The sequence below is a fragment of the Toxorhynchites rutilus genome, chromosome 2, assembly GCF_029784135.1.
Source record: "Toxorhynchites rutilus septentrionalis strain SRP chromosome 2, ASM2978413v1, whole genome shotgun sequence".
NCBI lineage: Eukaryota > Metazoa > Arthropoda > Insecta > Diptera > Culicidae > Toxorhynchites > Toxorhynchites rutilus.
The window spans coordinates 202,617,986-203,105,572 of record NC_073745.1 but is presented as its reverse complement, the minus strand read 5'-3'; the positions used below and the strand labels follow the sequence as shown (position 1 = coordinate 203,105,572).

General features: G+C 37.7%; 7 protein-coding genes and 2 long non-coding RNA genes across 20 annotated transcripts in view; 4 read left to right on the top strand and 5 right to left on the bottom strand.

Moving 5' to 3' along the window:
- Positions 1 to 5,913: 5,913 nt before the first annotated feature.
- LOC129771424 (FH1/FH2 domain-containing protein 1) lies at positions 5,914 to 274,056 on the bottom strand. Of its 7 annotated transcripts, XR_008742368.1 has the most exons (16): positions 273,216 to 274,056; positions 249,281 to 249,355; positions 244,195 to 248,633; positions 244,060 to 244,111; positions 114,274 to 114,383; positions 95,992 to 96,050; positions 62,263 to 62,671; positions 55,149 to 55,837; positions 54,437 to 55,027; positions 45,063 to 45,646; positions 44,715 to 44,862; positions 31,523 to 32,339; positions 31,215 to 31,457; positions 30,854 to 31,152; positions 30,584 to 30,732; positions 5,914 to 6,563 (listed from the first exon to the last, which is right to left on the bottom strand). XR_008742368.1 is itself a non-coding variant. In XM_055775043.1 (15 exons), exons 1-15 carry the CDS (start codon positions 273,240 to 273,242, stop codon positions 6,490 to 6,492), a joined length of 8,613 nt encoding a protein of 2,870 aa, XP_055631018.1. In that variant the 5' UTR covers positions 273,243 to 274,055; the 3' UTR covers positions 5,914 to 6,489. The 7 variants fall into 7 exon arrangements, 5 of the variants coding, with proteins under 5 accessions (XP_055631018.1, XP_055631021.1, XP_055631020.1 ...); XM_055775043.1 differs by lacking the exon at positions 30,584 to 30,732 and having other exon boundaries at positions 31,523 to 32,337; positions 44,716 to 44,862; positions 273,216 to 274,055; XR_008742369.1 differs by lacking the exons at positions 244,060 to 244,111; positions 244,195 to 248,633; positions 249,281 to 249,355; positions 273,216 to 274,056 and adding exons at positions 132,933 to 133,223; positions 201,337 to 202,020 and having other exon boundaries at positions 31,523 to 32,337; positions 44,716 to 44,862.
- A 75,535-nt stretch (positions 274,057 to 349,591) lies between these two features.
- Positions 349,592 to 396,338, top strand: LOC129767191 (paramyosin, long form). Of its 2 annotated transcripts, XM_055767834.1 has the most exons (10): positions 349,592 to 349,965; positions 350,941 to 350,997; positions 374,395 to 374,481; positions 374,549 to 374,715; positions 375,347 to 376,346; positions 376,408 to 376,520; positions 394,430 to 394,949; positions 395,013 to 395,108; positions 395,174 to 395,455; positions 395,515 to 396,338. In XM_055767834.1, exons 1-10 carry the CDS (start codon positions 349,846 to 349,848, stop codon positions 395,719 to 395,721), a joined length of 2,649 nt encoding a protein of 882 aa, XP_055623809.1. In that variant the 5' UTR covers positions 349,592 to 349,845; the 3' UTR covers positions 395,722 to 396,338. The 2 variants fall into 2 exon arrangements, with proteins under 2 accessions (XP_055623809.1, XP_055623810.1); XM_055767835.1 differs by lacking the exons at positions 349,592 to 349,965; positions 350,941 to 350,997; positions 374,395 to 374,481; ... (1 more) ...; positions 375,347 to 376,346; positions 376,408 to 376,520 and adding exons at positions 377,701 to 377,794; positions 385,829 to 386,833.
- On the bottom strand, positions 368,017 to 369,069 carry LOC129767192 (uncharacterized). Of its 2 annotated transcripts, none has more exons than XR_008741488.1 (3): positions 368,821 to 369,069; positions 368,675 to 368,768; positions 368,017 to 368,618 (listed from the first exon to the last, which is right to left on the bottom strand). It is a non-coding gene; the product is annotated as an uncharacterized LOC129767192 (long non-coding RNA). The 2 variants fall into 2 exon arrangements; XR_008741489.1 differs by having other exon boundaries at positions 368,675 to 368,764; positions 368,821 to 368,940.
- A 2,883-nt stretch (positions 396,339 to 399,221) lies between the features above and the next one.
- Positions 399,222 to 407,744, top strand: LOC129770793 (uncharacterized). 3 transcript variants are annotated; one of them, XM_055773878.1, is made up of 3 exons: positions 399,222 to 401,589; positions 403,154 to 403,249; positions 403,315 to 404,240. In XM_055773878.1, the coding sequence occupies exon 1, from the start codon at positions 400,007 to 400,009 to the stop codon at positions 401,072 to 401,074; it is 1,068 nt and encodes a 355-aa protein (XP_055629853.1). In that variant the 5' UTR covers positions 399,222 to 400,006; the 3' UTR covers positions 401,075 to 401,589; positions 403,154 to 403,249; positions 403,315 to 404,240. The 3 variants fall into 3 exon arrangements, 2 of the variants coding, with proteins under 2 accessions (XP_055629853.1, XP_055629855.1); XR_008742195.1 differs by lacking the exon at positions 399,222 to 401,589 and adding an exon at positions 402,922 to 403,040; XM_055773880.1 differs by lacking the exons at positions 403,154 to 403,249; positions 403,315 to 404,240 and adding an exon at positions 407,621 to 407,744.
- On the top strand, positions 406,430 to 408,191 carry LOC129770792 (queuine tRNA-ribosyltransferase accessory subunit 2). The gene is made up of 3 exons (XM_055773877.1): positions 406,430 to 406,932; positions 406,985 to 407,940; positions 407,996 to 408,191. The coding sequence occupies exons 1-3, from the start codon at positions 406,816 to 406,818 to the stop codon at positions 408,180 to 408,182; spliced, it is 1,260 nt and encodes a 419-aa protein (XP_055629852.1). The 5' UTR covers positions 406,430 to 406,815; the 3' UTR covers positions 408,183 to 408,191.
- A 5,097-nt stretch (positions 408,192 to 413,288) lies between these two features.
- Positions 413,289 to 414,686, bottom strand: LOC129768220 (ubiquitin carboxyl-terminal hydrolase isozyme L5). The gene is made up of 2 exons (XM_055769712.1): positions 414,375 to 414,686; positions 413,289 to 414,317 (listed from the first exon to the last, which is right to left on the bottom strand). The coding sequence occupies exons 1-2, from the start codon at positions 414,448 to 414,450 to the stop codon at positions 413,419 to 413,421; spliced, it is 975 nt and encodes a 324-aa protein (XP_055625687.1). The 5' UTR covers positions 414,451 to 414,686; the 3' UTR covers positions 413,289 to 413,418.
- A 10,659-nt stretch (positions 414,687 to 425,345) lies between these two features.
- LOC129767463 (protein Jumonji) lies at positions 425,346 to 463,538 on the top strand. The gene is made up of 4 exons (XM_055768392.1): positions 425,346 to 425,864; positions 451,047 to 456,831; positions 461,386 to 461,544; positions 461,612 to 463,538. Exons 1-4 carry the CDS (start codon positions 425,638 to 425,640, stop codon positions 462,068 to 462,070), a joined length of 6,630 nt encoding a protein of 2,209 aa, XP_055624367.1. The 5' UTR covers positions 425,346 to 425,637; the 3' UTR covers positions 462,071 to 463,538.
- Positions 463,539 to 468,034: 4,496 nt separating this feature from the next.
- Positions 468,035 to 468,787, bottom strand: LOC129771047 (uncharacterized). Its single transcript, XR_008742265.1, has 2 exons — positions 468,589 to 468,787; positions 468,035 to 468,530 (listed from the first exon to the last, which is right to left on the bottom strand). It is a non-coding gene; the product is annotated as an uncharacterized LOC129771047 (long non-coding RNA).
- A 15,104-nt stretch (positions 468,788 to 483,891) lies between these two features.
- Positions 483,892 to 487,587, bottom strand: part of LOC129769193 (serine-rich adhesin for platelets-like) — a 43,810-nt gene continuing 40,114 nt past the window's right edge. For both annotated transcript variants that reach the window (XM_055771289.1, XM_055771290.1), the window contains exon 4: positions 483,892 to 486,814. In XM_055771289.1, coding sequence (XP_055627264.1) covers positions 484,766 to 486,814 — 2,049 coding nt within the window. In that variant the 3' untranslated portion in view covers positions 483,892 to 484,765. The remainder of the gene's footprint in view (positions 486,815 to 487,587) is intronic.

Here is a 487,587-nt window from a genome sequence, read left to right as displayed (position 1 = left end):
CTCATTATTCCTCACAATGATTGATGGAATATGCGTCAATTCCTTAACAAATACAACTTCTGTGCAACGCTGCTATGCTTGTGAAGTTACAATATCAGACTTTAACATTGCTGAATGCGTAGCTTTGAATGCATGATTCATATTTCATATCGGCTTGAATTTAAGCGGTGGCGAAAATCTGGGTACGGAACACATGACATGCCACAAATCAGGTGAAAACAAATCGGTATTTCAGTCCAGCAATACCAATCAAAGAAATTTTCACATTTAGGCTTCAAAACTAGAAAAGGTCTCATCATTGACACACCAAAGCCTGAAGGTTTTGTCAACAGCAATAATGGCAATACCGCTCGTAGATTTTTTGCGAACCCGAAACAAGTTTCTCAAATAACTGGCGTGGATTTAGAGTTGATAAAACTGCTTGGAAATATTATTATAGAAATTTTATGCTCTGAACAGAATCAAGGAAAAAAAAAACCATTACTGTATCGACACAGCAAAATATTACTTTGATCTGTACTCTTGATGCTATATGACTACTACTATGCACATAATTTTACTTCATGGCTGCATTTTACTATTCAAACCGCAATATTACCTATAGATGAAATGACCGAAGAGGCTCGAGAGAAGAGTAATAAAATAATTAAATATAAATAGAAGATGTTGATGATTGTTCTAATTTGTAATCTAAAGAAATTTTTTTATGTGTAGCCAAATTTGCTTGACCTCCTAATCATCCATAAACTACGTGACATTTTTTCATTAAGGAGGACGCCCAGGGTTACTTGTGATCGAAGATCATACAATTATATAAAGAAGTATGTGAAAAATATCCCGGTGGGAAGGTGCCGTAAAACAAAAAAAAAATTATAGGATGTTGTGTTCAAGACACGACCGCATTGTTGACGTAGAACTACGCTGTAGTTTAATTCAAGTCGCTTGTTTATAACTGCGGACATTATTTTTTAATGCTACGAAAATTTTGAAATAACCATTCTACCAGTTAGGTCGCCCTGAAATGTTGTTTTTATTGTAGAATTATTTGACGATAATTGTTTGATTATTCATTCTTGTGCTCGCAGAACAATACATGCTCGAGATCATCCAGCAGCTGTCATCCTTAGTGGAGAAAGTTTTGCTACTGGCAAGGGAAACCAAATCACATACGAAATTTCAGAACGACATTTACTTTCTTGGTGACTAAATAATCGAAATAAACTCATTTCTGTGAACCTCAACAACCTCGAAAAAAGTAGCACCGCTTCATTATGATCAAGATTAGCGCAAATGCAATCCTAGTTGAAAGCAGTTCTGCCACTGGCACGCGAGCCAAAATAAATTAATAACTTAATTTAATCTATTGAATAACTTGGTATTCCCAAATAATTTTTTGGTGCACAATCTTAACACCTGCTTCACCATAGCGTCAGTTCAATACATTGATGACAGGAAACAAACAATGTTAACTGCTTGAAAAAAGGCTGAATATTTGCCTCAGCAGAGATTCATTACCAATATTCTAGCGTAAATATTTCCCTCCCGCTACCTCCCCTTCTTGTTTATATTTCTATTTATCGTCAATCATAGCATAAACAAAATAGGCGATTGTTGCATAGTTACAGGGCCAATGCACATCATTTTTGGAGAGATTCTTCCTACCATGATGCGAAACCAAATCACTGACAAAATTCCAGAACATTTATTTTCTTGGTGAGCTGACGATAGCCTAGCTTGATGTGTAACTGAGAAGTTTAATGCAATGGTGTCAGTTTGATGCAATGATTGCAATGCCAGAGACATCAGCGAGTGAGTAATTTGGCCGCGTCTACAGCTCAATCCGAACGAAGACATGTGATGACGCAAAACAAGGAGGAAGCAACGATTTTGTTCAGTCGATTTCCTCACGAAGAATGAAAGTTTGCCTCAGCGAGATCCACTGTTTATACTCTAGGCAAATATTCCCCTTCGATATTCTTCATTTACTTTGTTCACGGATTTACATCTTACGATTTCCCCTTCGTTGCTCGTCGATAAGTTGCTCGTTATTGACAGCTCAGTTCGGGAAAGCACACAAATGGACAGAACAAATGTATGAGGAAATGGGAATGCTTCCAATTTTCATCAATTTAAACCATATAAAGACTATAGAATTGTAATGTATAGCATATCAAGCAAATATTAGGGAATTTCCGATTCGTTTGGTATGTGAATCGCACCCTTAATGAAAGACGTAGTTCTACGTTGGGCTCCCTTGGCCGAGTGGTTAGTGTCACAACTAACATGCCGGGTGTTCGGGTTCGATTCCCGTTCTGGTCGGGGGAATTTTTCGTCAAAGAAATTTCCTCCGACTTGCACTGTGATCACGCGTATTCTAGAGCTTGCCACTCAGAATGCATTCAAGGCGTGTTACTTGGCATAGAAATCTCAACTAAGTACTAATAAAAATGACGCAAGTAATACTACGTTGAGACGGCGAAGTTCCTCTAGGAACGTTAGTGCCATTGAAGAAGAAGAAGAAGTTCTACGTCAATAAAATCAATCATGTGCCTTATGCGCGCATCAAATAAAAAACTGATGCCAGATTCGTCTTCAGCATCCCGAAATTATGCGAAGACCTTCTTTTCGCTTTTACCGACACTTCCTTTGCTTGGCAAGCATTTGTATAGTGGTGCGGGGTTGTACAAGAAAATGCTAAAATATAGAAATGCTATAGAATCCAGACAGAATGCGAATATTCGTACTTATATACAGGGGGGCGCATAAGTCACCCAACCGATTTGCACAAAAAAAATCATATAAAAAAATGTCTCACGATACAAAATCTTTATGCTCGAATAAAAAACGATACCAGGTCGACAACTGAACCGCTTAGGAACCAACACGCTCGATAATTGCAGCGCGATCGTTATTTTTTTTTCCTTCAGAGAGCGTTGCGTGACTTATGCGCCACCCTGTACTACAAGTTTGAAGAAAATTTCAGGAAAAATCGTCCGCCAACCTTTTTATACATACATTACTTAATACTGACACCGGTTTGATTGCGATAGGCCGCTGCTTCCGACAGGGCCGACTCGGATTGCGTCACCTTGGTGGTTTGGGGCTTATCCTAGTTAGATGGGGACTTCGCCCCCATTACATTTACCTCAGAATGAATTTCATTACGAAAAAATAAATTCATAAAAAAATTGCGCTGACATAAGTAACGTTTTGTCTCATATTCCGAACACTTAAGCTTTGATGGCCATTAAACAGTGTCTCTTTACTCAAAATGATACTTTTTCGCGAAATTAATTTGATTTTTGGATACAATAGAGCCCTCTTTTTCATTTGACTATAATAAAATTGATTTACAAATACATATTCATGGTGGAAAACTGAAAATATGTTTAATCACTTTTGTCTCAAATTCCAAACAACAAAAATGCAATTTAAAAAAAATCATAACTTTTAAACCACTAAGCCGATTCATCTGATCTATTCATCAAATTAAAGTCAATTAGTCAGTCTTTTTTAGAAAAATGCTATGCTCGCAAAAAAATGGTTTCTGCTTTTGTTTCTTATAGTTTACATGGTTTCGGGACCAATGGCGCTATATCGGTATCGATACCTGTAAATGATTTTAAAATGAAGACTGTAACCCAAAGAATGACAGGGTTAAGAATTTTAATTATTTATAACATTAAAATTCGGTAAATTCACATTTAAAAATGAAGTGTTAGCAATTTGAATCACGCATAGAAACTTGATTCATATTCCGAACACTCATTTTAATGAAGATTTCTGCATAACATATCATTTTATTTCATTCATTTTTTGTAGATTCTTACCATTTCTAGCACTTAACATGAGAACAAAAAATAAAATAGTTGAAAAAACTAAAAATGTAAATTTACTGAACTCTAATGTTATAAATAATTGAACAATCAAAACCCTGATATACATGTATCAATACAGCCTTTAATTTATAATATTAAGTATTTGCAAAAAAGTGACAGTCTAAACCAATGATAGAACGTTTGTCTTAGCATATTCTGTAAAATACAAGCATCGTTAATTTTTCAGTTTTAACACTACTTCAATATTAATTTTAATGAAAATTTCTGCATAAAATATCATTTTTTTTCAACCAGTTATTGCAGGTTCTTAAATTCTCTAGCACTTAACATGAAAACAGCAAACAGATTAGTTGAAACAACTACAAAAACTGAAAAATGAACGATGCTTGTTTTTTACGAAATTTGCTAACGCAAACATTTTGTTATTGGCTTTGAACGTCACTTTTTTGCAAATGTCTAATATTATAAATTAAAGGCTGTATCGATACCTGTAAATGATGTCAAAATGAAGCCTATACCTCAAAGAATGTCTGTGTTTTCATTATCCAATTATTTACAACATAAAAGTTTAGTAAATTTACATTTAAAAATGAAGTGTTCGGAATTTGAGACTGTTCGGAATATGAGACAAAACGTTACCATTTTTTTCTCATCAATTCTTTCTATATTTTCAAATCATTCATGCTTTATACTTTTCATGTTAAAATTACCTGCTTCGAGTAAATGTTGCATTGGGTATTTGTTACATTCGGGTAAGGGTGTTTCGGGTAAACGTGTTTTGGATGAATGGTGTTTGGGTAAATGTTACACAACCCCCAAGAATAGACAATATTTTGAAGAAAGCCTAAATTATGAATGGATCAATATGATGACAGTAAACTCAAAACAATGAAAAATGCAATCTTGAGAATTCGATGTTCGTTCCAAAATGCTGATTGTTTAAATCGGACAAACCATGATCATAATTCTTCTTTGAAGAAAATCGTTTAAAAACAAACAAAATGAATAATTTGAACGCTTTATTCTATAATTAGCTACTGGTGACTTGGGGCTTTTTAACAAACCCAAACTTGCCTTAATTACATGTGATTTGAAGAAAAATCGATATACATTTACTAGTTGCGTGAACGCACCCGAAATCATTTACCCTACCGAAAATAACAAACAAACTAAAACAAACTTCACTCTACATTGAGTGACAGATGAATCATTTATTCTTGAGCCGGTTGAATAACTCTATTTCATCTCGTCATTTTTGTGATGACGTGCGAATCGACACACAAAATGTTTTCTATTATTAAAAAAAATTAATTCACAACGTGCATGAGTTCGACCCGTCCACCGACAAAAAAAATGTAATCGTTATGAATAGTTGTGAAACTTGTATCTGCAATTACGTATGTCAAGTTCAAACATATGTTTTGTCAACAGTTTAGCTTGCTTACGCAAGAGTTAAATCTGTTTTCAAATCATATAATTCCGTTCAGCAAAAACCGCTCCAATACACAAAATTGTGTCAATGCTTTTTGTTGATTCCTCGAACCATAACCTGCAGTAAGCGCAACGAGATAGAAAGTTATGATACCTTCAGTTACCTCAGTTTTGAATACACGTGGCTGCAATGCAACTCCACAACCGATTGTAATCACTGATCGTGGCGTTTGAACTGGATTCATACCACTGCTTTACAAACGAGCGAGAAGCTTCTATTGTTTACTTTCCGATTTTCAGCCTTATTTGAACATCATCAGAACGGAATACGCTCCAACCGTTCATCCCCAGCACTGGAAAAGATTCGACCCATTTCTTTCCATACTCGGCACCGAAACGAATCATTGAGAATGAGAAGACATTCTTTCACTGAATCCATGGGCTGTGAATAATAGAGGAATGACATTTCACGCCTCGCTGAGGGCGTTTAAACTGATGTCAGCTCGCGCGATGTTCGCTCGACATCATCGAACAGTAGTGCCGTGACGGCCATTAAATGCCTCGGTTCGACTGCTTCTATTCACATAGAAAGATTTGATCGTATGTTTGTCATCAAAAAATGAAGAAAAATCAGTCCACAATATTATTTCATTCAAAATGCCTTGTTTATTAATGATTTTCTTTGATATAAATCAATAATTTATATTGTAAATCAAGTTTCAATTATTAGCTTACAATTGAAATGTGTTGAATTACTGTTTATGTTTTTACGTTTGTTTTTTTTGGAAAATCTTGTTTTCAATGCTTTCGACGTTGATAAAATCATTTCTATCGACGATGAATAACCATAAAATCCTAGCTAAATGTTTTTTAAAGTAAGTCTAACTTTCGCATTTTTTCGAGTATCGCTAGCAGCTGTTTGGATTTATTTTCTCCCTCTTCTTAAATCGTTCATTTCAGCGACCTTCATAGCCGCAAGTTCAATCAGTAAAGACTAGTCCTTTCGCTAAAATCGTTTATTCTGTGTCAATTTAAAATCTTTCCAAAACTTTTTCACTCTGCTTCCGACTTATTATAATCCTTTTTTATTTTTTGTTAGATTCTATCACATTTCATAAGTGTTGTAACCTCTTCCAAAACATGTTTCCTTCGGCTTCCGATTCGCATCCGATGCAGAATATGTTCCACTCGCGGGTTGAAATTTCGTCTCCAGAGCGTTTTAATATCCTTTTATCAATGAGGCCACATGTTGCTTTTCCTCCTCCGATAATCCGTTCTTCAGCGTTCGTCTTACTGTTATTGAGAGATGAGCGGGAAAGACAAGAAAACGATAAGATGAAATGGTTGAGTGAGAATTGAATTTTCTTTCAGCACTTTTTTTTCTTCTTCGTTTTTGCATTCATGGCAGAAAAACACATGCACAAGCTCACTTAGGAGAAAAAGGATAATCCCCAAAGTGTACAAATGGTAGAAGAGTACGACACATGCTGATAGATAGATGGGTTTGGAGGGAAATGGGATAACTTGAAAACAACGCTGTCTGGAATGGCTGCTCTGTGCGGAAAAGTTGGAAATTGCAGAGTCATTCTCGCTTCACAGCCCCTCTCTTTCTATGTCTCACTGTCTTTGCTATGCACGAATGGCGCTGTCTTCCAACCGTTGGACACAAATCCCTTCCGGTGCCTCGGGGGGTCGGGGAGCGCCAGTCCGGAGGAAGGAACCTGCCCCGTAATTTAGTTCTACATGAAAGGCACATTCACACGGAAGTATTCAATTCAATTTCATGCCTGTTATGAGGAGTGACGGATTCTTGTTAGTTCGGTAATGAAGGATGAACACAGATGATTGGTAAAGGATTTTTTTTTTGTAATCGGAATGACTGGCGAAAGCGAGCGTTAATCGACGATATTGAATAATAAAGGGGAATATCATGCTGAATGCTATAAATGTGAATTAAAGCATGGAAAATATATGTTTACATGCAATCAATTTTACATTGATTAATATAGTTGTATAATCTCACAGATATTCCGATACTACGACTACAAGCAGATAGATATTTTTGTTGTTCTAAGATTTTTTTCACAATGCTATACAGTATTTACTGTAAAACTGCAGAAGTACACAGCCATTTCATGCCAAACCATTCTCAGATTTTCGTGAAAAGTGGTAGTTTTGTTCTTTATCGCAAAACATTAAACCGGTTTTTTTATTTTTTCAGTAGGATGACCATTTCCATTTTAGGGTTGTCCGAAAAATCAACTTTTTGCTCTTTTTTCCAAAAATAACTTTTTCAAAAATTCATAACATTTGAACTACTAGACCGATTCGGATGATCGACATATCAAATTAAAGTGAATGGTCTTTTTTGAAAAAACACTATACCTGCAGAAAATCCAAATTCTGCTCTCGTTATTATTGATTGTATATGTTTTTTATTGTTTTCATAGTCTCGGGACCGAAGGCGCAATATTTTTTTTTATGGAAAGCTGAGGATTTTTCACATAACATATGTCGAGACCAGAGAGACATTTTTTTTCGTTTTTGAGTTATGATTTTTCAAAATCAGCCGATGGTTCTAAAAGTCATTTTTTTCCTCTTCTTTCCAACACAAAAATTCATAACTTTTGATCTACTGGACCGATTCGGATGATCGACACATATAATTAAAGTCAACTAAATAGTCTTTTTAAAAAAATATTAGACTTGCGAAAAAAAATGTATATTGATTTCGTAATTATTGATTGTATTAGTTTTTTATAGTTTACATGGTTTCGGGGCTGGGGATGCTGTATTTTTTCATATTTTTTCTTGAGAGCTAGAATGCGACTAGAATGCAATTATTTGCAAATGTGTCATTTTTGCAAAAATAACTAGCATATTGGCATAAATTTTATATATCGATCATCTAAATCGGTCCAGTAGTTCGAAATTAATATTAAAAAAAAAGCATTTTTAAAAAGAAAGTGAAAAATGATTTTTGGAACCATCGGTTTACTTTGGAAAATCATAACTCAAAAACGAAAAAACGCCTCTCTGGTTTCGACATATGTTAAGCGAAATATATGTTAAATTTTTTTTGAGATAACAGTAAATATCGACGAGTAATGCAATTCTAAGACATAATCAACAATTAAAAAACAAAATCATCAACCAATCAACAATTTTTTTGGAAAACCCCGATTTTCGGTGATCTTTTGTTTATCAAAAAAAAAAAAAAAAAAAACTCAAATTTTAACGTATGTGACACTAATAAATGAAGTTAATATTTTGAATATGGTATATTATCGTGCAAATCAACATTTCACAGCAAGTTTCGAATGAATAATCGAGATAACTTTTTTTTATTGGTACTCAAAACCATACGTTTCGTCTCATCTCATCCCAGAGTGTCGATTTTTTGATTTACATTTTTTTTCCCCGATTTCCTTCACCAAGAACGTCCCCCCCCCTTGGGGGATTTTTCGATTTTCAGAAAACTCAAAACTTTGACCGCTTTACGCCACTCTCCCTTAAGTCCCATTGAGCTGATATTTTGCATAGGGTGTTTTTTCGAGGTGTGAGCATTTTGTATAGGGTAACTTTTTGAAATTTTAGGGTCGATTTTTTCCCATACATTCATTGGCACCCTAATATGCACCTATTCCATGCCAAACCGATAGAGTGATTTTCGTGAAAAGTGGTAGTTTTGTTTTTTATTGCAAAATATTAGACTCGTATTTTATTATTTTTTTTTCATTTGGAAGATTGGATTCCAAAAAAAAGCAGGATGTATGAATGCAGTTTTTTGCATTTTTAATATTTTTTTAAATAATTAAACGTTTCACAAAAATAAGTTTTTCGATATATTTGCTGAAAAAAAGGTAACGAAAAGTTGATCATTTTTGGTCGGTAAAATCAACCCCACAAAAATGATCAACTTTTCGTTATCTTTTTTTCAGCAAATATATCGAAAAACTTATTTTTGTGAAACGTTTAATTATTTAAAAAAATATTAAAAATGCAAAAAACTGCATTCATACATCCTGCTTTTTTTTGGAATCCAATCTTCTGCAAATTGTTCCAAACGGTTGTATGGTCTATACTCAGTTCCTGGCCAATCGAACGATTGCTCACAAGCCGGTCTACTTGGATGATTTCAACGATTTCATCGATTTCCACGACGATTGGCCTACCAGTACGGGTTGTATCTTCGACAGCCACTACACCAGAACGAAATCGATCAAACCAACGCTGTGCTGTGCGAATCGTTACAGTATCGGGTTCATAAACTACACGAATTTTTTCGGCCGCCTTCGTTGCAGTTTTACCTCGCAGGTAGTAAAAACGTAAAATATGACGAATTTCTTGCTTGGTGGACTCCATCTTTGACGCGCTATAACTAGAGACTGAGAAGGACAATCACAACACTGTCAAAACGACACTTGTAGCACAGATTGTCGTCTTTAAATAGCCGTATAGTATGACCCGATGCGATAAGTACAACACAAGATATGTTTAAGTGTTGCCATATATTGACAATATACGACATTTCTTTTTCCCCAACCCAATACAAAAATAATTTCGACCAGTCCCATGACCCATGTCCAAATTCAATACGACCACAAAAGGTCAAAAATATTTTTGAATTTAGGTGATTTGGTAGCTAAAAGCTTCAATAACAAAAAAGGTAATCGGGGAAGAAGAACATATCGTAAAGTATAACATAGCAATATTTGCCGGGGCTTTACAATTAATTTTTCAAAAAAATGCACTACAGAAACTTTTTTGTTATTTTTGGTGTAGAACTACGTCAAACTTTTCATGGGGGCCCATTTCAATGTTTCGTATGTAAAAAGTGTATTGATTTCGATCGTTAATATCTTTTCAATTAATGGATGGATTTTGATTCAAATAACAAGTTAGGAGAAAATACCCTCAGCATTTTGCTTAAGACATACATAATCGATATAGTAAGGCAATCAAACAATGTAACGAATAAAATAGGTAAGTTTTTTCCGATTTCATTCGCCGTTCACATACTCCCACAATCCAAAAAGTTACATTTTAGAATTTAATTCGGGCGTTAGCTTGCTAAGGTTTCTTCTTCGACAGTTGCATTGAGTGAGAGATATAAATTGTTGTGCTGATCAGAACTCGGCAATGTCATATTCATCTTAGGATAGTTAGGAAATTTGGAAAATCGAAATTTAATGTTCGATGCCACATGACCTAAAAATGCATGAAACGTCATCTCTAAAAATCGATCTGGTGTCATCTCGAAAAAAATTGTTTGGCCAAAAATTGACTTTTTATGACTTAGCCTGAGAAGCAATGAAGGTATGAAAACAAAATAATTATCGTATTTGAAGAACCGACCATATACATTTTGTTTATAGGTCCAAAAAATGTCCTGTGCAAAGTTTCAGTTCAATCGAACATGATTCAGAGGTGCCTCAAAGCACTCAAAGTTTTGTTTTTTATGGCTACTTAGACTAAGTCCTAAAAAGTCGATTTTCGGCCAAAAGTTTTTTTTCGAGATAACACCAGATTTCGACGTTTTATGCATTTTTGAGACATTTGGCATCGAAAACAAAATTTAGATTTTCCAAATTTCCTTTACTCCCCCCTTGGAAGATTTTCAAGGATCGAAAAATCAAAACTTTAAGCGGTTTGAGGCACCCCTAAATCATGTCCGATCGAACTGAAACTTTGCACAGGTCATTTTTAGGGCCAATAAACAAATTGTACATGGTCGGTTTTTGAAATTTGACATGACCATTTACGCTGCCACCCTAAACTATATAGAGCGTTCGAAAAAAAAACTTAACCTCAACTCTCAGCTTTAAGAACGGCTATTTCAGACAGCAGGTCGTCGTTAAGTTTTTTTTTTTAAATTGGACTTTTTAAAGGCTAGTTGCTTAAAAAACCTCTATGATTCAACTCTCTTTCTCTCTCTCTCTCTCTCTCTCAATTTTAAGTTTTACACTGGGCAGCGATCAGCCAACACCTTGTGTTGAAGCTGACAGTCAATTTGGAATTAACACTAAACCTACCACGAGGGATCAAATGACCCATTTTAAACTTTTTGTCAAAATTTTCTTGAAAATTACATTTTCACAACCTCATTTGCCTTCAATACTTTTCTTAAAACATACATCTAATGTATTTTTCAGTGCTTACTCCTCGCTTGTTTTTTTTTTTTACTGATGAAAATATGTAATCTGCCCTAACTACCACAACGGGTCATTTGACCCTTGAAAACATTTATATTATATCAGAAAGATTTGTATGTGTGGTTGTGATACAAAATCATTGCATCACACATTTTTGCTTTTGATCCAGTATAGTCCAGCATAGTCGCATAAAATATTGAACGAAGCCTAAAAATTTGTTAACTTTGAAAAATCATAACTTAAAAACGAAAAAGAACACATTTCTGATTTTTCAATATGTTATGTAAAAAATCCTCATTTTTCAAGGAAATTTAAAAAAAAATATAGCGTGCTTGATCCCGAAACCATGTAAACTATATAAAACAGATACAATCAACAATCACGAAAACAAAATTCATTTTTTTTCGCAAATGTAATATTTTTCCTGAGAAATCTAGCTCATTGGTTTTAATTTGATATATCGATAATCTAAATGGGTCTAGTAGTTCAAAAGTGATGAATTTTCGAAAATTGGAAAAGGAGAGAAAAATGATATTTCGAACTATCGGTTAACTGTGAAAAACCATAAATTAAAAAAAGAAAAATAACACATATCTGATTTCGAGATATTTTATGTTAAAAATCCTCAGCTTTCTAGAAAAAAATATAAATCAATATAGCGCCCATGGTCCCGAGACCATGAAAACAATAAAAAACAATTACAATCAATAATAACGGAAACAAAATTTAAATTTTTTGCAACTGAAGTATTTTTACTAAAAAGAAGAGGTGATTGGCTTTAATTTGATATATACTATAACTAGAATACTAGAATTGGTCGAGTAGTTCAAAAGCTATGAATTTTTGAAAAAAGCCATTTTAGGAAAGAAGGGATAAAAGTGATTTTTCGGATCACCCGAAAACGGAAATGGTCACCCTAACGAAAAAATAAAAAAATACCGGTCCTATTGCTTGTGATAAAGAGCAAATCTACCACTTTTCACGAAAATCTGAGAACCACTATATCGGTTTGGCATGGAATGGCTGAGTTACAGTGCTATTTTACGTGTAAAAATTGTAATTTCATTATTTTGCTAATAATTGTTATCCCAAAATGTCGAAATATACAGGAGAAAAATGGTATACCACGTTTCTGAACAAAATTATATAAATCGAGTCATTGTTCACTAACTGTTCACAAAGGGTCACTTGACCCGCAGTGGTAGTAATAGGTTTACATGAAATATCGGTAGGTTTAGTGTTATAAATCATGTTGTTTATTTTTTTTCCTGGAGAAAGCTTGTGTCAATGTCAATGAGTGTTTTAGAACACATTGGTGACCCTTTCCGACCAACCACTCAGTTTCCGGGTATAAGGCAATATTCTAGTCTAGAAATTTGAAAAAAAAAATCCAAATTTTTTTCCTTCATATTTCTGTGGTTTTGGCATTCAAGAATATACTCTAGAACTGACTTATCGAAAATCCTGATATTTACCGAGTTAGAGCCATTCTATGATGCGGTATCTATTCCAATAATATCGAATTTATATGGATACAATCTGCAGGCCTCTCTCCATCGCATGAACCACTAAAAACTGATAGTTTTTAAATTTCACTATTTTTAAAAAATCCGGAAACGTAAGAAAAAACTGTTTAACCCTTTCATTACGGCAGTGTGCTCCGCCGAAGTGCTACCCCTTTACGGAGCACTGCGCCGAAAAGTATGCACATCGCGCTGGTTTGATCCAAGAGCAGTATGAATTTCATGTCGTCTAAAGACGACGCTCGTACACACAGCTCGTCGCATGGATGTCGTCTATAGACGACGCTCGTAACAAAAGGGTTAAACCGCATTTTGTTTTTTAAGCGGCTGCCATTTTGCCAAAAAACGATATTTTTAACTTGTCCGAGGTTCATGCGATAGCGGCATCTTTACTGATTCAGAATCTGTTCGATTTTTCTGGTTCAGATAACCAGAAGAGATCGTGTACGCCATGGCACAACTTTTTTTTAACCCTTTCACTTCATGAACTATTCTAGTTATGAATTTTTTTTCTCCGTTGAATTTTAGTTTTATTGTTAAAAGATAGATGAACAAATAATGAAATAATGGAAAGTAAACATATTCCTTGTTTTATTTTTACGGAACTCGAAAAAACGTCCGAAATTCGTGTCTCTACACTAGAATACCCCCTAAACGTCACTACGGTTCAAGTCGGATGAAGAATGTATTCTACTGCGGTGGCACCTGTGTTCCTCGATTGGAAACTGAAATAAAATTTTGAAATTTGTTCTGCATCGGTCGACGTCGCCGCCGTCACCACCACATAACAGATTCGGTTCGAATTTTCTTTTGTCGATCTGCGGAAGATGTTGCATAGTACTTCGTGTGCTTGAAAGTCCCGTTATTTTCCAACAGATGGCGCCGCTAAAAATGAACAAGATTCATTTCAAGAGATTCATCTATCACTAGCGTATATGTGAAGTTTTAAATCATTTCGTTTATTTGTTCACGAACTACAGTTGTTTAAGTGTCACTACCTGAGCGTTCGTATAGAAGATGGAAAAAGAGGAATATCGTATTTTGATCGAACATTTTTTTGTGATATGAAAAACTCCAGAACAATCAATGTAGTAGTTGACGAAATATTATTCCACTTCTGCTCCTTCAAGAACAACAGTTTATCGGTGGTTTAGTGAATTTAAAATGGGCCGTTCAAACACCGCAGATGCACCTCGCTCTGGAAGGCCCAAAGAGGATACGAATCCAGATATTGTAAAACAAGTTTGAACAATCGTAGAATGAAGCTACGCGAGTTAGCTGAGGCCGTAAGCATTTCAAAAGAACGAGTGGGATACATTTTGCACGAGATTTTGGACATGAAGAAAGCTTTTCGCGCGAAGGGTGCCGCGTTTGCTGACCGTCGACCAAAAACTGCAGCGCGTTGATGATGTAACAGCCGGATTGGTGTTGTTGAAACGTAATCGAGTACACTTCTTTCGACGTTTTGTGACAATGGATGGAATGTGGATCCATTACCACACTCCTGAGTTCAATTGGCAGTCTGCAGAGTGGCACTGAGGCATATTTCGAAGACTTAGACGTTTTGTACTACAGAAAGAGAATCGAAATGTTGGAAACCCACTATACCAAGTATATTGTCCTCGAAGGCAACTATGTTTGAGCAATAAACACAGCTTTGCCCAAACAACGATTGTTTTCATTAAAGATCCCGGGACCCATATAAGATGTGATTAAAATATTTTATAACTGGTAGCTTGGAAATAATATAGATATTTATATCTTTGTGTTAATTTAGCAAGAACTTACAGTGCTTCAAGAATCACAAAAAAGCGATTTGACACTTTGCTACGCTAGTTTCATCGTCACCATCATCAGCAGCTTCATAATCCAACTCAACATGGTTTAGAACTGTCAATTCAGGTTCCATTCGAATAGCTAAATTACAATTCTGAACGGTTGTCTCATCTCTTCTTGAATGGCGTTAACGTTCCCTGTGGAACTTTTGTCGTCTCAACGTATGCATTAACTAGCGTCATTTATTAATACTTAGTTGAGATTTTCTAAGCCAAATAACACGCCGTGAATGTATTCCGAGGGGCAAGCTCTAGAATACGCGTGATCACAGTGCAAGTGGATGGAAATTTCTTTGACGAAAAAATCCCCCGGCCAGAACGGGAATCGAACCCGAACACCCGGCATGATAATGTGAGACGCTAACCACTCGGCCACGGGTGCACCATCTCTATCTTTACCATTTAGTAGAAAATCGATGTTGCAATGAAAAATCATAGAAAGTATGGAAGAACCATATTGTAACAATTCGACTATACAGAGATAACAATGAAAGCAGAAAGGTATGGCTCGTAACGAGATATCAATCATCGATTTAAATCGGTCATTCGATTTTAAGAAAATATTTTCGTCGACGATCATTAATAAAAATCGGTTATCTATAATCACCTACTTAATGATTCCCTGTGGGTATCATTCAAATTATTGCGAAAAACTAGAAATTAAGTACACATTAGTTGGTATAGTTTGATGATATTTCGGAGCTCTTTCAAGGGCTGACTGATATTGCAGTCACAGAGTCTAGTAATCGATCATGATTTGTTGGAGATCACGTGACTGCATGGTGGACTGGTACAATACCCACCACGCTGCATCCATCCATAACAAACAGTTGGGTATTGGCATAAAATTTTGAACTTACTATGATAATGATCTGGATGGTTACCTTGGTGAGGACGACGATGCTGTGATACACTATACAATCAAATATTTGGTAAACATTTAATGTACAAAATACTGTATGACGGGCTTGGGACAGAAAGCTATGCTGTCACCCCGAATCTCGCAGATCCTTGCCCTTCGAAGCAAAAAACATTATAGTTGATTATTGATTATTAAAGGCCGGAATTATATAATAAAAATATATTTTTTTTTATTTAGCCCAGTAGTCCACAAATATAATGTTATTTCCTGAAATGTACTACTATATCGACGAAAGTTATACTTAATCAATGTTAGCGAAACTATTCTACATATCGATCCGTATCATCCCATCACAATATTTTTCATTAATCCCCATGGTCGCAAAAATCACCTACTGAGAGATAGAATTTCTACTTGCTGGAAATACCTTCCTCATTACAACATCGGAAATTTAGTGCATACAATTTATGAGTATTACTGAGTACAAATGTGTACCATCATATATATTCTTTCTCAATTTGAGAAATATGGGATATTGAGAATTTCATCATTTGAATACAGTGGTAGACATTCGTTTAGCCGCACCATATTTTTCCTCAATATTTTTAAAAATAAGTCACTTCTTTGTACAGTTTTGCTCATAAAAGACGGTTATTGTTTATTTTCTTCGAATTCATTCTAAAAAAAATATATTCACATTTTGTTTTCTAAGTAATTCAAATATGTGGAATCAAGGTGGACATTCGTTTAGTGGGGACAAGCAGCCCACCCATCGTGGTGTTTACAAAGTATTGATTTCCTTGAAGATAATCTGGGAATCGAACAGAATCCCTAGTTGAGAAAATGTGCGTGGTCAGAGATTGTAGTGAAAAAAGAAGAAAATCGAAAAAATATGAATCAGCATAATGCGGTACAAGAAGTGACGTTCGAAAATGAACATATCGTAGTGAAAAAAAATCTGGGAAATTATTAGTACAGTTGAGCCAAGTAAAACCATCCCCCTGTAGTAGTGATCTCCAAAGAAGAAAATTCCGGTAATGAATCGCTTGTTTCGGATCGATCGAACAATAAGGATATGCTGTCGAGCATATACAGCAAAGTGGAAAACATGTTGAAGAAAAATGATTCCCGCACGGAGTCGGTTGGAGAAGTTCATTTGGTTGAGCCATCGTTGTCTGCTGAGAAGTTTGATTCACGATCGATGTTTTTGCTGGACTGTGGCTCCGAGAGGTTCATTTACGTGGAATCGAATGTGGCATCAGACATCTTGAGGGATGTTATAGAAGTGAACTCCGTTTCTGGAATTCCTTTTTGCATTTATGAACAATATCAACGAAGGTAAGCACATATTTTATAATGAAAGATTGATTAAGTGAGAGAGCGGAAAAAAATGTTAGAACTAACCATATGTGGAAACACGATAAACAAAACTTTGCAAATCGTTGGGTGAAATTGAGGGGAAAAAACATGGATACATAAAAAGAAATTTTATTATAAATGTTAGACTACTGTAAACCAAAAAAAAAAACATTTTTTTTTTTTGACGACTGCAAAACTTAATTTCATTGTAACAATTTAGGACAACAGCGAGAAATTGAATAGGACCAATTAATTTTTTTCCACTCAAAACAACCAAATTTTAAAAAGTAGAACAAAAAAAAGCTTTTTCCAAATGAATTCACATCAACTGTTGGAAGGAGAATCAATTTTTAAATCAACTAGAATATTTTGAGAATAAGTACGATAAAATGTATGTGAAGGGAAACTATGTACCTAAAAGAAAGTTGTACAATCTAATTCTTGCGTTGAAACAGTATATCTTGATAAACCCCTAAGTAATCAATAATATTATGCATATTTGGATTAGTTTGTATCGTTATCATTTTGTAAGGATAAATGCTTCTATAAACTGTTGATTTTAGTCAACGTTTTTACTTCTGCTTAATTGAGTTATTCGACCCACCAGAGAAAAGTCTCGATAAACATAAATTAAAATTATTAATTAATAATATTCCATCAGTTCTGTAAGCACTGATTATTCTGTTTGGGAAAACACAATCATGTCTCCCATACTTTAGTTGTATGAACAGGGTAATATGGGGAAAGTACTTATCGAATTAAAAAAATGCGTGATTCTTTCTTTCACACACGCTTTGAAGTGGGATTTTTTTTAGAAAAATGAAGATATTGAATCGTATATGTCTACAGCCAATTAATAACGAGAATGAGTCCATCAATCGCTAAAATAGCTTTTGAATGTACCGAAGGGCTGGAAGGCCAGGAATGAATTCCTGTAAGGGCATGTATGAATCGATATTTACATAAAAGTTCACGAGAAACTAGAAATGTGGGATATACCGATGATAGCAATTAATTAAATAAAACAAAATGAAGATGATATTGACGAATGATAAAGAAAAATAAAACGAAGTAGCGCTACGTAAGCGAAGAAGAATCAAGGGAGATGAATTTACCTCCAACAATAAAGATATAAATAAAGAAAACTAAATATTGAAGAAGATGAAAGATTAAAGATTAAAAGAATATGAAGATGATGATGATGAAGATGATGAGAGGGAGATATATTCAGCAAGAATGATGAAAATAAACATATTGCACCAAGAAAAATTTTAATGAAGCTGTGAAAGCTCATCAATAATGATCGATAAGACTTTTGGGGAAGCTTTAAGGAGATATGACCATTTTTTGTTCCCATTTAGAATTGGGGGATTACAGAGTTGAAGGAATTTAATTTTTAATTACAACCGGAAATAAAGAACAGTAAGTGAAACCACATTTTTTACGATATTTTGTACAAAAAAAAATTAACCTAAATTTTCGTTTTCTTTTTGTGACAAGTCGAGCTTATACAGAAGAAGATAAATGACAAATGAAAAATAACAAGAATTTATAAATGTGGGATTCTAACAACACTTAAATTCAATAGTTGCATACTAGTTCATAGCAACTAGAAATGTGTAATCCAAAATAAAAGAAAAAAATGAAGTATCAAAATGTTTGATGATAAAACATTAAAAAACAAATGAAACTTTTTTTTTTGCAAGGGAACAAAAAAATTATAATGAAAAGAAAATTAAGGATAGTATTGAAATACAAAGAGATTAACAAAAAAAAAGCACGAGTAACGAACTGAATATGCAAAGAAATAGTAAAGCCAAAAAAAATAAATAAATAATGAAACAATGTTTTTCTGCATTAAGATGGAAGACTCAAAGGAAAAAGAGAAAAGAAAGGAAGGAAAAATGGGTATAGAAATCATATAATAAGAGATTTTAAGAAAACAAATAAAAGACGTATATAAAGATGAATACAAAGTATTAAAATGTTTGAAGAGAAAACGATAAAAGACAAAGGGAATAAAAAGAGGAATCTATAGACAGAATCAGAAGAAAATCAAATAAAGGGAAAAATGAAAAAGGAGACCGTCATACCTACAGCTATTTTATAACAATTAATGCGTTCATCAATTTGGCATTATTATGCAGAACAATTTTGAATGAACCGAAGAGTTTAAGGGAATATTAAGTGGGGAAATTATGGCAGAGAAAAAAAGGGAGATAACTTTTGAGTCTACAGCTAATGATATAACAATAAATGTGTTCTCCAATCGTTAGCAATTAACTTTTGAGTTAACCGAAGAGCTGGCACTGGACTCATTCTAAAGTGGGAAATACAACAAACGAGTAAACAAAGTAAAAACAAAAAGAAGAAGAATAAAGAAGAAAAAGTAAAAGATAATAAAGAAAAATTGAAGAATAATCGATTATATAAAAAAAAAGATTGTAAGAGAAAAGCAAGGCAATATATAAAAAAAAAAAAGATATGAAGGGTTATGATACTAAATGAAGAAAAAAAATGAATAAAAGAAGAATCTAGTTGTTGGGGAGTACAAAAATAAATGTAAAGAGAAAAAAAGAGAAAAACGAAGGTAAATTTGATAAAGAATAATATATAATAGGAATGAGAGTAATGGAATACAAAATAAATAAATAAATACATGAACATGGAAAAAATATCAAAGAATAATTAAAATCGAAGAATAGAGCAGAAAAGAGGAGACGAAAATAAGGGGACTGAAGATGTAATGTTATGCAGAATTGCGGAAAAAAAATAGTAATTTATTTCTTTTTTCTTTTCTTTTCCGAGTTTTTTTTGTTTCGCGAGTTTTTCTCTCCACAGAGTATATTTACAGGTATTTGAATGCGGAACGACAGAATGGACAAGGAGTCATGACCCGGAATGAACGCGCTAGAGTGATACAGATGCAAGAATGGAAGGAGAGGAAGACCGTACAACCGCAACCTCAACCTGGTCAATAAAAGGGGAGGTACACACACCTGCACAGGCACTATCCACAGATTTTTTTTTGGCACAGGCACACACACCTGTAAGATTTTATGATTTTTTTTTTAGTTTATGATTTTATTCATCATTATTTTATGATTAATGATTTTAATTTGCTTTATTTCAATGGTTTTATAATAACTTTAACTTTAATAATAACTGGTTTTATCATTAAAAAAAAAATTAAACTCAGATTAAATATACAAGGGTCATGTGTGGAAGAGAACATTCTATTCAATTATATCATTTTAGAGAAAAAAAGAATATAAGAGGAATACCCAAACTAGGGAAGAAGAGCAAACTAAATAGCAGAACAGAAGTTCGATTTAGAAAAAAAAATTGTTCAAAACCGAACGAAAATTTTCTAATTAAGAAACGATTTCTAAGAAAAAAAAAATGTTTAAAAAAAAATTATGTTAAAAAAAAAGTGTGTAAATGAAAATAGAATAAAAAAAGTGTAAAATGATCTCCCTGGAACGATGGAGATGGATTGTCGACGAGGAGCGATACATGGCTAGGCGAGTCAAGGTCAAAACTCAGCATAGCGCTGAAAAGGAGAGAAGTGATTCGGCATCCCAGCCGGATAGTCACAGGAAGGAAGAGGACGACGAGTCATGCGGAAGGTCAATGATCGAAGGTGTCGGGTACTGTAGGATGATGGAGAAAAAAACAACAATAAGCATTCGAGAGTATTGGAAACGTGGAGTGATCAATCTGGCTCTAACAAATCTGGAATAAAAGCTGTGAAGAACGTGATACAACTAAATTCCATAAATGAGGTAATGCAAAGGTTGACGCAATAAGACTACAACTACCTCCATAACGATTATTTATCGCCGAAAAATCTGAAGTTGAAGATAAACAGAAATCACATGATACTAAAATGAGCATCGAAGTTGAACTAGAAGAGATGACATAACATTATATTGAAAGCTAAGATTGCTGCCGATATACCTAAACTTCAGTATGATTGAAGAAAAAGCTGGAGAAGGAAAGGATGCAATGCCCAATGGGGCAAAAATGGTGACATGGAATAAAATGAACGCAAACACTAAAACCGAAAAATAAAATCAAATAAAACTTTATGAGTCGGAAGGACCGCAAATACACGTATCTGGTGGAGAAAGAAGGATGAGACTGCGCAACGCGGAAGAAGACAAGCAGCAACCCACACCTAGTATCAGAGACCAACCAATTGATGAGTCACAACGGAAGACGGGAGCAGCTGAGGAACAAGAGGAACGACTGTATGAATTGATATAAAGAACCATAAATTCCTATATTCCTGTTTTAACAAATGTTTTAATTAAAAGAAAAAAAAAGTGATGTAAACAATAACCCAATAATTTTGTTTGTTTGTTATGAATAAACAAATATAGGATATAGGAGTATTAACCCGCACGACCCAGTTTTAGGGAAAACTCTGCAAGTTTCCCCTAAAACTCATTGAGTAGGGGGAGATGTAACGCCCTTATTTAATTTCTAAGTCCCGCTTATGTCGAACCGGTCTCACTTTAGTTTTGTTTATTCGCCAAATTTCCAGGGGGCAAGTTCAAAATAGCGGTTTTGATTGTACAACAGGGGTTCGCGCAGAGTCAGCACCACGGAAACGTGTGCGTACAATTCTAGCGCGACCCGAAAAATTAAGTTAGTAAATAAGAAATTGTGATTGTAAACAAAAGAGGTTAATAAAAAGTACTGAGCCAGTCTGGCGCGGTGAGCAGTGCGCAGAAACCAGTGCTACATGTCCACCTCCATTAAGGATCACTTTGAAAACTCGATTTGGAATCGAGTCAGACAGCTTTTAAAGTGTTGCCATATTGATTATAGCCCAACATTCCTGAATTACTGCCTTGAGACTGGAAATGTTGTCAAATTGTCATCCGTTTGCATAGACCATCTCGGCCAAGATTCTTCATAGGTTCTCTATGGAATTGCATCGACTGCCAGCAGGTCATTCAAGAAGCGGAATGTCGTTCTCGGCAAACCATGCCTTCGGATCTATGCATAATCCTGCTGAAAAAACGACATCCTCGGTAGCGTTATTCTCAATATGGCCAATCAAAACCAGTAATTGAAGATACTTTTCGGAGTTCATTTGGGTGAAAATGAAACAAATGAGAAGCTAGCTGTGATAGGAAACGGCTCCCCACACTGTCAAACTTCCGCCCCCAAAGTTTTGCTTCGATCTCACGACATGCCGTTGACTTAAATTGTACCAATAGCAACTGTAACAGTCCGGACCATCCAAATTGAACTTGTTTCGCTGGAAAATACAACATTTCTCCATTCTAGTTTCCATTCCATGTATTGCCGGGCGTAAATGAAATGGTTCTGCTTATGGGTGGCGGTCAGTTTCGGCTTCCCTTGAAGTTTTTTCCACATGATGTTTGGTGACTCATTCAAGATGCGCGCAATATGCCTCTTCGTTACTGGAACAACCGATTCTGCCTTAAAGTATGAGCAGGACATCGTTTCCTGGTTGCTTCGTGTCTTATTCGACCTTTAAGACGCAAAGTAACATTGGTGTTCCCATTTGTTGGTCGTTATATCCCATACTTTTGGCACTATTTTAAGAAATTCCGTATCACTTTCTCAGAAAGACCAATTTTTGTTACGATCGAGCGATTAGAAAACTTTTGTTCACTGAATATCTTTATTATTTTCCGCCCTCTTCCGTCAATAGAATACCTTCCGCCATTCCTTTAAATTCTACGTAAATCACTAATCTGACCAACCTCTTACGCACATTTAATATTTATCTTGTAAATTGAACATTCCCAGTATTTTTTTTTTTTCAAAAAACACAGATAAAGGCTTGGTGATTATGCGAAAACTCGATTTTTATGCCCTGCGGCTGAACGTATGTCTCGGGGAAAATCGATGTTGCAATGAAAAATCATAGAAAGTATGGAAGAACCATATTGTAACAATTCGACTATACAGAGATAACAATGAAAGCAGAAAGGTATGGCTCGTAACGAGATATCAATCATCGATTTAAATCGGTCATTCGATTTTAAGAAAATATTTTCGTCGACGATCATTAATAAAAATCGGTTATCTATAATCACCTACTTAATGATTCCCTGTGGGTATCATTCAAATTATTGCGAAAAACTAGAAATTAAGTACACATTAGTTGGTATAGTTTGATGATATTTCGGAGCTCTTTCAAGGGCTGACTGATATTTCAGTCACAGAGTCTAGTAATCGATCATGATTTGTTGGAGATCACGTGACTGCATGGTGGACTGGTACAATACCCACCACGCTGCATCCATCCATAACAAACAGTTGGGTATTGGCATAAAATTTTGAACTTACTATGATAATGATCTGGATGGTTACCTTGGCGAGGACGACGATGCTGTGATACACTATACAATCAAATATTTGGCAAACATTTAATGTATAAAATACTGTATGACGGGTTTGTGACAAAAAGCTATGCTGTCACCCCGAATCTCGCAGATCCTTGCCCTTCGAAGCAAAAAACATTTTAGTTGATTATTGATTATTAAAGGCCGGAATTATATAATAAAAATATAATTTGTTATTTAGCCCAGTAGTCCACAAATATAATGTTATTTCTTGAAATATACTACTATATCGACGAAAGTTATACTTAATCAATGTTAGTGAAACTATTCTTCATATCGATCCGTATCATCCCATCACAATATTTTTCATTAATCCCCATGGTCGCAAAAATCACCTACTGAGAGATAGAATTTCTACTTGCTGGAAATACCTTCCTCATTACAACATCGGAAATTTGGTGCATACAATTTATGAGTATTACTGAGTACAAATGTGTACCATCATATATATTCTTTCTCAATTTGAGAAATATGGGATATTGAGAATTTCATCATTTGAATACAGTGGTAGACATTCGTTTAGCCGCACCATATTTTTCCTCAATATTTTTAAAAATAAGTCACTTCTTTGTACAGTTTTGCTCATAAAAGACGGTTATTGTTTATTTTCTTCGAATTCATTCTAAAAAAAATATATTCACATTTTGTTTTCTAAGTAATTCAAATATGTGGAATCAGGGTGGACATTCGTTTAGCCGCATCCTAAAATTTCAATAAAAAAAATTGTACGACAAATTTCGAGTCCAATCGGTAGCTAATATTTAGTATGTCCACCTCCATTAAGGATCACTTTGAAAACTCGATTTGGAATCGAGTCAGACAGCTTTTAAAGTGTTGCCATATTGATTATAGCCCAACATTCCTGAATTACTGCCTTGAGACTGGAAATGTTGTCAAATTGTCATCCGTTTGCATAGACCATCTCGGTCAAGATTCTTCATAGGTTCTCTATGGGATTGCATCGACTGCCAGCAGGTCATTCAAGAAGCGGAATGTCGTTCTCGGCAAACCATGCCTTCGGATCTATGCATAATCCTGCTGAAAAAACGACATCCTCGGTAGCGTTATTCTCAATATGGCCAATCAAAACCAGTAATTGAAGATACTTTTCGGAGTTCATTTGGGTGAAAATGAAACAAATGAGAAGCTAGCTGTGATAGGAAACGGCTCCCCACACTGTCAAACTTCCGCCCCCAAAGTTTTGCTTCGATCTCACGACATGCCGTTGACTTAAATTGTACCAATAGCAACTGTAACAGTCCGGACCATCCAAATTGAACTTGTTTCGCTGGAAAATACAACATTTCTCCATTCTAGTTTCCATTCCATGTATTGCCGGGCGTAAATGAAATGGTTCTGCTTATGGGTGGCGGTCAGTTTCGGCTTCCCTTGAAGTTTTTTCCACATGATGTTTGGTGACTCATTCAAGATGCGCGCAATATGCCTCTTCGTTACTGGAACAACCGATTCTGCCTTAAAGTATGAGCAGGACATCGTTTCCTGGTTGCTTCGTGTCTTATTCGACCTTTAAGACGCAAAGTAACATTGGTGTTCCCATTTGTTGGTCGTTATATCCCATATTTTTGGCACTATTTTAAGAAATTCCGTATCACTTTCTCAGAAAGACCAATTTTTGTTACGATCGAGCGATTAGGAAACTTTTGTTCACTGAATATCTTTATTATTTTCCGCCCTCTTCCGTCAATAGAATACCTTTCGCCATTCTTTTAAATTCTACGTAAATCACTAATCTGACCAACCTCTTACGCACATTTAATATTTATCTTGTAAATTGAACATTCCCAGTATTTTTTTTTCAAAAAACACAGATAAGGGCTTGGTGATTATGCGAAAACTCGATTTTTATGGCCTGCGGCTGAACGTATGTCTCGGGAAAAAGCGACGTTTGAATGTTTATATCCACCGATGCCGCCTTGTGTGTGTGTGATTGTGACACAAGTCCTTTCAATAAAAGTGACTTAAATGTACTATCACTACAGGAAATAAGTATCCCGATAAAAAGAACATTCCTAGTTGTTTTGTAAGTGTTTCAAGTTTTTTTTTCAAGTGCGGCTAAACGAATGTCTATCACTGTATAACAGTTTGAAATACAAAACTAAACAAGTTTTTTCGCAAGAGTGCACTTTGTAAAAGGGGTAGTTATGATCAGTCTTTAATTTTCCCAATCTGAGATGGATTTGATACACTGTGTATTATCTCATGAAAACTCCAATCTATGATGGACTAAAACCATTTCGAGGATTTTTTTTTATGTTTAGAAAAAAAAATTCGAATTCGGGCAATCAGAGCTTAATCGATTCAGCTTAATCTGAGTTATACTGCAGCGATGATTTAAAAAAAAACACTTATCTGTCATTTGGCAAAGTAGGGCAAAGCCTGATTAGAACACTTTGATTGCTTTTCACCGCGAATTATTCGCTCGCGGGTAAACGTTGCTTCACTGTAGCTCAACACAGAGAATCACTGCAAGCTTAATTTATATTCAGTATCCCTCCACCTTTTGTCGTGACCATTTTATGAGGTGTTCATGCTAACCTCAATAGCAATATTAGTTGTAAGAGTAGATATTTCATCATCAAAGTTTCCATTTAAATATTTTTTTATAAAATATTGTTATTTTTATTGTAATACTATGATGAGTTATGTGAATTGATTGTGCAGATTTCTTCCAAGAAATATACACCCCGATTCTGTATTCCGCCGGATTGGCATTTCGTTCGAGTTATAATTTCGCTTTCCCTATTTCGAACGTTTTGTCCATTTAATTTCTGAAGAGAAGCAGATCGAACGAAATGCAAAAACAATTCGAACGGAATACAGGAAGAAATTTTATCAAGTCGATCGAAATATTTCGAATCGATCGAAATGCAGAATAGAGGTGATAGTCATGAATAGAACAAAAGTGATAAAAAGAGAAACTGCAAGTATGCATCAACCAAATAAAGGTTTACATTTTAGAGAGTAATAAATACAGTTTACATAAAAATAATGAACTATGATTAAATTTTCCGTATAGAATGAATATTCGCTAATAAAGTATTAAGTTTTCTGCAAGGAATATTGGACAGATTTTTTTTATCTGTTATGGATTTTCTACCACAATCATGAAATTTTTGTAATATATTGAAATAATTTTAATACTAGTCGAATAAATACTACGAGTTCGAATAAGCAAAGAACATCAATCAATTATTTTCATTCAAGATTAAAAAACGTTAAACTGTCTCCAGGGATGAGAGGGTACACTTACTTCACCACACATCAAATTAAACGAAGCAAAAGAGACGGAATTGGATTTAACCTTACACGCGATGCTCATGACACCTTTCGGGGCAGTTTCAACGAAGTGGCAAATGGAAATGATAGTCAGTTCCAAAAAAATCCATCACTAATCGATTGTTATGCGAAAACATTTCGAATCGATCGCAATCACACTCCTTACGTTTGGTGGGCATCAAACTCTAAGTAGTACCCCCAACTGGCAAGGTTTGCTAGAGTTTATGTTTCAGCTCCTTGTAGTAGTGCATACAGTGAACTACTGTTCTGTAATCTATCGGTTGAAAAAAATTATAATAAAAGTAAATTTAAAATAAAAGTAATGGTGAACTAATGTTATGAGTTAATAATAACTTAATTTTGACAAACATATTATTTATCTGATGTTAATGAGACATTATTGATTTTTTCTAATATCCGATATCCGCCGGATAGTAGGTCACTATCCAGTATCTGGCAGGATAGCAAATATTGGCCGGACCCGGATATCTGTTTCATCTCTAGTTCATACATCTAGGTAATTGAGGAATATAATTATCATCTTGGGTGTATTTTTATGAAAAATAAATGCTTTGTATGCTCATAGATGACAATGATAATGATTATGAAACGTTATAGAAAATAAAGTATCACTTATCAATTATTTAGAACCGGTAATTATTTTTATCTAAAAAAAATAATTTTCAATCCAATTAATAGATATTCTATGATCTATGATTTCCCTTTAATTAACCCTCGTTTACTCGAGCATACGGTTTTACAGACCGAGAATCAATAATTTTGTTTTGAGGAGACTGAATTAAGTTGAAGGAAATACATTTTCAGGGGTTTTTCAATTTAATTATATCGTTTTGACTTTAAATAAATACCAATAACGCCAATAATACACAATAGCAAAATTACAGAGCTACGCACAGTTTATGACACCGTGCGCGGGTATACGAGTTATGATTTAGCGCGAGAGTACAGGAGGGTTAAAACTTTGTTTTTTTTTGTTTAGTACTACATTACAATGGATTTTTTTAATTTTTCAAAATGATTTTTTGATACAGTCAACGTTGGTAGATCGCAGCCTAATATTTGAACAATTAGTTGCCCGTTATGCTCAAAAGTTTGGCCACCCCTGATATAGACTATTTACGCTATCGGCACTGACATTGACACACACACACACTATGAGTGGAGTGAAATTGAAAATTGTCGCAATAGAGGATGTTATGTTTTAGTAAATAGAAGCGATAATGTGTCGTTATAGGGAAGATCGCAATAAAGAAAAGCACGGTGCCCCCCAGGACCGTTTGTATATAAAAAAGTGACCATCAAACCCAAGTATAGGGCTCGATTTTACACCTCTGGGCAAATTTAAAAAAAAATCCCTAGTCGAATTTTCGAGAAATCTTGATTTGAAGTTTTTAGGTCAAAAAAAACCAAAATAATCATAATTATATGTACTTAATATCGCCAAGGTACCTCCAAAAAGGTCCAACAAGTTGTGCGAGAAGGTACAAGTCAACCGGAAGGTACATGTTGCCGTTGTTACAATTGTAATTATTTACAACTGACTTAACTTACTAAACAGGCTTAAGTATGTTGTTTATACGGTTTACTTTGTAATAATTAATACAGAGGAAGCAACGATCGGCTAAATATTTATAGTTCACTTTGTTTGATTGCCGACCAACAAAAAAAAAATCAGCGGCATAGTAGGCTTTGAAATTTTAAAATATCCCTAATCATTAAGCTCCAGCAACGTTGACAGACATTGAGCACGTGGTTACGATATAGTTGTATTTTTTCTTGTGATAATCTCGTGTGTGCAGTTTTTCGTTCAAAATGGATCGTCATGAAAAAACAGAAAATTGGTGTGCGTACTTTGTCTTTCAAGGACAACGCCACTTCGACTGATAAGTGAAAGTACAAAAATTGTTGTCGGACAATTTCTGCAAGGTTTCGAAGCTGCTTTCCTGAAAAAAAAAATGCTTTCCTGAAGGATTTTGGGTATTGGCCCAATTCCATGTACATAGGCCCTTCACCCTAGTATTTTATTTAGTTATGCAATCTGTTCATTACATAGGTATGGTAAAAAGTATTCGAGCGTCGGGAGTAAAAATCGAACCAGGTGTAAGGAACAAGCTAGTGGAGATGAACCGACAGCTTAAAGATTTATTCGAAGTATTTCAGCTGTCCAGCGTCACGGAAAAGGTTGCATCTTCGTCAGATCATGTTGTTGCGTATTTCACGTGTGTACCCGAGCTCATAAACCGTATTAAGCTGTCCAGGGCAACTGCTGGAGATGATTGTCTCGTTAAAATTGGAATTGACAGGGGTCGGAGCTTCTTCAAAATCACGTTATCTTTGATTTTCCCGCCAACAGAGCTCCTAGCTGAGATTAGATTCAAGGATGGTGACGTAAAGAAGCTATTTATAATTGCTCTTTCGCCAAATCTTGCAGAAAAATACAATAATATTTCCCCTCCCGGACGGATCTACTCAAACTGCACGAGGTCGAAAGTTTGGTCGCCGGGAACCTCAAAATAATCAACATTATTATCGGCATTATGGCACACTCCTGGAGGAACCTGTGTCCATATTGCGAGGCCCTCAAAAGTGAGCTTGGCACAACAAATGATATCTCGATCAATGTCCCTCTAGTTTCCATGTCAATGTCCCTCTAGTTTCCGGTAACGATGGAGACAAAATCCTGAACCTTTGCCCGCCTCCGCCACTACACATCACGCTTGGACTCGTTAAAACGATTTTCAAGTCCGTCGAAAAGAAGGCGCTAGACTGGGTAGACTTGTGAGTGAACCAAGCACAGGTGAGGCATTAACAGATGACGTACGGGTTTACTGGAAGAGCCTGCCACGTGCTTGTAGACGCTGCCAACTATTTGGCAGACAATTCTGAGCTTTCAGATTACGTCATGGCAAGTTATGCTACTAAACAAATGTTAAAAAAAATCTTATTATTGTTACGATTTTCAGGTTCTGAATAATTCTAAACCATGTACACAAAATGCTATTCGTTTAATCTGGAACATGATTTTGAAGAGTCAATCGTTGAATTCACAAAAAGCTGAGAAAATCTGCAACTGCCGTCTACGTCTAAGTACCACATCGCTAAGTACCACGTTGGTGAGTTCTGCAATGAAACAGGTAGAGGACTCGGATTGCACAATGAGCAGGCTTCCGAGTCTACGAGTCATTCCAAAGAAAGCAACACTTAAGTTAAACTAAAACCATTAAACCATATGAACAACATACTTAAGCCTGTTTACTGAGTTAAGTCAGTTGTAAATAATTATAAATGTAGCAACGGCAACATGTACCTTCCGGTTGAAAACATCTCGGACAACTTGTTGGACCTTTTTGGATGTATCTTGGCGAAATTAAGTACTTCGAATTATGATTATTTTGGTTTTTTTGACATAAAAACTTCAAATCAAGATTTCTCGAAAATTCGACTAGGGATTTTTTGAAAAATTTGCCCAGAGGTGTAGAATTACCTAAGGAATCGAGCCCTATACTTGGTTTTGATGGTCAGTTTTTTTAAAAATAACGGTCCAGGGGGGCACCGTGAAAAGAATTTCTATGCGATTTTGAAGAGACCTTCAAACATGTCGTTATAGAGAGATTTGTCGCTATAAAGATTGTCGTTATAGAGAGCTTTGACTGCAATACAATTTCTTAATACGATTCTTCTGCATCCAACATATAAACGCGGATACTGCTTCACTTCACTTCTTTTTTTTTTAAGAGTCTTTAAACTTTGTAGTGCATTCGCCTCCATACGAAAACTGCCGAAAACTTTGTTAGTTATTCACACACATTATGGTTATAGAAAACACACTACAACGCATGTGAATGCATCACAACCAACACCGTGAAATTCACCATTATCCTAAGTTCTACTGCTCGGGGTGTCAGATGGGTACTATTCGAAGCCACAGCGCGACTATCTACAACGCATTTCCGACTCTGCTAGACTGGCGAATGTCCACTGCGCTCCACTTCAAACCCTTCACGCGTTCTTGACCTCTTAACTACATTTGTACAGAAAAGGGGAAAAACATACAGAAACATTACTCTCGCGAATGATATCCACCACCACCCATTGAACACATGTTGCCTTACTCCAAGTCCACCCAGATATGGTATACTCACACGACTTCCGATCTGCCTGGCGGGTACGTTTCCGTTCTCGTTGAGTGGGTCTAGGTGTAGCCGCTTTCGTCGCCGTCTTCACCAGAGATTCTAGTATTTCGTCATCGCCATCGGTGAAGCTCTCGTCCCGATTGTGACTGCCACCGGTGAAACTACTGTTCAGTGTACTGTTCCCACTTGTGTTCATCATTGTCACCGGGGAAGCTGTTGCGTCCCCTCGTCTCCGTCGCCAGGTAAGGGTTCCACTCATTTCAACTTCCGCCCCACCAGGACCCTTAGTGGGCGTTCCCAAGAGTGTTCTGTCGAAGAAAAACAAAATTTGCAATCGCATGTTTTCCAAGCCAAGTAACAAAGCACAAACTTCAACTCCGCATCTGCTCGATCCTCCTGATTACCCTTGAATTTGCCCACATCGACAATCAGCTTGCCCCTAGTCTTATTTCTCTCTCGGTGATTAGCTTTCTTCTCGATCTGCTGCTGAACACGCTCCCGCGTTGTCCGGTACTCGAGTGCGAACTCCGAAACTATCCGGCAGAACTCGTTTGGTCGCGATTCTGCGATCCGATGCTGAGGAACTCCTAACCACAATAAAAACTTTCGGTATCTATCGAAATAAAACAAAATGATTGAGCAAAATATTCAGTTCGTAATACAATGTTTATTAATCACCTGTTAAGCACCCTCCGGTGTACAATTTCCAGAATGATTATCCGTTCGGCACAATCCGCTAGGAAATCTATCAGCTTCTGCTTCAAATGAGGTGCCGTATCATGTTTGCTGATTAACTTCAACCGGTCCCAGGAAGCCTTACATTCCGTCTCCAAATAGGTTATATTGTGAGCCAGTTCACCGAAATCTGCTTTGGAAGCTCTCGTGATAGGACCAATTTCGGAGTACAGATCGGTTGTGTTAGCCTGAGTTTCCATGACCATGTGGCACAAGTGATGCAGCAGGGAGTGCTTGTGAACGGTGTCTTTCACTTCAGGTACTTTCGCAAGGTAATCGATCTGGAAACCTTTCACCGGGGCACCGTTCAGAAAAATGCCGATTTTAAGGAGGGTAGATAGAATACACTTGAACGTGACATTGCTCTTGAGTAGCTCGATACCCTGTTTGAGATCCATCAGTGGTTCTGCGATTTCCTTCTCGATGTTTTCGAAATCTAACTTGAAAGCCCACAGCTTCAATCGAGCACCAAGCTCGGAAATCGAGGACAACGTGAGAAGAAACTGCTCCGCGGTGCCAAGCGGAAGCTCTGGGTTCAGCATCTGAGCTTCCTGGATCTTGCCACGCTCCTCGTCGGTTGGCAACATGTTGAGCAGCTTCTCGATGCCTTCCCGGGTGACCACAGTTGAGTCCATTTTGGAGATCGCAGCCTTGATGGCCCTCGGTGGTGGCAGCTTTGTCATCGCAATGTTAATCGCGTTCGAACGCTTGTGATCCAGCACGATGATTTCCTTGTTTTTGTTCAGCTCTTGCTGCTTCTGTAATTAGGTGGGTTCAAAGAGAGAGAGAGTTTCAAGTTTTAGTTTTAACTGGAAGCTAAATTACGAGAGAAGCTTCTAAAGCAGATGACTTCCACTTCGAGAAAAGTCATTTTTTCGCTTCGTATGGAACGGCTTCTAGGGTTTTACTACGAGCTGAATAGGATAATACTAAGCATCTCGTTCGTTTTCGGGTTTGTTGCGAGAAATGACAAAGAATATGCGCAAGAATGAACAGGAAACAAAACAATAATAGTTTGCCAGAGAAGATTACACAGCGAACTTATCGTGCAAAACAAAATCAAAAGAAATAAAAAGTATAGTAACAAAATAAATGTTACTATGTACGATTCACTACAAAACAAGAAAGAAACACAAAACGTCACTCGTGCATATAAGCGAGATAAATCTTTAGGGGAAGTGGGGGCATAGTGGTCACCCTAAAAAATAAGCCCATTTCCAGCGTCCACATACCTCTTCAATTCACGTTTCTCGAAGAATATTATAGTTCAACTCATTGTTGTTCAAGATAGCAAACGGTTTTACTATAAAAATCCAAAATAGTACACTTTTCATCTTTAGAAAAAAAGGTGAAAATTCGAAGCGTTTTTTTCCGTCCAAATTTGTTCAAATCATATTTGATATAGTAGGTACATGTATGAAATAAGCTTGGCCTATTCACCTAGAAACTCAATTTAAATTTTCTCATGCATACAAAAACGTAGTAAGAAATACATAACGTTTCGTATAATGAGGCTTGGTTTAGTTGGAGTGGCATATTTATCCAGGGTCAAGGTCATAAAAGGATCCTCTTCAAAAGCAGAATGTGATGCGGTATATCAGCTTTAGTACATCTTTAACTTTCAAATGAATTGATTAACATACCACTTTGTTCAACTGATAGAAATATTGACACTCGACACATTTTGCACCTCAAACCTAACGCTACCGTTTCAAAAAAATTAATAGTATCGAGCAAAACTACAGTGTGTTTGTGACCTCAGCACTGAAAAAGACTGCTGTCTGATAACTGGAGCGAGATGACTTGAATTATGATGATGATAATGTTTTGAACTATAGAGGTTTAAAACTAATCAGTTCATTTGCCTCTAGGCTTGAAAAAAGCCAAGTTGGAAAACTAAACTTAACACTCGGCCTTGCGATAGGTCATTCCGAAAGCCTTACTGTCGTCTGGTCGCTAGTTAGATGACTGATGAATTGTTGATACTGTAATTTGAAATCGCGAGTGGCTCTCGCCACTCAATGAATAAAATACGGCGGAGCTAAGATTGCAACATTTTTGCTATCCACATTGCCCGTAGAACAAATGCTGCATTTGCATTTCGAGCGACCGATTTATGCTCGTCTGATTAGCAGTAATATTTCAATATTGTACCTCGCTGATAAAAATTCGACCACGAGAACACGATAGGAAAATGTGTATTCTTGTAATGTTCCTTAATTTTAATCATTTATGGATTGGGGAACCGTAATTTTAACGTACCAAAATATTCTAGACAATTTCCGATTCTATTGGAACGCAAACCATCAAAATCCGCTCGAAGCTTAACCGTTTGCGTGCGGAGTAAAAAATGCCAAAATGCGAATGAGTTTGGGTATATTTATAAAAGCTTCAGCTTTTCAAGTACCATTTTTTAAATACATCGAAAAATGGATGAGCAATGAGCGACAGAATCTAGACATTCTAAATCTTTACCCCCAATATGTTCCCGAAAGACAAAATCCTATGTTAAAAGGTGTCCCCCGCAGTAACAAGACGAGCGTTATCACGCTCCTCCGCACTCAAACGGCTAAATAATTATTAACGTTAAAATGTAATATTACTGAAAAACGTAGTCTTATATAAAAAAAATAGGTAGTTCATATTTTCATATCCCAATTTTCATTTTTATTCACTAACGTCAACAAGATTACCCCTAATGATCGGATTAAGTATATTTAATAAATATTTAATTTACCAATACTACTTAAATAAACAACTAACGAATAAGAAAAATATTTAATGTGTAATAATGTGTAATGTGTCAAACACCATTATTCTCATCTCATGTGTCCTAGATGATTTTTTAAGTTTTCGTGATTGTCACACATACAAAATGGTAACGGGCCAGGCGGGCCAACCAGAAGATCCCGGAGCACCGCAGGTTGAGTATAGCTGCTCTAGAAGGTTAATGATAACGATGAATATGCTTCTGAAAAATCTTCCCGAAGAAAAATTGGTTCACAAGACGATTTAAACATCCATCCACTTTTTGCAGAAAGCACGGTTGAATTTCCCATTTTCGCATCTGAAAAATGTTCCAGTGACAACGTTTCCTTATGTGTGCTAGTCGAAATGGACCATCGCCAGTTCGATAAGAAAAGGGTCGAGAAAGTTTTACGACTGAGATTGAAATGGGAGAACCATATAAAGGCGGTATAATCCAGCCACGTGTCACGATGATATGTGTGGATATATGAGCACGTCAAAATAACCTATAAACTGGTTGAGTGGCGAGAAAGTTTGAGAAGCTGGAAGGCATAACATAAAATTTCGGAAAGCTTATCAAGAACGAATTTAGGGCATCAACACATTACAAACATTCATGTCATAATATTCTGAAGCAGTATCGATGAGAGGTCCGGCAGTGCATATTTACTAGTAAAGTAAAAATATTTTTCATATTTCAACGGCTGCAGAATGTATGTTGTACACACTCGACAAAAAAATCAGAGGAACGGAAAGCGAAGTCGAAAATTTTAAGTGACTTTGACATGCTGTAACTTCGTGAAAAATCAACGCATATCGATGAGATATACATCACTTTGAAGCTACAACTTTCAGATATTATAATGTTTTACGTGCATTTTTTTATCTTGTTGTGTGTAGGTGTAGTGTGCATCAATATCGGGAGGAAATGAAAATTCTTTTTTTTTTCAAGAATATTCTAGACTAACACAATTTTTTGCCAACCAATTCAACAGCCAATCCAATTATCTTCATCAACCAGCTTTTATTTGGTTTCAAGAACGTTTCTGTAGGACAGTGGTGGCAAGGTATAGACATGGTGCGGGCCGCATTACAAGTTTCATTATAGCCGCGGGCCGCAATGATTTTTCTCTCACTACTTTTCATAATGAAATTTAAAATTTACGTTTTCAACTAGTCTCACTGTTTATTTTAAACTAGAAAGCATTCAATTTTTCTACCTGTAAGATTCATAACTCGAGAACACAGTTAGATAAAAACCCAGAACTTTTATTTTGAAGGTATAAAAGTATCCAGAATTAATATTTTTGGCAAAATTATCCGACCATCTCGTCTTCAAGCAGAGTCGAAAACGCTAAGGCCAATCGTCAATCGCTGCAGCTTTTCTTTAGAATTCTTCAACGAATGTTAACTCCAATGAGAACATCCACAATTACGCTCCTTCAACCTGGCCCATAGATAATGTTCCGGCAAATGCATAATCATTTGCGGAAAAGAAGTCTAGTAATTTTATTGCTAGTCTCGTTACGGAACACGAAGCGTTCATTGCGAAACGAAGCGAAACTTGGTGAGAGTGAAGGAGTTTAAAAAAACTTGTTTTATAAAAGTGTCTTTTCTTTAAACATGGAATAAACATTTCACATTTCTATTCAAACATCAAAGGCATTTCATTTTGATTCTCAGAATAAAAGTCATAAAAAAACTTGAAAGCCCAGAAAACATATTTTCCAGGGCATTCTTTTTGAACCGTCATGCAATTATTTAATTGAATAAATTAATTGAAAATTATAATTAAAAATTCAACAACTGAAATACATCCAGAACTCCGCTGACAGTAATCCATCATGGCATTTTGTCGAAATCTTGGTAGTAGTCCCAGTTCTTGTTTTGTAATGACCAAACTTATAAAACTCCTAAGTTTACGACCACTGATTTGACAACCTTAAAAAAGGTCCAAGTGTGCTCCCGTGGCCGAGTGGTTAGCGTCATAACTAACATGCCGGGTGTTCGGGTTCGATTCCCGTTCTGGTCGGGGGAATTTTTCGTCAAAGAAATTTCCTCCGACTTGCACTGTGATCACGAGAGAGCTTGACACTCAGAATGCATTCAAGGCGTGTTATTTGGCATAGAAATCTCAACTAAGTACTAATAAAAATGATGCAAGTAATACTACGTTGAGACGGCGAAGTTCCTCTAGGAACGTTAGTGCCATTGAAGAAGAAGAAGAAGAAAAAAGGTCCAATGTTTATGAAATTTGTCAAGTGGGTTTTGGTGACATTAAAATCAATGTCTACTAAAAACAAATTTACATTTTTTTTTACGATCCAAAAGATCAGAAAAATCAAAAAGAAATATCGATTTTCGCGACTTTTTTGGAGTAGAAGAAATAGATCCGAAAAATCGGAAATCGCAGAGTAAAAGATCGATCTTTTAAATACCGATCCAAGATCGCCCAATCCTATTCACTATCACTAATTTTACATATACGAAAGCTTTCCAAATGTTGACATTATGTTAATTGAATTTGTCAGGTGGTGAGAAAATCGACGTTCACTGAAAAAAACAAACTCTAAGATCGAAAAAATCGAAAGAAAAAGATCGATCTCCACGATTTTTTCGGGTACAATGAATCGATTTAAAAAATCGGAGATCGAAATGGGAGAGATCGATCTTCTGAAAATCGAACCAAGATCGCCCAATCTTAATATACATAATCGGAACTGAATGGGGTAGAGAAAATTGGGGAATTATTACATGTGCTTTGAAGTACCAAAATCTGCGAGAAAAATCAGCATTAATCGACTTTCCTAGTTGTCGACATTTGAGAAATTCTCAATGTCAGAAAATGGGTAAAATGAAAATTTTCCATTTGTTGTTTGAACTTGAGTTTGTCTTCGAGTGAAAAAAAAGAAAAAAAGGAAAGATGCTTCGAAATTTTGGAAGAATTGGAAGAATTTTTAAGAAGAATTTTCAACTGTATTCTTAATTTCGCTCACATGATTTTTTTTCAAAATCAGGTTACGTTGGAGCCGCGGGCCGCAGGTTGGCCACCACTGATGTAGGACATTCCCACACAGAAATATTTCAGTTTTAATGAAAAATTACCTCTTCGACTTTGATGATGAATAATTCAATAAACAACCATCGCATCGCAAATCGAAAGGCAGTTTTGAAAACAGTAAATTCTGCACAAGGATAATTTGTTACTTTGACGAAGAAAAAATAATTTTAATTTTTTGCATCGATTTCAAAAAAGTGTCAAAAACAGGATTTTAATAATGCTTTACAAAATCCAAGTAATTTTGCAAATATCGCAGTAAGTTCTAATGTTTACAGGCAAATTTTTAGCCTAGTGTATTCCATAAACATCTGTGAATGTTTAATATTGATACGTTCAGCCGTTTTTTCCAGCAGATTTTTCAAAGTTTGGAGTAATTTAGAGAAGCATTTAATCGCAAATCGTATCAGAAGTATCAGAAAAACGAACGATAGAACTTTCGTTTTCTCGAGTTTGTGGGGTTAATTGGATTTGCTGTAGAGTTGGTTGGCAAAAAATTCTGTGAGTTCTGAACATTCTTGAAAAAAAAGGAAAAATCGATTTTTCATTTCTTCCCGATACTGATACGATATTGATACGTAAAATATACTAATACCTGAAAGTTGTAGCTTCAAAATGATGTACATCCCAACGATATGCGTTGATTTTTCACGATGTTACAGTATTTTAAAAATAACTTAAAAATTCTGACTTCGCACTCTGTATCTCTAATTTTTTTTTGGTCGAGTATAGATGGGATGCACATCATTTTAAAGCTCCAATATCGAGGTATCAGAAAATTTTCGGTGAATATTTTCACCTTAGTATATACGTGTAGTTGACAACTATATCGGGAAGAAATAAAAAAAAAATCTTTTTTTTCAAAGATTTTGTGGACTAACACATTCTATTGGTAATCAATCCAAATTGGTAATCAAATCCAATTAACCTATATCCAAAAGTATTTATCTAGTTCTTGGAACATATTCGGAGGACCTTTGCATACAGAGATATTTAAAAAATTATGTAAAATTACCCCTTCGTCTTTGATGATGAATAATGCTCTTTGCAATGCTCTCATCTGCAAAGAAAATCATCTATTGCAGTAATTTGCAATGCTAGTCGGGAGTTTTTTAGCCTAGTTTAACCCCAAAAAACCTGTGAACGTTTCATATTAATACGCTCAGTCGTTTTTTTCTTATCCGATCGATCAAAGTTTGGAGTACATTAGAAGAGCACTCCATCGCAAAATGTATCAGAAATACAGAGATGCGTACTCTTAGAATGAACGATTCATAACTTTCGTTTTCCATGCTGTGTCAACCATATTTACAATCTAACTAATGTTAAATTCGTTTTATTTTATTACTTTATTGAGTTAACAACATGAAAATCAAACGAAAAGTTGATATCGAAATTGAATCAAAGTTGACGTCACCCAAAAAAAAAATCCGCTTTCAAGTAAACTACGGATTCGCAAATAATCCGTGACTCTCAAGAGTATTTCCAAAAGCTCAAAAAAATTGATGCGTTTAAATAACCACGGATCTCAAACATCCCCCGATGGCATATAAGACATATAAGGCATTCACATAAATCCGACTCTCAATAAACTATGGCTCTAATAAAGAATGGACCTAAAATAAGCAATAAGTCTCAAATAAGCCAATGCTCTTAAATTAATCGCGACTTTTCAATAAACCATGACTCATAAAAACGACCGTTCTTGAAGAAGGCACGTCTCACAAAAAAACTCCAGTTTCAAATAAACAAATAAGGCACGGCTCTCATGTAAGTCGCTGCTTTTAAATAAGCCACTTCTCATGAATTATTAGCGACTCTCAAATGAACTTTGGTTCTCAAATAAGCCTCTGCTCACAAATAAATAATTATTTACAAATAGGCCACGTCTCTCGAATAAGGCATGGGTCTCAAATAACCACAGTTCTCTGATAAACCACGGCTCTCAAATTAACCGCGACTCTTAAGATAAGATGATGATGACCCACCATACCCCTACAAAGGTTTGAACTGGCCGATTTATCTAATAGATAATATTTATATTTAACCAAATTAAGATATCAGTATTATAAAACAAAACAGCGAACTGACTCTGTTGCAGGCATGAATTTCTATTAATCGAACCAGGCAAAAACTTTAAAAGAAAAACAATGGTCCTATCCTTATCGACATTATCATAATGATAATCCCAACTTCAGACCCAAAGTTTTTTTAAGGCATGTCAAGAAAATTTCCAACCCGGGAAGATCCTTGACAGATTGGGAATCGAACCCAATATCTAAAAGTGTCTACTTAGAACATGATAGAGATCTGCCACATTCACAAATACTCGATATAACCATCTTATGATAAGATAGTTTACGACAATTCTGAATGAGCTATCCCCATTCCAGTTTCCACTTCAGACCCACATAAAAATTTCATTATATATCAGTGTTCTGCCAGTGTTCCATTAACATAGTCCAGGCCGACCAAACGCGCGCGAGGCTCAAACTCTCGTAGACAACACTTTTTTTTTTTTTTACAATATACATAAACAAAACAAAAAAAATCATCATCATCAGTACGAACATGGTAGTTTAACCTGTAAATAAATTTTATTAATTTTTATCAATTGAAAACATAAATGAATGATTTAGGAAAAAAAAATTATAAAACCTGTTTACAAAACAGATTTTACGTGTGAAATACACATTTTCTTGAACTCTGCCATTGTTGCCGCACGTTTAATTTCTCTGGGCATCGAATTGAAGAAATTTATACCTTTATATAACAACGAGTTCTGCGACCTACTAAACATAAAGTTGGGTGTTCTTGCATCATTCGCGTTTCTTGTATTGTATCTATGAACATCACTTCCTCTTTCAATTCGATCACACAAATATCGAGGCAGCATATCGTTCAAAATTTTGAAGATGAACACCATTGTCATGTAATAAATTCTCTGCTTCACAGATAGCCACTGTAGCGCGTCCAACATCAAACTGGAGGAAGTGTATCTACTACATCTTAAAATCAAACGCATTACTTTATTTTGTAAACGCTGCAATCTCGTTAATTGTGTATTATTTGCAAGGATAAACCATGGCTCAGCTATTTCTCTCAAATATTCCGTAGCTGCTGCCTCTGATAAATGAAACATCGAACCAACGTCATGCCATGGCATCACATTTTACAGGGAATCATCGCAAGCTGGGCCTTCAACATCCGGCTCACTGCAGCAACATCGCGCACTGGAACATCAATCGCAAAATTGCCGCCACTAAGGACCACATTTACACTTATCTGGAGAATATGGAAGCAATGTAACGGCAGCTGCAGCTCACTAAGCATTCGGCTCTTGAATTTTAAGCTTTGAAACAATAACATTAGAAAAAGTTTATTACGTGATTGCACTTTGAGATTTCAATGAGGAACAGTGTGTGTACATTTTTGTCGCTTCAAGCCGCCAGTGTATAGCTCTTTGCGCACACCATGTTAGTTGGAGTGATGGTGTATGTGAAATTGGTTTCCATTGGAATATATTGATGCCCAACAAGATTTATGTACCCAGTTGAGCTCCCACTTCTTGTGTACACATCCGCTCTTGCGAATGAGCGGATGAAAAAACACAGATGAAATGTTTTTTGTCAGCACCGTTTCTGCGCCCAGTTTTGCGCTGAATTTACGCTGAATTCTGCGCCGTACTTGCGCCGTATTTCTACACTGCCCGCTTGAATCTGGATTGCTCTCTCTCTCTCTGTTTGTTGTATGTGTGTGTATAGAACGAGGCGCGCATCACACAAGTGAGAAGAGATGTTTAGTATCTGAGTTCTGCGCCAGGTACATTTTGCACTGTTGTGTTTATGACTGTTGTGCACTTCGCACAAAGAGAGAATATGAGTTTGCTTTGAACGCTTGCTGATGAAAATTGAACTCAAGCACAGCGCTGAGTATGTTTTCTGAAGACTGATATTTGATGTCATGTGGTCGGGTAGCACATTACCCGACCACATTAAACCTTCCACTGTGTTTAGGGTTTATACCTCTTTGTTTGTTGGAAAGACAAAGCTTGACGGGGTCGTTTGTTGGATTCTCTGTGTAACCGACGCGGAATACTTTCTATAGGGATTCAGCTGAACACCCTACATCTAGAATGGTGCATCTCTGTCGACTAAAGAGACACAAAGTAGAATGGTCATTAGCTAGCAGAACCTTTGGACCAAGTTGTTCGTAGCTGCAAAGAGTATGAAACGATTGGAAACTAAAATTTTGAAATTTTTTCAAGGCTCCTTTGCTCAACAACAAACGAGTTCAGGAAGAAATGAGAGTGTTTATGTGTTAGCTCTCTCTCTCCTCTTTCTGCTACACTGCGTTTCACAACTATAGAACCACTCAATTTTTCTGAGTGTCCAGAGATATGTAAGAAGTCGGTTGAATTGAAGTATATAGTGTAGAGTATGACAACTATCATCATTTAAAAGACTGGCCTTTTGAACATTATTGTTGTGTTCAGGCGCGAAACATTCAATAAACTAAAATTCCAGTGTTTCATAACTATAGAACCAGATGGAAAAACTTTCTCTCCTTTACAAAATTAATGTCAATTTCACATGAAATACAATGAGTTTCTAATTCGTAGGTCATCTTTAGTTCTCAATCAGTTCAAATAACCCATTCGGGGTGGTTTTGACCAAGTTGCGGCATGTTGTATTGTGTATCTCGTTCTACGCAGAGGATACTGCTCGTTTAAACTCTTCAAATCATCAGCTTGAGCAGATGTTCCATTTTTTGTTGCCACCCGTTACTTCAAAGGTATAGATATCACAATCCAGAAACTTGGAATCTTCTACACTAAATGTGCGTCAATTGTTGACTCGAAAAAGCGTCTATGTCCAAAATAATATATCGTATTCACGTGATTTGGGACCATGGGACGATTTTTCCCCAAAAGGCATATTTTTAAGAAAATTAATAAAATCGTCCAAGAAAAAAAATTAATATTAAAAAAATATAATTTAAAAAGTTACTTGATTCCACTAAGTTTAATGAATGAATGTTGTTCAACAACAGAGTCGTTCTAAGAGGTATACTTTTTGAATAAGAGCCAGTTTAAGGCGAACAGTGCCCAAAACAAGGAAAGGAAACTTTGTCACAGATGAGATTCGACCATATGCGTAGAAATCAAATATGGTCCTCTATTACCTTCTAAAATATTCAACGTCAACTACCCAACATAGTCAACTTATACCTCCGACCAACGGTTCTTGAAATATTATGGGAATATAAAGTAAACGAGGGGGGGTCTCCGTAGCCACATTGGTTGCGCGTTCGTTTAGTAAGCGATCGATCGTGAGTTCAAAACTCAGGGCCCTCATTGACCATCTTTGTGTTGTTACAGAATAGCTACGTCCACACAACAATCATCAGCGATGGAGATCGATCTACGGTCGAAATAAGATCGATTCATCCATACAACTGCTCTGCTCTGCAAGACACATCGGGCTGCTGTTCTATAAATAACTCAACAATGATCAATGATGAACTGTCTCCGCTGTCCGGTGGTCCAACTGGAAAATGGAAGAACAAAAAGAATACTCTTACGCCTAAATGGCAACTGTGTGAATGTACCATATGTAATGGTATAGAAGAAATACTGGCGAATGGCAACTGTGTAATGTGCTAATTATAGATATGATAACCATGTGACATGTACACGATTAAAATTCGGCTCTGTTACAGCTAAAATGCTAATGAGCCTTAAATAAATAAATGGGATAAAAAAAAGTAAACGAGGTCAGTAATTAACACTAAAGCTTGCCTCATATTCATGAGAATTTTTGGTACCTTCAAACAATTATGGAATGTTTCCAAACTTTGGATTTTTTTCAGAAGGATGAACATTGAATTTAGTACTGGATAAAGTTTTTTTTTTGTAGATTATTGTCGAAAAAAGAACATTTTATTGTATATAAGCTAACACCTAATTGTTAATAGATAGTAGTTGATAATTAAACAGTAAAATATCCCGGGAACTCAAACTTGACGAATGTCTACAGTAATATCACAAAAACCTAGATGAGAGAGGAATAAGTTCAGCAAGTATAGGAGTACGAGTGCAGAGCCGAAGAAGCTATGAATTTCGAACAGTTCAGTTTTCCAGTCTTTGTTGTATCAGTGTCGAGTTTGGGAGTGCTTTCAATAGACCCGCAAATTCAAACGTATTCCACCATATTTTCAACTGAATTAATCCGGAAAATAGGCATATCCGATAGTTTATATAAACCATATTTAACACGTTGAGTACCACGGTTTTATAGCGACTCTATGGAAATTTTTATACGTATTAGGGCCATTGGTTCTTATCGTAGTGGAAGGTATTTTTGTTCGAAAGAGAATACTTATAAGCTTATATGCTAATATTAGTTAGCTTTATTATCATAGGTTATACTGTCAGTCACCGAGCGAAAAAGAAATGAGCGAAAATGAGCGGTGCCACTGACCGGTGGCTGGCGTGGCAGTCAACATGTTATTATTCCTAATAATTTTGGATGCATATTTAGAAGAAAAAAAAAACAATCTACATTAAACCTTCTTAGAAGCTGTTAATGTTAACACAAACGAATCACTCTGGGCAAGGCGTTAGCACTAATGTACGGTCATATCTATATATATATATATTTACATCATTCAAATATCATAAGAACATAAATATTGAATAATTTCTAGGGCTATTTCAAACTTTTAACTAGACTACTTTTGGCATCTATCAAGCATTTAATTAGGAAGTTACTAAAAGAACATAGATAAAACATAAAAAACATGTGGAAAACACGTTACTACACACTCAGAACAAAAAAGGAACTTATCACACCACACGCACTACGTAATTATTCCGTACAAACACTCACCTCCTAGTGGATTGGTTATGAATGAAAGGATGAATATTTGAATAGAGCCAAATTGAGGATGATTGTATTGGTTTTCGGTCCGAAACGAATGGAGAGCAGATTTGAATTTTGATTTCATGGATGGATATGTTGAGAGGAGAGATATACAGAAAAAGAAAGAAACATTTACAATTGTGTGAGCAGTGTCGGTTAAATGATTAATAGAGTAAAACTACGCCTTCAACACCATCTCCCATTAATTATTGAATTCGCGCATCGGATGCTGTCTAGAATTAGTTCTTTTTTCTCTTATCAAAAACAATCCAATTAGTGGATCATAATGAAAAATGGTGCAATCGGTATTGGTGTTAAGACAGCCTGTGAAATAGAACAGATGAACAATGTTGCCCGTCCCGTCCCCAACTTATGTTATATCACCGCCCGGAGACGTAACAGATTACCTTCGTCATCAGATCTTTGGCTCTAGATTCGAACAAATGTTCCAGCTTCTGGGTGTCCACGGTAGCCTCTGGCAGCTCATCCCAAATGGTGCGCTGTAACGTCGTCGGTATCATATCCTCGCGAACTTCCTTCCAGAAAAGTTTCACCTGTGCAATTTAGAGAACAAAGTAAGGGCGGAATTAGATACGGAGGGTAGGGAGAAAATTGAATTGCTTTCAGATTTCGATTTCCCCGTCGGAGTTGGTCTGCATTGGTGCTGAAAAACTAGTACTTTATATCTATTCTGTAGAAAAATCGACCGGAACTTTTTTTATTGCTCTACCTTTTGAAGCAACCAGATACTCACAGTCTTTTTATTCTTCTTGATTGTGTTCACCCCGCTCATATCACCGTTGGTCATTGCCGCCGCGTTTGGTTGGCCACCGCTAGCATAGGGAGATGGCATCTGATTGGTAGGGGGTGGTAGCATCATCATGTTGGGCGGCGGGGGCATCACATTTACCGGTGGCATCATTCCACACGGTGGCGGAGGAGGTGGTACCGCTCCGCCGAATCCTCGAGGTGCCAGCACATCCTTATCGTCGTCCGACGTGAGATCGGTGAAATCCAAATCGCACAGATTCAGCTTCCGTGTCATGTTTTTCACAATTTCCTCCCAGTGTAGCTCGTTTTCGGATTTTTTCTGCTCACTGGCCAGCTTCTTGATGTCGTTGTCGACGCTGGGTGACCGCGAGATATCTTTGTTGCTTTTGCTCTTGGCCAGCCCCTCCTTGGCTTTCGATATGAGACCGGACATGTCACCGATCCGGTTCTGGGGCTTGTCCTCCTGGGGGCTCAGTGGCATACTGTTTAGCTTCTGGGTTAGATCTTTGACCGTGTGGTCCTTCTTTAGCTGGAGAATCAACCGTTTCTCCTCGCTGTCGGATTCCACTGGTGGGAAAACAGAAATGGTGAACTATTAGAAGAATCTTTTATTCACTCAATTGCAATTACGATGGTGGTCTATACTAGTTGAAAAATTTTTATCAGGGCTGTAAAAATATTCAGAATATTTTTTCTCGGCTTACTAGCTCAAAATTGTTATCCTTGGAAATTGCTTCTTAACATATTTTGTTTTTATTCTTTATTTGAGAGGCGTTCAGCCTCCTGGCCTGGTTCGCCTCTGGCTTCTTAACATAGAGTATAGATAAAAGTATACCTATACAACCATTACAAGGCAAACCGATATAGTGGTTCTCAGATTTTAGTGAAAATTAGAAGTTTGTTCCTTATCGCAAAATATTAGAACCGTATTTTTTCTTTTTTCCATTAGGATTCCCGTTTCCATTTAAGTTTACTTACAGAGAGGCGTTTTTTTTTCGTTTTTGAGTTATGATTTTTTGCAATTAACATATTTTGAAAAAAATTACCAAAAAAATTATCAAAATATTTAATCTAATCAAAATGGATATCGAAACAGAGTTCTATATAGCCCGGGAGAGATGTGTTACCTGAATTCAGTCAGTCATCGAAATTGATTCAAGTCTCTTATATAACAGATTAGTCGAGAAATAGAAATTAGAATGACTATTGATCATGAAACCATGTTACAGTCGCTATAAATCAATGTGAGCGCATGATAGTCTAGTCGCATAGGAATATTGAACGAAGACTGAAAATTTGTAAACTTTGAAAATCATGATTCAAAAAATTACAATTTATTACTTGACGAATCGTTTTCGCTCCGAAGCGCAAGCTTTCACTCATAGACCCTTGTCCGTGCTACTAAATAGTTTTGTACTTAAGAATGCATTCTTAAGAAGGGACCCCGGTCTGGAAAATCGAAAAAAATGAACTTTTGTTTTTTTTTTTTTGAATTTTTGGGAAGCTTAAGCCCTCAGAAATGTTGCCCTAAAAGGATTTTGATTTCGTTGGAAAGTTACAGCTTAAACTATGAAGTCACCTCAAGGGATATAGTATTACTGTATGAATTTCAAAACGCGTTTTTCTCGAAACTATGTTATTTCAACTGGTGGTGTCGATATCTCAGGATCTACTCGACCGGTTTGCCTGCATTTTTTTTATTAGCATGTAAAAATGAATTATCTAAGGCGTTACATAGCCGTTTTTTGATATCTCATTTTTTTAGATTTTTTTTAAATCGCTATTGCAATTTTTCGAATTTTCAAAAACCCCTATGTAACGCTTTAGGTATTGTCCTAAAGTTTTTTCGACTTTCCAGACAGGGATCCCCCCCTTAAATTTTTGGAATGTTTGTTCTCGCTGGCAATAATTATTTGAACTTCGTTAACAATCGGACACCACTGGTCTAAATTTTTGCAATGTATTTTTTTTAATTTGTTCTATAAAATCTAACGAAAAAAAAATTCCCCATATTTCATTCTCTGATCAACATTTTTAGGTCTTTAGGTTTATGAGATGATGAAAAAAGGGCCTTATTTTTTTAAAGTCGTCTCGACTATTTTCCAAGGATTTCAAGTATTCAGAGTTGCTTAAATGACTAATGTTTTACATTCACGAAGTACCACTGCTATCTGTGATTGCGCTGTTAACGGCTACTCGAGTTGTATTTTTTCGATGTAATTAACTCTCACCTTTGTCGAACAATATTATGTGGTTTTATATACGACGTGGTACACAATTTACGTAACGGTAAAATCCAGTCTTCAGAATGCAACTCGGTGCTGATGCGCAACAAGATTTTTTTACCCAGTTGAGCTCCCAATCCTTGTGCACACATGCGCTCTGGCGAATGAGCACGCTCCGAAACACAGATGAAATGTTTGGTAGTCAGCGCCGTTCTTAAGGGGGCTTTACACGCAACGATAACTCGTAACAATTCATTGAACGATTTATCGCTCCAACAAATCGAAAGAGTAGAGCACTGTTTACACGCTACGCTAAATTGTAACGATTTCTTGTCAAATGTCACCCTACATCGACCCCTTAGCCTTACTTACGTCTTGTTGTGTTACTGCATCCACATCACTCATTGTGTTTCTACTAGGTCTTGCAAAGTCCTGGTCGTTCAAGAAATGAAGAAGGTCGAAATACCACAAACTAGGTTTGTATATATCATCCGCACCAGCCCCAGATTTCTCCGAACTCTTAACTTTCGAGAGTTCTTTCTTGTAAACCGTACGCAACGCGTTAATTTTTTTACGACAGTGTTCCTATCTGCCGACGGATCAAACTCCTTGAACTTTTTAACTAGCTCAATATAAGCTAAGTCTTTTTTGTTCCTGTCGGAGTATTCTTTGCTCTCAACGAGCCACAAACAGGTAAAACTTCTATAAAGTTCTATAAATTCAATTAAGAACTCACGAGGTGTTTGTTTACTTGCATTTTCTGCCATGATTACCTACAACACTCACGAAACAACCCTACAATACAAACACCTCAGCGCAAAAACAGAATGGACACTGAGTGAAATCGTAGCGATGAATTGGTGCAACTGTTTACACGTTCCACATGTCGTTACGATTCCCAGAAATTGATGCCGGCCGGCATCAACCATCCACTCCAACTCCAATCCCAATAAATCGCTACAATCTCCCGTTTACACACAACGATAAATTGTAACAATCTGATCGTTACGATAAATTGCTACAACGTATCGTTGCGTGTAAAGCCCCCTTTACGCAGAGATTTGCGCCCAGTTTCAAGCTGAGTTTTACGCTGAAATTTGCACCGTGCTTGCGCCGTATTTCTACACTGCGCGCTTGAAACTGGATTGCTCTGTTGAGATATTTTTCTCCACACAAGCGTATACGGTCAAAATGAGGGCGCGCTGTTGTTTTTATGCTTTGCTTAGAACGAACGAAGACAAAGCGGGCGCTAGAATTTGATGTGTATGTGTGTGTGTGTGTGTGTGTGTGTATAGAATGAGACGTGCTTATGAATTTTGGAATTTTGTGCTCTTCGCACCATGATAGAATATGAGTTTTCTTTGAGCGCGCGCTGATGAAAATTAAACTCTAGCGCAGCGCTGCGTTTGTTTTCTGAAGACTGCATTCATCTAAATAGGTCTGATAGTTCAAAAATTATGATTTTTTAGAAAAATTTAAAAATTTAGAAAAAAAGAAAAAAAAAAGACTTTTCGGACCACCCTCAAATGGAAATAAGCACCCTAATGAAAGAAAATACGGGACTCAAATTTTTCGATAAGAAAAAAAATTATAGGATGTTTTGTCCAAGATACGACCGCATTGTTGACGCAAAACTACGTTGTTATTTTATATAAGTCGCTTGTTTAAAACTTCGTTTATTGTTCCGTCGCTTGTTTATATCTTCGGACGCTATTTCGGTGGCCTTTTTTGCAATTGACATAGACTCGGCTACAGTCGATTGTATACTTGTTGCACCAGCACCATTATTCTACATTTCAAAATTACATCAATATATCTTTAACACCGTATGGAAACAACAACCAAGCGCCAAACAAGCGTTCATCATATCATGTATACAGAGCCATACATTGGTGGCTTGAAGCTACTAAGAATACAAACACTTCTCATCAGTTTGCAGTATTTTCCAAAGAAACGCTTCTGTTAATATTATTGGCCACGGAAAAAGTTGCATTGCTCTCTCATGCTCAAGATAAACGCAGCTGTCATCCTTAGTGAACAAAGTTTTGCTACTGACAAGCGAAAAACAAAGTTTTGCTACTGATACAAAATTGCAGAACAACATTTACTCTCTTGGTGACTAAATAAACGAAATAAACTCTTTCGGTTAATATCAACAAGCTCGGAAAGAGTAGTATTGCTTCATTATGATCAAGATTAGCGCAAATGCAATGCTAGTTGAAGGCAGTTTCGCGACTGACACGCGAACCCAAATAACTTATAACATTCCAGTACGACATTCAAGATGCTTGGTATTCTCCAAATAATTTTATGGTGCACAACCTTAACGCCTGATTCGCCATAGCGTCAGTTCAATACATTGATGCAATGTCAAAGGCACTATCGAGGCCTTCATGATGACGGAAAACAGACAATGTTAACTGCTTGGAAAAAGACTGAATATTTGCCTCAGCAGAGATTCATTACTAATAACCCTAGCGCAATTTTTTTTTCTCCTACTATCTCCCCATCTTGTTTATATTCATCATCACGGCTGCATATATCCAAATATCGATGGCTTGATGCAACTTAATATACACACACTTATCTTCGTGTTTGCGCTCTTCTCAACAGAAGCCCTTCCCGTTAATATTGCCGGTCTAGATTAGCTTAGCTCTCATCCTTTGTGAAGAGAGTTTTGCTGCTGTCATGAGAAACCAAAATTCCAGAACATTTATTTTCTTGGTGAGTCGACAATAACCTCGCTTGATGATTCCCACACAATTGTGTAGCTCAAACCCTCGATGCAATGGCGTCAGTATGATGCAATGATTGCAATACCAGAGACATCAGTGCAGAACGTCACTGAAAGTTTGCCAGGTCAGGTCATGTTTTGAATCATAGAGACTTTAAACTTTTTAGTTCATTCGTCTCTAGCCTTGAAAAGGCCCAAATCTTTACCCTACACCTGCACTACACCTCATTGCCTCATTGAGAAAGGCACTCGATCCCTCGCCAGCTAGCCCAGCAACGATGTTGTCCAGTCGGTGTCTTCACGAAGATTGATTTGAATGAAAGAATGAAAGTTTGCCTCAGCGTGATCCACTGTTTATACTCTAGGCAAATATTCCCCTTCATTCTTCTTCTTTTCCTTTGTTCACGGAGACTTTAAATCTTACGGTTTCACCCTCGTTGCTCGTCGATAAGTTGCTCGTTATTGACGGCACGGGTATAAATCAAAAATCAACAGAACAAATGTATGGGAAAATGGAAACGCTTATAGTTTTTATGAATTTTAACCATTTACACACCAGGAGATCGTAATGTATGGTATATCAAACAAATCTTAGGGAATTTCCGTTTCGTTAACTTTATTTCATAAAAACGAGACCTGTTTTCTGATTTGGCACCCTTAATGCAATACGTAGTTCCACGTCATAAAGCCAATTCCCACGAAAATCGAAGAACCACTACCACTGCTCTTGTTACGAGCTAAATGGAAAGCACAGCGAAAACAATACGGGGCTCAACGTGTTAAAAAAGTGGCATTCCACCAATGAACACGAAACCATTTCAATTTTGCTGACACTTTGCCAACTTGTTTGGCACTAGGTAGGATGACATTTGACGGCATTAGTATTTTAAACACGATCACGACTAATTTTTGAATAGGGCTTATACAAAATTGGCATCATTTCAGGAAATAAACTATAACGCCAAAATGAGTTATTAGATCGAAATGGTGTGTTAGACAAAGTTATACATTATAATTTTGCGATTCCGGAAAAAGTACCCATTGAAGAAAACTTTTTGTTACAAAAAAAAAAGAAAAATTGAGAATAGAATATCTCATAAACTGCAGTTTAAAAAAAATATAAATTCTTCACATTATAAATCCCATATTGTTCCAACAACTGGTTTTTCATTTTATCCTGGGCAAATGAAAAATGATGTTTTTATGGCTTTTTAAAACTTGCATGTTCTAGCTCAAACATTATAATACAGGTCGGACTCGATTATATATAGTCGACCATTTTTTTTCCACAATTATTTTCAAATCCTATACACAATCGAATCTCAAGAAAACATTTTTTTCATTAATGTATGAATATCAAACATTAATAAAAAATAACTTTTTTGTGATTCGATTATGTATTGGATTCGAAAATTAACGTTGAAAGTGAAATTGCGATTATATATAATCTAGTCCTGTACCAACAAAATTCTTGTCAAAGAATGAAATGTAGGAATTTGTTTCCATAAAAAATACCTAACTTGTTGACGTAGGACTACGTCTAATCTTTCAATATAGGGGCCCATTTCAATATTTCGGTGTGAAAAAGTGTTCAGTTTTTGAACGCTAATACCTCCTAAATTAATGAATGGATTTTGGTTCTAAATACACACATTGATTGGAAATATCCTCAGCAATTGTTTATATGCTACACATTACGGTGTTTCAGCTCATATACAGTTCAAATTGATGAAAAATTGAAAGAAAGAATTCCCTACTTTCCTATACATTTTGTTTGCGCTCCCGCAGCAAACAGCTATTCATTACAATCAATCACGGGTACGGGCGAACCGTATGGACAAGGCGAAGGAGGGAGGCGAAAAGAGATTATAAATAAATATAGGCGGTCGCTACAACGTTAACTATATGACTATATAAAGTGAGCGATGATGGAGCTTGGCCACATTCTATCATCGGACGCCAAGCAGGAAAGACTCTATCTTGAAATTGATAAGAGATACCGCTGCATTTGCCGGGGATGTATGCGGTGCGGTACCGTAAGGTTGATGTCACATTAGGCGGATTCACCACCGCGGATTCCGTGAGTAAAACCGCAGCAGAGGATCTACAGTGTATTGTGAATGAGCCATGTCACACACAGCGGGGCGGTTTTGGAAGCAATTTCAAATCGAGAAAAAACCCGCCGCGATATCCGCGGCGACGAATACGCCTAATGTGACATCAGCCTAAGAGTGAGAGACAGGAGTTTCAATGGGATGTGCAGCAGGAGAGCCTATCGAAATGTGTTGAAAGCGGTGTAAGCGTCGCGCCGGGTGAATGAGTGGCTAATCGCGCTCGATTTGATAGAATGCTGGAGTTTTAAAACGGTCTTAATTAGCTGTGGCATATTTGTATGTTTGTATGTAACATGTTTGTCTATGGCGCTGTACCACATTAATTGAAATTTGACCCCTTTCCTGTTGACCGGTTGATCTGAAATTTGGAACACACCTTTATCTCTGCAGTCATTATAAAACTGCATATTTCATTATATTGAAAATCCAAGATGGCGACCGCTACAAAATGGCGGATTATATATTTTCTCTAAGCCCCATCAATATGGGTATCAAATGGAAGGGATTGACTAATAGAACACAGTCATTTATGAATAATGCAAAACCAAAATGGCCGCCACCACAAAATGGCGGATTACATATTTTCTCTAAACCCCATCAATATGGGTATCAAATGAAGGACTTGACTAGTAGAACACAGTTATTCATGAGGAGTGCAAATCCTAATTATATCACGATACCAGACGGTAAACTCCTATTCCTATCCTATTATATGCTTGCCATCAAGTATGTGTTCATTGCCGGCTGAACAATAACCCTTGCAACATTTGCACGACAAATTATGATTTTTTCGTATTTGAATCTAAACGTTTGAGTGTTTGCTGAGTGATGAGGTTTTATGTTATCCTTTGTTTTTTTTTCGGTTATCTTGCACATGAAAAGTTGATCATTCTGGGATCTGTGCTCCGTGATATTCGAATAATGGATACCTCCTACGTCTCTCCGGTTATGTCCCCGACATTACCCACCCGTTTTTTTTTTCAAATTACACCAAAAAAGTATTTTAAAATTTGAAATTTGTTTTTCTCAAATATATATTGCTTTCAAATTTTTAAAACAATTTTATGAGTAGTCCTCACAATTTCCAATAAGTCAGTCACATCAGAAGATGGACACTTTTAAAAGGAAAAAGGTTTTCTAACAATAACGTTTTTATGTTTTCTTTGAAAAAAAAATTCAACCAATCCTAACTTTGTTTGAAGTCTAGATAACGATATAGTCGGATTCGTAAACATTCTTTCTTTCATAGTTTCTGGAATAAATGGCATTTTTGTATGGAGACTCTTAATAAAATAATGTTTTGCTCGTTCAATTTTTGTGTATAAATTCTCGCGTTTGATATGATCTTGACATGTTCGCAGAATATGTCAATCGCGATTACACATAAATACATACACATAAATGACTTAAATATTAATCGTAATTTTCCAAAGAAAGTATGAATAAGTTGTTTTTAGGAAAACTTTTTCCCTGTAGCAGTGCCCTTCTTCCAAATTCTTCTTCCGAGAACGAGAATATAATTTTCGTTTTCCAGTCTAAAACTATGATATGAGTTCCGGAAATTTGCTTCACATGATTATAACGGGTTTTAAGTTTTCTTTCTATAGCTTTATAACTTGTCGTACCTATATTTTTTGCATTTACCTGAGATACCTTTACCTGATACATGTTTTTAATTGTCCTTAATATCTAACGATAACTATTCTTATTCCTATTTTCTACTCATTAAGCTACCTGCGAAAAAACATGTTAACTTTGAAAAATCATAACTCAAAAACTAAAAAAACGCCTCTCTGAATTTTGGATGTTTTGTGGAAAAAACTCAGCTTTCTAGAAAAAATATAAAAAATATATAGCGCTTTTGGTTCTAAGACCATGAAAACTATAAAAAACAAATTTTATGCAGCTCCATTTTTCCAAAAAGATCAGCTAATTTGCTTTAATTTGATATGTCGATCATCTAAACAGGCTCAGTAGTTCAAAAGTTATGATTTTTTTTTAAAAGTAATTTTTTGAAAAAAGTAGAAAAATTTGGTTTTTCGGAACACCCTAAAATGGAAATGGTCACCCTAACAAAAAAATAAAAAAAACGTGTCTAATGGTCTGCGACAAAAAACAAAATTTCCACTTTCCACGAAAATCTGAGAACCACTACATCGGTTTGGCATGGAATGACTGTATATAGGATATAGCAATAAGATATATGTTTCACGAGAATCGCACAAAAACAAATCTACAAATAACAACAACAACAACAAAAAAATGAATTGAAAACACGACATACCTTGCGACCCATCATGCTTCCCATTCTGTTCGGCGCCATTCCCGTCCAATGATACGTTACCGTTCACATAGCCATTGCTTTTCCGATGATCGTCTTTTCCATTCTGTTGTGGTTTACTCAAGTGGTACCCATTGCCCCCTACATACCCATTGATATCCCCGTAGAATCCATTCATCTTGATATTGGGACTCTCATTCTCGTCCAACTCTTCCAAGCCGTTGATGATCCCTCTTCCGTTCGACATATTCCCGTTGACATCAATTTTACTGCCATGGTGGTGCCCATTACTTACGCAATTCTGCCTATTCAGAAGTAAGTTTTTGCTGTTCCTATACTCGACTGGGTCGTGGCCGACTCCATTTGACAATGGAGTCGATGATCTCTTCGGGGAGTCAAGCTCAGCACCACTGATTTGATTGGTGCCACTATGCTTATTGTAAATCACAGACTTAGTTAGATTAGAAACCCTCGTCGGGGGGTCATGCTCATTGATCGTGGCATGCGGGGTGCTGCAAAGCCGGCGTTCGTGTCCGTTCGCAAGTCGCACACACTCCGCCTTTTGTGACTGATGGCTTCGGGTTAGATTGTATCCTAACAAAATGGAAAGTGTCACACAAAAAGCGTAGTGGACGCAACAAAGAAGCTGTTAGTAACAGTAAACAAAACAAAAAAGACACAAAGCAGGATGTGATATGCAGCGATATGATCTTACCGTGACCGTTCGTATCTTCTTGAGGTTTGAACTGGGACAGTTCCTGCTGCTCTCTCATGAAACTCTTCTGGCGCTCGGCTCGCTCGCGTCTCCTCCGTAATCCTGGCGTCACACCGGTCGTATCCCTGGATGAATCTCGATAGCCACCTCCTGCTAGATTGTGATCCGCCGAATGGGCAGAACTGGAACTATCTTCGTCTTTGGTCTGCTGCAACTGCATTCTCAGCGAACCTTGTAGCAATACAGGTGCCACCGGTGGAGGCAGCGGCGGTGGTGGCGGCGGAGGGATACTGGGAGGTATCATAACAGGTGCTGGCGGTGGTGGCACGGGCGGTGGCTGAGGCGCAGTTCCGGTACTGTGCCTGCGTGACTTCCGGCGGTCATGGGTATCGTTCGATCGATACCTCAAAGTTTTCCGAACGGTGTTATCCGGAATTCGAATACCATCGGTTTCTCCATCCTCAAATCGAAGTACAGTTTCGTACAGTTGAAGCTGATCCAGTAGGTCCAGATCGGTGCCCGGTCGAGACATGTATCGCTGGATGATACCCTCCATACCCTGCTGCTCCAGGAAATCACTCTCGTCGTAGAAACAGTCCTGGTCACTCAAACCGGAGAGCGTTTTGTTGATTAGGGACGTCGCGTATATGAGCAGCTCCGTGTCTGCATTCTCGTAGTCTTTCAGTAGTCTGAATGAAGGAATAATTATTGAATTAGTCCTATGTTATACTGTTCAAGAGATTGCTATCATATTACAATTGAAAATTAACGAGGAAGTTTGAAAAAAGAAGGATTGTATTCAGAATGAGTAGAACATTCTCATTTTAAATCAAAGCATCGAAATCATCTACTCTAAACTGAGATTCACATAGAAATCCGAGACAGGATACCCGGACTAGATCCGAACAAGTACTAGAGACTAGAGAAGTATATTGAGACCCCTCAATTTCAATATCTTATTGCTACAGGAGGTGTTATGGAAAGGTTCAATGGAGCGATGGAGGTGGTTAGACAATCTACCGAAGCTGCGGCTCTATAGGACAGATCGTTATGGGAGAGATGCAGAAACGGGAATCAACGAAAGAATGTGCAAATTGTGGATGCGAGGCCACTACTTCAACATTAGCACCATTAACGTCCACAGCCCCCATCCAGGTAGCATCGATGATGATAAAGAAAAACTCTACGCACAACTAGAGCGTAAATGACCCATTCCAGCGTGACGTGACAACGTTTTGAATCACTAAAACAGTTTTTTTGTTGTTTTCATGTATAAATAACACGATTTACAACAAGTAAACGATGTCAAAGTAAAATTGAGAAAATTTCCTACAAGTATCATCAGTTGGAGAATATTTTATAGATGAATTCGCCATTGCCAGTCCAATACTTTTGTTCCGTGACAAGACCTGACTTTTTGCGGTTTTCGACTGTTGAACATTGCTGTTGTATTTACAGCTCCGTTCCAAAACATACAAATGAGCTTTGTTCTAAAGTTGAACGTAGATTCCTGTATATTCAGTTTTTCGAAAAACTCGCAAGAACCTTGCAAACATCGGCATGCATTTTGTAACGTGACAACACACACTATGTGAAAAAACAGTGTCCATAAAGTGTTGTCATGTCATGAAATCAATAAAGTGTATTAAATATGAATTTCACCATATTGTAGCATGCTATATACTCATTTTTGTGTTAGTTATTATCCTGGATACTTTTCACTTTCCTCTAAGATCTCCCCATCTCCTTCCAAAGGTAAATCCTATAGGAGAAGGTGATACTAATCCGACCGGTGGTCATGAACTAGAGTGCCAATGGATGTATGGGAAAAAAGTGACCCTCGAATTTCCAAAGCGAACTTGATTAAAAATGTTGATTCCCACGAAACACTACCCAATGCAAAATATCAGCTCAATCGGACTTCATTTACTAGTGTCGCACAGCGGTCAAAGTTTGAGTTTTTTAAAACCGAAAAATCACCCGAGGGGTGAGTGTAGGAAATCGGGGTTTTTTCGAAAAAAATTTTTTGATGCCAAATGTCTTCAAATTGCATGAAACGTCGAGATCTAGTGTCATCATGAAAAATTTTTTTTTTGTAAAAATCGACAGCTATAACGAAAAAAAAATTTCGCCAAAAATCGGCTTTTCAGACAAAAGCAACCAAGTGCCGAAAAGTCAATTTCTGACAAAAAAACAATTTTCGAGATAACAGTAAATCTCGGCGTTTCATGAAATTCTAAGACATTTAACATCAAAAAACTTTTTTTGAAAACCTTGATTTCCTTTACTCCCCCCAGGGTAATTTTTCAATTTGCAGAAAATAAAATTTTGAGATCTGCGACAATAGTAAATGAAGCCCGTATGAGCCAATATTTTGCAGAGGGTAATTTATCGTGAGAGTCAACATTTCGTAGGGTGTCCCGTATGAAAAATCGATATGACGATTTTCATCGGCATCCAAAACCATACGTTTTGCCTCGTATTCCTCGTATTCCTCGTATTGCCTCGTAAGTCCCAGAGTGTCGATTTTTGACAAAAAAAAAAAAAAAATTTCGAGATGACACTAGATCTCGACGTGAAATTTGAAGACATTTGGCATCAACAATTTTTTTTCGAAAACCCCGATTTCCTTTACTCCCCCCTTGGGTGATTTTTCGTTTTTCAAAAAACTCAAACTTTGACCGCTGTGCGACACTAGTAAATGAAGTCCGATTGAGCTGATATTTTGCATAGGGTAGTTTTTCGTGGGAATCAACATTTTTAATTAAGTTCGCTTTGAAAATACACTTTTTTACCATACAATCAATTGGTACTCTAGTGCTCATTCGCCAGAGCGCATGTGTGCAAAAAGGGGTGGGAGCTCAACTGGGTACAAAAATCTTGTTGCGCATCAGCACCGAGTTGCATTCTGAAGACTGCTATCAACGATTCACAGAAGACGAAGAGCAAAGCTGAAACGATGACGTGATCTAAAAAGATTGATGCTTTGGACTGGCCGGCATGTTCTCCGGACCTAAACCCTGTTGAGAACCTCTGGAGAACGATGGATCGATGGATTTATTCTGATAATCGTCAATTTCCAACGGTTGAAATGGGCTGAAACTGCTATTCTTCAGCCGCGAAACGATATTGAACTGGCAACACTGTAAAACTTGACACAAAGTATATCAAGGCGTATCTTTCAAGTAATCAACCATTCTGGCAGACTATTAAATGATTTTTGAATAATTTTTTCATCGTTAACTCAGAAAAAAACTGGTCGTATCCTTTTGAGAAGTCTTTATATGAAAAAAAAAACAATCAGCCCTACAGTAAAATAAATTAATTCTTACTATAAAACGCATATTTTAGAAAGACATTTTGTATATAATTGAAGACATTTTTCATGAATCTTATATTATATGGGTGACTTTCCATTATGAAAAGCACTGTAATTGTGTGTTATAAACAGTGCCTTGGCTACGCCGAACCTTCAGTATCGTTCAACCTTCAAAGAAGTATACTTTTTTGTATATATTCGTGATATAAGAAAACCCCGAACGCAAAACAACGCAAGCTATCGGTCTTTTTCCGGGACACCAAATAGTATATTGAAGAGTTAGTTCTGTTAGCATTCAATTCCTTAACAGTATCGCAAGTGACCAACATGCGAATTGAATGAAATAATTTTGTTTTATTTTACATCAACAACTCATTTGCAATTGACATCAACATGGCATCAACAACTTCAATCCATTGAATTTCTACTACCACTCATCTGTATCAAATCGTGAATCACTCCTCTACGAATAACATTAAACAAGGGTTTTCCCCAATCCATAATACTGTCGGACCAGGGATTATGGGCTCACTATTGAGAATTTATATAGTAGGTACGATGAATGGGATTGAATATTTTGACGTCTAACCGGAATATATGGGGGTAAAATGAAAACCTAAGCATAGAACATGCAGAAAAAAATGAAAGATTTCGAATGCTTATAACTGGAACATTTCTCAACAGATCGGAATCATCATCAATTGGTGGGAAATATTTCTACGCATCTATCACAATGAATAAAATGTTATTTTTCATGAGATAAACAATTGAACAACTGTGAAATGTTCAGCGTTATCTAAACGCTCTAACTACCACGTTTTGATTAACCCGATTAATGATTTCCCCAACACAAACTTCAAAATCAGTGTACCTGGGGGAATACGCTTTGCAAATACATGCAAGTTGGTGGAGCTTTTGTTCCCACCAAAATGTGTACTCTAATACAGCCATCATAACCAAGGTGCTTTACAGTAGGGTAGGGCGGATCTAGTTGGTCATATGGGTAAGTTGGTCAGTGACTATATCTTGGAATCTGAGCGTCCAAAAAATTAGCGATCTATGGATGAAAAATAGCGAATTGCTGATACAAAAAATAGGCAAATCGGAAAAACTTTTTATGAAGTAGGTTTAAAAATACGGACATGGTTCCGATTTCGCCAAAAATCATTCACGGTTTGCGCATTATAAAATGTGTTCTAAAACTGGTTAATAACCATAAAAAAACGGTTCAAACGTAAAACAAAGTTTTATTGTACGTATTAGCTTTAAGTGTTAATGGAAATCGCTTTTAAAATTATTTTTGTTGAATTTTCATGAGTATCCTTTCTCATATATAGAGGGGCTAGTTGGTCACACAAATTGATCGTTTGAGAGCAACGCATATAAAATTTTCAGGTATGCTGTGTTTCATTACGCAAGCTATAAACAACTATACAAGGTATATTTTTTACTGCTAAATCCAGTGTATTTGAAACGAGAAAACCACCACACAAACCACTTGCAATATAATTGTCATATTGTAGCAACCCTAGTCAGCAAAGTCACATTGAAGCTGACTAGCTCAAAACTTCCATGAAAATATGCATACCAACACATTCGCAATACATCTCTCATGCCATAGTCGCACATGGCACACTCAGCATAAATCAAGCGAAAAGAGTTCACTGGGAGAAAGCTTCCCTGTGAGAGTGTCACGTCGGTGAGAAAGAGCGACTGAATCCCAAAAAGCGAGAGAAAGCTTTCGGCCGGGGGATCACGAGCAGGAAGAAAAAAAAAGGGCAGTCAATTTTGGAGTGCAGTGAGCGAAGGTGGAAATTTGCCGTTCGATTTTTGGAGTGCGATATTTTGGCGAGATTGAAGAATCTTGAGTTTGTGGTGAAGAAGTTTTTCGAAATCAATCGTTTGTGGCCGGTCGGGAAGTGACGCAAAAGTGCCAGAAAAGCGTATCGATTTGTGTGGCATTTGGACTGTAGTGAATTAAAAAGGAAGTGCCGACGGATAATAGTCGTTAAATTTGAAAAGAAAATCAAGAAGTGAGAGATAGCGGAGATAGCGGAGTGAAACATAGAAGAAGGCTTGATCCATGCAACGTGACATCGAAGGTAAGTGCGACATAACAGAGAGATCGTGAATTGTAAGCTGTGTGTTGGTGCGAGAACTTTCGGATGTTGTTTTGCTCCGAAAGCTCTCGTTTGAGTTCTTGGCATGCATTTGATTGGCCAGTGCTGGCAGTTAGTTTGATAACTTTCCCTCTTGAGCAGGGAAAGATAAAAGTGATAACAATATTTATATTTTTTGTTGTAAAATTTTCATTAAATATAATAAACGCTATCATTGAATATCAGAACTCACAATAATGCATTGAGTAATGTAGCATACCTCGAGGTTATTTCTATATACTCTGGGGCGAACGGTACAAATGTCATCAAAACAAATGCAAGCAAGAATGCAAGCGGTTGTGCGCCGCAGGGATGCCAGGTGATTTTTTTTCAAAAGTCTTGACATGGTACGAGAAAATGTCTTCATCATAATATCGGAGGATAGTTCTTCACACAAAAACGGAACTGTGATAACTCTTTTTGTTTATTTCAGCTTCGAAATTTTGGTTGTAACTCAAACCATATCCATGAAACTAATTGTAGAAAAGGCATGTAACCGGAAGACCTTCGATTTGTGAAGTGGTCGTTTGAAAGATCTAGGTTAATCTATTGTATAGTAGGGCCAAAATAATAGAAATTCAATGTCAAAATCATTCGAATTTTCGAGCGCAAATGATCTGATGTCTTCTAGAGAGAATATGTATTCTGACCGCTTCGATCGCTGAGAAGTAGGGCTTTACTTTTTTGACGATATTTTCGGCCAATAGTTAGAATTTCATGAAAATAATATCTTTTCAAAATCCACGTACGCTATCATACTGAAATTTCTTCACATATTTCATAATGTCTTCAAAATGTCTTCACAAAATCGAATGCCTTCAAAATAAAGACATGTCTTCAAACCTGGCATCTCTGGTTCGCCACAAAGTGGAAGAGAGACGAAATCGCAAGAAAAGATTGTCTGACTAATTTTCAACGATAATCTGAAATTTCCATTAATTTGTTCTATTACTTGCTACATGATATTAATTAACTGGTTTTGTTTTGATTCAATGATTTTTATAAATGAAGGGAACTTCTAATGGAAAAACGCCTATTATTTGCTCAAAAATAACATGCGTATTATTGACCAATTTACCCCGTGTGTGGGTTTAGTTGGTCAATTTATTCTGAAATACAAAGACGTTAAATAAAAGCAAAATGTCAAATAATTGATTCTCTGGTTATTTTTCATTGAAAGGGTAAAAGGTAAGCTTCATTGTGGTACATAACATTCTAACACAAAACTTCGTACTACAAAGTTATAACCAAATTTATTCAAAAATGACCAACTAGCCCCGCCCTACCCTACGTGGCATTTGTTGAAATTCTTTACTTACACAGCAAATATGTTGATTTCAATCAAATTCGAAAATTGTTCCATTCAATCAATAACTTAAACAATACAAACAAATGATTACTAAGCCAATGGTAGCCTCACGTCAACCTTGCGGTTATATCATAGATATAACCCACCTATTTTTTTCAGATTTGTTTGTCGTTTTATAGTGATGTATCACTGCTTGTACGATAATCATATCGACTCTTATTGAGGTTTGAATGTTAAATAAACTTGAGAAACGTAAGAATAGCTGTGAAATGAACACAAACTCAAACGGCTTCAAAATGTGATTTCATTTATATTATTTTCGCTTACCTCATTATGTTATTCCAGGGCACCACTCCCCGAGCCGTATCGACGAATCTTATCGCGTTGACCAGCAGATAGCAATTGCCTTCGCAGTACTCCACAAACACAAGCAGCAGCTTGAGGGCAGTCTTAACCACCAGTCGATACTTCGATGCAATCAGTGAGTATAACCATTGGATGGTAGGAGAGTGCTTCATGACACCGTTCATTCCATCCACATAGAGCATGACCTGCCCCAGTGCACGCAGAATGTAGTTCTGATAGTTCTGATCGGCTTCGTTGCCAATCTGCACCAAGCAATTGAGACCCCCGAGTGCCACAAAGCCATGCACCAGGTCTTTGTCCTCCTGGAATATTTGCTTCAACGAGAATAGTGCCCTCCGCAGTTCTCGCCCTTCCGAGCAGAGAAGTTTTTCTGTAACGAGAAAATAAAATGTTTTCCTTTCAGTTAAAGATAAATCTATCCTCGTCGTTTGATACAATTCAACCATTAAAATCCTCGCTAAGCCACAATCCAAAATGTACGGAGAAACAATCAACAAAGTTATCCCAAAACAGCGAAACAAAGAGATTAAAACTTCCACCCAACCTGCAGGGAAGGGGCAACATTCCAGCGAATAAAATTTACCCAATTCATTGTGAGATCCACTTTAACACGTGGAAAATTCCTTCTTGTTTTCACAACGAAAGAGATAAACAATGCCGAAGAAAATCGGGTCCCTCCCCCATCAAGGATGAAGCCCTACAATTTTCCGTCGCGCAATTGCCCCGAGTCTTTCGTTTCATTGCAGGGAGGGAATTCCTTTGCTCCGAAAAAGGTCTTTGTTTCAATATTCAATACCCGATTCATCTCCTGAATTTTCCCAGCCAACTTTTGTGCAGGTTTGGTGAGTCGCACGGAAAAAGACATACCTCCGGGGGTCGGCGGGTGGCCAAATGGCTTCGGTTTCGTTTTCTGTCTGCAGCGAGTGCAACATGTGATTCCAGACGATTTGAAGCGTGTTTCGCTGGAAGCGATTCTTTCTCCCTCTCAATAACGACTTGTCAGCGCCATTAGAGGCGCCTGGCTTTTCTCTTTGTCTGACATTTGGTGTGATGGAATCGGGGATAAGTTGGAAAAAGTTTTCACAATGATTGATGAGGCTTTCCAGCCTGCGGTTCTTTGCGAACGCGCGCTATGAGCTCGAATGAACGAATAGAAACATTGGCTGAATCGAAGTTTTACGGAGGCCATTGTCCGTAACCTTCACACCTCCTTTAATGAATCGAATCATTGAATGAACCATCGTGAGCGTGCGTCTATTAGACTGATGAACGGAAATTAAAGTTCCGTTTGCTTAAAATTTAACGAACCGTTACCCTTATGGATTGTTTCAGCTCGTTCGCCATAAGGGACCAGAAGCATTCCAAGTGCAAGGCTATCATATTTCATAAACGTAAAAGCAAAAAGTTTGCTCAACTTACAAAAGTGTAATTCTATCCGAACCTTCAAACGACAGGAACCGGTGACACAATTCGTTACCGATCGAAGATGGGCGCATCGCGCTAAACATATGCTATATTAGCGACCGAGGTATTATAAAACGCTTCGACCACGGTACAACCTTGACCGTTATATGGGCGCTTCCCATTGAATGATTAGCTATGCTTTTAGCTGCCTTTTAGTTTCATCGCTTCTGTTTTGCTTCCTTTGAGCAAACTCGTTGATCGGTCATTAGTTTTGCGTAAACTTGGTGTTCTATTTTTGCCTTGACGGGTCCTATAATTATCACTCGCTTCCACCGTTGACCCATTATGATGGAACAAGCTGCCAAGGGGCAATGTTCCGGAATAGCTGATTGACACTAATTTTACCACCATGAGCAGGAGAAATGAGGATATACAACATAATCTTAATTATTAGGAATCTACACGACCGTAAATATTATTAGAAACAAATCAGTCGTCGGAATGCAAAAGTTTTGTCGAGATTAGGGTGATGCGATTGATACTAATCACTAACATATACGAATGCAATCTATCGCTTGAGAAAAGAGGATTAGCTTGCTATTGTAGAATATGGTAACAACCTTCGGGCCAGATTCCACGTTATGAAAATATTTGAGCTCATCCCCCTCGATATTCATTAAGTTTCCGGGAATTGTAGACTTCAACTTATTTTTACTTCAATTTTCATTACTGTCTTTGGATTTTCATAATACAAACTTTTAACATTATAGGTGATCTGCTTCACTGCATCTTTATTGATTGATTTCTTACCTAATAGTGCTGATGATTTTTGCCTCATTTCAATTTCAACGTTTCAGTACATTTTGTTTATTTTAATTATTGGGTGTGCAACTTAATTTTTTCCATTTCTACAAGATGGTTCAAGGTGCTATGAGAAGTCAACGGCGACAGCTATTTTTGCTGAATCGGGAGGTGTCGACATCTGTCAACCAAATATTGTTTACAAGTCCATGAGTTTTGCACAACAAGTTCAATTTTTATTGCGTCGAAAATGTCGAGTTTCGTTTCCATTAAGCCCCGTTTGCGAAATGTATGATTTTGGAAGAAAAGTTCAGCTGAAGCGTGTCAATTGTTTGTGGAAGCTTATGCTGACTCGTCACCATCGGATAGATTTGTTTTTTCCAAAAATATATATTTTTATTAAGGCTCATATTAGAGATGAAACGGATATCCGGTAACTATCCGGTATCCGGCCTATCCGACCAATATTTGTTATCCGGCCGGATACCGGATAGTGAATTACTATCCGGCCGGATACCGGATATTAGGAAAAAATCAATAATTTCTCATTAACACTAGATAAATCATGTTATTTTCAAAATTAAATATATATTAACTCATAACGTTGATTCATTAACACTATCGTAACTAGCGTAATCGCCCGTATACGCTTTGCTTCGTACACTAGGCCAGCTTAGAGTCGAATGAACTGCAAAGTTTAAAGCCTCTTAAAAACAAAGAAGAAGAAGAACTAGGCCAGCTTCAGAGAACAGTCTTTCTTCGTAAACTCTACTGTAAGGAGATGAAAGATAACCTCTAACAAACCATACCAATTGGGGTACTGCTTAGAGTTTAATGACTACCAAACGTGATTGCGATCCATTCGAAATGTTTCCGCATAACAGTCGATTTCTTTAGCAATGGGAATTTTTAATTCCTTTTCGCGACGATGACTATTTTCATTTGGCACTTCGATGAAACTGTCTCAAAAGGTTTCGTGAGCTTCGTGTATCAGGTTTAGTTCAGTTTCGTCTCTTTTTCTTCGTTTAATTTTATTTGTGTCGAAATAAGTGTACCATCTTTCAGATTATCAGCCCTGAAGACAGTTCCAAGGTTTTTTTAATCTTGAATAAAAATAATTGATTGTTGTTTATTTGCTTATTTGAATGTGTAGTTCTTACTCTAACTGACTAGTATTAAAATTATTTCAATATATCCTCAAACATCTCATCATTGTAGTAGAAAATCCATGACAGAAAAAAATATGTTCAATATTCCTTGTAGAAAACTTGATACTTTATTAATGGATGTTCATTTTATACGGAACATGTAATAATTGTTCTTTATTTTTATGTGAAGAGGTGTTTATTTCTCTCTAAAATGTAATCTTTTATCAGCTCCATACAAACATGCAGTTTCTCCCAGTTTCACCTTCGCACATGAAGAGTCGAATATCCGGCCGCCGGATATCCGGCTATACGGCCTCGAAGCTTGCCGGATATCTGGTATCAGGTATCCGGCCAAACTATATCTGTTTCATCACTAGCTCATATGGCGTCAGCCTAACGGGGCCGGGAGTTCAATATTTCGACAATGTTTGCCTTACAATTATGTTAGTAATATGTAACCGATTACTCGCGGTTGGGTCGAGGTTAGTATTACAAGTGTTTTCGTAATTGTGATGTTGCTGTCTCCAATGCTCTGTACGTGTGCCCGACACGGGATACTTCCTATTGGGATGCAGCTGACCATTAATCAGCAACGCCCCCCTAGTATATACCCCAAATCTAGCGTGGTGCGTCTTCTTGACTCGAGGAATCCAGGATAGAATGGTCACTAACCTGCACAAGCATCAGCTCGTGTAGAGTTGTCATGAGCGGTACAACCTTTGGCTCTTGTTGAATGATCAGTGGACTGCATAACCTTTGGCCCGTGTATCTGTAAAGAGTGTGTGTATTTATTGCCGCGACTAAGTAAAAGTTTATAGATCGGATAGGAGGGATATAAAACAGGGACACAACGAAGGAAGCATAATTAAACGTTGACATCGGCGTTTCTGAGGAACAGGTATAGATGAAGCAGAAGATCAGGATCACGGCTACTTAAGATATCCCGGACGGGGATATCCGATTGTCTGCCTTTTGCTCTCAGTGCTCTAGAGAGCTGAGAGCGAGCAGCATGGAACCGGATACACGACCAGACAATATGTTTGATGTCGTGGAAGCCATCGTCAGAATCACAAAGATTGTTTGCTGCGAGCCCAATGCGATAGAGATGCGCGTTTAGGTTGTAGTGATTGGACATAAGCCGAGATATCACGCGAATGAAATCACGACCTACATTCAATCCCTTAAACAAAGCACTCGTCGAGACCTTAGGGATAATCGTGTGTAACCAGGGACCGAACTCATCTTCACTCCACATGCGCTGCCAACTAACGAGTGTGTCCTTACGAGGAATGTGGAAAAATTCATTATAAGCAATTTGCCTTTCAAAAAGTGTGCCTTCTGAAGCGCCCACCTTAGCTAGCGAGTCCGCTTTCTCATTCCCCGGAATCGAGCAATGAGAGGGAACTCATGCTAAGGTAATCTTGAATAATTTTTCGATAGATTTTGTAGGAAATGGTTTGGATCTGCCGTTCGGGTCTGCCGAAAAAAATAGAGACATTACACGATAAAGATTCGTGTCAAACGCAAACAGAGCTTGCAGAATTATTGGAAGTAGCTTTTCCTAAACGACTGAAAGCCGCAGGATACAACCAATATCAACGAAACTGTGTTCCATGCGGATTGCGAATTGAAAGCGAGAGATGTCGAACGGTGATTTTGCATGTCCAAAATGTTGCTTGAACGGCACAAAAGGGATTCACATGACAATCCAAAACGCAAAAGATCATATGTAAAACCCGGCCAACCACCAAAAGCGACTTACCACGGTGCCAAAGTAAAGTTCTGTATTTGGTGGGATCGAAATGATGTGATCCACTATAAGCTGCTAAAACCTTGTCAAATGATCAATGGATACTTCTACAGGCAACAATCAATCCGTTTGAAGCGAGCTATTACCGAAAAACATTCAGATTATGTGACCTGCCACGAGTCGTTAATGTTCCTTTATGACAACGCTTGGCCTCATGTTGCTTAAATATTGGTTCTTCCGCTTTGTAGCCCAGATCTTGCCTCTATCGACTTCCATTTGTTTCGATCGATGCAGAAAGCTTTGAGTGGAATACGCTTTATTTCAGAGCCGGGTATCAAAAATTGGCTGGATTCATTCGTTCAAAAGACGAACGCTTCTTCCACGATGGAATCCGTAAATTGGCAGAAAGATGGGAAGAAACAGTGGCTAACGATGGCTAATACTTTGAATAATGTATTAACTAATTTTATTATTCAAATCAATGTGTTTTTCATACAAAAATCGGAACGCATTGGATTGCACAACATATACTATAATATAATCCTACCTACTTGAACTAATTTAACCTAAAACCTTAATCTAGATGTACAAATTTCGTACGATTCGATGGTCCGAAGTTCGACAGCAACCCCTGGGTTTTTCTACCAACAGCTATTGTTTTTCATCCTTGCTAGACCACTCCGCCGCAGTACCACTGACTCTGACTTTGACATCATCAGTCATCATCACAATTCGGGAAGATATTGAGTATGAGAAAAATATAGTCTGGGTCTTCACCGCATTGATACAAATTTTTCCTTTTTCCAAAATATTCCGAAAGTACGTCTAAGCCTCTCTCTCAAGTTTAGCGGTGAGAACCCTAACAATTCTACCCTTATAAATGATCGCGTTGTCGTCTGCGAACAGCGAAAAGACGCCATTATCCGGAAGGCGAGGAAAATCTGATGTGAAGATGTATTCGTGCCATTCACATAGACATAGAACATCTTACTGTAATCCTATTGATTATCTTCACTAGGGAAATAGAAAAAATATATCGATGAATATTGTATACTAGCCCATCATGCCAGAACTTTTCGCTTTTCAACATCTAACAATACCGTAGTAAGTGTGTTTGTTACTGACTCTTATTAACTAGTTCTGGATAGAACTAATTATTTGCTATTTGCTGAAAAAGGTAGAAAAAACACACTGCGACGTCATCACAGAAAATTAAACACTCTACTGCTGTTCTAGCAGTAGATCTTGCTGAGATTGCTGGTATATCTGATGTTGCTACTGCTTTGCCACCACCGTTACTTCTGCTTCTACTAATTGAGTGGGTACTGCTACAAGGTTCAATAAAGACTCATTCACTTCGTGGCGGAGCTACTTTTGTATATTTATGGGAGGATGATGATAACTAAGGGGTGGGGCTTGCGATACAGTTTTCGTTTTTTTTCCAGGTACGGTGATACAAAAATACAAAAGCGTTTCCCCACCAGACGAGTTCCACATTAGATTTGAAGCTTGGAACAGAATCGCATCACGATTTGAGGCTGACTACTCGCTGAAGGCAGCAAAGCATTGTAATAGAACATAGAAAGTCTTGAATTTTAGACGGTTTAAACTTTTGCAGCCCATTCGCCTCTAACGTTGAAAAAGACCATTTTAGAAAACTATAACTTTACCTCTCTATAAGTGCTTCCGTGGTCGAGTGGTTAGCGTCACACATTGTCACTGTGGTCACGCGTATTCTAGAGCTTGCCACTTCAGAATACATTCAAGGCGTGTTATTCGGCATAGAAATCTCAACTAAGTACTACTAATGAAAATGACGCAAGTAATACCTACGGTGAGAAAGGTCCTCCGGGAACGTTAGTGCCACCCAAGAAGAAGAAGAAGAAGAACTTTACCTCTCTGCCCTGGCTGTCGCCATCGTTGCTAGCTGAATGAATGCCGAATCGTAATTGTAATAGATTATGCGATTTTCCTGTTTTTGCACTTTGCACAAGTGAGGCCGTGCGGAGCCTAAATAGCAATATTTCTTAGTTCTCTCTGTTGGCCTTACGAGCAACCGGTTTACATACGACTTTGGTCGTTATTGACGGTAAGGGTATTTAACTTTATTTCATAAAAACGTAACGTTTTCTGATTTTACAACCTTACTGAGAGACTGATTCTGATACTATAAGTAAGAAACACAAGAAATGAAAGTCATAAGGCTGGTTTTATAAACGAAGATAGTTGTTGTACACCATCATTTCGACTGATCTGCTTTGCATCTCAGTAATCCCCCGAAAAAGGGTGGTTCTATAGTTATGAATTGGAGTGTAGTAGAAATAAAGATAGAAGTATTTTACCTAAACGCAGAAACGGCAAGGAGTCTATAGTTTTTTTTCTACATACTGTAGATCTTCAAACATATGCCCCAGACCGATTACTGGATGTCAAGTCCAGATCAGTAAATTGTGACAATATGGATTACAAGTTATGGTAACAATCGGGTAACAATCAACCTGCAATCCCGACAGCAGTAATGTAAATAATGTAATGTAATGCAAAACATTCGTTCACCTAATGATGGGTGAGTTCAGCGATTCAAGGCTCATGATGAATGCAAACGTTTTCTGAATCATTGGTACAAAGAAATGTTCATCAATATTCACTGTCATAACGTGCTACTTGACGATACTCTCCATTCATTCAGTGCAAAACATTTTGATTACATTTCTTCACACACACATTTAACTAGCTACACATTCTACATTCCACAAAAAGTTTTTTGCTAATTTTTTATCCCTAAAAGATGAAAAAATCTCAATTTGAGGCATAGCAAAATTGAGTGTACACCTTCAATTTCTCCAAACAAACTAACCTTGCAAGTAAGATCTTTGCGGATTAGCATACTTTTTTTCGTCAGTGTATGATGTCAACACAAAACCCGTGCCTGGGCAGTGTTGGTTTTTGTGTATTATTGACGTTAGAATTTTTTTATAAAAATGACAAGTTAGAGAAAAGAAATATATATTGTTACACGTATAATGATAATAAGTATGTCTTGTCGAGGAAATACATTGCAGGAAATATCATCTGCTATCAGAAGAACCCACTCTACAGTAAAGAAAATCATAAACAAGTGAAAATACGAAGGAATCATGGAAATTTTCGCGGGTAGAGGAAACAAACTGATCCAGTTTTCTGATGATGAACGGATGAATTGAGTGAACATTGCGAAAGAATCATAAAACAAACATTGCAAAATTGACTACCGAAGTAACCAACACCATTGAAAGTCCTTTCAGCGGAGACACTGTCCGGAGAGTAGCATAAAGAAACAGTCTGAGAGTACGTGTAGCCCGTAAAAAATCCTTCATCTCAAAGGTGAATATGAAAAAAAAGACTACAGTTTACCAATGCATTTGTAAACAGACCTATAGAGTTCTGAAACAAGGTCCTTTATACGGATGAGACGAAAAACAAATCTCTTTGAACCTTTGAAGACAGAAGGTGTGCTCCAGGTTCAGCATTTGGTTCCTACAGTAAAACACGGTAGTCAGCTGCAGTATGGTACAATGGCGGCTTCTGGAACTGAAACCATGAAGTTCGACTCAGCGATGGACAAGATGGCTTAATTGATCTTCCTGAAGCGTAACCTGCAGTCTCCCGTTCAGAAATTGGGTATCCCTCGTGATTACTACATTCAACTGGATAATGACCCGAAGCGAACTGATCGCACCGTGCGGAAGAACTTGCTCTAAAATATCCCAATCAACTCAATCAATTGATTGCGATCATGAGCTCATAATTCAGGGCTCTCAACTGACCATCTTTGTTTGTTATTCTAGTTACTACGTCCACGCAACAATCATCTTGGGACGTTAATCCCTGTTCCTTACCGCTCACATTACGGTCTGTTGCATCGATAATTGGTGCTATTAATAACACAATAATGGAAGCCTCATACCAACAGTCCCGCGGTGTTTGGTTCAACTGTAAAAATTCGAACAATATGAATATTCGCTGAAAAAAAGGCGACATGTGTAACGATGAGATAGGAATACTCTTACGCCAAAAAAATGGCTCCTATGTTGTAATATACAACACAATTATCGTTAGACAAAAATGTACACGAATAAATTCGGCTTTGTTACAGCTGAATCGCTAAATGAGCCTAATAAAATAAACAGATGGGATAAAAAAACCTCCGCTATCACCGAACTTGAGCACTATTGAGGACTTATGGTGGGAAATCAAGAACCGTTTGTAGAATAATAGTGTACCTGTGTACAGAGTGGAACTCAAAACGACGATTAAGGAAAGCATTCCGTCTACAGTGACCAAAAGTCTCACCTCCGTGCTTGCAGGCAGTGCTAGATTGCAAAGAGGGCCATACCAAATACTAGGGGATTAATTTTTGTTATCTGTTAACATTTCTGAACTGATTTCAATTTTCTTTTTAAGAAAAACTTAAACCTTACACTCAATTTTGCCACGTCTGAATTGAAGATTTTTTGTTTGTTTTTGAAACATGAAGTATAAATGTGACCATTTCATTCTTTTTTTCTTATCGCTACATGAGAGTGAAAAGGATCAATTTTACGATGAACATAAGTCGCTTGCAATTATTTACTTTTTAACCCCAAAAAACTATGAAATAACAAACTAACACAGGATGTAAACGCAATTTTACGATTGACTCTAGCTCAAAGTCACTAATAATCCAACACAACAACAACAAAAAGCACTTGTGATGCACTCATTCTGGTAGATTTTCAGGATCATGGTTTCAGGAATTTGAAATAATGATATTCAGTTCCCACTTTCTTCATTCCATCGATGATTGTTAGCCAATCAGTGGGGATACAAAAGCAATACAAAATGTGAATATCTTTCCTCGATATTCTAGCATATATAAATTTCGCAAAACAGATTTTTCACAAACTGACAAAGCACTGTGAACAAACTGAATAACGTATCTTAATCGAACTCTGCGTTATTACGAAGGTCAGTTTTGCCAACTTAGCGACAACAAGAATCCTGATAATCCCATTGAAATGGGCTTCATGTTAGACAGAATGTTTGTGATTGAACATTTACATGCATACTGATGTGCTTTGTTCGATTTTTTTCTATTTTAACATTTTATTGAAACATTTCTCAGGTTTTACATATAAGAAGTATCAATGAGCAATGAATATTTTCACCGCTGTCTGGGTAACGTTCGTTCCCCATTTTATCGCGCAGACCCACTTCACAGTATTTATTGAACTCATGGTAAATGAGATTCTTTGTTTGCTTTTTTCTGTTCCTACTTCTGTGCTTAACATCGTGAGCCCTATCTATTTCTTTTCGCGAAAGCATCTATATTCCACTCTCCGCCTGAATGTCTGTCTGTTTGTCTGTCTGGCTGACTGTTTGTGAGTTAAACATAACTCGGGCTTCTTGAGATGATGCTTTTGATGCTCTCTGAAGTGGGCTATACTATGTTGTGTGTTACGATTGGCTGTACCCATGAACCTAGGAACTCAGCATGCAAGGTATTGCCAAGTGGTTGTGCTGATTTGAAAAAAGCTCTCCATTAATTACAGTTCACGCTGTTATCCCTAACGAGTAGCTCGCAGATTTCAACAGCATTTCGTGACTTGTACTATAAGTGACAATCGCTGTCGTGGGTTGACGAGGCTCACCGTGGCTGCTGGGTAGATTCACCACCTCGGGGCTCGCGCTTCCTTCTATCTGTGTGTTTCTTTTATTAATTGCTGCATTTTGCGGCGTTTTCTACGCGACGGTCATCGCTGTTTTTGTTTCCTTTTTGTCCATCCGGGCCATTTTTCTACTTCCATTGCCAGTTCGTGCGCCGATTTCATGTCACAAGTTTCATAAAAATGTGGTTTATTACGGCCGCGGTGCGGTGCCCTGAAAGCCAGCCGGAGACACTTTCTTTATTCCAATCTTCATGACTCCCACCAGGACGTGAGATGGGGGGTCACCATGGGTGTTCCATCGGTGATTATCGGTTCGAGCATGACGTATCGTTAATTTGAGTAACAATATTTTCATCCACACAAAACATAATTGCAACCAGACGACGATTGCGATGACACCGAAGCAAACGATATTCAAATTAAGAGAAATGTGTGCATACACACTCTGGGAACGAAAGCTGTTCAAATATGCTGAAGAACTTCCCAAGGACCTTCAAGTGTACCTTGACATCCCATCTCTAAACAGCGAGTACATAGTAGTCTACCAGTCCATTTGTGAATCTTTGCGACAGTGGATATTATTTTTGCGGCGGGAGAGCAATGTTATATCCTATGCTGACAAATGAGGTTATGTATAATTCATAGCAATAAACAGCGTTAAAAGGATCGCAATAATTTTGGCACAAACTGAACTAGGCGTCCTTGTGATGTTTAGTTTCTTGGAAGTTGGTCTGCGGAGATAAACGGAAAAGATTGATCGAGACAACGGCTCTGGTGCTAGGCGGACAGAACCGATATAATATGTAACAATGATATATTGCTGTTTTTTGTTCTAAATATAATCAAACATAACAATTGATTGGTGTGATGGTGTGGCACCAAAATAGGTTCATCGACCCATGTTGATGCTGCTACAAATGAATTGTGTATTCCGTTTGAATCTTGGAGAACTGGTAGCGATATTAATCATTTAGTACTCTCCGGATAGAAAAAAAGTGCGCTCACGATTCATGATTCATTATCTCACTTATCACTTATGACGAATTTCATGCCAACTCGACTGGCCGTTGGCAGCACCATCTCAGATAGCAGTGAAACGTTGTGGATGTAAAGACATGGGTCATTTGAGCAACTTTTAATACTTGAAATATTCGAAAATGAATTAAACTACTTTTTGAAAAAAGCCAAAAAATGTTTCTTATTTTTTTACAAAAATTTATAACCTAAAAACTATGATACCTACAAAATTCGTCAAAGGATAAATGTAGGAAATTGTTTAAATTCTCACAAAAGAAATACCAAACATTTTTTGGAAAAAAAAATCATTCAAAAAAATACATTTTGAAAATTAAAATTCATTTTTCTCGAAAACATGTGTTTTTGAAATTCTGACGAAAATACATATAAATAGCCCTTAGAATTTTCAACCAGTCACCCATACATTGGAAGATGGGTACATTTACATGGAGAAAGTTTTTCTAACAACAACTTTTTCACGTTTATTTTTTGAAAAATTTACAACTAATCCTAGTTTTGTTTAAAGTCAAGATATCGATATAGTGTATTCGACAAAGTTTTAGATCTTATTAAAATATGAACTTTTGTCGAAGACTTAAACTTTCTATCTGTTATAGTTTTTGGAATATAAGGCATTTTTGTATGAAGACTCCTGAAAAAAATAATGTTTTGCTCGTAACATTTTTGTGTGTATATTCTCACATTTGACATGTTCTTGACATGTTTCTAAATAAAAAATTAGCAGAGCATGTAAATTGCGATAATTGATAAATAAAAATGTTACGAATTAAACAATAATAAAGTCTGCTTCATTTAATATTGGAACAAATTCTTTTGCTCATTGTGGCGCTCCTAGTGGACGGATTTGGAAACTTTTTTCACCCACGTGTCGGGAAATTCATTACCTTTCACCATGTATTTATGTCATAACATCAAACGATAGCATTTTGTAAACAACCGCCATGGAAGTCGAACGGAGAGATAAAATTGTGCACAGTTTTCTTGAAAATCCATTGTTGTCGGCATCTAAGCTAGCTAAACAGCTTAAAATGCCCAGAAATACCGTATGGCGTGTTATCAAGCAGTACAAGGAAACATTGATGACGGCTCGGAAGCCGCATTCGAAGCGTCGGAGTGGAACTGTCGACCGGAAACTGCGTGGGAAAGTCATCAAGGCCGTCAAGAGGAATCCCAGTCTTTCAGACCGCGATTTGGCCAATAAGTTCCAGGCCGCTCACAGTACGGTGCGACGAATTCGTCTCCGGGAAGGAATAAGGTCATTCCGAGCCAGCAAACAGCCAAATCGGACGCTGAAGCAGAACAATGTGGCCAGAATCCGTGCTCGAAATCTGTACGACCAAGTGCTGACGGATGTATTCTGATGGACGATGAGACCTACGTGAAGGCGGACTTTGGGCAAATCCCAGGTCAAAAATTTTATTTGGCGACGGCTCGGGGGGATGTACCTGCAAAATTTAAGTTCGTGTTTGCGGATAAATTCACCCGCAAGTACATGATTTGGCAGGGGATATGCAGTTGTGGACAGAAAACCAAAGTCTTTCTCACTGACAAGACAATGACATCAGAAGTCTACAAAAAAGAGTGCCTACAGAAACGGATTCTGCCGTTTATTCGTGCCCACGACCGTCCAGTAATCGCTCGCAAGCTGCCATTACAGCAAAACGGTTATGGAATGGTACGCAACGAACGGGGTCAGCGTAATACCGAAGGACCTCAACCCCCCAAACTGCCCCCAGATCCGGCCGATAGAGAAATACTGGGCAATCACGAAGCGGAGGCTTAAGGCAAAGGGAAAACTTGTTAGGAACATGACTCAAATGAAGAACTGGTGGAATCAAATCGCCAAAACGGTGGACGAAAAGGGTGTGCGCCGCCTAATGTGCCGTATTACGGGAAAAGTACGAGAATTTCTTCGAAACAGCAATGAATAATAAATTCATTGTAACGAAAATGCTACATTTGTATGAAAAACAAATTATGAATTCGTTAATAAATGACTGAACTACACGCAATTGTTTGTGTTCCAATATTAAATGAAGCAGACTTTAGTATTTTTTCAAAGAAAAGCATGAAAAAGTTGTTGTTAGAAAAACTTTTCCCATGTAAATGTACCCATCTTCCAATGTATGGGTAACTTGTTGGAAATTCTAAGGGCTATTGATATATATATATCTATCTTCAGAATTTTAAAAACACATGTTTCCGGGAAAAATGAATTTTAATTTTCAAAATATTTTTCTTTTCAATGAATTTTTTTTTAAATATTTGTTTGATATTTTTTTAATGAAAACCTTAATAATTTGCTACATTTCATTCTCATCTTCCCATCTTCCGATGTATGGACGACTTGTTGTAAATTTTAAGGGCTATTCATAGATATTTTTTTGGAAATTTAAAAACGTTTTTGAGAAAACATATTTTTAACTTTCAAAATAATTTATTTTCAGCGTAATTTTTTTTCCCATAACATTTTGGGATTTTTTTTTGTGAAAATTTCGTACATTTCATCCTTTGACCAGAATTTTGCAGGTAACATAGTTTTTAAATTATAAATTTTTGTACAAATTTAAGAACAAAATTTTGACTTTTTTGAAAAACTAGTTTAATTCGTGTTCGAATATCAAGTATGCAAAGAGGCTTGAATGACTCCTAAGACGAGTTGAAACGGAATTCGTCTTATGAAAAATGGATAATTTTGCACCAACTCGTCTATGGAGCCGACCCTCACTGAATTTATTTAAAATTTGTAAATGTGAAGATACTAGCTGATAAAGAAGTATCTTTGAATATTCAATTTCTCCAAAATTAGTCTATTAGCCTCATGGAAAATTGTTTGAAATTTGTTTGAAGATTTCAAAAAATTATGAAAAAAATTATAATGCTTCCTTAATGGTATATTTGTCAAAATATTGAGAAATAAGTATCATAATATATGTGGTCAGTCTCACCCCGCCGGGCGGTATTACCTTGTTTTTCGCTATGTGAATTTTCTATTTCCTACAGTTTGACTATAAACGGCTTACCCTTCATATAATTTGAGGGAAATCAAATCTAGTCTGCTTTAGAAAATCAGCTGAATCCATCTCATTATAAAGTCAATTGTATTAGACCTCGTTACTGTTTTTAACCCCAACGAAGCATCGAAAACAGCGCTATCAACAGCACCCTAATGGTACAGCGATTACCAATGAACAAAGCTAATCATTCTGCACCTTCAATACCCATTTCCGTCGTCGCCTAATCAAATTTGTAGTTTCACTTTCTGCCGCCTCATCCCTCGAACGATTGCTGCCGAATTAAGTACTCCCCCCCAAACGGTCGACCAAAAGATTGTTGTTTCCCTTCGTGGAAGTTTCATTACCAATCGTTAAGCTGTCTGGTGAGTGGAATCTGAAATGGGGCGCATCATTACGAAGTTTCCCCTGGCCTTCCCACCACCCCCTGGCGGGGTCAAGGTAAGAGGCATATCTCTCTTTTTATCACACGAGATACGAATCGTGGCCTGAAAGCAAAACGCAAATATATTAAACTACATTGAACAAAGATTGAAATAATTTTGCCCGATCAGCATGATAATAGAATTTATTGGCAGATTTCAAGCTGCTGTGGCCCCATTGCTCGGGAAACATGATGCCCAGCAACCTCGAAGAGGAAGGAGAGCCCCATTCATGGTGATCGAACCGAATAGTGATGCTTTGTGGAGCTGAAAATAAGATAGAGAGAAAGAGCTCCGCGAGATGGATAAAATCTGTAATCAATTGAACTCTGGCATCAGGTTTAACGAATTTGTTAAATATCCAGTATAGAGGTGAAGAAAACGGGCGGTCCATTCAGACCTACTGATAAAACGTGAAATGTTCAAATTACTTATCGAATGGAAATTAATGATATGCAAAACATATATTATTAGATGTTACTACCACCCAAACTAGCGTCGTCAGAAAGCATTTCATTTTCGGCAGAAAACATGTCTTATTTTTCATGCCTTGTAGCATCAAATCAGAGGTATGACTAAAACGTCAAACCCCTCATATTTCCAGTGTACCCAATATTGCTGCGGTTCACTGACATTTTGGTTCTGTCAATTACTGTTGTCTACAACTCAGTCCGGTTATATGGTCGAATAGTGGCTAACTTTAAACTCCATGTTAAATGTGAACACCTCCATGTGAAACCGAAATATGAAAAGTGCTCATGCAGTTAGAAATAAAGCATACTATCTCCGTGATTTCAACGATTTCAATCCTCGCAAATGATATGTTGGTAAACAAATGACGCCATATTGATTTTGATTTTGGGTAGCCAATTGATGTCTAACCCCTGCGTCAAATAGGCCAACAATGCCATCTATCCCTCAACGCTTTAAGATGTTTGTTTGTAAAATTGAGCACATCGTGAAAATTGTCCAATTTCAAACGCTTATTGCTCAGTAATTTCATGATGGATTGATGAAATTTTTGCGTCAATCGATTTCGGCACTGTGAAGCATTCATATATTTCCTGTAAAGGTTCCTCAATGTCGTCAGTATAAACCTACAGTGAAATCACCCGACACAGGGAGTAAATATTGAGTATGACTTACCGACTCGATAGCTGTCTGTGTGCGAGGAAATGCGATAATATCAACATCACTGTTATACTGTCAACTGCGAGGGATAGGACTTTCCTGCACCTCACAGGCACTTCATAACCATTTTTTATATTGAAGAAAATAATATATGTCATGAAACTAACTATCGAACAATTGAAAAATCTCAGCCCATATCCTAACGGAAATACCCACTTCTGATTGGACAAAAGTGAAGACACATGAGGCGGGTCCCTAACATCAAAACCAAACTGCCTGGGGAAATCAGCATTGCAAATACATGAAAGTAGGGGGCACTTTTGTTCCTACCGAAATGTATTCCCTAACATAGACATCAAAACCCAGCTGCCTTGGGGAAATCGACATTGCAAATACATGAAAGTAGGGGGAACTTACATAATATTACATCTCATTACAAATTGAAGTTGGAAAGTGTTTTCTAATTTTACTCCTAGAAAACACTTTCCAGCCTAAAGGAGATCTATATCCATCTCGGTCTGGGAGGTGGCCAAGTAATGCGTGCTTATTTGAAACGTGTCTCTTGTGAGCGAAACATGAACGGCTCGTATTAATCTTATATTGCCGTACCATATATTAGGCTGTCAAAAAATCCTGTGGTATTTCCGCGAGGTGTCGTTGTAAGCGCGTAGTTCTAGTTGTATTCATTGTATCGAGTCATACTATAGCTTGTTGGAAAGGTATTTTTGCGCGCTATAATATAGTCCTTGACAGTGTTTTGTCTGGTTAAGTCGTTCGTGAGTTATAGTGTCGCAAATATGGAGCAAAATAAAGAGAAAATCCGACATATTTTACAGTACTACTATGACAAAGGCAAAAATGCATCTCAAGCTGCCAATAAAATTTGTGCAGTTTATGGACCCGATACAGTTTCCATTTCCACCGCACAACGATGGTTTCAACGTTTTCGTTCTGGTGTAGAGGTCGTCGAAGATGCGCCACGCTCCGGAAGGCCTGTCGTCGAAAATAGCGACAAAATCGCTGAATTAGCCGAGAAAGACCGACATAGTAGCAGCCGTAGCATCGGCCAATAGCTGGGGATAAGTCATCAAACCGTTATTAACCATTTGAAGAAGCTTGGATTCACAAAGAAGCTCGATGTATGGGTGCCACACACGTTGACGCAAAAAAAAACATCTTTGACCGTATCGACGCATGTGAATCGCTGCTGAATCGCAACAAAATCGACCCGTTTCTGAAGCGGATGGTGACTGGCGATGAAAAGTGGGTCACTTACGACAACGTGAAGCACAAACGGTCGTGGTCGAAGCCCGCTGAAGCGGCTCAGACGGTGGCCAAGCCCTCATTAACGGCCAGGAAGGTTCTGCTGTGTGTTTGGTGGGATTGTCAAGGAATAATCTATTATGAGCTGCTTTCCTACGGCCAAACGCTCAATTCGGACCTGTACTGCCAACAACTGGACCACTTGAAGGTAGCACTCATGAAGAAGAGGCCATCTTTGATAAACAGAGGCCGCATTGTCATCCATCAGGACAACGCCAGACCACACACTTCTTTGGTGACCCGCCAGAAACTCCGGGAGCTCGGATTGGAGGTTTTTTTGCATCCGCCGTATAGTCCGGACCTTGCACCAAGTGACTACCACCTGTTTTTGTCCATGGCGAACGAGCTAGGTAGTCAGAAGTTAGCCACAAAAGAGGCCTGTGAAAATTGGCTATCCGAGTCATCACTAGCTAACCCGGCAAACTTCGTCCCGCCCATTTACTTGATTAATTCTCGAGTAATGCAGAAATTTGTGTTTCATTTGTATGGCAGCCACCCCTAAGAGAGGGGGGAGGGGTATCTAACCACCATAGAAACATTCATTGCACCCTAAAGTTTCCATATGCCTAATTTGGTTTAATTTGCTTGATTAATTCTCGGGTAATGCAAAAATTTGTGTTTCATTTGTACGGTAGCCCCCTCTAAAAGAGGGGGAAGGAGTATCTTAACACCATAGAAACATTTATTGCATCCTAAAACCTCCACATGCCAAATTTGGTTTCATTTGCTTGATTAATTCTCGAGTAATGCAGAAATTTGTGTTTCATTTGTATGGCAGCCCCCCCTTTGAGTGGGGGAAGGACTGTCTAACCATCATAGAAACATTTATTGCACCCTAAAACTTTCACATGCCAACTTTGGTTTCGTTTGCTTGGTTAATTTCCGAGTAATGCAGAAATTTGTGTTTCATTTGTATGGCAGCCCCTCCTTAGAGAGGGGGGAGGGGTCTCAAAATATCACGAAAATATTCTTTTGCATCCGCCGTATAGTCCGGACCTTGCACCAAGTGACTACCACCTGTTTTTGTCCATGGCGAACGAGCTAGGTAGTCAGAAGTTAGCCACAAAAGAGGCCTGTGAAAATTGGCTATCCGAGTTTTTTGCCAATAAGGAAGCGAGCTTCTATAGCAGGGGTATTATGAAGTTGGCATCTCGTTGGTAATCCAGGACCCCAACGGTAGTGATCACTTGCCAATCAAAATTTCCATCACCATTGGGTCGAATTCTTCTGAATCTATAAACATGGCATATGACCTCACAAGACACATTGACTGGAAAAAATATGCGGACGCGATTGCTCTAGCCATCAATTCCAGAGATGGTTTACCTCCATTGGAGGAGTATAACTTCCTTTCTCGTTTGATCTATGACAGCGCGGTTCGCGCTCAAACGAAACCCATCCCAGGCTCCACTATTCGTCGAAGGCCTCCCAATCCATGGTGGGATAGCCAATGTTCCAAGCTTTATCAGGATAAATCGAACGCATTCAAAGCTTTTCGGAAACGTGGAACCATTGAAAATTTTCAATCGTATTTGGACCTTGAAAATCAATTTAAAAACTTGATCAAAGGGAAAAAACGTGCTTATTGGCGAAATTTCGTGGGAGGTTTGTCACGAGAAACGTCAATGAAAAAATTATGGAAAGTGGCTCGAAACATGAGAAATCGCTCTTCATCCAATGAAAGCGAGGAATATTCACATCGATGGATTTTTAATTTTGCACGGAAGGTTTGTCCTGATTCCGCTCCTGTGCAAAAAATTGTTCGAGATATACCACAAGATAGGTGCGATCTTGACTCCGAGTTTTCGATGGTAGAATTCTCTCTTGCTCTCCTTTCTTGTAACAATTCTGCTCCGGGATCGGATAGAATTAAGTTCAACTTGCTGAAAAACCTCCCTGATGTGGCGAAACATCGCTTGTTGAATTTATTCAATCGGTTTCTGGAGTATAATATTGTTCCAGATGATTGGAGACATGTGCGAATTATAGCTATTAAAAAACCCGGAAAACCCGCGTCCGACTTCAATTCGTACCGCCCAATAGCAATGCTGTCTTGTATACGGAAACCAAAACCTTCCCCGGCCCCAAAAACCCCTACATACAAATTTTCATGTCGATCGGTTCAGTAGTTTCCGAGTCTATGAGAATCAGACAGACAGACAGACATCACTCCATTTTTATTTATATAGATTAGCGTAGGAAAACCTGTTGATATAATTAAATCATATTAACGAAGTACACATTATTGTTCCGAATTCATGAGATAAGTGACAAATGACAAATCGATTGCTTGTGTACGCAAAATATAAATTTATTATTTGTCCATGTGTGATCTTTCTTCTTTTTTTTGCCTCTTCCAAAAATCCAAACGAAATACAGACATATGTTAATCACGCAAACGGTACTCTCACTCGTATACTCCTACACCTTTCGAATTTGCTTTTTTTAATCGGATTGTTCATTGAAATTCACGGTTGCGGTTGTTAATTTGGTTTTATCGCCGAATCGACATTGTTCTTTCACCGGGAACCGATGGAGTAGTAAAATTGAAACACAACTGCAACTGTCTGTCAATTGTAACAGGAAAAGCTGCCGGTTCGATGAACTTTCGCGAGAGACACTTAGTTTGCATGCCGACTCGAGTGATTTCAGATAATTGAATGAAGGGAAATGCAGCTGGGATTGATCTATTATTTTTACTCTGAATGGTAACAGGCTTCAAACCGTTAACATTTGCAAAATTTTATGCAGTGTTATGTGTAGAGTTCATTTTTGCATCAAACGTTCGTATCGTATCTCTTTTGATATATTAGGTTGGGGAAAAAGAAATCCATTATTTTCTCGGTAGATGGCTGTAGGGATCACGTAATACAGAAAAAATAATCTTGCTGTCTTACTGGAAGTCAACACAGAGAAAATTCGATACATTTTACAGTTTTTATTTAAAACGTTAAATGGAATGCATTTTCGCGTTTAATGAATAAAAACTGTAAAATGATCCGAATTTTCACTTTGTTGACTTGTCACTATAAATATAAATGGTGTTCATGGTGCCGAAATTGTAACAGCTAGGCGAACCTAGCTAGAATATTTACCTACCCTCGAGCTTCATATTCCAAAGGGAGACTGGGCCAAAGGGAGACAATTGCAGTTCCAGAGAGAACGACTGGAACAATTCTTCGGACCTTCCTTAGCCTCTACAGTTCCTTGAGCTTCACGGCCAATGGTCGGTACTTAAACTTACATAAAAAATTGAACTGCGGTGGCGTTAATACCTAAGTACTAATTTTTTTTTCTTCTTCAACCTGAACTGTTCCTTCGCGTTTATTTTTCTGTTTTAATATTTGAATTAGATTTACCAAACGTTAATATCTTTATTCAATAATTACAGAAAATTATTCCATGTTTGATGAATGAGCTTCTCTGTTGGGTGGCGAGGGGCGTGATTTTGATTTAATAGCAGGATTATAAACCAAAACTGATTTTTTTATATTTCTTTCTCTTATTCGGTATTGTTCACCATTCGGGTAAAATTTTCTTACCGTTTTTCGGAAACGGTCTACAACACGAGAAAATTTTGTTGCAGTCCATTGTGGTATACTGTTATTTACTCTATAAGAAAGATTGTTCGACTGATGAACGATGTTTGAATCAGAGTATCTTTATATACATATACAGAGGTACACTTCGTTGTTTCCAAAATTCATAAAAATTCGATGTTCCACAAGGTTTGTCAAAAATAGTTTGTCGTCATAGAGAACTTAGATGACGCTATAAGGAGAGAAACGCTCAAGCTCACGCAGAATAATCAAACTATATTAGAAACAAAAGCAATTGATGTCTAACCATCTTGAAACAAAAAAACATTAAACAATGAATATAATGTTCAGCTCAATCGTCCGATACAAATTTTTGTCTAGATAGAAAAAAAATAGTAAATTGTTTATTGAATTGATTTTTTTGTTAATAACCAGCATAGATAATCTAGAAAACATCTGCTTGCTGGGTGGGCTTATAGTTTCATTATTGAATGCTGCATCAGGCCCTGATTTAATAAATGATTGATTTTATTTATCTCATCACCAGACAAACTATACTAATTGAACAATTGAACAGTATTCTTACCCTTTTCACGGCTCTAGCACATATTTTTGAATGAATTCGCATTGTGCACATTGAGCATTAAATTCATTAGACAATGTTGTCTTTTTAGTACCCTTTTCGAACCTTTGAATTATTTCCAATTTATTTTTAGCGTTGAAAATTTTCGTTTCAACCCATTTTACGAAGTGAAACAAATGATACTTCAAGTTGTTGCCTGCATTTGATATCAAAAGCTTTATCCATATAACAATTGCGCAAACAATACAGCCACTGTTCAATATATTTCAAATTTAATTTCATTCTAGGACGGGATTCTTGTACAACAATTCTTCGATTAATTTGTTTCAATAAGCTTTGTCCGAAAATTTGAATCAGTTGGGCATGAACAGATGCTCAATGTTGATTAAATCATTATAATACACAACATAGACTATTTACGTTCGTAGGCACTGACATTGACACACACACACTATGAGTGGAGTGAAATTGAAAATTGTCGCAATAGAGAATGTTATGTTTTAGTAAATAGGAGCGATAATGTGTCGTTATAGAGAAATGTCGAAATAAAGAAAATAATTTGTATGCGATTTTGAAGGGACCTTTGGACATGTCGTGATAGAGAAATTTGTCGTTATAAAAATTGCCGTTATAGAGAGCTTTGACTGGATATGAAAAAAAATTTAAAAAAATAAAAAATATATATTTTAGATATTGAGGATTAAAGTTTTTTTTTTGTAAATAAAAAAAGAGTACTAATTTTTTTCTCAGTGTATATCTTTTTCACGTTTTAACGTCGATGCTCTATAACTCTTTCTAAGACACAACAAAATTGGAAAATGATTCTTATAAAAGTGCCCTATTGATCCGTTGGGACCGACGTGAGTCAAACGAAAAATCAGTTCTCGGTCCTATAGCTCGGTCGGGGTTCAACGTGTTAAATAAGCTGGAAGAAGTAGTGGATGTTGGACAGGAAGAGGCAGAGATATTTGAAAAAGTATCGTAAATGAAGTGCCGGGCGGCCATACGGCCGGAACCTCAACCATGGCCGATGAAAAGATCAGCCCTCTCCGTTTTAGCCATAAAATGATCGGAGGAAATCTTCCGTTTGAAGTTCTCCCAGGATTTTTCTATCCTTCGCAGCTGGGAGAAATATATATATATATTTTTTTACTGTATTATAGTGACTTTAAGCCATTGGCTGGTTCGTCACTTGGACCAACGGATTTATTCCGTTGGAAGAATGTTGGGAGTGAGAATCGAACTCGTGACCTTTAGCGTGAGAGATACAGATGTTAACCACTACGCCAGATCGCCTCCGCAGAAATTATTTTGGTTTTCATTAAAAATTATCAAAGATTTTTTTGGAAAAAAAAATCATTGAAAAAAAATATTTTGAAAATTAAAATTCATTTTTCTCGATAACATATGCTTTTAACATTCTGAAAAAAATATATTTAAATACCCCTTAAAATTTCCAACAAGTTTTCCATACATAGAACGATGGGCACAATTACATGTAAAAAGTTTTTCGAACAACAACTTTTTCATGTTTCATTTCATTTCATTTCATTTCATTTCATTTCATTTCATTTCATTTCATTTCATGTATTCATATTTCATAACTTAAGACTTCCATCTTTTAACGTTACATTGATTAAATTGAAGAAGAACAAGCAGCACGTGAAACAAAATTAGAAGATAATCAAACTACTTGAACAAAAATAGTACATAGCTACAAATTGCTTCAATTAAAATGCTCTATACATCCTCTCTTAAATGCTGCGAACGAAACTACATTAGATAGACTAGTGGGTAAAGAATTCCAGTGAGCTACACCTCGCACGAAAAATGAGTTCCCATACTTAGACGTATGATGTCTTAGCAAAATATATTTTATTTTTACGATTACTTTGTGTGGCTTGTAGTTTACTATACAGATAATTAGATTTGTTTCGTCTTCGAGATTCTATGTAAGAATAAACAACAACGAAGGGGGTCTCCGTAGCCACATTGGTTGCGCGTTCGCTTAGTAAGCGATCGATCGTGAGTTCATAACTCAGGACCCTCATTGACCATCTTTGTGTTGTTACAGAATAACTACGTCCACGCAACAATCATCAGCGATGGAGATCGATCCACGGTCGAAATAAGATCGATTCATCCATACAACTGCTCTGCTCTGCCAGACACATCGGGCTACTGTTCTATAAATAACTCAACAATGATCAATATTAACTGTCTCCGCTGTCCGGTGGTCCAACTGGATAATGGAAGAACAGAAAGAATAACTCTTACGCCTAAATGGCTACTGTGTGAATGTACCATATGTAATGGTATAGAAGGAATACTGGCGAATAGCAACTGTGTAATGTGCTAATTATAGATATGATAACCATGTGACATGTACACGATTAAAATTCGGCTCTGTTACAGCTAAAATGCTAATGGGCCTTAAATAAATAAATGGGATAAAAAAAAAACAACAACGAAGCTTGCTAAAGTTTACTAAAGCGTATTCTATGAGGAAATGTTGCAGGTGTGAAACATGGGACATTCTATTAAGGTTAAATAAATATCGCATACAGGAATTTAGAGCAACCTTGTGCTTATTGAAAGTGACTACAGATACATCATCAAGTATGAAATCACATGCTAGAAAGTGGGGAAGAATGAGACCTTTAAAAAGTTTCAATTTAGTATCAGTTCTTAAAAATGATGATGTCATATAGAGGAATCGTAAGCAATTTTTCGTAAATTTTTCCACATTGTGATGACACATACTTATCCCATCCAAGGTTCGATTGAATGCGAACACCAAGGTTGGTAGCATCATCGACAAATTCTACTGCACTGTTGTTTAAGAATAATGATGGTTTTAAAGTACTATGAAATGATCTGTTGGAAATGAAAATTGCATTCGTTTTAGTTATGTTCAAGGAAATCATATTATTAGCCGACCAATTTAAGATTCTACTCAGGTCTTCATTAACTTTTTGAGATATTTCAGTAATTGAGTTACTGGAACAATTAAAATAAAGTTGATCGTCATCCGCAAAAATATAAATATTACAATTCTTTATTATCTCAGGTAAGTCATTAATGTACAAGGAAAATAAAATTGGACCCAGAATAGAGCCTTGAGGAACCCCTGATAATACAGGACGAAATTGGGATAAGATCCCATCGCAGAATACAGTCTGTGATCATCCCTTCAAATAAGATTTAATCAAGTTTGAAGCATGAACGAAAACCCAAAATTTGATATGAGCTTCTGACATAAAATTCCATGAGACACTGAATCAAACGCTTTCGAAAAATCTAACAAAATCAGAATAACAGGACGACCCCTGTCGAGTACTAGTCCTATATCATCAACAATCTTAAGCATAGTTGTAAATTTTTTTCCAAAACATTTTTGGTATTTTTTGTGAAAATTTGAATTATTTCCTACATTTCATCCTTTGACTAGAATTATGTAGGTATCATAGTTTTTAAGTCATAATTTTTTTTGTAAAAAATTTAGAAAAAAATTTGGCTTTTTTCAAAAAGTAGTCTAATACTTTTTCGAATATTTCAAGTATGCAAAGTTGCTTAAATGACCCATGTGTGTGGCGTGGAATGAACGAAAAAGTACGGTTTTCACCTTAGATGGAGCACTGCATAGGGGTTCAAAAAATAGTCAAAATTTCATATTTTGTACCATATAAAATATTTTCTATAGAGCTGGCGATTTGTTTTGGGGCACTTACCCAGCCCCATCCCTTTCAAATGCTGGAAAACAACCGATTTTAATTTGTGCACGACGATCTCAGTTGCACACAGATAATTGGTAGTTAATTACATCTTATTATTTTCAACAAAACTAATTAGTTATATCTAGTTATTATTAATTGAATTTTGTTCCTTATTCGATAGATGATTTTTATCTTTTAATTCATCCGGATAATTTTCCACTGCTGAGTAAAACAATTTCCATTAGCGGGCATAGCTGAAGCCGGAGATTTTGATCATAAAACTTATATCATCGTAATTAATCGACAAGTGTCAACTAATTTTTTTTTCCTGTATGTGTGAAACCTCAGGTAATTTTGAATCAGATTTCAATGATCTGGCGATCGATATCGATTTTTTTCTCACCTCAGAACACAATTACAAAATGTAATTAAAACCTCCATCCCTACCCCCGACGCTGGTAGCTTTGTTATATCCATAATTGTAAGTAGAGTCCAAAACAAGACCGCCTTCTTCCGTACCTACTCCGCGACCAACCTGAAACCCCTAAACCTCGTATCTCGTATTCTGACTCTGCTTCGGAGCGTGGTTTTCCGCTTCACTTATTGCCGGTGCTTTTCCCCCCACTCGAATAAGCTGAACCGAACCTGAATTGCTTACCATTATTATGCTAATGAGGCACAATTATCGCCATTAGCAAATACAAGCATTATGATCTATGCCTTATGTGCACGAATAGAATTCTGTTCGGTTTGCGTAATCGCTTTTCTTGAATTTCGTTCTATGTTATTGTCAAAAATTCATTGGTAAAAGCATGAGTTGTCCTGGAAAATCTCGATGATTTATTGATTTCGTCATATTTACTGCAACCTATGCTGAATTTTCAAGTGTTCTAAAATAGATTATGTTGGTGATGGTTTCTTTGAACATTTACAATTTCGGTTTTTGTTCATCCTTTGTTTAAGAAAGAGGTTCGGATATCTTTGAGACATAGATTTATCGTACATGTTATTATTTTGATAATTCTGTTCAAGAATTTCAGAGTGCTTCTATTTTACTAAATACATTTAGTTAGAAAACATGGATAGTTAGAAGTCAAGTTTCAACAGAATCAGCTTCGTTTAATATCAAGAATGTCCCAATGATTTTATTATTTTGATAACTCTGTTCAAGAATTTCAGAGTGCTTCTATTTTACTAAATACAAAAAAGTCAAGTTTCAACAGAATCAGCTTCGTTAAATATCAAGAATGTTTCAATGATTCATCGTCTCCAAGTTCCTTCTGCAAGAACAAACCTGTTGCATACTAAGCTTCCCCAGAACATTCATTTTAATATTCATCGAAATGTCATATCGTTTCTTTTTGCATTGACTTGCTACAATTACAGGACCCAGAAGAATGCGTCCTCTTCAAAATAGCTGCATGTGCATTTTCTTCCGCTACCTATCGCTTCATGAGGACATTCCTTACTTTGGCACATTGCCGCAATTAGAGGAGGATGCACAAATTGGCCCAACTCAGGTCTCTTACTCACACACACAGGTGTGTGCCCACAAGAAGCATGACGCCGTTAGTTGTGGAATAGAGAGATTCTGTAAGGAAAGACAGCAATTTGCAAACTCATTCCATTCTGGAGGCAATAAATCTCCGGACTCGTTCCTTGGCGGATGCACTTCTAGTAGTTTCGAGTTTGTTTGAATGAGACTATTGTTAGCATGAAGAGATGTTTTCGTTCAATAGATTAAATTGATAGCGAAGGGATGAAGATCAGTGGAAACAAATTCTCGATTAGAAAGATAAAGTTTTTTTTAGAATGTGTTTAGTACTATTGTAAATTACACTCAACGATTTCAATAAAGATTAAGGATCTCAATTAAATAAAGTTTCAGTAAAATGAACAGCACACGAAGAATTTATGAAGGAACATAACACAAGAACCATAATGATAATTGTGGTTGGCGATATTAATTTTGCTCCGTCTGTCACACCTTGTTTTGAGCATATTTAATGTATAAATCATACAGAGTGCTGTTGACTCATTCCCATGTCACACAACGTGCCTATTCTGGTTATTGTCATATTTCTTCGCAACAATAATTTATCATTCGTTGACGGAAGAGCGGTATGTGCTGCGTCATCATCCGGTCGGTTATCTCACGCAGAAGAACATCTGCGATGAAAGATGAAGATAAAATAGCGAAATATGATACAGCAGAACGGTTTAATGAAATTGATACACTTAGTAAAGGACCAAAACAAAAAACTGAACAAAAAAGTAACTTCTCCAGATGCATACCATGTCTAGCTGGTCTAGGATAGTGTCCCCTTCAAACGCAATGGATCGAATCTCCTTCCACCTTCTGCTGTGATCATTTTGTAAAGTGTTTATGTTAACCTCAATAGAATATATTAGTTGAAAATTGTCTGAGAAACTCGCACAGTCTGTGACATACTGTAACATACATTTGCGCGCGAGTATAATAGGGTTAAAACTATCGTCGATTGGGGTGAAAACGGAGAAAGCTACTGTTAGTAATATCTTGACCAACATTGCGAATATTTGTTAAAGCTGTAAGCCGTTTAATAGGAGACATATTTCCACAACTTCCAATGCATAATACTTAACTGTAGTACAAATAGTTATAATTTAAAAGTTCATCAAAGTTAGATGTGTAAATAGCCATCAAATAATACCTCAGAAAAATCTCATGCCCAGCATTCTACACAACTACTAAAATTGTAAATATTGGATAGAATTATTCTTAAAAGTCTTGCCAGATGAGTAATTACTAATTTTGAACATCAAAATAATTTTCCCATTCGAATTTCAATATTTCCGAAATAATCTCTTATTTATTTATTATACTACGTCTTCAGCTATAATGCTGCACATACTGAAAACTCCTTTTTTACCCTGAGTGGGGGTGAGAATGGATCAAGCACAAAATGGAATTCCACGCCAATTCGATATAGTGATTGTCAGATTTTCATGAAAATTGGTAGTTTTATTCCTCATCGTAAAATATTTGACCTATATTTTTTATTTTTTTTCATCAGGGTGGCCATTTCTATTTTATGGTGGTTCAAAAAATCAACTTTTCGCCCTTTTTCCAAAAAATGACCTTTTTTCAATAATTCATTACTTTTGAACTACTGGACCGATTGAGATGAGCGATATATCAAATTACAGCCTAATTGAGCTAATTCGCCAAATGAGCTATTTTTTTTTTTGGAAAACATTACACTTGAAAAAAACCAGATTCTGTTTTCGTAATTATTGATTGTAATTGTTTTTCATATGTTTTTCATATTACATGGTTTCGGAACTAAGGTTTATATTTTTTCTTGAAAGCTGAGGTTACTTAACATATCCGAATATCAGAGAGTTTTTTTTTTCGTTTTCGAGTGATTTTGCAAAGTTAACATATTTTCAGTTCTCGTTCAATATTCCTGTGGGGCTAGACAACATCTATGTGACTAGAATCCAATTTTTATGCACATGTGGTATTTCATGTGGCTTCAAATTGGTATATCGATCAGCTGAATCGGCCCGGTAGTTTAGAAGTTGACGAATTTCATGGCAACTCGTCTTAGGAGTTGGCAGCACCATCTCAGATAGTAGTAAAACATTGTGGGTGTGCAGACATGGGTCATTTAAGCAACTTTGCGTACTTGAAATATTCGAAAAATAATAAGACTTTTTTTTGGAAAAAAAGCCAATTTTTTCTTGATTTTTACAAAAAATTATAACATGATACTATGATACCCATAAATTTCATGTCAAAGCATGAAATGTAGGAAATTGTTTAAATTTTCACAAAAATTACCAAAAAAATGTTTGAAAAAAAATGTCGCTGGCAAAAAAAGTTATTCAAAAATTAAAATTTATTTTTCTCAAAAACGTATTTTTTTAAATTCCCAAAAATATATATATATATGAATAGCCTTTACAATTTCCAATAAGTCGTTCATACATCGGAAGATGAGCACTTTTACAAGGAAAAAGTTTTCGAACAAAAACTTTTTCATGTTTTCTTTGAGAAAAATACAACTTATTCCAATTTTGTTTTAAGTCAAGATAGCGATATAGTTTTCTCGACAAAGTTTTAGATCTTGTTAAAATATAAACTTTTGTCGAAGACATCAACTTTCTATCTCTTATAGTTTTTGAAATATATGTCATTTTTGTATGAAGACTCCTGAAAAGAATAATGTTTTGCTCTTAACATTTTTGTGTGTAAATTCTCACGTTTGACATGTTCTTGGCATGTTTCTAAATAGAGAAAAGTAAGCAGAGCATTTAAAATGCGATAATTTATACAAAAAAATGTTACGAATTGAACAATAATAGCATTTTTTCGAAGAAAAACATGAAAAAGTTGTTGTTCGAAAAAACTTTTTCCATGTAAATGTGCCCATCGTCCGATATATTGAAAACTTGTTGGAAATTTGAAGGGCTATTTATATCTATTCTTTTCAGAATTTTTAAAGCATATGTTTTCGAGAAAAATGAATTTTAATTTTCAAAATATTTTTTTTCAGTGAATTTTTTTCCAAAAAATTCTTTAATAATTTTCAATGAAAACCAAAATTATTTCCTACATTCCATTCTTTGACCAAAATTTTGTAGGCCTGATACTTTTTTGTAGGTTTTTTTTTAAATGAGTGTGTATTGAGTGTGATTGAGAGCGTGAGTGTGATCATTGTCAACATATCCTCATATCCCCTCCTTTTCATGAAGAAAATATGTCACCGTTCTAAACTCGAGTCGATTGAGAGTAATCGGTTTCCTATATTATTAACATTAGAATTAAGGAAAAATGTATATATACTAGTAACAGTACAGTAAGGAGTTCGACCCCTTTAAACCTATGTAACTGAGCCTGTAAAAATAAACGATTTAAACAAAAAAAAATCCTTTGACATGAATATCATAGTTTTGAAGTTATAAAATTTTGTAAAAATTTAGGAAAAAAAAAATTGGCTTTTTCCAAAAAGTAGTCTAATTGTTTTGCGAATATTTCAAGTATGCAAAGTTGCTTAAATGACCCATGTCTTAACACTCACAACGTTTCACTACTATCTGAGATGGTGCTGGCAACCGCCGTCGAGTTGGCATGAAATTCTTCTGTTGTGAATTTCAAAATAAAGTCATTTTTGGAAAAGAAGGAAAAAAAATATTTTTCGGACCATCGGGTAATTTTGAAAAATCATAGCTCTATAACACAAAATAACGCATCTCCGAAATATGGATATGGTATCTGAAAAAATCTTGGATATCAAGAAAAAATAAAAAAAAATATAGCGTTCATGGTCCCGAGACAATATAAACTGTAAAAAAAAATCAATAATTACAAGACCAAAATCTAACAAAAATTCGAAAAGAGACTAGCTAGTTGTCTTTAATTTGATATGTCGATCATCTGAACCGGTGCAGTAGTTCAAAAGTTATGAGTAATTTTTGGAAGAAAAAAGACAAAAAAAAAGGAATTTTTGTTAAAAATGAGAAAAAATTATCTTTCGGACCACCCTAAAATGGAAATGGTCACCTATTTAATTTAATATGTAGATCATCAGAATCGGTACAGTAGTTCAAAAGAAATGAATTTAAAAAAAAAGTCATTTTCGAAAAAAAAAAGATATTTTGGGCAACCTTCAAATGAAATCACCCTAATATGATGATGATGATGATGGTCCCGCCTCCTTCCCCTACAGAGGTTTGAGCAAGACGAGTTATCTAAAAGATATTATTTTGTTTTTTCAGCATTGAAATCAGCTTAGCAAAAAAAACGAACTGATTTTATTTACAGATATAAGTTCAAATAATTACAATGTCAAAATACAAGCCAATACTCAGTCTTGTCCGCTACAGAACCCATACGGTCCCGACAAGGCCCTTGCAGCCAAATGGTCCACCAAGGCACAAGTCCAACCGCCAGCCTTGTTTTGGATTGACTTTAAATATCCCCATCCAGAGTAATCGAGGAATTTTTCTTTACGAACAATTTCTAGACCGGCTCTTACAAAACTTTTGAATTATTATCCTTTATATCTGTACAACGCGCGCGACGCTCAAACTTTTGTAGACTTTTGTTTTCAACTACTACAATATAAAATCAACAAAATAAAAATAAAAATAGTCCATCATCACCAAGATCATGACAGACATAATAGAGACGAACACAAATTAAAAAACAAAATATATAACATAAAAGAATTTTTTTTCAAAATTGCCTAAATAATATAATCCGTTTAAAACAAAACTTCGTCAGGTCATACATTGAGAATAATAAAAACAAAACAAAAATCAAAAAACTGTTCACTTTAAGATATCCGTTCGTATAAAACTTCGTCAATCAACATCGTTATCAAAATAAAAAAAAAATTTTGGCTGTTAGAAAAATACAGCTTTCACGTGTGAAATACAATTTCTCTTAAATTCTGCTAGTGTTGTTGCACGTTTAATATGTCTTGGCATCGAGTTGAAAACATTTACTCCTTTAAAATATAGAGAATTTTGTGAAGCACATGTTAAGAAATGTGGTGTTCTTATTTCATTCGCGTTTCTAGTATTATATCTATGAAAGTCATTTCGAAAACTGACAAAAAATACGGACATGTTTTGCGATAAAGGACAAAACTACTACTTTTCACGAAAATCTGAGAACCGCCATATCGGTTTCACATGGAATTGTTGTATATAAACATTTCCATCGCACTTCTAGCTGGATTGACACTATTTTCGCAACTCAAATAATCATTCAAGACACTTACAAGATTATGCTTCAAAACGTAACGTATGTATAACTCATCATCACAAGAGAACTGATCAGATTTGAGTCGTCTATATATGTTGTATCTGTCTCCACTCAAATTAGAATGATAGAATGGTAGAATGTTTTTTTGAACTTCCACACTTCTGATTAAACTTCTGATAAGTATTTACTAAACAATGTTTTTATGTTTATGATTAAAAAATATTTGGTATAATTCTTTTTCGCGTGATATCTGTCGCATGTTTCAGCGAAATAGTTATTTTGTCGCCTTTCGCCTTTTATCTATCTGTATGAACATACAAAACAATGCTCTTTACATCTATACAGTGCCGCAATACATGGAGTTTTCCATTGATCCTTTCCCCGAGCACGGATGACAATTTTTGTTTATACTGAGTACCGTTATCTATTATTCATAGTAGCACCGTTTTGGTTCGTGAATAAGTTCACAAGACATAGAAAGTCGATTAAAAAAAGTGTGAACTGATACATTGTTGCATACATTTTAATATTACTATACTTCTTTGCTGTGGTGGCTGAGAGCAGACAAATGACCGCAAAGAGTTAATACAGATTTTGATACATATTTTCTGAGAAAAAAACACAGATAAAAAGATTTTTTGAGACCAAAAACACAGATTTTATTATGTCAACTCTGGTGTGGAGTCGTCAGCACCTGGATAGACCAGAAAACCTCCCAAGAGAGAAAAATAATGCTGAGAAGTGAATCTTAATTCAATCCCATCAACACTTCCATCGTTGTTGCTAGAATGCTACCATTCTGCCTCCTTCGCCTCCCAGAGGAAATTCCAAAGTGAGATGCAAAGCATCATCAAAGCAGCGGGTTAACGATTCCCACACCGTAGGGGCCAACGAGAGGGTTTTTTTAAAGACCAGTAGCTAATAGCAACTTTACCTTTCAAAACTAATTAATTTGGGGAAGGATTTTATGTTTACGCCCCCCGCTTCTAGAGCTCGGTTTTGATGTCAGCGCTATGCAGAGCGGTTATTGTGAGCATACACACACCCAATGCTTGATAGAACATTGAAGCTCTTCGGAAGATTCGAGACGGCGAAGCTCCAGTGGGTGGTCAACGATAAATAATCACCGTAATCGAATCTTCAACGCTGGAATGTATTACGGGAGAAGATAAACACAATACAATCATTAACGTTTGAAAACGGCTCCCATTCGTTGTTATATGAATTCGCTTTTGCATGTTTGTGTTTCATTCACTTAAATAGTTAATTGGCTTAGCTTGAAAAAAAAACCAGAACCAGGAATAAGAATAGGTGTAAATTTTGTATGATAATTCAAATAAATATAATAAATTTAATATAATAATTTAAAATACTTACCGATAATGGAGTGCACTCTGACGCTGAGCTGTGTTCGTACGACGAGAGAGTTTTTGCGACTGAAATTATAAAAAAACAAAGAATTATGTTAATCGTATCATAAAGTATATTTTATTATTGGTAACCATTTTTGCAGTATTGGCCGGTGTTCAAATGAAAATGAGAATTTCTTCAGTGATATAGTAAAACAAATATGTCAAGCAATTCAGTATTTTTTACTAAAAACGGCACTGACATCTATCTTCCAGATGCAATTCCGGATCCTCGTGGTCAGCTGTTTGGTGTCCTTGGCCCGCCAATTATTCTTATGCACCAGGGCACTGAAGGAGCCGAAAAAATCCTCGATCGGACGGCACAGGACCAAGTTGATCGGGTTCCGTTCCTTGGGTACGTACCGTATCAGTTTTTCCTCGAGGTACGCCAACATCTTCTTGGCGTAATGGGAAGATGTCTGTCCGGCCAGAAGACGTACTTCCCATCAGATTGATGCTCCTCTAAAAATGGAACAAGAATCTTCTCCAGGCACTCCTCCTGTTACACCTTCTGGTTGATGGCAAGTCCGCTCGGCTTGTCAAACTAGAGCTTTGAAATCCCTTTGTCGGGGATTGCAACATACAGCATAACTTTCTTCTCAAACTTATGCTTGTATTTGTATTTCACCCCGGGGGGTGTGGATGCCTTGTCGCTGGTATAGTACCGGTCATTGCCGGGAATGTGGAACATTGACAGCGGAAAATAACTCTCGTCGTCCAGCACGAACGACGTCCCGCGATAATTCTTCGTTATTCACCGGCACTGAGATTTCACGGTCGCTATCTACTCGTCCGTGTACTCTGGGGACCTAATCTTCTCCCAGCAAATGAAGCCCTCCTGCTTGAGGGTTCTGTGGATGTAGGTATGGGAAAATTTCAGCCGACGTCACGCAAACTCGTACCGTCCTTGTTGTCGAACAGCTTTTTCAGAGATTCCTTTTTCTTTTTCGTCGTGAACTTCGCCGGACGGCGACTACCGGTTTTCCGCTCGACGTTCCGGGATGCCAGGATTCGGCAAACAGAACTCTACGGCACATTTTCGTCCCTTGAGTGTAAACTCAAGGTACTCTAAACTCTTTACTGGCCGTACGACCTTTTGGTACGAATTTCTGATGGACTTCGCCGCGGTAATAAGAGGCGCTGAGTAAAACACTGACACTTGATCGAACTTGACGTGTTTTTCCCAATTTTTCCTTTTCCTTTCCTTTTTGAAAAACACTTTTTGATGTAGGATTACGTTTTTGGGAGCATATTGGGAGTACAAAATGAAAATGTAAATATTGGTCGCGTCTCGAAAAGTGTCCAATTTTTAGTGCATATTTCGCAGTCATTGATTGATGGATTTACGAAATTATACATAGTATATTCATAAATACTAGGGAAGGGGTAAACGTATTCTAAACGCAAATAATAATAGACGTATCTAATCCTTCTCATCATGTATTTGACAGTTGTTACTGTTAGTTCATTATTGCGCAATCAATATGTAGTATCAATTGTTTACAATCATGTGGGGTCACGTCGAAAATCGTATTGTGATAGTTGGGCTCGAAAAATGTGGTAATGGTGATATCTATCGTACTTTGCAGCCACTTGGAATCACCAGCAATTTCGTGTATTAGAGTTTTAGAGGTTATGGTTTGTTCTACTCGTCCCCCGTATATTGAGTCACTCAAGTACGCCCTCACCCGTGCAGTGAACAATTTTCCTATGGAAGTAGTGCGTGCTGCAATCGATAAATGGTCAGATCGTCACCGCCCAATGAGATATATATAGAGGTGAAGCAGTAGGCGAAGTATATCTGTATTGGCAAGCCAAATATCGTGTCGTAATTATTTGAGGGGCTTAGAATGAAAGGGGTGTAAGTGATTTGATAGATTTCTCTACATCGACTCTCTCTTTGGGTCATAACTTAGCTGCAAATACATTCCCAGCTGTATTTACCAACGTGGAAAATAGGTCAGAACCTCATTTATCGGTTTCTATAGCAAACTTAAATTGGAAAGTTTTTGCTGTTGAGTTATTAACTAAATAAAAAGTTGATGAAGAGAAAACGATCAAGTCACTTACACCTCTTGCATTCTGAGCCTCTCAATTGTATCATGGCTGATTACGATTATTTATGTGATAAAAAGGTCTAGAGATCAATCGTATACTTAGTTCTTGAAATCAGGAACATTTTCGGTAAAATTTTGATTAATTGGCGATTATTCTCTCACAACATATACAGCGACACTGAGAGCCTTCGAAACATACACTTCATAACGTTAAAATAATGAAACTTCGTTTGTTTCTATGAACGTGGGGGAGTGAAAATGGCACATGAAAATATCACTTTTATCCGTCTTTTTCGACGTGATTTCACAAATATTCACTGCACATTATCACATTAGCGTGAACTCTGAAAAAATGTTCGTTTTTAATTGATAAATTACTTCCTGAAAATAGCATTTTCACATGGATCAAAGATAAACATAACGACTGACGTCACTATTTGAGAAATAGTTATGGCAACGCATGCTATATCGCTCGAAAAACCACCATCTTCGTTACCTTTATTTCCAGGACATTAGTGTCCACATATGCTGGAAGGCAAATGTAGGTCATTTCGAATGAATTGTTTTGGTATTTTGTAGCTGTTGAGTAGCTGAATAAAACGTTGAAAAAAATTTATATAAAGATTATTTGACAGCCAATATTCCGTGTATCAGAATTTATGACTATACTAGGTAGAACGATTGGATACCCTAACAATCTTTTCGAAAAATAACAACAAAAAAATCAGTGGCTAGTTTAATAAAATTACGTCGAAAGGAAAAAAATGAGGCTCTCAGAAGGAAATGGATGTAAGTAACATGTTCGATTTTCTCTTCATCGACACTCTCTTTTGAGAATAACCTAGCTGCACACACATTCTTAGCTGTATTAGACTATTTTGACGATAGGTCAGAACCTCATCTATCGGTTTCTACAGTGAACTCAAATTGGAACGTTTTTGAAGCAGAGTTATTAACGAAAGAAAAAATTGATAAAGAGAAAATCGGTCAAGTCATTTACACCCTTTTTCTTTTGAGCCCCTGAATTTTTTCCAAGTTAAGTACTGCGTAGCCGCAACGGTTGCGCGTGTACTTATTAGGCGAACGACCATACGTTCAATCCCAGGATTCTCCATTGGTTAATCTTCTAATGAGGCCTTATAAAGGCTAGAGGTGAATGAAAGTTGTAGTTTAAAGCCTCTATAATATGAAAAAGTTGAAGTTGAAGCGGCGGAGACTATCAAACTATAAAACAAACAGGTGGACGACTGCGACAACAGCGTATGTTTTCCAAAGATCTTGCACCCAATATGGTAACACAATCCTACGCGAACTATGCGATCTTACTCATTTTCTAACGCTTCAATTTTCGACCAAATAAACAATACATTCTATTGCAATATAATAGACTTTCAAATGGTTTCGTTTGTTAGAGATTATCATTCTCTGGAGTACATAAAAACTTCAATAGTATGGACTCAATCCAATTTGTTTATATATTAAGGCTCACTAGCATTTCAGCTGTAACAGAGCCGGTTTTTAATCGTAAACATGTTAGATGTTTATTGTTTTTATAAAAAGTAAAATAAACAGCAGTGGCCATTTAAGAGTAGGAGTATTCTTTCTATTCTTCCAATGTTCAGCAAACCGGACAGCGGAGACAGTTGATATGATCATTGTTGGGTTATTAATAGCACAACAGCCCGATGTTTCTTGCAGAGCAGAGAGATGAACTCAATGATAGAACAGAATAGAAATTGTGATATTCACAGTTCGTAAATTTAATATAAATATTCAGAACGAAACAAATAAATTCGAAAGAAAAGATCATGTTCTAAAAAGGAGGATCTTTTTTTTTATATTTTAAATGGTGACCGGAATAAATCGCCACAGTAAACAACTGCAACAGAAACAACCGCTTAGAAAAAGTGTAGTAGGCTAGAAATATTTGGCGCGGGAAAAACATCATGTGCCTCACATTTCTATTATAAATTTATTCTCTTGTTCTCGTTTTTCGAAATTTATTCTGAGGACAATGTAATGGGGACGAAGTCCCCATTTGGCGAGGATAAGGAATCGAGGCGGCCCATGCCGCCAAGATGACGCAATCCGAGTCCACCGCCGACCCGCCGTCGGAAGCGGCGGTGTCTCGCACGCAAACCTGGGATCCACTGATTGCCCGGTTAGTTTGAAACATAGGATACGATCCTTTAGCAATGTCCGACCGAGCTCTAGCGAGCGTCGGACGGTATACGTCTGCCCGGGGCGTTACGTTTGCCTGGGGCGATACGTTTGCCCGGTTAATTCTTGTTTTGAAATACAATACCGCGCCACAATATTTATAGCCTACTACACATTTTATAAGCGGTGGTTTCTGTTGCAGTCGTTTTCTGTGGCGATTTATTCCGGGAACCATTTTAAATATGGCTTATTTCAAGAAGAAATATAACAGTTCAACGTCAATGTGAAAGTTAATTGGTTACAAAATGTACAGTGAAGTGAAAATCTTGATTTTTTAGGATTTTCATTGAAGACTCACCAGGAATTGTTTAAAATGATATTGTAGCAAAATTAAGAAAGTTAAAAGTTGTGTGTCAAAGTAAAAATTGTAGAGCGTTTAGAGATCTTCAATTTACTTGATAGAAACAATCATTTTTATTATGATATTTTGGAATAAAATTAATAACAACACCTTCAAAATTAGCTATTAAGTATACTATGAAAACATGAAAAAAAAATTTAATTAATATTGTGGTCCAAAATGTTTTCTGGGATGTCTACTTTACTGTAGATTTTATCACAGGTTTGTCCGATGCTCCGTTCCAAAATTATAAACCAATTAGAGGACCTAAGTCTTTGCGTAAGGAGCGCGGATCCAAAATTTTAAATGCGAAACTAAGTTTTACATACTGGTGGGAGTTCTACCTCCGGAACGGTACATCCGATTTTGATGAAATAGTTTTTCCCAAAATCTCCACTAAATTTGCTGTCATCGTACGTAGGATTTTTTTGATATTTCGAAAAATAGAATTTTGGTCAATGTTTATGTCTTGATTTTTGAGGCAAAAACGCAATTTTTTTACAAGAAATGTCGCCATTTCGTCAAAAATCAATATTTTGACAATATCCTACGTACGATGACAGGAAATATATCCAAGATTACGTAAAAAAAATAATTGGTTGAAGTCGGTCCACTAGAAAAACTTGTAGAACTCCCACCACTTTACAAGGTTTTGGCTGCAAGGATTCAACAAACCGGTTGACACTATTCATTTTTCGTTTGTTAAGTAATATATACCTAATAAAACTGTGATATCAGACTTATCATAGTAAATTAATTTCTCGTTAAAAAAATCGCGAAAATTATGATGTTCATAGTGTACTACTCCCTTAAGTTCTCCACATCCAAAATGTAATTTAAATCTCCTAATTTAGATGTTTCACACTATATTCTGTACTAAATTTTCTCATCTTTCAAATGGAAACAACATAATTGTCCTACGTAGCGTACTTGTTGAAGTAGAGCCAGTTAGAGGCAAACAGAGTCCGAAACAGAGAAAAACCTCAATAACTCAGTCATTGTTGAAATTCGAACACATGCATTTCAGACTTTGTTTCATCGAATATGATTGTCTTTCACCTTCGGGAAGAGCTCGGATTTTTTATGTGAGAAAGGTATTTTCTAGCGTAAAGGGAATGAATTCCTCTTTTATGTGTATATAAAACAATATAAAAAATATAATAAATATAAAAATTATTTTTTTTTTACTCGATTCCATACAGGTTTCGGTTATATACAATGCAAAGGATATGGAGACTATATATAATCGAGTCCACCCTGTACTAATTTCGAAATTGCTTCGAAGGGTCTATAGTGTGTTGTAAATGGTAGATGTCACATTGCATTTCAAAAGTTTGGAAGAGCAGAAAGAATACCCTTACGCCTAATTGACTATTACTGTGTAAATTACCATAATGTACTGGAACAGAAAAAAAACTCTTATGGCTAATTGGCTACTTCTACTGTTTAATTTACAATTTATAGAATCATAAACATGTTAGATGTTTATTGTTTTTATAAAAAGTAAAATAAACAGCAGTGGCCATTTAGGAGTAGGAGTATTCTTTCTATTCTTCCAATGTTCAGCAAACCGGACAGCGGAGACAGTTGATATGATCATTGTTGGGTTATTAATAGCACAACAGCCCGATGTTTCTTGCAGAGCAGAGAGATGAACTCAATGATAGAACAGAATAGAAATTGTGATATTCACAGTTCGTAAATTTATTATAAATATTCAGAACGAAACAAATAAATTCGAAAGAAAAGATCATGTTCTAAAAAGAAGGATCTTTTTTTTTATATTTTAAATATGGCTTATTTCAAGAAGAAATATAATAGTTCAACGTCAATGTGAAAGTTAATTGGTTACAAAATGTACAGTGAAGTGAAAATCTTGATTTTTTAGGATTTTCATTGAAGACTCACCAGGAATTGTTTAAAATGATATTGTAGCAAAATTAAGAAAGTTAAAAGTTGTGTGTCAAAGTAAAAATTGTAGAGCGTTTAGAGATCTTCAATTTACTTGATAGAAACAATCATTTTTATTATGATATTTTGGAATAAAATTAATAACAACACCTTCAAAATTAGCTATTAAGTATACTATGAAAACATGAAAAAAAAATTTAATTAATATTGTGGTCCAAAATGTTTTCTGGGATGTCTACTTTACTGTAGATTTTATCACATGTTTGTCCGATGCTCCGTTCCAAAATTATAAACCAATTAGAGTACCTAAGTCTTTGCGTAAGGAGCGCGGATCCAAAATTTTAAATGCGAAACTAAGTTTTACATACTGGTGGGAGTTCTACCTCCGGAACGGTACATCCGATTTTGATGAAATAGTTTTTCCCAAAATCTCCACTAAATTTGCTGTCATCGTACGTAGGATTTTTTTGATATTTCGAAAAATAGAATTTTGGTCAATGTTTATGTCTTGATTTTTGAGGCAAAAACGCAATTTTTTTACAAGAAATGTCGCCATTTCGTCAAAAATCAATATTTTGACAATATCCTACGTACGATGACAGGAAATATATCCAAGATTACGTAAAAAAAATAATTGGTTGAAGTCGGTCCACTAGAAAAACTTGTAGAACTCCCACCACTTTACAAGGTTTTGGCTGCAAGGATTCAACAAACCGGTTGACACTATTCATTTTTCGTTTGTTAAGTAATATATACCTAATAAAACTGTGATATCAGACTTATCATAGTAAATTAATTTCTCGTTAAAAAAATCGCGAAAATTATGATGTCCATAGTGTACTACTCCCTTAAGTTCTCCACATCCAAAATGTAATTTAAATCTCCTAATTTAGATGTTTCACACTATATTCTGTACTAAATTTTCTCATCTTTCAAATGGAAACAACATAATTGTCCTACGTAGCGTACTTGTTGAAGTAGAGCCAGTTAGAGGCAAACAGAGTCCGAAACAGAGAAAAACCTCAATAACTCAGTCATTGTTGAAATTCGAACACATGCATTTCAGACTTTGTTTCATCGAATATGATTGTCTTTCACCTTCGGGAAGAGCTCGGATTTTTTATGTGAGAAAGGTATTTTCTAGCTTAAAGGGAATGAATTCCTCTTTTATGTTTGTATAACAATATAAAAAATATAATAAATATAAAAATTATATTTTTTTACTCGATTCCATACAGGATTCGGTTATATACAATGAAAAGGATGTGGAGACTGTATATAATCGAGTCCATCCTGTACTTATTTCTAAATTGCTTCGAAGAGTCTATAGTGTGTTGTAAATGGTAGATGTCACATTGCATTTCAAAAGTTTGGAAGAGCAGAAAGAATACCCTTACGCCTAAATGACTACTACTGTTTAAATTATCATAATGTGTTGGAACAGAAAAAAATCTCTTATGGCTAATTGGCTACTTCTACTGTTTAATTTACAATTTATAGAATCATAAACATGTACATGTACACGTTAAAAACCCGGCTCTGTTATAGCTAAAACGCTAATGAGCCTAAATAAATGGGATAACAAAAAATTGATTGATGAGCCAATGATTGCGTTTCACATATGCATTGATAGCGCTCCGAAAGTTGTATATAACATTGTAACAGGTGACGAGATATAACTCTGTGTATATGAGATGGAAACTAAGCAGTATTTAACGGCTACTCTTCGCCTCCGTCGTATAATCAAGCCAACGTAAGTTGTCAAATATTTTGTCGGAAAACCGATTAGTCGGGTTGATGGTCAGTCGGCCACCCATCGTTCAGCTCTGATTCAGTACAGAACAACTACTTCTAGTCTCCGAACGTCTGAGATAAATTACGTGGACAATAGCAAATTCCGACATACACAACCATGTTTCGAACTCCTGCCATTAGTTTGAACGCATATAAAAGAAAATAATTTGAAAATACGAATGATAGTTTAACATTTTCATTGTTTGTTTTGTTATTTTTAGGCTCAAAATATAGATTGCGATCCTCATACAGAGCCTCTAAATAATTAAACAAAAAATTCTTCTTAGAGGTTGTTCTTTAGGATGAGTTCAACGATTTAATATTTGAGCCTCAATTCGATGACCCGTAGGACCTGGGATTGCATATGTAGTACGATTCTAAGCACACCAGAAACACGTCGTTTGTACGTCTAATAAGCTGTAACATCCTAAACTATAAACGTAACATCACAAAGCGGATTGATTGAAAACAGCATGATACAATCTTATCTACAACCGTAGTCTAATAACCCCCGACAACTGTGACTTATTTCCCCGATACCTTTCGCCCAGCCGTCGTTGAGGCTGTAAAATGATACATTACCTCGACTTCTCGCCGCTCCGAAACGCTGACCGACCATCATCATCCGAAACCGGAATGCAATCAAAAGCCACTCAAAGCACGTAAAACGATGGTAGTTAGCATTTTTAAGAGCTTCCTGCTTCTGACCATCCGTTTGACTCAGAAAAACAGAGCAGCAGCACACCATCGTAAAGGGAACAAGGAAAAAAACTTGTTCATAATAATTAACAGCGGGGACCAACCGATGGGAAGCGTGACGCTGAGAAATGGTTCCCGCGGAGAAAAATGCGAGAAAAAAAATGCTGCAAAAATTATCCTAGATTCTGGGAAGAGTGACGTTTCCTCATCACTGCATCAGGGCACCGCCGCCACATCTTTTGGGACGCAGAGAAAGTTTTCACACTTTCCCGAGAGTGACGATTTATTTCAAATTGCTTCGAGGAAGAAAAATGAAGCATTTTTATCTGGAAACGACCAATGATCATTAGTTGCTGGGCCATTCTCCCAAGGCAGACAGGAATTTGAAGTTCTCCGAATGCTACAAAACGATTTGCAAACTCGTTGGCTCGAAAAACCAAAACCGTTCCGGATAACAACCGTTTATCGAAAGTGTTGACCAACCAAATTAGCTTTCGTTTTCATTACCGGTACCCAAAAAAGGTAACCGGTGGGCAATGAGCGCTTCTTGGAACGGAAACATCGGTGTGCATTGAAATTAACGTAATATTTTATCATTCGAGCGCCACCAACTACTCGCAAGCCACCGTCCGGAACTCCCACCCGCAGCGCAGGGGCGGTTCGATTAAATCGTTCCATGGCGAGCGTTTTTGTTTTCATTAGATTGTTACCGGAACGAAGCGTGAGAGAATAGAAAGTGAAATCATATTTGTACACCAGTCAGCGAACAATTAAATTACGACAGCTGTCGAAACACCTAAGACATATAAATAGCGGGCGGACACGGGTCTAATTTATTGGCTGTCCTCGACAGCTCGCCTTGGATGCCACATACTTTACCGAGCGGGCTTGCAACGGCTTCATCGTCACATCACGTGCTGAAATCGGAAGGTAACTTTCGAACAACACTAAGTGTATTTACCGAGAGTGAGATTTCATCCTGTTAAATGAGAGACAAAGGTGTGGAATATTAGGGTATATGGACAGGGGTTTAGCTGTAGTTGCCTCTACAGAGTGATAATGTTGAAGGTTACTTCTTCGAACTGACCATTTATGGGTCGGCGGAATCATTGGATCGAATTTTTCAAAGATGTTGCTGTCAATGGAATGTACTATCGATCAATGAATATGACGGTATAAACTCTTGAACTATCACAAATCCACGGTTTATGAAGACCTGGAAATTGACCATCGACTAGAAACTCAGAAGAGACAGAACAGTAAAGACAAGTGATCTTTAAACTACTACATGGGCTGAAAAGTTGCGGGATTTTTCATCAGATGGCACTACTTAAAATTAAAAAGATTCATTTCGAGAGGTTCATCTGTCACTAGTGTATGTGTGACATAACATTTCTTTTTTTTGTTCACAAACTAAAGTTGTTCAAGTGTCACTACCTGAGCATTCGTATAGAAAATGGAGAAAGAAGAATATCGTATTTTGATCAAACGTTTTTTTATATGAAAAACTCCTGAACAATCATTGTAGTAGTTGACGAAATATTATTCCACTTCAAGAACAACAGTTTATCGATGGTTCAGTGAATTTAAAATGGGCCGTACAAGCACCGCAGATACACCTCGGTCTGGAAGGCCATAAGAGGCTACGAATCCAGAAATCGTAAAACAAGTGCATCGACTCATTTTGAACGATCGTAAAGTGGAACGAGTTAGCTGAGGCCGGAGGCATTTGAAAAGAACGAGTGGGATACATTTTGGACATGGAAAAGCTATTCGCCCGATTGGTGCCGCGTTTGCTAACCGTCGACCAAAAACAGCGGCGCGTTGATGATTCAACAGCCGGTTTGGCGTTGTTGAAGTGTAATCGAGAGGACTTCGTTCGGCGTTTTGTAACAATGGATGAAACGTGGATCCATTACCATATTTCTGAGTCCCATAGACAGTCTGCAGACTGCAAAGGATATGGAGACTATATATAATCGAGTCCACCCTGTACTAATTTCGAAATTGCTTCGAAGGGTCTATAGTGTGTTGTAAATGGTAGATGTCACATTGCATTTCAAAAGTTTGGAAGAGCAGAAAGAATACCCTTACGCCTAATTGACTATTACTGTGTAAATTACCATAATGTACTGGAACAGAAAAAAAACTCTTATGGCTAATTGGCTACTTCTACTGTTTAATTTACAATTTATAGAATCATAAACATGTACATGTACACGATTAAAAACCCGGCTCTGTTATAGCTAAAACGCTAATGAGCCTAAATAAATGGGATAACAAAAACGGCGTTTTGTAACAATGGATGAAACGTGGATCCATTACCATATTTCTGAGTCCCATAGACAGTCTGCAGAGGGACAATGAGGCATATTTCGAAGACATGGACGTTTCGTTCTACAGAAAGGGAATCAAAATGTTAGAAACTCGCTATACCAAGTGTATTGACCTCGAAGGAAACTATGTTGAGAAATACCGTTCTGAATCATATTTCGGACAACATCATAAAGGGTGTGTCATATCAAATTGCATCACGGAAAAAACGCTGTAGAAATTCGCCCAGTAGACCGATCCTTTTGAAAATTTTAGACAGTAAAATAAAAACTATTAAACAACTTTTGGTATTTTCTTTTTATTCATACTTCGAGCCCAAGCCCGTATGCTCGCACCTTCCTCTTTACCCCGTCCATAAGGTTCTGTACAACGTCAGGTTGTAGTTTTTTTTTAACAGAAATCCATTTTCTCTTGAAGTCCGCCTCCGATTTGACAACTTTTGGGTTCTTCCGGAGGGCCTGCTTCATAATCGCCCAATATTTCTCTATTGGGCGAAGCTCCGGCGCGTTGGGCGGGTTCATTTCCTTTGGCACAAAGGTGACCCCGTTGGTTTCGTACCACTCCAACACGTCCTTTGAATAGTGGCACGAAGCGAGATCCGGCCAGAAGAAGGTCGGGCCCTCGTACTGCTTCAATAGTGGTAGTAAGCGCTTCTGTAGGCACTCCTTAAGGTAAACCTGCCCGTTTACCGTGCCGGTCATCACGAAGGAGGCGCTCCGCTTTCCGCAAGAGCAGATCGCTTGCCACACCATGTACTTTTTGGCAAACTTGGATTGTTTCTGCTTGCGAATCTCCTCCGGAACGCTGAATTTGTCCTCTGCGGAGAAGAACAACAGGCCCGGCAGCTGACGAAAGTCCGCTTTGACGTAGGTTTCGTCGTCCATCACCAAGCAATGCGGCTTCGTCAGCATTTCGGTGTACAGCTTCCGGGCTCGCGTCTTCCCCACCATGTTTTGCCTTTCGTCGCGGTTAGGAGCCTTCTGAACCTTGTATGTACGCAGCCCCTCCCGCTGCTTGGTCCGCTGGACGAATGAACTTGACAATACAGCTTATTGACGACATCCCGGACCGAACTTCTCGGATCATGTCTAAACTGCTTAACTACGCGCTTGTGATCTTTTTCACTGACGGAGCATCCATTTTTGCCGTTCTTCACCTTCCGGTCGATGGTTAGGTTCTCGAAGTATCGTTTTAGTACTCTGCTGACCGTGGATTGGACGATTCCCAGCATCTTACCGATGTCCCGATGTGACAACTCCGGATTCTCGAAATGAGTGCGCAGGATTAATTCACGACGCTCTTTTTCGTTCGACGACATTTTTCCAAATTTACGAAAAATTGACAGTGAAGCATGGCCAACGTGATCTATACACTCTTATCTGATTATAAGCGAGAGCTGAAGATATAATTCCTAAAAATTAAATTTCTACAGCGTTGTTTCCGTGATGCAATTTGATGTGACACACCCTTTATTTCGGACACTTTGTTCTAATATCTTGAAATGCTTGATGCACTGATGATATAACCATAAAATTAATATCACAATTGCTTCTTTAAAGTAGTCCCTTGGCTTCACTATCACTTCATTTGAGAATTACATTTGAATTATTACATAGTAGGAAAAAATCCATCCAAAAAGCAAGAACCAATCATTATCGTTTGCGTTTGACGTTTCCTTAGTGTGATAACGTAGAATTTACCCCTTCATCAATATTTAAATTTCTCTCGTGCTTCATCAGTTTTCATCATCGTTATCAGGTTACTGTGATTGCTTGGTAAGTGTTTCGCTGTTGACTATAAAATATAATCAAGTGTAATATAATTTTCGTTCAAAAAATTACAAAATAAAGTGTCCGAAATTTGAATTCAATCTATCCGAAATTTGGTTCTTTTATAAATGGTGTCCGAAGTTTGATTCTTATTCGCTTGATTTGGAAAGCATTTTATTCGATGATTTTTTTATGTTTTCAATCAAATAGGTACCAAAGTAAACAGCTTAAAAGCATATTGAACTAATTTATTAAAAATATCAACCTAATAATACCTGTGCATAAAGTTGAGATCTGTTTTCCGGATCATATGCCTTAAGCGTCCGAAATATGATTCAGAACGTTTTCGTGCAAGTTTCGACATGTTCGCTTGTGTATTGTATTGAAAGAGTAGGAATGAATCGTCAATCAACCAGCTTCATCTATTTCTACAAAACCACGTAAACCATCGGCCCTTTTCAGGGTCACCCAAACTTTCTACTTATTATTTATAAAGTTTCGTTGCGTTCAAAATTAATATCCAAAGAGAATAATAAGCAAATTAAAAAAATGATTTCGAAGTCCTACGTCAACAATCCGATCGTATTGACGTATATATATTACATTTATTAACTAATTAACTATTACTACAGAACATTTAAACATTCAAATACGACTTGGCACAACTGGATTGATGGACGATTGGCGGTACAATGATTTCAAAAAAAAGTTGATGGGACTGTGATTGTGTGTAGTAAGTGCATTTAAATTGAGTTTTTCATTGTTCAAAATCTGTATTTTTTTCTCTTTTGATACTTCAAATGGTTGCCCTGGAAAAACTGTTTCCTGTACGTACTTGTATCCTCTTAACAGGTTAGATGACATAACGTGGTGGAATTCGGTACCGTATTCTATCCAGAAATGTACACAAAAAATACCATTAAAGCCATTACTACCCTTTTCTTCTGTTTATGCAATCATGCAGAAGAAGACAAAGAGTCATCATGTATCATTTTTAAACACAAGTCTAAATAGTTAAGACCTACATAAATATAAGCCTGAGTCAAATCAAAATATATTATAGATAAAAATAGCATTATCTCCTTCGTTGCCACGTTGTCCGGAACATTGTTTGTAATAACTTTATAGCCCTGTAAGAACGTGACTACTCAAGCTATCATTATCTGATTTACGTGGGTATACCCTTTCGATCTTCTAAATCAGCAGCTATTTGAATTCATTTATTGCATTTTCACATAACCAAATAACATATTATGACATCCTGGACCACAATTACACAAATTGTTAGTAGTGAGACCTACACGATAAAAACATGAATTGAGCACAAGTTGATTGGACAACATACAATATAATATGAAATTACTACCTACTATCGGTAAATGGAGAATCATTCATTTTACACAACAACTCACATTAGGGCATCCGCACCAATGCGTTGTTACAGACATTTTGACAATCCTCACCATAACGCAGCAACCCCACTGGTTGTTGCGGTTCAGGTGTGGGAAATAGTAATCTGCCTCTCGGTGAATAGTGAGTGAACAAATTTAACAACGCGATAGCAACCGAGCCATGTGTTGCTATTTTCAACAAATGTCAAACATCTGTTGTGGGTTTCATTCGTCTTGTGTTCGTTTTTTGTGATTTTGATCTGAAGTATTATTTCGGAAGTGTATATATTACATTTATCTACCAAAAAATCAACGCGACGAAAAGAGAATCAACTGACACTTGTCATTTCTTCTAGTAATAGCAATCCTATTTAGCAACCTGCGGTGCGAAAAAGAAGTGATACTATAGTAACCGCGATAGCAACGACGGGTGCGCTAATCGACGAGTTAATAAATTGGCAACGGCTAAAACTCGAGACTAGAAGCCTTGAATAGTAACGCATTGGTGCGGATGCCCTTATGAGCTAACGCCCGAATTTAGGTAAAAGGATTGCTCGTTGCGTCGGAGAGGAAGCGAATGGATAGTGCAATCGAAAGAAAACATACCCAATTAAATCGTCAAATTGTTTACTTTTTTTACTATATCCACTGTTCATATTTCTAGCAAAAAATTAATTCTGGATAAATTTCCTGTCTAATGATATATAACACAACATATGTCACAATAACCATTTTGAGTAATATGCGTTTGAAAACTTTTAATAAATCGTTACATTTTCCGTAGAGTGACCCCCCTATATAGAAATCAAAGACATAGTCCTGTGTCAAAAGATAAACTGATAAAGATACAATACCCTATTCTTACGAACATTCAAATTGAACTCCAGAAATATATATGAGTTGAAATCGCAGTATACATGCTAGCATTAGTAAGCGTGCGCCGAGAAATACCCAATAGAAATCCCCACAGAGTGGATACCGTTCATAGCTCTTGAATCCCGCAACATTTGGACATAACTACCTTTTTTTCTCAAATCCGAAGAGGAGTCTAGATGAGAAGATTGTTGTGAGTAAATTCTCGCAATTAACATGTTTTTGACATGTTTCAAAATGAAAAAAAATCATAACACGTCAACACGTTAATATACGCACAAAAATTGTAACGTTTGGTGGAAAAAAAAATTGAGGATAAAAAAATAAAAAGACATGAATAAAATAAAAAATATGCTATAACAACAATATATCGCTTTGCTGTGCTGAGAGCACAAGGCAGACAATCGGATATCCCCATCCGGGATATCTTAGGTAGCCGTGATCCTGATCTTCTGCTTCATCTATACCTGTTCCTCAGAAACGCCGATGTCAACGTTTAATGATGTTTCCTTCGTTGTGTCCCCATTTCATATCCCTCCTATCCAAACGATAAACTTTTACTTAGTCGCGGCAATAAATACACACACTCTTTACAGATACACGGGCCAAAGGTTGTGCAGTCCACTGATCATTCAACAAGAGCCAAAGGTTGTACCGCTCATGACAACTCTACACGAGCTGATGATTGCGCCGGTTAGTGACCATTCTATCCTGGATTCCTCGAGTCGAGAAAGACGCACCACGCTAGATATGGGGTACAGACTAGGGGGGCGTTGCTGATTAATGGTCAGCTGCATCCCAATAGGAAGTATCCCGTGTCGGGCACACGTACAGAGCATCGAAGACTGCAACATACCAATTATGAGAACACTTGTAATACTAACCTTGAGCCAACCGCGAGTAATCGGTTACATATTACTAACATAGTTGTAAGCAAACATTGTCGAAATATTGAACTCCCGGCCCCGTTAGGCTGACGCCATATGAGCCTTAATAAAAATATATATTTTGGATAAAAAATATCGCTGTAGACAGCAAGCATTCAACTGACCATGTTAATGCTGAGAGTTAATTTGACAGTTTGCTCGAATTGGCTTTTGATTGCTTCGCGAAAAGTTCGCTTCTTTCATGCAATACAATCACTTATTGATCGGTCCTTGCCAATGCTACCAAATATTTGCACTAAAAACATTTATTATTAAATTTCAATGATGTTTGTTCTTGGTGGCAATAATTGTGTAGTCCTACGCTGTAGATGCGGTCGTGTCATGAACACAATCTTTCTTACTTTACGAATTCAATACTTCTCGTTTCTGTAAAACAATCTAAAAAGGTGTACTCAAGACACGATTATATTTTTGACGAATGACTAAGAAAGTATTTCATTCAATTTTCTTGTTTATTGCTTCGAATACTATTTTATCACATTTCATATATCATATATATCATACTGAATCTCTAATAGGAATTTTTGGTAACCCTGAAAACGTCTCGCCCTAGCTAAACAACCCTCAAGCTAGCCATATAGATTTTTTAATCCCATTTGTTTATTTATTTGAGCTCATTGGCATTTTAGCTGTAACAGATCCGGATTTAATCGCGAATTGCTACATGTTAATCGTATCTAAATTATAAATTACACAGTATCCATTTTGTAAGAGTGCTCTTTCTGTTCCATTACATATGGTACATTGCACAGTAGCCAATTAGGTGTAAGAGTACTCCTTCTATTCTTTCATTGTTCAGTTAGACCGGACAGCGGAGACAGTTGATATGATCCTTTTTTGGTTATTAATAGCACCACAGCCAAATGTTTCTTGCAGAGTGGAGCAGTTTCTAACATAGCTTGTATGGATGAACAGAGGGCAGGACTCCGACCGTGAATCGATCACTGATGATGGTCAATTGAGGGTCCTGAATTTTGAACTCACGATCGATCGCGTAGTAAGCAAAGGCGCAAACATGTGGCTACGAAGACACCCGAAGCGAGCCATATGTCGCAAGTTGTGTAATTGCTCGCACTGCACTAGATATGCATTCAGGTGCGAACAAATTCACTCGCAAGCAGAGCAATAACTAGAGAAAATACTGCATTCTTGTTTTATACTAAAAGAACGGTTCTCGCGACGTAACAAATTTCATGCAATGTTTTTTCTTAATTTCTCATCTCCATTTTGGTTGGTCCGACACGTTATGTATCAAAGTTTGTTAAATTCAAACAGTATGCAGATTGAATATTTTGCAGAATGACAATATTTTGTTTTCTGATATAAAAGCTTCAATATATGATAGCTGATATGATACAATTCGATCGTGATAAAGTAATGCTTTTGTTCGGAAAAAATATTTTTCTGGAGCTGTACGAAACTAACCCGTAATACAAATCGCAAAAAGGGAAGCGTGATTCAAAACCGACGAAGTGTATCTTCCTCCTTGGTCGACTCAAGTATCGGAACAATTCCTAAAAAGAACTTCAGCAAAGTACGGGTGAAATTTTTTTTTCAATGGTTCAAGGAATTTTCAAATGAAAGGTACTTCATATTTCATTGAAAACATGCCAGACATTTGCATGTAATTTTTGGGAATAAAACAGGTCTAATCAAATCAAATTAAATCCACTTTTTTTACTTTCAGCATAAATTATAATAACGTTTTTGACACATGATTTTAGCATACGAATCCCGAAACAGGGCTGATTTCTTCATGTCGAATCGATTTTGAGAACATAAGATATTAGTAAAATTACATTCATTTTTCATCAATAGATGGGAATCATATCTATTAATGATAAATGAATGTAATTGCAATGAAGCAAAAGTAAATTTCCTTTGCGATCTCGAGAACACCAAACCCAATACTCACTTTGCATTGAGCCCTTCAATCTCCTCGGACTGCTCCGCCAGCGAAGACTCCAAATCCAGATAGGCCCCATAGTCACCGTCTTTGAACACTTGTAGCGAGGCGTCGTCCAGCTGAAAGGAAGAGAACAGAAAAGAACAAAGAACCATAAAAATACTAAACACATGTAGATTTAGCACAGATTTATCAAAACCGACTGTTTATGCAAATATTCAGCTAAACTCATCGCCCGAAGGGAAGAAAAAGTGGAAGCAACAGAAATTATACAATCGCTGGAAACATAAACAAACCTCGTTCAAGTTGAACGACCGTAACAAAACATACTCCCACCGAAGGTCTGCAAACTAATCTCCAATTAAATGCATTGAATTCTGTTTTTCATTTTCTACTTTTCGTTGCTGCTTCGCTTCGTTCACTTCCTATAAAATTGGTTTTCTTCTCTATGCAATAAAAGTATTCGTACATCTTGACCCACAGGAGTGTGATCTGCAGTTCTTCAGTTTCTCTGGTGTTGTACGGTGTATCGAAAAGTATCGCAGCCAAACAAGACACGGTGGAAGTGAAGAACCACGACAGTTCTGAAACGAACTAACCACACTGGTGGGATATTATCTCGATCTGTTTAATGTGCAATTCCTACATTACACCATCCAAGTGCCGGACACTAATTGTGAAAGAAGGTTACAAGACGGCCCGAGGGAAAAACATACAAAAAAAACAGACAATCACAACCCAAACGGCTACCAATAACGACACCTTTTTCTCGTAATGAGGCACTAGACCAGACAGAAATGAAGACAATCATGTAGGGCTGGTATACAGAACTCTACAGATCTCGAAGATCAATTTAAACACACGACTGCTGGAAAGCGTTTAATTGTCTCACGATTCAAGGCTCATCAAGGTTCGAGAATATCATGGGAAAGAATCATTTTACGAGACCTTGGAATGCAAGGTTCTTCTGATGAGCTCCATGTTGCAGATAGATAGTGAATTTAAACTTCTGCAAGAGTTTATTCGAATTATTCGAACATTTATAGCCAATACGGTCGTTAACCGCTTCGAAACAGACATGCCCGTTCCGAACAACTGTACACATTTTTATTTTATTTTGATTGCCCCCTGCTGACGAACATTTTACCGTCGATCCAATTTCCAAGTGACCTACTAACGATTTTGTTTCACTCATCAAAACTTCGATCATGAACGGGAATTGCACATTTTTTTCGACTCATTAATCTGTAAATATTCATTCCAACAAGTCGACCAAGACGATTGGGGGGTATTTATTTGCATATACCCTCTGCGGTTTCCATCTCACGCAATCCTTTCGATGCAACCCGTTCGGATCGTTCCTTTCTTTGGCAGTCTTTCCTGTATCTCCTTTCGAAAAACCCGAAAGCCAAAACCACAAAGCACGTCACCCGCAGGCTGGAATCTGGCGGTGCTGTTCATCCCTTGCAAATCCGATGGATAAATCTATTCCGACCCAACGCTTGCTCAGAAAAACGAACCCGAAATCCGCAGTTTGCTCCGCTACCGAACCAATAAATCATCTTCGACAACCGACAGCTCCCACCACCCTTCGCCCACGTTCACTCACACTCACCCACTCTCTCTCCCCAGACCGAACACCAGGATAAAGTGGAGCATCAACAAATATGCAAACGCGGTCAGACTCGGTCCAGGTCGGGTCAATTTGGTTATAAGGGTGAAAACAGCAGCAAAAAAATAAAAACAGAAGTACCCTAAGTTTGGCACCAGACGATCACAAGTGGGTGGCCAAAGTAGGCGGAAATTGAAATTTATTATTTAATTTTATGGACGATGAGCACTTTCATATCCCTCCTGCCGGGCGGCGATCGACAGGGATGATTCGACTTTGGCTCTGGTTTTAAGCGGAGCCAAGTTCGGTTTGGAAAATTATGAAAAATGTAATTCAACGTTAAAAATGTTGACCTTATGAGTTTTGGAAACATAACGAATCAATCCTTCGATTGGAAGCAGACAAAAATGACTTTTTTCAAAAAATCATAATTTTGAACTACTGGACCAATTCAGATTTTTTTCTGTTTTTGAGTTATGATTTTTCAAAGACAACATGTTTTCAGTTTTCGTTACATTTCTAATCATACATTATCGTGTTATACCCTAAAATGGAAATAGTCACCCTAATGAAAAAATAAAAAAATACGAGTCAAATGTTTTTCGATACAGAACAAAACTAACACTTTTGACGAAAATCTGAGTACCACTCTATCGGTTTGGCATGGAATGGCTGAATTGGGATGTACCCAATCAAACTATGTTCCTTTGAAGGAATCCCTTAAATGTAGAAATCTAGCATCTACAGCTCGCTATATATTTAAACGCGATTTGAATGCAATGTACATAGGTAATTAGCACGACAGTATGTCAAAAGATCACCGGTTGTGTAGCAGGAATAATAGTTTGAAAGTTTGTATTAAGATGAAAAAGATTTTTTTTATTATCGCTACGTTTTGTATTAACCCACATGTCTTCAAATATTCTTCGATGTAGCTCCTAAACATATATTTTTACCATAATGATGTATTTGGAAAAGTTATTGGAAATTATAAGAAAATACATTAAATTTCATGAGCATGATGTTATAACACGACAAACATATTAAAAGGGCCTATCTACTATTTAAAAAATAATAAATTAGAAATATATTTTTTAAATATCTCGAGTCATTCTGCATTTGAGCTTTTTTGTTTTCAATCACATCAGAATTCATAATTTGTGATTAAAAATGATTGTTAACATACAAAAATTCGAAGTTTCGAAATTCGTAAAAATTCGATGTTCCTTAAAGTTCGTCAAAAATATTTTTACCATCCTGGACTCATTTTAAAATTTTCTACATGACTTCTATTTTATATGAAAAAATACTTGTTTTACATATTGCAAATTCAAGTTTTTTTGCAAATAAAAAAAGAGTACTGATTTTTCTCAGTGCGTATCTCTTTCACGTTTAGACACCAATACTCTATAACTCTTTCTAGAACACAACAGAATGCCTACAACATAATGAGGGATATTAAGAAAAGTTGGCTAAACCTACGTAAACCTGAATCATTTCTAATCTTACTTGTTTCTTGTATTCCTAAGAAATATTATTTTGTTATGTGAACTGAAAAATAAATACAATATTTGTGTTGGTGAGCGAAATTACCAATCGAGACACCCCTCAACTTCATGTATCGTCATCATCGCGTGGTAGCAATGCAACAACGATTGCTACCAACAAAATCAGTATATATACTGGTATCATTCTATTGTTCAACACACACTTTTGGAATACTGAAATCAGTTAGAGAAATCAGGACAGAGAAAGCTTTTTTTTTGTATTATTTAAATTTATTAATAAAGCTATGAATTTGTTATGAAGTGATTTCTACTAAAACCGCGCTTTTACTCGTGTACTGAAAATATCCACAATCTAACGGACACGCAAGGACTGCGTCGGAGTTCAACCCACATTTCGGCAGGGTATCCAACCGAATCGGCAGGACTGCATCGGCGATTAACCCTAATCCTTTGGCGGGGCATCATCCAATCGGAATCCAGTCGGCAACCCAATCCAGCTATCGAACAATTTGAAAGAATACTGTGTTTTAAGTGCCCCAAAATTAACGATATGGTCCTTAGAAGTTTCTCTCCAGGAATTGTGTGTATTTATAATGAGTCCCTGCATAATCATCCGCAACTGATCTCGGGGCTGAATTCATTTATTATTCTCGAACCTTCAAGTAGGGACGCTGCGTGATTTTCATTGGTATCTGATATGTATTGTCGTAGTCGTAGTATCACAAATCATTTTACTAATAATGTTTAGTTGTGAAAATGCCTAAAAAGGACAGGTACAGGTAGTTGCACGCGGAAATGTGCTCAAGTATAAAACAAAGTAATAAGACACAGAATAAAAATGGACTGAGTACGGAAGCAATGAAAGGAATATTAGCCACTAAGAATTATGTAGAACTGAATAAAGAAGATACATGTTCCGTTATGTTTCCGCAGCAAATAACATCCAAAAGCAACAAATCAATGTATAAGAAGTAACAGAAGCAAGAACATGTAAGCATCTTTTTTCAATAAAATGTATGTGTCATTAAAAAGTGGTTAATTTATTGAAGAAAATATATTAAGTTGTTCGTAAAGTGCAATCACTGATGAAGACCAAATCGAGTCGATGATCAAGAATAATGCTCGGTACACGACAAATGAATTAGCAGATATCTAAATACACCGTTGATGAGCATCTGGTAATGCATGGTTACGTAAATCTTTACGATGGATTGCATTTCCATCTGCGACTAGGGATCTTTAACCGGTTTTACCGGTAATACCGGGTCATTTCACATTATGGAATTATTGGTAATTTTACAATCGATAACCGGTAATTTCGGTAATTTTTATTGTTACACCATAAATTATATTCGCCTTTACTTGAAATATTACTCTAGAATCTAAATAAGATCGAAAAATCCAACTGGCGGTGTTACGCCGATTCTACGACCTCCGACCTACTGTTCAAAAATAGCTGTTCGATCTCGATACTCGGAAGAACTGCACCCTTTATGAAACTGACGTGCGATTACAATTTTTGCTAGAACAGCTATCTGCATTCTGCTCGTGGTCGTGGCACAACTAATGATGACTCCGGCGTCTTCTATCAAACTTCACGGACTGCGTTGAACAAGCAGGCATTTTAAATCGTTCGTGATTTGATTAAATTTGACGATTATGGTATTGGTTCAGTAGCTGGATAACAGGAGGGAAAAAAACCCACTGGAAGATGCAGAATCTGTTGATGCTCAAGGAAAAACTTGACGATTGCAGCAACCAAAAGTATCAACGTCCAGCCCAAGTTCAACATCTATAAACGGATTGATGAAATTCCTCAGACATGTTTTCGTACAGAGAGCATCAGAGGCAAATACTTGGCAATAGTATTCAATGCTCTTCGTACTGTACTCCCAACATCATTGTACTCTGAACGTCCGTTTCCCTCTTCTGGAAACTTCGGTAGAAGGAGAGCAGGGTAAACCCGACACCTCCTGATTTTTCCAATTAGAAGACATTTTTTGCAAATTTTCCGATGTCCCCTGTACACACTTGTCATTTTTTACGTTTCGTTTCATCCTAGAGCCGCGGAAGTTGCTTTACTGTCAAAACAAACAACAAATCAGGACCGGTCAGCAAACATGAGTTAGTCCGTGTAAAATTTCGCTAGTGGAATTTAAGTGTTTTAGTCGGAAAATTTAAGGAAAATTCGATACTTCTGTGAGCCTAATTCATCTTAGATCATTGTTCAGTGTATTTTATGAGATGGTAGGTGGTTTTGTTGATTATTGATGATAGAAAACGTTGTTTGAAATTTCTAGCTCATTCGGGGTAGCACCGTGTAACGGGAGGAAGGATATCGAGGACAAGGAGGCGATACAACCTTCACTTAAGCGCCAGGCAAGTTATTACACTTGCCGTGAAGGAGCGAGATTTGTCTCTTCAGTTTCCCGTGCCCGACCGTGAGACCTCAGGGAGAGATCCTGCCTACGATCTTCAACCCACACTTGAATTGTCTTGGCGCTCACCAAGGAATAGAATTCAATCAATTGGTATTCAACAACATCCAGGATGGAAAGGTTTCCTTTGAAGGTTTGCCTTCCCAGAGCCTATGCTACCTCGAACCCGAAAACCGAACAATTGAAGGGCCTCAAAACAGCCGAAATTCAATAAACATAAATTATAACGTGAAATACAGTATATATACAATTGTTTTCTATTAAATTCAAATTATCCCTAATCACTAATTTTGCTTTAACTCTAGTACTTGCAAGTTTTTTTTTCTGTGGCTCCCTCGGTGGTCGAGAACAAGTGCACTTGCTGCTACGCTGAGTGGTGTCTTCGCTAGATGGTAACGCACGTAATGGTGTATGCGCTTTCTCCGGATTGTTGTGTGACTTTTTCCGGGCTTATCGTGCGCGACACACGGCCTTCCCGGATGCCAAAGGTCGAACCGGCCAAAGTATAGGGATTTCAACACTCCCAGATTGGCACCTTCGCTTGAAGGAATTTCATCTTCAAGCGAAAACTCAATTAGGCCTAATTGTAAATTCATACTTTTTGTATAGTTACCTTAACTAATACACCACTCAAAATAAAATCTTTCTCTATAATTTTCTCGACTTTCACTGTGATTCTTTTGATTTATCTAGATCTAAATTCAAATTCAAATTTCAATAATTAATCCCTTTATACTTGCACAATTTCTATCACCTTATAACCACTTTCTTTGTGTATGAACTCCTATTGTTTCCTACTAACTCAAAACGTAGATCCGTTCTCTAAGCCGTTTGAACTGAAAGAGACCTTTCAATCCTTTTCAAACCCCATATTGACCCATGGCGATCGACCCGAGAATCCCTTTCGTCAGCGATCACACAGCAACCGCATGTGGATTTAAATCGCTGACAAAACCCTTCTGGCGTCTTTCGGTAAAACAGGATAGAGACCGCGATCTAGTACCTCGTAAAAGTTGTATCGAAGTTATAGCGTTAGTCTACAGCTAATATTTTTTTTAACCGTATGGTAAATGTGTAACATCGTTACAACCGACACCTTCAGTCAGGGTAAAACCGACACCTGGTTTGTTTTCCACTGACAGCAAAAATACGTCTCTGCTTTTTATAGATGTCTTGTGTTTATATTTGGAAGACAAAAAGACAGAACTGGATTGATAAAACAGTCAAAAACAACGTTGAACAGGGCTTGTCAACTGGAAGAGCTTCAACGCTCATCGGCACAACCCCCGTAGTTGCTCACCAACTCAACTCAAAACTTTCGTGTTTACTCCGGACCAGGAGTAGGAATTTGTCCATCACCTGCTTATTGTAACAAGTTTACATTCGTTTCTCTAAAGGTTTTAACCCGAGAGGATGTCGATTTCTCCCGCACTCTCATTTATTTCACCTAAAAACATCAGTTTTTGTATTCTATCAAAACTCGAGTTCTACCCAAAAAATGATCAACAGATACTGTAGAATAGTTCATGAATATTCGAAGAGAGGTTTTGTAACGATTTGAAGTCGAAGGAACATGGGAGGTCTTGGAAATATGTGGGAATCCTTAGGGTGTCGGTTTTACCCTGATTTCCCCTAATGAGATCCGATTTAGATTAGAATACGACAAAATTAACATTATTTGTGTCCCTTAGTATTAATTTAAACAACAAACTGAGTTGCAAAATCCTGCAAAATATTTTCTTATAAACTAATCATTATCAATAAAAGCCGTTTCATCAAGAAAATCAAAAAAAGTATCAAAGTATTGTTTTACCGGTAATTTACCGGTTTTACCGGTAATGAAATGTTCAGTACCGTATAACCGGTTATTGAAATTTTGGGACCGGTAATGCAATCCCTATCTGCGACTAGTTTCATAGACGCAACGAAAATGCCGTTTTAAAGCAAATCGTGACGAGGGATGAAAATGGATCATTTACAACAATTTTGGGTGACAATGTAGGGGAAAAGGGGGGAATTTGGACCACCTAAGCATATCGTCTAATATTTCCAAACCAATACGGTCTAAATCAAAAATGTCATATTGTATACTATGTTACACTTGTTTTCTCTCAATCAATAATGTTTAATCATTATATAAAGCTTCAAACTACCAAATATATCATAAAATAAAAGATATGATTTTTGGAAATTTGATGCGGGGTAATTTGGACCGTCTGTGGGGTGATTTGGTCTTATGTGTGTTTTATCGAAAAAAACATACTTATGTTTATGTAAAGTATTATGGGATAATGTTACAATCAGTAACAATATTTTGGGATCGATACCAGGTGTCTTGGCCAGATTCCAGGCCAGAAAAATTGGATTGACACCATCTCGAATTCTGCATGAATCTTTTCACTGCTGTTCGAGAATTTTCAAACACTTTCGTTGTTGGTCAAAGAAAATCCGTTCTTGATGCCCTGCGTTACTCTTTCAATCTCCTTCTTCTTCCAACGTTGTCTGCCCATCCTCTTTTTATATTTCAGCGGCATCTGGAATCAATTAGACCAAAGGAAAACCCCAAATCTGTAGGACCAATTCACACCACAAAAACGTGTCCATGTCACCCCACATAACAAGCAAAAAATTAAAATGCAACTGATTTCATTCATTGTTATCAAACTTACAGTTTCGCTGCATCAAATTGTTCCTCTTCTTAGGCGAACAGAACTTTACTGCACAATACACGAAAAGTTTGTTTAATCAGCGGGAAAAACCTTAAAACCACGATCGGAAAATTCACATTTTTTGACAATCAAAGTGCTTGCTGTATTCATGTTACCATTTCCTTCCACCTGTCGAATTTTACCAAAGTTTTTTTACGTTAGTTACATACGGTTCATTAATGAAAGAAGATGACATTATAAAAAAATCCAAGTTGAGCCGTACTTTTTGAGATGATGGGGTGGTCCAAATCACCCCGTATGTCCATCTCACCCCGTGTTACCCTACTAGAAACGATTCATTTGTTATTGACCGGCAAATAAAATAATTGTTGTATCGGTTATGCTTGAAATATCACATGAGACAATCGAGCTTGAAGCTGTTTTCAAAAGCTGCACCCAAAGTTAATTTTAGCACATGTTATGACCAGTGCTTGGAAATATCTGTATCACATCAATCTTTTCAGCTGAATTTCCGGCCACATTCGATCATTATACCATTGCATTTGGGATACCGAAAATGAACCAACGCCAAACCTCACAATCACAGCAAGCCACTCACAGTTGATTCATCCAGTTTTGTTCATTCTGTTTTTCGTTCTGTTCTGCGTTCACGGAATGTGAGCAAAAGAAAATATCCCTAGTTTAGTCATTTATTGACATTAATATACCAGTTCATTCATTATCAGCATCGTTCTCGGACACTGACGAAACGGAGAAATTCGTTGAGAAAGATAAGAAAGTACAGAATGCTCATAAGAAATTAAATTGTTCAAACATGCAAGGTTTCCGTCTCAGTTAAATTGCTTTCATTTTACATAGTGAATATGCAATTCCAATTCCACTTGTCAGAAATGCTTCAAAAGAAGAATTCCGATGTAAAAAATACCGTCTTGACTCAAATTTCAAACATTTAATTTTTTTATTAAATTCTGAACAAACGAACATAAAATGGTGGTGTCCAAGACACGACCGCAATGGGAATATTTCGATCTTCCTTTTGCAAACGGATCAAACTATACTATAGGATTAGCGGATGAAATTGCCAACATCCAGCTTTGGCTGACGAAGTTTGCATTCGCTGCTCGTATCGATTCTGCAGAATGCCCCGTCGCCGTCTGAGCCTAGCAACCCTTAGCTGTGAGTGTGCATGCAGATCTTACTCTTTTGTTGGCATTTCCGCTTGCGCCAATGATTTGCGTTGCCTTTTCGGAGTAACTTAAAAAACAACTGAATAAGCAAGGCACTGACTCAATGAGAAAATCACAAACATATTGAAAATGAACAGCATTCCTGACAATTCAATGGCAATGAATAAATGTGAATGAATTCTCATGACTCGAGCTTTAAAGAAAGCTCAGAGAGCACATAATGAATATGAATGAACACAGTTGTAAATTTGCTTGCCGTCGAATGAATGACAGCAGTATCGACAAGCAAAAAAAAAACGCGTTACACTGATAAACATATATTTTCAATGTTACTTAACAAGCTCAATATTTCCAAGCCCTGGTTATGACACCCCGATTTATTACATTAAATGAACTGAAAAATAATAGAAAATGTTCTACTCCCCAATACATGTATAGCATTTGTATAATATATATGCTAGCGCCAATATGAGCGAGCGAAACGGGTGTCACATTAAAAGAGAGCATATGAAAGCTTTTCGTATAGTTTGCCAAATATACGACCCAGACAGAGAAAGATATATTCCCGTTCATGTTCTTCTTTATCCTCTTAGAAAACACTTTCACTTCATTTGATGAGGTGTAATATTATCACGTTTCTATATAACAGCACTGGCCGCTATATGGATAGCGTGGTCGTGTGATATATCTTTGCATTCCAGCCGGCCTTGGTTCGATCCCCATTGACGTCGTATGTACTTTTTTTGGCATAATCCCAAATGAAATGAGAAAAGAAAACAGAAAGAGATGTCTGCTCGCATACATACAAACCATTTTTAAGCTTTTAAAACAGCTCATTATTTGCGCATTTGACCCTCCAGCACACGAAATGGCATCATTTTTGCCAAAGATGAAACGCTTTCAGCCAACGCTAGTTTGGGTATAGGAACAAACAATGAGCTGTTTTGTATTTTTCCGGAAGATTATGCATTAAAGCATCGTTTTATGAAGAAAAGTAAAAATTGTCAAAAAATACCAAGTATGCGTACAACGACAGTAAAGTAAGAAAAAAAACCGAGAGGTTGTATCCGAGACACGACAGCTTAGGACGTAGGACTACGCATTCTTTTTTTCTTTAATTAGTTGGTTTAGCATTTCGGATATTATTTGCGAATACGTCGAAAGTTCATAAATAACTCTTTAATAAAATGTTCCGGGGAGGCTGAAAAGGTTTAATTTCGAGAAGCAACGATTCTTTCTTGCCTTTGCGAGAAGAATACAGTAATTGGTCATATGTCAATGCATGCATTGCACTGAGTATTTAACGAGAGGCACCTCCCGTGCATCGTCATTCAACAAACATCAAACACGCGTCTAAAAGATGCACACAGTTGCAGCAATAAAAATGAAACATCGCGAGAATCACCTTTATGAAAAATCGTTTCTCGACTCTCGGTCAAAACCGTTAACAAATCTAGGTGCTTGTAGCATCGGAACAGCGCCGATGCCCACGAGAGCAAATACGAATGGCAACTAAAAGAATCGAAGGTGTGCTATTCACATGTACAGCTAGCGTTCACCGTTCGAGGTGAAACGTAAAACACAAAAAGAGCAGAATAAGCGAGCTTCGTTGTTTCGGACGCAGAAATATTCTAAGAATTTTCCTCAGAGGAAATGCAATACTTATACGCTAACGACCGCTTACTTACTTCGCAAATACTCTCTTTTCGCTATCCCCCTTCGTTGTTTCTATTCTTCTTCGTCTTCTTTTCCTTTATTCACGGAGATTTTAAATCCAATGATTCATTCGTCTTCGACTGTTTCTATTCCAGCGGCTGCATAAGTTGCTCGTTATTGACAGCTCTGTTCGGGAAAGCACACAAATGGACAGAACAAATGTGTGGGGAAATGGGAATGCTTCCAATTTTCATCAATTTAAACCGTATATAGACTATGGGATTGTAATGTATAGCATATCAAACAAATCTTAGAAAGTTTCCGATTCGATTGGTACGCAAATCGTTAAAATCCGTTCGCAGCAAAGTAAGTTATTAACGTAAACTTTATTTCATAAAAATGTGACCTGTTTCTGATTTGGCCCCCTAAATGTAAGACGTAGTCCTACGTCAAAAAAAACCAGAACAAACGAAACAAAAATGCGACATTATGGACGACAGCAAAATGCAGCTTCTACTGTAGTGGTTTTCCACGAGCGCCTCAAAATAGGTACATTTTGGCACGGCATCAAGTGAAGCATAACAATGGAAGAATGGGACACAGTTCATTTTTGTGTTGCCACACATTTTTCTGGTTTCGGCTGCTGAAATTGGAAATAAATCCCCGAAGTTGCATAGTTTACCGCCGCCGCCGTCGTTCGCAAGTGCACTCGAAATGCACCGCCTCGTTCGCTCTTCTTTTGTTGCTGCGCGAGCTTTCCACCGAGCCTTTGGGGAATGGTGTTGTGGTTTCCCGAGCTGTTGAAATCTTCCCAGGGTAGACAGGAAGTGAAACGATAGCGAAAATGAACATAACATACTTGGATACAAATCCAACAATCGTAAAAAGCTGCCGCTGCATTTTGGGTTCGATCGAACACGGTGTCGGAAAGCCACAATATTTGCTAGAAGTGATTTTCGTTGTTCATTACAATTCTGCTTCATTATTTTAGATTGTGCAGAGTTGGGTACAAAAAAATGACCGAAACCACACAACGCAGGCAGTTTATCAATTTTTGCGTATCCCACTCTAGTGGGGCACACGATTGTAGGTTTTGTAATTAATGGCCTCCGGCGAAAACGCAAATCGCGCCGTTGTATTGTATTAATTTTGATGTGTTTTGCGTTTCCTTTTTTTTGCATATTTACATTCGGAGAGCGCGGAAAAATATAGCTGCAATTTATATTTATGGATGACGCATCGAACAATTTACCAAACGAAGTTATTGCCTAATTGATTATCGAACAAAGGAGGAGCTCGATCGGCCAATTTTTGATTCCTGCTGATTGGTTCGAGTGACGAAAGAGCGCAAGTGTTGCATAATGCGTTCGGTTTGGAATGACACTCAGTGCTTCCCAATCACAAACTTTATAGTGATAATGGAATGCCACTATTTTTTTGTTCTGACTTTTCTACAATTTGATGAATTTTGTTGATTTAAGTCATGGTGAAACATAACTTAATTATAATCTGGCAACCGACTTTACCGGTGACCATTAGTGAAATTATATTGCATCAACAACTATGGACAACATTACTTATCACTACTGACTCAGTGATCCATGTGCTCCCGTGGCCGAGTGGTTAGCGTCCCACATTATAATGCCGGGAGTTGGGGTTCAATACCCGCTCTGGTCGGGTGATTTTTCGCCAAAGAAATTTCTTCCGACTTGCACTGTGGTCACGCGTATTCTAGACACTCCAGAACACATTCAAGGCGTATTATTCGGTATAGAAATCTCCACTAAGTACTACTAATAAAATTGACGCAAGTAACACCTAGGTTGAGAAGGTAAAAGTTCCACTGGGAACGTTGGTGCCATTCAAGAAGACTCAGTGATCCACGAGGATCTCCCAAAATCAATCAACCGAAACATCTCACTCATTCGCGACCTCCCAACAAATCGTGCCTTCTTCCAGCTTGAAACCGGCGTCAATAAATTGTTTTTTAACCCCACTTTTTTACATCTGTCTTCCGTTGCTCCATTATTAAGCCGAATACTACAAATATATAGAGGATACAAGACGGAAAAAAAACACAGAACAGAAACCACCGATGAATGATGCTAAAACTAAACATTCACTGCTTTATTTGAGAAATGGCAATACGATTGGATTTATGGTCTAGCGCGAGAGTGCACATTTTTGTTATTCGCAGATGGTTACCTATTTTCGGAGTCAAAATAAAGGCGCACAAATTTTACAAACATAGCTATGGGCTTCATTTCGGAAAATAATTACTAAATCGTGTTGACGATCAGTGCTCACACAACCCAACAAAGACAAACATCTCATAAGCAAAAAAATTGAATATTTTATTCCACGAATGGCGAGTAGGGACACTGAGGGGAATATGGGCAGGTTAAGAACCTTGATTTCTCTGCAGAAACATACGTTTTCCAAAACTTAAATGCAGTTTCTGTACGTTTTTTTACGAACTAAGTCTCCAAATGTTGCACAAAAAAACTAGAAAACTGGATACAATACAGACCGGATCATTTTCATGGTGCAGGTAAAACGGACATATGGTGGGAGTGAGGCGAACAGGGAATGTAAATCTTATACCAAAGAACATGAATTTATTTGGATTTATGGATTTATATTAGGTTATATTATATTAGGTTGGGAATTACTTTCTCGTTGGTTGGCTTCAGTGATCAATATCTCGCGTAATATCGATAATACAATTTTAAGTTTAGGCTCGTTGTAAAGGTGGCATTTCGCACACATTTCAATTTTCTTTAAATTTGCAATATTTGTGTATTGCACCGATTATGATCTCTACTGTCAACAAAAGGACCGTTTGAAGCTAGTGATTGACCGGAAACGTTCAGAATTGGCCAACAGAAGAGGTGTTGTGTTCCATCAGAACAACGCAAGGCCGCACAATTCCGAGACCTTGATTGGGATGTTTTAATGCATCCTCCATATAGTTCGGACCTGGCACCAAACTACCTGAAATCACAATTTTCATTGTCATGTGACCAATTTTAATTACGACTTATTTATCAAAAGAGCATATTGAAAATCATTGATCCTTCGTTCAATAAATCGTAATTAAAAATTAAGATGTCTGATCAAAATATGATGTTTGACAAAATTGTTGGAAAATCATAGTTCATTGGTTTTAGCATTTAGAAAAATGCACTGTTAAAAAATAATCACCAAAATGAAATATGGTGAGCAATGCGGTTCAACATGAAAAACTATGTATGAGGGGCTCAGAATGCAAGGGGTGTAAGTGACTTGATCGTTTTCTCTTCATCAACCTTTTATTTAGTTAATAACTCAACTGCAAAAACTGGTAAATACAGCTGGGAATGTATTTGCAGCTAAGTTATGACCCAAAGAGAGAGTCGTTGTAGAGAAATCAATCAAATCACTTACACCCCTTTCATTCTAAGCCCCTCATATATAACGTTGTATCCTAGACAAACCGTTCTCAAGATATAACCAATTTCTTAAAATGAAAATAATGTTAGTAAAATGTCGGAACCTCAGTCGTAATTTCCAGCAGCAGTTTGCATTTTCGAATATTTCACGAGCATGATTTTAATTATATTAAATTGCTTAAACAGACAAACCTTTAAAAACACCATTAAAAACAATCAAAAAATCGTGCAAAACTTCACCAGTAGCTTTAAAAAATCGTGTTCGGTACACATTTGGAAAAAACCTTTTTTTGTGCGATAGATAGGGACCGCATAAAAAAAGTTTCCCTCAAGAAAATAACTCAAACTCACGCCGTTCACCGTTCAATTTCCTTTTGTTTCCCTGCTTTGCGATGGGACAGTTTGCCTTCTCGGTTGCGCGTGGCTGTTTTGTGCTTTTAGTTGCATGTCGAAACGTGTTGCTGTTAGAAATCATGACATGCAAAAACTTAGAAAAACTTAGAGCATTTGATCGGAGGAGGGGAATGATTTCAGAAGTAGACAATTGAGACGCAAATATGCTTTTTTCGCACTGAAATGCATATAAACCATCGAAAAAAACAAAATGGACAATAACTTCGTCAAATATGCTTCTTTTCATATACCGCACAAAAAACCGCACAAAAAAATCGCACAAAACAAATTCGCACAAAAAAAAACCGCACAAAAACAGGTTTTACTGTATCTTATTTCGAAAATTATCTTAGTTTAAGGTTCATTTTGAAATTTATGTTAATTTAAGGTGGAATTCTAGTCTGTAAATTTGAAAAAAATCCCTTTTTTTATATTTTTGAAGTTTAGACAATCAAGAATTTTCACTTGGAACGATTTTTCGAAATTCCAATTATTTTCTGAATTATAGCCATTTTAGAGATGCAGTATTCAATGTGGTTAGGCCTTGACTAAAAACTTCCAACATTTTTTTTCGAAACTACTTTTTTCAAGAGATCCAAAGTTCTGCTAGACCGATTTATTTCAATATATGATTTTAAAACATCCAGATCTCTCTATCGCATGAACCTTTTTTTTATTTTACTATTTTAAAAACTTGATACTGTTTATCATAATTTTATAGTTGATGTTTACTATTTATAAAAAACGTGCCATTTTTTTCAAAAGGCCACAATTTTGTAATTATTTTTGCGTGTCTGAGGTTCAGACCATATCGGCATCTTTACTAATTAAGAACCTATAGTTTTTGTTTTTTTTTCAAGAATAGGAAATATTCTCTATTATAATAGAATTATAATAGAATAGAGAGCATAGAGAATAGAGAATAGTGAATAGTGAATAGAGAAGAGAATAGAAAATAGAGATAAAAAAAAGAAAAGAGATAGAGAATAGAAAATGGAATATTGAGAATTGAGATTTTTTTCAATAACTTCCGATTTTTTTGAATTCCAGAAATTATTCGAACTTTCATACTTTTTTTTTTGATTTGTGAATTTTTGTGAATCTTTTTCGGAAATTTTGTGGAGTTTTTTTGGAAAATTTGTTTTTTTTTTAAATTTTGTTGAATTTGCACAATTTGTGGAATTTTACATAATTTGTGGAATTTGTAGAATTCTGTGGAATTTTCAGACTTTTTTGAGTTTTTGTAATTTATTTTTTTTTAAATTTCTATAATTCATTTTGAGTTTTTTAAACATTGTGAAATTCGTGGATTTCGAAAAATTGTTTCGGCATTTTTGAAGAATTTAGTGAAATAGTGTGGAATTTCAAGGAATTCATGAATTTTATGGAGTTTGTGATATAGCGAAGTTTTGAAGAATTCACGGTATTCATAGAACTTATGAAATTTATAGAACTTAAGAAATTTGCAGAATTATTTTAATTATTTTGTTTTATGTTTTTGGAATTAAATTTTCTAGAATTTAGTAATTTGGTAAATTTTGATATTTCAGATTTTTATTGAATTTACCGAATTTATTTTGAATTCGTTAACATCTTAAAATTTGGTGAAATTTTATGTTTAGATTTTTCGGAGTTTGGGGAAATTTTCGGAATTTTTTTTTTTGAAAATTTTGTGGAAGTGGCGAAATTTGAGGTATTTTGTGGAAATTAATGGAATTCTTAGAATTATGGAAATTTCGCAATTTTGGCAATTTTTGTAATTTTGTAACTTTAAATATTATTTAATATTATAAATTGTCCCAGTTTTGAAATTTTAGATTTAATTTATAATTAAAAAAATATTTTTTAGTTTTTTTGAATTTGTGATTTTGTTTTCAATTTGTGATTTTTTGTGATTTTTTGTGAAATTTTGGTAATTTTTGTAATTTTTATAATTTTAGTAATTTTTGTAATTTTTGTAATTTTTGTAATTTTTGTAATGTTTGTACTTTTTGTACTTTTTGTAATTTTTGTAATTTTTGTAATTTTTGTAATTTTTGTAATTTTTGTAATTTTTGTAATTTTTGTAATTTTTGTAATTTTTGTAATTTTTGTAATTTTTGTAATTTTTGTAATTTTTGTAATTTTTGTTATTTTTGTAATTTTTGTAATTTTTGTAATTTTTGTAATTTTTGTAATTTTTGTAATTTTTGTAATTTTTGTAATTTTTGTAATTTTTGTAATTTTTGTAATTTTTGTAATTTTTGTAATTTTTGTAATTTTTGTAATTTTTGTAATTTTTGTAATTTTTGTAATTTTTGTAATTTTTGTAATTTTTGTAATTTTTGTAATTTTTGTAATTTTTGTAATTTTTGTAATTTTTGTAATTTTTGTAATTTTTGTAATTTTTGTAATTTTTGTAATTTTTGTAATTTTTGTAATTTTTGTAATTTTTGTAATTTTTGTAATTTTTGTAATTTTTGTAATTTTTGTAATTTTTGTAATTTTTGTAATTTTTGTAATTTTTGTAATTTTTGTAATTTTTGTAATTTTTGTAATTTTTGTAATTTTTGTAATTTTTGTAATTTTTGTAATTTTTGTAATTTTTGTAATTTTTGTAATTTTTGTAATTTTTGTAATTTTTGTAATTTTTGTAATTTTTGTAATTTTTGTAATTTTTGTAATTTTTGTAATTTTTGTAATTTTTGTAATTTTTGTAATTTTTGTAATTTTTGTAATTTTTGTAATTTTTGTAATTTTTGTAATTTTTGTAATTTTTGTAATTTTTGTAATTTTTGTAATTTTTGTAATTTTTATAATTTTTGTAATTTTTGTAATTTTTGTAATTTTTGTAATTTTTGTAATTTTTGTAATTTTTGTAATGTTTGTAATTTGTTGAAGATGAGTTTTTTCTTTGCATTTTACAGGTGACTCGAGCTAACTCAAGTCATTTACCGCGCAGAATTGAGTGATATAACGCTTTAAAAATATTTCCTTAAAATGTCATTGAACAGAATATACATATCAGATATGATATTCTAAAATAAAAATAATGGTTTTCAAAGTAACGAAAAAACGAACATTACCCAATTAAAAACAATATTGAAATTGGTTGTACTATTCTGAAGCCATAAGTCGTTCATTCAATTAACTCTCACTAATTCGCAATCAAGGCACCAAAAAAACGAACTGGATGTTCTCAATCTATCGTAAACACTCACGTTCTTCCGTTGGGGAACAAGCTGCTGCCCACCTCTTCGTCTGTGCGACTTTACGACCGATTCGTGAAATGATTTTTTTTTTCGGGTGTTTGCATTGTGGCGTGTGATTGGCAATAAAAAAAGGGATCGAATCACAGAAATCATGAGACGAGAAATAATGCTACGGTTGCAGTTTTATTTTCGGTTACAATGTGCAGACGGCACTCACCGGCCAGCGACTGGAAAGTGTGATTGCATAAAATTGATGACCAATGTGATCATTTGCTCCACCATCCTATACTGTGTACTTCTGAAATCGCTGCTGGAGCGTTGGGTAGGCGGCGGTGAACACCACCAGATCAAGTTTGGTCAGTTTTTCCCGGTGCCGTTCCTACGCGAGCGAATGAAGGTGGCTAAGAAAAGCAACTTTCGCTTTTGCGTACATCTTTTTTCTAGAAATGCCGGACACAGAGATGGTTAAGACGATGAGTACATATTACCGATTATAGCAGTGGAAAAAAAGTTTATGCAGATCTTACGGGATGAAGATCGAAAGTGTTTAGGTAGTGATGCAAGCAAGATGAAGGCGGCTTACCCTTTGTGGTGCTCCCAAGTGTCGCAACAGTGCTCCTAGCTGCGTTGCCAATGGCGCTGAACTCGCAAATGAGAATGCTGGAGCTCGGGATGGAATCGGATACATGGCGAAACTGTTGAAGGGGTCACTGTCCACCAGATACTGAACGCGTAATACGATGAGGTCATCCGGATCCATGCTTTCTGTGTATGCTCACTGATATAACTCAAAGGCGCACTTCACAGTTTCGTTATATTTAAACACTGACGATTGCAATACAAATTTTCATTACATTTTCACAGTTGAGCTTTTCTGCGGGAGGAAATTGCGCTGAATGGAAATTATCTGTCCAAACAATCATTATTGATTGTTCCATTGGTTTTTCGACGGAGGAAAAAATATCTTAATCCAGGAAACTGGAATGACGCACTGGAAGCACAGCAATTTCTCGCATATCTACACTTGTAAGAGCCGGTCGATAATTGAAGGTCAATAAATCATAACTCGTTCAAAAACTGGTTCGATTCGAATAAATCATTTTCTTGGAAATTGCACACCATCCGATAACAGATTGTCTTCCTGCCACTAATTAATGCTGATTGCATTATTTATGCTCAAAACAAACATCAGAGCAGTTTCACCTCGACTGTTAAACTATCAAACGATGGTTTCACCACGATTCAGACCATGCTATCAACAAACGGTGTAATCAATCGCAGCCGTAGCCGCGCACATTGGAGCCGCTTTTCACAGCCGTGGGATGAATTGTAAACGCAAACCGATCGGCAACAAATCATAGCGATGTAATTGTTCATGTTTGAAAACCTGTCTCTTCCGCAGCATCGTGCGAAATCATAATTTTTCATCACAAGCAAACGGAACTCGCGGTATCGGTTTCGAATCAGTATTAGAGGGAAAACCGACGGTTTGGTTGATTTTTTACAGACATTGAATTCGAATTCGTTTACCATTGAAATCGATTACATTCAGACTTTGAGTTGAAAAAAAACTAAGAAATCATGGTATAAAATGCCAAAATGCTACCATTTTTATAACCGGCAGCAGAGTCATCTGCCGTACCAAAAGAGATAATAAAATGCTTCCAAATGCTCAGATCACACCGATAAATTGACGGCGGTCGTTAAACTAGCCTCTATCAACAGGTTGTCAACGTTTTATAAATTCGAGTGTAGTGCAACTGCTGGCGGATTTTCGAAGTGGTGGCAGACTTATAAATAAATCCCTCTGGAGAGGGGTCGTTCAAAAGCTGGCCGTTGGCGTTGCTTCGTAGCCAATTTTTTATGCCCTCTGAATTTTCTTATTGAAATCTAGCCATCACTTCATAGTTGTTTCTAATGTGTTCCAACTCTTATTGATGAATATGTAATATCAATCAAATTTACAAACTTGAAACTCGTCTAAACTGAACGAAATTTCAGAAAAAACCATGGAACCAAATAACAAAACATCATGTCCCTATAATTTCTGTTGCGATCGGGGATCAATCGTACATTTGTTTTCCGAACATGTATCCCGGGCCAACATTTTCCAACCGAAATTGAATCGCCACCCACTTTTTATGACAGGAGAGGGAGTCGGACCCGTCTGTGTTGTCAGGAGCATGTGCGTGCGGCGCGTGATCGATTTGTGTTCAATTTTCTATTATGGGCGTCTAATCAAATGAGTGGTCAATTTGTTCGCAATTGTTCAAAAAATAAAACATCAACACGATTCAATCGTGTTTTATTAGCCACTCTTTAGACGTGGCATGATAGAGGAAATGTTGCCAAGTTTTCTTCTTCCTTCGATAGGAGAGGTTGTCAATTGTGAAAGCTCCTACTACTCTGGATTTAACAGTGGCATCCTAGAATATTATGTTTAAAAGAATGCTTTTGACATAGGACTATGTCTTTGATTTCTATATAGGGGGCTAACTCTACGAAAAATATAACGATTCATTAAGAGTTTTCAAACGCATATTACTCAAAATCGTTATTGCGACATATGTTGTGTTATATATCATTAGACAGGGAATTTATCCAGCAATATTTTGCTTGAAACACAAGCTGAAAATATAGTATGAAAGTTAAACATTATGACGATTCAAATGGGTATGTTTTTTTCAATTGCACTAAACACTCGCTGTCCTCCCCGACGCAACGAGCAGTCTTTTTGCCTACATACGGACGTTAGCTCACAATGTCAGTCGAGGTGTATCACGAGTTATTCACCATTTGTCGGACAAACAGGCATTTGTAAGTTGCCAGAATCAATGAAGGGATAATCTTGGAAGATGGTTTTACTCTATTATCCCCAAAGTTCAATCAGCCGAAAAACTGCAAATTTTGACGTGACCCTCTTCGATTGTATTGAAACTTGGTACAAATGGTGGATGCTACCTAAAACCACAATTTTTATTATCATATGACTAATTTTAATTACGACTGATTTTTTATAAGGGCATATGCAGAAACATTGAACTTTTTTTTTAAATAAATCATTACTCAAAATCCAGATGTCCGATTAAAAAATGATGTTTGACAAAGTTGTTAGAAAATATCCAATGATCCATTCAGGAAAAATAAAATTTTAAATCTGCTTTTAAAAAATCTTTTTCAAAAATTAAAATAATAATACACACCACCCCCCCCCCCCCTTCCCCCTTCGATATGTTTTGTATATTTTTATTGGAAATCCATTCCAATTTAGCAAAATTTACTGCGATGCCTTGGTGAACTTGCCAAAATAGAGATATGAGTTTTTGTTTTTTTTTAATTTCAATACTTTGTGAAATCGTAACCATTTAAGAAAAGCAACATAAAAAAATGAAATCTACATGCGATTCTACATGAAAAACTATTTATAACGTTTTATCCTAGGATTACCCGTTATCGATATATAACTATCACACGACACGTATCAACCGCGTAAAAATTTAATGTGCTAATTGATGTGACTTTTCACGAACAACTAAGTTTGTATTGTATCACTGATCAGTAGCTGAGAAATACGAGGGCGGTCCGAGAGAGGCTACTGACGGCTAATTTCAGCCGAATCGGAATCGTAGTTTTGTTTTGACCTTGTTTGGAAGGGGGGGTGTCCGCGGATTTTAGAAAAATAGAAAAATTGTAATGGGTTGTATCTAGGACACAACCGCAGTTTTCGACGTAGAACTACGGAATTATATTATTCAATCCACTTGTTTATCACTTCGGAAATTATTTTATTTTTTTTTTTTATTAATTCGTTTATTTTTACAGGCTCAGTTACTTAAGTTTGAAGGAGCCGAATTCTTAAATATAATTTTAAAACTATATATATAAACAATTTTCTTAGATCTATGGTTAGTAAGGTGGAAAACCGATTACTCGCGGTGTACTCGAGTTTAGGAGGGTGACATATTTTTAGGAGAAGGATGGGATATAAGGAAATTGTAACAATGTTGATGAACACTCATTTCTTAAATCTATTCGTATATCTATAGTGTATTTACATTTCAACTTATTCTACTATTTATAGCAAGGGGACGAATTACCCGCAAAGGAAGGAAAGGAGGGTATAAGGATGTAGGGACAATCACACACAAAGATCTATAGCTTTAAGGAAAACATATATATGGGACATGTAATCAAGGTCTAACCGAGCCAACACATCTCTCACCGGCACATTGGGCTGCCTTCCTCTAGCCCGAAGGGAGTTTTCTAAATTCGATCTGGCAACAAGATACACCTCACACGCCCAAACAACGTGTTCGATGTCGTGGTAACCTCGGCCACAAATGCAGAGATTGCTACCGGCCAGATTGAAACGAAAGAGTAACGCGTCTAACGAACAGTGATTGGACATGAGTCGGGAGAAGGTGCGAATAAAGTCCCGACTCAAGTCTAGACTTTTGAACCACGGTTTGAGGCTAACCTTAGGGATAATCGAGTGAAACCACCGGCCCAATTCATCTTCATTCCACTTGCGTTGCCAGTTAGCGATGGTATTTTTACGGACTAAAGAATAAAATTCATTGAAGGCGATTTGACGCTGATAAATATCGCCTTCAATTGCACCTACCTTTGCTAATGAGTCAGCCCTCTCATTACCCGGAATGGAGCAATGTGAAGGGACCCAGATAAAGGTAATGACATAACAGCGTCTGGATAAAGCACTCAAAATTTCTCGTATTCTCTCAAGGAAGTACGGCGAGTGCTTTTCCGGCCTCACTGAACGGATAGCTTCGACAGAGCTAAGACTATCCGTTACAATGTAATAGTGTTCAACAGGTCGTGAGGCGACGCTGTCCAGCGCCCAATGAATTGCTGCCAATTCAGCAATATACACTGAGCAAGGATTCTGAAGACTGTGTGAGGTGCTAAAAAATTCGTTGAACACTCCAAATCCTGTGGACTCGTTTATAGTGGACCCATCAGTAAAGTACATATTATCACAATTGATACCCCCATACTTTTCATCGAAGATCGTTGGAGCGATCCTCGATCGTTGGTAATCTGAATATTCATGGATATCTTGCTTCATGGACAGATCAAAATGCACAGAGGAATTGATGTAGTCAAGGAAACAAACACGGTTGGGAATATACGAAGAAGGATCAACCTGCATGGAGATGAATTCATGATATGAACTCATGAATCCGGAGTGAAAATTTAGCTCGATCAGCTGCTCAAAATTTCCGATCACCAATGGGTACCTTACACCGATCACCAATGGGTACCTTAACCTTACACCGGATGAAGAACCGAAGAGATAATAAATTGAAGCGATCTTTTAGTGGGAGTAGGCCTGCCAAAACCTCGAGACTCATGGTATGCGTTGAGGGCATACATCCCAACGCGATACGGAGACAAAGATACTGAATTCGCTCGAGTTTAATGAGGTGTGTTTTGGCAGCTGATTGAAAACAGAAACTGCCATACTCCATCACTGAGAGAATAGTTGTTCGATACAACATTATAAGATCTTCGGGATGGGCTCCCCACCAGGTGCCGGTAATTGTACGGAGAAAGTTTATTCTTTGCTGGCATTTTTTACTCAGATACCTAATATGGGCCCCCCAAGTACATTTGGAGTCGAACCAGACCCCAAGATACTTGAATGACATAGCATGAGTGATCGGTTTACCCAAAAGTTGAAGCTTTGGTTTTGCTGGTCTATGCTTCCTAGAAAAAACCACCATCTCTGTTTTCTCCGTGGAGAATTCGATCCCTAGCCCAATGGCCCAGGTTGAAAAATTGTTCAAAGTATCTTGTAAGGGTCCTTGCAGGTCGGATTCGTTTGATCCTACGACAGACACCACTCCATCATCTGCAAGTTGTCTTAGGCTGCAATTTTGTGTAAGGCAATTGTCGATGTCGCTTACATAGAAGTTGTGAAATTATTTTAGAATGCATCGAAATTTTTGTAATATCATTTTAGCTATTTAAATTTTTACTTCAGTAGACTCGAAAGGGTCAAGTGGGGTTGAAATCTATCAGTACTTCTCGTTTATGTGGCTCAGCTCGCATCAGACTTTCTCCTTCCCACTCAAATATCTATCACAAACTATGAACCCTTTTGCTCCCATATTCCGCTTGAGATGTGATCAAACCCCACAACATGCAACAGTAAGGTTACCCTGCTGGAATTTGAAATATACGTTTATCTAAATAAATGTGTATATCTATATGTATATCTATATTCCAAAATTCTGGGTACTCTTCCATATTCGCACTAGCACAAAAAAGCTCGTATGCTGCTCTTTCTTGTCGCAGAACACCTCGATACAGAGGGGTTCCTCTCCTTGTATCGAGCTGTGTGTGTATGTGTGTGAAATCAGCATTGGGCATTAATGATATCCGCTCGTTGTGTTATGCTAGCTCACTCGCATCTGTGTTTTCATTATATTCTATTTTTGGTTTCCGCCTCTAGCCCTGATAAGGGCCCTTGTGGAAAGAAACTCTATTCCATACTTCTCCTTCACCCGACAAGAAAACAATCCTCTTCCGCTCGATACTCTGCGGCAACCATGTTGCTTCGAAGACCACCAAACGAGAAGTGGTGTGGCTTCAGGCAGGCAGGTAATGAATTATAGAGACTTTAAACTTTTTTCAGTTCGTTCGTATCTAGCCTTGAAAAAGGCCTTTGTCAAACTTTACTGTACTCCTGCACTACACCTTGAGAAAGGCACTCGATCCCTCGTCGTCCAGCTCGTCCAGCAACGATGTTGTCCAGTCGGTGTCCACACAAAGAATGGTGTGGCTTCAAATCGCGGATGGCTTATTTAAACCAAATATGTTGAAAACGGTCAGAAACGAACGTATCAGTTGCTCGTTTTTGACAGCTCTGTTCGGGAATGCACACAAATCGGCAGAACAAATGTATGTATGAGAAAATGAGAATGCTTCCAATTTTCATTAGTTTAAACTGTTAATGAATTTTCGATTCCATTGGTGTGCAAAGTATCAGAATTTGTACGCTGTGAAAATAGTTATTAACCTTGACTTTATTTCACAAAAACGTGACCTGTTTTCTGATTTGGCATCCTTCCTGAAAGAAGTAACTCTACGTCAAAAAAAATTAAAATTCTGCAGTCGTCACGGCCAAGTTGGTCGCATTGCACTACGAACTGCTGCCACATCCACCGAATTCTCCAGATTTGGCCTCGTACGACTTTTTTTTTTGATTCCAAACTTGAAAAAGTCACTCGCCGGGCAGAAATTTGAGTCGAATGAGGAGGTCATCTCCGCCACGGAGGACTACTTTGCAGACCTCGAGAAAACGTTTTTGGATTAAAGTGGATTAAATAAGTTGGAGCATCGCTGGGTCAAGTGTATCAAGCTAAAAGGAGACTATGTTGAGAAATAAACCGCCACTTTAACATTTTTTTTTGGTAGTACTGCCCTCGTATTTTACAGTGCAAGTGACACAGTCTGAACTTTACAACTTTGGTGCTGATTTTGACGAAAAAATCATACAATTGTGCAAAAGTTCCTTATTTTTAATTCGACAATCGTTCACCATTTTGATGGTATTGTTTAAATTTAAATTTGAAAGAAACTACTTAGAAACTACTAGCTAATCTATTACACTCTGTCCAACTTCTATAAGACCAGGTGATAATTTGCTGCTTTGTGTCATTGTGAACAAACAATGCTTCAATTTATATTCTAGTGTGTAGGTATTGGTGACTACCATACACTGCATGATTTTCATATGTGTTTGTTCAAGCGCTGAGCGTAAACGAATGTTTTCGTATTTTCAACTGTAAAGTTTCGATAAGACCAGTTACATTTTCCGTTGTTTTGGTTGTTTTGATCAACTAAATTTGAAAAATGTCGAAGGGAGAAGTCCTCACGGAGAGAGAAGAGAGACAAATCGTACTATGGTAAAGTTTTGGACTGATTTAGAACCGCGATTAAGAACAAAAGGCCAGGTTCATTGACGAAAGGAGTGTTTCTCATCCACGATAATGCACGGCTCCATTCTGCTTGCGTTACTCAAGAGCAATTGAAAAAAATTAAATGGACTGTGTTCGAGCATCCTCCTTACTCCCCAGACCTCGCCCCTAGCGACTATCACTTATTCCCGGTGATGAAACTGGCGTTCGGCGGTCAACGATTCGATAACACTAAAGAAATTTGTGACTCAGTTACATCGTTCTTCAAAAAGTTGGACGCTATGCACTTCGCGCTCGGAATAGTGTCACGCTATGCAAAATGCCTCGAACGTTACGGCGATTATGTAGAAAAATAGAAAATTAAACGTAGATTATGAAAATCACCTTGTTTTTTGTCCTAACTTTATTTTTCCGTGATTTCTGAGGCACTGAAACTTATTTTTTGAACGACCCTTAGAATTTCAATCGAGTGTTTTTAAAGAAGACACACCTTGTACAATTAGATACTAAACTCTAATAAAACAATCCGAGTTTAAATTCTATCTTTAGTTAACAGATTCCAAGTTAAGATCAATTATATAGATTTTGGTTTTCAGATACGGATCCTCGATCCTAGATCCAAAGTTCCTGTTTGACGATGCCAGAATCGAATTCACAGATTTCATATTAAAAAGGCAGGTTCTGATTTCAGAAACGAACCCTTTTTTGTAGATTCCAGATACAGACTTAGTGCTCCCGTGGCCGAGTGGTTAGCGTCACACCTTCGATTCGATTCCCGTTTTGATCGGGGGAATTTCTCGTCGAAGAAATGTCCTTCGTCTTGCATTGTGGTCACGCGTATTCTAGAGCCTGCCACTTAAAATGCATTCAAGGCGTGTTATTTGGCATAGAAATCTCAACTAAGCACTAATAAAAATGACGCAAGTAATACTAAGTTGAGGCGGCGATGTTCCCCTAGGAACGTTAGGGCCATTCAAGAAGAAGAAGATACAGACTTCTGATTGCAGACACAGAATCCTAAAATAGAGCTACGTATTTAGAGTTCGAATTTTAGAAAACAAAGACCGCCTGCGAATGACGGATCTCTATAGTAGCATGTCCAAAAAGGAACCTTAACCTATAGAGAACCAGAGCAGAGGGCCCAAAGCCCCTAATCAGGATGGTTGTAATAGCTGTTATTTATGGTTATTATCCAAATAAAGAAATGGATAAACATCCAATCACATCACTCACAATTCTGATTCTTCTTACCCATCCCTACTAACAATAACTAATAATTTTCCCTTCCTTGATAATCGCAAGGGAACCACGTTATAGAGGCGACCCTTCTGGCTGCGAATGTCATACCAACATTCCTTCCCTTCCACTGGCGACTGTATGGACATGGCCGGTGCCGTTATTGACTATTTGAAGCTCGAATCATCGAAACTTGCACAACGAGAATGATTTGTTACTCCCAAGCGCTTTTCAGTGTGTTCTTTATGCAGATTCGCTGGTTCGGATCAATCACGGAGAGCAACTACGAAGTGTACAGTTTACCCAAGCTCAAGCTCAAGCTCAGGATTCGGATTTTAGAAAACAATACATCAGCACAAGTACATTTGTCGTTAAAATAGGATAAGAGAATCTCTTCCAAGGGAAATAAATTCCGACCAGTACGACACCGTTTCTGGAACTTTTTTTTAAATGCATTTTCCATTAGAAGACATCAACTGTGATTTTTCCATAATTGTTTTACCAGAATTATATTTACCCGAAAAACAATCAATCGTATTTGCAACATTTATGAGGATGTGGTGTTTATTTGAAAAATACCTAATTATTAGAAGATAACTCTTGGTTTATTTCTGATAAGCCTTATTACAATCTATACATATAAAAATGGATTTCTGTCTGTCTGTCTGTCTCTCTGATTCTTGTGTTGGCTGCCATACAAATGAAACACAAATTTCTGCATTACTCGAGAATTATTCAAGCAAATGAGACCAAATGAGGCATGGACATGTTGAGGTTTTAGAGTGCAACAAATGTTTTACGGTGGTTAGACTCTCCCCCCCTCCCCTCTCTAAGGGGGGCTGCCATACAAATAAAACACAAATTTCTGCATTATTCGAGAATTAATCAAGCAAATGAAACCAGATGTGGCATCTGAAGGTTTAAGGGTGCAATAAGTACTTCTATGGTGGTTAGACTCTCCACCACCCTCTCTAAGGGGGGGGCTACCATACGAATGAAACACAAATTTCTGCATTATTCGAGAATTATTCAAGCAAATGAAACCAAATTTGACATATTGAGGATTTAGGGAGCAATAAATGTTTCTATGGTGGTTAGACTCTCAACCGCCTCCCCCCCCTCTCTAAGGGGGGCTGCCATACAAATGAAACACAAATTTCTGCATTGCTCGAAAATTAATCAAGCAAATGAAACTAAATTTGGCATGTGGAGGTTTGAGGGAGCAATAAATACTTTTACGTTGGTTAGATACTTCTCCCCCCCCTTTCTTATGGGGTGCTGCCATACAAATGAAGCACAAATTTCTGCATTACTAGAGCTAGCAAAATTGATCTTTGTTCGAAACTGGAAATGGATTTTAATGTGATGAAACGCACTCCTATATCTTCTTCTATATATACAAAAAAGGATCGCCGGATGTGTTGATAAGAGCAGAACTCGAGGAAGGAATTGTCCGATTGAGGGCTGTCCAACAATATCATATTTTCTGTATAAAACATTTATTCCATGTAACAGAGAACATTGTTATTTGCAAGTGGTTGAAAAATCTTGAACAGGAATTGTGTCTCAAAACAATCCGATATTATAATGATGAATTTTGTTAGAAATACTAGGAATTTTATAGTAAAAGTTAAATTCAACGGGGTCGATTTGAAGTTCTGCGATTGGACCTATGAACTTGCTCATAGTAAGAAAACGTGAATGTTTGAAGGTATTGATAACAAAACACAAATTTTGGGCGGGACGAAGTTTGCCAGGTCAGCTAGTGTGTAAATAAAAGAAAAATAGCGGCGTTAGGGTGGCAGCGAAAATGGTAAAATTTCAAAAACCGACCATGTACATTTTGTTTATTGGCCCAAATAAATGTTCTGTTTAAAATTTCAGCTCAATCGGACATGATTTAGGGGTGCCTCAAAGCGCTCAAAGTTTTGATTTTTTGATCCTCGAAAATCTTCCGTAAAGGAAATTTGGAAAATCGAAAAAAAAATTTCGATTCCAAATGACTTAAAAATGCATAAAACGTCGAGATCTGGTGTTATCTCGAAAAAACATTTTTGACTGGAAATTGACTTTTTGAGACTTAGCCTGAGTGGCCAAAAAGTCAAAACTTTGAGTCTTTTGGACCAATAAACAAAATGTACATAGTCGGTTTTTGAAATTCGATGATGAATTTTTTTCCATACATCCATTGCCACTGTTGGGAATATTTTCGTGTTCATGCCTTTCTTAAAGCTCTATCTGTTTTTCTCATTCAATACGGTAACAATTAGAATCTATAAGTTCATTTGTCCAATATTTTTTTACAAGAAACAGACCAGAAAGTGATTTCAACAAAACTCGTCAAAATATTAGAAACTCAACAAAACAAAACAAAACTTTGTGACACAGCATATTATTTTAGTAGCATTCCCTCGGCAAACGTTAAATTTACGCTGATAATAGACTACTCAATTATTACCCATCGAGTGCAATGAGATATATTCAAGGATGGAGCACATGGTGGAACTAGTGTTAGCGACTTAACGCAATCCATAGATTAGCGCGTAAATTATAAAAAAAAGTTTTAACGGTTTTGAACAAAAACTTTCTGAAACTTTCAGCTTAAGACATTGTGCACAAAAATATTTGTCGTAAATTTGTATTGGAAACTGCTTGTGTATAACAGAATCAAATCAATGAAATAACGTTCAAAACAAAGTGAGCGACATTGGAAAATGTATTGCTCACAATAACACGAAATCATGAGCACAACATTGAACAAATTATCCGGCAACACGGTCTTAATGCTTCATTCCTTCACCATTGTGGTCTTTGCGGTCAGTCATGTTGCGCATTCGGTCGGTAACAATTCAATCACGTGCCCAACGGAAACATCAAACGGCGGAAAGGTCGGATGTCCGTCAGCAGTTTTCAACACCTATGGCGTCAATTGCCGACAGAAATGTAACAGCCCTACAGGTACCCCCAATAACAATTATCTAGGAATAAAACAGGGCTAGAAAGAAGAGGAAAAAGAAGTTCTGGGTCAATTCATTCGACTGCATTCAGTCGGAGAAAACGTACCGCCGGCGCGGCAATTCGTTTGAAAACTATTTCAACCCAAAGAAATATAGAAATAGAAGCTGACTCATTGCACATGCACTCGAGGTTGAAACAAAATATAATTGAACTCGAAATCTATATTCACTTCGAGAGCTAAAAAGAATGAAACTACTCGGAAGTAGTAATGGGCAACTCGTGCTGTGTTCGGGCTAATACGAAAGGATGCCGCCAGCGGGTTTAACCCTCTACCGCCCAAGTTTTTTATTTATCTAAAAAAAACCTACTCCACTTTTATCTCGAATTTCCGACTTTCAACATAAAATACTTCTAGCAGAAAGCTTCCAGCATAAAAACAATGTGTATGTGTGATAGATGAAAATATTCTAAAGACGTTCTAGTGGAGGTGAACATTGAAAACAATGTCTGAATAAATTGAAAAGAGAATCCGTGAAGCGGGCTTGGGCTGTAGAGGGTTAAGCTTGTTCACTCGTTCTCACACCCACAACAACAACCTCATAAGAAGTAGAAACATCGATCGCAATCGATTGAACATTCTTGACATTCAATCACCTTTGGGCGCCGTTTCTCCGATTTAACCTCATGGCTGAGACGCGAATCAAGGTTCACATCGAATCTTCTCGTTCGTTGCAGTTTTCCTATCCGCTTATGTGCCCTGTGCGCTGGGAGGTCTCAATGTTGGGTATGTCTATTGGAATTCCTTTCTCAGCATCAGTCATTTATCTGCATTAAGCAGCAGAATGAAACAATTACATTCGTGTCATTGAACAAACTGATTTTGGGGTTACAATTCCTGGACAGATTTTTCTTCAACTATTCCATCCTTCCTCCACGGATCTATTTCTCGTTGCCTTCAGCAGGTGGATGCTGTAATCGCATTCCACGCTTGCCCCTTTCTTCTCGCACCCATTCCCGTGTGCTTCTTCTTCCCCTGAAGGTCGCTCAACCTTTTCCCTGCTCTTTTATTGGCCGTTCGGCATGAGAACTATGGGAAAAGAGGAAATTCCGAAACAGCGCGGAGAATCTTTGATCGGGAAGATAAGGCGAGACGAACGCACCAACCAGAAGACGGTCGGACGAAACGGACAACGGGAAAGGACAGAGTAAACAAAACTCCGGCGGAATCCCGTGTGTATGAGAACAAACCTACGACTGGCGGAATTCAGTTATTTCAAGCCGTAAATTAAATTTAACCATTAGTTCCGTTCAACGTTCAACGGAGGCTGATGAGATCTGGACTGCGAGCGTAATGCGATTTGGGAGTTCTTGGTTTATCGCCCCGGCATCGATCCGTCTGGCCGCCGCAGCGAATGTTTCGTTTTGTTTTATAGTTCAAGAAGTTTTTCATGGCCATTAAAGGGCACCAAAAAGTGCTCACGGAGAAATTTATTCTGGCCTAATGAGTTTCCAAGGGTTTTTTTTTCTTAATTAGGGCGGATAATATAGGAAAGCGGAACAGGAAGTAAAAATTGTTTTTGAATGAGTGGGGATGATTCTGAGCACATTAAAAGTGTGTAGATAGAATGTATTCCTCTAACGGCGTGCCATACTTCCGGTCATGAAGGCGAAAAAAATAGGTAACCGAACGAGTTGCTTCGAAATAATCTTCATAGCCTGAAATACATTGATTTGCTCGTTCAACAAGTGTACCAAATAACGAACGGCTGTTCGTTATTCAGAATGACCTCCGATGCTCGTTGGATGTCTTTAGTAGATGCAAAATAGTTTCTCTTCATAGTTGAATGAAATTATAAAATGCAGGGATCCAGATCAAGCGAGTTCGTGGAGAATGGAATCAAAAGAATTGTATTTAGTAAAATAATCGTTTTATTTTTATACGAATTCAGTTGAGCGAAACAATCTTCGAGAGATTTTTGAAACTTATGATATATTTGTATTAATCAAAAGTAGTTAACATTGTCGCTTTTATCAAAAAACTACTTTTGCTTAAAATTATTTACTTATTCTAATTTAAAATTTTCGTTATTATCTTTAATCATCAAAAAGTATACAATCCAATCATTATTTGAAATCCGATTCAAGCCTAATTTATAAAAAAAACTGGCCATTTTCCAATCAACTTGTTTCATATTTTTGAAACCTAATTAATCTGATTTACTTATTAATGCTTTTTCTGTCAATTCGTTTTGAACTTGCTGAAAATTCTGTCTGGCCGTAGTTTTTCGAAAAACTTAGGGACACAACTTTGTTGACCACATATTCGGCGACCTTCTTCTTTCGTATAAATTTCTACATGCTTCTTAATATAGCCATCTATAATCAACGAAAATGTCCCAATAACATTGTTTGTCATAATATTCCTGTTTGTGTAGCTAACATCCCTGAACCAACCCCCAAACTAGCATTGGCAGAAAAAATGCTTTTTGTTGTACCTAGGTGCTGCGCCGTGCGCTGTTTTCAAAATTGTTAAATGTTTGTATGTACATCCAAAATTAAATTTAAGCACATCTTCTGACATCCTCATTTATGTTAATGTTATGTACAGGCAGTTAATGTTATGTGCGGTCCCTTTTGGCGTGATTCCTCGTTTGTGCGACTCTTTTTGTGCGATTTTATTATGACATCGGGTCTTGAATCACGCAAACTAATTGCACAAATAACAAAATCGCACCTAAACAGTCACACAAATGAGAAATCGCAGAAAAAACAACCACACAAAAAGAGGTTTGCCTGTACTAGATCTACCGACAGTTATTGTATACATATTTCTACTAAACCGGTCATTTTGACCAGACCAATGGGAATAAAGTAAATTTAGAAAAAGTCATAACATTTTTAGAAAATGTTCAATAAAATTTCAAGATAAAATCGAATGAACAATCGATACATATTGACCGGTTGTGGTTCTAGTGATAAAGTGTTAAATGAGCTAAAAAATAACAAAAAATGATACCATCCCATACTGGTAAAGTATTTACTCAAGCGAGAGGCAAGTTTGTGGATAATATATATGCCCTAGCAATATAAGAGCAATATGAGAGATAAAAACAAGAGACACAGTGCAAATAAACACGCATTAACCCTTTGCGCATACTCATACATACTCACATAGACGGAATCCTTCGCGAAAAAGTTTCAGGTTCACGTTGTTTATGCTTTCATTTTTACTCTTAGAAAATACTTTCTATGTAAACTTTGAAAATCCAATTTCATTTTATAATGTGGTGTAATATTATCACGTATTTGTGTAACAGAATCAGTGGTTATGTGGATAACGTGGTCGTGTAAATCAGCCTTATATTCCAGCCGGCATTGGTTCGATCCCTGTTTGGCATCGTTTGGTTCTTTTTTCGTATAATTTCAAGATGGCATTCAATCTAAGATAATGAGAGACCTGCTCCATACATACAAACATTTTAACACTCTTGGAAAACGTGCGTTTATTTGCATTTCACACTTCAGCACACGAAAATTATTAGTTTTCTGTCAAAAATGATACATTCTCTGCCAACGCTAATTTGGGTGTAAAGAGCAGACTTCTCGTTCTCTTAAACTGAATATAATCTTGGAATTGCACCCAAAAAAAACCCAGCAAGTATTAAACCTAGACCGGCTGGGTTGTGTATATTGAAGACATTTTAATTCTCATCATTAGGGCGATGTCCAAGACACGACCGCATCGTCAACGTAGGCTCAACGATGCGGTCGTGTCTTGGACATCACCCTTCTATTTTTAGTTACCACAATTGAGTGTCCGTAATGTGGAAGAGCTGGGATTTCAAAAAGATGATGGAATATATATGTTATTGAAAGAATCGTTCGGTGAATGAGCTATTGCGCGTATTATACCCGTAAATTGACCTTGATCATGCGGATTAACACCTTTGGACCATTCTAGTGAGGGGCTATGTAAAATCTCCACATTCGTGGCATTAACAATATTTGACCTCGAATGCTGCAAAAAATTATAAAAAATTGAGCTTCACTATTGAACTTTCCCTGACTCAGCATGCCGAAAATCATATTCAAAATCAAAACTATTTTTATTTTCTAATGCTTCTGAGCATAAATATACATAAAATAGTTTAGCTCGGAAACCTTTTGTTGTATAGAAAAAAGTGTCTAAAACGATGTCCTACAAAAAATGTACAATGAGATTAAAAAAAAACTTTAAATTGACACTAAATTTTGAATAATTTAAAAACTAATCTTTTTCTCCTCATATTTGATGTGTGAAACCCTCAAGTCATAGTAGGCATATTAATCTCATTTTGGACTGGTGAAGTTTCTGGAAGAAAATCTTAGAAATTAACTTGAAGTGCATCAAAATTCAAATTATATCTGCTAAAATAATTGTATACCGATAATGTAATATGATTATAGAGTTCATTCTAAATCATAAACCTCATAGTATTAAAATTGAAGTATTGGGGATATTTCGAATTTATTATCTATGATTTTTTCCCCACCTTTTTTCCTTTTTTTGATGGTTGAGCGTTGTTCATTTCATGACACCAATATAGTGGTCCAACCTAACATCAGTGAGAGAAAATTTATCCTCATTAGAGGGTGGCAAAGATGCTGGTTTTAATTTTCGCCAAATTATTGTTATTAATAGTGTATGTAGGCATCTGTTGTCAATTTCACACAAATACCAGTGTGATTCACCGCGATAGTGCGAAAAAGTGCTTCAGACTACATCTTAGAGGTATGTGACACATAATCTCGTTTGTCCCTAGCGCGCAGCATGCTGTTAGCCGATAGATAAGTAAACCGCATGAAGGTATTTTGAGAATTTGAATCACAAAAACAATGTTATATTATATAACTGCCGCATACAAATTGCAGAGGATGGGGGATCTCTTGATATAGGATTCTTGGACACTGAAACAAATTACTTTCCTTCAATTACCCAAACGTGATCTGGGAAATCCGTCAAGGGGCGCTTCCACTCAACTTCCTCCCGTCTTTCTCTCCTGTTGTCACTGCCCCACTCAACTCTCGTCCTTTCCATCCTTCCAAACCAAAAAAAATGCGAATTGTCGATAACCAAATTGTTGCCGACGAGCACGTCACGTTGGAATGCCGCGTTTATATTCTCTCTCAGGTAGTAAAAATTAAGGGTGTGATTATTGAAACAGGAAATGTATGCCGTCGGGCTCATTTGGAGTCACCTTTTATGGTTTCACCCTGCCTGTTAACATGATGGTACGAAATCGAGGCTACCTGTGAGACTTTTTGCCCATAAGCTTATGACATGCCTTAAATGCAAGTCAGTGGGCTACACGACGATTTTTTACGCTAACAAAATTCGCTGTTCCACTTGCGGAGAGAAACATTTGGACGAACCTTGCAAAGCCACGGAACACAAGTGTCCGTATTGCGGGTCAACTCCATACGAGCTCTCTACATATTTAAAAATAACAGGGGTAAATTAAAGTGCTATTTAAAGATCTATTTTGTGAACAAAGATGGTTCACTAGTAAATATAGATGCGGTTGGAGGGAATATTTATAAGCGTCAAATCGCCTTCAATGAATTTATATTTGGTCCATCAGAATGCCATCGACAACTCTCAGCGCAAAAGAAATGAAAATATACTGGGTGTTATTTGCATATTATTTAAGCGATCATGGCGGTCTAGTTCACATACTTGTGTATCATGAAGTGTTAACCGAAGCAGAGTTCACTCGTTCTCTTTCGTGTCATGATTCGTGGCTTGTAACAACAAACGGATGTCACTGGATCATATTTGAACAGACCTTAATTTGCCACCGTCATGCGAAACCAAATCACATACGAAATTCCAGAACTATTATTTTCTTGGTGAAGATAACCTAGCTCTTGATGATTCTCCACACAATTGTGTTCACAACCCTAATGCAATGACGTCAGTTTGTTGCAATGTTGAATCAAACCGAACCCAACCCGGAACAAGTGGGTGCGGATCGAAGAAAGTCGAACCAAAACAAAACGAAGTAAATTAGCGTTGACGACATTGTGCTTCGTGTGTTCGTGACGGCTTCGTGCATCTGATGGGGATTCGGTTTCGTGCACTCGATGGGGCGTCTTTATTACATAACGAACCGATTATGCCGCCTGGTACAGGCCGATCGACATTATTCGACATAATGTGGACGCGCCTTTAGAATACAGAACGAAACTAAAAGCTAGCCTTCCTTCCTTCCTTTTTGAATTAAAGAGACTTTAAACTTCTTCAGTTTATTCGTCTCTACACCCAAAATTCATTTTGACGTAGGACTACGTCTTTCATTTCTGTACCGGGGTGTAAGTTAAATGTTTCGAAAGTGAAAGAGTGACGCTGGACTGCAAGGTTTTGAACGCTAATACTTATCGTCTGATTAAGTTTGTTAATTGTTGTGAAAAATGATCAAATATTAAAAAAAAGTTTATCTTGTCACAAAATCTGTATAAAATCTGCATGGATATCTAATAATCTGTAATCTATGTAGATTCTTGGTCAAAAAACATGTTGAAAACCTGTATCATTACAGAAAAATCTGTATATGTGGCAACACTTCTTGGTGTTCTCGTGATGCAATCCAACAGCATCAGTTTATGTTCTGCTTTCGCATGGAACGTCATGAAAAATTGCTACATCACGGTAAAAACGAAAAGAATTTTATGCAAAGTTATATAGACTTTATTTCGTTTTCGCCGGGAAATGACGCCCTCAGTTTCTATTCTGCGCACGGAGTGATCATGATAAATCTCGTGTTATTCTGACGAAAACAAAAATGAATCACGTATCAAACATCTTCAGTTGCTTTTACAAGACCACTCAAATTCCATCGGTTCGTTTCCGGACCACCAACAAGTTCGAAAGAGTTGAATTTTATGTTAATAATAATTCCTTACTTATACTGCGAAAACTCCTGTTCGACACGTCGCAGAGCACAGTGGTTAGAATCCTGAAGGCGGAGTGCGTGAAACATTACAAACGAGCATCCAGACCGAAGGTCACGGAGAAGCAGCTGCAGAAATGCAGGAAAAGGCCCGAAAGCGGGACCGTAAGTACTTTAGCTTGGGTGTCACTATCGTTATGGACGACGAGAAATCCTTTACATTCTCGAACAATTCCACCGCTGGAAACTTGGCGAGTTGGTACTCGCCTATACTCGCGCATTGGTCTCTCAGACCAACAAATCAATAATTCGTTCATTTCTCAGAGAATATCAACACTACGACTTTGCGATTCTCTCTAGCTTCGTTATTCGTGGTTCATCATCGTTTAGCGTATCGCATGTGTTAGTACAAATGGGACGCGTGTCACTTTTTTAACACTCGGTCTGACACACCGACGCGAGTATAGGAGTAAATTTTTTGGGCAAGTGCCTTTTTTTATATTCTAGAATATTGTTGAATGAAATGTATAAATTAATGTTAGTGGCGTAGAATATTTATTAAATATAATGCATAAGATCATTACCGGACTTTTCTTATTTGATTTCAGTTCCTTCTGTAACTGGATTGAACGGATCCATATATTAACTATTCGTCATTAGATTCATACGTTCAAAAGCAAAATATAAATGTTTGATATTTGTATAGTTATTCGCTAAATATAATGGTCATGCACATACATGCTTGCGAAAGAATTTCACTTGTGGAAGAATTGTAAACAGTAAACTATAAACTAATAGGTAGCTTATGATAATTTTTAACAGTCACAGTTTCGGGTATATTTTCTATAATGGACAATATCGACAAGAAAACAAGAAAAAGAAATCCTTTTCTTTTTTCCTGCTCCTAGAAATTCTTTTATATCATCTTTTTATGCCTCATCTAAGACAAGGCATTAATTCTTAGTTTACCAAGAAAACCGAGACAAAGAATATTAGAAATATGCAAATTTTATATTTTAGAACCTTTATCATCTGGTAATTATCTAGAAGGTCGTTATACATTCTTCTCTTCGGTGAAAGACCCGAAAAACACGCAACAACTGCATGAAATATAAAAAATATGTTATGCAGTTATGCTATGTTCTGATTCTTACTCCAAATTTTATAGCTCTTTATACTTCCATGAATTATATTCAGTTGCTTACTTTTGCTTACTAGTTGCTTACTAGTGAAAAATTCGATTTTCGTTATTTGTGTTCGAGTATCAAAAATTACTCTGTTTTGAGGAGGCTGAACTAGAGGACTATTAAAACATAATAAAGACGAAGAAAACATATGTTTTGGAGTTTTTTCATTCAATCATACCCTCTTCTTCAAGTAAATGCCAATAAAGCCTGGAAAATACACAATGGCAACATTACAGAGAAGTTCAATTTTCGGTCTGTGACACCGTGCGCGAGTATACGTGTTATGATTTTGCACGCGAGTACAGAAGGGTTAAGGCACATGTGGTTTTGCATCTAGCCAATATCGTATATTTGGCATGTTGACAAATCCATTCAGCCAGAAACAAGCCTCACCGCTGAAAATGATTTTATGATGAAAATCATCATTTTCTTCAAGATTCGCCAGAGCCCAATCGAGGAAACTTCGACGCTTCATATAGTCAAGTGGCTTCATTTCTTTTCGCAAAATACGCCACAATCAGGATTGGTAGATGTCCATTTCTTGAGAACGCCGTACAATTGACTGATTTGGGTCATTTCGGATGGAAGTCGCTAATGGATGAACCTCATTAATGTAGGGTGTAGTTTTCGATTTCGAAAGGCAAATAACAGTTCGGCAGAAATTTTTAGAAGGTAACACAATAAAACAATTTTTTTTGCAAAATTCAATTCTATTATTCAACATAGCGATCTTGCAACTTTTCGAAACAATTTTTATAGTACTCTTTCGGTTTTTCCAAAATAGGCCTCAGTTTCGGTAATCACTTCATCATCGGTCTTAAATTTCTTGCCAGCGAGCATTCTCCTCAGGTCTGCAAACAGAAAATAGTCGCTGGGGGCCAGATCTGGAAAATACGGTGGGTGCGGAAGCAATTCGAAGCCCAATTCATGCAATTTTGCCATCGTTTTCATTGATTTGTGATTTTTCCATTTTTTTCACAATAACAAAAGTTGCTTCACTATCAATGCTGTAACTTACGAACCAATCGACCGATTGCTGTCAAATTTTGACACGTATCCACTGAAAGATGGTGCTTTGTGATAGTCAAGTAGATTTTTGTAGGAGGCGCTATCTAGACTTCAACCTTATGAACTTTTCAGCCGAACTGTTAACACCGTCTCCCCCAACGAAATTAGCTATCGCAACAGTCAGAAACAAAGAATGAATAATCATACACATTAGTCTTCATTAGTCTCATCGAATGTCATCCGAAATGATTCGGTTGAACTTCTCATTTGTGGAACGATTCATTACAAAAAATGTCTCTAATGACATTAATCACAAAATCGATAACCTAACAGACTGTTTGTGGTTTTCCACTCTGTAGCAGTCACAATAGTTCATGTACGAAGGTGATGGGGAGCCCCACCAGGCTTCACTCATTGCGAAACAAAATAGAATATTCAACAGAAACCTCCTGTTGGTATGTTCTCTGGGGCATAGCAATAGAATGCGGTCTACAACATATCATTTGAATGAAGAACGTGTCGTACGAGAACGATTTCAGCAAATGGTGGGAAGGAAGCCATAGGAGTAGATCCGAACACTCGTACTTAGCCGGAATTAGCCACAATTTACCGGCGTTCGGTGAGAAGAAATCGATTCTTTGCACACGCTGAACTTTTGTGGTTCGATCAGAGAGAAAATAGGTGACGTGTGTGTGATTACACGTGCTTCTGAAATGCAGACTTTGTAAGGTTTTTATGCGAATAATTTTCTAGATTTGATTGAGGAGGCTATTCTGAATTTTTTTAGGAAGTTATTTCGAAAAAGGATACTCAACAAAATATTGTCGATTATTTGAATCGGAAGAAGTCATTAAACTAACATCTCGAACCAGTTACAGTCTGAAATCTACTCACTGCTCAGCGGTGTAAAATTCGTATAAGTTTCACTCTTTATTTGATGAAAAACAATATTTCTAACCGAGCTTAGATATCACGATGAGCGTCGAAACCACATCAAGCGGTTCTCGTCATCCTCACAGAGAATGTGTGGTTAACATATCGTAGTGTAGCGGTTGCAATTCGCATTCGCGTCAAATCCAGTCGACACCAGTCACAATCACAATCTGTCACAAAGGGAAGAGGTAATTCGTTTTTCTCCCGACAAAACTCCTTAACCCTTTATAAGGCCGTGGCAACTATATTGCCACACAGATTTTTATTTCTTTTCTGCATTTGGAATATTGTTTCAATATTTTGCTTAACTAAAGAGGTGTATGGAAATTATCCATTTTTTTAGGACTGCTAAAACGTACTGTATTAATTTGGAAATCATTTTTATGTAGAAAAAACGCGATTTTAGAGCAACAGCAGAAAACTATAACTGCAAAGTGGACGTAGGACTGCCGATGCTTAACAATCGATAAGCAACAAGATTATAGCTCTTAGACAATTCAAAGTTCAGATAAAATGATTATCATGCCACTTCGTTTAGCCGGAAAACAATTATTAATGCTCAAAGGAGGAGTCGACTCCTCCTCGGAAATACCTGGTGCAAATAATACCTCCGACAATTGAATTCATCGGTCGATAGCGACATTCGTGAGCATTCGATAATATAACTGCTGCCCATCACCAAAAAAAAAAATGCGGCTCCGATCAGTCTGCCGGGTGAAAAGAAATGGGATTGAGAGAGAAGTGCATAGTGTTTGGCGAGCTAGCGAAACAATTCTCGTGTCACTTCGCAATCACAACTAAATGGATTTATTCCGCTTCATCTTCTTCTTCTTCTTCTTGAATTATGAAGACTTCAAACGTTTGCAGTTCATTCGTCTCTAGCCTTGAGAGGGACCCTTGGGGACAACTGAATTCAAACTTCATCTTCACCTGCCTTGACAAAGACACTTCATTGTCGTTCGACGCTCCTCAGCAAACCGTGTCCGTTTCAGCAAATATCAGACGACGTTCTTGAAATGAATTTTCGAGCGGGCACCAGCTTATATTCCGATTTTTATAAAATTCAATTACCTGTTTTCGAAACAATTTCAAGCTATTGAAACAAGTTCTCGGATCAAAAATTAGTAAGCATATAGCCCTCAGGCATTTCATCTTTCAAATAAAGTGATTACAATACCACTTCGTTTAACTGGAAAATAATTATTAACGCTGAAAAGAGGAATCGATTTCTCATCGAAAATATCCACCACAAATAATAACCCCTCCCCGCCAATTAGAACCATCGATCAATTGTGGCATTCGTCAACAGATGATAATCATCTGGTTTCATCAAACATTTTGGTTTTTTGACGTGGGACTACGTCTAACCGGAATATATGGAGGGTAAAATGAAAACCTAAACACAGAACATGCAAGAAAAAATGAAAGATTTCGAATGCTTATAGCTCGAACATTTCGTACTGGATAGGAGAGATGTTTGCATCACTTGATAGGGAATATTTCTACGCATCTATCGCAACTAACAAAATGTTGTTTTTCATTAGATAAACAATTGAATAACTGTAAAATATTAGGCGTTATCTAAACGCCCTAACTGCATCGTTTTGATTGGCCCGATTTACGGTTTCCCTAACACAGCCATCAAAACCAAGCAGCCTTGGGGAAATCGGCATTGCAAATACATGAAAGTAGGGGGACATTTGTTCTCATCGCAAAATGTTCCCTAACACAGACTTTAAAACCAAGCAGCGAAATCGGCATTGCAAACACACGAAAGAGCCTAGAGGCGAGTGAACTGAAAAGTTTAAACCCTCTTAAAGCCAAAAAGAAGAAAAAGAACACACGAAAGTAGGGGGAGCTTTTGTTCTCACCGAAATGTGTTCCCTAATAGAGATTTCTAAACCAAGGTGCCTGGAGAAATCGGTATTTCAAATTCATGCAAGTCGGGGGTATTTTTGTTCCGACTGGAATGTGTTTCCCTAACACAGACTTCAAATCCATGAAACGTGGGGAAATCGGCATTGCGAATTCATACAAATCGGGGGTATTCTTGTTCCGATTGAAATGTGTTTCCCTAACACAGACTTCAAAACCGAGTTTTCTGGGGAAATCGGCTCTGCAAATAAATGCAAACTGCGAGTACTTTTGTCCTCGCTTGCCTTTGTGCAGAGTGGAATATGTCTGTCCTAACATGATCTTCTAAACTTAGGAACCTGGGAAAATCGTGCAGACACTAGAAGCGAATGAACTTCCCAGTTTCAAGCAAATTCGAGATTCGAGAAGTATGTACACTTTTGGGATGTAAACTTCAGAGGGAAATGTAAAATAAAATAATCGTTTGATAATTTTTTTTTGTCTTTATTGGAAAGATTTTCAGCCTTAGACTGGTTCATCAAACGTTTGATAATTCTTCCGTACATATATTTTGTTCTAGTCATCATACCAAACGTAAAAGGTCCGTCATTAAATTTACTTGTAACGAAGAAACAAGTCATTTCACAATAAATGAAATGACTTTACACGGCATTTGTTCATTTTTTTTACTCACAGAGCAAATATATTGAACTCAATTGAATTTGGAAACTGTTTCATTCAATCAAGAATTTAATCAATACAAACGAATGATTGCTAAGCTAAGGTAGTTCCACGTGAACCTTGCGGTTATATCATAGATATAACCCACTATTTTTTTTTTATATGGTGGAATATTTTCTACATCATATCAAACATCTCATTTTCTCCGCTACCAAATTCATAGTCAATGTCACCATTTGTAAAAAATCTGTATCGAATTGTCATCCACACTTCGTTTTCGGTAAACGCTTCGTTCGGTCCGGTTGCACAAAAGAAATGAAATTGGGAGAGAAAAGCATAGTGTTTAAGCGAGCGAATGAGATTATCTTCCCGTCGCTCTCCAATCATAACTAAATTGATTTCTGAGCGAACATCAGCTAATATACAGACTTGCATGATTAGCCAATGATTTGTTTTAAAAGCTATTGGAACAAGTTTTTGGATCAATAATTAATAAGCATATAACGAGTAGACATTTTATCTGAATGAAGTGGCTATCATATAATTTAGTTCAGTCGGCTGAGAGGAATTAACACAAAAAATTATCGTTGTTCCAGTATAACGCTCTCGTTTCCAAAACTTTGAACTTTCACCCAAGTATAGAACTGAAAGACGTAATTCTGCGTCAAAATTCTGTATAAATTCGATGAAAAGTCAATAAATTTGTTTTGTGTTTTGTTGTAGGTTGTAAACTATATATGATACCAGTAGGATACCGATAACCATACATTTAATACCGAATAGGGTGGCTCTATGCAGAAAAAAAGATCTGGATATTTTTTTTTCAAAAATTTGACTTCATACCATACATATAACCTTAAATTTTGACCCCAATTCCCTATTTTTAATTGCGATTTTATTATTTTTGAGTCAAAAATATTCTAATAATTTAACCGTTGTTCGTTTTTTTAACAGAACGAATTAATTTAAGTTGTTCAATGACTGATGGCGTAACGCCCGCTTCATTGAACATCCATCTACAAATACACAAGTAACATCAATTCATCTAAAGCAGGGAGCATCTCCGACGAGCTGGAAGCCTTTTTGAATGAGCACAATGAGTTATCGAAATTCTTCAAATCACATTTGCTCGGATTACAAAATGACAATCACGCTATTGTCATCAACCCTGATAAAACATCAGCTGGAGAGCACGTGTGTAGATCCAAAGCACAAGCGCTGCTGGAATCATGATAGCACGGTGACACGAGAAATTTAATGCGAAGAAAAAACAATAATCTGGAATTCATCGTTGACACACACCGTTCATACGACCTTCGCTATGTTCTTCTTCAATGGCGCTAACGTTCCCAAGGTTTACCTTCTCAACGTAGTACTACTTGCGTCATTTTTATTAGTAAATAGTTGAGATTTCTATGACGAACAATACGCCTTGAATGTATTCTGGAGTGGCAAGCTCAAGAATACGCGTGACTACAGTGCAAATCAGAAGGATTTCTTTAACGAAAAATCTCTTGCATAAACATTAGACCAACGAGACCCCGTCACAGATACTTAATTCATTATGAACATCATTTCTCATTTTGATTTAATATTTATGAACATGCGACGAAACAAACAGAGGGCGCGCTCGAAGGATTTTTATGTTTATCATATGGTGATTTGACATGGTCAAGAAACGCCAATTCAAGATATCGTAAGCTGTGCCAACAATTTATGGTCGACATATACGCGAAGGTAGAGATTGAACGACTGCAATTCTTACTACACAATCAACAAAAGCGGTGCGAGGAATAATACATTCACTTGCGAGACACTATCATGAGCAACGCCGACACAGCTTTAGTTATAGCCAGGACAAAGCGCAATGCATTGTCATGACATTGCGCGTGTGTTCAAACACAAAATGAAGTTCGATCGTATTCGTCCCCACATATTGTTGGTTGTATTCTGTTGAATGGAAAAAGCGCAATTTTGCATTCTGTTCAAGCTCAAGTCCAATCGAGTTGAGCAAATGTGACAACCTTGCCACGCAATTCGACGTAAACAACATTGGTCTCCATGTTCCATTTCTATGAAGCAAAAATAGTAATGGTTTTTCGGGTGGAATAAACACGCAAAATTTAGCATTCAAACACATTCAAAACAAATTTAGCATCCAAACGAAATCGAATAATAATTTTCATTCAAACTTCAACAATTTAGAATTATTTCCGGAATTATGCCGATCAGATAGAGAGTAAATTGAACCACAAATACGGATGACTTATTTTGACCATTGTTTCGCGACAAGGCGAACGAATTTAAGAGTGTAAAAGTCGATTTCGATCGAATTGTAAAATCCGATCACTCATATGCATATATGAATATTGAGTTCTACAAATCGGTGAAGAGTAATAAAAACATCCATGAATAAAGGAAGCAATATGGCTGTGTTTCAAACTTAGATTACCGATGTGAATACTCCTCGATTGAATGACAACGATAAAATAACGCGATTCCAAACAGGCCGATTAATCAGCTCCATTGAAGTTAGCTGGCGTATCGCTGTTTTCCAATTTATGAACGAGACCAAGCTGTTATAAACTAAGCCATGTTGAAAATCACATGCACGTATTTTCTAACAAGGAGACAGCAATAAATATTGATTTTTTATATTTCATTTTTTCTACTTTACGACAAACTTATATTACTTTTTTCAGTTGACGTTTAACTTCTAATAGATCAAACATGTTAGTTACGTTAATGAAATACACCAAGATACATCATATAACCTTTCGTTCAAATCATTTAATTCGTTTTTTATCGGTCACATTCGATTTATTTTAAAGATCGTTAAAATATTCAAACACACTTACAATACATTAGTGTGTTTTATTCAACACCCAAAATATTCACTAGAAATAATTTATTTGGCAGAACAACGTTTGCCTGGTCAGCTTGTATATATATATATATATATATATATATATATATATATATATATATAAATAGCCCTTAAAATTTCCAACAAGTGATTCATACTACTCTTTTCCATTTCGTTTTCCGATTTTTTGGATCGATTCATTGCACCCTAAAAAATCGTAAAGATCGATCTTTTTCCTTCGATTTTTTCGCTCTTAGAGTTTTTTTGTTCAATGTGCATCGATTTTAATCTCACCACCTGACAAATTTTAAAAACATGATTTAAACATTTCGAGGTTTTCGAGGATGTCAAATTAGTGACAGTCCTATTGGGCGAACTTGGATCGATATTTTGACGATCGATCTTTTCCTCCCCGATTTCCAATTTTTCGGATCGAAAAAAATCGCGAAAATCGATCTTCTCTATGCCATGTTTCCTATCTTTCTGATCGCAGGAAAAAAAAATTGTAAATTTGTTTTTCAGTTTTTGATTCTCACCAACAACCACAATTTCATAAACATCTTTCAAGGTTGTCAAATCACTGGTCGTAAATTTAGGAGAAGCAGTTTTGAAAGTTTGGTCATTAGAATACAAGTGTTCACAAGTTATATTTACACCATTAAATTCACTATGCTGACAGTGAAAATTGTGACGAGATAGAATGGTTGACATCAGATCTAGCTGAAGCGCTTCTTTCTAGAACTGAGACTACTTTCGACTAAATGCTAAATGGATTATTGTCAGCGGAGATGAATATCAGTTGTTGAATTTCTAAAAATAATTTTCAATTAATTTATTTAATTAAATGATTTCATGATGGTTCGGAATGAATGCATGGAAAATACATTTTTCCTGGGCTTTTTTTTGTGACCTTCATTCTGAGAATCATATTGAAATGCCTTTGGTGTTTGAATAGAAATGTGAAATGTTCATTTCACGTTTAAAGAAAATATAATACGTTTCACGTTTAAAGAAAATATAAAGTAAATGAATTGGAAAAAATGCATTCGATTTTTCAAAAAATCGATTCAACATAGATCGATTTTTTGGTACCGATTTAATCAGTGAATCGATCCCTGCGCCGTTTAGAAAATCGATCCATCAAGATCGATCTTTTTCTATAGATCGCCCAATCCTAATTCATACATCGAAAGATGGGCACTTTTACAGGGAAAAAGTTTTTCTAACAACTCCTTTTTTATAATTTCTTTGAAAAAAAAACAACTAATCCTATTTTGTTTAAAGTCAAGATAGCGATATAGTGTATTCGACAAAGTTTTAGATCTTATTAAAATATGAACTTTTGTCGAAGACGTCAACTTTCTATCTGTTATAGTTTTTGGAATATAAGTCATTTTTGTATGAAGACTCTTGAAAAAAATAATGTTTTGCTCGTAACATTTACGTGTGTTGTATAAGTTAGCAGAACATGTAAATTGCGATTATTTATACATAAAATTGTTATGATTTAAACACTAATAATATTTTTTTCAAAGAAAAAAATTAAAAAGTTGTTGTTCGAAAATCTTTTTCCATGTAAATGTGCCCATCGTCCGATGTATGGAAAACTTGTTGGAAATTTTTAAGGGCTATTTATATATATTTTTACAGAATTTTAAAACCTAATGTTTTCGAGAAAATGTATTTCAATTTTCAAAATATTTTTTTTTCAATGAAATTTTTTCCAAAAAATTCTTTGATAATTTTTAATCAAAACCTAAGTAATTTCCTACATTTCATTCTCTGACCAACTTTTTGTAGATCTTATAGTTTTTAAATTAAGATTTTTCGAAAAAAGGTAGAAAAAACTTTTAATTTTGAGTTTCAGACCTACAAAATTTTAGTCAAACAAAGGAATGTAGGAAATTATTTTGGTTTTCATTAAAAATTATCAAAGAGTTTTTTGGAAAAAAAATTCTTAAAAAAATATTTTGAAAATTGAAATTCATTTTTCTCGAAAACAAATGCTTTTTAAATTCTGAAAAAATAGGTATAAATAGTCCTTAAAATTTCCAACAAGTTTTCCATACATCGGACGATGGGCAAATTTACATGGAAAAAGTTTTTCGAACAACAACTTTTTCATGTTTTTCTTTGAACAATTACAATTTACAATTACAATTACAAATTACAATTAGGAGACCTCATTCAGTTGTACAAAACAACGATATTGTCAGTGTTAGAATATGGCAGTTTTTGCTTCCGATCAGCTGCCAGGATTCATATTCTCAAGCTGGAGAGGATACAATATCGTTGCTTGCGTATAGCCATGGGGTGTTTGCATTCGACACATACGATGAGTCTCGAAGTTTTGGCAGGAGTACCCCCGCTTACTCTTCGGTTCACAGAATTATCCTACAGATTTCTCATCCGTTGCAAGATCATGAATCCATTGGTAATTGATAACTTCGAAAATCTACTCCAACTGACTCCTCAGTCAAGTTTTATGTCTTTGTACCATGAGTTCCTTACCCATGAAGTGCACCCTTCTCCGGGCATCTCCAACCAATTTTGCTTCCCATACTTTTGCAATTCCTCTGTCACTTTTGATCTGTCCATGCGACAAAAAATCCATGGAATCCCAGATCACCTACGCTCCGATTCTATTCCGTCGATATTTTCGGCTGAATATGGGAAAGTTAGATCTGATAAAATGTTCTTTACTGACGGTTCATTCATAAACGGGTCCACTGGCTTTGGCATCTTCAATGAAAATTCCAGTGCCTCTTTCAAACTCAAAGATCCTTGTTCCGTGTATGTCGCTGAACTGGGTGCGATATATTACACATTAGGGATCATTGAAACATTGCCCATCGACCACTATTTTATTTTTTCAGACAGTGTCAGCTCAATAGAGGCAATCCGCTCAATGAAAGTTGATAAACGCTCATCTTATTTCCTAACAAAACTAAGACAACTATTGAGTGTTTTGGTTGAAAAATTATTCAAGATTACCTTAGCATGGGTTCCCTCTCATTGCTCGATTCCGGGGAATGAGAAGGCGGACTCGCTAGCTAAGGTGGGCGCTTTAGAAGGCACACTTTTTGAAAGGCAAATTGCTTATAATGAATTTTTCCACATTCCTCGTCAGTATACGCTCGTAAGTTGGCAGCGCATGTGGAGTGGTGATGAGTTCGGTCGTTGGTTACACACGATTATCCCTAAGGTCTCGACGAGTGCATGGTTCAAGGGATTGAATGTAGGTCGTGATTTCATTCGCGTGATATCTCGGCTTATGTCCAATCACTACAACCTAAACGCGCATCTCTATCGCATTGGGCTCGCAGCAAACAATCTTTGTGATTGTGGCGATGGCTACCACGACATCGAGCATGTTGTCTGGTCGTGTATCCGGTTCCATACTGCTCGCTCTCAGCTCTCTAGAGCACTGAGAGCACAAGGTAGACAATCGGATATCCCCGTCCGGGATATCTTAGGTAGCCGTGATCCTGATATTCTGCTTCATCTATACCTGTTCCTCAGAAACGCCGATGTCAACGTTTAATGATGTTTCCTTCGTCGTGTCCCCGTTTCATATCCCTCCTATCCGATCGATAAACTTTTACTTAGTTGCGGCAATACATACACACACTCTTTACAGATGCACGGGCCGAAGGTTGTGCAGTCCACTGATTATTCAACAAGAGCCAAAGGTTGTACCGCTCATGACAACTCTACACGAGCTGATGATTGCGCCGGCTAGTGACCATTCTATCCTGGATTCCTCGAGTCGAGAAAGACGCACCACGCTAGATATGGGGTACAGACTAGGGGGGCGTTGCTGATTAATGGTCAGCTGCATCCCAATAGGAAGTATCCCGTGTCGGGCACACGTACAGAGCATCGAAGACTGCGACATACCAATTATGAGAACACTTGTAATACTAACCTCGAGTCAACCGCGAGTAATCGGTTACATATTACTAACATAGTCTAAGCAAACATTGTCAAAATATTGAACTCCCGGCCCCGTTAGGCTGACGCCATATGAGCCTTAATAAAATATATATTTTGGATAAAAAAAAATTACAATTAACTTTTACAATTTTTCTGTTAACTTTTCTTTAACTTTTCACTATATAGAAACATGTCAAGAACATGTCAAACGTGAGAATTTACACACAAAAATGTTTTACAATGCAAAAAATTAAGAAAAAAAATTTGGCTTTTTCCAAAAAGTAGTCTAATTCTTTTTCGAATATTTCAAGTATGCAAAGTTGCTTAAATGACCCATGTTTTTACACCCACAACGTTTCACTGCTATCTGAAATGGTGCTGCCAACTCCTAAGACGAGTTGGCATGAAATTCGTCCAAGATAAATATATGTTCTTCCTTATTTAAGTATTATGTTCTCTGGACTTTGAGTCGATTCCTTCCTTTCTTTCCACGACCTTATAAAGGGTTAAACTGTTCCTCGCAACTGGCAGGCTTCAGCCAACAGGACATAATGCACTAGAAAAAGTGGGTTTGCGAAAATAGAATAGCTAAACCACTTCGCGCCATTTGGAGAGCGAGGATGGAATCACTCATCGTATGGACGCATAACACGAGTGGTTTACTCGATAGTGCTGCTCACATAATGCTCACGTTGATGCTGCCAGCTTTAGCGCTGCCGCTGGGGATGGTATCGGGAGGATAATACTTTTTTCCGAAGCTGTTGAACGTTTGGACTGTGGTGAAGTGGGAAAACAACCATGCGCCGGAAATGGATTGAGCACATTTAAGAGTGGGCAAACCCACTAGGATTCAACCGCAGAGACGTGCTCGTAGGATGAAACGAACGTCGACGACAAAGTTGTACGACTCGTGGAGCGTAAATGTGAATTCACGTCACATATGCATATGATGTGATGATTGTTTGTGTTATTTAAACATCATGAAATAATTTAAAGGAAAGAAATACAAAAATGCATGTATGAGGCATAAGGAAAAAAATACACATTTTATTATTATTTATAACATCATTTACCCTTTATTATTTATAGTATCCTATACTGAAGAGAAGAATGTAAAATTTCAGTGGTAATGTTCATATACATAACCAACCATCGCCCCATGAAAATGAAACGACGAATAAAATATTTCCCCATTTCATCATCGGTTCGGAATCATCCGTTCCGTCGCAAATCCTGAGAAACAATTTCCATTTTCTCAGGAAAGCCAACACATCACACATCTGCGAGACCCCATATGCAGTAGAATGGAGCAGAGGTAACAAAGAGAAAAAACACACCAAAATGGGGAACGATACAAAGCCCATCAAAACGGGCGAGAGAAAGAACAACAACAACAGCAGGGCTGAGCTGGAGGCTCATAAAACTTGTGTACTTGAAGCATAAAACATATAAGCAATTCAAAGACTCACTTTTATAATCCATCACCTCTCATTTCAATGACCGGGGCGAGAGTGGCTCATCGTGGATAGGACCGGTGTTCTTTTTTTCTCTCTGTCTCGGTCGTGGGAATTCGTTTGCATAATTTTAACGTTTATTCTTGATTCTTCTATCCGTTGACACAATCGTGGCGGGGTTTAATGCTTGGAATACGTTTGCCTGGGTTTTTGTATCGTCGATCGTTTTAATAAATTTTACGTCGAGAGAATAGAGCTACTCCGCCATTGAAGTCGATTTAACGGGTAGCAAAAGGAACGTTTCGAATTGTAATAATTTAATTATGTAACGAAAAGAACACGGTAAACAGGTCCCGGATTATCAGAGCAACTGAGCGTAACTTCTATGGAACAGAAAGCTTCCCACCACAACGTTTGGATCTGCTAGACATTGTATTTCTGCTTGATTCGCGGTGGAACGTTCTCTATATTGAAGTTCAAATAGTGTAGTTCCCTCCACAGTTCGACAACTTAAGCGACCGGTATTCCAACAAACCAGAACAATGGTGTGAAACGTCGACGTCGCTTGTAGCTGACCGGCGAAGAGAAAATTAATACCTGCAAATTCCTGAACTGGAACAGCTTCATCGTCGAAACTGCACCGGAAGTTCTTCAAGTCACGGTCAAGGCTGGAGGGCTATGTTTTTATACCGCCTGGGTATTTTATCATTCATCGACGAAATGGTTTTTAATACTAAGGGGGTCTCTTAATAGCCAGCAATCACCGCTGAGGCGTTGATGGATCTCAATGTTTCAATTAAACAAAAGCACCAAAATCGGATGTGGGATACTAATGGTATCGGACAGATGGTTTTTCACTTGTTTTGAATTATACTTCAAATTATGCTAAACAAATTCAAATTGAATGACAGTATTCACTTCTTTTATCCAGATGAAGATCATAAAAAAAACGAATTTTCTCTCGGTAAACATAATATAATTGAGGGGCTTAGAATGAAAGGGGTGTAAGTGATTTGATCGATTTCTCTACATCGACTCTCTCTTTTGGTCATAACTTAGCTGCAAATACAACCCCAGCGGTATTTGACAATGTGGAAGATAGGTCAGAACCTCATCTATCGGATTCTATAGCAAACTTAAATTGGAACGTTTTTGCAGTTGAGTTATTAACTAAATAAAAAGTTGATGAAGAGAAAGCGATCAAGTCACTTGCACCCCTTGCTTTCTGAGCCCCTCAATTATGATTTGCACTTGTTTATTAAACGTTTTTATCCAGTTTGACCCGTTTGTATGTTTGTGACTTTGTAGCTTTGTCTGTAGCGCTGTACCACATTAATAGAAATTTAACTCCGTTCCTGTTGAACGTTTGATCTGAAATCTGGAACACATCTTTATCTCTGGCGTCATTATAAAACTGCGTATTCCATGATCTTGAAAATCAAAGATGGCGGCCGCTACAAAATGGCGGATTATGTACATATTTCCTCAAAATCCCATCAATTTGGGTTTTCCCAAAACCCATATCGAATGAAAGGTAGTAGAACACAATTATTTATGGAAAATGTAAATCAAAGATGGCGACCGCTACAAAATGGTATATTACAAATTTTCTCAGAACCCCATCAATATGTATATCAAATGAAAGGGCTTGACTAGTAGACCACAGTTATTTATTAAAAATGTAAACCCATACAAATATATTTTTTTAGAACCTCATCAATATGTGTATCAAAAGAAAGTTCTCGACTAGTAGAACATAGTAGATAATGAAAAATCCAATTCCAAGATGGCCGCAGTCCCCAAATAACTAATTACTTTCTAATTGGTTTCATTCAGCTTGACCTGTTTCTATGAATGTTTGAATGGTTGTCCCACATTAATAGAAAATCCACCCCGTTCCTGTTGACTGATTGATCTGAAATTTGGAACGCACATCTAATTCTACTGTCATTATAAAACTGCGTATTCCATGATCTTGAGAATTCAATTTGGCCGTCGTTAAAAAATGGTTGAATGATTTCATTTGGATAACACGAAACATAATAAACAACATAAATTCAAATCCCCTCAATATCGGTATCAAATGAAATGATTTGACTAATAGAATACAGTACATCATGAAAATATTCCGAAGAAAATTAGGCAAGAAAAAAACGTTGGATTTACATTATCCACAGGCAGTTGTTTCATGATATACCCCAAGATTTTATTTTAGTCTCCTCATTGCCCTAGATTAATGAAGGAACGGATGTGATAACCACTAACTGCTACTTGTCTAATTATTTTCAAGCTTTTAGTACATTAAACCGTTAAACTTAAAAAGTTTTTTTACTTGTTTTATTTTCCAGTTTTTAGTAAATTATCTGTATCATTAGTATACTTCTCTACATTAAAACCATTTAAATATGTTTTTTTTCAATCTTATTTCTTACCTAACTGTCTTCGGAATATTTTGATGATATACTGTATTCTATTAGTCAAATCATTTCATTTGATACCAATATTGAGGGGATTGTAAAAAATACATAGTCGACCATTTTGTGGCGGCGACCTTTTCGAATTTATGTTGTTCATAGTGTAGTGTACTCTCCAATTCAAGCCATTCAGCAATTTTTTTGCGGCGGCCAAATTGAATTTTTCAAGATCATGGAATACGCAGATTTATAATGACAGTAGAATTAAATGTATGTTCCAAATTTCAGATCAATCATTCAACAGGAACGGGGTCATTTTTCTATTAATGTGGGACAACCCTACAAACATTCAAACATACATAGAAACAGGTAAAGCTGAACGAAACCATTTAGAAAAGTAATAGTTGTTTGGGGACTGCGGCTATCTTGGAATTGGATTTTTCATTATCTACTATGTTCTGCTAGTCGAGAACTTTCTTTTGATACCCATATTGATGGGGTTCTGAAAAAATATGTAATCCGCCATTTTGTAGTGGCCGCCACTTGGATTTGCATTTTTCACACATAACTATGTTCTACTAGTCAAGCCCTTTCATTTGATACCCATATTGATGGAGTTCTGAGAAAATATGTAATCCACTATTTTGTAGTGGCCCCCATGTTGGATTTGCATTTTTCATAAATAACTGCAATCTACTAGTCAAGCCCTTTCATTTGATACCCATATTAGTTATTCAATATAGAATTATTATACAAATTATTCCAAATTTCAAAAAATCAAAAATAAAATACTCCGGATAATCGAGTCTAAAATTCCGGATAATCGAGTCCGACCTGCATTTGTAATGCCGATTTCCCCCAAGCAGCTTGGTTTAGATGTCTCTGTTAGGGACCCGCACATGTTTCATCAATTTCGACCAATCAGATGTTAGTATTTCCGTTAGGATAGGGGTTGAGATTTTTCAATTGTTCGATAGTTAGTTTCATGACATATATTATTTTCTTCAATACAGAAAATTGTTATGGAGTGCCGAAATCGATTGACGCAAAAATTTAATTAATCCATCATGAAATGACTGAGCAATAAGCTATTGAAATTGGACAATTTTCACGATGTTCTCGATTTTCGATTTTCAATTTGTACCCTAATATGTTCCCGAAAGACGTAATCCTACGTCAAAACTACCGGAATGGGAGAATAGACACGACAAGATAATTTTGAAGCATAACAATGCCAGACCACAAGTTATAGCACTGTGAAGAATTTTGAAACGATATGAGAGGTTCTACCTCACCCGCCTTATTCTCGAAACGTTACACCCTCAGATTCCTTTTTGTTCCGGTTCACGACATCGACTTGATTTTTCGATCTAATGCCAAGCTAATGCCTTGATAACAGAAGCACTTCAAAACAACCAGAGTGCCTTTTTATCAAAACAATCTGTAAAGTCATACGCGTACACCTAATACAATGTGTTTCGGAAACTTAATTAATTAACCCTTTCACTTACTATACAACATCGAGTCCTACTCGTGATGAAACGACTGTGCCAAAAACAACAACATCGAGTCTCATTCGTGGTGCTTTTGCATATCACATAGGGTAGTGAAACTACTCGATATATGACCCATCGATGCCCATTGTCCCCTCTTTTGGAAATTGAATCGTGGGCCAAGAGGTTATTATAATGGTAGGATTGTCTTCCAACTGTTCCTGAATTTATCAAAGCTAATGACGTGCGAAACTACTCAAAAACCGTTTAACCTGGTCTAGTTTCAAGCGATTTTCGAATCCACGTAACAACTGAATCGTTCGAATGTGTGCTAACGATATAAATTACCGCTAAATACATCATTTTACACACGACACACAATAATCGCATAGAAGAGTCATCAGATAGCAATAGAAAGAAGAAGAAGTAAAAAGAAAAACAGTTTTCCAGCACAACTTTTTCACTGTAACCTAATAACCACAGACGACTACCCGGTAATCGGTTGATGGATCATTTGCCGGCGCTGGCTGACTTATTGAGTAATTTAATTACGGACACACACAAACGATCGCGATCGCGTGAAGTCGCGCGGTGCTCTTCTTCATTATAGTCTTTCATTCTTCCTTCTGCTCTATGGAGCAGGAAAAAAAACACATAGACTCCATTAAAGCAATTTTCATTGTAATACCTTGCACAATGATTTAAACTTTGAACCGCCTCATCTCAATGATCGCACATGATCGCGTTTCAGCTTCGGGTCTGACTGAGAGAGATGGGAAACAAAACGCTCATGTAAATATTTACGCACCTAGTCCCGGCGCGCGGGATGCCGCAGCAGCCCCGATTGAGATGAGCGCACGAAAAACTTGGAGATTACGCAAATAGTAAATATGAAAATGATCCGCATGCTGAGCCTCCCCTCATAATGAGAGCTTTTTGCGCTGAATTAGAGTGAAAGTACGTAAGATGTAGAATTGGGAAACGACGGGTTTGCCTCCGTCATTCCGTCAATGGGCTAAAAGATAAGCGTCGGTTGGTATGCGCGTTAGTTGTTAACTAGGCGAGATAATAGTTAACTTGCATTTTTTACCAAACAACCACTTTCGGGGTCATACGTGTGGGTTTCCGAATTGAAAACAATGGCTCGGAACGGTAACGAGTAACAGTTTCGCAACCGGTTGTTTTTTTTTCAGATCCACCGCTTATCACACATATTTTGCCGCGGTAATTACATTTGGAAAAGTGTAATCGAATCGTTATATTTTCACCATATGCAGTTGAGAGAAGCACATCGTTTCAAAGATCATCTAACCGAATGTTGTTTTGGTTTTGGATGGTTTGGATAATTGATCAACATCTTTTTCGTGAATCTCGCTTATACCATTACCTATTTTGTGTGCAAACTGACCCATATGTATCATACGCGTTGTTGTCTGCCTCGTGGGGTGTAATTTCCACTTGAAATTCGGAATGGATAGATAAAAAGTACATGATAATTGATATTGAGTCGTTATGGCGGTCGTATACTCCACCTCCTAATTGTTCTTGTTTTTGTTTCATAACGATGCAGTTGGGTGTCTACATGCACAGAATACTATTCGATCGGTCATAGCGAACTGAATAATAATAGTAGCGATAATTTGATGCGAACGGAGTGTGTACCCAAGAGAAGGATGGTTGGAATCCGCTTATTATGGAGAAACTGACTTTTCGAGAAGAAAACCGTGAATCGTCGTCTGGCGGAGGTAAACACAGTGAGAATGAATAGCAGCTGTGTTCGAGCAGCGCGGATTGTCGGGCTATGCATAAAAACGCGCACGAAGCAACATGAAACTATTCACGTAGAATGGGGAATTCCGCCGGCGCCAGCCATACCCTCCAATGTTGGACACTCGACTCGGTATGAACGGCAACGTGTGGCCGATGGCTCCAATGTCACGCGTCCAGCGTTCATGTAGGTGTTATATGAGGCCGACTGTCGGTATTTTGACATTAGTCAAAGGGTTTTCTTTCAATCGTCTCCACACTTGGTGACATTGTATGCATTGTTAAAGGATTTGTTCGAACCTATCTTTGAGATGTTCTTTAAGCTTCTAAACTTATCGTATTTGATTCAATGTCAATAACTTGGCACGAATATTTTGGTTCAGGGTGTTCTACGCTCGTTGAAATATGATTTTAAAATAACAAAATCGTATTTTGCAGCGATTTAGTCATCGTAATGAAGAACGATGACTAAATCGCTCGTCATGTAGAATAAGTAGGGGAAATCAGGGTAAACCCGATACCCTAATAACCATTCTCAAGGCCGAATGTTTAGTTGAGTTTTTCAAATTGGTCTTTTTGAAGGCTAGATGCGAATGAATTGATGAATTTAAAGCCTCTATAATTCAAAACATTATCATTCAAATCCGGCTAACAAACAGCAGTCTTCCTCAATGCTGAAGTCACACACAATGGTTTTGCACGATTCTATGGAAGAATGAATGATAGATATCGCACTGTATGGTGCAATTTTGTTCGTCTGGGGCACCGCGTCGATTTGCATGCCGTCTGGTGAAGAATACCTCTGTATTTTGCATCACATCATATTTGATTTTGGGATGCAAAGTTTTGAGCGTTAACATCTCTTTGTAAGTTATACAAAGTGGAATGTCAATTACTTCATTCGAAAAATAAAAGGTGTATGAGTAAAGCTGTTCACTAATTGAACCAAAAACTCAACAAAAACGTATCAATATCTCAAAACTGCTTCGAAAGCAAACTATTGAAATCACAAAAATCTATAAATATTTATGTTTGCCTGAAGACAGCTTCTGTGAATTCGGGGATAAATTAGGATTTAATTGTGTAATGATGTTGTTTTGAATTGTAAAGGGTTTAAGCCTTCTCAGTTTATTCGCCTCAAGGCTAAAATGACCAATTTGAAATACCAAACTAAACAACCCGGCCATGAGAAATACTATGTGGAAAGCCTTGCTGCTTGAACGACTGATAGATCGTGAATAACTGATTTGTGATTTTTTCAGTTGATCATTCAACTTTCGTGATTTCAGGTTGAAAGTGACGTAAGGAAATCTTCGATGAAAAACTGAAGTTGATATTTTGTTTCGAAGGTATAGCTTTCGCCATCCGCAACCACCACATAATAGGTTCGGTTCGGATTTTCTGTTACCGTTCTGCTGAGATGTTTCGTTCTGCGTTGGAGATGTAATTTTGCTAGGAGATACTGAAAAACTACTAGATATTCTAGAAGTTCAGTATTCCAGTTTCAGTGCTACAGACAGTGAGCAATCAAGAGTACATGTTGATGCTTAGAATTAATTTGACAATTTACTCAAATTGTTTAGCGAAGCCTTCGCGCTCCTCACTCAGTGGAAGCATTCATTTATCGACCCTTGTTATTGCTATCGAGTATTTGATTCAAAGAGTTTTATTTTTAAACTAGCTGACCCGACGAACTTCGTCCCGCCCAAAATAGATTTTTTGATTTGAATACTTTCAAACATCCACGTTTTCTTACTAAGTGAACGTTAGTGAGTCCAATCACTGAACTCTTCATTGATTGATTACCCTTTGACCCATTACCAGTGTCTTAGAATATCAACAATTATTCACGAGTAACGAATATGATTTTATTTCAGTGTAAATGACTTTTTCTCAGCTTGAAACACACTTCCCTCATTATATTGATGACAATAACAAACGAGTTCATTTTGTTCATATCGCTGATGCATGAACAAATTTGCTATAATGAATGAATGCGGCATTGAGTGGGGTTCATAACTTCGCTGTTATTTATACTTCAAATATCAAAAGCTGAAATTGATATTCATCACATTCGGAATGATATTCGTTCTGGCAGTGGATTTTCCAAACACGGCATCCGGCAGCTGCAAAGCAGCACGGACTCATAAAACATTTGGATAGAGACAAGCAAAAAACCGCGAACGATCCCTAAACGCTGTATTTATTGTATTGCAAGTAGCAATACAATAGGAGTTCGAACTGAATGAAAACCATCCGCACGCAGCAGCCTCAGGTTACAAGTAAACAATAGCTGATATTCATTCAGCTAAAATGAGATTCAATTCTGACGTCTCGAATTATCAATATGAAAATTACACTGGGTGGAAAAATAACCTTCAAAACATATTGAAGGACAAAAGTTCATTTGCTCATATTCACTGGTTGTCTGGATCTGTCATTTTGATTTTCGCTTGGAGTATATAGGTTTTCGATGCAACCTAGCTCGAAAATCTATGCATTTGAGCTTAGCGAAGACGATTTTTCTCAACACTGGTCTTTACAATTTCCTTTTACTATAAATTGTCTAATATTTCTACAAAAATTCCTTATAATATAAAATTAATTTCAAACACAATTCTTCAAGCATTTGGAAATAACTTGTTTCTCCTTTGCATTGAATACATGTTTGATACAGAGAATATTACAAAATAAAGACTGCTCAAATCGAGATATATGACCAAATGTTTTATAAAAATGTGTTTTTCCATGTTTTTTGCTGAAATTAAAACAAGCCGAAAGGTAGGACATGTAGAACATGCACACTCTGTCCAACTTCTGTAAGACCAAATGATGATGTTGCTGCTTGGTGTCATTGTAAACAAACAATGCTTCAATTTATATTCTAGTGTGTAGGTATTGGTGAAAACAATACACTGCAAGATTTTCATATATGTGTGTGCAAGCGCTGAGCGTAAACGAAAGTTTTTTGTATTTTTTAAGTGTCAACTTTCTATAAGACCAGTTACATCTTCCGTTGTTTAAGTTGTTTGATCAATAAATATGGAAAATGCCGAAGGGAAAAGTGCTCACGGGGAGAGAAAATAGACAAATCAATGCATTTCACCAAGAAAATGTTGACATCAGAGAAATTGCTCGTCGGATTGGACGACTCAATTATCTGGCAAATCCTCAAGGATACGGTAAGAAGGAGAGAGCTCCACGCAAATCAAAGCTCTCTGACCGGGATAAGCGGGAAATAGCTAGAACAGCTTCAAATACCTCAAAGTCGCTTATGAAAATAAAACAATATTTTAATTTAAATGTTACTCGGGTGACAATTCGTCAAGTTTTGGTAAAAAAAATCTCACATAAAAAGGGCTTGAAAGGTTAAAGTTTCTCATCTCACACCATCTCACATCGGAAGACGTATGAGTTTTGCCAAAACTCACAGGAACCGACAATGGGAAAAGGTATGTTGTGACAAAGAATGTTTCCAAAAGAATACATTTTGCTATATACTAAACGAAAAGTTCTTCAATGTGTACGTTATTTTCAGTGACGAAAACAAGTTCAATTTGGACGATCTTAATGGTTCCAACGGGTAATTGGCGTGATTTACGGAAGAAGGAACAGTATTTATCAACCAGGAATTTTGGTGGAGGATCGTGCATGGTTTGGGCGGGATTCTGTGCAACAGGGAAGCTCAAGATAGCTTTCAGAGTTTAATTTTATATATTGATTGTCTGAATCAATCTAGTAATTCAAAATGTATGAATTTTAAAAAAAGAAATTTTTGGGGAAAAGGGAGAACTTTGATTTGTATGACCACCCTAAAATGTAAATGGGTACCCTAAAAAAATAAAAAAAAACTATGGATGGGTTATACCTATGATATAACCGCAAGGTTGACGTAGGACTAACGTTGGCTTAGTAATCAATTACATCTCTTCAATTAGCAGTAATCCCACCTCGGATGATCCTCATTGGGTACGGTATCGCCGCTGTTTAGAGCTATCTTTTGTGTGTATTGATTAAATTATTGATTAAAGTAGCGAATGAATGAAACTATTTACGAATTCAATTGCAAACAAATCCCAATGTAAGTCAATTCATGCATTATGGTAGTAGTTATCGCAGCAAATAGTTATCAACATTCTGCCTTTTGCGGTATGTATAGAAGTTCAGTGAGCTGGCGACATGAAGAGATATCTTCCAATGTAGTCTAAAATAACCGAGCCAAAGCGTTGCATTTGTACCCGCTTTTGTAGACCGTGGTAGCAAAACGAATTCCGGAGTGTAAAAATGCATTGGGGTATGTAAGTATTGCCGACTTGAATGTATCTGCAACGCCAATTTTCCCAACTTCTTGGTTTCGGAATTTATATTCCAGTTTGCAAAAATGCAAGCGAGTACAAAAGTACCCGAAGTTTACAGCTATTTTGCAATGTCAATTTCCCCAGGCTCCATGTTTTTGAAATCTGTGTTAGGGAAACATTCCAATTTGCAAAAACGCAAACGAGTACAAAAGTTCCTGCTGCTTGTATCTAATTTGCTATGCCGATTTCCACAGGCTCCATGGTTTTGAAGTTTGTGTTCGGGAAACATTCCGATTTCCAGAAACGCAAGCGAGTACAAAAGTATCCGCAGCTTGTATTTATTTTGCAATGCCGATTTCCTCAGGCTCCATGGTTTTGAAGCCTGTGTTAGGGAAACATCAATCCATTCCAGGGATCGTACCTCAATCGTTGCACAATCATAACTGAGTGGATTTCCGAGCGGTACTTGTTTATATACCGATTGGTGTGATTAGCCTGTTTTGAAAGCAATTTTAGGGCTATTGAAAAACGTTTTTGGATCAAAATGTAACAAGCATATAACGCGTAGACATTCTATCTTTCGAATGAAGTGTTTATCATAACATTTCGTTAAGTTGTTTAGGAGCTATTAACACTCGAAATCTCGTTCTCCAGCGTAACGCTTTCGTTTTCGAAACTTTGAGCTTACACCCCAGTATAGAAATGAAAGACGTAGTCCTACGTCAAAAATACCGGTCTATTGTTTTTCAAAGAACAAAACTACTACTTTTCACGAAAACCTGAGAACCACTATATTGGTTTGGCATGAAATTACTGATTATTATGACGAATTTTGGTAGAAGTATCAGCAACCTTATAGTAAAAGGAAATAGTAATGGTTCGATTAGAAAATCAATTGATTGGACCCCTGAACATTCGCTTTGAAAGTATTGATAACAAAAAATCCATTTTGGACGGGACGAAGTTTGCCGGGTCAACTAGTTAACAACACACTGCGTTTCACAACTATAGAACCACTCATTTTTTCTGGGTTTCCAGAGATACGTAAGAAGTCAGTTGAATTGGAGCAGAATAATTGGATAGAATACAATAACTATCTTCATTTGTAAGACTGACCATTTCTACTTTATTGTTGTGTTCAGGCGCGAAACATTTAAAATACTAAAATTCTAGTGTTTCATAACTATAGAACCAGATGGAAAAACTCTCACTCCTTCACATAATTAACGCCAATTTAACATAAATTACGATAAGTTTCTTATTCGTGGATCATCTTTGATTCTTAATCAGTTCAAATAACCGATTCGGGGTGGTTTCGACCAAGCTGCGCCTTGTTGCAGTGTATATCTCGTTCTACGCAGAAGATACTGCTCGTTTAAGCTCTTCAAATCACTCATACTGCTTGTAGGCTGCATCTACTATTTCTACGACCACTGCTCATAAGTTCCTGACATGGTTTTGATTTGGTAAACAAGCTGACCAGCCCTGAATCTGAAGCCCTTATTCATTAAACCATGCCAAGACTTTCCGGATTTTATAAATTGATACCAAATTACCCGATTTTCACATTGTTTTTGATGCAATAATAGCAGTAAATGATTTTGAAGTACTTCGTTGCACTTATGACTGTTCATTCGTTTTGATGGTAAGCTATCTGAACCAGGCCTATTGTAAATAACTCTTCCCAAACCATCAAACTGCCGTCTGCAAAGTTACGAGTTGAAAAGTTACATGACACGTTCCGTAAATCCTTCCAGTATGAAGAAATTCTATTCAAGTTGAATTTCTTTTATCAGAAAAATTCTCCTGAAATAGAGAAACCCGTGGGATCAGCTTCCACATTAGTTAGCTTTGAAAGTGGCATTTTTAAGGTTTGAAGTGAATTTTCCCAAAAAGGCCTGGTTTAGATAGTTTACCATCAACACGAATGAACAGTTAGAAGTGCAACGAAGTACTTCAGAATCATTTACTGTTATTTCAAAAACAAAGTGATAATTGGGTTATTTTGCATCAATTCATAAAATCCGGAAGGTTATGGCATGGTTTAATGAATAGGGGCTTCAGATTCTGGACTGGTCAGCATGTTTACCAAATCAAAACTATGTCAGGAACTTATGAGGAGTGATCGGAGGAATAGTAGATGCAGCTTACAAGCAGTATGAGTGATGTGAAATGCTTAAACAGGCAGTATTCTCTGCGTAGAACGAGATACACACTACAACATGGCCCAGCTTGATCGGAGCCATCCCGAATGGTTTATTCGAACTGATTGAGAACTAAAGATGACCTACGAATTAGAAACATATTGTAATTCATATGAAATAGACATTAATTTAGTAAAGGAGTGAGAGTTTTTCCATCTGGTTCTATAGTTATGAAACACTGGAATTAATTTTTTTTTAATGTTTCGCGCCTGAACACAACAGTAAAGTTGATATGGTCAGTTTTGAAAATGAAGATAGTTATTGGTTTCTACACTATATATTTCAATTCAACCGACTTCTTACATATCTCTGGAAACTCAGAAAAAATAAGTGGTTCTATAGTTGTGAAACGCAGTGTACACCATGGGCCAATACGATTGAATGAATTCAAATGATTTACATTTCTGGTGAAAATATTCTAATAACAGAATGATTATTGTTCATTTCTGTTCATTGGAAAAGTTCACCCGAATTTTGTCAAAATAGTCGATAATGGTTTAATCTACAAATAACATAACGTTTCCGTTTGCTTTTCTAAGAAGGTTGTGATGGCTCCACATCCAGCTTGTGTTTTAACATTTATTGTATGTTAACCCTCTACAGCTCAACCCCGCCTTTAGACGGGCTTCACGGATTTTCTTTTCAAATTATTCAGACATTATTTTCAATGTTCACCCCCACTAGAACGTCTTTAGAATATTTTGACCTATCACACATACACATTAGTTTTATGCTGACAGCTTACTTCTAGGAGTATTTGATGTTGAAAGTCGGAAATTCGAGATAAAAGTGGAATGGGTTTTTTAGACGATTATTCGACGAAAATGTGGGTCTTAGAGGGTTAACATGATTAATCTTGTATGAGATGTCATAGAATTGAAAACAGAACTCATCCAAATCTCCCTTTCAGAATAGCTTATAAATGATGAACAACGAAGGATATCCACCTCAGTGTGTGCAATTAGGGCGAGCTTCGAAAGGGAAGATACACAATGGCTTATTTGCTGACACAATACTTGGATTACTTGGCTAGCTGATAATTTCGCGTCACTCGCCGACTCGCGAAACACAAACAGGTTACCCACGTTGCCTTGGAACACAAATTGTTGGAGTCGGAGTCGTTGCCCATGATGAATGACTCTGTGTGTGTGTGTGTGTGTGTGTGTGTGAATGTGCGACATATCTGCGAAATATAATTCTGAATTATTATGTAAATAGACCGTTCGTTTCACCGTTCTCGTTTCACCGGTTGAAGGTGCGCTTCAAGAATCGTCATATGCCAATACTGATATTTTCAGCTTCATGCAATTGCACGAAGGATTGTTTCATACCAATTGGAAAGTACAATCGAATAGAAAAACATGGAAATTACTTTTTTGTATTGAAAAATCAATTTAATTTGCCTTCACCTCATTTAAATTAATTTTATCCACACAATTTGATGCTTTAATAAGCAACGATAATTTTGTGTTGTTCTTGTAACACTATTTAAATTGTCTCAATGACGTCTTCCTCCTCCAAGTTCAGCAGTAATTATTATTTCCTTGATTGAATCGTTCAAAAACTGTGATCGGGCAATGAATTATAACATGCATTGCACCAATCATAATTTTCTCCCCAAGTTGACGCATAACTGCTGATCACATTGTGTAATTGAGACGTAATTATAATGTAATTACTAGCACAGATTGCGCACATGAAATGCAAACACTGATCATCCGATATAAACAGACATCCACACACTGGCCATTATAATCACAGGCAGATCCGCTATTATAATCGGATGTAATTGAACGGCTTTGTAAAAATAGTATCTCGTCGGTGCGCTTTTCCACAGCTAGCGTTGACGCAACTGCTTCAATACGATCTCATTCGACGAGACGACGTTTTTGGAATGCTGGGTCCACCCACATCATATGCCTATCCCTTGCTGTTGATCCTCATTTACGCAGCAGATCGAACGACACGTGTTGTTAACAGGATTTTTTTTGCACATTAGTGAGAATAGCAATTCTATTTGTGAGTCAAAAGATCGTTTACTGATATTTAATGTACGCTAAAAGCAAAATTTGTTCCTGCATGGAATAATTTCATTCCACCGAACCGCGACAAGTTTCATGAGAAAATGTATAATGTTATCTGAATTAAAAATAGTTATAACATGGGAATTCAGATATATTTGGGACATATCAACCGTATGATTTGAAAAAGACCCGTTTAAGGAACTGCAATATTTTAGCTTATTCTTCACTTGTAATAAAAATGGGCAAAAACGCGTTTGTGTCGTTGTCTCCTTACAGCAAAACAACAACTTTCTATCGACACTACAATCCATATCTGAACTTCCAGAACCAAAGTAGAGTACCCACATCTTGTGCACATTTATCGTTCCAGGCCTAAATAATCAGCTCTCTGCACAGCATTAGAAGACCCCAAAACAGGTTTCCTTCGCGGCGTAAGTCCAATGGATGTCTGTTTTTTTTCAATTTTCTTTATTATTTGCACACTTCCCAACGCGCCATCGAGCACATGCAGCACAAAACCAGAACGCAAACCCTAAACCTGTTCAGGTAAAAATCTTCTTTTTATTGCTGGCTGACGTTCGATTGCTGGCAGTTCCTTGACTTACTGTGTCGCTGTGAGCTCACCATAACGGGGGTCCACGGAGACGGTGGCCACGGTGACAGCGGCCGACGATACGTAAAACCTGTTCCGAAACATGCCGGTTGGTACCTCTGACCGGAGGGGGTATCGCAGGAGAAAAAAAAAGCCCAAGAACCAATCCCCAGCGAAAAGCGCATAAATTGCAACAAAATCTTATCAATGAGGCGAAAATACGATCCTTGTGCACTTGCCTTTCCGTGAGACGCGCGTATTTTCGAGGCGGACACTGTGAACAGCCCTTCATTTGCGACGACGACGACGACGACGACTTCGATGTCCAGCCGGTTCCGATGATAATAGTGGGGTATACCGTCTGGTTTGTCCGCTGCTGCCTGTGGGTGCGAAACAGTGCCAAGTCACACGAGAGGAAAGAACCATGGTCAGGCTGGCACCAGGCACCACCTGGGAACGGAACGGCAATTGAACGAAAAGCAATATAACAATAAAACACATTGCGAAGAGCAGCAGAAAATCGATATAGGAAAATTACCGTGTGTGAAGGTACACATACTGGAGCACCGTAAAAGAAAGGGAGAAACTTGAATGTCCAAATCCGTGCTAATATGACCAGGACAGGATTGTTTTGTGCGGTAGAGGGGGTAGAGGTTTGGTGCAATAAGGGCTGTCAGGAGAAACGCAAAACTAGTCCTTGATATCATTAGGGAATATGTATTTTTATCATTAGTTGATATAAGATGAAAATACACGTAAGTTTGAAGAAAACATACTGTGGGACAATACTCCAGGACTCAAACTATATTTTGATGACGACGGATTACAAGTTTGTTCCAGATATAACAACGGTTACTGGAGAATAATATTTCCGAGTTTTGAAGCATTGTCAGTCCGTCGAATTCTACACGATTGTCACAGTCCAATGATAGTCTCGTGTAGATCGTGTAATGATTTTTGAAAACTTTTAGAAATCAAACCTGATTAGTTACTCTGCGACATTTTTTCTTTTCCCAAAAAAATAAGGCAAAATTACAAGGTCTTTTGACGATATGATAGTCTTTCTAAAGGCTTTAACCAAAGCATTGAACGCCATTTCTCAAAATGATCTAGAGTACATTAAAGTATATGAAACGATATTGAATCGATGTTAAAAGTGTATTGAAGATGAGTTATATTGGATTTTTGTGCTTTATTGAACAGACTTTCAGCCTCCTGGGCTGGCTCGGCGTCTAAACGGTCTATAACATGTCGCGAGGTGAAGAAACTGCTTCATGAAAAATAATAAGACGAAAGTAACATAATAGAAAAAATAACACATAAGAAAACGTTGTATCCTTATTTTGTTGTTCGGTGCATTACATTCTTTTGGTCGTTGGCGGGAAAGTACGCAAACCATCAGGGTTCGGCAAAGTCATATTCAACTAGGGATTGCATTACCGGTCCGAAATTTCAATTACCGGTTATTCGGTAATGTAAAAACAATACTTTAAAATAAACCGTTTTCTTGATGAAACGGCTTTTATTGATAACGATTAGTTTACAAGAAAACATTTTTTAATGAGAAAAACATTCGACGGAGCACCTGCATTTTCTAATCAATAAAACAAATCCTATCTGCATTGACATTACCCAACTAGAAATAACTTTATTTCGGTTGTGCGTCACAGTTACACGACATCTGACCCGAAGTAAACAAGATAAATCACTATATGCCCAATGTAATTAAATTGAAGAATATTTTTTGCTATAATTTTTCGGAGCACAAATTTCCCGCGGAGCACCATTTGAGAACCCCTGGTTTAAGTGATACTTAAGGACACAAAGAATGTTAATTTTGTCGTCTTCTAATCAAGATCGGATATCATTACCAAAATTCCAGAAGGGGAAAACGCACATTCAGAGTCCAATGATGTTGGGCGTACAGTACGAAGAGCATCGAATACCCTTTTCACGTATTTGCCTTTGACACCCTCAGTTCCAAAATTATTGTTTGAGGGTTTTTATTAATCCGTTTATGGACGTTGAGCTTGAGCTGGATGTTGATACCTTTGATTGCTGCAATCGCGGTTCAAGTTTTTCCTTGAACTGTTTTGCAGGCTTTGCAACGTCCAGTGTAAATTTTCCCTCCTGTTGTCTAGCTACTGAATCAATACAATAATCGTCAAGTTTCGTCAAGTCACGAACGATTTCAAATGCCTACTTGATCATTGCAGTCCGACTTTTGATAAAAGACGCCGAAGTCATCCTTAATGGTGTCCCGACAACGAGCAGAATTAATATTTATATAGGCGAACACATCTGCATAGACGAAACGTTTTTCCACAGTCCTTTCAACCAGGGCTTCAGGCAGCTGTTCCGAAATTTCTGATGGTTGCTCCGATAGCTGTTCTAGCATAAATTGCAATCCAACATCAACTTCATAAAAAGTTCAGTTTCCGACATATCAGTTCAACAGCGACCAGAACTGGTTCGAAGGCATCAACCAATTCCTTCATCGCTGAAGCTTATCCTGTGCTTCGTTTTCAGATCGGGCAGCGATTTTTTAACTGAAGTTCGGAGATCGTAGAATCGACGTAACATTGCCAGTTTTGTTTTTTACGAGCTTATTTTGATTCTCGAGTAATATTTCAAAACGGCATAAAGGCAAATATTATGTATGGTGTAAACATGAGAATTATTGAAATTACCGGTTGTTGATTGTACAATTACCGGTATTTCGGTAATGAAAAATGATCCGGTATTAGCGGTAAAACCGTTGACCAATCCCTATATTCAACTGAGGATAATCAGACTATTAGGAAAATCGCCTTCGTAGTTAATTGTAAATGAGTTTTGGCTTCTTCCAGCAGTTTCTCCGTCAACATAACTCAACAGTCATTCGGACGTTTAGTTGCGATCTCATTCTACTATCTCATTCCATTCTTCTCCGTCAAATGGACTCTATTTCATATTGAAGTGACTCCCCCCAAATAAATTCGTTCCTTTCTCTCATGTATCACGAATGCATGTGTTTTGTTTGACATATACTACAGGTAAGCTAGATTTGTTTGTATCGTACACGAAAATTATTATTGGGTAAACAATGTAGCGGTCCATTAATGGTCTAACTACTTTTTTGCATCACAAATCAAGTTTTGCTAGAATACTTCGGCATTCGTCGTCAGCATGCCTTTAATTGACTAGTAATGGATTGACGGGTGTTAAGAGCGAGGATGACTGATTAACTATCCTAGGAAATGGTTATTCTAATTGACCCATCGAGAACCTCCGCTCTACTATTTTTCTTGAAGGATGCCGATATCTGCTTTATTATCTGCTTAATTTAAATAACTAATTGTGATCCAAATCGAGGATCCTTATTCTTTCCCCCTCTGGATTGAGGGTAATAAGAACAGTCGGCGTCTTCGAACGGCACAGGTTTTCCTTCTACTGGCCGGAAGTTATGGTTAGCAGGGCCCGAAATGAAAATCAACTCTCCTCTTAGTAGCTTCGCTTCGACTACGCCCAAACTAGCGTTGGCAGAAAACATTTCATCTTTGGCAGAAAAGATGCCATTTCCTGTGCATGAGAGTCAAATGCGCAAATAATAAGCTATTTTGAAAGCTCAAAAATGGTTTGTATGTATGCGATCAGACATCTCTTTCTGTTTTCTTTTCTCTTTTCATTTGAGATTGTGCCAAAAAAAAGTCCATACGACGTCAATGGGGATCGAACCAAGACAGGCTGGAATGCAAAGTTACTTTACACGAGCACGCTATCCATATAGCTGCCAGCGCTATTATAAAGGAGCGTGATAATATTACAGCTCATCATAAAATGAAGTTGGAAGGTGTTTTCTAAGAGGACAAAGAAGAACATGAACGAGAATATATCTTTCTCTGTCTGGGTCGTGTATTTGGCAAACTATACGAAAAGCTTTCATATGCTTTCATTTAAATGTGTCTCCTGTTTCGCTCCCTCATATTGGCTCTAGCATATATATTATACAAATGATATACATGTATTGGGGAGTAGAACATTTTATGTTATCTTTCAGCTCATTTAATGTAATAAATCGGGATACCAAAACATATGCTAAAAATTAACTTTGGGTGTAGGAATACTTCGGCATTCGTCGTCAACAAGCCTTGAATTGTCTAGAAATGAATTGACGAACGTTAAGAGCGAGGATGGCTGATTAACTATTCTAGCAACTTAGAAGACTGGGTGACACCCACGCCATGATAAGTATATTAATAGGAGTACCGGTAAGTTTCTTCGTTTTTTTCAAAAATGAATGCTATATTCTGCAAAAATGGTTACAAATTTAATATTCAAAGTATTGCCCATCGCTAATCACAACTTTTTTCCATCTTTCTGGCAATTCACGGATCCCTTTGCGGAAATAATCGGCCGATTTGTCGGCTAACCGCGAATCGGTCCAATTTTTGACTTTAAGATATTGAATGACCGTCGATCAGTGACAGGTGGTATTATTCAGTGACAAATTTCTCTATCGAAAAGTAATGTAAAGAATCTTTGTTGTGTTTTTCGTTTTGAATGGGGAAAAACTTACTGATTTGAGTAACAATTTCCTTAATTGAAGTGGAGAGTGGCGGTTTAAATTTCATGAAGTGCCGTTCGAGATCTTTGACAACACTCCAAACATGTCAGGGACAAACGGAGGAGTTCAGATTTGGCAGAGAAAGTAAATCAAAAAGGGTGTTTATTCCATAGGGTTTGTAGGCAACTCTATGAATTTATTAAGACAAAATTTTTTTCGTTGAAAATCCACAGTGTGGGAAATTTGTTTAGAACTGTTGAATCTGTTTTCTCGTTTTTCGCTATCTACACTAATCGTTAAGATATGCTTCTGAGCCACACAGATGTGATGGGAAAAAGTTATCGCAAACACGATGATCTGCTCATTAAAATGTTGTGCGAACTACGATGAGCTGATCACAGCCAATGAAGTTTTATGCGATCCTGCCGAGAACTCGAATACTAGATCAAGTTCACGGTCCATTTTACCAGCAATTTGCTCGACACATGTCAGTTTACAGATGCTGAAAAGTCGATTCCCTAAGTTTCCAATTTCTTCAACAAAGTTTTGGAATGAAAGCTTCCGCTAGACATATCAAGATCCAGTGGACATTACGAATGCCAAATTATAAAATGAGTTTGAAGCTGAGTTTGAGTTTGAAAAATTAAAGGGTGTGTCACATCAAATTGCATCACGGAAAAAACGCTGTAGAAATTCGCCCAGTAGACCGATCCTTTTGAAAATTTTAGGCAGTTAAATAAAAACAATTAAACAACTTTTGGCATTTTCTTTTTATTCATACTTCGAGCCCAATCCCGTATGCTCGCACCTTCCTCTTTACCCCGTCCATAAGGTTCTGTACAACGTCAGGTTGTAGTTTTTTTTTTTTGAACAGAAATCCATTTTTTCTTGAAGTCCGCCTCCGATTTGACAACTTTTGGGTTCTTCCGGAGGGCCTGCTTCATAATTGCCCAATATTTCTCTATTGGGCGAAGCTCCGGCGCGTTGGGCGGGTTCATTTCCTTTGGCACGAAGGTGACCCCGTTGGTTTCGTACCACTCCAACACGTCCTTTGAATAGTGGCACGAAGCGAGATCCGGCCAGAAGAAGGTCGGGCCCTCGTACTGCTTCAATAGTGGTAGTAAGCGCTTCTGTAGGCACTCCTTAAGGTAAACCTGCCCGTTTACCGTGCCGGTCATCACGAAGGGGGCGCTCCGCTTTCCGCAAGAGCAGATCGCTTGCCACACCATGTACTTTTTGGCAAACTTGGATAGTTTCTACTTGCGAATCTCCTCCGGAACGCTGAATTTGTCCTCTGCGGAGAAGAACAACAGGCCCGGCAGCTGATGAAAGTCCGCTTTGACGTAGGTTTCGTCGTCCATTACCAGGCAATGCGGCTTCGTCAGCATTTCGGTGTACAGCTTCCGGGCTTGCGTCTTCCCCACCATGTTTTGCGTTTCGTCACGGTTAGGAGCCTTCTGAACCTTGTATGTACGCAGGCCCTCCCGCTGCTTGGTCCGCTGGACGAATGAACTTTAAAAATTCAGCTTATTGGCGACATCCCGGACCGAGCTTCTCGGATCACGTCTAAACTGCTTAACTACGCGCTTGTGATCTTTTTCACTGACGGAGCATCCATTTTTGCCGTTCTTCACCTTCCGGTCGATGGTTAGGTTCTCGAAGTATCGTTTTAGTACTCTGCTGACCGTGGATTGGACGATTCTCAGCATCTTACCGATGTCCCGATGTGACAACTCCGGATTCTCGAAATGAGTGCACAAGATTAATTCACGACGCTCTTTTTCGTTAGACGACATTTTTCCAAATTTACGAAAAATTGACAGTGAAGCATGGCCAACGTGATATATACACTCTTATCTGATTATAAGCGAAAGCTGAAGATATAATTCCTAAAAATTAAATTTCTACAGCGTTTTTTCCGTGATGTAATTTGATGTGACACACCCTTTATCCCAAGTAACATTCACTTCAACACTTCACAACTCGACTGAATTGACCGTTTGAGCCCTTTCTGTGTTGCCTACGAATCATAACACTAACGAGAACGAGTGAACTCTACTTCGGACACTGATACACAAGTATGCAAACTAGAACGTCATGATCGCTTTCGGTGCAAAATCAATTGTATCTCACTGGCACTAAACATAAAAAAATTAGAAAAAAAAATATTTTGAGAACAGTTTGACTGGAGCTCTTGCGAACCTAGGTTATTCCAAAATACTCGAAAAATAAAGTTTGAATGGAGAAGGTGACACCCAAAACACCCGCCCAGGTGTCACCCGATCAGGCTACCCCACTGCTCCCACTGATAAAGACTTCCAGAGGTCTTCATATTTCAAGAAAACACAAAGGATGTGCTCAGCCAAGTTATGCACCAGGCACAAATCGAAAAGAGAACGAACGGGACTGTTGAATCTATGTGACATCTTGCAGTGCCCAGTTCTTAGCCGGGACAGGCTCCCATATTACTCAACTAGGAATAGCCTCGCCCCAGCAAATCATCTTTCTGCACAAAATCTGTAGATCGATTTCGGAAAAGCGATTGGCCGGCTCATTGCCATTGCTCATGTCGTTAGGTTCGGAGATCCACATAAATACGGTATCCCGTAATTAATATTTTCTAATGGCTTGATCATCTTATAACCAACACAGTCGGGACAACGGACTCCGCACCAGCGAAGCGCAACGTGACGGCGAGTTCTTCGACGAGGAAGTTTTCGTTGAACAGTTTTCCAATCCTGTCATTTGAAACCACGAATCTATTGACTGAGTTCGTGTCCGCTTTTTGCCGTCGTATCAACTCACAATCATAACCTAAAATTGAGGACGGTTCAGCGAAATATTCCACTACCTTTATCGCGACAGGATAGGGTTATGGAATCTTTTCTTTCCATCCAGCGCGTTGACACGTCTATATAGGTCCGCAGAGCACTGGCTTTCGTTGATGTATTCCAGCAAGCCAGTCCAAGTTTCCTGAAATTGCCTGCATTGGCCCACAGACAAGCCAGAAAAAAATTATCACACAAAGTGTTTGAATTTGAACACATTGAAGAAACGTTAGGTAAATCAACCTCTGGAATGGAATGCTGATTGAAATCGTCTGTGAAGCTTGCAATGATCTTGGAATTCATTGGGGGGCCGCAATTAAACACTGAAACGAAAGATTTGAACTAAATTAAATTGTTTGTAACTTCGATACATATACAATCAAAACAGGTGGGTGCGATTGAAGGCGATATTTATCAGCGTCAAATCGCCTTCAATGAATGTTATTCTTTAGTTCATAAAAATACCATCGCTAACTGGCAACGTAAGTGGAACGAAGATGAATTGGGCCGGTGGCTTCACTCGATTATCCCAAAGGTAAGCCTCAAACCATGGTTCAAAAGTCTGGACTTGAGTCGGAACTTTATTCGCACCTTCTCCCGACTCATGTCCAATCACTGTTCGTTAGACGCGTTACTCTTTCGTTTTAATCTTGTCGATAGCAATATCTGTGCTTGTGGCCAAGGTTACCACGACATCGAACACATTGTTTGGTCGTGCGAGGAGTATCTTGTTGCCAGATCGAATTCAGAGAACTCTCTTCGGGCCAGAGGAAGGCAGCCCAATGTGCCGGTGAGAGATGTGTTGGCTCGGTTAGACCTTGATTACATGTCCCAAATATATGTCTTCCTAACAGTTATCGATCTTCGTGTCTGATTGTCCTTATATCCCTATATTCTAATATCCCCACATTAGATATAAGATAGGCTTAAGCATTGAGTGTGATGAATGTGAGTGTGAACATTGTCAACATATCCTTATATCCCTTCCTTTTCCTGAAGAAAATATGTCACCCTTCTAAACTCGAGTAGACCGCGAGTAATCGGTTTTCTACATCACTAACATTAGAATTAAGGAAAAATGTTTATATATACTTGTAACAATACAGTGAGGAGTTTGGCTCCTTTAAACTTATGTAACTGAGCCAGTAAAAATATTTTTTTTTTTTTAAATTTAAAAAAAAACAATCAAAACAGATTAAAACATATTTCGGAGAGAAATAAACACTGGGATGAATTGTATTACATAATAAAAGTGTATCACTTCTACATTGCATCCCTGTATAATTATTTATTTTAAACTAGCACAAAACAAAAATTCATGTTTTTCCAACTTTTAACTATATTTCTATTGACAATGTGTAACATGCTTTGACGGCGTTTTTCAACAAAAATATCTAAATTTAATGAAATATATATCGAAATTATTCAATCCATCACAATCCAATTAGTAGTTCATTTGTGAGATATACCAGCATTGGATCCAACTTTAGAAACAAGATCTAAAAATACTAAAATTTGATTATCTATATTATTTTATTTTTGCAATTGGATAATTAAGTTCCGTTAATTATTATTGCGTAGATCATTTCTTTTCCAAATGCCAAGCTTGGACTCAAAATATTTGGTATATCAAATCAATGACACATCTAGGTGTTGATAAGAAAGAACTGAAAGGAGTGCCTTATGCGCGGAAATTTCTGGACACGGTTGATGTACAAATACCTAATAAAAGGTAAATTTGTTGTGAGGAACTGTTTTGTTAGTGTGTGTCAGTCTAGACATCTAGACATTTTCCGCCCGCATTGTTATCGTTTATCCCAATTGAATACACTTCTCACTACAGAATCCATGGAAAATCGAATATTTGAATTATTCTAAATTTCAATCAATTCAGTGCTAGAGATGAACTAGTCGAGTTATGCGCCGTCAAATGACCAACTTGTATGTGATTCTCGCGATCTCAAAAATAGATCAAAACAGATCAATCATGTGCCTCTACAAAATCACATCAACTATTCGCCCTTTCCTGGGCTGTCGCACCGTTTTACTGAAGAGTCAATACTAAAATTTCGATGCATTTTAAAATAAAATTGGAAGTGATAAACAAACAAATTGAATAAAATTATTTTCTACATCAGTGTCCTACATCAACACTGCGGTCGTGTCATTGACATAAACCCTTATATTTTTTGCATCAAATTTGACCGGAATGGTAATACGTGTGCGGGGAAACCGAGGCCTAAAATTGTCAAATTGTTACCTACGAAGCTCTCAACTCCTGACATATTCAACATTATAAAAACAGTTTTGTACATTTCCAAGAAACGACAAACGCTGAATTTTAATCTTGCTCATATTAAGTTGCTTCAAAAGTTCTTACCCTCAATGGTTAATCGCCTCCTAGTTGTTTGGTATCATGCTGAATAACATATCACTACCCTAATGCTTTTCACACATAGGAGATGCATCATCATGCGCGGATTAATATACCTGGCATCCATTGTGTCGTTCATATGCTCACACGGAGCAACTGCACCCATCATGCGCTCTCGTACGTAGGCTGACGATGCTCCGCTCAGCTTCCATCACTCGGTGACCGCATCGCATACACCCATCATGCTTTCGTTCGTACGGAACCTCCAACACCCAGATGCGTAAAAACTTTTGCAACGCACTAATAGTTCTTATAGGCTTGTTTTAATGCGATTTTTGAATTTCATGTATTAAATTTTTATAACATCCACTGTGTGAACACTCATTTTTAGATACCCGTATATAATATTCTAATAAGCAATCGAATGTTAAAAATGCCGATTATTTTGAATAAGTTTAAATTAATTGCGAATAACAGAGGACCGACATTTTTTTGACGTAGAACTACACTCTAATTAGGGGTGCCAAATCACAAAGCAGGCCACGTTTTTATGGAATAAAGTTAACGTTAATAACTATTTTTGCTGCGAACGGATTTTGACAATTTGCATTCCAATAGAAATCGGAAATTCTCTATACATTACAATCCCAAAGTCAGGAAATGCTTCAATTTGATGAAAATTGGAAGCATTTCCATTTTCTCATACATTTGTTTTGTCCATTTGTGTGCTTTCCTAACCGTGCTGTCAATAACGAGCAACTTATGTATTTATATTTATTCATTTGCCAACAGATTCAATAGTTATCCCAATGACATGAAAATTACGACACTACACATATTAATTAAAAACTCTGCGGAAACAACTCTTATTTCTACAACGTGAAACATTAAAGTCAAACACATCGTAATATCTGTTGAAGACACGGCACATCCTTCGCATGGGCTCGTTAAATCCATAATTTGTTCGCGAGGGATGGACGCATAAGAAAACATGAGAGCGTAAATTACGGCGGCGGATGTTTATGTTAAGACAGCTTAACAGCGAAGTACAGTCGATGTTACCTTGAAGCAGGTCACCAATGAAGCATGCCATCGTGATGTTACGTCTCGCCTCAAGTGATTCCAAGTGTATTAACATGCAACGACTTTTGTAGCTGGGCAAGTTGTGGACGTCATTCCAAGGAAGATGCCTAAGAGCGAAACGGATAAACTTTCGTTGGATTGCTTCGATGCGGTTCACCTCGTTTTGGTAGTATGGGCACCACACTACAGCCGAATATTCCAGTATTGGTCGAACCAAAGAACAGTACGAAGCCTTAAGGCAATATATATCCTTGAATTCTTTGGCGAAGCGGAACATGAACCCGAGTTGAGATGAAGCTTTCGACACCATGTAGGCGACGTGGTCCTTGAATGTAAGCTTGGAATCAAGTAGTAATCCAAGATCCTTGACCGTCGATTCCCGTTTCAAGCTTATCTCCGATAGAACATAGTTGTGTTGAATCAATGCACGTTGTCTACCGAATGAAATTATAGAGCATTTCGATGCATTGAGTGACATGCGGTTTAGTTGGCACCACTCGGCGAAAGCTTCTAATTGCAGCTGTAGAAAAACAGCATCGCTTGGTTTCCGTATTACGAGATACAACTTGAGGTCGTCGGCGTACGACGACTTGCGGCATTTAAGAATGTAGTTGACGTCATTCATATACAGCAGAAACAGGAATGGCCTTAGATGGCTGCCTTGAGGAACGCCAGATGTCACGGGGAAGGAAGGAGCAACATAGTTCGCAATTTTGACAGACATGCTTCGACCATGTAGCCGCGAGAATAGAAACAACGAAGGAGAATATTGGCGACGTAAACTCCACCCTTGCTCAGTAAGTACGCTATCGCTAGCGTATAAATGTTGCATATACTCTGAGGAAAAATTTCACTTCCTGTTTGGTGGTCATCGAAGCAACATCGTTGCCAGCGAGTGTCCAGTGGGAATGAATAGTCTTTCTTTCGCAATGCACGGAAGAAGGCAATAGGTGCGATACCACTAAGCAACACTAAACAACATGAAGCACAACAGTTGATACTTGCAAATACTGCTATTTTTATTGTTTCTATGAGTTGCCAAAGATATATTGAGGTGGTCAAGGAATGTGGAATAACGGCTGAGTGCTGGCGGAACAAATATTTAATCGCATATGGCCGATTGCGTGCGTCAAATGCGAAAAAGAGCGTCGGGACTGCAATGAATACTCAGTGCAATGCGTTCATTGACATGAGAGAATCGCTACTTGTAGAACTGCTTTTATAAAGCCAAGGGTTAAATATTCACCCTTTTCAGGCTAACTGGAAGTGATTTATCAAATTTCTTTGCATTTATGAAGGACCAGCTGACTCGGCATACTTCGTCCCGCCCAAAATTTGTTTTTGGTTATCAATACCTTCAAACATTCACGTTTTCTCACTAAGCGCAAGTTCATGAGTCCAATCGCAGAACTGTTCATCGATTGATCTTCTAATCGACCCCGTTGAATTTACCTTTTACTAGAAAATTCCTAGTACTTCTACCAAAACTCATCATTATAATATCAGATTATTTTCAGACACAACTCTCGTTCAAGATTTTTCAACCACTTGCAAATAACATGTTTCTCCGTTAAATGGAATAAATGTTTGATACAGAAAATATGATAGAATAAACACAGACCCTCCCCTCTTCTCCCCTTAGAGAGAAGGGAGCAGTGTCTATTCACGATAGAAATGTTTCGTGCCCCCTAAAACTTTCACATGCCAAATTTGGTTTCGTTTGCTTGATTAATTCTCGAGTAATGCAGAAATTTGTGTTTCATTTGTTTGGCAGCCCCCTCTTAGAGAGGGGGAAGGAGTGTCTAACCACCATAGAAACATTTATTACACTCTGAAACCTCCACATGCCAGATTTTGTTTCATGCGGTTAATTAATTCTCGAGTAATGCAGAAATTTGTGTTTCATTTGTATTTCCTCCCCCGCCCACCCCCCTCCTGCAGGAATTTTAAACGCCTATTAATTTCGCGTAATAGGCGTTTAAAATTCCTGTAGGAGGGGGGGGGGGGGAAGATGGTAAACCAATTGAACAATTTAGCTAATAGAAGAAGTATAGTAAAATTCCTAAAGGGATGAACGAGAGTAGTAAGTAACCTGGCTACTGTAGTGGTTTATGTGAAGTTTCTACGTAATTTTCGCCTCGACGTGGACTTATTCTGCAACACGACTCTTCTAGAATCATCACCGGATGCAAAGCATATGAAGTTCCACGCTCTGGATTAGCTACAATCTCGTCTTCAAACTAACTCTGTTGTGCAAATCCAACATATTCTACATCTATAGCCATTGTTTCATTGGTAACTCATTTCACGATTGATCCGTCATAATAATCGACTACGCTCAGAACGGGTTCATCCGCTACCAACAGAAGCAAAACAAAGTGCTTTTACGATGGTGAGAGGCAAAACAAACAATAACACCTTGGGATTGAGCTGCGACGGGAATGCAAATAAACGTTCGCGCGAGGAACTGGATAAAATTGATGATAAAGTCGAAAGCCTATCGGAGCTTCTAGTGCGTATGCAGGACATGTTTAAGGACACAAACGCTAGGATTGATTCCTGTAAGCAAGATCTGCAGATGGAAATTTCGACGCTACGAAATGTTGTCCAGCTTTTCAAATCGGAGTGCAGCAGAGAAATCAACTGTCTATCTTCATCTGTAAACAAGATTCGTACTGATGTCAACCAGAACTATAATCGAGTACGTGCAATGGAGAAGAGTTCTGACTTGCTGTTGGCTGGTGTTCCATATACTACAAATGAGGACCCAAATGAAATATCTCGGAATGTTGCGGTCGCCCTTGGTTACAATGAACAATGTAAGCCATTGATCTATGCCAAACGTTTGGCTAGGGGAAACATCTCGGTTGGCGCCACTCCACCAATTACACTGCAATTTGCGTTCAAACTGGCTCGCGAAGACTTCAACGCGAACGTTAACAGGATTAGTCCCAATGATCGGATTCAATATATTTCACAGATTTTTAATCTACTAAAACCACTTAACTAGGCAACTAACTAATGTGTAATATGACAAACTCCTTTATTTTCATCTCATGTTTCCCAGATGATTTCACAAGTTTTCGTGATTGTTACACATACAAAATGGTAATGGGCCAGACGGACCAAACAGAAGCTTGAAGCTTGGCTTGAGCGAATCCTTAAAAATGCAAGAGTTAATATTTTGTGGTACATACTTTGCTGCTTAGAGAACATATTTGGACACATTTATCGATTGTTGTCCCCATTCTGTATTTCATTGAAATGCGCACGAGAAACCGTTATCCAGTTGAAATTTTCGCATTCTCCCCCATTAGTGTTCATTTTGCGCTACATTTCCGACATTCCTGTCCATCATGATGCTTTCGCATTTGAACAGATTCTAGCGAAAGAATCTTTGCTAAGATATAGAGATAGAGGCTCGCGCGCGTTTTGAATGAATAAATCAAACGCCATTAGTCCGTCGTTATTCGGCCCATTGATCCAGCCCAAGTCAAGAGACGACGTTTGGGCGCTGTCTGGCATAAATGATGAATCGGTTTGTTGTTTTTGCGAGTGCCTTGTCTAGATTAAATAGAAGCGAAAAAAAATCGCATCAAACGGTCGGAGAAAGCACTCCGCCAGGACCGCAATAGCTTCGCCCCAATCCTGGCGCCAATTATAACATAATTGTTATTTTTTGGCTAGATCCGGTCGAGTTTCTTTGTACATTTAATGTTCCACCAGCGCCTAGGGCCGCTTGGTCCTAGGGCATGCATGTGGGTATCTGTAATGGTGCGGACTTGAACTTGACTGAGTTTGTTTACATGTGGGCTTAGTTTTCGCTGCCCATGGAGACCAGTTTTTCGTCATCGCTACAATCGATTTCTTTTACCCCCCGGTGATTCGGTTTGCTACAATATAGATTTTGCGAAGGGTTTTGCGTGATTCGATACAATTCACATCAGCCATTCGTATCGTCCAGTGGGGGCAGTCTGAACTTGACCAGAAAATATATGGTATCAGATATTGTTGCTGGTACGTCCACGTTTTTTTGCGTTGGAATTTTGGAAATAATCTCAAAATAGCACGTTAAAATGTGAGATAAAAGATAACAATGATAAAAGAACTGTGGTTCTAGTGCAGTATGTTACTCTTATCAGCGCTTCTGTCTCATATCAGTGTCGCGGAGTCAGGGCTCACACCCAATTGGTGTTGTTCATAAAACAAACATTCCACAAACTACACAATTTCATTCTTCTCTCAACCATACCGTCTCTGAATTTCCGTCCGCAGCATTTTTAAGATAAGATCATTTTTACCGCGATGTAGTCTTACAACGAGAAATTTAGAATCTCAAGGACTATAACAAAAACTATTGAAATGAATGAAGTGAAGTTAAGTGTGGCACAGAATTCGATTTGTTAAAATCGAAATTAATTATCAATTAAGGTATCTTATACTGAATTTGTTCTACACATTATAAAATGGAGCTTTGTATGTTGAAAAAGTGAACTAAAATCCAAGACTGGTTTCTAAAACTCGAGTTCTCAATCGAACTCTGGATTTTAAATTTGAATTATTAAAGAATTATTTGGTATTCCAAGTAGCGGAAGGTCGAGAAAGACGGACAGGGCAGGTAAGATGGACACTAATGTATAATTGATAACATACATTTTCATTTTAAATTTGAATGATGTACAAACTTGCAATATCAATTGTATCAATTGATTTGGTAATCACTGTGTACACCTAGCTGGCCGTCTGTCAAAATTTTGAATAAAAACATAAAAGTGATCACACACAGAACAGTTCGATGTAAATTTTCATCTGCAGAAAATAAGGTTTTCATTCGGTAAGTTTTCTATTTTTTTCCTCCAGGAATATTGATGTTAAAATAATACAAATCATGTCAGATAGTACGGACACTCCACCGAAGGGAAAGACATACAAATGAAACATAAAGTATGGGGCTGCTACACAAATGAAGCATAAATTTCTGCATAACTCGAAAACTAATCAATCAAATGGAGCCAAATTTGGCATGTGAAGGTTTTAGGGGGTACGAAACGTTTCTAAGGTGAATAGACACTCCTCCCCCTCTCTAAAGAGGGCCAGTTTCTGTGAAAGAAATTTGTAAAATCGAAAAAAAAAATTCGATGGCAAATGACTTCAAAATGCATAAAACGTCGAGATCTGGTGTCATATCGAAAAAAAACATGTTGGTCAAAAATCGACCGTCTGGGACTTAGCCTGAGTGGCAATGAAGGTATAAAAAAAAATTAATGATCGAATTTGAAGAACCGACCATGTACATTTTGTTTATTGGCCTAAAAAAATGTCCTGTGCAAAATTTCAGCTCAATCGGACATAATTGAGGAGTGCCTCAAGACACTCAAAGTTTTGATTTTTTGGCCACTCAGGCTAAGTTCCAAAAGGTCGATTTTCGGTCAAAAATTTTTTTTCTACATGACACCTGATCTCGACGTTTTATGCATTTTGAAGTCATTTGGCATCGAAAACTTTTTTTCGATTTTCCTAATTTCTTATACTCCCCCATTGAGAGATTTTCGAGGGTCAAAATCAAAACTTTGAGCGCTTTGAGGCACCCCTAAATAATGTCCGATTGAGCTGAAATTTTGCACAGGTCATTCTTTTAGGACAATGAACAAAATGTACATGGTCGGTTCTTTAAATTCGATGATTCATTCCTTTTCATACCTTCATTGCTACTCAGGCTATGTCCCAGAAGGTCGATTTTTGGCCAATAATTTTTTTGGAGATGACACCAGATCTCGACGTTTAATGCATTTTGACGTGGGACTACGTCTTTGATTTCTATATAGGGTGGTTACTCTACGAAAAATGTAACGATAATTAAGAGTTGCATATTACATATTACAGAGTTGCATATCTTAAGCGAGTGTCTTCCGAGCTGCGGCAACATTGGTAATTGTACAGCGAAAAATGATATTGAAGGTTGAAGGATGAAACGAAATGAAATATTAATAATTTTCATGACTCATATTCATAATTCTCAATGACTCAATTTCTTCTATGATAAATTGAGCAGTAGAACCAATACGACTTGATTTTGATAGACTGCAAACGAACATTATTTAACCGAAAAAGCTACTGCTACCGAATAACTAATAATAAGAATAAGACAATGGTAAGAAATCACAATACCATAGCTATAAAAGCAAGCAAAAAAAACAAAAAAAAACTTTAATTTGCAATATCTGAAATTTGTATTTTTTTTTTTATTTTTTTCATAGAAAATACAAGTCATGTACAGGTTCTTTCAGATTAAATTTCAAAAACTTCTACAAAAGTGAACCGTTTTTTTTTTTAAAAACGATTTTGCAGCTTTTTTTTGTAATCAATGATAATATTTTTTTTGTTTACTACTCTTCATTAATCATTTTCAGTTAGACAGTTGAACTTCCTGCCAGAAGCTAATTTTCTTTTTTTTGTTCGTTACAAACCGTTCGACGGTTATGAGTATAACAAACTGCCCTTTTCAGGACTAATATTTGGAGTTTCAAAACAGTTGAACTTACAGATTTATGAACAATGAAAAGAATTACATTTAAAACAAACAACTGTTCTGAACAATTACAGTCCTACGTCAAACTTCCGACCGTACTCCTAGGCTCAGACCGTCCTACTTTTTAAGTCATTTGGCATCGGAAAGCTTTTCGAAACAAATTTCGTTGGGAGAATCAAAAAAACAAAACTTTAAGCGCTTTGAGGCACCCCTAAAACATGTCCGATTGAGCTGGAACTTTGCTTAGGTAATTTTTTTAGGGACAATAAACAAAATGTACATGGTCGGTTTTTGAAATTGAGGATTCATAATTTATGGCTAGAAATGATTGTTAACTTACAAAAATTCGGAAATTCATTTCAAAAAATTTTGAATTTTTACGATCTTGGACTCATTTTTTAAATGTTCTACGGGGTCTTCCAGATTAAACGCTCACGCAAAAAAAATCGAATCGAATGTTTTCGCTCCGTCGATGGTAACACTGCATTCTCCACTTCTGGACGATAATATTCGGCTACTCGTTCAGTCTGATCGGATGGTTTTTAGTGTCAGATGTACAATTTGCAAGAACGTGTATTTTTAGTGAAATTGTATTACTCGAGCAACTGAAGCCTTAAAGAAATTTTGTCCTCTTATGGTAAGAATTTCAACATTTCTCGTCGTCGATTACTTCCTCTGGGGGTACGTGGAGGACCGTTGCTATGTTAATTAGCCAAAAAAATTTGGAGGAACTTGGAGAAGGAATAACTCGGTTTTCAACAGCATCGAAGTCGTAATGTTATAGTTGTGTATGAAGAATTTTGTTCACCGTTTGTAATGCGTTATCGAAAAAAGGGGTGGTCATATTTAAAATGTCCTAAAATAAGCTTTATTTGTAAGCTTGTAAGCTGCATCTACTATTCCTACGATCACTCCTCATAAGTTCTTGATAGGTTTTTGATCTGGTAAACGAGCTGACCTGCCCAGAATCTGAAGCTTTTATTCATTAAACTATGCCATGACTTTCCGGGTTTTTCGAATTGATACCGGATTACACAATTATCTCGGTGTTTTGGTTTAAAAAAATCGGTTCACTTTTGTAGAAGTGTTTGAAACTTAATCTGAAAGAACCTGTACATGACTTGTATTTTCTATGAAAAAAATTTAAAAAATACATATTTCAGATATTGCAAGTTAATGTTTTTTTTTGTAAATAAAAAAAAGAGTACTACTTTTTTTTCTCAGTGTACATTTTTTTCATATTCAACCATCAATACTCTATAACTCTTTCTAAGACGCAATTTCGGTACGACTCATAGTTTTTGTGATTTAAATTATCAAAGATTTCTCTTACTAAAATCGATACGCCCTTTTCAAAAGTTACGCTTGAGTCAAAAAATCTCATTTGCTTTGGAAAACTCATATTCCCTTCAACCTAAACAGAATACAAACTTTCATTCAAATAAAAAATACTGCACTGCATTAATTTTTCAGGAGTTTTTACCATCAAAAAACAATGTTTGAATAAAATACGATGTACGATGTGTTTTTCTATTTTCTATACGAAAGCTCAGGTAGTAACACAATTGTAGTTTGTGAACAAAAAAAAACAAATGTCATGAAACTTCACACATAAGCTGGTGATAGATGAACCTCTCGAAATGAATCTTGTTCATTCTTAGTGGTGCCATCTGTTGAAAGATCGTGGGACTTTTCAGCCCAAGTAGTTCCATTTGGAAATACTTGCTGCCGTTCGGTCGGACTTATTTGTGTTTTTTTTTCTTTCGATCATTAAATTATATTGATTTGAATTATTGTTCCCGTGTTAAAAGTGACGTAAGATATTTTTCAGTCTTGAGAGTTTTATTCCCCGGTGGAAAATTTCAGGTGAAAATTTGTTTCGATCCCATTGCTTTCGTCTTCGCCGCCACCACAGAATAGATTCGGTCGGATTTTCTGTTGCCATTCTGCGTCGTGGGAGATGCATTTTTTTAAAGTGATAATGGATTTCTATCTACAAGAAGTTCAGTATCTTAGTAAAGTTCTTTTGACAGCGAGCAATCAACAGTACAATGCTCAGAACTAATTTGACATTCTCCTCAAAAAAACGTTCGCGCTCTTCACTCAGTGAAAGCATTCATTTATCGGGCCTTGTAAATCAAATATTATTATATACCAAATATAAAGAGTTTTATCATTATAATTATATGTGTACTGCTGGTTTAAGCGTTTAAGTGAAATAGCATGATGCTCATCATGATTAAATTTGCGTAAAACGTTCTTCGTTGACTGTTCAATTTTCCTTGAATCATTTATTGCAACAGAATAATTTTGTTTGATTAATTCGAAGTAATTTGAAACTATGTGCGTAAATTTCGTTTAACTTTCCGATTTGCACAGCTCAAATAGATTGAAGGCAGTTTTTGAAAAATCCTCAATTTGTGTATATACACTGCGTTTCAATACTATAAAACCACTCTTTTTTTTTTAGTTTCCACAGATATGTAAGAAGTTGGTTGAATTGTATTATATAGTGTAGGATATAACAACTATCTTCATTTAAAAGACTGGCCATTTGAACATTATTTTTGTGTTCAGGCGCGAAACATTCAAAGAACAAAAAATTCCAGTGTTACTTGACTATGGAACCAGATGAAAAAATTCTTACTCCCTAACAAAATTAACGTCAATTTCGCACGAATCACAAAACCATTTTTATTCGTAGTCATCTTTAGTTCTTAATTAGTTCAAATAACCCATTCGTGGTGGTTTCGACCAAGTATTGTTGTTGAAGTGTGTATCTCGTACGACGCAGAGGATACTGCTCGTTTAGGTTCTTCAAATGACTCATACTGCTTGTAATCTGCATCAACTATTCGTACGATCACTCCTCATAAATTCTTGATAGGTTTTTGATCTGGTAAACGAGCTGACCTGCCCAGAATCTGAAGCTTTTATTCATTAAACTATGCCATTACTTTCCGGGTTTTTCGAATTGATACCGGATTACCCAATTATCACGGTGTTTTTTGCTGCAAAAACAGAAATAAATGGTTCTGAAATCCTCCATTGTGCTGTACATTGGTATTGATGAAAAGCTATCTGAATCAGGCCGTTTTCAAAATATTTTCCTCAAACCATCAAACTGCCGCCCGCAAGTGTTTACCAGATCAAAACCCTATCTAGAACTTATGAGGAACGCATAAACATTATTTACGTTATAAATGTCCGAACACACACACATTTTTTTTTTTTTCAAACATTCCACCGTCTTTGGTACTCCTAATACGATGAGGCTTCAACCACACATAATATTCATTCAACATCTCGAATTATTAATGAGATGGTCATTATATTCCGGAGCCATTCTTCAAGCACCCCTGTCCAATGCACTGTTCATCCGTTCAACAACGGTGCAAAATTCTCGAATCCATCATCGTATCCATTCTGGTTCTCTTCTGGTTATACCTTCAATCGCTCATTCAATCTTCCGACAGATTCTCCAGCAAATTCTTCTTCCCCCTGTGCCACCAATATGAATCTTGTATATAATTAAATTTTCAAACATTCGTTCCTACCAATCGCTTATATTATTAACCTAAGGAATTTGCTGAAATTATAACTCTTTGTGCTTCACTGTGAATCGATTTTTTTCTTCACCAAACCTTGATTCTTTTTGCGCCAAAGGTTTTTTTTTACACTTCGATCTGGGCTTCAATTTATTATGAAACAGATGATTCACTGCAATGTCTTCACACCAGAATCCCCATCTATTTCCATCACATCGAAAAACCACAAGTTGAAATACATTGTTTCGCTGAAGAACTTTTTTGCTTTTAATAATGCATATGCTTTTTTCTTTCTTTATTACCATTTATCACTGCCAATTTGTAACACTGTATTCAGTTTTCGTTCTTCAAACACTACACTTCCAACAACCACTCGATGACAGCGCGCCAGAGTAAACCCGGTGTTATATATTCGCCAGAGCTCAAACCAAACCAGGCACCTCACGGACTTAGTGGCACGAAAAAATATAAATCACTCCACAGAAAGCCTCCTTTCTGAGGTTCTAGAACAGCTTCCACGGCAAGCAGCAACTCTTCTAACGGCACCCCGGTTCGCTAGAGAAATCTAGAAATTCTACATACGCCTCGCAAATCGTTCACAGCATTCGCGAACGTGAAGGATAACTTTTTCCAGGCATCACCCCCGAAAACCACAGATAGGCCGCACGAAAATCGCACAAAACCAAGGAAAGCAACGCGCGCGCGAGTTTCGAGCTCGGAATATAAGTTTTCGCAGCCACGAACGCTCAACAACTGACTTAATTCTCGCGTAAGTCGTGAGGTGGACTTACCGTCGCCGCATCGCCTCGCCGTCAGTTTGCTGTCTGAGTGAATTTCTTCGGTACGAACAACAACATATCGCATTACTGTACAAAACATATCGTACGAAGCCCGGTATCCCGGGCCCCGGGTCTTGGAACTAGTTTTTTATTTTCCGTTCGTTCGGTTTCTTCTGCTCGGTATTCCTCTTTGGCGGTCCGTTCGTTCACGCGAGGTTACCTACACAACGTGGGCTCGGGAATATTGCTCACCTCAAAGCGTGTATTGTTTATATTCTAGAAACTGGGCTCTTCCGAAGTGCAGTTTGGCTTGGAATCACTTCGCGGACACCTCGCCGCGCGGTTATACCGATCCTAGGGTGGTTGGAACCTTCTTATCGATTATTGCAAAAAAAAACTTAACGGAGAGTATTTTATTTTGAGAACCATTCCATGAGGTTATGCACCACCTATTCTAATTGTTAAATGAGGTTTTAGGATTAAATGAAGAAAGTTGTCTGCATTATTACTAATTATAACGAGCGATTTCAGAATTCTTTAAACACCAAGCATCAAAAATGGCATATTTAAGAAACTGCAGTATTTGGATTGTTATTGTGGAATATTTCTTCATTTGTTCCACCAAAATCCGATGAAACTGAAACTATTTTCCATTAAAAAGGGATTTAATACTTACGTTTGAACAGCAGTCAATAGAATTGAGTTCGTTCAAATTCATGGAAACAATCATTTGAAAAACAGGAGTTTCAAATTCATGCTGCGTCATTTATTGCATGCACTTAAGTTAAAGAATTTGTATTCCTAGACTTCTGTGAACCATTAGCGAACGAATGCCGCCATAATCGCGACATTGCAAATATTCTAAAAAAAATCGAATGTCGACATACATGCGGCATTCCATAATTTTTCAGGAATTCTGTTAAGCTATGCCTTTTTATTACTGAAAGATTCCTAAAATCCAACAAAGCGATATTAATTAAGCACCTTTTCACGCTCTGGAAATAAAGCACTTAATTTCTTAAAAATCCGTCGACCAACTGGTCGGTGTTAATGCAGACCGGACCATGTGACATTTTTATGATTCCGAGAAAAACGAACACGAAGTTTAGTGCTCTGCAATTTTCAAAGCATTAATTTTTTCGTTCAATATTGTTCTCAGAAATATTAGCTACTCCCTGGCAATACTTTGACGTATGATAATTGTCAAAAAAAATCAAGTATCATGGCAAAAAGGCAGTTATTTGGCTGCCAATACGTACATAGTCCACTCTGACTGAACCAAATGAAGCATTTTTTAAGATTTGGTTCACTATGACTGGACAATTTCGAAATATTTCTCAATCAATTAACAGTTTTGAGTCAAAGTGTGCCATTCTGTTATAATTCTGTTATAATAGTCTCTGCCATCTAGCGTAACACGGGGTGAGTTGGGCATGCGGGGTTATTTGGACCACCCCTTTATCTCATAAAGTACGGCTCAACTTGGATTTTTTATGATGTCATCTCCTTTTATTGTTGAACCGTATGTAACTCACGTAAAAAAACTTTGGTAAAATTCGACAGGAGAAGGAAATGGTAGCATGAACTGCTACCAATGCACTTTGATTGACAAAAAATGTGAATTATCCGATAGTGGTTTAAGGTTTTTCCGCTGATTAGACAAACTTTTCGTGTATTGTGCAGTAAAGTTCTGTTCGTCTACAGAATAGGAACAATTGGATGCAGCGAAACTGTAAGTTTGATAACAATAAATGAAATTAATTGCATTTTAATTTTTGCATGTTGTGTGGGGTGACATGGACACGATTCTGTGGGGTGAATTGGTCCTACAGGTTTGAGGCTCTTCTTTGGTATAATTGTTTCCAGATGCCACTGAATTACAAAAAAAAAAGGATGGACAGACAATGTTGGAAGAACGATGAGCTTGAAAAAGCAACACAGGCCATCCAGAACGGATTTTCTTTGACCAACAGTGAAAAGATCCATGCAGAATTCGAGATGGACTCAATCCAATTTTTCTGGTCTGGAATATAGCCAAGACACCTGGTATCGATCCCAGAACATTGTTACTGATTGTAACATTATGTAGAATTACTTTGCATAAACATAAGTATGTTTTTTTCGATGAAACACACACTGGACCAAATCACCCCACAGACGGTCCAAATCATCCCGCATCAAATTTTAATGTCCAAAAATCATCTCTTTTATTTTATGATATATTTGGTAATTTGAAACTTGATATAATGATTAAACATTATTGATTGAGAGAAAACAAGTGTAGCTCAATATACAATGTGACATTTTTTATTTAGACCGTATTGGTTTGGAAATATGAGTCGATTTGCTTAGGTGGTCCGAATTCCCCCCGTTTCCCCTACTGCTGGCATGAATATAATTGCACGGCAAACATGTTAGAGCATAAACTTTCCATTTTAAATCATCTTAGACAGCATTCGTCAATAGAATCATTTAATTTAAATTCATTGTCATCGCTACAGCCTAAATCGCACTCTGAAATAGTAGGGCAAAGGGGGGCAGTTTCGGACAACGCTTGTAAAAATTAAGTGGTACAATTTTCAACCAAATTAAAAATATAAGTAAGTTAACAGCTCGTCCACCAACAGCTGTCATATGGTTTGACATCTCTTGGTCGTTTATTGCTTACGAAAACAACAACCCTTTTTCATTCACTTTTCGAAACTTTTGGGCATGAAGTTGTAAGTATTTCCCTAATTTGTGAACGATTTAGAAATTTAGGTACATCACCTCAATTAGTGACTAATATGAAATGAAAAAAACGTGCATACAACGAGGAAATAAAGGTCTATTTATTAGATAAAATTATGATTTGTCTTCGGATGGTGGTGGGGCACATTCAACACTGTTTAATTCCTCATAAAATTTGTGTCTGATTGTTGTTTACTAACAAACATCAATTTAGTCTGATTCTCAGACCTAATGATGGTTCGAAATTAAAAAAAGAAAACCGATAGAACCAGCACTCCCCTACATTATGCGATCATTCACGCTGAAGACCAGCATTTTTCACTGATCCGTACAGTCAGAGTGGACCAAGTTTATTTTTCAATATACTCAGAATATGCACACTTTGCACTAACGGGCTCAAGCACATTTCGACAAGGTAACTATTAGCTTCCAGCAAATGTTTTGTTGGTTTGAATTCGGCGCTTGGATATTGTTTAAATTCAATATACAAATGATTGATACATGGTCCACTCTGTCTGCACATATTTTTTTTTATTAAATCGTTTATTTTTACAGGCTCAGTTACATAAGTTTAAAGGAGCCAAACTCCTATCTCTATAGTTACAAGTATATAAATATAAACATTTTTCATTAATTCTAATGTTAATGAAGTAGAGAACCGATTACTCACGGTTTGCTCGAGTTTAGAAGGGCGACATTTTTTTCCAGGAAAAGGATGGGATATAAGGATATGTTGACAATGTTCACAATCACATTTGCACTCACATTCATCATAATCAATTCTTAAGCCTATCTTATATCTAATATGTATTTACATTTCACCTTATTCTTTTGTTAATAAGAAGAGATTTGATTTCTCGTGAAAAAAAAGGAAAAGGAGAATATAAGGATACAAGGACAATCACACACGAAGATCGACAGCTTTTAGGAAGACATATATTTGGGACATGTAATCAAGGTCTAACCGAGCCAACACATCTCTCACCGGCACATTGGGCTGCCTTCCTCTAGCCCGAAGAGAGTTTTCTAAATTCGATCTGGCAACAAGATACTCCTCGCACGACCATACAACGTGTTCGATGTCGTGGTAACCTTTGCCACAAGCACAGATATTGCCATCGGCAAGATTAAAACGAAAGAGTAGCGCGTCTAACGAACAGTGATTGGTGCGAATAAAGTATCGACTCAAGTCCAGACTTTTGAACCATGGTTTGAGGCTAACCCTAGAGATAATCGAGTGAAGCCACCGACCCAATTCATCTTCGTTCCACTTACGTTGCCAGTTAGCGATGGTATTTTTACGGACTAAAGAATAAAATTCATTGAAGGCGATTTGACGCTGATAAATATCGCCTTCAATTGCACCTACCTTTGCCAATAAGTCAGCCCTCTCATTACCCGGAATTGAGCAATGTGAAGGGACCCAGACAAAGGTAATGACATAACAGCGTCTGGTTAAAGCGCTCAAAATTTCTCGTATTCTCTCAAGGAAATACGACGAATGCTTTTCCGGCCTCACTGAACGGATAGCTTCGACAAAGCTAAGACTATCTGTTACAATGTAATAGTGTTCAACAGGTCGTGAGGCGGCGCTGTCCAGCGCCCAATGTATTGCTGCTAATTCAGCAGTATACACTGAGCAAGGATTCTGAAGACTGTGGGAGGTGCTAAAAATTTCGTTGAACACTCCAAATCCTGTGGGCTCATAGAGAACCAATTAGTAAAGTACATATTATCATAAGTGACACGCCCATACTTTGCATTGAACATCGTAGGAACGATCCCCTATCGCTGATAATCTGGAATTCCATGGATTTTCTCCTTCATGAACAGATCAAAATGTACAGAGGAATTGATGTAGTTGGGAATATACGAAGAAGGATCAACCTGCATGGAGATGAATTCATGATATGAGCTCATGAATCCAGAATGAAAATTTAGCTGGATAAGCTGCTCAAAATTTCCGATCATCAATGGGTTCATAATCTTACACCGGATGAGGAACCGAAGAGATAATAAATTGAAGCGATTTTTTAGTGGGAGAACGCCTGCCAAAACCTCCAGACTCATGGTATGCGTTGAGGGGATACATCCCAACGCAATACGGAGACAAAGATACTGAATTCGCTCGAGTTTAATGAGGTGTGTTTTGGCAGCTGATTGAAAACAGACCCTGCCATACTCCATCACTGAGACTCTGTCTGCACATGATATAGATCCATTTTACCATGGTAAATGGTACATAGTCCGCTCTGACTGCATACTGTGAGGGGTTTTCGTTGATCAATAATAACAATTTCGATCAATTATTCCTGCTGTATGCGTGATTTTCCAAATCTGATAAATGTGATATGTTGCTATGACACATCAAATCTGATACCGACTGTTGGAAGCCGTTGCTCCGTTCTTGAGTTAAATCGTGAGAAGCGGACACCAAATCATTATCATTTATAATTTTACACACATAATTACACACTTTACACATGATTTTCATTTATATAATATAATAGACGTAAAAATATACATACAGCGATTCTAAGACAAAAAATAATTGATTTTAAAGTGTTTAAATTTCGCTCAAAATTGCAGAGATTGGTCACCAGCCCTAATTTTCATTATACCCTAATTTTTAAATTGCCCATTAGGGTGCCCTATCTTAAAATAGGGTGACTAAAAATAGCGGCACTTGAGATTTTTTTTCATTTCCAAACATTTTTAACAACAATTAAGAATTTTAAATATAAAAAATTAAAATATATAAATAAAATAAATATAATAGTATTTAACTCGTACGTTTTTAATTCACTTTTTATTTCAAATTAGAAAGCATTCAGTTCTATACTTGTAAAATTCTTAACCAGAGAACAAAATGAGATAAAAACCCTGTTGTTGCTAGTCTCGTTTTTCAACCGTTCTAGGAGTTTTTTTTGCATCGTTCCCAACATATTCGCTTCAATCTGGGCGTAAAAAAATTACTCACACATCGATGTACGCACCAATAAATTTATCCAATTCATTTCGACTGATGAACGCTTTCTTTCTGAAGAGGATTGCGTTGAACGCGTTCAAGAACAACATAGATAACATTGTATGGCCGTACCGAACTCGGACGTCCTTTTTGGGGCCTATCGCCTACATCAGCTGTTTCTTTGTACTGGCTGTAGTGTATGGAACACGAATCGTTCGTTGATTGAAAACGGTTTGAGCAGCTCGTAGATCTGTTTTGAAGTTTTCCCGCACTTGAATAACGTGACAATTGCCACAATTCGTTTACAGACCGAACATTACCGTTGCTAGGAATCCGAACAAGTACTGATGGGACCACGAAACTTGGTGAGAGTGAATGGGAACATCGAACTACACGACTATTTCTACAATTGTTTGTTTCAATATAGTAAATCCTTAAATACAAACATACTCCAACACCGTTCCGATTTCATTCGAACTACAGGGTTTTCCATTTCGGGCTTCCGAAAGTATACAGCCCTGCGCTGACAACCGTTTGACATAGCTGTCAATCAAAGCGTCATATCGTTAGTTGAATGTCTGCCATTTTACAATATGGATCGTTTTAGCATCGCACAACGTGTTAATTTTAATGATGAAAAACCGGCAAATGTTTTTCGAGCATTACGGACGGATTTTGGTCGTCATGGACGGCCTACAGAGCACACAATCGCTAATGTAGTGCGTAAATTTGAACAAACTGGATCCGTAGCGGATATTGTGAAACCTGTGCATCATCGTAATGTGCGTTCGGTCGAAAATATTGCTGCTGTTACTGCCAGTGTGGAGGATGACCCAAATGTTTCGATTCCACGGCATGCTCAGCAATTGGGATTGTCAAACACATCATTGTGGCGAATTTTGCATTTGGACTTGCACCTACATCCATATAAAGTCCAACTGGTACAAAAATTAGAGAGTGGTGAGCATGGAATGCGTCGGGCATAAGTCGATTGGGTGAACGAACAACAGCAGCAAAATGCTGAATTTTCGCATCAAATTTTCTTCAGCGATGAGGCACATTTCGAGCTCGGTGGCTATGTGAACACCCAAAATTTCAGTATATGGGGCTCAGAAAATCCACACGTGATTGATGAGAGGCCATTGCATCCGCCAAAAGTCACTGTTTGGTGCGCTTTATGGTCTGGTGGAGTCATCGGGCCGTATTTCATTGAAAATGAGGACGGCGAGACGGTAACTGTGAATGGTGAGCGCTATGGCCGCATGTTAACCGATTTTTTTTGCCACAAATTGAAGATATGGATACGGATGACATGTGGTTTCAGCAGGATGGCGCCACGTGCCACACAACACGACCGAACATGGCCATATTGCGAACGAAATTTGAGGGACGCATAATTTCGCGTTTTGGTGATGCCAATTGGCCGTCCAGATCATGCGATTTGAACCCGCTAGACTTTTTTTTGTGGGGTTAAGCGAAAGACCGTGTCTATGCCAACTCTCCGCAAACTCTTGAACATTTGAAAGACAACATTCGTGAAGTTATGACCGAGGTACCGCTCCCTATGTGCCGAAAAGTCATCGAAAATTACCTGTTCCGGACCAAGGCGTGCGAGGAAGCCCTAGGTGGACATTTGAATGATGTTGTATTTCACACATAATGGCATAAACCAAACTTTAATTTGAAATAAAAGTTTCATCGAAATTCGAATTCTAAGTGTGTTTTATTTCAATTTACTTTCGGAATTTTAAGTTGGAAAACCCTGTACTTTTATTGAGCCATTTTATCTAAATCAGCTCGAATGTGAGAAATAGCGATGCGAAGCGTGTTTTTCAAATGACTGTCAGTGATTTTGATTTCACTTCTTTCATAGCTGAAACAATTGCTAACAAATAGTTGTGGTTTCAAACAAAGAAGTAATAAAATGAGCATGTTTTATTAGTTCTGGAACTCGCGCTTCTGGAAAAAATTCGGAGTAGAAATTCAGCACATCTTGGTTTTCAAATTTGTCACGCAGCTCTAAATCGCACTGCGTTTCAATAAATTTCATCTGCATGTTTTCAGCGGCATGTACATCAACGAAACTGAATGAGGTACAGAAATTTGGAGAATTCTTTCATATGTTTTGAAGTACCAAAATCTTCGAGAAAAATCAGCATTGATGGACTGGAGTGCATCAAGATTTTTCCTAGTTGTCGATACATGAGATATTCTCAATGTCAAAAAAAAAACGATTAAAATGAAAATTTCACATTTGTTGTTTGAACTTGAGTTTGTTTTCGAGTGAATAGAAAAAGAATAAAGAAAAGAAGCTTGGAACTCACGATGATTAAATGCGTGCGATTTGATAGATGATTTGGACGATATCCTCCAAGACATCCTCAAAACCTACATCCATAGGAAAAAGGCAAGCCAATTCCTCTGTAACTTTGAAATCCTTCTCTCATCTATCACCATTGAATAAAACACATAGTCGGCAGCTCGTTCTTTCAAACTTTCAAACAAACAATTTTCGCTCCTAACTCAGTCAATTTTCCAGCACAGGATGTGGCAACAAAGTTGTCTTTTTTCGACGCATGTTTCGACTCATATTTCATATGAATTTTCTCCCAAACTTTCTCTCTCTTATGACTGAGGATAAATGTGGATTTATCCTCAGTCATAAGGTGAGATTTTTTTCGTGCCCATAAATGTATATTCATGCCACTCGAGTACGAAGTAAACGAATGGTTTACTTCTTCAGAATGATAATGTCAAATAAGACCCACCCTAATAGCTCTTCTTCTCTCAGCATCACATGTATACAATTTTACACATTGTTTCCATACGATATACATTATTTCACCTTTCTGCTTCACATTTTTACACGCTATTCGGGCATAATCATTCAGGAATAGGCAAATGAACCAACACGTGGAACAACCATACTTAAGCCATACAAAACATAAATGAACGCTACAGGGCCGACGGTTCATTGAATTCATATCCACCACAGTTAATTTACTTCCTCTTTCAGGTCGGCGTCGTGCGAAGCGATTCATTCTGCGGCAGTTTGTGGCGTGATTTTGTACAATGAGAATAATGAATTCGACGAATCTTTCTCGATTTGTGTATGTAGTGGAAGTTGCAAGTCGGCAAATGAAGTGATCTATGAAGGATCTCTGACTTTTTTTTGTTTTCATTAACCTGAATCAAGGATCGTTGTGATAGACAACAAAGCAGAACCAAGATTGAAGGCATTGAATAATTTTTTGATGATTCAAGACATCTTTACAGGATGTTGTTCGGAGACGAATGAATCACTAGATTTAAAATCTCCGTAAACAAAGGCAAAGAAGAAGAAGAAGGATGTTGTTTGACACTTTGATTAACTACTCTAATAAGTGTTCTACTACCATAGAACTGCAGTGTTTCAGGTAAATATGCTGGCATGAATTTGAATGTTTATGCAAATAATATGTACCGTTCAAAACAAACCAATATCCAAAGCAATGAACTCTGAGTGATCATCGAACTCATCAATATCCCGCTATTTTCCAACATCCAAAACAAAGCTCGGAAGAGCAATAGCAGTAAAGTGAGCGTTTCGTCCACGTAACCTCGAGACCGAGAGCTGCTGGCTAATTGGCCGGACACGCATCGGAAGATACGGTTTCACTCTGCAGTGACCTGGCAGCTCATCCAACCACAACTGAGCCTGGGATATGCAAGTTCCATAAATTTTCATAATTTTCGCGCAAGTCTCCGCCATCGGAACTGTTGATGCAAGCTCTCTGTGAAATCCGCTAACAAAAGACGGTGACAAATATAGAGCCCCGCTTGCAAGAGTACATTTTTTTTCTAATTTGTCCAATTCCTGAGTAATAACAGATTTCTAAATGCCTCTGCCTTACTTTCATTCTCGCTACGGATGCATGTCCGGTGGAAGACACAAGGTCAGTTTCTTGAGCCAGAGGCGTTTCGAATTCATCACACCACACATTACGTTTTCCCCGCAACTTCGTATCTCTGCATGATTGGTACCCTCCACGGTAATTTATCACGTCTCTTGTACTTTTTGTGAATTTAAATCCTTCGACACGGCTTTAGACACCCACGCACAATTATAGGGCAAGTGATTCCGCGTCGCGCAAAATCAAGGCACATACGCGCTTATTTTGGAAATCCGAGCGACACGGAGACGAAGGCGTGCAATAAAATCTGCCGCACTGGTGCACATCTCATGGAGCGTTAAATATTTGAAAGGCATCTCTTGGGGATCGCTCGCCAGACTTTTCGCAGTGGCCATGTGGACATCGGAGTCTTTCACCTCATCCCGCATAACATTGCCAAGTTTATCTCGGTCAACCGAGGAACGTGCGCAGGTGGCAAGTTTTACTTTCAACGAGCGTTTGCATCTAGAGGAAACATTTCTCTTTGTACGGAACACGCGCAATCTGCTACCGATGATGGACTATATGCTGGTCATGTCTTCGACATTAAATGATTGCTTGGGCGGAAATAAATTGCAGCTGACGGAGAAGCTTGGCATTCAAGATATTGCGATTTTCACCTGCAAATTTCATTCGTCCGGTAGAAGGCCAGTAAAAGTGCACAGTGGCTAATTCATTTTTCAAATTGATTTAATTGCTGCGACCATTTGTGTTTTTCAAAGATATTTTGTAATCCGGCTTCATATTTAGAGGTATTCGAATGCCCGCTTGAAATTAATTCCAAACACAGTGTGCAATCTACGATGACGAAGGCAGAGTGTCCACCTTTGGTGAAGACATCCGTGTTTGTGAGAAAAATTACTTTCTATCAAGATAACATGAGTAACATTTTGAATTGTCAAAATTTGAATGAAAGTTATTAATTGATGTTATAAGAATATTTAAAACACGTACATTTCATCGAGAGCTCTTAATCAATGTTAGTGTGTAAGATGACGAAGTTATAACGGATATTTGTGTTTCTTATCTTAAGACTATGATGATGATGGTATGTTAATTGTTTGTTTAGTTTTGCAATATATTCTTTTCTTTTAGTCGTAGAACCAAGTTTAACTTCAAACAATAATTTGAGCCCGCGCGCGGTGACAGACGCAAAGAAGCAGGAGATTCAACACAAGTAAAAGCAATTTCTCTCGAATAAAATAAAAAAAAACATTCCAATGGGCTTAACCAGAATGAAGCTACGGATAGCTCAACCAGAATACTCGTAAATTCATCTTCTCAACTGATAATTATAACGAGATTTTTCTGTGTTGTGGCGGACCTCATTGCAGAGTCAGGTTGACACGTTACACCCTGGGTTGAATGTAGGGCCTGAAGTATCGGCTGGAATTAGGCTTAGGTTTGCTCAGCTGTCTGGTCTCGAAAATGACCGCATTAGCAGGTCGTTGTCGGGTATCTAGTAAAGCGGGAATTCCTTTGTAAATTAAAGGCTAATGCTGACATAGGTATTGGGTACAATTCCCGATCGGTCTAGGGTCTTCCCGGGTTGGAAATTCTCTCGACATGCCATGGAATAAATAGGTTCTTTCGAATGGGAATCTATGCCTGTGACATAAACAGTATGTTTTTTCATAAATTTCTTCATAATAATTATCAACAAGAGAACTCGTTCAGCTCAAGCTTTCATAAGGGTACCATCATCATGATTTCATATTTTAAAATGTTGTCTTCTTTTTTTTTTAATTTTATTTTGTTTTATTTCAAGACTTTGAAATAAAATTTTTTTTTTGATTGATTTTGTTTGTATTTCATTTTTAATTTTTAAAATAATTAAAAAAATAAAAAAATTGTGAAGTCTGCAATAGTTTGAGCCCGCGCGCGTTGACAGACATAAAAATACTTTAGATCGAACGTAAGCAAAAACAGTTTTTCGCGGAAAAATTAAAGCATTCCTAGGGGTATAATGTGAAAACCAGAGGGAAGCCAGGGATAGCTCAACCGGAATACTCGTAAACTCATCTTCTTGACAAATAATTATATCGAGATTTTTCTGTGTTGTGGCAGATCTCATTGCAGATTCTGGTTGATACGTTTGTACTCGAGGTTGAATGTAGGGCCTGAAGTATTGGTTGGAATTAGGCTTAGGTTTGCTCAGCTGTCTGGTCTCGATCACATTTTCAGAATGTTGTCGGGTATCTAGTGAAGCGGGAATTCCTTTGTAAATTCAAGGCTAATGCTGACATAGGTATTGGGTTTAATTCCTGATCGGTCAAGGATTTTTTCGGGTTGGAAATTTTCTTGACATGCCTTGAGATAAGTAATGGGCCTGAAGTATCGGCTAGAGTTAGGCTTGGGTTTGCTCAGCTGCTTCAATCTGGAAACGATCGCATCGTGGCCGGGGATCTAATAAAGCGGGAATTCCTTTGTAAATTCTTGGCTAATACTGACATAGGTATTGGGTTCAATTCCCGATCGGTCTAGGGTCTTCCCGGGTTGGAAATTCCCTCGACATGCCATGAAATAAATACGTTCCTATAATGGCTTAAATTGTTCTTTCGATTAGTAATCTATGCCTGTGAGATAACCAGTCCGTTTTCTTATCAATTTAACTTGCTGATTAGTTGATGAAGAAAAATGTAAAAACCGTAATATAATTATTATCAATAAGATTACTCGTTCCGCTCAAACCTTTTCAGGGGAAAGAGGTGGGACCACCATCATTAAAAAAAAAGAGCTAAATGAAATCATTCATGTGAACGTACCATTGCGCAAACGGTTTGTTAAACCGAAGGACAAACATCCGTGGTGGAACAGAGATTTGGGGAATCTTCGGAATCGACGTAGGAAGGCACGAAAGCGGAATTTCCGATCGAGAGGTGATGATCAAAAGGCAGTTGTGCGGAAATTAGAGCACCAATTCAACTCTTTGAACCAAGCATGCTTTAGGTCTTACATAAGCCGTGTGCAAAGTGACGTCAAGACAAAACCACAACAGCTTTGGACGCACATTAAATTACGAACATCGGCCAATGGAATTCCTCAGAACCTTTTCTACAAAGACAGTACATCGTCATCATCAATTGACTCAGCAAACTTATTCTCGTCTTTCTTTCAAAGTGTGACTTTCAAAGTAATAACTCACCACCTTTGTCTGAACGGTACTTGAGTAGTCTGCAGTCATATGACCTGAACATGCCGCTTATTTCATTCACCGAAGAGGACGTATACAGGAAGCTGAGCTGTCTCGAAGCCTCGAAAGGAGCCGGACCGGATAAGCTGCAACTTCCTTCATCAAGGCATGCAGATCCTCGTTGGTTTTGCCGTCTACCTTGCTTTTTAACCGTTCGCTGAGATAAGGGCAGTTCCCTGCTCTAAGGTAAACTGACCAGACGTCCCGCGTTACGCGGGACAGTCCCGCATTTCAACAAAATGTCCCGCGAAACGTCCCGCATTTGGCAAAAGAAACGAAAACGTCCCGTCAATATATTTCAATATTACAATTTGATCATGTTGATTTTATTAAATGGATGAACCACAAAAAAAATTATTGACAGAATGTTCAAGAGATCTTCCAATGCATCCAAAGATTAATACGTCGAACTGGTTTCAACGCACCGACAGTGGACTTTTTGTTTAGAGAGTGTCAAATGGAAACGACAGCAACAAAATTAGAAAATGATTTTTATAAAAGTCCCCTATTGATCCGCAGGGACCAACGTGAGTCAGACGAAAAGTTCATCTTTGGTCCCCTAGCTCGGTCAAGGCTTAACGTGATAAATAAGCCGGAATAACTAGTGTATACGGGACAGGAATAGACGAGGTTGTTTGATGAAGTATCGTAAATGAAACGCTTGGCGGCCTTACGGAAGTTGGCCGGAACCTCAACTATGGCCGATGAGAAGATGTATGTCAGCGTATTCTTTTACCTTTTCATGGCTTTGGTGGTCGGCTGTCTCTCCATTTGGCCATTCGCCCAAATGTTTTCTATCGGTTGCAGCTGTTGGGAAGGTTGGCGGTTTATCTCCAGCCGATCCATCCTCCAGTGATCTTTTGGCATAATGGGCTGATCCCGGGTTCGACCACCTCAAGCTACTCCTTCTGGATGATTACCTGCTGCTCAGATACGGTCGGTCTCGTCTGACGCTTCCGCATAAAAATGTCCATTTTGGTCCAGATTCTCCTTCGTCATTTGACCGGTTGCTTCGATCTCCCGGCTTAAGGAGCGGCATAGAGAGGATTGGCTTTATCTGGCGGACACAAAGTGTCTCAGAATGTCCAACTCCTTCGCTGTGGGGTGGAGCTGGCAGTATGAAAAACTCAACAAGTGCTTGACAGTGCTGCTGCTGCGAATCAACAGCCTTGAATCATTTTTGTTGTTGGCTTAATAAACCTAACATTTAAGGAAAATTTGTTCCATTAAATTATCTTTTGTAGTTTTTTTTCATCACCATCCGAAATTAGTCCATTTTTTAATGCATACGTTTACACTAAAATCGATGAAAAATGGATTGGAATTTTCGAGCATTTCATTCTATAATTGGAAAAAAATTGTAGAATTTGAATCGTGCTTGCCAGACCTAAATGCTCTGACCGAGTGAGAGATTTTCAGGCGTAAACAAAATCTGATCCACCGAAAAATCACAACTGAGTGATTACAGATCAGGTTTAATTGTTAGGACATATGTTAAGAGTTTCACGAATAAATGAGACTCTCTAAACTATGGTTTATGTTCACAGAACGTATATACATAACGTTTTGTTTTTTGTGTCCCGCGTTAGACCTCTGACCATCTGGTCACTTTACTCTAAGGAAAACTGCCTCGATAATCCCTATTCATAAAGCTGGTGACGTCCACGATGTGCAAAACTACAGAAGAATATCTATTCTTCTCTGCGTCCCGAAAATTTTTGAAAGTATGCTACTGGATCTCATTTACCCATCTGTCCGCCACATCATCGCAAACGAACAACATGGCTTTGTTAAAAAACGGTCTACTACAACAAACCTCATGAGCTACGTGTCTCTGTTGATTGAAAAAATTGAGAAAAGGCAGCAAGTTGACGTCATTTACGTTAACTTTCGACCGCGTTCCTCACGCCCTTGCTGTGGAAAAACTGAAGCGATACAGGTTTCCACTTTTGTTGACCAATTGGATTAACTCGTATTTAACTGATTGTAGTGCACACGTACGAATTGGCTCGTCAGTTTCATCGCCCTTTTCAGTTATCTCTGGCGTGCCGCAGGGCAGTCACTTAGGTCCACTTCTATTCGTACTCTTCATTCACGACATTTGCGCTGTTCTTAAATCACCTAAGTTAATGTATGCAGATGACCTGAAATTGTTTCGAGTAGTAACATCATTTATGGACTGCTGCGCTCTTCAAATGGTTGTAGATGCTCTGTTAGACTGGTGCCCCAAAAAATGGCATGGAAGTAAACATCAGGAAATGTCACGCGATAACATTTTCGCGGTTTTGCTCACCAATCGCCTTTGAATATACGATGGGATCGATCGAAGTGGAAAGAGTTGCAGCCGTCGAAGATCTAGGTCTCGTGCTCGACAACAAGCTTAAATTTACAGCGCATATTGCAACGGTTACCGCTAAGGCTTTTGCCGTTCTCGGATTCATTAGACGCCACACTCAGGAATTTAGAGATGTCTATTGTCTCAAAGCGTTGAATGCGTCTCTCGTACGCAGTATATTGGAATACGATGTTACTGTTTGAGCCCCATACCACGCTGTTCACATCACTCGCCTGGAACGTGTGCAGAAAAGTTTCATCCGATATGCTCTTCGACATCTCCCCTGGCGTAGCGACCCACATCTGACCTCATATGAAGAACGCTGCACACTGATTCACTTACCGACACTGAAAAAACGACGTGAGTTTCTCCAGAGACTGCTGATTTCGACCTTCTCAGCAATAATCTTGACTGTGGAGAGCTTTTGGGCAAGCTTCGATTCAACGCTCCAGGTAGATCAACCAGACAATCTGTTTTCTTTCGGCAAGCAACGCATCGCACTCTATATGGACAAAATAACCCCTCGGATGTTTGTTGCCAACGTGTTAATGAAGTGTTTTATTTGTTTGAATTTGATATGACCAGAAATGTGTTTAGTTTAAGGATCAATAATTAATTTTAGTCTGTCCGACATTTTTTTTGCAAAGGCTGTGTTGGATTGTGAAATATTTCAGGACTGTGTTTCCTCAAAATTAGACGAGATTTTTCTTGTCGTCTGGTAGCACTGCACGATCCAATAGATAATTGTACTCATCGTCCTATAGTTTGTCTGTTAGTTGTAAGGAATAAAGCACTCTGTTAAGTTCGTCTTGTTATAAAAGCTCTATTATGTCCATTGTTCGTTAATTGTGAAATAAAGTTTAAGTATGCGCTAAAAGTTTCTCTGTAATTTGAATGTTAAAACGTGCTTTGATTCGAAATCCACAACGATTCGATCGGGAAAGTGTCGGATGTCCTGTAAAAACAAAAATTAAGACACAACGTAGGGTTTGACCGATCAGGCTGTATAAATGAATATTTTTTTCTAACCCTTACTTAAAAAAAATTATATAAATCTACTGATATCAGAACTACAGAAATGCCCGTATATTTATGAATTTATTAGATTTTTACGGATGTACGGATCCGTGGGCAAACTCAACAGAATGTATACAATGTTTGCTAATGTAGAGGAAATCAGGGAAAACCCGACACACTCTGATTTTTTTAGTTGGAAGCAATTTTTAAAATCCACCTTTACACACTTGCCATTCTTTTGATGATTCTTTACGTTTCGAGTCGCCCCAGCTGCGGAGGTCGCTTTGCTGTCAAAACAAATAACAAAACAGAGCCGGTCAGCAAACAGGAGACAGTCCATGAGCAATTCCAAATGAAATCGACAAATGACAAAACATAAGTATTTTTAATTCGAATGAAAGCTTGTATTCCGTTTGAGTTGGAGGAAATATGAGTTTTCCACAGCATTTGGGAATTTTTTGACTGAAGTGTAACTTTTGAAAAGGGCGTATCGTTTTTAGTATGAGAAATCTTTGATAATTTATATCTCAAAAAGTATGAGTAGTACCGAAATAGTGTCTTAGAAAAAGTTATAGAGTATTGATGTTTAAACGTGAAAAAAATACACTGAGAAAAAAATAGTACTTTTTTTTTATTCACAAAAAACCTTGATTTTCAATATGTAAAATATACAGGGTGGGCCATTTAAAGTGGAAGCATCTGGCAACCCCATAACTTTTGACAGAGATGTCAGATTAACAAATGTCATACCGCGTTGGAAGCGTCATTTCAGTACAATTTTAACCATGGAACAATACACACCTAAACAACGCGCTGAAATTGTTCAGCTGTACATTCAAAATAAATTCTCAATTGTGTTAACTAAACGTGCGTGGAGAAATAAAAATAAAGTTAAAACATCGCCTGGAGACAACACTATACGTCGATTATATGCCAAATTTATATCGTCTGGTAGTGTTGGTAATGCCAGTCATCTGTCCAGACAACGACCAAGACGTTTCGACGAGAATATTGATGCCGTTCGAGCCAGTGTTGCAGAGACTCCATCGACATCAGGTCGCCATCGTTCGCATGAGTTAGGCATCTTTTTATTGCCATTTGTTCGTGAAAATGAATTGGACAATTACTGGTTCCAACAGGACGGCGCTACATGCCATACAGCGGCTGCCACGACCAAATTATTGCGCGAAATGTTCCCCGGAAGATTAATATCGAAAAACGGCGATTATGACTGGCCACCGAGATCACCTGATTTGACGCCTCCTGACTTTTTTTATGGGGATATTTAAAATCCAAGGTATACACTGGTAAACCAAGGACCCTGGCTGAGCTGAAAGACAATATCCGACAAGAAATTGCTGCCATATCGGCCGTAACATTGGGCAAAGTGATGGAAAATGCCGAAAAAAGGGCGCATTTTGGGGTCAAGGCCAGAGGCGGTCATTTACGAGATATCATAATCAAAAAGTAGTTAGAACAAATCTCCTTGGACCAAAATAAATAAATTTCTTAAAAAAAAATTAAAATTCCACTTCTTTACTTTGCTATTGCAAAAACAAATTCTTCCACTTTAAATGGCCCACCCTGTATATTTGTTTTTATTTTGAAAATTTTTCATCTATATATATATATATATATATATATATATATATATATATATATATATATATATATATATATAAATGGATTTCTGTCTGTCTGATTCTTATGGGGCCGGGGAAGGTTGTCGTGATAGTTTGAGACCCCTCCCCCCTCTCTAAGGGGGGGCTGCCATACAAATTATACACAAATTTCTGCATTACTCGAGAATCATTCAAGCAAATGAAACCAAATTAGGCATATTAAGGTTTTAGGGTGCAATCAACATTTCTATAGTGGTTAGACTATCCACCCCCCCCCCCCTTTAAGGGGGGGCTACCATACAAATGAAACACAAGTTTCTGCATTACTCGAGAATTATTCAAGAAAATGAAACCAAATTCAGCATATGAAGGTTTTAGGGTGCAATAAATGTTTCTATGGTGGTTAGACTCTCCACCCTCCTCTTTAAGGGGGAGCTGCCATACAAATGAAACTCAAATTTCTGCATTACTCGAGAATTATTGAAGCAAATGAAACCAAATTAGGCATTTGGCGGTTTTAAGGTGCAATAAATGTTTCTATGGTGGTTAGACTCTCCACCCCCCTCTCTAAGGGGAGGCTGCCATACAAATGAAACACAAATTTCTACATTACTCGAGAATTATTCAAGAAAATGAAACCAAATTAGGCATATGGAGGTTTTAAGATGCTATAAATGTTTCTATGGTGGTTAGACTCTCCACCCCCCTCTCTAAGGGGAGGCTGCCATTCAAATGAAACACAAATTTCTGCATTACTCGAGAATTATTCAAGCAAATGGATCCAAATTAGGCATATGGAGGTTTTAAGGTGCAATAAATGTTTCTATGGTGGTTAGACTCTCCACCCCCCTCTCTAAAGGGGGGCTGCCATACAAATGAAACACAAATTTCTACATTACTCGAGAATTAATCAAGCAAATGAAACCAAATTGGGCATATTGAGGTTTTAGGGTGCAATAAATATTTCTATGATGGTTAGAAATGGTTCTATTTCTATGATGGTAAGAGAAATGAATCACAAATATCTGAATTACTCGAGAATTAATCAAGCAAACGAAATCAAATTTGGCATGTGGAGGTTTTATGATGTTATAAGTATTTCTATGGTGGTTAGACACTCCTTCCTCTCTCTAAAGGTGGGCTGTCATACAAATGAAACACAAATTTCTGCATAACTCGAGGTTTTTGGGTATGAGAAATGTTTCTATAATGGTATGACACCCCTCCCTCCTCTAGGATGAAGAGGGGGTCCCATAAAAATATTACACATATTTCAACCAAAAATATTCCAACCAAAAATGACAATTGAAAATTTTCGGAAAACTTTGTAGGAAAAAGGGATAGTTCGGAAAATTAAATTCCCATATGTTCTACAATTACATAGTGACAAGTGTTGTTGTGCCATTTGATGTTTGCGCTAGCGAAATTGATCCTTTTTCGAAACTGGAAATAAAATTTAATGTGATGAAACGCACTCTTATATCTTCTCTTATCTATACCAAAAAAAAGGATCGCCGGATGTGTTGATAAGAGCAGAACTCGAGGAAGGAATTGTCCGACTTAGGGCTGTCTTTATTCTATCATATTTTCTGTATAAAACATTTATTCCATGTAACAGAGAAACATGTTATTTGCAAGTGGTTGAAAAACCTTGAACGAGAATTGTTCTGAAAATAATCTGATATTATAATGATGAGTTTTAGTAGAAGTACTAGGAATTTTTTAGTAAAATGTAAATTCAACGGGGTCGGTTAGAAGATCAATCAATGAACAGTTCTGCGGTTGGACCCATGAAGTTTCTCATAGTAAGAAAACGTGAATGTTTGAAGGTATTGATAACAAAAAATAAATTTTGGGCGAGACGAAGTTTGCCGGGTCAGCTAGTATAAAATAAAAGTCATGTAGAGAATGTTAAAAATCATTTCGAGATGGTAAAACAATTTTTGACGGACTTTGTGGAACATCAAATTTTTATGAATTTTCGAAACTTGGTATTTTTGTATGTTAAAAATCATTTCTAGACACAAATTATGAATCCTGATGCGATTGCACCTAACTGTTGTCGTCCAATAACTGAAATAAAAGCAAATGAAATTCAATTTGCTTACAAAATTGTAACTATATATATACCTTCGAAACGTAGCACAAGAATTTCTCGAGTTTTGTTTGTAGTTGGACACATACCTATTTAATACAAAATGAGAAATGCGTACTTTTGCCCCATAGTGAGGGCAAAAGTGCGTACCGTATGGGGCAAAGGTGCGCACTTATTGAATTGAACTTCTGAGCAGTGTTGCCACATTTAAATCTGTACCAGAGGGGTAAAAATCTTACTCATCTGTACTTTTTGTTCCAAAAATCTGTATTATCGAAAATATTCGTTGTGGAGAAAAATACATTTTATTAGTATAAAAAATACTTATTTATTCACTGCAAATATCACATTTACATTTCATTCGTCGTAATGCTTATACACCCGGGAATAAGCAAGTAAACTCGTGGCAAACATCGTGGCGATTTACTTACCTAAAATAATACCTAAAATAAGTAAGTAAATCGCCACCCCCAAAATTGAAACCCCCAGAGTAAAACATCGCAAAACTCTTTTCACTTCATAAATTTTTGCCACTTTCATGAAACGTGTCTTGTTTATATCTGTGAGCTGCTGGTTCAAAAATGTATCAAACGAATACACTGTTGTCGAGTTTTGACGTAGGATTACGTCTTTCGGGAACATATTGGAGTACAAATTGAAAATCGAAAATCGAGCACATCGGGAAAATTGTCCAATTTCAAACGCTTATTGCTTAGTCATTTCATGATGGATTGATGAAATTTTTGCGTCAATCGATTTCGGCACTCCATAACAATTTTTTATATTGAAGGAAATTATATATGTAATGAAACTAACTATCGAATAATTGAAAAAAGTCAGCCCCTATCCTAACGGAAATATCCACTTCTGATTGGTCGAAATTGACGACACATGCAGCGGGTCCCTTACAGGGACATCAAAACCAAGGTGCCTGGGGGAAATCGGCATTACAAATACATGAAAGTAGGGGAAACTTTTGTTCCTACCGAAATGTATTCCCTAACAGAGACATCAAAACCAAGCTGCCTGGAGGAAATCGACATTGCAAATGAAAGTAGGGAGAACTTTTGTTACTACCGAAATGTGTTCCCTAACAGAGACATTAAATCCAAATCATTATCAAAGAATTTAACGATGTAATTCTTCAAACACATCCAAAATCTACGTCAACTATGCGGTCGTGTCTCGGACACAACCCTCCTGTGACTTTTTTAAGCTCGTTTGCTTCAAAAAGGCCAATGCGCACCTTTGGTCCGCACTACTCTATGTATTAACGCCACCGGAGCGTAGTTTCCATTATGAATCTATATTTTTTCGTAATGAAATGTATTTATTCAATTCGAAAAAAGCATAATTATTGTCATTCCTTTTTAGTGACAAAATGTTACCCCAAAAGAAAGAAGCATCCTTGCGTTCGATTACAGTGAAGCCAGTAAAATCCGAGTTTCCATGGAATAATTAATCTACCTGAATTCATTATCTGAATAAATTTGGTCGCAAATATTCGGAAGACTTTGTAAAAGGGGAGCCATTGACATATGCTTCCTTTCTATGATAGTAATTGGATCAATCATTTCATCATATTGGTGATCAAAGGATCATATAAATTGAATCGTTTTAGAACTTGATCGCAGAGTGCAAAACAAAAACTTATCAAATCAATCATGAATTCAGCTACGGAGTTGTTTGATTTACATACGGACAAATATTCATTGAACAACATTTCAGTCGCGGCACCTACAAAAATATTATCCAAAGTGACGTATTTTTTCTGATCGAACTGAATGTTAAGCCATATTAGTGATAACCTGATACACCATACCTCTATGTGCCAGTAAAACTTGAAAATGCCGAAAAAATAAAAAAGTTGGATAGAACTGTAAAATTTTTTAAAAAAATTGAAGATTTTTTGCCAAGCATCGAAAAAGCTGGCAATATACAGAAAAAATATAATTATAGTAGGTTGTGTCCAAGATACGACCGCATTGTTGACGTAGAACTACGCTGTTATTTTATATAAGTCGCTTGTTTATACCTTCGGATATTATTCTATAATGCTGTGAAATTTTCGAAACAACTGCTTAGTAGAATAATCTTTGAAATGGTTTTTCATTGTAGAATCAGTTGACGATAATTGATTGATGATTCATTCTTGCCCTCGCAAAACAATACACTAGCTGATCGTATGTCGCAATTTATTTCATGTCAATGCATTGAAAATTTACCTCGAACACTATTCCGGTGGCCTTTTTCGCAATTGACATAGACTCGGCTACAGTCGATTATATACATGTTACACCAGCACCATTATTCCACATCTCATAACTACATCAATATATCTTTGGCACCGAATGGAAACAACAATTACACTTGCAAGTATCAAATATCATGCTACATGTATATTATTGTTTATACAAAACTTTAGAACGACATTTACTTTCTTGGTGACTAAACAAGCGAAATAAACTCTTTTTGTTAATATCAACAACCTCGAAAACAGTAGCAATGCTTCATTATGATCAATATTAGCGCAAATACAATCCTAGTTGAAGGTAGTTTTGCGACTGACACGCGAACCTAAATAACTTATAACATTCCAGTAAGACATTCAAGATGTTGGTATTCCCCAAATATTTTTTTAGAGCATAACCTTAACGCCTGCTTCGCCATAACGTCAGTTTAATGCATTGATGCATTCTCAAAGGCTCCAAAGAAGCCGTTCACATTTTCGACAGACGCGCCGAAATCGCCTATTTTGCTGTTGTTCAATGCGGTGTCACACTCGCGAAGGCTCGGTTCAGTGCGAGCGCTTTTCACTACACCAACATCGCGTGCATCATTAGATGACGCTTGCCTTGAAATTTCCTGGCAATGCGTTCGTTTTTTGCAGTGCTAGAGCCTGCCTCCCTCTTCTTCTTGCTCATCACACACTACGCGAAACGTCCAATTTATGACGCGGGAAGAAAAACACACAATACGAATAAAGAATAACGAACAGAAAAAGCAAACGACGATATCCAAGTTGGATTACCACTGGTGGGGTCCAATCTTAGATCGAAGTGCAGCGAAAGCAAAGTGAACTGGGTTGTTCAACAGTCCGATGCCGAATGAAATTTTGCCTCAGCGAGATCCACTGTTTATACTCAAGGCAAATATTCCCCTTCATTCTTCTACTTTTCCTTTGTTCACGGGGACTTCAAAACCTACGATTTCCCCTTCGTTGGTCGTCGATAAGTTGCTCGTTATTGACAGCTCTGTTCGGGAAAGCACACAAATGGACAGAACAAATGTATGGAAAAATGAAAACGCCTAAAGTTTTCATGAATTTTAGCCATTTACAAACCAGGGGATTCTAATGTATAGCATATTAAACAAATCTTACGGAATTCTCGATTCGTTTAGTATGTAAATCGCTAAAATCCGTTCGCGGCAAAAATAGTTATTAACGTTAACTTTATTTCATAAAAACGTGACCTGTTTTCTGATTTGGCACCCTTAATGAAAGACATAGTTCTACGTCAAAAACGGGAAGGTTGGCTCTTGTCGTTATCCTGCTTTCAATTCTCATAAAATTAGTGATTGATTGGAGGAACGTATTTCAGCAAATGAGTGATATCCGTGTAATTTGTACAATTCTTGAATTTCTAAGAAAAAAAAAGTGTATTTCAAAGACAAACGGGTTTTTTCTGACAAACGGACAAACGGGTGATTTTGAAATAGAGTCAATAAAACGATTGAATTTGAAATTAATCATGAAAAGTTCAGACAAAGTGAACAATGTGTCAGAGAGTAAAAAATTGTAACTACTAAACAAGATATTAAGTTGGAGAAAAAGTTATCCATTATTTTCTCAGTATTGGTCAATATTTCGGGTAATATCGATCATAAGATTTCAAGTTTAGGCTCGTTATAAAGGGAACATTTAACAATAAAAAAAATATTTTTCTGTTTTTTGTTTGTTCCATTCAGTTGTGTGTTACAGGGTGTTAACAATGGGAGTCAACAAAGAGAAAATGATTGATGTTTTTGGTGCCGATATTGCAATAGTGAAATACGTGCAATTTAATAATTGTTTTTAATTTTGTGTATTTTCTCTTATTTTTTTAGATTAATACACTAAATTCAGATCTCTATTGTCAACAAATGGATCGTTTGAAGCTAGCGATTGACCAGAATTGGCCAACAGAAGAGGCGTTGTGTTCCATCAGAACAACGCAAGGCCACACAATTTCGAGAGCATGATTGGGATGTTTTAATGCCTCAGGACTTGGTACCAATTGATTATCACGTTTTCCTCGCATTGCGGAATTTCCAGAGTGATAAGAAATTGGGATCTAGAGACGATTGTAAATGAGTTTTTCGCCAATAAGAACCAAGACTTCTATGATAAAGGCATCAGGGAGCTACCTTTAGAATGGCAACAGAAAAAAATTCCAACAAAACATATTTGACCCGAATCGGACAATCCGAAGCATAAAAAAAATAGTTTTGTTTTTCACCCAAAAGTAATGGATTACTTTTTTCCCAACCTAATATAGTAATATATTCCATCAACTTTTCAATAACTATGAATTGGGGTTGATCGCATTAGTTTTAAGTGCAGATCGTTGGTAGCACTCCGAAAACTCTGACAATTCTAACAGTGCTACTTCTTAAGATAAAACTATCGGTTGGTGTAGTGCAGTATGGTAGCACAAATATGGAATAGTAGAGATTAGTAGTTTTAGGGTCCTTGTCCATTCTTGTAGAGGATATTGTGCTGAACACTAATAAATGTAATTCCGATGTACAATAAATTTTAATTGTTTCTGAACATGTAAACCTGTTTTTAGAATTTATGTCTGTGAAGTATATTCATTAGTATCCAGTGCACTTGTTCTTATGTACCGTGGTAGCATTCCAATGCTGTAATTATGGTTCAGTAAAGTCTAGTTCCGACTGCTACCAATCCTACACGCACGCAAAGAAAACTAAAGGATCTAAAACACAACGTAGGGTGTGCGACATCAAATTGTCGGAAAAGCATATACATTGTGTTTCAATACGAGTTACATTTCCGTGTTCATTGAAGGATGAAGGGAAGAAGCTTTTGATGCGGAGAAATGCAATATTTCAAAATAGTTTCTATTTTCTGGTTGGGAGAAAAAAATAGCTTCTCTCTAGTCGCTATGGTCGTATGCACTTGGTACACTCTGACAGCATAGTATTATCAGTTTTTGTTGATCATTCAAAATAAATGTTTGTCATAAACCTAGCTGTTTAAACCATTAGTAGGATCTGATAAAAGTAGAATGTAGAGTAAGAAATTAATTATTTTTGATTGTTTATTCTTTTATTATTACTTAGTTCGGCCAGACAGAAGACATTTGCAAAACTGACTTTCACCCTCAGACCCTCGATCATTTCCATTTTTGTTCAATCACGTTTTAAGTATACAATATTGTTGAACAACAATCTAACAACTTGACCAGAGATACAATTACTTTTGCCAAATATAAATACATCAAAAATCCATATAATTTTGTTGAGAGTAGAATAACTTGATAGAGCACACAATATGTTGAACTAATTGCTAAAGGCATTTTTCAACATAACACCCGAAGAATAATATAGACTGCATTGAAATAAATCGTAATTTTTCGGTACAAAAATAACGATAAACGTTTTTATTTAACACTAGCTGGCCCGGCAAACTTCGTCCCGCCCAAAATTTGTGTTTTGTTATCAATACCTTTAAACATCCACGTTTTCTCGCAGAACTGTTCATTGATTGATCTTCTAATCGACTCCGTTGAATTTACCTTTTACTATAAAATTCCTAGTATTTCTAACAAAACTCATCATTATAATATCAGATTATTTTCAGGCACAATTCTCGTTCAAGATTTTTCAACCACTTGCAAATAACATGTTTCTCCGTTACATGGAATAAATGTTTTATATAGAAAATATGATAGAATAAAGACAGTTCTAAATCGGACAATTCCTTCCCCGAGTTCTGCTCTTATCAACACATTCGGCGATACTTTTTTATTTGTATAGATAGAAGAAGATATAGGAGTGCGTTTCATCACATTAAAATCCATTTCCAGTTTCGAGCAAAGATCAATTTCGCTAGCGCAAACATCAAATGGACTAACAGCCCTTGTCACAATGTAATTGTAGAACAAATGGGAATTTAATTTTCCGAATTTTACCTTTTTGCTTCAGAGTTTTCCGAAAATTTTCAATTGTCATGTTTGGTTGGAATATTTTCGGTTGAAATATGTGTAATATTTTTATGGGACCAAGAAGAAGTGTCATACCATTATAGAAACATTAATTGCACCCTGAAACCTCCACATGACAAATTTGGCTCCATTTACTTGATTAGTTTTCGAATTATGCAGAAATTTGTCTTTCACTTGTATGGCAGCTCTCCCTTAAAGAGGGGGTGGAGTGTCTTACCACCGTAAAAACATTTATTGCACCCTAAAACCTCCACATGCCAAATTTGGTTTTATTTGCTTGATTAATCTTCGAGTTATACAGAAATTTGTGTTTAATTTTTATGGCAGCCCCACCTAAGAGAGGGGGAGGAGTATCTAACCATCATAGAATCATTTATTGCACCCTAAAACCTCCACATGCAAAATTTGGTTCCATTTGCTTAATTAATTCTCGAGTAATGCAGAAATTTGAGTTTCATTTGTATGGCAGACCCCCCTTAGAGAGGGGGGTGGAGAGTCTAACCATCATAGAAACATTTATTATTTTATATATATATATATATATATATATATATATATATATATATATATATATATATATATATATATATATATATATATATATAGATTTTCTTATCAGAAAATCTTTCGTGTATTGTCATACTTAATTACATTTATTATTTTAAAGAAAGGTATTCAACCATAAAGATCACCAAAATCACTTTTGCTTGAGTTCGAATTTTTCTACCAAGAAGTGTAGAACAATGTCAGAATCAACAATCCATGATCATAACCCCAAAGGTTTTAAAACGATGAACCAGGAACCTGTATATTCCGGTCAATATTAAATTTGAGCAAAATTTGCGACAATAGAGCTTATGAACTCATGCATAAATGTTGATTCAGAATGAATACCTTGTTAATTTCCAAGTAATCAATTCGTAACAAAAACTCTAAATACCAGTTTAATGCAAACCACATCTGAAACAAACTCCACAACTAAAAATAACCTCTGACCACCATTGATCATAAATTCACACAATCACAACTAGTAGAAAGGCGCGCATTTCAATAACTGGAACGAATGTGAGTTTAATGAAAAATTATTGGCTATGTGCGAGCAAGAATCAAGATAAATCTACAAGAATCTGTTTGAAAGTGTGCAAAATTCGCTTTTTGCCCTAATCGTCGATAGTAAGCGTCTCTGTGCGCATCGAATCGGCGTTGTGGTCATGTTCGGGCGAGAAGAGCTGAGGCTGTATTACGAATATATTCGATAGCTGCCAAACTGACCGGCCAAACTGAGAGATTGGTAATAATTGTCTAGTGTGTATTCGAGCTGCAAATTGACCGCGATCGATTGAATTATAAATCATGGAGCGCGCACAAACAGCTGTCTGCGATAATTCAAACATGTAGACTCGAATGACCAGCTATGTGTAATTTTCGCGTAACCCTCGACCAAATTTGTTTGTTCTGGGGGAAGGCTAGCGGTGATTGAGAGCAATTATTAGACATTAGTTGGTTTGCCGAAATTGGATCACTGTTTTGCCGGTGCTTTACAGTTCGAAAGCTTCGATGTTTCATTCTATGAAAATCTTGAATGCAGAAACTTTAATTACCAATGAGTTGTGGTCAATATTATTTCATTGTTTTCAAATATTCCTTATAACCAGAGGCATGTGTGGCTGATAGTTTGTGGCAATTTGGACGAGAGACTATTTAATGTAAAGTTCTTTACGTTGACACTAATTTGCATGTGAATCGTGTTAAGTCATTTATATGACTGAACCCACTGAATGTGACAAATGTATACCGAAGAGAACACACTTTTAATCTGTCTATAGTTCATTTAGTCGCGCTTTCCTTTATTTGTGTTGACTTGAATGTACGTTCTGGTAAATTCAAGCAAAATAAAACAGACATTTACATCCCGCACACACCTTTTACACCACCCAAATACGTCATAGCTCATGCAGGTGAGTTAACAAGTTGGCACCAGTTCAGCTGCGCACCGGGGAACACCCACCCAACAATCATCAACCGAACAACAACAACCAGAAGCAGTCCGCACAGCAGGGAACTAATGATCCGTGAATGAATTACTAACCGAGAGATACAGCTGGTGCAGCATCCAAAGTAAATAATAAAAAAACAGAAATACACACAACAGGCAGCAAACATACTTATGCATGAATCATCAACGTCGACCCGTCTGAGGCAAGTACGTGTGTCGCGATTGGTTGCACCCCCCACCCCAGCATCCGCGCGGCATTTGTTCGCGAGCGCGTTGATCTAAATATAATTTTATTATCTCCATTCGGCCACGGATATGAGATTCTTGCATTTTTTTTTCTTTCGTCCCTTTTTTGGTACAGACGTTTGAATTCGCGGACAAGACTCAACACGTGTTAACATTTCTGGGGCCAACTGTTTTGGGCGCTTTTGCGACTCGTTTCACACATGTGACTCTCATTAATTGTGGGTGCGAATTCGAATGTGCTTCTTTGTGCTACGGTGTGTTTTATATTGAAATATATTGACAATGCTAGATCTTCCTGAGGTCAGGTGAATTGAGTAATTCCAAATGAAATCGACAAATGACAAAACATGAGTATTTTTGATTCGAATGAAAGTGTGTATTCCGTTTGGGTTAGAGAAAATATGAATTTTCCACAGCAATTGGGAATTTTTTGACTCAAGCGTAACTTTTGAAAAGGGGGTATCGAATTGAGTAAGAGAAATCTTTGATAATTTATATCTCAAAAAATATGAGTCGTACCGAAATAGTGTATTAGAAAAAGTTATAGAGTATTGTTGGCTTAATTTGAAAAAAATATACACTGAGAAGATCTTGGGCCCATTTTTTAAATTTTCTGCATGAATTCTATTTTGTATGAAAAAATTAAAGAATAATTAAAAAATATGTATTTTGGATATTGCAAATTGAATTTTTATTTTGTAAATAAAAAAAGAGTACTAATTTTTTTCTCAGTGTACATTTTTTTCATATTCAACCATCAATACTCTATAACTCTTTCTAAGACACTATTTCGGTACGACTCATTGTTTTTGAGATATAAATTATCAAAGATTTCTCTCGCTTAAATCGATACGCCCTTTACAAAAGTTACGCTTGAGTCAAAAAATTCCCAATTGCTGTGAAAAACTCATATTTCCTCCAACCCAAACGGAATACACACTTTCATTGGAGTCAAAAATACAAGTTTGTAAAATCTGCATTTTTAGGACGATTTCATTTGGAATTGCTGAATTATAATAAGACATGCAAGTTAATGTGGAAAGACACAACAGTGATTTTATGGTGGGTAAAAGATTGTCGAATATCGTCGAACTGTTTCATTTTTCACTAGCTGACCCGGCAAACTTCGTCTCGCTCCCAAATAAATTATGGGCCCTATTATAGAAATCGAGGCGATAAGAATTTTGCTCGTTAGCTCTATTTTACTATTATTGAAATCGAGTAATTCGATAGCACCGAGCGAGTGATAGCTATCGATGCAAGTGTCAGAACTCAGAACGGTGCTGCCAGAATAGTATATACAAGGAAAGTGTTCAATCCAGCATTATTTATATTAATCATGTTATAATTTAAAATGAAGAACTTACTTCCAGAGCATATTTCAGTGGCTGAAAATGAGTGGACAGACAGAACACCACCAGTTTGAACGACTCGTTAAACCAATGAAAGCGACTGTAAACATTGCTCGAAGTTTTTGCGCAGGCAGTTCAAATAGAATCCCGGTTAAGGAAAAGTGGAAGGAATTCAGTGAGGAGCTTAATGCACTGAGACCATCAATGTGTCTTGATTCAGAATGGCAGAAAGTAAGTGTTTCTTCTACGATACATATAACTTCATAAGTAAATTTTATCATATTCTTTGACTTTTATCAACCGAATTTCCTACCTAAACATTGCTTATTCCTGCTAGCGTACATTATTACGTGTTACTTCTGTCAAAAATTTTCTTTTTTATTGCTATACTATACCAAACTTTCTATACCATATGCTAAAGCTGAAATGACTTGCAAAACAATAATGATTTTTTTTTAAATTACAGATTTGGATTGACATGAGGTGAAAGGTAAAGAAAACACTAGCAAACAACAAGCGAGAATTTAGGGCCACAGGTGGTGGCCCAATACAATAATGCTATTGACGCCGCTACAACAAGAAATCGACGCTAAAAGAGAATCACATGCAAAAAAAAATATTTCAAACTCCGCCACTGACATTCGAGCAGAGTACGAATCGAACTGTTCTGTTCTGTTCTTGTTTTTGAAGGGACTTTAACCCAAAGGTCATTCGTCCCTGTAAGAAAATTTAAATCTTGGTGAACAGGCCGGTTTCTTTTATGAATCGGATCACTTTATTCTCGAAAGGTGGGGAAAGTACTAACTCCAGGTTGTGGTTTAAATCGTTGGCCGAACGTTCATGATCGTAGGCTTTGCACTCTATTAGTATGTGGGGAATGGATAGGGCTACACCGCAGGTGATGCAGTTGGGGGAATCTTGTTTGGTGATTAGGAAACTATGGGTTAGGTTAGTGTGCCCAATGCGGAGGCGGGAAAGGACGACGATGTTGTGGAACGGGATTATCAGGCCAACTAGATGTAACTGGTTTGATTCGCCGCAAGGCAGTGTTATGCCTGCGGAACCATTCCGAGTCCCATGATTCTCTTATGGCATTTTTGGTCCAACGTATAGCATCCATAGAAGGCACAGCAACCGCCTCAATCTCACAGTTCCGACCTAAACCCGCCAATCTGTCGGCCTCCTCATTACCGAAAATTCCAGAGTGACCTGGAATCCAGCAACGAATCGATCTATTTCCTCGATTTCTATAATTCCATATTTTACTTGGTGTGATAGTGATGGTGATTTCATCGAATCATCGATTCGATTTCTATAATAGGGCCCTATATTGAATTAATCATATTTGCGATTTTCCCAATACAGTCACAATTACAAGACGTTCATTCAGCTATACAAACACTGCCATTTATTTTTTATTTTTTAATGTTAATAGGTTCATTAAATTCTCATACCGTAAATGTATAGGACAAACTCCATTTCTTCGATATGAAACAAAACTGACAATACAATCATGCTCGCCGTACTTAAAAATAATTTCATAGAACTAGGACGAATGAACCAGAACGAACATTATACAAACTTAAGAATTAAGTATTCTTTAGTAAAAGTAGCCCTGATCAGGGCCAATGACATCAAAATTTCTCGGATCTTATTAATAAACGATTAGATAAACCGACAAACATACACACACACACACACACACCATATTTGCGGCTTCGATATTAAGCATTTTAAGTGGTTTAATCTCTAAACTCAGATCGCTGGTGATTATATTTCGGTTTGTACGTTAACAGAGAAGCGATATATGGTATGTACGGAAAAGTAAATTCATTTGTGAGTGGAAAATTTAAATTATTGAAATAATCGTACTGGTGGGGTTAAACGGACAGTTTCCAGCGGGAGTGAAATGGATTGTGACGAGTATAGCAAAAGAATTTATTTTGTTGGTGGCAATATAGTTGCCAGTACCCATTAAAGGGTTAAGGGACATCCACGAAGAGTTCAGACCCTGGGTCAATAAAATTATTCCTCTCACGAGCGATAAACTTCTGCGCTTCGTACATTACAAACCAGTTCCCCCCATATACATATTGGGTTGGGGAGAAAGAAATGTCGTATTTCTGATCGAAGTTTGACGCTTTATTTAACATACTTAAAATTATCAAATTTAAGTCAAATATGCGCCGCTTTGTTCGCAAACTTGTTGCCATTTAGAAGGCAACTTCATTATCCCCTCCTTATAAATCCCCCCACCCCCCTTATTTGCAAAAAAAATAGACAGCCAGTTTTCGCAAGCCTCTTTTGAGGTCAACTTAGTATCACCAAGAGCGTTTTGCATGGACTTGGAGCCAGGTTCGGACTATACGGTGGGTGCAATAGGATATCCCATCCGAGCTGGTCAATCGCCTGCTTCAAACGGTCAAGCTGCTCACAGTAGAGAACCGAGTTGAGGGTCTGGCCATAGTTGAGCAGCTCATAGTGGATGATTCACTTCCAATCCTACCAAACACACAGCAGAACCTTCCTGGCCGCTAATCCGGGCTTGGCTATGGTTTGGGCCGGCTCACCGCGCTTCGATCACGACTTTTTTCGCTTTAGGTTGTCGTACGTGATCCACTTTTCATCACCAGTCACCATCTTCTTCAAAAATGGGTCGAGTTCGTTCTGTTTCAGCAGCGCATCGCAGGCGTTGATTCGGTCTAAAAGATTTTTTTGCGTCAACTCGTGTGGCACCCTTATATCCAGCTTTTTTGGAATCCAATCTTCTGCAAACGGTTTTATGGTCTATACCCAGTTCCTGGCCAATCGAGCGAGTGCTCACATGCCGGTCTACTTGGATGATTTCAACGATTTTATCGGTTTCCACGACGATTGGCCTACCAGTACGGGGTGTATCTTCGACAGCCACTACACCAGAACGAAATCGATCAAACCAACGCTGTGCTGTGCGAATCGTTACAGTATCGGGTTCATAAACTACACGATTTTTTTCGGCCGCCTTCGTTGCAGTTTTACCTCGCAGATAATAAAAACGTAAAATATGACGAATTTCTTGCTTGTTGGACTCCATCTTTGATGCGCTATAACTTGAGACTGAAAAGGACAATCACAACACTGTTAAAACGACACTTGTAGCACAGATAGTCGTCTTTAAATAGCCGTATAGAATGACCCGATGCGATAACTACAACACAAGATACGTTTAAGTGTTGCCATATATTGACAATATACGACATTTCTTTTTCACAAACCCAATATTAAGCAGTGTTGCCACACGTACAGATTTATCTGGAATGGTACATATTTTTTCGTTATTTTTGGTACAGATTCTGTACGGATTGGTACAGATTTTTTCCAATCGGGAAATTTCTTACATTTGAACAAAGCAAAATTGAGATACATGACGACTTTTACGCCACACTATCGCTCGGTGCAGCTGATCATAAAAGCATTTACAATGCAATGATTGAACAGTTTCATAAGGACGAAATTCCTTACAAGGATCGTCTGAAAGTATTCGCGTCAGACGGTGCGACGTATATTTTGCCTCAGATCAACAGATTGGATCGTTTGTTCCAGGCTGAAAAACCTGAATTCACGATGCTACATGAAGAACTGAATGATTTTTATTTGATCATTCTCACTAATATCTGCGAGGAATCTCACGCTGTTTCAATGTCCAATGCTATTAAATATGAAGATCATTTGAGAAGCGACAAGAACTTTAGGTTGCAATAGCAGCAGAAGAAATTATCAGAACAATGGACAGCGAAAGGCAGATCATTTCAAAGAATATTTGTTGCAGTTTTTTCGTGGAGCGATTTTGATGATTCGACGCTCAAGTCTACGGCAATGTTAAATCCCAGAAACTCTTCCAATTTGACAAGCATTAACGTTGTGTTAGAAGCGTTTCCATAATTCTACAATAGGAATGTACAAGATGCAGAGAATTAATTCTGTAGCCTGAAGATAGAATTACTTCGTAAGGAAATCACTGAATATAATCAGAACAAAAATAAGCTTTGAAATCGGCTCAACAACGATACGATGAACGCTATTTTGAGATCAAAAGATTTGGTCAAACATCGTGGTGGCAGCTCGAAAATTTTAACAAATTATAGTATGCAATCTAGAATAAAAAAACTATGTATGAGCATCATCAAACACACGAATGACTTGCAAATGTAAATGTAGTATTTGTAGTAAATAAATGAGTATTTTTTTAATGCTAATAATTTTTTTTTCTCTACAACGAATATTTTTGATGGTACAGATTTTTAATACAGATTTTTGGAAAAAAGGAGAGATGGGAAAGGTTTTTGACCCCTCTGGCACAGATTTAAATGTGGCAACACTGATATTATAACCATTTATTCACAAATATGAGTTTTGTGTACATGAATCCATGACTCCGCTCTGGAAAAACGAGACTTTTCACACAGCAATAGAATAAGGTAAATGATTTTGGTTTGTCCAGTCGAAAATATGATCATGGTTTGTCCACTTTTTTGAATGCTCTAATTCAGCACACAAATCAGGTATTCGGATGTTTCGAAACATATAAATAAAATTGTCTTTTTCATGATTTACAATAGTTTTGTAGTATATTTTTACATGTTTAAAATACACCATCTATTGGTGTCAATACGCCCCTCATTCGAGCTAACTTTTAATCGATCACCAGATGATTATTTCGCACGTATTCTGACCTTTTCTGGATTATAACACTTACAGATATTGTAAACATCATTTTTGCACACCATTTGTATCAAATTTACATAGCTAAACCATTAAATTAACGCATTTTGATGGACTCAATTCTGATCATGAGTTGTCCAATTCAATAATGTTATTTTGTCCACATGATTTCTATGGCAACCGTATGGCAGGAAAAAAGTTTCTTTATGTTGAGTGTGTTGAGAAGAACACTTTCAAAATGCCCAAGAAAATGTAATATTCTGAAGAAAGCCTAAATTATGAATGGATCAATATGATGACAGTAAACTCAAGCAATGATAAATGCAACATCTACTTGAGAATTCGAATGTTTTCATTCAAAAATGGTGATTTCTGAAGCCGGACAAACCATGATCAGAGGTGGTCAAACCATGATCATAATTCCTCTTTGAGGAAAATCGTTAAAAAACATTAAACAAAATTGGAATAATTTCAACGCCTTATGGTAGTATTAGCAAATAGAGACTTGGGTCTTTACAACAAACCCAAACTCGTTTCGATTATATGTGATTTTCATGAAGAAAAATCGATTTGCATTTACTAGTTGCGTAAAAACACTCCAAATCGGACAAACCACGATCATTTACCCTACTCAATTTTTACATAAAAAAGCAATTGTAACTGTGAGTATGTAGAAATACCGGAATACTATAAAACTAATTTCGAAGCAATTAAATGTTTTCACAAAGTTTTCCCGAATTTCTGAATAACATAATGTCACAATTCGTCACGAAGACGTAGAACTCGCGAAGACAAATTTCCTCAGTGGTTCAATCAACAAATAAAGAATTTAAAAACCAAAAACAAAAAGCACACAAAAAGTATAAACTAACAAAAGCGAATCACAATTTGTTTAATTTGTCAAATACTGAATTCGGCCATAAATATCGAATATGAAGAAAATAATCTGAAGGTCGAATCGAAGTCAAATCCTGTCCGAAGAATTTTTTCAATTACGTGAAGTCTAGACTTAAAAGCAATAATATTCCATCGCGTATGCATCTCTACGAGAATGTGGGCAATACTCCGAATGAAATATGTATTCTTTTTTGTATTTTTTCAGGAAGTCTATACCACATTCTCCGAGAAAAAAACCATGACCGAAAATACTTTTCATTCCTACCGAAATTTTCCATCCACATGTCTGTGAACAATATCGAACATCAGGAAATATAAAAAAACCCTAAAAACTCTGAATCCATCTAGACAAATGGAAACAATCTCTCTTAGTGCCTATTTTCAAATCAGGCTCGAAGTCTGACATTCGTTATTACCGTGGCATTGCTTTTATCTCTTGCATTCTGAAATTGTTTGAATAAATTATCAATGAGAAAATCTTTCAACAAGTAAAAAGTCTAATTACATGTAGACAACACGGTTTTTTTCAAATGCCGGTCTACATCAACTAACCTATTAGAATTCGTCACCTTTGTACTAAATGCAATGGCCAATGGCAAACACGTAGAAGCCCTCTACACGAACTTTAGTAAAGCATTTGATCGAATCGACATCCCATTATTAATCCTCAAACTGGAAGGAATAGAAATAGCACACAGTCTATTGAAATTGCTTAGTTCATATTTAATAGAACGCGAACAAACAGTCCGTTTCCAAAACAACCATTCAAACCCCATTCGAGTCACTTCGGGAGTGCCATATGGATCCCATCATGGCCTTCTTCTTTTCATTTTGTACATTAATGACATTTCCTATACATATATGCACTGTTTGGATTTCGATCAAAATCAAATGATACACAATGTGTCATGCAAGTAAACTCTCACGAACATATAACCAAATATGAGAGGATCATTCAGTTACTTGTATGAATGTCAGCAATCACTTTTGTAACATTTAGTGATTAAACTAAGAGAGGAACGAAGACTGTTGTTTGCATATTCGAGTTGTATCAAACATGGCACACTATTTTCGAAGCCTGCATACAAGTTTGAACCGCATATGTCGTCTCATTTTACTATAGCGAAACCCACTGCACAGACAAGTGTAAAGCAATAAATGATACAAGAAAAATTACGTCATCATTACGTCACCATTTGCGGAGAGCAGCGAATGGGAAAAGAGATAAAACGCGAGAGTTTTTGCTTCTCACTGGAGCGGTGTTTCTAGTAAAACTATGCGGTCTATATGAATATACACATTTCAAGGGATAGCGGCGTTAAAAATGGAAAATATAATCTGACTACCCTTCCCTTAGCCTCTATCGAGCTAAATAATCATATAGTTTGCACTCTCTGAGACTTAAAAATCAGGATCTGCTACATTAGCTGAATATGAATCTTTCGCTTTGCGTTGTCCGTATAACCCTGCTGTTTCATGATGCATGGAGAGGTCGGTATGCATATGTTAGAGGCAAAGAAGAAAATAAGCTTTCTGCACTGAAAGCGTATATGATAGCTTTGCTTGCATGCTGGTGTGCAATGAAGTGCGAGCCGATGCAGAGTTGTCTCGTTCTCTTTTGTGTCGTGATTTGCAGCACATAACAATAATAGAATACCGCTGGGGGAAATGTTTCCTGAAAGATCATATTTGAACGAACGAAAGCGATTTTTTCAATGAGTGGATCATTTGGCAAACACTGCATATATGACAGCGACTTTGAAGCAATGAAATAAATGTATCCTACACGTAGTGTGAAGAAAGCCTCTTACAGCATAATGCAAAAAATTTAATTCAATAACACCCAGCAGAAAACAACAAACCCAAATATGGTAATATCCCTAGGAAACGAAACCGTAAAAAAATGTAGAATAGTCAGAGATCTAGGCGTCATTCTTGACTCTAGATTCACATTTGTTGAACACTACAAGTCAGTAATAAACAAAGCGAATAGAGTGCTGAGCTTCATAAAACACATTGCACATAACTTCCAGGAACCATCTATATATATAAAAATGGATTTCTGTCTGTCTGTCTATCTGATTCATATGGATTCGGAAACTACTGAACCGATCGACATGATTGGTATGCAGGGGTTTTTGGGGTCGGGGAGGGTTCTTATGATAGTTCGAGACTCCGTCCCCCTATCTAAGGGGGGGCTGCCATACAAATGAAACACAAATTTCTACATTACTCGAGAATTAGTCAAGTCAATGAAACGAAATTTGGAATGTGGAGGATTTAGGGTGCAATAAATGATTCTATGGTGGTTCGATACTCCTCCCCCCTCTCTTAGGGGGGAGACTGCCATAGAAATGAAATACAAATTCCTGCATAACTCGAGAACTAATCAAGCAAATGGAACCAAATTTGGCACATGGAGGTTTCAGGAAGCAATAAGTGTTTTTATGGTGGTTTGACACTCATTTCCTCTCTCTAAAGAGGGGGGGAGGGTAGGTTTAGAAGTTTGCTGAACAACTCGAGAATAAATCAAACAAATGGAATCCAACTTAGCATATAGAGGTTTTAGGGATCGAAAAACGTTTCTATGGTAGTTCGACACTCCGCCCCCCTCTCTAAAGGGAGGTTCCCATACAGATGAAACACAAATTTCTGCGTAACTCGAGAATTAATCAAGCAAATGAAACCAAATTTGGCATGTGGAGATTTTAGGGTGCAATAAATGTTTTTACGGTGGTTAGACACTTCTCCCTCCTCTTTATGGGGGGCTACGATACAAACGAAGCATAAATGTCTGCATTACTCGAGAACTTATCAAGCAAACAGAACCAAATTTGGCATGTGGAGGTTTTAGGAGACAAGAAACGTTTCTTAAGTAGTTTTAAGCATTTCTTCTCCTCTACATGGGTTGCGCTGAATAACTTAAGAACTAATCAAGCAAATGGAATCAATCTTGGCATATCGAGGTTTAAGGGATCGATAAACGTTTCTGTGGTGGTTCGACACTCTTCCTTTCTCTCTAAGGGGAGGCTGCCATACAAATGAAACACAATTTACTGCATAACTAGAGAACCAATAAAGAAAATGGAGCCAAATTTGGGATGTCAGGGTTTTGGGTATGAGAAACGTTTCTATGCTGGTATGACACCTCTCTCTTCTCTGGAATGGAGAGGGGGTTCCATAAAAATAATACACATATTCCAACCAAACATGACAATTGAAAATTATCGGAAAACTCTGAAGGAAAATGGGAAAAATCGCAAAATTCAATTCGCATGTGTTCTACAATTACATATTGACGAGCGTTGTTAGTCCATTTGATGTTTGCGGTAATGAAATTGATCTTCGTTCGAAAGTGGAAATGGATTTTAATGTGGTAAAACGCACTCCTATATCTTCCTCTATCTATATAAAAAAATGGATCATCGAATGTGGTGATAAGAGCCAAACTCGAGAAAGGAATTTTCCGATTTAGGACTGTCTTTATTCTATCATATTTTCTGTATCAAACATTTATTCCATGTAACGGAGAGACATGTTATTTGCACGTGGATGAAAAATCATGCACGAGAATTGTGTCTGAAAATAATTTGATATTATAATGTCGAGTTTTGGTGGAAGTACTGAAATTTAGTAGTAAAAAATAATTTTAAAGGATATATTACAAGATCAATTAATGAACAATTCTGCAATTGGACCCATGGACGTGCGTTTAGTAAGGAAACGTGGATGTGATAACGAAAAATAAATTTTGGGCGAGACGAAGATTGCCGGGTCAGCTAGTATACAATAAAAACATTATACACCACGTATGTAAGACCTATTTTGGAATACTGCAACATTGTATGGAATCCTTATATTGTCGCACACGAAGAACGCCTAAAGTCTGTCCAAAAACAATTTCTTTTGAATGCACTTCGTAAATTGAACTGGACATCATTCCCTCTTCCCTCATACGAAGCACGCTGCATCAACATACAAACACGTAGAAAACTTACAATGCTTTTAACATAGGACTATGTCTTTGATTTCTATATAGCGGGGTCACTCTACGAAAAATGTAACGATAATAACAAATAACACGCCTTGAATGCATTCTGAGTGGCAAGCTCTAGAGAATACGCGTGACCACAGTGCAAGTCGGAGGAAATTTCTTTGACGAAAAATTCCCCCGACCAGAACGGGAATCGAAACCGAACCCTCGGCATGATAGGTGTAACGCTAACCACTCGGCCACGGGAGATCTTAATATTATGCTCCCCATAAATGTCTTCCTAAGAAACCCGCTTCACTTCCTTGGATGCACATGCCCATTATCCTTTCCCTTTCCTACTTAGCACCCATTGAGATCAATTCTCTACAGCAGCTACACAAACATACCAACAGATCACTCATGACCATAGAATACTCAATATACATCACCGGGCTATAAAGTTATTACAAACAATGTTCCGGACAACGTGGCGACGAACGAGAAAATACTTTTTTATCTATAATATATTTCTGTAGTCATAGATTTATTTAACTTAGGCTTATATTTATGTAGATCTTAACTATTTAGACTTGTGTTTAAAAATGGTATATGATTACTCTTTGCTTCTTCAGCATAATTGAATAAACAGAAGAAAAGGGTAATAATGGCTTTAATGGTTTTTTGTATACATTTTTGAACAGAATGTGATTCCAGATTCTACCACGTTATCTCATCTAAAGGATTAAAAGGATACAAGTTCATACAGGAACCGTTTTTTTTCAGGGCTTTTGATGTATCAAAAGAAAAATAAAATACAGATTTTGAACAATAAAAAAACTCAATTCAAATGCAATTACTATACACAATCACAGTCCTATGTCCAGATCCCATCCGTGCCCCTATGCGCAGACTCATCAACTTTGTTTTAACGATCTTATTTCACAACGCGTACAGTCAATGGAATTGTTATCTGACATAGACTTGTATGTCACAGGACGTCAATTAAGAACAAGTAATAGTAATAGCCAAGTAATAGCATCTAGAACAAATTATGCCATCAACACTCCTGTATATCGGATGATGCTTATGAACAATCGTCATTGCGACAAAATTGGATTAGTAGGGGTAGTGGGGACAAATTGGTCACCTGCTTGTTTGGTATTATAACTATTGACTATAGATGCCATATTGATAGTCACCTTATGTTTGAAGAATTTAATGACTTTTGAGCCTGTACTTCAGTAGGGCTGTTGCATGTCAAAATATAAATCAAAACAGAAATTGCTCTCTCGATAGCCATTAGGCTGTAGTTCTGTGCGCATCGTATCTAAGGAATTTCTCGTGAAATAGTGAAATAGTTTATTCATACTGATATATTGGACAAATCATCAGTTTGGACGACTGTTCACATATTCTAGGAGTGGTAAACAGATATTTTGTTTAATCTCAGGGATTAATTAGCATAGAAATTACTTCAATGTTTGGGGGCAAAGTGGTCATTACTGAATAACAACTTACAATTACAAATACTTAAGCTGATATACCGCATCACATTCTGCTCCTGGAGAAGATCCTTTTATGGTTTTGGCCCTGGATAAATATGCCACTCCAACTAAACCAAGCCTCATTATGCGGAACGTTATGTGTTTCTTACTATTTTTTTGTATGCATGAGAAAATCTAGATTGAGACTCTAAGTAAATAGGCCGAGTTTATTTCATACATGTTCCTACTATATAAAAATATGATTTGAACAAATCTGGACGAAAAAACGCATAAACCTGTCCCATTTAGCTTGATATGAGCAAGTGACCACTTTGCCCCCACTATATTACCTCCAAGCAAAAACAAAGTTCGATTTTTCACCTTTTTTTTTCTAATGTTGAAAAGTGTACTATTTTGATTTTTCATAGTAAAAGCCGTTTGCTATCTTGAACAACATTGAGTTGAACTATATAGTGCAGTATCAAATTTTCTACTGCACTATAAATAACGTGTTTTTGTCATTTTTTGAAATCGATGCAAAAAATTGTATACAATTTATTGGAGTTTTCAAAACTACCTTTCGGTTTGCGTTGCGATCATTTTTAATTGAATTACGCATCATCAAACACGAAAGGGTAAATTTTCATTCAAATAGAAATATCTCTGTGTGGACCTACAGATACGTTCTAGCAATCAAATGAAAACTGTTTGATAAGATTAATTAGATTTCTTATTGAGTTGGCTTGCAAAAAAATGTGTTAATCTACAATAAGTTTGAAAAATGAGGAAGGAATAGATTTTTCATTTCTTCTCGAGATTTCTGTCCACTACATCTACACACACCCGGATAAAAATGTGTTCGTTATATATTCCAAAACTTGAAATTTGAAGCTTCAAAATATTGTATATTCTATCTTCATGCATCATGTCACAACATTTCAAAAATCACCAAAACATTTCGAGTTCGCATTCTGTTCCACTATTTTGTACTGTACGACTCCAATTGGTACAGCTTTCATTTGGTTCATAGAACGACCCATTCAGATCCATTTTTTCTAAAGACATATGTCCAATTAAACGATAAATAATCCTTTCTTCTTCATTTGTAGATATTTCGAGAAATAATGAAAATAGATGAACAGTTTTGAGAACTTGCAAAAAATTCTATATCTGGGTTATTTGTTGCTTTAATGAAGAAAGATTTGTTTAATTTTTTTTTTCATCAATTTAATGGAGTTTATCTAATTTTCACCAAGAATTCATTACTTTTTCCTGGGAATTAGGAGTTTCATTAAGCAAAAGTTTTACATGCTAACTCGTAGCATCAGAATTATATGTATTAATTTTCCCGATGTACTTATTTTCAAAATAAATAAATATACAACTTAATACAACTTTGTTCGATTACACAAATTTCAAAAGAAGATAATTTAAAATACCAACATATTTTTGCTATAAAGAGTTACTGCACTCACCTCAACTTGTTGCATCAAATCGTCGGGCATTTCTTCGTCAGCATTGCCGGATCTAAAAAACAACAAAAACTCAGTGTGGTAAATAAAATAGCGTCAAGCGCACACATTTTATAGCGAGTTCAAAACGTTACCCACCTATTGCCATAAATATAATGCGCCGTGCCGTCGTGCACCCGCACATCTTTAGGTGAGATTGCCTGCAGCTCATCCATAACAAACATTCGATCCATCATCGGACTCAGTGGGTGACACGAGCCGCCCAGCATATCGTCGATATTTGTATGGCGGGAAATGAAAATCGACGTTTTGCTCTTCTGTGGATCCGATTGATCGTAGGTTTTTGGTTCAAGATTTGTGTTGGTATTGTTCGCTATTGTGGTAGCTGAAGAAATGTTATCATACGGAGAAGTCCGATCAACCTCGATTTTAATATCTTCGACCCCTTCTGGACTGGCACGATCACCGAGAGGAGTCCCAATTGCATCATTGTCACCGAAATCATCGATAGGAAATTGGGGAAGACCTGCCACTAATTCACTTATGATTTGGACGTCTTCGTCATTATCAACCTCCGCTGCTTGGTGATTTTCTTCCTCGCCCAGCTTTTCAATAAAACTGGACAATTTCTGTGGGCTTCCTCCCTTATCCTCGGGACTGTCCATCCACCAGGCCCTTTCGCCGGACTCAACTCTCATCACTTTGTACTTGGTTGGACTTTGTTGTTTGGAACTGAAGCTGCTCGATCGGCTCATATTGGTCTTCGAGCCCGAGCGAGAAACATTGTTCTCCGTTTCGGTCATCCACCAAGGCGCCTCGCCGGATTCTATTTTGGTAATTTTGAAAGGTTTTGCCTTCACGGGACTGCATTCCCGTACCGACCCATTACCACTGGCGGGGGTTTCATCAAGTTTCTCCGAACTTAGCATCCACCAAGCTTTTTCACCGCTTTTATCTTGGGTGAATAGGATGCCTTGTGTCTTTGTGGGCTCCGGTGTGGGTTCTTTGGAGGGTGCTTTGCTGCTACTGGACGCACTAACGCTTGAGCTAGATTTATCTTTCTTTTCAAGCTCTGCCATCACCTCGTCCCACAGTGCTTGATCATCAGCTTCCAGTGTAAATACAGTGAAACCAGGATTTTTGTTCTCCGGGCTAGCCTCTTTCGAAGCGCTAGTTTTACTCGAACTGCTCGAAGATTGCGCTTTTGCTTTCGCAGCCACATTGTCGGTGCTCATCATCCACCACGCCTTTTCCCCTGATTCGATTCGGGTAACCTTGATTGGTCGGAACGGAACGTACGATCGATTCTCACCGTTGCTCTGATGATCGATATTCTGTTCATCCTCGTTTTGAGCTTCAGACTTACTGTTTGCATTTGGTGTCCACTCAGAGTTTTCCTCCGCTTCGGTTTCCGTTACCATGATGTCTGTTTCGTTGGTTGCTTCAACTCGCGGCTCATTTTCGTTCTCAGGCTTATCACTGCTTTCGGTCATCCACCAGGCCTTCTCACCCGATTCAACATGTCTTATTCGATAGAAATAGTTCTTGGAACTTGGCTGCGCATCCTTCATCTCAACAGCCTGCACCGGTTGATGCTCCACAAATCCACCATCATTGGTCCACCAGGAGGCTCGATGCAGCTTAGACTGCCCCGCCTTATCCTCCTCGCTTTCCTCATCATCATCTTCTTCCTCTTCCGTTGAATCATCATCCTTGATGCTCTCCAAGTAATGTGTTCCCGCATCCCAACCCGACTTGGCCACATGATCTTGGTTCAAACTCTCGATCACACTCGCCGCGCTACTATTATCGTACCAGTTGGAGCTGTTCCTGTTGTTGTTCTGAACAAAATTGGTTGCCAACTTAATCGCCCTCATCAGCAGTTCATTGTTTGCGTTCGACGAGTCGGTTACGGTGTTACCATACTCATCAACTGACGCGGTTTGTTGTCCCTCCGCTTCCGACGTCGACGAAGTAGCCGTACTCAGTTCGGAACTCGTCGATGAGGAACGATCCGATCTGCGACATGGACTTGCACTTGCGCGACTCACTTGGGGTATCCTACTGACTCCGTTTGCGGTAGCCCCATCTGCCATCTGGGTCGCGGTAGACGAAGAAGTCGCAGAGGAGCTAGATTTGCTGGAGGAAGATGAGCCTTTCCTTGGTCGGTCCGGAGCAGGACCCATATTCAAGGCTGATTTCCTAAAGTCCTTGTTTATTCGGGAAATCGCTGTATTCGTCAATGATTTTGTTGGTGACCCATCTTTTGCAGGAGCGGGTGGTGGTTTTTCCGGTGATTTCTGTTTCGGCGGAGTTTTCTGCTTGATGGAAGGAGTACTAGTTGAAGATCTGCTGCCTGCAGCGTTGCTCTTTGGGCTGGATGATTTCGACAAGCTCATTTCTTTCACACGAGCAGCTAGGGTGGACATTTTCTCCTCCTTCTTCTCTGGAACGTCGTTTCTTGGAGAACATACGCTCGTCTCTCTACTTTGACTTGAGCTATCTCGACTGTACCGGGAGGACGCGCTAGAATACCTTGTATAGCCCGATGAACCACCCGAACTGTACTTGGAATCGAGGAATGGTGACCAGGTTCTGGTCGTCGGCTGGCTATATCTGAGATGCTTGGTCGAGTCATCCATTCGATCTGATTGGATTGCTTTATCTGCGGTTTCAACCGGCAGTAACTGCTTCTGTATCGTCTTCTCAATAGTCTTACACATCTCCGCTCTTCTCGCCCTCAAATATGGCGTTGAACCAGGGGGAGTCGGCGAAGTACCTCTTGTCACTAGTGTTATTTCAATGAAAATTTTCGGTTCAGGCTCCACGCTGCTTTCGGTTTCCTCCGAAGATTCCTCCTCGGAAGACGAAGTTTCCGTTGATGAGGAACTCTCTTCATCTTTCTCCTTTTGTGCATTTTCAACAATCTGCACTGGTTCCGGGGAAAAGATTTGACTTCGCACCAACAGTGGCGATGGACATTGGGAAGTTTCCCTGGACAAAGAAGGGGTCAACAGTCGGGACGAAGGTCTGCTGGTTCTTGCTGCTATGACCTCGCTTGAAGTCATGTAAGACAGTGCCATGCCAGCAATGGGACTCGTCGGAACCGGACTGGTAATGGTGACTATCCGAGAAGACGTATTGCTTGTGCTACTACTACTCCTGCCGTACGGACGGTAGGAGGCAGAGTTGAGGCCATATTTTTCGCGAATCGACTCAGCTGGGCTAGGCTCTCTGGATGATCGACGAGCAGTTGTCGTGCTCATAGCCGGACTTGGATCACGGCTTCTTATATTCGATACCGAAGGACTTGGATCGCGTGTCTTCGTGAGGGGTAGCGTTAGGGATTGGGGTGCTGCTGTCGTTCTTTCTCTAGCTGGCCTTGTGTAAATTGAGGTCGGTTTTGAAGCAACCGGACTTGGGTCGCGTGCTCTGGTTCTTGGCGCTGTACTTGAATAAGATAGTGACTTATTACCGGCCGGACTTGGCTCTCTGGATCTTAACTTGCTGGACGTGAAAATAGGAATCTTCTTCGACTCTGCAGGACTGGGGTCCCTTGAACGTAAGCCGGTTTTCATAGTGACGCTACTTGTGAATTTCTTCGGCTCGGCGGGACTTGGATCCCTTGAACGATGTCGTGTCGCAGGTGTTACTTTCACTGTCACCGCTTCTATCTTCGAAGGTTTGGCCGGACTTGGATCCCTCGAAAGTGCCCTGAACGATTTGGTGATTTTCTTCACCTCAACAGGGCTAGATTCCCTTGATGTTCGTGTCCGCACGGTAGGACTGGGATCTCTGGATCTCGCACGACTTTGCAAATAGTTTGTTAACGTGTTCGTAGCAAGTTTTCTCGGTTCGTGTGACGAAACGGAAGCATTGTTCTCTTTGACACTCGGTTTGTATCCACTCAATGATTTGTGCTCTACCGCAGGACTAGGATCACGTGATCTTATTTTATTCGATGCTGCCCCGCCTGCGGGGCTTGGATCCCTAGCCTTAGGCCGAGCAAACGTCAAGTTCGTAGACGAATTCGTCCGGGTTGCCGGACTTGGTTCCCTTGACTTCTCCCGAGTAACACCGGTTTTGCCATACCTCGTCGTGAATGTAACCGGAGGTGCATTATCCTTCTTTGGCTTCGTGATAGCTGTTTTACTGGTCGTCGTCTTCGAAGCTTCCTCATTGTTCAAATCTTTGACTGATCCGTATTTCGCTGCAATGAGTGCTGACTTTTTAATCAATCTTGGCTTCTCTTTCTCCAGCTCAGCCTCCAACTTTTTGGACGTTTCGATGAGCCGATCTTTTTCGCGCTCTCGCTCTTTCTCTCGTTCCTTTTCTCGTAGCTCGCGCTCTCGTTCTCGCTCGCGTCGTCGCTCATCTTCCTTTGCTTTCTCGCGCTCTTTCTCCTTCTCTTTCTCGGTGGCAAGAGTCGAATAGCGGCTAATATATGTCGAAACATTTGACGTCGTTGCTCGGGGAGAACGATAACTTCCGGTTGAATACGATGGACGGAAGCTGCTGCCACCACTGGTTGAACTCAACGAGCCGAACCGCGAGCTCGATGAGGGTTCGGTCGAGAACTGGAAGAGAGAAAAAATTATTAGACAACGTGAATAAACATGTTGTTCATGAGCGAAATACAATTTTGTTCAAATTTCCAAAGATAACCAATTGATGGAAGCCGACATTTGCGAATATAACATTTTTGTTGTTGTTCTTTTCTTGGATTTAACAACAAAACTCCACGTTGTTTGCATGCTAGACGTTTGCTCTTCTCGCCGTCGAATGTTTGTTGACATTTCCAACGATTCGGTGCCAATGTTTTGCCAATTTTCTGCCGGCGAACTTAGGCGAGAAAAGCATTTCTAAAAATAACGAGCATCCAACACAAAGCAACTCTGTCGCTGGGCCTCTGTGTCAATCATGCGTCGGACAAAAACTGCCGGCAGACAACGTGAGTTTTGGACTACATAGTCGTATTTGGGTCAATGGACACTATTGATTGATGGCGTTTTGAAAATAACTTCTCAAATGGGGCGAAAAAAACGGGGTTTAGAGACATAATGGAAGAAAGTTAATTTCGTGAATTCACGCTATCACGAAGCAACGAGATGAGGTTGATTGATTTTGTTGTTTTCCTCATAGCGCTCCTCGGAGGGACACGGGTTCACAAACTTAAGACTTAAGACACAAAACCGGAGGGAGATACTGATACACTCATACATACTCTACTGCTTCCATAATAGGAGCTGGACGACGGATAGGACGAAGTTGTTGGATTGTAGCTTGACTTCCAAGGATACTGTAAAAAGGCGAATTGAAAACTGTTAGTTACTAGCACTGCTACAACTTAACCTGGGCACAATATATACAAGTTCCTGGGAATTTCTATGTTTTTATAATTGTCAGTTTGGCATTTGTTATGGGACGGTCGATATTGCTAAGATTGTTTTACTATTTTTTCAAGCAGGGGAAGTGGGCGCATAGTGGTCACCCTAAGGAATATGCCCATTTCCAGCGTCTACATACCGATTCAATTCCCGCTTTTCTTAGAATATTATAGTTCAACTCATTGATGTTTAAGATAGCATACGGCTTTTACTATAAAAATTCAAAATAGTACATTTTTCATAATTAGAAAAAAAGGTGAAAAATCGATTTTTTTTTTGCTTGTAGGTAAATTGATCACATAGTGGGGGCAAAGTGGTCACTCGCACATATCAAGCTAAATGTGATAGATTTATGCGTTTTTTCATATTTTTATATAGTAGGTACATGTATGAAATAAGCTTGGCCTAATCACCTAGAGTCTCAATTTAGATTTTTTCATGCATACGAAAACGTTGTAAGAAACACATAACGTTTCGCAAAATAAGGCTTGGTTTAGTTGGAGTGGCATACTTTTTCAGGGTGAAAGCCACAAAAGGCCTCTTCAAGAGCAGTATGTGATGAGGTATATTAACTTGAGTAAACAGAACATTGTAAGTCGTTATGCACCTATGATCACTTTGCCCCCAAACATCAAAGTAATATCAATGTCAATTAATCGCTGAGATTGATTAAAATATCTGTTCACTTCTCCTATGATATGTGGACAGTCATCCAAACTGATGATTTGTTCAACATATCAGATTGAATAACCTAATTTTCACGAGAAATTCCTAGATACCATGCGCACAGAACTACGGCCGAATGGCTATCGGGAGAGAAATTTCTGTTTTTATTTATATTTTGACATGTGACAGTACTACTGAAATACAGGTTGACTAAAAAGTCATTAAATTCTACAAACATAAGGTGGCTATCAATACGGTGTCGATAGTCAATAGTTATACTATCAAACAAGCAGGTGACCACTTTGCCCCCCATGACCAATTTGCCCCCACTACCCCTATATTTACATATGCTACGTGTACATTGTGTTCCTTGAAAGTTCCTTTTAACTCAGAGAAATTTTATGTTTATACAAATGGTTTACAATTGTTTGATGAGAATAAAATTCAATCGCTTTGGTGACATTAACATTAACTGAACTGTAATATTGACGTATAGTTATAACTCCTCAACAAACACATTCCCTCACAAACCGAGAGTGCAACATTTTGAAAATTTATTCAGTAACTAGCTGATCCGGAAAACTTCGTCCCACCCAAAATTTGTTTTTTGTTATCAATACCTTCAAACATTCACGTTTTCTTACTAAGCGCAAGTTCATGAGTCCAATCGCAGAACTGTTCATTGCTTGATCTTCTAACCGACCCCGTTGAATTTACCTTTTACTAAAAAATTCCTAGTACCTCTACCAAAACTCATCATTATAACATCAGATTATTTTCAGACACAGACCCCTCCTTCTTCTCCTTTGTAGAGAAGCGCGAGGAAGGTCTATGAACCATAGAAACGTTTCGTGACCCCTAAAATCTGCACATGCCAAAATTGGTTCCATTTGCTTGATTAGTTTTCGAGTTATGCAGAAATTTGTTTTTCATTTGTATAGCCCACCACCCTAAGAGAGGGAGGAGAAGTATCTAACCACCATAGAATCATTTATTGCACCCTAAAACCTCCATATGCCAAATTTGGTCTCGTTTGCTTGATTAATTCTCGAGTAATGCAGAAATTAGTTTTTCATTTGTATGGCAGGCCCCCTTAGAGAGGGAGGTGGAGTGTCTAACCACCGTGAAAACATTTATTGCACCCTAAAACCTGTATATACCTAATTTGGTTTCGTTTGCTTTATCAATTATCGAGTAATACAGAAATTTGGTTTCATTTGTATGGCAGCCCCCCCTTAGAGGGGGGGGGGGGCGTTGTGGAATGTCTAACCACCATAAAAACATTTTTTGCACCCTAAAAGCTCCAAATGCCAAATTTGGTCTCTTTAGCTTGATTAATTCTTGAGTAATGTAGAAATGTGTGTTTCATTTGTATGGTGGTCTCCCTTTAGAGGGGGGGGTGGAGTGTCTAACCACCATAGAAACATTTATTGCACCCTAAAACCTCGAGATGCCTAATTTGGTTGCAGTCGCTTGATTAATTCTCGAGTAATGCAGAAATTTGTGTTTCATTTGTAGGGCAGCCCCCCCTTAGAGAGGGGGAGGAGTATCTAACCACCATGAAAACATTTATTGCACCCTAAAACCTTTACGTGCCAAATATGGTTTCGTTTGCTTGGTTATTTCTCGAGTAATGCAGAAATTTGTGTTTCATTTGTATGGCAGCCCCCCTTAGAGAGGGGGGAGGGGTCTTAAACTATCACGAAAACCTTCCCCGGCCCCAAAAAGCCCTACATACCAATTTTATGTCGATCGGTTCAGTAGTTTCCGAGTCCATATGAATCAGACAGACAGACAGACAGAAATCTATTTTTATATATATATATATATATATATATATATATATATATATATATATATATATATATATATATATATATATATATATATATATATATATATATATATATATATATATATATATATATAGATATGTAATTGAAAGTTTATAGTCGGTAATTGGGAATCATATCACTTTTAACCGAACACACAAGCCTAAGTAAACTGATAAAATATTCACACGCTATTCCCACATGGCCCATCTATGGTCCATCCATTCCACAGTTTGCGATAATTTTCGAAATTTATCGTCGTTTATGTTTGAAAACATATAATACACATACCAAATAATCCTTGATTATGAGATCAATCAAATTGGAAAATATGGAAATTTGGAAATATGAAATTAAAATTGTTCATTGCCGAATAACAAAATTAAGAAAGAAAATCGACTTTGCTTCAAATTTGGGCCAAGTCTATGAGCTGCATTTATTTTCAAACAAGAGGAAAATTTCCACTGTTAAATATCTTTCTTCGAACTATGACTGATGTTTCATTCTCCTGCCACAACACGTGCCGTTAATTGGCAGTTGCTCCTCATTAAAAGGATCTTCCAAAACGTCCGACAAAAACATTTTTGATATACATTCTGTCAAATATTAGGCTGTCAAAAAAGTCCTGCGGTATTTTTTTTGAATTTTCATTTATTCATAAAATTAGTTACAATCATCTGTTTTAAGTCAAATATGCGCCGTTTTGTACGATGACTTGTTCCCAACGAGATGCCAACTTCATAATACCCCTGCTATAGAAGCTCGCTTCCTTATTGGCAAAAAACTCAGATAGCCAATTTTCACAGGCCTCGGCCTCAACGTGTGTGGCACCCATACATCGAGCTTCTTTGTGAATCCAAGCTTCTTCAAATGGTTAATAACGGTTTGATGACTTATCCCCAGCTCTTGGCCGATGCTACGGCTGCTACTATGCCGGTCTTTCTCGGCTAATTCAGCGATTTTGTCGCTATTTTCGACGACAGGCCTTCCGGAGCGTGGCGCATCTTCGACGACCTCTACACCAGAACGAAAACGTTGAAACCATCGTTGTGCGGTGGAAATGGAAACTGTATCGGGTCCATAAACTGCACAAATTTTATTGGCAGCTTGAGATGCATTTTTGCCTTTGTCATAGTAGTACTGTAAAATATGTCGGATTTTCTCTTTATTTTGCTCCATATTTGCCACACTATAACTCACGAACGACTTAACCAAACAAAACATTGTCAAGGACTATTAAATACCTTTCCAACAAGCTATAGTATGACTCGATACAATGAATACAACTAGAACTACGCGCTTACAACGACACCTCGCGGAAATACCGCAGGACTTTTTTGACAACCTAATATATACCGGGATTGCGTGTGTTTTGAAGAAGATTAATTATTTAGCATCTAAATTAATACTATCGCCTTCAAAAAAGCATTACCGTCATTTTTGATCGACTTTGACAAGTTTTTTTTCCGTTTCGACTCGTTTGCAGTGGTCCATGTTGATGTTTGTTGACTCGTTTGCATGTCATACTCGTACACTCATCGCCAGTAATTATGTGTTGGATGTACGTGGGATCAGAATTTGATCGTTCGCGCATGTCTTCAGTCTTCAGATTGCGATGAAATTTTTGAAAAAAAAATTAGCTCTTTTGGCACTAATCGTGCTGCGATTTGTCTCATGCCCAATAGAGCAACCAAATATGACGAACGGTCTCGTGAGAGATATTTTATTCACTGGCTAGCTCTCTCAAACTTAAATGACGATTTCCTTTTATTTTGTTTCATCAGTTGAAGAGATAGGTAGTTACCCTTGACGTGGCAAATTGTTCATCTCTTCTCGTTCGTCTTTGCATACCTTATACCATTCATACACCCGTGTTTTCGGGAGGATTTTGTCGTGAACATGTCGTGAACTCCAATGGACGGTGAATAATTAAGAGGGTAGTACACTATGAAAACTTGAAAATATTTCAAAAAAAGTAGAAGGGTCTGAGCCTAGTGGCACGGACGGAAGATTGACGTAAGACTGTGATTGTTCAGAACAATTGTTATTTAAATGTAATTCTTTTCATTGTTCAGAAATCTGTTAGTTTAATTCTTTTAAAACTCTAAATAGTAGCCCTGAAAAGGGCCGTTTGTTATATGTAATCATAACCATCAAACGGTTTGTAACGAACGAAAAAAGAAAATAAGCTTATGGTAGGAAGTTCAACTGTCTAACTGAAAATGATTAATGCTTATCAGTGTGACACATAACAGGGTGGGATGGTAGATAAAGTATATGTGGATCGGTAAACAAAAAAAAACTATCATCGTTGATTACATCGAATATGAAGTTTATGGGAAAGAAACAAAAAACAAGTTGAAAATACTTACGATTTCGTGATATGTTGAGGTAAAATACACATGAAATCATTAACTTGTTTTATTTTTAATTGATAGCTATGGAATTGTGATTTCATTCCATTGTCTTATCCTTATTATTAGTTTTATTCTAAGGCATCGGGAGCAGTAGTTTTTTCGGTGGAATAATGTTCGTTCTCAGACTATCAATTTTTTTTTGTCATTCTGGGACTATTTTTTTTTTTCAATAGTTCGAATCGAAAAGTGTGGTTTTGGGTACCAATAAAAATAGTTATCTCGATTTTTCATTCGGAACTTGCTATGAAATGTTGATTTGATAATATACCCTATGCAAAATATTAGCTCATTCGAACTTCATTTACTGATGTCGCAGACGTTAAAATTTGAGTTTTTGAAAACCGAAAAATCACGAGAAATCGGGGCTTTTAAAAAAAAAATTTGGTGCCAAATGTCTCAAAATTGCATGACACGTCGAGATTTACAGTTATCTCAAGAAAATTTTTTTTTACAACAATCGATTTTTCAGACAAAAAAACGACCAAGCGCCAAAAAAACATTTTTTTGACAAAAAAAATTCAAGGTAACTGTAAATCTCGACGAGTAATGCAATTTTAAAACATTTGGCATCGATTTTTTTCGACAACCCCGATTTCCTCAAACTTCTAACGCTTTGCGCCACTCTCCTTTAAGTCCGATTCGGCATAGGGTGTTTTTTCGAGATGGTGAACATTTTTTATGAGGTAACTTTTTGAAATTAGAGATGACCGTTTTCATTGGCACCCTAATGTTCATACATGGTTTAGTTAAACTTTGCTTTTCTTAAATTTTCCGTCAATTTCATCCGTGACACTCCTTCTTGAGCCGATATAAAGTTCTTAGCTTTCAAAATTTAGTCCATCATTGTGGAAGCCAACCGACTTCAAATTTTTTTTTGCTAGAATTATGAAGCGGTAAAATTCACTCGACACACGCTAATGAATGTGGAACTATCAAAAAGTGTCCCAATGTCCGAAGTGTCTTAGCAGGAATGGAGAAATGAGGTGACATTTCATATAGTTCAACATTTTTATAAATCGGTGTCAGTCATGAAGACATGATTCAACGATAAAAAAACAATGTTTTTAGTAAGAATGTAGACAGAGAAAAAGAATTAATTTAACATCTAAATTAAAATTTGAAAAAATATCTTTAAATTCTGTATCTTTGCGGAAAATCTGTAATTTGGCTGTAATGTGTCGAAAAATCTGTAAAAAACAGAATATTCTGTATATGTGGCAACCCTGGGAATCACTAATATCTTAGTAGAAAATATTATTGTTGTACATTTTAAAATCTCAACAAGACGATGAGCGTGCACAAGTTTAAAGTAAAAAAAAGTATTAGAAGTACAATATGAAAAATTCGGCAAGTAAAAAAACGTGAACAGCGATTTAACACGAAGGAAGTCATCATCAAATTCATGTCCAAACAAGCTTCTGGTATTTTACTGTATAACAAGCTTGCCCTTAGGTTGCAAGTTCATATGCGTTCAGCAATAAAGGGCGAACACGAAATTATTGCGACACATTCAACAGGGCAAAACTTTTTTACCATTGGGTAAAAATCAACCAAATTTTGCACACTTTCTCATTGATGTGTATTGTCTACATGCTGTCAAACTCGTAGTCGTGTTTTTCGAAAACGAAAAACGGAGGTGAACCAACGCGAGTCGAGAGAACAAATTCTTTCCAAACACCTGGAATTTCCTGAACTGTCGTTCTGCTCTTGCGGACTGAGGAGTGAGCCTTTCGTGACAAAGGGCACAGTAACTGGCGAGATCTACAAATCTGAGTGCCTCGAGAAGCGCCTTTTGCCGTTCTTGCAGCAGCACGACGAAGCTCCTCTATTTTGGCCAGATTTGGCATCATGCCACTATTCTAAAAGTGCCCTGGAGTGGTATGAGGCCAATTCTGTCCATTTTGTTCCAAAGGACATGAACCCGCCAAATTGTCCGGAGCTGCGCCCGGTGGAGCAGTACTGGGCAATAATGAAGCGGGAACTTCGGAAGAGCAAGAAGACAGTCGAAGACGAGAAGGACATGTTAAGAAAATGGAAAAAAAAACTGAGAAACTGGTACCGGATGACACTGTAAAGGCTTTGATGGAGGGCATCAAGCGAAAATGCGTTCAATTTTACACTCAAGGCTCCATCGATTAACTTTTCTTCATTTTTGAAGTAAATATATGTATAAAACTACCCTAAAATTTTGGTTTGATTCTAAGCATGGTAAGAAAATAGGCATGACATTTTCGGTGTCGCAATAATTTCGTGTTCGCCCTTTACGTTGGAGCTTGAATGATAATGTTCTCAACTTCTAATTTAATTCAAGAGATTACAAGTTATTTACATAGTTAAATGAAGTGAACTAGAATAACAGCCACTCCATGCCAAACCGATATAGTAGTTCTCAGATTTTCGTGAAAACTACCCTTTATCGCAATTATTAGACCCATATTTTTTAATTTTTTTCCTTAGGGTTACTATTTCCATTTTAGGGTGGTCTCGAAAATATTTTTTTTTTCCAAAAATCGATTTTTCTTGAAAATTCATTACCTTTGAACTACTATACCGATTTAAATGATCGGCACACCAAATAAAAGCCAATTAGCCAGGGAAAAATGTTAGACTTGTAAAAATTCTGTATTTTGATTTTTTAATTATTGGTTGTATTTGTTTTTTGTTGTTTTCATGGTCTCGGTGCTGTATTTTTTTATATTTTTTTGAAAGCTGAGTATGTTTTTCATAACATATCTCGAAATCAGAGAGGCGTTTTTTTTCGGTTAACCAATGGTCCGAATAATCAAATTGTTCTCTCTTTTTCCACCATAAAAATCCAAAACTTTTGATCTACTAGACCGATTCAGATGATCGACATATCAAATTAAAGGAATTAGATAGTCTCTTTTAAAAAATATTACGCTTGGGAAAAAAATGTATTTTGTTTTCGTAATTATTGATTGTAATTGTTTTTCATAGCTAACATGGTTTCGGGAACATGGGCGCCATATTTTTTTACATAACATAACATATCCGGAAAAGTGTTTTTCTCGTTTTGAGATATGATTTTCCGAAGTTGACATGTTTTCAGTTTTCGTTCAATATACCTATGCGACTGGACCACATATGTGCGACTAGAATCCAATTTCGCAAGTGAGGTATTTTTATAAAGAAGGACAATTCATTGGCTTCAAATTGGTATATCGATCATCTAAATCGGCACAGTTATGAATTTTTAAAAAAGGTCATTTTCGGAAAAAAGGTCAAAAATGATTTTTCGGACCATCGGTTAGTTTTGAAAAATCCTAATTCAAGAACAAAAAATGCGCCTCTCTGAATTTTGGATATGTTACGTAAAAAATCCTCAGCTTTCCAGGAAAAATATAAAAAATGGTCCCGAGACCATGAAAACAACAAAAAACCAATACAATAAATAATTACAAAATAAAAATTCAACGCTATTGCAACTGTAATATTTTTACAAGAAAGACTAACTAATTGGCTATGATTTGATATATCGATCGTCTGAATCGGTTTGGTAGTTCAGAAGTTATGAATTTTCAAAAAAGTCAAAAAAAGTTGATTTTTTGGACCGCCCTAAAATGGAAATGGGCACCCTAAAAAAGAAACAAAAAAATACGGATCTAATATCTTGCGATAAAGAACAAAACTATTACTTTTCACGAAAATCTGAAAACCACTATATCGGTTTGCAATGGAATGGCTGATAATGTGATTGAAAAAGAATTTACAAAATGCTTGGTCATCCATGTGCATGGCGTAACAAAACATTTTATTAAAATTATTTCAGGAAACTTGAGATGGGTCGCGAAGATGGAAAACTGTTATTCAATTTATTATAGACCAACAGACTTCTTCTCCAGCTTGACGAGTCTACATTACCCAGCTCTGTTGTTGGGGTATAATATCGGCCCTTCTGACAAAACTTTCAAAACCAAATTAGAAGCCAAAGCCAAAGAAGCCAAAGAACCAAAGTAGAAGAGAATATCCACAGTTTATGCATTCGTCCAAATTATCATAAAAGCTTCAAGGCCATGTTATATTATCATATGTCACTCACTTGGGCACATTACACAAGGATTTTACTAAAATGTTTATAGATCTTCGAAATTTTGAAATTCCTCAATGGATAATAAATCAGTACTATATCACATCCATGGAATGAGCCAAGGTGAGAATGCAAGAAAAGTTGATTATCATCAGCACATATGAGGCAAGAGTACAACGAAGGTTGTCATATGTTCTAGTTATAACGAAACATTGAAAAACAGTATCCTGCGATATGAGACATTGTTGAAAAATATCATCATCATACTTTGTCGATTCATTATGATTGAAAACAACGCGAAACCGAAGGAACCATGAATTGTGAATAGATTGGTTTGCAATTTGAATGTTTTTATAGTTTGTGAGTAATTTGTATTAATAATTATTCATTACATTTCAAATTTACTAAATTTTATCTCTATCTATTTTGTTGAATATGATGAGAAATATGTTTTCTGTATCATAGTGCCTTTCAACACTTTTGGCTGGTTTACTTCCATTTTTTGGAAGAATGTCGGAACTGTGAATTGAACTCATGACCTTTTATGTGAGAGGTGCAGATGTTACCACTACGCCATATCGCCCCGGTGAGAAAATAATGTCAAGTTCATTCATTTAACCAACTGCAATGTTTTCAAATTGATAATTATTCAGTTAGAAAAAAAACTAAAGATAGGATTTTCAAAATAATTTGACTATGGGGGTCTAAGATATGATTTAATTCTGGAAAAGGGGTCTCTTGCCCAAAACAGTTTGAGAACCCCTGATGTACAGGAACCTCACTAGTGGCGGCTAGAATATTGTCATAAATTGCATTGCATAAATTTTCGTTGACCAAAACACTGCTAAACTGTAACCGGTACAGATCAGCAATATCAGGATTCATCGGTTGACTCTTCTCGATCTGTCATATTCCCGTTGGATTCTTTTTCTTGAGCTTATTTTATAGTGAACGTTGATGGGCTTGTAAAGCTGTTTCTAAGTCGCTTATGCATTTCGTCGGCGATATTATGCGCGTGAGCCACTAATGTTTCAATCGTAAATAAACGCGTGCGGTGAATCATATTTTTACTTCGGTCGTCGCACTCGTGGCTCGCGTCTGATGTGACAATGAAAATATCATAAATATTTGATTGTGTTATAAAATAATCATCCCTCTATTTTTATAGAGCTAATTTCACCATGAGAGAAAACTCTTGACGTACTGGCTGGTACTGACATAGGTATTAGATTTAATTCCTGATCGGTCAAGGGTCTTCCCGGGTTGGAAATTCTCTTGACATGCCTTGGGAGAGTTACTGGGCCTGAAGTGTCGGAAAAAATTAGGTTTGGGGTTGCTCAGCTGTCTGGACTCGAAAGCGATCGCATTAGCAGATATAGGCATTGGGTTCGATTCCCGATCGGTCAAGTGTCTTCCCGGATTGGAAATTCTCTTGACATGCCATGGAATAATTAGCGTTCAGATAATGCCCTTACTTGTTCTTTTGATAAACAATCTATGCCGTACAACTGGACCGGACCATTTTTTGTTTTTAACTTGCTTACTGGTTGATTTGATATTACAAAGAAACTTCTCCATATAATTATCCACAAGGTAACTCGCCCAGCTCAAACCTATGTAGGGGACCATCATCATATTAAAAAAAACTCTTGACGTCTCTGAATCAACTCGGCATCAATTCAAAGAACATAAGCTCACGTGTTTAAATTTTTAATTTTTTAGGTATTATTCATTGACGAATCAATATTCCCCGAAATGCTTTTTCAATGAAACTAACATGCTACTGCTGTGGCTGTTCTACGATAAATCTTGACAATTTTCATTTGATATGAACGGCGCGAATGATTTTTGCAACATTTTGTTTCAAGCAGTTCGTTTAGAAGGCTTCAGTCGCATCAGTCGACGGTTGAACCAATGTGGGTTAATAGATGGGGATGGAATCTTCTTAGGTATGAATTTATCGATTCCATGAACAACAATATTTCAACAAGTTATGAACGGAGGTCATTTTCGGATTGATTTGGTGTCCAATACACATAAAAATTACGTCAAATAACAAAAATAGCTACTAAACAAAACTTTTTGTGAGTGATTTTCAGACAATTGCGCTACAAATATGGCACATATGCTTCCACTATATATATATGTAGAACGCATCGCACGAAAAAATCTACAAATGTTGTCCAAGAATCTACGGGCATATGTAGTGCAATGGAAAACAAAAAAAAAGGACAACACCATCCAGACGAAATATGTTTATCTTTATTGTGAATGTCACCATAATGTAGCCAGACTTTTTTGCTTCCACACCAGGAGAAGAACTCCCAGTGTATGCAAAGAATGTGCAACGACACGCAAGACTTGCAGTGTAGATGCATCATCCAGCAGCCGGAGCGTAGCAGAAGTTCGAGTCATCCGTCCATCTCGGATGAAAAATTTAATTTCAAGACTTTCTAACGAGCAAAATAACTTTTCATTAGACACGAGTCGCAAAACCGAAAAGGCACCCGTTCCGTCTATCTTTTCCCTCATATATTGCTCGAGGCTTTCCACACAGAACCGATGCACTGCATTCCAAATGAACTCTTCCTACGATCTGTGATGTGCCGGAATAGCCTGGTGCGGAGAGGAAAATGTATGCGCTCAGAATTGGGATGATGGAAATTAATGAATGGAAAAAAATGAAATTTGTCAAGACTCGTCGTCGAACAGCCACAGCAGGAGCGAGTTAGATTCATTGAAAAAACATTCCGGGGATTCGTCAATGACCTACCTAATAAATGAAAAATTTAAACACGTGAGGTTATGTTCTTCGAATTGAAACTGAGTTGATTCAGAGACGTCAAGAGTTTTATCTCATGATAAAATTAGCTCGGTAAAAATAGCGGAAGGATTATTTTAAAACATAATCAAATATTTATGATCTTTTCATCGTCACGTCAGACGCGAGCCACGAGTGCGACGACCGAAATAAAAATATGATTCGCCGCACGCGTTCATTTAAGATTGCACGAAATATCCGTCACCAACGTGAAACATTAGTAGATCACGCTCACGTTTCCGGCGTAGTTACTTGAAATTGAAGGAAAAAGAGCAAACGTTTAGTGTTTTAAAGACACCTGCTATCTACTCCACTCCCAAAATGAGTAACTGACCTGGTTGTTTGGTTTCATTTTGTCTTCCCACGCTAGAGTATGAAAAAGTCTGGATTTAACCTCCTCTACCGATGAAAGACAACACGAGGCAGGGTAATGATAAACATCTGTAGAGTAACAGTCATGATTCGGATATGTTGCTAACCTTCATTTTCTGTGTTTCTTTAAATATGAATTGTTTACATTGACGGTCTCAATTTTTGATTTGAAAACTCATATGCTTTAGACAGTACATTCTGTCAAATGTATGCCGGGAATTTGTAATTTCAAATCTTCCCGCTGCGCAAATTTATTTGTTTTAAAGTTGGTACTACTATTAGTGGTCTTAATGTCAATTGAGTTTATTCACAGCGCCATTAAAAACAAATTTTTGATATGGATAATTCTACTGGTCAAAGATATTTATTGTGTGAAATATTGTGTTGCGAACAAAATTTCTTGTGCCGAAACGATTTTTATGCGGAAGCGACAGACGAGACCGGCCGTGTCTGAGCAGCAGACAATCACCCAGAAGGAGTAGCTTGAGGTGCAGGTGAAAGACTTCTTTCCGACGAAGCACCATGTCGTGCTCATAATGAAAGACGAGACGTACTTGACGCTAGAATTTAACGAATGACGGGGGACCGGGTACATTATGTTCCCCAGGTATGCGATGACGTCAAATATATCTTCCACACCAAGTTCTCGAAGAAGGTCCTTCTCTGGCAGACGAGAAGGGAATGTCCAAGCTTCTTCCGAGTCTTGTGGCGAACGGGGAGATATACAGTACGAAGTGCTTGACGGAAGTTTTCGCCTTCATCATGAAGTATCACGCGAAGGTGATGTGGTATTTATGCCGAACCTGGCATCAGCCCATCATACCAAAAGATCATTGGGGGATGGATCAGCTGGAGATAAACATTGTAGCGAAGACCGCCAACCTTTCAATTTTCATATCCGAGCTGTACCTAACATCGCACACCATTTGCGGAGAGCAGCGAATGGGATGGAAGCAAAAACGACAGAATTTTTGTTTCTCACTGAAGCGGTGTTGCTAGTAGAACTTTCCGATCTATATGAACATATATTTTGTAAGGTATAGCAGCGTTAAAAATGAAAAAAATATAATCACACTACCCTGAGCGTCTTGCTAGCTAAATATTCACATAGTTTGCACACTCTTACACTTATGGGTCAAGATTTGTTGCTGTAAATGAATATGAATAATCATTCGGGGAATATAATCTTTCTGCACCGAAACCGACCATGACGGTTTTGGTTTGCTTGCTCGTGAATCATGAAGTCTGAACCGAAGCAGATTTGTCTCGTTCTCTTTTTGTATCATGATTTGTAGCATTTAAAAGCAAAAGAATGCCACTGGAGGAAAATATTTCTGTAAGATCATATTCGAACGAAAGCGAATTATTCAGTGAAACGGTCAATCGGCAAACACTGCTTCCCAGTACACCCAGCTGCGACCGACAGAAAACTTTTGGCCAAACCTCAAACGGAAGACTTTTTCTCCAATAACTTCATGGCCAAAACGGAGAGACAGCTAACCACCAAAGCCCCGAAAAGGTTACAGAACACGCCGACATACATCTTTTCATCGGCCATGGTTGAGGTTCCGGCCAACTTCCGTAAGGCCGCCCTGCACTTCATTTACGATACATCATCAAACAACCTTGCCTTTTCCTGACCAGCATACACTAGTTCTTCCGGCTTATTCAACACGTTAAGCCCCGACCGATTTAGGGGACCGAAGATGAACTTTTCGTCTGACTCACGTTGGTCAATGCGGTTCAATAGGGGTCTTTTTATAAAAATAATTTTTCAATTTTGTTGCTGTCGTTCCCAGTTGACAATCTCTCTAAACAAAAAGTCCGCTGTCGGTGAGATGAAACCAGCTCAACGTGTTGATCTTCAGATGCATTGGAAGCGCTCTTGAACAGTCTGCTAAGCAAAAGTTTGTTTTTGAAGTTCATCCATTTAAGAAAATCAACATGATCAAATTGTAATATTGACATATATTGATATCGCGGGACGTTTTCGCCTCTTTTGCCAAAAACGGGACATTTCGCAGGACGCTTACGCGGGACCGTACCACACAAAGCAATCGGGACCAACATTTTTTTCGAAACAGTTGATTATTGATTATCTTTTTTACTAAGAGAATATCTTGAGTCATAAACTGAAATAAAATAATTTCGTATGCAGAATGGCTTAACTCAAAAGGCCGTGGAAACTAGGCAACGAATCGACTCCAACTTCAAAGAACATAAGCTTTACACCAGGAATAACACATATTTACCATTGATTACAAATTAACTGTTGGAAGACCTGAAAAAATTGGTGGCAATATAGTTGCCACTGCCCGTTAACCCTAAAACACTGTTTGCCGCTGCCTTGTAAATTCGCTTCATTGCGCATTGGCTTATGCAAAAATCAAAACAATATTTTCAGTACAGCGAAAAACAGTTTTTTTAGTTGAAAAAAAATCATATATTTGAATTTTTCAAATTTTATTTTACGTTTATTTTATTGAAAAAACTGCATTATCTTACACAGTAGAAACTAAGATATTAAGTGAAAGATTTGTTCTTCTCGCGAAATATTAGACCCGTATTTTATATTTTTTCCTTGGGGTGACCATTTCCATTTTAGGGTGGTCCGAAAATTCTTTTTTTTCTCATTTTTCCAAAAAAAAATTAAATTCATAACTTTTGAATATTGTACCGATTCAGATGATCGATATATCAAATTAAAGCCGCTTAGCTGGTTCTACAACAGTTGAAGAAAATTCGGAAATCGGTTTCGTTATTATCGATTGTATTTGATTTTTTATAGCTTTCATGATCTCAGGACCAAGGGCTATATTTTTTATATTTTGTATTGAAAGCTAAGGATTTTTACATAAAATATCCAAAAATCAGAAACGTTTTCTTTTTTGAGTTATAATTATTTAAAGTCAACCAATTTTTTCCCTTTTTTCCACCAACAAAAATTATAACTTTTGACCCACTGGACCAAATGAACCACATATCAAATTAAAGCCAATGAGATAGTCTTTTTTGAAAAATATTACGCTTGCGGAAAAAAATGTGTTTTGTTTTCGTAATTATTGATTGTATTTGTATTTTATACATGGTTTCGGGACCAAGGTCGCAATATTTTTTCATATTGTTTTCTTGAAAGCTGAGATTTTTCTACATAATATATCAAAAGAATCAGAGAATTTTCAGTTTTTGAATGATGTTTTTTCAAACTTAACATGTTTTCAGTCTTCGTTCAATATTCCTATACGACTAGAGTAGTAACTAGAATCTAATTTTTACCCAAGAGTGATATTTTTTCAAGGGATAATAGCTTATTGGCTTCAATATGTCAATCCTCTGAATCGATCCAGTAGCTCAAAAGTAATATTTTTTTTGAAAAAAAAGTCATTTTGGGAAAAACTGGAAAAAAAATAGTTTTTGGACCATTGGTTTAGTAAATTTTGGGTGGAAAATTATACACCCATACCTCGCTATACGGCCGCTCTTTATACGGCATTTCGCTATAACGGCTCTCTTCAATTCAAGCACGTTTTCGATTTACGACCTAAAATATTTCGTTATAACGGCAAAAAAAAATTGAGGATTGGTTCAAAAATCACTTTTGTACAGAAGTGAAAAAAATATTTGCGAAACAATAACTTAAGCAACATACAAATTAAGTATGTATACACATATTCCATGTAACATGAAGTTGTTTATAGATTATTGTTGGTTTTTATGTATGTATGTTGTATGTATTGTATGTTATATGTTTATGTTATGCATGTATTTTTGATTAAAATGAAATAAAAATAAAAGGATAAAATGCATTTTGAATCATAAACCATGTTACATATTTAACAAATTTGGAACTGACCTGATTGAATTTGGATAAATTTGTATTAGAATACTTGATTCCTTATACGGCTTTTCGCTTTGCGGCCGAATTTCGTGGAACGTATCTAGGCCGTAAAGCGAGGTATGGGTGTAACTCAAAAACGAAGAAAAACGCCGCTTTCAAGAAAAAATATAAAAAAACTAGCTGACCTGGCAAACTTCGTCCCGCCCAAAATTTGGCTCCATTTGCTTTATTAGTTCTCGAGTTATGCAGAAATTTGTGTTTCATTTGTATGGCAGCCTCCCCTTAGAGAGAGGGGAAAAGTGTCGAACCACCATAGAATCGTTTATCATCCCTAAAACCTCTATATGCCAAGTTTGATTCCATTTGCTTGATTAGTTCTCGAGTTATTCAGCGCAACCCATGTAGAGGGGGAGAAATGTCAAACCACTTAAGAAACGTTTATTTTCTCCTAAAACCTCCATATACCCAATTTGGTTCTGTTTGCTTGATAAGTTTTCGAGTTATGCAGACATTTATGCTTCATTTGTATGGCAGCCCCCCATAGTGAGGGGTAGGAGTGTCTAACCACCGTTAAAAACTTTTAGTGCACCCTAAAACCTCCACATGCCAAATTTGGTTTCATTGGCTTGATTAATTCTCGAGTTACGCAGAAATTTGTGTTTCATTTGTATGACATCCCCTTCCCCTTAAAGAGGGGGGTGGAGTGTCTAACCACCATAGAACCATTTATTGTACCCTAAAACCACCGTATGCCCAATTTGGTTTCATTTGTTTGATTAGTTCTCGAGTAAAGAGAAATTTGTGTTTCATTTGTATGGCAGTCCCTTAAAAAGGGGGCAGGAGTATCTTACTACTATTGAATCGTTTATTGTACCCTGAAATCTCCACATGCCAAATTTGGTTACATTTGCTTGATTAATTCTCGAGTAATGCCGAAATGTGTTTTATTTGTATGGCAGCCCCCACCTCCTAAAAAAGGGAGGAGGAGTATCTTACCACCATAGAATCATTTATTGCAGCCTAAAATCTCCATATGCCTAATTTGATTTCATTTGCTTGATTAATTCTCGAGTAATGCAGAAATTTGTGTTTAATTTGTATGGCAGCCCAGGGGTCTTAAACTATCATGAAAACCTTCCCCGGCCCCAAAACCCCCTACATACCAATTTTCATGTCGATCGGTTCAGTAGTTTCCGAGTCCATAAGAATCAGACAGACAGACAGAAACAACTGCGAGGGCTGCTGAAACGGACTCTACCCCACGAGAGTCGCTGTGACGGAGTGCGCGTTATGTTGGAGGGCACTGCTTAATCGGCGCTCTGTTGGGAAGAGAAATCCTGCGAGGGTGGCTGTGACGGGGCGCGCGTCTAGTTGGAGGGCGCTTCCTAATCGGTTCACGTCTCGACAGGTGAGAAACCCCGCGAGGGTGACTGTGACGGGTTGCGCGTCAAGTTGGAGGGCAATTCCTAATCGGTACACGTCTCGACGGGTAAAAGGAATCCAGTGCAACGGATGTGCGTGGCGGAGTACAACGGATTCGTAAATGAGATATACAGAGAAAAAGGGAAGGATCAACGCTAGTTAGCGTTGAAAACTCGTGAAGTGCATGAGCACAGCCGCCCCCTGAAGTAGTCGCCTAGATGTGGTCCCGGGGGGAATGAGGCTACGAGTAGAGGGCTTGGTGTTTGTGGGTGCGATCCCCACTCGACGTCTGGGTTATCCCTTCCCAGATAAGGCCTCACCTCTATAAAAAAAAAAACAGACAGACAGACAGACAGACAGACAGACAGACAGACAGACAGACAGACAGACAGAAATCCATTTATATATATATAGATAGATATATATAAAAATAGTAGGACATTGTCCCGTAGATGGGCAGCTTCGCGCCCGAAACCGGTCGACACTTAAGGTAATTTTTAAACCATTTAATAGTAAAAACAATAAGTGTTTGTCTTGTCTCGCGTCGCGTCTTAGTGAATGTCGTGAAGTTTTTACGTTGCACAACAAATCAAAATAAAAAGAGATATATAATGCCCATGAAAGCTATAAAAACCAAATACAATTAAAAAACAACGAAAACAAAATTCAATTCATCTGCAACTGTAGAGAAAAGACCAGCTAAGCGGCTTTAATTTGATATGTTGATCATCTGAATCGATCCAATAGCTCAAAAGTTATGAGTTTTTGGAAAAAATGAGAAAAAAAATTATGTTTGGACCTCCCTAAAATGGAAATGGTCACCCCAACGAAAAAAACCGGTCTAATATTTTACGATAAAGAACAAATCTACCACTTTTCACGAAAATCTGAGAGCCACTATACCGGTCTGATATGGAATGGCTGTATTAATAGATGACACAAATTAATACCTACGTGGGGGCGTCAAAAGTTCCTCGGGAAACATTAGTGCCATTCAAGACAAGACAACAGCTGAATGAGAATGCATGAACAGGAATTTAAACCAATGTTTCTTAGGCTCCAAACCACGAGTTATGTGACAACATCAACATTGCTTACATATTATTCTCAAGAGTCACACATTTCGAGGTTAGTTTACTTAGATGTTATTTCGATAGATTTGATTTGATTTGATTTGATTTGATTTGATTTGATTTGATTTGATTTGATTTGATTTGATTTGATTTGATTTGATTTGATTTGATTTGATTTGATTTGATTTGATTTGATTTGATTTGATTTGATTTGATTTGATTTGATTTGATTTGATTTGATTTGATTTGATTTGATTTGATTTGATTTGATTTGATTTGATTTGATTTGATTTGATTTGATTTGATTTGATTTGATTTGATTTGATTTGATTTGATTTGATTTGATTTGATTTGATTTGATTTGATTTGATTTGATTTGATTTGATTTGATTTGATTTGATTTGATTTGATTTGATTTGATTTGATTTGATTTGATTTGATTTGATTTGATTTGATTTGATTTGATTTGATTTGATTTGATTTGATTTGATTTGATTTGATTTGATTTGATTTGATTTGATTTGATTTGATTTGATTTGATTTGATTTGATTTGATTTGATTTGATTTGATTTGATTTGATTTGATTTGATTTGATTTGATTTGATTTGATTTGATTTGATTTGATTTGATTTGATTTGATTTGATTTGATTTGATTTGATTTGATTTGATTTGATTTGATTTGATTTGATTTGATTTGATTTGATTTGATTTGATTTGATTTGATTTGATTTGATTTGATTTGATTTGATTTGATTTGATTTGATTTGATTTGATTTGATTTGATTTGATTTGATTTGATTTGATTTGATTTGATTTGATTTGATTTGATTTGATTTGATTTGATTTGATTTGATTTGATTTGATTTGATTTGATTTGATTTGATTTGATTTGATTTGATTTGATTTGATTTGATTTGATTTGATTTGATTTGATTTGATTTGATTTGATTTGATTTGATTTGATTTGATTTGATTTGATTTGATTTGATTTGATTTGATTTGATTTGATTTGATTTGATTTGATTTGATTTGATTTGATTTGATTTGATTTGATTTGATTTGATTTGATTTGATTTGATTTGATTTGATTTGATTTGATTTGATTTGATTTGATTTGATTTGATTTGATTTGATTTGATTTGATTTGATTTGATTTGATTTGATTTGATTTGATTTGATTTGATTTGATTTGATTTGATTTGATTTGATTTGATTTGATTTGATTTGATTTGATTTGATTTGATTTGATTTGATTTGATTTGATTTGATTTGATTTGATTTGATTTGATTTGATTTGATTTGATTTGATTTGATTTGATTTGATTTGATTTGATTTGATTTGATTTGATTTGATTTGATTTGATTTGATTTGATTTGATTTGATTTGATTTGATTTGATTTGATTTGATTTGATTTGATTTGATTTGATTTGATTTGATTTGATTTGATTTGATTTGATTTGATTTGATTTGATTTGATTTGATTTGATTTGATTTGATTTGATTTGATTTGATTTGATTTGATTTGATTTGATTTGATTTGATTTGATTTGATTTGATTTGATTTGATTTGATTTGATTTGATTTGATTTGATTTGATTTGATTTGATTTGATTTGATTTGATTTGATTTGATTTGATTTGATTTGATTTGATTTGATTTGATTTGATTTGATTTGATTTGATTTGATTTGATTTGATTTGATTTGATTTGATTTGATTTGATTTGATTTGATTTGATTTGATTTGATTTGATTTGATTTGATTTGATTTGATTTGATTTGATTTGATTTGATTTGATTTGATTTGATTTGATTTGATTTGATTTGATTTGATTTGATTTGATTTGATTTGATTTGATTTGATTTGATTTGATTTGATTTGATTTGATTTGATTTGATTTGATTTGATTTGATTTGATTTGATTTGATTTGATTTGATTTGATTTGATTTGATTTGATTTGATTTGATTTGATTTGATTTGATTTGATTTGATTTGATTTGATTTGATTTGATTTGATTTGATTTGATTTGATTTGATTTGATTTGATTTGATTTGATTTGATTTGATTTGATTTGATTTGATTTGATTTGATTTGATTTGATTTGATTTGATTTGATTTGATTTGATTTGATTTGATTTGATTTGATTTGATTTGATTTGATTTGATTTGATTTGATTTGATTTGATTTGATTTGATTTGATTTGATTTGATTTGATTTGATTTGATTTGATTTGATTTGATTTGATTTGATTTGATTTGATTTGATTTGATTTGATTTGATTTGATTTGATTTGATTTGATTTGATTTGATTTGATTTGATTTGATTTGATTTGATTTGATTTGATTTGATTTGATTTGATTTGATTTGATTTGATTTGATTTGATTTGATTTGATTTGATTTGATTTGATTTGATTTGATTTGATTTGATTTGATTTGATTTGATTTGATTTGATTTGATTTGATTTGATTTGATTTGATTTGATTTGATTTGATTTGATTTGATTTGATTTGATTTGATTTGATTTGATTTGATTTGATTTGATTTGATTTGATTTGATTTGATTTGATTTGATTTGATTTGATTTGATTTGATTTGATTTGATTTGATTTGATTTGATTTGATTTGATTTGATTTGATTTGATTTGATTTGATTTGATTTGATTTGATTTGATTTGATTTGATTTGATTTGATTTGATTTGATTTGATTTGATTTGATTTGATTTGATTTGATTTGATTTGATTTGATTTGATTTGATTTGATTTGATTTGATTTGATTTGATTTGATTTGATTTGATTTGATTTGATTTGATTTGATTTGATTTGATTTGATTTGATTTGATTTGATTTGATTTGATTTGATTTGATTTGATTTGATTTGATTTGATTTGATTTGATTTGATTTGATTTGATTTGATTTGATTTGATTTGATTTGATTTGATTTGATTTGATTTGATTTGATTTGATTTGATTTGATTTGATTTGATTTGATTTGATTTGATTTGATTTGATTTGATTTGATTTGATTTGATTTGATTTGATTTGATTTGATTTGATTTGATTTGATTTGATTTGATTTGATTTGATTTGATTTGATTTGATTTGATTTGATTTGATTTGATTTGATTTGATTTGATTTGATTTGATTTGATTTGATTTGATTTGATTTGATTTGATTTGATTTGATTTGATTTGATTTGATTTGATTTGATTTGATTTGATTTGATTTGATTTGATTTGATTTGATTTGATTTGATTTGATTTGATTTGATTTGATTTGATTTGATTTGATTTGATTTGATTTGATTTGATTTGATTTGATTTGATTTGATTTGATTTGATTTGATTTGATTTGATTTGATTTGATTTGATTTGATTTGATTTGATTTGATTTGATTTGATTTGATTTGATTTGATTTGATTTGATTTGATTTGATTTGATTTGATTTGATTTGATTTGATTTGATTTGATTTGATTTGATTTGATTTGATTTGATTTGATTTGATTTGATTTGATTTGATTTGATTTGATTTGATTTGATTTGATTTGATTTGATTTGATTTGATTTGATTTGATTTGATTTGATTTGATTTGATTTGATTTGATTTGATTTGATTTGATTTGATTTGATTTGATTTGATTTGATTTGATTTGATTTGATTTGATTTGATTTGATTTGATTTGATTTGATTTGATTTGATTTGATTTGATTTGATTTGATTTGATTTGATTTGATTTGATTTGATTTGATTTGATTTGATTTGATTTGATTTGATTTGATTTGATTTGATTTGATTTGATTTGATTTGATTTGATTTGATTTGATTTGATTTGATTTGATTTGATTTGATTTGATTTGATTTGATTTGATTTGATTTGATTTGATTTGATTTGATTTGATTTGATTTGATTTGATTTGATTTGATTTGATTTGATTTGATTTGATTTGATTTGATTTGATTTGATTTGATTTGATTTGATTTGATTTGATTTGATTTGATTTGATTTGATTTGATTTGATTTGATTTGATTTGATTTGATTTGATTTGATTTGATTTGATTTGATTTGATTTGATTTGATTTGATTTGATTTGATTTGATTTGATTTGATTTGATTTGATTTGATTTGATTTGATTTGATTTGATTTGATTTGATTTGATTTGATTTGATTTGATTTGATTTGATTTGATTTGATTTGATTTGATTTGATTTGATTTGATTTGATTTGATTTGATTTGATTTGATTTGATTTGATTTGATTTGATTTGATTTGATTTGATTTGATTTGATTTGATTTGATTTGATTTGATTTGATTTGATTTGATTTGATTTGATTTGATTTGATTTGATTTGATTTGATTTGATTTGATTTGATTTGATTTGATTTGATTTGATTTGATTTGATTTGATTTGATTTGATTTGATTTGATTTGATTTGATTTGATTTGATTTGATTTGATTTGATTTGATTTGATTTGATTTGATTTGATTTGATTTGATTTGATTTGATTTGATTTGATTTGATTTGATTTGATTTGATTTGATTTGATTTGATTTGATTTGATTTGATTTGATTTGATTTGATTTGATTTGATTTGATTTGATTTGATTTGATTTGATTTGATTTGATTTGATTTGATTTGATTTGATTTGATTTGATTTGATTTGATTTGATTTGATTTGATTTGATTTGATTTGATTTGATGTAACTTAAGGAAACAATTCCTCAGATCACTTGAGTTGTAAATTGATTGGTTTAATTAAGTGACAAAACAATTTTAATTATTTTGACTGAGAAACACTATCTATTTGTTTTTTGTGTGAAGAAGTGGAGAACTTCTCTAAGAGTTGAAGGTATATTCTATTAGAAATGAAATTACGTATCTTATGTGTATTTGATGCAATATTTTGCCGCAGTGTGTCATCTAGTCATTAATTTAACAACAAAAAATGCAAAACCGCAAACAGCATCATCTCACTACCCTAGTCCAAGGTTCGCCATTTTCTATCCAACAACGAAAATGTGTGAGCAACGAAACATTTCTACTGAGAAAAAAAACATTGGTTTGAAAAAATGAGGTGACCGCCCGAAATTAGTGTTGGAAAACTCAGAAGGAACGTGAACCAAAACAGACATGTGGCTGCAATAATGGGAAAACACATGTTGCTGAATCAGTAAACGTACGAAGCTGCCACGCCACGTTTTTTGGTAATGACAACAAGGGAAATAAAAACATTTATAAACAAAAAACACTTAGTTGTGAACACTTACACTATAGTTGCTGCGATATGACGACATCGCCACAGTCTGCTGTATCTCCGTCTACCGCTCTCGGGGAGAAGTCCTTTCTATTCGTCACCGTCGTTACAAAAAAACAGGATACTTGCTGTTACTGCCGGTTTTTTTATTCGTTCCGTTGTTTTAAACTGCTGACTCCACAAATTGATTCAGGAAAAAAGTGAGTCGACGTCACACTTCTGATTTTAGAATCACCACTGATACAATTTCCCAGCTTCTAGCGCTTCTAGGTTTTATCTTTTCTTTTTCTTTCCTTTTATAGCTCTCGAATGTGTTACAACTATTTTCACTCGCACTATACACCACTTGTTGCATCACCACGATTTCCTTTTCTCCATTTTCACTGCTCTCCAGATTAAATTTAGTCGGTGGCTTTGATTTTCTTCTGAAATCACGCTTGGTTGGCAGTGAATTGCCACATTCGAACCACTCGATATAAATGCAACTTTGAAACGAACGAACGATTATGTTGAAATACTATCGCTAGAAACGACCATCAATCTTTTCTTCCTGATTAAGCGCACCAATAGAAAACAATTTAACACCGGGAAGAAAAATTCACTCACGCACGATCACGGCTTGACAGCAGCTCTCGTGTGACGTGTGATCACGATCTGTTTCGGTGGGTGGTGTTCAGCAGAACCGATGGGAGAGCGCTAAATTCTCACCACACTCTCGCTCCCTCGACATTTACGCTTATTTTTAACTTTTATGCCCACTTTTCCCGACACCATCCGTCAAATTCACCACTCATAGCAGCACACAAAAACAGGATAGAATAGAATTTTCACATAATCCCACAATGTTTTTTTTACTACCGGAAGAGAGCTTCGAAGATATTGATTTGATTCCAGCCGACACAATTCAGAACAACAACGTACAGATAAACGGTGTACAGGTAAACCCACAGCTGGCAGTGGAGCCGCTTGGTAAACAGTAGATTGTTGATTTTCGGATAGCGCACCCCGTAAACCAGTTTCTTCACCAACGTGCCACAGAGATAAGCGACCGTGACCAGCAGCAAAATTCGGCGCAAATGAATCAAGATTATTGCCATTACTTCTAGAGCAGCAGCAGCGAAACGCAATCGGATACTCGCACACTCGAAAGAAAAGTCGTATTTTCGTTAATCGATCGATAATCGAATCACATTGTCACGAGGCAACGCACAGAAGCACTGAGAGCAAAAAAAAACAAATTAAAATCCACGCGGAACCGATGCAGTCGTGAAAGAAAAATCTGCCGTTCAGATCGAAGGAAAGCAGCACGACTGAGACCGAAACTCAGCGTCACGGCCAAAATACCGGCCGAACGGTGAAAAACGGCACGATCTGCTGAAAAGTGTGGTGCGTTTGCGCATTGAGATTGCACACACAGTGTCTGTGCAAAAGCTACGCGCAGTCTAGAGCAAAATGCAGTTTTTGAAAGAGGAGTTTGGTTAGTGAGTGATTGACGAATCTGTTGAAACTGCAAGCGATGAACCATAAGTTGGCGGCTTGTTTCCGGGAATGTTATGAGATGGTAAAAAATTACCCATCGTCTTTCAACAATTTGTAAATTGTCAATTATTAGGAATTCCCCATGATTTAAAGATCCAACGTTATCGCAATTTCAATTTTTCGACTTTTAAACTGATTTTACGAAAAAATATTTGTCAAGTATTTTTTTAGATTTTATGGCCATTTTATAACCATATTCCATTACCAAGAATCCTTTTATTTTATTTTTTGACGTGGGACTACGTCTAACCGGAGTATACGGAGGGTAAAATGAAAACCTAAACACAGAACATGCAGGAAAAAATTAAACATTCCGAATGCTTATAACTCGAACATTTCTCATTGGATCGGAAAGATGTTTGCATGAATTGATAGGGAATATTTCTACGCATCTATCGCAATTAATAAAATGTTATTTTTCATTAGATAAACAATTGAATAACTGTAAAATGTTAACCGTTCTTAACGCCCTAACTGCCTCGTTATGATTGGCCTGATTTACGGCTTCCCCAACACAGCCATCATAACCAAGCAGCTACGAGAAAATCGGCATTGCAAACACATGAAAGTATTAGAGATGGGCAAATCAGCTCATCATGGTGAGCGGCTCAGAGCCGTTCAGCTCATACAAGTGAGCTGCTCATTCGGAACAGCTCTTCAGCTCAATTGAATTTTGCGGCTGTCCACACAACTGCATAACTACCATGGGACATTTTATAGTGTTCATTTTCTTAATAGACGGAAATCAAAAAAATAAATGAATTTAATCTGTAATTATACACAAACTAAATTTAATATGGATTATAATAATATAATATACAACAAATATTGAATGCTGAAATCCAACATAAAAGATGCTTCGGATATGCTGAACTTAAACAACAGAAGAACCAGCAATAGCCAAATAAAATGCCTTCAGAAATATTGGCTGAGACATCGTTTTTTGATAAAACTACCGAGATATTTTTTTTGCATCCAAGGATATAAAAATAAATCCATTAATAGGCGCAACGAGAAACAATTCTTCGCCATGACAAAGGTAACAAAAGAACCATTATCAATCATTAGCATTTATGGCGGGTAGTTATCTGAATTGTTTTGATTCAGCACGCGGAAATAAATTTATGTGTTTTAACAGTCATGTTTAAATAACAATATAATATAGTAATTCCATTTACGAGCATATAATAATTTTTATTATTTTGTTTGGCGATGTAAGAAAAATTTAATGGAACGATTGAATATCTTCAAAACAAAAACATTTTTCCTCTCTGGCATCTCTGCTAAAGCTAAAGAACGAAGAGGGACACACGAAAACAAACTGACGTCATATCATAAAGCGCGGGAGACGATAAATTCTTTCGCGTCTCAAAATTCACACTCTCTGCAGCTTTTGCGCTCCACAGCTATGCAGCTCATCAGCTCATCATCTCAGCAGCTTATCAGCTCAACAACTCAGCAGCTCATCAGCTCAACAGCTCAGCAGCTCATCAGCTCAACAGCTCAGCAGCTCATCAGCTCAACAGCTCAACAGCTCATCAGCTCTCCAGCTCCGTAATGAGCTGATGAGCTGCGTTGTTTTGATTGCGAGCCGATCCGAATCCGCTCACTATGATGAAGCGATTCGAATGAACAGCTCATGAGCGGATGGCACATCTCTAGAAAGTATGGGAACTTTTGTTCTCACCGAAATTTTTCCCATAACACAGACTTCAGAACCATGCAGTGTTGGAGAAATCGGCGTTGCAAATAAATGAAAGCTGGGGGTATTTTTGTTCCGACTGAAATGTGTTTCCCTAACACAAACTTCAAATCCATGGAACGTGTGGCAGCTGGCATTGCAAATTCATGCAAGTCGGGGGTATTTTTGTTTCGACCAAAATGTGTTTCTCCAACACAGACTTCAGAACTGGGGAAATTGGCATTGCAAATACATGCAAGTCGGGGGCATTTTTATTCCATTTTTGTTGAAATGCGTTTCCCTAGCACATATTTGAAAACCAAGGGGTCTGGGGAAATCGACTCTGCAAATAAATACAAACTGCGAATACTTTTGTACTCGCTTGCCTCTGTGCAGACTAGAATATGTTTCCTTAACACGGTCTTCTAAACTTAGGAACCTGGGAAAATCGTGCAGACATTAGAGGCGAAAGAACTTTCAAGTTTAAAGCCTCTGTAGTATAAAACGTAGAAGTTGAAATTGTTGATTCATGCAAGCCGGCGGTACTTCTGCACCCGCATGTTTTTTTTTGCACTCCGAAATGTGTTTTCCTAACACGGATTACAAAAGCGGGTATGAACACATCGCTTTGGCTCGGTTATTCAAGATTGCATTGAAGGATATGCCTTCATATCTTCTGCTCACTGAATTTCTACACATACCATTTGATGATTAGGCAAAATGTTGATAACCATTTGCTGCATACGCCTATTGATTAAATAATATGCGTTTAACGTACATTATTTCAAAATCGAAACTGAGTGCCTGTAGTTTATCACATCAAGCAAATTCGCGGTTCGAGAAGGACGTAGTCTCACGTCAACCTTGCGGTTATATCATAGATATAACCCACCCATTTTTATTTTCTAAGACTTAACAGTCATCTTCACTTCAACTTTCGAGATGTAGTAATCACACTTGAGTAAACGGAACAGATTTGTGATCTTAATTTATGGTCCCGATACCATGAAAACTATAAAAAACAAATACAATCAATAATAACGAAAACATAATTCAAATTTTCTGCAACTGTGGTATTTTTCAAAAAAAAGAGCAGTTAATTGGCTTTAATTTAATATGTTGAACATTTGAATTCGTCCAGTGGTTCGAAAGTTTAAAAAAAATCATTTTTGGCAAAAATACGAAAAAATTGATTTTTTGGACCACCCTAAAATGGAAATGGTCACCCTAATAAAAAAAACAAAAACATAAGGGTACAATAAATTGCGATAAAGAACAAAGCTACAACTTTTTACGAAAATCTGAGAACTACTATATCGGTTTGACATGGAATGGCAGATAGAGTACTAATTTAATTTGGGAAAAATAATTTTCATTCATAATTTTTATTTTGAGAGAGGGTTCATTCCTTCTGCAAACCTATATTGTCATGCTCACTGCCCCAATTCGTAATAGGAAGCTCAATGCCGTCAACGCGAATTACGAAATTAAACGAATAACTTACAGATGTCTCCGTATGAGATGAAAAATAGTGCAGAGGCTTAACTAGATTTTCTTTATGATATAAACACATTATAGTATGGAGTTAATCAGATAGGCTTCTGACATAAATTATGTGTTATTCAATGGCTAAAAAGATTTTGTCATTTAGTAGTGTTAATACTTATTATTGAAGAAATTTGTTTCGATTATGTACAGTTAGAAGCTAATCAAGTGCTTTGATATTATTTTTTTTTATATTATAATATTCAAAAAATGGAGTTAATCGATTTGGCAAGTGAAGCATCCATATCTACTCGTAACCGTCAAACGGGTTTTAACGAACAAAAGAACAAAACTTATCTGTTGGCAGGAGGTTCAACTTTCTAATTGAAAATAATTAATGAATATCATTGTAACCAGAGATGCCAACCTCCCTGATTTTTCAGGATTTCCCAGACTTTTTGACACATTCCCTGATATCCTGACAAACACTCAATTTTTCCTGATTTTTCTGAAATGATCCTGATTTTTCCTGATTTTGTACTTTTACTTTTTTTATAAAATATGTTTATTTTTACAAGCTCAGTTACATAAATTAAAAAGGAGCCGAATTCTTAAAAATATTTTTAAAACTATATATAAACAATTTTCTTAGCTCCGAAACCGAGAAGAAAAACAGATTGCTCGCGGTGGACTCGAGTTTAGAAGGTACTTTTTACTTTATTAGAATTTCATTCCGTAATAAATATACAATGTTTTTCTGGTTGGAAATGAGAATTGTAATAATAGCCTGAATAAAAAAGCTCTCCAGTCCGCACTTGGATAATGTTTAACCAACCAAGAGATTCGCTTTATTCAAGATACCCTGTCGACATTTTTTAGAGCTTGAAGTTAGCGTGAAAGAAAGATACTCTATCAGATAAGCATGCCTAAAGACAGATTTATAATCGTTATTTTTTTAATGAAAATAATTACTTGTTGTTTTTTGAATACATAAAACACGTAGTCCTAATTCTTACTTTGCAACTTTGTCTATACATTTCCTGATATTTCACAAAACTCATCATCATTAGCATACTCTTTCGAAATCGATCTCGAAGCTAAACTTATTCATTATTCTCGAAGCTCCATTATGAGCTTATACTATTCAAACAGTCGATAAATTCCCACAACTACTGCTCGCAACAAACTAAAAGAACTTCCAGAATTAATCAATGTGATAGCCGTCGTGTTTCATCAGAGCAACGTCAAACTGCATGTCTCTTTGACAACAGGACGATTTTATTTGGATTCTGGCTGGAATATGCTATCCCACCAGCTAATCTAACCCGATATTGCACCTTCAGATTATCACAGGTTAGGGTCCCTGTGAAATTATCTCTAGCACACGAACATAGTGTCGAAGAAGCATAGAAAATATCTTTCATTTATATATAAAACAGTTTTCGGCGAGAATGTAAACATATTTTGGGAGAATAACATTGGTGTAAAAGATCATAAACTCATAAACTTGAATAAATGTAGTCTGCCTATAAAAATGATGCAATTGTGTTTACAAAAATCGGTTCGAACTTTCCGGACAACACAATATGGGCTATCCTGATTTCTCCTCATTTTTATTTTAATTCTCCCTGATTTTTCAAAATAATAGTTGGCAACCCTGATTGCGACACATAACATGGTGGAATAGATGAACCTACGTGAAATTTACAACCAGATGGCACAGAGAGTAAAATGATGTTGTTTGTTTTTTTTGGTTTGAAATTCGCTTAAATTTTTTAGAAAAATCAATTTTTTGTTCAAATTTCCCGGTTTCAAGTATTCTATCTACGCCGAAAAGGTTTGAAAATCAACCAACTTCATATGATATTGGTTTCATCGTTTCCAAAAATGTACGGAAGTTGGTACTCATAACCTATATGCATTATCAAACTTTAAAAATTCGAAGATTCTCTATGACCTTGGTCCAATCGCGTATAGAAACCATTGTAAATATACAAAAGTCTAACTTTGTTACCATTTACTGACGACGTACAAATGAAACCCAAATGTATGTATTACTCGAGAACTAATTGAGCAAACTGAACCAAATTTGGCATGTGGTGATTTCAGAGGACGAGAAATGGTTTTAGGTGATTCGACACTCCTCCCGCCTTCTCTATGGGGAGGGAGGGGGTTGTTTTGCCATACAAATGAAACGCAAACTTTTGCATAATTCCAGAACTAATCGCCAAATGTGATGGTAAGTGGATCAAACCTGTATTCCATGTAACAAAGAAACATATTATTTCAAGTTATTGAACAATATTGAACGAGAATTGTGGACATAATTAATGTGGACGAAAATAATTTTATATCATGATGACGAGTTTTGAAGTATGTACTAGGAAATTTCTAGTAAAAGGAAATTGTGAAGGGTCAATTTAAAGATTAATCAATGAACAGTTCTGCGATTGGACCCATAAACGTCCGCTTAGTAAGTAAACGTGAAATTTTGATAACAAAAATCTATTTAGGGTGGGACGAAGTTATTTAGGGAAGGGTCAGCTAGTGGTATACATATATATATCCATAGACATACATCGTAAGAACTATTCTGCACAATCTGCATTTGAAATCTCTTAATTTTTCGTAGAGTGACCTCTCTATATAGAAATCAAAGACATAGTCCTACATCAATAAAAAAATGAGCCCTTTTCAAAAAGTAGTCTAATCTTTTTTCGAAGATTTCAAGTATGCAAAGTTGCTTAAATGTTCAATGTCTTTACACTCATAACGTTTCACTGCAAACTGAGATGTTGTTGCCAATGGCCAGTCGATTTACCATTGAATTCGTCATATATCCATATAACCTGGGATGGGACGTAATATTTCGCTTCTCCGCAGGCTTCCATTGTATCGAGCAAAACCATTGCAAATGTCAGCAGCCTTTGGAGAGAAAAAGAAAGCAAATAACAGCTTGTGCGAGCGTTGACTTCGTTGTTTTATTTTTCGGATAGAATGATATGCAAGGTGGATAGCTGTATTTGATTTCGCAATAGTATTGATTTATTCAAATTGTATTTCGCCGTTACTCTAGTTTCCTTTTTTGTATACATATTGATAAATATATACCGGGAATCTGTAATGTTTAATCCTCTCGCTGATCATTTTTCAATTATTTTTTTTTAAAGTTGGTACTACTGTCAGTGGTCTTAATGTCAATTTTAACCCTTTCACGTACAACATCGAGTCTCACTCCTAATTATCCCTAAGGTCTCGACGAGGGCATGGTTCAAGGGATTGAATGTAGGTCGTGATTTCATTCGCGTGATATCTCGGCTTATGTCCAATCACTACAACCTAAACGCGCATCTCTATCGCATTGGGCTCGCAGCAAACAATCTTTGTGATTGTGGCGATGGCTACCACGACATCGAGCATGTTGTCTGGTCGTGTATCCGGTTCCATGCTGCTCGCTCTCAGCTCTCTAGAGCACTGAGAGCACAAGGCAGACAATCGGATATCCCCGTCCGGGATATCTTAGGTAGCCGGGATCCTGATCTTCTGCTTCATCTATACCTGTTCCTCAGAAACGCCGATGTCAACGTTTAATGATGTATCCTTCGTTGTGTCCCCGTTTCATATCCCTCGATCGATAAACTTTTACTTAGTTGCGGCAATACATACACACACTCTTTACAGATGCACGGGCCGAAGGTTGTGCAGTCCACTGATTATTCAACAAGAGCCAAAGGTTGTACCGCTCATGACAACTCTACACGAGCTGATGATTGCGCCGGCTAGTGACCATTCTATCCTGGATTCCTCGAGTCGAGAAAGACGCACCACGCTAGATATGGGGTACAGACTAGGGGGGCGTTGCTGATTAATGGTCAGCTGCATCCCAATAGGAAGTATCCCGTGTCGGGCACACGTACAGAGCATTGGAGACAGCAACATCCCAATTACGAGAACACTTGTAATACTAACCTCGAGTCAACCGCGAGTAATCGGTTACATATTACTAACTTAGTCTAAGCAAACATTGTCAAAGTATTGAACTCCCGGCCCCGTTAGGCTGACGCCATATGAGCCTTAATAAAATATATATTTTGGATAAAAAAAAAAAATCGTGTCTCACTCAGTTTGAAATGATTGTGCCAAAACGTACAACATCGAGTCTCTCTCGTGGTACGTTTGCAACACAGGAGGCACAGAGACGCTCAGCAGAGAAGTGTAATTACTCGACGCGTGATCCATCGAAGCGTTTACATTTGGTCCGCTCTTCCGAAAATGAAATCGTACGGGAAGGGGTTAAGCGCGATCTGTCATTTCGTTTATTCACAGCATCAGCATCAGAACCAGTAAACTTCTTCTTAATCGGTGATTTTCGATATAATGTTGTCCGTTCGGAATTCTTTCTTGAAGGCCAAACGGTCAATAAAGAGAGAGAAAATTCGTGCCAAACGACCAGATTTGTGGAAATAGAACACCTGAATTTTGCACCAGCTCATCGATCAATTATTGTGAACGAATTTTTAACCAAAAATGCCATAAAGGAAGGAAAAATGTATACCTATCGATGGAAAATACCTTGAGTTAAATAGATTTTTTCATTTCGATGCAATAAACGTAATCCTTTTGTCAACCTCTCGCGATTGGATATCGATTGTGGTGTATTATCGCAGCAACTGAATTTCAATATACAACATGTGAATTTATTTTCATATATTTCTTCAACATCCCAGACTTTCGTACAATCTACGTGCTAATGAATGTGCTAATAAGTAGTGTGTGCAGGAGTTCAATAATTATTATGGCTGTTTCGAAATTCTTTCCTCCATTTTAATTGTGCCCATTAATAGCTTGGTTGTCTTTAACCCTCCTCGAATGTTTTCATTATGTCATCAACACCTTTCGTGCAGATTCATATCAGCAAACAAATGCCCTTCCACATTTCACAGTTTCAACCTATAAGCCACCCAGTTTACATGCTTAAGAATAATTCCCATGCAAATTCGAATCTGTTAAAAATATAGAGCACGTAAAAATTCAGACGCAAACTGCTGAGTAAAATTATGCGTTTTTTTTTCAATGTATCGAGTATGCAATACTGGGTTCTGTGCTTAATAAAATATCATTATTCAGCCATTCCATGCCAAACCGATATAGTGGTTCTCAGATGTTCGTGAAAAGTAATAATTTTGTTCTTCGTCACAAAACATTAGACCCATATTTTTTTATTTTTTCATCAGGGTGACCATTTCCATTTTAGGGGTGGTTCGAAAAATCAATTATGTTCACTTTTTCCTAAAAATGACATTTTTAAAAATTCATAACTTTTGAACCACTAAACCGTTTTAGATGACACATCAAATTGAAGCCAACGAGCTAGTCTTTAATTATTGATTGCAGTGGTTTTTTGTTGTTTTGGACTTTGGCTTCGGACTAGAAGACACTATATTTTTTTAATAATTTTTCTTGAAAGCTGAGAATTTTTTACATAACATATCTCCATGTCAAAGATGCTGGGCCTGATTCTCGAATACACTACGAATACACTTCACGGTGGAAACGGTATGAAACGCATTCGCGATGACAACGGTACGGTGTCGACATCTGTATGCGAGATTAGTTTCCCACTAAATTTATCATTATAATATCAAATTATCTTCAGATTAAACTTTTGTATGAAATTATTATATCACACGAAGAAAACAAAGTTTTCCACTCACATTGAATACCAGTTTGATACGAAGAAGTTAATTTTCATTAATGATTTTTTATTTGAAAAGTGCTCATTCTGCCTGAAAACTCATCATTATCTTCGACACTTCACTAACTCGTAAAACGTAGTTCAATAGCGTGCCGTTTATTTCGTTTCCACCGTGAAGTGTATTCGAGAATCAGGCCCGCTATTTTTCAATTTTCAAGATATAATTTTCCAAAGTTAATCGATGGTTCGAAAAAACAATTTTTTCACCTTTCTCCATTACAAAAATTCATAATTTCTGAACTACTGGACCGATTCAGATGATCAACATATCAAACTGAAGCTTATGAGTTAGTTTTCTTTGAAAAAATATTACTTTTGGGAAAAATTTTCGTTTTTGTAATTATTGATTGAGTCAGTTTTTCATAGTTTTCTCAGTTAAAGATAGAGGGCGCTATATTTTTTATATTTTTATATTTTTAACATATCTCGATATCAGAGATGCTATTTTTTTCGTTTTTGAGATATGATTTTTTAAATTTAACATGTTTGTTCGTTCCTTACTTTAAGTAAGGCTTCCAATTTCATGCTGTTCAAGAAAAAACATCAACCTCTTCTGTAAGCACTCGTTTCGATGCATTTAATGTTTCATGGTTCCATTTTTTTTTTTAAATTTTTCAGTCTTACGGTGCACTCAGCCGATCGATTGAGGTATAAAATTCCGGAGTTTGTCCGAAACGGCCTTTCATTTCGGTACAACTTGTGCCTTGAAACTTCTCAGGTCTTGTTGATCATTAACGATAGTTGTAATTCGAGTACATTAAGGGGGGGACCTCGGTCTGGAAGGTCGAAAAATAGAATTTTTGTTTTTTGCATTTTTGGGAAGCTTATACCCTCAGAAATGTTGTCCTAAAAGGATTTTTCGATATTTGATTTCGTTGGAAAGTTACAGCCAAAAGGATGAGGTCAGCTTGAGGGACATAGTGTTGCTGTACGAATTTTTAAACGCGTTTTCCTCGAAACCATGTTCTTTCAACTGGCGGTATTGATATCTCAGGATTTACTCGACCGATTTAGCTGATTTTGTATCAGCATGTAAAAATGAATTATCTAAGTTACATAGCCGTTTTTTGATATCTAATTTTTTCGATTTTTTATGAACTTCTAAACTGCGATTTTTCATGCAAAATAACTTATTTTTAACAAAAATGGCCAGCAAGTTTTTGAATTTTCATAAACGCTTATGTAACGCTCTTGGAATTGTCCTAAAGTTTCAAAATATTCATTGGAAATCGTTCTGCGACACCACATTGCTTCAGAAGCGATACCATCAGCAAGGTACCCATTTATAGGCAGCATCTACGCATCTAGCAATCAACAGCGTAACATTCATTATTCGTGCACTCAAAAATGGAAAATACATCTTCAAATATACTTTAAACAATATCCAAAATACCCGAACACTTCACTTTATTCCTAATATCCGAAAAAATATATCACGAAAATTCATTATTTTTCGACCTTCCAGATAAGGGTCCCCCTTAGGTCAACTCCTGTCGCTTTTACGAAATGTGTTCTCGTATTTGTTATTGCGTTGGTTATGTAAACAATGAAATGTTTGAACTTCTTATTAATAAAAAACAAGAAGTGGGTTATATCTATGGTATAACCGCAAGGGTGACGTAGGACTATCGTTGATTTAGAGATCATTTGTTTGAAGTTGAATCTAAATCCATTCTGAATGAATGAATAAATGAATATTTGGGGGACTTCGAAAACGAGAGCGTTACGTTGGAAGCTCAAGGTTCTATGCATCCAATATTGGATACAAAAAACCTTGTTCTGAAGAATAATCTTCAGAAGCCTTCCTGCTAACTGCACTTGATTGATAAATCACAAAACCAAATGTATGTGGTCGCAGTATTATATGGATATAAAACATTAAAATAAACTCGCATGAATGTATTTTTCAATTACCAGGGGAACTGGCAGATTATTTTTCAGCAACGATTAGATCTTTCCGGAATTTTCTCGATGCTGAATAGCATCCAAACGAAAATACTCCTTTCAGTTTGGCCTGCAAAAAACTTTTCTGAACTCTAATCCATCAAAATTGGAGCCCTGAAAAGGGCCGTTGATTATATGCTAAGCTAATATAGCACACTCTCCTTGGATTCGACGGGCCAGCTGAATGTCTTTGGGCTTGTTGTGACGCGTTTTGCGTGGATTGCACACAAATTGGTATCTTCGAATAGGTCTCTTGCAGCGTCATAACCGCGGAACTTTGGAAGCGCAAGTCGGTTTCGAAGTCCTGAGCAATTCCACGAACCAAATGCTGCAAAGGTAGCTTGCGGATCAGCAATTCGGTCGACTTCTGATAGCGACGAATTTCACGCAAAGTTCCCGGTCGGCCTTTGCTTTCGTTCATTTCTTACTCTACTCTCGCACCGTGAGCACTCGTTTCATCGGGACTAAGCAGACAGCTCGTTAATCTTTCGGTTGTAAGGCACCACGAAAGCAGCTCGGATAAGCGCACCAGCCGCAGGAAGCGCGAATAAGCCACATCGCTATCGACCGGGAACTTTGCGTGAAATTCGTTGCTATCAGAAGTCGACCGAATTGCTGATCCGCAAGCTACCTTTGCAGCATATGGATCGTGGAATTGCTCAGGACTTCAAAATCGACTTGCGCTTCCAAAGTTCCGCGGTTATGACACTGGAGGAGGCCTATTCGAAGATACCAATTTGAGTGCTATCCATGCAAAACGCGTCACATCATGCCCAAGGCCATCTAGCTGGCCCATCGTAGCCGAGGAGAGCGTGCTATATTAGCTTAGCATATAATCAACTGTCCTTTTCAGGGCTCCAAATTTGATGGTTTAGAGTTCAGAAAAGTTTTTACAGGCCGAGCTGAAAAGAGCATTTAGCGAAAATCGTGGTGTCGATGATAATTCGATACCGATAGGTGCCATGGATATGGATTTCATAATGAAGAATATGAAATATATGACATGATGTAGTGAATATATCCCCATATCGAAGAAATCTTTTTGATGAAACTGCATTATAAAATTAGTTGTGTACGAATGCCGCAATCGATAGTGTTCTCTAATTTGCGCTGGTTAATTTCCTCGGAGGACTCGATTCCTCCTTTGAGCATCAATAATCTCTTTCTGGCAAAACGAAGTGGTATGAATCACATTTTTCGAAAGATAAAATGAAGATGTTTTCTGCCAATTTCCTTCAACCTCCAAACATCTCTTTCTCCCGTTTGTCGTTATTACGTTCGCTAATCCTTTCTCACAACACCCATTTCTCGTTTGAGAAATTGTCGAGTAAACATCGTTTGCCAGTGCGCGTAGAGCGGGAATTCCTTAAGATTCATTGCACCTCTAATAAATTGCCGAAAGCCGTGGTCTTCCTTTGATCGCACTTGATTGAAAAATCCAAAACGAAATGTATTTGGTCACAGCATTATATGAGTATGAAGCAAATAATCGCCAGAAAATTACATGATTTTCGCGATGTGAAACATTATCCGTTTTTCATGTTATGCATCCAATATTGGATACGAAACTTTTCTACTGATGGGGAAAAATAATATTCAGAAGCTTTCCTGTTAATTGAGATTGATTGAAAAATCACAAAACCAAATGTATTTGGTTGCAGTGTTGTATGCATAGAAAACATTAAAATAAACTCTTTCGCATGAATGTATTTTTCAATTCCCAGGGGAACTGGTAGATTATTTTTCAGCAACGATTATAACAACGAGGGTTCCGCGCCTGTATGTGTGTGTGGCGGCTGCTCCGATGTTTCAACCGGAACCGTGGCATCACTCTTCTCCTGATGGATTCACTTCTGGCCTTAGGTGCACAAACAGGCTCTTGGTGACACCGTTCATCAGCGCTTTCATGATAAACGAAATTAGATTCACAACAACAGCGACAACATGTTCCAATCGCTGTTCAATCCTAACTGAGTGGATGTACGAGCGGCGCTCGCTTATATACCGATATGTGATTTCAATAGCCTGTTTTGAAAGCAATTTTAAGACTATTGAAACAAGTTTTTGGATGAAAAAGTAACAAGTATATGACGCGTAGACATTTTATCTTTCGAATGAAGTGTTTATCATACCATTTCGTTCAGTTGTTTAGGAGCTATTAACGCTCAAAATCTCGGTCTCCGGCGTAACGCTTTCGTTTTCGAAACTTTGATTTTACACCCCGGTATAGAAATGAAAGACGTAGTCCTACGTCAAAAAAACTAGTCTTGAAATTTAATTGCAATAACAAAATGCTCCAATCGCTAACGCCTCAGCGAGCTGCACAGCTTTTCCTCATTTTATCGAACTCATCAATCGTATCACACGTGATCATTGGCAAGCACAAATAGACTATGTCCTTGACTTTTCCTACGATTGTTTTTCAACGCCTTTTCCGATCCACATTCTTTCCTTACACCAAAGACTAAAGGGGGAAAACATGTTTCTTGGCTTATTTGTCCGACACTGTGGGGAGATCGTTTTTATCTGACACTTTAATTGTTATTTATTCTTCACACTTAAACGTTTCACTCGAGTAAGTGGCGCACTCGAATCGGCAGCGCGGCCCTGCTGAGCTTGGTTACTTTAAATAACAAACAAGCAGCCAGCAGAAACGCACGCACAGACGACTAACGAGTCGCGCCCCTGTGAATATATTTTTTTTCCTCCTGTATTTGGTTGTAGTTTGAGATGGCGGGAAAACAAATCGAAAATTCAATGCACTTAATGACACGGCGGATGAGGAACACTAAGGACTAACGGCTCACTATTAGTTATTCGGAGTTAGCGTCAATTCATTCGGGAGGCGGAAGGAGTAAATTTGATCACTGAAATTGGTGACGACAGTTATTTTCAAACTTTGGGCGCTATAATTTTCACGCTCCTACATCGGGATATGAAACAATCCCAATAATTCCCGAAGACATGCGGCAATTGAAGCACTTAACAAATCATTCATCACTCCGGGTTGCTCCAGCCGTTGGTTTACATTACATTCGGTACATCATCATTCATTGTTTATCTTCAGTTTACCTCTTTTTCCCCGTTTTGTGATCATCCAAAGGAACTATGTGGAACTAGAATGTGTTGGCTCTTCTTTTTTCCGATCAAGACGATTAAAGCAATGAAAGCATAGTTTACGCTTAAACTGTCTTCTCGCCAATGGAAATATCGTTTATTGTTTGTTATGGATTCAACCTGCTTGTGATTTGCATTCTGCATAAACAACTGAACATTGAGGATTATGCACATAAATATGAGAAGACTAAACCAAAGCGTGATGATTGTGAGCCAGATTAACTCATCCATAGCATGGCATCCGCCGTGTACCACGTATACTGCGTGTACTTTTGATGGCATATGTAATATAGACAAAATCAGATGAATTGCCATCACATGTGCAAGATTAACTCATATAAAATACCACTGTAATACATGTAAAGATTTTATTTTTGATGTAAGACTACGGCTATCCGGAAGATATAGGGTGTAAAATGAAAATCTAGGCACAGTACATGTAGGAAAAAGTTGAAGATTTCGAACGCTTATAACCCAAGCACTTCATAATAGATCGCAAAAATGTTTGCATCGATTGATAGGAAATATTTCATAAGCACTCAGTTCCGTCGCTAGCACAAATTACTGTCATATGCTCTGAGAAAGCATAAGGGAGAAATATGAACTGAGAGAGAGATGTGATGTTGCTTAGGTTGATTGGAAAATCAGCATAAAAAACCCCGGTCATTCGAGAATCCGTGTAAGAAAAACCGCGTTAATTGGAAAATCCGTATGAAAAAAACATGGTAAAAAAATCCTGTAAAAACCTGGGTGTATATCATATCTCATGTGTTGCTCTATGCCATCGGCCAATTTGTTTCGAAAAAACAGAAATCGATCATCCACGATGGCCAAATTATCACTTGAAACTCTTTCAAAAAAATAGTTTTAATAAAATATTCTAAAAAGCATTGTAATGTGTGGAATTCACGCCTAAACAGTTCATTATTTATCAGATATCAAAACCGCAAACTGCAAACGACCAAAACTGTTTAATGCTAGATTTAATCAAATTGTGAGCATTCCAGTGTGAGTAGTTTCATTCCGCCGAAGTTTGTGGCAAGTTATCTTTCGCAATATAAAGAGGTAAATGGAAATTTCACAGCAATATTGAATTGCTTTTAGAAAAGTCTTAGTGTCATATGAGAGGGCTATCTGTTTCTAGAATAATAGTTTTTTTATTTCTCTAAGAATGGCGAATGTATGTGCGCATGTACAAATAGAATGAGTGAAACAACTTTTTAAGTTAAACGGTTTCATTGTTATTAATCATAATAATGTACTAAAATCTAGAAAATAATTAGGCAAGTAGCAGTTAGCAGTTATCACACCTCTTCTTCATTAGTCTAGGGCATTGATAAGACTAAAATAAAATCGTGGGACATATGATGAAGTAGCTGATTGTGGATAATGGAAAACCAATGTGCCCCACGCTTTTATTTAAGTCTTATCAATGCCCTAGACTAGGGGGTCTCCGTAGCCACATTGGTTGCGCGTTCGGTTAGTAAGCGATCGATCGTGAGTTCAAAACTCAGGGCCCTCATTGGCCATCTTTGTGTTGTTACAGAATAACTACGTCCACGCAACAATCATCAGCGATGGAGATCGATCCACGGTCGAAATAAGATCGATTCATCCATACAACTGTTCTACTCTGCAAGAAACATCGGGCTACTGTTCTATAAATAACTCAACAATGATCAATCAACTGTCTCCGCTGTCCGGTCTAACTGGATAATGGAAGAACAGAACGAAAACTCTTACGCATATATGGCAACTGTGTAAATGTGTACCATATGCAATGGTATAGAAGGGAATACTCTAACGCCGAAAACATGGCAACTGTGTAATGTGCTAATTATAGATATGATAAACATATGACATGTACACGATTGAAATTCGGCTCTGTTACAGCTAAAATGCTAATGAGCCTAAAATAAACAAAAGGGATAATAAAAAAAAATGCCCTAGACTAATGAAGAAGAGGTGTGATAGCTGCTAACTGCTACTTGCCTAATTATTATCTAGTTTTTAGTACATTATTATGTATAATCACAATGAAACCGTTTAACTTAAAAAGTTTTTTTTACTCATTTTATTTTCAAGTTTTTAGTACATTATCTGTTTCTTTAGAATACTGTACAGTAAAACCATTGTATTGTATTCTATTAGTCAATTCATTTAATTTGATACCGATATTGAGTGGATTGCAAATATACATAGCGTCAAGTCAAGTTCGTTCGTTTGATACACATATCTCAATCAACATTTTTTTAGATAATATGGAATCAGCTATTTTGTAGCGGCGACCAAATTGGATTTATCAAGATCATGGGACAAGCAGTTTTAAAATGACAGCAAAGATAAAGGTGTTTTATAAATTCGGTCAGTTCCTATTGGTCAAATTTCTATTAATGTGGGACAACCCTACAGACATACAAACACACATACAAACAGTTCAAGCTGAATAAAACCGTTTAATGAAGTAATTTGCTATATTGTGATTGCGGCCATCTTAGATTTGGATTTTTCATGATCTACTGTGATCTACTATTCAAGCTCTTTCATATGATACTCATATTAATGGGGTTTTGAGAAAATATGTAGTTCGCCATTTGGTAGTGGGAGCCATCTTGGATTTTCATTTTTCATAAATCACTGTACTCTACTAGTCAAGCCCTTTCATTTGATACCCACATTGATGGGGTTTTGACATAATATGTAGTCCGCCATTTAGTAGTGGCAGCCATCTTGGATTCGTATTTTTCATTGATAACCGTGTTCTACTAGTCAAGCCCTCTCATTTGATACCCATATTAATAGGGTTTTGAGAAAAAATGTATTCCGCCATTTTGTAGTGGAAGCCATCTTGGATTTGCATTTTTCATAAATAACCGTGTTCTACTAGTCAAGCACTTTCATTTGATACCCATAATAATAGGGGTTTTGAGAAAATATGTAGTCCGCCATTTTGTAGTGGCAGCCATCTTGGATTTGCTTTTTCATAAATAACTGTATTCTACTAGTCAAGCCCTTTCATTTGATACCCATGGGGTTTTTTTCATTTGATGGGGTTTTGGAAAATCCATATCGATGGGGTTTTGAGAATATATGTAATCCTCCATGTTGTAGCGGCCGCCATCTTGGATTTTCGAGATCATGAAATACGCAGTTTTATAAAGACTACAGAGATAAAGGTGTGTTCCAAATTTCAGATCAATCGGTCAACAGAAAGGGGGTCAATTTTTTACTATTGTGGGTTAGCGCTACAGACAAACATGTTACAAACATACAAACACACAAACAGATTACAGGACAAGCTAAATAAAACCGTTTAAAAATTACTCAAACTCATAATCGTACGGTATTTGAAATAATTTGAATTCGATTACGAAAGTGTTGATCAATTTCAGGATTCAATATTTTGTGTAGTAACCCTTTTTCTCTGCAACTGCCTTCAACCTTTTCGGAAGGTTATTAACGAGATTTTTGGTATGTTCGGGAGGAATATTCATCCCTTCACCCATCGAGTGGTTTTTGAGGTCGTTTTTGTTAGATATCTGATGGTTTCTAATTTTCCTGTCCAGATACTCCATAAGTTTGTGGAGATTGTGGTGGAGTATCAATCACTTCTGCGCAATTATAAAGCAAACTTTATGTGCCTTATGCTTTGGGTCATTGTCTTGGTAAAATTTGAATTTTTCATTCAATCCCATTTTGTTGACACTTTGCTTCAAGTTTTCCTCCAGGATGTTCAAGTAAACATTCTGATCCATTGCGCCATCGATGAAAACCAAATTGCCGATCCCTTTAGCAGACAAGCACCTCCATATCATCACTCCACCAACACCGTGTTTAACTGTTGCCTTCAGATTTATCATGTTTAATTCTTCGTTTGGCTCTCTCCACACAAAACGACGACCATCGGAGCCAGAGATGTTAAATTTGGACTCATCTACAAAAATAACATCTTTCCAATAAGACGTTGGAGTGTTCTCGTGCTGTTCTACAAAATCGAATCGGAGCTTTTTATTTTTGTTTTGCTGATAAACGGTTTTTTCCTCGGTACCCAGGCATTGAAGCTGTTCTTCCTCAGCACATAACGAACCATTTCTTCACAAACATTCGCTTCTGTTCGGTTTTTGAGTTGTTTCGTGATATCGACAGCTGACATTATTAGGTTCTCTCTTATTTTTGACGTAGAACTACGTCTTTCAGGAAGGGTGCCAAATCAGAAAACAGTTCACGTTTTTAGGAAATAAAGTTAACGTTAAGAACTATTTTCACTATACACGAATTCTCATGATTTGTTTGATATGCTATACATTACAATTCGCTAATCTCTAAACGGTTTAAATTCATGAAAACTGGAAGAACTTCTTTTTTTTCCTATACATTTTTTCTGTCGATTTGGGTGCTAACCCTACCCGTATTTCGAATGCTTATAACTCGAACTTCTTAATAGATCGGAAAGATCTATTAAGCATCAATTGGTAGGAAATATTTTTACGCGTCTAATACAATTAATAAAATGTTATTTTTCATGAGATGAACAATTGAATAACTGTAAAATGTCAAGCGTTATCTAAACGTCCTAACTGCCAAGTTTTGATTGGCCCGATTTACGGTTTCCCCAACACAGACTTCAAAATCGATGTACCTGTGGAAATCCGAGCTGTGTTTCCCTAACACGGACTTCAAAATCAATGTGCCTGGGGGAATCCGCTTTGTCAAAACATGTAAGTCGGGGGTATTTTCGTTTCCCACCGAACTGTGTTTCCCTAACACGGGCTTCAAAATTATTGTGCCTGAGAGAACCCGCTTTGCAAATACATGCAAGTCGGTGGTATTTTTTGGTGTTGAGTACTTTTGTACTCGCTTGTCGTTGTGCAGACCGGAATATGTTTCCCTTAAACGTACTTTTAAACGGATAAGCCTGGGAAAATAGTCATTCCGGAACTAGAGGTGAATGAACTTTCGCGGTTCGAGAACTACGTAAACATGAGATGTGCAATAATTTTAGAGGAGAATGTAAAATGCAATGATCGTTTGACAATTATTCCGTTCACATATTTTGGTAGTCGTAGGCATCATATCAAACGTAAAACGACGTTCATAAAATTTATTTGTAACGAAGAACAACATCTATTACAAAAATTTCGATGCATTTTAAAATAATATTCGAAGTGGTAAACAAGCGGATTGCATAATATAATTGCGTAGTTCTTCGTCGAAAATGCGGTCTTGTCCTAGGTACAAGCCCTTATATTTTTTTGACTTAGAACTACGTCTTTCAGGAAGAGTGCCAAATCAGGAAACAGTTCACGTTTTTATGGAATAAAGTTAACGTTAACGTTAATAACGTTAATAACTGTGAACGAATTATCATGATTTATATACCAATCGATTTGATTGATATGCTATACATTACAATTCGCTAATCTCTAAATGGTTTAAATTCATGAAAACTGGAAGAACTTTTTACATTTGTTCTGCCGAATTTTGTGCTAACCCTACCCGTATTAAGGATGCTTATAACTCGAACATTTCTTAACAGATTGGAAAGATGTTTGTATTAATTGATAGGAAATATTTCTACGCCTCTATCACAATTAATAAAAACAAATTTGATGAGATGAACAATTGAATAACTGTAAGATGTCAAGCGTTATTTAAACACCTAACTGCCAAATTTTGATTGGCCCGATTTACGGTTTCCCCAACGCAGACTTCAAAACTGATGTAGTTGTGGAAATCCGCTCTGCAAATATACATGCGAATCGGGGGTATTTTTCCCTACTGCGCTGTGTTTCCCTAACACGGACTTCAAAATTAATATGCCTGGGGCAAATCCGCTTTGCAAATACATAATCCATTAACAAAATCTATTGCAAAAATTTCGATGCATTCTAAAATAATATTCGAAGTGGTAAATAAGTAGATCGCATAATATAATTGCGTAGTTCTACGTCGAAAATATGCGGTTGAGTCCTAGATACAACCCCTTACATTTTTTTATGTTTAATTCTTCGTTTGGCTCCCTCTACACAAAACGACGACTATCAGAGCCAAAAATGGTAAATTTGGACTCATCTACAAAAATAACATCTTTCCGGTAAGATGTGGAGTTTTCTCGTGCTGTTCTGTAAAATCGAATCGGAGCTTCTTTTTTTTTTTGTTGATAAACGGTTTTTTCCTCGGTACTCGGGCATTGAAGTTGTTCTTCCTCAGCACATAACGAACCGTTTCTTCACAAACCCTCGCTTCGTTCCGGTTATTAAGTTGTTTCGTGATTTTCACAGCTGACATTTTTGGGTTCTCTCTTATTTTTTTCATAACAAATCGTTCATCTTGCAATGTTAGCTTTTTTCTATTCAGGTTTCTGGGTGCATTAACAATCCTATTCTGCTAAACAAACCGTTTCACGAAGTATTGGATGGTCGATTTGGATCTATTGAACAATGCGGCAAGCTCTTTAAGTGTTCCCCTTTTTTGTAATGCTAGACAATAAGTTCTCGTTCCGCAATTGTGGTATGCTTGCCCTTCATGGTCGTGGCACTGATTTACGACTCGTAGCCTGCGAAAAACATAAGTATCGTTTTGAAAACATTCACTTTTCTTCACTTATTTAGTCTAGATTTACTTGAAAAACGCTGGTTAGTGAACGAAAGCGGAATACAAATTGAAATACTTTTATTGTATAGACAAGAGTACGAATTCGGTTTTTAGCTGTTTTTCAACATACCCAGTTCCTATTGACGTATACTCAAAAACAACAAGACTATCAGGGATATCTACTTACAGTGATGACAGATGGCGATCACACTACTACAATTTCATCGCAGCTCACAAACATTACGAAGGACGAATATATTTTATATATACGAATTCCAATGTCTTGGCACTGAAGGCTTCTTTCTGTGTTTGCTGCAATCATGTCTGACAGGCCAAAAAATGTCAGTGGAATTCGCGACACCATCTCTAAGCTAGGGATACCATCTGTCCTGATTTAGCAGAACATGTTCTGATTTTGAGATACTTTTGGGGCGTCATGATTTATTTTTTACATTCTAGCATTTGTCCTGATTTTTATAAGAAACTAGCTGGTGTCGAACTATCATAGAAACGTTTCGTTCCCCCTTAACCTCCACATGCCAAATTTGGTTCCGTTTGATTAATTAGTTCTCGAGTTATGCAGAAAGTTGTGTTTTTTGTATGGCAGGGCAGTTTTGCAACTTGGCTGAATTCGTGCTGGAGGTTGTTGGCTTCCGCAAAATCAAACGCCAGGCACCGTAAATCTTTGAGAGTCATATCAAAGAAGCCTTTGTCCAGTGCTCTGCAATAGATCCTCAGACTGCTCACTCGTAACTATTGATCTAAATCGTCCTAAGTGCCCGCTGACATCTACCAGCAGAAGTAGAAATGCCAATAAAAGAAGATTCAAATCATAAATCACTTACTTATATGAACCTCTTCCTCAGAGCTGATTCAGAAAAACCGAGGTCTGCCTCCCGAAGCCTCCGTCGGGCCATTTGGAGCATTTCTGGAGTGCATTTCTTCAAATTAGTTTTCTTCTTGTGGGTCCCGTTCAACAAATATTTTATAATTTTTTTTTTTGAGAGCAAAACGCTGGTACGCTGGTTTTGCCCCACAAGCAATTTTTCAATTAATCGGATTTCTGAAAAAAGCTCTTGAACTTTTTCACAAATCGAACACGCACTATTTACTATTATAGAATGAAGTTTTCCTTAATAATATAGTTTCTAACTTTCCAGTTGTATTAGGTAACTAAATCGTCATCCCCAAAATTGAAAAAATAGATCAAAATAACGATCAAATGAAAACAGACTCTAATATGTGTTCTGTGTTACAGAGTAACACATTCACTGCAAGTGGAGAAGAATAATGAACAAAAGTTGTCTCTAATAATGAATTTAAGTAATGGATAAAGTTTTAGCGGAAATGCAACGAGATTTATAGAAAGACAGCAAACTTCGTCCCGCCTAAAATTTGTTTTCTTTGTTATCAAAAATTCACACGCAAGTTCATGGGTCCAATCGCAGAACTGTTCATTGATTGATCTTCTAATCAACCCCGTTGAATTTACCTTTTACTGTAAAATTCCTAGTATTGCTAACAAAACACATCATTATAATATCAAATTATTTTCATACACAATTCTCGTTCAAGATTTTTCAACCACTTGCAAATAACATGTTTCTCCCATGCATGAAATAAATGTTTTATACAGAAAATATGATAGACCAAACACAGCTCTAAATCAGACAATTTCTTCCTCAAGTTCTGCTCTTATCAACACATTCGGCGATACTTTTTTATTGGTATAGATAGAAGAAGATATAGAAGTGTGTTTCATCACATTAAAATCCATTCCCAGTTTCGAACAAAGATCAATTTCGCTAGCGCAAACATCAAATGGACTAACAGCACTTGTCACTATGTAATTGTAGAACATATGGGACTTTAATTTTCCGAATTTCCCCTTTTTCCTTCAAAGTTTTCCGGAAATTTTCAATTGTAATGTTTTTTAACACACTGATAGATATTTTTCATTATATCTCCTACACCTTAAGCATATTCGCTGAAATAAATGTTAGTTTTTTTCATGTTTATTCTTTCTATTTTGGTCCACTGCTTTGTTTTTTTTTCTTCTTTTTGTTTTTCTGGTATGGGACGTTTCAGACCACTGTCGGCCGAATCGTGTCCACACTCACCTGCGGAAGCTGTTGGGGGAGGACCGATAAGCAACAGTCGGTTGTGTCTTTCACGGCAGGATTCTCCCTAGTTCCTCACTACTGGTGACAAACCATCATAAAAACATTTATTGCACCCTAAAACCTCCACATGACAAATTTGGTTCCATTTGCTTGATTAGTTGTCGAATTATGCAGAAATTCGAGTTTCATTTGTATGGCAGACCGCAAATATATGTATATTGTTTTTTTTATGTAGAACTACGTCTTACATTTAGGGTGCCAAATCAGAAAACAGGTCACGTTTTTATGAAATAAAGTTGACGTTAATAACTATTTTTGCGAACGGCTTCTGGCTATTTACATACCAAACGAATCGGAAATTCCCTAAGATTTGTTTGATATACTGTACATTATAATCCCATAGCCTGTACATAATTCGAATTAATGAAAATTTGAAGCATTCCCATTTCCTCATACATTTGTTCTGTCCATTTGTGTGCTTTCCCGAACAGAGCTGTCAATAACGAGCAACGAAGGGGAAATCGTAAGATGTAAAGTCTCCGTGAACAAAGGAAAAGAAGAAGAACGAAGCGGAATATTTGCCTAGAGTATCAACAGTGGATCTCGCTGAGGCAAATTTTCATTCTTCGTGAGGAAATCGACTGAACAATATCGTTGCTGGGCGAGCTGGACGGCGAGGGATCAAATGCCTTTTTCAAGGCATTTGGTGGCAAGGTGGCAAGGTGGCAAGGCAAGGTGGAGGAGTAATGTTATGGATAAAGTAAAGTTTTTTGAAGGTTACAGACGAATGAACTGAAGAAGTTTTAAGAAGAAGACAGAAGGAAGGTAAACTTTCAGTATCGTTCTGTATTCAAGGCAATGATATCACTTGTTCTTCCTTGTTTTGTGTCATCACACGTCTTCGTTTCGGATTGAGCTGTGGACGCGACCAAATTACTCACTCGCTGATGTCTCTGGTATTGCAATCATTGGATCAAACTGACGCCATTGCATTGAAGTTCTGAGCTACACAATTGTGTGGGTAATCATCAAGCTAGGCTATCGTCACCTCACCAAGAAATAAATGTTCTGGAATTTTGTCAGAGATTTGGTTTCGCATGACGGTAGGAAAACTCTCTCCACAAAGGATAACAGCTAAGCTAATTTAGACTGGCAATATTAACGGAAAGGGTTTCTGTTGAGAAGACCGCAATGTATATTTAGTTGCTTCAATCCATCGTATATGGATATGTGTATGCGCACGTGCGTGCTTCATAACCCGTACATAAAAATAGTGCATCTTCGCTACGCTGAAACCCCATTTGTATCTGCTCCCGTGTGCATTGACCCTGTAACGGTGCAACAATCGCCTATTTTTTTTATGCTATGATTTATGATTGTTTGGTGTTGCAAATTATGCAGTCGTAATGATGAATATAAACAAGAAGATAGCCGGAGGGAAATATTTACGCTAGGGTATTGGTAATGAATCTCTGCTGAGGCAAATATTCAGCCTTTTTTCAAGCAGTTTACACTGTTTGTTTTCTGTCATCAATGCATTAAACTGACGCAATGGTGAATCAGGTGTTAAGGTTGTGCACCAATTTCTGTTGTGATTTTTCGGTGGTTTAGATTTTGCTTACGCCTGAAAATCACTGGCTCAGTTAGAGCATTAAAGTCTGGCAAGCACGATTCAAGTTCAACAATTTTCTTCAAATTACCGAATGGAATGCTCGAAAATTTCAATCCATTTTTCATCCAATTGAGTGTTAACGTATGCATTAAAAAAATGGACTATTTTCGGATGGCAATGAAAAAAAAAACTGCAAAAAATAATTTAATGGAACAAATTTTTCTTAAATATTACGTTTATTAAGCCAACAAAAAATATTATTCAAGGCTGTTGATAAGCGGCAGCACACTGTCAAGCAACTTCATGATTTTTCCATACTATCAGCTTTACCCCACAGCAAAGGTGTTGGACATCCTGAGACACTTTCTGTCCGCCAGACATAGCCGATCTGGTATTTACAACATCCTCTTCCTGTCGCTCCTCAAGCCGGGAGATCGAAACAACCGGCCAAACGGTGAGGAAGAATCTGGCCAAAATGGACTTTTCTATGCGGAAGCGTCAGACGAGACCGGCAGTATCTGAGCAGCAGTCAATCACCCAGAAGTAGTAGCTTCAGGTGCTGGTGAAAAACTTCTTTTCGTGCTCATAATGGAAGACGAGACGTGCTTGATGCTAGAATTCAACGAACGGCCGGGGACCAGGTACTTTACGTTCCCCAGGTAAGCGATGACGTCGAATATATCATCCACATCAAGTTCTCGAAGTAGGTCCTTCTCTGACAGACGAGAAGGGAATGTCCAAGCCGCTCTTCTTTCGAGTCATATGGTGAACGGGTAACGAGTACGAAGTGCTTGCCGAAACTTGCGAAGGTGATGTGGTCTTTATGCCGAAACGAGGATCAGCCTATTATGTCAAAAGATCACTGGAGAATAGATAATGGATCGGTTGGATATAAACATTGTCGCGTAGACCGCCAGCCTTCCCAACATACCCCAGCTGCGGCCTATAGAAAACTTTTAAGCGAATGGCCAAAATGGAGAGATAGCTAACTACCAAAGCCACGGAAAGGTAAAAGAACAAAAAAAAACATACATCTTTTCATCAGCCACGATTGAGGTTCCGGCCAACATTTGCTTCATTTGCGATACTTCATCAAACAACCCTGCCTCTTCCTGTCCAGCATACACTAGTTCTTCCGGTTTATTTAACACGTTAAGCCCTGACCGAGCTAGAGGACCAAAGATGAACTTTTCGTTTGACTCACGTTGGTCCCTGCGGATAATAAGGGACTTTTATAAAAATCATTATAAATCTTTATAAAAATCAAACCTTTATAAAAATCAATTTTCCGATTTTTTTGCTTTCGTTTCCTGTTGACACTCTCTAAACAAAAAGTGAAACTGCTCAACCAGCTCAACGTATTAATCATTGAATACATTGGAAGCGCTCTTGAACATTCTGACAAATAAAAGTTTTATTTTGAGGTTCATTCATTTGAGAAAATCAACATGATCAAATTGTAATACTGAAATATTTTGATATCGCGGGACATTTTCGTTCCTTCTGCCAAATGCGGGACATTTCGCGGGACGTAATCCTACGCGGGACATTTTGTTGAAATGCGGGACGTCTGGTCAGTTTATCATAATGAAACAGTGCTACTCTTTTCGAGGTTGTTGAGATTAACAGATATAGTTTATTCCGTTAATTTAGTCACCAAGAAAGTAAATGTCGTTCTGAAATGTTGTATGTGATTTGGTTTCGCTTGCCAGTAGAAAAACTTTCTCCACTAAGGATGACAGCTGCGCAAGCGTGAATTGTTCTGCGAGCACAAGAATGAATCATCAAACAATTATCGTCAAATGATTCTATAATAAAAAAAAGAAATGAATTATGTAATAAAAAAAGAATGATTATTTCAAATATTTTCTCAGCATTATAAAAAAATATCCGCAGTTATAAACAAGCGACTTGAATTAAACTACAGCATAGTTCTACGTCAACAATGCGGTCGTATCTTGAACACAACGTCCTATCATTTTTGTATTTTGTGTTTGAGTAAAATCTTTTTGACGTACGATTACGTATATCGGGAACAACGAAAAATCTGCCGCATCGCCAAAAATGTCCAATGAACCCAAAAAAGTGCTCGATAATATCCTTCTCTTGTAAACGTTCAACAGCTTATTATGTTTATAATGTCAATAAGGACTTAGGAATCATACTCGACTCAAAACTTACGTTTCGCGAGCATATCGCATACATAATTTCTGAAGCATCTGAAGCAAACATTTCAGGGACATGACCCTGGTCCACTGTTTAACAATTAATTATTTTCTTCCGTTTTGATGCATATAAGTAAAATGTAAGTTTATTTTAGTAAGTAGTCGTTATTAAGCCATTATTGTATCCGTTGATATGAATAATAATAAAATTAAAAAAAAAAAACATGCAAATGAAAATCACATGACTCCTCCTAAGTTATCTAATCGGTTTGTTCCCATAGAGATTCAACCATGTCGTGTTTGGTTGCCACAAATGCGACCACGACCAAACGAGGGATAGTAAAAACAAATCTCTCGAAAAGTGCGCAACTCTCCACCCAATACGAACGTTGACATTTGCCGCTTATTTTCCGGCTTGCGTTTTCGCTGCAAAAGCGAGAAAATCAACGCTTAACCTATATTTTCAATCATCACAGACCCGTGGCCAACTTAACGGGCAAGCGGTGTTTACCAGTGTCCAAGAGGGAAAATATATTATTGAGTACAGCTTGTGCATTGTGGTTAACCGATTTTGTAATTATTTTCATACAGGGAGTGCGCGGGCCTGAGAATAAGACGATTCGTGCACATGCGAGTCGAGTCAATGCGTAATTTCACGAAAATTCAGAAAATGTGTTTGTATTTGAGAGATGCTCTAAAAATCAACTCAGTGCAAAACGATCATCAAAATGATTTACGCACCTTCCAACATACCGATTGCGAATTTGTTAGAATCGTGTTAATTAGGTAATAAAATTGAAATCTCTTTGTTTACAATATAATTCCGTTCGAAACACACAACTCTGACATATATATTCTCAGAAGGTGTTGTATAAACAGTCAGCATCCACACCAAACATTACCTTGACCAATTTTGTTGAGAATAATCGAATATCTCAAACAATTTCCTTCCAAATGTTATTCATTTCAAGCCAACCTTGGCTCGCATTTCCATTGCAATGAGTAACATGTAACAGAACAAAATTTAGGAAGGAAAATTTCAACTGTAAACATAGCAAAACTGCGTACTTTTTCGGAGCGAAGCACCGATGTCCGGACGGCATTTACTTCATCCGATACATTTTCATTGCATTCACGCTGCGTTCGATCGGTCAACTCTGTGAATTCTTTGCCCGTGGATTGAGTTCACATTTTTTGGCGTAACATCGGCCCCACCTTCGTCATCGTTTTCCTCGTCAGATTCGCTCTGTGATGCCATAAAGTACGGAAAATAAAACATCTCGGATAGAAAGGGAAAACACTCCGAACGGTGACGCGTGACGAAAATCTGTCTGGTGGTGATTTCGAAATACCTCGTGAACACGAGCGGGAAAAAAAACGGTAAGCTGCAGTCAGTCAACGCTGCTCGATGAATGAATCATCCAGCTTAGCCAACTCAGCAGACTCAACTGAGGCTTGGACCGACTCTTTGTGGGTGTATTGAAATTTGGCCGATGCTAAAAATAGAGAGGCAGCGGCACTATGCGCTTTCCCGTTGATATGACATCGGGAAGGCGGAATGACCTAAAAAAGATGAATATTTTTGCGCAACAACAATGTATTTCTACATAAATAAGAAGGAAAAAATAAATAAAATAATAATACCGAATGGCTTGCACATTGAAGTTATTATTGATATTTGTGTCGTCTGGTGCAAAACCGGCCAACCACTAAAATTTGAGAAATTCGGTTTTTTAGACCTTAGATACATTGTTCCACTTATTGGCAGTGAGAAATAGCGCCAAAATTAATAAGTTCCCTATTAAACACGCGTTGGAAAATCATGATGTGCTGCAAATCCTCTCTCGTGAGTTTCAAAATTCGCCATATAGGCTAGGGGTTGTTGCAGTTTCAGATCAAAAAGGTAACCCAATCATATTTCAGAACAATTTTCAACACAAAATTCAACATTGGGTTCGGGTCACCGGGAACTGACGTGTGCTCCAAATGCCTAGAACTGAATGAGAGAGTAAAACTCATCGGCGAAAAATAATGTGTTCATTTACACTTAGGGATATCACGAATACCCAAAGATCTAAAATGAAATTGCTTCAGCACTATATTATAGGCTACAGAGTGCCGATTTCATCGGAATTACTGTCCTCTGATGAGTGGCTGACGGCTGTGGATGCCAAAATAAAAATACTACGATGATGTTTATGCTACAATACTAGGTAACGCGGTGCACACCTAATCAATCGAAAAAGATGGAAAAAGATGGGATCGTTTTCCCCAATCCCGGGCTTTCAATTCAGAACGTGTATTTGCCCAAACTTAGAAGAAATTGAGGAACATAGAGATCCTAGTTCAGCCGTTAGAGTTCAACGGATTTCTCTCGGAAAATGGAACGGGATTCGAGCCGAGAAGAGACTACCCTAATCTGAATTGGAAGAGTGCCAGAAATACATTCCTCATACAATGGTACTTCAAATTCACCTTACAAAGAGATTTTTTATATTCAAGCATAATAAGAAGGTTCAAGAGGAGGTTTCCTACAGAACGAGGTTGGAGCGAGAGAGTTTGTTGTGAAGACTAAGAGATGTATTGCGAACAGTAAGTTTTCGATAGTGCTCCCAGGTACTGTTGTAACCCCTCTGAAACTGCACGATGTTCAAAATTGTGCCCCTGCCATTTGAACGAGCGATTTCAAACACCCTTGCCTAACGTCGCTAATATCCGAAGAGATTTATTTTTCATATAATTCTGGAATGAAGCTACAGAAAATCGTCTTTCCTGTAAACTTTTAATTTTCGGAGATGGCCGGTTTTGCAACTGAGCGACACATTTATAACATACTCGCTGACCTGGCTAACGTTGTTCTACCATATAAATTATTTCTAGTGAATATTTTGGGTGTTGAATGAAACATACGAGGGTCGTTCAGAAAATAAGTTTCAGTGCCTCAGAAATCGCGGGAAAATAAAGTTAGGACAAAAAACAAGGTGGTTTTCGTAATCTACGTTTTATTTTCTATTTTTCTACACAATCACCGTAACGTTCGAGGCATTTTTCATAGCGTGGCACGAGTTTCCGTCCAACTTTTTAAAGTACGATGTAACTGCGTCACAAATTTCTTCAGTGTTATCGCATCGTTGACCACCGAACTTGCTTTTTCTGTGAATTTGGTTGCATTTCCACTAAAACTTTATCTACAATATAAAGTCATCACCAGACACGATTTTCGTTCAAGATTTCCCCCGCAGAGAATGTATTACCTTTTTACATAGAACGCTTTTGATATGTAGAGCTAATTTTTAATTTCAAATTTTCGTTTTATAAGCGTGTTTATTCCACCCGAAAATCCATAACGTGCTGCTGGCTATTAATTCCAAGTTCTTATCACGTGAACTATTTCCTCCTAATGGCCACACTGTGGAGCAAATTTGGGTGGCCGTGACGTTCAGCAATCGAACTTCTTATATCGGCATCTCTTGCATACCTCCAGATCGTATAAATGACATGGCAGTAATAGATACACACACCTCTTCGCTTACTTGGATAACAAGTCAAATGAAACTGAATGATAACATCTTACTACTTGGCGATTTCAATTTACCTGGTATTAGTTGGATTATGAGCGCATCAAAATACTTGTACCCTAATTCCTTACGCTCGTCGACGAATCGTACGATTGAACAATTATTGGACAATCTTAGTACTGCTGGTCTGTATCAGATGAGCGGAATCTTCAACGACAACAACCGTCTACTGGACCTTTGCTTCACGAACTCAGAGATGGTTCAAAATACGACAGTGACTTCAGCTCCATCTGCTTTAGTAAAATTGTGTCCTCATCACCCTCCGCTTCTGATTTCGTTGCTTGAATCATCACCACTCATTTTTGCAAATACCATCGAATCAATCAATTACAACTATCGTAAAGCAAACTTCACATCAATGAATCGTTTCTTCACAACTATCAACTGGAATGATATTCTGAATGACAGTAACATCGAAGAGGCCACAATGTCCATGTCTCATGTACTACTCTATGCGATTGATCCGTTTGTCCCTAAGAAAACGATGAAGGATCCTCCTCATCCTCCGTGGACTAATAATCAATTGAAGCGACTGCGAAAAGTAAAACGATTCACTTCGAAAAAATTCTCAAAAAACCGCACTGATTTCTGGAGAGTTCGTTACTCTGTTGTCAACAAGAACTATAAATGTTTAAACAACGCTTTATTCAGAGTTCACCTGAACCGCGTTCAAAGCAATCTACGACCCAACGCTAAGAATTTCTGGAGCTACGTCGATGCCCAAAGAAAAGGAGTTGAACTACCTACCGTGATGATACGAGAAAACGTGAAGGCATCAAACAAGGAAGGCATTTGTACGCTTTTCCGCGAACAATTCACTAACGTTTTCGTTAGCGAAAATCTCGACAACGAGCAAATTCGCCTTGCAGCCAACAGTGTACCTTGTCTGCCTATATGCACCCTTCCAACAATCACCGTTAACAGAGTTCAACTTGCCTGTTCTGAAATCAAGAATTCATCGAACCCTGGTCCAGACGGTATTCCATCCATTATATTGAAAAAGTACTCTACCAGTCTTTCGTCTGCGCTGTGCTTGCTATTCAACCGCTCATCATCCTGTGGAAAATTTCCACGTGCTTGGAAAAATTCATATGTTTTCCCAGTCTACAAAAAGAGCAGCAGCAAAGATGTCAAAAACTACAGAGGAATCGCCAGTCTTTGTTCTGTTTCAAAATTATTTGAAATTATAGTTTTAGATTTCATCTCTCATGCCTGCAGAAGTTATATTTCCGAACAACAACATGGTTTCGTTTCCAAACGGTCCACTTCAACAAATTTAGTGTTATACACATCATTTATCGCCCGCTCTCTACAATCACGTTCGCAAATTGACGCTGTGCATACGGATTTCTCGGCCGCGTTCGACAAAATCAATCATGCTATTGCAGTGGCTAAACTTAAACGTCTCGGATTTCACGGCTCTTTTTTGAGCTGGTTACATTCATACTTGACAGATCGCATGATGGCAGTAAAAATCGGTGACACTATATCATCTCCTTCCGAAGTGACATCTGGCGTACCTCAAAGTAGTCACCTTGGTCCTTACATTTTCTTACTTTATCTCAACGATGTGAACTCTTGCGTGAAGTGCCAGAAACTTGCATATGCTGATGATTTCAAGCTATTTACATCCGTAAATTGCCCTAACGACGCAGTATACTTACAAAATCAACTCGATCTTTTCTCTGAATGGTGCAATATCAACAGAATGGTTTTGAATCCATCGAAATGCTCAGTCATATCATTCTCGCGGAAGCGTTCACCTGTTGTCTTTTCGTATAAACTACGCAATGAGCATTTAAATAGCGTTGAGATCATCAAAGATCTTGGCGTCATCCTTGATTCAGAACTAACATTCAGAGAGCTCATCTCGTATATCACCACTAAAGCATCCAGACTCCTGGGTTTCATATTCCGCATCACAAAACACTTCAAGGACATACACTGTATCAAAGCTCTCTACTGTGTACTGGTTCGCATTAAGTATGCTTGTGTTGTATGGTCGCCTTACTACCAGAATGGTGTCCAGCGCATCGAGGCAATTCAGCATAAATTTGTTCGTTTCGCTCTACGTAATTTACCCTGGAACGATCCTTCAAATCTACCTAACTATGAAGCTCGTTGTAGGCTGATTGGGATCGATTTACTGAGTTTATGAAGGGACGTCGCCAAGGCGACCTTCATATCTGACCTAATTCTCTCTAATATAGACTGTTCAGACTTTCTCGAATCCATTAATTTCAATATAACATCACGAAATTTGCGCACTCGCACATTTCTTTGTATACCCTCCTCACGTACCAATTACGGGTATAATGAGCCCGTATCAAGCATGTGTCGCGTCTTCAACCGTTGATTTCAACCTAACTCGTTCTAATTTAAAGAAGTCTTTTTATACCGCTCTTAGACAATAAGTATATAGTATATATTAAATTTATCATTAGGGCACTAATGTTCAGGCCTGTTGGTAATTGTAATAACAAAAACGAAAACGAAAACCATTCTTGGTTCACATAAATGGAACACGAAGCTCAATGTCGGCTATGTCGAATTGTATGGCAAGGTTGGCACATTTGCACAACTCGATTGGTTTTGAGCCGAACGGATTACAGAGTGCAAAATTGTAATCCGTTCGGGTAATTCTGACTCGATCGTATTTTAGAATACGTTGATCAGTAGACAGATCTTGAATTTCTAAGAAAATTTCATTATCGATATCCTCAGGGCCTATCGATTTTGTCGACTAACCAAACTAAAAATGTGTGTATGAGGTAATCCTCGTGTCTTCCATCCAACCGAATACATCCTGCAATATGTAGGACCGAACCCGACATGACTTAATTTTTTGTTTGTTTTGTTCGCGCATATGTTGATCATAAATTGTTGGGACAGCTCACGACATCGTAGAACGGCATTGTCCTGATAATATAGAATCAGCATATGATACAATTCAAAGTGAAAGTGATGTTCTTTATGAATTAATTAGCTTTAGCGAGGTCTCGTTGTTTAATGTTTGTGCAATATCCGTTTTGTCCCTTCAGATAATTTGGGGGATTTTTTTCTACGAGACCCTTCTGATTTGCATTATATTCACACATGTTCCAGAGCTAGTCACATACATTCAATGCGTATTGCTTGGCATAGAAATTTCAACCAAGTACTACTGAGAATGTTGCAATTTATACTACGATGATAAGGCGAATGTTGTGAATGTTAGTGCTATTGAAGAAGAACATGGAGATAGTCGTATGAACGATGTGCTTTAACGATGAATTCCAGATTATTGCTCTCCAGCAGGTGTTTAATCAGGATTGATGACAATAGCGTTCACACGAAGTGAGGTTACTTGCGAATGTGTGGATGAAAGTTTGATGTAGCGAGCGTACCGCCATCTGTCATTTAACAACATAAATAAATTAGTTCTGTTTGGAAAACGAAGGACGGTTAAATTATTTGAACATTTATTCAAGTGTGATTGTTTGCTTGTGTTTGTTCACTACTATAATCGACCGATGATGGGAGAAAATGGTGATTAGTCGTTTTGAAATTTCAATTTGTGGTCCTAATGTGTTCCCGAATGACATAATTTTACGTCATTACCCATGACGAGTTCTTTTATATTGTAATTTTTTTCATTAGGATGCCCATACTCGCTCGGATACGAAAATAACCGTAGCTTGGCTGTATCAAAACGATGCCTGATTTTCTAGCCCGTGTTAATGAAACACCTACAAAATGCTACACAATCCTGATGATGATGATGATGATGTTCTGATTTATAGAAGTACAAAACTTTCTCAGCTCCATAGTCAATTCACGAGTCAGTGATAGTTACTTCAAATTTTGCTGAACAAACCAGCTTTCTTTGAGAATGCGATTAACACTAAACCTACCACGAGGGGTCAAATGATCGATTTTAAGCTTCATGCATTGTCTTGCAAATTACATTGTCACAACATAATTTACCTACACTACATGTAGTACAGGATATAGTAGTGGAACAACTAAATTAGTGAATTTTAATAACATTTTGAAAGTGAAACACTCAAAAGTAGTTAATTTTGTAATTTGTTATTATTAATTTTATCCTAAAAATTTATATTAAACTAAATTGTTTCTATCAATTAAAATGAAGTTCTTTAACCGCTCCACAATTTGTTCTTTGACGCACAACTTCTATATTTCTCAGTTTGGCTGCAATATCGATACAAACAATTCCTGGTGAAAATTCAAACAAAATCTTCAAAAATCACGATTTTTACCCCACTGTACATGTAATAGCCACTTAAACTTCACCTTAACGTTGAAAGGTTACATTTCTTCATGAAATAAGCCATAATTTTTTTTTCCAAACTGAATGTAATCGAGTCCAAAATTGTATATAATCGAATCACATATAATTGAGTCTGTATATAATCGAGTCCGACTGTATTCTATTAGTCAAATCATTTCATTTGATACCAATATTGAGGGGATTGCAAAAAATAGATAGTCGACCATTTTGTGGCGGCGACCTTTTCGAATTTATGTTGTTCATAGTGTAGTGTACTCTCCAAATCAAGCCATTTAGCAATTTTTTTGCGGCGGCCAAATTGAATTTTTCAAGATCATGGAATACGCAGATTTATAATGACAGTAGAATTAAATGTATGTTCCAAATTTCAGATCAATCATGCAAAAGGAACGGGGTCAATTTTCTATCAATGTGGGACAACCCAACAAACATTCAAACATACATAGAAACAGGTCAAGCTGAATGAAACCATTCAAAAAGTGATTAGTTGTTTGGGGACTGCGGCCATCTTGAAATTGGATTTTTCATTATTTGCTATGTTCTAGTCGAGAACTTTCTTTTGATACATTTTTGGGCATTTTTCATAAATAACTGTGTTCTACTAGTCAAGCCTTTTCATTTGATACCCGTATTGATGAGGTTCTGAGAAAATAGGTAATCCACCATTTAGTAGTGGCCGCCATCTTAGATTTGCATTTTTCATAAATAACTGTACTCTACTAGTCAAGCCCTTTCATTTGATACCCATATTGATGGGGTTGTGAAATAAATATACAGGGTTTTCCATTTCGGGCTTCCGAAAGTATACAGCCCTGCGCTGACAACCGTTTGACATAGCTGTCAACCATAGCGTCATATCGTTAGTTGAATGTCTGCCATTTTACAATATGGATCGTTTTAGCATCGCACAACATGTTAATTTTTGTTCAATTATACTATAAAAATGATGAAAAACCGGCAAATGTTTTTCGAGCATTACGGACGGATTTTGGTCGTCATGGACGGCCTACAGAGCACACAATCGCTAATGTAGTGCGTGAATTCGAACAAACTGGATCCGTAGAGGATATTGTGAAACCTGTGCATCATCGTAATGTGCGTTCGGCCGAAAATATTGCTGCTGTTGCTGCCAGTGTGGAGAATGACCCGAATGTCTCGATTCCACGGCGTGCTCAGCAATTGGGCTTGTCAAACACATCATTGTGGCGAATTTCGCATTTGGACTTGCACCTACATCCATATAAAGTCCAACTGATACAAAAATTAGAGCGTGGTGACCATGGAATGCGTCGGGCATACGTCGATTGGGTGAACGAACAACAGCAGCAAAATGCTGAATTTTCGCATCAAATTTTCTTCAGCGATAAGGCACATTTCAAGCTCAGTGGCTATGTGAACACCCAAAATTTCCGTATATGGGGCTCAGAAAATCCACACGTGATTGTTGAGAGGCTATGCATCCGCCAAAAGTCACTGTTTGGTGCGCATTATAGTCTGGTGGAGTCATCGGGCCGTATTTCTTTGAAAATGAGGACGGCGAGACGGTAACTGTGAATGATGAGCGCTATGGCCGCATGTAAACCGATTTTTTTTTTGCCACAAATTGAAGATAGGGATACGGATGACATGTGGTTTCAGCAGGACGGCGCCACGTGCTACACAACACGACCGAACATGGCCATATTGCGAACGAAATTTGAGGGACGCATAGTTTCGCGTTTTGGTGTTGCCAATTGGCCGTCCAGATCATGCGATTTGAACCCGCTAGACTTTTTTTTGTGGGGTTATGCGAAAGACCGTGTCTATGCCAACTCTCCGCAAACTATTGAACATTTGAAAGACAACATTCGTGAAGTTATGACCGAGATACCACCCCATATGTGCCGGAAAGTCATCGAAAATTAGCTGTTCCCGATCAAGGTGTGCGAGGAAGCCCTAGGTGGACATTTAAATGATGTTGTATTTCACACATAATGGCATAAACCAAACTTTATTTTGAAATAAAAGTTTCATCGAAATTCGAATTCTAAGTGTGTTTTATTTCAATTTACTTTCGGAATTTAAAGTTGAAAACCCTGTATATGGCGCCATCTTGCGGTGGCGGCCATTTTGAATTTACATTTTTCATAAATAACTGTGTTCTACTAGTCAAGCCCTTTCGATTGATACCCAATATTGATGGGATTCTGAGAAAATATGTAATTCGCCATTTTCTAGTGGCCGCCATCTTGGATTTGCATTTTCCATAAATAACTGCATTCTACTAGTCAAGCCCTTTCTTTTGATACCCATATTAGCTATTCAATATAGAATTATTATACAAATTATTCAAAATTTCCTAGAATCAAAAATAAAATACTCCGGATAATCGAGTCTCAAATTCCGGATAATCGAGTCCGACCTGTATTAAGATCGCGACTACTCAAGCTATCATAATCTGACATGCGTGAGTATACCCTTTCGCACTTCTAAATCAGCAGCCAGTAAAATTCATAAATTGCATTTTTTTAACATAACCAAACCACATGCTCAATACTATCATATCCACAATTATATAAATTGTTAGTAGCACGACCTACACGACAAAGACGTGAATTGAGCCCGAATTGATTGAACTTTGGGGATAATGAAGTGAAACCATCTTCCAAAAGCATCCCTCCATTGATTCTGTCAACTTATAAATACCTGTTGGTTCGAAAAATGGAAAATAAATCATGATACGCATCGACTCACATTGTGAGCTAATCGTCGAATTGTTTAACTTTTTCACTACATTTTTTGTTCGTGTTTCAAGCAAAAAATACTGGATAAATTTCCTGTCTAATGGTATGTAGCACAACATATGTCGCAATAACGATTTTGAGTAATATGCGTTTGGCTTCACTTCTAGTGTAGAGGCACGAATCTCGGACGTTTTTACGAGCTCCGAAAAATATAAAACAAAGGATTTTTTTACTATCCATTATACCATTATTTGTTTGTCTATCTTTAAACAATAAAACAAAAATTAATCGGAATTGGAGTAGTTACGAGATGATAATGTGAGAGGGCTCAAAAAAAGTTGTGTCATGGCGTACACGATTCCAGCCCTTCTGGTTATCTGAAACCAAAAAAAAAAACGGACAAATTCTGAATCAGTAAAGATGCCGCTATCGCATGAATCTCGGACAAGTCAAAAACATGTTTTTTTGAAAAAATGGCGGCCGTTTGAAGAAAAAAAAAGCTGTTGTGAACGTGTTTTTTACTGTTACTGTTGTGAACGTGTTTTACTGACTGTTTTATTGTCAAAGTATTGAACTCCCGGCCCCGTGAGGCTAACGCCATATGAGCCTTTATAAAAATATATATTTTGGAAAAAAAAAACGTGTTTTTTACGTTTCCCGATCGTTTGAAAATAGTAAAAATAAAAAACTATAAATTATTGGTTCATGCGATAAAGAGATGCATACAGATTGTATTCACATAGTTTTGACATAACAGTTCACTAGAACTTGAGTTCAAAGCTATTTGTTATGGCCGTACTAGAAGAAATTCCGCATCACTTAAATGGCTATAACTCGGTAAATAATGGAATTTTCTGAAAGTCCTTCTAGAGTATATTCTTGTATGCAGAGATGCCAACCTTCCTGATTTTACATGAATTCCCAGACTTTTTAGCACGCTCCCTGATATCCTAACGAACACTCAATTTATCCTGATTTTTCTGAAATGATCCTGATTTTTCCTGATTTTTGTACATTTTACATTATAAGTAATAAATATACTGATTTACATGTCAAAGTTTTCTGCCATGATAGTTCTCCGGTTCGAACTTGTATATATCTTATATTAAGTTAGATTCTCTAGACGCAAAGCTGTACTTACCTTTTTTCCTCTCTACCCTCAATTGTTTCGTGGCTTTTCAAAACAGTGCTAGGAAATTTTATGAAACCAGATTGTCTGATGAATTTATGAAATTACAACGAGATTAAGTTTGAGGAACAACATTGCTTCATTGAAGATAATGTGTATGTAGATGTATCCCCAGAGTTATTAGTGTAGGAATACATTTCAGAGTGTAAAATTACTCAAGAGAAGACTCAAGAGCTTTTAAATTCACAGTCAATATAAAAAAGGATTTTATATGTTTATTTATACCATGCTTATTAATTCTTTTACATATCTGGTTTTCGCCCGAAGGAAGATATATTCTGTTTCTAGTGGGATTTGGAATGGATTCGGTATTATGAGCTACAACCAAGCAACCTGTTTTTCACATGTATGACTCGCAGCAGTTTTCGTCGAGGAAGCAAATAGGTTCTGGGAGGACAGAATATTTAAGCTGTGTGTAAGATGGCGAAAGATTACGAAACAGAACTATGAATATAAAATTAAATTATAATGCTTTGATTGAAAATTATGTTTTTGTTTTCCCAAAAACCGACATTAACTTTTCGGACAACCCATTATGAGCTATCCTGATTTATCCAGATTTTTATTTTCATTCCTCCTGATTTTTTAAAATTTTAGTTGGCAACCCTGCTTGTATGCCTAAACATCAGAAATATGAAGAAAAAATAATGTTTTTTTCTCAAATTTCTAGACTAGAATACTGCCTTAATGAATCGTTACATTTTTCGTAGAGTGACGTTGAGTGAAAACTCAAAGACAAAGTCCTATGTCAAAATGGAAGCGAGGCATTGCGTCCAGGGTTGCCACATATACATAATATTCTGTATTTTACGGTTTTTTTTTGTCAAATTTCAGATGCAGAATCTGTATATACAGAACTACAGATTTTCAGCAAAGATACAGAATTTACAGATTTGTTTTAAAATTCAATTTTAAATATTAAATTTATCTCGTACATACATAGATACCTTGATTTTCAAAAAATGTTGAACGCTACGCAATGAGATGGCATTCGTTGAAGGTTCGTTGATTTGTAAGCGAAATCTTGAGCGATTTGAAAAGCTTAAACTTTTATTTTTCTTCCAAATTAGGTATGCACATAATCAATCCGCCAATCATATATATTGACTCATTTAAACGATCCTATACCTAAACCGATTATGATGTTCCTAAACTGTTTATCAATAACGTCAATTGTATCTTTCAATCAGAAAGTTCTCAAAAGCTCGCAAAACTTTTTAATGAGACAAGAATGTTATTGTCGATCATGTTGGGTAACTTGGGGAAGCCTGAGGATGTTTACGTTGGTATCGATACAGAAGAAGCTGAAAAAGGGTTGGACGCAGCTAGGAATCTGAACTTCGAATCGATTTGTCGTGACTACTATATTGAACTCGTGTAACAGATTTCAAAGCGATTTGATTTCAGCGATCCGGTTATTGAAATTGCGGCCAAACCTTAATGATTTGATGTGCCAATTTCCTAAATTCGTCGAAGCAGCTAATAAACAAGCCTAGGATAATGAATTCAGGCTACTTAAGACGAATCTTATGGGACAAAAATTGAGTGACTCAGATATAAGTTGGTCCCAGTTGTTGAATGCCAAAAGTCGTGATGAATTTTTTTTTGTATTCATTCCTTAGGTTGTTTGTAGGACACTTTTTGATAACATTCATCAACGTGTGTTTAGCGAATATTTTCGCTTTACAATGCTAACAAAACAAAGTCCGGAAATCGGTTGGTACCCAAAATTATAGACTTTATTTTGAAAACGCAGAGCTATGTATCGGATCAAGGAGGAGCCTCAAGGAAGAAATTGTCAAAAAATGTTCAACAAAACCATATATAATCATCATACAATTCAGAGGATGCTCCCGTAGCCGAGTGGTTAGCGTCAAACCTAACATGTCAGGAGTTCGGGTTCGATTCCCGTTCTGGTCGGGAGAATTTTTCGTCTTGCACAGTGATCACGCGTGTTCTAGAGCTTGCCACTCAGAATAAAAATGACGCAAGTAATACTATGTTGAGATGGCGAAGTTCCTCTAAGAACGTTAGTGCCATCTAAGAAGAATTCAGAGAACCCTTTTATGGATTATTTTGTTGTATTGATACGACTTTAACTACCCATAAATATGAAAAACAAATTCAAAATGAAAATGAACCATTATTTAATTTTTTTTCTCATGATTTTTCATACACATTTTTTATACAATTTTTTTTTTGTTAAAAATGCAAATATACAGATTTTTTTCTGAAAATTTAACAGATCTAAATGTGAAAACCGCTTGCGTCGATAGTCTCACCCCTGTCCAGCTTGTCAATTTGGATATATTCCGCTACTGTACTCCGAATTGATCTGACCGGAGAGGAGATCATATCAAGAAGACCGGTAGCAATGCAAAAACAGCGCCAGCAGTAGCAGCAACGAAAAGTTTCAATTTGTCTGCACAACCACAACTTGTTTCATAATTTTTATTCGCCCCGACCAACATACAAAGTGATGCTTGAATTTTGTTTGTCAAGACTGTTTTATGGACCACCAAAACTTTCACTAGAGAGATATATCATAATGTTCAATGCATTCTAGAGCAATCTAATATGATAGAAATCATGTTTTTTAAGGGGAAACCTGTCATTTTAGGAGTGTTTTTAGGCTTATTAAAGGTTGGTGATTTTGTGATGGATCATTCAATTTTCTCGCATTGTTTCCGGGTTAAATATAACGTCGAAGTGCAACTTAATTTTAGGTAATATGTGTGAAGAAGGTATTTCACTGCGGTGAGTGCTGTGTTCTTCGATTTAAAAAATCTGACCGTGATTCTATTTCGATGCGCACAAACGATTCGGTTCAGATTTACTTCTGCCGTTCTGTAAAATAGACTGCATAGAATAATTAGAAAATTATGCTTTTGGGGGCGTTAAAGATATAACTGTGCCAAAACATACTGAAAAACGACTTCAGTGTTTCAGTTCAAAGTTTCTATGTTCAAGCACTCACTCGCCAAAACATCATTCACAGTCATCCAGTAGCTGGCGGTGGAAGCGAGGGCGTTAAATGGGCTTATTTAAGGCCAAAAGATAAGAGTTTAGGTTTAGGTTTAGATAATGCTTTATATTTGTCATTTTTTAAGTCTACGAGCCTCTATAATTCAAACCATCATCACCAAAATATCTCCATTCAATCAACGTTAAAGCACATAACAAACAAATAATGAGAAGGAGAAACCAAAATGAAGGGAGAAGAAATTGAGAAATTTTGTAGAAATAAAATAAAAATTAATCAGAATCCAAACTAAAACGAATACAGTAGCACCATCGACAGCACCGAAGTTATAATCCAGCACCACCAATATCAATGATAACACTTAAGGTTCATCCCAGAATCCTCCACTTCATTAAAATTTTGATTTCCCGAATCAACAATTCATTTTCCGAATAGTTTACTTTACGCACAACATCACATTATCATTTGAAAATTTCGAGCAAGTGAATAATAATTTATGGTTAATAGTGAATGAAATCAGGTGTAACGAAGTAAAATGCATTCTAAAGAATGTTTTAGCACGAAATTTTATTACGAAAACCAATCGATTTCTTAACATATATTTTGCAACCTGATTTTTCCCCGTCCCACGCCAAACCTACATTTCGTTTCGAAAGGATTCACCACAACAACACACATTCACAAGCAAAAATCAGTACACGATCGCGGAAAGGCTGACATCCGCGTTGACAAACGGCAATTTTTCTCAGTGGATAAACACGGAAATCGGTCGATAAAAATACTACAACCGAGAGCGCGTTCTGTTTTCAACAATTTCTGCTTCGATTTTCAGACCACTTACAGCGCACGCATTGGTTTTGTTGCTCTGGTCGGCAGTCGATTATTGCATGACACGTTTGGTTTAAGGTGACTTGGGCACAACTTCTTTCTTTCTTCTTAAAAATTCGATCGTTCCCTCAGCTTTTTAGACGATATATTTTTAACTCACGTTTAACACAAATAAACAGACAATTTATCGAAATATTATTCCACCTTAATTTCAGCGGTTGCGTTTCACGATGCGTTTGCATCTTTTCTTCGATCACAAGATTTTCTTTTCCCGGATTCCAGCGTGAGTAATAGCATTTAGCCGTCAAGCAGCTGCAACATTGCTTCCAATGATTCTACGCGCAAGAAAACACAGCTCCAGCCATAGGAAACAAAATCGTGACACGTCTAGCCGAGACATTTAATTCGAACATAAAGAAGCAAATGATCCTCCTTTTCCACTTCAAATATTTTGAATAGAACTGAACTTCAAATTAACAGCCATTCACAGCGGATAGATCCAATTCCTGAAGGCAGGCTATCCGATTACCCTGCGTGTAGTCGTCACATCACAATTGGCTGTTACAAACCTCCAAGCTGGTTTGTCGCTTAAAACAAAAATACACCGGAAAGTAAGTCACCAACCACGGGTCAACCTGGGATAGAACAGATGCGAACGAAGCGTAGATACGTTTACGCCGGCCGGACTCATTCGCGCTACTGAGAGCAGTGGAGATGGGGGTTCTCTCACGCGCGCAAAATAAGGCGGCCGCATGGTCTTGCACGGTTTGCTGAATTGCAACGGCTCGCCGATTGAGGTGAATTTGGTGATTTTCCTAGCTGCTGATTTTAACGTTGGTAACAGTGTCTACACACTGGGGAAATAATCAGGTTAGTTTCGCATGATCTTCTATATAAATGGAAATGAAAGGCCAAATGTGTTGGTAGGCGCAAAACACGAGGAGAGAATGGTCCGATTTGAGCCGTCTTTACTTTATTGTATTCGCCACTTCCCATTATTCGGTAATTTTTTCTCAATTTTTGATTTTGCTTTGATCGACTCTCTTTATTGACTTTCTTTTACGATAACTATGGCCTTCCAGACAGATTTTGTGCCACATAATTTTAATATGCAAAGAACATCAACCAATTATTTGTATTCAAAATTGAAAAAACTATTAACTTCAGGGATGATAATCTGAGAGAGAGTACACTTAATTAACTACAAATCAAAAAAGAATTAACAAGCATTACAATTTCCGGTTATGATTTATCTTCTGTTAATGAGAAATTTATGTTTTTTTTTAAAGATCCGGTATCCGGCCCGATACCAAATATTGACCGGATAGGCAGATTATCAAATATTCGTTTCATTTCTAGATAAGACTGTTGTTGAGTGCTTCCTAGTTGGAAAATAACTGCCTACTCCTCGTTGCTAGGCCTCCTTGCTAGCTGACAGGAGAATCACAAAGGCGTGAGGGTTGTGTTGCAGTTTTCGCTTCTCTTCTGGAACTAAACAAACGATATTAGCTAATGATGAAACGGATGGTAGTTTTGACGGATACCGGATATCCGGCAAGCTTCGAGGCCGAATAGCCGAATATCCGGCGATCGGATATTCGGTTTAATATTTGCGAATAACAAACTAGAAGAAACTACATGTGTCCATGAACCAAATAAAGGATTACATTTCAGGGAGATAGATCAACACATTTTTGCATAAAAATAGTAAAATTTTTCGTTTATAATGAATAGTCTTCAATAGAGTATTTCTACACGGAATCTTGAACAGATGGGATGGGGCCAGACAAACTACGAGTTGTCGTCTCAAGCAGGACCCAAGCGAACGAAATAACGCGCTGCGACCTCTTTGCGATTGAGTATCGTGTATACGTATCCTGTTGAAACGTCGAAATAGACGGCGTAATAACCGAAAAAGGTTTGACCCGAAAAGAGATAATCGATGGTGTCGGTCGCTTCAAGAACTCCAAACTAAAAACTGTGAAGATTCTTGCATGTGATCGACTGAAATCTGTGTCACATAAAAATGACAAAAGAATTCTCAATCGGACAAACTCTTTTCGTGTGACTTTTGAGGGTGCCGCCCTTCCAAATTACGTTGCAATAGGGGCACTTCGTTTACCTGTTCGGTTGTTTGTACCCCGGGTAATGAAATGCAACAAATGTATGCAACTCGGTCCCACGGCCGCCTATTGTTGCAATAAAAACGTTGCGCAGATTGTGGAGACAGCCATGATGAGAATCCTTGCGCGAAAGAGCACAAGTGTCTTCATTGCGGCGGGACTCCTCATGATTTTACTCAATGCCCGGTGTACATACAACGAGGGGAAAAACTCAAGCGTTCCTTAAAGGAACGTTCCAAGCGGACTTTTGCAGAAATGCTTAAGAGTTCCGTGCCAACGACACAGGACAATCCCTACTCCATTCTGCAGAACGACGAGCCTGTTGCTGACGCTCCCAATGCCGGATGTTCCGGTACATCGCAGGGTGCCATCAGGAAAAGAAAAATTACTTCTTTTCCATCACTCCCCAGAAAGAATACCGAAACTTCCCAAGTTGGAATGAAGCCTCGAACTGAACGTGCTGAGAATAGGCCGAAGCAACTACCTCCCGGTTTACGTGGTCATGCTACCAACCAGGGGTCCACAGCACTTCCCGGAACAACAACGAACACGTCTGTTCCATTTTCGCGGTCGAAGCAACAGCCACTACCTGGCCTGCTTGCGCTTTCAGACCTTGTGGATAACATTTTAAATGCTTTAAATATAAATGATCATCTTAAAAGCATAGTATTATGTTTGCTTCCGGTTGTGAGAACATTTTTGAAAGAAAAATGTGGCTTTTCAGCAGCGTTCATTTCCCTCGATGCCTAATTCAGCGCAAGAGGTCAAGGATTTGACCACTGTCATACAGTGGAATTGCTGAAGCATCATCCCTAAACTAGACCAATTTAAATTTTTAGTTCACAGTTCTAACTGTGATTTATTTTCTCTCTGTGAAACATGGCTTTGTTCAGACGACGAGCTGCATTTTCATTATTCGCCTCGATCGTAACGACTCGTTTGGTGGCGTACTATTGGGGATCAAAAAACGTCACTTCTTCTATAAAGTCACTATCCCATCGATTACAGGCATTGATGTTGTCGCTTGCCAGATACAAATCAATGGCAAAGAACTCTGCATTGCTTCGATATATATTCCTCCCAGGACTACGGTAGGCCACCATCAGTTCTTTGATATTATCGAGGCATTGCCGGAGCCGCGGTTAATCTTAGGTGACTTCAACTCCCATGGAACAGCATGGGGGTCACTCTATGATGACAACCGTGCCACGTTGATTTATGATCTGTGCGACAACTTCAACATGACAGTTTTAAATACTGGGGAAGCAACTAGGATAGCCAACCCTCCTGCACGGGCAAGCATGCTAGACATATCTCTCTGCTCTTCTTCATTATCCCTGGATTGCACATGGAAGGTAATCCAAGATCCCCACGGTAGTGATCACCTACCAATAATTTTATCGATCGCCAATGAATCAAAATCTAGTGAGTCAATCGATATTGCGTATGACCTCACGAAGAATATTGACTGGAGAAAATTTGCGGAATTAATATCTGAAGCAATCATTTCGATGCATGAACTTCCTCCCCTTGAAGAGTATAACTTTATATCAAGTTTGATTTACGATAGCGCACTTCAAGCTCAAAAGAAACGTGTACCGGCTACCACTTTCCGACGACGTCCTCCATCACTTTGGTGGGACAGGGAGTGTTCAAAGGTCTACCTTGAAAAATCATCCGCTTTCAAAAAATTCAGGAAAACTGGATTAGTGGAATGGTTTCTAAAGTACCAAGCTCTAGAAGCCAAACTAAAAGGTTTGATTAAAGCAAAAAAGCGTGGATATTGGCGGAAGTTCGTCAATGGTTTGTCAAGGGAGACCGCTATGAGCACTCTTTGGAATACGGCTAGGAAAATGCGTGGCTGGAACCATACAAACGAAAGTGATACTCTGACCGTTGGATTTTTAACTTTGCAAGGAAGGTTTGCCCCGAAACCGTTCCTGCACAAAACGTCGTACGCGACATTCCACTTCAAAGCGATTATGAGAATTTTTCGATGGTGGAATTCTCAATTGCCCTTCTCTCATGTAACAATTCAGCTCCGGGGTCGGACAAGATTAAATTCAACTTGTTGAAGAATCTTCCCGACTTGGCAAAACAGCGTTTGCTGAACTTGTTCAACAAGTTTCTGGAGCTGAATATTGTCCCGCATGACTGGAGACAAGTGAGAGTGATAGCCATACGGAAACCCAACAAGCCGGCTTGCGATCACAACTCGTATAGGCCGATTGCAATGTTATCCTGTATTCGTAAATGGTTAGAGAAAATGATTCTACTTCGTTTGGACAAGTGGGTCGAAACGAACAATTTGCTGTCAAATACGCAGTTTGGCTTCCGCCGAGGTAGAGGGACAAATGATTGCGCTGCTATCTTCTGAAATCCAAATCGCATTTGCTCGCAAAGAACAAATGGCTTCCGTTTTACTCGATATCAAAGGGGCATTTGATTCAGTTTCCATGAAAATTCTCTCAGAGAAGCTTCATAATCGTGGACTTTCACCAATTCTTAACAATTTCCTGTACAATTTACTGTCAGAAAAGCACATGATTTTCTCTCATGGCAGCTCGAAATCTTCTCGTTACAGTTTTATGGGCCTACCACAAGGCTCCTGCCTAAGCTCCCTCTTGTACAGTTTTTACGTCAATGATATGGATGATTGTCTAACTAGAGACTGCACGCTGAGACAACTTGCAGACGATGGTGTTATTTCCATCACGGGTACTAATCCCGTCGTTCTGCAAAAGTCGTTGCAAGATACCCTGAACAATCTGTTCACGTGGGCCCTCAAGCTGGGTATCGAATTCTCTACGGAGAAAACTGAAATGGTCGTTTTTTCTAGGAAGCACGAACCCGCCCAATTCCAGCTTCACCTATCCGGTAAAGCGATCAGGCACTCGATGTTTTTCAAATACCTTGGAGTATATTTTGACTCTAAATGTACCTGGGGAATACACATTGCGTATTTGAAACAGAAATGCCAGCAAAGAATCAATTTTCTCCAAACAATAACCGGAACATGGTGGGGTGCCCATCCAGGAGACCTCATTCAGTTGTACAAAACAACGATATTATCAGTGTTGGAATATGGCAGTTTTTGCTTCCGATCAGCTGCCAGGATTCATATTCTCAAGCTGGAGAGAATACAATATCGTTGCAATGGGGTGTTTGCATTCGACACATACGATGAGTCTCGAAGTTTTGGCAGGAGTACCCCCGCTTACTCTTCGATTCACAGAATTATCCTACAGATTTCTCATCCGTTGCAAGATCATGAATCCATTGGTGATTGATAACTTCGAAAATCTACTCCAACTGACTCCTCAGTCATGTTTTATGTCTTTGTACCATGATTTCCTTACCCTTCACCGGGCATCTCCAACCAATTTTGCTTCCCATACTTTTGCAATTCCTCTGTCAATTTTGATCTGTCCATGCGACAAAAAATCCATGGAATCCCAGATCATCTGCGCTCCGATTCTATTCCGCCGATATTTTCGGCAGAATATGGGAAAGTTAGATCTGATAAAATGTTCTTTACTGACGGTTCATTCATAAAAGGGTCCACTGGCTGGGGTCCACTACGCACTAGGGATCATTGAAGCATTGCCCATCGACCATTATTTTATTTTTTCAGACAGTCTCAGCTCAATAGAGGCAATTCGTTCAATGAATGTTGATAAACGCTCATCTTATTTCCTAACAAGAATAAGACATCTATTGAGTGTTTTGGTCGAAAAAATATTCAAGATTACCTTAGCATGGGTTCCCTCTCATTGCTCGATTCCGGGGAATGAGAAAGCGGACTCGCTAGCTAAGGTGGGCGCTTCAGAAGGCACACTTTTTGAAAAGCAAATTGCTTATAACGAATTTTTTCACATTCCTCGTCAGGACACACTCGTTAGTTGGCAGCGCATGTGGAGTGAAGATGAGTTCGGTCGCTGGTTACACACGATTATCCCTAAGGTTTCGACGAAAGCTTGGTTTAAGGGATTGAATGTAGGTCGTGATTTCATTCGCGTGATATCTCGGCTCATGTCCAATCACTACTACAACCTAAACGCGCTTCTCTATCGCATTGGGCTCGCAGCAAACAATATTTGTGATTGTGGCGATGGCTACCACGACATCGAGCATATTGTCTGGTTGTGTATCCGGTTCCATGCTGCTCGCTCTCAGCTCTCTAGAGCACTGAGAGCACAAGGCAAACAATCGGATATCCCCGTCCGGGATATCTTAGGTAGCCGTGATCCTAATCTTCTGCTTCATCTATACCTGTTCCTCAGAAACGCCGATGTCAACGTTTAATGATGTTTCCTTCGTTGTGTCCCTGTTTCATATCCCTCCTATCCGATCTATAAACTTTTACTTAGTCGCGGCAATACATACACACACTCTTTACAGATACACGGGCCAAAAGTTGTGCAGTCCACTGATGATTCAACAAGAGCCAAAGGTTGTACCGCTCAAGACAACTCTACACGAGCTGATGATTTCGCCGGCTAGTGACCTTTCTATCCTGGATTCCTCGAGTCGAGAAGACGCACCACGCTAGATATGGGGTACATACTAGGGGGGCGTTGCTGATTAATGGTCAGCTGCATCCCAATAGGAAGTATCCCGTGTCGGGCACACGTACAGAGCATTGGAGACAGCAACATCCCAATTACGAGAACACTTGTAATACTAACCTCGAGCCGACCGCGAGTAATCGGTTACATATCACTAACATAGATAATAAGAAAAACTGTCAGGCTAACGCCATATGAGCCTTGATAAAAATATATATTTTGGAGAAAAAAAAAGGATTTTCTATCAGAATGATGAGATTTTTGTAGAATGTGTCTTCAGGGATGATAATCTGAGATATTCGCTACAGAAAATGCTTTATGGCTTTATGGAGCAATGCTTTGGCTTTTCATATCAATTGAATAAACAACTAGATTAATAAGTTCTAGCCTCTCCTGTATATAAGAGGTAATGTCACCCTTTGCTGCATAAAAAAGCATTTGGACTAAGACGAGACTGCACATAGAACACCGAACTAACCTCGCATGAAAGCATATTTAGCATTATATTAGGAAACAATTTCAACTACTTGGGAAAGATCCAAATGACTTAATGCAACCTTTTGGACCCGAGGATCATCTCAGACTATTTAGAAGTTCTTGAAACTAAGTAAAAGAGACGAAACCTTACACGAGAAGTTTATGACATTTTTTTAGACTGTTTCAACGAAATGGCAAACAAAAATAATAGCCTATCGCGTTCGGGAAAAATATACCATTGTAAACGAAATCGTTTGTTATGTGAAAACATTTCGAATCGTTCACAATCATGATCATGATTGATGCTTGCTTCTTAGCATTTTTCTAAGGAATATATGATCAAAATAATGAGATTTTCATGATGTGAAGCGGCTGTTTTGATGCAAATACAGTGTAGACGCATATAATATAACCTTCTTGATGTTGTGATTCAATCAATTTACACGATTTTATCAAAATAAACTTATATTCTTGTATTACCTTAGTTGGTACAGTTTTACATCTACGTGCCAATTATCGCAATATCGAAAGCTGCCTTGTTCCTATTAGGCCATGTTCTCACTGCAGCGGGGCGTCAACGTAGCGTGAGCAGGGCGTGTTCTCTTCTCGCCATGATATTTGAATTTACTCACATTGCACCGTGCCAGCGGCGTGTCTTCGATGTGTTCTATGCAAATTGTCAATGTTTTTGAATGAAAAAATGGAAAGTTGGTATATTTTTCAATTCCTACATCGTTGGACGTATCCGGCTAAAAACTCGGAGGGTGAAAAACGTAAAAAATTAAAAAAACAAAAAAAAATCAATTATGTCACTACTACAAACAAACATATGCTAGGGAGAAGTACTAATATCGCAGGCGTGAGGTGTTTACGTTTGCGCGCCAGCCACACGTCAAAACCACGCTCACGACACGTCAACCTTGTGTGAACACATCTGTAAGAACACATCTGTAAGAACACACACGACTCATCGTAAGCGTCACACGCTCCGCCCAAGCCACGCTGACGACCCACTGCAGTGAGAACAAGGCCTTATAGTTGCAGGAAATCGCTGCAAAGCTGAAAAGCAGAGCTGCGTTATGTTCCTATTATGGTTGTAAATCACGTTTTCACGCTGTGCAATTGCATATCATAGGGCGCTTTTGAACGCTCAGCAGTGTTGTGAAATAGCACTATGCGTGTCCGAAGCATAGGGGAAATGCGGTTAAAATGAACACCCTAACTGCCCATGTTTGTATCGGAGACGTAAGCGACAAAATAAGCTAAATCAACTTTTTCGCCGTTTTGCATTCTACGAAATGTAATACGTTTGCTCAACATGCAAACAAACATTTTTTCTTCGAAAACATTTGAGCTATTTTGACAAAACCTTTCCGAAAAATCACTGTTTGTTCGCATTACAGACATAGTTCCATACAGCTTTCATGCATCGTTCGAAAATCAACAATTATAAGTATTATGTGCTATAAGCTGAATCTACATTTGAATCACATTCTTCGTAGAGTCCAAACATACCTGTCACGATAGTGTCTTATTACTTAGTGTTTCCTAATAGATGAATATAAGATACCATTGAAGCACTGCTCATATAATCACTATTTTCTGTACACTGCACTGCGATGAACAAATAGAAACAATTGTGTTTTGCAATGTTATAATTACCTAAATTTCTGCATTTGAATATTCAAGTAAATGCAGAAACAATCAGATCAGTAGCAAAATTAAAATAATATTGGTTCTTAGCATTATAACTTCTCGGATTCGACATCGAATTATTCCACATACTCAGCATTTACTCATACCGTTGGTGTAAGTCACTCCACTATCTTTATGCGATTGATCGTGATATCGGTAAATCATTTTGCTAAAATTAACAACATTTCAGATTGCCTTTACATATTTAATAAATTGAAAAATCACGAACATGCTGTTCTTATCATATCCCAGAGTATTCAGAAAATAAGTACTATCATAGACTCGCAACAAACCCAGAGCATCTTTTCACATTTAACTAAATTTCTTCAAAACCTATTTGATTTTATCCGATAACAACTGAAACTGCCGAAACGTTTTGACTATTATCGGAAATGTAAATACTAACGCTACAGACAGAGCAACCTGGTGATTACGTCGGACGCAAGCGTTTTCCAAATAGAAAAATATGTTTAAATCCGCAAAATCTCCTAGACCCCCCTTTTTGCCAATAATATCCTTAAACTTCACGATTATATCATTGGAAATTTGCATGGTTACGTTTGTAGGCAAAAAACACAACAAAATTGCGTTTTCCCAACACTAATGGTGTTGGTGATTACGTCTCATATGCAAACATGGGCGGCTAAGGAATATACCCACTTACTGCATCCACATACCGCTACAATCTCTGTTCTTCGAAGAGTATTATAGCTTAACTAATCGTTATTTAAGATATCAAACGGTATTTATTATAAAAAAAAAATAGTTCAATACTTCTTTATTACCCTAAAGGGTGTGTCACATCAAATTGCATCACGGAAAAAACGCTGTAGAAATTTAATTTTTAGGAATTATATCTTCAGCTTTCGCTTATAATCAGATAAGAGTGTGTAGATCACGTTGGCCATGCTTCACTGTCAATTTTTCATAAATTTGGAAAAATGTCGTCGAACGAAAAAGAGCGTCGTGAATTAATCCTGCGCACTCATTTCGAGAATCCGGAGTTGTCACATCGGGACATCGGTAAGATGCTGGGAATCGTCCAATCCACGGTCAGCAGAGTACTAAAACGATACTTCGAGAACCTAACCATCGACCGGAAGGTGAAGAACGGCAAAAATGGATGCTCCGTCAGTGAAAAAGATCACAAGCGCGTATTTAAGCAGTTTAGATGTGATCCGAGAAGTTCGGTCCGGGATGTCGCCAATAAGCTGAATTTGTCAAGTTCATTCGTCCAGTGGACCAAGCAGCAGGAGGGCCTGCGTACATACAAGGTTCAGAAGGCTCCTAACCGCGACAAAAGGCAAAACATGGTGGGGAAGATGCGAGCCCGGAAGCTGTAATCCGAAATGCTGACGAAGCCGCATTGCCTGGTAATGGACGACGAAACCTACGTCAAAGCGGACTTTCATCAGCTGCCGGGCCTGTTGTTCTTCTCCGCAGAGGACAAATTCAGCGTTCCGGAGGAGATTCGCAAGCAGAAACTATCCAAGTTTGCCAAAAAGTACATGGTGTGGCAAGCGATCTGCTCTTGCGGAAAGCGGAGCGCCCCCTTCGTGATGACCGGCACGGTAAACGGGCAGGTTTACCTTAAGGAATGCCTACAGAAGCGCTTACTACCACTATTGAAGCAGCACGAGGGCCCGATCATCTTCTGGCCGGTTCTCGCTTCGTGCCACTATTCAAAGGACGTGTTGGAGTGGTACGAAGCCAACGGGGTCACCTTCGTGCCAAAGGGAATGAACCCGCCCAACGCGCCGGAGCTTCGCCCAATAGAGAAATATTGGGCGATTATGAAGCAGGCCCTCCGGAAGAACCCAAAAGTTGTCAAATCGGAGGCGGACTTCAAGAGAAAATGGATTTCTGTTCAAAAAAAACTACAACCTGACGTTGTACAGAACCTTATGGACGGGGTAAAGAGGAAGGTGTGAGCATACGGGCTTGGGCTCGAGGTATGAATAAAAAGAAAATGCCAAAAGTTGTATAATAGTTTTTATTTTACTGTCTAAAATTTTCAAAAGGATCGGTCTACTGGGCGAATTTCTACAGCGTTTTTCCCGTGATGCAATTTGATGTGACACACCCTTTATTCACTCGCGAGACGCGACACGGAACTAGGACACAACACTTATAATCCTTACAAACATTAAAAGGGTTAAAATCACCTTTTTCGTCGACCGGTTTCGGGCTCGATGTTGCCCATCTACTGGACGGTGTCCGACTGGTTACGATGGAGCACTAACACATATTAATACGGTTATCAGTACTTGTCGAAGATATATTTTGCTGAGTTATCAGCTTCGTCAGATGGAAGAGTTGAGATGATATTGGTGCATCTTCTTCATTCATAAGTGGGGAATCGCTGGTTGAGATGTACATTGATTACCATGCATTCAACTGTGAGGCTTTTCGTACATTTCTAATATTTTTTGCCTTCTCCCAGTCTACGCAGTGGGCTTGAGTTAAAGCATGTGCTGCCACACTTGATTCGTTGGCTCGTTCATTATCCACCGCATTCTTATGTTCACGTTGAATTTCCGACGAGTTTGACCGATGTATACACTAGTACAGTCTTTGCAGGGAATCTGATAGATCCCTGATTTTTCATCCGGTGGAATTCTATCTTTCAGGTTGCACAAAAGGTCTTTCAGGGTGCTCTCACTTTTGTACACCACATGAAATCCGTGTTTCCGGAGTGTAGACTGGACTGCGTTGGTTATTTTGGGATAGTACGGTAGGCTGATCCTTTTGTGTTGTTCTTTCTCAGGCTCTAATGTGGTGTTGTTTTTTCTCCATTTCTTCTTCTCGTGTTTCCGAAGGATTTTCTCCACAAAACATCTGTTGTACCCATTCAGCTCTGCAGCATGGTAGATTCTATTTTTCTCCGCTATGTAATCATCTCTCTCCATTGGTATGTTGAGGAGACGATACACCATGGAGTGGAAGGCTGCTTGTTTTTGTGCGCCGAAGTGATTAGAGTCGGAAGTTATATATCTATCCGTAGACATTGGTTCACGGTATATCCCAAACTTTAGCCGATTATCTTCCTTCCGGGTAATGTACAGGTCCAGAAAAGGAAGTGTACCGTCTTTTTTTTTCGACGGTAAACTTAATCGTCCTATGTCGGGAATTCAACAACTCCAACGTTTGCTTCAAGTAACGTTCTTTCACAACTGCGAAGATGTCATCTACATAGCGTCTCCACATTCGAGGGAAGAATTTTTCTTTCGCCAACTCTGTTTCAAAATCATTCATGAAAACCTCCGCCAAGAGTGGCGATAGCTTGTTACCCATACTGAGACCGAACGTTTGCTTGTAAAACTTTCCCCTGAACGAAAAGAAGTTCTGATTCATACAGGTTTTCGTTACCAAAAGATATGCGTCGATCTGATTGAGTGGTACGCGTTTCCGTTCCAGATGTCTGCGCAAACTATCTATCGCCTCTGTTACTGGCATGTTCGGAAAAAGAGCTGTAACATCGAACGACACCAGAATTTCCCCTCGCCTTACCTCGAAGCCTTTCAAATGGTCTAAAGGGTGTGTCACATCAAATTGCATCACGGAAAAAACGCTGTAGAAATTCGCCCAGTAGACCGATCCTTTTGAAAATTTTAGACAGTAAAATAAAAACTATTAAACAACTTTTGGCATTTTCTTTTTATTCATACTTCGAGCCCAAGCCTGTATGCTCGCACCTTCCTCTTTACCCCGTCCATAAGGTTCTGTACAACGTCAGGTTGTAGTTTTTTTTTAACAGAAATCCGTTTTCTCTTGAAGTCCGCCTCCGATTTGACAACTTTTGGGTTCTTCCGGAGGGCCTGCTTCATAATCGCCCAATATTTCTCTATTGGGCGAAGCTCCGGCGCGTTGGGCGGGTTCATTCCCTTTGGCACGAAGGTGACCCCGTTGGCTTCGTACCACTCCAACACGTCCTTTGAATAGTGGCACGAAGCGAGAACCGGCCAGAAGATGATCGGGCCCTCGTGCTGCTTCAATAGTGGTAGTAAGCGCTTCTGTAGGCACTCCTTAAGGTAAACCTGCCCGTTTACCGTGCCGGTCATCACGAAGGGGGCGCTCCGCTTTCCGCAAGAGCAGATCGCTTGCCACACCATGTACTTTTTGGCGAATTTGGATAGTTTCTGCTTGCGAATCTCCTCCGGAACGCTGAATTTGTCCTCTGCGGAGAAGAACAACAGGCCCGGCAGCTGACGAAAGTCCGCTTTGACGTAGGTTTCGTCGTCCATTACCAGGCAATGCGGCTTCGTCAGCATTTCGGTGTACACCTTCCGGGCTCGCGTCTTCCCCACCATGTTTTGCCTTTCGTCGCGGTCAGGAGCCTTCTGAACCTTGTATGTACGCAGGACCTCCCGCTGCTTGGTCCGCTGGACGAATGAACTTGACAAATTCAACTTATTGGCGACATCCCGGACCGAACTTCTCGGATCACGTCTAAACTGCTTAACTACGCGCTTGTGATCTTTTTCACTGACGGAGCATCCATTTTTGCCGTTCTTCACCTTCCGGTCGATGATTAGGTTCTCGAAGTATCGTTTTAGTACTCTGCTGACCGTGGATTGGACGATTCCCAGCATCTTACCGATGTCCCGATGTGACAACTCCGGATTCTCGAAATGAGTGTGCAGGATTAATTCACGACGCTCTTTTTCGTTCGACGACATTTTTCCAAATTTACGAAAAATTGACAGTGAAGCATGGCCAACGTGATCTATACACTCTTATCTGATTATAAGCGAGAGCTGATGATATAATTCCTAAAAATTAAATTTCTACAGCGTTTTTTCCGTGATGCAATTTGATGTGACACACCCTTTAACAACTCGAACGAATTGTTGACATTTTTACCGTTAGTTATGGGATATTTTTTTAATTCTTCAACCAACCAAGCAGCCATTTTTTCAGTTGGAGTGCAGATGTTAGACGAAATCTGTCGCATCGCCACTGGATTTTTATGTATTTTTCGGAGGCAGTACAACGATGCCACTTTTGGATTGGGTACATTCAGTTTTCGTTCATGCAACATCGAGCCCGAACCGGTCGACGAAAAAGGTAATTTTAACCCTTTTAATGTTTGTAAGGATTATAAGTGTTGTGTCCTAGTTCCGTGTCGCGTCTCGCGAGTGAATAGTGATAAATGTCCTTACGTTAGCACAACCAAAAATAAGTGAAGTAACAAGTATATAACGCGTAGACATTTTATCTTTCGAATGGAGTGTTTATCATACCATTTCGTTCAGTTGTTTAGGAGTTCTTCTTCTTCTTCAATGGCACTAACGTTTCTAGAGGAACTTCGCCGTCTCAACGTAGTATTACTTGCGTCATTTTTATTAGTACTTAGTTGAGATTTCTATGCCAAATAACACGCCTTGAATGCACGAAAAATTCCCCCGACCAGAACGGGAATCGAACCCGAACACCCGGCATGTTAGTTATGACGCTAACCACTCGGCCACGGGAGCACTTGTTTAGGAGTTATAACGCTCAAAATCTCGGTCTCCGGCGTAACGCTTTCGTTTTCGAAACTTTGATTTTACAACCCGGTATAGAAATGAAAGACGTAGTCCTACGTCAAAAACATTCATTTCTGCAGTACAGACCGAAACACGCTTTATTTGCTTTTCTTGCAACAGACTTCATTGAAAAGCGAAGATTACCAAACACCATGCTGCCCCGTCGTACACTATTCGTGTGTGATTTATCTTGCATGCAAGTCTATAGGCAAGCTTTCGCTAAAGCAGACGGGAAAACATTTTATGGCAACTGTGTGCTTGCTGTCAGATGTATGGAGATTTATAGCGCGAGGAGCGTTTGAAAGGGTCCGTAACTTGTAGAAAATAAGCGTTTCGTTTTGTTTCGTTGCTATTTTTTTGTGAACTGCAATATTGATAGCATATCTAATGACTGAGTCCTTCTAGTAGATGAATATCATAAACAATTTCTTAGTTTTTCATTCGTCTTCGATTTTAACGTACAGACTACTAATAACTATTAATAATCTTAATTCTGTTTTGGTGATGATGTATGGACGACTTTTCCAAATATTTATCCATGATCTGGAATAGTCAAACAAGGTATGATAATATAAACAACAGTGACGTAAAGTTTGAAGGTAAACCAGTTTATATGAATTGAAGATATATAACAGAAGAAAACTACACCTATTTAATCTTCCATCAAATTTCGTCGACTAATATGTCTTAAGCGGCATCATTTACGCAATCCAGCGGTTGACGGTGAGCGATCCAATTCATTTACTGGTGAATTGAGAAGGTGTGATTCGAAACACCATTCTGCTGTGCATACCGGTCAGGCCAGCCCCGGTGCAAACCGCTAGAAAGAATATAAAAATAAATACTTCACAAACCGCCAGGTGTTTGGGAGTGAAATTGCGAAACGGATGCTCCATTTTTCCAACCGGCATACATAAACCTCCGTCAACGTGTTGGTACCACTGTTGTCCACACCACGAAGCAAATGATAGAAATATTTCTACCCGGCGCGAAATAAATCAACTGGAAAACATTACCCCACTATCGTCGCAGATACTTTCAAGTGAAGCGGGATACGGAATATGCGTCGTGATGGCTAGCCACTAACTGCGGGCGAGATGCTGCGATAATGATTTCATATTATAGTTTTCATCAGTAGTAGATATGTTTATTCCGTACTATTGAGGTCGAGATAAAAACGAATTGAATAGGAAATGTCACAAACATTTATTCAACGTCCGTCAACAATTCTTCCTGCGTTCTTAATAATTTGCTTCAAAATAAGATTCTAAACAATTTACAATAAATTAATCACAGCATTCGAGGACAATTGTATTTATTAAGACATTCTAAGGAAGGAAGGAAAAGGAAAAGTTATATTTCTTTTTTTTTTTTCGTTATAACGTTTTAACGTTTATAACGTTCATTTATAGGCATTTAATATCGGTAATTTCGCCGAACATCACGAAAATAGTAACACACACTCGATGTGACAAAAAGTAATCAAAACTTTTACAATTGATAATGCAATGTGGTGTTTTCAAGACAAACTGCAAAAACAACAGAGTATTGAATAGCAGTCACTAAATAAACGAAATCCTGTGAAATCCCGCATTTGTCGGGGTAATAAATCAAATCCAATCTAACCATGAAGTCATTCCAAGTAGATAGCCGGTCATAATTTCGTAGCATTTCGTGGACACTTGAACAGAATCTTTTTGCAACATAAATATTTTTTGGTATACGTAGATTTACAAACCAAATGGACTGATTATTGAATTATGTGAAAGAAAGTATTGTTAATGAGTCATCTTATTTTCCACCCTTTGGTCATTAATATTCGCCAACCAGAGACCCATTTATCAACCCTACGTGAATAATCAATAACATCCTGGCCGAAATGGGGAATGCTTCCAAAGATATTCATCAATCCTCCACGTCATGACTTTACTCACTTAAAAAGTACCTGACACCCAAATCAACGGTAATTGAACACATACTGGTTTCATTGAGTACGCAGTTGTGCACCCGATCGCACAGGGCACCACACCTAACAGCGCCATTTTATATGACTTTCATTTTCATAAATTCGTCCACTATATTTAAACTGACATTTTATAAAGGTATGTCACGCATTTCTTTCGGCCTACTCCCGATTTGCTTATGCTTGCTTAGCTCCCGTCGGCTGCACTCGTTTACTTCGGATCCACTCTAAATTCTGTCGCCCGTTGGGCAACATGTTGTTGAGGTGGGAATGTACGTGGGTCGTGTGGTTTTCCTTCGTGTCGGTGTTGTCCGTTGTTATGCTACTATGAGGACAAAACGCCACGGAATTGAAAATATTGCACCGATTGGAGGTGCGATGCTTTGTATTCATCTCGCCGGAACTTATGGATTAAATAATTATCTCTCATGAGTTATTGTATTTGTACAAATGTCATAAGTTTACCATGAAGGGACAAAAAATGGCTTTATATGCATTTTGATTCGCATAGAAGCTCTCCTACGCACTAGTCTAAATGTCCGTGCTTAAAGTATACACCTATGCAAACAAATGGGGGAGCTATGAAATTGTTGAATAAGAACGGGAATGCTTCGATATTCGAAGCATCCCACTCCATGTCTAAAATTAGAGAGCAAAGTATTTTGCGCGTAGTTATTACACCGGCTGCTGGCGAAACTGGCGATATAGTTATATCCCGAGAATGAAAATGCGAAAGTTCGTGTTTGTTTTTTTATATTGTGCCCTTAAAATAAAGATATGAATTTACTAATACTTCCACCAAAAATCTTTAAAATATAACATTATTATCAGAGTGTCGTCTCGCTCAACATTATTCAAATACTTGCAAAAACCATGTTACTCCATTACATGGAATACAAACGTGATACAAAAAAGTATTATAAAAAAAAAAGTATTATAAAAAATTTTCATTGATATTTTCCATTTTCAAAAGGCAAAGTTCGCCTGAGAATCCATTGCCATTTTCGCTACATACCAACGGAATAATATCAATTCCGTCAACGCGGCTTATTTCAATTGGACCAACGGTTTCCACGATGTCGCTGCAGCACATATGAGAATTCACCTTCCAAATTTTCTAATTTTGTGCAATCAACTCTTCCGCCCCGGGTGCGAAATCTTCACTCGACGCCACTGTCCATTGTTGTGTCAATTATTTCGCAATGCTGTTTGTACACTCTGTCCAACTTCTATAAGACCAGGTGTTGATCCTGCTGCTTTGTGTCATTTTAAACAAACAATGCCTCAATTTATATTCCAGTGTGTGGGTATTGGTGACTACTATACACTGCATGATTTTCATATATATATGTGTGTGTGTGTGTGTGTGTGTGCGTGTGTGTGTGTGTGTGCAAGCGCTGAGCGTAAACGAATATTTATGTATTTTTCAAGTGTCAAGTTTCTATAAGACCAGTTACGTTTTTCCGTTGTTTTAGATGTTTTGATCAACAATTCTGGAAAATGCCGAAGGGAAAAATGCTCACGGAGAAAGAAGAAAGACAAAATCTATGCATTTCACCGTATCCTCAAAGATACGGTGAGAAGGACAGAGCTCCGCGTAAATAGAAGCTTTCTGACCGGGATAAGCTGGAAATATCTAGAACAACTTCGAATACCTCAACATCGCTTATGCAAATAAAACAATATTTCATTTTAAATGTTACTCGGGTGACAATTCATCATGTTTTGGTAAAAAAATCCTCACATAGAGAGGGCTTAAAAGGTTAAAGCTCCTCATCTTACACCATCTTACATCAGAAGACGTCTGAGTTTTGCAAAAGCTCACGTGAACCGACAGTGGGGCATGGTATGTTGAGACAAATAATTTTTCTAAAAGAATACATTTTGCTATATACCATAACGAAAAGTTCTTTAATGTATAGGTTATCTTCACCGACGAAAAAAAGTTCAATCCTGATGGTTTCAACGGGTACTGACGTGATTAACGGAAGAAGGAACAGTATTTTTCAACCAGGATCTTTGGTGGAGGCTCGTGCATGGTTTTGGCGGGATTTGTGCAACCAGATAGCTTTCACATCATTCAAGAATTGCATACATGTTCGGTAATCCTCTCTCCTACTGTTTTTGCGTGGATATCGTCACAAAAAATGCACATTCCAGTAAAACAATGCTACTATTCATGCAAGCAAGGAAACTAAGCAATGGATTAAGGACCAAAAACTCATTTTTTTGGACTGGACGGCTTGCTCTCCAGACTTGAATCCTGTTGAAAACCTTAAGGGGATCCTTTTATGCAGAATCTACACTAAGAGGAAACGGTACACCACGATTGAAGAGCTCAATTTCGAAAACATGGAAAAATATCTAGAAATCCGTTCAGCAGAATTTGGTAAATAATATTCCAACACGAATTTTCCAAATTATTAACCGAAATGACAAGCGTGCCAATTATTGACATGTAAATCAGCCGATTGTTTAGGGGTTTTCATTGATAATACTTATGAATTTTAAAATGGTCTTATAGAAACTGGACAGCTGAGATTATCATATTGAAGCACAATAAATAAACGAACAACTCTTTTGAACGAAGTTGACGTTTAATATACTTCAACAATGTATCAATGTATGAAATAGAATCAGGGTGGTCTCATAGAAGTTGGACAGAGTGCATATGTTGATAGGGGCGTTATTTGCATAATTTGTTCTGGATGTTTTCGTTAGAAACACATTGCGTGTTCTTAGTTGACACTCAGGTTAGGATGCCAATGAAAATGGTCATCTCGAATTCCCAAAAGTTACCCCATAAAAAATGTTGACCACCTCGAAAAAAGGGTGTTTTTTATCAGCAAAATATCAGCTCAATCGGACTTAACACTAGAAAGGCTGAAACTTCGTATATACCTTGATAGCCCAGAAGCAGTCAAAATGACTTCATTGCGAAAGAATAACTAATGTGTAAAGAAATTCGTTTGAAATAAATTTTCTATATTTTTATATTATGTACAGTTAGATGATAGGTTGTTAGTACATGTTAGTTTATGTGTACATCTTCCGCTTTTTGTTTTGTTTGTATGTGTCTACTTTTTTGTTATTTTGTCAAAACGAATAAATCGTAGGATTTTTCGCAACTTTTCTGTGGCCATAGTTTTTCTAAAAGAATGGAACCTTACTTTAGTGAGTATAAATAAACCAGATTTATTTTTTTTTTGCCTTGTAAGTTCCACGAGTATATAAAATCCCAATACATGCACGTATTTCCGGTATTACTGTTGTCCAATCGTTCCTCAAAATTTGACAGCCTTCATCTACTGTGTATTTTTAATATGTTTGATAATATTGTTATCTTTTATCAGCAAGAATACGCTGATGAGACTATCTGACATAATGTTCTTTTTTGCGTAGCCCCTTTCACACACTTGAAAGTAGATCGTAGCCTTCCAGGAATATTACCTTCGTATAATTGTGTCCACACAATTCCATCGGGATCTGTTTCGATGTGGAAAAAGGTGTTTCCATATGTTTCTTCATCATCCTACACCTATATTGATGACATATCATGTTCATCATTGGTGATCGACTCTTCATCGCTATGTCCAGTGTCAGATGTTTTACTTCGAATATAATCCGCTTCATCTTCAGATGGTGGTTCAGAATTTGTTGTATCTGATTCTATATCGGAACAACCTTCATTTATGTTCGTTAGATTTTTCAATAATTCAGTTCTATTTCTCATCCATTTCCTGAATCTATGAGTCAAAAGATATAAATCAAACAATTTGTTAGCACAAGTATCGCTGTATAAAAATTCGACGACAAGTACTATTTTAGTTTTAGATAAATTGAAAATTATCAAATATACACCCAAATCCACAATTTAACAAGTACTTGTATGAAAAAATAATGAAAACTGTCATTTCAATACAAAACCGAACTGGTCATATAAGAAATTTACTCATTTCGATAATAAGAGTCATTTGATTATTCAAAATTCCCAAGCAACAAAATGACTGTCTCTTGGCAATATAGGTATAACACATATTAGGTTGGGGAAAAGGTAATCCATTATTTTTGGGTGAAATTCAAAACTATTTTTAATATGCTTCGGATTGTCCGATTTGTGCACCGTTTTGTTGAAAAATTCATTGCCATTCTAAAGTAGTTTTTACAATGTTTCTATCATAGAGGTCTAGATCCCTATTGGCGATAAACTCTGTCAATAGATTTTCACAATCTTCTCTTCATCCCAATTTCTTATCACTCTGAAAATTTCGCAATACGAGGAAAAGGTGGTTATCGCTTGGTGCCAGGTCCGGACTATGTGGTAAATGCATAAACACATCCCAATCAAGCTCTCGGAAATCTGTAGCTTTGCGTTGTCCTGATGGAACACAGAACATCTTCTGTTAGCGAGTTTTGAACGTTTCTGGTCAATCTCTAACTTCAAACGGCCCATTTGTTGACAGTAGAGATCTAAATTAATTAAATTGCACTAAATCTCCATTGTTCACACCCTGTAACTCACAACTGAATGGAACAAACAAAAAAACAGCAAAAGATTTTTTTTTAGTGTGTAGTGTCACCTTTACAAGCCTATACCTGAAATTGTATGATCGATATTACGCGAGATATTGATTACCAAAGCTAGCTACCGAGAAAATAATGGATAACTTTTTCCCCAACCTAATATATATGTACCGGAAATGAAAGAAGAGGAGGTTATTATATATGTGTTAATAAACGTATTTATATATTGTACAAAAAGTCACAACCTCCCAAAAAACTTGTGTCATTATATACTTAGTTGTTTTTCTAATTGAAATTTTAAAGCAGTCAAAGTGACTTCCTTGGGCAACCTAGTGTTAAGGGAGGGTGGCGCAAAGCGGTTAATGTTTGAGTTTTTTGAAAATCGAAAAATCACCCAGGAAATCGGGGTTTTCGAAAAAAAAATTGATGGCAAATGTCTTAACATTGCATAAAACGGCGAGATCTACTGTCATCTCGATTTTTTTTTGTCAAAAATAGACACTCTGGGTCGTTTTTCCGGAATGCGAGGCAAAACTTATGGTTTAAGGTGCCATCAAAAATAGTTATCTCCAGGGTTGCCAACTATAAATTTCAAAAATCAGGATAGGTCATATTGGGTTGTCCGAAAAGTTCGTGACGATTTTAAGGAAAATGTAAGCATTGTTTTTATAGACAGATACCGTTTTGTCTCAAATTCAGAACACTCAAGCTTTGATGGCCATTAACCAGTATCTCACTACTCGAAATGGTATTCTTTCGCGAAATTAAATTGATTTTTGGATACAATAGAGCCTTTAAAAAAAACCATAACTTTTGAAATACTGGACCGATTCATATGATCGATATATCAAATTAAAGTCAATTAGCTAGTCTTTTTTGGAAAATGTTATACCTGCGAAAAAATTGGATTTTGCTTTCGTAATTATTGATTGTATTTATTTTTTACAGTTTTTTTTAAAAACTGAAAAATTAACGATGCTTGTTTTTTACAGAATTTGCTAACGCAAACATTTTATCATTGGTTTTGACTGTCACTTTTTTGCAAATGTTTAATACTATAAATTATAGGCTGTATCGATACCTGTAAATGATGTCAAAATGAAGCCCATACCTCAAAGAATGTCTGTGTTTTCTTTATTGAATTATTTATAACATAAAAGTTTCGTAAATTTACATTTAAAAATGAAGTGTTCGGAATTTGAGGCTGTAAACAAAACGGTAAATGCAACATTTGAACCACAATCATTTTCCATCTTTCTCGTAACATAAAAAAATTATCCTCCCAAAATATGTATACTTGTACATCGAAAACTGTTCACGGTATGTTCTATGCTATCCATGGAGCTTATGTTATCCTATGAGAGAGTTTTGCAGGTACCTGAACCGGAACCTAAAATAATTTGGAGGTGCTATAGCCGGTTTGTTCAGCTGAAGGAATAGCACTTCCTAGCCAGACTCTAAAATAATTTGTGGAGGGGTCAAAAATATATGAAATTTACCGTTTCCCTGATGGAACAAAACGCATATCCCAATGACTAATTATGGACTTTGATTCTGTTCGCTGCCTTTAAGTTGTCCAATTGGGAGCAGTAATTGTGGAAATGTATCGACTGGATGCTTGGTAGAAGCTCATAATACAGAATTCCTTCCCAATACCACCAGACACAGGGTATAACTTTCTTCGAGTGAAGATTAACTTTGGAGTTAAACATTTACGTAATGTTTTTGAAGCGAGTCGCAAACCGAAATTCTATTTATTAAAGGTTCTCTTGGTCAAATTGAGAGGGATCCACACTTCATAACGACTTAGGTGGCCAAGTCGCCGGATCTTTTGATCGTTAATATTTTTTCCCCAAGACCTGCAGCACTACAATCAATTACAGAAAAAAATATATTCAGAATTTCTCTGCATTTTACATGCATGTTTTTGAATGAACCAAATAAGGAAAGCATATCAGCAAAGGAAGAATTGAAGATTATTTTAAAACTTTGATGTTTTTTGGTTCGATTATATAATCCTTATTACATTGACTTTGAATTCAAAAATTTTCTCTTGGATGATTTTACACTCTGAAATGAATTTCTTCATCAATAACTTTGCGGCTACTCCTACATACACATCATCCTCACTAAGGTAATGTTGTGCCTTGAACATAATCTCGTTAAAATCCCTTCAATTCGTCAAATATTTCGGTTTCATGAGGGAAATCCTGAAAAATCAGAAATCATCTCTAGATGTGCCATGAAATTTGAAGACATTTGGCATCAAGATTTTTTTTGAAAACCCGAATTCCGGTGATTTTTTTTTATTTTCAAAAACTCAAATTTTAACGTCTACCACACTAAAAAATTAAGTCCGATTGAGCTAATATTTTGCATTGGGTATATTATCGCGCAAACCAACACTTCGCAGCAAGTTCCGAATGAAAAATCTTTTTTTATTGGCACCCTAAACCATAAGTTTTGCCTCACATTCCGAACAACGTCCCAGAGTGTCGATTTTGTGTACTCGAGAATTAATCAAGCAAATGAAGCCAAATTAGGTATATGGTGGTTTTAAGGTGCAATAAATGATTCTATGGTGGTAATATATTCCTCCTCCCTCTCTAGGGGGGCTTCCACACAAATGAAACACAAATTTCTGCATAACTCGAGAATTAATCAAGCAAATGAAACCAAATTTGGCATGTGGAGGTTTTGGGGGGCAAGAAACATTTCTAAGGTGGTTAAACACTCGTCCCACATTTCTAAGGGCGGGCTGCCAAACAAATGAAACACAAACCTTCGCATAACTCGAGAACTGATCAAGCAAATGGAGCCAAATTTGGGATGTGGGGGTTTTTGGGTACGAGAAATGTTTCTATGATGGTATGACACCCCTTCCCCCTCTGGAAAGGAGAGGGCGTCCCATTAAAATAATGCACACATTTCAACCAAACATGGCAATTGAAAATTTTCGGAAAATTCTGAAGGAAAATGGGAAAATTCGAAAAATTCAATTCACATGTGTTCTACAATTACATATTGACAAGCGTCGTTAGTCCATTTGATGTTTGCGGTAGCGAAATTGATCTTCGTTCGAAAGTGGAAATGGATTTCAATGTGATAAAACGCACTCATTCATCGTCTTCTATCTTTATAAATAAAAATGGATCGCCGAATATGTTGATAGGAGCAAAACACGAGAAAGGAATCATCCGATTCAGGGCTGTCTTCATTCTATCATATCTGTATCAAACATTTATTCCACGTAACAAGGAAACATGTTATTTGCAAGTGGATGAAAAATCTTGCGTGAATTGTGTCTGAAAGTAATCGGATATTATAATGTCGAGTTTTGGTATAAGTACTGAAATTTTTTAGCATAACATAATTTTAAAGGGTAAATTAGAAGATCAATCGATGAACAGTTCTGCGATTGGACCCATGTACATGTATACATGTATTTCGTTTTGGAATGTTTCGATGTCGATTTCATTTCCAGTTTCCGCGGAAAGCATACGTTTGAGAACGAACGAACGAAACGAACGAAAATTTAAAAAAAAAATGAGATTGGGAAAACAATATTTTTTTAAAATGAAACTTAGAAACATATCTTTTTTCAATCATAACAAAATATATACGAATACCCCATACACTATTCAACAAGTCATCCATACATCGAAACAAGGGCAATTTTACAGAGAAAAAAGTAAATAATAACAACTAATCACAATTTTGTTTGAAGCCAAGATAGCGATTGTGTATTGGACAAAGTTCTAGATCTTATTAAAATAAGGACTTTTGTCCAAGATGTCAACTTTGTATTCTCTACAGTTTCTGAAATAAATGGCATCTTTGTATGGACACTAGAAAAAAGTGCATGAAAGAATAATGTTTTACTCGTAATATTTTTGTGTGTAAATTCTTGCGTTTGACATGTTCTTTAAATGTTTCTAAAAAGAAAAAAGTTAGCAGAAAATTTTTTTCCGTGATTTGCACACAGAAATGTTACGAGAAAAACTTTAATATTAGTTTTTCAAAGAAAACATAAAAAAGCTGTTGTTAGAAAAACTCTTCCTTTGAAGCAATGCCCTTATTTTCATTTTTTTTTCTTTTTTTCTAAAAACTTTTTGATATTCTTTCAAGAAAATTCAAACTACTTCCCACGTTTCATTTCTTGAGACCAAAATTTTTATGGTCTCATAGTTTTTGATTTAGAAGTTAGAAGTCTTTAAAAAAACAATGTTTTCAAACCCACAAAGTTTCACTACAATCTAAGATGGTGCTGCCAATGACCAGTTGGCATGAGATTCGTCTATAGAGGATTTAGAATACAAAGTTCATTCGCCCGTACACTTGAAAAAGACCAACTGATGGATCAATCAATGATTAGTTCTGGGAGTGGATCCACGAACATTCCTTAAGTAAAAAAAACATGGAAGTTCGGAAGTATCCGTATATCTTCAATAGCCGCCCAAAAAATCACAATTTCAATGCCAAACGACCAAACGATAAATCCATGCGTGAAGCTTTATACGCCGAAATGCACCTTTAGTGAGTCGCCAGTCGAGCGGTTCCGTCCGCAAAGTCCTAAACCATACCTTTATAAGATCAGTTCGGTGGCCCAGAATGAGACACAATCACTCTCCGATTTCATACTATTGTAGAGCTACTGCACTGATATTCAATCTTTTTATGTATTTGTGCAACAACTATATCGAGAGATGCGATAGTGTTAAAACTCTGACATATAGAGATACATTTTTATTATAAACCAGCAGACCCGGCGTACTTCATCCCGCCCAAATTGTTCATGTGTTTAATCCCCGAACTATTCGTTAATTGATCTTCAAATTGATCTTTTTCAAGGATGAGACTAATGAACTTTGTAGTTTATCGCGTCTATAATAGAAAGTAAACAAATCAATAAATTCACGATGGCTGTCAACAAATACGGTGATGTGAAGCAATTAAGTCTATCTACAGGTAAACTTCGATATAACGTACATTTCACTTTCAAAATTGTACGTTGTATCGAATTGTACGTTATATCGAAGCATAATAAAGTACTCACAAACGTAATCTATAATACATTATTGTGTTGCTGTTTTAGTCGAGTTAATGAATAACTTTAATCAGAAGACGAAGCCAGCGCTTCTCGTGATGTTTCCCTTCGTACTGTTGATTAAAGCTTAATTCATTTAGAATCTGGAATCACAAAACCAGCTGTATTTCGTGATTGATTGAAAGTACAAAACTTGTTCTAGCATCACAATACAGATAATTCATTGTTCTATCAGAAAAAAAATTTGATTTTTTTTTCCTTTACACTATGGAAATGTGTACGTTATATCGAGGTAAAATGTACGTTATAACGAGAGACGTTATATCGAGGGTACGTTATAACGAGGGTACGTTATATCGAAGTTTCCCTGTATTACCTTTTTTATGTTGTTTTCATGTTTAAAATATGTCAAAACACCCGTTATTCCACCTGAAAATTCATTTCCACTTTCGAACATAGTTCAATTTCGTTAGCGTGACATCGAATGGACTAACAACCCTTATCACAATGTAATTCTAGAACATATAGGAATTCAATTTTCCGACCTTCCTTCAGAGTTTTCCGAAAATTTTCCGATTTTTCTCTCCGTTATATTGATCTACGGGAAGAGACAGATACAACAAAATGAAGACGGATCAAATCGGACTATTCCTTCCTTAGGTTTGCGCATTGGCCTTCCATTCTTATTTATTTACAGTGTCGGACAAAACATCTCTGCTTAGGCAAAAAAATAAAGTGACAAAACTTTAAGGAAACATAATCCAATCCAGTGCTTCAATCCATTTATAATAATTTATTTGCATTGTTCGACAACTTCAATAACAATAACAAAACAACAAATCGCCTTCATTTTTTACGCTCAATTTTTTCTCGCTTACGGTCAGTAAAACGTCTATAAAATTGAATATTTTATCGCTGATATACAGCTTGGTGCTTTACGCGTCGTTTACCAGTGTTATTCGGTCGCTTAGTGATAATTTACAGTGATAAATATACTTTTGTCTTTGCACACCACCGCTATTATTGAAATAGCAATTTGTCTCCCGTTTCGGTGCTCAATTGTACCGAATTGTTCACAAGAAGCAACAGATCAATCAAGACAATCACTCCGGCCTCAGTCAACGTCGCTTCATGAAACGTTGCGGGAATTTCCTGGAGCGGAACGGTTCTGTCCAGCATGTCGGAATTTGCCGTCCGATCTCGAACAGTCTTCAATAAACCCTGCTCTGAACCTGATCTTGACCCGCTTGTCATCAATGTCTGATTAGGGCTCAAATCGACGTCATTCGTACACTCTGCCGTGCTCTAAATGACGTCAATCGACGAGCAAGCAGCTACACACTGGAACCTGGCCCTTCGCAGACCGCACCCAACAGTGGAGTAAAGGACTTCGAGGATGCGCTCAACAACATCCAGTACGAGTTTTCGAATGTCTTCGGATCTGGAGATTGGAGATTCATTGGAGACGCAGCTAATATCTCCGAAACAAAAAGAGACCGTACAAGCAGCTCATCGTCATTAAACGTCCAATCATCTAGATCCGGCAAAAAATGCGAGTCGACGTTTCAGATGTGTTTCAGTGCCTTCTGTTCCAGAAACCTACACAATGCAATTAACGCAATATAATGCTGCTTCAACAAGCCCCACCGCGCCTTGTCATGCACTGTCACACGTCGTTACCACCGGTCGCAGGTTGCAGGAGTCTAAGCACTACGACTGTCATCGCTCCCTTTACTGCCGTCATCGCGCTTTCCGTCTCAACAACAACAACAACAACAAACGCCACTAACAACACCGCCACAACTAGCTTTTCCGCTACTAATTCTGCAACCATAACCTGCCCACCTGTGCCAGACATTAAGCTTGGGCTGGACGTTGATACCTTTGATTGTTGCAATCGTCGTTCAAGTTTTTCCTTGATGCTCAACTGCAGGTTTCGCATCGTCCAGTGGATTTTTTCCTCCTGTTGTCCAGCTACTGAATCAATATCATCATCGTCAAATTTGATCAAATCAGGAACAATTTAAAATGCCTGCTTGATCAATGCAGTTCGTGACGTTTGATAGAAGACGCCAAAGTCATAATTAATCGTGTCACGATCACGAGCAGAATAATTATTCATATGCGACAGGGGTGGCCAAACTTTTGGGCATTACGGACGACTAATTGTTCAAATGTTAGGCTGCGATCTACCAACGTTGACTGTATCAAAAAGTCACTAGAAATTGAATATAGTACAAGACGATAAAACAAAGTTTTAACTAGTGATGAAATGGGTAGTAGTTTGGCCGGATTCCGGATAACAGATATCCGGCCAGCCTCGAGCCTCAGCCCTTTATAAGCTTATACACGACTAAGAGAAGTGATAGGCGAATATGAGGCAAATGAAGCGTTAACTTTTAGAAATAAATAAACACATTTCCAAATAATAATTATGAACGAATATTAAATTTTTCGTTCAGAATAAATATCCTATTTAATAGTTTATCAAGTTTTCTACAAAGAATCTGGAACAGTTTTTTTTCCTGATAATGATTTTATATCATAATATTGAGATTTTATTTATTTATATTTAGTTATACTTAGAGTTGTCTCCAGAGATGGTAATCTGAGAGGGGGTACACTTACTTCACTACAAATCAAATCTAAATTATTAGAACCGGCGACCGGCGGTTGAACTATTTCGCTTTTATATATTTTATCATAGTTTTTATATATTCGAGGTAATTTTGCATGTTGTTGCATCAAAAAAGGATCTGGACAGAGACGAGACCGCCCAAAGAACACCGATTTCACTTCGGTGTTCTGTTGGAAATTCATTATCATCATTATAGAATAGTTTCATGCATTTTTAAGTCTTTTGGCATGAAAAAAATCGATTTTCCAAATTTCCTTTACTTGAAGATTTTCGAGGATCAAAAAATCAAAACTTTAGGTGCTTTAAGGCTTCCCTAAATCATGTCCGATAGAGCTGAAACTTTGCACAGATCATTTTTTGAGCCAATAAACAAAATGTACATGGTCGGTTTTTGAAATTCGATGATGAAATTATTCCCATACATCCATTGCCACCCTAAGGCACATGTATGAAATAAGCTTGGTCTTTTCACCTAGAGTCTCAATTAAAATTTTCTCATGCATACAAAAACGTTATAAGAAACACACAATGTTTCGCATAGGCTTGATTTAGTTGGAGTGGCATATTTTTCCAGGGTCAAAGCCATAAGAGGAACATCTTCAAGAGCAGAATGTGATGAGATATATTAACTTTAGTAAACATAACATTGTAAGTCGTTATGCACCTATGACCACTTTGCCCCCAAACATCAAAGTAATTTCTATGCTAATTAATCGCTGAGATTGAACAAAATGTGTGGTCACCTCTCCTAGAATATGTGAACAGTCGTCCAAACTGATGATTTGTCCAACATATCAGATTGAATAAACTAAATTTCACGAGAAATTCCTTAGATACCATACGCACAGAACTACGGCCGAATGGCTATCGAGTGAGCAATTTCTGTTTTTACTTATATATTTCGATATGCGACCTCTATACTGAAGTACAGGGTGAATAAAAATTCATTAAATTTTTCAAACTATCAATACGGCGTCAATAGTCAATAATAATACTACCAAACAAGCAGGTGACCAATTTGCCCCCACTAACCCATGTATTCAAAAATTACTTCTTCCTACCTACTAAAATCACTGTTTTGGTTGGAACTAAATGATCTGCCATATCGGACCTACTCAAAAAGTAAAAAAATTAAAGTTGTCAGGAAATTATAAAATATACCAGACTGTCCTGCACTGCGATTTAATGAAAAATACTGAACGAATATCAAAGGGGGTTTTAAAACTGGTGGTAGAGAAGATACAACCATTGACAATTCCAGGAAAAAGTTACGTAAGGTGGTGGAAAAAGTTGTGCAAAACCTAGTGAGAGGTTCATCAGAAAAGTTGGAAGATTCCTCAGGAATAAGGAATCGATCTCCTAATTCTCGTCTTGTACAGACCTGTAATGCGACACGATTGATTGGACATTTTTGTAAACATCCAGTTCGGTGCTCAAATTATGACCCCACATTGAAAATCGCCACCAGACGTCATCACTGTATCAATGTCCAATTATAGGTCAAGATTGCCTCCAATGCGACACTGACTGGTGCCTCGGCATGTCGTTATAAATGTAAATTACTGTAATAATGCTTGTTTTCGAACATCAAACCTGTTTCGAGTGCATTAGAATATTTACAATTCTAGAGCAACATGTCAAAAGGGCCTATCTTCTTTGATCGATTCTCTTCATCTACATTCTCTTTCATTAGCGGTAAAAGCATTTCCTGATGTGTTCGACAATAAGGAGTGTGAAAGGGAACCTCGTTTATCAAACTAGATGGCAAAACTAGAGCAAAATCTGTCTGAAAGGCCGTGGATATCGAAAAAGAAAGTCGATGAAGAGAAACGATCAAAGACGATAGACTCTTTTGACATGTTGTTCTAGAATTGAGAGGCTCAAAATAAAAAGGGTGTAAGTAACATCGTCGATTTCTCTACATCGACTCTCTCTTTTGGTCATAACTTAGCTGCAAACACATTCTCGTCTGTATTTGACAATGTGGAAGATAGGTCAGAACCTCATCTTTGGGATTCTATAGAAAACTCAAATTGGAACATTTTTACAGTTGAGTTATTAACTAGAGAAAAAGTTGATGAAGAGAAATCGATCAAGTCACTTACACCCCTTTCCTTCTGAGCCCCTCAATTGGAACACATAGAAATTTTGGAGTCATCTATGTTATCAGTATTTGGATATGAGTCGTTGAAACTCAGATAATTCAATCCAATGTCTGCTTCTTCGGCGAGAGGCGTGAAAATTGCAAAGCGGACAATTTCAACAACAGTCGCGAAGGTATGTATGCGATGTTTTCCGTCGGTAGATAGCTATTTTTAACTTCGGCACATATTCACCAAAACAAACACCAAATGGAATTTTCGTAATAAACATCGCCAGCAAAAAAAAAATTGAACCACTCTTACATTTCGTGTTTGATTCTATCACCTCTGGCTGTATTTGTGAGTGAGTGAATGATCATGTGGGACTCTGCGAGACACACAGTGGCGGCTGAAAGAATGTCATGTGATGCTCAATCGCGACGATTTTTCCAGGATGGACCAGCACCATGTATCATTCGCCTCCACCGCACACAGAGTTTCTTAGTGCTTTCGAAAGTGCGCTTATATAAAGACTCGAGAGGCATCATATTGCTTGGGCTACTTAACAGTATATTAACTTAACGCGAGAGAAACAGAGAGTGGCGCGAGAGTTTTCATCATTATTTTTAGACATTTTCACATTGTAGCAATAATTGAAAATCTTTCTAAAATAACAAGAAGGTGGCCACCGTAAAGCTGAGGGTGTGTGCGTGTGTGCACGTAGAAATAACCTCGATCACTTCGCACCAGCTTGGGCGTTATATGTAACTAAGGTGGGCTGAGGTAGAGCGAAATAAATTGGAGCTACAACAATTCCATGGATTCAGATTCGGTTCGAACATCCGCCAATGGGTTTCGGAGAAATAAAAAAACATCGACTTATTCATATGCTTTGAGATTGAATTTCATATATGAAAATAAAAGTGAAATGGAACATTTCTGCAGACAAATATTACTGAATCTTTCACAGAACTTGTTAATTCGAATATGATTCACACTGAATCACCCCCGCTTGATACATGTGCATTGTTTTGTTCATGATTCATATTCCAACCTGACTGAAAATAGTGTGTGTGAAACGGTTTTTGGTTTCATACTTCACCACAAAGGCACCTAATAAAATTAAATCACACAAAATATACTCCAGCAAGCCAATATGGATCAAATTCCAATAACATTTTAATAGCGAATATATTTATGAAGTTATATTGCAAAACGATAAATTTTTGGTGTCACTGATGCTACATGAACTGACCTATATTCGAGGGCCTCTTCGTCAAAACTCACACAACTCATGTACAAGTGGAATGGGTCGAGACAACCACCTTAAATTACACCAGAGGTGACGATGCAATGGTGTGAATTGCCGCTAGGCAATTCTTCACTAACGCAATTGATAGAAAACCAAACAGTGAAGATCATTTTGGAAAGCTTACATTTTTGTCAGGAGAAGTCTAGATATACATGTCGAGTCATAACAAAACGTTTGCAATCAGTTATTCATTATAACCTTATGAGCATTATTGAATTCTGTACACATCATATCGTTTTCGCGAATACCTTCAAAACCAAACAACGTTCGATCATGAGGGGGTGCATGGCGATTCCCGACATACTCCAACAACCCTTGGCCATTTTGCATAGGAGAAACGTGGTAGATGACTAAACCACGTATATTTATAAAACGACAAAACAATCCGTGTTGTGCTAATTTTAACCCACCTGACTTGCCTGACACTTTCGCTCTTCCTCCTGGTTTGCCTGAGGATGCGTGCGCAATGCGGTTCAATGTGGACTTTCCATCGATCGACATACCACGCACTAATGGCCATAGTGCCAACACACGTCCACTAAACCGAGTAACGTGCAACCAAAGACCCGATTCGGTTGTTTGCGTGACACGCGGTGTTTGCTCCTCTCACGAATTCAACTCCACAGGCTTACCGTGTGCGCAAACTCGGGAAACCTGGTGAAATTTTCAATGAAAATCAACCAAAAAATTGTTCGCCAAAGAAGTGAATCTCGTGCAGTTCTATGATTTTCCACTCGCACACACATTCGCACGAGCCTGACGACATTCGGTGAGATGTGTGTCTGAATCGCGCAGTTCAACACCAACTCACGGAGAGCCGTTTCCGAATTAGTAGATCACCAACCTTGCTCCGGCATTTATGAAATCTTTGGCATATAGTGTGCTCCTAACAGTCGGTTCATTCGGTGTTCTGAGCGGATTGATCCTTAGCTCTGCCGGTGGAAAGTGAATTTGAGTTTTTCCTGGAGGCGAAAAAAGGAACGGGGAATCGAATTCAAAAAAAAAAACTTTTGTGCCGTTGCTGAGTGGTGGAATTTTTTTCTGTGCTAGTGAAAATTCCCAAAAAGGACTTCGAAAATGTCGTCGTCAGCCGTAACAACGAAAACGTCCAAGTATACGTATAAATCCACTGGCGGTGGAAGCGCTGATGTCAGCATCGAGTACAGCGCTGACTTGAGTGCCTTGTCCAGGCTCGAGGTGAGTTTTTCAGTTACAGACTTTCGAACACTTACACTAGATCCCCATTCGCTAGCGATCAGTTCAATAATTACATAAGTTTTCGTAACATACATTCGAAATAACACATCAAAAGACAATCACTCGCAAGTCTAGGGTCCACCCCCTTTCCCAAAATGTCACATCTCTTACGAGATGAACCCCATTGCCGTTGCATAATTTCGTGCGCGCTAACTTTAGAATTTCCCGGTCAAAGACAGGCAAAGACACAAATTCCTACCAAGAGTTTGTGGCGGCCGTTCGAAGCCCCCGTCTCTCCATCTTCATTATCAATGGCAACAAGCGACGTTTAACGCACCTGAAATAGCAACTGGCTGAGTGGCTGTGGTGTAAACGTTCATTCTTTCGAACTATTTCCCAGAGCTCTTCCCCCCCGTACAGGTCCTAGCTAACCCACGCTTTGCACACGCCAAAAAACACTCTAACTACCGTTCGGCGAAAAGGTCGCATCTAGAATGCTAAAACTGCTGACAACGGCTCGCGATCCCGAGCAAAAATGCTGCTTTCTGGCCAACTCCCAGAGTCGACCGTTGCGTGTTTGTGTGTGCAAAATTCGAGAAAAATCTCGGAAAAAGTGTGCATGATCAAAGAAAAACATATCTCCGCATAGCGAACAATGCGCCACGAACGGTGAAAATGTGAAACAGTGACAGGAGAACCCAAACGATGGTCATAAGCATAGCAATGACTCGTGTGCGAAAAAATATGTGGACAGACTAGACGGGCAGGGAAAAAAATACGAGCGTATTATTCATGGACTGTTGATGAAAATGAAAGTGACTTAATGTTGCGTCATGGCGAAAATATTAGCCGCGAGAGAAGCTCTTAGTGTCATAAAATCATGTAGAAATCGCGGAAGTTGCTTAGTGTGCGCCGAATGTAACGACGAATGGATGACTGTTTTATGATTCACGTCTTGTCTCTGCTTCCTTACAGGACAAAATCCGCCTGCTGCAGGAAGATCTGGAGTCGGAGCGCGGTCTCCGTCAGAGGGTAAGTTTGATATTTTTTTGCAGGACAACATCACTCCGATAATGTAACTAAAATTTAAGGTTGGAATAGCCAACCCTCATTGTTATAAAAGTATCAACACCCTAGAAACTAGTGGTGTTTCTACATAAAAATTCAACATAAAATTAATTCACCGTGTAAATACATTGATATTATGAATTGATATTAATACCACGGTAATCAGAAGGTATTCGCATTTTCAGTAAACATTCGTTCAGCTGTTTGTTGCTGTAAATTAACATCCTGATTACATACAGTGGTAGACATTCGTTTAGCCGCACCCTATTTCTCCTCAATATTTTTAAAAATAAGTCAATTCTTTGTACAGTTTTGCTCATAAAAGACGATTATTGTTTATTTTCATCGAATTCATTCTGAAAAAATGTATAAATTCACTTTTTGTTTTCTAAGTAATTCAAATATGTGGAATCAGGGTGGACATTCGTTTAGCCGCATCCTAAAATTTCAATAAAAGAAAATTTGTGCGGCAAATTTCGAGTCCAATCGGTAACTAATATTCAGTATGTCCACCTCCATTTCGCATCACTTTGAAAACTCGATTTGGCATCGAGTCAGACAGCTTTTAAATTGTTGCCATATTGATTATAGCCCAACATTCCTGAATTACTGCCATGAGACTGAAAATGTTGTCAAATTGTCATCCATTTGCATAGACCATCTCGGCCAAGATTCTCCATAGGTTCTCTATGGGATTGCAATTGACTGCCAGCAGGTAATTCAAGAAGTGGAATGTCCTTCTCGGCAAACCATGCCTTCGATTGCTTGGAAACGTGGATCCTGCATAATCCTGCTGAAAAAAAGACATCCTCGGTACCGTTATTCTCAATATGGCCAATCAAAACGTTCTCCAGTAATTGAAAATACTTTTCGGAATTCATTCGGGTGAAAATGAAACAAATGAGCTTGTTGTGATTGGAAACGCCGTTGGAAATGCCGTTGACTTAAATTGTACCAATAGCAACTGTAACAGTCCGGACCATCCAAATGGAACTTTTTTCGCCAGAAAATACAACATTTCTCCATTCTAGTTTCCATTCCATGTATTGCCGGGCGTAAATGAAATGGTTCTGCTTATGGGTGACGGTCAGTTTCGCCTTCGCTTAAGGTTTCTTCCACATGATGTTTGGTGACTCATTCAAGATGCGCGCAATATGCCTCTTCGTTACTGGAACAACCGATTCTGCCTTAATGTATGAGCAAGACATCGTTTCCTGGTTGCTTCGTGTCTCATTTGACCTTTAAGACGCAAAGTAACGTTGGTGTTCCCATTTGTTGGTCGTTATATCCCATATTTCTGGCATTCCATACCACTTTCTCAGATAGGCCAATTTTTGTTACGATCGAGCGAAGATATTCTGTGAACTTTTGCTCACTGAATATCTTTATTATTTTCCTCCCCTCTTCTGTCAATGGAATACCTTTCGCTATTCCTTTAAATTCTACGTAAATCACTAATCTGACCAACTTCTTACGTTGCACGTGTAATATTTATCTTGTAAATTGAACATCCCCAAGTATTTTTTTTTCAAAAAACACAGATAAAGGCTTGGTGATTATGCGAAAACTCGATTTTTATGCCTTGCGACTAAACGTATGTCTCGGGAAAAAACGACGTTTGAATGTTTATATCCACCAATGCCGCCTTGTGTGTGTGTGTGTGTGATTGTAACGCACGTCCTTTCAATAAAAGGGACTTAAATATACTTTCACTACAGCAAATAAGTATCCCGATAAAAAGAACATTCCTAGTTGTTTTGTAAGTGTTTCAAGTTTTTTTAAGAGCAGCTAAAAGAATGTCTATCACTGTGGCTCTACTAGTTCCACTCCATGCAAACATAGTGTACACAACATTATTTATGTACTCGCTAGTGATCCGTAATCATATTGTACAATGAGCATTTCAATGGCACTTAATCTGCATTTAGCGATAAAGTAGAAGATTATTGAGAATTTATTGCTATTATTTACATACTTTTTGAGAAGTAGTAAAGCAGATGTTCCAAAAAACACGTCCTGCAAACTTCGGTAATTTCATATGTGTACTTCTTCTGGAATGAAAAATTTGCAGCTTTCATGAAAAAGTTTGTTCATGGTATTCTGAAGTTCGAGGATATATGACAGAAATGTGAAATATAGTTTACCACATCATACCTATCAAGAACCCTCTCAACAACTGTTTCTATTGACAGCCATCTGTAATACTGGATGTAATACTCTCATAGGTTTCAATTCATAACCAAAATCTGGAGTAGCAGAACAACAACTTATGTAGCTCATAATGTCAGGCCATATCCATCTAGGATATGCTTGCAATCATATGAAAAACATGGAGCGGTACTGTGACAATCACTTAATTATGAAAAGTGAAGGACATTCGCTCTTCCGAAAAATGCAGGGTGACTTCATATAACGGAGACATATAATATCAAATTCAAATGAAAGTTCGATCGATCTATAAGAAAAACTTTATTTTATATGGCCACAACGTCCGAGTGATCAGCGTCACACTTATCATGAAATTCCAATGTTTTTTTTCCTTCGCAAGCTGCACGTGTAACAAATGATTGTAGGCGGATTTTTTTAGAAAACAAACTGTGGTTTCGAACCCAACTTAATACTACATGGAACTCGCTGGATACTATGTCACCCATGAACACGTAGTACTAAGCCGATTGAAAAGTTCGCAAAGAATCCCTCCTTTGTTGTAACAGTTGAAGATCGTAGTGATAAACCCATGTCTCATTCATAGTTGTGAGTTGACGCACTTAATTGTTTTTTCTCGTGAGAGCTGCTCAAATGCCGTTAAAAACTCTCACTCATATGTATTTTTGATTCAAAGTTAACGAATGTCGTATCTAGGCATTAACACAAAATTTTATGAGCAGTCTTACGTCGAATATAGTTATACATTTGATTCAATCAATGAGGCGTAGGTGTAACTCCGCAAACTTTTTCAACGGCTTTCCGTTTAGTGTTGACTCAGTGGAATCACGACTCACAAAACATACCAATTTTTAAAATGGGTTGAATTCGGGAAAAGCTGTCATTGAATACTGCCGTGGTCAATCCACCAATTCCATCCGAATTGACTTTTGCAATAGCTTTCTTACCGGTGCCAGATGCAATTTTATATTGGTTGTTAAAAGCTCTCGACATAGCTATTTCAGCAATGTTGTATTGGCGGTATAGAAGATTTTGTCGCACTTTTCTCCTCGGACAGATCATTGAAAAATGTCTCGACCTGCTACTAGCTAAATTCCTCGATTCAAGCCAGACTGAATTGCTTTGAAGCTGTGAATCTCTTCCTCTGAGCAGCTTCAAATATTCTAAAGTTTGCTCGCAATGTAACGGGTGTTCAATAAAAATGAGAATTTCTTTAGTGATGCAATCCAGTATTTTTAATGAAAACATAACGATTGTCAGTGAATGTTGGCAAAGGGGCCTCAGCCGTACGGCGCAACTTGGTGGAGATGCCTTCACAAGAGCGCTGAACGGCACTGACATCTATCTTCCGGATGCAATTCCAGATCCTCGTGGTCAGCGGCTTGGTGTCCGTAGTCCACCAATTATTCTTATACACCACGGCACTGAGAGAGCCAGCAAAATCCTCGATAGGTTGACACAGGGGTAAGTTGGTCGGGTTCCGTTCCTTGGGTAACATCAACATCTTCTTGGCGTAAGAGGAAGACACCTTGTCCGGTCAGAAGACGTACTTCCCATCACAATGATGCCGCTCATCTAAGAGCGGAACCATTATCTGCTCCAGGCACTCCTCCTGGTACGCCTTCTGGTTGATGGAAAGTCCGTTCGGCTTGCTAAAACAGGACTTTAAAATCCCATTGTTGTCGAACAGCTTTTTCAGAGATTCCTTCTTCTTTTTCGTCATAACCTTCGCCGGATGGCCACTACCGCTCGACGTTCCGGGATGCCAGGATCCGGTTAACAGTGCTCCCCAGCACATTTTTGTCCTGAAAGTGGTCTACTGTAAACTTTTTTCTATGACTATCACGCGTTTAGAACAGAGCTGCATTTTTTCATCAATGTCACTGACAACTGACGAGCCACGTTAGTCGCATCCTACTGACAAAAATGTTGGTCAAATGGTGACTGACGGAGTACGATGCAACAATTTGCTTGTTACTTAGCTTCGTCAATACGTTTTGACCGACCAAGTAGGCGGTAAAATTGTCAGCATCGAATTGATGATTGTCGGAGACTGTATTTTATTCTCATCGAGCAAAGGTTCGATTTTCGTTCCGGTTGTTGTTGCCGGTATTTACTGAAGTAAATACTATGTCGAACACGCGATAACGTGTAAGAATGGTATTCAGGTAGCCCAACGTAAACAAATGTACCCTGGTAAACGTGTAAACTTCCATTACATCAAGTGGCATAGTATTTCCCGTCTTGACGATCATATGGCACTGACTTGCAACATGCATTGGTCGTCAACACACTCTGACAAACTATTTAGTATCGAAGAGTGAGGAATTTGTTTTGTCGGTTTATATTTTGTTGCACGTCGTTTGGTGGTAATGTTGCAATGGTCGTCATAGTAGCCCAAATACATGCAGTGACAATGACAAATTGCAGCTCTGGTTTAGAAACGCTCGCGGAGCTCTTGTTGTTTTGACGCCATCTTCGATCGAACTGACCCGAGCGAAAAGAAATGAGCAACCCGTTTCAAGGGAGCCCAGAGAGCGATTCTCTCGGTAGGAAAACAAAATTACGCTCTTTTCTTTTTTTACAGAAAGGTATTGGAATCATTCTCATTTTTTTTATTGAACACCCGTTACGCGCTATGTACAAAAACGCCGGATTACAAATCCTATAGCGATAATTCAGACATTTTTTTTATCCCAACTTTTTTTTTTATTAGGCTCATTTAGCAATTCAGCTGTAACAGAGCCGAATTCATTCATGTACATTTTTTATCTTAAGATAACTTTTGTTGTATATTACACTGTTACTATTTTGAGGCTTAAGAGTATCGCTATCTATCGATAAACATTTGTTTTATCTATAACACAGTAACCGTTTAGGCGCAAGAGAATTCCTATTTTATCGATGTACAACACATGTCGCCTTTTTTTCGGCGAAAGAATATTGCTATTGTTTGAATGTTCACAGTTGGGCTGTTCACAGCGGGGCTGTTGATATGAGGCTTCCTTTGTTGCGTTATTAATAGTGCCAATTACCGATGCAGCAGACCGAAAATGTGAGCGGTTAGGGACTGGGATTACCGACACATGATGATTTTTTGCTGGACATAGTTGCTAGGATAACACACTAAGATGGTCAGTTGAGGGGCCCTGAGTTATGAGCTCATGATCGTCCGCTTAGTAGCGGACACTCAACCAACTAGGCTACGGAAACCTTCTCTAATTCAGACATGTTGTTCAATTATTCACAATGATAGTACATCCTATTAAGAGATTATCTTCTGAATCTTTCGTCTATATTCCCGGTCCATAGGTGTAGTTCTCCAACCCCGCGATGCATCTATTCTTCCCAAGTCCTGTTTCCCACCGGATTCTATGCGAGCACCTTCTTTCCGGGCTGCTGTCCGGCAATTTTGCAACATGTCCCGTCCATTGCACTTGACCAACCTTTGCGACTTTCAGTATACTGGGTTCGTCAGCATCCAGTGACGGTGTATCACAAGCACAAAGTTCTTCGAGCATCGGACATGATTCATTTCCATAAAGGACTACCGGTCGTATCAGGAATTTGTACATGATACACTTTGTACAAGGTCGGAGTTTGTTGGACCTTAGGGATTTGTGGAACTCACATTTGGCACTACTTCCATTGACTATGCTGCCGTTCTACGCATAGTTGTCCCATGTTACTTTTTGACGATTTTCACCTTTCTTCATAAAACGTTGTTTTTATGCATAATCTTACGGAAAAACACAAAAAAACATACAGTTTGTTCCCAGCTTTAAAAAAAAACAACGTCAAGTTCAATTGTCCCATGTTGATTTTCTATTCATAACTGTCCCACCATGTATTTTTGTAGATCCATATCGAATAAATCGGTTCAAGTGCAAGAATTTCATTTCACACTTTCAGCAGGGCTAATGCACTCATTTCTGGTTTGGAAAAACGAACTAATTCTCAAACAAGTAAGAAAAACTTTAACAAAACACGTGTACACCTTGTTAGCGAATGCCTAATAACAATGAGATTCATATTTTGCGAAGGTGTTGCAAATCACTCCTTTCTTCATAAAACGATGTTGAAAAACCACAAAAAAAATATTGTTTGTTCTCAGTATGTCAAAAAACAACATCAAGTTCAATTGTCCCATGTTGATATTCTAGGCATAACAGTCCCACCATGAATTTTTAAACCCGTAATCAAGCTTGATTGATTCAGTGAGGGGGTTTTTCCCAGTTGCTGATTTTGGAACATGGGACAACTATGCGTAGAACGGCAGTAGGCGTCTTCGAAATTCACTGCTACTATTTTTGATCGTTGTGCCAAGGTAAATAAACTGGTGGGCCACCTCGGGATCGTCGCTGTCGACTATAACATTACTACCAATAAGAATTCTAGCACGATTACGTCATCGATGAAGCGGATAAACTGACTGGTTTTGTTGAAAATCTTACCCGAATGTTGTAGCCGGCTCTCCGCATAGCCACTTCCAGCACCACGTTGAAGAACAGGCAAGAGAGTCCATCGAATCTCAAGTGTGTCGAGCCTCTGTGTGTCTCGAACGATTCGGACAGATCACCTGATATCCGTACACCGCTCATCGTTGCCTGAATCAGTCTTGTAAGTTAAAGGCATCTTCTCTTGAATGGCTTTATCGTTTCCAGTGGAACTTTCGCCGTCTCAACGTAATATTACTTGCGTAATTTTTTTATAAATACTTAGTTGAGATACCTATGCCAAATAATACGCCTTGAATGCATTCTGAGTGCAAGCTCCAGAACACGCGTGACCAAGTCTCTGGCAAGTCGGAAGAATTTATTTTTGACGAAGAAATAAAGGCATGCTAGTACATAATACTTCATAGATGTCGTCGGTCGATGGTATCATATGCGGCTAGGTAGAGACTTGATACTCGCGGCACTTTTGAAGGACCTGGCGCAGAGTAAAAAATTGGTCCGTTTGGTTTACCTGGACATCCCTTGAAGAACTCCGCTATGAGCCTATCTTTACCAGCTGCACATATCGTTACATGTTTTGTCAAGTCACTCGCTATGGCATGGCTGCGCGTGCTGCATACTTAAAACCACCCTGAAACGATCCTGCCTTCGAACCTTTACAGGACACCTCCTGCAGCGCTACTGTGTTGTAATTGCGGTCACTCTATATTTGCAAAAGAATTGGGATAACTGCAAGAAAGATGAGAGATTTGAAGTTGTCCAAGTATTCAGTTTTCGATTGTCCTTTCTCGAATTTCTTTGTGCGTTTTATTCTTACGGCAAATGTCTACTGTTATTTATACACTACTATCGTAAAACAGTGAAATTCGTGTGTTGAGACCTGATCAAGCTAGAGGACCGATTAAAAACTTATCATATGATGCCGGCAATCTCGAAAAGTTTACTGACGGTCCTGGCGCAAAAAAGGCGGTGTTAGTCCACAAGGATTGCCGCAGGGCTCAGAGTGTTTACAGAGACTCATCGGAAAATTTTAATCTTTCCAATAGAGGCTAGTCGGTTTGAAACCTGGATCAAATTGTAGGCATAATCTTTCAAAAAGAATTGGTCAGAGAATAACTGGAGTTTAAATTAATTTAATGCGTTGTTAATGTACTACACTCTGTCCAACTTATATAAGACCAGGTGATGATCCTGTTGCTTTGTGTCATTGTAAACAAACAACGTTTCAATTTATATGGTATTGGTGACTACCATACACTGCGTGATTTTCATATGTGTGTGTGCAAGCGTTGAGCGTAAACGAATATTTTTGTATTTTTCGAGTGTCAAGTTTCTATAAGACCAGTTATATTTTCCGTTGTTTTAGTTGTTTTGATCAATAAATCTGGAAAATACCGAAAGGAAACGTGTTCACGGAGAGAGAAGAAAGACAAATCGATGCATTTCACCAAGAAAATGTTGGTATCAGAGAAATTCCTCGTCGGATTGGACGATGCCATCAAGTAGTGCTCAATTTTTTGGCGAATGCTCAGGGTAATGGTAAAGAATTGAGAGCTCTACGTAAATCGAAGCTCTCTAACCGTGATAAGCGGGAAATAGCTAGAACCGTTTCGAATACCTCAAATTTATTTATGCAAATAAAGCAAAATTTCAATTTAAATTTTGCTCACGTGACAATTTGTCAAATTTTGGTGAAAAATCCTCACATAAAGAGAGCTTAAATGGTTAAAGCTCCCCATCTTACACCATCTCACATCGTAAGACGTCTGAGTTTTGACAAAGCTCACATGAACCGACAGTGGAACATGGTATGTTGTGACAAAGAATGTTTCCAAAGGAATACATTTTGCTATATACCATAACGAAAAGTTCTTCAATGTATAGGTTATCTTCACTGACGGAAAAAAGTTCAATTTGGATGCTCCTGATGGTTTCAACGGGTACTGGCGAGATTTACGGAAAAAGGAACAGTATTTTTCAACCAGGAATTTTGGTGCAGCTCGTGCATGGTTTGGGCGGGACTCTGTGCAACCGGAAAGCTCAAGATAGCTTTCATATCATTCAAGGATTACATATTAGCCTGTCAAAAAAGTCCTGCGGTATTTTTTTTGAAATTTCATTTGTTCATAAAATTAGTTACAATCATCTGTTTTAAGTCAAATATGCGCCGTTTTGTTCGATGACTTGTTCCCAACGAGATGCCAACTTCATAATACCCCTGTTATAGAAGCTCGCTTCCTTATTGGCAAAAAACTCGGATAGCCAATTTTCACAGGCCTCTTTTGTGGCTAACTTCTGACTACCTAGCTCGTTCGCCATGGACAAAAACAGGTGGTAGTCACTTGGGGCAAGGTCCGGACTATACGGCGGATGCAAAAGAACCTCCCATCCGAGCTCCTGGAGCTTCTGGCGCGTCACCAAAGAAGTGTGTGGCCTGGCGTTGTCCTGATGGAAGACAATGCGGCCTCTGTTTATCAAAGATGGCCTCTTCTTCATGAGTGCTACCTTCAAGCGGTCCAGTTGTTGGCAGTACAGGTCCGAATTGAGCGTTTGGCCATAGGGAAGCAGCTCATAATAGATTATTCCTTGACAATCCCACCAATCCCACAGCAGAACCTTCCTGGCCGTTAATGAGGGATTGGCCACCGTCTGAGCCGCTTCAGCGGGCTTCGACCACGACCGTTTGCGCTTCACGTTGTCGTAAGTGACCCACTTTTCATCGCCAGTCACCATCCGCTTCAGAAACGGGTCGATTTTGTTGCGATTCAGCAGCGATTCACATGCGTCGATACGGTCAAAGATGTTTTTTTGCGTCAACGTGTGTGGCACCCATACATCGAGCTTCTTTGTGAATCCAAGCTTCTTTGTGAATCCAAGCTTCTTCAAATGGTTAATAACGGTTTGATGACTTATCCCCAGCTCTTGGCCGATGCTACCGCTGCTACTATGCCGGTCTTTCTCGGCTAATTCAGCGATTTTGTCGCAATTTTCGACGACAGGCCTTCCGGAGCGTGGCGCATCTTCGACGACCTCTACACCAGAACGAAAACGTTGAAACCATCGTTGTGCGGTGGAAATGGAAACTGTATCGGGTCCATAAACTGCACAAATTGTATTGGCAGCTTGAGATGCATTTTTGCCTTTGTCATAGTAGTACTGTAAAATATGTCGGATTTTCTCTTTATTTTGCTCCATATTTGTGACACTATAACTCACGAACGACTTAACCCAACAAAACATTGTCAAGGACTATATTATATCGCGCAAAAATACCTTTCCAACAAGCTATAGTATGACTCGATACAATGAATGCAACTAGAACTACGCGCTTACAACGACACCTCGCGGAAATACCGCAGGACTTTTTTGACAGCCTAATACACCGAGAAAAAATCCATTTTCTTCAAAAATCGGTTGAAAAAACATTCCCGACACAACCGAACTGATCCAAAAATTTTTAGCGTCATTCAGTTGTTAGGTATACTTAAAACGTATTTTTAACGAATGACTATTGTTTTAACTACAGATGTTATAAATATCTTAGGACAATGCCAATAAATTATTTTAAATGGATTGAAGCACTGGATTGGATTATTTTTTCGCAAAGTTGTGTTATTTTTTTTTGCTAAAGCAGTGGTATTGATGTTTTGTCCGACACTGTATATTGTAATAGAATGTGCAGGAGTGTCCAATTCGATTGCGGCAAAGAATCGTATATCCATCAAAAAATTACAATAATAAATTAGCGCTCAAATTTGGACGATTTACGTAACGCTAATATTTGGTTTATCATGTTGTATTACATACCGTTTTTTCTCAAATTACGAACACTCTCATTACTCAGAATGGTACTTTTTCACGAAATTAATGTGATTTTCGGATACCTTTTCTTTCATTTGTACACCATAAAATTGATTAACAAATACAAATTCATGGTGAAAAACTAAAAATGTGTTTGATTAGGATAAATGATCTTTGTTTGACCAATTTAGGGTGTTTTCAAGCAACTAGTAAATGCAAATCGATTTTTCATCATGAAAACCACACATAATCGAGTTTGGGTTTGTTGAAAAGCCCTAAGTCTCTAGTTTCTAATTCTACCAGAAGGCGTTGAAATTATTCATATATTTATTTTTTAACAATTTTCCCCAAAGAGAAATTATGATCATTGTTTGTCCACCTCTGATTATGGTTTGTCCAAAAAATGATCATGGTTTGTCCGGTTTTGAAATCAACATTTTTGAATGAAAAAAATCGAATTTAAAAGTAGGGTAAATGATATTGGTTTGTCCGATTTAGAGTGTTTTCACTCAACAAGTAAATGCAAATCGATTTTTCTTCATGGAAATCATATATAATCAATACGAGTTGTGGTTTGTTGAAAACCCCCAAGTCTCTAGTTGCTAATACTGCCATGAGGCGTTGAAATTATTAAAATTTTTATGTTTTTAACGATTTTCGTCAAATAGAAATTATGATCATGGATTGTCCACCTCTGATCATAGTTTGTCCAAAAAACGATCATGGTTTGACTGGTTTTAGATTACCATTTTTGAAAGAAAAAATTCGAACTTTCGAGTAGATGTTGCATTCCTCATTGCTTTAGTTTACTGTCATCATATTGATCAATTCATAAGTTAGGCTTTCTTCAGAATATTGCTTTTTCTTGGGCATTTTAAAAGTATTCATCTCAAAACACTCAACACAGAGAAACTTTGATTCTGCTATGCGTGAAGGGCATCAAAAAAAAACAAACAAACTGCAGCGCGCCAAGCTGTTGCCACAGAAATCATGTGGACAAAACAACATTAGTGAATTGGACAACTCATGATCAGAATTGAGGTCATCGAAATGCGTTAATTACATGATTTAGCTATGTAAATCTGATACAAATGGTGTGCAAGCATGATGCTTACAATATTTGTAAGTGTTATAATCCAGAAAAAGTCTGAATACGTGCCAAATAATCATCTGGTGATTGATTAAAAGTTAGCTCAAGTGAGGGGCGCATTGACACCAATAGAATTTTGATTTTATAATCTCTTAAAACATAATATTGTCTTCTTCATGATTTACAGTGGTTTTATAGTATAGTTTTACGGATTCACGTAAAACTATACTATAAAACCACTGTAAATCATGAAGAAGACAATATTATTTATACGTTTTGAAATATTCGAATACCTAATTTGAAACAGGTGCGCTGAACTAGAGCACTCAAAACAGTGGACAAACCATGATCATATATTCGACTAGACAAACCAAAATCATTTACCTTACATTTGTCTCAAATTCCTAACAGCAAAAATCCAATTTTAAAAAAAATCATAACTTTTGAGCTACTGGACCGATTCAGATGATTGATATATCAAATTAAAGCCAAATAGCTATTCTTCTCTGGAAAAATATTATACTCCCAAAGATTCGCATATTGTGCTTCGAAACTTGATTCAAATTCCGAGTTAGTAACGCAAACATTTTATCGCTAGTTTTGACAGTCGCTTTTTGCAAATGCTCAGTATTATAAGTTATAGGCAGTATCGATACTTGTAAATACATGATACTTGTAAAAGCCTATACCATAAAGAGTCTCAGGGTTTTCATTGTTCAATTATTTATAACATTAAAGTTCAGTAAATTTACATTTAAAAATGAAGTGTTCGGAGTTTGAGACTGTTTGTAATTTGAGACAAAATGGTAGAACATAACTTCAATAAGTTTTATGGTTTTATAAGTAGGAATGGTGGGGGGAATACTCATGTTTCCCCAAACTTAAAGTTTTGCAGTTCAATATATTGTGTTTGGAATTAATCGACCAAATGTTCTACAAAAAATGTTTTCAATGTTTTTAACTGGATTTACAGACCGAAAAGTAGAACATTGTTTACGATGCGGGTATTATGAACATATTGTGGGAAAAATATGGACAGGTTTTGAATATTGAAAACGCACATCTTCAAGTTTTTGAGAACCGATGTGTGCAACTAAGGACGCAAAATCAAAGCTGGATTATCGTTTTCTCCTCTTTCAACAAGGATGGCAACCTCTTCGATCAACCCTTTATCCTTTTTATGGTCAAGTGATCAAGTAGTCATGTTTACTCTGGCTCTAAAACATGCATGCAAAGGGTAAGGGAAAGGGTGTTGCAAAAATATTGGCGTGTTTGGTCTTTTTCCCGACGGAGCTCACCGGATTATGCAAAATCTTGGATTTGATCAATCCACTTTCCACTCGCGTATGCGTAAATCACGGGCGTCCACCTCTGAACTTCAGGGATGGCATCCATCAACTTCCACAATCACTCCGTACATTCAAATTCACGATTCGGAAAACGATCTCTTTTGAAGTAACGATCCCTAACCTGATTACGAGATAGAATGACATCAACGCAGACATAAAGTGAATATTATGAAATTATGGCGAAACGCAAAAGAAAAATAAAACGATTACTGAAATTATATCATTTGCTGCCGTGTGTCATGTCATCGTCGGCCAGGAAATTTAAACAAACATCATCGCGCCCAGCTCCTCAATGCTCGCTGAGTCGGACCCCAGATTCACCCACGTTCGAAATGAAAATCGCAAGGTATGTGTAAGAACCTCGTACACTGACTAAAAATAATTAACCCGCGAAGCCGTGTGTTCTGTCGGTACGCCGGTTCGTTGTGACTCAAGATGCTGGCTCAGGGCATATATTTCTGAAAAATATATGCCCTGAGCCATAAAACCTGCAGCAAATCGATTTTCACCGCGAACTTCCTCTTTTCACAGATCGTATAGCGGTTGAATTTGGCGCAACCAAGAATCCTGAGTCAATTATTCGAACCGGTGATTTCCAACCCGAGTCGGAGGTGTCGCGTGCACGAAAAGAATATTCGCGCTCCTGAAAAATTCCAACCACCGCGGTCGGTTCGGTGGGAAGGGAGCATCGTTGCAATATTACGCGTGTGGGTGGAATCGCGGATGTATGCAGCCAAACTCTGCTTCAAACGTTAGACTACGACAGATGAATCACAAAAACTATTAAAAAAAAATACTGATTCACGTTCGCGCCTGCAATTTTTTTTCTAGAAAGAGAATTTCGGACAGAGAAATAAAAATTACCGTAACGACTTAACCCGTATGGGATGGAAAAATATGCCTTCGAAAAGTTTATTTTTATTCGCCATCACTCATTGAATGTGTTTTATATTCACGATTTTTCACTTCGGTGCGCTTACCTCGCGGCCAACGAGACGGCGTTCCTGGTCGCCATTGCGTGGTTGCCTGTCCTGGCTCTTATGAAGCGAATCCTAAAAATAGATATTTGTCAAATATCTTCGCTTAGAAAGAGACGGTGGCTTGTTTTTATTCGGTTTCCCGCAAGTTTTCGACAGTTAATATGAAAAACATAAATATTTCACTTTCAAGTGTAATCGGTTCCGAAACATTATCCTTTCAACATTTCCAATCCATCCATCAATTGTAACCAAACAGCGTTGCCAACTATTATTTGCCAAAGGCGGCGAAAATGAAATATAAAATTCAGGATACCCTTATTCTGTTTGAGTTTTTCCCGAAAAAAAGATGAGCACTCATTTATATTCCAGGAAGTGTGCCAAAACATGATCCTGAAAATCGAAAACATAGACATCACTGGTCACAAAAGAAAGACGATCATTGCAAGTTTGTTATAACAATATGCATATCACAATGAAGCGTTTATATTTATTCCGATCAGCTCGAAACCGACACATCGATTGCGCATACGCGAGATCCTTTGATCGTTTTTTCCGCGAACCAGGTGTGGCAAAAAATAGTCAAGAAAATTACTAGGCAAACAAGTTTTTCTCACCTGAACCGGGAATAAACACACACGCGCGTTGAAAAAACACGCATGCGGAACATTCTTTCGCGATATATGACTTTGGCAGCGGCACGTGTTACTAATTGTACCAAATATTTAACACAGGCGCGGATTTCGGCCGCTTATGTGAAACGGATTATTCTTTCATTTGTTCGTGTCCGAATTTTCGATTCATCTTTCGAGCTCGCCTTGGATAGGCTCAGTTTCTATTTATTACGTTATTAGTCATCATCCAGAATGATGTTCTTCAAGTGGTTAGAAACAGAAGATACGTATATATTTATTTTTTTTTTTATTCTTTTCCAGAAATTTTTTTCTTACGTACCGTTTTCTTATCACGTTGTTGAAATTGTTTAACCGCATATCACCTTGATCAAAAAGTTCCCGGAATTTTTCAGGAAATTTATGTATTTATTTATTTGTGTATTTATTTATTGGAGGAGGGAAAAGCCCGTTAAAGTGTTGCTTTTTCAAGCATTTTTTCCTTAAATGTGCATAAAACCTTCTCATCATTCAACATCAACAGATAATTAAAATCCTAATGATGCACACAGAACAAAATATGCAATACATCCTTACATTTAACAACAATATAACTTATCATAACTGTCCATGTCAAACCGATGTAGTGGTTCTCAGATTTTCGTGAAAAGTATTAGTTTTGTTCTTTATCGCAAAACATTAGACTCGTATTATTTTTATTTTTTCAGTTGGGTGACCATTTCTATTTTAGGGTTTTCCGAAAATTCAACATTTTCCTCTTTTTTCCAAAAATGTCTTTTTTCAAAAATTCATAACTTTTGAACTACTGAACCGATACAGATGATCAACATATCAAATTGAAGCCAATTCGAACCATCGGTTAACTTTGAAAAATTATAACTCAAGAACGAAAGCAAAACGCCTCTCTGGTTTCGACATATGTTATGTGAAAAATCCTCAGCTTTCCAGAAAAAATATAGAAAAATATAGCGCCTTTGGTCTCGCGATTATGAAAAAAATAAAAAATCTATACAATCAATAAAATTCGAATTTTCTGCAGGTATAGTATTCTTTCAAAAAAGACCAGGTGATTGGCCTTAATATGATATGTCGATCATCTGAATCGGTTTAGAATTTCAAAAGTTATGATTTTTTAAAAAAAAAGTCATTTTTGGAAAAAAGAGAAAAAAAAGTTGATTTTTTGGACAACCCTAAAATGGAAATGGTCACCCTAATGAAAAAAGAAAAAATACGGGTCAAATGTTTCGCGATAAAGAACAAAACTACCAATTTTCACGAAAATCTGAGAACTACTATATCGGTTTGGCATGGAATGGCTGTTATTCTAATTAATATACACTGCGTTTCACATCTATAGAACCACTCATTTTTTCTGAGTTTCCAGAGATATGTAAGAAGTCGGTTGGATTGAAGTATATAGTGTAGGATATACTAACTATCTTCATTTAAAAGACTGGCCATTTGAACTTTATTGTTGTGTTCAAACTTTACAACATTAACTTTACGAAATTAACTTCGATTTCACATAAATTACAATAAGTTTCTAATTCGTAGGTCGTCTTAAGTTCGCAATCAGATCAAATAACCCATTCGGGGTGGTTTTGACTAAGTTGCACCATGTTGTAGTGTGTATCTCGTTCTACGCAGAGGATACTGCTCGTTTAAGCTCTTCAAATCACTCATACTGCTTGTAAGGAGCATCTACTACTCGTAAGATCACTTCTCATAAGTTCTTGATAGGGGTTTGATCTGTTGAACAAGCTGACCGGTCCAGAATCTGAAGCCCCCATTCAATAAACCATGCCTTGACTTTTCGGATGTTATGAATTGATGCCAAATTACCAAATTATCACGGTGTTTTTGATACAAAAACAGAAGTAAATGATTCTGAAGTAGTGCATTGCACTTCTGACTATACATTTGTTGTTTTGGTAATATGGTACCCATATAACTGCTGCATACCCCAGTGAGGATTAAAAACACAAGATTACACATTAATATCAATATTGTCCCCTTCAAAGTACTCCCCATCGACTGCAACGCACTTATGCCAGCGCTTGATCCAATCCTCGAAATATTTATTACTAGCTGACCCGGCAAACGCTATTCTGCCATATAAATTATAGCTAGTGGATATGTTGTTTGTTAAATAAAAAATAATCAATTCATTGATAGTGTGTTTAAATGTTTTAACGATCTATCAAATCGATCGAATGTGATCGATCGAATGCGATCGAATGTGATCGATAGAACGAATGAAACGATTTGATCGGAAGTGTGTTTGATGTTTATGCTGCCGAAAGTAACGATGCGCATCGTCATTCGATAAACAAGTACAAAGTTCGTGACTCATGTGTTCATAGTTGTGTTTGACATACCGAGGAATGGAGAGCCAAGGCAATGACCACCGACGAAAAAAAAAATTTAAAAAACAAACAATTATTTTTCTTAATTCAATTCATTTTTTTCAATTCAATTTATTTCATTAACGTAACTGACATGTTTGGTCTCCTAAAAGTTAAATGTAAAGTTAGAAAATAATATATTTTTGTCGTGAAATAAAAAAAATAGACAATCAGTATTAATATTTTCCAACTGATCCGGCCAGAACACCGCGTCTTCGCCCTTATGGTATTTCTTGATGAATAACGCAACTTCCGGCAGGCACTTCGTACTATAAATTCCCCCGTTCACAGCCAGTCCGGAACTAAAGAAGAGCTGCTTTGACATCCCCTTCTCGCTGATTGTCAGCCACAGCAGCACCTTCTTGGGGAACTTGGTGTGTGAAACAAACTTCACTTCGGAGCTCACTTTCTTCGTGCGGGAAGTAAAATACGAAGTGCCCTGCCAGTCGTTGCCATCCATGGTGAGATAGGTCCCGAACTCATCCCGAATGTTCATTAAATAATTAAAAAATCGAATTAATCCACCTAGAAGTGATATCGTGCTTTTCAGCAGAATAAACGGACAGGCCCTCAGCTATTTTGCTTTTGTTTCAGTCAGCTTCTAAACAGTCCACATTTGGCGATTTGATTTCCATTTATTCCTTAGGGATAGTGTTTGGGTTACGGAAAGAAATTCTTTGGATCAACTTCGCTGTTAGTAGATCAAAGCTACAAATATATATTTATCAATTAAATTCATATTTTTAATAGATTTATCCTTTTACATTTAGTTTCTCTTCCTCCTGCAATAGATATTCTGCCTTTTATCTGCGAATCTTAACCCACGTGTTGTTCGTTTTAATCCGTTTTGTGTCCTGTCTTTATCATTTTAATTAGGTACAATATTCAAATTATGTATGAGATTACTCACGGCTGTAGTTCGACAAATTCACTAAATATATCTATCATTTTAACTAGTATAATCAATTTAGGAATAACTTTCTTTTAACTTGTGATTTTTAACCACGTACTTTCCACCATGAACCTTTCATGTTTTTTGCCTATTTGACAATTGACTAGTCCGAGAGTCAGTTGTAGCTCGTTTTTCGACATGTCTACTATTTGACGTTTTAGTGGTTCTGTTTTCCGACGAGGCTGCTCGTGTTCCCTGCGGTGTTGTTTCTAACAGATAGATTAAACAGACTTTTCACAGTCCATCTCACTCTAACTGGCAACCGTCCGTTTCACACCACCAGTACAATTATTTCAATAATTATTTTAATTATTTCCCACTCAAAAATGAATTCACTTTTCACAAACCGAAATATAACCATCAGCGAGTTGAATTTTGATATTAAAGCACTCAAAATGCTTAATATCGGAGCAGCTAAAATTACGTCCACACGCGGAATTATGTATGATTTTCGGTTTTTTTCCCTTTTCCACTTTTTATCAGTGTTCATTGCCATAGGGTGGCTTAAATATTATAGAATAACATGTAGAAGGTTTTCTCATTAACAGAAATCTGAAATTCAAAATTTAACCATACAAATGAACCACCTGTCCATATTACCCCCACTGTCCGTATTACCTGCGGTTCCCCTACTAATACACAGCATGTGACAGCGTCAAACATGTCCGAGTCGCAAATGCAATTTGCGTTCACTGCAGAGATGCCAGGTTTTGAGACATGTCTTCATTTTGAAGACACTGTGAAGACATTTGATTTTGTGAAGACATTTTGAAGACATTATGAAATATGTGAAGACAATTCAGTATTATAGCGTATGTGAATTTTTGAGAGATAATATTTCCATAAAGTTCTAACTATTGACCGATAGTATCGTCGAAAGAAGTAGGACTTTCGTCGAAGTGTCATTCGCTCGCTTTTCCAAGAAAATCCACAAGTATATAGAATGAAAATGCGACTGAACAAAATGAATGAACAAAGCGACTTTTACTTCAAATTCTGGAGAATTTCAAGCGGGCTGAATACATATTGTCTCTAGAAGACATTAGTTCATTTGCACTCGAGAATATCAAGCCAATTATCATTTACAAACTCATCAAACTTAGTTCGCAGTTGCGGAATACGAGGGTCACTATTTATATTTCGGGAATAGGAAGAAAAACAAATAGTTAGGCTGCAAATATATTTTTATTGTTTTTCAAAGTACTCGCCACGATGATCGATACACTTTTGCATGCGTTTAAATCAATTTTCAAAGCATTTATTCCAATCGACACGAGCCTTTTTTTTTTGAGCGATTGTCAAATTATGTGGGATCCAAAGTGAACATAATTTTCGCACAACTAAGTGTTCATGTAAAATCGCATATATGGTGGTGGAACTAATGCTTAGGGATGCCTCAATCTCACAATAGGTTACATGACGATCTTGCTTGATCATTTCGTGCACAGCATCGATGTTTTCTGGCACTACAGTCGATTTTGGACGACCTTCACGAAACTCGTCGGACAGCGAACTACGACCACGATTGAATTCACTATACCAGCGATACACAGTGGTTTTTGATGGAGCTTCATCGCCAAAAGTCAAATTAAGTTGATTGACGCACACTTGTTGTGATAATCCACGTCGAAAGTCATAAAAAATCATCGCACGAAAATGTTCACGATTCAGTTCCATTTTTTTGCCGAGACCAAACTTTCGACTAAATATAAAATAAGCAAATAGCGTCCGTATGACAAAATGTTCTGAGTACGTATATCGTCAAAAATGTAAAACTTTACGATGGAACCGTCAGATGGACTCACATGACATCAGTGTTGCCAATTCCCGAAATATAAATAGTGACCCTCGTATATTCTTCGTTCACATTTATTGAAAAAATTGAAACCCACCTGTCAACCAAACGGTCGTTCTATAAACCATAGAATCGTCTTGACTTCACCGATTAGCTTGGCGATGACAGCTAAATTGACGGCACAATTTTGATTCGCGGATCATATTTTCTGAGCCAGGGTCTGGTTATACACAATAAATATCCTACACCACTAACACAAATTTATACATTTCATCGAACAATATTCTAAAATAGGAAAAAGTCACTTGTCCAGAAAAGGTATTCCTAGTACAAAAGGGGCACACGTCCCCTTCGTAGCAAAACTTACGATACGCCAAACAATGACGAAAGCTCTAAAGGCTGAAAGTTTATAGCACAATGCACCCATGCTGTCCTAGTCCTGTCATAGTTCTGACCAAGTAATTGTCAGATAATCGCACAGATACTAAGGATGATGGACTTTTGAATGCCGGCCAAGTTATGCTCGATGTTCAGCACCCCAAACGGTTTCAGAAGCATCTTCGGGACAATTCCAATTCCAGATAGAAAGATTGGAAAAATCCCCGCACAATACGGTTCCAAAAGTTCCAAACTCGTTCAAATCACTGAAAATTACCAAATCGAATGTGACAAACGTTGTCAAAGAGTTCGGGGAACGTCTGACGACTGCTAAGAAGCCAGAATCGTGTGAAAACCAAACCTTTCCGTTAGAAATGTCGGAAGCAAGAATATCACACACAGAGCAGACAACAAACAAGCCGGACTGTCAACTCTATCAAGATGATAAACAAAAAAACACGGCCAAAGCAAGAGCGCATAAGTTATATAGGACATTGTTAAAATAATAATAGTAGTAATAAGATTTGATAGAAATATTTGTAGTGGCAGTTGATATGAAAGGTGTGATATAAAAGGTGCACAACATGTAAATTGATATCAAACCTATGAATATTCTTCAGAAGACCCCTTGTTTTGACAGTTGGAAATGCAACATTAATTTTTTTGCGCTTGAAAACAATGCGAAGCCAAAAATTGAATAATTGAACCTACCACACATATTGATAAGAGTACAAAGTTCCTAAAACCGATTGTTTGATAAATAGATAGATCTATTGGGATGCAGCTGGCCACTAATCATCAACGCCTCTATGATATGTAATGCATTGACTGTAATGCATATCTCTAATACTTTGTTCAATTTGTATACTTTGTATACTAATTATCTTTAAAGAATGAAAAATGGGTGGGTTATATCTATAATATAACCGCAAGGTTGACGTGGGACTATCTTAACGCAGCGATCATTCTTTTGTATTGATTAAATTCTTGATTGAATGAAACGGTTTCCAAATTCAATTGAATTCAATATAATTGCTTTGTGAGTAAAAAGATTGTATAATGCCATGTAAGGTCAATTCATGCATTGTGATAGATTATGTTCTTCGTTACAAGTGAATTTAATGACAGACCTTTTACGTTTGGTATGATACCTAAGACAAAATATATGTACGGAAGAATCATCAAACGATTATTTTATTTTACATTTCCCTCTGAATATTACATCTCTCAAGTGTACGTACTTCTCGAACCGCGAATTTGCTGGAAACTGGAAAGTTCATTTGCTTCTAGTGTCTGTACGATTTTCCCAGGTTCCTAGGTTTAGAAGATCGTGTTAGAACAGACATATTCCAGTCTGCACAAAGGCAAGCGAGGACAAAAGTACTCGCTGTTTGCATTTATTTGAAGAGCCGATTTCCCCAGAAACCTTGGTTTTGAAGTCTGTGTTAGGGAAACACATTTCAGTCGGAACAAAAATACCCCCGACTTACATGTATCTGCAATGCCAATCTCCCCAAATGTCATGGATTTGAAGTCTGTTTTAGGGAAACATATTTCAGTCGGAACAAAAATACCCCTGACTTGCATGAATTTGAAATGCTTTCTTTCTTTCTTTGTTTTTAAGAGGCTTTAAACTTTGCAGTTCATTCGCCTCTAAATTGAAATGCCGATTCCCTTCAGGCACCTTGGTTTAAAAATCTCTGCTAGGGAACACATTTCGGTGGGAACAAAACCTCCCATATACTTTCATGTGTTTGCAATGCCGATTTCTCCATCGCTGCTTGGTTTTAAAGTCTGTGTTAGGGAACATTTTTCGGTGAGAACAAAAGTCCCCCTACTTTCATGTATTTGCAATGCCGATTTCCTCAAGGCTGCTTGTTTTTGATGGCTGTGTTAGGGAAACCGTAAATCGGGCCAATCAAAACGAGGCAGTTAGGGCGTTTAGATAACGCCTAATATTTTACAGTTATTCAATTGTTTATCTAATGAAAAATAAAAAAATAATAATAAAATTAACATTTTGTTAATTACGATAGATGCGTAGAAATATTCCCTAGCAATTGATGCAAACATCTTTCCAATCCAGTAAGAAATGTTCGAGTTATAAGCATTCGAAATCTTTCATTTTTTCCTGCATGTTCTGTGTTTAGGTTTTCGTTTTAGACACTCCATATATTACGGTTAGACGTAGTCCTACGTCAAAAACCGGGAAGACGGGGAGGGTTCGATTGACCCTTGGATATATTCCAGCCAGAGCCCTGTTTTCTGTAAGTCGTCAAACTTGAAATTTAAAGTTCGCCATACTCAGAACAATAGTTTATGATTTTCGCGAAAGTTTTGGTCGTGTCATAGTCACATTTCTCGTTTCCCGATCTAATTTGCCGTTGATTACGAAAGTCAGCTACCGATGTTTTGCGGTTTAAAGACTCTTTCGTTTTTTCTTAGCTAAGCAAAAAAAAAACGATTTTATGCTAGGCTTTAACTCAGAGAAACAATGCAGAAGACCATATAAAAGGAAATTGTAAAGCATTTGTCAAGACTATTTACACCAAGTTAAACTTGAAACAAAGTTAAACATGAATTGAAATGTCGTCCGACTGGCAGTGACGAAAGTTTCGGATCAATTTCAGAACAAACTCATCGATCTACAAAGAATCGGAAATGATATGAGAAAAAAGCGTTAAGAGTTTTGTAGTCTTTTGCGTAGAATTTATGTCAATCTGGATTTCCTAAAATGCTGCTGATGTGAACAAAACACCGTAACAGAGTGAATATCGAAGACATGAGGTGTGCCTTTCGACAACGTTTTCAAGAATTACGATTTTGGGGGAAATCGTTCAGGCGCAGGTGCCATACTGAGATGCCCATCTTTATATACCTTTTTTGTAATCAGATACAAGTATAAAATTAAATTTGTTACGAATATATCTTGAAACCCGTTTGTATACTTACATTACTTTACTGATATGCTACAGACTTTCTAACAAAATACTGATAGGGGTGAAGTACTGGGATTAATTTTCGTAAAGGGGGGAATTCAGCAATAATGGTTGAAAACCATTGTTCTAACTCTTGGGTAGCTGTAAACCAACGTTTGTCAATCCATGAACGAGATTGCAGCTGAAATATGAGAAGTAATGTATGTTGCCTTAGACGGGTTGATTCTATACTAAGTGGGAAAGACCAAACAATAAAATGAAAAAGAAATATCGAATTCTTAGATAACTGTGAGTTTTTTTGCTGTACTGTCCGACGAAACCAATAATCCTACATTGGGAATTATAGCTCTACCTTAGTGTACATGTTCTTCAAACTACATTAACCTAGTTACTCATCATGCTTGCAATCCTTGATTTCAGATCGAACGCGAGAAGGCCGACCTCAGTGTGCAAGTCATTCAGATGTCAGAGCGCCTCGAGGAGGCCGAAGGTGGTGCTGAAAGTCATGTGAGTTCAAACATCACTTCGTACCATCGAAACGTTATTCAAATAATTGTCTCTACTCTCGCTGCAGTTGGAAATCAGCCGTAAACGTGACGCCGAACTGTGCAAACTGCGCAAGCTGCTAGAAGATGTGCACCTGGAATCAGAAGAAACCGCTCACATCCTGAAGAAGAAGCACCAGGAAATCGTTATCGATTTCAACGAGCAACTCGAATCACTGACCAAGGCGAAACAGAGGTATTGAATCGTTCGTTGCAGACTCGCATATTAATGTCAAATTCATTTTTTGAAAATTAAGTGTATAAATACACCCACCCACCAAAATTTTAAGAGCTGTCCAGACTTCATGCAAACGGAATGTTCCATTTCACTGGATCCACTGCAATTTTAAACTCTCCTCAAACGATTCATCAAATTTGATGGTTTTTGCACACGTCACATTCTTTGCCCACTCACCTTCTAGAAATATTTCGAGTCGATCTGAGATATTTCTACCTTTCGGATGGCGTCTCCCTGACACAAACAACTTCTCGGTGAAGCACACAACAAGTCCCACTACTTGATTGCGATGATGACAATCATCGCGATGAGCGCTACGTGTGGAAAAGTTTTTATGTAAACACAACTTCGCGTGTGCCGTACCATGAAAATTGGTCTGGCAGAGTTATATTTAGCAGAATGCGCACACCACACTGCGGCTCAAACCATTTTCTTGGTGGAAAAATTGTATGCCTCATCGGATGATTGTGTTCATATGGATGCCACGTCCAAAATGGCGATCACTGAAGGTCGATTGTTCTTTTGTGCTTTGTAACCCACTGTTCGCAATATTCCTGGCAATAACATGTATTTCTCCTACCCCACGCAGGATTGAGAAGGAGAAATCCAAGCTACAGACCGAAATCTACGAGCTGTTGTCCCAGATCGAGAGCATTTCCAAGGATAAGACCATCAGTATTAAAACTATTGAGAAACTGGAAGTGCAGGTGACTGAACTCAACATTCGCATCGAAGAGCTGAACCGCACCATCGTCGACATCACCTCCCACAAGACCCGTCTGTCCCAGGAAAATATCGATCTGGTTAAGCACGTTCAGGACCTGAAGATCAACATCGAGAGCATTACCTTCTCGAAGACCCAGCTGAACAGCCAGCTCGAGGAAGCCAGACGCCGTCTGGAAGAAGATGACCGTCGCCGCTCTATCCTGGAGTCCACCCTGCACCAGATCGAAACCGAACTGGAATCGGTGCGTCTGCAGCTGGAAGAAGAATCCGAGGCTCGCCTGGATTTGGAACGTCAGTTGGTGAAGGCTAACGGTGATGCTGGAACCTTCAAGTCGAAGTACGAAGCCGAAGTTATGGCTCGCACGGAGGAAGTCGAAGAAATTCGTCGCAAGTACACCGTCCGCATCCAGGAATCCGAGGAACACATTGAGTCCCTCCAGCTCCGATTGAGCAAGCTCGAGAAGGAGAAGAGCCGTCTGTCCAGCGAAATCGAGGTCCTCATCATCGACTTGGAAAAGGCCAACAATGGCATCCGCGAATATACCAAACGTATCGAAATTCTCGAGAGAACCAATATCGAAATCAAGACTCGTCTGGAGGAAACCATTACCCTGTTCGACCAGTCGCAGCGCGATCTGAGACAGAAGACCCAGGACTACCAGCGCCTGAGCCACGAGCTGGATGCTACCCGTGAGCAGAAGGACCAGCTTGGCCGCGACAACAACAAGCTGCAGAAGGATCTTCATGAGGCCCGCACCTCCGTAACCGAGCTGACACGTCGTCTTCATGACTATGAAGTCGAGCTGCGTCGTCTGGAGAACGAGCGTGAGGAGCTAACCGCCGCCTACAAGGAGGCAGAGTCTGTAAGTGCTGAGTCACGATCAGTTGAACGGACTTATAATGATTAATTTTTTCCTCATTCAGGGACGCAAAGCTGAAGAGAAGCGTGCTCAGGCTTTGTCCGCTGAGTTTGGCCAGTTCCGTCACGATACTGAGCGCCGTCTGTTGGAGAAGGAAGAGGAGATCGAAGTTATTCGGTAAGTTTGAAAATGTTGTAAACTTGACCAAATTTAACGGAAGGATTTGTCTGAGAATGATCGTTTTTTTGGATTTACCAACAACCCCCAACAAAAACAAGAATCATTCCAAATAAAAAATTGCTCGGTATAAGAAAATTTTTAAGATGCAACGATCAAATTTCTCGCAACATGGGTCGAAATCATTATCGTTATTTCGAAGAAATTCTCAGAGGTTAGTCAGATACAATCTTGGCCAGCCGGTTCCACCAATTATTCGATGCTGTTCCCGCTGCATTATTATGGACAATCCGGTGGGGTTGATCCAATGGTAATGGTAATGAATTAGAGAGACTTTAAACTCTGAGAGTTCATTCGTCTCTATTGATCCAAATAATAATTCGAAATATTTGGATCAACCTTGACTATCCGAATGACTTTCAATAACTTTGTGCTTTTTAATCACTCGCGCCACAGTATTTTTAGGATAATCCATCAGTTTTTCCAGCTCCCAAGGTGAAGCTGATGGGTTTTGGAGGTGACTGTGCACAAATATTTTTTTTTCTCTTCCTGCATGATAAATATATCCGAACCACGCTAGTTAGAGTTAGGGAAAAATACCAAGAACTTTTCGAGAACTGATGAAAAAAACATAACGATGCCAAAAGCTTGCATATGTGCCTCATTTCCATATAATCTAAGCTTTGAACAGCCATACAAAACATTCACCAAATGTTGAAAGATTAATCGGTTTTGCAGTTTGAAATGGAACCACTCGATGAAATTATTCATCGTGATCGACAAGGTGAAAATGAAACTTTTGATCGTTTGAGTTATGAACGAAAACTCAAAATGAACGTTCCTTTCCACCATCAACCAGAAACAGTATCAAAGGCAGAGGAGGCTGGGAATCGATTAAACGCTTGAAACAATAAAACCTGATATAAATAGAATCTACCAACGCAGTTGGCATGTCATCAGAGACTTCACTATGATCGATTAGATAGAAGTACGTCCACAGATAACGAAACAGTGCGAACAACTGCGTACAACTTCCATTCAAACTATTGGTGAGAAAATTCAACATTTCGTACATTGAGATTATACATCCTAAATAGACACATTGTAACCGCATTCATGCACGCGATGCAGCTCAGATGCAGTTGTCCCGATGTGAATCAACTACGGCAAATTTAGTTGTCGATTGATCAAGGTTGAGTGTGGATTACAAGTTGGTGCAAAATATCGACGTATCTCTCCGATACGGAAGTGAAAAAAAAAAGGAATTACGTTGGGTCATAGACTTATTATTTTTTGGATTTTATTGAAAACGAAAGAGGAAGAGATGGATAGCTTCGACGTGAAGAAAGAATGTGGCTGAAAGCAGAGATCATAGGTTTAGCGAGCAGTGTTAATGTTCCGGAATATTATGTCATAACTGTTCTAGTCTATCCTATACGGCACATAGTAGTTTGAAACTAGAATTATGCGGAAAAGCTTATGAGAAGCGGAGAATTATAACAAAAACGATTTCAAGAGGGTTGTCCGACAACAATAATTTTACCACCTTACAAAGTAACATTTGTATTAAGATTATTTTGATGGTGCTATTGCATCTTGTACACTAGCCTGGGTGCAGATAACGGATCGCCATAGATTAATTATTTACAGGCGTAATTCTGGCTTTTTTGATAGGCATGCCGATATATGAATTCTACGATAGTTCAAGTTACAATGAAAATCTACTTCATACGTTGGATTGAGGTTTCGATTCTGTTTTCAAGTCCCTTAACAACGTTTCATCGTATGAAAAATTCAAGAAACCAATAAATTACATTCAGCACCGATTCTGGTTTCCAGTAAGAACCGTATCTTTAATTATGGATAAGGTAAATGATGTTGGTTTGTCCAGTCCAAAATATGATCTTGGTTTATCCACTTTGTTGAACGCTCTAGTTCAGCGCACCTGTGTCGAATCAAGTATTCAAATCATCATTCAAATCAAGTTTCAAAACATATAAATAAAATTGTCTCTTTTATGATTTACAGTAGTTTTATAGGATATTTTTACGAATTTACATGTTTTGAAAATCCACCACCATTCTATTGTGCCAATGTGCCCCTCATTTTAGCTAACTTTTAATCAATCACCAGATGATTATTTGGTACTTATTCAGGCCTTTTCTGGTTTATAACACTTACAAACATTGTAAACATCATTCTTAGACACCATTTGTATTATATTTATATATCTAAATTATGTAATTAATACATCTCGATGACATCAATTCTAATCATGGTTTGTCCGATGCGCTGATGTTGGTTTGTCTTCATGATTACTATGGCGATCGCTTGGCGCTCTACAGATTGTTTGTTTTGTTTTGTTGTCCTTCGCGTGAAACAGGAATAAAGTTTCTCTGTGTTGAGTGCTGTTCACCTTTACAATGCCCAAGAAAAGGCATTGGCAATTCTGAAGAAAGCCTCAATTATGAGTGGATCAATATGATGACAGTAAACTCAAGCATCTACTTTAAAATTCGATTTTTTTCATTCAAAAATGGTATTTTCATTTCATTTTTCGGACAAACCATGATCATAAATTCTCTTCGAAGAAAATCGTTAAAAAACAAAAAAAAAATGCATAATGTGTAGGCTTTGTGGTATTATTAACAACTAGAGAGTTAGGGCTTTTCAACAAACCTAAACGTCTTGATTATATATTATTTTCATGAAGAAAAATCGATTTGCATTTACTAGTTACGTGAAAACACTCTAAATCGGACAAACCAACATTATTTACCCTACACTCAAAACACAGTTATTCTTCAAATATTATACAGGGCGATCTCGACTATATACAGTTTCTGATTTCTTTTCACTGTATATTATCGAGTCAAAACAATTTTTTTTTCATTTCTTTTTTTTTGCATGTATTTTTCGTTTTTTGAAAATAAAAGATGAATTTGATTTTTGATTCATCCCCTTAAAGTCAGAAAACACCTTTCTCACATGAAAAAAAATAATTTATCTAGATTCTCTCAGGAACTGATAGACGATCATATTTGATAAAAAAAAATCCCCCTACGCATATGTTCGAATTTCAACAATGACAGAGTTATAGAACTTTTTTTGATTCGGACTCTGTTGCTTCAAACTGGCTCTACATTGAAAAGTACGCTACGGAAGCCGATTCTGTTGCTTTCAGTTGAAAGACGAGAAAATTTAGTACAGGATATAGTAGTGGAACATCTAAATTATATGGTTTAAATAACATTTTGGAAGTAAAAAACTTAAAGTTAATATTTTTTTAAGTGTTATTATTAATTTTGTCATTAAAATTTTCATTAAACTAGATTGTTTTTATCAATTGAATTGAAGCTCTGTAGCCACTCTATAATTTGTTCTTTGACACCTAACTACTATCTATCTTAATTTGGCTGCAATATCAATATAAACAATTCCTGGTGAAAATTCAAGCAAAATTTTCAAAAATCACGATTTTTACCCCACTATACATGTAATAGCCACTTGAATTTCACTCTAACGTTGAGTTACTTGTCTTCTTGAAATAAGTCATATTTGATCAAATGTATAATAATCGAGCCCAAAATTGTATATAATCGAATCTCATATAATCGAGTCACGCCACATTGACAAATTGCTAGCCAAACCAGTACTTTCTTGCCGAATTTTTCACAAAACAATGACTTCTCTGCGTTCGGGACTTCTGCCCAGCTTATCGTAGGTTTCATCATCCGTGATGGTACACACTTCGCGTTTGCTCAAAATCCCATCGTGATGCTAATGGGCACGGGTTTTCACGCAGCTTGTTTGAATTTTTGTCGCGTTTGGGACATTTTTGTTTTACTTGATAGCGTCTTGGACCACATCTGCCGCAAAGTGACGCAAGCGCCTGAGGTAAGAATTTTCAGTACGAGACTTTTTGTAAAATTGCATGTATAATCAGCATACGCGTACATTACGAAAATCTGATCTGTACAAAATGTGTATTGTTGATGGAAAAACATTGCCATCGGCATGATTTTTGAAAAAATGCAGTGTTATTTAAGCTATGCCACCAACGCCAGTTTGTTGTGGAAACAGCAAATTTAAATCACTGTTTCCACAATCGATTGGCGTTCATCCGTCAAAGTATGCGAGAATCTGTTTCCAATTATTTTCTCCAACATGCTGCCGTTGAGCGAAGCATCAGGAAACATCAGGGAGAAGAATTCACACACTTTCCCAACTTTGTAGCATGAGTCGAACAGGTTAACGTAGCTGAGAACCCGATTGTAATAATTATGGACAGCACCGATTTTTTCAAATTCAAAATGCAATTGAAACCATCCGTGTTAAATAACATAATGCCGTCCGAAATTATCCGAAGTAAAACAGATACAGTTTACGCGAGGATTTTGAGTTTTGTTACAAGATGCGTTTCGTTTCGTTTGAAGCATTTAGAAGAGTGCAGCTGTTCACCAAATCCGACATTTAACCTTCAATCAACACTCAGCTTCAATTTATCCGAAAGAGAAATTGAACAGGCGAGGAAAGTAAACATCGTCAAGAAGCTTTGTCCCTTGATGTCCGAAGAAAAAAGACAGTACATATTAGGGAAACCTTGTAATCAACAATTAAATTGATGAGTGTGAACTATTTAGTTCTAATCTTTATGAGCTATATGTGAGAACAGCAATACACTTCAATCTAGGATAAACTTTACTTTAAGATGAGTTTGATTTTATGGATTTAAAGTACAAGGTTTTGTGAGCTTCTTGGTACATGATTTGTAATTCTGGAACAAAATTGCTATTATAAATGTAACATTACATGGGGATGGACTGTTTTTGATTAAAATATTTGGCATGACAAGCTTTTCGGAAAAGTGCATGTGACTTTTATTATGCTAAACGTTCATTACGGAAGATGTTGTTATGTGAAATTTGCTGTCCCTGCTCGTTCATCGTACTCTATCAGAACAGATCAAAAAATCACATCGTATCACTATCAAATTACGTCACAACATAGGGAAAATGGCGGCTTGCGCCCCATCACAGTGGAAATGGCGCTTGCGTCACTCCGTTTTCAAGCTTTCACGGGGTCATTTTTTCAGATTTCTGTAAATTTTCACAGTTGTTTGGAAGGATTGGGTATTCTTTATCGATCTATAACAAAAAACGTAAAATGTTCATGTTGGCGCTTGCGCCACTTTGCGAGATTACGGCAGACATGGATACGTACTTCTTCCGTCCCGCTACTTTCATCATTGATATCCCTGTTTGGCCATAATGTAGCTGGTTTCTGGTCACATTGGATTTACTCTCATTGTTGTACTTATAGAAAAAAAACGAGCTTTGAACGATGGTATCTAATGACATATTTTATCAACAACCCAAGAAAAATAAATAACTGTGAAAACAAACAATATTATTCGTCACAGAGGCTTTGAGGTGGACATTGTATCAACGAAACCGCCCTTAGTGTTTTTCTGTTCACTAGGAAAACTGCGTTGAACCTTCCTTTACAAGTGTTTACAGTTGAGGATCTATTCGTCATGGATTCCAAGGATCCGAAACTTCAGAAACATACTTACGAAATGTTCAGCTGTTACTTGGGTTAACAAATGTTATTTTGATAGCCACATTTGAATAAAAGGCAGTCATTTGAATTTTAATGATTATTCGAAGGAGCGAACTATTTTCACTAAGGCAACGTTGAAAAATATTGAACAGATTTGTGAACAGATGGAATCTGATAAAATGTGATGAAATCTGGAATAATCTGATAAATTGATAGAATTTGATGAAATTTTCAATAATACACTTGAACATGCAAAATTTACCCGAAAATCTATTTGAATAACAAGAAACTCGCAAAAATTTTGAATACAACATTGCAGTGGTAGAGAATCCGAGTTTTTCGCCATATATTGCGCCTTGCTCCTTCCATCTATTTCTGAAGAAATAATAAAAACTTTTTAGAGGAGCTTGAGCCTGACGAGCAAAGAAGGGATAATTGATAGTGGGATGTAAGACTGAGGATTCAATGTGGTCAGTGATAAGATTAGGAGTTTATCCATTTCTTTCTTTGCATAATAACCATGGATAACAGCTATTACAACTATCCTCCTTTGGGGCTTTGAACCCTCTGCTCTGGTTCTCAATAGTTTCAGGTTCTTTTTCGGACATGCTACTATAGAGATTCATCATTCGAAGATGAAGTTCAATCGTAATGCTTTACACTTTGTCACAAAAACGGGTGGAGCTTAAATTGCAATATTTTCTTTCTTCTTAGGGCCCATTCAAACGGTATAAGTTACTGCGGCAAACCGAACGACCGCACTATACTATACTATTCGTCGGTGTAAAACCAAAAATTTTTTAGCAGCACGGATGAGTTTCCGAACCGATTCGCAATCGTTTAAACCGGTTCGGTAGAATCAATTGTGTACTGTTTAGCTGTAGCTGTAAATACGGTATCAGTGTCCGTAGAACGAGTCCTGTAATTGGATTCAGAACATGCATTTACACGCAACCAATGAGAATAAAGCTAACAACTATGCTGACATTTTGCCACAGCAGATGAAATATTTGTTGCGTTGCTTCTTTTTATTTTTCCCCTTTGATAGAATGGTTGGCTACGATTATTTTCGCAATGGTATGGGTCAATTATATTGTGTTCCGCTGCTATGTTAGTTTTTCCTTTTGGTTGACGCAATTCGAGAAGCACAGATTGACGTTTTTGATTGTTCTCAAATAATTGTGTCAACACAGTTGTGGTTTTTGTTGTGGTAGATGCGTAAAAATATTTCCAATCGAGTGAATCTCTCTAGAAAAAATCTCTTAGATCTATTGAGAAAAGGTGTTCGAAATTTTACATTTTTCTCACTCACTTTGCTCAATTTTAAAATTTTTAATTCCCACTTTATACCTTGCTGTTAAACGAAGTCCCACGCTAAAAACAGTCCAACTCCACATCAAACAATAATTTTTCGAGGATACAAGGATTGTCGACAATGCACAATGGTCCAGGAGATGCATTTAAGTGGAAATTAGCATTCAGAGCTTGACAGTTATTCTCTAGACAAAAATTGTCTTCGACAAAGTTGTTACATACGATAGAGCGCTCATTTTTATGTTATCAAAATTAGGGTGACAAAAATTGTCGATGAAATAAAAAATCTAACTTTCTTATCTTTATAGATAGAAGTAAATATAGTTCGACAAAGTTGTAGTCCCAGTTATTTTAAACAACATTGTAGAACAAAGCTTTTTTCTATCTTTTAATATAATCGAGTTATCGCTTTTTTTAAGTTGCATTAGGGTGACCATGAAAAACGGGTTTTTTTTGCTTTCACTTTTATATTTCAAATTTAAAAACAACATCAAAACTGTTTTGGTATGCTTTCTAGAGCTTATCAATTCCAACATTTTGCGATGCAGAACTTGTCCTACTGAAAGTTATTGATTTTTTTTACCCAAAAACACATGATTTTAATTTTAATTTACTCAAACACAAAAAAATAACACAGTGTTAAAAATCACACATCATGTAGAGTGAAATATGCTCTTTCAAATGCCGTCAATATACTTCGTTTATGTTTGTCCCAGAAAGAATGACAAACAATTGAAGAGCGTATTTTTTGGGAATAAATATCAATAACTTTGAGTGAAGTTGAGATATTGACAAGTTCTGCATCGCAAAATGTTTGTATTAGTAAGTTCTAAAAGTCTTCCGAAGAAAGTTTGTATGTAGAATTTGAAACATAAAAGTTAGAGCAAAAAAACAGTTTTTTTGTTTTTATTTCATCGACAATTTTGGTCACCCTATTTTTGATAACATAAAAATGAGGGCTCTATCGTATGTAACAACTTTGTCGAAGACAGTTTTTGTCTAGAGAATAACTGTCGAGCTCTAAATGCTAATTTCCACTTAAATACATCTTCTGAACCATTCTACAATGGCACGAGTGTTCTCTTCACTCCATCGCTGATCAAAATTTGCTTGTCAAATTTGTTGATGCGTTTCCCGAAATAAAAAAAACAGTTTTTGTAAAAGATCCACAATTCAAATCGCAATCGTTGTTCAGCTGCCAGTTGTACCGTCAACTGTCGAAATGCCGAACATATAAAAAATATTGCCCGCTTGAGGTTCTATGATGACGATGATGGTTCTTTCTCCTTCCCCTGCAGAGGTTTTTGCAAGACGAATTAGCTGAAAGATATTTATTTTTTCTCAACATTGAAATAAGTTTAGCAAAAAAAACTGATTTTATTCACAGATACAAGTTCAAAAAATTGCAATATCAAAAGATAAGCCAATACTCAGTCTTGTCTGCCACAGAGTCGATACGGTCCCGACAAGGCCCTTGCAGCCAGATGGTCCACCAAGACACAAATCCAACCCCCAGCCTTGTTTTGGATTGACTTTGAATATCCCCATCTAGAGAAATCGAGAAATTTTCCTTTACAAAAAAATTCTAGGCCGGCCCTTACAAGACGTTTTAATTCTTATCCTTAACATCTGTACCAAGCGCGCGACGATCAAATTTTTGTAGACTACTTTTCTTTTTTTTTCAACTACTACAATATAAAACAACAAAATAAAAATAAAAATAGTCCATCATCACCAATATTCCATGGATATCTTCGGTAAAAAATGTTGTTCCGATCGACAGAAAAAAAAAGCGTTGATGCTTTTGAAATTCTTGTTTTAGTGATATTTTAGGCGGAACAAAAACAAATACATACAAAAGTGTACAGTTAATAAACAAGAATGTTTTGAAGAACAACAAAACGACAAGCTTATTTTAGAATATCATATTTTAGAATTGCATAATTTATTAAAATGATCAACATACAGTTTAATAGTATGATTCAAGCATATCAGAATTTGGTACACCCTGTGCTTCTTCCGCATTATTACGTCCGACCATGAACCTTTTCGCTCATTGTATCTCAAATAGATTGACGTGTCCCAGACATATGAAGCAAACATACGCATTTCAAAATCTTGCTAAACATCTATCGCGTAGCTCATCCTTGGTCTCTCGAGGATTAGCACAAATCACATTTTTTTTCCCTTTGAGTAATTTTCTCGGAAAAAATGAAAAAAAATTAGTTGGGTGATGTTATTTTCAATGAAATGACTAAAACAGTCAAATGCATGTTCAGTTCAATTCAGATGCACTCGCGCATTGCTCAAATAGGAATACATAGGCAATTAGGAATAGGCCTTTCTTCAGCCACATTCTTTACCATTCCAATTTCCAAATGATTACAACTACAATCAAAACATCGCACTAATTTTATCACTATTTCCAACAGAAGATTTGGCGGAAGCGGTGATAAAGAAAAATAAGTTTCCGAATCGAAAGGCAGATCGCCCCTTTTTTCCGCTCGAAACATAAATTGAGGCAAAAGAGATAGCGAATCTTGTTTAACGTCTGCGTATCAGTGCAAAGAAGGGGAAAACATTTAAAAATAATTTTCAATGGCACCGTTGCAAATTCTGAGCAACCGAAGCGAACGTCGCGAGAGGCTAATCCCCACTCAAATTTGGGACGCGAACTATGGACATGCGATGCACTACTACCAACCAATGATCGACTACCTAGATGCAAAACGCTGCGGCAGGACACCGGAGAGGATACCTTATCTGCCGTACACCGAGGAGCGAGGTCTAGACCGATTTCACACGAGCTACTTCTCCTTTCGGCCCTACACGGCGGAGGAGATAGCGGCCCTGTCGGACGAGTCAGTCGATAAGGCAGTTAGCTATCTGCCCGATTATCGCTTCGATATAAAACGCTCTGTACTTAGTGTGACCGCGACCGCCGACGCAGCTAGACTGAAGAAGCACGTTACGCCAGACAGTGTAGTGGACCGTTATCGGAATAAATTAGCTCAACGCACCTACCAGCAGCGCCTGCAGGATCACAGAGAAAATATGGCACTGTGCAAACGAACCCAATTCTTCAACGACCTCAAGAGTGATGAGCTGTCGCCCGAGCTGAAGAAGGCTATCAAGGGCAAATCGGCTCATCAGATCTCCAACATTCTGCTGGCTGAAAGTAGCAAGTCCCGTGCTTCTGAGGATCGTTCCATGAGCAAATCGATCCAAAGGTCTTCCATGGGGCGCCAGTCGAGCAATCGCGCCACCAGTGAAGTTCGCTATATCGTTAGGTCATCCAGTTCTAATCTGTCTGAAGCGGCTGAGCTTCAGGCTGAAGCTTCCCAGCAGTACAAGGCTGTTCACCATTCGGTCGATAATGTTCGTCGCGAGATCAAAAATTTCGCCGTCAAGACCACCGAATTCTTGCACGATACCAGGTGAATAAGTGACGCTATCTCTTACCCTACCAATGCTATTAGTACTATTAGGATATAAGAATGCGGAGTGTTCGAAAAGTGGTGTAATCTAGTGATGAGAGCAAGAATGAATCTTGCTTCCTCTTTCCATTTTACTTTCTACCATCTCTCGCAAATTCAACATTCAACAAGATTGAACTTGCCTTTGGCCGTGAGTGCGACAATTACCTACGTCGGAACAACGAAAAAAAAACAAATGAAAACGATTCTACAGAAAAAAAACACTCCGCTTTTGAGGGGAAATGTTCTATTTTCGTGCCCACGGAAAGGAACCGTGTCGGTTGATTGTGCGCTTGTGCGTTGCTCTCGGCTAGCAAATTTAGTCATAAAATCCGCTCGCTAGTGTCCATCTCTTCCTCGTCGTCCCAATGATTGGTAAACCCACCGCTATCCCCTCTTCAATGGCACGCTAAATCAGCTCCCAAAGGGGCGTTCAAATGGCTGTATTAGGTAATTAAATTCATTGAATTGCTGGTGTTAGCAAAACAAAAACTCAAATGTACGTTCAAAATATTCTATTCCGAAATGGGGTCAACAAAGACGTCGGTGACATTACACATAGTGCTCGATAGTCAAGGGCAGAGTGATTTTTGTTGTGATTTATTCTGTCATCATTTCATCATTGTCATCATTCGTAATATATTCCATAATGTCTATAATATCGGTGCGTCAATCCGTCCGAGGATATATTACTAGTTAGTACTTCCGTAGTCAATATGAGTAATGAATATTTTATGTTCACCAAATGACGTTTTGCAATCCGATCGATACACTCCAGTTGTAGATCAAATGCATTCCGCAATTCGTTCGACTTGGAATTATATTGACGTTTATTTTGCGTCAAGGTGAACATGCAACACCGCTCGATCGGATTTGAGCCGGAAAGATTGCAGAATGCAAAATTCAAGTTCGATTGGATTGTGGAATCTGATCGGAGTAAATTTTTCGATATTTACATTCAATCAGGTGGGACTATTGATTTTTGTTGCCCTTGTTTGAGGCCAAATTGAACACCGAGCAAAAGTTGTATGTTGTTTCGAGAATTCTTTCATCAATGTTCCGATCAATTCGATTTTAAGCGAATTCAAGAAGTTATTGGAAAAATATTAAATTAAAAAAAAAACGTGTTTGCGTCCTCAATAGCACAAGCAATAACACACATGACAGGTATTAGTGCTCATATTAACTCCGCGTTTTAAGTCACGATCATTGTTTTTAATTGCCATTTTGACAGCTGCCATCTCTGCCAAAACATTTTTAGCTAATATACTTGCACGAATAGATAACCCCTTTCCTGTACTGATGGACATTGTTCATAATATTATATTAATATTTGATTACGTCACCAATGTTACTATTAAATTTAAAAAACGTACACTTTGATTTTTTCCTAGTTTGAGGCCCGATTGAATGCCGTTGCAATGTTTTTATAGGAGTTCTTCTAACGATTCTCCAACTAAGCCGATTTGCCCGCTTTCAGGTGACAGCTGACGATTTGATTCCACACTTGCTGAGACCCAAAACTAGAATACTGCTAGTATGTGGTACTGGGGTTTTTCAAAGATCACTGATACGGCTCCCGAATCGTTTCTTCGAAACAATTCTTAATACCCTAATGCGAGGCACTCGATCATTGTTTTGCAGCTTCTACGTGGGACATCTCTCCGTTATCAACGAGAAATTCCCCCAATCTGCTTCGGTATGTACAGCGAGAATCAATCGGTCCCACAATTCTTCAGCATAGAAAAAAGTAAACAAACATAACCTTACAATATGGCTGACGATTTATAATTGGACACCTTTAACGTTTTGTCTAAAATGATTCATTTTGACGTGAAAATAATACAAAAGGTTGCTGGAATATGATGAACGAATTAATTTTCGATATGCTTATCAGCTTATTTAATTATAGTTTTTGAATGATTTACAACTAATATTCTTGGTCTTCACTAAATTTTATTGAGGTTATCGATTTGTGCAATTTATCAATTTTTTGTTTGCACCAATTGCAGCTGTCAAATTGACGATGTTATCGAGCTAACAGGAACGTTTATATCGTATTTAGTATCAATGCTTATGGAACAAAAGTTTCTGGAGTTATAAATCACTTTGGTACGACTGTTAGAGCATTTTATGATTTTGACAAACTGTGTTAGTGGGTTTTCTAAAAATAATCGATGCAAAGTCCTGCCATAATAGAATCGTCAATGATTTGATTGAAATTGAAAATTATTTGAGTTAATAGACTGGAAAACTGTGTGTCTAATGAATCCCTACACAACCGTGGTATTGATTTCGAAGGTTGTTATTATGAAATCGCGATTATCATTTCGTGTATATAAAATCTAAATATCCCGTTCTCCACGGTTCAAACATCATGTCTATAAACTGTTTTCCTCTATGTTAATTCGTTGTCAATATATTCAACAAGTATCAAGTACATTCATTATCCAAGAATTTACAGTGTTGGCATAAACATAAATAAAAGACCTTAGCTTGATATCAGATTGACATTCTTTATTTTTCATTTTTGGGTCCTTTCACTAAAATATAGACGCATAACATAATGTACCTAAAGTTCAATTCGATCAAATTTAGTTGCACTCCATATTCCACATAGTTTGCAGCTTTGAGTTTCTCAACTTCCGTTGGCTTGGGGTTCCTGAACCTTTCTTGACGTATGCCCTAAATAATTCAATGAACTCAAATCTGGCAAAGAAGTTGACCACAATATTTTGGGTATAAACACTAGCAAATTTTCATCACCATGCTTATGTTACTTTTGGTGCCTGTGAAGGTACAGGGTTCTACTGAAAAACCCATTTGTGGTTTTCGAAAATGGTTGGAGTACTCAAAACATTGAGGAGGTAGTAATTTGCGATGATTAAACATCTTTCTCTATAAAAAGTAGAGGAAGACACCCTGACAAAAATATTGCACCCCGAATCATTACCGATGGGGTATTTTGAAACCGCGAAACCGCGAGACTACTGACGGGATCTTCTGGATTGATGCTGCGTAGATTCCAGCCTCCAGAATTACCGTGTCAGGGGACGATCTTCTCACATTTAGTAACTCTTTTTTTTGTCCGTGCATTTTACGTTTTTTTAACGGTATGAGCCCCAAATTTTGCTTCATTACATCTATGATGGTTTTGTGGTACACTTGGAGCTTGGACACTGCAATAAATTCAGATGAGCAAGTAACTACTGTTGACGTTTTCCGTATCTAATTCCTTCAACGGCACTCCATGCATATTGTTCTGCATAACATGTGACAACAAGTAAAATGTACTAATATCTGGCAGGGTTGCGCTTTACATCTGACATTTGCTCTACAATGTCTTTGTACCCGAAACTTTGGGCCCGAAACCTTCGAAGGTGAAAAATTAATACCGACTCTACTCTCAGTAGCTTCGCTTCGACTAGAACTGCTTCGGCAGTCGCCGTCAACAAAAAGTGAATTGACTAGAAAATAAATGAATTGACTAGCGTTGACTAGCGAGGATGACTGATGATCTAGTCCAGTCAGTGGTTATTCTAACTGACTCGACTAATTAATACAAATCTGCCTCTTCATTCAACTGAATTCACATTTCTACCCCCCTAGGAACGAAATTTATACCTGCGTACGCAATCTTATGTTTACGTCCATGTAAAGAGGAACGAAAACTTGATTTCCAAAAAGGAGCTACCCTATCAATGGACGGTTTATTTTTTACCCAAATTGCGACATATGACCAATTAGTGTATTGTTCTCGCAAAGGCAAGAAAGAATCGTTGCTTCTCAAAATGATTCTACAAAACCACGCAAGCTTTTCAGGGTCCCCGGAACTTTTTACTGAAGAGTTATTTGTGAACTTTCGACATATTCGCAAATGATATCCGAAATGATAAACCAACAAATTAAAGAAAAAGATTGCGTAGTCCTACGTCCTAAGCGGTCGTGTCTCGGATACAAACCCTCGAATTTTTTCAGCAATGCAGAGTCACCATAAACTTCCACAAGCATTCGTTGCGCTTCAGCTACACTGTTCTTCTAATGGAAACAAAAAATGAAACCTTCCCGCAAATGGTGCTTATTTGCAACGAAACACAAGATTTTCAACGCAGTAAAAATTGAACTTGTTGTGCATATCTCATTGACTTGTAAACAATATTTGGTTGACAGATGTCGATACTTCACGATGTAGCAAAAATCAGCTGTTGCCGTCGACTATTTACAGCACCTTAAGCCATCTTATGGAAACGGAACGAATTAAGTTGCACACTCAATAGTTAAGTTGGGGTGAGGAGCACGTATTCAAAGTATTTGAATACTTGTTTTTCAACCCTTCACAATGAAGAAAAATTTAAGCGAATTTTAGCGAACTTTTTTCGCCAGCCAATCAGAATAAAGCACGGGATCACTTGCGAAAGAGCGAAAAAAGATAGAACTTCCCAAGCTTTTGCTGCGAAAAAATACGAATTCGCGTTGCTTTGACAGTAGTATCTGCCTTCATCAGAAAATTGGAACAAGACAGCCAAAATGGGTGCAACAAGATATATAAAATTTCGTTCAGCTTAACAGCGTTGGAACGATGTAAGCAATATTCAACTTACTGCGGGTTGATAAATAATTTACGAATTTTTATTTACACTCTACTAAATTTTATAATAAGTAATTGTATCGAGTTCGAGATATACTTGAGCTCACATTTGTAAGTAATATGAATTTGTCACGCCATTCTCGTACAACTTGTTTTCGTTGTGAGGACGATAGTTTGATAGATTCACATGATTTCGTAATTCAATGTGAATGACTTTAGCGAAAACATTTCGCAAGAAGCAATTTCGCACCTGAAAAATTCGCTCATTCTAAAACAAGCATAACGCCCAGTAATAACTGTCATTAAAATATCAACAATTTAAAAATACAGTCGGGTCTGCTTATGTGTTAGAGGGTAAATAGATTCACGAATACCGATGAATTATTTTGACGTTCGATTTACGTCAATCGTCATTTGCATATCGATTGGGTTTAAATCTCGGACGAATTGTAGAATACAGAAGTCGATCTTTTTTGGATTGCAGATTGCAAAAGTCGGTCTCGATCGTATTGCGAAGTTTCAAATCCGATCGGGTACCGAATAAATTCTACAACCCTTCGAACGCAGTACTGTTCCTAATATATGTATATAAAAATGGATTTCTGTCTGTCTGTCTGTCTGATTCTTATGGACTCGGAAACTACTGAACAGATCGACATCAAAATTTGTATGTAGGGGGTTTTTGGAGACGGGAAGGTTCTTATGATAGTTCAAGACCCCTCCCCCCTCTCTAAGAGAAAACACAAATTTCTACATTACTCGAGAAATAATAAAGCAAATATAACGAAATTTGGCATGTGGTGGTTTTGGAGTGCAATAAATGATTCTGTGGTGGTTAGATACTCTCCCCCTCTCCTAGGGGTGGCTGCCATACAAACGGAAAACAAATTTTTGCATTACTCGAGAATTAATCAAGAAAATAAAACCAAATATGGCATGTGGAGGTTTTATGATGTAATAAATGTTTTTACGGTGGTTAGACACTCTACCCTCTAATGGGGAGCTGCCATACAAATGAAACACAAATTTCTACATTATTCGAGAATTAATCGAGCAACTGATACCAAATTAGGCATCAGTGCCTAATTTGGTATCAGTATATTTGGTATGGGAGCGGGACTCCCATACATATGAAACACAATTTTTGCATAACTCGAGAGTTAATCAGGAAAATTGAGCCATGTTTGGCATGTGGCTGTTTTAGGGGGTACGAAACGTTCATATGGTGGTTCGACACACCTACCCCCTCTCTAAGGGCATGAGGGATGCCATACAAATGAAAGACGAATTTCTGCATAACTCGGAAACTTATCAAGCAAATGGAGCCAAATTTGGCATGCGAAGGTTTTTTAATACGAGAAATGTTTCTATGATGGTATGACACCCCTTCCTCCTCTGGAAAGGAGAAGGGATCCCATAAAAATAATGCACATATTTCAACCAAACATGACAAAAAAAAATTTCGGAAAACTCGTCAGGAAAATGGGAAAATTCGAAAAATTGTGTGTTCTACATGTGTTCGCATATGCATCTGTTCTACAATCACATATTGACAAGCGTTGTTAGTCTTTTTGATGTTTGCGGTAACGAAATTGATCTTCGTGGAAATAGATTTTAATGTAATAAATCGCACTCCTTTATCTTCTTCTATCTATATAAATAAAAATGGATCGCCAAATGTGTTGATAAGAAAAAAACTCGAAATATCTGTGATAACGAAAATAAATTTTGGACGGGACAAAGTTTGCCGGGTCAGCTAGTATTTAACAAATGTTGTAAAGAAATTGAATTCTAATTTATGAGTACCAAAGCAACGACAAAGCATCGTAGAACCTAGCTCCAGAACAAAAGGAAATGAAGGGTGGTTGGGGAGGTTGGGGGAAAAAGGAAAGGAAAGGAAAGAAAAAGGGGAGGGATAAAGTGGGAAGGAATGAAGGGAGGCAAGGTGGTGCTGGGTGATTTATAAATGCGGTAAGCATTAATGGTGTTAGTAAAATGCTGGATAAGAATGAATTAGTGTAGTTAGGATTGAGTGAATAAAGTAAGGGTATGTTCAAAAAGATATGCTATTTCACAAAATATTATTAAGTGGAATGGAGACCAATACTTTGCCTCATTCTAATTCTTTTTGGTAACCCTGTTTAACTAAGTGTATGTAAAAAATTGACGAAATTTCGTTCTAATCTCAAACTTTGGTAGTCAACAAGAGCATCTAAGTGTTAATCTACAATATCACAACCTCATATGACAGTGAGATTGATATTCATTATTATACATGTAACGTACGAGCAATCTTAACATATTTCTATCACTCATTACCACCAATTTAAAATTGTAAAAAAGGTCACCCAGAACCGCGCTGGTTACTCTCATCTCATTATTACCTCATTCGTTCGCCTTGAATTTATATTTATTTTTTGAAGCTGCGGTAGAATCTATTTTTTGCTCGTATAACATTACCCCGTGTGGATTCTTTTGAACGATAAAGCTGAAACGGTAGAGTAGATATGCATAGTATGCAATATTGGACGATTTATCACCGGCTATTTCGTTCCGTGCAAACGTTGCTCTTCGAAATTAACAGGTGATCTTCAGACTATCACCGCTACGACAGATTGAGTCACCCAAAATCAATGCAATTATTGGCGAGTGATGATGGTAGCCCGAATGACTCGATTCTTATTTTACTATGGCACCGCACCCAAGCATCTCTTCACTCATCGTCGAACTTCGTGCAGCGTGATTCACTCTCCCAACTGTTGCACTCACAATGCTGAAACAATTGCACTAGAATGCACAGAATTTACACAATTCAAGTGCCGTTTGATCATATGAACTTTGATCCTGAACGTAGAAGTGACGCTTCCGTTAAATTTAGCCAACCGATTACAACAACCGTACAATCTATGCTCGCAAATCATCACAGCTCTTGCAATGACTTATTGGTTTTTACCTGCCTTTCAATGTAGCAAGCAGACCAGCATCGAAATCGAACAGCTGAATGCTCGCGTCGTCGAGGCCGAGACCAAGCTGAAGAGCGAAGTGCAGCGCATCAAGAAGAAGCTGCAGATTCAGATCACCGAACTGGAAATGTCCCTGGATGTGGCCAACCACACCAACATTGAGCTGCAGAAGACTATCAAGAAACAGTCCCTTCAGCTGACCGAAATTCAGGCCCACTACGAGGATATCCAGCGCCAGCTGCAGTCCACCGTGGATCAGTACGGCATTGCCCAGCGTCGTATTCTGTCCCTGACTAGTGAGCTGGAAGAGATTCGTGTCAACTACGACAGCTCGCTCCGCTCGAAACGCCAGGTTGAGGTTCAGCTGGAGGAAGCCAGCTCCCGTATCAACGAGCTTTCGGTCAGCAACGCTAACTATGCTTCCCTCAGAAGCAAGCTTGAACAGGAACTGCAGACTCTGGCTGGCGACTACGAAGAAGTCTCTCGCGAGCTGCGTGTCAGCGACGAGCGTTACCAGAAGGTCCAGGTATGGATAGCGCATTTAAACTCTTTCAAAGACATTCTGTTTTAAGTTTGATTGTTCCTCCAGGTTGAACTTAAGCACACCGTTGAATTGCTCCACGAAGAACAGGAAAGAATTGTCAAGATTGAAACCATCAAGAAATCCCTGGAAGTCGAAGTCAAGGTAAGAATCAAGCTCACTCTATAGGGTCGCGCCTTATTACTAATGGTATGAATCTCCACAAACAGCAACTTTCTATCCGTCTTGAAGAGGTTGAAGTCAACGCTGTCGCCGGTAGCCGTCGTATCATCAGCAAGTTGGAGGCCCGTCTGCGTGACATTGAAGTCGAACTTGAGGAGGAGAGAAGGAAGCACGCCGAAACCATCAAGATTCTGCGCAAGAAGGAACGTTCGGTCAAGGAAGTATACATCCAGATTGAAGAAGACCAGAAGAACATCCAGATACTGCAGGACGCCCTGGAAAAGTCCAACCAAAAGATTGCTGCCTACAAGCGTCAGCTAGTCGAACAGGTAATGTCAATAATATCAAACAAACTTTCCGTTTCATTCACAAAGTTCTCCTCCATTAGGAACAATGTTCGCAACAAAGTGTCACCAAGGTACGCCGCTTCCAGCGCGAGCTCGAAGCCGCTGAAGACCGTGCCGACGTGGCCGAGAGCAACTTGCACCTGGTTCGTGCCAAACATCGTACCTTTGTTACCACCTCCACCGTGCCCGGATCTCAAGTTTACCTAGTCCAGGAAACAGTCAGAACCGTCAATGAGTCATCGTCTTAAATTTCCCTAACAAAAATTGATGAGGAAGGGGAGCCCCAAAACCATTCAATCCCGTGACATCTGGGAGAAGTGGCATAACGCACCAAATTATCTTTCATTTTCATCATTTCCGTTTTGTTTTGTTATGTTTTGTCCATCAGTTATTTTCTGTTCAACCCTGTTTTAGTTTCTGTTATATCAGTTGAAAGTTTTGTGTAGCTTTTTATTTACCATTTACCAACGCGCACAAACGATCGAATGAAGAAGAAAAAACAATCTCTTTATAAAACCAAGTTGTTGTTAACCATCGCACCCATAACAAGTGGTATTTTTCATACAATGATTCCCAAGATATAAGCCCGCACTTACGAAGAAATGTGAAGCTCTTACTAAGCAAACAAAAAACAACTAGCCGCCATTTTGAACAACATTCTTACTAGATGGAAAAGAAGGAAAATACAATGGGTAGAGGAAACAAGATGAAGCAAGAACACCGCCTATATGATAATTACTAGCAATCTTACCAACCGTAAGCAGGAGTTATGAGATAAAGATCAAAACATTATATTACTTTTGTATATTAATAATCTTTATAATGAATGAATATTATTGATTCAATAAAACCGGAAACATAAGAAGATAGTGAAGAAAATCGGAAAGAGAAATCGTCCATGTAGCCGTACATGTAATACAATATCAAATATTATCTAAGATTTGGAATGCCAACCATGGTGACATCACGTTTACTAAAAGAAATGGAAAATTATTATAACCTGTAAGTAAAAAAAGTACATAAATGTAATGAAAGTTATAAGGAACAATAAAAATCTGAAAAGGTACGTCTATTCTTTGCTTTAACGTTGGCCATGCTACAGCTATGTTCAATATATGTTTTGGTTGCTTCCTCCACGGAGATATTATCTTCCAACCGATAGCAAGGTGACTTCAACGTCCCTCGTTTTGGGCCGGGAGGTCGGAGCAACCGGCCATACGTTGAAGAAGTAGCTGGTCCAAGGGGACATTTTTCTGCAGAAGCGTCTACAAGGCGCGCCGTGTTTGAGCAGCGGACAATCACCCAGGAAAACCGACTGAAGGTGCTCGTAAAAAACATCATTCCGGCGAAGCGCAACGTCGTGATCATGAACGACAACGACTGGCAGAGGAACGGATACTTTACGTTTCCCTCAAAGGAGGTACGCGATGACGTCAAATATATCTCCCACACCATGTTCTTGGAGAAGGATCAGCGAGAACGGAATGTCCAAGTCGCTGTTCTTTCCTCCGGGACTGACGATGAACGAGGAGCTATATGTACAGTACGTAATCCCTGTCGGAAATTGCAGCCTTCATCAAGAAGTATCACACGAAGTCACTTTTTAATCGTCCAAACCGTTCCTCACAATATCTATCCGATGGTACAGAGTCACCATAAACTTCCACAAGCATTCGATGTGCTTCAGCTGCATTTTTTGTCCAATAGAAACAGAAAACCAAAACTTCTCACAAATGGTGCTTATTTGTAACGAAATAATTGAACTTGTTACGCAAAACTCAGAGACTTGTAGAAAATATTACGTTGACAGATGTCGACACTCCACGATTCAGCGAAAATCAGATTCGATTTACTTAAATTCTTTTTATTTCCTCATTTTGTTTACATTATAATATAGGGTTGGGGAAAAAGAAATGTCGTATTTCTGATCGAAATTTGACGCTTTATTTAACATACTTAAAATTATCCAATTTAAGTCAAATATGCGCCGTTTTGTTCGCAAACTTGTTGCCATTTAGAAAGCAACTTCATTATCCCCCCCCTCCCCCTTATAAACCCCCCCCCCACCCCCTTCTTATTTGCAAAAAACTCAGACAGCCAGTTTTCGCAAGTCTTTTTTGAGGCCAACTTAGTATCACCAAGAGCGTTTTGCATGGACCGGAAGAGATGATAATCACTTGGAGCCAGGTCCGGACTATACGGTGGGTGCAACAGGACATCCCATCCGAGCTCCCGTAGCTTCTGGCGAGTCATCAAAGATGTGTGATGCCGAGCGTTGTACTGGTGGAAAACAACACCATTCCTATTGATCATTTCTGGCCGCTTCTGGTCAATCGCCTGCTTCAAACGGTCAATCTGCTCACAGTACAGAACTGAGTTGAGGGTCTGGCCATAGTTGAGCAGCTCAGAGTGGATGATTCTCTTCCAATCCCACCAAACACATAGCAAAACCTTCCTGGCCGTCAATCCGGCCTTGGCGATGGTTTGGGCCGGCTCACCGCGCTTCGACCACGACTTTTTTCGCTTTAGGTTGTCGTACGTGATCCACTTTTCATCACCAGTCACCATCTTCTTCAAAAATGGGTCGAGTTCGTTCCGTTTCAGCAGTGCATCGCAGGCGTTGATTCGGTCTTTAAATTTTTTTGCGTCAACTCGTGTGGCACCCATACATCCAGCTTTTTTTGGAATCTAATCTTCTGCAAATGGTTCCAAACGGTTTTATGGGCTATACCCAGTTTCGGCCAATCGAGCGAGTGCTCACATGCCGGTCTACTTGGATGATTTCAACGATTTTATCGGTTTCCACGACGATTGGCCTACCAGTACGGGGTGCATCTTCGACAGCCACTACACCAGAACGAAATCGATCAAACCAACGCTGTGCTGTGCGAATCGTTACAGTATCGGGTCTACAAAAGTACACGAATTTTTTCGTACGTAAAATATATCGAATTACTTGCTTCGTGGACTCCATCTTTGACGCGCTATAACTTGAGACTGAAAAGGACAATCACAACACTGTCAAGACGACACTTGTAGCACAGATTGTCGTCTTTAAATAGCCGTATAGTATGACCCGATAAGTACAACACAAGATATGTTTAAGTGTTGCCATATATTGACAACATACGACATTTCTTTTTCCCCAACCCAATATAATCAATATGAGTTTGGATTTGTTGAGAAGCCCCAAGTCTCAAGTTGCTAATACTACCATAAGGCGTTGAAGTTATTCAAATTTTTAAGTTTTTTAACGATTTTCCTCGAAGAGAAATTATGATCATGGTTTGTCCAGCTCTGATCATGATTTGTCCAAAAAATGTCCGGTTTTAGAAACCTCCATTCTTGAATGAAAAAATTAGAATTTTCAAGTAGATGTTGTATTTATCATTGTTTGAGATTATTGTCATCATATTGATCCATTCATGATTCAAGCTTTCTTCAGAATATTGACTTTTCTTGGGCATTTTAAAAGTGTTCACCTCAACACGTTCAACACAGAGAAACTTTATTTCTGCTATGCGCGAAGGACACAATAAACAAACTGCAGCGCGAGTTAACGATTGAACCCTAGACACAACACGCCCATCGTCAGCATAATCGCGTATCGCATGAGAAGCGATATGAGCCGCCGCAGATAAACAAACATCATTTCTGCTGAGTGGACAACCACCGCGGGACTGTCATCAGTTAGTTTACATATAGCCTGGAGAGATGAAATAAAATAGTCTTAACTTCATCACCGACAAGTGCAGTCGAACTTTTATTTTTAAAAGAAAACCCTAGAAAATATTTAACTGGCGCCCGAATAGGGACCTCGCCAGTGTGGGAAGAGTATAAAGTTTTGTGTTGTGAATTCGTAAAAAAGTGAAGAAATCAAATTCAACAATTAGGTTCAACGAGCCTTCATCACGAAACCGAAGCGGAACCAGGACACCGAGTTTGTTAAACTCAATCGCTATTAGGACCCCGAGTAGCAGCCCATCAAGGACGGCAAAAGGATTTACCCCGACATAGCTGCCTGGTTTTCCCCCCACCAAGCGAGGTTAGCGTGGAATCAACACAAAAAGTCCAACTCTTGTTTCGACATGTTGGCATTTATACTGTTACTGACGCAAATCTCTGGACCTGTCATGCCACAAACGATTTCGGTACATAAGGCAGACAACCTACCTCTTTTCATATACGACAAAGGATACGGCCGAATACAAATCAACTATCATTACTACATCCATCATTTTAAATTAGAGCCGTTCAAAGTTCACGTAAAAGATCTAAAGTCGAAATTCAATGAAATAGAAGCAAATCAGTTTACTAATCTTATACTAGATAAATTCAATGAGTTAGATACAAACATAAAAAAATCTTTTGCCAATAAAGAGAAGAAAACGATGGAATCAATTAGGAACAGCATGGAAATACCTAGCAGGAAGCCCCGATGCTAACGATCTCAAGATTATCAATAGTTCTATCAACGGCCTTATCAACAATAACAATGAGCAGGTTAGAATCAACAGAGAAATTTCACTACAAATGAAAGAAACCGTGTTTAAAACAAAAGAATCTATTCAACTGCTTAATCTTGAGTCATCTGAATTGTATAACATACTCTTGAACTTAAAATTCCTGAATGACAAATTAAATCAAATTATACAAACAATAACGCTAGCAAAAGTAGGGATGCTTAATGAACAAGTACTGAGCCAGAATGAAATAGAGTTAATTATTGAAGATCTAAGTAAAGAAAATGTAACTGTTTGGAACACCGCTGAAGCATTAACTTATGTCACTACATCTATTGTAACCAACGAACATGAAATAGCACTTTTACTCAAACTACCAAAGCTAGACCCGAGAATCTTCAGAAAAATCTTCATTCTACCAACATGGTTCAATCGTCAACAAATCCACATCTCCAACCATAATTATCTTAATCATGAAGACCAGTACTATATTGTGAGCAGCCTGCAGCCAAGAATTTTCGATGCCAAAGACATTACACCTGACTCAACAGTATGCGTACCATACCTGCTTAACGGAAAACCAGCAAAATGCGATTATCTAGCCAACCCAGCGGAAGAAATCATTTCAATTGACAGCCAACATCTCATCACGAATGTGTTAGACAATTTCACCCTGCACACCAACTGTGGCTTATCCGAGAGGAACCTGTCGGGTACTTACCTGATTTCATTCAACAACTGTGAGGTAACAGTTAACAACCAAACGTTTTCAAACTATAACCGGAACATAACTGGAGAACCTATTCATTTGCCGATGTATGGCATACCTATAGAAAAACAACGTATTGTTGTTAATCTGAGCTTACATCATTTGCATAATCTGCACCTAGAGACAAGAAAAGAGATGGAAGAAATCCGTTTAAACGCCACTAGTATACAATGGCCACATTGGACAATTTTTGGAGGACTATCATTTACTCCCATTGTCATAAGCATTATTTTCTTTTTGTTCATTTCCCGCCATAGAAGATCAGAAGTCAAAATCCAGATGAATCACCAAAAGCAGGCCCCAGATGAAGCAAAGAGATTCCAAATATTACCATTAAGTGAAATTCTTCGTATGGAACCTCACACTTAAAGGGGGAGAAGTTAACGATTGAACCCTAGACACAACCAGCCCATCGTCAGCATAATCGCGTATCGCATGAGAAGCGATATGAGCCGCCGCAGATAAACAAACATCATTTCTGCTGAGTGGACAACCACCACGGGACTGTCATCAGTTAGTTTACATATAGCCTGGAGAGATGAAATAAAATAGTCTTAACTTCATCACCGACAAGTGCAGTCGAACTTTTATTTTTAAAAGAAAACCCTAGAAAATATTTAACTCGCGCAAAGCGGTTGCTACAGAAATCAAGTGGACAAAACAACATTAGTAATTTGGAGAACTTATGATCAGAATTGAGGTCATCGAAATGCGTTAATTTAATAGTTTAGCTATGTAAAACTGATACAAATGGTGTGCAAGCATGATGTTTACAATATTTGTGAGTGTTATTATCCAGAAAAGGTCTGAATACGTGCCAAATAATCAACTGGTGATAGATTAAAGAATAGCTCAAATGAGGGGCGCATTGACACCAATAGAAGGTGGGTTTTATTATCCTTTGAAACATGTGAATCCGTAAAAATATACTATAAAAATACAGTAAATCATGAAAAAGACAATTTTATTTATTTGTTTTGAAACATTCGAATACCTGATTTGACACAGGTGCACTGAATTAGAACATTCAAAAAAGTGAACAAACCATGATCATCTGGACAATGATCGACTGGACAAACCAAAATCATTTACCTTACCCTCTTGTTCAAATAAATGCCAATAGAGCCTGAAAAATACAAAATAGCAACATTACAGAGAAGTTCCTGTTCCGATAAGAAAAAAAGCAGTATAACGAATCAATTATTCCAATACAAACTCTATCGGATCGGTTCCAATCTTGCTCAACGAAAAGCCGTATAAAGAACGGCTGTATAGCGAGGTATGGGTGTATACGAATTAAGATTTTGCGCGTGTTCAAGAGGGTTAAGCGCGATTCACATACAATAGCCACGTCACTTTCACATCACATCACTTTCACGTCACGTTACGTAAATTGTTCTCGCATGCAATTCGTGTAGAAACATTCACATACACCAGCAACAGCAGGATCACCGTCGGCAAAATAAGTCCAAGAGAATAGTTGACGAAACGGTGACGAGACGTTGTATGTGTAGCGCACATTACTCCCTATATAGTCCTATTAGGGCGATTACACATTATCCGGTTTCCGCCGGACCGGTTAGAATCCCAAATGGCAAATTTCGACCGTACCAACCTCTTCACGGCGCCGTGATGCAGCCGTCCACTGCGACTGCAATGTCCGGTGACCGGACAAGCATTATACGCGATGACAGTAGTATTGTGTCGACGTCTGGTACAGACATCGGTTTGGGAAAGTAAATCATTCCCTATGAGAATATCAGACCTTAAGACAGTTAAATTGTTCAAACTTTTAATGAAAATTTTTACTTTATATTATGTGATCACTTAAAACTCGTAATACTGATTCTTACTTAACCATTTTTGTATAATTTTCTTGATATTGTCACTAAAACTCATCATTGTAATATGAAATTATTATGAAACACAATTCTTGTTCAGGGAGTTTTCATCACTTGCAAAAGAACGTGTAACTCTATTGCATTAAGAACATATTTTATAAGAAAATGTTAATTTCATTCATAATTTTTATTTTTAAATATGTGTTAACTGCACCCGAAAATCAATTATCACTATCATTTCCCAAAAGCGGAGCACGAACCTCCACGCGAATTGACAGTTGTTTTCATGTCTGTTAATATTAGTACAATTCAGGCAATTTTTCGCCCCATATATTAGTATGTGTGTGCCATTTGACGTTTGTTTGTTGATTTTGAAATCAAACAGAATTTGCAAGTGGTATGGACACTGAATTTTTTATTTCGCTTCTTTATTTAGCTGCAGTGAAAAATTTCAGTGATGAAATGGAGTGTTTTGCCATGGATTGTGTTCAACGGTGTGTAGTGTCTTCTGACAAATTAATCGAGCTATTAAATTAACTTCTGTTTATGTTTAGCTCACAGCAACTACGAGTTCTTAAATTATCTTCCGTTTTTGTATTGTTCACAGATTCGCTACTGAACAAGTTCGATGATGTCAAACAAATCTCCAACTGGTTCTTCAAAGGGCATATTTTGAGCGACTTTATCGAGATTTTATGAGGAGGTCAGTCTTTGTTTATTTGAGCACATCAAAAATAGCTCTCCTAATATTCTTATTGGGTATTTCAGACAGTTTGACCTGATTTGGGACGCGATCGACGACGAAGTGGTCGAGGCTCGGCTTGAGGAACTCTAGCCCAAAATGTCCGATCTGTGATCGGTGATCGAGATGCCCGACACCGAAGCATCGGTTCTGTCATAACAAAATCACCCAAATCTCAAATTAAAATATCTGAGTCAGGCAGTCTTTGCCCAAGATCCACGTATAAATAGCTGTGCGTTGATTTGCTATGCGCTCGAGAAGCTACCGCTGCCCCAGGAGTAGGTGCTCGACGAATTGCGGAATATGCTGAGCCCGTTGGACGAGGATCTGCGGATGCAGCAATGGGATAGCATTTGAAGGAATCATTATGTTATTTTTAGGAAGGAATTATGATGTTATTTTAATCGTACAGATTTCTACTGTAATGGTGAAATGAAAAACACTCTAGAATGAATGGAAGGGCATATATTATCTCGTAGACAAATTCCAAGATAATCACAGGAAATGAACACATTACACATATAAATAAATAGTGCCGCTAGCTTCTTACGGAATGTTATTATTTTTTCGGTCTTAAAATTGTACACTTGTTTCTGAGACTGTTGAACCAATATGTGGCAACAGAACGTGTGAAAAAATCATGCTATTTGTGTATGTTTAGAAACAAAATAACTGAGCATATGAATGACTACACCACAACTGGACTAAATTTAGTTATTCTAAAGTGGGGCGGAAGTATTTACAATAGGTGCTGCAAGAACACCGTTATGATCCAGGATGCGCTAATGCCCGTGAGGGCTGCTCTTACTTTGACCATGCTCCTGATGTGCCACACAATATGAAAACGCTCGTGGTTGCCGCAGCAGCTGTGGTTTAAAAAGTTTCGGTCTGCAAACAGCTGCATGTAGCCGGAATATTTGCAGCAATGTGTACCTGTCAATCCACTATATAAATAAATGCATGCATGTCTATGTGAGAGATGTACAGTTTTGTGTAGTGTATTTGTATGTAAGAGATGTACGGTTTTGTGTAGCGCGAGGTCTCTTTCACATTGTTATCCGATTTTCCGTCCAAACCCAGCGGCGTTTTTTGAAACCGGTCCGGCAGAAACCGGATAATGTGTAATAGGCCTTATGCGGGCGCTACACGATTCGTCCAACGTTTCACTCGAATGTTGAACTCAAACATTTGGCTCGATGAATCGACAAATGTTGTGACGAATGTGCTGCTACACGGTGAAGTGAATGTTTGATTCAATGCACTCGGTCCAAACATTCGGCGAGTATTTGGATCGAATGTTTATTGTTTTTATTTACCATCAAAAACGTTAGGAAACTGGATGATGCGAGTATTGAAATTGCTGCCGTAGCAATTGTACTGATATCGGGCTGTAAATTAAAAATGCTTGAAATTAACATTATTAAACTGCAATATTTTGCCGAATATTTTGAATTCTATGAATCAATTTCATAGTTCCTTCATCTAAAACTTGTAAACAAACCAATCTGTCAAAGATAGATTCGGACGAATCGTGTAGCGGTATATCGAATGTCATCGCCGAATCAACGAATGACAAAAATCCTTTGACTCGTGCCACTCGCGTTGGAAGGTAATCCACAACGAACGGATTACCTTCCAACGCGAATACTCGACACTCGAAATTGGAGGTTCGTAGCTCGTCAGTCGACTACACGATGCGTCGAATCATCGAGCGTCCAGCATTCGAGGGTGTTCGTAGCATCGTGTAGCGCTGGCGTTAGACACAATCCTACGTCAACACAAGCAACAAAAAAATCGCAGGGCATGCGTTTTTTTGTGCCGCTAGAAACATTTTCTTGTGCCGCTATAAATATTCTATCTGTCAAGTGCGATCACGTTTGTAACGTTTTGTAATGGGCACCTTACACGATCAACCGGATTGACAATAAGTGTCTTCAATATCGTGACAGCTAGGCTTTCAACATCTGATCTAACCTCAATCAATATTTTTCCACCTTACACGGTCAATATCGCCCTCAACCCGAGACAACGAAAATATCCGCGATGGCTAGTGGCGACATTCGAGTTTGGGATCCAAACTATTCTCTGTCAGATTAGAAGGCTAAAAGGCAATTTTCATTTGGTAAAATTTGAATGAAAATATCTACTTGGTATTATTTAATTAGTTGAAGCGCGTAGTCCTAACCTTAACTTAACCTACTTCCTCTGAATTTTCAGATATTCCTCCTAAAATGTATTATTATAATAAAACGTCAATTTCAGACATAATTTTTGTATGGGATTTTCTCACCACTTGCAGAAAAAAAGTGATTTGCATTCACATAGAATACTAATTTGATTCGTAAAAGTTAATTTTCATTCATAATTTACACTTTAGAATTCGGTTTTTCTTCTCAAAAATACATCATAATACTCGTTTCACAAATACAGACTGTTCCTTTCAGGTTCAGAGATGCCAGATTATTTTAGTTTGCGAAAATATATGCAAGTTATTTTATCTGCAAGCAAATGTTTTTATTCCATAAATGAGACTATGACAGTAGAACCCCGATTAAACGCGAGCGGGTGATCCGCCCTGCGGATTATTCGTGACTGCGAGTTCCATAGTAAATCAATAGGCCTTTCCGGAATTTGTTAGTGCCCATGCTCTTTTGTTGTGGTCATGGCTTTTACATTATTTAGCCACTGGTGTACACGACCTTATAGATGGATAGTTGATTGATTTTTGTATTGATAGAACATAGTTTTTATGTTGAAACATCTCTTTTCGTGTTTGCATTTTTTTGTCCTTTAATGGGTCATCGGGATATTCGTTAATCGCGGTGAGTTTGCCCGACTATTCCGCGGATAATCGGGATTCTACTGTAGCTTGAATTAACACATGATGTTTTTTCATCTGTGATTTTCCCAGATCTTCTCATTCTCCAAATTTTATAGCGGAGTGTGAAGAAACACACAACCCGCTCACTAGCGCAAAGAATGACCGAGTTCAACGTTAAAAAATTCCTAAAACGTTGTTAAGTTTCATCCACTCTCTCACCATCACATTGTCAGTTTACTTTGAAGTTTTGATTTGTATCGTGAAAAGTACCGTATTTTGCTATTCAAAGTATCGGTTTTCCAAACCAAAAGCTTCCATTTATGATTCCTACAATTTCAGTAGTTTATAAATTTTAATTGCAATCGCAAAAAAGACTAACAAAAATTAAATGTGCGCTTGCATATCTGGCAACTCAGTCTGGAAGTCCGTGAGGTAAAACGTCAACATCATGCATCTATATGAAATGTCACGATATTGATGCTCGAAAATCAGAAAATCCGGATTTCTGCGTCGTCGGCCATGTTCAGCTGTCATTATGCTCTCAAACGTCATCATATTGTCAATAAAGTTGACCGTGTAAGGTCCGCTTAACACAACAGAAAGAGAAAAGGAGTAATCGAATCAAAAACCGGCTTAGATGAGAAGTAAACTTGATATTCCATGAAGGCAACTTCATCCATTCGTTGGTTCATAGTTTATTGTTATCATGAAGTTTGTTCTGGAGACTGTCACCAAATGTTCCGGTAGAACTGGAACAATAAATGGTATTGATAAATTATCGAATGTGAAGTTACAAACACCTGGTTTGATCCTGCACACTAAGGTAAATTGTCTATCACATGTGACCATTCTTATTAAGAGGAATTATATTTTAGGGAGGTAGTGTACCATACCTTTCCAAAGATGTGTTTAAATACACAAAAAACAATTCTCAGTTTATGCAATACTCTCTTACCAACACGGAGCACATGCAGGACGCAATTCACGTGTATGGAGAAGGTATATCTGGTTTCACCGGGCAAAAAGACTCGATGTCTTTACTTATACTTAGAGACCCTTCAGAATTGTGTCAAACAACTTTCCATGAGAAAGACCTAATGCCAATATATGGGCGAAGTGGAAAGAAAAACTTCAACTCTGAGCAGTACATGGAGTTGGTTGAGGCCTTCAAACCAGCAATTTATGTCCCACTTTATGACGGCGACACTGATGGGCACAGCTCAAAGAAACGCGAGCAAAAATCTGTCGATAGGACGGAAAAGTTTGTGGAACATTGTCTTAAACTGCATCGGAAATCCGAGGTTTTGAAGAATTCCACTATAATCGGACCGATCGTAGGAGGATATAATATGCATTTACGGGAACAATCAATCAAATTTCTCAGTCAATTTGAGAAAGATCTTGGAGGGTATCTTATCGCAGGAATACACTCGAATGGTTCATCAGCAACCGAAATAAACGCGAGCTCTGTTCAGCAAATAACTTCTAGTATTTGTCAATCACTTCCTCAGGAAAAGGTTCGCTTTGCGTTTGGTGCGTTTAGTCCAAACGTTCTTCTACAACTGGTTTCCAGCGGTGTGGACGTTTTCGATACGAGTTATGCTTACTTGAAAACGCAGCAGAATCGCGCTCTGAACTTTAGCTACGATACTGACGAAATTGAAGTGGAAAACCGAGAGATGGAGTTGGACATGAAAGATTCCCGATGGGCTGAAGACTTTACGGGATTCGTTAGTTCATGTCACTGTTTGGCATGTAAACAACATACCAAGGCCTATTCGCACCATCTGTACAACACAAGAGAATTGCTTAGCTCAATTTTGCTAATGATGTAAGTTTTATTTCCTCACTGAAATTACCCACGTTTACATTTCTCCTATTTTCAGACACAATCTGCATCACTATTTTGAGTTCTTCAATGCTATTCGGAAGCATGTAGAGACTGATACGATACCTAAACTTGTTGATCATTTGAATAAGCAGAGAGAATGTCCAATTGAACAAAATGTTGTAGTACAAACAAATGACGGCGACAATAACAGTAAAGAAATGTCAAAAAAAGTCAGGTTATAATAAATGAAAACATTTTATATAAAAAAAACAATTGGTTTATTGCTGATGTAATTGCATGATTTTCACAATCTATATAAATATATGAAATACATGGTTTGAAATACAAATTTCTTCATGACTTCAAAACTAATCGAGCAAATGGAGCCAAATTTGGCATGTAGATGTTTTAAGGGGTAATGCATGTTTATATTGTGGTTCGACACTCCTCCACCCTCTCTGAAGGGGGGGAAGGGTCTGCATAATTCGAGAACTAACCAAGCAAGTGGAACCAAATTTGGTATATGGAGATTTTAAGGGGCAAGAAAAAACACCAATTTCTGCATAACACGAAAATTAATAATGCAAATGGAGCCAAATTTGGAATGTAAGGATTTTAGAATACCAGAAATCTTTCTATGATGGCTTGATGGGGAAGGTTTTTTTTTTCTTTAAAAATAAAAGCTTCCTTTGCGCCGCGAATTCAGACTGTCGTTTATTTCTCCAAATTCTCTTAACGAAACATTATCTATCTTAATTCCCACCGACTGAACTCCACATGCTGAGTTTGCCTATTGTATTACCTACTCTCTATTTATCTCTACCGCTATCTATCTTATGATATTCCATATTTTCCATTTGTATGGAAAATTCCGGCATCCTTAACTGATAATTCTTTATTGTTAGGTTAGGAAAAATGGTTAGGAAAATGTACTATCAAATTATTTACAGAGAGGCGCTGCGAGCGGTGCGTCTGTTATCCATGTTAGGGGCGGCGCCCCGAAAATGTCCGCTGGCTGGGTAGGGCTCTGAAATGCCTTGCAACTTTGCGAGAAGAATAATCAGAATGCGATCGCCCGAGGAAGGGCCACGAATTGGAGCTGGTCCTGGAACGGGCGTAACAGCGAGCGGCCAGCAGTTGGAGCCAAAACCAAAACGCGATGAACGATGACGAAAACACTGGACATATCAGTACAGCAATTGTGAGTCCCATCAAAATGGCTGAAACATTGCTCTGACTCTGCAAAGCTCCAAGAACAAAAACGGATGTTCAAAGATAACGAGAAAGCGTTCTATGATCACATAAGCGACGAGAAGCCCGATTACAGCGAAGGTTTCCTAGATATTAGCGATGTGACGAACTTCTGCGCTGGTATTTGGGAGACCCCAGTGTGGGATATTTAGCAGACATGGAGGAATATACATATTTACATAATAACATTAGTTATCAATTCATAAAATTTATACTACGATTCTTTACATCAAGACGGGTCTATGGTACTAGGTGAGGCCGTTTCGTCACTAAGTGGGTTAGGGGAGCGGTATATGAAAGCAGTACGGAAGAAAGCAGAAGGGGAATTATTTGCTTGTAGCGTGAAAGAGACAGACTGATCACGAGCGAGCTTCGCCACTAGCGTATTGTGTATTGTTTACAAACAAAACACAGTAGACTTCCAAGATGGCTGAAGAGTCGTTTTAGCCAGTTGGCCCACCTTAGGATATACTTCTAGGCGCCTTGCTTTACATAACAGTATGCTGTTACATAACATGTAACAGCACATAACAGTATCGGAAAACGCAATAAAATTGATGATTTGCTTTTAAGTGCGGTTTTCAGCAATTCGCGTTGACGGCGGAATGGTGTCGACATCTGAATACGGCATTAGTTTGTATGAGGCCAACTTTTCTCTATCAGATTAGTCGGCCCTAATACAGTTTTAAATTACTAAAATTTGCATGAAATTTTTTTCTTGGCGTTATTTACCTACTAGAAGTACGTTGTTCTGACCTTAATTTAAACTATTTTCATGATTTTCCAAATATTCTCCCCAAAATTTACCATTATAATATGAAATTATCTTTTGACACATGTTTTGTATGATATTTTTTCCCTTTTTTCCCTAAAAGTGATTTTCATTTACTTAGAGTACTAATTTGATTTGTGCTCCCTTGGCCGAGTGGTTAGCGTCATAACTAACATGCCGGGTGTTCGGGTTCGATTCCCGTTCTGGTCGGGGGAATTTTTCGTCAAAGAAATTTCCTCCGACTTGCACTGTGATCACGCGTATTCTAGAGCTTGCCACTCAGAATGCATTCAAGGCGTGTTATTTGGCATAGAAATCTCAACTAAGTACAAGTACAAATAAAAATGACGCAAGTAATACTACGTTGAGACGGCGAAGTTCCTCTAAGAACGTTAGTGCCATTGAAGAAGAAGAAGAACTAATTTGATTTGGAAAAAATAATTTTCATTCATAATTTTTATTTTGAAAGTGTGTTCATTTCTTCTGCAACCCCATATTGTCATGCCTACTCCCCCATTTCGTAATACGAAGCTCAATGCCGTCAACGCGGATACTCGGTCAATTCTGGAGATTTACTACTTGCCGTAAATATGGCAACACTTTATAAAACGAGAGACTTGGAAGTGATTGAGCGGGGGAGATTTGCAGTCTCTATACTGGATGGTAGATTGCATCATGTTGAGAATTAATTCTGTAAACGATTTCTGGAGAGTAAGGTGTGTCCCGGATCGATAGAAAATATTTCCGAAATGGTCGCTCAGTGTCTAGACCCTGGTCAAGACATCCAGCACAACATAGCGACGGGTAGATGTGGTTAAGACAGGAGAAGGAGAGTTGGTGTGAAACACAACTCAACATCACATTACCGCAGAAGAGCAGAAAGGATGCAAAAAAACGTATGGCTGCAAAGACCAGGCGACGCAGTCATAGTCGGTCAAGCGGTATATAAACAGCGGAAACTCAGTACGGCCTATATCGACTATTGGAAGGCTTATGTCTCCATACCTCTCGTCCGGGTATTGGAGCTCTATCAAAATTGATCCCGCTGTCGTGAGGTTCCTACAGAATGCGATGAGCCAGTGGAGCACGTTTCTGCACCTCAGTGATGGGAAAAGTGTTTCGCAGTCTAGAACGCTGCAGATAAAGAGGAAGATATTCCAAGGCGACTCTTTCAGCCCGGTTTGGTTTTGTCTGGCATTGAACCCCCTCGGTATGACGTTCAAGAGAAACGGTCATGGCTATAAAATAAGGTATGGCGGCGGCGCCCACAAAGAAGTGACCCATAACTTTTACATAGACGATCTCAAGGTCTACGCTGATTCACGTTAGCATCTAGATATAGCTATTCCGGTTGTCGAAGACATAAAAAGGGATCTCTGCATGGAGTTGGACTAAGTTCCGCTTACGACTACGACGACGAGTTGATAGTAGACATGATTCGGGGCGAATCTTACAAATACTTTGGATTCTGACAGCTCACCAGGATTCGCCACTCCCACATCAAGACTATCAAGCTATGAGACGGTGTCCTTGAACCTTTGCCCAACTCGGAAAACAAGGTACGCGCGATCAACACTTTCGCGGTTCCCCTGGTGACCTTCAGTTTTGAAGAAGTCTAGTAAAGCAAAGCTGACCTAGAATATGTTGAGAGAAGGATGAGAGAATCATTCAAAGAGGCCGGAATGCACAATCCTCAATCGGCACTGGAGAGAGTAAGCAAAGAAGGGAGACTTGGCTATACCGGGCTATCTGCGCCGCTGACAGAGGATTCAGCGCTTTGCAGTTGGCGCCAGCGGAGTACCAACTCAACTGCAATCTGCACACAGTGGAGGAGCAGCTTGGAAACAGAAGATAGTGCATGCTGCCCACTTCCATCAACTGGAGCGGCAACATGTCGACAAGGCAGCACTTATTCTGTGGCTAGCGCGTGGTGAACTCTCTTCAATACTAGAAGCCGACATGATGGCCATCCAGAACAGGATAATGCCGACAAGAAACTGTAGGCGGTACGTCGGGCATCAAGACGTTGATAGTATTTGTCGGATGTCGCGTTAAAAAGACCGCGTGAAAAGTGAATTCGGTGTATTTGCAAACCAAAGTATCATCTCTGAATAACGTTGTGTTGAGATTCAAAGCACTGGTTATTTTTCTCACTGTTGAAAGGAACAGTCTAGTCGAAATGACCATTCAAAAGATTTTATTAAAAATCCAATGATCAAAAATTTGCTACTGAGAAGATAATTCCTCATAAGATGAGCAAGCCAGGTGAAAGACCTTCCGGACTCGAGCCAACGATGGAGGAAATGTTGGAGTGCATTGAACATTTTCATCGGGAATTACAAAAACGGTCGAAATCGTCTAAAGAACTGAAATTTTTAAAGAAATTCAAGCTTCACACATGTTATGAGTACATGACAGCGAAATGAAAAGGTCGATTCGAACAAACGCTTCCAAAACATACAGTGAATTTCAAACTGTTTCTAAACGTGTACGTTTCTGTGGCATCTTGTGAAGAGGCTTATCAGAATTGTATTTAATTCAAAATATGCCATATGTCAACGATGAGGCAGACATGTTTTACACTTTGAGCCCCATACGTTTAATGCTGCGCATTCATTGAGCCCGCAACAGTGTCGGTCTCAGCTACCAAAGATATTTGTTTGATAAAATTTATTTGAGTCACATTTCAACATCCAATAAACCATATTTTAATAATTTTCACACAAATTACGTAACGCTAATAATCCGGATTTTGGACCCCCTCCCTCCTACGTAACGCAATTTCCTATCTCTAATACACAGAAAGTAACGCAACCTCAACCCCCCCCCTTATCGCGTTACGTAATTTATGCACGACGCGTAACAGTCAGTCCCAGTGACTATCGCGCGAAAATTTTGTGATTTGTTCGTCATATCTGATATTATAATAAACACGTTTCTTCTATCGATAAATGTTTTTTCATTCGAAAATAATTCTAGATAGACACGTGCAAGTTGCACCGGATACAGCTTGGTACAATGTCACGTTTTATTTTTTGTTTAATCTTCGCTTATTTTTCTTATTTTTTGTCGGTCTATTTCCACCACTTCAGTGCCAATCACCGACATCAGGGAGGCGACTCCCCCTGTTCCTACCTATCAGACTCAACAACTCATGAGCCGGGCAAACTTCTTTTACTTTCCATCCGAGGAAGACCAGAGATTTTTCGCCTCAGAAAATCTCAACACCAGCTGGGATTGAACTCAGGCCGATCGGATTGTGAGGCTGTTACGCTAACCACACAATTTTGGAATTTTTCAAAAATAAAGATTGTTATAAAAAGCATTTCATTCAAATTTGAGATATTTATTTTTCTTATAACATAGCACTTGTTTAACAATCAGTAATTGTTCCAAGATTGGACGCAGTTCCATTCTCGTTTAAAAAAGCATAGAAAAATAAATGAATCGGAGTTCTATTTCGGGCCCGCTGGTTTGGAAGATGATTCCCTTTCAGATGCTCGTTGCTTCGCTTTTTCGTACAACGGCATCAGCTGTCCGTTTTGGGCCAAAATTTTCAACAGTTCCACAATCAGCGGCAAATAATTATGCTTCCGGCGAATATTTTCAATCTTATATCGCTTGCGTTTGGCCTCTTCATCGTCGATTAGCATTTGCAGTCTCATCACCTCACTCTGATTTGCCTCCATTTCGTCCTCCACACCCGCGTTGAGTAATTGGTCGATCTGTCGTTGATAAATCAACTGGCGATCGGAAACAAATGCCATCAAATTGAAGAGAATCTCATCTTCACAATACTTGTATATACGCTTTTTGATAATCGGCCGCACTATGTCCAACCAATCGTCGTTTGGACCAATGACGCCTACATCGATAGGGCCTTCCTTCAAGCCATCCAGCTCATAAAGTCTTCCGTCAATTGGAACATAGGCCACAAAATGAAAGATATCTTCATCTCTTTTGGGCTGTTTGTTATCCAATTCGAATAGTGTTTGCCGCGCGAAGGAATTGTGCACCGTCCTGATTTGCGAGGCATTTGACAGCGCAAGGCCTTTATTGTATGCGTCGAATGATTGACAAAATTCCTTGAAATCGGACAGTGTGGTCCCAAGTTTAATGTCCGGATGCGTGGTGTTAAGCAGAATACTTAGTATAGCCTGCGTTGCACAAGCATTAGTGATCACTTGCTTGGCAAAGAAAATCTTATCCAATCTATCGTCTTGGACAACTGATCCCACCGGTTCGTCATCTTTTTCCCACTTGAACAGGAACACCAAACCGTGGATAGGCGCTAACTGTTTGAAGTGCTCCTCATCCAAACTCCATAATTCCTCAACCTGAACACCTTCAACCCCTGCAAATGTAAATTTGATTTAGAGACAACACGCTTCCATCGGACAGCACTAAGTACCGAATTCACGGATCATTTCCGTAAACACTCCCGGATCGCTTTCGATGAGACACCATTCGCCAGCACTATCAGCCATGATTTGGTCTATTTGTTCGTAAGTGTGTTCAATGTTAAAATGTTTATCGTAGTTGGAAAATATAAAATGCAATTGACCAATTGTATATTGGAGATTTTGAAACAAAACCTTATCTGTTTAGCTTTCAGAACCTCTCACCGCTAGTTGATGTGAGGCTAAGTTTGCGTATTTTTGACAAAACAGCATCGCATTTGTATTATCAGGTGTATGGCACGATTATCGCTATCTCACTCTACCTACCGTCATCGCATATCTCACTATCCCTCTGCTGTAAAAGTTCATCATCGACATCACGATATGTCAGATGGTCGTAAATTGGTAATTCGCGATGGTGTCGACGTCTGGTGGCGACTTCAAATTAGGGCCATAATTTGTGTCCCAAACTCGTTAGTGTAATCTCTATCAGATTAGAAGTCACGAAGCCGGCTTTCAAATTTTAAAATTTGAATGAAAATTTTCACATCATGTCATTTAATTACTTGAAACACGTATTTATGACTTTGATTTAACCATATGGCTATGCAATTCCAAAATTGTTGCTGAATTTTTTCATTATAATATAAAATTGTCTTCATAAACAATTTTAGTATGAGACTTTTTCACCAGCTGCAAACGAAAATGTTGTTAATTCAAATAGAATACTAATTTGATATGGAAAAGCTAAGTTTCATTCATAATTTTAATTTTGAAAACGTTCATTCCGACTGAAAATCAGCTATTCGTTGACGCTCCCCTAAACTAGTAAACGAAGCACAATGCTGCCAACACGGATCGCTGTTTTGAAGAAAATAAATACTTTTGACGTTTGAGATGTTGGCACCAAAAACATGGCGGGTGTCATACAGCTGTGTATTATTTCTGCCAAGGTTCGTAGCAATTCTTGAATTCCTATCAAGGCATTCTACAAAGGTGTCTCAAAATCACTAATCGGTTATTGCCCAGGTGATGGAAACATGTAAGTACAGATCGTATCCAATTGAAACTAAAAAGGTCCCTTACACGATTAATAATAATGCCATTACTTCATCAGAATGACAATAACAATGATGGTGTAAAGTTGGCAAAATTGATATGATGGGCAATAATGATGCAAATCCGAATTTTCTGATCTCGCTCCATCATTTCTGAAATAGGGCATGGACACTATCATTCGTGGTGTCTAGGATACTGTGCGACATCTTGTGTTAAAATCTATCTCAAGGGAATTTTAAATTCCTAAAATTTAAATGAAAGTTATTACTTGTTGTTACTACAATGCATAAAACAAGCAGCACTGAACCTTACTTAACCAATTTCCCTACCCCTTTTTCTTCTTTTTCCAACGAACAATCCAGTCATCGATACACTTTTTATGGTCGAATTGCTTTTAGTTCACGCAGCGATTTCTTTTTTATGTCTTTTTGAGTTTCGGAGATAGGAAAAAGTCACACCCATGGAATCAGAATTTGATCGTTCAAGCATGTCTTCAGCCACGTGATCGCGATTAATTTTTTCGAAAAAAATCAGGCACTAGTTGTGCTATGATTTTTGTCATGCGAACGGTTTCAAGAGATATTTAATTCACGGGCTAGCTCTCAAACTTATATAACTATTTCCGAGCACCATTCCTTTTGTTTTGTCGATGTTTTCGTCAATTGAAGATCCTTGACGTCATCCTTGACGTGGCAAATCGTTTATCTAATCTCAGCCGTCTTTAAATGCCTTAGGCCGATTACACATCATCCGGTTTCTGCCGGACCGGTCTGAAACCCAAATGGCAAATTTCGACCGTACCAACCTCTACACGGCGCCGTGATGCAGCCGTCTACTGCGACTACAATGGCCGGTGACCGGACAAGCATTATTCGCGATGACTGTAGTATAGTATCGACGTCTGGTGGAGACATCAGTTTGGGAAAGCAAATCATCCTCTATAAGATTATTAGACCTTAAGACAGTTTTAAGTTGCTCAATTTTTTAATGAAAATTTTGACTTCATGTTATTTTATTACTTCAAACACATAGTACTGACTCTTACTTAACTATTTTTGTATAATTTTCTTGATATTTTCACTAAAACTCATCATTATAATATAAAATCATTATTAAACACAATTCTTGCTCAGGGGTTTTTCCCTACTTGTAAAAGAACGTGTTATTTTATTACATAAACAACATATTTCATCAGAAAATAATAATTCTCATTCATAATTTTTATTTTGTATATGAGTTTACTGCACCTGAAAATCCATTATAACTATCATTTCCCAAAAGCAGAGCACGAAGCTCTATGCCATCAACACGAATTGACAGTTGTTTGTCATGTCTGTTAGTATTAGTACAATTCAGGCAATTTTTCTTCCCATGTAATAGTATGTGTGCACTATTGACGTTTGTTTGTTGATTTTGAAACCAGTTGATAATTTGCAGGTGATATGGATGCTGAAATTTTTATTTCACGTCTTCAGCAACTACCAGTGCTGTGGAACTAATTATGTGATGCAAATTTCTGCTCAAAGAGAAGCTATGGTCACAGGTGCACGATGTCATCATTGAGCATATTGCCACGGACTGTGTTATTAACGGTGAGTGGTGTCTTTCGACAAGCAGATCGAGTTATTTAATTAACCTCTATTTTCTTGTTCACAGGCAACATTCCTTATTTGAAATTATTACTGAACGAGTTCGAGGATGTCAAACAAATCTCCGACTGGTTCATCGGGGGCGGATTTTGAGCGACTTCATCGAGCTGAATGAGGTCATTTTTTGTTATTTTGAACACACTAAAAATAATTCTCTCGTCTAATATTTTTTGGGTATTCCAGTTTGACCTGACCCGGGACGCGATCGACGACGAGACCGAGGCACTCAAGCCTGTCCGATATGTGCTCTGTGGTCAAAATGTTCCCATGCTCGACGCTAAAGCATTGGTTCTGTCAGAGTCAGAATGAAATTCCAGCTTATCTGATTCGGTTATTCTTTGCTCCGGATCCGCGTATTGATAGCTGTGATGCGAATTGGGCTCGAGAAGCTGCCCCTGCCCCAGGAGTACGTGCTCGAGGGATTGCGGCATATGTTGAGCGCGTTCTTGGACGATGATCAGCGGAAGCAGCAATGGAATAGTGTTTGAACGAATTAGGATGTTATTGATGATGATGATGTTGATGTTATCGTAAATTTTTTAGTAGTGAAATAAAAAACACTCTAGAATGAATGGATGTGCATATATTCTCTTGTAGGCAAATTCCAAAATAATCACAGGAAGTGAACACATTATACATATAAATAAATAGTGCCCCTAGCTTGTTACGGAATTGTTTCATCAAATTGCACTTTTATCTAACCGTGTTTCTGAGGCTGTTGAAAAAATATGTGGCAACAGAGCGTGTGAAATAAATCATACTATTCGTGTATGTTTGGAAACAAAATAATTATGCGTATGAATGAGTAAATCGCAACTGGACTAAAGTTTGTTTTTTGTTTTTGTATACGTATTCTGAAGTGGGGCGGAAGTATTCACGATAGGTACGGTAAGAACGCCGTTATGATGCAGGATGTGCGTAATGTCTGTGAGGCCTGTCTCACTTTGATCATGCTCATGGTGTGCTACACTCCAAAATTCGGCCTTATGTGCTCTCCAAGGAACATACATATGAGAACGCTCGTGGTTGCCGCAGCAGCTGTGGGTTTAAGATTTTCCGTCTGCAGTCAGCTGCATGTAACCGGAATTTTTGAAGCAATGTTTACCTGTCAAATCCACTGTATAAATAACTGCATGTATGTGTATGTGAGAGATGTATGGTTTTGTGCAGTGCGAGGTCTCTTTCACATTGTTATCCGGTTTTCCATCCAAACCCAGTGGCGCTTTTTGAAACCGGTCCGGCAGAAACCGGATAGTGTGTAATCGCCCTTATACTATTCATACATCCGTGTTTTCGGCATAGTTAAGTCACCAAACGTATTCTGCAACACTTTCAAACGAAACGTTGAAACACAAGAAATTTTGCTTGCAACACAAAATTTCACGCAAATTTTTTGACCAATAAAATTATCCATATCAGAAATCGCCGAGCAAAAAAAGTCAACTTGTTCATAATTTGCAGCGTCACTGATGTCATTGCCTAATGACAGATTGCGCTCAAAATTGACAGTGACCTAAAAAAACAAAAAACAGGAAGTGGGTTATATCTATGGTATAACCGCAAGGGTGACGTAGGACTATCGTTGATTTAGAGATCATTTGTTTGAAGTTGAATCTAAATTCATTCTGAATGAATGAATATTTGGGGGACTTCGAAAACGAGAGCGTTACGTTGGAGGCACAAGGTTTTATGCATCCAATATTGGATACGGAAATATCCTACTGATGGGGAAGAATAATCTTCAGAAGCTATCCTGTTAATTGCGATTGCTTGAAAAATCACAAAACCAAATGTATTTGGTCACAGTGTTACATGGATAGAAAACATTCAAATAAACTCTTTCACATGAATGTAATTTTAAATTCCCAGAGGAACTGGCAGATTATTTTCAGTAACGATTAGATATTTCCACATTTTCCTCGATACTGGAAGCCCACCAGTGGTTAATGCTAACTCGATAACCATCTGTTAATAGCACTTGATTGAAACATATTTGGTCACAGTGTTACATGGATAGAAAACATTCAAATAAACTCTTTCACATGAATGTATTTTTAAATTCCCAGAGGAACTGGCAGATTATTTTCCAGATCTTTCTCGATGTTGAATGGCATCCAAACGGAAAGAATTCCGCGCGTGTATGTGTGTGTGTGTGTGTGTAGCGGCTGCTTCGAGATCTTCCCGGAGAACCGTTTGTAGCATCACTCTCCTCCTGATGGATTCCCTTCTGGCCTAAGGTGCACAAACAGGCTCTTGGTGACACCGTTCATCCGCGCTTTCATGATAAATGAAGAGCTTCACCACAACAGCGAAAACATGCTCCAATCGTTGTTCAATTAGAACTGAGGGGATTTCCGAGCGGCGCTCGCTTATATGCCGATTGGTGATTTCAATAGCCTGTTTTGAAAGCAATTTTAAGACTATTGAAACAAGTTTTAGGATCAGAAAGTAACAAGTATAGAACGCGTAGACATTTTATCTTTCGAATGAAGTGTTTATCATACCATTTCGTTCAGTTGTTTAGGAGCTATTAACACTCAAAATCTCGGTCTCCGGCGTAACGCTTTCGTTTTCGAAACTTTGATTTTACACCCCGGTATAGAAATGAAAGACGTAGTCCTACGTCAAAATTGAAACATGTTCAGCGGGGTGATTTAAATTACAAATTCTCGGTACAGTAATTTACATTTATTGCGACATGCCGACCATTCAGTGTCGCATTGGAGGCGATTTTGACATGTAATTAGACATTTTCGATGAGAGTTATACAGTGTCGAAGTCTGGTGGCGACTTTAAATGTGGGGCCCTTATTTGGGCCCCGAGCTCTATGTTTAGAGAATAGTTGGTGGGACGGTAACGTGTATCGCACTTTACATCACTCTTCCTCACAGTGTGGTGGTTACAGGCTCGTTGTTCCAGAGACAAAACATGTGGCACGTGTAAATTAAACAATGTTCATTATATTTATCTTGATCACACATCGAAGTCGAAGTTTCTCAAATTTGCTTACGCTTCGCTGTCTTGAAAAAAAACTGTCTACTGATCTTGGACAGCAAACTACATTCATGCTCAATTCATATTCGAATCGCATTGATAAAAACCTTAGCTTTATTTGCAAATACATAGAAGGGCTGTGTACATAACACGATCGCATGGCTAACGCACAACTTGCGTTCGTTATTTTATTCCATTACAAAAAAATAACTATAATATTGATCAACTCTCTAGTTGAAAGTTTTGGTAGATCTGATGCTTGTTTTTCTCGTAAATCTCTCGTAGCCTTTCAAAATGAGGACTCCACTTGATGATAGCTTTGAGTTCGGTTTCCGTTCTGATAGGAGGTTTTTCCATCAGATAAAGTTGTCTCGACTTATACTGGTGCACATGCATGCTCGAGCTTGCCATAAAGTCATTAAATGTATCGTTATTTGGCATAAAACTCTCAACTAAGTACAAAAAAATGACGTAAGTTATACTATGTTACGATGGTGATGTTTCTCAAGGAATGTGATATGTCATCTAAAAAATAGGAATAATAATAAGAAGAAAAAATGCTTCCGTGACCGACTGGTTAGCGTCACTCACTATCATGCCAGGAGTTCGGGTTCGATTTCCGGGAGAATTTTCGTCAATGAAACGTCTTCCGATTTACACTGTGGTTACGGATATGCTAGAACTTTTCACTCAGCATAGATTCAAGACGTGTTCTTTGGCATAAGAAATCTCATTTAAGTACTAATAAAAATGATGCTAGTAATATTATAGCATCTTCGTAGCATAATATTTGCAGAAAGATATAGAATGAATAAAAGAAGTATTTTTTTCAGTTACATATACAGTCTATCCCAAAATTGAGTATACAAATGCTACTTGACGATACTTTCCATTTATTTGGTATGAAATATTTTGAATACATTGATTCTTTTGATGCATATTTAATACTCTTTTCTGCTAATTGTTTATTATATATTGTATATAAAAAATTGAAAACCAAGGCATAGCAAAATTGAGTGTACACCTTAAATTTCTCCGAACAAATTAGTCTTGTAAGTAAGTTTCTTTGCGAATTAGCGTACTTTTTTCATTAGTGATTGGTGTCAACACTTAAACATTACTTGGGCAGTGTTGGTTTTTATTTTTTATTGATGTTTGCATTTTTTTTTATTAAAATGGCAAGTTAGAGGAAATAAATAAATATTGTTACACGTACAATGATAATAAATATGAACTGTCGTGGAAATAAATTGCAAGAAATAGCAGATATAGTTGGAAGAACTCACTTTACAGCAAATAAAATCATAAACAAGTGGAAATACGAAGGAACCATGGAAAATCTCCCGAGTAGAAGACACAAACGTATCCTGTCTGCTAATGATGAACGAGTAATTATGCGAACATAGCGAAAGAACCCTATAACAAACATTCCTAAATTGACTACTGAAGTGGCCGGCATCATTGGAACACCTGTCAGCGCAGATACTGTCCGGAGAGCAGCATACAGGAACAATCCGAGAGGTCGTATTGGCCGTGAAAATTATTTCATCTCAAAGGTGAATATGAAAAAACGACTATAGTTTGCTAGTCCATGTGTGAACAGACCTAAGGAGTTCTGGAACAAGGTCTTTTATACGGAAAAGCCGAAAACCAATCTCTTGGAATCGGATGGAAGACAGATGGTGTGGAGAAAACCAGTATCGGTGCTCCAGGTTCAGCATTAGCGGTAGTCAGATGATGTATGGTACATTAGCGGCTTCTGGATCTGGAACCATGGAGTTTATCGATTCGGCGATGGACAAAATGGCTTAATTGATCTTCCTGAAACGTAACCTCCAGTCTCCCGTTCTGAAATTGAGTCTTCCTCGTGATTACTACTTTCAACAGAATAATGACCCGAAGCAAACTGACCTTATCGTGCTGGAATACCTGCTTTATAATGTCCCAATCAACTCAAAACACCTCCGCAATCACCGGACTTCAACACTATTGAGTATATATGGTGGGAAATAAAGAATCATCTGAAGAATAAAAATCCAGAGGACAAAGCGGAACTCAAAACGACGATTACGGAAATCTGGGAGGCACTTCCGTCTACAGTGTTTGGAAATCTCGACACGGCGCTTGCAAAAAGTTCTGGACGCCAAAGGGGGACCAAACCAGATACAAAGGGGATTGATTTTTGTTATTTGTAGAGGTTACGAAAATGTTCACGCTTGTCCACGGTGAGGGGGGAGGGGGTTTTAATATTGTCTATGTGGAAACGTTAAGTATTTTTTAAAGTAGAACATTCAAGTTAGAAGTCAAAATTGAATGAGATCTGTTTTGTATTTACACGATTTTTTTAACTTCACGCCCGCCCTGAGTACTCAGTATTCATCAATCAAAATACTGAACTGCCTGAGAGTGCTGCTCGGTCAAACATCCATATTTTTTCATATGACTGAACCTCTTTTCTGAAATGTATATTCTGAAGGTAACGCACATGAACTAGGATCCAATTTATTCCAATCGGTAATAGAGGGCCATTAAATCCTCCAGGATAGAGACACCCAATAACACAAAGAATGTTGGATTTTGTGTAGTATTAAAAATCACGACTTAAGTGCGGGTTGAATTCAGCTTTTGCTCTTGATGACAAAACTGTTTGGTTTGTTTACGAGAACTCTCAAGGATTCCTGAACATTGAAACGAAAAACAAATTCTTCCATGAGTGTACGGGCCGTATCTCTGGAGATCTTTTTCTTGCAATGATGTTGTTCTTCATTGATGTCTGGTAATTTATGTAATACGCTTTTTTTGAGTTGTCTTGAAAGTTCATGCTGCTATTGCTGATTAATTAAAAGAAAAGATTAATCTTTCATGCACATGAATTAGTAGATTCACTATAGATGTCCAAAATCACCGAAATCGCAGAAACGAAACATCACGAAAAACATGCATGAAACATGCAAACATGCAACAATGCATGGACTACATATTAACCCATATTACGGAACCCGACCGGATTTGACAAATCGCAATCCGAACGAAATAAACTTTTGCATTCTGCATTTCAAGGTTGCATTATTTGTACAATCCGATAGGATTTGATTCGATCAGATTAAGGGGGATAGAGACACGAATTTCGGACGTTTGTTCGAGCTCCGAAAAAGGAAAACAAAGAATATTTTTACCATCCATTATATCACTATTTGTTATATCAATAAAACAAAAATTTAACGGAAAAAATATATATCCATAATTAGAAGCTGATCGAGTGAGGGGGTTCAAAAAATAGTTGTGCCAAGGCGTACAAGATTCCAGCACTTCTGGTTCTCTGAAACAAAAAAAATCGAACAGATTCTGAATCAGTAAAGATGCCACTATCATATGAACCTCGGACAAGTCAAAAACGTGTTTTTTGATAAAATGGCGGAAATTTGAACAGATTCTGAATCAGTAATGATGCCACTATCGTATGAACCTCGGACAAGTCAAAAATGTGTTTTTTGATAAAATGGTGGAAATTTAAAGGAAAAAAATGCTGTTAAAAACTTTTTTTTTAAGTTTCTTGATTTTTTTAAAATAGTAAAGTTACGAAATTATGATTTTTTATAGGTTCATGCGATAGAAAGATACATACAGATTGTATTCATATATACATAGATCGGATAAGTAGAACTTGAGATATCGTGTAAACCAGTTTGAAAAACATATTTCGAGAAAAACGCGTTTGAAGTTAATTGTTATAGCCGTACTAGATAAGATATCGCATCATTAAAATGGCTATAACTTGGTAAATAATGAGATTTTCAAAAAGTCTCTTCTATGGTATATTCTTAAATGTGAATTAGAGAAATATGAAGAAAAAAAATTGTTTTTTTTTCAAATTTTTAGACTAGAATACCCTCTTAAAGAACGCAACAATGTGCTAATTTCAAATCCGACCGGATTCAGGAATAAGGGTTTATTTCACCGAAAAACACTTGAAGGGACTTATCTCAATCTGCGATTCGTTTCATAAACGCGACGAAAATACATATTTGTAGCGGATTGTATAGGGCAAATCATTTACAAGAATGTTGAGTTAAAAAAAAATCTTAGCAAGTGAATGGAACCCCGAAGCAGGTTTTCGCTTGAAGAAAGTTATGGCTGGGTCTGGTAGGACTAAAGAAAATCTATATCGTGAGCTTCTACCAAGCAACTAGTTTCGATGAATTCCAACAAGTACTGCTAGCAGCTTAACGTATGAAAATCAACGATCCAGAACGCTTCTAAGGCACTTCTAAAACTCCACCCGCCTTACACACCAGATATTGCATCTTCAGATTATTAACTGTTAAGATTCTTGTAAGAACTTCAACTTACTGTATAGCATAAGTTCTGAGAGGATGGAATTCTCAAGTTGCATGAAGGATGCTGAAATATTCAGGAAAAAAACGGTGCATCTATGATCGAAAAGATGTATGCCTACAAAAATATGCTTTTGGTTTTTTCCTTAGAATCGGCATGAATTTTTCAGGACAATATTCAGCATGATTTAACAATTAAGGGTTGTAGGTCAACGGAATCATCAATCACGATGATACTGCAGATGTTTTGTTTTACTAGGTTCATTATAGCCATCAGACACTACCGAACCTGTAAAAGCGAAAGTCATTGATGTTTAGATGAGAAAATTCTGTTTTGAAACAAAGTGGTTGATTTCATTGTATGATTTTTTTGAAAACTCAAGCAGCCAGCCAGCTGTAATAAAAAAAACTTGAGAATAAGCTCACAAAGGATATTTTCAAATGGATATGGAAATAACGTGAATGGAATTCGGAAGAAAATAATGAGCTCCCGGACAATGTTGACAAACATCGAAGATTTCAAGACAAATCGTTACCATTGGTAAGGCTATAATTTTTATCAATAAACGTATGGAATAGAAAATAGAAACAAACTTGAAATGAAATTTAAGCGAAAAAATATAATTTCTCGATTTTTCCTCAAAACCGGAGGAATGTCCACGTGGACAACAGGGGGAGGGGTATAAGAAATGTCCACGCTTGTCCACGGAGGGGGAGGGGGGTGTCTAAAATCATGCTTTTTCTGTCCACGTGGTATGTGGACAGTCCCATGTTTGGATGATTTTGCTAACTCCAAAAAAAATCGCATGTTTGAAGCCGATATATTTATCTTGGTTTTCGATATAAACAAGAAGGTGACCCTATCAGGACGGCATCATCGCTGCGAACCACTATGACAGTTTCTCATCTGATGCCAAGAGAGAAGTGCACTGAAAAGCTATCCGTGGAAGAGAGAAACATGATTTGCACTCTCTCTCTCGTTCACCGTGCAAATAAAAAATTGTCCCTACGCGGAGCAGAAAGAAAAATTTTGCTGATCAAAAAGTGCATGTTTTTCCGGGTATCAATCCCAATCCGGCCACAATAGTGCCACCAAAATGTGACCCAAGTGGGAAGAAAGTGAATGATATATAATTCGACCCGCAAGTGCTTAAATTGAGGGGGCAATTAGAAAACGAAAAGTGCCCATTCGGCTGCTGACAGGCGATTTCTTTCTACTTGTGGAAGAAAAAATCAAAATGGTTGTATCGAAAGATGGTAAGCGGCGAAGGAAAGTTGGATCCGTAGCGGCTGTCGGTGCGAATACTGCAAGCGGCTCTACCATCAACAGCCCGTCTGGTGGTTCTTCCTCCGGAAATACTTTGCGAGGAGGCAATAGTGCTGGAAACAGCCTTGCGATAGTTTCCAGTTCGGCAAATGCAAGAGAAACCCCCGATAGAGATCTCTCGCCGGAGGTTCCAAAAAGGTAGGTAGCTGCTTCCGTACATAGGCGGGGTGAGTGTTCGAAATGTGTTATGCCTTATGAATCATGAATATTTTCCTATTTTTTGTTCGGATTGGATTTGCGGAATTCCGCTCTGCTTCAGAAAAAATATGATCGATGTGAAAAAATTGTATGTGTCATTAACAATATTTTGGACATGTAACCCTGTTATTGTTTTTGTGGTCGGCAAATATTCTTTAGGTGAGTGTCTCTAATAGAAGCAACAACATTGAGTAATGCTAAATTATGAAGTATCTGATTAACTTGAGATTAGATTTTAACAAGAAAAATGATCTGATGATTACATTATTTTTCAATACGTTATAATTGAATGAGAAACAATTCTCGCGTAACTTTTGAAAAGGTCCTAAGTAACAAATGTAAACAAATCGAGTTAATGGATGCACACTATTAGCTCTCAATCATTGAACGCATTGCGAAAACAACCGTTCAAGTATCTATCTTTTTCATCTTTTTACCACCGATACCAAAAAATGTCGAATTCGAATTTTAACCCCTTGTCATACGATTTATTTTTCAACAACAGGGCCCAAACACGAGCACATTGAGTCGTTCCGATTTTTTGCTGAATGTGTGTATTTTACTTACGATCGTAGCAGTCCCGCATCATCATACGCCTGAAGCTTGTATTCATTTCACATCGATAGTGAGGTTCGATGTTGTACGTTCTGACACAGTCTAATCGCCACCGAGATGAAGAATAGAAGGTGGGATTCACGGGTTTTGGTTGTGTTGAACTTTGATTGTGTTAGTAGCCAGGAAGATAGGAAGTTCACATACCAGGCATACCAGTCAGTTACTCAAATGGTATAAAATTGAATATGTCAACGAATAACGTTGAAAAAGGATGTACAGAAGCTAATTACAGATTTCCAAATCATATTTTTCGAATTCTGAACAAAAAAAAACAACATATCACGAACTAAAATGTTTACTTTTTTCTTTGATTTCAGAAATAGTATTCTAATGTCTACTATGTTTGGATTCTAGAGCAACTTCATGGAAGTTTGACTTTTGTCAGCAATTGGAAATACTTTTTTCACAATTAGGTTGCTGAAAACTTCAGTCGTCTAAAACTAAGGCTCAAGCAGAAAACTTTTCGTCTCAATCTAAGTCATACGGAGTCAATTAAATTTATTTTTCAAGTTCATTTTACATGAACCTTATTTACCATGCACTGTCAAATGTTTATCCGTCAAAGGAACAAAAGATTGTGTGACTCTGACTTTGTTCGTTTACGTTTTTGGTCGACATAACGAGAAGTAAAATTGAATTAAAATTAAGTCTGGAACACTTCAAAAATACTGAAATTTTAGTTTCTGTTAAAATGTCGGGCCCTTATGATTTTGAACGCTAGCATTGATTTAGGAAAAAACTAGTTCGTAACAACACTTTTCCTATGGATTGGACTATTATAAGAAAAGTAACATACATAAACAAAATCTGTGACGTCACAGATTTAAAAAATCTTCCCACCTTCCATTTTCCATCTCGAATCGCCACGAGTGTGGTTCGACGTGTGGTATACGTGAAGAGGTTAAGCACTCAACCACAGCAGTGGAACTCCATACAATTCACTGACTAAAAAGTGTCCAAATTTTCAATCCTTGTTTACATGAAGAATAAACTTTTTTCAGGCATACTTGATTTGAGAGTGTATCGATTTCTAGCTGTTTTGGCGCAAGGTCTTTAATGAAGAATGATAAGATGAGAAGGTTTATATAAAAATGTTCATAATTACATAAGTTTATTCAAATATTAATATTGCTCTTATATTAACTCATTACTGCCCAGGTGTAGGTTATGTTTACTTTGCGACTTTTGCGGGAAACTCGAACTTTGCAAGCTTCAATACACAACAAAACAACAAAAATGACAGATAAAATGACACTGACACAAAAAAACACTCTTAAATTGTCATGTGGTATCATTTAAAATGCGTTTAACACTTTAGTTTCATCAAAAACATGTTTTTCGAAAACGGGCATTTTTGCGTATTAAATTTCAATCGCTGTGCACTAATGGGTTAACTGTTCAGTGCAATTTTATCAAAATTTGTAAGAGAAATTAAAAAAGGAATGCGTTTTTTAAATATTTTTTTCTAATATGGTTATTAGAAATCCATGATTACCTTTGCTTTATCATTTACCCCTTATTATTTGTCAATTTTTCCTGCTTTTCGTTTTTCGACCTATTATTTTGACAGTGAACTGAGAGGTTTGAAATTGCGAAAGATTTGTTTTGAAAGAACGAATTGTGGAAAATGAAGTGGAAATTTTTTTTAAGATTTATAATTAAAATTTCTGTAGTCCTATATTTCTGAGTTTGTTAAATGACAGATTGAGGTTGATTCATAAAGAATTCGATTTCATTTGATATGTCGATTTTGAAATCGGCTCAATAGTTGAAAAGTTAAGAATTTTTGGAAGAAATCATGAGTTTAATGTGTTTTTTTAGTTTTTAACTTTCAAACCATTGAGCTTATATAGGATCGACATATCAAGTGTAATCTTATATTTTTATGAATCCGCAAACATGCCTTGTAGTAATTTAAAAAAAACCTAACTTAAAACGACAAAAAGTGTTATCGATTCTAGGATATGTAATGATAGAAAAATATTCACGTAGGACTACGTCTTCGATTTCTATATAGGGGGGTCACTCTACGAAAAATGTAACGTTCATTTAGAGTTTTCAAATGCATATTACGCAGAATCGTTATCACGACATATGTTATGATATATACCATTATATAGCAAGTTTATCCAGCATTTTTTCGCATGAGACATGAACAGTGGAAATAATAAACAAATGAGCAATTTAACAAATAAAAGAGGCATGTTTTGCGAGGTAAATCACGTGTTATGCATTCTTTCTCCCAACTTCGTTCCCATGAATGTTGTATGCAACAAGAAATTGTGTGCAATAGTTCGTTCTATGAAACAAATTAGCAAGACCAAACAATTATCAAATAATCAGATAAAAGATTTCATGCATTATTCAACATTCATGCAAGATTTCATCAAAGCAACGAGGAAAGTGTCACCCATACAGTGATCGTTTGTTAATTGAGTCAGAAAATCAATACAATTATCGAATTTTACTCGCTAACTGGACTGCAAAAGCAATACTTGAAGATGACATCTACTATTGATACATAACTACTTTGCAGCCCAGTTAAAGTACGCCCTGTGATAGATAAGTCCAGTTGGCGAATGACTTCTGTATATGACGGTGTGATGAACATCTTGAGCAAGTGTCCAGGCTGCGGCAACATGGGCAATCGTACAGCGAAAAATGATATCAATACTAAGAGGATGGCAGCAATTATCACGCGAGTACTAATAGAAATCGGCATTACATCCCATCACAAAAATGGAGCGAAATGATATATCAATTGAGCAGTAGAACCAATGTCACAGTCTGCAGACAAACATTTCGCCGAAAAAGCTACTCTTCCCGATGCCTTAGAATAAGACAATGGAAAAAAATCACAATACCATAGCTATCCATTAACCTTTTCGCTACAAGAGTCGTCTTTAGACGACACTAAAGTGATACTGCACATCAATCACACCAGCGTGATGTGCATACTTTTCGGCGCAGTGCTCCGTACAACGGTAGCACTCCGGCGGAGCACACTGCCGTATTGAAAGGGTTAAAAATAAAGCAACTTCATGATTTCGTGTGTATTTTACCTCAAAATATCACGAAATCGTAAGTATTTTCAACTTGTTTTTTGTTTCTTCCCCACAAACTTCATATTCAATGTAATCAATGACGATATAATTTACTTTGTTTACCGTTCAACATATACTTCATCTACCATTCCACCCTGTTATGAGTCACACTGATATTCATTAATCATTTTCAGTTAGACAGAAGCTTACTTTCTTTTTTGTTCATTACAAATCGTTTGACGGTTATGATTACATACAACAAACTCCCTTTTCAGGGCTACAATTTGGAGTTTCAAAATAGTTAAGCTAACAGATTTCTAAAACTGAATGAATTACATTAAAAAAACACCTTTTCTGAACAATCATAGTCCTACGTCAAACTTCCGTCTGTGCCCTAGGCTCAAACCCTTCTACTTTTATATGATAAAATTTGATTATATATAAAAAATATTACACTTGCGATGGTGATATCCGAAAAAATATTTGAAAAAGACGGGTGGGTAATGTCAGGGACATAACCGGAGTGACGTAGGAATATACAAAAGGGACAACTCATACTAAATATATATTTTAAATATATAGTTTTATTTTCTTCTCCTACGTGAATACCTACCTTTCTACCTGAAAAATGGATTAGTTTACTGTTTGCTCTTAATGAACATGTTGGGGGTTCTGAAAAGAAGCTTTGGTGTTGTGTTTTTGCGTTTTTTTACAAACTTGATTCTTTATTTTTTTCTGAAGGCTAAGTATAAAGCCTTAAATGTTCAACGGGCATCTTTCGGCGTATGCACATATCGTACAATCAAAATGATGGCTGTGATAGGGAATGCATAGGTGGTTATCAGCTCATTCACTATCATATATTTCACTATTGAGCACATTACCGTACCTTAAACTGTGGTTTCGGAGACGAATGAATTGTAAGATTTGTAGTCTCCGCAAACAAAGTAAATAAAAATGAAAAAGAACTGAGGTTTTGGAGACGAACTCTACGATCTGTCGAGAAATAAACGAGCTAGAAGCGTTCTGAAAAACCAACAGTAAATACAGGGACGGATGACCTTCGGATTAAAGTCCTTTAAAATAAGAACAGAGCAGCAGGAAATACATAGCTCATCATGTTGCTCCTTAGTTATGTTTCTATACAATGCAGATGTAACGTCAGTCAATTTTCAACATCAGTTATAAACCAAAGAAAACGATTCTTGCTACCGAAAAAATTCAGTAATGCCATCCTGCATACAATGTGTTGTAATTTGAAGCCACTTTTAATTCGGGAACCATGCATAGGTTTGTGAAAACTGAATGATCAATTTAAAAGACCCCAACCACCAATATGTTCAAGAACAAGCATGAACAAAATAAATCAGTTTATATTATATGTCATATTATGTCACTTTGGTATTGTGAATAACTTTTAATAACTCTTCTTTAAAAGGTTTAATGGCCCTGAAAAGCGCCGTGTTTTACGGTGGCTGGTTTTGCCACCAAAGCAGTCTGTATAAACAAACTTTTTCCTTCTTCTACCTGCTGCCGGTTTGCGATTGCGTTTGCCACTCGCTGAAACTAGTTGTTGCCACCGAACCGAATGTGCTCTGTTCTGTAGCCGGGTTTTCTTATTGTCGTGAGCAGCTTTGCAAGCCAACTCGAGCAGCTAACCAGCTAACTCGATCACTTCGGCGGCCGAAACTATATAACGCCGACTGGGGCACTGATGCTAACGCGCTCGGCCTAGCTACCCTTGCGGAGCAATTGGCGAATACACCTACGGGGAATTGCAGACCAACACGATTCGAGCAGAATTTTGCCTTTCCCTTCACTTTTCCTCCTTTGCCATGTCCAGACATGGCTGCTTGGGTTGGTTTGTTGATGTGAAGGGTGGCAAATCAGAAAACGATCACGTTTTTATGAAATAAAGTTAACGTCAATAACTATTTTCACTGTGAACGAATTCTCATGACTTGCATACCAATCGAATCGGAAATTCTCTAAGATTTGTTTGATATGCTATACATTACAGTTCGCTAATCTCTAAACGGTCTAAATTCATGAAAACTGAAAATACTTTCTTTTTCCGATACATTTGTTCTGCCGATTTATGTGCTAACCCTACCGTATTTCAAATGCTTTTAACACGAACATTTCTTAACAGATCGGAATGTTGCTTGCAACTATTGATTGGAAATATTTCTACGCGTCTATCACAATTAATAAAATATTATGTTCCATGAGATGAAAAATTGAATAACTGTAAAATGTCAAGCGTTATCTAAATGCCCTAACTGCCAAGTTTTGATTGACTCGATTTACGGTTTCCCCAACACAGACTTAAAAATCGATGTACCTGTGGAAATTCGCTCTGCAAATATACATGTAAGTTGGGGGTATTTTCGTTCCCACCGAGCTGTGTTTTCCTAACACGGACTTCAAAATCAATGTGTCTGGGGAAATCCGCTTTGTCAAAACATGCAAGTCGGGGGTATTTTTCCCCACTGAGCTGTGTTTCCCTAACACGGACTTCAAAATGAATGTGCCTGGGGCAATCCGCTTTGCAAATACATGCAAGACGGGGGTATTTTGACGTAGGACTACGTCTAACCGGAAGATATAGGGGGTGAAATGGAAATCTAGGCACTGAACAAGTAGGAAAAAATGCAAGATTTGGAACGCTTATAACTCGAGCATTTCTCAATAGATCGCAAAAGTTTTTGCATCAATTGATAGGAAATATATCTACGCATCTATAATAACGAATAACATTTAATTTTTCTTGAGATAAATAATTGAATAATTGTGAAATATCAAGCATTGTTAAAATGCACTATGTGCCCATTTTTGATTGGTCCGTTTTGTGCTCCTCAAATCGTACCGACCAAAACGGGCAACCAGAGCAGCAGCGAAATAGAATGAAGCACGATTGGAAAGGAAAAAGAAAAAAATTAACGAAACATTGGTCGCAGTCTCACACATGCGTAATTCTCGAGCCAACCAGTCAGCTTAAAAATCCCCGCTCCGCTGCCGTAACGATCATTCTCATTCAAACCGTACACCACATCGGTTCGCATCACAACACATCAACAAACCAACCCAAGCAGCCATGTCTGGACATGGTAAAGGAGGAAAAGTGAAGGGAAAGGCAAAATCCCGCTCGAACCGTGTTGATCTGGAGTTCCCCGCAAGGGTAGTTAGGCCGAGCGCGTTAGTACCAGTGCACCAGTCCACCTAGCTGGCGTTATATAGTTTCGCCGACCAAGTGATCGAGTTAGCTGGCAAAGCTGCTCGCGACGATAAGAAAACCCGCATTCGGAACAGAACACATTCGGTTCGGTGGACATCAAGACAACAGGCAGTTGCAGCGAGTGGCAAACACAATCGCAAACGGCATCAGGTAGCAGAAGAAAAAAAGTTTGTTATTTATACAAACTGCTTTGGTGGCAAATCCAGAACAAGGCGGCATCGAGGGCGTTCGAAATGGTTTTTTTCAAAACCACGAGTACTAAGTTTTCTAAATTGGAACCATTCCATAAAACAAGGCGCTTTTCAGGGCCATTAAACCTTCCAAAAAAGAGTTTAGGAAATACAGTTCAATGCTTTCTAAAACATTATCCAAAATAATAATAAAACACAAATTGATTTTTTCATAATTTGTTTGCCAGGATCTGATGAGTATGTGAATTTGGCAGTTGTTCTGAGCTTATTGATTTTCACCAATTCTTAAATTTCTTCTAGATTGAAAGTACAGTAATTTACACTTATCTCGACATTTAGCTAATTGGACGGACCTGTAATGCGAGATATTTAGTTGGACATTTTTGTAAACATAGAGTTCGGGGTCCAAATTATGACCCCACATTGAAAGTCTACACTGTACCACTGTCATCGCAAATGTTCAATTACAGGTTAAAATTACCTCCAATCCGACACTGAGTGGTGGTATTGCGACGTGCCATTGAATGTAATTTACTGTAAAATATGTCACAAGCTGGATGGGAAGAAATTTTCCAACTGTGAAAGCTGTGGCGAGTGGCAAACGCAATCGCTAAACAGAAAGGTTTAGCCGAACAAGATGGGGATATCGAGTGATAACAAAACAATAAACTCTTTAGATTGAAGATTATTTTTTGATCCTGAAAAGGACCCTTTTTAGCCTGCATGTGAAACCAACGAGCGAACAAATCGTAATGAATGTATTTTTTTGCCATCGCTCCCTTTTAACGCTCATTCGTTCGTCTCGTTGGACTCGCCCCTCTGGCTGAGTCTGCCGATTTGTCTCTATCTTGTGAGTGTGTACCGCTAGAGTATAAAACACGCGGACCCCCAAAAAATATCTTATTTTCTTTCAAACCGTAAACCCGTGTGGTTGTACGGCATCGGTATCGTGGACGTAACAAAGGTGAACAAGTTAAGGGAAAGGCAAAGTCTCACTCGAACCGTGCAGGTCTCCAGTTCCCTGTTGGTCGCATTCACTGATTGCTCCGCAAGGGTAACTAAGCCGAACGGATTGGTGCCGGAGCACCAGCATACCTAACAGCGATTATAGAGTTTCGGCCGTCGGAGTGCTTCGGTTCGGCGCTCATCAAGGCAACAATTAGTTTCAGTAAGTGGCAAAGTGTTTCTCCGGCACGTCGCATTAAATGTAATTTACTGAACAACATGTCACAAACTGGATGGGAAGAAATTTTCCAACTGTGAAAGCTGTGGCGAGTGGCAAACGCAATAGCTAAACAGGAAGGTTTAACCGAACAAGATGGGAATATCGAGTGATAACAAAAACACAACACCAAAGGTTCTTTTCAGAACCATCAACATATTCATAAAGAGTAAACAGTAAACTAATCCATTTTTCAGGTAGATAGGTAGGTATTCACGTAGGAGAAGAAAATAAAACAATATATTTAAAATATATAATTAACAAAAGCTGTCCCCTTTGTATAGTCCTACGTCACTCCAGTTATGTCCCCGACATTACCCACCCGTCTTTTTTGGTGTTGAGTACTTTTGTACTCGCTTGTCGTTGTGCAGACCGGAATATATTTTCCTAAAACGTACTTTTAAACTGAGCCTCAAGGGTGCTAATTCAGAAAACAGGTCACGTTTTTTGTGAAATAAAGTTAACGTTTTTAACTATTTTCACAGCGAACAAATTCTGATACTTTGCACACCAATGGAATCGGAAATTCTCTAAGATTCCATTGATATACTATACAGTACAATCCACTAATCCCTAAACAGTTTAAATTAATGAAAATTCGAAGCATTCTCATTTTCCCATACATCTGTTCTGCCGATTTGTGTGCATTCCCGAACAGAGCTGTCAATAACGAGCAACTGACATTTGTTTCTGCACGTTTTCAACATATTTGGTTTAAATAAGCCATCCGCGATTCGAAGCCACACCACTTCTCGTTTGGTGGTCATCGACGCAACATGGTTGCCGCAGAGCGTCGAGCGGAAGAGGATAGTTCTCTTGTCAGGTGAAGGAGGAGTATGGAAAACAGTTTCTTTCCACAAGAGGCCCTTCTCAGGGCTAGAGGCGAAACCAAAAATAGAATAGAATGAAAACACAGAGGCGAGTGAGCTAGCATAACAGTTCGTTAATTGACATGTTTTTAACGAATAATCCAGATTCGTTATGAATTTAAATCAGGTCTCTGCACCAGGATTTTCAAGACATGATGTTTTATTTTCATCTATAAACATAAGTCGATCTCACGTGAATCCTATCCATACTTTCCGCGATTATCGTAATTTGAATCTGGTGCATCTTATGAATGCTTTTGAGAGGATTAACTGGGCATATCTTTACAGCATTACTGATGCTGATCTGGCTGTGAATTTTCTCAATGAGAATCTACTAAACCTGTTCAATTCTTTTGTTCCAATAAGAGAAACACAAGCTAAAAGGAATCCTTGGTTTACCAATGAAATCGGGCATGTTATTCTGGAATGAAACATTGCGTATCACTTGTGGATCTCAGATAGATCTGTTTATAACGGAAATCAATTCAAGCGCCTTCGAAACAGAGTTACCCACTTAGTTAACACAGCAAAAATTATTTACACATCTGATCAGCTTTCTTCGACACATTCTAGCAAGGACTTGTGGAAGAAACTGAAAAATATTAATGTATGTCAAAATCAACAACATGTTGATCAATTCAATAATAATAACGACGAAATTAATGAATATTTTAGCTCCAATTTTACTATGGACCCGGAAGTATCCCCCATTCCTCCAGAAAATGAACATGGTTTTAAATTTTCAGAAATATCTGATAATGATATTGTTATAGCAATGAATTCAATCAAATCTAATGCAGTGGGTTTTGATGAAATACCGTTGAAATTTATTAAGCTATTATTTCCTTCGGTTTGTCCTGTATTAAGATACATATTTAATGTCATTATTTGTTCTTGTAAATTTCCACTAGCTTGGAAATTTTCTAAAATAATTTCTATTCAGAAAAAGGGAAAAAGTGTTAGTTTGACTAATTTAAGATCGATAAGCATTCTGTGCGCCCTGTCAAAAGTATTTGAACGATTGTTAAAAATACAGATTCAAGACTATATAGAAAATTATAATTTAATGCACCAGCTTCAATCAGGTTTTCGTCGTGGACATAGCACAACTTCTGCTTTTTTGAAAGTGCACGATGATATTCACTCGGTAATTGATAGGAAAGGTCTGGCTATTTTAATATTAATCGATTTTTCTAAAGCCGCTAGAGGCGAATGAACTGAAAAGTTTAAAGCCTCTTTAATTCAACATCCTCATCATCATCTAAAGCCTTCGATAAAGTGTCGCATACCAAACTTCAAAAAAAATTATCTTCTCAGTTTTCTTTTACCCGTTCAGCTGTTTATTTGATTCGCTCATATCTATCAAATAGAACGCAATCAGTTTTTGCAAATGGAAAATATTCTAAACACATTCCAATTATGTCTGGTGTCCCACAGGGTTCAATTTTGGGCCCCTTGTTGTTTTCATGTTTCATTAACGATTTACCGTCCGTTCTGAGGCACTGTGAAATTCTTATGTTCGCCGATGATTGCAACTCTACTTAGCTGTAGAAGGCTTACCAGCGTCTGTTATGTCAGATTTCATAAATTTTGATTTGTGCAGAATCCATCGATAGTCTATTCAAAATTTGTTGTCGGTGAATGCATCCAAAACAAAAGCTATCTATTTTACCAGAAACGTTCAGAACAGCGAGTTACAAACCTTATTCTTGGGTACCGAAAAATTAGATTATGTTGATACGGCGAGTAGTCTAGGGTTTATCATTCAAAATAACCTGGAATGGTATAATCATATTAATAGTCAATGTGGTAAAATATTCGCAGGTTTACGTCTTTTGAGGCTTTCATCTAGCATGCTTCTAATTCCTATAAAATTACGGTTGTTTAAATCATTGCTTCTTCCACATTTTATATATGGAGATGTATTTCTTTTGAATGCATCTGCTCGAGCGATTGACAGATTAAGAACTGCCCTGAACTGTTGTGTCAGATATGTTTTTAATTTAGGAAGATTTTCCAGAGTTTCCCACAAGCATCATGTTCTTCTAGGCTGTCCTTTTCATGAATTGATAAAGTTGCGAACATGTTTAACCTTGTTTAAAATCATTCATTTTCGTTCTCCTACATATTTCAAAAACTTAATGCTTTTCGTAGTAATCGTAGTAGGAACTATGTGATACCACTGTATAATTCGTCGCATTATGCCAATACATTATTCGTCAGGGGCATTTTGGGATCAATTACCTAACGGAATTAAGAGCAATAATAGTGTGGGTGGATTTCATCGGGAATGCGTTAAATGGTTCAACAAAATAATTGAAACTCTAGATTAAGTTTAATTATTATAAAGAAGTGAAGACGGATTAATGCTCAATGCATTAAAACTAAATGTAGTAAATGAAAAGGAATAAAAAGAAACAAATAAATAAAAAAGACGGGTGGGTAATGTCGGGGACATAACCGGAGTGACGTAGGACTATACAAAGGGGACAGCTTTTGTTAAATATATATTTTAAATATATTGTTTTATTTTCTTCTCCTACGTGAATACCTACCTATCTACCCGAAAAATGGATTAGTTTACTGTTTACTCTTTATGAATATGTTGATGGTTCTGAAAAGAACCTTTGGTGTTGTGTTTTTGTTATCACTCTATATTCCCATCTTGTTCGGTTAAACCTTCCTGTTTAGCTATTGCGTTTGCCACTCGCCACAGCTTTCACAGTTGGAAAATTTCTTCCCATCCAGCTTGTGACATGTTGTTCAGTAAATTACATTTAATGCGTCGTGCCGGAGAAACACTTTGCGACTCGCTGAAACTAATTGTTGCCTTGATGAGCGCCGAACCGAAGCTGCTCTGTTCTTGATGCGGGTTTTCTGATTGTCGTGAGCAGCTTTGCAAGCCAACTCGAGCACTCCGACGGCCGAAACTCTATAATCGCTGTTAGGTATACTGGTGCTCCGGCACCAATCCGTTCGGCCTAGTTACCCTTGCGGAGCAATCGGTGAATGCGACCAACAGGGAACTGGAGACCTGCACGGTTCGAGTGAGATTTTGCCTTTCCCTTAACTTGTCCTCCTTTGTTACGTCCACGATGCCGATGCCATACAACCACACGGGTTTACGGTTTGAAAGAAAATAAGATATTTTTTGGGGTCCGCGTGTTTTATACTCTAGCGGTACACACTCACAGGATAGAGACAAATCGGCAGACTCAGCCAGAGGGGCGAGTCCTACGAGACGAACGAATGAGCGTTAAAAGGGAGCGATGGCAAAAAAATACATTCATTACGATTTGTTCGCTCGTTGGATTCACATGCAGGCTAAAAAGGGTCCTTTTCAGGATCACAAAATTATCTTCAATCTAAAGAGTTTATTGTTTTGTTATCACTCGATATCCCCATCTTGTTCGGCTAAACCTTCCTGTTTAGCGATTTGTTGCCACTCGCCACAGCTTTCACAGTTGGAAAATTTCTTCCCATCCAGCTTTGTGACATGTTGTACAGTAAATTACATTCAATGCGACGTGCCGAAGCGCCACTCAGTGTCGCATTGGAGGCGATTTTAACCTGTAATTGAACATTTGCGATGACAGTGGTACAGTGTCGACTTTCAATGTGGGGTCATAATTTGGATCACTATGTTTACAAAAATGTCCAACTAAATAAGTCGCATCACATGTCCGTCCAATTAGCTAAATGTCGAACTAATTGTAAATTACTGTACTTTCAATCTGGAAACAATTTAAGAATTGGTGAAAATTGAATAATCAGGAAAGTCCCCAACTATCAATAAGCTCAGAACAACTGCCAAATTCACATACTCATCAGATCCTGACAAACAAATTATGAGAAAATAAATTTGTGTTTTATTATTATTTTGGATAATGTTTTAGAAAGCATTGAACTGTATTTCCTAAACTCTTTTTTGGAAGGTTTAATGGCCCTGAAAAGCGCCTTGTTTTATGGAATGGTTCCAATTTAGAAAACTTTGTACACGTGGTTTTGAAAAAAACCATTTCGAACGCCCTCGATGCCGCCTTGTTCTGGATTTGCCACCAAAGCAGTTTGTATAAAGAACAAACTTTTTTCTTCTGCTACCTGATGCCGTTTTGCGATTGCGTTTGCCACTCGCCACTCGCTGCAACTGCCTGTTGTCTTGATGTCCACCGAACCGAATGTGTTCTGTTCCGAATGCGGATTTTCTTATCGTCGCGAGCAGCTTTACCAGCTAACTCGATCACTTCGGCGGCCGAAACTATATAACGCCGGCTAGGTGGACTGGTGCACTGATACTAACGCGCTCGGCTACCCTTGCGGGGAACTCCAGATCAACACGGTTCGAGCGGGATTTTGCCTTTCCCTTCACTTTTCCTCCTTTACCATGTCCAGACATGGCTGCTTGTGTTGGTTTGTTGATGTGATGTGATGCGAAACGATGTGGTGTACGGTTCGGATGAGAATAATAGTTACGGAAGGAAGGAAGGTATTGTATTATAGAGACTTTAAACTTTTGCAGTTCATACGTCTCTAGCCTTGAGAAAGGCCCTTTGAAAACTCTACTCTACTCTATTACTCTACTCCAGCGCTACCACCTCCGCCCTCTTGCCTTGAGAAAGGCACTCGATCCCTCGCCGTCCGGCTCGTCCAGCAACGATGTTGTCCAGTCGGTGTCCACACAAAGAATGAATCGTTACGGAAGGAAGGAAGGTATTGTATTATAGAGACTTTAAACTTTTGTAGTTCATTCGTCTCTAGCCTTGAGAAAGGCCCTTTGAAAACTTTACTCTATTCTACTCCAGCGCTACCACCTCCGCCCTCTTGCCTAGAGAAAGGCACTCGATCCCTCGCCGTCCAGCCCGTCCAGCAACGATGTTGTCCAGTCGGTGTCCACACAAAGAATGATCGTTACGGCAGCGGAGCGGGGATTTTTAAGCTGACTGGCTGGCTCGAGAATTACGCATGTGTGAGACTGCGACCAATGTTTCGTTCATTTTTTTCTTTTTCCTTTCCAATCGTGCTTCATTCTGTTTCGCTGCTGCTCTGGTTGCCCGTTTTGGTCGGTACGATTTGAGGAGCACAAAATGGACCAATCAAAAATGGGCACATAGTGCATTTGGACAATGCTTGATATTTCACAATTATTCAATTATTTATCTCAAGAAAAATGAAATGTTATTCGTTATGATAGATGCGTAGAGATATTTCCTATCAATTGATGCAAAAACCTTTGCGATCTATTGAGAAATGCTCGAGTTATAAGCGTTCCAAATCTTGCATTTTTTCCTACTTGTTCAGTACCTAGATTTCCATTTCACCCCTATATCTTCCGGTTAGACGTAGTCCTACGTCAATAAAAAAAATAACACAACGAGCGAATATCATTCATGCCTAATGCTGAATTCACACACACACATACACAGCTCGATACAATGAGAGGAAGCCCTCTGTATCGAGGTGTGCTACGACAAAGAAAAGCAGCATAAGAGAAATTTTTTGTGCTAGTGCGGATATGGAAATGTATCCAGAATTTTGGAATATAGGAATATAGAGTATGCTTCCAAATTCCAGTAGGGTAACCTTATTGTTGCATGTTGTGGGGTTCGATCACTTGTCAAGCGGAATATAGGAGCAAAAGGGTTCATAGATTGTGATCGATATCTGATTGGGAAGGAGAAGTCTAATGCGATTAGATCCAAAAAAAAAAGGTCTGATAGCCTTCGACTCTACTCGACTCTTTCGAGTCTCGAGTCTGAAGTAATAAAAAATTAAATAGCTAAAAAGATATTACAAAAATTTCGATGCATTCTAAAATAATATCCGAAATGATAAACAAGTGGATTGAATAATATAATTCCGCGGTTCTACGTCGAAAACTGCGGTCGTGTCCTAGATACAACCCATTAGAATTTTTTTTCAAACCAATTGTTGCTTAGTTCCTATTAAATCTCAGTAATTTGCTAATTTGTGACTCGAGAGGTTAGTGTCACTGCAATCGCTATAGGGGCTTTGGGTTCGATTCTTGTTTTGCCCGGGGGTTTTAGTCAATGGGAATTCTTCCGACTTGCAGTGGTACACGCGTTCTCACGAACTTGCCATTCTGAAAACAATCAACGCTAATAAAAAGTGATGCCAGTAATATTATGTTGAGGAGGCGAAGTTCCTCTAGGAATGTTTCACTTTCCTTTGAACTTTTGAACGAGTTTCGAAAACGACAAACAAACAATTGAGGAGGGTACACAGGATTAAGAGAAATGATTGAAAATTTAAATTGAAATGATTGAAAATTTAAATTGAAATGATTTTGAAATATCTACGAAAATATGAAATGAAACAACATTTATTTTTTTTTGTATTTCTTGAATTTTATTCTTGGGTATAATCCTTCGAACCAGGCGAATTTTGTGACTCCGGATAATGTATTCTATTTTTCCCAAAATCTGTGTTTACGACGTTTTTTTATCTTATCTTTGAATCAAGGTCTACAAGGCGGCTTTGTGGTCGACTCATTCAAGGCACACCAATGCTGGTTTATGTCCTTTTTCATTCGAGCTGAAGAATTATTTTTCAAATTAAAATATATGTCGGGAACACTTGTCACATTCAACGGGTTGCTAGCTAAAGCAGTGTATTCTTGCGGCATGGAGACAGCGCTTAAATTGCTCATATAGGAAGTCCAGAGAAGCATTAATTGCCGATTTGAGTACCGTTCCCTTTATCAGTCATACTGCAGAGTCTGTCGCTCATGGTGATATTCCCAGGACTAATTTTTCGGTGCTAATTTTCAATCACTGCCCGAAATGTTTGGAAATCTTCTTTGAATTGAATCAGAGTGATTTACTTGCCCTGTATAGTTAAACGACTTCAAATGCCCAAGATATAGTCAAAGTAAGTTTGTTTTATGACTAAAATTAGTACGAAAATCGTTTTTTTTTCTAAATCATTTCGAAAGCATTTTATATTTGAATCAAAATTCGCGAATGAGCGTGTTGCATTTAGACCAGGGCCACACAATTTCGAAACTGAGAGGTACAAATGATTTTTTTACCTCTTCTACTCACTTCAGCCAAAGTCATTTTCGATTGTGAGTATTCACTACTCACACTGAAACATTGATTCTTCAATTTCGTTCTTCGCTGCTATCCTTTTTTCGAATTTGAAAGCAAACGCTTCCACTTAAAAATTGAAACGGTTCGAATGGGATGCTATATATGTTATCATTTCAATGGGCTTTATCTCAGTGTCAGTTTCACATGTAAAAAGATGATCGTTGTTTTAAATTTAAGTTTCATTCGATTTCGTTTAAACAAACTGGATTGCCCCGGACGGTATTCTAAAAAAGTGGAATTAAAAGAAGCATATGAGCAGGACCTTACAATTTCACTTTAATTGACACATCGTCACTCAATAATCAGCCTACCGCCTTTCAATTTCATGCAAACTCATGCAGTCTGAAAATAGTGCTACTCTCTCTTCGCGCTCGATAAAGAGAATATCACTTCACCTTCACACTAGAGGAGGGGAAAACGGTACACTTTAAATATGTCAAAGCAAGTATAGAAATATGTGGGATGTTATGTAGGACTGTTTCGTTCATTCATAAAATGCTCTTTGTTAGCAAATAATTATTCGTCCGAATTTTGTTGAAAATATCCTAGAATGATAAAAAATCAAACTTTGATTTTGAAACTTCGATTCTGTTTGAGCCGCGATTCAACTACAACTACAACTACAAAAACGTTCCAATTTAAGTTTGCTATAAAATCCGATAGATGAGGTTCTGACCTATCTTCCAGATTGTCAAATACAGCTGGGAGTGTTTTTTCAGCTAAGTTATGACCAAAAGAGAGAGTCGATGTAGAGAAATCGATGATGCCATTTACACCCCTTTTATTTTGAGCCCCTCATATAACATAAAAAATATTTCATATCAGCGACCCAAATATTTATTAACTGTTTAACAAGACTGTTTGAAACATTCCCCTTTCAACTGTATTTTCTTGGTGAGGCCGATTTGCATATCATCTTAGTGAAATATTTACTCTCAACTTAAAATTATGAAATTAAGGTTTTGTTTGATCAATAATGTAACAATCCAATTTAAAAATCATTGTATCCTGGAATGTTGCGTTTTATTATGAAAACGACAATACCAACAACTTATTTTTGTTGTTTCATTGGGCTATCGTTTCGACAGAATTCTTTAACGATTGGAAATTCCAAAGAGCACGTCCACAGGCACGCATAAGTGAAATAATCAGCTGGATTGCCAATCATTTGCGGAGATGAAGACTGGTAGGTTTGTTGCTACACCCAAACTAGCGTTGGTAGAAAACATGTCATCTTTGGCAGAAAAGATGCCATTTCCTGTGCATGAGAGTCAAATGCGCAAATAATGAGCTATTTTAAAAGCTTAAAAATGGTTTGTATGTATGCGAGCAGACATCTCTTTCTGTTTTCTTTTCTCTTTTCATTAGGGATTGTACAAAAAAAAAGTCCATAGGACATCAATGGGAATCACACCAAGGCCGGCTGGAATGCAAAGTTACTTTACACGACCACGCTATCCATATAGCTGCCAGCGCTGTTATGAAGGAGTCTGATAATATTACACCTCATCATAAAATGGTGTTATATATATATATATATATATATATATATATATATATATATATATATATATATATATATATATATATATATATATATATATATATATATATATATATATATATATATATATATATATATATATATATATATATATATATATATATATATATATATATATATATATATATATATATATATATATATATATATATATATATATATATATATATATATATATATATATATATATATATATATATATATATATATATATATATATATATATATATATATATATATATATATATATATATATATATATATATATATATATATATATATATATATATATATATATATATATATATATATATATATATATATATATATATATATATATATATATATATATATATATATATATATATATATATATATATATATATATGTATATTAGGCTGGCAATAAAGTCCTGCGGTTTTTTTTGTATTTTCATTTGTTCATAAAATTAGTTACAATCATCTGTTTTAAGTCAAATATGCGCCGTTTTGTTCGATGACTTGTTTCCAACGAGATGCCAACTTCATAATACCCCTGTTATAGAAGCTCGCTACCTTATTGGCGAAAAACTCGGATAGCCAATTTTCACAGGCCTCTTTTGTGGCTAACTTCTGACTACCTAGCTCGTTCGCCATGGACAAAACAGGTGGTAGTCACTTGGTGCAAGGTCCGGACTATACGGCGGATGCAAAATAACCTCCCATCCGAGCTCCCGGAGCTTCTGGCGCGTCACCAAAGAAGTGTGTGGCCTGGCGTTGTCCTGATGGAAGACAATGCGGCCTCTGTTTATCAAAGATGGCCGCTTCTTCATGAGTGCTACCTTCAAGCGGTCCAGTTGTTGGCAGTACAGGTCCGAATTGAGCGTTTGGCCATAGGGAAGCAGCTCATAATAGATTATTCCTTGACAATCCCACCAAACACACAGCAGAATCTTCCTGGGCGTTAATGAGGGCTTGGCCACCGTCTGAGACGCTTCAGCGGTCTTCGACCACGACCGTTTGCGCTTCACGTTGTCGTAAGTCACCCACTTTTCATCGCCAGTCACCATCCGCTTCAGAAACGGGTCGATTTTGTTGCGATTCAGCAGCGATTCACATGCGTCGATACGGTCAAAGATGTTTTTTTGCGTCAACGTGTGTGGCACCCATACATCGAGCTTCTTTGTGAATCCAAGCTTCTTCAGATGGTTAATAACGGTTTGATGACTTATCTCCAGCTCTTGGCCGATGCTACAGCTGCTACTATGCCGGTCATTCTTGGCTAATTCAGCGATTTTGTCGCAATTTTCGACGACAGGCCTTTCGGAGCGTGGCGCATTTTCGACGACCTCTACACCAGAACGAAAACGTTGAAACCATCGTTGTGCGGTGGAAATGGAAACTGTATCGGATCCATAAACTGCATAAATTTTATTGGCAGCTTGAGATGCATTTTTGCCTTTGTCATAGTAGTACTGTAAAATATGTTGGATTTTCTCTTTATTTTGCTCCATATTTGCGACACTATAACTCACGAACGACTTAACCAAACAAAACTGTAGAGGATTGCGTTGAATGCGTTCATGAGCAACATAGATAACATTATGCAGCCGTTCCGACCTCGGACGTTTTTGGGCCTATCAGCTTTTTTGTGCTGTAAAAATTTACGGAACACGTAAACGGTTTAAGCAGCTCGTAGATCTATTTTGCCATTTTCCCGCACTTGAATAACATGACAGTTGCCACACGCTTCTCGTACAGAGCGAACTTTATCGTTGCTAGGAAACCGAACAAGAACTGATGGGACCACGAAACTTTGCGATAATGAAGGGGGACATCGAACAACACGACTTGACGTTCTTTCAGTCATCAAAACACCGTTACGATTTCACTCGAAATACTTTTCATGAGCCATTCTATCTAAATCAGCTTGAATGTGAAAGAATGTGTTTCATAATGACTGCCAGTGATTTTGTTCCTTGAATGTGATTTCACTTCTTTCATAACTGAAACAATTGCTCACAAATATGTATGGATTCAAACAAAAAAGTCATAAAATGAGTATGTTTTATTAGTTCTGGAAATCGCGCATCTGGAACAAATTTGGAGTAGAAATCCAAGACATCATGGTTTTCAAATTTGTCACGCAGCTCTAAATCACACTGCGTTTCAAATAATTCCATCTTCATGTAGGGTAACACGGGGTGATTTGGTCATATGGGGTGATTTGGACCACCCCAAAATTACGGCTCAACTTGGATTCTTTATAATGTCATTAACTTCTATTGTTGAACCGTATGTACCTAAAGTAAAAAACCTTTGGTAAAACTTCATAAGTAGAGGGAAACGGTAGCATAAACACAGCAAGTACTTTGATCGTCAAAAATTGAGTTTTCCGATAGTGGTTTTAAGGTTTTTCCGGCTTATTAAACAAACTTTTCATGTATTGTGCAGTACAGTTCTGTTCGCCTACAGAAGAGGAACAATTTGATGTAGCGAAACTGTAAGTTTGATAACAATAAATGAAATTAATTGCATTTTAATTTTCGCATGTTGTGTGGGGTGACATGGACACGTTTCTGTGGGGTGAATTGGTTTGAGACTTTTTTTTTTGTCTAATTGATTCTAGATGCCTCTGAATTACAAAAAGAGGATGGACAGACAACGTTGGAAGAAGCAAGAGCTTGAAAGAGTAACGCAGGCCATCGAGAACGGATTTTCTTTGATCAAGCATCAAAGTGTTTGAAAATGCTCGACCAACAGTGAAAAGATTCATGCAGAATTCGAGATGGTGTCAATCCAACTTTTCTGGTCTGGAATCTGGTCAAGACACCTGGTATCGATCCCAATACATTGTTACTGATTGTAACATTATCCCAAAATACTTTACATAAACATAAGTATGTTTTTTTTTCGATGAAACACACACTGGGCCAAATCACCCCACAGACGGTCCAAATCACCCCGCATCAAATTTGATATATTTGGTAGATTGAAGCTTTATACAATGATTAAACAGTATTTATTGAGAGAAAACAAGTGTAGCTCAGTAAACAATGTGACATTTTTTATTTAGACTGTATTGGTTTGGAAATATTAGGCGATTTGCTTAGGTGGTCCAAATTACCTCCTTTTCCCCTACATCATCGGGGTAGAGAAATTTGGAGAATTCTTTCATGTGCTTTGAAGTACCAAAATCTGCGAGAAAAATCAGCATTAATCGACTGGAGTGCATCAACATTTTTCCTAGTTGTCGACACTTGAGAAATTCTCAATGTCAGGAAATGGGTAAAATTTCCTATTTGTTGTTCGAACGATTGAAAAAAAGGAAAAAAGAGAAGAAGCTTGGAACTCACGATTGATGATTTGGACGATATCCTTCAAGACATCCCCGAATCCTACATTCATAGAAAAAAGGAATGCCAATTACTCGGTAACTTCGAAATCTTTCACTCATCTTACCACATTGAATAAAATACATAGTCGTCAGCTCATTCTCTCAAACTTTCAAAAAACAAACAATTTTCGCTCCCAACATGGCCAATTTTTCTGTATAGGATGTGACAACAAACTTGTCCATTCTGAACGCATGTTTTGACTCATATTTTCGTTTCAGATTGAAACTTCAAAACATCAGCAGCTCCATTACAAATCAATGATGTTTCTGAAGAATCAGCGCTGAATTCTATTGACGTTATGACCAGATATAATGAAGAACATAGCTGGTCCCTTAATTTCTATTTTTTAATGTGTGAAATGGAGTCGAATATCTTGAAGAAAAAAGGAAATATTTCATCATTTTATCATTTTGAAAGCTTTTTCATTAGAAAGTGACGAGACATGTTCAACGCAAATAAAAACAAGTGAAAATTTCCACTCTGTTTTTTTAATTATATATGATCAAACAAAGTCTTAAATATTCTTTGTTTATGAGAGTCCCAAAAAATAGATTAATATCAACAATTTTTGATGAAGTCCAATTGTCTATGTTTTCCCAACCATGGTCCAGAATATTTTTATTTACCTACTAGCTGACCCGGCAAACTTCGTCCCGCCCAAAATGTATTTTTCGGAATCACATTCACGTTTTCTTACTGAGCGCACGTTCATGGGTCCAATCGCAGAATTGTTCATTGATTGATCTTCTAATCTACCCTTTAAAACTACCTTTTACTATAAAATTCCTAGTACTTCTACCAAAACTCGTCATTATAATATCAGATTATTTTCAGACACAATTCTCGTTCAAGATTCTACGACCACCTGCAAATAACATGTTCTCCGTTACATGGCATAAATGTTTGATACAGAAAATATGATAGAACAAAGACAGCCCTAAATCGGACAATTCCTTTCTCGAGTTTTGCTCTTATCAACACATTCGGCGATCCATTTTTATTTATATATATAAGAAGATCTAGGAGTGCGTTTTATCGCATTGAAATCCATTTCGACTTTCGATAAAAAATCAATTTCGTTTGCGCAAGCATCAAATGGACTAACAACGCTTGTCACTATGTAATTGTAGAACATATGCGAATTGAATTTTCCCATTTTTCCCTTTTCCTTCAGACTTTTCCGAAAAAATTCAATTGTCATGTTTGGTTGGAATGTGTTTGGATGAAATATGTGTATTATTTTTACGGGACCCCCTCCCCATTCCAGAGGAGGGAGGAGTGTCATACCATCATAGAAACATTTTTCGTACCCAAAAACCCTCACATCTGAAATTTGGCTCCATTTGTTTGAATAGTTCTCGAATTATGCAGAAATTTGTGTTTCATTTGTATGATAGCCTCTTCTTAGAGAGAGGGGAGGAGTGTCGAACCACCATAAAATTGTTTATCGACCCCTAAAAACCTCTGTATGTCAAATTTGATTCCATTTGCTTGATTAGTTCTTGAGTTATTCAACCCCCACCCCCCTACTTTGAGAGGAATAGGAGTGTCATAGAAACACCATAGAAACATTTATTGCCCCCTAAAACCTCTACCTGCCAAATTTGGCTCGTTTTGTTTGATTAATTCTCGAGCTACGCAGAAACTTGTGTTTCATTTGTATGACAGCCCCCTCTTAGAGAAGGGGAAGGAGTGTCTAGCCACCATAGAAACATTTATTGCGCCTCAAAACCTCCACCTGCCACCTGTTATTTGGCTTAAGAAATCTCAACTATGTATTGATAAATGACGCTAATTAATGCATACGTTGAGACGGCAAAAGTTCCACAGGGAACGTTAACGCCATTCAAGAAGAAGTTGTATGGCAGACCACCCCGCCCCCCATCCACCTTTTAGGGAGGGGGTAGGGAGTCTAACCATCATAGAAACATTTATTGCACCCTAAAACCTCAATATGCCTAATTTGGTTTCATTTGCTGGATAATTCTCCTGTAATGCAGAAATTTGTGTTTCATGCGTATGGCAGCCACCCCTTGGAGAGGGGGGGTGGAGAGTCTAACCACTCTAGAAACATTTATTGCATCCTAAAACCTCAATATGCCCAATTAGGTTACATTTGTTTGATTAATTCTCGAGAAATGCAGAAATTTGTGTTTCATTTGTATGGCATTTGTTTTAGGGAGAGGCCGGAGGGGGGGGGGGGTGGATGGTCTAACCACCCTAGAAACATTTATTGTACCCTAAAACCTAAAACCTCAAAGAGGGGGGGGGGGAGGCTGCCATACAAAAACCTTCCCCGGCCAATTTTCATGTTGATCGTTTCAGTAGTAGTAGACAGACAGACAGTCTCGTCTCTCGTCTCGTCTTTCGTTTGGAGTCCCATGTTATAGGAGAGAACTTTACTCCCTTATCTCCGATATCTCTGCCATGTACCAAAAATTGGTCCAGTTAAAAACGTTCTTAATCTTTTATACTTTCGTTATATGTTCAAGGTTTTAATTTCCTCTCCACACTCTATCACCTTCCTGTTGCACATAGTTAAATATATCGATTTGGATGATGCTTAGAATTTTTCTCTAGTTCAATAATGATTCTAGAGTAATTTCAATAACTTCTGAGAAAAAGAGCAGACTGGGTGTGTGTGAAAAATTACAGTTTGTGTGTCAATTCAATATGAGGTAAATGATCTTGGTTTGTCCAGTCGGAAGTATGATCATGGTTTGGTTGAATATGATGACAGAAAACTCAAGCAATGAGAATGGCAACATGTACTTAGAATTCGAATTATAATGTCCAGTGAATCAAATTTCCAGACATTCGTTGGAAAGCTACTGTCATTGCGCGTCTTTTTCAGTATATGTCAAAAAGTTGAAGCGTAAACAACATAGTTTTTTGCCACTACGAATATGTCGAATTTCGTACCAACGAGTTTTTGCGGGGAGTGTTACCCAAAAAATATTACTTCAATATGAAGGAAAAAGCTGTGCCATGCATCAACATCGACGGCCGCGCGGAATATTCACGGCCAGAATGTTATGCTGTCTATTTGGTGGGATTTGGTGGGAAACCGAATGAAACCATTACAGGGGACCTCTACCGACGTCAATTTAAGCGTTTGAGCCGTGCACTGAAGGAAAAACGGCCACAATACGAGCAAAGACACGATAAAGTTATTTTGCAGCACAACAATGCTCGACCGCATGTCGCGAAATCGGTCAAAACATACTTGGAAACGCTGAAATGGGAGGTCCTATCCCACCCGCCATATTCTCCAGACATTGCTCCGTCCGATTACTACCTTTTGTGATCAATGCAACTTGGCCTGGTTGACCTGCACTACTCCAATTTTGATGAAGTCAAAAATTGGATTGTCGGCTAACCACGAACAAACCGACCGATTATTTCCGCAAAGGGATCCGTGAATTGCCAGAAAGATGGGAAAAAGTTGTGACTATCTATGGGCAATACTTTGACTATTCAATTTGTAACTGTTTTTGCAAAATAAAGCATTATTTTTTGAAAAAAAACGAAGAAACTTGCCGATACTCCTATTATTTCATTCAAAATTGGTGATTTATAAAACCGGACAAACCATGATCATTTTTCGGACAAATCATGATCATAATTTCTCTTTGAAGAAAATCGTTAAAAAACATAAAAAATGAATAACTTGAACACTTTATGGTAATTTTAACAACTGGAGACTTGAGGCTTCTCAGCAAACCCAAATTCGTCTTGATTATATGTGATTTTGATGACGAAAAATCGATTCGCATTTATTAGTTGCGTGAAAATACCCTAAATCGGGCAAACCAAAATTATTTATCCTACCACAATCTAATCATAGTGTTTCATTGTGTTTCACTAATCCTTTTTTTTACCATTACTTTCCAGACCAAAAGTGCAAGCGCAGCGGAAGTTTGCCCAAGGCCAAGGGGCCGCTTCCACCTCAACGTATCTAAATTTCACTACTAACCCAACAAATCCGCCAAAAGATGGCCAAAGTCGGTCGCAGAGTGCAACCGAAGCCGGTCCTATTCCGGAGCTTTTGCCCAACATGCGCCCGAACACGGAAGATTTTCTTACGTTTCTTTGTTTCCGTGGAACACCCGTACTTCCGCCTAGCTTAGATTTTTTTAACACTGCGGCCCAACAGCAAGCTTCTGGATCCGACAGTAGGCAACCTCCGTCAGCACCAGCAGAAAACAACAACTCATCAGTTGCTGCCCAACAAACTGCTTCGAGCTCGAAAAGAGACGAACAAGTGTCTCAAACAAGTAAAGATCCGGCTTCGCCCCCAGTTGGTTCCAAACAGGATGAGCATGAAAACAAGAAATCCGAGGCGACCCACGATAAACCAACATTTATGCCATTTGCAGTCCGGAAGCGTGCTGAACAGCACCCTGAAAGTCGGCGAGTGCAAACCGTGCAAGCGCTCAGAAAGAAATACCACGAACAAAGAATGGCCAAACTTAGGGTCACGGCGTATAACAAACAAGCGAGGAACGTTAAGAGCAGACCTGTGCCGGAAGTCACTGACGAGACGAATGAGGCGGTGGATGTGGGAAAAGGAGAGCCAGAACGGACGACTGAAGCCGCAAAGAAAGAGAAAGTTGTGTCAGTGAAGAAAAAAATTGTTACGAAAAGAAACACAAGAACAGCTGCAAAATCCGCTAGGAAGGAAGACATAAAGGAATTGATCGACATCAAGGTAGTTTTGAACAAAGAAGACGTCGAAATGAGCAACGTGGAAACAGAGACTGAGAAACATGATACGGCAGAACCATGTACGAAAGTTACGACGGAGAAAACGCCTCCTAAATCTAAAATGAAAGGGGGCAAAAAGAAGACTATCAACGCTGACGATAATAACGAGAAGAGAACTACAAGGTTGTCGGCGCTAAGAAGTACTCCCGCTAAACCAGTATCTCCCGTTTCGATCCCTATGGCTACTCCACCAAAGGTGGAGAATGACGCGAGAACTTCCGTCGAACAAGATTTTTCATCAGACGATGATGAACCACTTCTTAAGAGAGCAGCGACCAAGAAGAAGACAAATAACAAGAACGTCAACACAAGAAAGGGACGAAAATCCGAACCACTTCCAGAAAAATCCTCGAAAGAACTTCCAGAAAAAAGACCCAGAAGATCGGAGTCGGTTAGCAGAAGATCGGACGTGAGTTCAAAGAAATCCGAAATTCCTACTATCAAAGCTACCCGCGGCAGAAGAAAACAAGATGCATCCACTCCTTCTCCTAAGGCTTCGGAAAAAGAAGACAAAGAAGAACCGAAGCTATCACCTCCAACGCCGCCAACGCCAACTATTGAACCAACCAAAACGACTGAGGGGAAAGCCAAAGCTGCTGTCGAAAACAAACAGGAACATTCTCCGCCAACTCGACAGACTGCAGCTAGTCCAGTAAGAAGGAACGCTGGGAGAAAGAAGAAGGCAGATTCAGCCGTTACTCCAGAAACACAAGAAATAGAGGAAAAGAAACTGAAGAAATCGCCAGAACCTCTGATTGAAACCAATTCTAGACCAAGTCGTAAAACAAAAGAAGCAGCCACATTGTACATGGAACTCATTGGTCGGAAATTCAACCATGACGATAAGTCTGATGATGATGCCTCCTCGCTGGATAGTCTAGAGTTACCCAATGTGCGCAAGTTGGAACAGATTGAGAACGAACTCAAAGCTAATGCTGGAAAGAAAGAAACAAAAGCAAAGTCTACGAGAAAAGATCGAAAGAAAAAAGATCCGGTAGAATTGAAAACACCTCAAGAAGATGAAGAATCAAAAGAGGTTATTCTTCCTGAACAGCCTCAGCAGAAAGTCGTCGAGAAGAGCTTTAGTGATTCTGATGAGGAACCGCTGGCCGCTAAATTCCAACGCAAGAAGCATCAAATTCGCCAGAAACTGAAAGATAAGGCAAGGTCGAGAAGGGCTTCCCCAGTCAAGAAGAGCCCAACGAAATCCGCCCAAGCTACAGCGGAAGTTATTGATTCAACGGTGGACAACGACATTCCAGAAAAAATTCTCAACATCGCTAATGATTCTTCTCCGGAGAAACGTCTTCCCTCTCCGCTGCCGGAAGCATCACCCGATGCCAAAGCTTCTCCAAAACTAGGCACTCCACCGAAGACTTCGAGTCCAAAAATGTTTACACCCCAGATGTTAAGTCTTCCGCCCCAACTGGCCGGTTCTGATATATTTCGATCACCTGGAACCGACGATGTGGTGTCTACGCGTGTCAATAAATCCCTCGATAATACATTCCAGTCAGCGACGGCGGACGGGAACTTCACACCTACGAAGCAAACGACACCGCAACAGCAACCGTTCATTCGTGCAATCAAACCGCTGCCGATCAAATCACCTGAGGCTTTTGCGGACAAACCTACAGGTACCTCTCAGCAGGAGATACCTTTCAATCGAAATGTGAAGAACGATTTTTGCATGGATGAGTCCGATTTCCTGAAAGGTTTCGAGCAGAGCTCACCCACTTCACCAGTTGCTCCGAAATCGAACTCTCTGCTTGGAAATCTTCTTCCGAGCAAGGAGGAGTCTGAGAAAATTTTTGGAATTGCGAGCGTAAGTTTGGCGCAAAGCTCTGGCCCATTGGATACCAAATGTACCTTAGGGAAGTGCGGTTCCGTACACAAACCTCCTTTGGGTCCTCCAGTGTTGACAGAATCGCTACTCGGTGGTCACCTGTCCCCTCGGGACCGACGGAAAACAAAAGTTAACATGACCCACGAACAGATCCAGAAATGGATAGACGAAACCTCTTGGTCTCCCGTTCCGGACGATTTGGAAGGCGATTTAAAGGTACTAGAGACACCAAAAACACCTACCCAAACTCCTCCGGCAACGGCGTGGGAAAAGCTTGGTGAAACCAAAGCTGAGCCCATCGTTGAACAAACATCGGCGCCGGTGCAACCCAAAAAAGAAGAAGAAGTGAAGGCGCCAACGCCCCAACCTAGTGGAAATGGTTCGCGGGGACCAACACTCAAAGCCAAACCAGTCACGGTTAAACCCGAAATGGAAGCGCCCAAAGAGTGCTTTCAGGAAGAATCAAAATCTCCGGCGAAAAAACCACTCAAAGAAGATGTGAAGGAGGAGGAAAACGTCAAAGTGGTCGTAAAGGAGCGATCGCCTTCACCTGTGAAGAAAGAAACTAAAAAGGATACCAAGAAAGCAAAGACAGAAGTTCCGAAGGTAAATTCTGCCCCTGCAAGTGCACTTGCTACAAGTGCAGTTGCCGCCCCATCTGCCGATAGAAAACCAATCTACAAGCAGGGTAGAACCCCCGTTTATAAACAAGAGGCCTTAAAACCACAGAAATCAAACAGTGCAGCAGCAGCGACTAATAAATTCGGAGCATTCTCGCCGGAAAACGAAACGAGCGTGTATTCGTTCGATAATGAGGACAGTTTTGTGCAAGCTACCACTACTCCCTACCGCAGACATAGTCGCCGAGAATCTTGTAACTCCTCTGCAAGGGACGAGGTACAAGCCCCCGTCGTTGCAACGAGCAAAAAGGAAGCTACTGCGCAAGAGGATAAAGCCGCAGTAGCAAATTCAGCATTCCAAAAACCCGTCAATTTGAGCACACCGGCTAAATCGGGCCCTCAACAGCAGCCAGCAGTGAGTTTAACGTTGAGTCCAGATGAAAACACCAAATCAACAGCCATCGCCGTTCGTTTGGATGAGCAACAGAGAAAAACGGACGAGGAAGTTAAGAAACCCGGAGAAAAGAGACAAAATGCAGAAGATTCCGAAGATGAAGGTGGTCACACATTTTACATTCCGTTACAGGGTCCTAATGCGAGTGGAAGTGGTAAATCGGACCAATTAATCCAGGGTGTGGCTGTGAAGCTGGGAACTGAAGGACCGGAAGGTCCAAACCAACGGGTGATTATGCACGCCAAGCTTGTGACCAAAGCACAAATGGGATCAAATACAACACCAATTCCGGAATCGATGAATGTTCAAGAGTTGGTGAAGAGCTTGATGGCTGCTGGACCGGGAATGAGCAAAGATGGAATTTCCAAAATGGTCCCCGTGGGAACGGTTCAACCTCGATTTAAATCAAGTGAGCCCGCAACTATTGAAAAGTCTCCTGCTCCACAACCAGCACCAGCACCAGTTGCCACAACAGAAGATTCTCGAGGGGGCCTGTCAAGGATTAATTCAAATTCTTCACTTAATTCATCCCAGAGATCGAAACCCAACAAGGCCAAGGCGAAGGTGGATACTCAAGTTCAACCAGACAATAATACGGCCTTCCCCCGCAGGGACGATCCTCCCCAGATGGTGGAAGCCCCCGTTTTCAAACCGAACGACAAAGAATTCCACGATCCAATTGAATACATTGAAAGGATCGCTCCAGTTGCGGCACGCTTCGGAATTTGTCGAATAATACCGCCGCCGAGTTTCAAACCGGAATGCCGAATAACGGATGATATGCGATTCATGGCGTACAATCAGTATGTACACAAGATGCTTCATCGGTGGGGACCGAGTGCCAAAGAGTATGCCGCTATAAAGAAGTATCTAGCCACTCAGAGTATCAACCTGACAAATCCGCCGTTGATCGGTGGAATGGAGGTGGATCTTCCGAGGTTGTACCACACTGTCCAAGAGATTGGAGGGCTTAAGGAGGTGATAGAAAAGAAGAAGTGGGCTCGGGTAGCGGAGGACATGTGCATTCCAAAGTCAGCGCATGATCGGGTTTCGAAATTAGACGATATCTACTGTAAATATTTGCTGCCGTACGATACTTTGTCACCGGCAGAGAGACAGAAGCTGTTCGACGAGGTGGAAGCGGATTGGGCCAAACGGGAGGCAAAGGCTCGCCGAAACGCTGATAAATGTGTCAGTTCGGAGACACGAAATAGCGAAGATTCCGAGGATGAGGAAGAGGATTCCAATGAAGAAGAGGAGGACGATGAATACTCGATGGAGTGTATTATGAAAGGGAGGAACATGCCTCTGAATCAGTTCTTCCGAATAGCACGAAATACAATGGCACTTTGGTTTAAAAATTCGGAACCCACTGTTGCTGAAATTGAGAGCGAATACTGGAGGCATGTTGCAGTTCGAGATAGCCACGTTTGCGTCCATTCCGGGTCGATAGATTCAAGCGCGTATGGTTTCGGGTTTCCAGCTCCCAAGATCAAAGGATCCTCATGCGCCAAGCATCCTTGGAATCTGAAAGTCCTAACCAACAACAGCGGTTCGATTCTTCGCTCCCTAGGTCCGGTTATGGGGATAACCATTCCAACGTTGCATGTCGGTATGCTGTTCAGCGCTTGCTGTTGGTATCGGGATCCACATGGTTTACCTTGGATAGAGTATCTTCATACTGGCGCTAGCAAGATTTGGTATGGTGTTCCCGACGATCAGAATTCGAATTTCCGGGCCGCTTTAACGTCCCTGGTGCCAACACACTGTCAGAATAAAACGATATGGTTACCGTGCGACACTGCGATGGTACCTCCGCATATGCTGACCGATCGAAATGTGTCCCTGTGTCGAGCCGAGCAGCAGCCCGGACAGTTTGTGGTGGTATTCCCGAGAGCCTACACGTCGAGCCTGTGCACCGGCTATGCGGTCTCCGAGAGCGTCTATTTTGCATCCACTTCGTGGCTGGACACCGCAAAGGAAGACTTTAGGGTGAGTGTTATAAATTGTTTTTTTTTATCTCAAGGACCTGGAAAGTTTAAATAATATGCTTCCTTCATTCACAACGCATCAGCAGCAAAAATGAGGTCAAACATGTTTTTTTGAACCTATTTTCAGTTTGCGGCACATTAATTGCAGAATCTATACGACCATTTCGACTGAATTTTGTTTTAAGCATGTGAAAATGTATTGTCAATCCGGTACTGGGTTATTGTGGGTTTTCGATTTTATACAAGCACTAGCTGACCCGGCAAATTTCGTCCCGCCCAAAATTTATTTTTTTTTATCAATACCTTCAAACATTCACGTTTTCCTTCTAAAGCGCACGTTCATGGGTCCAATCGCAGAACTCGTGTCACGGTGTTTGTTACCGAGCTCCTCCAATACAACTCGACCGATTTTGATGATATTATGCACAAAAAAAATGGTAGGCATGAGAATAGGATGTAAACTATATACGATACTGCTAGGATACCGATTACCATATATTAAATAGCGATTAGGGTAAAAAACGCGATTTCAGTATTTTTGTATGAACAATATCCAAATAATTCAACCGTCGTTCGTTCCTCGAACAGAACGATTTTATTAACGTTGTTAAATGACAGATGGCGTTACGTTCGCTTCATGCGCAACTAACCTCAATCAATCTAAAGCCAGACGATCCTAATTATTAAAATACTGCATATCACACTTGGTCACAATCACAATCACGTTGTTGGCGTGTGATTGTTGGCGTCTGATCGGATTCGGTCCCACCTATTGCTGAATGTATTCGATTGAGTGGAAGAAGTGAGAATTACCCCATACCCACATTTTTAGTTTGGGTATCCACAAAATACGCCCGAATTGCCACGCAATTCGACATTGACAACATTGAGCTCCGTGTTCCATTCCTGTGAAGCAAAAATGGTAATGGATATTGTGATGGAAAAAACTCTTTTAAAACAAAAATTTCGAACTAAAATTAGATCTACATATCAAATTCGTGTTCTATGTAAAAAAATAACACATTCTCTGCAAGTGGAGAAAAATCTTGAACGAAAATTGTGTCGGATGGTTATTTTATATTGTGGATAAAGTTGCATTTAAATTTCCTTGCACCAAATGCGGGGAAATATTTCGAAAAATAGTTAAGTTAGGGTCAGGGCTGTCTTCTATGTATTTAAACAACATCGAGTGATAATTTTCATTCAAATTTCAACAATTCAAAATTGCTTTCGGGTCTGCCAATCTGATAGAAAGTAAATTGCTCCACGAATACGGATAAATCACTTTGACGTTTTCTTGCAACAAGACGAGGTTGTCACATTTGCATAGAACTATTGAATTTGAGTCAAACGGATTTAAGAATGCAAAAATCGATTTCTATCGAATCGTGAAATTTGAAACCAATCGGATTCCGAAATTTGAATGACTGTTCGATACTGTTACCACAAGCATGGTTTATGACCCATTGAATGACAATGACGAAATAATGCGGTTCCAAATAGAAAGGTATATCAGCTCCATTGAAGTTTGCCAATTCATGAACATGACCCATCAGCTATAAATTTAGCCGTCCATCTTGAAAATGACAAAGGCGTATTTTCCACCAACGAGACAGAATTTGAACAAGAATTATTTTGTTTCACAAACTGAAGGTCACTTCAATTAGCTAATATGCGGCATCAATAAATGCATAGACATAGGAAAGAATGTCTCTAAGTATAAAACTAAATTAATCTAGTATTTTTTTCCGATTATCCATTTCCCGAAATATCGAAATTTTCCAATATATGCAAAGTACAAATACGCTACGAAAAATCAATGGCTAGAGGGTTGGGAGGTTATTATTCTGAAGAATAGAATTATCATTTAGGGTTTCTTCATCGATGAGATCGCTCACCTAATCCGGTGGAAGAATATTCATTATATTCATTAAAATCATTAATATTTAATAATATTTGCTGCGTTAATTGATACTAGCAAACATACACATTTGAAAATGCTGAAATAAATAAAAAAAAACCTTCCGTCTTCCAAAGTAAACAATGCTTGATTCAGCAGAAAAAAATGTTCGTTATGGCTAACGTTCGATTTTTCGAACACTCAATTTCTCCGGCTGTTATTTTTCTGTAGGGGGCTCAAAGATATGGTTTTGTCATATCTTAATGTAGCTAATAATAAATTAAACTATCTTTTGGTTCCAAAACTTTATAATTACTTTCCAAAGGCATGGACAAATCAAAGTTACTGTTCGATTTTCCGAACGCGTGGCACAAAATGGGCTAATGAAATAAATTGAACATATAAACGTCCGTTCACATCGTTTCATTCGTTCTTCTTTATAGATCACATTCGATTAATTTCATAGATCGTTAAAACATTCAAACACACTTACTTAATACATTAGTTATGTTTTATTTAACTCCCAACATATTCATTATGAATAGTTTATATGACAGAACCACGTTTGCCGGGTCAGCTAGTTTACTATAAAATTCCTAGTACTTCTATCAAAACTCGTCATTATAATATCAGATTATTTTCAGACACAATTCTCGTTCAAGATTTTTCAATCACTTGCAAATACAGTAATCGTTCGCTAACTGGTTCGCTTTTTAACTGGGCGAACGTTAACTCGTCCTTGGACCAGTTAAAAAGCAGAATTTCGTAAATAATCGATGCCATATTCAAATGGATGATTTGCTTTGAAGGACATTCGAATGTAATTTGAAATGTAATGAAAATTGACATTATTTTCGCATGACAAAAACATTGATTCAATAACAGAAAAATAATTTCCTCAAACTATATTTCATACCTGTTGTCGCACTCAATGCGAAATTTCCATTGGAATCCTTTTGTTTATCCAATTTCATGATCAACGCAATTCAAACAATTCATTGAAGTTCCTCTCGATTTTATTTGACGTTTAGCATGTCGGACCAGTTATTGTCGATAACTGGATAACTGGAAATAACATACAGAAAATGTGATAGAATAAAGACAACCCTAATCCTAACAATTCCTTCCTCGAGTTTTGCTCTTAGCAACAAATTCGGCGATCTATTTTTATTTATATAGATAGAAGAAGATAAAGGAGTGCTATCACATTCAAATCCATTTCCACTTTTGAACAAAGATCGATTTCGTTAGCGCAAACATCAAATGGATTAACAACGCCTGTCACTATGTAATTATAGAACACATGAGTTTCAGAGTTTTCCGAAAATTTTCAATTGTCATGTTTGGTTGAAATATGTGCAAGAACCCTCACATCCCAAATTTGGCTCCATTTGCTTGGTTAGTTCTCGAGTTATGCAGAAGTTTGTATTTCATTTGTATGGTAGCCCCCATGCCCTCAGAGAGGGGGTAAGTGAGTCGAATCACCATAGAAACGTTTATCGATCCCTAGAACCTTTTATATACTAAGATTGATTCCATTTGTTTGATTAGTTCTCGAGTTGTTCAACACACCCCCTCCCCCTCTTTAGAGAGAGGAAAGGAATGTCAAACCACCATAAAAACAGTGTGAGAGTTCTGACTATTAGCTGTGTGACACCTCCATACTTGATCAAATGTAATTCATACTTAATGCTGTCCTTATACCACGTGGACTGAAAAAAGAGAAGCATGGATAATGATTACCCTTGATGTTCTTAGAACAATAAATCAAATACAGGTCGGACTCGATTATCGATTATATGTGGTTCGATTATACACAATTTTGGAGTCGATTATATACAGTTTGGAAAAAAATATTTTTTTATATATTTCAAATATGACTTATTTCAAAAAGAAATGTAACCTTTTGACGTTAAGGTGGAATTTAAGTGGCTATTACATGTACAGGGGGGTAAAAATCGCGATTTTTAAATTTTTTCCTTGTATTTTAAACAGGAATTGTTATATTGACATTGCAGCAAATTAAGAAAGATAGAAGTTGGGTGTCAAAGAACAAATTGTAGAGCGGTTAGAGAGCTTCTATTTGATTGATAGAAACAATCTAGTTTAGTATAACTTTTTTGGATAAAATTGATAACAACACATTAAAAATTATGAACTTTCAAATTTTTCACTTCCAAATGTTATTAAAATCCACAAACTCAGATGTTTCCCTACTATATCCTGTACTAAATTTTCTCATCTCTTAAATAAAAACAACAGAATCGTCTTCCGTAGTGTACTTTTTAATGTAGAGCCAGTTTGAGGAAACAGAGTCCAAAACAAAAAAAAAGTTCTTTTTTTCATCAAATATGATCGTCTATCGCCTCCTGAGATAATCTGGATAAAATATTTGTTTCATATGAGAAAGGTGTTTTCTGACTTTAAGGGAATGAATCTAAAATCAAATTACTCTTTTATATTAAAAAAAAATGCAAAAAGAAGGAATAAAAAACATTTTTTTTGACTCGATTATATACAAGATTCGATTATATACAGTGAAAAGAAATCAAAAACTGTATAGAATCGAGTCCGCCCTGTATAGTTATCGAGTCATATATAAATTCGATTAAAATCCTTGTATCACATGAATATTTTTTTACCTCTTGTTTCCAGGACATTCAAGAAAGCTGTGAGCCTACCATGTTCTCCGTCGAACAATTGGTCTTCGCTATTGCCAACGACCAGCGCAGTAATCACGACACTCAAGTGCAACTTCTACCGATGATTTTGGATATCTTCGAAAAGGAAAAACAACAAAGACAAACATTGAAGGTTTGGTTCATATTTTTTTCTTTTTCTAACGCATTAATTGATTGTGTTTCCCTTTTTATTTCAAAAGGATCACGGTGTCAACAAATCGGAGAAGATCGAAACAAAGAAGAAAACAGCTTCGCTGGAGGAGTTTGAATGTGATATCTGTCGAGCGAATCTGTATTTGTCGCTGATTCGGGTAAAGATAACCAGCGAGGATGATGATACGGTAGATGAGGAGGAACGAATATATTGTCTTAAACATGCAATTAAATTCCTCTCCGACAGCCGATTGCCGGCCAAATTTTGCAAATTGGCATATACCTATTCACTGGAAGATATCGAAGAACTGATACGAAAGCTTCAGGATCGAATAGCGAACAAGAAAGGAGTCAAATCTGGTGCCGGCAGTAGTGCCGGGGGTGGGGGAGGAGGAGGTCGAGGTAAATCTTCACTACATCTTGCTTCAACGTCTTCGCAGTCTTCGTCATCATATCACGCGCCTAGTCACAGCAAGTTTGCCGGAATGGCGACGATGCTAAAATAAGTGTAGAAATTCTTTACCGGTTGGTGTGTTTGTGTGCGGTTTGTTTTTGTTTTGTTTTTTTTAATCCAACGACTAAATAGGCCACTTGTGCAGATCCTTACAAGATAAGATTATTTACATTGCTATGTAACAGAATATTTTTACAATTTAATATTAAGCGCAGAATTAAGTCTTCACAAAAGTTCTAGAATTCTGATTTCGGTAATTGTACATAATACATAACAGTCCACAAATCAGTCTAAATGTTTTACCAACCTTCAAAAGTGTTTTCTTTGAAGATAGTTTGGTTTGAACAATATCTTCGTTTTAGACCGTAACTGTGTTGGAATTATATGGGGAATGTATATAGTGATGCAATGCAAAAGGTTGTCCCTTTTTCTATTTCTCAATTCACCTCGGCAAACACGCAACATGTTCCGAGATGTACGTTGCACTACGGTACATGTAATTATGAAAATGAACTAGTTCGAAGCAGTAACCGTTCGAGGGAACATGAATTGAAGCCGGGGGAAATGCCCTCTCACCTGCATTACCGAAATAATGCATTACTATCAATATCCAGTATTAAACAGAACATAACATCAATGAACACATGCATAGTCGAGAATGATCATAATTTTGTGTGTGCTGCAGGAGCGATAGAAACATATATGTACGACATAACACACATGGCAGTAATTCAGTAGTCAAACTACAATTAAATATATATTTTAAAGTATTGAAAACTAACATTCAAAGGAATTAAATTCAAGTGTTTGCGGTATAAGGGTACAACAATAGGCATATCCACAAAATCACAGTAATTGTTGCTTCTGCACAATTATAAAAAAATTAAACAATATTATTCAAAACCAGCTCCCAATCTGGCTTTTTCGTATATTGTGTTTGTTTAACACATGCGCTTCATATTCATATTAAATTCCCAACTTTACAGACATACATAATTTGTGGAATAACAATGAGTAATATCAATGTAAATATATGTGTTACTAAATAGTAAAAAAAATATATGTTTGCAATATAAAGTGCAATCCGTATGCTGCGTACCGAAAATAATAGAACGACCACACTTCATTGAATAGAAATGTACATCACACTCCTATTTTCCAATCGGTTTGAGTTTGAGTTTGAGCTCTCAGCAAATGTGTCCTTCAATGAAATATGTACATAAACTAGGTCTAAAGTGGGTGGTTGCATTAATCAGAAAATAGGAAAAAAAACAATACGATAATCATTAATGCATTTACAGAAATGGATCACAAGTGAGCATGTTTTTTTTTATTTTAAGTGAATTCAAACTATGTATAACAAACAGCGTAACTAAATAGAAATCATACCACTCTATATTGGAATTAGTTTACGCAGATTATATATTGAGATGGTAATATATCGAGAGATTTAAAATATAAATACCGGAACATTTCTCATAGAAGAAATTGAACAATATACTAAGATAACTATTGTAGAACAATTTGTATTTGCAATGCTATTCATTCCGAAAGTCATAACACTGTGATCATATCACCAGGCGTTTGTGAATTCGTGTAGAGCAAGGATTCTCAAACTATTTAGGGAAAGAGACCCCTATAGCCGAATTTCTTAAGAATTTTTTTTCTATCTTATATTTGTGGGAACTCAGCGAAATACGGGCCTCAAACGGTGAAGGAAATTATAAATAACGTCTTCTAACTTTTACCGAAAGGAACCAGCGAGCGTTAGTTTTATTTGAGAACGTATAATAAACAATATATCTTTTCATTGCAAGGTAGCCACATTTAATTCTATTTATCCATGTATACATAGGTACGTATGCTTATACCCACATGTACTTTCGATCGCTGACAGGCGAGACAATTTCGAACGAAATTGTTGACGCCCTTGTTCATGGAAGGCCTTATGAAACGTTCAGTTATCAGCTCTCTCGTCGGTCGTGCACCAGTATGAGCGATTCCGGAATTTTGGAATAAACCCGGCCCTCCACAAGATATGTCACAAAAAAACACGCAAAAGACATTGTGGTGTTGTTTTTTTTAATTATGGCGTGATCGTCAGTGTCTTAGAATATCAACAAATATTCACGAGTAACGAATATGATTTTATTTCAGTGTAAATGATTTTTTTTTCAGCTTGATACACACTGCCCTCATTATATTAATGACTTATATATTGAATATTCATAACTTCGCTGTTATTTATACTTTGAATATCAAAAGCAACAAATTTATATTCATCACATTCGAAACGATATTCGTTCTGGCATTGATTTTGAGTCAAAATTCAAAAATTAAAAATTTAGTCAGGCTGGACCATTTAGAGAACAAAATCGCCAGAGTTCGATGAAACAAACTTTGCAAGAAATCGCGCAGGATTTTGTTTGGCTAGACGGTAACATCGGCATAAATAAAAACCAACCGCACACAGCTGCCTCAGGTTAAAAGTAAACAACAGCTGATATTCATTTGGCTAAAATGAAAATTTTGGAGGCGATCCGGCGTAGTGGTAACATCCATGCCTCTCACGCTAAAGGTCACGAATTCAATTCTCACTCCCGACATCTCTATAATACAGATAAAAAAAATATATAGGGGGTTGTGTCCAAGATACGACCGCATTGTTGACGTAGAACTACACTGTTATTTTATATAAGTCGCCATACATCGGTGTCTTGAAACTACTAGGTATATAAACACTTCTCATCATTTTGCGGTATTCTCAAAAGAAGCGCTTATGTTAATATTACTGGCCTCGAAAAAAGTTGCATTACTTTCTCATGCTCGAGGGAAGCGCAGCTGTCACTCTCAGTGGAGGAGGTTTTGCTACTGGCAAGCGAAACCTAATCACATACAAAATTCCAGAACGACATTTACTTTCTTGGTGACTAAACAAGCGAAACGAACTCTTTTTGTTAATAACAACCTCGAAAACAGTAGCAATGCTTCATTATGATTAATATTAGCGCAAATGCAATCCTAGTTGAAGGCAGTTTTGCGATTGGCACGCGAACCCAAATAACTTAAAATATTCCAGTAAGACATTCAAGATGCTTGGTATTCCCCAAATATTTTTTGGCGCACAACCTTACCGCCTGCTTCGCCATAACGTCTCCTTAATGCATTGATGCATTCTCAAAGGCACCAAAGGCCCTTATGATGACGGAAAACAAACAATGTTAACAGCTTGGAAAAAGACTGAATTATGCCACACAGCTTGTTCTCTGCTGTAACACCCATCGATGCGAATTCGCTGATGACTTTGACACTGTTTATACTCTAGGCAAGTATTCCCCTTCCTTCTTCTACCTTTTCCTTTGTTCACGGAGACCTACGATTTCCCCTCCGTTGGTCGTCGATAAGTTGCTCGTTATTGACAGCTCTGTTCGGGAAAGCACACAAATGGACAGAACAAATGTATGAGAAAATGGAAACGCTTAAAGTTTTCATGAATTTAAACCAATTACAAACTAGGGGAATCTAATGTATAGCATGTTTAACAAATCTTACGGAATTTCTGATTCGTTTAGTATGTAAATCGCCAAAATCCGTTCGCGACAAAAATAGTTATTAACGTTAACTTTATTTCATAAAAACGTGACCTGTTTTCTGATTTGGCACCCTTTATGAAAGACGTAGTTCTACGTCAAAAAAAAAATGAAATTCTGGCATCTTGAATAATCAAGATGAAAATGAGACTGGGTGAAAAAATAAACCTCAAAACATATTGAAGAACGAAAGTTCATTTGCTCATATTCGCTGGTTGTTTGGATCTGTCATTTAAATTATCGTTTGGAATATATAGGTCTTCGATGCAACCTAGCCCGAAAATCTATGCATTTGAGCTTAGCGGAGATGATTTTTTTTAACACTGGTGATCGTTGAAGATTTCATCAGCTCTTCTAACTCTATGTCATCTTGCTGATCTTTTACTATTTCTTCGTAATTTATGTACGTTGAAGTGCGAATACTCTCCACTCGCGATAACGCATCAGCAACATAATTTCTGAATATCTTTCGTCAACTTAGAAATATATCTTCGTTCCTCGTGAGGCAAACGCGCGGTAGAATCGACTCCCAAGGCGTAGGGCCTGATTCTCCAGCGCGAATGGAATGTGACAACAATGAACTCCTCAAAGTCACATGACCCAGGTCACCGTATCGCCGAAGGCGATTGCCCTGACGTGAGAGGTTCATTTTGGAGTAAAATACTCAATGAATTTCAAATGGTGCAGTGTTCATTAAAACATATGTCAAAGCTTGTGTTTTTTGCAAAGGCTCTATGTATTCAATGTGTTCATGAATATATATTTCTTTTATTTTAAAAATTTTCATTCCTTGTTACAAATATGTACAGGAAATAATTTCGTTCATCTTTATAAATGTTTTCCTCTTATTATAATTGATGAAAAATAATATCACTGGGATAAGAAAACAAATAAAATATATTTTCAAATCTGTTTTTGCATAGTCCCTTTGCATTAATATGAGTGTATGTTATTTCAATTGTTTTGATTCCGCATTCGTTTTTTGACTTAGTGTGCTGATTTTAGCGTAATTATTGCTAAAAAATTATCGGAAGGTTGACTATTCTTTATAACATTACAGTGAACATTAATTTTATTGTCGCCTCACATAAAAGTCATCAAGGTAAGATATATTTATTATCGCATTCAAATAAATTTAAAAGCTAAATTTTGTTCACAGACAATGAGCCGATAAAAACGATAGAGCTGTCAAGGATCCTGTAATTCCACTGTCCGAAACTGTGCTGTTATCGTTTGGATTCTCACTGGATGAGCCCGGTGAGCATGCATCTCGCATCTACCTTATGGTCAAGCTGGGTCTTGAAATGGATAAGCACAGATGATACTCCATCCGCAACTACTGATGAAGATGCTCCTCCACTAGTGGATGACACCGAGGATGCCTCACACATGGAAGAAGTTGATTAAACATATACGGTTTTTAACTACTTAAGTAGCTTTTCGTAATTTTTGAAAGTCTGATTTGTGTTTTTGAAGAAAGGAAACGATATGCTGAATTGAGTTTCGCGTATCAGTTAGGGTCAACTATAGTAAACTTACATTTTAATTTTGTAACGCGTTATAGCGGCTGCAGAAGATGTATATTCTTGTCATTAGTAATAGCATACCAAATACTTGAACTGACTACATGTTAATAATAAATATAAATCATTTCAAAATTCACAGTTTAACTGGATTGCATTCGAAATTGCCTATTTTTTCCGAAAATTTTCATAAAGTAGATGATGAATTCATCTTTGAATCTGCAGTAGCTTTTGCCCGTTTTGAACGGCGAATTATTAGAGATCGTTCAAATCATTTGGAAATGCCTAATTCTATTTTTGGCTACCATTGCTGGTACTAGTCGATAACGAATGAGGATACGACTTCAAAAGTCACAAAATGGCATGTTTTTCCACTGCAATCGCCCACGGGAATTGAGTGAGTGTTCATGAGAGTTCACTCAAGGTAAAAATCTCACCACAGCCGCCTTCGGGAATTAAGTGAGGCAATTTTTCCGAGCTGTCACTTCACATTCGCGCATCAGCTTCAGCCAAAGACTTCTTGCATTTGTCGAATCTGGAAATTGCTTTTTCGGGCCAGTTCAGGGGTGACATTGCGCATTTCGAGACGAGTAACTCGTTTCGAGATAATTCCAACTCGAATCGGAATCGGATGCGCGAATGAGAAGTGACAGCTCGGAAAAATTGCCTCACTCAATTTCCGAAGGCGACTGTGGTGAGATTTTTACCTTGAATGAACTCTCATGAACACTCACTCAATTCTCGTGGGCGATTGCAGTGGAAAAACTTGCCATTTTGTGACTTTTGAAGTCGTAACCTCTTTTATTATCGACTAGTACGAGCAATGGAAGCCAAAAATAGGATAATGCATTTCCAAAGGATTTGAACGATCTCTAATTCAATACAATCTAGTTAAACTGTGAATTTTAAATTAATTTATATTTATTATTAACATGTAGTCAGTTCAAGTATTTGGTATGCTATTACTAATGACAAGAATATACATCTTCTGCACCGCTATAACGCGATACAAAATTAAAATTTATGTTAACAATAGTTGACCCTAACTGATACGAGAAACTCAATTCCGCAAACCTTTTCCTTTCTCCAAAAACACAAATCAGGCTTTCAAAAATGACGAAAAGTAGTTCAAAATCGTATATGTTTGATCAACTTCTTCCATATGTGAGACATCATCGGTGTCATCCACTAGTGGAGCAGCATCATGCGGCTGGAATATCATCTGTGCTCATAGCTTCGTCCTCATCGATTCCGAAACCCAGCTTGATCATACGATAGACGTGAGATGCGTGCACACCGAGCTCATCCAGTGAGAATCCAGATGTTATCGTCTGGCGCAGTTTCGGGCAGTAAAATTAAAAGATCCTTGACAGCTTTATAGTTTTCCGCAGCTCATTGTCTATGGATAAAATTTAGCTTTTGAAAATAGTTTAAAGGTGACAATAAATATATCTTACCCATCAATTTTATGTGAGGAGACTATAAAATTAATGTTCACTGCAATCTTATAAAGAATAGTCAACCTTTTACGGAATCAGCACCGGACACTAATAGCGAATTCGTTTTTAAAACTGAGTCAGTGCCAAACTGACTCTGTAATAAAAAAACGTTTTCAGTTTCACGAATGCGGTGTTTTGTTGGTGTGCGTTATATAGTCTGATTTGTTTATATTTGCGACGATAAATGTACAGTGTCGACGTCTAATGGCGATATTAATGCTTGGGAGGTAAATTATTCTCTATCAGATCAGCAGGGCCAAGTGCAGTGTAAAAATATAAAAGTTTGAATGAATGTTTTCACTTCATATTGTTTTATTACTTAAAACATGTAGTTCTGACACTTACTTAACCATTTGTCGATGCATTTCCTGGTTTTTCCACAAATAATTACTATTATAATATAAAATCATCATTAGCCACAGTTTTCGTTCAATATGTTTCTGTGATATCGAAAAAAAACCTCTTATTTCATCACATGAAATAAATATTCGATACGTTAAAGTAAATTTTCATTCATAATTTTGATTTTGAAAGCAGGTTTATTCCACCTGAATATCCATCATTATTTTCGCCTCCCAATGAAAGCACACGTAGCTTAATGCCGTCTGCTCGAATATACTTTCAAAATCAGAATCCGAATTGGATTACGATTCCAATAATACAAAAGCAAAAGCAGCAGGTTTTTCATCTTCATAGTTTTTATTTTTAGATTTTCCAAAATATACTCGGAACTTGACAGTTCGGTATAGTTGTATTGGTGAACCCGAGTGCCAACCCGTGAAACATCTCAGTGCGAAACTAACAGCTTTCGGGGCGAACCAGTGCGACACTGAGTGCGAAACTGACTGAATAAAAAAACGTTTTGACAGCAGTTAGTGCGGCACTGAGGTTGAAACTGAACAAAAACGAATTCGCTATAAGTCAAAGCACGAATGCGGAATCAAAACACGGATACGAAATCAAAACAATTGAAATAACATACACTCATATTAATTTCTTTATTTCTTTATTTCTTTTCTTTAAACCATCTGACTCACACTTGGTCTTAATGATTTTCTTAAAACTAAACGACACTACTAAATCAAAATACAATGGTCCAACAAAATAAAACAATACAAAGATTTCATCTACGAGTGAGTCGTCTGTAAAAGGTGTCCGAAGAGATATTAAAGTCAAATAAGTCGAACACATCATTGAAACGGACTGACATAAAACGAACAGGATTGTGCAACGCATAGTTCACACTGCGTCCCTCAAGATACAAAAAGTTTCTGGTACGAAGAATACGTTCAGGCGCATACATATTAATTTGCTCCAACAGTGCAGGGCAGTCGATTTCTCCGATCAAAAGTTTGGCGACAAACATAGCCTGAGCGTTGAAACGTCTCCTTTCCAGCGTCTCCAGTCCCAAGAGTTGGCAACGAGCCTCGTACGGTGGCAAGTTTAGTGGATCCCGCCACGGAAGATTCCGGAGAGCATGTCGCACAAATTTCCGCTGAATAGACTCAATCCTACAAATCCAGTTAGTTTGAAACGGGCACCAGACAACTGCACTAAACTCCAGTGTAGATCGAACTAGCGAGCAGTATAGAGATCGAAGACAGTGTGGATCACGAAATTCACTTGTAATTTTATGAACGAATCCCAACTGCCGGTTGGCTTTAGCAATAATTTCGTTGAAGTGCAGTCGGAAACTGAGCGCATTATCAAGGGTCACTCCAAGGTCACGGATGTGGCTCACTCGCGACAGAACTTGACCAGAAATGGAGTAGTTAAACACTATTGGCTTGAGCTTCCGGTGAAACGAAATAGTGCTGCATTTCGAGATACTGAGCGACATCATATTCCTCAAGCACCATTCTTCAAAGCGGTTGACCAGATCCTGAAGCCTATGGCAATCTAGTGCGTTCCTGATTGCCATATAAATTTTCACATCATCAGCATAGAATAAGCGGCACCCAGTTGGAAGTATCAAGGATACTTCGTTGATGTATAGTGAGAACAACAATGGACCTAGGTTGCTTCCTTGAGGCACTCCCGAAGGATTAGAGAATGTCGCAGATTGTGCAGGTCCGATTTTGACACACATCTGTCTATCTTTCAGATACGAGTTCAACCATGTCGTTAGTCTTGATGAAATCCCGAGTTTGTTCAGCCTTGCTAGAAGGATTTTGTGATCGACGCGATCGAAAGCAGCCTTGAGGTCCGTATACACTGCGTCCACCTGTGTACCTTGCTCCATATTGCGCAGACAAATGGAAACAAAGTCGACCAAATTGGTTGCGACAGACCTTTTTGGGAAAAAACCGTGCTGATCCATTGACAGATAGTTCTTGCAACAGGAAAACACAGCATCATTGACAATGATTTCGAAAACTTTTGAACAGGCGCAAAGTGATGTGATTCCTCGGTAGTTTTCTATGTTACGTTTGTCTCCTTTCTTGTGTACTGGAAACATCACTGACTGCTTCCATAGCGAAGGAAACATACTCTGCTGTAGAGAGGTGTCGAATAGAACCGATAAAGGGTAGGCAAGACTTGGCGCACATTTTTTGAGTACACAAGAAGGGATACCGTCCGGACCGGGAGTCAAAGAATACTTCAATTTGCGGATCGCAGCCTCCACAACATCGCTGGTGACTCGGAAGATGTCAAGATTCAATACGTTGGTTTGAGTGTCTCTAACGGCGGCAGCAACTTGCATTTCGGAGGACGAACGGTAATTGAATGCTCGCTTGAAGTGAGTAGCGAAAAGATTGCATTTCTCGAGTGCAGTGTTAACCGAGTGGTTCACCAGAAACATGTTCACGGGCAAGCCTTTTTCCATTCTCTTGGAGTTGACAAAGGACCAGAAAAGTTTCGGGTTTCTACGGAGATTTTTCTGCATACGCCTCGTATACTGTTTATACAGGAAGCGATTGTACAAACGGTATTCGTTGCTCGTTCGGTTCAGCTCTTGCTTAGCAAACGGACAGCGCAACCTACAGAAACGCCGGAGAGCAGAGGATCGCAATCTTTTGAGTTCTCCCAGTCGTCTATTGCCCCAGATTGGTCTCCGTGCAGTCCTCCGCACAGGAACGCAATCAACGATGATACGGGTCATGACATCAGAAAACCTGGCAACGGCAGCATCCACATCCTCGATGGTCTCCAGAAATTCCCAGTCGACTTGAGCTATAGCTTGATGTAATGCTGCGAAATCAGCTTTCTGGAAATTGAAGGAAGTCAGATCTGGTGCATCTTCAAATCCAGATGGCGTCGGTAGATTGACGTCAACTTCTAGTGCTGGATGATCGGTGTCGAGCGGAGTAACTGGATCGGCAGCCTCGGTGATCGAGCACCTCGATAAAGCAGCATCATTCGCCAGCACTAGATCGAGCAAGCGGCCATTCCTGTTCGGCACTGGATTGATCTGCGTTAGACCATGGAAACAGAATCCATCGAGTAAGGCCGAGGAAGCAGTCGAAAAACGTGATCGTGAGTAGTCAACAGAAGGTGGAGCATTCGACGGGATATTCCACACTAAACCAGACTGATTGTAGTCGCCGAACGCAAATGCAACATCCTGTGCTTCAAGCTGAGAAATGATGGCTCCGATGGAATCAATATGCTTCTCAATACATCTGAGATCACCTCTCTTATCGGGTGGTAAATAAATAACACCGATACTAACGACCAAACCTTCTATCCGGATTTTGACCCAAAGCTGTTCGAGAGTATCACACACTGGAGTAGGATCAATGAAACCGCCTAACATGGATGAGACGGCTATCAAAACACCACCGCCGCGTGATTTGGAGCTGTTACGTGAATTACGATCGTTACGATAAACGGTGAACGTGTTTCCAAACAGTTGCGGAGAGAAAATACGGTCGTCTAGCCAGGTCTCCGTAAGAATGATAATGTCATAATATGATTCTGATACAGCTGCGAAGAAGTCGTCGATTTTGGTGCGCAGCCCCCGAACGTTCTGATAGTAAATCAGTAGCCGGTTATATTAATGCAAAGGGACTATGCAAAAACCGATTTGAAAATATATTTTTATTTGTTTTCTTATCCCAGTGATATTATTTTTCATCAATTATAATAAGAGGAAAACATTTATAAAGATAAACGAAATTATTTCCTGTACATATTTGTAACAAGGAATGAAAATTTTTAAAATAAAAGAAATATATATTCATGAAACACATTGAATACATAGAGCCTCTGCAAAAAGCACAAGCTTTGACATATATTTCAATGAACACTGCACCATTTGTAATTCATTGAGTATTTTACTCCAAAATGAACCTCTCACGTCTGGGCAATCGCCTTCGGCGATACGGTGACCTGGGTCATGTGACTTTGAGGAGTTCATTGTTGTCACATTCCATTCGCGCTGGAGAATCAGGCCCATTATGTATCTTTTTCGAGTGAATATTTTCAGCGTACTAGATTTCGAGCAAAATTTTTTTTTTTTTTATCCAAAATATATATTTTATTAAGGCTCATATGGCGTCAGCCTAACGGGGCCGGGAGTTCAATATTTTGACAATGTTTGCTTAGACTATGTTAGTAATATGTAACCGATTACTCGCGATTGACTCGAGGTTAGTATTACAAGTGTTCTCATAATTGGTATGTCGCAGTCTTCGATGCTCTGTACGTGTGCCCGACACGGGATACTTCCTATTGGGATGCAGCTGACCATTAATCAGCAACGCCCCCCTAGTCTGTACCCCATATCTAGCGTGGTGCGTCTTTCTCGACTCGAGGAATCCAGGATAGAATGGTCACTAGCCGGCGCAATCATCAGCTCGTGTAGAGTTATCATGAGCGGTACAACCTTTGGCTCTTGTTGAATCATCAGTGGACTGCACAACCTTTGGCCCGTGTATCTGTAAAGAGTGTGTGTATGTATTGCCGCGACTAAGTAAAAGTTTATAGATCGGATAGGAGGGATATGAAACAGGGACACAACGAAGGAAACATCATTAAACGTTGACATTGGCGTTTCTGAGGAACAGGTATAGATGAAGCAGAAGATCAAGATCACGGCTACCTAAGATATCCCGGACGGGGATATCCGATTGTCTGCCTTGTGCTCTCAGTGCTCTAGAGAGCTGAGAGCGAGCAGCATGGAACCGGATACACGAACAGACAACATGCTCGATGTCGTGGTAGCCATCGCCACAATCACAAAGATTGTTTGCTGCGAGCCCAATGCGATAGAGATGCGCGTTTAGGTTGTAGTGATTGGACATAAGCCGAGATATCACGCGAATGAAATCACGACCTACATTCAATCCCTTGAACCATGCACTCGTCGAGACCTTAGGGATAATCGTGTGTAACCAACGACCGAACTCATCACCACTCCACATGCGCTGCCAACTTACGATCGTATACTGACGAGGAATGTGGAAAAATTCATTATAAGCAATTTGCCTTTCAAAAAGTGTGCCTTCTAAAGCGCCCACCTTAGCTAGCGAGTCCGCTTTCTCATTCCCCGGAATCGAGCAATGAGAGGGAACCCATGCTAAGGTAATCGTGAATAATTTTTCGACCAAAACACTCAATAGTTGTCTTATTCTTGTTAGGAAATAAGATGAGCGTTTATCAACTTTCATTGAGCGGATTGCCTCTATTGAGCTGAGACTGTCTGAAAAAATAAAATAGTGGTCGATGGACAATGTTTCAATGATCCCTAATTCGTAATATATCGCACCCAGTTCAGCGACATACACGGAACAAGGATCTTTGAGTTTGAAAGAGGCACTGGAATTTTCATTGAAGATGCCAAAGCCAGTGGACCCGTTTATGAATGAACCGTCAGTAAAGAACATTTTATCAGATCTAACTTTCCCATATTCTGCCGAAAATATCGGCGGAATAGAATCGGAGCGTAGGTGATCTGGGATTCCATGGATTTTTTGTCGCATGGACAGATCAAAAATGACAGAGGAATTGCAGAAGTATGGGAAGCAAACTTGGTTGGCGATGCCTGGTGAAGGGTGCACGTCGTGTGTAAGGTACTCATGGTATAAAGATATAAAACTTGACTGAGGAGTCAGTTGGAGTAGATTTTCGAAGTTATCAATTACCAATGGATTCATGATCTTGCAACGGATGAGAAATCTGCAGGATAATTCTGTGAACCGAAGAGTAAGCGGGGGTACTCCTGCCAAAACTTCGAGACTCATCGTATGTGTCGAATGCAAACACCCCATGGCTATACGCAAGCAACGATATTGTATTCTCTCCAGCTTGAGAATATGAATCCTGGCAGCTGATCGGAAGCAAAAACTGCCATATTCTAACACTGATAATATCGTTGTTTTGTACAACTGAATGAGGTCTCCTGGATGGGCACCCAACCATGTTCCGGTAATTGTTTGGAGAAAATTGATTCTTTGCTGGCATTTCTGTTTCAAATACGCAATGTGTCTCCCCCAAGTACACTTAGAATCAAAATATACACCCAGGTATTTGAAAAACATAGAGTGTTGGATCGTTTTGCCGGATAGGTGAAGCTGGAATTGGGCGGGTTCGTGCTTCCTAGAAAAAACGACCATTTCAGTTTTCTCCGTAGAGATTTCGATACCCAGCTTGAGGGCCCACGTGAACAGATTGTTCAGGGTATCTTGCAACGACTTTTGCAGAACGACGGGATTAGTACCCGTGATGGAAATAACTCCATCCGTCTGCAAGTTGTCTCAGCGTGCAGTCTCTAGTTAGACAATCATCCATATCATTGACGTAAAAACTGTACAAGAGGGGGCTTAGGCAGGAGCCTTGTGGTAGGCCCATAAAACTGTAACGAGAAGATTTCGAGCTGCCATGAGAGAAAATCATGTGCTTTTCTGACAGTAAATTGTACAGGAAATTGTTAAGAATTGGTGAAAGTCCACGATTATGAAGCTTCTCTGAGAGAATTTCCATGGAAACTGAATCAAATGCCCCTTTGATATCGAGTAAAACGGAAGCCATTTGTTCTTTGCGAGCAAATGCGATTTGGATTTCAGAAGATAGCAGCGCGAGACAATCATTTGTCCCTTTACCTCGGCGGAAGCCAAACTGCGTATTTGACAGCAAATTGTTCGTTTCGACCCACTTGTCCAAACGAAGTAGAATCATTTTCTCTAACAATTTACGAATACAGGATAACATTGCAATCGGCCTATACGAGTTGTGATCGCAAGCCGGCTTGTTGGGTTTTCGTATGGCTATCACTCTCACTTGTCTCCAGTCATGCGGGACAATATTCAGCTCCAGAAACTTGTTGAACAAGTTCAGCAAACGCTGTTTTGCCAAGTCGGGAAGATTCTTCAACAAGTTGAATTTAATCTTGTCCGACCCCGGAGCTGAATTGTTACATGAGAGAAGGGCAATTGAGAATTCCACCATCGAAAAATTCTCATAATCGCTTTGAAGTGGAATGTCGCGTACGACGTTTTGTGCAGGAACGGTTTCGGGGCAAACCTTCCTTGCAAAGTTAAAAATCCAACGGTCAGAGTATTCCTCACTTTCGTTTGTATGGTTCCAGCCACGCATTTTCCTAGCCGTATTCCAAAGAGTGTTCATAGCGGTCTCCCTTGACAAACCATTGACGAACTTCCGCCAATATCCACGCTTTTTTGCTTTAATCAAACCTTTTAGTTTGGCTTCTAGAGTTTGGTACTTTAGAAACCATTCCACTAATCCAGTTTTCCTGAATTTTTTGAAAGCGGATGATTTTTCAAGGTAGACCTTTGAACATTCCTTGTCCCACCAAAGTGATGGAGGACGTCGTCGGAAAGTGGTAGCCGGTACACGTTTCTTTTGAGCTTGAAGTGCGCTTTCGTAAATCAAACTCGATATAAAGTTATACTCTTCGAGTGGAGGAAGTTCATGCATTGAAACAATTGCTTCAGCTATTATTTCCGCAAATGTTCTCCAGTCAATATTCTTCGTGAGGTCATACGAAATATTGACTGACTCACGAGAGCTTGATTCATTAGCGATCGATAAAATTATTGGTAGGTGATCACTACCGTGGGGATCTTGGATTACCTTCCACATGCAATCCAGGGATAACGAAGAAGAGCATAGAGATATGTCTAGCATGCTTGCCCGTGCAGGAGGGTTGGCTATTCTGGTTGCTTCCCCAGTATTCAAAACTGTCAATTTGAAGTTGTCGCACAGATCATAAATCAAAGTGGCACGGTTGTCATCGTAGAGTGATCCCCATGCTGTTCCATGGGAGTTAAAATCACCTAAGATTACCCGCGGCTCCGGCATTGCCTCGATAGTATCGAAGAACTGATGGCGGCCTACCATAGTTCTGGGAGGGATATATATCGAAGCAATGCAGAGGTCTTTGCCATTGATTTGTGTCTGGCAAGCAACAACTTCAATGCCTGTCACCGATGGGAGAGTGACTCTATAGAAGGAGTGACATTTTTTAATCCCCAATAGTACGCCACCAAACGAGTCATTTCGATCGAGGCGAATAATGTTGAAATCGTGGAAATTCAGCTCATCGGCTGAAGAAAGCCATGTTTCACAGAGAGAAAATACATCACAGTTAGAGCTGTGAATTAAAAATTTAAACTGATCTAGTTTAGGAAAAATGCTTCTGCAATTCCACTGTATTACAGTGGTCAAATCCTTGACCTCTTGCACTGAATCAGGCATCGAGGGAAATGAACGCTGCCAAAAAACCACATTTTTCTTTCAAAAATGTTCTCACAATCGGAAGCAAACATAATACTATGCTTTTAAGAGGGTCGTTTATATTTAAAGCATTTAAAATGTTGTCCACCAGGTCAGAAAGCGCAAGCAAGCCAGATTGTGGCTGTTGCCTCGACCGCGAAAAAGGAGCAGACGTGTTGGGTGCTGCTCTGGGAAGTGCTGAGGACCCCTGGTGCGTAGAAGAACCGCTTAAACCAGGAGGTACTTGCTTCGGTCTATTCTCAGCACGTTCGATTCGAGTTTTCATTCCAACTTGGGAAGTTTCGGTTTTCTTTCTGGGGAGTGATGGAAAAGAAGTAATTTTTCTTTTCCTGATGGCACCCTGCGATGTACCGGAACTTCCTGCATTGGGAGCGTCAGCAACAGGCTCGTCGTTCTGCAGAATGGAGTAGGGATTGTCCTGAGTCGTTAGAACGGGACTCTTAAGCATTTCTGCATAAGTCCGCTTGGAACGTTCTTTTAAGGAACGCTTGATTTTGTCCCCTCGTTGTATGTACACCGGGCATTGAGTAAGATCATGAGGAGTCCCGCCGCAATGAAGACACTTGCGCTCTTTCTGGCAAGGATTCTCATCATGGCTCTCTCCACAATCTGCGCAACGTTTTTTGTTGCAACAATAGGCGGCCGTGTGACCGAGTTGCCGGGGTACAAACAACCGAACAGGTAAACGAAGTGCATCTATTGCAACGTAGTTAGGAAGGGCGGAACCCTCAAATGTCACTCGAAAAGAGTTTGTCCGATTGAGGGCTCTTTTGTCATTTTTAAGTGACACAGATTTCAGTCGATCGCATGCAAGAATCTTCACACTTTTAAGTGAAGAGTTCTTGAAGCGACCGACACCATCGAGTATCTCTTTTCGAGTCAAACCCTTTTCGTTTATTACACCGTCTATTTCAACGTTGCAACAGGGTACGTATACGCGATACTCGATCGCAAAGAGATCACAGCGCGTTATTTCATTCGCTTGGGTTCTGCTGGAGACGACAACTCATAATTTGTCTGGCCCCATCCGAGTAATCTCGGTAACTTCGGAAAATTTCTGTGTCAACTCTTTTGAGATGCGAATGACGTTAAGAGGTTTGGATCTTCGTCTAAAGTATACGATAAATGGGCCTTTGGCGCCATCAGGGTATTCTTTTAGACGAAAATCCTGCTTCTCGTCTTTTTCCTCATCTTCAGAGCTTTCTATCTCGTAAACAGAATTTTCCTCCTCATCTTTTGTTTCATCCTCCTGCTCTTCAGGAGGAGGTTCATTATCTGATATATTCTTTGGCGTGGATGGGGGATCCTCCCCGCCCTCTGCCATATTAATAAAAACGAAGAAGTAGACAACTGTTCGATATGAACAGAATATAATAATTTGGAAAATATAAATTAGTAAAAGAAATTATATTTCTATATTAGTTATTGTTGAAAATTTTATTTATTTCAATTTTTGTTATTATGTGTAATTTGAACTGTAATTTGAAAGTTCCAATAATAGTTCAACGGTGATGTATCAAAATGGACACCCCTAATGCCAACGCTTGCCGATTTGGTAAACACAAAGTTTAAACAATGGTGTAAATCGTGCACAGAAGCTATACAGAATGATGGAAGAAGAAAGAGGAAAATAAACTTCTACTTGCCGCCGCTGTGTAGCGTGTGTGATGATGTGTCTTGCTGCCGGATTGTCTCGATAGCGCACCACTTTTTATGAGCTTTACTGCGCTCGCAGCGCACCAGATGAAAAAATACACACTAGAAACGGATGTAAAAAAAACACCTGTATCGGATCAAATATAGGTTCGACCGATCTGCTTGCGAGTTGTCGAAGCTGTGTGTTTTACATTTCTATTTGTCTCAAATAGAAATGTAAAAAACGAAATTATATTAGAATTATGATTAAAAAAAAAAAAAATTTCGAAATGCTTTTTGACGACAGCGATAGAGAAGAGAGCACCTTTATTCCACAGAGGTGGGAGTTGGGGCGATGAAAGCGACTCTCTTTCGCTAATTGGAAATGAGTGAGTTTGTCATATATACGTTTCCGATATAAATGATAATAATTATTCTTTCGTTTCAAGGTTTCGGCAGTATATCAGACTAAGTCGAGATGCATTTAAAAATATTTCGGATACAACCGTGTTCCAAACAACTTTCAGAAGTACTGCTACTCCTGCAACTATGAAATTTGTGGCCGTTTTGAATCTTCTGGCTTCTGGTCGTATCAAATTAATGTAATGAAGGAGAAAACTTTTTAGTTGGTATGGCTCAACCAACAGTTTCATCAGTGTTCAATGAACTGATACCACTTCTGTAAAGAAGCTTATGCGAAAAATGGATCGAATTGGATACAACATCGTTTAATGAAACAAAGCAATATTTCTTCGGCAAATTCAAAATACCCGGTGTATTGATGTTACTCATATACCTATTCGAAGGCTTACGGGAATTGTACAAATGTACTGCAAATGTGATGCTTATTGTATTTCTTTGTGATTCCATAGTGCTGAAATAGAAGTATTGTATTTATACGCACATACTTGTACAAATAGACGTCAAAACCAAATGAAATGCAATTGAAATTTTCTTTGATGTAAGATATCAAAATCAACGTTGCACTAGCATTTTCCCATACGACGATCAACTATTTCACATTAATTCTCGTTTCGAATTAAAAAATGCTCGAACACAATGTTACGTAATGTCAAACTTGATCGAAACTCTACTACTGCTTTATTCATTTCGCTCGCTTCGAAATTCATAATGGCAAAAGTGGTCGAAACGAACAAAAATCATTCGTCTCGGAACGCGAAATGCCACCCCAGCTTGCGTCCATCGTTTTTGCGTTTGTCAGGAATCAAAATTCGAAGTTCAGCTTGTAGATCGGTAACGTGTCGAATAACTCGCTTGTAGCAATTGATTGGTTCATTTATTTTTATTTATTTTATAAAACATACGTCTTTTGTGTTCAAGTGCCGCTGGTAAGTCTAAGGGCCCTATTCCAGGAAACGAGACGAGCAAATCGTCTCGTCTCGTCTCGGCTTCAGTCACTGTCGAGACGAGTAAAATATCTTATTTCAGTACACGAGTTTCTTTGAAATGTTTTATTTGGTAGACTGGAGAGACTTCTGTCATTTTTTCTCGGTATGATCAGTGAAGTGAGATGTGAGGACATGTTTTTATTCTGAGAAAAACAGCAAATATTTTTAAAATTGATCAGTCGATACTCTTTCCTCAGTGCCAAAATATGAAAATCATAACAGAAAGGAATAAGTTTCATATATCTTTTGGTTTCATTGATATTTTTTCTACCAGCATATGGTTTCATCACTCAGACGTTTTGTTATTATGGATTTATTGGGGCCAATGTTTGTTCACCTAATCAACGATTTATCAAGAAAATATTTAAATCTATATGCATGTATTTCCATTAACAGTTTTACAATAAAGTAGTCTAGTTTTTTTCTCATTCTTAGCAATAAACTTCGAAATATTTAGGTACGACGAATGAAATGCATTATTGTAGAATGTAAACCAGTAGAAAAAACATTGGCTCATCAAAATTGCACAAAATTGAATTTTGAGTTATTAATTTTCGTTAAATATGATGTGAAGAGACTTTTCGTGCCGTGTTAATATATTCAAAACATATGAGTTCAGTGTTTACATTTGATTGTGTTGTTTGGAAGCGGCCCATTTGAAAATCTGTAAAATTTTACAATTACCGATTTGAATTTGATTGTTGCAGTTGAAAACATACATTGCTTATGTAATACTAGTTTAACCGTGAAACAATTTTTGAAGATAAAGGCGGAACAGAAGAATACCGATGCTTTCAATCAACAAGGTGAACAAACACATCAAACAAACTAGAAGGCTCGACTGATTCATCGGCGAGCACGGCCAAACGATCGTTGAACCAGACGAACTACTTCTCTGTTTTTAGTCGAGCTCGGCTTCTGGAATATGAAAACAGACGAGACGAGCGCTCGTCTCGTCTTATGGAATAGGCCCCAAAGTGATCCATTACATTTCGTATTATATAAAATTTCATATTCACGAAAAGTATACTTTTAAAAGAATAAAATCTATATTTAATTTTGATTGGAATATTCTACACATGCTCCGTTAGATCCCACTGCTGAATCTATTAATTGAATAAAAGACGGTAACTCATTCCATATACTAACATCTCTTACAAATAATGAGCTTCCTTCCTAATTGGAATAATCTTGGAAGTCTTCCACTGTTTTGGATAGATGCTTGTTATGAAAATTCGATTGAATAAATATTTGAGTGGTTCAATAATTAATAGCAAAATTATTTTGATAAATTTTATGGAAATGCCATCCAAGTGCGTTTGATTTAATTTCAAAAATCGCATTAACAATGTGATATTCTTTTCAACGTCATTGAACTGAGAAAATGGACTTCTGTTATCGGTGCTACCAAGATTGCTTACTGTATTACTTTGAGTGAAGTTACTGCTGAAATATTCATTGATTTGTTCGGGAGTAAAATCTGAATTTGTCTTCAGATTTCAGAGAAGGCTTTTTTTCTTACACCTATTTTGACGTAGGATTACGTCTTTCGGTACAAATTGAAAATCGAAAGTCGAGTACATCGTGAAAATTTTCTAATTTCAAACGCTCAGTGCTCAGTCATTTTATGATGGATTGATGATCGATTTTGGCACTCTATAACATTTTTTGATATTGAAGAAAATAATATATGTCATGAAATGAACTATCGAGCAATTGAAAAATCTCAACCCCTATCCTAACGGAAATATCCACCTCTGATTGGTCGAAATTGACTACACATGCGGCGGGTCCCTATCAGAGTCATCAAAACCAAGTTGCCTGGGGGAAATCGACATTGCAAATACATGAAAGTAGGAGATCAATGACCGATCGTGTATTTTGAAAAATTTAGCACAAGTGTAAGTGTAAAATTGTATATGGTAGCAGTTGTGTTAAAAATGACTTGATGTATGAAGTGATTTATTCCAATTTTCATAAATAAAAACCAAGGTGTGTTCCCGCTCGAGAACGGGTCGTTTGGTTTAAGCTGTCTGTTTTGTCGTGTTCATTTTCACCCAAGGAAAGTTTATACGGCGAAAAAAAATGGAAAAGCGAAGAAATATTAGAAAAAGTGATTTCCCATATGCTCTACATATAGTATTAGGTGTTGTTAGTCCACCTAAAATTCGCATTGGGTTGAATGAACACTCAGAAAGTAAAAGTTATAAAAGAAAATTACCTTTTCCATTTCAAATAGGGTTTTCTATATTAAAGTAACATGTTTTTACTGATGAGAAAAATTGATAATTGTGTTCGGTATTGGTAATCATCTTATATTGCATTAGTGAGTTTTTTTTCTTTATTTCATCCATACATATCCCAGGAGGCATCTCCTCTAGGATCACAGAGGGCGGTTTTCATCATATCTTGTTTTACTTCGGTATCTTTTGTCTGATACGCACCATCCAACGACTGTTCACTATCCTTTTGTCACCATCACTCGGTAAACACTGGTGGAGTAAACAAACAATACCCAACAACCATACAAAACGGCCCTTTTCATGGCCATCAAATCATTATCAAAGAATTAAACGATAAAATTCTTAAAACATATCCAAAATCAACAGATACCCTAACGGAATCCTGCGTCAACCATGCGGTCGTGTCATGGACACAACCCTCCTGTGACTCTTATCGAATTCTTCCCATAAATCTTTAGAAAACATGTTATTCGTAAAGTTACTATTGATAAAACGTTCTTTGGCAATTACTATCAATTACTCAGATTGAATGTGCTTCCATTTTTCAAATGCAAGATCACGAATGATAATCTCTCAACACACTCAAGCGACAAGTTTCTTAAGAACTGATCAAAACGGTTGCGCCTCTCCGAGTTCATGTCCAATATATTTGTGTTAAAATCCCCCATTAGCAACGTTTGGGGGGTTTTAAAAAAGACCAAACAGTATATTATCATTGTTGATCGCAACTTCTAACAAGAAAAAATCAGTAGCTGTGTCATTTCCCGACTTCTCGAGCACTTTAATGTTCAAATTATTTTTCAAATATACTAGTATTCCGCCAGTGCTCCCTTGGCCGAGTGGTTAGCGTCATAACTAACATGCCGGGTGTTCGGGTTCGATTCCCGTTCTGGTCGGGGAAATTTTTCGTCAAAGAAATTTCCTCCGACTTGCACTGTGATCACGCGTATTCTAGAGCTTGCCACTCAAAATGCATTCAAGGCGTGTTATTTGGCATAGAAATCTCAACTAAGTACTAATAAAAATGACGCAAGTAATACTACGTTGAGACGGCGAAGTTCCTCTAGGAACGTTAGTGCCATTGAAGAAGAAGAAGAAGAAGTATTCCGCCACCCAATCTACCAACCCGATCATTCCTTAGGGCTCTATAAATATCAATAAACAGGATGTCATGTGGTACGGTTTCGTTCGACCGTGACCCATTCAGACGTTAGGGCCGAGGTCATCTTCAGTTCATGGTAGTTGATTTCTTTCGTGAAATAAACGTAATTGTTTAGTTTACTTGTATTTGGACTCCTTATAAGAAAAAAATAGATTATAGAACATTATCTTTGTCATTTATTTTAGTCTTGTCACAAGTTATGATTTGTAATGAGTAATATTTTTTTTCATAGCTGCTGCAATCTGAACCATAAACGAAGTTTATTGACTCGCGGTTGCATTATTATAAGCAGTAGTAGTCATGAGCGATCATTTTCGAAACACCCAGCATTTCATCTGTTGTGAATACTCACTGTGCTGCTTCCAATATACAATTACATACATAGTTCCCTCGTTGTTCAAACGATAAAATTGCTTGCAAACAGAAGCTAAACGCGATACATCTTTTTCTCGGGACACTTTTGAAATAAATTATTTCCGTTTTCTTCTGTTGGTGGCGTATACAAAAACACAAAAGGGTTGGTTTCCAATAAATAATATTTGTTGTCGATTCTTTGTTCTTTTTTTTCTCCTATACAATCAAATCATATAACATCCCATGCTTTATATGACAAAAGAATGAAGGTTCACAATTAGTACAACAAATTCATAAAAAGTATGTATAATTACCATATTTTAAAAAGCTATATATCAGAAACGTCCCTAGCTAACAGCATATTCGCTGTAGTTTTGTTCAAAGTTTTGGATTATTTATAGTTATTTATATTTATATATACGTAGAGACAAACATTACTAAATCTTTGTTCAGTCCATAATTTCCCCGTTTTTCGCACCAGCCGGCCAGGGCGGGCGGAGTCCTGTTGCTGCTGCGGTGAGCACAGCATTGTAAGTGTGACTAAGTCTGCATCGGTTCGTACTACGGATCTCTCTCTAATCGCTGTCGTCGGTGTTCCCTTCGGAGCTGTCGAGATTGTAGATCCTGATCACTAATTATAATACTTTTGGCTTCACTTTGCCACTGCCCTGGAGCAGCATCTGTGGAGGAGCTGTCGAATTTTGCAAGTTGTTGATTATCTTAAGTCGCTTGTTGGACAGTGAAGTTAACGATGGGGCAGCCCGTTTGAGGCCGGACGATGTCGTGACACTTGTTCCGAGACCACTACTGCTGCGGCTCGACTCGCGAGTCGCTTGCTGTTGCATTGAGCTTATTAGATTCTTGAAGTATGCATTGCTTAGCAGGCAGGCGGTCTTCTCGGTTGGTTTCTTGATCGAAGCCTGTGGCAGTATTAGTCGTCGCTGGCCCCGATTGATCTGACCTACCCGGTTTCCAACTGGTGAGCTCGAGAGGCTGACGCCACCGTTTGTGTCCTTGCCTTTGCTCATTCCGGAGATTGGCGACAGATGATCTCCGGCGCGCGCATTGGACGCGTTAAAGTTGAGCGAATTCCGTGGCCCGCCAATTGGAGACAGCTGGGAGTTGAGCGATTTGGACATACTGTTCGATTCGTTCACCAAATTTCGTCGGATGGTCAGCAACTTTCGATTCATCACGTATCCTCCACCAATCTTGCGCAGCTGAAAATTGTTCACATGTAACGGCTTCGGCAGGGAGTTATACCACGTTTTCACCCCGCGGAACTCGTCGATTTGGGTGTGATACATTGTGTTGGCTTGCTGTTGCTGCTGCTGTCGTTCCTTCATGAACTCATCATCCACTGTACGCATCAGGTTTAGCTTGGATATATCGACAGGTGTGTTGACGGTCAATATTTCTAGTTCTGGTTTCAGTGAAACGTTTTCTATGAAGTGCTGATCAACCAAGGATTGCGATATTGAGGTTAGCTGATTTGGTGTCAAGATGATGGAATCGGTTAGGTCCGCTTGCAACTGGGGTAACACCAGAGGGTTCGCTGCTGCTGGAAGCAAATTTATGGTTGGCACAATGTCGTCTATGCTTTCCGCCAGATCGTTTTGCATCGCCTGTCCCGTTAAATGCTCTGCGTTTTGCAAGTTCTGTGCGAGCGTTTGGATGGTGTAATTAATTTGATCGTTGTAATTCGAAATCAGTGCATGCTCGCTCATTTCTTGACCCGCGGCCGTTGTAATGTATTGATTTGGATCGTGCAGCTCCACCGCTTCCGCCGCTTGTACCAACGGCATATGATTAATCAATTCGGCAGGTATGAAGTGATCTGCGCTAGATAACTCAGCCTCTCCGGAAGATAGGTTTCCATCCGCGCTGAGGATCTCACCTGTGTGCATTGTGACAGTGCTGGCGTCGCTCAAGGCTGCCTTTGTGGTCGTGAGTGCAGTTAGGTCATCACTTCCGGCATTCACGGTGGCCAAACCAGTTCCAGAAATATTCATTGACGATATCACAGATAGAGGAACCGTCACGGTCAACTGTTCCTGCATAATATTAGTAGCGAACTGTTGAATTGTTTCCTCCGGGGTTTCATTTTTGTTAGATGGATGCAGTTTCCCCGACACAGAAAGATTAAGTAGGTTAGTGTTGGGATCCACAACAATGGTGGCATCCGAGAGGGCTGCGTTGGGGTTCTCTTCGACAAAGTGTTGTGCGAGAATTTCAGTCGCCGCTGGAATACTGATTTGCTGATCCCGCGGAGGTTTATTTCGCGATTGTGGTATAGTCTTCGAGTGAGCATGATTGTTCTGCCGGGGTGTCACAGGCGCCGGGGGTGTCGGCGGACCGAATAACTGTTGCTGCTGCTCATGGTACGCGGAACTCTTCGACTGACTCGAACTCGACGATCTCTGCTTGTGTTTCGATCGTTCGCTCTTGGATTCTGATATTTTCCCAGCGGGAGTCGTTGCGGTACCGGAATTGTTAATAGACTTCGCGCCGCTTGACGCCGTCGATGCGCTTTCATTACGAGGACTGGACTTCTCCGAAGGGTGATTCTGGTGAGCGCCCTCCGACGGACTCGCGTTCAGACCTTCGCCGGTTGATGCAACGCGACCACGCTCCACTTCAAAGCCAGACGACGAGTTGCTAGATGATTCCACTTCAATGTAGTTCTGCAATTGAGACAATACATGAGCATCGCATGAATAAAATGAAATATAATATATATATTTTTTACATGATGTTGATGGTGGTCCCGCTTCCTTCCCCTACAAAGGTTTGAGCACGACGAGTTATCAAAAAGATATTTTTTTTCACTTCTCGTCGGTTTGCGCTATGCTCAAACGAAACGTTTCTGTTAATATTGTTGGCCTCGAAAAAGTTGCATTACTTTCTCATGCTCAAGATAAGCCCAGTTGTTATCCTTTGTGGAGAAAGTTTTGCTACTGGCAAGCGAAACCAAATCACATACGAAATTCCAGAACGACATTTACTTTCTTGGTGACTAAATAAGCGAAATAAAGGCTTTCTGTTCAACTCAATAATCTCGAAAAGAGTAGCATTGCTCCATTATGATCAAGATTAGCGCAAATACAATACAAGTTGAAGGCAGCTTTGCAACTGGCACGCGAACCCAAATAACTCATAGCATTCCAGCACGACATTCACGATGGTCTAGCTTGGTATTCCACAAATAATTATTCGGCGCACAACTTTAACGCGTGCTTCGCCATAGCGTCAGTTCAATGCATTGATGCAATGTCAAAGGCACCAATAAAGCCCTTATGATGACGGAAAACAAGCGATGTTGAGGTGAAGGTGGAAGGAAGACACAAATGGCTTCCACAATGGCGCTCATTTCTTTCATCTCCCTCCCTCACCCTTCGCCCGAAAATCAAAAACTTTGCGAAACAGTGTGAAGAAAATGATCGTTTTCGCACACTTT

Coding starts and splice junctions, on each gene's coding strand:
- LOC129771424 (XM_055775043.1), bottom strand. CDS start 273,242: ATGTCGTCATATCGCAGCAACTATAGT. Junction 55,838..62,262: donor CCCTGGAATAACATAATGAG/GTAAGCGAAAAT, acceptor TCCTTCATTCAG/ACTACTGAAAGACTACGAGA. Junction 32,338..44,715: donor CCAAAGATCTGATGACGAAG/GTAATCTGTTAC, acceptor ACCTAATTACAG/AAGCAGCAAGAGCTGAACAA.
- LOC129767191 (XM_055767834.1), top strand. CDS start 349,846: ATGTCGTCGTCAGCCGTAACAACGAAAACGTCCAAGTATACGTATAAA. Junction 349,966..350,940: donor GTGCCTTGTCCAGGCTCGAG/GTGAGTTTTTCA, acceptor GCTTCCTTACAG/GACAAAATCCGCCTGCTGCA. Junction 374,482..374,548: donor AAGGTGGTGCTGAAAGTCAT/GTGAGTTCAAAC, acceptor CTCTCGCTGCAG/TTGGAAATCAGCCGTAAACG.
- LOC129770793 (XM_055773880.1), top strand. CDS start 400,007: ATGAAAGAAACCGTGTTTAAAACAAAAGAATCTATTCAACTGCTTAAT.
- LOC129770792 (XM_055773877.1), top strand. CDS start 406,816: ATGAAGTTTGTTCTGGAGACTGTCACCAAATGTTCCGGTAGAACTGGA. Junction 406,933..406,984: donor GTTTGATCCTGCACACTAAG/GTAAATTGTCTA, acceptor ATTATATTTTAG/GGAGGTAGTGTACCATACCT. Junction 407,941..407,995: donor AGCTCAATTTTGCTAATGAT/GTAAGTTTTATT, acceptor TCCTATTTTCAG/ACACAATCTGCATCACTATT.
- LOC129768220 (XM_055769712.1), bottom strand. CDS start 414,450: ATGGCTGATAGTGCTGGCGAATGGTGTCTCATCGAAAGCGATCCGGGA. Junction 414,318..414,374: donor GGAAATGATCCGTGAATTCG/GTACTTAGTGCT, acceptor TTACATTTGCAG/GGGTTGAAGGTGTTCAGGTT.
- LOC129767463 (XM_055768392.1), top strand. CDS start 425,638: ATGGTTGTATCGAAAGATGGTAAGCGGCGAAGGAAAGTTGGATCCGTA. Junction 425,865..451,046: donor TCGCCGGAGGTTCCAAAAAG/GTAGGTAGCTGC, acceptor ATTACTTTCCAG/ACCAAAAGTGCAAGCGCAGC. Junction 461,545..461,611: donor AACAAAGACAAACATTGAAG/GTTTGGTTCATA, acceptor TTATTTCAAAAG/GATCACGGTGTCAACAAATC.